This window comes from Somniosus microcephalus, unplaced genomic scaffold (genome assembly GCF_052327205.1).
Source record: "Somniosus microcephalus isolate GS21.2 unplaced genomic scaffold, FLI_Smic_1.0 unresolved_chr3, whole genome shotgun sequence".
Classification (NCBI taxonomy): Eukaryota; Metazoa; Chordata; class Chondrichthyes; order Squaliformes; family Somniosidae; genus Somniosus; species Somniosus microcephalus.
This window is the reverse complement of record NW_028225181.1, coordinates 26,126,497-26,703,212: the sequence shown is the minus strand read 5'-3', so window position 1 is coordinate 26,703,212 and position 576,716 is coordinate 26,126,497.

The following is a 576,716-nucleotide window of genomic DNA, read 5'->3' as shown; positions in this document are numbered from 1 at the left end:
GTTGGTCAGATGGGCAGAGCAGTGGCAAATGGAATTTAACCCTGAAAAGTGTGAGTTGATGCATTTTGGAGGGACTAACAAGGCAAGGGAATACACAATGAATGGTAAGGTCCTAGGAAAGAGAAAGGATCAGATGGTCCTTGGTGTGCATGTACATAGATCCCTGAAGGCAGCAGAACATGTGGATAAGGTGGTTAAAAAGGCATATGGGATACTTGTCTTCATTAGCCGAGGCATAGAGTATAAGTGCTGGGAGGTTATGATGGAGCTGTACAAAACGCTGGTTAGGCCACAGCTGGAATAGTGTGTGCAGTTCTGGTCACCATACTATAGGAAGGATGTGATTGCTTTGGAAAGGGTGCAGAGGAGATTCACCAGGATGTTACCTGGGCTGGAGTGCTTCATCTATGAAGAAAGACTGGACAGGATAGGGTTGTTATCCTTCGAGCAGAGAAGGCTGAGAGGGGACCTGATTGAGGTGTACATAATTATGAGGGGCATTGAAAGGGTAGATAGCAAGGAACATTTTCCCTTAGTAGAGGGGTCAATTACAAGTGGGCATAGATTCAAGGTAAGGGGCAGCAGGTTTAGAGGGGATTTGAGGAGGAACTTTTGCACCAAGAGGGTGTTTGGAATCTGGAACTCACTGCCTGAAACGGTGGCAGAGGCAGGAACCTTCACAACATTCAAGAAGCATTTGGATGAGCACTTGAAATGCCATAGCATACAAGGCTATGGACCAAATGCTGGAAAATGGGATTAGATTAGACAGGGCTTGATGGCCGGCACAGACGCGATGGGCCGAAGGGCCTCTTTCTGTGCTGTATAACGCTGTGACTATGAATCTATAAGGTAGCGAAATCTAGTGGGCCGATAGAAGATTGGGAAGTCTTTAAAAGACAGCAAATAATAAATAAAAGATTGATTAAGCAGGGGAAGATAGATTATGAAAGTAAATTAGCAACTAATATATAAACAGAGAGCAAGAGTTTCTATAGTTATATTAAGAGAAAAAGGGTGGCTAAAGTAAAAGTTGGTCCCTTAGATGTTGAGACCGGGAAATTAATGGTGGGAAACATGGAGAAGGCAAAAATGCTGAACAAAAATTTTGTATCAGTCATTACAGTAGAGGACACTAAGAATATCCCAACATTGGACAAACAGGGGGCTCTAGGGGGGGAGGAACTAAATAAGATAAAAATCACTAAAGAAGTGGTACTCGGTATAATAATGGGACTTAAGGCGGCAGAGATTGTGGATGCATTGGTAATAATTTTCCAAAACTCCCTGGACTCAGCAAAGGTCCTGGCAGATTGGTAAACTGCTAATATAACTCCCTTATTTAAAAAGGGTAGTAGACAGAAGGCTGGAAACTATAGACCAGTTCGCCTAACATCAGTGGTTGGTAAAATTTTAGAGTCCATTATTAAGGAGACAGTAACGGGACATTTGGATAAAGATAATTTAATAGGACAAAGTCAGCATCGTTTTATGAAGGGGAAGTCATGTTTTACAAATTTGCTTCAGTTTTTGAGGACGTAACATATAGGGTGGATAAAGGAGAACCAGTGGATGTAGTGTATTTAGACTTCCAAAAGGCATTTAATAAGGTGCCACACAAAAGATTATTGCTCAAGATAAAAAAAATCATGGGATTGGGGGTAATATTCTGGCATGGGTGGAAGATTGGCTATCTAACAAAATGCTGAGAGTTGGGATAAATGGTTCATTCTCAGACTGGCAATCAGTAACTAGTGGTGTTCCGCAGGGGTCAGTGCTGGGTCCCCAACTCTTTACAATCTATATTAACGATTTGGAGGAGGGGACGGAGGGTAACATATCAAAGTTTGCAGACGATACAAAAATGGGATGGAAAGTAAGAGTGAGGAGGATATATAAAACCTGCAGAGGGACATAGTCAGGCTAAGTAAGTGGGTAGAGATTTGGCAGATGGAATATAATACTGGAAAGTGTGAGGTTATGTACTTTGGCAGGAAAAATCTTAGAGCAAGTTATTATCTTAATGGCAAGAAACTGGAAAGTACTGAAGCACAAAGGGATCTGGGGGTCCTGGTGGACGAAACACAAAAAGTTAGTGTGCAGGTGCAGCAGGTGATCAAGAAGGCCAATGGAATGTTGGCTTTTGTTGCTAGGGGGATAGAATATAAAAACAGGGAGGTATTGCTGCAGTTGTACAAGGTATTGGTGAGACCACACCTGGAATACTGCATACAGTTTTGGTGTCCATACTTTAGAAAATACATACTTGCTCTTGAGGCAGTACAAAGAAGGTTCACTCTGTTAATCCCGGGGATGAGGGGGTTGAAATATGAGGAGAGGTTGAGTAGATTGGGACTCTACTCATTGGAGTTCAGAAGAATGAGAGGCGATCTTATTGAAACATATAAGATTGTGAAGGGGCTTGATCGGGTGGATGCGGGGAGGATGTTCCCAATGAAGGGTGAAACTAGAACTTGAGGGCATAATCTTAGAATAAGGGGCTGCTCTTTCAAAACTGAGATGAGGAGAAACTTCTTCACTCAGAGGGTGGTAGGTTTGAGGAATTTGCAGCCCCAGAGAGCTGTGGAAGATACATCATTAAATAAATTTAAAACAGAAATAGACAGTTTCCTAGAAGTAAAGGGAATTAGATGTTACGGGGAGCGGGCAGGAAATCGGACATGAATCTAGGTTCGGATCGGTCATGGCCCTGTTGCTGGCGGAGCTGGCCCTGGGGCCGTGTAGCCTGGTCCTGCTCCTACTTCTTATGTTCTAATTCTATGTTAGATTTCAGGAGATGGTTCTATTCACAGGGATTATTGGAGACCTCGTGAACAGCCTGCCAGCTAGGAGTCCTTCAAGAGTAATTTGGCAAGTTCCTGGCTGGGGTGGAGATCACCTCTTACAGAAGGTAAGTACTGCAGGAAATACGGAGTCAGAGTGATCTCTTGGACGAGTTTCGATCACCTAGATGGGTCGGAGAAGAATTTCCCAGACTTTTTCTCCCAAATTGGCCATTGAGCTTTTTAACTGGTTTTTCGCCTCTCCCGGGAGATCACATGGGTTCGGGTGGGATGGAGAGTGAAAGTAGATTTGATGTTAGGATCAGATCAGCCATGATCTTATTGAATGGTGGAGCAGGCTCGAGTGACCGATTGGCCTACTCCTGCTCCTATTTCTTATGTTCTTATGTAAAAATGACATGAAGTCCACAAAAATATTCCCGGCTGGGTCAATTTTTCAGTGAATTTGCGATCTCTTCAGTCCCCCATTTGATGCTTTTCTTTCCACAAAGCATCACTCGACGAGAGAGCAAAGGCCAAAGTCTCCCACAAGTGAAGCTGTTTCCCGGATTTTACGTTAAAGTCCACAGAACTATACACCTTACTGCGTGTCATAGTTCCCTTCTACCGAATCAAAACATCAGCGAAACGGCTACTGAACACTTTCAAACGGCTGGGTTCCATTACCCAGCAACAAAGTTCAAGTCAAAATACAGAACATTAATAAGATCTACAGGACGTTAACCAAATGTCACTGCACACATCACACAGTACAGCACTGACAGGTGGTAAAACATTACAAAAATGCAACAGTGCACATTGCTCAATACAGAGTGTAAAACTTTAACCAGAATGCAATATACTTGCTTACAGAACGTTGGTACATTACAAGTCTTACAGGGAGAAACCTCATCAACAAAAACCAAATTACACCTTTCTGGATCGAGCTACACCCCTTGCCACCACGCTTGCAGCATCTGGCTCCGTCGGCTGCAGCTGGTGTAAAACAATAGCTTACAAGCAACAATTGTATGATAACTAATGCATGGGAACAGATGCAGATCCAGGCAGGAATCTCTATACTCAGACCGATGTATCATCATGGTGGCGAGACAATCCCTTTCATCTCCACCCCCACTTCTACTGTATTTTGCTCTAAAGTGTAAAAATGTTTCTGGGATAGCTCAACGCTCTTTATTAACTCAGTGAGGTGTTCCAGCAGAAAAGGAATCGGGTACACGAAATGCTCCACATAATCCGGGAGATGCGTGAAGGTGTTGTTCACAGTGAGGTGAATGGTCGAGGGTTCGGGGATGGGAATAATTCGCTCTTGTGCCACTTGAACCTCAGCCTTGGGTTTGAACCAAAAACTGCTCTCACTCACCAGACACCACATGTCCTGGCTGTACCAGTAGTGGAGCCCACTTATGGTGACACAGTCTGTCCCACTCCCTACGTATGCTACCTGTGGAGGTACGTGATCTCGTGCCATCACTTCCATGGGGCAATTGATATGTTCCGTACCTGCAGAAGCAAAGCCACATTCTGGTCACGCAAAAGCATTCAAGTGCTGGGGACACAGTATTATGTGTGCACCCCGATTCTGGCATCTGGAGTGGTCAGTGCCTGTCATAGCGTGCTCCCACTTTATGACATACGGCGGGACTGCATTAAAATGAACATGCACTCCTCCACGAACGACCCCGATATTCTCAACCCTGTATACTGCTGCTGGCCGGGATGACCCGCCCATTACCGGCGTCCGTACTACAATCCCCATCATTGTATAGTTGGACCGCCTGCAATCTACAGGTACAGGGTAGGCTTCAGAGGCTGAACGAAGCTGGCACGGGCTCAACGACTTGCTATACGGGTGCAGCACGGCGAGATGCTTGTTGTTTAACTATGAAGGGATGCGACCTTGCCTCAGGTTCTCCAGGTTACTGCGGCCCTCGCCCAGCAACCATGCTCCATACAACTCACACACCTCATTCCGTGCAGACTATCCGAGGTGTTCCTTTCCTCCCGTATAAAATCATTAAGAGTTTTTGCGTGCCTCTCCAGCTCCGCAATGACCTCCTTTAAATGAACGGTCATTGTCTGCTCCTCATGAAGCTCTGAAACCACCACTGTATTCTGTTCCCCTAGAATCCTGCGAGTTGGTTCTTTATCCCAGTGATCGACATCTGGAGTTGTGCATCATCCATACTATTAACAATACCCGTTCCTGTACTGAACGCTGTGGCTACATCATTCCAGGTCCCTCTTCTCTGCCTCCCGGACCCCACACTATCCCCAGCATTCAGGTTATAAAGCTGTTCTATCTCTACATTTCCATAGTCCAGTTCATAAAAATCCTGAAACATCACTTTTAACAGAGCTTCATAAATCTTCTCCATCTTCCTTGGACACCACACAGGCAGATGGACTTCAGTCAGGTTCAGGATCACTGATGCCACAGCATAGTGCAGGTTCTGAAACAACACTTTGCCAGTAGGGATTAACACCAACCCATTCCCTGGACCCCTGGTGGTGGTGGTGGGACACCCATCTATGTCGTCTGTACCGTCGGGGCTCTGGGCGGGAGCATCCTGGTGAATGAGATGATCCCTGTGGCGTTGATGGTGTTCCTGGGGTTTGGGATTACACAGGAGTCCACACTCCGATCCCTACCTATCCCACCCCCAGCGTCCTGCCATTGCCTGCTAAACACGATCGACACACACGCTGGGCAGATCATTTCCGACCCCCACATACGCACATAAATCCCTTCCTCGGATTGCCACCACTTATCACAGCACACATTCACTCCTCCCTGTGAACCCATGATCGTCCGGTACGTGTCATTACTTAGTCTTTCCAAGTCAGCTGTCTGGTCAGCTGTATTCTTGCTCTGTTTCCAGAGCCACCACCAGCTTCCCAGTGGAATGTGTCCCCTACAGATAATACACACCCGCTTGACCTCTGTTACCCTAACCCGGGAGGTGGTAACCCCTATTCTCGGGCATGGGACGGCCGCTTCACCGTAGGTGAGTTCATCATCAAATCCAATCAAATCAACTTTTATTGTCATTGTTAGTGCACAAGTGCAGTACAACGAAATGTAGGCTTGCGGCTCCCGAGAGTGTACATTTGGATTAAGACATTAAACATTCAACATACATTTGGCTTGTAGTATATTAACATAAATATAACCATAATAAAGTGCATTGGCAGATGTGCAAGCTTTAAAGTTTATTTGTGGAGTTCAATAGGATGACAGCCCTGGGAAAGAAGCTGTTCCTAAATCTGGTCGTACGGTTGCGAATGCATCTGTAGCGTCTCCCAGATGGCAGGAGGGCGAACAGACTGTGGCTGTGGTGGGTAGGGTCTTTGATGATGGACCGTGACCTCCAAAGACAGCGTTTCTGGTATATGTGCTCTATGGTCGGTAGCCGGGTGCCGGTAATGCGTTGGGCAGTTTTGACTACCCGCTGCAGGGCTATCTGGGCATAGTAGCTGCAGCTGCCATACCATACTGTGATACAGTATGTCAGGATGCTCTCTATAGTGCAGCGGTAAAAGTTAGAGAGGATCAGGGGTGACAGATTACATCCCTTCAGCCTCCTTAGGAAATATAAGTGCTGCTGGGCCTTCTTCACCAGAGAGGAGGTGTTGAGGGACCAGGAGAGGTCTACCGTGATGTGGACTCCGAGGAACATAAAGCTGTCCACCCTTTCCACCACAGCCCCATTGATGTGGATGGGGGTGTGACTTCCACCTTTGGACTTCCTGAAGTCCACAATGATTTCTTTGGTTTTCTTGGTGTGAAGTGCCAGGTTGTTATCAGCGCACCACTTCACGAGATGCTGGACCTCCTCCCTGTAGGCTGACTCATCATTGTTGGTGATCTGGCCTACTACCGTGGTGTCATCCGCAAACTTGATGATGGTTTTGGAACTCTTAACAGCCACACAGTCGTTGGTGAAGAGGCAGTAGAGGAGGGGGCTCAGCACACATCCTTGTGGGGCCCTCGTGTTCAGGGTCAGGGGGGCCTGGAATACCGGGTGCAATTCGACCCCGGCCATCCAGGCCATCTTCCCTCTTGGAGATAGACGCTCGCCCCCTCCTTCGAGCCATCTGCTGTGGTCATGGTTGGTCCGTCTCCTCCGGTGCAGTCGAAGACAACCAATTCCTCGGTGTCGCCCCTGTGACTCGTGTTTGCTTCAGCGTTCCCGGAAAATACGCACAGAATGAACGTTGTCCTTGGGTGATGCCTCACCTTTCCAGACGCAGCTACACACGATTTAAATCAAAACTATGCAGACAAGCTAAGGCAGCAGACAGGAGAGAAAGAAGTTATGTACAGTGCCACCCGTCTCCGGGGGGCCACACTAGGTCTCCTCGACCCTGGGCCTCTTACGTCTCCGGCTTCCTTCATTCACCAGTGTGTAAGGAGGCATCGACAGCACTCTTGGCCATGGGATCCTGGCACTCCTTCTCACTCCTGCCCCCACAGGCGGAACGACTGGTCCCTCTGTGGGCTCCTCACGGTCCCAGATATGGGGCTGGAGTCTCACACCTGTAGTGCAGCTCACCACTCCCTGCTGTTTCCTCCTCTAATCAGCTCTTTCCCCAGGGTTGATAAGCTTGCACTGATTGATATGGAGCCACTTATTCCGTCGGGGCATTTTGATCACATATACCATCGGATTCGCCCTATCCATGATACTCTACGGTCCCATGTATAGCGGTTCAACAGTTCCTTCCCTGGTGAAGTTTCGAACCATAACTTGATCTCTGACCTCCCACTCATGGTGCCTCTGATGCTCAAGCAATAAACCATTTCTACGATGTTCCTTCCCCATGTTACTGGCAGTCTGCCAATGGATCTGCCTGAGATGATCAAGCAAATGTTTAACAAACCTGTCCCGGTTCACCTCTCTCAACTGACCTTCCATGAGAACCGGGGCCAGTAAACGGCTGGGCGTTCACATGACCCTGCCAGTCATGAGCTAATGCTGGGAATAACCTGTGCTTCTAGACAGGCTGGCTCGGACCCCCATCAGAACAAATTGTAGTGTATGTGCCTTTAAGCGCCCCATGTGTACTGTAATGCTGGTAATGGCCACTCGGGCTATATAAGCCTGAGTATTGTGTTGTATCAGTTTGTTCCCCTCCAGACTTTGTTCAGTAAACAACTATCAAACCAACTCCTGTCTTCAGTGTCTCTATCAACACACAGACACAACAGTGGCGACGAAGTGGAAACGGACTTATCTACAATTCGGCAGCACCTCAAGGACATCGATTCCTCTGGCGTCCAGAAGAATCAAGAAGAGATAGAAGCTGTTGTTTCACCAGCTGGCCAAGCTGGTGGCAGGTACTGCGGTAATCATTCCTGGGTGTCAGGCTGGGGCTCCAGCGGCTGGCTCCACAGCTGGGCCAAGCAGCGAAAGCGGAGGCAAACAGTAACAGACGGGGAGGGAGCACTCGGGAGATGGCCGGCGCTGCAATCAGGCCGGCGTTCAGACCTAGAGAGAGAGTCCGGCGGGAACGAGTCTCCAACTGTAAATAAATAAATAAATAAAAAAGAACTGAAACCGCGGGAAACAGAGTTGTCATCGGCAGCAGCGGCAGGAAAGTGCGGGAAGCGCCATATCTTTTCTGCAGAAAAGAAAGAAAAGAGCGGGAACATAAGAACATAAGAAATAGGAGCAGGAGTTGGCCAATCGGCCCCTCGAGCCTGCTCCACCATTCAATAAGATCATGGCTGATCTGATCCTAACCGCCAATCCCCTATCACAGAACCATCTCCTGAATCTAACAGAATTAGACACTCGAAATAGGAGCAGGATCAGGCTACACGGCCACTGGGCTCGCTCCGCTACCCACAGGGCCATGACCGATCCGAACCTAGACTCATGTCCAAATTCCTGCCTGCTCCCCTAACCCTTAATTCCCTTTACTTCGAGGAAACTGTCTATTTCTGTTTTAAATTTATGTAATGATGTAGCTACTACAGCTTTTTGGGGCAGCATATTCCATGGACCTACCACCCTCTGAGTGAAGTAGTTCCTCCTCATCTCAGTTTTGAAAGAGCAGCCCCTTATTCTAAGACTATGCCCCCTTGTTCTAGTTTCACCCATCATCGGGAACATCTTCCCCGCATCCACCTGATCCAACCCCTTCACAATCTTATATGTTTCAATAAGATCGCCTCTCATTCTTCTGTACTCCAATGAGTAGAGTCCCAATCTACTCAACCTCTCCTCATATGTCCATCCCCTCATCCCCGGGATTAACTGAGTGAACCTTCTCTGTACTGACTCGAGAGCAAGTATCTCCTTTCTTAAGTATGGACACCAAAACTGTACGCAGTATTCCAGGTGCGGTCTCACCAATACCTTGTGCAACTGAAGCAATACCTCCCTATTTTTATATTCTATCCCCCTAGCAATGAAAGCCAACATTCCATTGGCCTTCTTAATCACTTGCTGCACCTGCATACTAACCTTTTGAGTTTCGTGCACCAGGACCCCCAGATCCCTTTGTACTTCAGTACTTTCCAGCTTCTTGCCATTAAGATAATAACTTGCTCTACGACTTTTCCAGCCAAAGTTCATAACCTCACACTTTCCAGTATTATATTCCATCTGCCAAATCTCTGCCCACTTACTTAGCCTGTCGATGTCCCCTTGCAGGTTTTTTATGTCCTCCTCACTCACTACTTTCCCTCACATCTTAGTATCATCTGCAAACTTTGATATGTTACACTCGGTCCCCTCCTCCAAATCGTTAATATAGATTGTAAAGAGTTGGGGACCCAGCACTGACCCCTGCGGAACACCACTAGTTACTGATTGCCAGTCTGAGAATGAACCATTTATCCCAACTCTCTGCCTTCTGTTAGATAGCCAATCCTCTATCCATGCCAGAATATTACCCCCAATCCTGTGATTTTTTATCTTAAGCAATAATCTTTTGTGTGGCACCTTGTCAAATGCATTTTGGAAGTCTAAATACAGTACGTCCACTGGTTCCCCTTTATCCACCCTATACGTTACTTCCTCAAAGAACTCCAGCAAATTTGTCAAACATGACTTCCCCTTCATAAAACCATGCTGACTTTGCCCTATTAAATTATGATTATCCAAATGTCCTGTTACCGTCTCCTTAATAATGGACTCCAAAATTTTACCTACAGATGCTAGGCTAACCGGTCTATAGTTTCCAGCCTTCTGTCTACTGCCCTTTTTAAATAAGAGTGTTACATTAGCAGTTTTCCAGTCTGCCAGGACCTTTGCTGAGTCCAGGGAGTTTTGGAAATTTATTACCAATGCATCCACAATCCCTACCGCCACTTCACTCAAGACCCTAGGATGTAAGCCATCAGGTCCAGGTGATTTATCCGCCTTGAGTCCCATTATTTTACCGAGTACCACTTCCTTAGTGATTTTGATCGTGTTTTGCTCCTCCCCCCTTTAGCCCCCTGTTTGTCCAGTGTTGGGATACTCTTAGTGTCTTCTACTGTAAAGACTGATGTAAAATATTCATTCAGTGTTTTTGCCATCTCCATATTTCCCACCATTAATTTCCCGGTCTCATCCTCTAAGAGACCAACATTTACTTTAGCAACCCTTTTTCTTTTTATATAACTATAAAAACTCTTACTATCTGTTTTTATATTTTTTGCTAATTTACTTTCATAATCTATCTTCCCTTTCTTAATCAATCTTTTTGTTATTTTTTGCTGTCTTTTAAAGTTTTCCCAATCCTCTATCCTCCCACTAGATTTGGCTACCTTATATGCCCTTGTTTTTAGTCGAATACTATCCTTAATTTCTTTACTTAGCCACGGATGTCTGTCTTTTCTTTTACACCCTTTTCTTCTCAGTGGAATATATTTTTTTTGGAAGTTGTAAAATAACTCCTTGAATGTACACCACTGATCATGTATCGTCTTACCCTTTAATCTATTTTCCCAATCCACTCTACTCAATTCCGCTCTCATACCTTCATAGTCTCCTTTATTCAAGCTTAGCATGCTTGTTTGAGATCCAACCTTCTCACCCTCTAATTGAATATGGAATTCAACCATGTTATGGTCACTCATTCCAAGGGGATCCTTTACTAGGACATTTTTAATTAATCCCGTCTTGTTACACAGGACCAGATCTAAGGTTGCTTGCCCCCTGGTCGGTTCGGTTACATACTGCTCAAGAAACCCATCCCTAATACACTCAATGAACTCATCCTCAAGGCTGCCCTGCCGAATTTGATTTGTCCAATTAATATGATAGTTGAAATCACCCATAATTATAGATGTTCCCTTATTACAAGCCTCAACTATTTCATGATTGATCCTACGTCCAACAGATTTGCCTCTGTTCGGAGGCCTATAGACTACGCCCACTAGTGTTTTTTCCCCTTATTATTATTTACCTCCACCCAAGCTGTTTCATTATCCTGATCTTTTGACTCAATATCATTTCTCTGTATTACAGTGATTCCTTCCTTTATTAACATAGCCACCCCACCTCCCCTTCCTTCCTGCCTGTCCTTCCTGATCGTTAAATAACCTGGTATGTTTAATTCCCAGGCATTATCATCCTGCAGCCATGTTTCTGTAATGGCCACAAGATCATACCCATATGTAGTTATTTGTGCCATTAACGCATCTATTTTGTTACGAATGCTACGTGCATTCAGATAGAGAACTTTCAAAGATGTTTTGTGACACTTAGTTCCTACTTTTGCCCTTTTTATTTCTTTACCTTTTACTCTATACCTTCTGCCGCTTCCTGACACGCTCTGGTTTTTAATTTCCCCACTGCTACCTAAGTCTATGACCTTCTCTGTTGTCATTTTTATTATTTGCTCTCTAGGAACCTCCCCCCCACTAGTTAGTTTAAAGCCCTCTCTACAGCCCTAGTTATATGATCCGCCAGGACTCTAGTCCCAGCACTGGCCAAGTGAAGCCCGTCCCAACGGAACAGCTCCCTCCTGCCCCAGTACTGGTGCCAGTGTCCCAGGAAGCAAAACCCATTTCTCCCACACCAGTCTTTGAGCCACGCATTTAACTCTCTGATTTTATTTGTCCTAGCCAAATTCACTCGTGGCTCAGGTAATAATTATTACCCTTGTGGTTCTGCTTTTTAATTTGGCCCCCAGCTGCTCAAACTCCCTCAGCAGAACCTCCTTCCTTGTCCTATCTATGTCGTTGTTACCAACATGGACCACGACAACTGGATCCTCCCCCTCCCACTCCAAGTTTCTCTCCAGTCCAGAGGAGATGTCCTTAACCCTGGCACCGGGCGGGCAACACAGCCTTCGGGACTCTCGCTCTCGGCTGCAAAGAACTCTATCTATCCCCCTAACGATACTATCCCCTACCACTACAACATTTCATTTAACTCCCCCCTCTTGAATGGCCCCCTGCTCCACGGTGCTGTGGCCAGGTTGCTCATCCTCCCTGCAGTCCCTGCTCCTGTCCCCACAGGGAGTAAGAGCCTCGAACCTGTTGGTCAAGTGCAAGGGCTGCGGCTCCTCCAAAACTACCTCCTGCATCCCTGTACCTACCTCACTTCTAGTCACACCATCCTGACCCTGGCCAAGGACTACATCTGAATTAATTAATCTAATTGGTGTGACTACCTCGTGATACACAGAGTCCAGGTAACTCTCCCCCTTCCTGATGTGTCTCAGTATTTGAAGCTCGGACTCCAGCTCTTCAACACGGAGCCAGAGTTCCTCGAGCAGCCAACACTTACTGCAAATGTGATCACCGTGAGCATCAATGGTGTTCACCAGCTCCCACATATTGCAGCAGCAACACATCGCCTGATCTCCCATTCTATGTAATTAATTAAATTTATTAATATTATTCTTAAATATCCTCCGCCCCGATTCTAGATGGTGAATATCACACCTTAGAAACTATAAACCACAGCGTTTAAGCTTAAAAGGGAGTAATACTCACCAACCAATCACTTACCCGCTTTCTGGTGATGGCACACTTGGATTACTTTTTACCTCTCTCCTTCCCTCCGAGTTCAGAGACTGGAGATTGGTAAACCTTACCTGGGCACTCTGGAAGTGCCATATCTTTTCTAAGATGCCTAATTCTGGCAATATTGATGCTTTTGATAACGAGATAGAGGATTGGACCACATATGTGGAAAGAGTGAAGGTATATTGCACCGCAAATGGAATAGAAGATGAAAAAAAAGCTTCAGTACTTCTAAATCTAATGGGCGCAAAGACATACAAGCTGTTACGAAACTTAATCACTCCAGCCGAACCGATGGACAAGAATTTTAAGGAGATTGTTGACACCCTACACTGCCAATTCGAGGCAGGACTGGCAGAATCTCTACGAGACAAATTCGTCTGCGGTCCCCTAAGTGTAGGAACACAAAAAAGGCTATTTTCTGAGAAAGATTTAACACTGGACAAGGCTTTCAGTGCAAGAGGAGCTGCAGAGATACAGCAAAAGCCACAGGACTTCAGCACCCATGAAATGACACGGGGTTTCGAGAGATGTTATCGCTGTGGCAGATCCACCCATGACCAGAGGGACTGCTGGTTCAAGGACAAAGCATGCAGGCAATGCGGAAAGATGGGACACATTACACGTGTATGCCGATCTGGAAACAAAAAATCCACTAACAGGAAAAAAATCAATAAGGAAAAGCACAGAAATTTACAAATGATGACGGACAGTAGCTCCGAAGACCAGAAGAGCGAAAGCGACTCCGGGAACAAGAGACTATGCTCTCTCAAATTACATAATGTAATTGCCAAAGAAGATTACCAGGTCATTTGGGTTACCCTCACAATAGCAGGGTCCCCAGTTAAAATGGAGCTAGATACAGGACCAGCTCTGACCGTCATAAATCGATGGGATTACAAGCGGCTATTTCCGCACATACCTTTAAAAGACACATCCATTATCTTGAAAACATATACGGGGCAGAAACTATACACCAAAGGAAAAATAAGGGTGCCTGTTGTATACAACAGCAAGGAAATACAGAAGTTGTATTGATACTTTCTACAAGATGGTGGTCCACTGCTGTTGGGACGTGAATGGATCAGGATAATACGTTTAGACTGGCACTCCATTCAGGCACTGACGGTGACCAGTAAGGAAAAAAATGATGATGACGTCATACGTGAACGATTAAAAGACATCTTGGTCAACGCCAAGGAAGTGTTTCAAGAGAAACTAGGAACCTTGAAAGGCATCACCGCCTCAATAAAAGTGGAAGATGCAGCAATTCCCAAGTTTTTTAAGGCAAGTCCAGTGCCATACGCAATTCGTCCAGCAGTCGAGGCAGAGCTGGAGAATTTGGAAAAGGCAGGCGTATTATCTAAAATAGATTGGAGCGAGCGGGCAACACCCATCGCCCCAGTCATGAAGAAAGCATTGAAGAATGATAAACCTGAAGAACAGAGAAAAATTCGCATCTGTGGAGACTTCAAGGTGACTGCAAACCCGGTACTGCACACGGTACAGTATCCTCTTCCGAGGATAGAAGATATTTTTGCCTCACTATCCGGAGGGAAACGTTTCACCAAAATTGAGTTGGCACAGGCAAATCTACAGATGGAGGTTGAAGAGGCCTTTAAAAAATATCTCACGATAAATACACACAAAGGACTGTACCAGTACAATCGACTGGTTTTCGGAGTAGCATCGGCTCCAGCTATCTGGCAAAGAGCTATGGAGCAAGTCCTCCAAGGGATTCCGGGGACTCAATGCTACCTAGACGGCATCCTTGTAACAGGAGAAAACGACAATGAGCACCTTGCCAATGGAGCAGGTGCTCACAAGGCTGAGAGAACGGGGCCTACGAGCAAATCGCCCCAAGTGCGAATTTTTCCAAATTCAAATATCATATTGTGGCGACATAATTAATAAGGAAGGGTTGCATAAGTCACCTGAAAAAATTGAAGCGGTCATAAAAGCCCCAGCACCTGCAAATGTTTCACAATTAAGGTCGTTCCTGGGATTAATAAATTACCATCATAAATTTTTACCGAACTTATCAACTCTTCTACACCCTCTTAATGAACTGCTACAAACAGGAGTAATTTGGGAATGGAGCGAAGATTGTAAACGTGCCTTCCATAAATGCAAAGACTTAATCACGTCCAAAGAAGTTTTGGCTCATTACAACCCATCACTGCCAATCAGACTGGCGTGCGATGCATCCCCTTATGGCATAGGAGCAGTATTATCGTATAAATTCCCTGATGGCTCGGAATGGCCGATAGCTTTTGCGTCATGCTCATTGAACTCAGCTGTGCATAACTATGCCCAAATCGACAGGGAAGCCCTCAGCCTGGTATGGGGAGTGAAGAAATTCAACCATTACCTACACGGACAAAAATTTCCCTTGTTGACTGACCATCAACCCCTCATCTCCATATTCAACCCTCAAAAGGGTGTTCCCATTATGACAGCTCAAAGGCTACAGAGGTGGTCCCTTTTTCTAGGGGCACACCAATACAACATAGAATACAAAGGATCAAAACAGCATGGGAATGCTGACGGTTTATCGTGCCTACCTTTGCCAATGATAGAAGAGGCACCTACAGTAGACCCAGTGGAGATGTTCCACTCAACCATAGTGGAATGTCTACCAGTAACAAATTCTGCCATTGAAAAGGAAACGAGAAATGACCCGAATCTCTCACGAGTCTACGACATAACGGTGAAGGGATGGCCAGCACATGGCGAACCACTGTTGCCAGCATTCTCAAAAAGAAGAGAACAGCTGTCAGTGTGCCGAGGAACCTTGATGTGTGGATCCAGAGTGGTGATTCCACCCAAACTCCAGGATAAAGTGCTAAAGGAGCTTCACGAGGGGCATCTGGGTGGAGTGAAAATGAAGAACCTAGCCAGAGCATTTGTATGGTGGCCAGGTATCGATGGAGACATCGAAGAAATGACCAAGAGCTGCCTAGGATGCCAGAAGGGCCAAAACGCTCCACCCCAAGCCCCTCTACATCCATGGGAGTGGCCCTCATCTCCCTGGCAAAGGGTACACATCGACTTTGCTGGTCCATTTATGGACTCAATGTTTTTAATCGCGGTTGATGCGCACTCCAAGTGGCTGGAGGTAATCAAGATGTCCTCCACCACCACGGAAAAAACCATCACAGTATTAAGGACCATATTTGCCAGGAATGGGCTGCCGGAACAGATCTGTTCTGATAATGGACCGCAATTTGTGTCCGAAGAATTCAGGAAGTTCTTAAAAACCAATGGGGTTAAGCACTACACGTCCGCCCCATACCATCCCGCCAACAATGGATTGGCTGAAAGGTTTGTCCAGACCTTCAAGAAGGACATAAAGGCCATAGGTAATGAAGACATAAAACTTCAGCACAAGTTGGATAATTTCTTGTTCGCATACAGGAATGCAACACATCTGGTTACAAACCAAACTCTCGCCATGGTGTTCTTCAATAGAAGCCTAAGATGCCGGCTGGATTTGATCAAGCCCAACATCAGAAGGGACATGGAGAACCGGCAATTTCAAGGCATGAATGAAAGGCCAACTAGAACCTTCCAGATAGGTCAACAAGTTTTGGCCCGGGGCTACCGTACCGAGAAATGCCAGCCTGGATCTATCTGCACACGACTAGGACCACTGATGTATACCGTGGACATCGGAGAAAGCAGAATAAGACGCCATGCTAACCAAATCATAGAGTCATCAGAAAAGGGACCACCTACACTACAACTCTATACGCCTAACGATGAAGTAGAGATACCTATATCTACCTCCGATCCGGTGATACTGGAACCCGATGAACCTGACACTGGCATTCAAGCCGAATCAGCCTTGCCAAAAGAACCTACTACACCACCAGAAACTACTACACCACCGAGGCGTTATCCAGACCGAGACAGGAAGCCTCCAGAGAGACTGACTTATAATTAATTAACTGCAGCAATGTATATAATATTTTTCTTGTAACATATAATTAATAATTACTTATAATATTATGTACTGGTTAGCTAAAAGGGGAGGAATTGTAGTGTATTTGCCTTTAAGAGCCCCATGTGTACTGTAATGCCAGTAATGGCCACTCGGGCTATATAAGCCTGAGTATTGTGTTGTATCCGTTATTTCCACTCCAGACTTTGTTTAGTAAACACCTATCAAACCAACTCCTGCCTTCAGTGTCTCTATCAACACACAGACACAACACTAACAGCAAGACCTCCGCCCATTTTCTAGGCGAGTCTCCTGTCTCCTTCCGTAACCTTTCCTTCATGGTCCTCTTCATCCGCTCCACAATCCCTGATGACTGTGGGTTGTGTGTGATGTGCCACTTCCCTTCTACAACTAACATCTTCAGAGTCGCCTGCATGACTGCCCCTGTGAAGTGACTCCCTGATAGGATTCCACATACTGTGGTAGCCCCAACCTAGAGAACACTTCTCTGACTAGATTCCTTGCGCACCCAAAGTTGTGACTGTTTGGCATGGGAATGCTTCTACACATTTAGAGAACACATCCACCAGGACCAGGCAGTATTTGTCAGCCCCCTGAGCGGTGGGCAGCGGTCCGTTATAATCGACCTGTATGGACTGCCATTGTTCCTCCACTCTCCTAGTGTGTCCCATGGATACCTTCCTTTGCTGGGGGTCTGGGTTGTTTGCAGCACTCACCAAGCAATCTGCGTAGAAGTCGCGGACGTCCTCCCTCAGTTGCAGCCACCACTCTGCCTGTTCCACCCATTGACAGGGTGCCCTGCTCCTGGAACCTCGTGGGCCAACTGAAGGAATTCCCTCCGCTGCTGCTGTGGAACTGCCCACTGTTCCCGACTGAAAACCATCCCTTCATTTACCGCAATACCTGCCACTCTGTATGGACCCTCTACCTTATCTCCCTCAGCCAGCATCTCCAGAACAGTCTTTAGGGCGGGATCACGTGCCTGGACCATCTTTAGGTCCGGGGCCAAAGCTATCACTGCACTCCCTTGGGTCCCACCTCTGTCTCTGATCGCTGCTACCAGACTCGACCCATATGGATCCAAAAGATGGCCGTTCGAACACCCTCTTTGGCCAGCACATCGGCCTGCTGACTGCCCTCCGCACGGAGTTCTGTCTTAGAATGTGCCTTGACTTTGTGGATATCGAAATCCCCCTGGGTTCCTATCGATGTTAAGATCTGCTGCAACAATGGCTTGGTTGCTAGGGGTTTCCCGTCTGCAGATGTGAGCCCGCAACAAGACCAAATGGCTAAATATTCTGTACACGAATTGCAATTGAACATGCTGTCCGAGCAAATCATGTAGGGTGTAGGGAACCCTTCGGGGTGGGTAACCACATACACCACCGCCGACATTTCAGTGTGCTGGGCGCTCATGGTGCTCGGGAGTTTAATGGCCTTGGCAAAGCCTGCCTTTGGTCACATATCCTGAATCCAGTGAGTCGCTACCTGGCCACCACTGTACTGGACCTGTCTACATAGATCTCGCAGGCCGTGGGATGGATCCCAGCCCGAAACCCTTTGTCTACTTCCCATATCACTTCAACAGATCAATTGTGGGCCACACCTGGGTAGATCAAATTAGTGGTGAGCTTGGGCTCACAGGGGCCTTTCACACTCAAATTCATCTGAGAGAGCAATCAAGTCCAGCGAGCAATGTGTGCACTGCTCTGCATGCCATCCTTTATCCTCCCATCCAGAAGCATCTGAGTGGGCTTATGATGGGTTTAGAGTGTTACCGGGGACGCAGCCTAAAGATATGTGATCTCCTCACGGCCCAATGTGTGGCAAGCAGGTGCCTCTTACAATTAGAGCACACCCTTTCTGCATCTGTGAGGATTCTTGATGAGTATACCACAGGCCTCAGCTTGCCATGCCACTCCTGGAGCAGCACGGCGCTCACACTGTCCCCTGTGGCAGCTACATAGATCTCGCAGCCCGTGGGATGGATCCTAGCCCGAATCTGTTTGTCATCATCCCATATGAAGCAATAATCCTGAGGATTGGGAGCAGTTTAGGATTCAGCAAAGCAGGACAAAGGGATCAATTAAGAAATTGAAAATAGAATATGAGAGTGAGCTTGCAGGGAACATATAAACTGACTGTAAAAGCTTTTATAGATATAGGAAGAGAAAAAGATTGGTGAAGTCAAGCGTAGGTCCCTTGCAGTCAGAATCAGGGGAATTTATAATGTGGAACAAAGAAATGGCAGCTCAACTAAATACATATTTTGGTTCTGTCTTCACAAAGGAGGACACAAATAACCTCACAGCGATGCCAGGGAGCATAGGGTCTGATGAAAGGGTGGAACTGAAAGAAATCTACATTTGTAGGGAAATGGTGTTAGGAAAATTGATGGGACTGAAGGCCGATAAATCCCCAGGGCCTGATAATCTACATCCCAGGGTACTTAAGGGAGTGGCCCTAGAAATAATAGATGCATTGCTGGTCATCTTCCAGAATTCGATAGACTCTGGAATTTTACCCATGGATTGGAGGGTATTTAATATTACCCCACCATTCAAAAAAGGTGGTAGAGGAAAAGCAGGGAACTATATAGCGGTAAGCCTGATATCGGTAGTGGGGAAATTGATGGAGTCCATTATAAAAGATGTAATAGCCCAGCACTTGGAAAGCAGTGACAGGATCGGACAAAGTCAACATGGAGTTACAAAAGCTAAATCATGCTTGACTAATCTACTGCAATTTTTTGAGGATGTAACTTGTAAAATAGATAGGGGAGAAGCAGTGGTTTTGGTGTATTTGGACTTCTAGAAGGCTTTCGATAAGGTCCCACATAAGAGATTACATAGAAACATAGAACTATAGAAGATAGGAGCAGGAGTAGGCCATTCGGCCCTTCGAGCCTGCTCTGCCATTCAATGAGATCATGGCTGATCATCCAAATTCAGTACCCTGTCTCTGCCTTCTCCCCATATCCCTTGATCCCTTTAGCCTCAAGAAATATATCCAACTCTTTCTTGAATATATTTAATGAACTCGCCTCCACCGCCCTCTGTGGCAGAGAATTCCACAGGTTCACCAATCTCTGGGTGAAGAAATTCCTCCTCATTTCAGTCTTAAATGGCTTACCCTTATCCTTAGACTAGGACCCCTGGTTCTGGGCTCCCCGGCCATCAGAAACATCATCTCTGCATCTAGTCTGTCTAGACCTGACAGAATGTTATGAAGATATTAGATGGGGTGGGGAGGAGCTGTGTATATTAGGTGAGGTGGGGAGGAGCTGAGGATATTGTCTGGGGTGGGGAGGTGCTGAGGATATTAGGTGGGGTGGGGAGGAGCTGTGTATATTAGGTGGGGTGGGGAGGAGCTGAGGATATTAGGTGGGGTGGGGAGGAGCTGAGGATATTGTCTGGGGTGGGAAGGAGCTGAGGATATTAGGTGGGGTGGGGAGGAGCTGTGTATATTAGGTGGGGTGGGGAGGAGCTGAGTGTATTAGGTGGGGTGGGGAGGAGCTGAGGATATTAGATTGGGCTGTGAAGGAGCTGAGGATATTGTCTGGGGTGGGGAGGTGCTGAGGATATTAGGTGGGGTGGGGAGGAGCTGAGGATATTAGGTGGGGTGGGGAGGAGCTGAGGATATTAGGTGGGGTGGGGAGGAGCTGAGGATATTAGGTGGGGTGGGGAGGAGTTGAGGATATTAGGTGGGGTGGGGAGGAGCTGAGGATATTAGGTGGGGTGGGGAGGAGCTGAGGATATTAGGTGGGGCGGGGAGGAGCTGAGGATATTAGGTGGGGTGGGGAGGAGCTGAGGATATTGTCTGGGGTGGGGAGGTGCTGAGGATATTAGGTGGGGTGAGGAGGAGCTGAGGATATTAGGTGGGGTGGGGAGGAGCTGAGGATATTAGGTGGTGTGGGGAGGAGCTGAGGATATTAGGTGGGGTGGGGAGGAGCTGAGGATATTAGATTGGGCTATGAAGGAGCTGAGGATATTATCTGGGGTGGGGAGGAGCTGAGGATATTATGTGGGGTGGGGAGGAGCTGAGGATATTGTCTGGGGTGGGGAGGAGCTGAGGATATTTGATTGGGCTGTGAAGGAGCTGAGGATATTGTCTGGGGTGGGGAGGAACTGAGGATATTAGGTGGGGTGGGGAGGAGCTGAGGATATTGTCTGGGGTGGGGAGGAGCTGAGGATATTATCTGGGGTGGGGAGGAGCTGAGGATATTATGTGGGGTGGGGAGGAGCTGAGGATATTATGTGGGGTGGGGAGGAGCTGAGGATATTAGGTGGGGTGGGGAGGAGCTGAGGATATTGTCTGGGGTGGGGAGGTGCTGAGGATATTAGATTGGGCTATGAAGGAGCTGAGGATATTATCTGGGGTGGGGAGGAGCTGAGGATATTATCTGGGGTGGGGAGGAGCTGAGGATATTATGTGGGGTGGGGAGGAGCTGAGGATATTAGGTGGGGTGGGGAGGAGCTGAGGATATTAGGTGGGGTGGGGAGGAGCTGAGGATATTGTCTGGGGTGGGGAGGTGCTGAGGATATTAGATTGGGCTGTGAAGGAGCTGAGGATATTATGTGGGGTGGGGAGGAGCTGCGGATATTGTCTGGGGTGGGGAGGTGCTGAGGATATTAGATTGGGCTGTGAAGGAGCTGAGGATATTATCTGGGGTGGGGAGGAGCTGAGGATATTATGTGGGATGGGGAGGAGCTGCGGATATTGTCTGGGGTGGGGAGGTGCTGAGGATATTAGATTGGGCTATGAAGGAGCTGAGGATATTATCTGGGGTGGGGAGGAGCTGAGGATATTATGTGGGGTGGGGAGGAGCTGAGGATATTGTCTGGGGTGGGGAGGTGCTGAGGATGTTAGTTCGTTTCTGGAGGAGATGAGGTTATTAGGTGGGGTGAGGAGGCGCTGAGGATATCTGATGGGGTCTGGAGGAGCTCCGGGTGTTCAAAGTCACAAACTGAGACTGAAGCAAACAGGAGAGCAGTTCTGTTAATTGAAATAAATAATATCTTCACCGACTTCCTTGAAAAGCAGTGGTATAAAGTCGAAAGCCAGGAGTTTACTCTGCAATAAATCCTCAGATATTTTGAAGAACTTCCAGAACCACACACAGTTGTAGATGGCTGCCTTTATTAATCATTATTGTTTTTTATTCAATACACTGTTGCTTTGCTTCAAATATTGAATAGACATTTCTCACAATGACATTTCACAATAGACTTTAGAAAACATACAGACTGCGCAGTTCATTGACAAGGGAAGTTTAACATCGATAAATGCGAGGTGATGCAGTTTGGTAGGAAAATAGAAGCATCATGGGGTAGTGCGGTTGATGTTGTGTATATGGACTTTCAAAAGACATTTGAGAAAAACCACGTGACATACCTGGTCATGTAATTGTAGCCCATGGGATTAATTGAACAGGACAGCATGGATACCAAATTTTCTGATGAACAGAAAGCAGAGAGTAGTGGTGACCGGTTGTTTTCAGATTTTAGTGAACTATACAGTGGTATTCCCCAGGGGTCGCTATTTGGATCAGTGCTCTCTTTGATATGTTTCAATGAACTAGAGTTGGGTATACAGGGCATCGAAACTCGGAAATGCAGTACACAATGAGGAGGATAGCAACAGACTTCAGGAGGATGTAGACTGACTGGTCAACAAGAGATATTAAGAAATAGGAGCAGGAGTAGGCCATTCGGCCTTTCGAGCCTGCCCCAACATTCAATACAATCATGGATGATCTTCAGTTAAAAAGTCATTCATACTTCACCTCCTAACTGACCCTCATTCCTGCATATAAAGTTATCTCCTTACTGAGTTTACTGGCAGATGTTGCATTAACAGAGTAAAATATCATTGGAGCCGAAAGCAAGACCCTAAATGCCAAGAAAATGTGGCTGGGTCTTTACCCTTATGAACTGCTCCTCAGGCTGGATGTTTGAGAGTTTCAGATACGTCCCCCACATGATCGTACACTTCGCTGACGGTGTCTCTTTCCCAATCCAATCCCTTTGCTTACAGCATAGCCCGATCTCTGATTGAATTAGGCAGGCACTTGGCAGATTCTATTTAACACAGAAACTTGTGAAGTGAAAAATGAGAAGAGGCAATGTGATCTCAATGGTACAACTATAAAGGGAGTCCAGGAACAGAGGGATCTAGGCATGTATGCACACTAATCTTTGAAGGTGGTTGCACAATTTGAGAAGTATGTTAATAAAGCATACAGGATCCTTCACTTTATTAAGAAGCTGTAGAGCACAAAAGCAAGGAAGTTATGTGAAAATATTATAAAGCACTGATTAGGCTTCAGGTGGAGTATTGTGTCCAATTCTGGGCACCACACTTCAGGAAAATGTCAAGGCCTTGGAGCGTGTGCAGAAGAGATTTACTGGAATGGTACCAGGGATAAGGGATTCGGTTATCTGGAGAGACTGGAGAAGCTGGGGTTGTTCTGATTAGAGCAGAGATGGTTAAGAGGAGATTTGATAGAGGTGATCAAAAGCCTAAATGGATTTAATAGAGTAATTAAGGAGCGACTGTTTCCAATGGCAGTGGGGTCAGTAACAGAGGACACAGATTTAATGTGATTGGCAAACAAACCCGAGACTACATGAGGAAGCTTTTGTTTTACACAGTGAGTTGTTGTGATCTGGAATTCGCTGGCTGAAAGGGCGGAGGAAGCAGATTCAATAGTAACTTTCAAAGGGGATTGGAAAAAATACTTGAGATAAAATAAAATACAAGGGAATGAGCAGAGGAGTGGGATTAATTGGACAGCTCTACCAATGAGCCGGCACAGGCATGGTGGGCCGAATGGCCTCCTTCTGTGCTGTGTCACTCCATGATTCTATAATCACCGATGCCTTAGAAAATAAGAAGTGCAACGTGGCAGAGGAGCAAAGGGCTCTTGGGCTACAGATGAACAAATAATTAAAAGCAGTATCACTGGTCAGCAAAGCAATTAAAGTGCTAACAATGAACTGGGGTTTATTTCTAAGGTGATAGAATTAAAAAGAAATGAAGCTGGCCAATGGTGGGAAGTGGAGTTTCACAAGGATCGGTGCTGGGAACACTTTTGCTCACCATTTACTTAAATAATTCGGACTCAGGAATCGGAAGTGCAATTTGAAACATTGTGAATGCCACCTAAATGGATGTATATACTTTAAACAGAGGAGGTCTGCGACAGAATACAGGGAGACGTTATTAAACTGGCAGAATGGGAGTGTAACTGAACCTCATATAGGGAAATGTGAGGTGGTCCATTTTAATCGGAAGAATACGGAGATCACCACTCCTTGGAAAAAAAGTTCTAAACGGGGTAAAGGGACAGAGGGATGTGAGGGTACAGTTACATACATCAGTAAAAGTTGCAATGCAGGTTGATAAGGCCATAACAACAACGAAAGCACTGGGGTTCATTTCTAGAGGGATATAATTGTAAAAAATAGAAGTTATGCTAAACTTGTATGGAACCTTCGTTAGACCACACTTGGTGTACTGTGCACATGGTCTCCATCTTATATAAAGGAAACAGAGGGACTGGACAAGGTACAAACGGTATTTATTAGAATGATACCAGAACTGGGAGGTTATACCTTTCAGGAAAGACTGAACAGGCTGGGGCACCTTTCTTTAGGGATGTGAAGACTGAGGGATAATCAGATAGAGTTCTTGAAGATTATGAAATGGTTTCATATGGTAGATTAGAGAAGGTGTTTCCCCTTGCAGGAGAGACTATAACTCGAACCATAGATTTAAGATAGTCATTGATAAATCTAATAGGAAATTCAGGAGAAACCATTTTACCAAATGAGTGGTCAGAATGTGGAGCTCGCTACCACAAGGAGCAGTGGATGTGAATAGTATAGACATATTTAAAGGGGGAAAGGAATAGAACGATATTTTACAGGCTTAGATGAAGGAGGGTGGTTGGAGGCTCGTGTGGAGCATGGACACCAAAATGGACATTTTGAGTCAAGTGGCGTGTCTCTGTGCTGTAAATACTTTGTAAATTGTATTAAACTTGTATAGTACACGGGTCAGATCGCACTTAGAGAACTGTGCATAGTTATGGTCTCCATAATATAAAAAGGATATAGAAGAACTGGAGAATGTGCAAAAAATACTTACAACAACAACAACAACTTGTATTTACATAGCGCCTTTAACATAGTAAAATGACCCAAGTGATTTTCGGGAGCGTTATTGAGCAAAACCTGACCCTGAGCCACATAAGGAGATATTAGGAAAGATGACCAAAAGCTTAGTCAAAGAGGTAAGCTATACGCAGCATCTTAAAGGAGGAGGGAGATTTAGAGAAGCAGAGAGGTTTAGGGAGGGGATTCCTGAGCTTAGGGCCCAGGCAGCAGAAAGCACAGCCACCAATGGTGGAGCAGTTATAATCGGGGATGTACAAAAGGCCAAAATTAGCGGAGCACAGAAATCTCGGGTGTGTTGAGGGGCTGGTGGATGTTGCAGAGGCAGGGAGGGCGAGGCAATGTTGGGATTTGAAAGCGAGGATGATAATTTTAAAATGGCGGCATTGCCGGAACGGGAGTGACTGTAGGTCAGCGAGCACAGGAGTAGTGGTTTACCGGGATTGGGTGTGGATTAGGTTACGGGCAGAACAGCTTTGGATTAGCTCAAGTTATGTAGGGTGGGAGATGGGAAGCCGGCCAGGAGTGAGTTGTTGTTATCAAGTCTAGAGCTACCAAAGGCAGGGATGATGGTTTGAGCAGCAGATGAGCTGTGGCAGGGGTGACGTTTGGCGATTTTACGGCAGTGGAAGTAAGCCATCCTGGTGATGAAGTGAATATCCGGTTGGAAGATCATCCCGTGGTCTAATACGGCACAACGTTTGCAAACAGCAAACTGCTGCTAAGGAGAGGGATGGAGTCGGTGGCTAGGCAACGGATTTTGTGAAGGGAGCCAATAGCTTTGGTCTTACAAATATTTAGTTGGATGTCACCAGAACTGAAAGATTGCAGCTATCAGGAAAGTTTGAACAGGTTGGGCATTTCTTAGAAGAGAGAGGACTTAGGTGAGGCTGATAGAGACCTTGACAATTATGAATGGGTTGGACAGGGTAGATGTGGAGAGAATGTTTACACTTGTGGGAGAATGCCGCACTTGGGGGCATAAATACAAAATAGTTACTAATAAATTCAAAAGGGATATAAGGAACAATTACTTTACTCGGAGAGTAGTTAGAATGTGGAACATAATGGCACAGGAAATGGTTGAGGAAAATATTTTAGATTATTTCAAAAGGAAACTAGACGTGTAAATGAACGAAAAGGGAACAGAAAGATAAGCTAAGTGGCTGAGATGATGTACATGCAATGAGAGGAGACTGGTGTGGAGCATAAACATCAGCACAGACTGATTGGCCAAATGGCTTGTTTGTGTGCTGTATATTCCAGGTAATATAATTCTCTGAACTACAGCTCAGCCCTGTCTGCCTATCTATTGACCAGGCTCTTACTCTGGAAGCTGCGAATGAATTGCTGCCCTCAGTAGCTGAAGGGACTCTTTAAAGGTGGAATGCAGACAACTCGTGGTCCTGTCCCAAAAGACAATGTGGGAAATGTCAATCAGAAACAGCGCCGAGTCCTAAACACAGTGCTCGGCCCGCCACTGGCTGTACACTCAGAACACCAGCGATTTCTGGTGTCATTCAGTGGCTGGCAGTGCTGCGCTGGAAACACTGGGAGCCGCCTTTGGGCTGCGCTCAGTTATTTATGATTAATAATTAATTGAATAATTGAGGTAAGCGGATATGTCACCGCCCTCTTCACCTGCTCTCTGAACTTGGACTGGGTCACCCCATAAATAAATGTGTTTGTGCAGCAACTTAAATTCACCAGAAGAGATCTGACTCGTGCAAAGATATATAAAGAATGAGTGTAATAATGGGGATTTGTTGCTGTAATTATATAATATAAGAAATTGATAACAGTGGCCAGCCACAGCAATATGAAGCTGGCGGATAAGGTGATGAGTAAAATCACAGACTTCCTTCTGCTCTCCATCTCCGGGTCTCTGTCATTCTCTCCCTTGCTCTCACCCCTCAGTCCCTTACGGACCCGACTGGCCACTAAAATGTGTCTGACTGTCAGAGCGTTGAGCAACAGAATTAAAGCGAATGGGAGCAATGGTGTTAAAACCGTATCAAACCAGTCAAATCCCACCCAACCAGGATCAGTAAAATAGCTTGGGATTGGGACACAGAACCATGGCACATTGTCGATTATCCTCCAGGGTTGAACTGTAATGTAGAAGGGAACGTTTTTTAAACAGAGCAGAATGCTGGTTGTTCCCAGAACCACAGCCGCAGTTTTCCCGGTGCAATATTTAGTTTTCAGCTTCTGGCAACAAATGGCCACAAATCGATCAAAGGTGAAACTGACGGTGAACCAGACAGAACAGTCTGTGGCTGCACGGGCCAGGACAGCGATTAAAGTACACACAGGAGTGATGTCCAGGAAAGACCATGGGAAATAATGCCCTTTGATCTGCCTCAGTATGACATCAGTGATAATGATCAGGAGATCCGCCGTTGCCATGGCCACCAGGTAGCGAGTGGTGCAGGTGGAGAGCCCGCACTTTCCCCAGGACAGGATCACAATCGCCAGCAAATTCACTGTAAAACACAGCAGGGAAAAGAGATTGGAAATTACTGATCACACATTCTCCATGGCTGAGCCCAGACAGTGAGGGCTGGATTTTAAATTCCCAAAAACAGGCGGTTGGTGTCAGGTCAGAGGTGAAAATTGAAAAATATCCTCCCAACCCGAAAATGCCTCCAAGCCGCCCGCTTCCGGGTTAATGGAGATGGGACAGGGGGCGGGCAGTGAACCACTCCCAGGGGGCGGTATGGCAATTTAAATATTTTAATGAAGCGTGCAGCCTCTGATTTAACCTGTTTTATAGGTTTAACTACGGTTGGCCGGTCTCCCCGGGCCACTGGAATGATTTCATCCCCCACCCACCAAGCTCTACCCATCGCCTGATCACCCATGTATAGAACCGCGCAGTCGGGGGTCGGGCATTCCCAAGACTGATGATTGGACACACCCGCCGGGACTGGCCAAACCCCCCTGGGACCGGACAAACCCCGAGTCCATGATTGGACACACCACGGGATCAGGTTGACTCACCCCCAGGACCGACCTGGTACTGCACCAGAGTCCCCCCGACCCCGTGCGACTGGAAGCTCGGTTGTCAATCAGGCTGAATTCCGTGGTGGGGAACCATTCAAGGACAAAGGGTGTACGCTGTGGAGTTAAGACACTGCAATGTCCGGGAAAACCTGGACTTCCAGGTATCCTGGCTGATATTCCTCACCCACCCCGCACCCTCCGGCCATCGTACATGAAACGCCTCTGTTAATTCCAGGTGGAAGTATTTGAGCAAATGCAAAATACTGAGACTGCTGTAAATCTAATAAGAACATAAGAACATAAGAAATAGTAGCAGGAGTAGGCCATTCGGCCCTTCTAGCCTGCCCGCCAGTCAATGAGATCATGCCTGATCTTCTGTCTCAATTCCATTCACCGGACTTATCGCCATATCACTGAATGCCCTTACTAGTCAGAAATCTATCGACCTCTGTTCTGAATATACCCAATGACTGAGCCGCCAAAACCCTCTGGTGTAGAGAATTCCATAGATTCACCACCCTCTGTGTGAAGAAATTTCTTCTCATCCGTGTTGTCAATGGCCTACCCTTTATCCTGAGTCTGTGACCACTGGTTCTAGACTCTCCAGCCAAGGGAAACATTCTCCCAGCATCCACCCCATCAAGCCCTGTACTAATTTTGTATGCTTCAATGCGAGCCCCTCTCATTCTTCTGAATTCAAGATAATACAGGCCTTGTTTAATCAATCTCTTCTCATATGACAGTCCCGCCATCCCAGGTATGAATCTCGTGGACCTTCGTTGCACTCCCTATATGGCATGTATATCCATCCTTATGACGGTACACGAGCAGTGGTCTACATTCAGGAGATATTTCACATCTTTCAAGATAAATATATTCCACTGAGGAAAAAGGGGAGTAAAAGAAAAGACAGCCATCCGTGGCTTAGTAAAGTAATAAAAGATAGTATCCGACTGAAAACAAGGGCATATAAAGTAGCCAAATCTAGCGGGAGGATAGAAGATTGGGAAGCATTTAAAAGCGAGCAAACAATAACTAAAAGATTAATTATAAAGGGAAGATAGATTATGAGAGTAAACTAGCAAAAAATATAAAAACAAATAGCAAGAATTTCTACAGCTACATAAAAAGAAAAAGGGTGGCTAAAGTGAACGTTGGTCCCTTAGAGGATGGGACGGGGAAACTAGTGGTGGGGAACATAGAGATGGCAAAGACGCTGAACAAATATTTTGTATCAGTCTTTACAGTAGATGACACTAATAATATCCCAACACTGGACAAACAGGGGGCATTGGTGGGGGGGGAGCTAAACACGATTAAAATCACTAAGGAGATGGTACTCGGTAAAATAATGGGACTTAAGGTGGAAAAATCCCCCGGACCTGATGGCCTACATCCTAGGGTCTTGGAGATGTGGTGGTAGGGATTGTGGATGCATTGGTGATTATTTTTGAAAACTCCCTGGACTCAGGAAAGGTCCCGGCCGAATAGAAAACTGCTCATGTAACACCCTTATTTAAGAAGGGAAGTAGACATAAATCCAGAAACTATAGACCAGTTAGCCTAACATCTGTGGTTGGCAAAATGTTGGAGTCCATTATTAAGGAAACAGTAACAGAGCATTTGGATAAACATAATTTAATAGGACAGAGTCAGCATGGTTATATGAAGGGGAAGTCATGTTTGACAAATTTGCTCGAATTCTTTGAGGACTTAACATACAGGGTGGATAAAGGGAACCAGTGGATTTAGTGTATTTGGATTTCCAAAAGGCATTTGACAAGGTTCCACACAAAAGATTACTGATCAAGATAAAAAATCACGGGATTGGGTGTAATATACTGGCATGGTTGGAAGATTGGCTATCGAACAGAAAACAAAGAGTTGGGATAAATGGTTCGTTCTTGGGCTGGCAATCAGTAACCAGTGGTTTTCTGCAGGGGTCAGTGCTGGGACCCCAACTCTTTACAATCTATATTAACGATTTGGAGGAAGGGACTGAGTGCAACATATCCACGTTTGCCGATGATACAAAAATGGGAGGGAAAGCAGTGAGTGAGGAGGACATAAAAAACCTGCAAACGGACATAGACAGGCTAATTAATTGGGCAGAGATTTGGCAGATGCAATATAATGTTGGAAAGTGTGAGGTTATGCACTTTGGCAGAAAAAATCAAAGAGCAAGTTATTATCTAAATGGAGAGAAACTGCAAAGTGCTACAGTACAAAGGGATCTGGGGGTCCTGGTGCATGAAACACATAAAGTTAGTGTGCAGCTGCAGCAGGTGATCAGGAAGGCTAATGGAATCTTGGCTTTTATTGCAAGGGGGATGGAGTATAAAAACAGGCAAGTCTTGCAGCACTTATACAGGGTATTGGTGAGGCCACACCTGGAATACTGCGTGCAGTTTTGGTTTCCATATTTAAGAAAATATATTCTTGCTCTCGAGGCGGTTCAGAGAAGGTTCACTCGGTTGATTCCGGAGATGAGGAGGTTGACTTATGAGGAAAGGTAGAGTAGTTTGGGACTCTACTCATTGGAGTTCAGAAGAATGAGAGGCGATCTTATCGAAACATATGAAATTGTGAGGGGGCTTGATCGGGTGGATGCGTTGAGGATGTTTCCACTGATGGGTGAGACTAGAACTAGGGGGCATAATCTTAGAATAAGTGGCTGCCCCTTCAAAACTCAGATGAGGAGAAACTTCTTCACTCAGAGGGTAGTAAATCTATGGAATTTGCTACGCCAGAGAGCTGTGGAAGCTGCAACATTAAATACATTTAAAATTGAGATAGACAGTTTCCTAGCAGATACGGGAAGAAGACTTGAGTCTAGATTCGGATCAGCCATGATCCTATTGAATGGCGGAGCAGGCCCGAGGGGCCGTATGGCCTACTCCTACATCTTATGTAAGGAGCCCACAATTGTACACAAGGTGTGGTCTCACCAACGCCATATATATTTGGATATAATTGGAGTAAGACCTCTTTATTCCTGTACTCAAACACACTTGTAATAAAGGCTAGCAAACCATTTGCCTTCGTAATGGCTTGATGCACCTGCAATTTCCCTTCCAAGTGTCTCATGGACAAGGACAAGGACAGCCAGGTCCCTTTGAGCATTTGCATTCCCCAGTCGTTCACCTTTTAGGAAATAGAAGCATAGAAACTAGGAGCAGGAGTAGGCCATTCAAGCCTGCTCCGCCATTCAACGAGATCATGGCTGATCATCCAAACCCTAGCACCCAGTTCCTACACCGACATCCATCCCACCCAAGCCCTATCCCCGTAACCCCCTAACCCCACGTATTTAATCCCCCCTAACACTAAGGGCCAATTTTTATCATAGCCAATCAACCTAACCGGCACATCTTTGGACTGTGGGAGGAAACCGGAGCACCCGGAGGAAACCCGCACAAACACAGGGAGAATGTGCAAACTCCACACAGACAGTCACCCGAGGCCGGATTTGAACCCAGGTCTCTGTCGCTGTGAGGCAACAGTACTAACCATTATGCCACCGTGCTCTTCCTTACTGTTTCTTTCTACCAAAGTGGATAACTTCACATTTATCCATATTATAATCCATCTGCCATGTTCTCGCTCACTCACTGAGCCTGCCGAGATCACATTGAAACCTCTTCAAATCTATTTCACACGGACACTGCCACCTTGCATTGTGTCATCAGCAAATTTGGAAATGTTACATTTAATCCCCTCATCCAAATCATTGATACAGATTGTGAACAGCTGGGGCCCAGCACCGATCCTTGCGGTGCCCCACTAGTCACAGCCTGCCATCCTGAAAAAAGACCCGTTTATTCCGACACTTTGTTTTCTGTCTGTTAATCAATTCTCAATCCATGCTGGTATATTACCCCCAATTCCATGGGCCCTTATTTTGTTCACCAACCTCTTTCTCTGTGACATGTGCCCAACTTCCCCATCAACTTGTTATTCTGCTATAATCATTTACACCTCCTCTAGACCCATCTTCTCTTTCTTTATTTGTCCCATTCACCTTGCACCTTCCCCCCTTATATCACTGAATCACACCTGCCCTCCAGCCAATCATAGACTTTGTTCTTTCCTTATGCAACCGCACTTTTCTCTGACTCTATCATTGCTTTAATACTGTTAATCTCTGATATCTTCCAGTTCTGATGTCCCTCCTCCCTGGAAACATTCTTGTACATCTTTTCTGCACCCTCTCTAAAGCCTTCATGGCCTTCCTAAAGTGTGCCACCCAGAACTGGGAACAATACTCCAGTTGTGGCCGAACAAATGTTTTTTAAATGTTTATCATAACTTACTTGCTTTTGTACTCTATGCCTCTAATTATAAAGCTCAGGTTCCAGTAAGCATTTCCAACCGCGTTCTCAACCTGCCCAGCCAACTTCAACGATTTTTGCATATGAACACCCATTTCCCTCTGCTCCTGCACCCTCTATGGAATGTCCTGCTTCAGTAACCTTAGTGAATTCTTTGAACAAGTACCAGAAAGAGTAGATAAGGGTAATGCAGTAGATGTAATATACTTTGACTTTTTAAAGCCATTCGATAAGGTACCACATAGCAGACTGCATCACAGAGCAAATGGACTTAGGAGACAAGCAGCAGAATGGATAACAAGATGGCTGCAAGAACAGAAAATAGGGAGTAGTGGATAAAGCTATTTACTCAGATAGGTGGATGGGGAGAAGTGATGATCCACAAGGATCGGCGTTACGCTCCCTGCTGTTTAACATTTACATAAACGATATTGATTTGGGAAGCAGAAGCACAAATTCAAAACTTGCAGCTGACTCTAAAATGGGAATACAGTTAATACAGAGGAAGAATGCAACACAATACCTGAAGCCATGAATAAACTTACAGAAAGGGCGTTTAAATGGCAAATTAAATTGAATGTAGCTAAATGAGAGGTATTGCATTTTGGTAGGAATTATAAGGTTCCCAAATACTCCTTGGAAAATCAGAGTGGGAATGGGGTAGAGGGCTACCGATTAACACATCATTTCAAGTAGCAATCCATGTTAACAAGAACATAAACATGCAAACAGCTCACTGGGGTTCATTTCTAGAAGAATAAAAACGTAAAGCAAAGAGGTTAGCTTAAACTTATATAGAACGTTGGTTATACCTCACTGAGCGCACTGTGTGCAGTTCTGCTCTCCATGTTATATAAAGGATAATAAGTCTAAGTAGAAAGTGCAATTTGTTTACAAGGATGACACCAGAACTGAGACATTATGACCATCAGGAAAGATTGAACAGGCTGGGGCTCCTATCTTTCCAAAGTGAAGGCTGAGGGGTGGCCTCATACAGATCTTCAAATTTTGAGGGGGTAAAATCGGGTAGATGCATAGACTTGTGACGTGAGTGCAAAATTGGCGATTATCGAGAAAAGATAGTCACTAATAAATTCAATATGGAATTGAGGAGAAATTTGTTTTCTCAGAGAGTGGTTAGAATGTTGAGCTCACTACAACTTGGACTACTTGAAGTGAATGGCAGAGATGAATTTAAGGGGAAGCGAGAGTACACGAGGTAGAAAGAAGTGGAAGGTTATGTTGATGGGGTTAGCTGAAGAGGGGTGGGAGGAGGCTCATGTGGAGCTTAAACACTGGCATCATATAGTAGGGCCGAATGGCCTGTTTTGTGCTGTAAATTCTAAGGAGTTCTCCATAACTTGAGCACAAATTAAGCACATTCATCAGTTTAATAAATCATTGTGGATATTGAAGTGTTCTATTTATTGAAGCAGTGCCCTATATATTATGTTATTATCAATTTATTAATGCTATTATTTACTGCCCCTGGAACTGATCTCTGTATTATGAAAACCTGCTATGCATGTTCTATCAGTTATACGTCTCCTGTAATATTAGGATCAGAGGCGCACACAGATACCCAACAGGGTTTTAGAAGTTGCAAGGCTTTCATTAAAGAGTTACTGTTTTAACGCACAATCAGATATTCCATATGGTTTAAGCTGTGTATAATAGACATACAACCAATGACAGTAAAAAGCGATCTACGACTCCCCGAAGCAGAATAACACGACCGGACGGACGGGGAGTCAGTAGGGTGGTCTCGGATTGGGTGGATTCCTGCAGTCTGCTGCAGTGGTCACTTACGTTGGGTCATCTCTCAAGCTGCTGGAGGTGTCAGGCCATCAGCCACCTCAGAGTTTAAACTTGACCAAGGTGTTAGGCCACAGCCACCTTGGGGAAGCCTTCGCCCCTGACTGCCTGATTTCCTCTCTCGGTCGTCAGTATTTACAGTTATTTTTGTGGGCTGGTAATCACCTGGTCTCAATCATTTGATCCCCATCCTCTTGTCCAATTGTGAAGCGGGAGATCATCCCTCGCCGTCCCTTTCTGCATGACTGACAAGGCATCCTTCTTATCTTTCTGAGAAATGTTTTGTCAAGTTTCTTCAAGGGCATTTTATGGCTTCCTGGCTCCTTGTTATCTAGCAGGTGCTATCCTCACTGTTTCCTTGCACTTTACAATTCCCTTATCACTTCTATTTGTCTTTTGATGCCTGATATTCGACCTTGCTGGTATTTATGCTGTCTTTTTCCGCTTGCCTGTTGTCAGTCTCTGTTCTAAAAATTAAAACCCATCTTTGAATCTAACAACTATTCCTTACACTCCCTCCTCGCAGGGACTCACCTCACTGAGCTAAGGGCAGAGGTCAATGCAGGTTACCTGTGTAGAGACTCTGAATCAGAGATAAGAACTGATCCGTCAAATGTCAATAATTTACCGAAGTGCAATAATCAATAACCACAGCCCAATATTCATCCCGTCTAATGGAAACATAAAGAATTTCAGGAGTCATGACCCACAGATTCCCAGGACTGTGTTGGGGGAAGGGGACTAATCAGCACCAAAACAATTAAAGTGTTTACAATAACTATACATAAAGTAAGAATAAATCATTATATAGAGGATTGAATACTGTAAAACTGCTCTCCCGCTGTTCACCTGTCTGTAATTAGGTAACCTTTGTTACTTTTGGTGCAGTTCAATAGGAAAGAAAGCATTACCAATACATTTCACCTTATATATGAACATATAAGAACATATGAAATAGAAGCAGGAGTAGGCCATACGGCCCCTCGAGCCTGCTCCGCCATTCAATAAGCTCATGGCTGATCATCGACCTCAAAAGCCCTTTCCTGCCCGATCTCCATATCCCTTGATTCTCCATGAGTCCAAAAATCCATCTATCTCAGTCCTGAATATACTGAAAGACTCAGCATTCACAAGCCTCTGGGGCACAGAATACCAAAGGTTCTCCACCCTCTGAGTAAAGAATATCATTCTCAGCCCAGTCTCAAATTGCCCACACCTTATCCTGAGACTATGTCCACTAGTTCCAGACACTCCAGCCAGGGGAAACAACCTCTCAACATCTAACCCTGGCAATCGAGTCATACAGTCATAGAGTTATACAGCACAGAAAGAGGCCCTTCGGCCCATCGTGTCCGCGCCGGCCATCAAGCCCTGTCTATTCGAATTCCATTTTCCAGTACTTCGTCTGTAGCCTTGTATGCTATGCTGTTCCAAGTGCTCATCTAAATGCTTTTTGAATGTTGTGAGTGTTCCTTTCTCTACCAGGCTTTCAGGCCGTGAGTTCCAGATTCCAACCACCCTCTGGATGAATTTTTTTTCCTAAAATCCCCTCTAAACCTCCTGCCCCTTACCCTGAAACTATGCCCCCTGGTTACTGACCACTCCAGTAAGTAGAAAAGTTCCATTCTATCTACCCTATCTGTTCCACTCATAATTTTGTATACCTCAATCGAGTCCCCATGCAGCCTTCTCTATTCTAAGGAAAACAACCCCAGCCTGTCCAGTGTCTCTTCATAGCTGAAAAGCTCAAGCCCAGGTAATATCCTGGTGAATCTCCTCTGCACCATCTCCAATGCAATCACATTATTGCTATAGTGTGGCGACCAGAACTGCACACAGTATTCCAGCTGTGGCCGAACTAACGCTTTGTACAGCTCCATCATAACCACCCTGCTCTTATATTCTATTCCTCAGCTAATGAAGGCAAGTATCCCAATAACCTTCAGAATCTTATATGTTTCAATGAGATCACCTCTCATTCTTCTGAATTGCAGAGCATATAGGCACATTCTACACAATCTCTCATCATATGACTGCCCCCTCATCCCAGGAATCAATCTCGTGATCATTTGTTGCAGAGCCACATATGCTTATAAACAAACTTCTTCAACCAACAGCAAAAATCTTCCCCTTTGCCACTGATTATATTCAAAAAGATGAATGCAGCACCATGAATGGGAGAGGTCAGTCATCTATAACAATAATTTCAAATTGGAACCGACTTGTTCCACTCCAGTTGGTGACCCACACTCAGCACAATTCTACAGTGACAGATACTCCCAGTAATACATGGCCAGTGGGGTCAGGTGCTCCACTCCAGTTAGTGACCCACACTCAGTACAATTCTACAGTGACAGATACTCCCAGTAATACATGGCCAGTGGGGTCAGGTGCTCCACTCCCTTTAGTGACACACACTCAGTACAGCTCTACAGTGACAGATACTCCCAGTAATACATGGCCACTGGGGTCAGGTGTTCCACTCCAGTTAGTGACCCACACTCAGTACATTTCTACAGTAACAGGCACTCCCAGTAATACATGGCCACTGGGGTCAGGTGTTCCACTCCAGTTAGTGACCCACACTCAGTACAGTTCTACAGTGACAGATACTCCCAGTAATACATGGCCACTGGGGTCAGGTGTTCCACTCCAGTTAGTGACCCACACTCAGTACAGTTCTACAGTGACAGATACTCCCAGTAATATATGGCCACTGGGGTCAGGTGTTCCACTCCAGTTAGTGACCCACACTCAGTACAGTTCTACATTGAAAGATACTCCCAGTAATACATGGCCACTGGGGTCAGGTGTTCCACTCCAGTTAGTGACCCACACTCAGTACATTTCTACAGTGACAGATACTCCCAGTAATACATGGCCACTGGGGCCCGGTGTTCCAATCCAGTTAGTGACCAACACTCAGTAAATTTCTACAGTGACAGTCCCTTCCACTTAAGCTTCTCTCAGAGAGTTGCTTACACTGAGGTCTGATACAACAATACACAATATTACACTAAAGGCAATAACTTCATAACACAGCGAGCCCGTGAGTTACAAACAGAATTTTAATTTCAGTTGACGTATTGGAATAAAATCTCAGAGGTAATTCAGGACATTTGATTAAACGAAATGCTACGATTGATCGAGTGTCTGAATAAAAGTAGCGACTAGATCAGGATGCAACATTTTCAGTCACACATCAAAACCAGAGACCAGCTCACACACAGATCATACAACTTCAATAGTTATAATCACTTACCAGGAACTCCAATGACGGCAATGATCATGTAGGATATTTTCTCCACACTGCGATATGTGTCAAGCATTTTCTGCATGAAGCGGTGTGTCCATTCGTGCTGCCGGCAATCTCTGTGAATTAAACTGTGAGGTGGGACATTCCCAGAGCCTTTCATTTATATCCTGCGGGATTCCCAAGGGGACGTTGAGTTTGCAGCAGCGCTGGAAAACTATTTTAAAAAAAACATTTGAACAAACAGATGACGACAGTGGAGTTAATTCCCTGATGTGATGGAATATATTTACTGCTGAGATTGAAACTGAACACCCCAAAGACCGGGCAATTCTGATCACATGGCATAACTAATGGAAATTGCCAGCTGTATTCTCCCACCAATGGGGTTGTTGTTTCAAACACCACCAGGCCCATCTCTAGATCTCATGTTGTTTTCGTGATGTCCTTCACTCTGCTGTGGCCATTCAGTAATTAAATTCCAAATGTTAGAGCGTCCTCACAGGGCTGCTCTACTGCACTCTGGAATGGGGCTGAATGCCTTAAGTTTGGCCATTTCATTAAACAATTACATTAGCGTAATTGTGTCGATGGATCCTCAAAAAGGTACAATCCCTCAAATTAATAGAGTACCTCAAACTAATGCAGTACCTCAAACTAATACAGTACCTCAAACTAATACAGCTCCTCAAACAATACAGCTCCTCAAACTAATACAGTACCTCAAACTAATACAGCTCCTCAAACAATACAGCTCCTCAAACTAATACAGCTCCTCAAACTAATACAGTACCTCAAACTAATGCAGTACCTCAAACTAATACAGTGCCACAAACTAATACAGTACCTCAAAGTAATACAGCACCTCAAACTAATACAGCCCCTCAAACTAATACAGCTCCTCCAACTAGTAGCCAGACTCGTCCACAACCTCTCTGGTCCAAAGTCCAGTAATCTCGAGTTCCCACGAACTCACAATGCATGACATTCACTTGCTAGACATCATGAGGGCGTTACCAGGCTAACAAAAATGATTGTACAGATTATTTGAACAATTTATCAACGTGAATTCTAAATATATATTTAAAAGTCTTATGTTTATTTCTGTTAAGTTAGTAATGGTTTATGAAATACCGGCATGGCAGGGCACCTAATTCCCATCGAATGCACACCTTGTGCTATGTGGGAACTCCAGTACACTTCCCGTGTCCTGGACAACCAAATGTGCAGGACGTGTCGTCAGCTGTAGGAGCTCGAATTCTGGGTTTTGGAGATTGAGCAGCAACTGGAGTCACTGTGGTGCATCTGTGAGGCTGAGCGCTACTTGGATAGCACGTTTCAGGAGGTGGTCACCCCTCAGCTTAAGAGTGTGCAGGCAGAGAGGGAATGGGTGAACGCCAGACAGAAAAGGAGAATATGGCCGGTATTGTAGGAGTCCCCTGAGTGCATCTCACGCTCTAACCGGTATTCAGTTCTAATTACTAGAGAGCGCAGTGGTTCATCTGGCGAGTACAGTCAGAGCACAGTTCGGCGCACCTCGGGTGGCTTAACTTTATGGTGGGGGGTGGGAATGGGTGGAGAACGATCAGGAAAGCAATAGTGAAAGGTGATTTAATAGTTAGGGGAATAGACAAGCGTTTCTGTGGCCGCAGACATGAATCCAGGATAGTATGTTGCCTCCCTAGTGCCAGGGTCAAGGATGTGGCTGAGCGGCAGAAGAACATTCTGAGGGGTAGATTGAACTGACTGAGATCATGATCCATATCGATTCCAACGACATATATAGGAAGAAGAATGAGGACCTGCAGGCAGATTTTAGGGAGCTAGGAAAGAGATTAAAATCAGGACTTCAAAGGTAGTAATATTTGGATTACTCCAGGTGTCTGTGCTTTTGAGTATAGAAATAGGAGGATAGAGCAGATGAATGCGTGGCTGGAGAGATGGTGCAGGATGGAGGGCTTTATATTCCTGGGACATTGGGACCGGTTCTAGGGGAGGTGGGGCCTATAAAGTCCGGACCGGTTGCACCTCAACAGGGCCGCAAACAATGGCCTCGATGGGGAGGGGTTGGATTGCTCGTAGTGTTGGGGAGGGTTTATACTCAATTGGCAGGCGCTGGGCACCAGGCTGTAGCACTAGAAAGATGAAACAAGGTGCAAAGTGGATTGGAGAAATGGATAGCCAAGAGTAATAAATAAAAAGGTATTATATTGTGTCAGACTAAAAGAATACAAGACAGGTTTATAGTCCCATATGAGTAAATGCATGAAGTGTGGTAAATAAGTTTTGTGAGCTGCAGACGCAAATAGCCACAGGAAAATAAGATTTTGTGGTGATCAGGTTGACATGGCTCAAGAAAGGGCAGGATTGGTACTAAATATTCCTGGGCAGAAGGTGTTCAGGAAGGAAAGGGAAGGAAATAAAGGAGGTGGGATGGCAGTATTGAATAAGGAGAATTTTACAGTGCTGGAGAGAAAGGATGTCCTGGAGGGGTTAAGGACAGAATCTATGTGGTTAGAGTTAAGAAATAATAGAGGTGACATTACACGAATAGGTGTATTTTATAGACCACTAACTAGTGGGAAAGATCTAGTGGAGCAAACATGATAAACAGCGGAAGCAGCATGCTATAGACAGTGCTAAGCACTCCCACCATCAACGGATCAGAACAAAGTTCTGCAGTCCTGCCACATCCAGTCCTGAATGCTGGTGGACCATTAAACAACTGATGGGCGGTGAAGGCTCCAGTAAAATCCCCATCCTCAATGAGTGCAAAGGACAAGTCTGAAGCGTTTGCAACCATTTCCAGTCGGAAGTTCCAAGTGCCAGTCTTCAGCCAATTCTAATTACTCCAGGTGATACCAAGAAACGACTGAGCACACTGGATCCAGCAAAGATTATGGGCCCTGACAACATTCCGAATGTCGTGCTGAAGGCTTGTACTCCAGAACCAGCTGCGACTCTAGCCTCGCTGCTCCAGTACAGCTATAAAAAACTTGCATCTACCCGACAATGTGGAAACCAGCCCAGATATGTCACGTCAACTAAAAGCAGGACAAACCCAATCCGACCAACTACCTGTCCATCAGTCTACTCGCAATCATCAGCAAAGTGATGGTAGGTGTCATCGACAGTGCTATCAAACAGCACTAACTCAGCAAAAAGCTGCTCACCAAAGATCACTTCAATAACGGCAGGACCACTAGGCTCCAGAGCTCATTACAGCCTTGGTCCAAACATAGATGACAGAGCTGAATTCCAGAGGTTACACGAGATTGACAGAATGTTACTGAGTGTGGCTTCAAGGGATCCCAGCAAAACTGAAGTTAATGGGAATCAGGGTAAAAACACTCCACTGAGAGGAGCCATAACTAGCAAAAAGGAAGATGGTTGCGGTTGATGGACATCAGTCATCTCAGGCACAGGGCATCGCCGCAAGATTTCCGCAGTGCAGTGTCCAGGGATCAAACATCTTCAGCTGTGTGATCAATACCCACTGCCCCTTGAAATTCAATGGCATTACCATCGCTGAATCCCCCAGCATCAACATCCTGGGGTTTACCATTGACCAGAAACGTAACTGGGCCAGCCACATAAATGCTGTGGCAACAAGAGCAGGTCAGAGGCTGGGTATTCCGCAGCGAGTGTCTCAACTCCTGACTCCCCAAACCCTTTCCACCTTCGACGAGGCACAGGTAAGAAGTATGTTGGAATCGTCTCCAGTTGCCTGGATGAGTGCAGCTACAACAACACTCAAGAAGCTCGACCCCATCCAGGACAAAGCAGCCCGGTTGAATGGCACCCCATTCACCACATCAAACATTTGCTCCCTCCACCATCGGCGTACCGTGGCTACAGTGTGGACCATCTACAGGATGCACTGCAGCAACTCGCCAAGGCATCTTTGGCAACACCTCCCAATCCTGCGAACTCTTCCACCTGGAAGGTCAAGTGCAGAAGGCTCATTGGAACACCACCACCTCCAAGTTCCCCTGCAAGTCACAAACCACCCTGACATAGAAGTATATCGCAGATCCGTCAGCGTCGCTTGGAAAAAATCCTGGAACTTCCTAACTAACAGCACTGTGGCAGTACATTAACCACACGGATTGAAGCGGTTCAAGAATGCGGCACACCACCAACGTCGCAAGTGAAATTAGGGATGTGCAATAAATGCTGGCCTTGCCATCGACGCTCACATCCCATAAACGAATTAAAAGAAGACAGGCAGAGTGTTAGAGACAGACAGAGCCAAACAAAGAGACAGAGACAGACAGGTAGTGACAGACAGTCTGACATAGTCAGACCTATATACACAGAGAGACAGATACATAGAGAGAGACCGGCAAACAGAGGCAGAGAAAGAAAGAGATAGAGGAGTGAAAAGAGAAATAGACTCTGAAACAGAGAGCCAGACAGAACTAGACACAGAGAAACAGACGGATTGAATAACAGAGAGAGGGACACAGATGGACCACAACACATTTAGCAACAGAAACTGACAGAGAGAGAGGGACAGACAGAGGCACGGATACATAGACAGGATGAGAGGGATAGACAGAGAAAGAGACACAGATGGAAAGAGAGCATCCCACAGCCAGACCTAAATATATCATCAGACAAACAGACAGACAGCGACACAGACAGACAGTGACACAGACAGACTGAGACAGAGAGACAGCAGCAAGGACAGACAGAGGGAGACAGATGGACAAACAAAGCCAGAGAGAGAGAGAGAGAGAGAGAGAAGAGACAGGCAGAGGTAGACAGTTGAAAAAAAACATACAGAGAGAGACAGATAACCTGAGACGGACAGACTCACACAGGCAAAGCAAAGGCAGACAGTGAAAGACTGACAGAGACAGACAGAGACTGAACAATAAATTCCGACAGAGGGACACACACAGGGATAAACATACAGAGAATCATAGAAATAGACTCAGAAATTTACACACAGAAGGAAGCCATTTCTCGGTCTATCCCTTTCTCCATTTTTAAACAAATGTACAATTTTAGCATCCTCCAGTTCTCCGGCACCACACATGTAACAAGAAAGGTTGGGAAAATGATGGTCAGAACCTCTGCTATTTCCCCTTTTGCTGCTCTTAATAGCCTGGGATATATTTCATCCGGTTCTGGGGATTTATCCACTTTCAAAGCTGCTAAGCCCCTGAATACTTAATCTCTCAGTCTGCCTCTGTCAGGCACACGCTGTCTGCTATAAGCTGTTGGTCTCTTCCTGCGTGTCTGTCTCTGTCTGTCTATCTGGCACAGGCTGTCCGTTTCTATGTCTTTCTCCGTCTGCCTGCCTCTGTCTGTCTCACCTACATACACACACACACGCACACATGCACACACGCAGAAACACAGTAACAGATGGAGAGACAGACTTAAAGACAGAGTCAGGCAGAGAGAGTCAGGCAGACAGAGGAAGACATTTAAACAGACAGAATGTGCCAGATGACTGACAGATAGAGACACACACACAGAAAGTGACCGACAAAGAAAACAGACAGACTCTGCCAGACGGAGGCAGACTGAGGCAGACAGCAGAGACAGGCAGTGGAAGACGGTTGAAGTGAGTGAATGAGACTGACGCAGACTGAGGTAGAATGAGACAGACAATCAGACAGAGACAGATAAACAGACGGAGACAGAGAGACATAAAAAGCCGAAGACACAGGCAGTGATACAGACAGACAGAGGCAGAGAGATACATAGATATAGAGAGACAGAGAGATAGGCCAAGACAGAGACAAAGACAGACAGACAGTGGACAGAGAAACAGACAAAAAACATACAGAGAGAGACAGACAGAAGGAGACAGAAACATAAAGAGATAGATGGTGAGGCACAGACAGACACAGACAGCGAGACAGAGTTAGACAGGCAGGCAGAGAGTTAGATAAAGACAGAGGCAAACAAAGTGACAGAGACAAAAAAGTGACAGAAACAGGCAGGCAGTGAGAGACAGACTGAGAGAGTCAGACGGACATGGACAGAGAGACAAATACATAGAAAGACAGAGACAGACAGAGATAGAGAGGCAGAAAATTAAATAGACTCAGACCGACAGAGCTAGACAGAGGTAGACACTTAGACGGTAGCAAAATACTGCAGATGCTGGAAATCCGAAATAACAACAGAAAACGCTGGAAAAACTCAGCAGGCCACCTCTCTTCTTAGGCAGTCCTTCAGAACCGAGGATGATTTGCTTCCACACTAAAGACGAGTTCTCCGGTGACTGATGAGTCCAAGGTGGGACCTACAGTCTCTGTCACAGGAGGGGCAGACGATGGTTGAAGGGGGGAGTGGGTGGGGCAGATGGTAGTTGAAGGGGCGGGTGGGTGGGGTGCTTGAGTTGACGTGCGCTCCTTCTGCTGTTTGTGCTTGTCTTCCACTTGCACCTGGCGAAGAGACTCGAGGTGTTCGGCACCTTCCCGGATGCTACTCCTCCACTTTGAGCAGTCTTGGGCAAGGGCTTCCCAGTTGTCGAATGGGATGTTGCACTCTTTCAAGGAGGCTTTGAGGGTGTCCTTGAAGCGCTTCCTCTGCCCACCTGGGGCTCTATTGCCGTGCCAGTGCTCCGATTAGAGCGCTTGTTCTGGGAGTCTCGTATCGGGCATGTGGACAATGTGGTGCCTCCATCGGAGCTGATCGAGCGTGGTCAAAGCTTTGATGCTGGGGATGTTGGCCTGAGAGAGAACACTGACGTTCGTGTGCCTATCCAGCCAATGCATTTGAAGGATCTTGGCAGACAGCGTTATTGGTAACTCTCCAGTGCTTTGAGGTGCTTGCTGTGCATGGTCCATGTCCCTGAAGCATACAGGAGGTCGGGAATCACTACTGCTCTGTAGACCATCAGCTTGTGATGCGCTATCAATTACTCATAAAAGACTGAGAGTTAGAAGAGTAACTAAAGGCTTTTATTAACAACAGAATGGAGGTCTGCCTCGCGTGGTCGACCGGTCCATGATACTAAGGGCTGGGGAGCAGTCACCTTTATACTCGGACCTGTGGGAGGAGTCAGCCGAGGCATGTCCAGGCATGTACACAGTGGAATACAAACAGGACAAACAGGAATACAAACAGTGGTTTACCACATTCACCCCTTGTTTAAAATTGAGTCCGGCGGGTTGAAGTGTATTAAAAGTTAGTGTATTGGAGTCTCTCCGGAGGTCTTGTCTGCCGCTGTGATCGGCGTGGCGACGGCAGGGGTAGTGAAGTTTCCGGCGTCGAGTCCAGCATAGGCTGTGGCACAGGCGTGTCGTCCTCGTAGATGTCGAGCGGGTCGCGGCGCCCAGGCCTGCCGTCTGCTGGGGCTGGATATCGGATCGTGGGGGGGGGTGGTAGTGGGTAGTGGGTTACTGCGGCCCCCGAGGGTGCAAGGTCTCTTATGGAGACTGTGTCCTCCCGCCCGTCCGGGTATGCGATGTAAGCATACTGGGGGTTGGCGTGGAGGAGGTCGACCCTCTCGACCAGGGGGTCCGTTTTATGGTTCCTCACGTGTCTTCTCAGTAGGACCGGCCCTGGGGACGTCAGCCATGGCGGTAGCGATGTCCCCGATGTGGACTTCCTTGGGAAGACAAACATTTTCTCATGAGGGGTGGCGTTAGTGGCAGTGCAGAGCAGTGACCGAATAGAGTGGAGCGCATCGGGGAGCACATCCTGCCAGCGGGAGGTTGGAAGGCCCCTAGACTTTAAGACTAGCAGGACGGCCTTCCAAACTGTCGCATTTTCTCTTTCCACCTGTCCGTTCCCCCGGGGGTTGTAACTGGTGGTCCTGCTTGTGGCAATACCCCTAGTTAGCAGGTACTGACGGAGTTCGTCGCTAATAAACGATGAGCCCCGGTCGCTATGGATATCGCTGGGGAAGCCGAACAGGGTGAAGAGGTTGTTCAGACATTGCCGACTCGGTGGATGACTGTGGCTGTACTGGACTGGCAGTCAAAGATGGACGACCACGACGAGGTGGCTGAGCGGTGATGACTGGTTCGCTGAGATCCAGATGCTTCGGTTTCAACCGGTCGATGGAAATGTTGTCAGGCTTACTGCCGATGTCAACTGTGAAGGACTTGTCACATAGAAACATAGAAACATAGAAGATAGGAGCAGGAGGAGGCCATTCGGCCCTTCGAGCCTGCTCCGCCATTCAACGAGATCATGGCTGATCATCCAAACCCTAGCACCCGGTCCCTACACCAACAACCATCCCACCCAAGCCCTATCCCCGTAACCCCACGTATTTAATCCCCCCTAACACTAAGGGACAATTTTTATCATGGCCAATCAAACTAACCCGCACATCTTTGGACTGTAAAAAGTCACCTGACAAGAAGACCCGGAACGGACCTGTGTAAGGCGGTTTGAGAGGGTTTTTGCGAGCATCATGCCGAATGAACACGTATTCTGCGCTCTTAAGATCCACCAGGACATGGGAGCGCTGCAGGTCATGATGCGGCGTGGTCACTGGGATGAAATTCCGAGCTGCTTCCTGGTGGCTGATGATCTGCTGAGCAGGGGACCAGGGTTCCGTGTGAGGAGGAAGAAAATCGCCAGGCACTCTGAGTGGTGGGCCATAAACCAGCTCTGCTGAGGAAGAATGCAGGTCGTCCTTAGGCGCCGTGCGAAGACCTACCAGCACCCAAGGGAGCCTGTCCGCCCAACTAGGCCCCCGGAGGCTAGCACACTGTGCAGCTTTAAGGGACATGTGGAATTTTTCACACAGACCATTCGCCAGTGGATGGTAGGCGGTGGTACGATGAAGTTGGTGCCCAAACCTTGAGCTACAGCTTTCCAAAGTTCAAAGGTAAATTGAGGCCCCCGGTTGGAGTAAATGTCAGCCAGTACCCCAAACCGAGCTACCCACGACGAGATGAAGGCTCTGGAGATGTCTGCCACTGTGGTGGCAATCAAAGGAATTGCCTCTGGCCACCTGGTGGTGTGGTCTACCACGGTGAGGAGGTGCGTGTACCCGCGAAAGGAAGGGAGAGGACCAACCAGGTCCACGTGCACATTGTCGAATCGACGCTCCGGAACCAGACAACTGGCGACTGGGGCCTTAACATGGCGTTGTATCTTGGACTTCTGGCAACTCACGCAGGTATTGGTCCAGTCACAGACGTCGAGATGCATGCCCTTCCAGACGAATTTCTATGCCATGAGTCGTTGTGATGCTCTCATGCCAGTGTGTGACAACCCGTGGTTAGTGTCGAAAATTCTCCTGCGCCATTTGACTGGAATGATTGGACGTGGGATGCCCATCAAGAAGTCACACAGGAGTGTGGTCCCTGCAGCCTGGAAACTGACATCAGCCACTTGTAAGCTGGAAGGTGCGGACCGGTATGCCCGCACTTCAGGGTCTGCCTTCTGTTCTTTTGTCAAACCAACATAGTCGACTCCCAGGTGCACTGCATGGAGCTGGGCACGGGAGAGACAATCCGTCACCAGGTTGTCTTTGCCCAAGACATGTTGTATGTCGGTTGTAAATTCAGATATGTATATAAGATGACGTTGTTGCCATGCCGACCATGGTTCCACTGTCTTGGCCATCGCAAAAGTAAGTGGCTTGTGGTGTACAAAAGCCGTGAATGGGCGTCCTTCCAGTAGGAAGCAAAAATGGCGGATGGCCAGAAACAATGCCAAGAAGTCACTATCAAAATTACTATATTTGCATTCATTCTTCCGCAATTGGTGGCTGAAGAAAGCCAATGGTTGCCATGTGCCATCGACCCACTGCTGCTGTACTGTCCCGATGGCATAATCAGATGCGTCAGTGGTAAGGGCAATGGTTGCACCCGGAAGGGGATGTGCCAACATGGTTGCAGCAGCCAAAGCGTTCTTAGTGTCGAGGAAAGCCTGGTCCATCAGGGATGTCCAATCAATCGGGTCTTTGCCCGATTTACTTCTGAGGGCCTCGTACAAAGGTTGCATCAATAATGCCGCCTTGGGGACGAACCGATGATAAAAGTTGGCCATTCCCAGAAATTCCTGGAGGGCCCTGATCGTCTGAGGAAGAGGGAATGAGGTGACTGCTTCCACCTTCGTGGCCAGTGGGACGGCACCTTTAGAGGTGATTCTGTGTCCCAGAAAATCAATGCTGTGCAACCCAAACTGGCACTTGGCCGGGATGATAATAAGGCCATGTAGGCTGAGACGAGAAAAAAGGGTAGACAAGTGCGTAATGTGTTCATTCGTGCTGTTACTGGCAATAAGGATGTCGTCTAGGTAGATGAAGATGAACGGCAGATCGCGCAACACGGAATCCATGAGACGTTGGAAGGCTTGTGCTGCAAACTTCAGCCCAAATGGCATACGAAGGAACTCAAAGAGCCCGAAAGGTGTGATGACGTCAGTTTTGGGGCCGTGCTGAGGATGCACAGACACTTGATGATAGCCTCGGACGAGGTCTACTAGGAAAAGTTGGAATTCCCTGCCAGATGGGCCGAAAAATCCTGAATGTGAGGAATTGGGTACCGATCCGGTGTGGTGCCTCATTCAGTTGTCTGTAGTCACCGCATGGTCGCCATCCGCTGCCCGGCTTAGGAACATTGTGTAATGGCGAGGACCAAGGACTATTCGAACATCGAATATTTCCTAGGCATTCCATTGTATGGAACTCCGCCTTGGCGGCCGCGAGTTTACTGGGTTCCAGCCTTCGAGCTCTCGCCTAAATGGGAGATCCTGTCATGGTAATGTGATGCGCCACACCGTGCCTCGCGACTGAAGAAGAAAAAGTGGGCCTGGTGAGCTCAGGGAACTCACTGAGAAGACGAGAGAACTCATTTGGAGATGGGACTGCACAGGCAACTGACCAAGACATCGCGGTGCTTCGGTGGCAGGGGACCGAGTGAAAAGTGGAGGCACTGATTAGCCGGCAGTGTCGGACGTCGACGAGAAACCCATTTGCGCAGAAGAAATCTGCCCCCAGGATGGCCTGTGAGACTTTCGCCATGATGAACTCCCAAACAAAACGTTGGCCGACAAAACTCAACTGGACCATACGCTTTCCGAACGTGCGAATTGCCGCACCATTGGTTGCCTCGAGGGGGGGACCTAGACCGCTGGATTGAAGATCTACCTTCGACGCTGGTAGGATACTGCACTGGGAGCCAGTATCATAGAGAAAACATCGCCCTGACAGGGAGTCTGTAATGTATAGGAGTTTATCTGCGGACCCGACGGCCATCACATCTCTGGCACATCCCTTAGGCCTTATTGATCTTCTCAGAAGCCGCTGGTTTGAGGTAGGTTTTTCTTTTGGTGAGAAACTGCAGGGCGGACGGCAATTTCTGGCTTTCGCGGCGAAACGAGTGTGGTATGCACACCAGCCTGCAGGAGGAGGAGTCGGCTTCACTCTTGTGGGGGATGGGCGCCTCATGGCTGCACAACATGTCTGTGTGCAGGAGCATATTTTATCCACCTCTGCAGCGAGTTCAGCACAATTTTGGCGCCTCATGGCACCAAATGATTGTTCTGAGACCGTGAATATTTTATCCACATCCGCGGCGAGTTCAGCACAATCTGTGATTGCGGAATTGGCCACGGCCGTCTGTACTGGCTCTGGTAGTTGACAGAGAAGCAGCTCGCGGAACAGAAAACATTGCGATTCTGAGCCCAAAAGCATGAGCATTTGGCTCATGAGCTCTGAGGGTTTTGCGTCCCCAAGGTCGGGCATGGAGATAAGTCTGCGAGCGCGCTCCAACTTGGACAGACCGAAAATCTGCAGTAAACTTGCTTTTAAATCTTCGTACTTGCAATTGTTCAGTGGACTCTCGAGGAGGCTGACAACCTGCGAGGCCATGGCACTGTCGAGGGCGGAGACCACGTAATAATAACGGGTTGAACCCGCTGCTACTCCCTGGATTGCAAATTGGGCTTCCACCTGGAAAAACCACGCGCCGGTTGTTGCTCCCAAAATTGCGGCAGTTTGAGGGTGACGGCATTCGTGTCCATGATGTAACTTCAATGAAAATTGTTCGAAGAAATCGGGGTCACCAATGTAGGAATTGGGGTTCCTAGCTGAAGAATTGAGATCGACTCAGAAAATCAAAAACAATTATAATGAACAACCGAAATTGTACAGGAAACTGTAGGATACAATGCAAATAGGTCTGGTCTTCTTGAAAGCCTCTCTGGAACTAATAGAAGGATCCGAGCTCAACTGCTAGCAAGTTCCGAGCTCAACTGCTAGCAGGTTCCGAGCTCAATGGCTAGAAGGTTCCGAGCTCAACAGCTAGCAGGTTCCAAGCTCAACTGCTAGCAGGTTCCGAGCTCAACTGCTAGAAGGTTCCGAGCTCAATGGCTAGAAGTTTCCGAGCTCAACTGCAAGAAGGTTCCGAGCTCTGACGTCATGACGTCATCACGTTCTTCCCGCAGTTGAGAGATCACACGATGGACGGCATGCTGTCAACATGCGGAGTACAGGAACGAAGCCCTAGTACAGTTAACAGATACATTAAAGTTGCAGCCCCCAGCTGTACTACATTGCTGTAAAAGGAATTATATACAATTGTCCGTAATTCTCTGGTGGTTCCGCCACAACATCATATTTCCATATAGCTATTTGTGCCTGCAGCTCACGTACCTTGTTTACTACGCCTTGTGCGTTCACATACTCTAAAACCACCTTATGCAATCATGTATTCTCACTTAATCTGACCCCACCGAATTATTATTCCTAACTCTAGTGCTATCTGTCTCTCCCAATCCTTTGAGCACTTTATTTCCCCTTTCTTATGCTACATCCTGGTGCCAATCCCCCTGTGTGGTAAACCACTGTTTGTATTCCACCGTGTACATGCCTGGACATGCCTCGGCTGACTCCTCCCACAAGTCCTAGTATAAAGGTGACTGCTCCCCAGCCCCTTTGTATTCGGGACCGGTCGACCACTCGAGGCAGACCTTCATTCATTTGTTAATAAAAGCCTTTAGTTACTCTCTTAACTCTCAGTCTTTTATGAGTAATTGATAGCGCATCAATTTTATTAACAAAATTTTTATAATGGAGAAGATCCTCACACCAGCATGCCTGGACTTAAATCATCGGGAGGCGGACTCATCCACCAAGTTTACTCACTGGCTTAAGTGTTTCGAAAAATTCCTGACCGCCTCCGCAGCAATCAAATCGGACGAGGACAAACTGGATGTCCTGACCTCCAAAGTGAACCGCCGAGTGTACTCGGTCATCCAAGGCGCGACCCCGTACGCGGACGCTATCAAGCTCCTCAAGGACCAGTACACGCACCCAGTGAACGAAGTGTATGCCAGGCACCTTCTGGGGAGTCGTAAACAACAACCTGGGGAATCGACCGCGGAATAGCTTCAGGCACTGTCTGTGCTTGGCCGGGCCTGTGGTTGTAATGATGTAAAGGCCGCCGTGTACACAGAGAAACTTATCCGGGACGCTTTTGTAGCGGGCCACAGATCCAATTACACCCGACAGCGACTGTTGGAGCAGAGTGACCTCGACCTCAACAAGGCCTCTGAACTCGCACTATCATTGGATGCAGCCTACCGGAGCATGGATGCCTACTCCTCTGCATTGTAAGCCCATCGCCACAAAGAGCAGGCGATACAGTGCCGGGGACAAGGTTTTCATTAAAACCGAAGTGGAGCAGCTCCTGAAGGAAGGGATTATTGAGGGCAGCACCAGCCCCTGGCGAGCCCAGGTTGTGGTCGTTAAGACCGGCGAGAAGCAACGCCTGGTCATCGACTACAGCCAGACAATAAATCGCTACACCCTGCTGGACGCCTACCCACTCCCCCGCATAGCAGATATGGTCAACCAGATCGCGCAGTACCGCGTCTTCTCGACCATTGACCTGAAATCAGCGTACCACCAGCTCCCTATCCGCCCTGAGGCCCGCCAGTATACTGCCTTTGAGGCAAACGGCCGCCTCTATCACTTCCTTAGGGTTCCCTTTGGCGTCACCAACGGGGTCTCCGTCTTCCAAAGGGAGATGGACCGGATGGTAGATCAAAATGCGTTGCAGGCCACTTTCCCATATCTGGACAATGTGACCATCTGCGGCCGTGACTTGCAGGACCATGACGCAAACCTCGAAAAATTCCTCCGCACCGCCCAACTCCTGAACCTGACATATAACAAGGAGAAGTGCATATTCCGCACAAACCACCTCGCCGTCCTTGGCTGTGTTGTGGAACACGGAGTCATCGGCCCCGACCCCGACCGGATGCGTCCCCTTATGGAACTCCCACTGCCCCACTGACTCAAGGCCCTGAAGAGGTGCCTAGGGTTTTTCTCCTATTACGCCCAGTGGGTCCCATACTATGCGGACAAGGCCCGTCCGCTGATCAAGTCCACCTCTTTTCCCTTGACGGCAGAGGCCCGCTTAGCCTTTCAACGTATCAAGGAGGACATTGCCAAAGCCACCATGCACGCTGTGGACGAATCCATCCCCTTCCAGGTGGAAAGCGAAGCGTCCGACTTTGCCCTGGCCGCTACCCTCAATCAGGCGGGGAGACCCGTGGCCTTCTTTTAACGAACCCTCCAAGGCCCGGAGACCAGACACTCCGCTGTTGAGAAGGAGGCCCAGGCGATTGTGGAGGCTGTGCATCATTGGAGGCACTACCTGGCCGGAAAACGATTTACCCTGCTCACCCGCCAGCGTTCAGTTGCTTTCATGTTTAACAACAAGCAGAGGGGCAAAATCAAAAATGACAAGATCTTGAGGTGGAGAATCGAACTTTCCACCTACAATTAAGAGATCTTGTACCGGCCCGGGAAGCTCAATGAACCCCCGGATGCGCTATCGCGTGGCACCTGCGCCAGCACGCAGATCGATAGACTGTGGGCCCTCCACAATGACCTCTGCCACCCGGGGGTCACCAGGTTCTTCCACTTCATCAAGGCCCGCAACCTGCCTTACTCTATTGAGGAGGTCAGGACCATGACCAAGAACTGCCAAGTCTGCGCTGAGTGCAAACCGTACTTTTATAGACCAGACAGGCCCACCTGATGAAAGCCACTCGCCCCTTCGAGCGCCTGAGCGTTGATTTTGAAGGACCTCTCCCCTCCTCCGACCGCAATGTGTACTTCCTCAATATTATTGATGAGTACTCCCATTTCCCGTTCGCCATCCCTTGCCCGGACATGACCAGTGCCACGGTTATTAAATGTCTAAACGACCTCTTCACCCTGTTCGGTTTCCCCAGCTATATCATCGTTTATGAGCGACGAACTCCGTCAGCACCTGCTAACTAGGGGTATTGCCACAAGCAGGACCACCAGTTACAACCCCCGGGGGAACGGACAGGTGGAAAGAGAAAATGCAACAGTTTGGAAGGCCGCCCTGCTAGCCTTAAAGTCTAGGGGCCTTCCAAACTCCCGCTGGCAGGATGTGCTCCCCGATGCGCTCCACTCTATTCGGTCACTGCTCTGCACTGCCACTAACGCCACCCCTCATGAGAAAATGTTTGTCTTCCCAAGGAAGTCCACATTGGCGACATCGCTACCGCCATGGCTGACGTCCCCAGGGCCGGTCCTACTGAGAAGGCACGTGAGGACCCATAAAACGGACCCCCTGGTCGAGATGGTCGGCGTCCTCCACGCCAACCCCCAGTATGCTTACATTGCATACCCGGACAGGCGGGAGGACACAGTCTCCATAAGAGACCTTGCACCCTCGGGAACCGCAGTAACCCGCTATTCACTACCACCCCCCCCACGATCTGATATCCAGCCCCAGCAGACGGCAGGCCTGGGCCCAGCAACCCGCTCATCATCTACGAGGACGACACGCCTGTGCCACAGCCTACGCAGGACTCGACGCTGGAAGCTCCACTACCCCTGCCATCGCCACGCCGATCACAGCGGCAGACAAGACCTCCGGAGAGACTGCAATACAGTAACTTTTAATACACTTCACCCCGCCGGACTCAATTTTAAACAAGGGGTGAATGTGGTAAACCACTGTTTGTATTCCACTGTGTACATGCCTGGACATGCCTCGGCTGACTCCTCCCACAAGTCCTAGTATGAAGGTGACGGCTCCCCAGCCCCTTTGTATTCGGGACCGGTCGACCACTCGAGGCAGACCTTCATTCTTTTGTTAATAAAAGCCTTTAGTTACTCTCTTAACTCTCAGTCTTTTATGAGTAATTGATAGCGCATCACCCTGCCAAATTAGTTTAAACCCTCCTCAACAGCACTAGCAAACTTCCACGTGACGGTTTTGGTTCCAGCTCCATTGAGGTGCAGTCCATCCGGCCTGGACAGGTACCACCTCACGCAGGGCCTGTCCCAATGTCTCAGGTATCTGAAGCCCTGCCTCCTGCACCATTTCTCCAGCCACACAATCATCTGCTCTATCCTTCTATTTCTATACTCACTAGCTCGTAACACCGGGAGTAATCCAGTGATTACTGCCTTTGAGGTCCTGATTTCAATCACTTTCCCAGCTACTTAAATCTACCTGCAGGACCTCATCCCTCTTTCTTCATATTTCATTGGTATCAATCTGGGACATTGGCTGAAAGTTATGGTTATGTGAGTATGACTATGTCAGGATGTTGCTTGACTATTCTGTGGGTCAGTTCTGCAATTTTGGCACAAGTCCCCATATGTTAGCGAGGAGGACTTTGCAGGTTCGACTGGGCTTGGAGCGATGTTTTCGTGACAGAAGCCAGTGCCTTGTTTGATACCAGATGGTCCGTTGGGTTTATTCTTATTATTGTTTCTCGTAGTGGTTTCTTACAACTGAGTGGATTGTTACAACATTTCAGAGTACAGTTAAGAGTCATCCATTTGCTGTGGGTCTGGAGTCATATATAAGTCAGACCAGGTAAAGAGGGAAGATTTCCTTCCCTAAAGGGCATGAGTGAAACTCACAGCACCACTCTAAAGTACCCCACATCACAGTAACATTCTGATCTACACAATCACTTTAACATTCTGATCAACCCAACACCCCTCACTGTAACAATCTGTAAAAATATGCCCCAGCCTCTCTCCGAAATATCTGGACACAAACAACTGAACATAGACCATACACATCATTGTTACACTTTGATATAACCCATACCCTTCACTGTAACAATCTGATATGCCTCAGCCCCTCTCCGAAATACCTGGACACAAACTGGACATAGACCAAACCCATCAATGTAACAATCTGGTATAACCCACATCCTTCACTATATCACTGATTAAACCCACACCCTTACTAAAACACTGATATAACGCATAACTCTCACTGTAACACTCTGATATACAACACACCCTCACTGTAACACTTATATACCCCACACCCCTCACTGTAACGCTGCTATAACTCACAACCCTCACTCACAATTTGATATAACCCACATACCTCAATGTAACACTGACATATTCAACATCCCTCATTGTAACACACAGTATACCACACTCTCTGACTGTAAGACACTGATGTACCCCATAACCTTCACTGTAACACATTGATATAAACGTCACCACTCAATCTAAAGCACTGATATGTCACACACCGCTCAATGGAACGCTCTGATATACCCCACAATCCTACATAGATAATCTACACAACCCTCACTTAAAATGCTGATATATCCCATAAGTATCACCCTCACTGGATCAATGATATACCCCGCACACCTCTCTGTAACACACTCTGATATAGTCCACATCATTAACTGTAGAATTCTGATATATCCGACACACCAAACCATAACGCTCTGAGATAAACCATAACGTCATGGAAACACACTTTGATACAACACATCCATCACTGAAACACTGATACTCATCATTCCCCTCATCTAACTCTCTGAACTAACCTACAGCCCTCATGGTAACACACTGATATGCACTACACCCGTCACTGTAACACACTGATATATCCCACACCCCTCACCGTATCACTGATATACACCACACCCCTCAGTATAACAATCTGATATACCGCACACAACTCACTGTCACACTCGGATATATCCCACTACCCTCACTGTAACAATCTGATATACCACACACCATTCAGTGTAATAATCTTATATACCCCACACCCCTCACGGTAACACACTGAAATACACCACACGACTCACTGTAACACACTGATCTACACCACACCCCTCACTGTAACACACTGATATACCCCACAGCCCTCACTGTAACAATCTGATAAATCCATTCCCCTCACTGCAACACTGATATACCCCACACCCCTCACTGTAACAATCTGATATGCCACAGCCCCTCTCTGAAATATCTGAACACAAACTGGACATAGCCCAATACCATCATTGGAACACACTGATATAACCCACACCCTTCACTGTAACACTGATATACCCCAAGCCCATCACTGTAATGCTCTGATATAGCCCACAACACTCACTGTAACACTGATATAGCCCACACCCCTCACTGTAAAACTGATATACACCAAACCCCTCATTGTAGCACTCTGATATATCTTTCACTCCTCACTAACACTGATATGCCCCACAGCCCGCAATGAAACACCCTGACATACACCACACCCTTCACAGAAACACTCTGATATGCCCCACACCCTTCACTGTAACACTGATATCCCCACATCGCTCATTTTAACACTCACATATAGCCAACATCCCTCATTGTAACTCTCACTTATATTCCCCAAACCTCTCACAGTATCACACTCTGATATACCACATAACCCACAATGTAACACAGATATAAACCTCACCTTCAATGTAAAGCACTGATCTAATTCACACTCATCACTGTAACACATTTAGAACTTACACACTCACGTATCACCTAGATATACCCCACAGCCGTCATTATAACACTCTGATATATTCCTCACGAAGGACTGTAACACTCTAATATATCACAAATCCCTCAATATAACACTCTCCTATATAACCCAAATCCTCACTGTGACGCTCTAATATACAACACACCATCACCGTGACACACTGATATATCCACGCCTCTTACTGTTACAATCTGGTAGGCCCCACCCAGCTCTCACTGTAACACTTGGAAATACACCAAATCCATCAGTGTAACAATCTGATATAACTCACATCTATCACTATAACACACTGATATAAACCTCATTCCTCAATGTAAAGCATTGGTACACTACACACCCATGATCTTAACCCTTAATGATACCTCACACACTCACTGTAAGAATCTAACATATACATGATTGTAACACTCCGGCATACCCCACACGCCTTACAGTAAATCGATAAAAATACTGCACTCCTCTCACATATAACACTGTAAATCACACAACCACAACCCTCACTACAACACTGATATACCCCGCACACCTCACTGTTATACTCTCTGATATAGTCCACATCACTAATAGTAGAATTCTGATATATCCCACAACATCTAACCAGAACGGCCTGAGATAATCCATAACCCTCATGGTAACACAGTTTGATACAGCACACCCATCACTTTAAAACACTGATAAAGACCATTCCCCTTACTAACAGGCTGATATATCCCACATCACTCAATGTAAAATTATCTTATAATCCCCAAGATCCTCACTAAGACTCTGGTATACCCCAAGCCCCTCACTGTAACACTTTGATATACTCCATACGCCTCAATAACACCTGGACATATGTGAAACCCAGGACAACACAACGAAATGCCCACACTCTCACTGTAACGCTCTGATATACCTCACACCCCTCACTGCAAGGCTCTGATATACCCCCCAACCCTCACTGTAAGGCTCTGTTATACCCCACACCCCTCACTCTAACGCTCTGATATACACCACACCCCTCACTGTAAGGCCTTGATATACCTCACACCCCTCACTGTAAGGCTCTGATATACCCCACACCCCTCACTGTAAGGCTCTGATATACCTCACACCCCTCACTTTAACACTCTGATATACCCCACACCCCTCACTGTAAGGCTCCGATATACCTCACACCACTCACTGTAACACTCTGATATACCTCACACCCCTCACTGTAAGGCCCTGATACACCTCACACCCCTCACTGTAAGGCTCTGATATACACCCCACCCCTCGCTGTAACGATCTGATATACCCCACATCCCTCACTGTAAGGCTCTGATATACCCCACACCCCTCACTGTAACGCCCTGATATACCTCACACCCCTCACTGGAATGCTCTGATATACCCCATAACTCTCACTGTAACAAGCTTATAAAAACCTCATATCTATATTTAAAGCACTGATACACTATACACCCATCATTTTAACACTTTTGATACCTCACACAATCACTGTAAAACTCTGATATACCCCATAGACAAGGTTGAAACACTCCGGCAAAACCATATATGAATATGACTTGGATATTGGAATACAGAGTAAAATTTCAAAATTTGCAGATATCAGCAAACTTGTGCTATTGGCCTCGCACTGACCCTTGGCGAACACAACTGTACACCACCCTCCAGTCTAAAAAACAGCCGTTTACCACAAATCACGGTTTTCTGTCGTTAAGACAATTTCTCATCCAAGCTGACATTGACCCAACTATTACATGAGCCTCAATATTGTTATCCAGCCTTTTATGTAGTACTGTGTCAAACCATTATTAAAATCCATAGAGACAACATCCACTACATTCCCTTCATCAACCTACTCTGTTAATTAATCAAAAGATGGAATTAGATTAGGCAAACAAAATCTGTCTTTTACAAACCCGTGTTGGCTCTCCTTAAGTAGCTTAAACTTCTCCAAGTGGCTGTTTTTAATCCCCAGATTATTGTTGCTAAAATCTTACCCACCACTGATTTTAAACTGACCGGCCTCTAGTTACTAGGACTATTCTTACACCCTTTCTTCAAAAATGGTGTCACATTTGCCACTTTACAATCATCTAGCACCTCCCCCGCATCTAGTGAAGTTCGGAAGATTATGGCAATCCCAACCGTTATCTCCACCCTCACATCCCTGAGCAACCTGGATGCAAGCCATATCCACTCTAAGCATATCCAGCATTTCCTGTACGTTGTGCCTATCAATTGCACCCCATCCATTACCTCTACCATCTCCGATATTTTGTCAGCATCCTCTTCCTTAGTAAACACCGAAACAAAGTACAGGAAACTTTCTGGTATCCGGTACGGACAGGACCGACGTGGTGCCGGCTCATCAACAATTCGGGATAACCGAACGCTATAATAAAAGATACGGACCTTAGAGCTCTGTATAAAGCAACAAACTCTGTTGCTTAGCAACAGCTTCAGAACAACGTCCACAATTTGCAAGCATCTCTGTAGCTTAGCAACAGCTGCAGCCAAACCCTTGCCTTCCTCCATTTGTTGCTGTGCCAGTAATAAAAGTTACCTGAACCGACTCCTGAATTTTGCCGGTTAACCGACATTTCTGGATATTTAGGGGCCGGTTAATCGAAAGTTTCCTGTACGCATTAAGCATTCTAGCCTTGCCCTGTGCATCTAAGCGTACATCACCTTCTTTGCCCCCAGTAGACCCCACCCCACCTCTTACAACCCGCTTCCTATATACATTCAGGCAGAAGATATTTAGGTTCCCTTTTATGATAACTGCCATTCTATTCTCATATTGTCTCTTTGTAAGTCTTATTTTCCTCTTCACTTCCCCTCTTAACTTATTGTATTTGGTCTGGTTCTCACATGCACCATACACCATTTTCTGTTTCATCATATTCTCTCTCTCCCTCGTCATCCAAGGCTTTGGTTCCCCTAACTTGCCTTCTTGTTGGAATGTACCTAGCTTGTACCTGCAACATTTCCTCCTTAAAGATCAGCCATTGTTCCGTTACAGTTTTTCCTGTCAATCTTTGGTTCCATTTTACCCTGACTAGATCCCCTCTCATCACATTGAAGTTAGCCATCTTTACATTTAGAAGTTCGACTTTAGATTGTTCCTTGCTCTTCTCCATTACTAATTTAAACCTTATGATATGATGATCACTCTTACCCAAGTGTTCTCCCACAGACACTTGGTCCACTTGACCCACCTCATTCCCCAACACCAGATCCAGCAATGCTTCCTTCCTAGTTGGGCTGAGAACATATGGGTCAAGGAGGTTCTCCTGAAAACATTTCAGAAATTCTTCCATCTCCTCTCCCTTTAGCCTCGCATTATCCCAATCGATGTTTGAGTAATTAAAGTCCCCCAATATCACGACTCTGTCGTTCTTGCACATCTCTGTGATTTCCTTACATATTTGCTCCGTTATCTCTTTCTCACTATTTGGAGGTCTATAGAATACCCCCAATAGTGTGATCATACCCTTTTTGCTTCTCAACTGTAAACAAATGGAAGCTGTCCTTGCCCCCTCAAGGACATCCTCTCTTTCCAACACTACAAATGTCTTCCCCAATCAGTACTCCCCAACCCACCTCCGTTTTTTCCTTCCCTTTCTTTTCTGAACACATTGTATCCGTGAATATTAAGAGTCCAGTCCTCACCATTTTAAGCCACGTTTCATTTATTACCACTACATCATATTAGCACACAGTTAATTGTGCTTGTAGCTCACCAACCTTATTCACCACACTTTGTGCATTTACGTACATGCATTCCAAACCTGTCTTTGCATTCCTCGTAATCCTTCTTAGTCTGCTCCTATCTAACATGGCACTACTTCTTCTCTAATACTCTACAAAACTCTCCCTACTTTATGCACCTTATTCCTCTTTTCTACTTCTATATGCTGGTGCCCACCCCCCAGCCAATTTAGTTTAAACCCTCCCCAAACAAACTAGTGAACCTCCCCGCGAGGACATTGGTCCCAGTCCTGTTGAGGTGCAACTCGTCCCTTTTGAATCGGCGCCTCCTGCCCCAGAACTGGTCCCAGTGCCCCAAGATCTGACGCCCTTCCTCGTGCACCATGCCTCAAGCCTTTTCTACTTTCACTGGCGCGTGGCACTGGGAGTAATCTAGAGATTGGCACTGGGAGTAATCAGAGATCGGCACTGGGAGTAATCTAGAGATTGGCACTGGGAGTAATCCAGAGATTACCACCTTTGAGGTCCTACTTAATAACATCCTCCATAGCTCCTGAAAGTCTGACTGCAGGACCTCAATACCTGCCCTCTCTATGTTGTTCATACCAACGTGTACCACGACGTCTGGTTCACTCCCTTCTCCCTGCAGAATATTCTGCACCCTCTCCATGATACCCTTTAACCTGGCACCAGGGAGTCCACTCACCATGCAGGACTCACGGTGATGGTTAAAGAAACGCCTTTCTGTCATCCTAACTATGAAATATCCTATAACGACTGCATTTCTACACTTTGCTGTTCCCACTGTGCAGTCCCTTGCCGATTGGTGCCATGGTCTGGACTGCACTCCATCAAGGTGTCGTCACTCCCAGCAGACTCCAATGCTACATACCGGTCTGAGAGAGACAAACAATCGGAAGACTCCTGTACTTCCTGTCTCTTCCTACTCTTCCAGCTGCCCACACATTTACTATCCTTAACTCCTCCTGCCTGTGGGGTGGCCACTGCCTGGAACGTACGTCCATGAAACGCTCAGCCTCCCTGATGTTTTGCAGTGACTCCAGCTGCTCCTCAAGTTCTGACACTCTGAGCTCTGGTCAGTCACCTAACCATAACACTCTGAGATAACCCATATCCCTCACGGTAACACACTTTGATACAACACACCCATCACTGTAAAACACTGATACACCTCATTCCCCTCCCGGTAACACACTGATACACCCCACACACTTCATGTAACAGTCTGATATACCGCACACCCCTCACTGTAACACTCTGATAAACCCCACACCCCTCACTGTAAACACTGATATACCCCACACCCCTCACTGTAAACACTGATATACCCCACACCCCTCACTGTAAACACTGATATACCCCACACCCCTCACTGTAACACACTGATATACCCCACACCCCTCACTGTAACACACTGATATACACCACACAGCTCACTGTAACACACTGATAAACACCACACCCCTCACTGTAAACATTGATATAACCCACACCCCTGACTGTAACACACTGATATACCCACCACCCCTCACTGTAACACACTGATAAGCCCCACACCCCTCCCTGTAAACATTGATATAACCCACACCCCTGACTGTAACACACTGATATACCGCACACCCCTCACTGTAACACTCTGATATACCCCACATCTCTCACTGTAACACTCTGATAAACCCCACACCCCTCACTGTAAACACTGATATACACCACACCCCTCACTGTAATACACTGATATATCCCACACCGCTCACTGTAACACTCTGATATAACTAACACTCCTCACTGTAACACTCTGAATACTTCACACCCCTCACTGTCACACACTGAAAAACCCTGCACCCCTCACTGTAACACTCTGATATACCCCACACCCCTCACTGTAACACTCTGATATACCCCACACCCCTCACTGTAACACTCTATAATACCCCACATTCTTCACTGTAAAAACTGATATACCCCACACCCCTCATTGTAACACACTGATATACCCACACCGCTCACTGTAACACTCTGATATACCCCGCACCCCTCACTGTAACACTCTGATATGCCCCACACCTCTTACTGTTATATTCTGTCATAGATTCATAGAGTAATACAGCACAGAAAGAGGCCCTTTGGTTCATTGTGTCTGCGCCAGCCATCAAGCCCTATCTATTCTAATCCCATTTTCCAGCATTTGTCCATAGCCTTGTATGCTATGTGTTTCAAGTGCTCATAAATGCTTCTTGAACGTTGTGAGGGGTCCTGCCTCTACCATCCTTTCAGGCAGTGAGTTCCAGATTCCAACCACCCTCTGGCTGAAAAAGTTTTCATCAAATCCGCTCTAAACCTCCTGCCCCTTACCTTGAAACTATGCCCCCTGGTTATTGTCCCCTCTATTAATGGGAAAAGTTCATTTCTATCTACCTTATCTATGCCCCTCATAATTTTGTACACCTCAATCAGGTCCACCCTCAGCCTTCTCTGCTCTAAGGAAAACAACCCCAGCCTATCCAGTCTCTCTTCATAGCTGAAACACTCCAGCCCAGGTACCAACCTGGTGAATCTCCTCTGCACCCTCTCTAATGCAATCATATCCTTCCTATAGTGTGGCGACCAGAGCTGCACACAGTATTCCAGCTGTTGTCTTACTAGCGCTTTGTACAGCTCCATCATAATATCCCTGCTCTTATATTATATGCCTCGGCTAATGAAGACAATATCCCATATGCCTTCTTAACTACATTATCTACACATCCGTTGAACAGCCGCAATGAATACCAGTGATACACACAGTGCCAGTGTCTGACTCCACTGCAGCTCTCAGCTTCTGAACACCAAGTGTTCTGGGTGGTTCCATCCACACACAATGCAGCCCCTGCACTGAGACTGTCCAAACTGCTCCAAATGAGCCTCCAGCCACCCCACTTCATATAACGCTGTATGTGTATCCCTCAATTTGTTTCTCCCTCAGAGACTGATCCAGCTCTCCCTTCAATGTATCGATGTTATTCGCTTCAACTGCTCCATGTTCCTGATTGGAACCACTCTGTGTGGAGATGTTTTTCATGAATTAGTTACTGGTTTTATAAGTGGCTATTTTATATTTCTGAACCTTGCTTCTGACGCCTACACAAGTGGAAAAACCCCGACGTCTATCCTATCAAACCGCTTCACTATTTCCTCACATTACAATGTCTCTTTAACCCTGTCAGATTAAGTGAATTTCTGCCGCTCTGTTGCAGTTCGGTTTCGAGCCAGTAGATGTACCCAATCTCTAGTACAGCGAATTTTACAGATCTGAGGGGGACACAACAGACAATAATTGCTCACATTATATTGGACTGGAGGGATTCAGAAATACTAGGAGGGGAGACGAGCTGTTATTGCATTTTGTTAGAACAAACACTGGTTGTAACGTTGGGCTAAATCAGTCAGCCTGTTATCTTCTATGTGTGAGTGAAATTCATTCCCTTTCTGTGTGTCTCTGGAACTGTGTGTGAGTGTGGGAGTCATTCTGTATCTGCCATTCTCTGGTGGTGTGTGTGAGTGTGGGATTCATTCTATATCTGCCATTCTCTGGTGGTGTGTGTGAGTGTGGGATTCATTCTATATCTGCCATTCTCTGGTACTGTGTGTGAGTGTGGAATTCATTCTATATCTGCCATTCTCTGGTGGTGTGTGTGAGTGTGGGAGTCATTCTGTATTATTCAGTCTCTGGTACTGTGTGTGTGTGGGATCCCTTGCCTTTTTAGCCCTCCCCCAATGCATTACCACACACTTCTCCGATTGAATTCCATTTGCCACTTTTTTTCCCACCTGACCCATCCAGTGATATCTTCCTGCATATAGTATGCATTATACACAGAATTTGGTGTGGGAGGGGGGGGATCCAGTTGTCATGGTTCATAAGGAACGAACGGCATAGGTAGAACTAGGAGTGATGTTCTGCTGAGGGAATTTGAGGAGCTAGGATCCAAATTAGAATCCAAAAGTCGAACCTTAAAGGTAGTAATCTTTGGATTGTTACCTGAGCCAAGCGCACGTTGGCATATGGACAAATAGATTAGAGGTTTAAATGCGTGGCTCAAAGAGTGGTGTGGGAAGAAGGGGTGTCAGTTCATGGGGCACTGGCACGAGTACTGGGGAAAGAGGGCACATTTCCGTTGGGATGGGCTCCACTTAATCCGGGCTGGGACCAGTGTCGTGGCGAATCGAATTGCTGGGCAGTAAACAAATGGAGGGGACGATTCAAGAAAGAGTAAATTTAAAAGCAGCAAGAAAAATGTCAAGGCTCTGGAGCAGAGTAGATTCTTGTGTAAAAATAAACAGAATGTGTCAGGAAGGGACAGAGAGTGTAGCAAAGATAGTAAGGCATCAGTGACTAAGGTGACATCAGTGATAAAGAGTAATAAGTCAAATCTAAAGGCACTACATCTGAATGTGCGAAGCATTTGTAAAAACGAAGATGAATTAATAGCACAGATAGAAATTAACAGGTTTGATCTAATAGCCATAACGGAGATGTGGTTGCAAAGTGGCCAAGGTTGGGAACAAAATATTCCAGACTACATCATTTTTAGAAGGGATAGGCAGAATGGAAAAGGAGGCCGGGTAGCCCTGATAGTAGAGAATGGGATTACAACAGTAGAGAGAAAGGATCTTGGCTCTGAAAAATCAAGCAGTAGAATCAGTTTGGGTGGAGCTTAAAAAACAGCAATGAACAGAAAGCATTGGTGAGCGTAGTTTATAGGCCCCCAAACATGTAGGGCAGAGTCTACATCAGGATATTAGAGGGGCATGTAACAAGGGTAATACAGTAATCATTGGGGGACTTTAATCTACATATCGACTGGCAAACCAAATTTGCAATAATAATGTGGAGGACGAATTCATGGAATGTATGCAGGATAGTTTTCTAGATCAGTATGTTGAGGAACCAACTAGAGAACAGGTTATTTTAGATCTAGTATTGTGTAACGAGAAAGTGTTAATTAATAACCTTGTAATAAAGTGGCATTTAGGGAAGAGTGACCATAATATGATAGAATTTAATATTGAGTTTGAAATTGACTTAGATAAATTCGAAGCTAGGGTCTTAAATCTAAACAAAGCACACTACATAAGTATGTGGAGCGAGTTGACTATGGTAGTTTGGGAAACTACATTAAAAATATGAGAGTGTGCGAGCAATGGCTAGCATTTAAAGAATGAATATATAATTTACAACAAATATACATTCCTTTAAGGCACCAAAACCCTACAGGAAAAGTGGTCCAACAGTGGCTAACAAGAAGATTAAAGATAGTATTAGATCAAAGGAATAGTCTTATAAAGCTGCCAAACAGAATAGTAAGCCTGAGGATTGGGAGGATTTTAGAATTGAGCAAAGGAGGACCAAGAGATTTGTAAGGTAAGGGAAAATAAAATGAGAGTAAACAAGCGAGAGACATAAAAACAGACTGTAAAAGCTTCTATAGGTATGTAAAAAGGGGAAGATTAGCAAAGGTAATTGTGGGTCCCTTACAGGCTGAGACAGGAGAAATTATAATGGGGAATAAGGAAATGGCAGAGAAAGTAAACAAATACTTTGTGTTTGTCTTCACGAAAGAAGATGCAAAAAACTTTTGAATATTAAGGGAATCAAGGGATATGGGGCTAGTTCAGGAAAGTGGAGATGAGGTAGCAGGTCAGCCATGATCTTATTGAATTGTGGAGCAGGTTCGAAGTGACAAACCAGCCAATTACTGCCCCATCAGTCTACTCTCAATCATCAGCAAAATGATGGAAGGTGTCATCGACAGTGCTATCAAGCAGCACTTAGTCACCAATAACTTGCTCACTGATGCCCAGTTTGGGTTCCGCCAAGACACCCGACCTCATTACAGCCTTGGTCCACACAAGGACAAAGGAGCTGAATTCCAGAGGTGAGGTGAGAGTGACTGCTCTCGACATCAAGGCAGTATTTGACAGAGTCTGACATCAAGGAGCCCGAGAGAAACTGAAGTCAATGGGAATCAGGGGGAAAATGCTCCACTGATTGGAATCATACCTAGCACAAAGGAAGGTGGTTGTGCTGGTTGAAGGTCAATCATCACAGCCCCAGGACATCGCTGCAGGTTCCTCAGGGCAGTCTCCTTGGCCTCACCATCTTCAACTGCTTCGTTAATGAACTTCCCTCCAACATAAGGTCAGAAATGTGGATGTTCACTGGGGACTGCACAGTGTTCAGCCATTCACAACTCCTCAGAAAATGAAGCAGTCCATGCTTACATGCAACAAGACCTGGACGACGTTCAGGCTTGGGCTGATAAGGGGCAGGTAACATTCGCACCACCGAAGTGACAATCAATTACTTTCTACAAGAAGCGAAATTCTAACCACCTCCACTTGATATTCAATTGCATTACCCCCTCCGAATCCCCCTCTATCAACATCTTGGGAGGTCACCATTAACCAGAAGTTAACTGGACCAGCCGTATAAATACTGTGGCAACAAGAGCAGGTCTCACCTTCTGACTCCCCAAAGCCTTTCCACCATCTATAAGGCAAAAGTAAGGAGTGTGATGGAATACACTCCCCTTCCCTGGATTAGTGCAGCTCCATCAACACTAAAGCTCGACACCATCCAGGGCAAAGTAGCCCACATGATTGGCACCCCATCCACCACCTTAAACATTCACTCCCTCCACCACCAGCGTACCGTGGCTGCAGTGTGTACCATCTACAAGATGCACTGCAGCAACTCGCCAAGGCTTCTTCGGCAGCAGTTCCTAAAGCCGTGAACTCTTCCACCTAGAAGGACAAGGGCAGCAGGCGCATGGGAACAGCATCACCTCCAAGTTCCCCTCCAAGTCACAAACAATCCTGACTTAGAAGTATATCACTGATCCTTCATTGTCGCTGGCTCAAAATCCTGGAACTCCCCACCTAATAGCTCTGTGGGAGTACCTTCACCACACGGACTGCAGCGGTTCAAGAAGGCGGCTCAACACCACCTTCCCAAGGGCAAATAGGGATGGGCAGCAAATGCTGGCATTGCCAGCGATGCCCAGATCCCATAAGCGAATAAAAATGGCCTGCTCCTGCTCCTATTTCTTATGTTCTTAAAGCTCCCGTTACACTGACCAATCAAACATTCCAAGGGAAGGTACAGCACGGGTATGATAGAGAGATACAAAGCAAAGCTTGTGATGAAATATGCCATTCATCAGACTCTGTAGTTAACTGTTTATATTGTATTGCCTGTTCCGGTGTTTGTACCTGGTATTGTGTATAGGGCACCGCCCCCTTTGTGTGTCGGCTCCACCCATACCTGGCCTTACTTAAGACAAGTTCAGGCTTGTCTTGCAGTAGTACAGCAGCATGCTAGGTGAAGCTAGGTGCAGACACCGGCTTCTTTTCTTTGCTAATAAAAGCCTTGTTTTATTCTGCTAACTTCGAGTCTTGGAGTTATTGAGGCACATCAATTTTATTAGCAAACTTTTAACGATGGATAAACTTTTGAAACCGGAATGCTTGGATTTGGACCCGCATGCTTCGGATGCATCGGCACGGTTGGGACACTGGTTCCAGTGCTTGGAATTCTTCATGGCCAACTCCGAAGTCGTCACAGCCTCTACAGCCACCGGAGATGTGAAACTCGGGATCCTGCAGAATCGGGTAAGCCACCGGGTTTTTCCACTCATACAAGACGCCGCCACCTACCTGGATGCCTGCAACATGCTAAAGACCCACTATCAGCGGCCTACCAACGAGGTGTACGCCAGGCACCTGCTTGCTACCTGCACACAGCGACCCGGAGAGTCGCTAGAGGACTTTCTAGTCACCCTAAAAGTGCTAGGCAAAGACTGCAAATGCAAAGACGTGAATGCCACGGTATGCACAGACGAGCTGATTCAGGATGCCTTTATCACAGGCCTTAGCTCTAATTACATCCGGCAGAGACTGCTCGAGAAAACGGGCCTAGATCTGACACAGGCTGTGGACACAGCGCGATCGTTGGATGTGGCTCAGAAGGACTCTAACTCCTACTCGGCAGGTCACGCGGCCCACGCCGCCTCTGTTTCCCCGCCCGGTAGCCCAACACCGTCGGGGCCCTGCTAGCCCCCCAGAATCCCTACGACCGCCGTGACGCATCGGGGCCCCAAATGCTACTTCTGCGGGCAGCCGAAGCGCACCAGGAACCTGTGCCCGGCGAAAGGCACCACCTGCTTTAAGTGCGGTAAGAAGTGGCACTTTGGGAAGGTGTGCAGAGGGAACCCCGCAGGCAAAACTGCCACCGCCGCGTGCGTGCCGTGGGAGCGGCCATCTTGGACACCATCTTGCTCGACCTCGTGGGGTCCGCCATCTCGCAAGCAGACATCATGGACGCCATCTTACCCGGCCTCATGTGGCCCACCATCTTGTCCCAATCAGGGCCCTACAGTGGCGTCGATCACAGTGGACCAGTGCAGACTGCACCGACTATCCAAATCGATGGTGGACAATGAGGTAAACGGGTGCAAGGTTAAATGTTTAATTGACAGCGGGAACACAGAGAGCTTCATTCACCCTGATCTGGTACAACGACTCTCTCTAACTATAGTCCCTACTCAGGGCAGAGTCTCTATGGCCGACAAAACCCAGATATTGACTATTGCGGGATACTGCGTGGTACGATTGTCCGTTAAAGACACTGTATATAATAATTTTAAACTGTTAATTATGAAGGATTTATGTGTGAGCGTGATCTTGGGCCTGGATTTTCAGTGCCACCACCAAAGCATCACGCTCAATTTCGGTGGGACCCAGCCGCCCCTCACAGTGTGCGGTCTGGCTACCCTGAAGCTATTCGGGAACCTTACCCCTAACTGCCGGCCAATAGCGACCAAAAGCAGGAGGTACAGCTGGGAGGACAGGTGGTTTATCGCGACCGAGGTAGACAGGCTCCTGAAGGAGCGCATTATTGAACGCAGCAACAGCCCATGGCGCGCGCAAGTGGTGGTGGTGAGGGGTAGCAAGAAGAAGCGGATGGTGATTGACTATAGTCAAACAGTCAACATCTAAGCACAACTAGATGCCTACCCGCTACCCCGCATATCCGAGATGATGAACCAAATCGCCCAATACAGGGTGTTCTCCACCATCGACCTCAAGTCAGCGTACCACCAGCTCTCTATCAGACCAGAGGATCGTTCGTACACCGCCTTCGAGGCAAACGGACGCCTCTACCAGTTCCTCAGAGTCCCCTTTGGGGTGACGAATCGGGTCTCGGTCTTTCAGAGGGAGATGGACCGCATGGTCGATGACCACCACTTGCAGGCAACCTTCCAGTATCTCAACAACGTCACCATCTGCGGCCACAACAAACAGGACCAAGGACTCAAACCTCGCAAAGTTTCTGAAAACTGCACAAAAACTCAACCTCACCAACAACGAGGATAAGTGCATTTTCAACACCACGCACCTTTGCATACTAGGCAGCGTGTTGGAGAATGGGGAAATCGGACCAGACCCCGACCGATTGCGCCCGCTACGGGAGCTGCCCCTGCCCAACACTCCCAAAGCCCTGTAAAGGTGCCTGGGGTTATTCTCATATTATGCCCAATGGTTCCCAACTACTCCGATAAAGCCCGCCCCCTCTTGAAAGCATCATCTTTCCCGCTCTCTGCTGAGGCCCATGCTGCCTTCAAAAGCATTAAGCAGGATATTGAGCGGGCCACGCTACAGGCAGTGGACGAGAACACTCCCTTTCAAGTGGAAAGTGATGCATCTGACTTTGCCATGCCGGCCACCCTCAACCAGGCAGGGCGGCCTGTAGCTTTCTTCTCGAGGACCCTCCAGGGGCCCGAGATCAGACACTCCTCCGTGGAAAAGGAGGCCCAAGCCATCGTGGAGGCAGTGCGCCACTGGCGGCACTACCTAGCCGGCAAACACTTCACCCTACTTACCGACCAGCGGTCGGTAGCATTTATGTTCAATAATAAACAGAGGGGGAAGTTTAAAAATTATAAGATTCTTCGGTGGCGGATCGAGCTCTCCACCTTCGATTACGACATCATATACCGGCCGGGGGCCCTTAACGAATCCCCCGACGCCCTCTCACGAGGGATGTGTGCCAACGCCACCGGGGATCGGCTACAGACCCTCCACAACGACCTCTGCCACCCAGGGGTCACACGGCTGTTCCACTTCATAAAGTCCCGCAACTTACCCTACTCGATTGAGGAAGTTCGGTCTCTGACCAGGAACTGCCACACTTGCGCTGAGTGCAAACCTCTGTTCTACCACCCTGATAGAGCCCACCTGATCAAAGCTACACGGCCCTTTGAGCGGCTTAGCTTAGATTTCAAGGGCCCCCTCCCGTCCATCCACCGCAATGTTTACTTCCTGAACATTGTGGACGAATACTCCCGTTTCCCATTCGCCTTCCCCTGCCCAGACATGACCAGTGCCACGGTCTTTAAATGCCTCAACAGCCTGTTCTGCCTGTTCGGTATGCCAAGCTATATCCACACGGATAGGGGGGCGGCCTTCATGAGTGAAGAGCTACACCAGTACATGCGGTCCAAGGGGATTGCCACGAGCCGTACCATCAGCTACAACCCCCGGGGTAACGGTCAGGTGGAGCGAGAGAACGGGACACTATGGAGGGCAGTCACCCTAACTCTAAGGACCAAGGGCCTGCCTATCTCCCGCTGGCAGGAAGTCCTCCCAGATGTGCTCCACTCAATACAGTCACTATCATGTACCGCCACTAATGCCATGCCTCATGAGCTAATGTTTGTGTTTCCCCGGAAATCCACCTCAGGCGTATCCATACCGTCATGGCTCTCCACCCCAGGTCTGGTACTTCTGCAGAAGCATGTGAGGGGCCACAAGATGGACCCCCTCATGGAGCCAGTGCACCTGCTCCACGCCAACCCACAATATGCGTATGTCCGGCACACCGACGGACGGGTGGACACTGTGTCCATAAAAGACCTCGCCCCAGCCGGTAACAACAGCAATAACGACAACGACTACAACAACAACAACAACAACCACTACAACTATTACCCACCCACTCCACCCACTATTCTTTCATCACCCCCGGAAGAACACCAGCCAACGGTACCCCCACCACCTGCTCCTTCAACAACCCCGGTGGCCTCCCCGGCAGAGACCCAGGAGACCACCCGGGACACCCAGCCGGCACCCGTGGCACCACCACCGTTACGTCGGTCACAGAGGACTATCACGCCCCCGGAGAGACTAAATCTGTAGAAGGGGTGAATGTGATGAAATATGCCATTCATCAGACTCTGTCGTTAACTGTTTATATTGTATTGCCTGTTCCGGTGTTTGTACCTGGTATTGCGTATAGTGCACCGCCCCCTTTGTGTGTCGGCTCCACCCATACCTGGCCTTACTTAAGACAAGTTCAGGCTTGTCTTGCAGTAGTACAGCAGCATGCTGCGTGAAGCTAGGTGCAGACACCGGCTTCTTTTCTTTGCTAATAAAAGCCTTGTTTTATTCTGCTAACTTCGAGTCTTGGAGTTATTGAGGCACATCAAAGCTTCCCTACAGTGACAAACCATAACACTCTCTGGGCAGTCAGAGCACGGGTGACACACAGAGTAAAGCTCCCACTAAATTGGTTCATAAAACACAATCATTTCAGATATAGCACATTTTCAATGCAGCGTACAGCTCCCTTTACACTACCCAATGAAGCACAACCAGCTCTGGTACAGCATGGGGTGAATATAGAATAAAGATCCCTCCGTGTGTAAGCGTCAAACACTCCCAGGTGAGGTACGGGCAAGTTTTATCTACGAGTTAAGCTCCACTCAACTTGCCGCATCAAAGGCTGAGCCTGATCGTAGATGTTGAACAGCTCCCGGTATCTGGTTAGACTCTCACCTCGACAAAATACTGGACCAATGTTATTAACAGTAAAGTTCCTCACCTTTCCAGTCATTGTTCAAGTTTTACGTTTTATCCCTTTTCTGAAAAAGGAATGCCTGTCCCGCTGGATGTGCTCTGTGAAGCCAGTGACATTTCTCCAGTCCCAGTGAGTGAGGTGATGATTCGACTTCTCTCTCTCCACCTTCCTGAGATATTGCTCATTCCCAGAGACTGTCAATAGAAAAATGATTCATATTAATCCCAGAATCTGTAACTGGAACACAGCGGGACTGTTTTTGTGACTGATTATATTTATTTTGAGTATATTTTCAATTAATGACATTTTTTGAATTACTATCTTTATACTGAATTGTTCCTTTCTGTCCTTTACCCTGTTTATTGGGACTAAACTCAATCCCAGCGTCAGCTGTCGATCGAGCTCCTCCCACACTGACATCCCACTGATGGGCCGTAACCAGGGGTGGGGCCCTGACTCCAGGTGACATCACACAGGAACCAGGGGCCAATCACACAGCAGCCAGGACAAATATCACAAAGTGGCCGTAGCCGTCCCACTCCCGGGACAGGTACAATAGAGAGCTCCCTCTATAGCAATTCAATGGTGTACTCCCACTTTTTATAACCAGTGTCAGCATCGAGCGCACACAGTGCAGGTACAATAGAGAACTTCCTCGGCATTACCCTGACAGTGTACCACCACTTTATACCCAGTGTCAGCATCGAGCGCTCCCGGGACTGGTACAATACAGAGCTCCCTCTACATTACCCTGAGAGAGTAACCCCACTTTATACCCAGTGTCAGCATTGAGCGCTCCCGGGGATGGTACAATACAGACCTCCCTCAATATTAACCTAACTGTGTACCCCCACTTTATACCCAGTGTCAGCATCGAGCGCTCCCGGGACTGGTACAATAGAGATCTCCCTCTATAGCAATTCAATGGTGTGCTCTTACTTTTTATAACCAGTGTCAGCATCGAGCGCGCTCAGTGCAGGTACAATACAGAGCTCCCTCTACATTACTCTGAGAGTGTCCCCCCACTTTATACCCAGTGTCAGCATTGAGCGCTCCCGGGACTGGTACAATACAGAGCTCCCTCTACATTAACCTGACAGTGTACCCCCACTTTATAACCAGTGTCAGCAACGAGCGCTCCCGGGGCTGGTACAATACAGAGCTCCCTCTATATTACCCTGACAGTGTGCCCCCACAATATACCCAGTGTCAGCATCGAGCGCTCCCAGGGCAGGTACAATACAGAGCTCCCTCTACATTACCCTGACAGTGTACCCCCACTTTATACCCAGTGTCAGCATCGAGCACTCCCGGGGCTGGTACAATACAGAGCTCCCTCTACATTACCCTGACTGTGTACCCCCACTTTATAACCAGTGTCAGCAACGAGCGCTCCCGGGGCTGGTACAATACAGAGCTCCCTCTACATTACCCTGACAGTGCGCCCCCCTTTATACCCAGTGTCAGCATCGAGTGCTCCCGGGGGCAGGTACAATACAGAGCTCCCTCTACATTACCCTGACAGTGTACCCCCACTTTATACCAAGTGTCAACATCGAGTGCTCCCGGGGGCAGGTACAATACAGAGCTCCCACTATATTACCCGAACTGTGTACCCCCACATTATACCAAGTGTCAACATCGAGCGCTCCCGGGACTGGTACAATACAGAGCTCCCTCTACATTACCCTGACAGCGTCCCCCCACATTATACCCAGTGTCAGCATTGAGCATTCCCGGGGATGATACAATACAGACCTCCCTCTATATAACCCTCAGAGAGTAACCCCACTTTATACCCAGTGTCAGCATCGAGCGCTCCCGGGACTGCTACAACACAGAGCTCCCTCTATATTACCCTGACAGTGTACGCCCACTTTATACCCAGTGTCAGCATCGCGCGCTCCCGGGACTGGTACAATACAGAGCTCCCTCTACATTACCCTGACAGTGTGCCCCCACTTTATAACCAGTGTCAGCATCGAGCGCTCCCGGGACTGGTACAATACGGAGCTCCCTCGACATTAACCTGACAGTGTACCCCCACTTTATATCCAGTGTCAGCATCGAGCGCTCCCGGGACTGGTACAATACAGAGCTCCCTCTATATTACCCTGACAGTGTACCCCCACTTTATAACCAGTGTCAGCATCGAGCGCTCCCGGGACTGGTACAATACAGAGCTCCCTCTACATCAATCTGACAGTGTACCCCCACTTTATAACCAGTGTCAGCATCGAGCGGTCCCGGGACTGGCGCAATACAGAGCTCCCTCTATATTACCCTGACAGTGTACCCCCACTTTACAACCAGTGTCAGCATCGAGCGTTCCCGGGGCTGGTACAATACAGACCTCCCTCTATATTACCCTGACAGTGTGCCCCCACTTTATACCCAGTGTCAGCATCGAGCGCTCCCAGGTCAGGTACAATACAGAGCTCCCTCTACATTACCCTGACAGTGCACCCCCACTTTATACCCAGTGTCAGCATCAAGTGCTCCCGGGACAGGTAAAATACAGAGTTCCCTCTACATTACCCTGACAGTGTACCCCCACTTTGTACCCAGTGTCAGCATCGAGCGCTCCCAGGGCAGGTACAATACAGAGCTCCCTGTACATTACCCTAACAGTGCACCCCCACTTTATACCCAGTGTCTGCATCAAGCGCTCACGGGGCAGGCACAATACAGAGTTCCCTCTACATAACCCTGACAGTGTACCCCCACTTTACACCCAGTGTCAGCATCGAGTGCTCCCGGGGCAGGTATATTACAGAGTTCTCACTACATTAACCTGACAGTGTACCCCCACTTTATACCCAGTGTCAGCACCGAGCGCTCCTGGGGTAGGTACAATACAGAGCTCCCTCTACATTACCCTGACAGTGTACCCCAACTTTATACCCACTGTCAGCATCGAGCGCTTCCGGGGCAGGTCCAAAAAGAGGTCCCTCTACATTAACCTGACAGAGTACCCCCACTTTATACCCACTGTAAGCATCGAGCGCTCCCGGGGCAGTTACAATACAGAGCTCCCTTTACATTACCCTGACATTAACACTATAATAACCACCCCCTCCCCCTCCATACCAATTCTGTTCCTGACTGTGCTTCGCTCGTGTTCCCCCAGCTAAAATTTCTCTTCCGTCTGTTCCAGGAATTCATGGGCAGGAGACAGCAGGCACTGCGCGGGGGGAAATGAAGGGTCAGATGACAAACACCATTAAAAGTTTTACACCCATAGGGCGTAGTAATCTCCCTCAGGACTTTTCCCACCATGCCCAGAATCAGTGATGATGTATGCACAATTCCCAGGGGCAGTGGCCCTGCACCCACAATGCACAGTTTCAGTCCACTTGTAACCACAATGCCCAGGGACAGTGACCTGTTCGCACAATGCCCAGTGTCAGTGAACCTAGAGTCATAGAGTTATACAGCACAGAAAGAGGCCCTTCGGCCCATCGCGTCCGCGCTGGCCATCCAGCCCTGTCTAATATAATCCCACTTTCCAGCATTTGGTCCGTAGCCTTGTATGCTATGGCATTTCAAGTGCTCATCCAAATGCTTCTTGAATGCTGTGAGGGTTCATGCCTCTACCACCCTTTCAGGCAGTGAGTTCCAGATTCCAATCACCCTCTGGGTGAAAAAGTTCTTCCTCAAATCCCCTCTAAACTTCCTGCCCCTTACCTTGAATCTATGCCCCCTTGTTATTAACCCCTCTACAAAGGGAAAAAGTTCCTTTCTATCTACCCTAACTATGCCCCTCATAATTTTGTACACCTCAATCAGGTCCCCCCTCAGCCTTCTCTGCTCCAAGGAAAACAACCTCAGCCTGTCCAGTCTTTCTTCATAGCTGAAGCGCTCCAGCCCAGGTAACATCCTCGTGAATCTCCTCTGCACGCTCTTCAAATCAATCACATCCTTCCTATAGTGTGGCGACCAGAAATGCACACAATATTCCAGCTGCGGCCTAAACAGCATTTTGTACAGCTCCATCATATCCTCCCTGCTCTTATATTCTATGCCTCGTCTAATGAAGGCAAGTATCCCATATGCCTTTTTAACCACCTTATCCACCTGTTCTGCTGCCTTCAGGAATCTATGTACATGCACACCAAGGTCCCTCTGATCCTCTGTCTCTCGTAGGGTCCTACCATTCATTGTGTATTCCTTTGCCTTGTTAGTCCCTCGAAAATGCATCACCTCACACTTTTCAGGGGTAAGATCCATTTGACACTGTTCCGCCCATCTGACCAACCCATCTATATCGTCCTGCAGACTGAGGCTACCCTCTTCGCTATTTACCACCCCACCAATTTTCGTGTCTTCTGCAAACATACTGATCATACCTTTTACATTCACATCCAAATCATTAATGTCGACCACAAACAGCAAGGGAACCAGCACCGATCCCTGTGGTACCCCACTGGACACAGGCTTCCAGTCACAAAAACAACCTTCCACCATAACCCTCTGCCTTCTGCCACTAATCAGTTTTGGATCCAATATGCCAAGGCAACCTGGATCCCATGGGCTCTTACCTTCTTGAACAGTCTCCTGTGCGGGACTTTATCAAAAGCCTTACTGAAATCCATGTAAACCACATCCACTGCACTACCCTCATCCACACACCTAGTCAACCCCTCGAAAAATTCAATCAAATTGGTCAGACATGATCTTCCCTTGACAAAGCCATGCTGACTATGCCTGATTAATCCCTGCCTCTCCAAGTGGAGACAAATTCTGTCCCTCAGAATTTTTTCCAATAATTTCCCTACCACTTATGTTAGGCTCAATGGCCTGTAATTCCCTGGTTTATCCCTACTAACCTTCGTGAATAATGGTACTATTTTAGCTGTTCTCCAGCCCTCTGGCACATCCCCTGTGGACAGAGAGGTTCTGAAAATCTGTGTCAGAGCCCCTGCAATCTCCTCCTTTGCCTCACATAGCAGCCTGGGATACATTTCATCCGGGCCTGGGGATTTTATCCACTTTTAAGCCTGCTGAAACCGCTAGTACATCCTCCCTCTCGATGCTAATGTGTTCGAGTATATCACAGTCCCCCTGCCCGATTTCTATGTCTACATCGTCCTTCTCCATAGTGAGCACAGATGCAAAAGATTCATTTAAAACCCCACCTACATCTTCTGGCTCCACACACAGATTGCCACTTTGTTCCCTAATGGGCCCTACTCTTTCCCTAGTTATCCCCTTGCCCTTAATATACTTATAAAACACCTTAGGATTTTCCTTTGTTTTGCTCACCAGTGTTATTTCCTGGCCCTTCCTCGCTCTCCTAATTTCTTTTTTATGTATCCCCCGGCACTTTTTATACTCCTCTAGGGCTTCCTCTGTCTTTAGTCCCTTGTATCTGCCAAAAGACCCCTTTTTTTCCGAATCCATTCTCGTATATCCCTTGACATCCAAGGTTCTCTGGGCTTGTTGTTCCCACCCTTGACCTTTACGGGAACATGTTGCCATTGTACTCTCTCAATTTACTTTCTGAAAGACTCCCATTGCTCCTATATAGATTTTCCTACAAGTAGCTGATCCCAGTCCACCTTGGCCATATCCTGCCTTATCATAGTAAAATCGGCCGTCCACTCTACTCACTATTCCTCAGGGTCAGTGAACTTACCAACAATGCCCAGGATCATGAACCGTTCCCACAATGTGCAGGGTCAGTGACCCTGTAGCACAAGGCCCAGGATCAGTGCCGAAGTACCCACAAGGCCCAGGGTCAGTGACGTGTACACACACTGCCCCAGTATCAGTGAATCAGTACCCATAATGCCCAAGGCCAGTGACACTGTACCCACAATCCCATGGTCAATGACACTGTGCCCACAATGCCCAGGGTCAGTGCCCTTTACCCACAATCTCCAGGGCCATTGTCTCTGCACCCACAATGTCTGGGGTCAGTAACCTGCACCCACAAACACGACCAACTCAAATACAGTAAGTCTTCAATGAAGCGTACATCTCCCTTGACACTGTCCAATGAAGCACAACCAGCTCAGGTAAAGCTTGGGGTGTATAAAGATCCATTTACATGAAAGTGTCAAACACTCCCAGGAGAGGTACTGGCAAGGTTTATCTACGAGTTAAGCTCCGGTCAACTTGATGCATCTGAGGCCAAGCTAGATGGCAGGTGTTGAACAGTTCCCAGTGTCTGGTTAGACTCTCACCCTGGAGAAATCCTGGACTGGTGGGATTCTCAGTAAAGTTCCTCACCTTTCCAATCATTGTTGGAGCTTCCCGTTTTATCCCATCTTCGACACTGGGTGTTTTGGTCCCACCAGACCTGCTCTGTGAAGCCACCGACCTTTCTCCAGTCGCAGTTAGTGAGGCAATGATTCGACATCTCTCTCTCCTCCTTCGTGAGATATTGCTCACTCCCAGAGACTGTAAATAGAAAAATTATTCATATTAATCCCAGAATTTCTACCTGGAATACAGTGGGGCAGCTTTTGCGACTTTGATTGTATCTAATTTGCATACATTTGCAATAATGTGTCTGTATGAATTACTTACTATTATATCAAATTGTTCTTTTCTCTCCTTTGCCCTGTTTCTCGGGAGCTACAAAATCCCAGTGTCAGCTGTCACTCCATCTCCTCTCACACTGACATCCCACTGATCGGTTTATACCCCTGGTTATGGCCAGACTGCATTTGACATCACAAAGGAACCGGGAGCCTATCACACTGCAGCCAGGAACAATGTCACAAAGTGGCCATAGCCACTCCCACTCCCGGGGCAGGTGCAATACAGAGCTCCCTCTAAATTACCCTGACAGTGTACCTCCACTTTATACCCAGTGTCAGTAACTAGCACTCCCAGTACAGGTACAGTACAGAGCTCCCTCTACATTACTCCGACAGTGTACCCCCACTTTATACCCAGTGTCAGCATCGAGCACTCCCGGGGCAGGTATAATACAGAGCTCCCTCTACATTACCCTGACAGTGTACCTCCACTTTATACCCAGTGTCAGTAACTAGCACTCCCAGTACAGGTACAGTACAGAGCTCCCTCTACATTACTCCGACAGTTTACCCCCAGTTTATACCCAGTGTCAGAATCGAGCACTCCCAGGGCAGGTACAATACAGAGCTCCCTCTACATTACTCCGTTGGTGTAGCTCCACTTTATGCCCAGTGTCAGCATCGAGCGCTCCCGGGGCAGGTACATAACAGAGCTCCCTCTACATTACGCTGACTGTGTACCCCCGCTTTATACCAGGTATCAGCATCGAGTGCTCCCAGGGCTGGTACAATACAGAGCTCCCTCTACATTACTCTGACAGTGTAATCCACTTTATACCCAGTGTCAGCATCGAGTGCTCCCAGGGCAAGTACAATACAGATCTCCCTCTGTATTACACCAAAGGTTTCCCCCCACTTTATACCCAGTGTCAGCATCGAGTGCTCGTAGGGCAAGTACAATACAGAGCTCCTTCTGCATTACCCTGACAATGTACCTCCACTTTATACCCAGTGTCATCATCCAGCCCGCCCAGGGCAGCACATCCAGGGCTGGTATAATACAGAGCTCCCTCTACATTACTCTGACATTACCACTGTTACTCCCTCCCGTGCCATACCTTTCCCTGTTCCTGATGCAGCTCCAGCTCGGGTTCCACAGCCGCAGTTCCACTGCCGTTTGTTCCAGGGGTTCCAGGGTCCACTTTGCTGGACAGGTCAGAGTGTGGTCTGGGGGTAGAGTAAAAATCAGAGGTCAAAAACCATTTAAAGTCAAAAACTTACAGGGGGCTTTAATCACGCTCAGGACCTTAATCACAATGCCCAGGATCAGTGACCCTGTACCCACAATGCCCAGGGTCGGTGACTATTTACCCACAATGTCCAGGGGCAGTGACATTCTAAGCAGAATGACCAGGGTTGGTGACCTTGTACCGACAATCACCTTTCTCATTGACCCTGTGCCCACAAGTCCCAGGGTCAGTAACGATGTACCCACAATGCCCAGGTTCATGACTCTGTATCCAAACACCCAGGGTCAGTGACCCTGTACCCACAATGCCCTGGGTCAGAGACCCTGTCCCCACAAGGCCCAGTGTCAGTGACCCAGTACCCATAATGCCCAGTGTCCATGACCCTGTACCCACAATGCCCAGAGTCAGTGACCCAGTACCCACAATACCCAGTGTCAGTGACCATGTACCCACAATTACAGTGTCAGTAACTCTGTATCCACAATGCCCAGTGTCAATCGCCCAGTACCCATAATGCCCAGTGTCAGTGACCCTGTATCCACAATGCCCAGTGTCAGTGACCCAGTACCCACAATGCCCTGTGTCTGTGAACCATTACCCACAATGCCCAGTGTCAGTCACCCAGTACCCACAATGCCCAGTGTCAGTGACCCTGTACCCACAATGACCTGGGTCAGAGACCCTTTACCCACAAGGTCCAGTGTCAGTGACCCTTTACCCACAATGCCCAGTGTCAGTCACCCAGTACCCATAATGCCCAGGGTCAGTGAAGCTGAATTCAAAATGCCCAGTGTCAGTGACTCTGTATCCATAATGCCCAGGGTAAGTGACTCTGTATCCACAATGCCCAGGGTAAGTGACTCTGTATCCACAATGCCCAGTGTCAGTGACTCTGTGTCCACAATGCCCAGTGTCAGTGACCCTGTACCACAATGCCCAGTGTCAGTCACCCTGTACCCACAATGCCCAGTGTCAGTGACCCTGTACCCACAATGCCAAAGGTCAGTGACTCTGTATTCATACTCCCAGGGTGAATAACCCTGTAAACACAATGCCCAGTGTCAGTTACGCTATCCCCACAATGCCAAGTGTCAGTGACCCTGAACCCACAATGCCCAGTGTCGATGATGTTGTACCCAGTTTGCCCAGGGGCAATGACCTTTTATTGAGAATGCCTGGGCAGTGCCCCTGTACCCATAATGCACATAGGGCAGTGAAACTGTATCCACAATGCCCAGGGGCAGTGACATTATACCCACAATGCCATGGGGCAGTGACATTGCAAGCAGAATGCTCAGGGATGGTGAACTTGTACCCACTATCACCACTGTCATTGACTCTGTTCCCACAAGTCCCAGGATCAGTGACTCTGTACACAAAATGCCTAGTGTCAGTGACCATCTACCCACAATGCCCTGGGTCAGCGACCCTTTTCCCACAAGGCCCAGTGTCAGTTTTACACTGTACCCACAATGCCCAGTGTCAGTGAACCTGTGCCCATAATGCCCAGTGTCAGTGAACCTGTGACCATAATGCCCAGGGTCAGTGACACTGAATCCAAAATGCCCTGTGTCAGTGACACTCTATCCAAAACGCCCAGTGTCAGTGACCCTGTACCCACAATGCTCAGAGTCAGTGACACTGTAGCCACAATGCCCAGTATCAATAACCCTGTGCCCACAAAGCCCAGTGTCAGTGACCATTTACCCACAATGCTCAGGGACAGTTACCCAGTACCCACAATGCTCAGGTTCAGTGACCCTGTAGCCACAATGCCCAGGGTCAGTGACCCTGTAGCCACAATGCCCAGTGTCAATAACCCTGTAGCCACAATGCCCAGTGTCAGTGACCCTGTACCCACAATGCTCAGGGCCAGTGATCCTGTAGCCACAATGCACAGGGTCAATAACCCTGTGCCCACAATGCCCAGTGTCAGCGAACCTGCACCAACAACGCAAAGTGGCCCATTCCCACAACATGGCAATGAACTGCATTGCCCAATCGGCTTCACTGTCGGCCTGCAATGTGTCTATGTCGGCTCTCTGGCAAGGAAATCCTGAGCCTAGGACCCCGACATTGCCTGGTCTGCCACAACGTGGGCTTGGGGAGGGAAAACACCAGAAATTAGGGCCCGAATCTGGGAAGGAAATGCCCAGGCTCCATCTCCGGCCTCTGCACAGTTAGCCTGATCTCACCCGGTGTGGTATTGGGCATCCCTCCCCCCCCCAAGCACACGTGCACACCCAGACACAGAGCAGGAAAGGCCCAGGCTCCAACCCCGGCCTGTGCTGAGTCTGTTATTTTCATAAATAAATAGATCTTTTCATTCTGAACAGCTAGCTTGGAGCCAGTCATTTATTCAGCCATGTGGACTTCTATACAGCATCCATCTTGACTACTGCATTATGAGTATCCTAGTGCATCGTGGGTAGCCCCACTCATATAAACATACAGCTCCACCTAGTGTATCATTCTAGAATGACATGTTACTGATCCTTACATCCCCCTTTCTTTGAGGTGAAACAAAACCTATATCAATCAACTTTCAAGAAACACGATAAAGATGATATCAGTAACACTTATGTTAGTGCTCTCATTGTGTTCTTTCAGTGAGGAGCCCCAGATGATGATGTCATCAACATAGACCCGAACTCCTTCCAGACCTTCAATTATGTGTTCCATCGCTCTATGAAAGATTTCAGATGCAGATATTATCCCGAAAGGAATTCTGAGGAAACAATACCTGCCAGTTGGTGTGTTGAAGGTATTGTATTTGGTGCTCTCTTCATCCAGTTTTAGTTGCCAAAATCCTTGTGAGGTATCGAGCTTTGTGAAGTATCTGGCACCTGACATTTCACTGGTGATTTCTTCTCGCTTGGGAATCTGGTAGTGTTCACGTTTTAGGTTTGCATTTAAGTCCTTTGGATCCATGCATACTCTTAGGTCATTGTTCGGTTTCTTTACACATACCATGGAGTTAACCCAGTTTGTTGGCTCTTCGACTTTCCTGGTGACTCCTATTGTGGTCATACAGTCCAATTCTTTCTTGAGCCAGTCACGCAGGGGTGCTGGAACTCTCCGTGGAGCATGTACCACTGGCTGAGCATCCTCCTTTAGCTGGATCTTGTAAGTGAATGGTAGAACTCCAAATCCTTTGAACACATCCTGGAAATTACTCACTCCAGAATCCATTGAGTCATCTGGTCTGCTTATGGGACAGTTTATGCGGTAGACTCTCTTGACCAGTTCTAACTCCTCACAAGCTTTGTCACCTAGTAGTGAATCAAGTCCTTCAGCCACAACAGAAAACATGAGATGATGCACTTTGTCTTTGACTGTCACTTTACGTGTGCATAAACCTAAGCTATCTATTTTCTGTCCATTATATTTCTTCAGTAGTACTGACTTTTTCTGCATTTTGGGCTTTTCTTTCATTTTATTAATGTCACTCATACTGATTAAGTTTGCTTTTGCCCCAGTGTCTAGTTTCAATGTAACTAATGCTCCATTTACCTGAAGTGACATTATCCATTTGACCTCTTTTACTGCATTAACTTTATGTTCAGCATTGTCCATTCCTGAAGGCTGCACATTTTCTGTACCATTTTCTATATTGTCACATAACACCATTCCTACAAAAATGTCTCAATTAAATCAGCGTCCTCAATCACATTGACTTGTTGCCCTTTCTTTGTATTTACTTTTGAAAAGCATTGTTTGGAAAAGTGATTCTTTCCATTACATTTTGTGCACATTTTCCCAAACGCTGGGCATTGTCGTGACTGGAGATTGTAACCACAGCGTATACAATTAAAAATTCCATCCTCCGATTGCTTTGCATTCCTGTTCTGCCCACGTATCTTCCCCTTGTAGGACATAGCACTGACAGCAGCACTGTCATTCACTGGAGTCGAATTATTATTAATTTCACTGAAAGTCTGCGTGCTGCTGAGCTAGCTCACTGCCATAGCATATTTTCACAGCATCCTCCAATGTTAGTTCGGTTTCTCTCCACAAACTTTCCCTGACTTTTTTATCATGAATACCTAACCCAATCTGGTCATGAATCATGACTGATTTCAATACAGAGAAATTACATGCCTGCGCTTTCAGTTTCAGGTTGGTCACAAAGCTATCAAAAGTCTCATTTTGCTGGTGTGTCCGTGAATGGAACACGTACCTCTCATTGGTCTCGTTCTTTTAGGGAGAACAATGTGCATCAAATTTCTTTAGCACATCGTCCATTTATTCTCTGTCCTCCTCTTGATCAAATACAAATGTATTAAATACCTCTATTGCCTGCGGGCCTGCAACCGTGAGCAGCAATGCTATGTTCCTTTCGCCTGGCTTCGTACCAAACCCGATGGCAGCAATGTAGAGTTCGAATTATTGTTTGAAAGTCAGCCAATTGCAGTCGACATTCCCCGTGAGTTTCAAACACTCCAGTGGCTTCAAATTCTCCATGTCACGTTTCATAATATTCAGCAGATTTTACCACTTCGGGTACCATGTTATGTTCATAAATAAATATACGTTTTCATTATGAACAGCTAGCTTGTACTAGTCACTTATTCAGCCATATGGACTTCTATACAGCATCCATCTTGACTACTGCCTTATAGGTAGCCCCACTCTTATATACATACAGCTCCACCTAGTGTACCATTCTAGAATGACATGTTACTGATCTTTACAGAGTCGACACCCTGCTCTACCCTCTGCTCAAAAGGATGATCTTACCTCGCTGCTGAGCATGTGAATGACTTGAGTTCTCAATCTCCTGCATCTCCGCCATCGTCTATCTTGAACGTGTGGGGTGCACAGGGTAGCAGCGGGCCATTCTGCTCTGTCACGAATTCTGAGACTAACTGCAAGAGATAGAGGGAGAGGTAGCAATTAGACCCACAAAATGATTGGTGCCCCACCTCTGAAATGCCCCTCCTGGAGTGGTTACTGTGACACCCCACACATAGAGCAGGAAATGCCCAGGCTCCATTCCCGACCTGTGCTGAGTTCTCCTAACCTGCAACTCTGAGGTAGATCCCAGTGGCTTGGGGACCTGGAATATGGCATGGACTGGTTAGGCCGAATGACCTTTTATCGGCAGAGAGACATTTTATAATTCTGAGGGAGGGAGAGAGAGGGAGAGGTGTAGAGATCGAGGGAGAGAGAGAGAGGAGGTGGAGACATAAATATTATATTTATAGTCATACATTCGCATTACTGATTGATATTATTTATTAGTTATTTCTAATAGTTGTTTAATGGGCATATAACTGGAAATTAAATTTAACAGAAAAATCTGAGGTATCACATTTTGGTAAGAAAAGTAGTGAGGTCACATATTACTTGGAAAATAAGAATCTAAATGGGGTAGAGGAGCAAAGGGATCTCGGAGTACAAATACACAAATCAATGGAAGTAGCAACACAGGTTAATAAGGCAATAAGAAAAAGCAAACCAAGGACTAGGGTTTGTTTTGGATGGGTAGAATTGAAAAGTATGAATTTATGCTAAACCTGTATCGAACATTGACAAGACCACACTGGAGTACTGCGTACAGTTCTGGTCGCTATATTCTAAAAAGGGTTTAGAGGCACTGGAGAGTGTGCAGATAAGATTTACAAGGATGATAGCAGAAAAACTAGGGTATACATATCTATAACTGATGAGCAGGCTGGGTTTCCTTGCGCTTGAAGGCTGACGGGTGACCTACTAGTGGTCGTTAAAATGAAGAAATGTTTAGATAGAGAACATAAAGAGAGAATGTTTCCACTTGTGGGGCAGAGCAAAATTAGCGACCATCAGTACAAGAAATCTAATAGCGAATTCAGAAGAAACTGCTTTACCCAGAGAGTGGTGAGAATCGCTACCACAGGGAGTGGTTGAAGCGAACAGTATAGATGCAGTTAAGGGGCAGTTAGATAAGACTATGAGGGAGAGGGGAATAGAGGGTTATTTTGATAGAATTAGATGAGGTAAGATGGGAGGAGGATCGAGTGGAGCATAAATGCTGGCATGGACTGGTTGGGCTGAATGGCCTGGTTCTGTGCTGTATGTCCCATGTAATCCACTGTTACAGAGCAAAGCTCTCATCAAATACCTATAAGGCGGACAAAGTGGGTTAGATACAAAGTAAATCTCCCTCTACACTGCCCCTCCAAACAATCCCAGGACAGGGAAATCACGGGTTAGGTGCAGAGTAAAGCTCCCTCCAATGTGGTTGCTCAACTCAACCAGCTCGGGTACAGCATGGGGTGAATACAGAATAAAGATCCCTCTACATGAAGGTGTCAAACGTTCCCAGGTGAGGTACTGGCAAGGTTTATCTACGAGTTAAGCTCCGCTCAACTTGTCTCATCAAAGGCTGAGCCTGTTGGCAGATGTTGAACAGCTCCCATTGTTTGGTTAGAATCTCACCTCAGCATAATGCTGGACTGATGGGGTTCTCAGTAAAGTTGCTCACCTTTCCAATCATTGTTGAAGCTTTCCGTTTTATCCCGTGTTTGACACTGGGGGTCTCGGTCCCACCAGATCTGCTCTTTGAACCCAGCGACATTTGTACAGTCCCAGTGAGTGTGGCGATGATTCGACTTCGATCTCTCCACCTTCCTGAGACATTCCTCCCTCCCAGAGACTGTCAATAGAGAAATGATTACGCTAATCTCACAATCTCTACAGTGGGACAGTTTTTGTTACGGAGATTGCATCTATTATGAAGATATTCGCAATTAATGAGTGTTTGAATTACTGTAGATAATATTAAATTTTTCTATTCTCTCCTTTGCCCTGTTTATCGGGAGCTACACACGCCCAGTGTCAGCGGTCACTCCAGCTCCTCCCACACTGACATCCCACTGATGGGCCGTAACCAGGGGCGGGGCCCTGACTCCAGGTGACATCACAAATGAACCGGGAGCCAATCATACAGCAGGCAGCAATTATATCACAAAGTAGCCGTAGCCGCTCCCACTCCCGGGTCAGGTACAATACAGAGCTCCCTCTACATTACTCCAACAGTGTACCTCCACTATATACCCAGTGTCAAATCAAGCTCTCGCAGCCCAGGTACAATACAGAGCTCCCTCTACATAACCCTGACAGTGTAACGCCACTTTTTACCCAGTATTAGCATCGAGCACTCCCAGCCCAGGTACAATACAGAGCTCCCTCTACATTACACTGAGAGTGTAACCCCACTTTATACCCAGTATTAGCATCGAGCACTCCCAGTGCACGTACAATTAATAGATCGCTCTACATTACTCCGACAGTGTATCTGCACTTTATAGACAGTATGAGCATCGAGCACTCCCAGTGCAGGTACAATAAATAGATCCCTCTATATTATCCTGAGATTGTACTCCCTCTTTATACCCTGTGTCAGCATCAAGTGCTTCTAGTGCAGGCACAATACAGAGCTTCTTCTACATTACTCCGACCGTGTACACCCACTTTAACCCAGTGTCAGCATCGATCACTCCCAGCAGGGTATAATAAGCAGCTCTCGTTACATTGACCTGACAGTGTCTCCCCATTTTATTCCCAGTGTCAGCATTATGCACTCCCAGCAAGATATAATAAGGAGCTCGCGTTACATTGCCCTAACAGTCTCCCCCAACTTTATACCCAGTGTCAACTTCAAGCACTCCCGGGGCTGGTACAATACAGACCTCCCTCTATATTACTCCGACAGTGTACCCCCACTTTACACCCGGAACCTGCATCGAGCGCTCCCAGAGCAGGTACAGTAAGGAGCTTCCTCTACATTACCCTGACAGGGTCCCCCAAATTGATACCCAGTGTCAGCATCGAGTGCTCCCAGGGCAGGTACAATACAGAGCTCCCTTTACATTACCTTAACAGTGTACCCCCACTTTATACCCAGTGTCAGTATCGAGTTTTCCCGGGACAGGTAAAATACAGATCTCCCTCTACATTACTCTGACAGTGTACCCCCACTTTATACCCAGTGTCAACATCGAGTGTTCCCGGGGCAGGTACAATATAGAGCTCCCTCTACATTAACCTGACAGTGTACCCCCACTTTATACCCAGTGTAAACATGGAGTGCTCCCGGGACAGGTACAATACAGAGCTCCCTCTACATTACCCTGACAGCATCCCCCAACCTTAAACCCAGTGTCCGCATCAAGTACTCCCGGGGCAGGTACAATATAGTGCTCATTCTAAATTACTCCGACAGTGTACCCACACTTTATGCCCAGAATCTGCATCGAGCACTCCCAGGGCAGGTACAGTAAAGAGCTTCCTCTACATTACCCTGACAGTGTCCCCCCAATTTATACCCAGTGTCAGCATCGGGCGCTCCTGGGTCAGCTACAATAAAGAGCTCCATCTATTTTAACCTGATATTAACGATATTTCTAACTCACTCACCGAGCTCTGTGACAATTCTGTTCCAGACTGTGCTCCAGGTCATGTTCCCCCAGCTACATTTTCTCTTCCATCTGTTCCAGGTATTCCATGGCCCACTTCACTGTGCAGGACACAGCAGGCTCTGCGGGGGGACAGGAAGGGTCAGTGGTCAAATATCATTTAATGATATACACACAGAGGGCACTGTTAGCACCCTCAGGAATTTGCCCACAATGCCCAGGGTCAGTGACGTTGTACCCACAATTCCCAGCGGCAGTGGCCTTGTACCCACAATGCCCAGTGTCAGTGACCCAGTACCCACAAGGTCCAGGGTGAGTAACTGTAACAACAATGCACATGGTCAGTCAACCATTACCCACAATGCCCAGGGGTAGTGAGTTTTACCCACAATGCTCAGAGCCAGTGATCCTGTACCCACAACGCCCATTGTAATTGACCCTGTACACACAATGCATGAGCTGTGTGACCGTCTACCCACAATGCCGAGGGTGAGAGAACCAACACCCACAATGCCCATTGTAAGTGCCACGGTACCCGCAATGCACGGGCTGTGTGAACCTCTACTCACTTAGCCCAGGGTCAGTGACTCTGTAGCCACAATGCCCAGGGTCAGTGGCTCTGTATCCACAATGTCCAGGGTCAGTGTTGCTGGACCCAAAATGCCCAAAATCAGTGACCCAGTACCACAATGCCCAGGGTCAGTGACTCTCTACCCACAATGCCCAGGGTCAGTGACTCTCTACCCACAATGCCCAGTGTCAGTGACCTGCACCCACAATGCTCAGGGTCAGCGACCTGCATCCACAATGCCCAGGGTCAGTGACGAAGTTCCCACAATGCCCAGGGTTACTCACCCAGTACCCACAATGCACAGTGTCAGTAGCCCTGCAATTACAATGCCCAGTATCAGTGACCCTGTACCCATAATGCCCAGTGCCAGTGTCCCTGTACCCTCAATGCACAGTGTCAGTAGCCCTGTAATCACAGTGCCCAGTGTCAGTGACCCTGTACTCACAATGCACAGTGTCAGTGATCCTGTACCCATAATGCCCAGTGCCAGTGTCCCTGTACCCTCAATGCACAGTGTCAGTAGCCCTGTAATCACAATGCCCAGTGTCAGTGAACCTTTACCCATAATGCCCAGTGCCAGTGACCCTGTACCCACAATGCAGTGTCAGTAGCCCTGTAATCACAATGCCCAGTGTCAGTGACCCTGTACCCACAATGCACAGTGTTAGTGATGCTGTAATCTCAATATCCAGTGTTAGTGACCCTGTACCCATAATGCCCAATGTCAGTGACACTTTAGTCACAATGCCCAGTGTCAGTGACCCTGTACTGATAATGCCCAGTGTCAGTGACCCTGTAATAACAAAGCCCAGGGTCAGGGGCGCGGTTAGAACAATGCCCAGGGTCAGTGACCCTGTACCCACAATGCGCACGATCAATGAAACGTTTCTCACAATGCCCAGTTTCAGTGAACCTGTACCTACAATTGCCAGGGTCAGTGAATCTGTACCACAATGCCTCATGGCCCGTCCCCTTGCAGTCTGTCCCGTTTCCGTTCCAGCTACCTCGGCGAAGAAACCATTTGACCAATCTGCCTGTGATGTGCCCACGATCTGCTCTGTGGCCAGATTCTCCTTGGCCCAGGTTCCCGACATTGCCAGGTCTGCCACAACGGAGGATGGAGGTGGAAGAACACCAGAGATTAGGGCGCGAATCTGGGCATGAAAAGCTCAAGCTCTATCCTCAGCCTGTGTTCAGTTTACCTGTTCGCACACCTGGTGTGGGACTGAGCCCCACACACACAGAGCTGGAAAGGCCCTGGCTCCATCCCTGGCCTGATCTGATTTGACACCCTGCTCTACCCTCTGCTTCCAGGGGTGATCTTACCTCGCTTTGGAGCATGTCGAAGGCTCGAATGCTCAATCTCCTGCATGGCAGCCAGCAGGTCGTCCATCTTGGAACTCTGTGGTCCATGGGGCAGCAGCGCACCAGTCAGGAACTCCGAGACTAACTGTAAGAGAGAGAGAGGCAGCAATTAGACATCAGAAATGAGTGGTGCCCATGAACTGTCCCCTCCCAGACACAACAACCATGTTTGTCCTCCTCACCTCTGTAGCAGATCCCAGTGGCTTGGAGACTTGCAATAAGGCATGGACTGCTAGGGCTGAATGGTTTGTTTCAGTGCTGTATAGCCTATGTATATAAGCAAAAAGATATTTTATAATTTTGAGGGAGAGGGAAAGAGATAGCGGAGGGAGTGAGTGAGGGACAGGGACACAGAGGGGGATGAGGAGGGAGTGAGGTAGAGAGCAGATGGGGAGATACAAATATTATAGGTATTCATCTATTTGCATCATTGAATGATGTTATTTATTATGCATTTATAACAGATCTATAATGGGTATACAATTGGCAAATGAAATTTAACACAGATAAATGTGAAGTATTACACTTTGGTAAGAAAAATAAGGAGGCCACATAACACTTGGAAGATAAGAATCTAAATGGAGGAGCAAAAAATCCTCAGAGTACAAATACACAAATCACTGAAAGTACCGACACCGGTTAATGAGGCCGTAAAAAGCAAACCAAGGCACTAGGGTTTATTTCTAGGGGGTAGAATTGGCAAGTAGTTAAGTTATGCCAAACCTGATTCGAACCCTGGTTAGACCAGACTTAGACTATTGCGTACAGCTGTGGTCAGCGTATTTTAAAAAGGATATAGAGGCAGAGAAGATTTACAAGGATGACCCCTGAAATGCGACGGTGAACCTATCAGAAAAGGATAAACAGGCTGGGAAGGCTGAGGGCTGAAAAATATGAAAAATGTTGACAGCGTAGATACAGAGAGAATGTTTCCCTTTGTGGGGAAGAGCAAGACTACAGGCCATCAATATAAGATAGTCACCAAGAAATCAAATAGGGAATTCAGAAGAAACTTCTTTACCGAGAGTGGTGAGAATATGGAACTCGCTTCCACAGGGCGTGATTGAATTAAACAGTATTGCAGCATTTAATGGGAGGCTAGATTACCATATAAGGGAAAAGGCAATAGAGGGTCACTCTATTAGAGATAGATGAGGAAAGACAGGAAGAGGCTCGAGTTGAGCATAAAGTCTGGCATGGACTAGTTGGGCCAGATGGCGTCTTTCTGTGATGTATATCCTATGTAATCCCAGCTGCTGCAGTGACATCTCTGGCAGGAGTCCAGACCGGGTATCGAGGGACTGGAGTCAGGTGTGTGCCCAGACTGGGTAGTGAGGGACTAATGTCAGGTGTGGGCCCAGACTGGGTAGTGAGGCACTGGAGTCAGGTGTGGGCCCAGAAGAGGTATCGAGGGACTGGAGTCAGAATTCAGCCCAGACTGGGGAGTGAGGGACTGGAGTCAGGTGTGGTCCCAGACCGGATAATGAGGGACTGGAGTCAGCTGTAGGCCCAGACCACGTGATGAGGGACTGGTGTCAGGTGTGGTCCCAGACCGGGTAATGAGGGACAGGAGTCAGCTGTAGGCCCAGACCACGTGATGAGGGACTGGTGTCAGGTGTAGGCCCAGGCTTGGTAGTGAGGGACTGGAGTCAGGTGTGGGCCCAGACCGGGTAGTGAGGGACTGGAATCAGGTGTGGGCCCAGACCGGGTAATGAGGGACTGGTGTCAGGTGTAGGCCCAGACTTGGTAGTGAGGGACTGGAGTCAGGTGTGGGCCCAGACCGGGTAGTGAGGGACTGGAGTCAGGTGTAGGCCCAGACTTGGTAGTGAGGGACTGGAGTCAGGTGTGGGCCCAGACCGGGTAGTGAGGGACTGGAGTCAGGTGTAGGCCCAGACCGGGTAGTGAGGGACTGGAGTCAGGTGTGGGTCCAGACCGGGTAGTGAGGGACTGGAATCAGGTGTGGGCCCAGACCGGGTAGTGAGGGACTGGAGTCAGGTGTGGGCCCAGACTTGGTAGTGAGGGACTGGAGTCAGGTGTGGGCCCAGACTTGGTAGTGAGGGACTGGAGTCAGGTGTGGGCCCAGACCGGGTAGTGAGGGACTGGAGTCAGGTGTGGGCCCAGACTGGGTAGTGAGGGTCTGGAGTCAGGTGTGGGCCCAGACTTGGTAGTGAGGGTCTGGAGTCAGGTGTAGGCCCAGACTTGGTAGTGAGGGACTGGAGTCAGGTGTGGGCCCAGACTTGGTAGTGAGGGGCTGGAGTCAGGTGTGGGCCCAGACTTGGTAGTGAGGGACTGGAGTCAGGTGTGGGCCCAGACTGGGTAGTGAGGGACTGGAGTCAGGTGTGGGCCCAGACTTGGTAGTGAGGGGCTGGAGTCAGGTGTGGGCCCAGACTTGGTAGTGAGGGACTGGAGTCAGGTGTGGGCCCAGACCGGGTAGTGAGGGACTGGAGTCAGGTGTGGGCCCAGACTTGGTAGTGAGGGACTGGAGTCAGGTGTGGGCCCAGACCGGGTAGTGAGGGACTGGAGTCAGGTGTGGGCCCAGACTGGGTAGTGAGGGTCTGGAGTCAGGTGTGGGCCCAGACTTGGTAGTGAGGGTCTGGAGTCAGGTGTAGGCCCAGACCGGTTAGTGAGGGACTGGAGTAAGGTGTAGGCCCAGACCGGGTAGTGAGGGACTGGAGTCAGGTGTGGGCCCAGACTTGGTAGTGAGGGTCTGGAGTCAGGTGTAGGCCCAGACCATGTAGTGAGGGACTGGCATCAGTTCTAGTCCCCAGACCGGGAAGTGAGGGACTGGAATCAGGTGTAGGCCCAGACCGCGGAGTAAGGGACAGCACTCAGATCGAAATCCAGACTTGGTCGTGAGTGTCTGGAGTCAGATGTAGGGCATGATCGGGTAGTGAGAGACTGGAGTCAGGTGTCGGCACAGACTGGCTAGTGAGAGACTGGATTTTGGTGATGGCCCAGACTGGGTAGTGAGGGACAGGAGTCAGGTGTAGGCCCAGACTGGGTAGTGAGGGACTGGAGTCAGGTGTGGGCAGAGACGGGGTAGTGAGAGACTGGAGTCAGGTGTGGGCCCAGACTGGGTAGTGCGAGACTGGAGTCAGGTATGGGCCCAGACTGGATAGTGAGGGACTGGAGACAGATGTAGGCCCAGACAGGGTAGTGAGGGACTGGAGTCAGCTGTGGTCCCAGACTGGGTAGTGAGGGACTGGAGGCAGGTCTAGGCCCAGACTGGGTAGTGAGTAACTGGATTCAGGTGCAGGCCCAGAATGGGTAGTGAGGGACTGGAGACAGGTGTAGGCCCAGACAGGGTAGTGAGGGGCTGGAGTCAGGTGTGGGCCCAGACTGGGCAGTGAGGGACTGGAGTCAGGTGTGGGCACAGACTGGGTAGTGAGGGACTGGAGTCAGGTGTGGGCACAGACTGGGTAGTGAGGGACTGGAGTCAGGTGTGGGCCCAGACTGGGTAGTGAGGGACTGGAGTCAGGTGTGGGCCCAGACCGGTTAGTGAGGGGCTGGAGTCAGGTGTGGGCCCAGACTGGGCAGTGAGGGACTGGAGTCAGGTGTGGGCACAGACTGGGTAGTGAGGGACTGGAGTCAGGTGTGGGCACAGACTGGGTAGTGAGGGACTGGAGTCAGGTGTGGGCCCAGACCGGTTAGTGAGGGGCTGGAGTCAGGTGTGGGCCCAGACTGGGCAGTGAGGGACTGGTGTCAGGTGTGGGCCCAGACCGGTTAGTGAGGGGCTGGAGTCAGGTGTGGGCCCAGACTGGGTAGTGAGGGACTGGAGTCAGGTGTAGGCCCAGACCGGTTAGTGAGGGGCTGGAGTCAGGTGTAGGCCCAGACCGGTTAGTGAGGGGCTGGAGTCAGGTGTGGGCCCAGACTGGGCAGTGAGGGACTGGAGTCAGGTGTGGGCCCAGACTGGGTAGTGAGGGAGTAGAATCAGGTGTGGGCTCAGACAGGGAAGTGAGGGACTGGAGTCAGGTGTGGGTCCAGACCGGGTTGTGAGGGACTGGATTCAATTGTGGGCCCAAACCAGGTCTTGAGGGACTGGAGTCAGGTGTGGGCCCAAACCCTGTATTACAGGCATAGTGTCGTACAGTTATACAGCACAGAAAGAGGCCCTTCGGCCCATCGTGTCCGCACTGGCCATCAAGCCCTGCCTAATCTAATCACATTTTCCAGCATTTGGTCCGTAGCCTTGTATGCTATGGCATTTCAAGTGCTCCTCCAAATGCTTTATGAATGTTGTGAGGTTCCTGCCTCTACCACCCTTTAGGGCAATGAGTTCCAGATGCCAACCACCCTCCGGGTGAAAGAGTTTTTCCTCAAATCCGCTCTAAACATCCTGCCCCTTACCTTAAATCTATGCCCCCTTGTTAATGACCCTTCTACTAAGGGGAAAAGTTCCTTTATATCCACCCTACCTATGCCCCTCATAATTTTCTATACCTCAATCAGCTCCTCCCTCAGCCTTCTCTGCTCCAAGGAAAACAACCCCAGCCTGTCCAGTCTCTCTTCATAGCTGAAGCGCTCCAGTCCAGGTAAAATCCTGGTAAATCTCCTCTGCACCCTCTCCAAAGCATTCACATCCCTCCTATAGTGTGGCGACCAGAACTGCACACCGTACTCCAGCTGTGGCCTTACCAGCGTTTTGTACAGCTCCATCATAACCCCCCTGCTCTTATATTCTATGCCTTGGGTGATGAAGGCAAGTATCACATATGCATTTTTAACCACCTTATCCACCTGTTCTGCTGCCTTCAGGGATCTATGTACATGCACACCAAGGTCCCTCTGACCCTCTGTCTTTCCTAGGGTCCTACCATTCATTGTGTATTCCCTTGCCTTGTTACTCCGTCCAAAATGCATCACCTCACAATTTTCAGGGTTAAATTCCATTTGCCACTGTTCCGCCCATCTGACCAACCCGCCTATATCGTCCTGTAGCCTGAGGCTTCCCACCACACCAATGTTCCTGTCATCTGCGAACTTACTAATGATACCTCTTACATTCACATCCAAATCATTAATAATCATAAACAGGTGTGGTTCCCATATTATAAAAAGGATATAGAGGCAGAGAAGATTTAAAAGGATGATCCCAGAAATGCGATGGTGAACCTATCAGAAAAGGATAATAAGGCTGGGAAAGCTGAGGGGTGAAAAATATGAAAAATGTTGATGGAGTAGATACAGAGAGAATATATATCCTTGTGGGGAAGAGCAAGACTGCAGGCCATCAATATAACATAGTCACCAAGAAATCAAATAGGGAATTCAGAAGAAACTTCTTTACCGAGAGTAGTGAAAACATGGAACTCGCTTCCACAGGGCGTGATTGAAGTAAACAGCATTGATGCATTTAATGGGAGGCTAGATTAGCAGATAAGGGAAAAGGCAACAGAGGGTCACTCTATTAGAGATAGATGAGGAAAGACGGGAGGAGGCTCGAGTGCAGCATAAACTCTGGCATGGAATGGTTGGGCCAGATGGCCTCTTTCTGTGATGTATATCCTATGTAATCCCAGCTGCTGCAGTGACACCTCTGGCAGGAGCCCAGACCGGGTAATGAGGGACTGGACACAGGTGTAGTCCTGGACACGGTGTTGAGGGACTGGAGTCAGGTGTAGGCCCAGACCCGGTATCAAGGGACTGGTGTATGGTGTGGGCCCAGACCGGGTAATGAGGGACTGGAGTCAGTTGTAGGCCCAGACTGGGTAAAGAGGGACTGGAGTCAGTTGTAGGCCCAGACTGGGGAATGAGGGACTTGAGTCAGGTGTAGGTCTAGACTGGGTAGTGATGGACTGGAGTCAGGTGTGGGCACAGACTGGGTAGTGAGGGACTGGAGTCAGGTGTAGGTCCAGACTGGGTAGTGAGGGACTGGAGTCAGGTGTGGACCCAGACCGTGTAGTGAGGGACTGGAGTCAGGTGTGGGCCCAGACTGGGTAAAGAGGGACTGGAGTCAGGTGTAGGTCCAGACTGGGTAGTGAGGGACTGGTGTCAGGTGTGGGCCCAGACTGGGTAAAGAGGGACTGGAGTCAGGTGTGGGCCCAGACTGGGCAGTGAGGGGCTGGAGTCAGGTGTGGGCCCAGACTGGGCAGTGAGGGACTGGAGTCAGGTGTAGGCCCAGACCGGTTAGTGAGGGGCTGGAGTCAGGTGTGGGCCCAGACTGGGCAGTGAGGGACTGGAGTCAGGTGTGGGCCCAGACTGGGTAGTGAGGAACTGGAGTCAGGTGTAGGCCCAGACTGGGTAGTGAGGGAGTAGAATCAGGTGTGGGCTCAGACAGGGAAGTGAGGGACTGGAGTCAGGTGTGGGTCCAGACCGGGTTGTGAGGGACTGGATTCAATTGTGGGCCCAAACCAGGTCTTGAGGGACTGGAGTCAGGTGTGGGCCCAAACCCTGTATTACAGGCATAGTGTCGTACAGTTATACAGCACAGAAAGAGGCCCTTCGGCCCATCGTGTCCGCACTGGCCATCAAGCCCTGCCTAATCTAATCACATTTTCCAGCATTTGGTCCGTAGCCTTGTATGCTATGGCATTTCAAGTGCTCCTCCAAATGCTTTATGAATGTTGTGAGGTTCCTGCCTCTACCACCCTTTAGGGCAATGAGTTCCAGATGCCAACCACCCTCCGGGTGAAAGAGTTTTTCCTCAAATCCGCTCTAAACATCCTGCCCCTTACCTTAAATCTATGCCCCCTTGTTAATGACCCTTCTACTAAGGGGAAAAGTTCCTTTATATCCACCCTACCTATGCCCCTCATAATTTTCTATACCTCAATCAGCTCCTCCCTCAGCCTTCTCTGCTCCAAGGAAAACAACCCCAGCCTGTCCAGTCTCTCTTCATAGCTGAAGCGCTCCAGTCCAGGTAAAATCCTGGTAAATCTCCTCTGCACCCTCTCCAAAGCATTCACATCCCTCCTATAGTGTGGCGACCAGAACTGCACACCGTACTCCAGCTGTGGCCTTACCAGCGTTTTGTACAGCTCCATCATAACCCCCCTGCTCTTATATTCTATGCCTTGGGTGATGAAGGCAAGTATCACATATGCATTTTTAACCACCTTATCCACCTGTTCTGCTGCCTTCAGGGATCTATGTACATGCACACCAAGGTCCCTCTGACCCTCTGTCTTTCCTAGGGTCCTACCATTCATTGTGTATTCCCTTGCCTTGTTACTCCGTCCAAAATGCATCACCTCACAATTTTCAGGGTTAAATTCCATTTGCCACTGTTCCGCCCATCTGACCAACCCGCCTATATCGTCCTGTAGCCTGAGGCTTCCCACCACACCAATGTTCCTGTCATCTGCGAACTTACTAATGATACCTCTTACATTCACATCCAAATCATTAATAATCATAAACAGGTGTGGTTCCCATATTATAAAAAGGATATAGAGGCAGAGAAGATTTAAAAGGATGATCCCAGAAATGCGATGGTGAACCTATCAGAAAAGGATAATAAGGCTGGGAAAGCTGAGGGGTGAAAAATATGAAAAATGTTGATGGAGTAGATACAGAGAGAATATATATCCTTGTGGGGAAGAGCAAGACTGCAGGCCATCAATATAACATAGTCACCAAGAAATCAAATAGGGAATTCAGAAGAAACTTCTTTACCGAGAGTAGTGAAAACATGGAACTCGCTTCCACAGGGCGTGATTGAAGTAAACAGCATTGATGCATTTAATGGGAGGCTAGATTAGCAGATAAGGGAAAAGGCAACAGAGGGTCACTCTATTAGAGATAGATGAGGAAAGACGGGAGGAGGCTCGAGTGCAGCATAAACTCTGGCATGGAATGGTTGGGCCAGATGGCCTCTTTCTGTGATGTATATCCTATGTAATCCCAGCTGCTGCAGTGACACCTCTGGCAGGAGCCCAGACCGGGTAATGAGGGACTGGACACAGGTGTAGTCCTGGACACGGTGTTGAGGGACTGGAGTCAGGTGTAGGCCCAGACCCGGTATCAAGGGACTGGTGTATGGTGTGGGCCCAGACCGGGTAATGAGGGACTGGAGTCAGTTGTAGGCCCAGACTGGGTAAAGAGGGACTGGAGTCAGTTGTAGGCCCAGACTGGGGAATGAGGGACTTGAGTCAGGTGTAGGTCTAGACTGGGTAGTGATGGACTGGAGTCAGGTGTGGACCCAGACCGTGTAGTGAGGGACTGGAGTCAGGTGTAGGTCTAGACTGGGTAGTGATGGACTGGAGTCAGGTGTGGGCCCAGACCGTGTAGTGAGGGACTGGAGTCAGGTGTGGGCCCAGACTGGGTAGTGAGGGACTGGAGTCAGTTGTAGGCCCAGACTGGGTAATGAGGGACTGGAGTCAGGTGTAGGTCTAGACTGGGTAGTGATGGACTGGAGTCAGGTGTAGGCCCAGACCGTGTAGTGAGGGACTGGAGTCAGGTGTAGGCCCAGACTGGGTAGTGAGGGACTGGAGTCAGGTGTAGGTCTAGACCGGATAGTGAGGGACTGGAGTCAGTTGTAGGCCCAGACTGGGTAATGAGGGACTGGAGTCAGGTGTAGGTCTAGACCGGGTAGTGAGGGACAGGAGTCAGGTGTAGGCCCAGACCGCAGCGTAAGGGACAGGAGTCAGGTCGAGACCCAGACTTGGAAGTGAGTGTCTGGATTCAGATGTAGGGCCAGACTGGGTGGTGAGAGACTGGAGTCAGGTGTGGGCCCAAAAGGGGTAGTGAGAAACTGGAGTCAGGTGTGGGCCCAGACGGGTTAGTGAGGGACTGGAGTCAGCTGTGGTCCCAGAAGGGGTAGTGAGGGACTGGAGTCAGCTGTGGGCCCAGACTGGGTAGTGACGGACTGGAGTCAGGTGTGGGCCCAGACCGGGTATTGAAGACTGGAGTCAGGTGTGGGCCCAGACAAGATAGTGAGGGACTGATTAGGTGTGGGCCCAGACGGGGCAGTGAGTGAATGGAGTCAGGTGTGGGCACAAACCAGGTAGTGAGAGACTGGAGTCAGGTGTGGGCCCAGACGGGATAGCGAGGGACTGGATTCAGGTGTAGGCACAGTCTTTGTTGTGAGGGGCTGGAGTCAGGTGTGGGTCTAGACCAGGTAGTGAGGGACTGGAGTCATGTGTGGGCCCAGACTGGGTAGTGAGGGACTGGAGTCAGGTGTGGGCCCAGACTGGGTAGTGAGGGACTGGAGTCAGGTGAAGGCCCAGGCTGGGTAGTGAGCTACTGGAGTCAGGAGTAGCCCCGGACCGGGTAGTGAGGTACTGGAGTCAGGTATGGGCCCAGACTGGGTAGTGAGCGACTTGATTCAGGTGTAGGCCCAGACCAGATAGTGAGGGACTGGAGTCAGATGTAGGTCCAGATTGGGTAGTGAGGGACTGGAGTCAGTAATGGGCCCAGACTGGGTAGTGAGGGACAGGAGTCAGTTGTAGGCCCAGACCGGGTAGTGAGGGACTGAAGCCAGATGTCTGCCCAGACCGGGTAGTGAGGGACTGGAGTCCGCTGTGGGTCCAGACTGGGAAGTGAAGTTCTGGATTCAGGTGTGTGCCCAGACTGGGTAGTGAGGAACTTGGGTCAGGGTAGGCCCAGATGGGGTAGTGAGGGACAGGAGTCAGGTGTGGGCCCAGAGCGGGTAGTGAGTGACTAGAGTCAGGTGTAGGCCCAGACTGGGTAGTGAGGGACTGGAGTCAGGTGTGGGCCCAGACTGGGTAGTGAGGGACTGGAGTCAGGTGAGGGTCCAGAACGGGTAGTGAGGGACTGGAGTCAGTTGTGTGCTCAGACCGGTAGTGAGGGACTGGAGTCAGGTGTAGGCCCAGACCGGTAGTGAGGGACTGGAGTCAGGTGTAGGCCCACGCTGGGAAGGGAGGGTCTGGAGTCAGGTGTAGGCCCAGACCACGTAGTGAGGGAATGGAATCAGTTGTAGTCCCCAGACCGGGTAGTAAGGGACAGGAGTCAGGTGTAGGCCCAGACCGCAGCGTAAGGGACAGGAGTCAGGTCGAGACCCAGACTTGGAAGTGAGTGTCTGGAGTCAGATGTAGGGCCAGATTGGGTGGTGAGAGACTGGAGTCAGGTGTGGGCCCAGACTGGATAGTGAGGGACTGGAGTCAGGTGTGGGCCCAGGCTGGGTAGTGAGGGACTGGAATCAGGTGTGGGCCCAGGCTGGGTAGTGAGGGACTGGAGTCAGGTGTGGGCCCAGGCTGGGTAGTGAGAGACTGGAGTCAGGTGTGGGCCCAGACTGAGTAGTGAGGGACTGGAGTCATGTGTGGGCCCAGGCTGGGTAGTGAGGGACTGGAGTCAGGTGTAGGCACAGTCTTTGTTGTGAGGGGCTGGAGTCAGGTGTGGGCCCAGACCAGGTAGTGAGGGACTGGAGTCATGTGTGGGCCCAGACAGGGTAGTGAGGGACTGGAGTCAGGTGTGGGCCCAGACTGGGTAGTGAGGGACTGGAGTCAGGTGAAGGCCCAGGCTGGGTAGTGAGCTACTGGAGTCCGGAGTAGCCCCGGACCTGGTAGTGAGTTACTGGAGTCAGGAGTATCCCTGGACCGGGTAGTGAGGTACTGGAGTCAGGTATGGGCCCAGACTGGGTAGTGAGGGACTGGAGTGAGGTGTAGGTCCAGACTGGGTAGTGAGGAATTGGAGTCAGGTGTACGCCCAGAGCGGGTAGTGCGGGACTGGAGTCAGGTGTAGGCCCAGGCTGGGTAGTAATGGATTGGAGTCACGTGTAGGCCCAGACCGGGTAGTGAGGGACTGGAGTCAGGTTTGGGCCCAGACCGGGTAGTGAGGGACTGGAGTCACGTGTAGGCCCAGACCGGTAGTGAGGGACTCAAGTCACATGTAGGCCCAGACCGGTAGTGAGGGACTGGTGTCACGTGTAGGCCCAGACCGGTAGTGAGGGACTGGAGTCACGTGTAGGCCCAGACCGGTAGTGAGGGACTGGTGTCACGTGTAGGCCCAGACCGGTAGTGAGGGACTGGATTCAGGTGTAGGCCCAGAATGGAAAGAGAGGGACTGGAGTCAGGTGTAGGCTCACGCTGGGAAGGGAGGGTCTGGAGTCAGGTGTAGGCCCAGACCACGTAGTGATGGAATGGAATCAGTTGTAGTTGACAGACCGGGTAGTGAGGGACTGGAATCAGTTGTAGGCCCAGACCACAGCATAAGACAGGAGTCAGGTCGAGACCCAGACTTGGTAGTGAGTGTCTGGAGTCAGATGTAGGGCCAGACTGGGTGCTGAGAGACTGGAGTCAGGTGTGGGCCCAGATGGGGTACTGAGTGACTGGAGTCAGGTGTAGGCACAGTCTGGGTAATGAGGGGCTTGAGTCAGGAGTAGGCCCAGACTGGGTAGTGAGGGACTGGAGTCAGTTGTAGGCCCAGACTGGGTAGTGAGGGACTGGAGTCAGGAGTAGCCCCGGACCGGGTAGTGAGGGACTGGAGTCAGGAGTAGGCCCAGACTGGGTAGTGAGGGACTGGAGTCAGGTGTGGGCCCAGACTGGGTAGTGAGGGACTGGAGTGAGGAGTAGGCCCAGACTGGGTAGTGAGGGACTGGAGTCAGGTGTGGGCCCAGACTGGGTAGTGAGGGACTGGAGTCAGGAGTAGGCCCAGACTGGGTATTGAGGGACTGGAGTCAGGATTAGGCCCAGACTGGGTAGTGAGGGACTGGAGTCAGGAGTAGCCCCGGACCGGGTAGTGAGGGACTGGAGTCAGGAGTAGGCCCAGACTGGGTAGTGAGGGACTGGAGTCAGGTGTGTGCCCAGACTGTGCAGTGAGGGACTGGAGTCAGGAGTAGGCCCAGACCGGGTAGTGAGGGACTGGAGTCAGGTGTGGGCCCAGACTGGGTAGTGAGGGACTGGAGTTAGTTGTGGGCCCAGACAAGATAGTGAGGGACTGATCAGGTGTGGGCACAAACCAGGTAGTGAGAGACTGGAGTCAGGTGTGGGCCCAGATGGGGTAGTGAGCGACTGGAGTCAGGTGTGGGCCCAGACGGGATAGTGAGGGACTGGAGTTAGTTGTGGGCCCAGACGGGATAGTGAGGGACTGGAGTCAGGTGTAGGCACAGACTTTGTTGTGAGGGGCTGGAGTCAGGTGTGGGCCCAGACGGGCTAGTGAGGGACTGGAGTCAGGTGTGGGCCCAGACCAGGTAGTGAGGGACTGGAGTCAGGTGTAGGCCCAGACCGGTAGTGAGGGACTGGAGTCAGGTGTGGGCCCACGCTGGGAAGGGAGGGTCTGGAGTCAGGTGTAGGCCCAGACCACGTAGTGAGGGAATGTAATCAGTTGTAGTTGACAGACCGGGTAGTGAGGGACTGGAATCAGTTGCAGGCCCAGACCACAGCATAAGACAGGAGTCAGGTCGAGACCCAGACTTGGTAGTGAGTGTCTGGAGTCAGATGTAGGGCCACATTGGTTGGTGAGAGACTGGAGTCAGGTGTGGGTCCAGACCGGGTACTGAGTGACTGGAGCCAGGTGTAGGCACAGTCTGGGTAATGAGGGGCTTGAGTCAGGTGTAGGCACAGACCAGGTAGTGAGGGACTGGAGTCAAGTGTGGGCCCAGACTGGGTAATGAGAGACTGGAGTCAGGTGTGGGCCCAGACTGGGTAGTGAGGGACTGGAGTCAGGTGTAGCCCCGGACCGGGTAGTGAGGGACTGGAGTCAGGTGTGGGCCCAGACTGGGTAGTAAGGGACTGGATTCAGGTGGCGGCCCAGACCGGGTAGTAAGGGACTGGATTCAGGTGTCGGCCCAGACCAGATATTGAGGGACTGGAGTCAGGTGTAGGCACAGTCTGGGTAATGAGGGGCTTGAGTCAGGTGTAGGCACAGACCAGGTAGTGAGGGACTGGAGTCAAGTGTGGGCCCAGACTGGGTAATGAGAGACTGGAGTCAGGTGTGGGCCCAGACTGGGCAGTGAGGGACTGGAGTCAGGTGTGGGCCCAGACTGGGTAGTGAGCGACTGGAGTCAGGTGTGGGCCCAGACTGGGTAGTGAGCGACTGGAGTCAGGTGTGGGCCCAGACTGGGTAGTGAGCGACTGGAGTCAGGTGTGGGCCCAGACCAAGTTATGAGGGGCTGGAGTCAGGTGTGTGCCCAGCCTGCATAATGAGGGACTGGAGTCAGCTGTAGGCCCAGTCCACATAGTGAGAGATTGAGTCAGGTGCAGGCCCAGACCAAGTATCGAGGGATTGGAGTCAGGTGTGGGCCCAGACCGGGTAGTGAGGGACAGGAGACAGGTATTGACCCAGAGTGGGTAGTGAGGGACTGGAATCTGATGTGGTCCCTGACTGGGTAGTGAGGGATTGGAGTCAGGTGTGGGCCCAGACCGGGTAGTGAGGGACAGGAGACAGGTATTGACCCAGAGTGGGTAGTGAGGGACTGGAGTCAGGTGTGGTCCCTGACTGGGTAGTGAGGGATTGGAGTCAGGTGTGGGCCCAGACCGGGTAGTGAGGGACAGGAGACAGGTATTGACCCAGAGTGGGTAGTGAGGGACTGGAGTCAGGTGTGGTCCCTGACTGGGTAGTGAGGGATTGGAGTCAGGTGTAGGCCCAGACTGGGTAGTGAGAGACTGGAGTCAGATGTGTGCTCAGACCAGATTGTGAGGGACTGGAGTCAGGTTTAGGCCCAGACAGCGTAAGGAGGGACTGGAGTTAGGTGTAGTCCCAGACCCTGTATCGAGGAACTGGTGTCAGGTAACGGCACAGACCGGTACGTGAGGGACTGGAGTCATGTGTGGTCCCAGACCAGGTTTCGAGGGACTGGATTCAGGTGTTGGCCCACACCACGTAGTGAGGGACTGGAATCAGATTTAGTCCCAGACTGGGTAGTGAGGAACTGGAGTCAGGTGTAGGCCCAGACTGTGTAGTGAGGGACAGGAGTCAGGTGTAGGCCCAGAACGGGCAGTGGGGGACTGGTGTCAATTGTAGGCCCAGACCACGTAGTGAGGGACTGGTGTCATGTGTCGGCCCAGACTGGGTAGTGAGGGACAGGAGACAGGTGTAGGCCCAGAACGGGCAGTGGGGGACTGGTGTCAATTGTAGGCCCAGACCACGTAGTGAGGTACTGGAGTCATGTGTAGGCCCAGACTGGGTAGTGAGGGACTGGGGTCAGGAGCAGGCCCGGACTGGGTAGTGAGGGGCTGGAGTCAGATGTGCACCCAGGCCGGGTAGTGAGAGACTGGAGTCAATTGCAAACCCTGACTGGGTAGTGAGGGACTGGAGTCATGTGTAGGCGCAGAACGGGCAGTGGGGGACTGGTGTCAATTGTAGGCCCAGACCATGTAGTGAGGGGCTGGAGTCAGGTGTAGGCCCAGACTGGGTAGTGAAGGACTGGAGTCAGGTGCGCGCCCAGGCCGGGTTGTGAGGGACTGGAGTCAGGTATAGGTCCAGACCGGGTAGTGAGGGGCTGGAGTCAGGTGTGGGCCCAGACTGCGTAGTGAGGGCCTGGTGTCAGGTGTGGGCCCACACTGTTTAGTGAGGGACTGGAGTCAGGTTTAGGTCCAGACCCGGTAGTCAGGGACTGGATTCAGGTGTAGGCCCAGACCGTGTAGTGAGGGTCTAGAGTCAGGTGTAGGCCCGGACCCGGTAGTGAGGGACTGGTGTCAGGTTTTGGCCCAGATCGGGTAGTGAGGGACTGGAGTCAGGTGTGGGCCCAGACCAGGTAGTGAGGGACTGGAGTCAAGTGTAGGCCCAGACCAGGTAGTGAGGGACTGGAGTCAGGTGTAGGTCCAGTCTGGGTAGTGAGGGACTGGAGTCAGGTGTACGCCCAGACCGGGTAGTGAGGGACTGGAGTCAGGTGTGGGCCCAGACCGGGTAGTGAGGGACTGGAGTCACGTGTAGTCCCAGACCGATAGTGAGGGACTGGAGTGAGGTGTGGGCCCAGACCAGGTAGTGAGGGACTGGAGTCAGGTGTGGGCCCAGACCGGTAGTGAGGGACTGGAGTCAGGTGTGGGCCCACGCTGGGAAGGGAGGGTCTGGAGTCAGGTGTAGGCCCAGACCACGTAGTGAGGGAATGGAATCAGTTGTAGTTGACAGACCGGGTAGTGAGGGACTGGAATCAGTTGCAGGCCCAGACCACAGCATAAGACAGGAGTCAGGTCGAGACCCAGACTTGGTAGTGAGTGTCTGGAGTCAGATGTAGGGCCACATTGGTTGGTGAGAGACTGGAGTCAGGTGTGGGTCCAGACCGGGTACTGAGTGACTGGAGCCAGGTGTAGGCACAGTCTGGGTAATGAGGGGCTTGAGTCAGGTGTAGGCACAGACCAGGTAGTGAGGGACTGGAGTCAGGTGTGGGCCCAGACTGGGTAGTAAGGGACTGGATTCAGGTGTCGGCCCAGACCGGGTAGTAAGGGACTGGATTCAGGTGTCGGCCCAGACCAGATATTGAGGGACTGGAGTCAGGTGTGGGCCCAGACTGGGCAGTGAGGGACTGGAGTCAGGTGTGGGCCCAGACTGGGTAGTGAGCGACTGGAGTCAGGTGTGGGCCCAGACTGGGTAGTGAGCGACTGGAGTCATGTGTAGAACCAGTCCGGGTAGTGAGGGACTGGAGTCAGGTGTGGGCCCAGACCAAGTTATGAGGGGCTGGAGTCAGGTGTGTGCCCAGCCTGCATAATGAGGGACTGGAGTCAGCTGTAGGCCCAGTCCACATAGTGAGAGATTGAGTCAGGTGCAGGCCCAGACCAAGTATCGAGGGATTGGAGTCAGGTGTGGGCCCAGACCGGGTAGTGAGGGACAGGAGACAGGTATTGACCCAGAGTGGGTAGTGAGGGACTGGAATCTGATGTGGTCCCTGACTGGGTAGTGAGGGATTGGAGTCAGGTGTGGGCCCAGACCGGGTAGTGAGGGACAGGAGACAGGTATTGACCCAGAGTGGGTAGTGAGGGACTGGAGTCAGGTGTGGTCCCTGACTGGGTAGTGAGGGATTGGAGTCAGGTGTAGGCCCAGACTGGGTAGTGAGAGACTGGAGTCAGATGTGTGCTCAGACCAGATTGTGAGGGACTGGAGTCAGGTTTAGGCCCAGACAGCGTAAGGAGGGACTGGAGTTAGGTGTAGTCCCAGACCCTGTATCGAGGAACTGGTGTCAGGTAACGGCACAGACCGGTACGTGAGGGACTGGAGTCATGTGTGGTCCCAGACCAGGTTTCGAGGGACTGGATTCAGGTGTTGGCCCACACCACGTAGTGAGGGACTGGAATCAGATTTAGTCCCAGACTGGGTAGTGAGGAACTGGAGTCAGGTGTAGGCCCAGACTGTGTAGTGAGGGACAGGAGTCAGGTGTAGGCCCAGAACGGGCAGTGGGGGACTGGTGTCAATTGTAGGCCCAGACCACGTAGTGAGGGACTGGTGTCATGTGTCGGCCCAGACTGGGTAGTGAGGGACAGGAGACAGGTGTAGGCCCAGAACGGGCAGTGGGGGACTGGTGTCAATTGTAGGCCCAGACCACGTAGTGAGGTACTGGAGTCATGTGTAGGCCCAGACTGGGTAGTGAGGGACTGGGGTCAGGAGCAGGCCCGGACTGGGTAGTGAGGGGCTGGAGTCAGATGTGCACCCAGGCCGGGTAGTGAGAGACTGGAGTCAATTGCAAACCCTGACTGGGTAGTGAGGGACTGGAGTCATGTGTAGGCGCAGAACGGGCAGTGGGGGACTGGTGTCAATTGTAGGCCCAGACCATGTAGTGAGGGGCTGGAGTCAGGTGTAGGCCCAGACTGGGTAGTGAAGGACTGGAGTCAGGTGCGCGCCCAGGCCGGGTTGTGAGGGACTGGAGTCAGGTATAGGTCCAGACCGGGTAGTGAGGGGCTGGAGTCAGGTGTGGGCCCAGACTGCGTAGTGAGGGCCTGGTGTCAGGTGTGGGCCCACACTGTTTAGTGAGGGACTGGAGTCAGGTTTAGGTCCAGACCCGGTAGTCAGGGACTGGATTCAGGTGTAGGCCCAGACCGTGTAGTGAGGGTCTAGAGTCAGGTGTAGGCCCGGACCCGGTAGTGAGGGACTGGTGTCAGGTTTTGGCCCAGATCGGGTAGTGAGGGACTGGAGTCAGGTGTGGGCCCAGACCAGGTAGTGAGGGACTGGAGTCAAGTGTAGGCCCAGACCAGGTAGTGAGGGACTGGAGTCAGGTGTAGGTCCAGTCTGGGTAGTGAGGGACTGGAGTCAGGTGTACGCCCAGACCGGGTAGTGAGGGACTGGATTCAGGTGTAGGCCCAGACCGTGTAGTGAGGGTCTAGAGTCAGGTGTAGGCCCGGACCGGGTAGTGAGGGACTGGTGTCAGGTTTTGGCCCAGATCGGGTAGTGAGGGACTGGAGTCAGGTGTAGGCCCAGACCGTGTCGTGAGGGACTGGAGTCAGGTGTGGGTCCAGACTGGGTAGTGAGGGACTGGAGTCAGGTGTAGGCCCAGACTGGGTAGTGAGGGCCTGGAGTCAGGTGTGGGCCCAGACCTACACACTAATCCACTCCCTCAGTGCTCACTCTGCACCTACACCTCACTCCAGTCCCTCACTTACCGGTGTGGGCCTACACACTAATCCACTCCCTCAGTGCTCACTCTGCACCTACACCTCACTCCAGTCCCTCACTAACCGGTGTGGGCCTACACACTAATCCACTCCTTCAGTGCCCACTCTGCACCTACACCTCACTCCAGTCCCTCACTAACCGGTGTGGGCCTACACACTAATCCACTCCCTCAGCGCTCACTCTGCACCTACACCTCACTCCAGTCCCTCACTAACCGGTGTGGGCCGACACACTAATCCATTCCCTCAGTGCTCACTCTGCACCTACACCTCACTCCAGTCCCTCACTAACCGGTGTGGGCCGACACACTAATCCATTCCCTCAGTGCTCACTCTGCACCTACACCTCACTCCAGTCCCACACTAACCGGTGTGGGCCGACACACTAATCCATTCCCTCAGTGCTCACTCTGCACCTACACCTCACTCCAGTCCCTCACTAACCGGTGTGGGCCTACACACTAATCCACTCCCTCAGTGCCCACTCTGCACCAACACCTCACTCCAGTCCCTCACTAACCGGTGTGGGCCTACACACTAATCCATTCCCTCAGTGCTCACTCTGCACCTACACCTCACTCCAGACCCACACTAACTGGTGTGGGCCTACACACTAATCCACTCACTCAGTGCCCACTCTGCACCTACACCTCACTCCAGTCCCTCACTAACCGGTGTGGGCCTACACACTAATCCACTCCCTCAGTGCCCACTCTGCACCTACACCTCACTCCAGTCCCACACTAACCGGTGTGGGCCTACACACTAATCCACTCCCTCAGTGCCCACTCTGCACCGACACCTCACTCCAGTAACACACTAACCGGTGTGGGCCTACACACTAATCCACTCCCTCAGTGTCCACTCTGCACCTACACCTCACTCCAGTCCCTCACTAACCGGTGTGGGCCTACACACTAATCCACTCCCTCAGTGCCCACTCTGCACCTACACCTCACTCCAGTCCCACACTAACCGGTGTGGGCCTACACACTAATCCACTCCCTCAGTGCCCACTCTGCACCTACACCTCACTCCAGTCCCTCACGAACCGGTGTGGGCCTACACACTAATCCACTCCCTCAGTGCTCACTCTGCACCTACACCTCACTCCAGTCCCTCACTAACCGGTGTGGGCCTACACACTAATCCATTCCCTCAGTGCCCACTCTGCACCTACACCTCACTCCAGTCCCTCACTAACCGGTATGGGCCTACACACTAATCCATTCGCTCAGTGCCCACTCTGCACCTACACCTCACTCCAGTCCCTCACTAACCGGTGTGGGCCTACACACTAATCAATTCCCTCAGTGCCCACTCTGCACCTACACCTCACTCCAGTCCCTCACTAACCGGTGTGGCCCTACACACTAATCCACTCCCTCAGTGCTCACTCTGCACCAACACCTCACTCCAGTCCCAAACTAACCGGTGTGGGCCTACACACTAATCCACTACCTCAGTGCTCACTCTGCACCTACACCTCACTCCAGTCCCTCACTAACCGGTGTGGGCCTACACACTAATCCACTCCCTCAGTGCCCACTCTGCACCTACACCTCACTCCAGTCCCTCACTAACCGGTGTGGGCCTACACACCAATCCATTCCCTCAGTGCCTACTCTGCACCTACACCTCACTCCAGTCCCTCACTAACCAGTGTGGGCCTACACACTAATCCATTCCCTCAGTGCTCACTCTGCACCTACACCTCACTCCAGTCCCACACTAACCGGTGTGGGCCTACACACTAATCCACTCCCTCAATGAACACTCTGCACCTACATCCTCACTCCAGTCCCTCACTAACCGGTGTGGTCCTACACACTAATCAACTCCCTCAGTGCCCACTCTGCACCTACACCTCACTCCAGTCCCTCACTAACCAGTGTGGGCCTACACACTAATCCATTCCCTCAGTGCCCACTCTGTACCTACACCTCACTCCAGTCCCTCACTAACCGGTGTGGGCCTACACACTAATCCATTCCCTCAGTGCCCACTCTGCACCTACACCTCACTCCAGTCCGTCACTAACCGGTGTGGGCCTACACACTAATCCATTCCCTCAGTGCACACTCTGCACCTACACCTCACTCCAGTCCCACACTAACCGGTGTGGGCCTACACACTAATCCACTCCCTCAGTGCCCACTCTGCACCTACACCTCACTCCAGTCCCTCACTAACCGGTGTGGGCCTACACACTAATCCACTCCCTCAGTGCTCACTCTGCACCTACACCTCACTCCAGTCCCTCACTAACCGGTGTGGGCCTACACACTAATCCACTCCCTCAGTGCTCACTCTGCACCTACACCTCACTCCAGTCCCACACTAACCGGTGTGGGCCTACACACTAATCCATTCCCTCAGTGCCCACTCTGCACCTACACCTCACTCCAGTCCCTCACTAACCGGTGTGGGCCTACACACTAATCCATTCCCTCAGTGCCCACTCTGCACCTACACCTCACTCCAGTCCCACACTAACCGGTGTGGGCCTACACACTAATCCACTCCCTCAGTGCCCACTCTGCACCTACACCTCACTCCAGTCCCTCACTAACCGGTGTGGGCCTACACACTAATCCATTCCCTCAGTGCCCACTCTGCACCTACACCTCACTCCAGTCCCTCACTAACCGGTGTGGGCCTACACACTAATCCACTCCCTCAGTGCCCACTCTGCACCTACACCTCACTCCAGTCCCTCACTAACCGGTGTGGGCCTACACACTAATCCAATCCCTCAGTGCCCACTCTGCACCTACACATCACTCCAGTCCCTCACTAACCGGTGTGGGCCTACACACTAATCCACTCCCTCAGTGCCCACTCTGCACCTACACCTCACTACAGTCCCTCACTAACCGGTGTGGGCCTACACACTAATCCATTCCCTCAGTGCTCACTCTGCACCTACACCTCACTCCAGTCCCTCACTAACCGGTGTGGGCCTGCACACTAATCCACTCCCTCAGTGCCCACTCTGCACCTACACCTCACTCCAGTCCCTCACTAACCGGTGTGGGCCTACACACTAATCCACTACCTCAGTGCTCACTCTGCACCTACACCTCACTCCAGTCCCACACTAACCGGTGTGGGACTGCACACTAATCCACTCCCTCAGTGCCCACTCTGCACCTACACCTCACTCCAGTCCCACACTAACCGGTGTGGGCCTACACACTAATGCAAACCCTCAGGGCTCACTCTGCACCTGCACCTCACTCCAGTCCCACACTAACCGGTGTGGGCCTACACACTAAACCACTCCCTCAGTGCCCACTCTGCACCTACACCTCACTCCAGCCCCACACTAACCGGTGTGGGCCTCCACACCATTCCACTCCCTCAGTGCCCACTCTGCACCTACACCTCACTCCAGTCCCTCACTAACCGGTGCGGGCCTACACACTAATCCACTCCCTCAGTGCCCACTCTGCACCTACACCTCACTCCAGTCCCTCACTAACCGGTGTGGGCCTACACACTAATCCATTCCCTCAGTGCCCACTCTGCACCTACACCTCACTCCAGTCCCTCACTAACCGGTGTGGGCCTACACACTAATCCACTCCCTCAGTGCCCACTCTGCACCTACACCTCACTACAGTCCCATACTAACCGGTGTGGTCCTACACACTAATCCACTCCCTCAGTGCCCACTCTGCACCTACACCTCACTCCAGTCCCTCACGAACCGGTGTGGGCCTACACACTAATCCACTCCCTCAGTGCTCACTCTGCACCTACACCTCACTCCAGTCCCTCACTAACCGGTGTGGGCCTACACACTAATCCATTCCCTCAGTGCCCACTCTGCACCTACACCTCACTCCAGTCCCTCACTAACCGGTGTGGGCCTACACACTAATCCATTCCCTCAGTGCCCACTCTGCACCTTCACCTCACTCCAGTCCCTCACTAACCGGTGTGGGCCTACACACTAATCCATTCCCTCAGTGCCCACTCTGCACCTACACCTCACTCCAGTCCCTCACTAACCGGTGTGGCCCTACACACTAATCCACTCCCTCAGTGCTCACTCTGCACCTACACCTCACTCCAGTCCCTCACTAACCGATGTGGGCCTACACACCAATCCATTCCCTCAGTGCCCACTCTGCACCTACACCTCACTCCAGTCCCTCACTAACCGGTGTGGGCCTACACACTAATCCATTCCCTCAGTGCTCACTCTGCACCTACACCTCACTCCAGTCCCACACTAACCGGTGTGGGCCTACACACTAATCCACTCCCTCAATGAACACTCTGCACCTACATCCTCACTCCATCCCTCACTAACCGGTGTGGTCCTACACACTAATCAACTCCCTCAGCGCCCACTCTGCACCTACACCTCACTCCAGTCCCTCACTAACCAGTGTGGGCCTACACACTAATCCATTCCCTCAGTGCCCACTCATACCTACACCTCACTCCAGTCCCTCACTAACCGGTGTGGGCCTACACACTAATCCATTCCCTCAGTGCCCACTCTGCACCTACACCTCACTCCAGTCCGTCACTAACCGGTGTGGGCCTACACACTAATCCACTCCCTCAGAGCCCACTCTGCACCTACACCTCACTCCAGTCCCACACTAACCGGTGTGGGCCTACACACTTATCCACTCCCTCAGTGCCCACTCTGCACCTACACCTCACTCCAGTCCCTCACTAACCGGTGTGGGCCTACACACTAATCCACTCCCCCAGTGCTCACTCTGCACCTACACCTCACTCCAGTCCCACACTAACCGGTGTGGGCCTACACACTAATCCATTCCCTCAGTGACCACTCTGCGCCTACACCTCACTCCAGTCCCTCACTAACCGGTGTGGGCCTACACACTAATCCATTCCCTCAGTGCCCACTCTGCACCTACACCTCACTCCAGTCCCTCACTAACCGGTGTGGGCCTACACACTAATCCATTCCCTCAGTGCCCACTCTGCACCTACACCTCACTCCAGTCCCACACTAACCGGTGTGGGCCTACACACTAATCCACTCCCTCAGTGCCCACTCTGCACCTACACCTCACTCCAGTCCCTCACTAACCGGTGTGGGCCTACACACTAATCCATTCCCTCAGTGCCCACTCTGCACCTACACCTCACTCCAGTCCCTCACTAACCGGTGTGGGCCTACACACTAATCCACTCCCTCAGTGCCCACTCTGTACCTACACCTCACTCCAGTCCCTCACTAACCGGTGTGGGCCTACACACTAATCCAATCCCTCAGTGCCCACTCTGCACCTACACATCACTCCAGTCCCTCACTAACCGGTGTGGGCCTACACACTAATCCACTCCCTCAGTGCCCACTCTGCACCTACACCTCACTACAGTCCCTCACTAACCGGTGTGGGCCTACACACTAATCCATTCCCTCAGTGCTCACTCTGCACCTACACCTCACTCCAGTCCCTCACTAACCGGTGTGGGCCTGCACACTAATCCACTCCCTCAGTGCCCACTCTGCACCTACACCTCACTCCAGTCCCACACTAACAGGTGTGGGCCTACACACTAATCCACTCCCTCAGGGCTCACTCTGCACCTACATCTCACTCCAGTCCCACACTAACCGGTGTGGGCCTACACACTAAACCACTCCCTCAGTGCCCACTCTGCACCTACACCTCACTCCAGCCCCACACTAACCGGTGTGGGACTACACACTAATCCACTCCCTCAGTGCCCACTCTGCACCTACACCTCACTCCAGTCCCTCACTAACCGGTGTGGGCCTACACACTAATCCATTCCCTCAGTGCCCACTCTGCACCTACACCTCACACCAGTCCCACACTAACCGGTGTGGGCCTACACACTAATCCACTCCCTCAGTGCCCACTCTGCACCTACACCTCACTCCAGTCCCACACTAACCGGTGTGGGCCTACACACTAATCCACTCCCTCAGTGCCCACTCTGCACCTACACCTCACTCCAGTCCCTCACTAACCGGTGTGGGCCTACACACTAATCCACTCCCTCAGTGCCCACTCTGCACCTACACCTCACTCCAGTCCCTCACTAACCGGTGTGGGCCTACACACTAATCCACTCCCTCAGTGCCCACTCTGCACCTACACCTCACTCCAGTCCCACACTAACCGGTGTGGTCCTACACACTAATCCACTCCCTCAGTGCCCACTCTGCACCTACACCTCACTCCAGTCCCTCACTAACCGGTGTGGTCCTACACACTAATCCACTCCCTCAGTGCTCACTCTGCACCTACACCTCACTCCAGTCCCACACTAACCGGTGTGGGCCTACACACTAATCCACTCCCTCAGTGCTCACTCTGCACCTACACCTCACTCCAGTCCCACACTAACCGGTGTGGGCCTACACACTAATCCACTCCCTCAGTGCTCACTCTGCACCTACTCCTCACTCCAGTCCCACACTAACCGGTGTGGGCCTACACACTAATCCACTCCCTCAGTGCCCACTCTGCACCTACACCTCACTCCAGTCCCTCACTAACCGGTGTGGTCCTACACACTAATCCACTCCCTCAGTGCCCACTCTGCACCTACACCTCACTCCAGTCCCTCACTAACCGGTGTGGTCCTACACACTAATCCACTCCCTCAGTGCCCACTCTGCACCTACACCTCACTCCAGTCCCACACTAACCGGTGTGGGCCTACACACTAATCCACTCCCTCAGTGCCCACTCTGCACCTACACCTCACTCCAGTCCCTCACTAACCGGTGTGGGCCTACACACTAATCCACTCCCTCAGTGCCCACTCTGCACCTACACCTCACTCCAGTCCCACACTAACCGGTGTGGGCCTACACACTAATCCACTCCCTCAGTGCCCACTCTGCACCTACACCTCACTCCAGTCCCTCACTAACCGGTGTGGGCCTACACACTAATCCACTACCTCAGTGCCCACTCTGCACCTACACCTCACTCCAGTCCCTCACTAACCGGTGTGGGCCTACACACTAATCCACTCCCTCAGTGCCCACTCTGCACCTACACCTCACTCCAGTCCCACACTAACCGGTGTGGGCCTACACACTAATCCACTCCCTCAGTGCCCACTCTGCACCTACACCTCACTCCAGTCCCTCACTAACCGGTGTGGGCCTACACACTAATCCACTCCCTCAGTGCTCACTCTGCACCTACACCTCACTCCAGTCCCTCACTTACCGGTGTGGGCCTACACACTAATCCCCTCCCTCAGTGCTCACTCTGCACCTACACCTCACTCCAGTCCCTCACTAACCGGTGTGGGCCTACACACTAATCCACTCCCTCAGTGCTCACCCTGCACCTACACCTCACTCCAGTCCCTCACTAACCGGTGTGGGCCTACACACTAATCCATTCCCTCAGTGCCCACTCTGCACCTACACCTCACTCCAGTCCCTCACTAACCGGTGTGGGCCTACACACTAATCCACTCCCTCAGTGCTCACTCTGCACCTACACCTCACTCCAGTCCCTCACTAACCGGTGTGGGCCTGCACACTAATCCACTCCCTCAGTGCTCACTCTGTACCTACACCTCACTCCAGTCCCACACTAACCGGTGTGGGCCTAAACACTAATCCACTCCCTCAGTGCCCACTCTGCACCTACACCTCACTCCAGTCCCTCACTAACCGGTGTGGTCCTACACACTAATCCACTCCCTCAGTGCCCACTCTGCACCTACACCTCACTCCAGTCCCTCACTAACCGGTGTGGGCCTAAACACTAATCCACTCCCTCAGTGCCCACTCTGCACCTACACCTCACTCCAGTCCCTCACTAACCGGTGTGGGCCTACACACTAATCCATTCCCTCAGTGCCCACTCTGCACCTACACCTCACTCCAGTCCCTCACTAACTGGTGTGGGCCTACACACTAATCCACTCCCTCAGTGCCCACTCTGCACCTACACCTCACTGCAGTCCCACACTAACCGGTGTGGGCCTACACACTAATCCATTCCCTCAGTGCTCACCCTGCACCTACACCTCACTCCAGTCCCTCACTAACCGGTGTGGGCCTACACACTAATCCACTCCCTCAGTGCCCACTCAGCACCTACACCTCACTCCAGTCCCTCACTAACCGGTGTGGGCCTACACACTAATCCACTCCCTCAGTGCTCACTCTGTACCTACACCTCACTCCAGTCCCACACTAACCGGTGTGGGCCTAAACACTAATCCACTCCCTCAGTGCCCACTCTGCACCTACACCTCACTCCAGTCCCTCACTAACCGGTGTGGGCCTACACACTAATCCATTCCCTCAGTGCCCACTCTGCACCTACACCTCACTACAGTCCCTCACTAACCGGTGTGGGCCTACACACTAATCCACTCCCTTAGTGCTCACTCTGCACCTACACCTCACTCCAGTCCCACACTAACCGGTGTGGGCCTACACACTAATCCATTCCCTCAGTGCCCACTCTGCACCTACACCTCGCTCCAGTCCCTCACTAACCGGTGTGGGCCTGCACACTAATCCACTCCCTCAGTGCCCACTCTGCACCTACACCTCACTCCAGTCCCTCACTAACCGGTGTGGTCCTACACACTAATCCACTCCCTCAGTGCTCACTCTGCACCTACACCTCACTCCAGTCCCTCACTAACCGGTGTGGTCCTACACACTAATCCACTCCCTCAGTGCCCACTCTGCACCTACACCTCACTCCAGTCCCACACTAACCGGTGTGGGCCTACACACTAATCCACTCCCTCAGTGCCCACTCTGCACCTACACCTCACTCCAGTCCCTCACTAACCGGTGTGGGCCTACACACTAATCCACTCCCTCAGTGCCCACTCTGCACCTACACCTCACTCCAGTCCCTCACTAACCGGTGTGGGCCTACACACTAATCCACTCCCTCAGTGCCCACTCTGCACCTACACCTCACTCCAGTCCCTCACTAACCGGTGTGGGCCTACACACTAATCCACTCCCTCAGTGCCCACTCTGCACCTACACCTCACTCCAGTCCCTCACTAACCGGTGTGGGCCTACACACTAATCCACTCCCTCAGTGCCCACTCTGCACCTACACCTCACTCCAGTCCCACACTAACCGGTGTGGTCCTACACACTAATCCACTCCCTCAGTGCCCACTCTGCACCTACACCTCACTCCAGTCCCTCACTAACCGGTGTGGTCCTACACACTAATCCACTCCCTCAGTGCTCACTCTGCACCTACACCTCACTCCAGTCCCACACTAACCGGTGTGGGCCTACACACTAATCCACTCCCTCAGTGCCCACTCTGCACCTACACCTCACTCCAGTCCCTCACTAACCGGTGTGGTCCTACACACTAATCCACTCCCTCAGTGCCCACTCTGCACCTACACCTCACTCCAGTCCCTCACTAACCGGTGTGGTCCTACACACTAATCCACTCCCTCAGTGCCCACTCTGCACCTACACCTCACTCCAGTCCCACACTAACCGGTGTGGGCCTACACACTAATCCACTCCCTCAGTGCCCACTCTGCACCTACACCTCACTCCAGTCCCTCACTAACCGGTGTGGGCCTACACACTAATCCACTCCCTCAGTGCCCACTCTGCACCTACACCTCACTCCAGTCCCACACTAACCGGTGTGGGCCTACACACTAATCCACTCCCTCAGTGCCCACTCTGCACCTACACCTCACTCCAGTCCCTCACTAACCGGTGTGGGCCTACACACTAATCCACTACCTCAGTGCCCACTCTGCACCTACACCTCACTCCAGTCCCTCACTAACCGGTGTGGGCCTACACACTAATCCACTCCCTCAGTGCCCACTCTGCACCTACACCTCACTCCAGTCCCACACTAACCGGTGTGGGCCTACACACTAATCCACTCCCTCAGTGCCCACTCTGCACCTACACCTCACTCCAGTCCCTCACTAACCGGTGTGGGCCTACACACTAATCCACTCCCTCAGTGCTCACTCTGCACCTACACCTCACTCCAGTCCCTCACTTACCGGTGTGGGCCTACACACTAATCCCCTCCCTCAGTGCTCACTCTGCACCTACACCTCACTCCAGTCCCTCACTAACCGGTGTGGGCCTACACACTAATCCACTCCCTCAGTGCTCACTCTGCACCTACACCTCACTCCAGTCCCTCACTAACCGGTGTGGGCCTACACACTAATCCATTCCCTCAGTGCCCACTCTGCACCTACACCTCACTCCAGTCCCTCACTAACCGGTGTGGGCCTACACACTAATCCACTCCCTCAGTGCTCACTCTGCACCTACACCTCACTCCAGTCCCTCACTAACCGGTGTGGGCCTAAACACTAATCCACTCCCTCAGTGCCCACTCTGTACCTACACCTCACTCCAGTCCCACACTAACCGGTGTGGGCCTGCACACTAATCCACTCCCTCAGTGCTCACTCTGTACCTACACCTCACTCCAGTCCCACACTAACCGGTGTGGGCCTAAACACTAATCCACTCCCTCAGTGCCCACTCTGCACCTACACCTCACTCCAGTCCCTCACTAACCGGTGTGGTCCTACACACTAATCCACTCCCTCAGTGCCCACTCTGCACCTACACCTCACTCCAGTCCCTCACTAACCGGTGTGGGCCTAAACACTAATCCACTCCCTCAGTGCCCACTCTGCACCTACACCTCACTCCAGTCCCTCACTAACCGGTGTGGGCCTACACACTAATCCATTCCCTCAGTGCCCACTCTGCACCTACACCTCACTCCAGTCCCTCACTAACTGGTGTGGGCCTACACACTAATCCACTCCCTCAGTGCCCACTCTGCACCTACACATCACTGCAGTCCCACACTAACCGGTGTGGGCCTACACACTAATCCATTCCCTCAGTGCTCACCCTGCACCTACACCTCACTCCAGTCCCTCACTAACCGGTGTGGGCCTACACACTAATCCACTCCCTCAGTGCCCACTCAGCACCTACACCTCACTCCAGTCCCTCACTAACCGGTGTGGGCCTACACACTAATCCACTCCCTCAGTGCTCACTCTGTACCTACACCTCACTCCAGTCCCACACTAACCGGTGTGGGCCTAAACACTAATCCACTCCCTCAGTGCCCACTCTGCACCTACACCTCACTCCAGTCCCTCACTAACCGGTGTGGGCCTACACACTAATCCATTCCCTCAGTGCCCACTCTGCACCTACACCTCACTACAGTCCCTCACTAACCGGTGTGGGCCTACACACTAATCCACTCCCTTAGTGCTCACTCTGCACCTACACCTCACTCCAGTCCCACACTAACCGGTGTGGGCCTACACACTAATCCATTCCCTCAGTGCCCACTCTGCACCTACACCTCGCTCCAGTCCCTCACTAACCGGTGTGGGCCTGCACACTAATCCACTCCCTCAGTGCCCACTCTGCACCTACACCTCACTCCAGTCCCTCACTAACCGGTGTGGTCCTACACACTAATCCACTCCCTCAGTGCTCACTCTGCACCTACACCTCACTCCAGTCCCTCACTAACCGGTGTGGTCCTACACACTAATCCACTCCCTCAGTGCCCACTCTGCACCTACACCTCACTCCAGTCCCACACTAACCGATGTGGGCCTACACACTAATCCACTCCCTCAGTGCCCACTCTGCACCTACACCTCACTCCAGTCCCTCACTAACCGCTGTGGGCCTACACACTAATCCACTCCCTCAGTTACCACTCTGCACCTACACCTCACTCCAGTCCCTCACTAACCGGTGTGGGCCTACACACTAATCCACTCCCTCAGTGCCCACTCTGCACCTACACCTCACTCCAGTCCCTCACTAACCGGTGTGGGCCTGCACACTAATCCACTCCCTCAGTGCCCACTCTGCACCTACACCTCACTCCAGTCCCTCACTAACCGGTGTGGGCCTACACACTAATCCCCTCCCTCAGTGCCCACTCTGCACCTACACCTCACTCCAGTCCCTCACTAACCGGTGTGGTCCTACACACTAATCCACTCCCTCAGTGCTCACTCTGCACCTACACCTCACTCCAGTCCCTCACTAACCGGTGTGGGCCTACACACTAATCCCCTCCCTCAGTGCCCACTCTGCACCTACACCTCACTCCAGTCCCTCACTAACCGGTGTGGTCCTACACACTAATTCACTCCCTCAGTGCTCACTCTGCACCTACACCTCACTCCAGTCCCTCACTAACCGGTGTGGGCCTACACACTAATCCACTCCCTCAGTGCTCACTCTGCACCTACACCTCACTCCAGTCCCTCACTAACCGGTGTGGGCCTACACACTAATCCATTCCCTCAGTGCCCACTCTGTACCTACACCTCACTCCAGTCCCTCACTAACCGGTGTGGGCCTACACACTAATCCACTCCCTCAGTGCCCACTCTGCACCTACACCTCACTCCAGTCCCTCACTAACCGGTGTGTGCCTACACGCTAATCCACTCCCTCAGTGCCCACTCTGCACCTACACCTCACTCCAGTCCCACACTAACCGGTGTGGGCCTACACACTAATCCACTCCCTCAGTGCCCACTCTGCACCTACACCTCACTCCAGTCCCTCACTAACCGGTGTGGGCCTACACACTAATCCACTCCCTCAGTGCTCACTCTGCACCGACACCTCACTCCAGTCCCACACTAACCGGTGTGGGCCTACACACTAATCCATTCCCTCAGTGCCCACTCTGCACCTACACCTCACTCCAGTCCCACACTAACCGGTGTGGGCCTACACACTAATCCACTCCCTCAGTGCTCACTCTGCACCTACACCTCACTCCAGTCCCACACTAACCGGTGTGGGCCTACACACTAATCCACTCCCTCAGTGCCCACTCTGCACCGACACCTCACTCCAGTCCCTCACTAACCGGTGTGGGCCTACACACTAATCCACTCCCTCAGTGCTCACTCTGTACCTACACCTCACTCCAGTCCCACACTAACCGGTGTGGGCCTAAACACTAATCCACTCCCTCAGTGCCCACTCTGCACCTACACCTCACTCCAGTCCCTCACTAACCGGTGTGGGCCTAAACACTAATCCACTCCCTCAGTGCCCACTCTGCACCTACACCTCACTCCAGTCCCTCACTAACCGGTGTGGGCCTACACACTAATCCACTCCCTCAGTGCCCACTCTGCACCTACACCTCATTCCAGTCCCACACTAACCGGTGTGGGCCTACACACTAATCCATTCCCTCAGTGCCCACTCTGCACCTACACCTCACTCCAGTCCCTCACTAACTGGTGTGGGCCTACACACTAATCCACTCCCTCAGTGCCCACTCTGCACCTACACTTCACTCCAGTCCCTCACTAACTGGTGTGGGCCTACACACTAATCCACTCCCTCAGTGCTCACTCTGCACCTACACCTCACTCCAGTCCCACACTAACCGGTGTGGGCCTACACACTAATCCACTCCCTCAGTGCCCACTCTGCACCTACACCTCACTGCAGTCCCACACTAACCGGTGTGGGCCTACACACTAATCCATTCCCTCAGTGCTCACCCTGCACCTACACCTCACTCCAGTCCCTCACTAACCGGTGTGGGCCTACACACTAATCCACTCCCTCAGTGCCCACTCAGCACCTACACCTCACTCCAGTCCCTCACTAACCGGTGTGGGCCTACACACTAATCCACTCCCTCAGTGCTCACTCTGTACCTACACCTCACTCCAGTCCCACACTAACCGGTGTGGGCCTAAACACTAATCCACTCCCTCAGTGCCCACTCTGCACCTACACCTCACTCCAGTCCCTCACTAACCGGTGTGGGCCTACACACTAATCCATTCCCTCAGTGCCCACTGTGCACCTACACCTCACTACAGTCCCTCACTTACCGGTGTGGGCCTACACACTAATCCATTCCCTCAGTGCCCACTCTGCACCTACACCTCACTCCAGTCCCACACTAACCGGTGTGGGCCTACACACTAATCCATTCCCTCAGTGCCCACTCTGCACCTACACCTCGCTCCAGTCCCTCACTAACCGGTGTGGGCCTACACACTAATCCACTCCCTCAGTGCCCACTCTGTACCTACACCTCACTCCAGTCCCTCACTAACCGGTGTGGGCCTACACACTAATCCATTCCCTCAGTGCCCACTCTGCACCTACACCTCACTCCAGTCCCTCACTAACCGGTGTGGGCCTACACACTAATCCACTCCCTCAGTGCTCACTCTGCACCTACACCTCACTCCAGTCCCACACTAACCGGTGTGGGCCTACACACTAATCCATTCCCTCAGTGCTCACTCTGCACCTACACCTCACTCCAGTCCCACACTAACCGGTGTGGGCCTACACACTAAACCACTCCCTCAGTGCCCACTCTGCACCTACACCTCACTGCAGTCCCACACTAACCGGTTTGGGCCTGCACACTAATCCATTCCCTCAGTGCCCACTATGCACCTACACCTCACTCCAGTCCCTCACTAACCGGTGTGGGCCTACACACTAATCCACTCCCTCAGTGCTCACTCTGCACCTACAGCTCACTCCAGTCCCACACTAACCGGTGTGGGCCTACACACTAATCCACTCCGTCACTGCCCTCTCTGCACCTACACCTCACTCCAGTCCCTCACTAACCGGTGTGGGCCTACACACTAATCCACTCACTCAGTGCCCACTCTGCAACTACACCTCACTCCAGTCCCACACTAACCGGTGTGGGCCTACACACTAATCCATTCCCTCAGTGCCCACTCTGCACCTACACCTCACTCCAGTCCCACACTAACCGGTGTGGGCCTACACACTAATCCACTCCCTCAGTGCCCACTCTGCACCTACACCTCACTACAGTCCCTCACTAACCGGTGTGGGCCTACACACTAATCCATTCCCTCAGTGCTCACTCTGCACCTACACCTCACTCCAGTCCCTCACTAACCGGTGTGGGCCTGCACACTAATCCACTCCCTCAGTGCCCACTCTGCACCTACACCTCACTCCAGTCCCTTACTAACCGGTGTGGGCCTACACACTAATCCACTCCCTCAGTGCTCACTCTGCACCTACACCTCACTCCAGTCCCACACTAACCGGTGTGGGCCTACACACTAATCCACTCCCTCAGTGCCCACTCTGCACCTACACCTCACTCCAGTCCCACACTAACCGGTGTGGGCCTACACACTAATCCACTCCCTCAGGGCTCACTCTGCACCTACACCTCACTCCAGTCCCACACTAACCGGTGTGGGCCTACACACTAAACCACTCCCTCAGTGCCCACTCTGCACCTACACCTCACTCCAGCCCCACACTAACCGGTGTGGGCCTACACACTAATCCACTTCCTCAGTGCCCACTCTGCACCTACACCTCACTCCAGTCCCTCACTAACCGGTGTGGGCCTACACACTAATCCATTCCCTCAGTGCCCACTCTGCACCTACACCTCACACCAGTCCCACACTAACCGGTGTGGGCCTACACACTAATCCACTCCCTCAGTGCCCACTCTGCACCTACACCTCACTCCAGTCCCTCACTAACCGGTGTGGGCCTACACACTAATCCACTCCCTCAGTGCCCACTCTGCACCTACACCTCACTCCAGTCCCTCACTAACCGGTGTGGTCCTACACACTAATCCACTCCCTCAGTGCTCACTCTGCACCTACACCTCACTCCAGTCCCTCACTTACCGGTGTGGGCCTACACACTAATCCCCTCCCTCAGTGCTCACTCTGCACCTACACCTCACTCCAGTCCCTCACTAACCGGTGTGGGCCTACACACTAATCCACTCCCTCAGTGCTCACTCTGCACCTACACCTCACTCCAGTCCCTCACTAACCGGTGTGGGCCTACACACTAATCCATTCCCTCAGTGCTCACTCTGCACCTACACCTCACTCCAGTCCCTCACTAACCGGTGTGGGCCTACACACTAATCCACTCCCTCAGTGCTCACTCTGTACCTACACCTCACTCCAGTCCCACACTAACCGGTGTGGGCCTAAACACTAATCCACTCCCTCAGTGCCCACTCTGCACCTACACCTCACTCCAGTCCCTCACTAACCGGTGTGGGCCTACACACTAATCCATTCCCTCAGTGCCCACTCTGCACCTACACCTCACTCCAGTCCCACACTAACCGGTGTGGGCCTACACACTAATCCATTCCCTCAGTGCCCACTCTGCACCTACACCTCACTGCAGTCCCACACTAACCGGTGTGGGCCTACACACTAATCCATTCCCTCAGTGCCCACTCTGCACCGACACCTCACTCCAGTTCCTCACTAACTGGTGTGGGCCTACACACTAATCCACTCCCTCAGTGCCCACTCTGCACCTACACCTCACTGCAGTCCCACACTAACCGGTGTGGGCCTACACACTAATCCATTCCCTCAGTGCTCACCCTGCACCTACACCTCACTCCAGTCCCTCACTAACCGGTGTGGGCCTACACACTAATCCACTCCCTCAGTGCCCACTCAGCACCTACACCTCACTCCAGTCCCTCACTAACCGGTGTGGGCCTACACACTAATCCACTCCCTCAGTGCTCACTCTGTACCTACACCTCACTCCAGTCCCACACTAACCGGTGTGGGCCTACACACTAATCCACTCCGTCACTGCCCTCTCTGCACCTACACCTCACTCCAGTCCCTCACTAACCGGTGTGGGCCTACACACTAATCCACTCACTCAGTGCCCACTCTGCAACTACACCTCACTCCAGTCCCACACTAACCGGTGTGGGCCTACACACTAATCCATTCCCTCAGTGCCCACTCTGCACCTACACCTCACTCCAGTCCCACACTAACCGGTGTGGGCCTACACACTAATCCACTCCCTCAGTGCCCACTCTGCACCTACACCTCACTCCAGTCCCTCACTAACCGGTGTGGGCCTACACACTAATCCACTCCCTCAGTGCTCACTCTGCACCTACACCTCACTCCAGTCCCAAACTAACCGGTGTGGGCCAACACACTAATCCACTCCCTCAGTGCTCACTCTGCACCTACACCTCACTCCAGTCCCTCACTAACCGGTGTGGGCCTACACACTAATCCACTCCCTCAGTGCCCACTCTGCACCTACACCTCACTCCAGTCCCTCACTAACCGGTGTGGGCCTACACACTAATCCATTCCCTCAGTGCCCACTCTGCACCTACACCTCACTCCACTCCCTCACTAACCGGTGTGGGCCTACACACTAATCCATTCCCTCAGTGCCCACTCTGCACCTACACCTCACTCCAGTCCCTCACTAACCGGTGTGGGGCTACACACTAATCCATTCCCTCAGTGCTCACTCTGCACCTACACCTCACTCCAGTCCCTCACTAACCGGTGTGGGCCTACACACTAATCCACTCCCTCAGTGCCCACTCTGCACCTACACCTCACTCCAGTCCCTCACTAACCGGTGTGGGCCTACACACTAATCCACTCCCTCAGTGCCCACTCTGCACCTACACCTCACTCCAGTCCCTCACTAACCAGTGTGGGCCTACACACTAATCCACTCCCTCAGTGCCCACTCTGCACCTACACCTCACTCCAGTCCCTCACTAACCGGTGTGGGCCTACACACTAATCCATTCCCTCAGTGCCCACTCTGCACCTGCACCTCACTCCAGTCCCTCACTAACCGGTGTGGGCCGACACACTAATCCACTCCCTCAGTGCTCACTCTGCACCTACACCTCACTCCAGTCCCTCACTAACCGGTGTGGGCCTACACACTAATCCATTCCCTCAGTGCTCACTCTGCACCTACACCTCACTCCAGTCCCACACTAACCGGTGTGGGCCTACACACTAATCCACTCCCTCAGTGCCCACTCTGCACCTACACCTCACTCCAGTCCCTCACTAACCGGTGTGGGCCTACACACTAATCCACTCCCTCAGTGCCCACTCTGCACCTACACCTCACTCCAGTCCCACACTAACCGGTGTGGGCCTACACACTAATCCACTCCCTCAGTGCCCACTCTGCACCTACACCTCACTCCAGTCCCACACTAACCGGTGTGGGCCTACACACTAATCCACTCCCTCAGTGCTCACTCTGTACCTACACCTCACTCCAGACCCACACTAACCGGTGTGGGCCTACAAACTAATCCACTCCCTCAGTGCCCACTCTGCACCTACACCTCACTCCAGTCCCTCACTAACCGGTGTGGGCCTACACACTAATCCACTCCCTCAGTGCCCACTCTGCACCTACACCTCACTCCAGTCCCACACTAACCGGTGTGGGCCTACACACTAATCCATTCCCTCAGTGCTCACTCTGCACCTACACCTAACTCCAGTCCCACACTAACCGGTGTGGGCCTACACACTAATCCATTCCCTCAGTGCTCACTCTGCACCTACACCTCACTCCAGTCCCTCACTAACCGGTGTGGGCCTACACACTAATCCACTCCCTCAGTGCTCACTCTGCACCTACACCTCACTCCAGTCCCACACTAACCGGTGTGGGCCTACACACTAATCCACTCCCTCAGTGCCCACTCTGCACCTACACCTCACTCCAGTCCCACACTAACCGGTGTGGGCCTACACACTAATCCATTCCCTCAGTGCTCACTCTGCACCTACTCCTCACTCCAGTCCCTCACTAACCGGTGTGGGCCTACACACTAATCCACTCCCTCAGTGCCCACTCTGCACCTACACCTCACTCCAGTCCCACACTAACCGGTGTGGGCCTACACACTAATCCACTCCCTCAGTGCCCACTCTGCACCTACACCTCACTCCAGTCCCTCACTTACCGGTGTGGGCCTACACACTAATCCACTCCCTCAGTGCTCACTCTGCACCTACACCTCACTCCAGTCCCTCACTAACCGGTGTGGGCCTACACACTAATCCACTCCCTCAGTGCCCACTCTGCACCTACACCTCACTCCAGTCCCTCACTAACCGGTGTGGGCCTACACACTAATCCACTCCCTCAGTGCCCACTCTGCACCTACACCTCACTCCAGTCCCTCACTAACCAGTGTGGGCCTACACACTAATCCACTCCCTCAGTGCCCACTCTGCACCTACACCTCACTCCAGTCCCTCACTAACCGGTGTGGGCCTACACACTAATCCACTCCCTCAGTGCTCACTCTGCACCTACACCTCACTCCAGTCCCTCACTAACCGGTGTGGGCCTACACACTAATCCACTCCCTCAGTGCTCACTCTGCACCTACACCTCACTCCAGTCCCTCACTAACCGGTGTGGGCCTACACACTAATCCATTCCCTCAGTGCCCACTCTGCACCTACACCTCACTCCAGTCCCACACTAACCGGTGTGGGCCTACACAGTAATCCACTCCCTCAGTTCCCACTCTGCACCTGCACCTCACTCCAGTCCCACACTAACCGGTGTGGGCCTAAACACTAATCCACTCCCTCAGTGCCCACTCTGCACCTGCACCTCACTCCAGTCCCACACTAACCGGTGTGGGCCTACACACTAATCCACTCCCTCAGTGCTCACTCTGCACCTACACCTCACTCCAGTCCCACACTAACCGGTGTGGGCCTACACACTAATCCACTACCTCAGTGCTCACTCTGCACCTACACCTCACTCCAGTCCCTCACTAACCGGTGTGGGCCTACACACTAATCCACTCCCTCAGTGCCCACTCTGCACCTACACCTCACTCCAGTCCCTCACTAACCGGTGTGGGCCTACACACTAATCCATTCCCTCAGTGCCCACTCTGCACCTACTCCTCACTCCAGTCCCACACTAACCGGTGTGGGCATACACACTAATCCATTCCCTCAGTGCCCACTCTGCACCTACACCTCACTCCAGTCTCTCACTAACCGGTGTGGGCCTACACACTAATCCATTCCCTCAGTGCCCACTCTGCACCTACACCTCACTCCAGTCCCTCACTAACCGGTGTGGGCCTACACACTAATCCACTCCCTCAGTGCTCACTCTGCACCTACACCTCACTCCAGTCCCACACTAACCGGTGTGGGCCTACACACTAATCCACTCCCTCAGTGCCCACTCTGCACCTACACCTCACTCCAGTCCCACACTAACCGGTGTGGGCCTACACACTAATCCACTCCCTCAGTGCTTACTCTGCACCGACACCTCACACCAGTACCACACTAACCGGTGTGGGCCTACACACTAATCCACTCCCTCAGTGCCCACTCTGCACCTACACCTCACTCCAGTCCCACACTAACCGGTGTGGGCCTACACACTAATCCACTCCCTCAGTGCCCACTCTGCACCTACACCTCACTCCAGTCCCTCACTAACCGGTGTGGGCCTACACACTAATCCACTCCCTCAGTGCCCACTCTGCACCTACACCTCACTCCAGTCCCTCACTAACCGGTGTGGGCCTACACACTAATCCACTCCCTCAGTGCCCACTCTGCACCTACACCTCACTCCAGTCCCTCACTAACTGGTATGGGCCTACACACTAATCCACTCCCTCAGTGCTCACTCTGCACCTACACCTCACTCCAGTCCCTCACTAACTGGTGTGCCTACACACTGATCCACTCACTCAGTGCCCACTCTGCACCTACACATCATTCCAGTCCCTCACTAACCGGTGTGGGCCTACACACTAATCCACTCACTCAGTGCCCACTCTGCACCTACACCTCACTCCAGTCCCTCACTAACCGGTGCGGGCCTACACACTAATCCACTCCCTCAGTGCTCACTCTGCACCTGCACCTCACTCCAGTCCCTCACGAACCGGTGTGGGCCTACACACTAATCCACTCCCTCAGTGCCCACTCTGCACCTACACCTCACTCCAGTCCCTCACTAACCGGTGTGGCCCTACACACTAATCCACTCCCTCAGTGCTCACTCTGCACCAACACCTCACTCCAGTCCCACACTAACCGGTGTGGGCCTACACACTAATCCACTCCCTCAGTGCCCACTCTGCACCTACACCTCACTCCAGTCCCTCACTAACCGGTGTGGGCCTACACACTAATCCACTCCCTCAATGAACACTCTGCACCTACATCCTCACTCCAGTCCCTCACTAACCGGTGTGGTCCTACACACTAATCAACTCCCTCAGCGCCCACTCTGCACCTACACCTCACTCCAGTCCCTCACTAACCAGTGTGGGCCTACACACTAATCCATTCCCTCAGTGCCCACTCTGTACCTACACCTCACTCCAGTCCCTCAATAACCGGTGTGGGCCTGCACACTAATCCATTCCCTCAGTGCCCACTCTGCACCTACACCTCACTCCAGTCCGTCACTAACCGGTGTGGGCCTACACACTAATCCATTCCCTCAGTGCACACTCTGCACCTACACCTCACTCCAGTCCCACACTAACCGGTGTGGGCCTACACACTAATCCACTCCCTCAGTGCCCACTCTGCACCTACACCTCACTCCAGTCCCTCACTAACCGGTGTGGGCCTACACACTAATCCACTCCCTCAGTGCTCACTCTGCACCTGCACCTCACTCCAGTCCCACACTAACCGGTGTGGGCCTACACACTAATCCATTCCCTCAGTGCCCACTCTGCGCCTACACCTCACTCCAGTCCTCACTAACCGGGGTGGGCCTACACACTAATCCATTCCCTCAGTGCCCACTCAGCACCTACACCTCACTCCAGTCCCTCACTAACCGGTGTGGGCCTACACACTAATCCATTCCCTCAGTGCCCACTCTGCACCTACACCTCACTCCAGTCCCACACTAACCGGTGTGGGCCTACACACTAATCCACTCCCTCAGTGCCCACTCTGCACCTACACCCTCACTCCAGTCCCTCACTAACCGGTGTGGGCCTACACACTAATCCATTCCCTCAGTGCCCACTCTGCACCTACACCTCACTCCAGTCCCTCACTAACCGGTGTGGGCCTACACACTAATCCAATCCCTCAGTGCCCACTCTGCACCTACACATCACTCCAGTCCCTCACTAACCGGTGTGGGCCTACACACTAATCCACTCCCTCAGTGCCCACTCTGCACCTACACCTCACTCCAGTCCCTCACTAACCGGTGTGGGCCTACACACTAATCCATTCCCTCAGTGCTCACTCTGCACCTACACCTCACTCCAGTCCCACACTAACCGGTGTGGGCCTACACACTAATCCACTCCCTCAGTGCCCACTCTGCACCTACACCTCACTCCAGTCCCTCACTAACCGGTGTGGGCCTACACACTAATCCACTCCCTCAGTGCCCACTCTGCACCTACACCTCACTCCAGTCCCACACTAACCGGTGTGGGCCTACACACTAATCACTCCCTCAGTGCCCACTCTGCACCTACACCTCACTCCAGTCCCACACTAACCGGTGTCGGCCTACACACTAATCCACTCCCTCAGTGCTCACTCTGTACCTACACCTCACTCCAGACCCACACTAACCGGTGTGGGCCTACAAACTAATCCACTCCCTCAGTGCCCACTCTGCACCTACACCTCACTCCAGTCCCTCACTAACCGGTGTGGGCCTACACACTAATCCACTCCCTCAGTGCCCACTCTGCACCTACACCTCACTCCAGTCCCACACTAACCGGTGTGGGCCTACACACTAATCCATTCCCTCAGTGCTCACTCTGCACCTACACCTCACTCCAGTCCCACACTAACCGGTGTGGGCCTACACACTAATCCATTCCCTCAGTGCTCACTCTGTACCTACACCTCACTCCAGTCCCACACTAACCGGTGTGGGCCTACACACTAATCCATTCCCTCAGTGCCCACTCTGCGCCTACACCTCACTCCAGTCCCTCACTAACCGGGGTGGGCCTACACACTAATCCATTCCCTCAGTGCCCACTCAGCACCTACACCTCACTCCAGTCCCTCACTAACCGGTGTGGGCCTACACACTAATCCATTCCCTCAGTGCCCACTCTGCACCTACACCTCACTCCAGTCCCACACTAACCGGTGTGGGCCTACACACTAATCCACTCCCTCAGTGCCCACTCTGCACCTACACCTCACTCCAGTCCCTCACTAACCGGTGTGGGCCTACACACTAATCCATTCCCTCAGTGCCCACTCTGCACCTACACCTCACTCCAGTCCCTCACTAACCGGTGTGGGCCTACACACTAATCCAATCCCTCAGTGCCCACTCTGCACCTACACATCACTCCAGTCCCTCACTAACCGGTGTGGGCCTACACACTAATCCACTCCCTCAGTGCCCACTCTGCACCTACACCTCACTCCAGTCCCTCACTAACCGGTTTGGGCCTACACACTAATCCATTCCCTCAGTGCTCACTCTGCACCTACACCTCACTCCAGTCCCACACTAACCGGTGTGGGCCTACACACTAATCCACTCCCTCAGTGCCCACTCTGCACCTACACCTCACTCCAGTCCCTCACTAACCGGTGTGGGCCTACACACTAATCCACTCCCTCAGTGCCCACTCTGCACCTACACCTCACTCCAGTCCCACACTAACCGGTGTGGGCCTACACACTAATCCACTCCCTCAGTGCCCACTCTGCACCTACACCTCACTCCAGTCCCACACTAACCGGTGTGGGCCTACACACTAATCCACTCCCTCAGTGCTCACTCTGTACCTACACCTCACTCCAGACCCACACTAACCGGTGTGGGCCTACAAACTAATCCACTCCCTCAGTGCCCACTCTGCACCTACACCTCACTCCAGTCCCTCACTAACCGGTGTGGGCCTACACACTAATCCACTCCCTCAGTGCCCACTCTGCACCTACACCTCACTCCAGTCCCACACTAACCGGTGTGGGCCTACACACTAATCCATTCCCTCAGTGCTCACTCTGCACCTACACCTCACTCCAGTCCCACACTAACCGGTGTGGGCCTACACACTAATCCATTCCCTCAGTGCTCACACTGTACCTACACCTCACTCCAGTCCCACACTAACCGGTGTGGGCCTACACACTAATCCACTCCCTCAGTGCCCACTCTGCACCTACACCTCACTCCAGTCCCACACTAACCGGTGTGGGCCTACACACTAATCCACTCCCTCAGTGCCCACTCTGCACCTACACCTCACTCCAGTCCCTCACTAACCGGTGTGGGCCTACACACTAATCCACTCCCTCAGTTCCCACTCTGCACCTACACCTCACTCCAGTCCCTCACTAACCGGTGTGGGCCTACACACTAATCCACTCCCTCAGTGCTCACTCTGCACCTACACCTCACTCCAGTCCCTCACTAACCGGTGTGGGCCTACACACTAATCCATTCCCTCAGTGCCCACTCTGCACCTACACCTCACTCCAGTCCCACACTAACCGGTGTGGGCCTACACAGTAATCCACTCCCTCAGTTCCCACTCTGCACCTGCACCTCACTCCAGTCCCACACTAACCGGTGTGGGCCTAAACACTAATCCACTCCCTCAGTGCCCACTCTGCACCTGCACCTCACTCCAGTCCCACACTAACCGGTGTGGGCCTACACACTAATCCACTCCCTCAGTGCTCACTCTGCACCTACACCTCACTCCAGTCCCACACTAACCGGTGTGGGCCTACACACTAATCCACTACCTCAGTGCTCACTCTGCACCTACACCTCACTCCAGTACCACACTAACCGGTGTGGGCCTACACACTAATCCACTCCCTCAGTGCCCACTCTGCACCTACACCTCACTCCAGTCCCACACTAACCGGTGTGGGCCTACACACTAATCCACTCCCTCAGTGCCCACTCTGCACCTACACCTCACTCCAGTCCCTCACTAACCGGTGTGGGCCTACACACTAATCCACTCCCTCAGTGCCCACTCTGCACCTACACCACACTCCAGTCCCTCACTAACCGGTGTGGGCCTACACACTAATCCACTCCCTCAGTGCCCACTCTGCACCTACACCTCACTCCAGTCCCTCACTAACTGGTATGGGCCTACACACTAATCCACTCCCTCAGTGCTCACTCTGCACCTACACCTCACTCCAGTCCCTCACTAACTGGTGTGCCTACACACTGATCCACTCACTCAGTGCCCACTCTGCACCTACACATCATTCCAGTCCCTCACTAACCGGTGTGGGCCTACACACTAATCCACTCACTCAGTGCCCACTCTGCACCTACACCTCACTCCAGTCCCTCACTAACCGGTGCGGGCCTACACACTAATCCACTCCCTCAGTGCTCACTCTGCACCTGCACCTCACTCCAGTCCCTCACGAACCGGTGTGGGCCTACACACTAATCCACTCCCTCAGTGCCCACTCTGCACCTACACCTCACTCCAGTCCCTCACTAACCGGTGTGGCCCTACACACTAATCCACTCCCTCAGTGCTCACTCTGCACCAACACCTCACTCCAGTCCCACACTAACCGGTGTGGGCCTACACACTAATCCACTCCCTCAGTGCCCACTCTGCACCTACACCTCACTCCAGTCCCTCACTAACCGGTGTGGGCCTACACACTAATCCACTCCCTCAATGAACACTCTGCACCTACATCCTCACTCCAGTCCCTCACTAACCGGTGTGGTCCTACACACTAATCAACTCCCTCAGCGCCCACTCTGCACCTACACCTCACTCCAGTCCCTCACTAACCAGTGTGGGCCTACACACTAATCCATTCCCTCAGTGCCCACTCTGTACCTACACCTCACTCCAGTCCCTCACTAACCGGTGTGGGCCTACACACTAATCCATTCCCTCAGTGCCCACTCTGCACCTACACCTCACTCCAGTCCGTCACTAACCGGTGTGGGCCTACACACTAATCCATTCCCTCAGTGCACACTCTGCACCTACACCTCACTCCAGTCCCACACTAACCGGTGTGGGCCTACACACTAATCCACTCCCTCAGTGCCCACTCTGCACCTACACCTCACTCCAGTCCCTCACTAACCGGTGTGGGCCTACACACTAATCCACTCCCTCAGTGCTCACTCTGCACCTGCACCTCACTCCAGTCCCACACTAACCGGTGTGGGCCTACACACTAATCCATTCCCTCAGTGCCCACTCTGCGCCTACACCTCACTCCAGTCCCTCACTAACCGGGGTGGGCCTACACACTAATCCATTCCCTCAGTGCCCACTCAGCACCTACACCTCACTCCAGTCCCTCACTAACCGGTGTGGGCCTACACACTAATCCATTCCCTCAGTGCCCACTCTGCACCTACACCTCACTCCAGTCCCACACTAACCGGTGTGGGCCTACACACTAATCCACTCCCTCAGTGCCCACTCTGCACCTACACCTCACTCCAGTCCCTCACTAACCGGTGTGGGCCTACACACTAATCCATTCCCTCAGTGCCCACTCTGCACCTACACCTCACTCCAGTCCCTCACTAACCGGTGTGGGCCTACACACTAATCCAATCCCTCAGTGCCCACTCTGCACCTACACATCACTCCAGTCCCTCACTAACCGGTGTGGGCCTACACACTAATCCACTCCCTCAGTGCCCACTCTGCACCTACACCTCACTACAGTCCCTCACTAACCGGTGTGGGCCTACACACTAATCCATTCCCTCAGTGCTCACTCTGCACCTACACCTCACTCCAGTCTCTCACTAACCGGTGTGGGCCTGCACACTAATCCACTCCCTCAGTGCCCACTCTGCACCTACACCTCACTCCAGTCCCTCACTAACCGGTGTGGGCCTACACACTAATCCACTCCCTCAGTGCTCACTCTGCACCTACACCTCACTCCGGTCCCACACTAACCGGTGTGGGCCTCCACACTAATCCACTCCCTCAGTGCCCACTCTGCACCTACACCTCACTCCAGTCCCACAATAACCGGTGTGGGCCTACACACTAATCCACTCCCTCAGTGCTCACTCTGCACCTACACCTCACTCCAGTCCCTCACTAACCGGTGTGGGCCTACACACTAATCCACTCCCTCAGTGCCCACTCTGCACCTACACCTCACTCCAGTCCCACAATAACCGGTGTGGGCCTACACACTAATCCATTCCCTCAGTGCCCACTCTGCACCTACACCTCACTCCAGTCCCTCACTAACCGGTGTGGGCCTACACACTAATCCACTCCCTCAGTGCCCACTCTGCACCTACACCTCACTCCAGTCCCTCACTAACCGGTGTGGTCCTACACACTAATCCACTCCCTCAGTGCTCACTCTGCACCTACACCTCACTCCAGTCCCTCACTTACCGGTGTGGGCCTACACACTAATCCACTCCCTCAGTGCCCACTCTGCACCTACACCTCACTCCAGTCACACACTAACCGGTGTGGGCCTACACACTAATCCCCTCCCTCAGTGCTCACTCTGCACCTACACCTCACTCCAGTCCCTCACTAACCGGTGTGGGCCTACACACTAATCCACTCCCTCAGTGCTCACTCTGCACCTACACCTCACTCCAGTCCCTCACTAACCGGTGTGGGCCTACACACTAATCCACTCCCTCAGTGCTCACTCTGCACCTACACCTCACTCCAGTCCCACACTAACCGGTGTGGGCCTACACACTAATCCATTCCCTCAGTGCTCACTCTGCACCTACACCTCACTCCAGTCCCTCACTAACCGGTGTGGGCCTACACACTAATCCATTCCCTCAGTTCCCACTCTGCACCTAAACCTCACTCCAGTCCCACACTAACCGGTGTGGGCCTACACACTAATCCATTCCCTCAGTGCCCACTCTGCACCGACACCTCACTCCAGTCCCTCACTAACTGGTGTGGGCCTACACACTAATCCACTCTCTCAGTGCTCACTCTGCACCTACACCTCACTCCAGTCCCTCACTAACCGGTGTGGGCCTACACACTAATCCATTCCCTCAGTGCCCACTCTGCACCTACACCTCACTCCAGTCCCTCACTAACCGGTGTGGGCCTACACACTAATCCACTCCCTCAGTGCTCACTCTGTACCTACACCTCACTCCAGTCCCACACTAACCGGTGTGGGCCTAAACACTAATCCACTCCCTCAGTGCCCACTCTGCACCGACACCTCACTCCAGTCCCTCACTAACTGGTGTGGGCCTACACACTAATCCACTCCCTCAGTGCTCACTCTGTACCTACACCTCACTCCAGTCCCACACTAACCGGTGTGGGCCTAAACACTAATCCACTCCCTCAGTGCCCACTCTGCACCTACACCTCACTCCAGTCCCTCACTAACCGGTGTGGGCCTACACACTAATCCATTCCCTCAGTGCCCACTCTGCACCTACACCTCACTCCAGTCCCTCACTAACCGGTGTGGGCCTACACACTAATCCACTCCCTCAGTGCTCACTCTGCACCTACACCTCACTCCAGTCCCACACTAACCGGTGTGGGCCTACACACTAATCCATTCCCTCAGTGCTCACCCTGCACCTACACCTCACTCCAGTCCCACACTAACCGGTGTGGGCCTACACACTAATCCATTCCCTCAGTGCTCACTCTGCACCTACACCTCACTGCAGTCCCACACTAACCGGTGTGGGCCTACACACTAATCCATTCCCTCAGTGCTCACCCTGCACCTACACCTCACTCCAGTCCCTCACTAACCGGTGTGGGCCTACACACTAATCCACTCCCTCAGTGCCCACTCAGCACCTACACCTCACTCCAGTCCCTCACTAACCGGTGTGGGCCTACACACTAATCCACTCCCTCAGTGCTCACTCTGTACCTACACCTCACTCCAGTCCCACACTAACCGGTGTGGGCCTAAACACTAATCCACTCCCTCAGTGCCCACTCTGCACCTACACCTCACTCCAGTCCCTCACTAACCGGTGTGGGCCTACACACTAATCCATTCCCTCAGTGCCCACTCTGCACCTACACCTCACTACAGTCCCTCACTAACCGGTGTGGGCCTACACACTAATCCACTCCCTTAGTGCTCACTCTGCACCTACACCTCACTCCAGTCCCACACTAACCGGTGTGGGCCTACACACTAATCCATTCCCTCAGTGCCCACTCTGCACCTACACCTCACTCCAGTCCCTCACTAACCGGTGTGGGCCTACACACTAATCCACTCCCTCAGTGCCCACTCTGTACCTACACCTCACTCCAGTCCCTCACTAACCGGTGTGGGCCTACACACTAATCCACTCCCTCAGTGCCCACTCTGCACCTACACCTCACTGCAGTCCCACACTAACCGGTGTGGGCCTGCACACTAATCCATTCCCTCAGTGCCCACTCTGCACCTACACCTCACTCCAGTCCCTCACTAACCGGTGTGGGCCTACACACTAATCCACTCCCTCAGTGCTCACTCTGCACCTACAGCTCACTCCAGTCCCACACTAACCGGTGTGGGCCTACACACTAATCCACTCCGTCACTGCCCTCTCTGCACCTACACCTCACTCCAGTCCCTCACTAACAGGTGTGGGCCTACACACTAATCCACTCACTCAGTGCCCACTCTGCAACTACACCTCACTCCAGTCCCACACTAACCGGTGTGGGCCTACACACTAATCCATTCCCTCAGTGCCCACTCTGCACCTACACCTCACTCCAGTCCCACACTAACCGGTGTGGGCCTACACACTAATCCACTCCCTCAGTGCCCACTCTGCACCTACACCTCACTCCAGTCCCTCACTAACCGGTGTGGGCCTACACACTAATCCACTCCCTCAGTGCCCACTCTGCACCTACACCTCACTCCAGTCCCAAACTAACCGGTGTGGGCCAACACACTAATCCACTCCCTCAGTGCTCACTCTGCACCTACACCTCACTCCAGTCCCTCACTAACCGGTGTGGGCCTACACACTAATCCACTCCCTCAGTGCCCACTCTGCACCTACACCTCACTCCAGTCCCTCACTAACCGGTGTGGGCCTACACACTAATCCACTCCCTCAGTGCTCACTCTGCACCTACACCTCACTCCAGTCCCTCACTAACCGGTGTGGGCCTACACACTAATCCACTCCCTCAGTGCCCACTCTGCACCTACACCTCACTCCAGTCCCTCACTAACCGGTGTGGGCCTACACACTAATCCACTCCCTCAGTGCCCACTCTGCACCTACACCTCACTCCAGTCCCTCACTAACCGGTGTGGGCCTACACACTAATCCATTCCCTCAGTGCCCACTCTGCACCTACACCTCACTCCACTCCCTCACTAACCGGTGTGGGCCTACACACTAATCCATTCCCTCAGTGCCCACTCTGCACCTACACCTCACTCCAGTCCCTCACTAACCGGTGTGGGCCTACACACTAATCCACTCCCTCAGTGCCCACTCTGCACCTACACCTCACTCCAGTCCCTCACTAACCGGTGTGGGCCTACACACTAATCCACTCCCTCAGTGCCCACTCTGCACCTACACCTCACTCCAGTCCCACACTAACCGGTGTGGGCCTACACACTAATCCACTCCCTCAGTGCCCACTCTGCACCTACACCTCACTCCAGTCCCACACTAACCGGTGTGGGCCTACACACTAATCCACTCCCTCAGTGCTCACTCTGTACCTACACCTCACTCCAGACCCACACTAACCGGTGTGGGCCTACAAACTAATCCACTCCCTCAGTGCCCACTCTGCACCTACACCTCACTCCAGTCCCTCACTAACCGGTGTGGGCCTACACACTAATCCACTCCCTCAGTGCCCACTCTGCACCTACACCTCACTCCAGTCCCACACTAACCGGTGTGGGCCTACTCACTAATCCACTCACTCAGTGCCCACTCTGCACCTACTCCTCACTCCAGTCCCTCACTAACCGGTGTGGGCCTACACACTAATCCATTCCCTCAGTGCCCACTCTGCACCTACACCTCACTCCAGTCCCACACTAACCGGTGTGGGCCTACACACTAATCCACTCCCTCAGTGCCCACTCTGCACCTACACCTCACTCCAGTCCCTCACTAACCGGTGTGGGCCTACACACTAATCCACTCACTCAGTGCCCACTCTGCAACTACACCTCACTCCAATCCCACACTAACCGGTGTGGGCCTACACACTAATCCACTCACTCAGTGCCCACTCTGCAACTACACCTCACTCCAGTCCCACACTAACCGGTGTGGGCCTACACACTAATCCACTCCCTCAGTGCCCACTCTGCACCTACACCTCACTCCAGTAACACACTAACCGGTGTGGGCCTACACACTAATCCATTCCCTCAGTGCCCACTCTGCACCTACACCTCACTCCAGTCCCACACTAACCGGTGTGGGCCTACACACTAATCCACTCCCTCAGTGCCCACTCTGCACCTACACCTCACTCCAGTCCCTCACTAACCGGTGTGGGCCTACACACTAATCCACTCCCTCAGTGCCCACTCTGCACCTACACCTCACTCCAGTCCCAAACTAACCGGTGTGGGCCAACACACTAATCCACTCCCTCAGTGCTCACTCTGCACCTACACCTCACTCCAGTCCCTCACTAACCGGTGTGGGCCTACACACTAATCCACTCCCTCAGTGCCCACTCTGCACCAACACCTCACTCCAGTCCCTCACTAACCGGTGTGGGCCTACACACTAATCCATTCCCTCAGTGCCCACTCTGCACCTACACCTCACTCCACTCCCTCACTAACCGGTGTGGGCCTACACACTAATCCATTCCCTCAGTGCCCACTCTGCACCTACACCTCACTCCAGTCCCTCACTAACCGGTGTGGGCCTACACACTAATCCACTCCCTCAGTGCCCACTCTGCACCTACACCTCACTCCAGTCCCTCACTAACCGGTGTGGGCCTACACACTAATCCACTCCCTCAGTGCCCACTCTGCACCTACACCTCACTCCAGTCCCTCACTTACCGGTGTGGGCCTACACACTAATCCACTCCCTCAGTGCCCACTCTGCACCTACACCTCACTCCAGTCCCTCACTAACCGGTGTGGGCCTACACACTAATCCACTCCCTCAGTGCCCACTCTGCACCTACTCCTCACTCATGTCCCTTACTAACCGGTGTGGGCCTACACACTAATCCATTCCCTCAGTGCCCACTCTGCACCTGCACCTCACTCCAGTCCCACACTAACCGGTGTGGGCCTACACACTAATCCACTCCCTCAGTGCCCACTCTGCACCTACACCTCACTCCAGTCCCACACTAACCGGTGTGGGCCTACACACTAATCCACTCCCTCAGTGCTCACTCTGTACCTACACCTCACTCCAGTCCCTCACTAACCGGTGTGGGCCTACACACTAATCCACTCCCTCAGTGCTCACTCTGTACCTACACCTCACTCCAGTCCCTCACTAACCGGTGTGGGCCTACACACTAATCCACTCCCTCAGTGCCCACTCTGCACCTGCTCCTCACTCCAGTCCCTCACTAACCGGTGTGGGCCTACACACTAATCCACTCCCTCAGTGCCCACGCTGCACCTACACCTCACTCCAGTCCCTCACTAACCGGTGTGGGCCTACACACTAATCCACTCCCTCAGTGCTCACTCTGCACCTACACCTCACTCCAGTCCCACACTAACCGGTGTGGGCCTACACACTAATCCACTCCCTCAGTGCTTACTCTGCACCTACACCTCACTCCAGTCCCTCACTAACTGGTGTGGGCCTACACACTAATCCACTCCCTCAGTGCCCACTCTGCACCTACACCTCACTCCAGTCCCTCACTAACCGGTGTGGGCCTACACACTAATCCACTCCCTCAGTGCCCACTCTGCACCTACACCTCACTCCAGTCCCTCACTAACCGGTGTGGGCCTACACACTAATCCATTCCCTCAGTGCTCACTCTGCACCTACACCTCACTCCAGTCCCTCACTAACCGGTGTGGGCCTACACACTAATCCACTCCCTCAGTGCCCACTCTGCACCTACACCTCACTCCAGTCCCTCACTAACCGGTGTGGGCCTACATACTAATCCACTCCCTCAGTGCCCACTCTGCACCTACACCTCACTCCAGTCCCTCACTAACCGGTGTGGGCCTACACACTGATCCACTCACTCAGTGCCCACTCTGCACCTACACATCACTCCAGTCCCTCACTAACCGGTGTGGGCCTACACACTAATCCACTCCCTCAGTGCTCACTCTGCACCTACACCTCACTCCAGTCCCTCACTAACCGGTGCGGGCCTACACACTAATCCACTCCCTCAGTGCTCACTCTGCACCTGCACCTCACTCCAGTCCCTCACTAACCGGTGTGGGCCTACACACTAATCCACTCCCTCAGTGCTCACTCTGCACCAGCACCTCACTCCAGTCCCACACTAACCGGTGTGGGCCTACACACTAATCCACTACCCTAGTGCTCACTCTGCACCTGCACCTCACTCCAGTCCCTCACTAACCGGTGTGGGCCTACACACTAATCCACTCCCTCAGTGCCCACTCTGCACCTACACCTCACTCCAGTCCCTCACTAACCGGTGTGGGCCTACACACCAATCCATTCCCTCAGTGCCCACTCTGCACCTACACCTCACTCCAGTCCCTCACTAACCGGTGTGGGCCTACACACTAATCCATTCCCTCAGTGCTCACTCTGCACCTACACCTCACTCCAGTCCCACACTAACCGGTGTGGGCCTACACACTAATCCACTCCCTCAATGAACACTCTGCACCTACATCCTCACTCCAGTGCCTCACTAACCGGTGTGGTCCTACACACTAATCAACTCCCTCAGCGCCCACTCTGCACCTACACCTCACTCCAGTCCCTCACTAACCAGTGTGGGCCTACACACTAATCCATTCCCTCAGTGCCCACTCTTTACCTACACCTCACTCCAGTCCCTCACTAACCGGTGTGGGCCTACACACTAATCCATTCCCTCAGTGCCCACTCTGCACCTTCACCTCACTCCAGTCCGTCACTAACCGGTGTGGGCCTACACACTAATCCATTCCCTCAGTGCACACTCTGCACCTACACCTCACTCCAGTCCCACACTAACCGGTGTGGGCCTACAAACTAATCCACTCCCTCAGTGCCCACTCTGCACCTACACCTCACTCCAGTCCCTCACTAACCGGTGTGGGCCTACACACTAATCCACTCCCTCAGTGCTCACTCTGCACCTACACCTCACTCCAGTCCCACACTAACCGGTGTGGGCCTACACACTAATCCATTCCCTCAGTGCCCACTCTGCGCCTACACCTCACTCCAGTCCCTCACTAACCGGGTTGGGCCTACACACTAATCCACTCCCTCAGTGCCCACTCTGCACCTACACCTCACTCCAGTCCCTCACTAACCGGTGTGGGCCTACACACTAATCCACTCCCTCTGTGCTCACTCTGTACCTACACCTCACTCCAGTCCCTCACTAACCGGTGTGGGCCTACACACTAATCCATTCCCTCAGTGCCCACTCAGCACCTACACCTCACTCCAGTCCCTCACTAACCGGTGTGGGCCTACACACTAATCCATTCCCTCAGTGCCCACTCTGCACCTACACCTCACTCCAGTCCCACACTAACCGGTGTGGGCCTACACACTAATCCACTCCCTCAGTGCCCACTCTGCACCTACACCTCACTCCAGTCCCTCACTAACCGGTGTGGGCCTACACACTAATCCATTCCCTCAGTGCCCACTCTGCACCTACACCTCACTCCAGTCCCTCACTAACCGGTGTGGGCCTACACACTAATCCAATCCCTCAGTGCCCACTCTGCACCTACACATCACTCCAGTCCCTCACTAACCGGTGTGGGCCTATACACTAATCCACTCCCTCAGTGCTCACTCTGTACCTACACCTCACTCCAGTCCCTCACTAACCGGTGTGGGCCTACACACTAATCCACTCCCTCAGTGCCCACTCTGCACCTGCTCCTCACTCCAGTCCCTCACTAACCGGTGTGGGCCTACACACTAATCCACTCCCTCAGTGCCCACGCTGCACCTACACCTCACTCCAGTCCCTCACTAACCGGTGTGGGCCTACACACTAATCCACTCCCTCAGTGCTCACTCTGCACCTACACCTCACTCCAGTCCCACACTAACCGGTGTGAGCCTACACACTAATCCACTCCCTCAGTGCTTACTCTGCACCTACACCTCACTCCAGTCCCTCACTAACTGGTGTGGGCCTACACACTAATCCACTCCCTCAGTGCCCACTCTGCACCTACACCTCACTCCAGTCCCTCACTAACCGGTGTGGGCCTACACACTAATCCACTCCCTCAGTGCCCACTCTGCACCTACACCTCACTCCAGTCCCTCACTAACCGGTGTGGGCCTACACACTAATCCATTCCCTCAGTGCTCACTCTGCACCTACACCTCACTCCAGTCCCTCACTAACCGGTGTGGGCCTACACACTAATCCACTCCCTCAGTGCCCACTCTGCACCTACACCTCACTCCAGTCCCTCACTAACCGGTGTGGGCCTACACACTAATCCACTCCCTCAGTGCCCACTCTGCACCTACACCTCACTCCAGTCCCTCACTAACCGGTGTGGGCCTACACACTGATCCACTCACTCAGTGCCCACTCTGCACCTACACATCACTCCAGTCCCTCACTAACCGGTGTGGGCCTACACACTAATCCACTCCCTCAGTGCTCACTCTGCACCTACACCTCACTCCAGTCCCTCACTAACCGGTGCGGGCCTACACACTAATCCACTCCCTCAGTGCTCACTCTGCACCTGCACCTCACTCCAGTCCCTCACTAACCGGTGTGGGCCTACACACTAATCCACTCCCTCAGTGCTCACTCTGCACCAGCACCTCACTCCAGTCCCACACTAACCGGTGTGGGCCTACACACTAATCCACTACCCTAGTGCTCACTCTGCACCTGCACCTCACTCCAGTCCCTCACTAACCGGTGTGGGCCTACACACTAATCCACTCCCTCAGTGCCCACTCTGCACCTACACCTCACTCCAGTCCCTCACTAACCGGTGTGGGCCTACACACCAATCCATTCCCTCAGTGCCCACTCTGCACCTACACCTCACTCCAGTCCCTCACTAACCGGTGTGGGCCTACACACTAATCCATTCCCTCAGTGCTCACTCTGCACCTACACCTCACTCCAGTCCCACACTAACCGTTGTGGGCCTACACACTAATCCACTCCCTCAATGAACACTCTGCACCTACATCCTCACTCCAGTCCCTCACTAACCGGTGTGGTCCTACACACTAATCAACTCCCTCAGCGCCCACTCTGCACCTACACCTCACTCCAGTCCCTCACTAACCAGTGTGGGCCTACACACTAATCCATTCCCTCAGTGCCCACTCTTTACCTACACCTCACTCCAGTCCCTCACTAACCGGTGTGGGCCTACACACTAATCCATTCCCTCAGTGCCCACTCTGCACCTACACCTCACTCCAGTCCCACACTAACCGGTGTGGGCCTACACACTAATCCACTCCCTCAGTGCCCACTCTGCACCTACACCTCACTCCAGTCCCTCACTAACCGGTGTGGGCCTACACACTAATCCACTCCCTCAGTGCTCACTCTGCACCTACACCTCACTCCAGTCCCACACTAACCGGTGTGGGCCTACACACTAATCCACTCCCTCAGTGCCCACTCTGCACCTACACCTCACTCCAGTCCCACACTAACCGGTGTGGGCCTACACACTAATCCATTCCCTCAGTGCCCACTCTGCGCCTACACCTCACTCCAGTCCCTCACTAACCGGGTTGGGCCTACACACTAATCCACTCCCTCAGTGCCCACTCTGCACCTACACCTCACTCCAGTCCCTCACTAACCGGTGTGGGCCTACACACTAATCCACTCCCTCTGTGCTCACTCTGTACCTACACCTCACTCCAGTCCCTCACTAACCGGTGTGGGCCTACACACTAATCCATTCCCTCAGTGCCCACTCAGCACCTACACCTCACTCCAGTCCCTCACTAACCGGTGTGGGCCTACACACTAATCCATTCCCTCAGTGCCCACTCTGCACCTACACCTCACTCCAGTCCCACACTAACCGGTGTGGGCCTACACACTAATCCACTCCCTCAGTGCCCACTCTGCACCTACACCTCACTCCAGTCCCTCACTAACCGGTGTGGGCCTACACACTAATCCATTCCCTCAGTGCCCACTCTGCACCTACACCTCACTCCAGTCCCTCACTAACCGGTGTGGGCCTACACACTAATCCAATCCCTCAGTGCCCACTCTGCACCTACACATCACTCCAGTCCCTCACTAACCGGTGTGGGCCTACACACTAATCCACTCCCTCAGTGCCCACTCTGCACCTACACCTCACTACAGTCCCTCACTAACCGGTGTGGGCCTACACACTAATCCATTCCCTCAGTGCTCACTCTGCACCTACACCTCACTCCAGTCTCTCACTAACCGGTGTGGGCCTGCACACTAATCCACTCCCTCAGTGCCCACTCTGCACCTACACCTCACTCCAGTCCCTCACTAACCGGTGTGGGCCTACACACTAATCCACTCCCTCAGTGCTCACTCTGCACCTACACCTCACTCCTGTCCAACACTAACCGGTGTGGGCCTACACACTAATCCATTCCCTCAGTGCCCACTCTGCACCTACACCTCACTCCAGTCCCTCACTAACTGGTGTGGGCCTACACAGTAATCCATTCCCTCAGTGCCCACTCTGCACCTACACCTCACTCCAGTCCCTCACTAACCGGTGTGGGCCTACACACTAATCCACTCCCTCAGTGCTCACTCTGCACCTACACCTCACTCCAGTCCCACACTAACCGGTGTGGGCCTCCACACTAATCCACTCCCTCAGTGCCCACTCTGCAACTACACCTCACTCCAGTCCCACACTAACCGGTGTGGGCCTACACACTAATCCACTCCCTCAGGGCTCACTCTGCACCTACACCTCACTCCAGTCCCTCACTAACCGGTGTGGGCCTACACACTAAACCACTCCCTCAGTGCCCACTCTGCACCTACACCTCACTCCAGCCCCACACTAACCGGTGTGGGCCTACACACTAATCCACTCCCTCAGTGCCCACTCTGCACCTACACCTCACTCCAGTCCCTCACTAACCGGTGTGGGCCTACACACTAATCCATTCCCTTAGTGCCCACTCGGCACCTACACCTCACTCCAGTCCCTCACTAACCGGTGTGGGCCTACACACTAATCCATTCCCTCAGTGCCCACTCTGCACCTACACCTCACTCCAGTCCCTCACTAACCGGTGTGGGCCTACACACTAATCCACTCCCTCAGTGCTCACTCTGCACCTACACCTCACTCCAGTCCCACACTAACCGGTGTGGGCCTACACACTAATCCACTCCCTGAGTGCCCACTCTGCACCTACACCTCACTCCAGTCCCACACTAACCGGTGTGGGCCTACACACTAATCCACTCCCTCAGTGCCCACTCTGCACCTACACCTCACTCCAGTCCCTCACTAACCGGTGTGGGCCTACACACTAATCCACTCCCTCAGTGCTCACTCTGCACCTACACCTCACTCCAGTCCCACACTAACCGGTGTGGGCCTACACACTAAACCACTCCCTCAGTGCTCACTCTGCACCTACACCTCACTCCAGTCCCTCACTAACCGGTGTGGGCCTACACACTAATCCACTCCCTCAGTGCCCACTCTGCACCTACACCTCACTCCAGTCCCTCACTAACCGGTATGGGCCTACACACTAATCCACTCCCTCAGTGCCCACTCTGCACCTACACCTCACTCCAGTCCCTCACTAACCGGTGTGGGCCTACACACTAATCCACTCCCTCAGTGCCCACTCTGCACCTACACCTCACTCCAGTCCCTCACTAACCGGTGTGGGCCTACACACTAATCCACTCCCTCAGTGCCCACTCTGCACCTACACCTCACTCCAGTCCCACACTAACCGGTATGGGCCTACACACTAACCACTCCCTCAGTGCCCACTCTGCTCCTACACCTCACTCCTGTCCCTCACTAACCGGTGTGGGCCTACACACTAATCCATTCCCTCAGTTCTCACTCTGCACCTACACCTCACTCCAGTCCCTCACTTACCGGTGTGGGCCTACACACTAATCCACTCCCTCAGTGCCCACTCTGCACCTACACCTCACTCCAGTCCCTCACTTACTGGTGTGGTCCTACACACTAATCCACTCCCTCAGTGCTCACTCTGCACCTACACCTCACTCCAGTCCTTCACTAACCGGTGTGGGCCTACACACTAATCCACTCCCTCAGTGCCCACTCTGCACCTACACCTCACTCCAGTCCCTCACTAACCGGTGTGGGCCTACACACTAATCCACTCCCTCAGTGCCCACTCTGCACCTACACCTCACTCCAGTCCCACACTAACCGGTGCGGGCCTACACACTAATCCCCTCCCTCAGTGCCCACTCTGCACCTACACCTCACTCCAGTCCCACACTAACCGGTGTGGTCCTACACACTAATCCATTCCCTCAGTGCTCACTCTGCACCTACACCTCACTCCAGTCCCTCACTAACCGGTGTGGGCCTACACACTAATCCACTCCCTCAGTGCCCACTCTGCACCTACACCTCACTGCAGTCCCACACTAACCGGTGTGGGACTGCACACTAATCCATTCCCTCAGTGCCCACTCTGCACCTACACCTCACTCCAGTTCCTCACTAACCGGTGTGGGCCTACACACTAATCCACTCCCTCAGTGCTCACTCTGCACCTACAGGTCACTCCAGTCCCACACTAACCGGTGTGGGCCTACACACTAATCCACTCCGTCACTGCCCTCTCTGCACCTACACCTCACTCCAGTCCCTCACTAACCGGTGTGGGCCTACACACTAATCCACTCACTCAGTGCCCACTCTGCAACTACACCTCACTCCAGTCCCACACTAACCGGTGTGGGCCTACACACTAATCCATTCCCTCAGTGCCCACTCTGCACCTACACCTCACTCCAGTCCCACACTAACCGGTGTGGGCCTACACACTAATCCACTCCCTCAGTGCCCACTCTGCACCTACACCTCACTCCAGTCCCTCACTAACCGGTGTGGGCCTACACACTAATCCACTCCCTCAGTGCCCACTCTGCACCTACACCTCACTCCAGTCCCAAACTAACCGGTGTGGGCCAACACACTAATCCACTCCCTCAGTGCTCACTCTGCACCTACACCTCACTCCAGTCCCTCACTAACCGGTGTGGGCCTACACACTAATCCACTCCCTCAGTGCCCACTCTGCACCTACACCTCACTCCAGTCCCTCACTAACCGGTGTGGGCCTACACACTAATCCATTCCCTCAGTGCCCACTCTGCACCTACACCTCACTCCAGTCCCTCACTAACCGGTGTGGGCCTACACACTAATCCACTCCCTCAGTGCCCACTCTGCACCTACACCTCACTCCAGTCCCTCACTAACCGGTGTGGGCCTACACACTAATCCACTCCCTCAGTGCCCACTCTGCACCTACACCTCACTCCAGTCCCTCACTAACCAGTGTGGGCCTACACACTAATCCACTCACTCAGTGCCCACTCTGCACCTACACCTCACTCCAGTCCCTCACTAACCGGTGTGGGCCTACACACTAATCCATTCCCTCAGTGCCCACTCTGCACCGGCACCTCACTCCAGTCCCTCACTAACCGGTGTGGGCCGACACACTAATCCATTCCCTCAGTGCTCACTCTGCACCTACACCTCACTCCAGTCCCTCACTAACCGGTGTGGGCCTACACACTAATCCATTCCCTCAGTGCTCACTCTGCACCTACACCTCACTCCAGTCCCACACTAACCGGTGTGGGCCGACACACTAATCCACTCCCTCAGTGCCCACTCTGCACCTACACCTCACTCCAGTCCCTCACTAACCGGTGTGGGCCTACACACTAATCCACTCCCTCAGTGCCCACTCTGCACCTTCACCTCACTCCAGTCCCACACTAACCGGTGTGGGCCTACACACTAATCCACTCCCTCAGTGCCCACTCTGCACCTACACCTCACTCCAGTCCCACACTAACCGGTGTGGGCCTACACACTAATCCACTCCCTCAGTGCTCACTCTGTACCTACACCTCACTCCAGACCCACACTAACCGGTGTGGGCCTACAAACTAATCCACTCCCTCAGTGCCCACTCTGCACCTACACCTCACTCCAGTCCCTCACTAACCGGTGTGGGCCTACACACTAATCCACTCCCTCAGTGCCCACTCTGCACCTACACCTCACTCCAGTCCCACACTAACCGGTGTGGGCCTACACACTAATCCACTAACTCAGTGCCCACTCTGCACCTACTCCTCACTCCAGTCCCTCACTAACCGGTGTGGGCCTACACACTAATCCACTCCCTCAGTGCCCACTCTGCACCTACACCTCACTCCAGTCCCTCACTAACCGGTGTGGGCCTACACACTAATCCATTCCCTCAGTGCCCACTCTGCACCTGCACCTCACTCCAGTCCCTCACTAACTGGTGTGGGCCTACACACTAATCCACTCCCTCAGTGCCCACTCTGCACCTACACCTCACTGCAGTCCCACACTAACCGGTGTGGGCCTACACACTAATCCATTCCCTCAGTGCTCACCCTGCACCTACACCTCACTCCAGTCCCTCACTAACCGGTGTGGGCCTACACACTAATCCACTCCCTCAGTGCCCACTCTGCACCTACACCTCACTCCAGTCTCTCACTAACCGGTGTGGGCCTACACACTAATCCATTCCCTCAGTGCCCACTCTGCACCTACACCTCACTACAGTCCCTCACTAACCGGTGTGGGCCTACACACTAATCCACTCCCTTAGTGCTCACTCTGCACCTACACCTCACTCCAGTCCCACACTAACCGGTGTGGGCCTACACACTAATCCATTCCCTCAGTGCCCACTCTGCACCTACACCTCACTCCAGTCCCTCACTAACCGGTGTGGGCCTACACACTAATCCACTCCCTCAGTGCCCACTCTGTACCTACACCTCACTCCAGTCCCTCACTAACCGGTGTGGGCCTACACACTAATCCACTCCCTCAGTGCCCACTCTGCACCTACACCTCACTGCAGTCCCACACTAACCGGTGTGGGACTGCACACTAATCCATTCCCTCAGTGCCCACTCTGCACCTACACCTCACTCCAGTCCCTCACTAACCGGTGTGGGCCTACACACTAATCCACTCCCTCAGTGCTCACTCTGCACCTACAGGTCACTCCAGTCCCACACTAACCGGTGTGGGCCTACACACTAATCCACTCCGTCACTGCCCTCTCTGCACCTACACCTCACTCCAGTCCCTCACTAACCGGTGTGGGCCTACACACTAATCCACTCACTCAGTGCCCACTCTGCAACTACACCTCACTCCAGTCCCACACTAACCGGTGTGGGCCTACACACTAATCCATTCCCTCAGTGCCCACTCTGCACCTACACCTCACTCCAGTCCCACACTAACCGGTGTGGGCCTACACACTAATCCACTCCCTCAGTGCCCACTCTGCACCTACACCTCACTCCAGTCCCTCACTAACCGGTGTGGGCCTACACACTAATCCACTCCCTCAGTGCCCACTCTGCACCTACACCTCACTCCAGTCCCAAACTAACCGGTGTGGGCCAACACACTAATCCACTCCCTCAGTGCTCACTCTGCACCTACACCTCACTCCAGTCCCTCACTAACCGGTGTGGGCCTACACACTAATCCACTCCCTCAGTGCCCACTCTGCACCTACACCTCACTCCAGTCCCTCACTAACCGGTGTGGGCCTACACACTAATCCATTCCCTCAGTGCCCACTCTGCACCTACACCTCACTCCAGTCCCTCACTAACCGGTGTGGGCCTACACACTAATCCACTCCCTCAGTGCCCACTCTGCACCTACACCTCACTCCAGTCCCTCACTAACCGGTGTGGGCCTACACACTAATCCACTCCCTCAGTGCCCACTCTGCACCTACACCTCACTCCAGTCCCTCACTAACCAGTGTGGGCCTACACACTAATCCACTCACTCAGTGCCCACTCTGCACCTACACCTCACTCCAGTCCCTCACTAACCGGTGTGGGCCTACACACTAATCCATTCCCTCAGTGCCCACTCTGCACCGGCACCTCACTCCAGTCCCTCACTAACCGGTGTGGGCCGACACACTAATCCATTCCCTCAGTGCTCACTCTGCACCTACACCTCACTCCAGTCCCTCACTAACCGGTGTGGGCCTACACACTAATCCATTCCCTCAGTGCTCACTCTGCACCTACACCTCACTCCAGTCCCACACTAACCGGTGTGGGCCGACACACTAATCCACTCCCTCAGTGCCCACTCTGCACCTACACCTCACTCCAGTCCCTCACTAACCGGTGTGGGCCTACACACTAATCCACTCCCTCAGTGCCCACTCTGCACCTTCACCTCACTCCAGTCCCACACTAACCGGTGTGGGCCTACACACTAATCCACTCCCTCAGTGCCCACTCTGCACCTACACCTCACTCCAGTCCCACACTAACCGGTGTGGGCCTACACACTAATCCACTCCCTCAGTGCTCACTCTGTACCTACACCTCACTCCAGACCCACACTAACCGGTGTGGGCCTACAAACTAATCCACTCCCTCAGTGCCCACTCTGCACCTACACCTCACTCCAGTCCCTCACTAACCGGTGTGGGCCTACACACTAATCCACTCCCTCAGTGCCCACTCTGCACCTACACCTCACTCCAGTCCCACACTAACCGGTGTGGGCCTACACACTAATCCACTAACTCAGTGCCCACTCTGCACCTACTCCTCACTCCAGTCCCTCACTAACCGGTGTGGGCCTACACACTAATCCACTCCCTCAGTGCCCACTCTGCACCTACACCTCACTCCAGTCCCTCACTAACCGGTGTGGGCCTACACACTAATCGACTCCCTCAGTGCCCACTCTGCACCTACACCTCTCTCCAGTCCCACACTAACCGGTGTGGGCCTACACACTAATCCATTCCCTCAGTGCCCACTCTGCACCTACACCTCACTCCAGTCCCACACTAACCGGTGTGGGCCTACACACTAATCCACTCCCTCAGTGCCCACTCTGCACCTACACCTCACTCCAGTCCCTCACTTACCGGTGTGGGCCTACACACTAATCCACTCCCTCAGTGCCCACTCTGCACCTACACCTCACTCCAGTCCCTCACTAACCGGTGTGGTCCTACACACTAATCCTCTCCCTCAGTGCCCACTCTGCACCTTCACCTCACTCCAGTCCCACACTAACCGGTGTGGGCCTACACACTAATCCACTCCCTCAGTGCCCACTCTGCACCTACTCCTCACTCATGTCCCTCACTAACCGGTGTGGGCCTACACACTAATCCACTCCCTCAGTGCCCACTCTGCACCTGCTCCTCACTCCAGTCCCTCACTAACCGGTGTGGGCCTACACACTAATCCACTCCCTCAGTGCTCACTCTGCACCTACACCTCACTCCAGTCCCACACTAACCGGTGTGGGCCTACACACTAATCCACTCCCTCAGTGCCCACTCTGTACCTACACCTCACTCCAGTCCCACACTAACCGGTGTGGGCCTACACACTAATCCACTCCCTCAGTGCCCACTCTGCACCTACACCTCACTCCAGTCCCTCACTAACCGGTGTGGGCCTACACACTAATCCACTCCCTCAGTGCTCACTCTGCACCTACACCTCACACCAGTCCCTCACTAACCGGTGTGAGCCTACACACTAATCCACTCCCTCAATGCTTACTCTGCACCTACACCTCACACCAGTACCACACTAACCGGTGTGGGCCTACACACTAATCCACTCCCTCAGTGCCCACTCTGCACCTACACCTCACTCCAGTCCCACACTAACCGGTGTGGGCCTACACACTAATCCATTCCCTCAGTGCCCACTCTGCACCTACACCTCACTCCAGTCCCTCACTAACCGGTGTGGGCCTACACACTAATCCACTCCCTCAGTGCCCACTCTGCACCTACACCTCACTCCAGTCCCTCACTAACCGGTGTGGGCCTACACACTAATCCACTCCCTCAGTGCTCACTCTGCACCTACACCTCACTCCAGTCCCTCACTAACCGGTGTGCCTACACACTGATCCACTCACTCAGTGCCCACTGTGCACCTACACATCACTCCAGTCCCTCACTAACCGGTGTGGGCCTACACACTAATCCACTCACTCAGTGCCCACTCTGCACCTGCACCTCACTCCAGTCCCTCACTAACCGGTGTGGGCCTACACACTAATCCACTCCCTCAGTGCTCACTCTGCACCTGCACCTCACTCCAGTCCCTCACTAACCGGTGTGGGCCTACACACTAATCCACTCACTCAGTGCCCACTCTGCACCTACACATCACTCCAGTCCCTCACTAACCGGTGTGGGCCTACACACTAATCCACTCACTCAGTGCCCACTCTGCACCTGCACCTCACTCCAGTCCCTCACTAACCGGTGTGGGCCTACACGCTAATCCACTCCCTCAGTGCCCACTCTGCACCTACACCTCACTCCAGTCCCTCACTAACCGGTGCGGGCCTACACACTAATCCACTCCCTCAGTGCTCACTCTGCACCTGCACTCACTCCAGTCCCTCACTAACCGGTGTGGGCCTACACATTAATCCACTCCCTCAGTGCCCACTCTGCACCTACACCTCACTCCAGTCCCTCACTAACCGGTGTGGGCCTACACACTAATCCACTCCCTCAGTGCCCACGCTGCACCTACACCTCACTCCAGTCCCTCACTAACCGGTGTGGGCCTACACACTAATCCACTTCCTCAGTGCCCACTCTGCACCTACACCTCACTCCAGTCCCTCACTAACCGGTGTGGGCCTAAACACTAATCCACTCCCTCAGTGCTCACTCTGCACCTACACCTCACTCCAGTCCCTCACTAACCGGTGTGGGCCTACACACTAATCCACTCCCTCAGTGCCCACTCTGCACCTACACCTCACTCCAGTCCCTCACTAACCGGTGTGGGCCTGCACACTAATCCATTCCCTCAGTGCCCACTCTGCACCTACACCTCACTCCAGTCCCTCACTAACCGGTGTGGGCCTACACACTAATCCAATCCCTCAGTGCTCACTCTGTACCTACACCTCACTCCAGTCCCACACTAACCGGTGTGGGCCTACACACTAATCCATTCCCTCAGTGCCCACTCTGCACCTACACCTCACTCCAGTCCCTCACTAACCGGTGTGGGCCTACACACTAATCCACTCCCTCAGTGGTCACTCTGCACCTACACCTCACTCCAGTCCCTCACTAAACGGTGTAGGCCTACTCACTAATCCATTCCCTCAGTGCCCACTCTGCACCTACACCTCACTCCAGTCCCACACTAACCGGTGTGGGCCTACACACTAATCCACTCCCTCAATGCCCACTCTACACCGACACCTCACTCCAGTCCCACACTAACCGGTGTGGGCCTACACACTAATCCACTCCCTCAGTGCTCACTCTGCACCTACACCTCACTCCAGTCCCTCACTAACCGGTGTGGGCCTACACACTAATCCACTCCCTCAGTGCCCACTCTGCACCTACACCTCACTCCAGTCCCACACTAACCGGTGTGGGCCGACACACTAATCCATTCCCTCAGTGCTCACTCTGTACCTACACCTCACTCCAGTCCCACACTAACCGGTGTGGGCCTACACACTAATCCACTCCCTCAGTGCCCACTCTGCACCTACACCTCACTCCAGTCCCTCACTAACCGGTGTGGGCCTACACACTAATCCATTCCCTCAGTGCTCACTCTGCACCTACACCTCACTCCAGTCCCTCACTAACCGGTGTGGGCATACACACTAATCCACTCCCTCAGTGCTCACTCTGCACCTACACCTCACTCCAGTCCCTCACTAACCGGTGTGGGCCTACACACTGATCCACTCACTCAGTGCCCACTCTGCACCTACACCTCACTCCAGTCCCTCACTAACCGGTGTGGGTCTGCACACTAATCCACTCCCTCAGTGCCCACTCTGCACCTACACCTCACTCCAGTCCCTCACTAACCGGTGTGGGCCTACACACTAATCCATTCCCTCAGTGCCCACTCTGCACCTACACCTCACTCCAGTCCCACACTAACCGCTGTGGGCCTACACACTAATCCACTCCCTCAGTGCTCACTCTGCACCTACACCTCACTCCAGTCCCACACTAACCGGTGTGGGCCTACACACTAATCCACTCCCTCAGTGCCCACACTGCACCTGCACCTCACTCCAGTCCCTCACTAACCGGTGTGGGCCTACACACTAATCCACTCCCTCAGTGCTCACTCTGCACCTACACCTCACTCCAGTCCCACACTAACCGGTGTGGGCCTGCACACTAATCCACTCCCTCAGTGCCCACTCTGCACCTACACCTCACTCCAGTCCCTCACTAACCGGTGTGGGCCTACACACTAATCCACTCCCTCAGTGCCCACTCTGCACCTACACCTCATTCCAGTCCCTCACTAACCGGTGTGGGCCTACACACTAATCCACTCCCTCAGTGCCCACTCTGCACCTACACCTCACTCCAGTCCCACACTAACCGGTGTGGGCCTACACACTAATCCACTCCCTCAGTGCCCACTCTGCACCTACACCTCACTCCAGTCCCTCACTAACCGGTGTGGGCCTACACACTAATCCACTCCCTCAGTTCCCACTCTGCACCTACACCTCACTCCAGTCCCTCACTAACCGGTGTGGGCCTACACACTAATCCATTCCCTCAGTGCTCACTCTGCACCTACACCTCACTCCAGTCCCTCACTAACTGGTGTGGGCCTACACACTAACCCATTCCCTCAGTGCCCACTCTGCACCTACACCTCACTCCAGTCCCTCACTAACCGGTGTGGGCCTACACACTAATCCATTCCCTCAGTGCTCACTCTGCACCTACACCTCACTCCAGTCCCACACTAACCGGTGTGGGCCTACACACTAATCCATTCCCTCAGTGCCCACTCTGCACCTACACCTCACTCCAGTCCCACACTAACCGGTGTGTGCCTACACACTAATCCACTCCCTCTGTGCCCACTCTGCACCTACACCTCACTCCAGTCCCACACTAACCGGTGTGGGCCTACACACTAATCCACTCCCACAGTGCCCACTCTGCACCTACACCTCACTCCAGTCCCTCACTAACCGGTGTGGGCCTACACACTAATCCACTCCCTCAGTGCTCACTCTGCACCTACACCTCACTCCAGTCCCACACTAACCGGTGTGGGCCTACACACTAATCCACTCCCTCAGTGCTCACTCTGTACCTACACCTCACTCCAGTCCCACACTAACCGGTGTGGGCCTAAACACTAATCCACTCCCTCAGTGCCCACTCTGCACCGACACCTCACACCAGTCCCTCACTAACTGGTGTGGGCCTACACACTAATCCATTCCCTCAGTGCCCACTCTGCACCTACACCTCACTCCAGTCCCACACTAACCGGTGTGGGCCTACACACTAATCCACTCCCTTAGTGCTCACTCTGCACCTACACCTCACTCCAGTCCCACACTAACCGGTGTGGGCCTACACACTAAACCATTCCCTCAGTGCCCACTCTGCACCTACACCTCACTCCAGTCCCTCACTAACCGGTGTGGGCCTACACACTAATCCACTCCCTCAGTGCCCACTCTGTACCTACACCTCACTCCAGTCCCTCACTAACCGGTGTGGGCCTACACACTAATCCACTCCCTCAGTGCCCACTCTGCACCTACACCTCACTGCAGTCCCACACTAACCGGTGTGGGCCTGCACACTAATCCATTCCCTCAGTGCCCACTCTGCACCTACACCTCACTCCAGTCCCACACTAACCGGTGTGGGCCTACACACTAATCCACTCCCTCAGTGCCCACTCTGCACCTACACCTCACTGCAGTCCCACACTAACCGGTGTGGGCCTACACACTAATCCATTCCCTCAGTGCTCACTCTGCACCTACACCTCACTCCAGTCCCTCACTAACCGGTGTGGGCCTACACACTAATCCACTCCCTCAGTGCTCACTCTGCACCTACAGCTCACTCCAGTCCCACACTAACCGGTGTGGGCCTACCCACTAATCCAGTCCCTCACTGCCCTCTCTGCACCTACACCTCACTCCAGTCTCTCACTAACCGGTGTGGGCCTACACACTAATCCACTCACTCAGTGCCCACTCTGCAACTACACCTCACTCCAGTCCCACACTAACCGGTGTGGGCCTACACACTAATCCATTCCCTCAGTGCCCACTCTGCACCTACACCTCACTCCAGTCCCACACTAACCGGTGTGGGCCTACACACTAATCCACTCCCTCAGTGCCCACTCTGCATCTACACCTCACTCCAGTCCCTCACTAACCGGTGTGTGCCTACACACTAATCCACTCCCTCAGTGCCCACTCTGCACCTACACCTCACTCCAGTCCCTCACTAACCGGTGTGGGCCTACACACTAATCCATTCCCTCAGTGCCCACTCTGCACCTACACCTCACTCCAGTCCCACACTAACCGGTGTGGGCCTACACACTAATCCACTCCCTCAGTGCTCACTCTGCACCTACACCTCACTCCAGTCCCACACTAACCGGTGTGGGCCTACACACTAATCCACTCCCTCAGTACTCACTCTGCACCTACACCTCACTCCAGTCCCACACTAACCGGTGTGGGCCTACACACTAATCCACTCCCTCAGTGCCCACTCTGCACCTACACCTCACTCCAGTCCCTCACTAACCGGTGTGGTCCTACACACTAATCCACTCCCTCAGCGCTCACTCTGCACCTACACCTCACTCCAGTCCCACACTAACCGGTGTGGGCCTACACACTAATCCATTCCCTCAGTGCTCACTCTGCACCTACACCTCACTCCAGTCCCATACTAACCGGTGTGGGCCTACACACTAATCCACTCCCTCAGTGCTCACTCTGCACCTACACCTCACTCCAGTCCCACACTAACCGATGTGGGCCTACACACTAATCCATTCCCTCAGTGCCCACTCTGCACCTACACCTCACTCCAGTCCCTCACTAACCGGTGTGGGCCTACACACTAATCCACTCCCTCAGTGCCCACTCTGCACCTACACCTCACTCCAGTCCCTCACTAACCAGTGTGGGCCTACACACTAATCCACTCCCTCAGTGCCCACTCTGCACCTACACCTCACTCCAGTCCCTCACTAACCGGTGTGGGCCTACACACTAATCCATTCCCTCAGTGCCCACTCTGCACCTACACCTCACTCCAGTCCCTCACTAACCGGTGTGGGCCTACACACTAATCCACTCCCTCAGTGCTCACTCTGCACCTACACCTCACTCCAGTCCCTCACTAACCGGTGTGGGCCTACACACTAATCCATTCCCTCAGTGCTCACTCTGCACCTACACCTCACTCCAGTCCCACACTAACCGGTGTGGGCCTACACACTAATCCACTCCCTCAGTGCCCACTCTGCACCTACACCTCACTCCAGTCCCTCACTAACCGGTGTGGGCCTACACACTAATCCACTCCCTCAGTGCCCACTCTGCACCTACACCTCACTCCAGTCCCTCACTAACCGGTGTGGGCCTACACACTAATCCACTCCCTCAGTGCCCACTCTGCACCTACACCTCACTCCAGTCCCTCACTAACCGGTGTGGGCCTACACACTAATCCACTCCCTCAGTGCCCACTCTGCACCTACACCTCACTCCAGTCCCACACTAACCGGTGTGGGCCTACACACTAATCCACTCCCTCAGTGCCCACTCTGCACCTACTCCTCACTCCAGTCCCTCACTAACCGGTGTGGGCCTACACACTAATCCATTCCCTCAGTGCCCACTCTGCACCTACACCTCACTCCAGTCCCACACTAACCGGTGTGGGCCTACACACTAATCCACTCCCTCAGTGCCCACTCTGCACCTACACCTCACTCCAGTCCCTCACTAACCGGTGTGGGCCTACACACTAATCCACTCCCTCAGTGCCCACTCTGCACCTACACCTCACTCCAGTCCCTCACTAACCGGTGTGGGCCTACACACTAATCCACTCCCTCAGTGCCCACTCTGCACCTACACCTCACTCCAGTCCCTCACTAACCGGTGTGGGCCTACACACTAATCCACTCCCTCAGTGCCCACTCTGCACCTACACCTCACTCCAGTCCCACACTAGCCGGTGTGGGCCTACACACTAATCCATTCCCTCAGTGCTCACTCTGCACCTACACCTCACTCCAGTCCCTCACTAACCGGTGTGGGCCTACACACTAATCCATTCCCTCAGTGCCCACTCTGTACCTACACCTCACTCCAGTCCCACACTAACCGGTGTGGGCCTACACACTAATCCACTCCCTCAGTGCTCACTCTGCACCTACACCTCACTCCAGTCCCTCACTAACCGGTGTGGGCCTACACACTAATCCACTCCCTCAGTACCCACTCTGCACCTACACCTCACTCCAGTCCCTCACTAACCGGTGTGGGCCTACACACTAATCCACTCCCTCAGTGCTCACTCTGCACCTACACCTCACTCCAGTCCCTCACTAACCGGTGTGGGCCTACACACTAATCCATTCCCTCAGTGCTCACTCTGCACCTACACCTCACTCCAGTCCCTCACTAACCGGTGTGGGCCTACACACTAATCCACTCCCTCAGTGCCCACTCTGCACCTACACCTCACTCCAGTCCCACACTAACCGGTGTGGGCCTACACACTAATCCACTCCCTCAGTGCCCACTCTGCACCTACACCTCACTCCAGTCCCTCACTAACCGGTGTGGGCCTACACACTAATCCACTCCCTCAGTGCTCACTCTGCACCTACACCTCACTCCAGCCCCACACTAACCGGTGTGGGCCTACACACTAATCCACTCCCTCAGTGCTCACTCTGCACCTGCACCTCACTCCAGTCCCTCACTAACCGGTGTGGGCCTACACACTAATCCACTCCCTCAGTGCTCACTCTGCACCTACACCTCACTCCAGTCCCTCACTAACCGGTGTGAGCCTACACACTAATCCACTCCCTCAGTGCTCACTCTGCACCTACACCTCACACCAGTCCCTCACTAACCGGTGTGGGCCTACACACTAATCCACTCCCTCAGTGCCCACTCTGCACCTACACCTCACTCCAGTCCCTCACTAACCGGTGTGCCTGCACACTGATCCACTCACTCAGTGCCCACTCTGCACCTACACCTCACTCCAGTCCCTCACTAACCGGTGTGCCTGCACACTGATCCACTCACTCAGTGCCCACTCTGCACCTACACATCACTCCAGTCCCACACTAACCGGTGTGTGCCTGCACACTGATCCACTCCCTCAGTGCCCACTCTGCACCTACACCTCACTCCAGTCCCACACTAACCGGTGTGGGCCTACACACTAATCCACTCACTCAGTGCCCACTCTGCACCTACACCTCACTCCAGTCCCTCACTAACCGGTGCGGGCCTACACACTAATCCACTCCCTCAGTGCTCACTCTGCACCTACACCTCACTCCAGTCCCTCACTAACCGGTGTGGGCCTACACACTAATCCACTCCCTCAGTGCCCACTCTGCACCTACACCTCACTCCAGTCCCTCACTAACCGGTGTGGGCCTACACACTAATCCACTCCCTCAGTGCCCACGCTGCACCTACACCTCACTCCAGTCCCTCACTAACCGGTTTGGGCCTACACACTAATCCATTCCCTCAGTGCCCACTCTGCACCTACACCTCACTCCAGTCCCTTACTAACCGGTGTGGGCCTACACACTAATCCACTCCCTCAGTGCTCACTCTGCACCTACACCTCACTCCAGTCCCAAACTAACCGGTGTGGGCCTACACACTAATCCACTCCCTCAGTGCCCACTCTGTACCTACACCTCACTCCAGTCCCACACTAACCGGTGTGGGCCTACACACTAATTTATTCCCTCAGTGCCCACTCTGCACCTACACCTCACTCCAGTCCCTCACTAACCGGTGTGGGCCTACACACTAATCCACTCCCTCAGTGGTCACTCTGCACCTACACCTCACTCCAGTCCCTCACTAAACGGTGTAGGCCTACTCACTAATCCATTCCCTCAGTGCCCACTCTGCACCTACACCTCACTCCAGTCCCACACTAACCGGTGTGGGCCTACACACTAATCCACTCCCTCAGTGCCCACTCTACACCGACACCTCACTCCAGTCCCACACTAACCGGTGTGGGCCTACACACTAATCCACTCCCTCAGTGCTCACTCTGCACCTACACCTCACTCCAGTCCCTCACTAACCGGTGTGGGCCTACACACTAATCCACTCCCTCAGTGCCCACTCTGCACCTACACCTCACTCCAGTCCCACACTAACCGGTGTGGGCCGATACACTAATCCATTCCCTCAGTGCTCACTCTGCACCTACACCTCACTCCAGTCCCACACTAACCGGTGTGGGCCTACACACTAATCCACTCCCTCAGTGCCCACTCTGCACCTACACCTCACTCCAGTCCCACACTAACCGGTGTGGGCCTACACACTAATCCACTCCCTCAGTGCCCACTCTGCACCTACACCTCACTCCAGTCCCTCACTAACCGGTGTGGGCCTACACACTAATCCACTCCCTCAGTGCCCACTCTGCACCTACACCTCACTCCAGTCCCTTACTAACCGGTGTGGGCCTACACACTAATCCATTCCCTCAGCGCTCACTCTGCACCTACACCTCACTCCAGTCCCTCACTAACCGGTGTGGGGCTACACACTAATCCACTCCCTCAGTGCTCACTCTGTACCTACACCTCACTCCAGTCCCTCACTAACCGGTGTGGGCCTACACACTAATCCATTCCCTCAGCGCTCACTCTGCACCTACACCTCACTCCAGTCCCTCACTAACCGGTGTGGGCCTACACACTAATCCACTCCCTCAGTGCTCACTCTGTACCTACACCTCACTCCAGTCCCTCACTAACCGGTGTGGGCCTACACACTAATCCATTCCCTCAGTGCTCACTCTGCACCTACACCTCACTCCAGTCCCACACTAACCGGTGTGGGCCTACACACTAATCCACTCCCTCAGTGCCCACTCTGCACCTACACCTCACGCCAGTCCCTCACTAACCGGTGTGGGCCTACACACTAATCCATTCCCTCAGTGCCCACTCTGCACCTACACCTCACTCCAGTCCCTCACTAACCGGTGTGGGCCTACACACTAATCCATTCCCTCAGTGCCCACTCTGCACCTACACCTCACTCCAGTACCTCACTAACCGGTGTGGGCCTACACACTAATCCATTCCCTCAGTGCTCACTCTGCACCTACACCTCACTCCAGTCCCACACTAACCGGTGTGGGCCTACACACTAATCCATTCCCTCAGTGCTCACTCTGCACCGACACCTCAATCCAGTCCCTCACTAACCGGTGTGGGCCTACACACTAATCCACTCCCTCAGTGCCCACTCTGCACCTACACCTCACTCCAGTCCCTCACTAACCGGTGTGGGCCTACACACTAATCCATTCCCTCAGTGCTCACTCTGCACCTACACCTCACTCCAGTCCCTCACTAACCGGTGTGGGCCGACACACTAATCCACTCCCTCAGTGCCCACTCTGCACCAACACCTCACTCCAGTCCCACACTAACCGATGTGGGCCTACACACTAATCCACTTCCTCAGTGCCCACTCTGTACCTACACCTCACTCCAGTCCCACACTAACCGGTGTGGGCCTACACACTAATCCACTCCCTCAGTGCTCACTCTGCACCTACAGCTCACTCCAGTCCCTCACTAACCGGTGTGGGCCTACACACTAATCCACTCCCTCAGTGCCCACTCTGCACCTACACCTCACTCCAGTCCCACACTAACCGGTGTGGGCCTACACACTAATCCACTCCCTCAGTGCCCACTCCGCACCTACACCTCACACCAGTCCCACACTAACCGGTGTGGGCCTACACACTAATCCACTCCCTCAGTGCTCACTCTGCACCTACACCTCACTCCAGTCCCTCACTAAACGGTGTGGGCCTACACACTAATCCACTCCCTCAGTTCCCACTCTGCACCTACACCTCACTCCAGTCCCTCACTAACCGGTGTGGGCCTACACACTAATCCATTCCCTCAGTGCTCACTCTGCACCTACACCTCACTCCAGTCCCTCACTAACTGGTGTGGGCCTACACACTAATCCATTCCCTCAGTGCCCACTCTGCACCTACACCTCACTCCAGTCCCTCACTAACCGGTGTGGGCCTACACACTAATCCATTCCCTCAGTGCTCACTCTGCACCTACACCTCACTCCAGTCCCACACTAACCGGTGTGGGCCTACACACTAATCCACTCCCTCAGTGCCCACTCTGCACCTACACCTCACTCCAGTCCCTCACTAACCGGTGTGGGCCTACACACTAATCCACTCCCTCAGTGCCCACTCTGCACCTACACCTCACTCCAGTCCCTCACTAACCGGTGTGGGCCTACACACTAATCCACTCCCTCAGTGCTCACTCTGCACCTACACCTCACTCCAGTCCCACACTAACCGGTGTGGGCCTACACACTAATCCACTCCCTCAGTGCCCACTCTGCACCTACACCTCACTCCAGTCCCTCACTAACCGGTGTGGGCCTACACACTAATCCACTCCCTCAGTGCTCACTCTGCACCTACACCTCACTCCAGTCCCTCACTAACCGGTGTGGGCCTACACACTAATCCACTCCCTCAGTGCTCACTCTGCACCTACACCTCACTGCAGTCCCTCACTAACTGGTGTGGGCCTACTCACTAATCCACTCCCTCAGTGCTCACTCTGCACCTACACCTCACTCCAGTCCCAAACTAACCGGTGTGGGCCTACACACTAATCCACTCCCTCAGTGCCCACTCTGTACCTACACCTCACTCCAGTCCCACACTAACCGGTGTGGGCCTACACACTAATTTATTCCCTCAGTGCCCACTCTGCACCTACACCTCACTCCAGTCCCTCACTAACCGGTGTGGGCCTACACACTAATCCACTCCCTCAGTGGTCACTCTGCACCTACACCTCACTCCAGTCCCTCACTAAACGGTGTAGGCCTACTCACTAATCCATTCCCTCAGTGCCCACTCTGCACCTACACCTCACTCCAGTCCCACACTAACCGGTGTGGGCCTACACACTAATCCACTCCCTCAGTGCCCACTCTACACCGACACCTCACTCCAGTCCCACACTAACCGGTGTGGGCCTACACACTAATCCACTCCCTCAGTGCTCACTCTGCACCTACACCTCACTCCAGTCCCTCACTAACCGGTGTGGGCCTACACACTAATCCACTCCCTCAGTGCCCACTCTGCACCTACACCTCACTCCAGTCCCACACTAACCGGTGTGGGCCGATACACTAATCCATTCCCTCAGTGCTCACTCTGCACCTACACCTCACTCCAGTCCCACACTAACCGGTGTGGGCCTACACACTAATCCACTCCCTCAGTGCCCACTCTGCACCTACACCTCACTCCAGTCCCACACTAACCGGTGTGGGCCTACACACTAATCCACTCCCTCAGTGCCCACTCTGCACCTACACCTCACTCCAGTCCCTCACTAACCGGTGTGGGCCTACACACTAATCCACTCCCTCAGTGCCCACTCTGCACCTACACCTCACTCCAGTCCCTTACTAACCGGTGTGGGCCTACACACTAATCCATTCCCTCAGCGCTCACTCTGCACCTACACCTCACTCCAGTCCCTCACTAACCGGTGTGGGGCTACACACTAATCCACTCCCTCAGTGCTCACTCTGTACCTACACCTCACTCCAGTCCCTCACTAACCGGTGTGGGCCTACACACTAATCCATTCCCTCAGCGCTCACTCTGCACCTACACCTCACTCCAGTCCCTCACTAACCGGTGTGGGCCTACACACTAATCCACTCCCTCAGTGCTCACTCTGTACCTACACCTCACTCCAGTCCCTCACTAACCGGTGTGGGCCTACACACTAATCCATTCCCTCAGTGCTCACTCTGCACCTACACCTCACTCCAGTCCCACACTAACCGGTGTGGGCCTACACACTAATCCACTCCCTCAGTGCCCACTCTGCACCTACACCTCACTCCAGTCCCTCACTAACCGGTGTGGGCCTACACACTAATCCATTCCCTCAGTGCCCACTCTGCACCTACACCTCACTCCAGTCCCTCACTAACCGGTGTGGGCCTACACACTAATCCATTCCCTCAGTGCCCACTCTGCACCTACACCTCACTCCAGTACCTCACTAACCGGTGTGGGCCTACACACTAATCCATTCCCTCAGTGCTCACTCTGCACCTACACCTCACTCCAGTCCCACACTAACCGGTGTGGGCCTACACACTAATCCATTCCCTCAGTGCTCACTCTGCACCGACACCTCAATCCAGTCCCTCACTAACCGGTGTGGGCCTACACACTAATCCACTCCCTCAGTGCCCACTCTGCACCTACACCTCACTCCAGTCCCTCACTAACCGGTGTGGGCCTACACACTAATCCATTCCCTCAGTGCTCACTCTGCACCTACACCTCACTCCAGTCCCTCACTAACCGGTGTGGGCCGACACACTAATCCACTCCCTCAGTGCCCACTCTGCACCAACACCTCACTCCAGTCCCACACTAACCGATGTGGGCCTACACACTAATCCACTTCCTCAGTGCCCACTCTGTACCTACACCTCACTCCAGTCCCACACTAACCGGTGTGGGCCTACACACTAATCCACTCCCTCAGTGCTCACTCTGCACCTACAGCTCACTCCAGTCCCTCACTAACCGGTGTGGGCCTACACACTAATCCACTCCCTCAGTGCCCACTCTGCACCTACACCTCACTCCAGTCCCTCACTAACCAGTGTGGGCCTACACACTAATCCACTCCCTCAGTGCCCACTCTGCACCTACACCTCACTCCAGTCCCACACTAACCGGTGTGGGCCTACACACTAATCCACTCCCTCAGTGCCCACTCTGCACCTACACCTCACTCCAGTCCCACACTAACCAGTGTGGGCCTACACACTAATCCACTCCCTCAGTGCCCACTCTGCACCTACACCTCACTCCAGTCCCACACTAACCGGTGTGGGCCTACACACTAATCCACTCCCTCAGTGCCCACTCCGCACCTACACCTCACACCAGTCCCACACTAACCGGTGTGGGCCTACACACTAATCCACTCCCTCAGTGCCCACTCTGCACCTACACCTCACTCCAGTCCCTCACTAAACGGTGTGGGCCTACACACTAATCCACTCCCTCAGTTCCCACTCTGCACCTACACCTCACTCCAGTCCCTCACTAACCGGTGTGGGCCTACACACTAATCCATTCCCTCAGTGCTCACTCTGCACCTACACCTCACTCCAGTCCCTCACTAACTGGTGTGGGCCTACACACTAATCCATTCCCTCAGTGCCCACTCTGCACCTACACCTCACTCCAGTCCCTCACTAACCGGTGTGGGCCTACACACTAATCCATTCCCTCAGTGCTCACTCTGCACCTACACCTCACTCCAGTCCCACACTAACCGGTGTGGGCCTACACACTAATCCACTCCCTCAGTGCCCACTCTGCACCTACACCTCACTCCAGTCCCTCACTAACCGGTGTGGGCCTACACACTAATCCACTCCCTCAGTGCCCACTCTGCACCTACACCTCACTCAGTCCCCTCACTAACCGGTGTGGGCCTACACACTAATCCACTCCCTCAGTGCTCACTCTGCACCTACACCTCACTCCAGTCCCACACTAACCGGTGTGGGCCTACACACTAATCCACTCCCTCAGTGCCCACTCTGCACCTACACCTCACTCCAGTCCCTCACTAACCGGTGTGGGCCTACACACTAATCCACTCCCTCAGTGCTCACTCTGCACCTACACCTCACTCCAGTCCCTCACTAACCGGTGTGGGCCTACACACTAATCCACTCCCTCAGTGCTCACTCTGCACCTACACCTCACTGCAGTCCCTCACTAACTGGTGTGGGCCTACTCACTAATCCACTCCCTCAGTGCTCACTCTGCACCTACACCTCACTCCAGTCCCTCACTAACCGGTGTGGGCCTACACACTAATCCACTCCCTCAGTGCTCACTCTGCACCTACACCTCACTTCAGTCCCACACTAACCGGTGTGGGCCTACACACTAATCCACTCCCTCAGTGCTCACTCTGCAACTACACCTCACTCCAGTCCCACACTAACCGGTGTGGGCCTACACACTAATCCATTCCCTCAGTGCTCACTCTGCACCTACACCTCACTCCAGTCCCTCACTAACCGGTGTGGGCCTACACACTAATCCACTCCCTCAGTGCCCACTCTGCACCTACACCTCACTCCAGTCCCTCACTAACCGGTGTGGGCCTACACACTAATCCACTCCCTCAGTGCCCACTCTGCACCTACACCTCACTCCAGTCCCACACTAACCGGTGTGGGCCTACACACTAATCCACTCCCTCAGTGCCCACTCTGCACCTACACCTCACTCCAGTCCCTCACTAACCGGTGTGGGCCTACACACTAATCCACTCCCTCAGGGCCCACTCTGCACCTACACCTCACTCCAGTCCCTCACTAACCGGTGTGGGCCTACACACTAATCCATTCCCTCATTGCCCACTCTGCACCTACACCTCACTCCAGTCCCACACTAACCGGTGTGGGCCTACACAGTAATCCACTCCCTCAGTGCCCACTCTGCACCTACACCTCACTCCAGTCCCACACTATCCGGTGTGGGCCTACACACTAATCCACTCCCTCAGTGCCCACTCTGCACCTACACCTCACTCCAGTCCCACACTAACCGGTGTGGGCCTACACACTAATCCACTCCCTCAGTGCCCACTCTGCACCTACACCTCACTCCAGTCCCACACTAACCGGTGTGGGCCTACACACTAATCCACTCCCTCAGTGCCCACTCTGCACCTACACCTCACTCCAGTCCCACACTAACCGGTGTGGACCTACACACTAATCCACTCCCTCAGTGCTCACTCTGCACCTAGACCTCACTCCAGTCCCTCACTAACCGGTGTGGGCCTACACACTAATCCACTCCCTTAGTGCCCACTCTGCACCGACACCTCACTCCAGTCCCTCGCTACCCGGTGTGGGCCTACACACTAATCCACACCCTCAGTGCTCACTCTGCACCTACACCTCACTCCAGTCCCTCACGAACCGGCGTGGGCCTACACACAAATCCACTCCCTCAGTGCTCACTCTGCACCTGCACCTCACTCCAGTCCCTTACTAACCGGTGTGGGCCTACACACTAATCCATTCCCTCAGTGCTCACTCTGCACCTACACCTCACTCCAGTCCCACACTAACCGGTGTGGGCCTACACACTAATCCACTCCCTCAGTGCCCACTCTGCACCTACACCTCACTCCAGTCCCTCACTAACCGGTGTGGGCCTACACACTAATCCACTCCCTCAGTGCTCACTCTGCACCTACACCTCACTCCAGTCCCTCACTAACCGGTGTGGGACTACACACTAATCCACTCCCTCAGTGCCCACTCTGCACCTACACCTCACTCCAGTCCCTCACTAACCGGTCTGGACCTACACACTAATCCGCTCCCTCAGTGCTCACTCTGCACCTACACCTCACTCCAGTCCCTCACTAACCGGTGTGGGCCTACACACTAATCCACTCCCTCAGTGCTCACTCTGCACCTACACCTCACTCCAGTCCCTCACTAACCGGTGTGGGCCTACACACTAATCCACTCCCTCAGTGCTCACTCTGCACCTACACCTCACTGCAGTCCCTCACTAACTGGTGTGGGCCTACTCACTAATCCACTCCCTCAGTGCTCACTCTGCACCTACACCTCACTCCAGTCCCTCACTAACCGGTGTGGGCCTACACACTAATCCACTCCCTCAGTGCTCACTCTGCACCTACACCTCACTCCAGTCCCTCACTAACCGGTGTGGGCCTACACACTAATCCACTCCCTCAGTGCTCACTCTGCACCTACACCTCACTCCAGTCCCACACTAACCGGTGTGGGCCTACACACTAATCCACTCCCTCAGTGCTCACTCTGCAACTACACCTCACTCCAGTCCCACACTAACCGGTGTGGGCCTACACACTAATCCATTCCCTCAGTGCTCACTCTGCACCTACACCTCACTCCAGTCCCTCACTAACAGGTGTGGGCCTACACACTAATCCACTCCCTCAGTGCCCACTCTGCACCTACACCTCACTCCAGTCCCTCACTAACCGGTGTGGGCCTACACACTAATCCACTCCCTCAGTGCCACTCTGCACCTACACCTCACTCCAGTCCCACACTAACCGGTGTGGGCCTACACACTAATCCACTCCCTCAGTGCCCACTCTGCACCTACACCTCACTCCAGTCCCTCACTAACCGGTGTGGGCCTACACACTAATCCACTCCCTCAGTGCCCACTCTGCACCTACACCTCACTCCAGTCCCACACTATCCGGTGTGGGCCTACACACTAATCCACTCCCTCAGTGCCCACTCTGCACCTACACCTCACTCCAGTCCCTCACTAACCGGTGTGGGCCTACACACTAATCCACTCCCTCAGTGCTCACTCTGCACCTACACCTCACTCCAGTCCCACACTAACCGGTGTGGGCCTACACACTAATCCACTCCCTCAGTGCCCACTCTGCACCTACACCTCACTCCAGTCCCACACTAACCGGTGTGGGCCTACACACTAATCCACTCCCTCAGTGCCCACTCTGCACCTACACCTCACTCCAGTCCCACACTAACCGGTGTGGACCTACACACTAATCCACTCCCTCAGTGCTCACTCTGCACCTAGACCTCACTCCAGTCCCTCACTAACCGGTGTGGGCCTACACACTAATCCACTCCCTTAGTGCCCACTCTGCACCGACACCTCACTCCAGTCCCTCGCTACCCGGTGTGGGCCTACACACTAATCCACTCCCTCAGTGCTCACTCTGCACCTACACCTCACTCCAGTCCCTCACGAACCGGTGTGGGCCTACACACAAATCCACTCCCTCAGTGCTCACTCTGCACCTGCACCTCACTCCAGTCCCTTACTAACCGGTGTGGGCCTACACACTAATCCATTCCCTCAGTGCTCACTATGCACCTACACCTCACTCCAGTCCCACACTAACCGGTGTGGGCCTACACACTAATCCACTCCCTCAGTGCTCACTCTGCACCTACACCTCACTCCAGTCCCTCACTAACCGGTGTGGGACTACACACTAATCCACTCCCTCAGTGCCCACTCTGCACCTACACCTCACTCCAGTCCCTCACTAACCGGTCTGGACCTACACACTAATCCGCTCCCTCAGTGCTCACTCTGCACCTACACCTCACTCCAGTCCCTCACTAACCGTTTGGGACTACACACTAATCCACTCCCTCAGTGCCCACTCTGCACCTACACCTCACTCCAGTCCCACACTAACCGGTGTGGGCCTACACACTAATCCACTCCCTCAGTGCTCACTCTGCACCTACACCTCACTCCAGTCCCTCACTAACCGGTGTGGGCCTACACACTAATCCACTCCCTCAGTGCCCACTCTGCACCTACATCTCACTCCAGTCCCTCACTAACCGGTGTGGGCCTACACAATAATCCACTCCCTCAGTGCCCACTCTGCACCTACACCTCACTCCAGTCCCTCACTAACCGGTGTGGGCCTACACACTAATCCATTCCCTCAGTGCTCACTCTGCACCTACACCTCACTCCAGTCCCTCACTAACCGGTGTGGGCCTACACACTAATCCATTCCCTCAGTGCTCACTCTGCACCGACACCTCACTCCAGTCCCTCACTAACCGGTGTGGGCCTACACACTAATCCACTCCCTCAGTGCTCACTCTGCACCTACACCTCACTCCAGTCCCTCACTAACTGGTGTGGGCCTACACACTAATCCATTCCCTCAGTGCACACTCTGCACCTACACCTCACTCCAGTCCCACACTAACCGGTGTGGGCCTACACACTAATCCACTCCCTCAGTGCCCACTCTGCACCTACACCTCACTCCAGTCCCTCACTAACCGGTGTGGGCCTACACACTAATCCATTCCCTCAGTGCCCACTCTGCACCTACACATCACTCCAGTTCCACACTAACCGGTGTGGGCCTACACACTAATCCACTCCCTCAGTGCTCACTCTGCACCTACACCTCACTCCAGTCCCTCACTAACAGGTGTGGGCCTACACACTAATCCACTCCCTCAGTGCCCACTCTGCACCTACACCTCACTCCAGTCCCTCACTAACCGGTGTGGGCCTACACACTAATCCATTCCCTCAGTGCCCACTCTGCACCTACACCTCACTCCAGTCCCTCACTAACCGGTGTGGGCCTACACACTAATCCATTCCCTCAGTGCCCACTCTGCACCTACACCTCACTCCAGTCCCACACTAAGCGGTGTGGGCCTACACACTAATCCACTCCCTCAGTGCCCACTCTGCACCTACACCTCACTCCAGTCCCTCACTAACCGGTGTGGGCCTACACACTAATCCACTCCCTCAGTGCCCACTCTGCACCTACACCTCACTCCAGTCCCTCACTAACCGGTGTGGGCCTACACACTAATCCACTCCCTCAGTGCTCACTCTGCACCTACACCTCACTCCAGTCCCTCACTAACCGTTGTGGGCCTACACACTAATCCACTCCCTCAGTGCTCACTCTGCACCTACACCTCACTCCAGTCCCTCACTAACCGGTGTGGGCCTAAACACTAATCCACTCCCTCAGTGCCCACTCTGCACCTACACCTCACTCCAGTCCCTCACTAACCGGTGTGGGCCTACACACTAATCCACTCCCTCAGTGCTCACTCTGCACCTACACCTCACTCCAGTCCCTCACTAACCGGTGTGGGCCTACACACTAATCCATTCCCTCAGTGCCCACTCTGCACCTACACCTCACTCCAGTCCCTCACTAACCGGTGTGGGCCTACACACTAATCCATTCCCTCAGTGCCCACTCTGCACCTACACCTCACTCCAGTCCTTCACTAACCGGTGTGGGCCTACACACTAATCCATTCCCTCAGTGCCCACTCTGCACCTACACCTCACTCCAGTCCCTCACTAACCGGTGTGGGCCTACACACTAATCCATTCCCTCAGTGCCCACTCTGCACCTACACCTCACTCCAGTCCCTCACTAACTGGTGTGGGCCTGCACACTCATCCACTCCCTCAGTGCCCACTCTGCACCTACACCTCACTCCAGTCCCAAATTAACCGGTGTGGGCCTACACACTAATCCACTCCCTCAGTGCCCACTCTGCACCTACACCTCACTCCAGTCCCTCACTAACCGGTGTGGGCCTACACACTAATCCACTCCCTCAGTGCTCACCCTGCACCTACACCTCACTCCAGTCCCACACTAACCGGTGTGGGCCTACACACTAATCCATTCCCTCAGTGCCCACTCTGCACCTACACCTCACTCCAGTCCCTCACTAACCGGTGTGGGCCTACACACTAATCCACTCCCTCAGTGCTCACTCTGCACCTACACCTCACTCCAGTCCCTCACTAACCGGTGTGGGCCTACACACTAATCCACTCCCTCAGTGCCCACTCTGCACCTACACCTCACTCCAGTCCCTCACTAACCGGTGTGGGCCTACACACTAATCCACTCCCTCAGTGCCCACTCTGCACCTACACCTCACTCCAGTCCCAAATTAACCGGTGTGGGCCTACACACTAATCCACTCCCTCAGTGCCCACTCTGCACCTACACCTCACTCCAGTCCCTCACTAACCGGTGTGGGCCTACACACTAATCCACTACCTCAGTGCTCACTCTGCACCTACACCTCACTCCAGTCCCACACTAACCGGTGTGGGCCTACACACTAATCCACACCTCAGTGCCCACTCTGTACCTACACCTCACTCCAGTCCCTCACTAACCGGTGTGGGCCTACACACTAATCCATTCCCTCAGTGCCCACTCTGCACCTACACCTCACTCCAGTCCCTCACTAACCGGTGTGGGCCTACACACTAATCCATTCCCTCAGTGCCCACTCTGCACCTACACCTCACTCCAGTCCCTTACTAACCGGTGTGGGCCTACACACTAATCCATTCCCTCAGCGCTCACTCTGCACCTACACCTCACTCCACTCCCTCACTAACCGGTGTGGGCCTACACACTAATCCATTCCCTCAGTGCTCACTCTGCACCTACACCTCACTCCAGTCCCACACTAACCGGTGTGGGCCGACACACTAATCCACTCCCTCAGTGCCCACTCTGCACCTACACCTCACTCCAGTCCCTCACTAACCGGTGTGGGCCTACACACTAATCCATTCCCTCAGTGGTCACTCTGCACCTACACCTCACTCCAGTCCCTCACTAACCGGTGTGGGCCTACACACTAATCCATTCCCTCAGTGCTCACTCTGCACCTACACCTCACTCCAGTCCCTCACTAACCAGTGTGGGCCTACACACTAATCCATTCCCTCAGTGCCCACTCTGCACCTACACCTCACTCCAGTCCCACACTAACCGGTGTGGGCCTACACACTAATCCACTCCCTCAGTGCTCACTCTGCACCAACACCTCACTCCAGTCCCTCACTAACCGGTGTGGGCCTACACACTAATCCACTCCCTCAGTGCTCACTCTGCACCTACACCTCACTCCAGTCCCTCACTAACCGGTGTGGGCCGACACACTAATCCACTCCCTCAGTGCTCACTCTGTACCTACACCTCACTCCAGTCCCTCACTAACCGGTGTGGGCCTACACACTAATCCATTCCCTCAGCGCTCACTCTGCACCTACACCTCACTCCAGTCCCTCACTAACCGGTGTGGGCCTACACACTAATCCACTCCCTCAGTGCTCACTCTGTACCTACACCTCACTCCAGTCCCTCACTAACCGGTGTGGGCCTACACACTAATCCATTCCCTCAGTGCTCACTCTGCACCTACACCTCACTCCAGTCCCACACTAACCGGTGTGGGCCTACACACTAATCCACTCCCTCAGTGCCCACTCTGCACCTACACCTCACTCCAGTCCCTCACTAACCGGTGTGGGCCTACACACTAATCCATTCCCTCAGTGCCCACTCTGCACCTACACCTCACTCCAGTCCCTCACTAACCGGTGTGGGCCTACACACTAATCCATTCCCTCAGTGCCCACTCTGCACCTACACCTCACTCCAGTACCTCACTAACCGGTGTGGGCCTACACACTAATCCATTCCCTCAGTGCTCACTCTGCACCTACACCTCACTCCAGTCCCACACTAACCGGTGTGGGCCTACACACTAATCCATTCCCTCAGTGCTCACTCTGCACCGACACCTCAATCCAGTCCCTCACTAACCGGTGTGGGCCTACACACTAATCCACTCCCTCAGTGCCCACTCTGCACCTACACCTCACTCCAGTCCCTCACTAACCGGTGTGGGCCTACACACTAATCCATTCCCTCAGTGCTCACTCTGCACCTACACCTCACTCCAGTCCCTCACTAACCGGTGTGGGCCGACACACTAATCCACTCCCTCAGTGCCCACTCTGCACCAACACCTCACTCCAGTCCCACACTAACCGATGTGGGCCTACACACTAATCCACTTCCTCAGTGCCCACTCTGTACCTACACCTCACTCCAGTCCCACACTAACCGGTGTGGGCCTACACACTAATCCACTCCCTCAGTGCTCACTCTGCACCTACAGCTCACTCCAGTCCCTCACTAACCGGTGTGGGCCTACACACTAATCCACTCCCTCAGTGCCCACTCTGCACCTACACCTCACTCCAGTCCCACACTAACCGGTGTGGGCCTACACACTAATCCACTCCCTCAGTGCCCACTCCGCACCTACACCTCACACCAGTCCCACACTAACCGGTGTGGGCCTACACACTAATCCACTCCCTCAGTGCCCACTCTGCACCTACACCTCACTCCAGTCCCTCACTAAACGGTGTGGGCCTACACACTAATCCACTCCCTCAGTTCCCACTCTGCACCTACACCTCACTCCAGTCCCTCACTAACCGGTGTGGGCCTACACACTAATCCATTCCCTCAGTGCTCACTCTGCACCTACACCTCACTCCAGTCCCTCACTAACTGGTGTGGGCCTACACACTAATCCATTCCCTCAGTGCCCACTCTGCACCTACACCTCACTCCAGTCCCTCACTAACCGGTGTGGGCCTACACACTAATCCATTCCCTCAGTGCTCACTCTGCACCTACACCTCACTCCAGTCCCACACTAACCGGTGTGGGCCTACACACTAATCCACTCCCTCAGTGCCCACTCTGCACCTACACCTCACTCCAGTCCCTCACTAACCGGTGTGGGCCTACACACTAATCCACTCCCTCAGTGCCCACTCTGCACCTACACCTCACTCCAGTCCCTCACTAACCGGTGTGGGCCTACACACTAATCCACTCCCTCAGTGCTCACTCTGCACCTACACCTCACTCCAGTCCCACACTAACCGGTGTGGGCCTACACACTAATCCACTCCCTCAGTGCCCACTCTGCACCTACACCTCACTCCAGTCCCTCACTAACCGGTGTGGGCCTACACACTAATCCACTCCCTCAGTGCTCACTCTGCACCTACACCTCACTCCAGTCCCTCACTAACCGGTGTGGGCCTACACACTAATCCACTCCCTCAGTGCTCACTCTGCACCTACACCTCACTGCAGTCCCTCACTAACTGGTGTGGGCCTACTCACTAATCCACTCCCTCAGTGCTCACTCTGCACCTACACCTCACTCCAGTCCCTCACTAACCGGTGTGGGCCTACACACTAATCCACTCCCTCAGTGCTCACTCTGCAACTACACCTCACTCCAGTCCCACACTAACCGGTGTGGGCCTACACACTAATCCACTCCCTCAGTGCTCACTCTGCAACTACACCTCACTCCAGTCCCACACTAACCGGTGTGGGCCTACACACTAATCCATTCCCTCAGTGCTCACTCTGCACCTACACCTCACTCCAGTCCCTCACTAACCGGTGTGGGCCTACACACTAATCCACTCCCTCAGTGCCCACTCTGCACCTACACCTCACTCCAGTCCCTCACTAACCGGTGTGGGCCTACACACTAATCCACTCCCTCAGTGCCCACTCTGCACCTACACCTCACTCCAGTCCCACACTAACCGGTGTGGGCCTACACACTAATCCACTCCCTCAGTGCCCACTCTGCACCTACACCTCACTCCAGTCCCTCACTAACCGGTGTGGGCCTACACACGAATCCACTCCCTCAGGGCCCACTCTGCACCTACACCTCACTCCAGTCCCTCACTAACCGGTGTGGGCCTACACACTAATCCATTCCCTCATTGCCCACTCTGCACCTACACCTCACTCCAGTCCCACACTAACCGGTGTGGGCCTACACAGTAATCCACTCCCTCAGTGCCCACTCTGCACCTACACCTCACTCCAGTCCCACACTATCCGGTGTGGGCCTACACACTAATCCACTCCCTCAGTGCCCACTCTGCACCTACACCTCACTCCAGTCCCACACTAACCGGTGTGGGCCTACACACTAATCCACTCCCTCAGTGCCCACTCTGCACCTACACCTCACTCCAGTCCCACACTAACCGGTGTGGGCCTACACACTAATCCACTCCCTCAGTGCCCACTCTGCACCTACACCTCACTCCAGTCCCACACTAACCGGTGTGGACCTACACACTAATCCACTCCCTCAGTGCTCACTCTGCACCTAGACCTCACTCCAGTCCCTCACTAACCGGTGTGGGCCTACACACTAATCCACTCCCTTAGTGCCCACTCTGCACCGACACCTCACTCCAGTCCCTCGCTACCCGGTGTGGGCCTACACACTAATCCACTCCCTCAGTGCCCACTCTGCACCTACACCTCACTCCAGTCCCTCACGAACCGGCGTGGGCCTACACACAAATCCACTCCCTCAGTGCTCACTCTGCACCTGCACCTCACTCCAGTCCCTTACTAACCGGTGTGGGCCTACACACTAATCCATTCCCTCAGTGCTCACTCTGCACCTACACCTCACTCCAGTCCCACACTAACCGGTGTGGGCCTACACACTAATCCACTCCCTCAGTGCCCACTCTGCACCTACACCTCACTCCAGTCCCTCACTAACCGGTGTGGGCCTACACACTAATCCACTCCCTCAGTGCTCACTCTGCACCTACACCTCACTCCAGTCCCTCACTAACCGGTGTGGGACTACACACTAATCCACTCCCTCAGTGCCCACTCTGCACCTACACCTCACTCCAGTCCCTCACTAACCGGTCTGGACCTACACACTAATCCGCTCCCTCAGTGCTCACTCTGCACCTACACCTCACTCCAGTCCCTCACTAACCGGTGTGGGCCTACACACTAATCCACTCCCTCAGTGCTCACTCTGCACCTACACCTCACTCCAGTCCCTCACTAACCGGTGTGGGCCTACACACTAATCCACTCCCTCAGTGCTCACTCTGCACCTACACCTCACTGCAGTCCCTCACTAACTGGTGTGGGCCTACTCACTAATCCACTCCCTCAGTGCTCACTCTGCACCTACACCTCACTCCAGTCCCTCACTAACCGGTGTGGGCCTACACACTAATCCACTCCCTCAGTGCTCACTCTGCACCTACACCTCACTCCAGTCCCACACTAACCGGTGTGGGCCTACACACTAATCCACTCCCTCAGTGCTCACTCTGCAACTACACCTCACTCCAGTCCCACACTAACCGGTGTGGGCCTACACACTAATCCATTCCCTCAGTGCTCACTCTGCACCTACACCTCACTCCAGTCCCTCACTAACAGGTGTGGGCCTACACACTAATCCACTCCCTCAGTGCCCACTCTGCACCTACACCTCACTCCAGTCCCTCACTAACCGGTGTGGGCCTACACACTAATCCACTCCCTCAGTGCCCACTCTGCACCTACACCTCACTCCAGTCCCACACTAACCGGTGTGGGCCTACACACTAATCCACTCCCTCAGTGCCCACTCTGCACCTACACCTCACTCCAGTCCCTCACTAACCGGTGTGGGCCTACACACTAATCCACTCCCTCAGTGCCCACTCTGCACCTACACCTCACTCCAGTCCCACACTATCCGGTGTGGGCCTACACACTAATCCACTCCCTCAGTGCCCACTCTGCACCTACACCTCACTCCAGTCCCTCACTAACCGGTGTGGGCCTACACACTAATCCACTCCCTCAGTGCTCACTCTGCACCTACACCTCACTCCAGTCCCACACTAACCGGTGTGGGCCTACACACTAATCCACTCCCTCAGTGCCCACTCTGCACCTACACCTCACTCCAGTCCCACACTAACCGGTGTGGGCCGACACACTAATCCACTCCCTCAGTGCCCACTCTGCACCTACACCTCACTCCAGTCCCACACTAACCGGTGTGGACCTACACACTAATCCACTCCCTCAGTGCTCACTCTGCACCTAGACCTCACTCCAGTCCCTCACTAACCGGTGTGGGCCTACACACTAATCCACTCCCTTAGTGCCCACTCTGCACCGACACCTCACTCCAGTCCCTCGCTACCCGGTGTGGGCCTACACACTAATCCACTCCCTCAGTGCTCACTCTGCACCTACACCTCACTCCAGTCCCTCACGAACCGGTGTGGGCCTACACACAAATCCACTCCCTCAGTGCTCACTCTGCACCTGCACCTCACTCCAGTCCCTTACTAACCGGTGTGGGCCTACACACTAATCCATTCCCTCAGTGCTCACTATGCACCTACACCTCACTCCAGTCCCACACTAACCGGTGTGGGCCTACACACTAATCCACTCCCTCAGTGCCCACTCTGCACCTACACCTCACTCCAGTCCCTCACTAACCGGTGTGGGCCTACACACTAATCCACTCCCTCAGTGCTCACTCTGCACCTACACCTCACTCCAGTCCCTCACTAACCGGTGTGGGACTACACACTAATCCACTCCCTCAGTGCCCACTCTGCACCTACACCTCACTCCAGTCCCTCACTAACCGGTCTGGACCTACACACTAATCCGCTCCCTCAGTGCTCACTCTGCACCTACACCTCACTCCAGTCCCTCACTAACCGTTTGGGACTACACACTAATCCACTCCCTCAGTGCCCACTCTGCACCTACACCTCACTCCAGTCCCACACTAACCGGTGTGGGCCTACACACTAATCCACTCCCTCAGTGCTCACTCTGCACCTACACCTCACTCCAGTCCCTCACTAACCGGTGTGGGCCTACACACTAATCCACTCCCTCAGTGCCCACTCTGCACCTACATCTCACTCCAGTCCCTCACTAACCGGTGTGGGCCTACACAATAATCCACTCCCTCAGTGCCCACTCTGCACCTACACCTCACTCCAGTCCCTCACTAACCGGTGTGGGCCTACACACTAATCCATTCCCTCAGTGCTCACTCTGCACCTACACCTCACTCCAGTCCCTCACTAACCGGTGTGGGCCTACACACTAATCCATTCCCTCAGTGCTCACTCTGCACCGACACCTCACTCCAGTCCCTCACTAACCGGTGTGGGCCTACACACTAATCCACTCCCTCAGTGCTCACTCTGCACCTACACCTCACTCCAGTCCCTCACTAACTGGTGTGGGCCTACACACTAATCCATTCCCTCAGTGCACACTCTGCACCTACACCTCACTCCAGTCCCACACTAACCGGTGTGGGCCTACACACTAATCCACTCCCTCAGTGCCCACTCTGCACCTACACCTCACTCCAGTCCCTCACTAACCGGTGTGGGCCTACACACTAATCCATTCCCTCAGTGCCCACTCTGCACCTACACATCACTCCAGTTCCACACTAACCGGTGTGGGCCTACACACTAATCCACTCCCTCAGTGCTCACTCTGCACCTACACCTCACTCCAGTCCCTCACTAACAGGTGTGGGCCTACACACTAATCCACTCCCTCAGTGCCCACTCTGCACCTACACCTCACTCCAGTCCCTCACTAACCGGTGTGGGCCTACACACTAATCCATTCCCTCAGTGCCCACTCTGCACCTACACCTCACTCCAGTCCCTCACTAACCGGTGTGGGCCTACACACTAATCCATTCCCTCAGTGCCCACTCTGCACCTACACCTCACTCCAGTCCCACACTAAGCGGTGTGGGCCTACACACTAATCCACTCCCTCAGTGCCCACTCTGCACCTACACCTCACTCCAGTCCCTCACTAACCGGTGTGGGCCTACACACTAATCCACTCCCTCAGTGCCCACTCTGCACCTACACCTCACTCCAGTCCCTCACTAACCGGTGTGGGCCTACACACTAATCCACTCCCTCAGTGCTCACTCTGCACCTACACCTCACTCCAGTCCCTCACTAACCGGTGTGGGCCTACACACTAATCCACTCCCTCAGTGCTCACTCTGCACCTACACCTCACTCCAGTCCCTCACTAACCGGTGTGGGCCTACACACTAATCCACTCCCTCAGTGCCCACTCTGCACCTACACCTCACTCCAGTCCCTCACTAACCGGTGTGGGCCTACACACTAATCCACTCCCTCAGTGCTCACTCTGCACCTACACCTCACTCCAGTCCCTCACTAACCGGTGTGGGCCTACACACTAATCCACTCCCTCAGTGCTCACTCTGCACCTACACCTCACTCCAGTCCCACACTAACCGGTGTGGGCCTACACACTAATCCACTCCCTCAGTGCCCACTCTGCACCTACACCTCACTCCAGTCCCAAATTAACCGGTGTGGGCCTACACACTAATCCACTCCCTCAGTGCCCACTCTGCACCTACACCTCACTCCAGTCCCACACTAACCGGTGTGGGCCTACACACTAATCCATTCCCTCAGTGCCCACTCTGCACCTACACCTCACTCCAGTCCCTCACTAACCGGTGTGGGCCTACACACTAATCCACTCCCTCAGTGCTCACTCTGCACCTACACCTCACTCCAGTCCCTCACTAACCGGTGTGGGCCTACACACTAATCCACTACATCAGTGCTCACTCTGCACCTACACCTCACTCCAGTCCCACACTAACTGGTGTGGGCCTACACACTAATCCACTCCCTCAGTGCTCACTCTGCACCTACACCTCACTCCAGTCCCACACTAACTGGTGTGGGCCTACACACTAATCCACCCCCTCAGTGCCCACTCTGCACCTACACCTCACTCCAGTCCCACACTAACCGGTGTGGGCCTACACACTAATCCACTTCCTCAGTGCCCACTCTGTACCTACACCTCACTCCAGTCCCACACTAACCGGTGTGGGCCTACACACTAATCCACTCCCTCAGTGCCCACTCTGCACCTACACCTCACTCCAGTCCCACACTAACCGGTGTGGGCCTACACACTAATCCACTCCCTCAGTGCTCACTCTGCACCTACACCTCGCTCCAGTCCCACACTAACCGGTGTGGGCCTACACACTAATCCACTCCCTCAGTGCTCACTCTGCACCTACACCTCACTCCAGTCCCTCACTAACCGGTGTGGGCCTACACACTAATCCACTCCCTCAGTGCTCACTCTGCACCTACACCTCACTCCAGTCCCACACTAACTGGTGTGGGCCTACACACTAATCCACTCCCTCAGTGCTCACTCTGCACCTACACCTCACTCCAGTCCCTCACTAACCGGGTTGGGCCTACACACTAATCCACTCCCTCAGTGCCCACTCTGCACCTACACCTCACTCCAGTCCCTCACTAACCGGTGTGGGCCTACACACTAATCCACTCCCTCAGTGCTCACTCTGCACCTACACCTCACTCCAGTCCCTCACTAACCGGTGTGGGCCTACACACTAACCACTCCCTCAGTGCCCACTCTGCACCTACACCTCACTCCAGTCCCACACTAACCGGTGTGGGCCTACACACTAATCCATTCCCTCAGTGCTCACTCTGCACCTACACCTCACTCCAGTCCCTCACTAACCGGTGTGGGCCTACACACTAATCCACTCCCTCAGTGCCCACTCTGCACCTACACCTCACTCCAGTCCCTCACTAACCGGTGTGGGCCTACACACTAATCCATTCCCTCAGTGCCCACTCTGCACCTACACCTCACTCCGGTCCCTCACTAACTGGTGTGGGCCTGCACACTAATCCACTCCCTCAGTGCTCACTCTGCACCTACACCTCACTCCAGTCCCTCACTAACCGGTGTGGGCCTACACACTAATCCACTCCCTCAGTGCTCACTCTGCACCTACACCTCACTCCAGTCCCTCACTAACCGGTGTGGGCCTACACACTAATCCACTCCCTCAGTGCCCACTCTGCACCTACACCTCACTCCAGTCCCTCACTAACCGGTGTGGGCCTACACACTAATCCACTCCCTCAGTGCCCACTCTGTACCTACACCTCACTTCAGCCCACACTAACCGGTGTGGGCCTACACACTAATCCACTCCCTCAGTGCCCACTCTGCACCTACACCTCACTCCAGCCCACACTAACCGGTGTGGGCCTACACACTAATCCACTCCCTCAGTGCCCACTCTGCACCTACACCTCACTCCAGTCCCACACTAACCGGTGTGGGCCTACACACTAATCCATTCCCTCAGTGCCCACTCTGCACCTACACCTCACTCCAGTCCCACACTAACCGGTGTGGGCCTACACACTAATCCACTCCCTCAGTGCCCACTCTGCACCTACACCTCACTCCAGTCCCACACTAACCGGTGTGGGCCTACACACTAATCCATTCCCTCAGTGCTCACTCTGCACCTACACCTCACTCCAGTCCCTCACTAACCGGTGTGGGCCTACACACTAATCCACTCCCTCAGTGCCCACTCTGCACCTACACCTCACTCCAGTCCCTCACTAACCGGTGTGGGCCTACACACTAATCCATTCCCTCAGTGCCCACTCTGCACCTACACCTCACTCCAGTCCCTCACTAACTGGTGTGGGCCTACACACTAATCCACTCCCTCAGTGCTCACTCTGCACCAACACCTCACTCCAGTCCCTCACTAACCGGTGTGGGCCTACACACTAATCCACTCCCTCAGTGCTCACTCTGCACCTACACCTCACTCCAGTCCCTCACTAACCGGTGTGGGCCTACACACTAATCCACTCCCTCAGTGCCCACTCTGCACCTACACCTCACTCCAGTCCCTCACTAACCGGTGTGGGCCTACACACTAATCCACTCCCTCAGTGCCCACTCTGTACCTACACCTCACTCCAGCCCACACTAACCGGTGTGGGCCGACACACTAATCCACTCCCTCAGTGCCCACTCTGCACCTACACCTCACTCCAGTCCCTCACTAACCAGTGTGGGCCTACACACTAATCCACTCCCTCAGTGCCCACTCTGCACCTACACCTCACTCCAGTCCCACACTAACCGGTGTGGGCCTACACACTAATCCACTCCCTCAGTGCCCACTCTGCACCTACACCTCACTCCAGTCCCACACTAACCGGTGTGGGCCTACACACTAATCCACTCCCTCAGTGCCCACTCTGCACCTACACCTCACTCCAGTCCCACACTAACCGGTGTGGGCCTACACACTAATCCATTCCCTCAGTGCCCACTCTGTACCTACACCTCACTCCAGTCCCTCACTAACCGGTGTGGGCCTACACACTAATCCACTCCCTCAGTGCCCACTCTGCACCTACACCTCACTCCAGTCCCTCACTAACCGGTGTGGGCCTACACACTAATCCACTCCCTCAGTGCTCACTCTGCACCTACACCTCACTCCAGTCCCACACTAACCGGTGTGGGCCTACACACTAATCCACTCCCTCAGTGCTCACTCTGCACCTACACCTCACTCCAGTCCCACACTAACCGTGTGGGCCTACACACTAATCCACTCCCTCAGTGCTCACTCTGCACCTACACCTCACTCCAGTCCCTCACTAACCGGTGTGGGCCTACACACTAATCCACTCCCTCAGTGCTCACTCTGCACCTACACCTCACTCCAGTCCCTCACTAACCGGTGTGGGCCTACACACTAATCCACTCCCTCAGTGCCCATTCTGCACCTACACCTCACTCCAGTCCCACACTAACCGGTGTGGGCCTACACACTAATCCACTCCCTCAGTGCCCACTCTGCACCTACACCTCACTCCAGTCCCTCAGTAACCGGTGTGGGCCTACACACTAATCCACTCCCTCAGTGCCCACTCTGCACCTACACCTCACTCCAGTCCCACACTAAGCGGTGTGGGCCGACACACTAATCCATTCCCTCAGTGCCCATTCTGCACCTACACCTCACTCCAGTCCCACACTAACCGGTGTGGGCCTACACACTAATACATTCCCTCAGTGCCCACTCTGCACCTACACCTCACTCCAGTCCCACACTAACCGGTGTGGGCCTACACACTAATCCACTCCCTCAATGCACACTCTGCACCTACACCTCACTCCAGTCCCTCACTAACCGGTGTGGGCCTACACACTAATCCACTCCCTCAGTGCCCACTCTGCACCTACACCTCACTCCAGTCCCACACTAACCGGTGTGGGCCTACACACTAATCCACTCCCTCAGTGCCCACTCTGCACCTACACCTCACTCCAGTCCCACACTAACCGGTGTGGGCCTACACACTAATCCACTCCCTCAGTGCCCATTCTGCACCTACACCTCACTCCAGTCCCACACTAACCGGTGTGGGCCTACACACTAATCCATTCCCTCAGTGCCCACTCTGCACCTACACCTCACTCCAGTCCCACACTAACCGGTGTGGGCCTACACACTAATCCAATCCCTCAATGCACTCTCTGCACCTACACCTCACTCCAGTCCCTCACTAACCGGTGTGGACCTACACACTAATCCACTCCCTCAGTGCCCACTCTGCACCTACAGCTCACTCCAGTCCCTCACTAACCGGTGTGGGCCTACACACTAATCCACTCCCTCAGTGCCCACTCTGTACCTACACCTCACTCCAGTCCCTCACTAACCGGTGTGGGCCTACACACTAATCCATTCCCTCAGTGCTCACTCTGCACCTACACCTCACTCCAGTCCCACACTAACCGGTGTGGGCCTACACACTAATCCACTCCCTCATTGCCCACTCTGTACCTACACCTCACTCCAGTCCCACACTAACCGGTGTGGGCCTACACACTAATCCATTCCCTAAGTGCCCACTCTGCACCTACACCTCACTCCAGTCCCTCACTAACCGGTGTGGGCCTACACACTAATCCATTCCCTCAGTGCCCACTCTGCACCTACACCTCACTCCAGTCCCACACTAACCGGTGTGGGCCTACACACTAATCCAGTCCCTCAGTGCCCACTCTGCACCTACACCTCACTCCAGTCCCACACTAATCGGTGTGGGCCTACACACTAATCCACTCCCTCAGTGCCCACTCTGCACCAACACCTCACTCCAGTCCCACACTACCCGGTGTGGGCCTACACACTAATCCATTCCCTCAGTGCCCACTCTGCACCTACACCTCACTCCAGTCCCACACTAACCAGTGTGGGCCTACACACTAAACCACTCCCTCAGTGCCCACTCTGCACCTACACCTCACTCCAGTCCCTCACTAACCGGTGTGGGCCTACACACTAATCCATTCCCTCAGTGCCCACTCTGCACCTACTCCTCACTCCAGTCCCTCACTAACCGGTGTGGGCCTACACACTAAACCACTCCCTCAGTGCCCACTCTGCACCTACACCTCACTCCAGTCCCTCACTAACCGGTGTGGGCCTACACACTAATCCACTCCCTCAGTGCCCACTCTGCACCTACACCTCACTCCAGTCCCTCACTAACCGGTGTGGGCCTACACACTAATCCACTCCCTCAGTGCCCACTCTGCACCTACACCTCGCTCCAGTCCCACACTAACCGGTGTGGGCCTACACACTAATCCATTCCCTCAGTGCTCACTCTGCACCTACACCTCACTCCAGTCCCTCACTAACCAGTGTGGGCCTACACACTAATCCACTCCCTCAGTGCTCACTCTGCACCTACACCTCACTCCAGTCCCACACTAACCGGTGTGGGCCTACACACTAATCCACTCCCTTTGTGCTCACTCTGCACCTACACCTCACTCCAGTCCCTCACTAACCGGTGTGGGCCTACACACTAATCCATTCCCTCAGTGCCCACTCTGCACCTACACCTCACTCCAGTCCCTCACTAACCGGTGTGGGCCTACACACTAATCCACTCCCTCAGTGCCCACTCTGCACCTACACCTCACTCCAGTCCCTCACTAACCAGTGTGGGCCTACACACTAATCCACTCCCTCAGTGCCCACTCTGCACCTACACCTCACTCCAGTCCCTCACTAACCGGTGTGGCCCTACACACTAATCCACTCCCTCAGTGCCCACTCTGCACCTACACCTCACTCCAGTCCCACACTAACCGGTGTGGGCCTACACACTAATCCATTCCCTCAGTGCCCACTCTGCACCTACACCTCACTCCAGTCCCACACTAACCGGTGTGGGCCTACACACTAATCCACTCCCTCAGTGCCCACTCTGCACCTACACCTCACTCCAGTCCCTCACTAACCGGTGTGGGCCGACACACTAATCCATTCCCTCAGTGCCCACTCTGCACCTACACCTCACTCCAGTCCCTCACTAACCGGTGTGGGCCTACACACTAATCCATTCCCTCAGTGCCCACTCTGCACCTACACCTCACTCCAGTCCCTCACTAACCAGTGTGGGCCTACACACTAATCCACTCCCTCAGTGCCCACTCTGCACCTACACCTCACTCCAGTCCCACACTAACCGGTGTGGGCCTACACTCTAATCCACTCCCTCAGTGCCCACTCTGCACCTACACCTCACTCCAGTCCCTCACTAACCGGTGTGGGCCTACACACTAATCCATTCCCTCAGTGCTCACTCTGCACCTACACCTCACTCCAGTCCCACACTAACCGGTGTGGGCCTACACACTAATCCACTCCCTTAGTGCTCACTCTGCACCTACACCTCACTCCAGTCCCACACTAACCGGTGTGGGCCTACACACTAATCCACTCCCTCAGTGCTCACTCTGCACCTACACCTCACTCCAGTCCCTCACTAACCGGTGTGGGCCTCCACACTAATCCATTCCCTCAGGGCCCATTCTGCACCGACACCTCACTCCAGTCCCTCACTAACCGGTGTGGGCCTCCACACTAATCCATTCCCTCAGGGCCCATTCTGCACCTACACCTCACTCCAGTCCCTCACTAACCGGTGTGGGCCTACACACTAATCCATTCCCTCAGTGCTCACTCTGCACCTACACCTCACTCCAGTCCCACACTAACCGGTGTGGGCCTGCACACTAATCCACTCCCTCAGTGCCCACTCTGCACCTACACCTCACTCCAGTCCCTCACTAACCGGTGTGGGCCTACACACTAATCCACTCCCTCAGTGCCCATTCTGCACCGACACCTCACTCCAGTCCCTCACTAACCGGTGTGGTCCTACACACTAAACCATTCCCTCAGTGCCCACTCTGCACCTACATCTCACTCCAGTCCCTCACTAACCGGTGTGGGCCTCCACACTAATCCACTCCCTCAGTGCCCACTCTGCACCTACACCTCACTCCAGTCCCTCACTAACCGGTGTGGGCCTACACACTAATCCATTCCCTCAGGGCCCACTCTGCACCTACACCTCACTCCAGTCCCACACTAACCGGTGTGGGCCTACACACTAATCCACTCCCTCAGTGCCCACTCTGCACCTACACCTCACTCCAGTCCCTCACTAACCGGTGTGGGCCTACACACTAATCCACTCCCTCAGTGCCCACTCTGCACCTACACCTCACTCCAGTCCCTCACTAACCGGTGTGGGCCTACACACTAATCCATTCCCTCAGTGCCCACTCTGCACCTACACCTCACTCCAGTCCCTCACTAACCGGTGTGGGCCTACACACTAATCCATTCCCTCAGTGCCCACTCTGCACCTACACCTCACTCCAGTCCCTCACTAACCGGTGTGGGCCTACACACTAATCCACTCCCTCAGTGCCCACTCTGTACCTACACCTCACTCCAGTCCCTCACTATCCGGTGTGGTCCTACACACTAATCCATTCCCTCAGTGCCCACTCTGTACCTACACCTCACTCCAGTCCCTCACTAACCGGTGTGGGCCTACACACTAATCCATTCCCTCAGTGCCCACTCTGCACCTACACCTCACTCCAGTCCCTCACTAACCGGTGTGGGCCTACACACTAATCCATTCCCTCAGTGCCCACTCTGCACCTACACCTCACTCCAGTCCCACACTAACCGGTGTGGGCTTACACACTAATCCACTCCCTCAGTGCTGACTCTGCACCTACACCTCACTCCAGTCCCTCACTAACCGGTGTGGGCTTACACACTAATCCACTCCCTCAGTGCTGACTCTGCACCTACAACTCACTCCAGTCCCACACTAACCGGTGTGGGCCTACACACTAATCCACTCCCTCAGTGCCCACTCTGCACCTACACCTCACTCCAGTCCCTCACTAACCGGTGTGGGCCTACACACTAATCCATTCCCTCAGTGCTCACTCTGCACCTACACCTCACTCCAGTCCCACACTAACCGGTGTGGGCCTACACACTAATCCACTCCCTTAGTGCTCACTCTGCACCTACACCTTAATCCAGTCCCACACTAACCGGTGTGGGCCTACACACTAATCCACTCCCTCAGTGCTCACTCTGCACCTACACCTCACTCCAGTCCCTCACTAACCGGTGTGGGCCTCCACACTAATCCATTCCCTCAGGGCCCATTCTGCACCTACACCTCACTCCAGTCCCTCACTAACCGGTGTGGGCCTCCACACTAATCCATTCCCTCAGGGCCCATTCTGCACCGACACCTCACTCCAGTCCCTCACTAACCGGTGTGGGCCTACACAATAATCCACTCCCTCAGTGCCCATTCTGCACCGACACCTCACTCCAGTCCCTCACTAACCGGTGTGGTCCTACACACTAATCCACTCCCTCAGTGCCCACTCTGCACCTACACCTCACTCCAGTCCCTCACTAACCGGTGTGGTCCTACACACTAATCCACTCCCTCAGTGCCCACTCTGCACCTACACCTCACTCCAGTCCCACACTAACCGGTGTGGGCCTACACACTAATCCACTCCCTCAGTGCTCACTCTGCACCTACACCTCACTCCAGTCCCTCACTAACCGGTGTGGGCCTACACACTAACCACTCCCTCAGTGCCCACTCTGCACCTACACCTCACTCCAGTCCTACACTAACCGGTGTGGGCCTACACACTAATCCATTCCCTCAGTGCTCACTCTGCACCTACACCTCACTCCAGTCCCACACTAACCGGTGTGGGCCTACACACTAATCCACTCCCTCAGTGCCCACTCTGCACCTACACCTCACTCCAGTCCCTCACTAACCAGTGTGGGCCTACACACTAATCCACTCCCTCAGTGCCCACTCTGCACCTACACCTCACTCCAGTCCCTTACTAACCAGTGTGGGCCTACACACTAATCCACTCCCTCAGTGCCCACTCTGCACCTACACCTCACTCCAGTCCCTCACTAACCGGTGTGGGCCTACACACTAATCCACTCCCTCAGTGCCCACTCTGCACCTACACCTCACTCCAGTCCCACACTAACCGGTGTGGGCCTACACACTAATCCATTCCCTCAGTGCCCACTCTGCACCTACACCTCACTCCAGTCCCACACTAACCGGTGTGGGCCTACACACTAATCCACTCCCTCAGTGCCCACTCTGCACCTACACCTCACACCAGTCCCTCACTAACCGGTGTGGGCCTACACACTAATCCATTCCCTCAGTGCCCACTCTGCACCTACACCTCACTCCAGTCCCTCACTAACCGGTGTGGGCCTACACACTAATCCACTCCCTCAGTGCCCACTCTGCACCTACACCTCACTCCAGTCCCTCACTAACCGGTGTGGGCCTAAACACTAATCCACTCCCTCAGTGCCCACTCTGCACCTACACCTCACTCCAGTCCCTCACTAACCGGTGTGGGCCTACACACTAATCCACTATCTCAGTGCCCACTCTGCACCTACACCTCACTCCAGTCCCACACTAACCGGTGTGGGCCTACACACTAATCCACTCCCTCAGTGCCCACTCTGCACCTACACCTCACTCCAGTCCCTCACTAACCGGTGTGGGCCTACACACTAATCCACTCCCTCAGTGCTCACTCTGCACCTACACCTCACTCCAGTCCCTCACTAACCGGTGTGGGCCTACACACTAATCCACTCCCTCAGTGCCCACTCTGCACCTACACCTCACTCCAGTCCCACACTAACCGGTGTGGGCCTACACACTAATCCACTCACTCAGTGCCCACTCTGCACCTACACCTCACTCCAGTCCCTCACTAACCGGTGTGGGCCTACACACTAATCCATTCCCTCAGTGCTCACTCTGCACCTACACCTCACTCCAGTCCCACACTAACCGGTGTGGGCCTACACACTAATCCACTCCCTCAGTGCTCACTCTGCACCTACACCTCACTCCAGTCCCTCACTAACTGGTGTGGGCCTACACACTAATCCACTCCCTCAATGAACACTCTGCACCTACATCCTCACTCCAGTCCCACACTAACCGGTGTGGGCCTACACACTAATCCACTCCCTCAATGAACACTCTGCACCTACATCCTCACTCCAGTCCCACACTAACCGGTGTGGGCCTACACACTAATCCACTTACTCAGTGCCCACTCTGCACCTACACCTCACTCCAGTCCCTCACTAACCGGTGTGGGCCTACACACTAATCCACTCCCTCAGTGCCCACTCTGCACCTACACCTCACTCCAGTCCCTCACTAACTGGTGTGGGCCTACACACTAATCCACTCCCTCAGTGCCCACTCTGCACCTACACCTCACTCCAGTCCCACACTAACCGTTGTGGGCCTACACACTAATCCACTCCCTCAGTGCTCACTCTGCACCTACACCTCACTCCAGTCCCTCACTAACCGGTGTGGGCCTACACACTAATCCACTCCCTCAGTGCCCACTCTGCACCTACACCTCACTCCAGTCCCACACTAACCGGTGTGGGCCTACACACTAATCCACTCCCTCAGTGCCCACTCTGCACCTACACCTCACTCCAGTCCTTCACTAACCGGTGTGTGCCTACACACTAATCCACTCCCTCAGTGCTCACTCTGCACCTACACCTCACTCCAGTCCCACACTAACCGGTGTGGGCCTACACACTAATCCACTCCCTCAGTGCTCACTCTGCACCTACACCTCACTCCAGTCCCACACTAATCGGTGTGGGCCTACACACTAATCCACTCCCTCAGTGCCCACTCTGTACCTACACCTCACTCCAGTCCCTCACTAACCGGTGTGGGCCTACACACTAATCCACTCCCTCAGTGCTCACTCTGCACCTACACCTCACTCCAGTCCCTCACAAACCGGTGTGGGCCTACACACTAATCCACTCCCTCAGTGCTCACTCTGCACCTACACCTCACACCAGTCCCTCACTAACCGGTGTGGGCCTACACACTAATCCATTCCTCAGTGCTCACTCTGCACCTACACCTCGCTCCAGTCCCACACTAACCGGTGTGGGCCTACACACTAATCCATTCCCTCAGTGCCCACTCTGCACCTACACCTCACTCCAGTCCCACACTAACCGGTGTGGGCCTACACACTAATCCACTCCCTCAGTGCCCACTCTGCACCTACACCTCACTCCTGTCCCTCACTAACCGGTGTGGGCCTACACACTAATCCATTCCCTCAGTGCCCACTCTGCACCTACACCTCACTCCTGTCCCTCACTAACCGGTGTGGGCCTACACACTAATCCACTCCCTCAGTGCCCACTCTGCACCTACACCTCACTCCAGTCCCTCACTAACCGGTGTGGGCCTACACACTAATCCACACCCTCAGTGCTCACTCTGCACCTACACCTCACTCCAGTCCCTCACTAACTGGTGTGGGCCTACACATTAAACCATTCCCTCAGTGCTCACTCTGCACCTACACCTCACTCCAGTCCCACACTAACCGGTGTGGGCCTACACACTAATCCATTCCCTCAGTGCTCACTCTGCACCTACACCTCACTCCAGTCCCACACTAACCGGTGTGGGCCTACACACTAATCCACTCACTCAGTGCCCACTCTGCACCTACACCTCACTCCAGTCCCACACTAACCGGTGTGGGCCTATACACTAATCCATTCCCTCAGTGCCCACTCTGCACCTACACCTCACTCCAGTCCCTCACTAACCGGTGTGGGCCTACACACTAATCCACTCCCTCAGTGCCCACTCTGCACCTACACCTCACTACAGTCCCTCACTAACCGGTGTGGGCCTACACACTAATCCACTCCCTCAGTGCTCACTCTGCACCTGCACCTCACTCCAGTCCCTCACTAACCAGTGTGGGCCTACACACTAATCCACTCCCTCAGTGCTCACTCTGCACCTACACCTCACTCCAGTCCCTCACTAAACGGTGTGGGCCTACACACTAATCCACTCCCTCAGTGCCCACTCTGCACCTACACCTCACTCCAGTCCCTCACTAACCAGTGTGGGCCTACACACTAATCCACTCCCTCAGTGCCCTCTCTGCACCTACACCTCACTCCAGTCCCACACTAACCGGTGTGGGCCTACACACTAATCCATTCCCTCAGTGCTCACTCTGCACCTACACCTCACTCCAGTCCCTCACTAACCGGTGTGGGCCTACACACTAATCCACTCCCTCAGTGCCCACTCTGCACCTACACCTCACTCCAGTCCCACACTAACCGGTGTGGGCCTACACACTAATCCATTCCCTCAGTGCTCACTCTGCACCTACACCTCACTCCAGTGTCACACAGTAACCGGTGTGGGCCTACACACTAATCCATTCCCTCAGTGCTCACTCTGTACCTACACCTCACTCCAGTCCCTCACTAACCGGTGTGGGCCTACACACTAATCCATTCCCTCAGTGCCTACTCTGCACCTACACCTCACTCCAGTCCCTCACTAACTGGTGTGGGCCTGCACACTCATCCATTCCCTCAGTGCCCACTCTGCAACTACACCTCACTCCAGTCCCTCACTAACTGGTGTGGGCCTACACACTCATCCATTCCCTCAGTGCTCACTCTGCACCTACACCTCACTCCAGTCCCACACTAACCGGTGTGGGCCTACACACTAATCCACTCCCTCAGTGCCCACTCTGCACCTACACCTCACTCCAGTCCCTCACTAACCGGTGTGGGCCTACACACTAATCCATTCCCTCAGTGCTCACTCTGCACCTACACCTCACTCCAGTCCCACACTAACCGGTGTGGGCCTACACACTAATCCATTCCCTCAGTGCTCACTCTGCACCTACACCTCACTCCAGTCCCTCACTAACCGGTGTGGGCCTACACACTAATCCACTCCCTCAGTGCCCACTCTGCACCTACACCTCACTCCAGTCCCTCACTAACCGGTGTGGGCCTACACACTAATCCATTCCCTCAGTGCCCACTCTGCACCTACACCTCACTCCAGTCCCTCACTAACCGGTGTGGGCCTACACACTAATCCATTCCCTCAGTGCCCACTCTGCACCTACACCTCACTCCAGTCCCTCACTAACCGGTGTGGGCCTACACACTAATCCATTCCCTCAGTGCCAATCTGCAACGACACCTCTCTCCAGTCCCTCACTAACCGGTGTGGGCCTACACACTAATCCATTCCCTCAGTGCCCACTCTGCACCTACATCTCACTCCAGTCCCTCACTAACCGGTGTGGGCCTACACACTAATCCACTCCCTCAGTGCCCACTCTGCACCTACACCTCACTCCAGTCCCACACTAACCGGTGTGGGCCTACACACTAATCCACTCCCTCAGTGCCCACTCTGCACCTACACCTCACTCCAGTCCCTCACTAACCGGTGTGGGCCTACACACTAATCCATTCCCTCAGTGCTCACTCTGCACCTACACCTCACTCCAGTCCCACACTAACCGGTGTGGGCCTACACACTAATCCACTCCCTCAGTGCCCACTCTGCACCTACACCTCACTCCAGTCCCTCACTAACCGGTGTGGGCCTACACACTAATCCACTCCCTCAGTGCTCACTCTGCACCTACACCTCACTCCAGTCCCACACTAACCGGTGTGGGCCTCCACACTAATCCATTCCCTCAGGGCCCATTCTGCACCTACACCTCACTCCAGTCCCTCACTAACCGGTGTGGGCCTACACACTAATCCATTCCCTCAGGGCCCATTCTGCACCTACACCTCACTCCAGTCCCTCACTAACCGGTGTGGGCCTACACACTAATCCACTCCCTCAGTGCTCACTCTGCACCTACACCTCACTCCAGTCCCTCACTAACCGGTGTGGGCCTCCACACTAATCCATTCCCTCAGGGCCCATTCTGCACCGACACCTCACTCCAGTCCCTCACTAACCGGTGTGGGCCTACACACTAATCCACTCCCTCAGTGCCCATTCTGCACCGACACCTCACTCCAGTCCCTCACTAACCGGTGTGGTCCTACACACTAATCCATTCCCTCAGTGCCCACTCTGCACCTACATCTCACTCCAGTCCCTCACTAACCGGTGTGGGCCTCCACACTAATCCACTCCCTCAGTGCCCACTCTGCACCTACACCTCACTCCAGTCCCTCACTAACCGGTGTGGGCCTCCACACTAATCCACTCCCTCAGTGCCCACTCTGCACCTACACCTCACTCCAGTCCCTCACTAACCGGTGTGGGCCTACACACTAATCCACTTCCTCAGTGCCCACTCTGTACCTACACCTCACTCCAGTCCCTCACTAACCGGTGTGGCCCTACACACTAATCCATTCCCTCAGTGCTCACTCTGCACCTACACCAGACTCCAGTCCCACACTAACCGGTGTGGGCCTACACACTAATCCACTCCCTCAGTGCCCACTCTGCACCTACACCTCACTCCAGTCACTCACTAACCGGTGTGGGGCTACACACTAATCCACTCCCTCAGTGCCCACTCTGCACCTACACCTCACTCCAGTCCCACACTAACCGGTGTGGGCCTACACACTAATCCACTCCCTCAGTGCCCACTCTGTACCTACACCTCACTCCAGTCCCTCACTAACCGGTGTGGGCCTACACACTAATCCACTCCCTCAGTGCTCACTCTGCACCTACACCTCACTCCAGTCCCTCACAAACCGGTGTGGGCCTACACACTAATCCACTCCCTCAGTACTCACTCTGCACCTACACCTCACACCAGTCCCTCACTAACCGGTGTAGGCCTACACACTAATCCATTCCTCAGTGCTCACTCTGCACCTACACCTCACTCCAGTCCCTCACTAACCGGTGTGGGCCTACACACTAAACCACTCCCTCAGTGCTCACTCTGTACCTACACCTCACTCCAGTCCCACACTAACCGGTGTGGGCCTACACACTAATCCACTCCCTCAGTGCCCACTCTGCACCTACACCTCACTCCTGTCCCTCACTAACCGGTGTGGGCCTACACACTAATCCATTCCCTCAGTGCCCACTCTGCACCTACACCTCACTCCTGTCCCTCACTAACCGGTGTGGGCCTACACACTAATCCACTCCCTCAGTGCCCACTCTGCACCTACACCTCACTCCAGTCCCTCACTAACCGGTGTGGGCCTATACACTAATCCATTCCCTCAGTGCCCACTCTGCACCTACACCTCACTCCAGTCCCTCACTAACCGGTGTGGGCCTACACACTAATCCACTCCCTCAGTGCCCACTCTGCACCTACACCTCACTCCAGTCCCTCACTAACCGGTGTGGGCCTACACACTAATCCATTCCCTCAGTGCTCACTCTGCACCAACACCTCACTCCAGTCCCACACTAACCGGTGTGGGCCTACACACTAATCCATTCCCTCAGTGCTCACTCTGCACCTACACCTCACTCCAGTCCCACACTAACCGGTGTGGGCCTATACACTAATCCATTCCCTCAGTGCCCACTCTGCACCTACACCTCACTCCAGTCCCACACTAACCGGTGTGGGCCTATACACTAATCCATTCCCTCAGTGCCCACTCTGCACCTACACCTCACTCCAGTCCCACACTAACCGGTGTGGGCCTATACACTAATCCATTCCCTCAGTGCCCACTCTGCACCTACACCTCACTCCAGTCCCTCACTAACCGGTGTGGGCCTACACACTAATCCACTCCCTCAGTGCCCACTCTGCACCTACACCTCACTACAGTCCCTCACTAACCGGTGTGGGCCTACACACTAATCCACTCCCTCAGTGCTCACTCTGCACCTACACCTCACTCCAGTCCCTCACTAACCAGTGTGGGCCTACACACTAATCCACTCCCTCAGTGCTCACTCTGCACCTACACCTCAATCCAGTCCCTCACTAACCAGTGTGGGCCTACACGCTAATCCACTCCCTCAGTGCCCACTCTGCACCTACACCTCACTCCAGTCCCTCACTAACCAGTGTGGGCCTACACACTAATCCACTCCCTCAGTGCTCACTCTGTACCTACACCTCACTCCAGTCCCTCACTAACCAGTGTGGGCCTACACACTAATCCACTCCCTCAGTGCTCACTCTGCACCTACTCCTCACTCCAGTCCCTCACTAACCGGTGTGGGCCTACACACTAATCCATTCCCTCAGTGCCCACTCTGTACCTACACCTCACTCCAGTCCCTCACTAACCGGTGTGGGCCTACACACTAATCCATTCCCTCAGTGCCCACTCTGCACCTACACCTCACTCCAGTCCCTCACTAACCGGTGTGGGCCTATACACTAATCCACTCCCTCAGTGCTCACTCTGCACCAACACCTCACTCCAGTCCCACACTAACCGGTGTGGGCCTACACACTAATCCATTCCCTCAGTGCCCATTCTGCACCAACACCTCACTCCAGTCCCTCACTAACCGGTGTGGGCCTACACACTAATCCACTCCCTCAGTGCCCATTCTGCACCAACACCTCACTCCAGTCCCACACTAACCGGTGTGGGCCTACACACTAATCCATTCCCTCAGTGCCCACTCTGCACCTACACCTCACTCCAGTCCCACACTAACCGGTGTGGGCCTACACACTAATCCATACCCTCAGTGCTCACTCTGCACCTACACCTCACTCCAGTCCCACACTAACCGGTGTGGGCCTACACACTAATCCATTCCCTCAGTGCCCATTCTGCACCAACACCTCACTCCAGTCCCACACTAACCGGTGTGGGCCTACACACTAATCCACTCCCTCAGTGCCCACTCTGCACCTACACCTCACTCCAGTCCCTCACTAACCGGTGTGGGCCTACACACTAATCCACTCCCTCAGTGCCCACTCTGCACCTACACCTCACTCCAGTCCCACACTAACCGGTGTGGGCCTACACACTAATCCACTCCCTCAGTGCTCACTCTGCACCTACACCTCACTCCAGTCCCACACTAACCGGTGTGGGCCTACACACTAATCCACTCCCTCAGTGCCCACTCTGCACCTACACCTCACTCCAGTCCCACACTAACCGGTGTGGGCCTACACACTAATCCACTCCCTCAGTGCCCACTCTGCACCTACACCTCACTCCAGTCCCACACTAACCGGTGTGGGCCTACACACTAATCCACTCCCTCAGTGCCCACTCTGCACCTACACCTCACTCCAGTCCCACACTAACCGGTGTGGGCCTACACACTAATCCACTCCCTCAGTGCCCATTCTGCACCTACACCTCACTCCAGTCCCTCACTAACCGGTGTGGGCCTACACACTAATCCACTCCCTCAGTGCCCACTCTGCACCTACACCTCACTCCAGTCCCTCACTAACCGGTGTGGGCCTACACACTAATCCATTCCCTCAGTGCTCACTCTGCACCTACACCTCACTCCAGTCCCACACTAACCGGTGTGGGCCTACACACTAATCCACTCCCTCAGTGCCCACTCTGCACCTACACCTCACTCCAGTCCCTCACTAACCGGTGTGGGCCTACACACTAAACCATTCCCTCAGTGCCCACTCTGCACCTACACCTCACTCCAGTCCCTCACTAACCGGTGTGGGCCTACACACTAATCCACTCCCTCAGTGCTCACTCTGCACCTACACCTCACTCCAGTCCCACACTAACCGGTGTGGGCCTACACACTAATCCACTCCCTCAGTGCTCACTCTGCACCTACACCTCACTCCAGTCCCACACTAACCGGTGTGGGCCTACACACTAATCCATTCCCTCAGTGCCCACTCTGCACCTACACCTCACTCCAGTCCCACACTAACCGGTGTGGGCCTAAACACTAATCCACTCCCTCAGTGCCCACTCTGCACCTACACCTCACTCCAGTCCCTCACTAACCGGTGTGGGCCTACACACTAATCCACTCCCTCAGTGCTCACTCTGCACCTACACCTCACTCCAGTCCCTCACTAACCGGTGTGGGCCTACACACTAATCCACTCCCTCAGTGCCCACTCTGCACCTACACCTCACTCCAGTCCCACACTAACCGGTGTGGGCCTACACACTAATCCACTCCCTCAGTGCCCACTCTGCACCTACACCTCACTCCAGTCCCACACTAACCGGTGTGGGCCTATACACTAATCCATTCCCTCAATGCTCACTCTGAACCTACACCTCACTCCAGTCCCACACTAACCGGTGTGGGCCTACACACTAATCCATTCCCTCAGTGCCCACTCTGCACCTACTCCTCACTCCAGTCCCACACTAACCGGTGTGGGCCTACACACTAATCCATTCCCTCAGTGCCCACTCTGCACCTACACCTCACTCCAGTCCCACACTAACCGGTGTGGGCCTACACACTAATCCATTCCCTCAGTGCCCACTCTGCACCTACACCTCACTCCAGTCCCACACTAACCGGTGTGGGCCTACACACTAATCCACTCCCTCAGTGCTCACTCTGCACCTACACCTCACTCCAGTCCCACACTAACCGGTGTGGGCCTACACACTAATCCACTCCCTCAGTGCTCACTCTGCACCTACACCTCACTCCAGTCCCACACTAACCGGTGTGGGCCTATACACTAATCCACTCCCTCAGTGCCCACTCTGCACCTACACCTCACTCCAGTCCCACACTAACCGGTGTGGGCCAACACACTAATCCACTCCCTCAGTGCTCACTCTGCACCTACACCTCACTCCAGTCCCTCACTAACCTGTGTGGGCCTACACACTAATCCACTCCCTCAGTGCCCACTCTGTACCTACACCTCACTCCAGTCCCTCACTAACCGGTGTGGGCCTACACACTAATCCATTCCCTCAGTGCTCACTCTGCACCGACACCTCTCTCCAGTCCCACACTAACCGGTGTGGGCCTACACACTAATCCACTCCCTCAGTGCCCACTCTGCACCTACACCTCACTCCAGTCCCACACTAACCGGTGTGGGCCTACACACTAATCCATTCCCTCAGTGCTCACTCTGCACCTACACCTCACTCCAGTCCCTCACTAACCGGTGTGGGCCTACACACTAATCCACTCCCTCAGTGCTCACTCTGCACCTACACCTCACTCCAGTCCCTCACTAACCGGTGTGGGCCTTCACACTAATCCATTCCCTCAGTGCCCACTCTGCACCTACACCTCACTCCAGTCCCTCACTAACCGGTGTGGGCCTACACACTAATCCATTCCCTCAGTGCCCACTCTGCACCTACACCTCACTCCAGTCCCTCACTAACCGGTGTGGGCCTACACACTAATCCACTCCCTCAGTGCCCACTCTGCACCTACACCTCACTCCAGTCCCACACTAACCGGTGTGGGCCTACACACTAATCCATACCCTCAGTGCCCACTCTGCACCTACTCCTCACTCCAGTCCCTCACTAACCGGTGTGGGCCTACACACTAATCCATTCCCTCAGTGCCCACTCTGCACCTACACCTCACTCCAGTCCCTCACTAACCGGTGTGGGCCTACACACTAATCCATTCCCTCAGTGCCCACTCTGCACCTACACCTCACTCCAGTCCCTCACTAACCGGTGTGGGCCTACACACTAATCCATTCCCTCAGTGCCCACTCTGCACCTACACCTCACTCCAGTCCCTCACTAACCGGTGTGGGCCTACACACTAATCCACTCCCTCAGTGCCCACTCTGCACCTACACCTCACTCCAGTCCCACACTAACCGGTGTGGGCCTACACACTAATCCACTCCCTCAGTGCTCACTCTGCACCTACACCTCACTCCAGTCCCTCACTAACCGGTGTGGGCCTACACACTAATCCATTCCCTCAGTGCCCACTCTGTACCTACACCTCACTCCAGTCCCACACTAACCGGTGTGGGCCTACACACTAATCCACTCACTCAGTGCCCACTCTGCACCTACACCTCACTCCAGTCCCACACTAACCGGTGTGGGCCTACACACTAATCCACTCACTCAGTGCCCACTCTGCACCTACACCTCACTCCAGTCCCTCACTAACCGGTGTGGGCCTACACACTAATCCACTCACTCAGTGCCCACTCTGCACCTACACCTCACTCCAGTCCCACACTAACCGGTGTGGGCCTACACACTAATCCATTCCCTCAGTGCTCACTCTGCACCTACACCTCACTCCAGTCCCACACTAACCGGTGTGGGCCTACACACTAATCCATTCCCTCAGTGCTCACTCTGTACCTACACCTCACTCCAGTCCCTCACTAACCGGTGTGGGCCTACACACTAATCCATTCCCTCAGTGCCTACTCTGCACCTACACCTCACTCCAGTCCCTCACTAACTGGTGTGGGCCTGCACACTCATCCATTCCCTCAGTGCCCACTCTGCAACTACACCTCACTCCAGTCCCACACTAACCGGTGTGGGCCTACACACTAATCCACTCCCTCAGTGCCACTCTGCACCTGCACCTCACTCCAGTCCCTCACTAACCGGTGTGGGCCTACACACTAATCCACTCCCTCAGTGCCCACTCTGCACCTACACCTCACTCCAGTCCCACACTAACCGGTGTGGGCCTACACACTAATCCATTCCCTCAGTGCCCACTCTGCACCTACACCTCACTCCAGTCCCTCACTAACCGGTGTGGGCCTACACACTAATCCATTCCCTCAGTGCCCACTCTGCACCTACACCTCACTCCAGTCCCTCACTAACCGGTGTGGGCCTACACACTAATCCATTCCCTCAGTGCCCACTCTGCACCGACATCTCTCTCCAGTCCCTCACTAACCGGTGTGGGCCTACACACTAATCCATTCCCTCAGTGCCCACTCTGCACCTACACCTCACTCCAGTCCCTCACTAACCGGTGTGGGCCTACACACTAATCCACTCCCTCAGTGCCCACTCTGCACCTACACCTCACTCCAGTCCCACACTAACCGGTGTGGGCCTACACACTAATCCATTCCCTCAGTGCCCACTCTGCACCGACATCTCTCTCCAGTCCCTCACTAACCGGTGTGGGCCTACACACTAATCCATTCCTCAGTGCTCACTCTGCACCTACACCTTGCTCCAGTCCCACACTAACCGGTGTGGGCCTACACACTAATCCATTCCCTCAGTGCCCACTCTGCACCTACACCTCACTCCAGTCCCACACTAACCGGTGTGGGCCTACACACTAATCCACTCCCTCAGTGCCCACTCTGCACCTACACCTCACTCCTGTCCCTCACTAACCGGTGTGGGCCTACACACTAATCCACTCCCTCAGTGCCCACTCTGCACCTACACCTCACTCCAGTCCCACACTAACCGGTGTGGGCCTACACACTAATCCACTCCCTCAGGGCTCACTCTGCACCTACACCTCACTCCAGTCCCACACTAACCGGTGTGGGCCTACACACTAATCCAATCCCTCAGTGCCCACTCTGCACCTACACCTCACTCCAGTCCCTCACTAACCGGTGTGGGCCTACACACTAATCCACTCCCTCAGGGCTCACTCTGCACCTACAACTCACTCCAGTCCCACACTAACCGGTGTGGGCCTACACACTAATCCACTCCCTCAGTGCTCACTCTGCACCTACACCTCACTCCAGTCCCTCACTAACCGGTGTGGGCCTACACACTAATCCATTCCCTCAGTGCCCACTCTGCACCTACACCTCACTCCTGTCCCTCACTAACCGGTGTGGGCCTACACACTAATCCACTCCCTCAGTGCCCACTCTGCACCTACACCTCACTCCAGTCCCTCACTAACCGGTGTGGGCCTACACACTAAACCATTCCCTCAGTGCTCACTCTGCACCTACACCTCACTCCAGTCCCACATTAACCGGTGTGGGCCTACACACTAATCCATTCCCTCAGTGCTCACTCTGCACCTACACCTCACTCCAGTCCCACACTAACCGGTGTGGGCCTACACACTAATCCACTCACTCAGTGCCCACTCTGCACCTACACCTCACTCCAGTCCCACACTAACCGGTGTGGGCCTATACACTAATCCATTCCCTCAGTGCCCACTCTGCACCTACACCTCACTCCAGTCCCTCACTAACCGGTGTGGGCCTACACACTAATCCACTCCCTCAGTGCTCACTCTGCACCTACACCTCACTCCAGTCCCTCACTAACCAGTGTGGGCCTACACACTAATCCACTCCCTCAGTGCCCACTCTGCACCTACACCTCACTACAGTCCCTCACTAACCGGTGTGGGCCTACACACTAATCCACTCCCTCAGTGCTCACTCTGCACCTACACCTCACTCCAGTCCCTCACTAACCAGTGTGGGCCTACACACTAATCCACTCCCTCAGTGCTCACTCTGCACCTACACCTCACTCCAGTCCCTCACTAAACGGTGTGGGCCTACACACTAATCCACTACCTCAGTGCCCACTCTGCACCTACACCTCACTCCAGTCCCTCACTAACCAGTGTGGGCCTACACACTAATCCACTCCCTCAGTGCCCTCTCTGCACCTACACCTCACTCCAGTCCCACACTAACCGGTGTGGGCCTACACACTAATCCATTCCCTCAGTGCTCACTCTGCACCTACACCTCACTCCAGTCCCTCACTAACCGGTGTGGGCCTACACACTAATCCACTCCCTCAGTGCCCACTCTGCACCTACACCTCACTCCAGTCCCACACTAACCGGTGTGGGCCTACACACTAATCCATTCCCTCAGTGCTCACTCTGCACCTACACCTCACTCCAGTGTCACACAGTAACCGGTGTGGGCCTACACACTAATCCATTCCCTCAGTGCTCACTCTGTACCTACACCTCACTCCAGTCCCTCACTAACCGGTGTGGGCCTACACACTAATCCATTCCCTCAGTGCCTACTCTGCACCTACACCTCACTCCAGTCCCTCACTAACTGGTGTGGGCCTGCACACTCATCCATTCCCTCAGTGCCCACTCTGCAACTACACCTCACTCCAGTCCCTCACTAACTGGTGTGGGCCTACACACTCATCCATTCCCTCAGTGCTCACTCTGCACCTACACCTCACTCCAGTCCCACACTAACCGGTGTGGGCCTACACACTAGTCCACTCCCTCAGTGCCCACTCTGCACCTACACCTCACTCCAGTCCCTCACTAACCGGTGTGGGCCTACACACTAATCCATTCCCTCAGTGCTCACTCTGCACCTACACCTCACTCCTCCAGTCCCACACTAACCGGTGTGGGCCTACACACTAATCCATTCCCTCAGTGCTCACTCTGCACCTACACCTCACTCCAGTCCCTCACTAACCGGTGTGGGCCTACACACTAATCCACTCCCTCAGTGCCCACTCTGCACCTACACCTCACTCCAGTCCCTCACTAACCGGTGTGGGCCTACACACTAATCCATTCCCTCAGTGCCCACTCTGCACCTACACCTCACTCCAGTCCCTCACTAACCGGTGTGGGCCTACACACTAATCCATTCCCTCAGTGCCCACTCTGCACCTACACCTCACTCCAGTCCCTCACTAACCGGTGTGGGCCTACACACTAATCCATTCCCTCAGTGCCCACTCTGCACCGACACCTCTCTCCAGTCCCTCACTAACCGGTGTGGGCCTACACACTAATCCATTCCCTCAGTGCCCACTCTGCACCTACATCTCACTCCAGTCCCTCACTAACCGGTGTGGGCCTACACACTAATCCACTCCCTCAGTGCCCACTCTGCACCTACACCTCACTCCAGTCCCACACTAACCGGTGTGGGCCTACACACTAATCCACTCCCTCAGTGCCCACTCTGCACCTACACCTCACTCCAGTCCCTCACTAACCGGTGTGGGCCTACACACTAATCCATTCCCTCAGTGCTCACTCTGCACCTACACCTCACTCCAGTCCCACACTAACCGGTGTGGGCCTACACACTAATCCACTCCCTCAGTGCCCACTCTGCACCTACACCTCACTCCAGTCCCTCACTAACCGGTGTGGGCCTACACACTAATCCACTCCCTCAGTGCTCACTCTGCACCTACACCTCACTCCAGTCCCACACTAACCGGTGTGGGCCTCCACACTAATCCATTCCCTCAGGGCCCATTCTGCACCTACACCTCACTCCAGTCCCTCACTAACCGGTGTGGGCCTACACACTAATCCACTCCCTCAGTGCTCACTCTGCACCTACACCTCACTCCAGTCCCTCACTAACCGGTGTGGGCCTCCACACTAATCCATTCCCTCAGGGCCCATTCTGCACCGACACCTCACTCCAGTCCCTCACTAACCGGTGTGGGCCTACACACTAATCCACTCCCTCAGTGCCCATTCTGCACCGACACCTCACTCCAGTCCCTCACTAACCGGTGTGGTCCTACACACTAATCCATTCCCTCAGTGCCCACTCTGCACCTACATCTCACTCCAGTCCCTCACTAACCGGTGTGGGCCTCCACACTAATCCACTCCCTCAGTGCCCACTCTGCACCTACACCTCACTCCAGTCCCTCACTAACCGGTGTGGGCCTCCACACTAATCCACTCCCTCAGTGCCCACTCTGCACCTACACCTCACTCCAGTCCCTCACTAACCGGTGTGGGCCTACACACTAATCCATTCCCTCAGTGCTCACTCTGCACCTACACCAGACTCCAGTCCCACACTAACCGGTGTGGGCCTACACACTAATCCACTCCCTCAGTGCCCACTCTGCACCTACACCTCACTCCAGTCACTCACTAACCGGTGTGGGGCTACACACTAATCCACTCCCTCAGTGCCCACTCTGCACCTACACCTCACTCCAGTCCCACACTAACCGGTGTGGGCCTACACACTAATCCACTCCCTCAGTGCCCACTCTGTACCTACACCTCACTCCAGTCCCTCACTAACCGGTGTGGGCCTACACACTAATCCACTCCCTCAGTGCTCACTCTGCACCTACACCTCACTCCAGTCCCTCACAAACCGGTGTGGGCCTACACACTAATCCACTCCCTCAGTGCTCACTCTGCACCTACACCTCACACCAGTCCCTCACTAACCGGTGTAGGCCTACACACTAATCCATTCCTCAGTGCTCACTCTGCACCTATACCTCACTCCAGTCCCACACTAACCGGTGTGGGCCTACACACTAATCCATTCCCTCAGTGCCCACTCTGCACCTACACCTCACTCCAGTCCCACACTAACCGGTGTGGGCCTACACACTAATCCACTCCCTCAGTGCCCACTCTGCACCTACACCTCACTCCTGTCCCTCACTAACCGGTGTGGTCCTACACACTAATCCATTCCCTCAGTGCCCACTCTGCACCTACACCTCACTCCTGTCCCTCACTAACCGGTGTGGGCCTACACACTAATCCACTCCCTCAGTGCCCACTCTGCACCTACACCTCACTCCAGTCCCTCACTAACCGGTGTGGGCCTACACACTAATCCATTCCCTCAGTGCCCACTCTGCACCTACACCTCACTCCAGTCCCTCACTAACCGGTGTGGGCCTACACACTAATCCACTCCCTCAGTGCCCACTCTGCACCTACACCTCACTCCAGTCCCTCACTAACCGGTGTGGGCCTACACACTAATCCATTCCCTCAGTGCTCACTCTGCACCAACACCTCACTCCAGTCCCACACTAACCGGTGTGGGCCTATACACTAATCCATTCCCTCAGTGCCCACTCTGCACCTACACCTCACTCCAGTCCCACACTAACCGGTGTGGGCCTATACACTAATCCATTCCCTCAGTGCCCACTCTGCACCTACACCTCACTCCAGTCCCACACTAACCGGTGTGGGCCTATACACTAATCCATTCCCTCAGTGCCCACTCTGCACCTACACCTCACTCCAGTCCCTCACTAACCGGTGTGGGCCTACACACTAATCCACTCCCTCAGTGCCCACTCTGCACCTACACCTCACTACAGTCCCTCACTAACCGGTGTGGGCCTACACACTAATCCACTCCCTCAGTGCTCACTCTGCACCTACACCTCACTCCAGTCCCTCACTAACCAGTGTGGGCCTACACACTAATCCACTCCCTCAGTGCTCACTCTGCACCTACACCTCACTCCAGTCCCTCACTAAACGGTGTGGGCCTACACACTAATCCACTCCCTCAGTGCCCACTCTGCACCTACACCTCACTCCAGTCCCTCACTAACCAGTGTGGGCCTACACACTAATCCACTCCCTCAGTGCCCACTCTGCACCTACACCTCACTCCAGTCCCACACTAACCGGTGTGGGCCTACACACTAATCCATTCCCTCAGTGCTCACTCTGCACCTACACCTCACTCCAGTCCCTCACTAACCGGTGTGGGCCTACACACTAATCCACTCCCTCAGTGCCCACTCTGCACCTACACCTCACTCCAGTCCCACACTAACCGGTGTGGGCCTACACACTAATCCATTCCCTCAGTGCTCACTCTGCACCTACACCTCACTCCAGCCCCACACTAACCGGTGTGGGCCTACACACTAATCCATTCCCTCAGTGCTCACTCTGTACCTACACCTCACTCCAGTCCCTCACTAACCGGTGTGGGCCTACACACTAATCCATTCCCTCAGTGCCTACTCTGCACCTACACCTCACTCCAGTCCCTCACTAACTGGTGTGGGCCTGCACACTCATCCATTCCCTCAGTGCCCACTCTGCAACTACACCTCACTCCAGTCCCACACTAACCGGTGTGGGCCTACACACTAATCCACTCCCTCAGTGCCCACTCTGCACCTGCAACTCACTCCAGTCCCTCACTAACCGGTGTGGGCCTACACACTAATCCACTCCCTCAGTGCCCACTCTGCACCTACACCTCACTCCAGTCCCACACTAACCGGTGTGGGCCTACACACTAATCCATTCCCTCAGTGCCCACTCTGCACCTACACCTCACTCCAGTCCCTCACTAACCGGTGTGGGCCTACACACTAATCCATTCCCTCAGTGCCCACTCTGCACCTACACCTCACTCCAGTCCCTCACTAACCGGTGTGGGCCTACACACTAATCCATTCCCTCAGTGCCCACTCTGCACCGACATCTCTCTCCAGTCCCTCACTAACCGGTGTGGGCCTACACACTAATCCATTCCCTCAGTGCCCACTCTGCACCTACACCTCACTCCAGTCCCTCACTAACCGGTGTGGGCCTACACACTAATCCACTCCCTCAGTGCCCACTCTGCACCTACACCTCACTCCAGTCCCACACTAACCGGTGTGGGCCTACACACTAATCCACTGCCTCAGTGCCCACTCTGCACCTACACCTCACTCCAGTCCCTCACTAACCGGTGTGGGCCTACACACTAATCCATTCCCTCAGTGCTCACTCTGCACCTACACCTCACTCCAGTCCCACACTAACCGGTGTGGGCCTACACACTAATCCACTCCCTCAGTGCTCACTCTGCACCTACACCTCACTCCAGTCCCACACTAACCGGTGTGGGCCTACACACTAATCCACTCCCTCAGTGCTCACTCTGCACCTACACCTCACTCCAGTCCCTCACTAACCGGTGTGGGCCTACACACTAATCCATTCCCTCAGGGCCCATTCTGCACCTACACCTCACTCCAGTCCCACACTAACCGGTGTGGGCCTACACACTAATCCACTCCCTCAGTGCCCATTCTGCACCGACACCTCACTCCAGTCCCTCACTAACCGGTGTGGTCCTACACACTAATCCATTCCCTCAGTGCCCACTCTGCACCTACATCTCACTCCAGTCCCTCACTAACCGGTGTGGGCCTCCACACTAATCCACTCCCTCAGTGCCCACTCTGCACCTACACCTCACTCCAGTCCCTCACTAACCGGTGTGGGCCTCCACACTAATCCACTCCCTCAGTGCCCACTCTGCACCTACACCTCACTCCAGTCCCTCACTAACCGGTGTGGGCCTACACACTAATCCACTCCCTCAGTGCTCACTCTGCACCTACACCTGACTCCAGTCCCACACTAACCGGTGTGGGCCTACACACTAATCCACTCCCTCAGTGCCCACTCTGCACCTACACCTCACTCCAGTCCCTCACTAACCGGTGTGGTCCTACACACTAATCCACTCCCTCAGTGCTCACTCTGCACCTACACCTGACTCCAGTCCCACACTAACCGGTGTGGGCCTACACACTAATCCACTCCCTCAGTGCCCACTCTGCACCTACACCTCACTCCAGTCCCTCACTAACCGGTGTGGGCCTACACACTAATCCATTCCCTCAGTGCTCACTCTGCACCTACACCTGACTCCAGTCCCACACTAACCGGTGTGGGCCTACACACTAATCCACTCCCTCAGTGCCCACTCTGCACCTACACCTCACTCCAGTCCCTCACTAACCGGTGTGGGCCTACACACTAATCCACTCCCTCAGTGCCCACTCTGCACCTACACCTCACTCCAGTCCCACACTAACCGGTGTGGGCCTACACACTAATCCACTCCCTCAGTGCCCACTCTGCACCTACACCTCACTCCAGTCCCTCACTAACCGGTGTGGGCCTACACACTAATCCACTCCCTCAGTGCCCACTCTGCACCTACACATCACTCCAGTCCCTCACTAAGCGGTGTGGGCCTACACACTAATCCACCCCCTCAGTGCCCACTCTGTACCTACACCTCACTCCAGTCCCACACTAACCGTTGTGGGCCTACACACTAATCCACTCCCTCAGTGCTCACTCTGCACCTACAACTCACTCCAGTCCCTCAATAACCGGTGTGGGCCTACACACTAATCCATTCCCTCAGTGCTCACTCTGCACCTATACCTCACTCCAGTCCCACACTAACCGGTGTGGGCCTACACACTAATCCATTCCCTCAGTGCTCACTCTGCACCTACACCTCACTCCAGTCCCTCACTAACCGGTGTGGGCCTGCACACTAATCCACTCCCTCAGTGCCCACTCTGCACCTACACCTCACTCCAGTCCCTCACTAACCGGTGTGGGCCTGCACACTAATCCACTCCCTCAGTGCCCACTCTGCACCTACACCTCACTCCAGTCCTTCACTAACCGGTGTGGGCCTACACACTAATCCACTCCCTCAGTGCTCACTCTGCACCTACACCTCACTCCAGTCCCTCACTAACTGGTGTCGGCCTACACACTAATCCACTCCCTCAGTGCTCACTCTGCACCTACACCTCACTCCAGTCCCTCACTAACCGGTGTGGGCCTACACACTAATCCACTCCCTCAGTGCTCACTCTGCACCTACACCTCACTCCAGTCCCTCACTAACCGGTGTGGGCCTACACACTAATCCACTCCCTCAGTGCCGACTCTGCACCTACACCTCACTCCAGTCCCACACTAACCGGTGTGGGCCTACACACTAATCCACTCCCTCAGTGCCCACTCTGCACCTACACCTCACTCCAGTCCTTCACTAACCGGTGTGTGCCTACACACTAATCCACTCCCTCAGTGCTCACTCTGCACCTACACCTCACTCCAGTCCCACACTAACCGGTGTGGGCCTACACACTAATCCACTCCCTCAGTGCTCACTCTGCACCTACACCTCACTCCAGTCCCACACTAACCGGTGTGGGCCTACACACTAATCCACTCCCTCAGTGCCCACTCTGTACCTACACCTCACTCCAGTCCCTCACTAACCGGTGTGGGCCTACACACTAATCCACTCCCTCAGTGCTCACTCTGCACCTACACCTCACTCCAGTCCCTCACTAACCGGTGTGGGCCTACACACTAATCCACTCCCTCAGTGCTCACTCTGCACCTACACCTCACACCAGTCCCTCACTAACCGGTGTAGGCCTACACACTAATCCATTCCTCAGTGCTCACTCTGCACCTACACCTCACTCCAGTCCCACACTAACCGGTGTGGGCCTACACACTAATCCATTCCCTCAGTGCCCACTCTGCACCTACACCTCACTCCAGTCCCACACTAACCGGTGTGGGCCTACACACTAATCCACTCCCTCAGTGCTCACTCTGCACCTACACCTCACACCAGTCCCTCACTAACCGGTGTAGGCCTACACACTAATCCACTCCCTCAGTGCCCACTCTGCACCTACACCTCACTCCTGTCCCTCACTAACCGGTGTGGGCCTACACACTAATCCATTCCCTCAGTGCCCACTCTGCACCTACACCTCACTCCTGTCCCTCACTAACCGGTGTGGGCCTACACACTAATCCACTCCCTCAGTGCCCACTCTGCACCTACACCTCACTCCAGTCCCTCACTAACCGGTGTGGGCCTACACACTAATCCATTCCCTCAGTGCTCACTCTGCACCTACACCTCACTCCAGTCCCTCACTAACCGGTGTGGGCCTACACACTAATCCACTCCTTCAGTGCCCACTCTTCACCTACACCTCACTCCAGTCCCTCACTAACCGGTGTGGGCCTACACACTAATCCATTCCCTCAGTGCTCACTCTGCACCAACACCTCACTCCAGTCCCACACTAACCGGTGTGGGCCTACACACTAATCCATTCCCTCAGTGCTCACTCTGCACCTACACCTCACTCCAGTCCCACACTAACCGGTGTGGGCCTACACACTAATCCACTCACTCAGTGCCCACTCTGCACCTACACCTCACTCCAGTCCCACACAAACCGGTGTGGGCCTACACACTAATCCATTCCCTCAGTGCCCACTCTGCACCTACACCTCACTCCAGTCCCTCACTAACCGGTGTGGGCCTACACACTAATCCATTCCCTCAGTGCCCACTCTGCACCTACACCTCACTCCAGTCCCTCACTAACCGGTGTGGGCCTACACACTAATCCACTCCCTCAGTGCCCACTCTGCACCTACACCTCACTCCAGTCCCTCACTAACCGGTGTGGGCCTACACACTAATCCACTCCCTCAGTGCTCACTCTGCACCTACACCTCACTCCAGTCCCTCACTAAACGGTGTGGGCCTACACACTAATCCACTCCCTCAGTGCCCACTCTGCACCTACACCTCACTCCAGTCCCACACTCACCGGTGTGGGCCTACATACTAATCCACTCCCTCATTGCTCACTCTGCACCTACACCTCACTCCAGTCCCACACTAACCGGTGTGGGCCTACACACTAATCCATTCCCTCAGTGCCTACTCTGCACCTACACCTCACTCCAGTCCCTCACTAACTGGTGTGGGCCTGCACACTCATCCACTCCCTCAGTGCCCACTCTGCACCTACACCTCACTCCAGTCCCACACTAACCGGTGTGGGCCTACACACTAATCCACTCCCTCAGTGCCCACTCTGCACCTACACCTCACTCCAGTCCCTCACTAACCGGTGTGGGCCTACACACTAATCCACTCCCTCAGTGCCCACTCTGCACCTACACCTCACTCCAGTCCCTCACTAACTGGTGTGGGCCTACACACTAATCCATTCCCTCAGTGCTCACTGTGCACCTACACCTCACTCCAGTCCCACACTAACCGGTGTGGGCCTACACACTAATCCATTCCCTCAGTGCCCACTCTGCACCTACACCTCACTCCAGTCCCACACTAACCGGTGTGGGCCTACACACTAATCCACTCCCTCAGTGCCCACTCTGCACCTACACCTCACTCCAGTCCCTCACTAACCGGTGTGGGCCTACACACTAATCCATTCCCTCAGTGCCCACTCTGCACCTTCACCTCACTCCAGTCCCTCACTAACCGGTGTGGGCCTACACACTAATCCACTCCCTCAGTGCCCACTCTGCACCTACACCTCACACCAGTCCCTCACTAACCGGTGTGGGCCTACACACTAATCCATTCCCTCAGTGCCCACTCTGCACCTACACCTCACTCCAGTCCCTCACTAACCGGTGTGGGCCTACACACTAATCCATTCCCTCAGTGCCCACTCTGCACCTACACCTCACTCCAGTCCCACACTAACCGGTGTGGGCCTACACACTAATACACTCCCTCAGTGCCCACTCTGCACCTGCACCTCACTCCAGTCCCTCACTAACCGGTGTGGGCCTACACACTAATCCACTCCCTCAGTTCCCACTCTGCACCCACACCTCACTCCAGTCCTACACTAACCGGTGTGGGCCTACACACTAATCCACTCCCTCAGTGCCCACTCTGCACCTGCACCTCACTCCAGTCCCTCACTAACCGGTGTGGGCCTACACACTAATCCAATCCCTCAGTGCCCACTCTGCACCTACACCTCACTCCAGTCCCTCACTAACCGGTGTGGGCCTACACACTAATCCACTCCCTCAGTGCCCACTCTGCACCTATACCTCACTCCAGTCCCTCACGAACCGGTGTGGGCCTACACATTAATCCACTCCCTCAGTGCTCACTCTGCACCTACACCTCACTCCAGTCCCTCACTACCCGGTGTGGGCCTACACACTAATCCACTCCCTCAGTGCCCACTCTGCACCTACACCTCACTCCAGTCCCACACTAACCGGTGTGGGCCTACACACTAATCCATTCCCTCAGTGCCCACTCTGCACCTACACCTCACTCCAGTCCCTCACTAACCGGTGTGGGCCTACACACTAAACCACTCCCTCAGTGCCCACTCTGCACCTACACCTCACTCCAGTCCCTCACTAACCGGTGTGGGCCTACACACTAATCCATTCCCTCAGTGCTCACTCTGCACCTACACCTCACTCCAGTCCCACAGTAACCGGTGTGGGCCTACACACTATCCCACTCCCTCAGTGCCCACTCTGCACCTACACCTCACTCCAGTCCCACACTGACCAGTGTGGGCCTACACACTAATCCACTCCCTCAGTGCTCACTCTGTACCTACACCTCACTCCAGTCCCACACTAACCGGTGTGGGCCTACACACTAATCCACTCCCTCAGTGCCCACTCTGCACCTACACCTCACTCCAGTCTCTCACTAACCGGTGTGGGCCTACACACTAATCCATTCCCTCAGTGCTCACTCTGCACCTACACCTCACTCCAGTCCCTCACTAACCAGTGTGGGCCTACACACTAATCCACTCCCTCAGTGCTCACTCTGCACCTACACCTCACTCCAGTCCCACACTAACCGGTGTGGGCCTACACACTAATCCACTCCCTCAGTGCTCACTCTGCACCTACACCTCACTCCAGTCCCACACTAACCGGTGTGGGCCTACACACTAATCCACTCCCTCAGTGCTCACTCTGCACCTACACCTCATTCCAGTCCCTCACTAACCGGTGTGGGCCTACACACTAATCCACTCCCTCAGTGCCCACTCTGCACCTACACCTCACTCCAGTCCCTCACTAACCGGTGTGGGCCTACACACTAATCCATTCCCTCAGTGCTCACTCTGCACCTACACCTCACTCCAGTCCCACACTAACCGGTGTGGGCCTACACACTAATCCACTCCCTCAGTGCTCACTCTGCACCTACACCTCACTCCAGTCCCACACTAACCGGTGTGGGCCTACACACTAATCCTCTCCCTCAGTGCTCACTCTGCACCTACACCTCACTCCAGTCCCTCACTAACCGGTGTGGGCCTCCACACTAATCCATTCCCTCAGGGCCCATTCTGCACCGACACCTCACTCCAGTCCCTCACTAACCGGTGTGGGCCTACACACTAATCCACTCCCTCAGTGCCCATTCTGCACCGACACCTCACTCCAGTCCCTCACTAACCGGTGTGGTCCTACACACTAATCCATTCCCTCAGTGCCCACTCTGCACCTACATCTCACTCCAGTCCCTCACTAACCGGTGTGGGCCTCCACACTAATCCACTCCCTCAGTGCTCACTCTGCACCTACACCTCACTCCAGTCCCTCACTAACCGGTGTGGGCCTACACACTAATCCATTCCCTCAGGGCCCACTCTGCACCTACACCTCACCCCAGTCCCACACTAACCGGTGTGGGCCTACACACTAATCCATTCCCTCAGTGCCCACTCTGCACCTACACCTCACTCCAGTCCCTCACTAACCGGTGTGGGCCTACACACTAATCCATTCCCTCAGTGCCCACTCTGCACCTACACCTCACTCCAGTCCCTCACTAACCGGTGTGGGCCTACACACTAATCCACACCCTCAGTGCTCACTCTGCACCTACACCTCACTCCAGTCCCACACTAACCGGTGTGGGCCTACACACTAATCCACTCCCTCAGTGCCCACTCTGCACCTACACCTCACTCCAGTCCCACACTAACCGGTGTGGGCCTACACACTAATCCACTCCCTCAGTGCCCACTCTGCACCTACACCTCACTCCAGTCCCACACTAACCGGTGTGGGCCTACACACTAATCCATTCCCTCAGTGCTCACTCTGCACCTACACCTCACTCCAGTCCCACACTAACCGGTGTGGGCCTACACACTAATCCACTCCCTCTGTGCTCACTCTGCACCTACACCTCACTCCAGTCCCTCACTAACCGGTGTGGGCCTACACACTAATCCATTCCCTCAGTGCCCACTCTGCAACTACACCTCACTCCAGTCCCTCACTAACCGGTGTGGGCCTACACACTAATCCACTCCCTCAGTGCCCACTCTGCACCTACACCTCACTCCAGTCCCTCACTAACCAGTGTGGGCCTACACACTAATCCACTCCCTCAGTGCCCACTCTGCACCTACACCTCACTCCAGTCCCTCACTAACCGGTGTGGGCCTACACACTAATCCACTCCCTCAGTGCCCACTCTGCACCTACACCTCACTCCAGTCCCACACTAACCGGTGTGGGCCTACACACTAATCCATTCCCTCAGTGCCCACTCTGCACCTACACCTCACTCCAGTCCCACACTAACCGGTGTGGGCCTACACACTAATCCATTCCCTCAGTGCTCACTCTGCACCTACACCTCACTCCAGTCCCATACTAACCGGTGTGGGCCTACACACTAATCCACTCCCTCAGTGCCCACTCTGCACCTACACCTCACTCCAGTCCCTCACTAACCGGTGTGGGCCTACACACTAATCCATTCCCTCAGTGCCCACTCTGCACCTACACCTCACTCCAGTCCCTCACTAACCGGTGTGGGCCTACACACTAATCCACTCCCTCAGTGCCCACTCTGCACCTACACCTCACTCCAGTCCCACACTAACCGGTGTGGGCCTACACACTAATCCACTCCCTCAGTGCCCACTCTGCACCTACACCTCACTCCAGTCCCTCACTAACCGGTGTGGGCCTACACACTAATCCATTCCCTCAGTGCTCACTCTGCACCTACACCTCACTCCAGTCCCACACTAACCGGTGTGGGCCTACACACTAATCCACTCCCTCAGTGCTCACTCTGCACCTACACCTCACTCCAGTCCCACACTAACCGGTGTGGGCCTACACACTAATCCACTCCCTCAGTGCTCACACTGCACCTACACCTCACTCCAGTCCCTCACTAACCGGTGTGGGCCTCCACACTAATCCATTCCCTCAGGGCCCATTCTGCACCGACACCTCACTCCAGTCCCTCACTAACCGGTGTGGGCCTACACACTAAACCATTCCCTCAGTGCCCATTCTGCACCGACACCTCACTCCAGTCCCTCACTAACCGGTGTGGTCCTACACACTAATCCATTCCCTCAGTGCCCACTCTGCACCTACATCTCACTCCAGTCCCTCACTAACCGGTGTGGGCCTCCACACTAATCCACTCCCTCAGTGCCCACTCTGCACCTACACCTCACTCCAGTCCCTCACTAACCGGTGTGGGCCTACACACTAATCCATTCCCTCAGGGCCCACTCTGCACCTACACCTCACTCCAGTCCCACACTAACCGGTGTGGGCCTACACACTAATCCACTCACTCAGTGCCCACTCTGCACCTACACCTCACTCCAGTCCCACACTAACCGGTGTGGGCCTACACACTAATCCATTCCCTCAGTGCCCACTCTGCACCTGCACCTCACTCCAGTCCCATACTAACCGGTGTGGGCCTACACACTAATCCACTCCCTCAGTGCCCACTCTGCACCTACACCTCACTCCAGTCACTCACTAACCGGTGTGGGCCTACACACTAATTAACTCCCTCAGTGCTCACTCTGCACCTACACCTCACTCCAGTCCCACACTAACCGGTGTGGGCCTACACACTAATCCACTCCCTCAGTGCCCACTCTGCACCTACACCTCACTCCAGTCACTCACTAACCGGTGTGGGCCTACACACTAATCCACTCCCTCAGTGCTCACTCTGCACCTACACCTCACTCCAGTCCCTCACTAACTGGTGTCGGCCTACACACTAATCCACTCCCTCAGTGCTCACTCTGCACCTACACCTCACTCCAGTCCCTCACTAACCGGTGTGGGCCTACACACTAATCCACTCCCTCAGTGCTCACTCTGCACCTACACCTCACTCCAGTCCCTCACTAACCGGTGTGGGCCTGCACACTAATCCACTCCCTCAGTGCCCACTCTGCACCTACACCTCACTCCAGTCCCACACTAACCGGTGTGGGCCTACACACTAATCCACTCCCTCAGTGCCCACTCTGCACCTACACCTCACTCCAGTCCTTCACTAACCGGTGTGTGCCTACACACTAATCCACTCCCTCAGTGCTCACTCTGCACCTGCACCTCACTCCAGTCCCACACTAACCGGTGTGGGCCTACACACTAATCCACTCCCTCAGTGCTCACTCTGCACCTACACCTCACTCCAGTCCCACACTAACCGGTGTGGGCCTACACACTAATCCACTCCCTCAGTGCCCACTCTGTACCTACACCTCACTCCAGTCCCTCACTAACCGGTGTGGGCCTACACACTAATCCACTCCCTCAGTGCTCACTCTGCACCTACACCTCACTCCAGTCCCTCACTAACCGGTGTGGGCCTACACACTAATCCACTCCCTCAGTGCTCACTCTGCACCTACACCTCACACCAGTCCCTCACTAACCGGTGTAGGCCTACACACTAATCCATTCCTCAGTGCTCACTCTGCACCTACACCTCTCTCCAGTCCCACACTAACCGGTGTGGGCCTACACACTAATCCATTCCCTCAGTGCCCACTCTGCACCTACACCTCACTCCTGTCCCTCACTAACCGGTGTGGGCCTACACACTAATCCACTCCCTCAGTGCTCACTCTGCACCTACACCTCACACCAGTCCCTCACTAACCGGTGTAGGCCTACACACTAATCCATTCCTCAGTGCTCACTCTGCACCTACACCTCTCTCCAGTCCCACACTAACCGGTGTGGGCCTACACACTAATCCATTCCCTCAGTGCCCACTCTGCACCTACACCTCACTCCAGTCCCACACTAACCGGTGTGGGCCTACACACTAATCCACTCCCTCAGTGCCCACTCTGCACCTACACCTCACTCCTGTCCCTCACTAACCGGTGTGGGCCTACACACTAATCCATTCCCTCTGTGCCCACTCTGCACCTACACCTCACTCCTGTCCCTCACTAACCGGTGTGGGCCTACACACTAATCCACTCCCTCAGTTCCCACTCTGCACCTACACCTCACTCCAGTCCCTCACTAACCGGTGTGGGCCTACACACTAATCCATTCCCTCAGTGCTCACTCTGCACCTACACCTCACTCCAGTCCCTCACTAACCGGTGTGGGCCTACACACTAATCCACTCCTTCAGTGCCCACTCTGCACCTACACCTCACTCCAGTCCCTCACTAACCGGTGTGGGCCTACACACTAATCCATTCCCTCAGTGCTCACTCTGCACCTACACCTCACTCCAGTCCCACACTAACCGGTGTGGGCCTACACACTAATCCACTCCCTCAGTGCCCACTCTGCACCTACACCTCACTCCAGTCCCTCACTAACCTGTGTGGGCCTACACACTAATCCATTCCCTCAGTGCTCACTCTGCACCTACACCTCACTCCAGTCACACACTAACCGGTGTGGGCCTACACACTAATCCACTCACTCAGTGCCCACTCTGCACCTACACCTCACTCCAGTCCCACACTAACCGGTGTGGGCCTATACACTAATCCATTCCCTCAGTGCCCACTCTGCACCTACACCTCACTCCAGTCCCTCACTAACCGGTGTGGGCCTACACACTAATCCACTCCCTCAGTGCCCACTCTGCACCTACACCTCACTCCAGTCCCTCACTAACCGGTGTGGGCCTACACACTAATCCACTCCCTCAGTGCTCACTCTGCACCTGCACCTCACTCCAGTCCCTCACTAAACGGTGTGGGCCTACACACTAATCCACTCCCTCAGTGCCCACTCTGCACCTACACCTCACTCCAGTCCCACACTCACCGGTGTGGGCCTACATACTAATCCACTCCCTCAGTGCTCACTCTGCACCTACACCTCACTCCAGTCCCACACTAACCGGTGTGGGCCTACACACTAATCCATTCCCTCAGTGCCTACTCTGCACCTACACCTCACTCCAGTCCCTCACTAACTGGTGTGGGCCTGCACACTCATCCACTCCCTCAGTGCCCACTCTGCACCTACACCTCACTCCAGTCCCACACTAACCGGTGTGGGCCTACACACTAATCCACTCCCTCAGTGCCCACTCTGCACCTACACCTCACTCCAGTCCCTCACTAACCGGTGTGGGCCTACACACTAATCCACTCCCTCAGTGCCCACTCTGCACCTACACCTCACTCCAGTCCCACACTAACCGGTGTGGGCCTCCACACTAATCCATTCCCTCAGTGCCCACTCTGCACCTACACCTCACTACAGTCCCTCACTAACCGGTGTGGGCCTACACGCTAATCCATTCCCTCAGTGCTCACTCTGCACCTACACCTCACTCCAGTCCCACACTAACCGGTGTGGGCCTACACACTAATCCATTCCCTCAGTGCTCACTCTGCACCTACACCTCACTCCAGTCCCACACTAACCGGTGTGGGCCTACACACTAATCAATTCCCTCAGTGCCCACTCTGCACCTACACCTCACTCCAGTCCCTCACTAACCGGTGTGGGCCTCCACACTAATCCATTCCCTCAGTGCTCACTCTGCACCTACACCTCACTCCAGTCCCACACTAACCGGTGTGGGCCTACACACTAATCCACTCCCTCAGTGCCCACTCTGCACCTACACCTCACTCCAGTCCCTCACTAACCGGTGTGGGCCTACACACTAATCCATTCCCTCAGTGCCCACTCTGCACCTACACCTCACTCCAGTCCCTCACTAACCGGTGTGGGCCTACACACTAATCCACTCCCTCAGTGCCCACTCTGCACCTCCACCTCACTCCAGTCCCACACTAACCGGTGTGGGCCTACACACTAATCCACTCCCTCAGTGCCCACTCTGCACCTACACCTCACTCCAGTCCCTCACTAACCGGTGTGGGCCTACACACTAATCCATTCCCTCAGTGCTCACTCTGCACCTACACCTCACTCCAGTCCCACACTAACCGGTGTGGGCCTACACACTAATCCACTCCCTCAGTGCTCACTCTGCACCTACACCTCACTCCAGTCCCACACTAACCGGTGTGGGCCTACACACTAATCCACTCCCTCAGTGCTCACTCTGCACCTACACCTCACTCCAGTCCCTCACTAACCGGTGTGGGCCTCCACACTAATCCATTCCCTCAGGGCCCATTCTGCACCGACACCTCACTCCAGTCCCTCACTAACCGGTGTGGGCCTACACACTAATCCACTCCCTCAGTGCCCATTCTGCACCGACACCTCACTCCAGTCCCTCACTAACCGGTGTGGTCCTACACACTAATCCATTCCCTCAGTGCCCACTCTGCACCTACATCTCACTCCAGTCCCTCACTAACCGGTGTGGGCCTCCACACTAATCCACTCCCTCAGTGCCCACTCTGCACCTACACCTCACTCCAGTCCCTCACTAACCGGTGTGGGCCTACACACTAATCCATTCCCTCAGGGCCCACTCTGCACCTACACCTCACTCCAGTCCCACACCAACCGGTGTGGGCCTACACACTAATCCATTCCCTCAGTGCCCACTCTGCACCTACACCTCACTCCAGTCCCTCACTAACCGGTGTGGGCCTACACACTAATCCACTCCCTCAGTGCTCACTCTGCACCTACACCTCACTCCAGTCCCACACTAACCAGTGTGGGCCTACACACTAATCCATTCCCTCAGTGCTCACTCTGCACCTACACCTCACTCCAGTCCCACACTAACCGGTGTGGGCCTACACACTAATCCACTCCCTCAGTGCCCACTCTGCACCTACACCTCACTCCAGTCCCTCACTAACCGGTGTGGGCCTACACACTAATCCACTCCCTCAGTGCCCACTCTGCACCTACACCTCACTCCAGTCCCACACTAACCGGTGTGGGCCTACACACTAATCCATTCCCTCAGTGCCCACTCTGCACCTACACCTCACTCCAGTCCCACACTAACCGGTGTGGGCCTACACACTAATCCACTCCCTCAGTGCCCACTCTGCACCTACACCTCACTCCAGTCCCTCACTAACCGGTGTGGGCCTACACACTAATCCATTCCCTCAGTGCCCACTCTGCACCTACACCTCACTCCAGTCCCTCACTAACCGGTGTGGGCCTGCACACTAATCCACTCCCTCAGTGCCCACTCTGCACCTACACCTCACTCCAGTCCCACACTAACCGGTGTGGGCCTACACACTAATCCACTCCCTCAGTGCCCACTCTGCACCTACACCTCACTCCAGTCCCTCACTAACCGGTGTGGGCCTACACACTAATCCATTCCCTCAGTGCTCACTCTGCACCTACACCTCACTCCAGTCCCACACTAACCGGTGTGGGCCTACACACTAATCCACTCCCTCAGTGCTCACTCTGCACCTACACCTCACTCCAGTCCCAAACAAACCGGTGTGGGCCTACACACTAATCCACTCCCACAGTGCTCACACTGCACCTACACCTCACTCCAGTCCCTCACTAACCGGTGTGGGCCTCCACACTAATCCATTCCCTCAGGGCCCATTCTGCACCGACACCTCACTCCAGTCCCTCACTAACTGGTGTGGGCCTACACACTAATCCACTCCCTCAGTGCCCACTCTGCACCTACATCTCACTCCAGTCACAACATAAGCGCTGTGGGCCTACACACTAATCCACTCCCTCAATGAACACTCTGCACCTACATCCTCATTCCAGTCCCACACTAACCGGTGTGGGCCTACACACTAATCCACTCCCTCAGTGCTCACTCTGCACCTACACCTCACTCCAGTCCCTCACTAACCGGTGTGGGCCTACACACTAATCCATTCCCTCAGTGCCCACTCTGCACCTACACCTCACTCCAGTCCCACACTAACCGGTGTGGGCCTACACACTAATCCACCCCCTCAGTGCCCACTCTGCACCTACACCTCACTCCAGTCCCTCACTAACCAGTGTGGGCCTACACACTAATCCACTCCCTCAGTGCTCACTCTGCACCTACACCTCACTCCAGTCCCTCACTAACCGGTGTGGGCCTACACACTAATCCACTCCCTCAGTGCTCACTCTGCACCTACACTTCACTCCAGTCCCTCACTAACCGGTGTGGGCCTACACACTAATCCACTCCCTCAGTGCTCACTCTGCACCTACACATCACTCAAGTCCCTCACTATCCGGTGTGGGCCTGCACACTAATCCACTCCCTCAGTGCCCACTCTGCACCCACACCTCACTCCAGTCCCACACTAACCGGTGTGGGCCTATACACTAATCCACTCCCTCAGTGCTAACTCTGCACCTACACCTCACTCCAGTCCCTCAATAACCGGTGTGGGCCTACACACTAATCCATTCCCTCAGTGCTCACTCTGCACCTACACCTCACTCCAGTCCCTCACTAACCGGTGTGGGCCTACACACTAATCCACACCCTCAGTGCCCACTCTGCACCTACACCTCACTCCAGTCCCACACTAACCGGTGTGGGCCTACACACTAATCCACTCCCTCAGTGCCCACTCTGCACCTACACCTCACTCCAGTCCCACACTAACCGGTGTGGGCCTACACACTAATCCACTCCCTCAGTGCCCACTCTGCACCTACACCTCACTCCAGTCCCTCACTAACCGGTGTGGGCCTACACACTAATCCATTCCCTCAGTGCCCACTCTGCACCTACACCTCACTCCAGTCCCTCACTAACCGGTGTGGGCCTACACACTAATCCACTCCCTCAGTGCCCACTCTGCACCTACACCTCACTCCAGTCCCACACTAACCGGTGTGGGCCTACACACTAATCCACTCCCTCAGTGCCCACTCTGCACCTACACCTCACTCCAGTCCCTCACTAACCGGTGTGGGCCTACACACTAATCCATTCCCTCAGTGCTCACTCTGCACCTACACCTCTCTCCAGTCCCACACTAACCGGTGTGGGCCTACACACTAATCCACTCCCTCAGTGCTCACTCTGCACCTACACCTCACTCCAGTCCCACACTAACCGGTGTGGGCCTACACACTAATCCACTCCCTCAGTGCTCACTCTGCACCTACACCTCACTCCAGTCCCTCACTAACCGATGTGGGCCTACACACTAATCCATTCCCTCAGGGCCCATTCTGCACCTACACCTCACTCCAGTCCCTCACTAACCGGTGTGGGCCTACACACTAATCCACTCCCTCAGTGCCCATTCTGCACCGACACCTCACTCCAGTCCCACACTAACCGGTGTGGGCCTACACACTAATCCACTCCCTCAGTGCTCACTCTGCACCTACACCTCACTCCAGTCCCACACTAACCGGTGTGGGCCTACACACTAATCCACTCCCTCAGTGCTCACTCTGCACCTACACCTCACTCCAGTCCCTCACTAACCGGTGTGGGCCTACACACTAATCCATTCCCTCAGGGCCCATTCTGCACCGACACCTCACTCCAGTCCCTCACTAACCGGTGTGGGCCTACACACTAATCCACTCCCTCAGTGCCCACTCTGCACCTACACCTCACTCCAGTCCCTCACTAACCGGTGTGGTCCTACACACTAATCCATTCCCTCAGTGCCCACTCTGCACCTACATCTCACTCCAGTCCCTCACTAACCGGTGTGGGCCTCCACACTAATCCACTCCCTCAGTGCCCACTCTGCACCTACACCTCACTCCAGTCCCTCACTAACCGGTGTGGGCCTACACACTAATCCATTCCCTCAGGGCCCACTCTGCACCTACACCTCACTCCAGTCCCACACTAACCGGTGTGGGCGTACACACTAATCCATTCCCTCAGTGCCCACTCTGCACCTACACCTCACTCCAGTCCCTCACTAACCGGTGTGGGCCTACACACTAATCCATTCCCTCAGTGCCCACTCTGCACCTACACCTCACTCCAGTCCCTCACTAACCGGTGTGGGCCTACACACTAATCCACTCCCTCAGTGCTCACTCTGCACCTACACCTCACTCCAGTCCCATACTAACCGGTGTGGGCCTACACACTAATCCATTCCCTCAGTGCTCACTCTGCACCTACACCTCACTCCAGTCCCACACTAACCGGTGTGGGCCTACACACTAATCCACTCCCTCAGTGCCCACTCTGCACCTACACCTCACTCCAGTCCCTCACTAACCGGTGTGGGCCTACACACTAATCCACTCCCTCTGTGCTCACTCTGCACCTACACCTCACTCCAGTCCCTCACTAACCGGTGTGGGCCTACACACTAATCCATTCCCTCAGTGCCCACTCTGCACCTACACCTCACTCCAGTCCCTCACTAACCGGTGTGGGCCTACACACTAATCCACTCCCTCAGTGCCCACTCTGCACCTACACCTCACTCCAGTCCCTCACTAACCAGTGTGGGCCTACACACTAATCCACTCCCTCAGTGCCCACTCTGCACCTACACCTCACTCCAGTCCCTCACTAACCGGTGTGGGCCTACACACTAATCCACTCCCTCAGTGCCCACTCTGCACCTACACCTCACTCCAGTCCCACACTAACCGGTGTGGGCCTACACACTAATCCATTCCCTCAGTGCCCACTCTGCACCTACACCTCACTCCAGTCCCACACTAACCGGTGTGGGCCTACACACTAATCCACTCCCTCAGTGCCCACTCTGCACCTACACCTCACTCCAGTCCCTCACTAACCGGTGTGGGCCTACACACTAATCCATTCCCTCAGTGCCCACTCTGCACCGACACCTCTCTCCAGTCCCTCACTAACCGGTGTGGGCCTACACACTAATCCATTCCCTCAGTGCCCACTCTGCTCCTACACCTCACTCCAGTCCCTCACTAACCGGTGTGGGCCTACACACTAATCCACTCCCTCAGTGCCCACTCTGCACCTACACCTCACTCCAGTCCCACACTAACCGGTGTGGGCCTACACACTAATCCACTCCCTCAGTGCCCACTCTGCACCTACACCTCACTCCAGTCCCTCACTAACCGGTGTGGGCCTACACACTAATCCATTCCCTCAGTGCTCACTCTGCACCTACACCTCACTCCAGTCCCACACTAACCGGTGAGGGCCTACACACTAATCCACTCCCTCAGTGCTCACTCTGCACCTACACCTCACTCCAGTCCCACACTAACCGGTGTGGGCCTACACACTAATCCACTCCCTCAGTGCTCACACTGCACCTACACCTCACTCCAGTCCCTCACTAACCGGTGTGGGCCTCCACACTAATCCATTCCCTCAGGGCCCATTCTGCACCGACACCTCACTCCAGTCCCTCACTAACCGGTGTGGGCCTACACACTAAACCACTCCCTCAGTGCCCATTCTGCACCGACACCTCACTCCAGTCCCTCACTAACCGGTGTGGGCCTCCACACTAATCCACTCCCTCAGTGCCCACTCTGCACCTACACCTCACTCCAGTCCCTCACTAACCGGTGTGGGCCTACACACTAATCCATTCCCTCAGGGCCCACTCTGCACCTACACCTCACTCCAGTCCCACACTAACCGGTGTGGGCCTACACACTAATCCATTCCCTCAGTGCCCACTCTGCACCTACACCTCACTCCAGTCCCACACTAACCGGTGTGGGCCTACACACTAATCCATTCCCTCAGTGCTCACTCTGCACCTACACCTCACTCCAGTCCCATACTAACCGGTGTGGGCCTACACACTAATCCATTCCCTCAGTGCTCACTCTGCACCTACACCTCACTCCAGTCCCTCACTAACCGGTGTGGGCCTACACACTAATCCATTCCCTCAGTGCTCACTCTGCACCTAGACCTCACTCCAGTCCCACACTAACCGGTGTGGGCCTACACAGTAATCCACTCCCTCAGTGCTCACTGTGCACCTACATCTCACTCCAGTCACAAACTAACCGGTGTGGGCCTACACACTAATCCACTCCCTCAGTGCTCACTCTGCACCTACACCTCACTCCAGTCCCTCACTCACCGGTGTGGGCCTACACACTAATCCACTCCCTCAGTGCTCACTCTGTACCTACACCTCACTCCAGTCCCACACTAACCGGTGTGGGCCTACACACTAATCCACTCCCTCAGTGCCCACTCTGCACCTACACCTCACTCCAGTCCCTCACTAACTGGTGTGGGCCTACACACTAATCCAGTCCCTCAGTGCTCACTCTGCACCTACACCTCACTCCAGTCCCACACTAACTGGTGTGGGCCTACACACTAATCCACTCCCTCAGTGCTCACTCTGCACCTACACCTCACTCCAGTCCCTCACTAACCGGTGTGGGCCTACACACTAATCCACTCCCTCAGTGCCCACTCTGCACCTACACCTCACTCCAGTCCCACACTAACCGGTGTGAGCCTACACACTAATCCAAACCCTCAGGGCTCACTCTGCACCTACACCTCACTCCAGTCCCTCACTAACCGGTGTGAGCCTACACACTAATCCAAACCCTCAGGGCTCACTCTGCACCTACACCTCACTCCAGTCCCTCACTAACCGGTGTGAGCCTACACACTAATCCAAACCCTCAGGGCTCACTCTGCACCTACACCTCACTCCAGTCCCACACTAACCGGTGTGGGCCTACACACTAATCCATTCCCTCAGTGCCCACTCTGCACCTGCTCCTCACTCCAGTCCCACACTAACCGGTGTGGGCCTACACACTAATCCACTCCCTCAATGAACACTCTGCACCTACACCTCACTCCAGTCCCTCACTAACCGGTGTGGGCCTACACACTAATCCACTCCCTCAGTGCCCACTCTGCACCTACACCTCACTCCAGTCCCTCACTAACCGGTGTGGGCCTACACACTAATCCATTCCCTCAGTGCCCACTCTGCACCTACACCTCACTCCAGTCCCTCACTAACCGGTGTGGGCCTACACACTAATCCACTCGCTCAGTGCTCACTCTGCACCTACATCTCACTCCAGTCCATCACTAACCGGTGTGGGCCTACACACTAATCCACTCCCTCAGTGCCCACTCTGCACCTACACCTCACTCCAGTCCCTCACTAACCGGTGTGGGCCTACACACTAATCCATTCCCTCAGTGCCCACTCTGCACCTACACCTCACTCCAGTCCCACACTAACCGGTGTGGGCCTACACACTAATCCACTCCCTCAGTGCCCACTCTGCACCTACACCTCACTCCAGTCCCACACTAACCGGTGTGGGCCTACACACTAATCCATTCCCTCAGTGCCCACTCTGCACCTACACCTCACTCCAGTCCCACACTAACCGGTGTGGGCCTACACACTAATCCACTCCCTCAGTGCCCACTCTGCACCTACACCTCACTCCAGTCCCTCACTAACCGGTGTGGGCCTACACACTAATCCATTCCCTCAATGCTCACTCTGCACCTACACCTCACTCCAGTCCCACACTAACCGGTGTGGGCCTACACACTAATCCATTCCCTCAGTGCTCACTCTGCACCTACACCTCACTCCAGTCCCACACTAACCGGTGTGGGCCTACACACTAATCCACTCCCTCAGTGCCCACTCTGCACCTACACCTCACTCCAGTCCCTCACTAACCGGTGTGGGCCTACACACTAATCCATTCCCTCAATGCTCACTCTGCACCTACACCTCACTCCAGTCCCTCACTAACCGGTGTGGGCCTACACACTAATCCACTCCCTCAGTGCTCACTCTGCACCTACACCTCACTCCAGTCCCACACTAACCGGTGTGGGCCTACACACTAATCCATTCCCTCAGTGCTCACTCTGCACCTACACCTCACTCCAGTCCCACACTAACCGGTGTGGGCCTACACACTAATCCAGTCCCTCAGTGCTCACTCTGTACCTACACCTCACTCCAGTCCCACACTAACCGGTGTGGGCCTACACACTAATCCATTCCCTCAGTGCCCACTCTGCACCTACACCTCACTCCAGTCCCTCACTAACCGGTGTGGGCCTACACACTAATCCATTCCCTCAGTGCCCACTCTGCACCTACACCTCACTCCAGTCCCTCACTAACCGGTGTGGGCCTACACACTAATCCATTCCCTCAGTGCCCACTCTGCACCTACACCTCACTCCAGTCCCTCACTAACCGGTGTGGGCCTACACACTAATCCACTCCCTCAGTGCTCACTCTGTACCTACACCTCACTCCAGTCCCTCACTAACCGGTGTGGGCCTACACACTAATCCATTCCCTCAGTGCCCACTCTGCACCTACACCTCACTCCAGTCCCTCACTAACCGGTGTGGGCCTACACACTAATCCACTCCCTCAGTGCCCACTCTGCACCTACACCTCACTCCAGTCCCTCACTAACCGGTGTGGGCCTACACACTAATCCAGTCCCTCAGTGCTCACTCTGTACCTACACCTCACTCCAGTCCCACACTAACTGGTGTGGGCCTACACACTAATCCATTCCCTCAGTGCCCACTCTGCACCTACACCTCACTCCAGTCCCTCACTAACCGGTGTGGGCCTACACACTAATCCACTCCCTCAGTGCTCACTCTGCACCTACACCTCACTCCAGTCCCACACTAACCGGTGTGGGCCTACACACTAATCCACTCCCTCAGTGCCCACTCTGCACCTACACCTCACTCCAGTCCCTCACTAACCGGTGTGGGCCTACACACTAATCCACTCCCTCAGTGCTCACTCTGCACCGACACCTCACTCCAGTCACTCACTACCCGGTGTGGGCCTACACACTAATCCATTCCCTCAGTGCCCACTCTGCACCTACACCTCACTCCAGTCCCTCACTAACCGGTGTGGGCCTACACACTAATCCACTCCCTCAGTGACCACTCTGCACCTACACCTCACTCCAGTCCCACACTAACTGGTGTGGGCCTACACACTAATCCACTCCCTCAGTGCTCACTCTGCACCTACACCTCACTCCAGTCCCTCACTAACTGGTGTGGGCCTACACACTAATCCATTCCCTCAGTGCCCACTCTGCACCTACACCTCACTCCAGTCCCACACTAACCGGTGTGGGCCTACACACTAATCCACTCCCTCAGTGCTCACTCTGCAGCTACACCTCACTCCAGTCCCACACTAACCGGTGTGGGCCTACACACTAATCCACTCCCTCAGTGCCCACTCTGCACCTACACCTCACTCCAGTCCCTCACTCACCGGTGTGGGCCTACACACTAATCCACTCCCTCAATGAACACTCTGCACCTACATCCTCACTCCAGTCCCTCACTAACCGGTGTGGGCCTACACACTAATCCACTCCCTCAGTGCCCACTCTGCACCTACACCTCACTCCAGTCCCTCACTAACCGGTGTGGGCCTACACACTAATCCAGTCCCTCAGTGCTCACTCTGCACCTACACCTCACTCCAGTCCCACACTAACTGGTGTGGGCCTACACACTAATCCACTCCCTCAGTGCTCACTCTGCACCTACACCTCACTCCAGTCCCTCACTAACCGGTGTGGGCCTACACACTAATCCACTCCCTCAGTGCCCACTCTGCACCTACACCTCACTCCAGTCCCACACTAACCGGTGTGAGCCTACACACTAATCCAAACCCTCAGGGCTCACTCTGCACCTACACCTCACTCCAGTCCCTCACTAACCGGTGTGAGCCTACACACTAATCCAAATCCTCAGGGCTCACTCTGCACCTACACCTCACTCCAGTCCCTCACTAACCGGTGTGAGCCTACACACTAATCCAAACCCTCAGGGCTCACTCTGCACCTACACCTCACTCCAGTCCCACACTAACCGGTGTGGGCCTACACACTAATCCATTCCCTCAGTGCCCACTCTGCACCTGCTCCTCACTCCAGTCCCACACTAACCGGTGTGGGCCTACACACTAATCCACTCCCTCAATGAACACTCTGCACCTACACCTCACTCCAGTCCCTCACTAACCGGTGTGGGCCTACACACTAATCCACTCCCTCAGTGCCCACTCTGCACCTACACCTCACTCCAGTCCCTCACTAACCGGTGTGGGCCTACACACTAATCCATTCCCTCAGTGCCCACTCTGCACCTACACCTCACTCCAGTCCCTCACTAACCGGTGTGGGCCTACACACTAATCCACTCCCTCAGTGCTCACTCTGCACCTACATCTCACTCCAGTCCATCACTAACCGGTGTGGGCCTACACACTAATCCACTCCCTCAGTGCCCACTCTGCACCTACACCTCACTCCAGTCCCTCACTAACCGGTGTGGGCCTACACACTAATCCATTCCCTCAGTGCCCACTCTGCACCTACACCTCACTCCAGTCCCACACTAACCGGTGTGGGCCTACACACTAATCCACTCCCTCAGTGCCCACTCTGCACCTACACCTCACTCCAGTCCCACACTAACCGGTGTGGGCCTACACACTAATCCATTCCCTCAGTGCCCACTCTGCACCTACACCTCACTCCAGTCCCACACTAACCGGTGTGGGCCTACACACTAATCCACTCCCTCAGTGCCCACTCTGCACCTACACCTCACTCCAGTCCCTCACTAACCGGTGTGGGCCTACACACTAATCCATTCCCTCAATGCTCACTCTGCACCTACACCTCACTCCAGTCCCACACTAACCGGTGTGGGCCTACACACTAATCCATTCCCTCAGTGCTCACTCTGCACCTACACCTCACTCCAGTCCCACACTAACCGGTGTGGGCCTACACACTAATCCACTCCCTCAGTGCCCACTCTGCACCTACACCTCACTCCAGTCCCTCACTAACCGGTGTGGGCCTACACACTAATCCATTCCCTCAATGCTCACTCTGCACCTACACCTCACTCCAGTCCCTCACTAACCGGTGTGGGCCTACACACTAATCCACTCCCTCAGTGCTCACTCTGCACCTACACCTCACTCCAGTCCCACACTAACCGGTGTGGGCCTACACACTAATCCATTCCCTCAGTGCTCACTCTGCACCTACACCTCACTCCAGTCCCACACTAACCGGTGTGGGCCTACACACTAATCCAGTCCCTCAGTGCTCACTCTGTACCTACACCTCACACCAGTCCCACACTAACCGGTGTGGGCCTACACACTAATCCATTCCCTCAGTGCCCACTCTGCACCTACACCTCACTCCAGTCCCTCACTAACCGGTGTGGGCCTACACACTAATCCATTCCCTCAGTGCCCACTCTGCACCTACACCTCACTCCAGTCCCTCACTAACCGGTGTGGGCCTACACACTAATCCATTCCCTCAGTGCCCACTCTGCACCTACACCTCACTCCAGTCCCTCACTAACCGGTGTGGGCCTACACACTAATCCACTCCCTCAGTGCTCACTCTGTACCTACACCTCACTCCAGTCCCTCACTAACCGGTGTGGGCCTACACACTAATCCATTCCCTCAGTGCCCACTCTGCACCTACACCTCACTCCAGTCCCTCACTAACCGGTGTGGGCCTACACACTAATCCACTCCCTCAGTGCCCACTCTGCACCTACACCTCACTCCAGTCCCTCACTAACCGGTGTGGGGCTACACACTAATCCAGTCCCTCAGTGCTCACTCTGTACCTACACCTCACTCCAGTCCCACACTAACTGGTGTGGGCCTACACTCTAATCCATTCCCTCAGTGCCCACTCTGCACCTACACCTCACTCCAGTCCCTCACTAACCGGTGTGGGCCTACACACTAATCCACTCCCTCAGTGCTCACTCTGCACCTACACCTCACTCCAGTCCCACACTAACCGGTGTGGGCCTACACACTAATCCACTCCCTCAGTGCCCACTCTGCACCTACACCTCACTCCAGTCCCTCACTAACCGGTGTGGGCCTACACACTAATCCACTCCCTCAGTGCTCACTCTGCACCGACACCTCACTCCAGTCACTCACTACCCGGTGTGGGCCTACACACTAATCCATTCCCTCAGTGCCCACTCTGCACCTACACCTCACTCCAGTCCCTCACTAACCGGTGTGGGCCTACACACTAATCCACTCCCTCAGTGACCACTCTGCACCTACACCTCACTCCAGTCCCACACTAACTGGTGTGGGCCTACACACTAATCCACTCCCTCAGTGCTCACTCTGCACCTACACCTCACTCCAGTCCCTCACTAACTGGTGTGGGCCTACACACTAATCCATTCCCTCAGTGCCCACTCTGCACCTACACCTCACTCCAGTCCCACACTAACCGGTGTGGGCCTACACACTAATCCACTCCCTCAGTGCTCACTCTGCAGCTACACCTCACTCCAGTCCCACACTAACCGGTGTGGGCCTACACACTAATCCACTCCCTCAGTGCCCACTCTGCACCTACACCTCACTCCAGTCCCTCACTCACCGGTGTGGGCCTACACACTAATCCACTCCCTCAATGAACACTCTGCACCTACATCCTCACTCCAGTCCCTCACTAACCGGTGTGGGCCTACACACTAATCCACTCCCTCAGTGCCCACTCTGCACCTACACCTCACTCCAGTCCCTCACTAACCGGTGTGGGCCTACACACTAATCCACTCCCTCAATGAACACTCTGCACCTACATCTCACTCCAGTCACAAACTAAGCGGTGTGGGCCTACACACTTATCCACTCCCTCAATGAACACTCTGCACCTACACCTCACTCCAGTCCCTCACTAACCGGTGTGGGCCTACACACTAATCCACTCCCTCAATGAACACTCTGCACCTACACCTCACTCCAGTCCCACACTAACCGGTGTGGGCCTACACACTAATCCACTCCCTCAGTGCTCACTCTGCACCTACACCTCACTCCAGTCCCACACTAACCGGTGTGGGCCTACACACTAATCCACTCCCTCAGTGCTCACTCTGTACCTACACCTCACTCCAGTCCCACACTAACCGGTGTGGGCCTACACACTAATCCACTCCTTCAGTGCCCACTCTGCACCTACACCTCACTCCAGTCCCACACTAACCGGTGTGGGCCTACACACTAATCCACTCCCTCAGTGCTCACTCTGCACCTACACCTCACTCCAGTCCCACACTAACCGGTGTGGGCCTACACACTAATCCACTCCCTCAATGAACACTCTGCACCTACATCCTCACTCCAGTCCCACACTAACCGGTGTGGGCCTACACACTAATCCACTCCCTCAGTGCTCACTCTGCACCTACACCTCACTCCAGTCCCACACTAACCGGTGTGGGCCTATACACTAATCCACTCCCTCAGTGCTCACTCTGCACCTACACTTCACTCCAGTCCCTCACTAACCGGTGTGGGCCTACACACTAATCCACTCCCTCAGTGCTCTCTCTGCACCTACACCTCACTCCATTCCCACACTAACCGGTGTGGGCCTACACACTAATCCACTCCCTCAGTGCTCACTCTGCACCTACACATCACTCAAGTCCCTCACTATCCGGTGTGGGCCTGCACACTAATCCACTCCCTCAGTGCCCACTCTGCACCTACACCTCACTCCAGTCCCACACTAACCGGTGTGGGCCTACACACTAATCCACTCCCTCAGTGCCCACTCTGCACCTACACCTCACTCAAGTCCCTCACTATCCGGTGTGGGCCTACACACTAATCCACTCCCTCAGTGCCCACTCTGCACCTACACCTCACTCCAGTCCCACACTAACCGGTGTGGGCCTACACACTAATCCACTCCCTCAGTGCTCACTCTGCACCTACACCTCACTCCAGTCCCTTACTAACCGGTGTGGGCCGACACACTAATCCACTCCCTCAGTGCCCACTCTGCACCTACACCTCACTCCAGTCCCACACTAACCGGTGTGGGCCTACACACTAATCCATTCCCTCAGTGCTCACTCTGCACCTACACCTCACTCCAGTCCCACACTAACCGGTGTGGGCCTACACACTAATCCATTCCCTCAGTGCTCACTCTGCACCTACACCTCACTCCAGTCACTCACTAACTGGTGTGGGCCTACACACTAATCCACACCCTCAGTGCCCACTCTGCACCTACACCTCACTCCAGTCCCACACTAACCGGTGTGGGCCTACACACTAATCCACTCCCTCAGTGCTCACTCTGCACCTACACCTCACTCCAGTCCCTCACAACCGGTGTGGGCCTACACACTAATCCATTCCCTCAGTGCCCACTCTGCACCTACACCTCACTCCAGTCCCTCACTAACCGGTGTGGGCCTACACACTAATCCACTCCCTCAGTGCCCACTCTGCACCTACACCTCACTCCAGTCCCACACTAACCGGTGTGGGCCTACACACTAATCCACTCCCTCAGTGCTCACTCTGCACCTACACCTCACTCCAGTCCCACCCTAACCGGTGTGGGCCTACACACTAATCCACTCCCTCAGTGCTCACTCTGCACCTACACCTCACTCCAGTCCCTCACTAACCGGTGTGGGCCTACACACTAATCCACTCCCTCAGTGCCCACTCTGCACCTACACATCACTCCAGTCCCACACTAACCGGTGTGGGCCTACACACTAATCCACTCCCTCAGTGCTCACTCTGCACCTACACCTCACTCCAGTCCCACACTAACCGGTGCGGAACTACACACTAATCCACTCCCTCAGTGCCCACTCTGCACCTACACCTCACTCCAGTCCCACACTAACCGGTGTGGGCCTACACACTAACCCACTCCCTCAGTGCCCCCTCTTCACCTACACCTCACTCCAGTCCCACACTAACCGGTTTGGGCCTACACACTAATCCATTCACTCAGTTCCCACTCTGCACCTACACCTCACTCCAGTCCCACACTAACCGGTGTGGGCCTACACACTAATCCACTCCCTCAGTGCCCACTCTGCACCTACACCTCACTCCAGTCCCTCACTAACCGGTGTGGGCCTACACACTAATCCACTCCCTCAGTGCTCACTCTGCACCTACACCTCACTCCAGTCCCACACTAACCGGTGTGGTCCTACACACTAATCCACTCCCTCAGTGCTCACTCTGCACCTACACCTCACTCCAGTCCCACACTAACCCGTGTGGGCCTACACACTAATCCATTCCCTCAGTGCTCACTCTGCACCTACACCTCACTCCAGTCCCACACTAACCGGTGTGGGCCTACAAACTAATCCATTCCCTCAGTGCCCACACTGCACCTACACCTCACTCCAGTCCCACACTAACCGGTGTGGGCCTACACACTAATCCACTCCCTCAGTGCCCACACTGCACCTACACCTCACTCCAGTCCCACACTAACCGGTGTGGGCCTACCCACTAATCAGCTCCCTCAGTGCCCACTCTGCACCTACACCTCACTCCAGTCCCTCACTAACCGGTGTGGGCCTACACACTAATCCATTCCCTCAGTGCCCACTCTGCACCTACACCTCACTCCAGTCCCACACTAACCGGTGTGGGCCTACACACTAATCCACTCCCTCAGTGCCCACTCTGCACCTACACCTCACTCCAGTCACTCACTAACCGGTGTGGGCCTACACACTAATCCATTCCCTCAGTGCTCACTCTGCACCTACACCTCACTCCAGTCCCACACTAACCGGTGTGGGCCTACACACTAATCCATTCCCTCAGTGCTCACTCTGCACCTACACCTCACTCCAGTCCCACACTAACCGGTGTGGGCCTACACACTAATCCACTCCCTCAGTGCCCACTCTGCACCTACACCTCACTCCAGTCACTCACTAACCGGTGTGGGCCTACACACTAATCCATTCCCTCAGTGCTCACTCTGCACCTACACCTCACTCCAGTCCCTCACTAACCGGTGTGGGCCTACACACTAATCCACCCCCTCAGTGCCCACTCTGTACCTACACCTCACTCCAGTCCCACACTAACCGTTGTGGGCCTACACACTAATCCACTCCCTCAGTGCTCACTCTGCACCTACACCTCACTCCAGTCCCTCAATAACCGGTGTGGGCCTACACACTAATCCATTCCCTCAGTGCTCACTCTGCACCTACACCTCACTCCAGTCCCACACTAACCGGTGTGGGCCTACACACTAAACCACTCCCTCAGTGCCCACTCTGCACCTACACCTCACTCCAGTCCCTCACTAACCGGTGTGGGCCTACACACTAATCCACTCCCTCAGTGCCCACTCTGCACCTACACCTCACTCCAGTCCCTCACTAACCGGTGTGGGCCTACACACTAATCCACTCCCTCAGTGCTCACTCTGCACCTACACCTCACTCCAGTCCCTCGCTAACTGGTGTCGGCCTACACACTAATCCACTCCCTCAGTGCTCACTCTGCACCTACACCTCACTCCAGTCCCTCACTAACCGGTGTGGGCCTACACACTAATCCACTCCCTCAGTGCTCACTCTGCACCTACACCTCACTCCAGTCCCTCACTAACCGGTGTGGGCCTACACACTAATCCACTCCCTCAGTGCCCACTCTGCACCTACACCTCACTCCAGTCCCACACTAACCGGTGTGGGCCAACACACTAATCCACTCCCTCAGTGCCCACTCTGCACCTACACCTCACTCCAGTCCTTCACTAACCGGTGTGTGCCTACACACTAATCCACTCCCTCAGTGCTCACTCTGCACCTACACCTCACTCCAGTCCCACACTAACCGGTGTGGGCCTACACACTAATCCACTCCCTCAGTGCTCACTCTGCACCTACACCTCACTCCAGTCCCACACTAACCGGTGTGGGCCTACACACTAATCCACTCCCTCAGTGCCCACTCTGTACCTACACCTCACTCCAGTCCCTCACTAACCGGTGTGGGCCTACACACTAATCCACTCCCTCAGTACTCACTCTGCACCTACACCTCACTCCAGTCCCTCACTAACCGGTGTGGGCCTACACACTAATCCATTCCCTCAGTGCCCACTCTGCACCTACACCTCACTCCAGTCCCACACTAACCGGTGTGGGCCTACACACTAATCCACTCCCTCAGTGCCCACACTGCACCTACACCTCACTCCTGTCCCTCACTAACCGGTGTGGGCCTACACACTAATCCATTCCCTCAGTGCCCACTCTGCACCTACACCTCACTCCTGTCCCTCACTAACCGGTGTGGGCCTACACACTAATCCACACCCTCAGTGCCCACTCTGCACCTACACCTCACTCCAGTCCCTCACTAACCGGTGTGGGCCTACACACTAATCCATTCCCTCAGTGCTCACTCTGCACCTACACCTCACTCCAGTCCCTCACTAACCGGTGTGGGCCTACACACTAATCCACTCCTTCAGTGCCCACTCTGCACCTACACCTCACTCCAGTCCTCACTAACCGGTGTGGGCCTACACACTAATCCATTCCCTCAGTGCTCACTCAGCACCAACACCTCACTCCAGTCCCACACTAACCGGTGTGGGCCTACACACTAATCCATTCCCTCAGTGCTCACTCTGCACCTACACCTCACTCCAGTCCCACACTAACCGGTGTGGGCCTACACACTAATCCACTCACTCAGTGCCCACTCTGCACCTACACCTCACTCCAGTCCCACACTAACCGGTGTGGGCCTATACACTAATCCATTCCCTCAGTGCCCACTCTGCACCTACACCTCACTCCAGTCCCTCACTAACCGGTGTGGGCCTACACACTAATCCACTCCCTCAGTGCCCACTCTGCACCTACACCTCACTCCAGTCCCTCACTAACCGGTGTGGGCCTACACACTAATCCACTCCCTCAGTGCTCACTCTGCACCTACACCTCACTCCAGTCCCTCACTAAACGGTGTGGGCCTACACACTAATCCACTCCCTCAGTGCCCACTCTGCACCTACACCTCACTCCAGTCCCACACTCACCGGTGTGGGCCTACATACTAATCCACTCCCTCAGTGCTCACTCTGCACCTACACCTCACTCCAGTCCCACACTAACCGGTGTGGGCCTACACACTAATCCATTCCCTCAGTGCCTACTCTGCACCTACACCTCACTCCAGTCCCTCACTAACTGGTGTGGGCCTGCACACTCATCCACTCCCTCAGTGCCCACTCTGCACCTACACCTCACTCCAGTCCCACACTAACCGGTGTGGGCCTACACACTAATCCACTCCCTCAGTGCCCACTCTGCACCTACACCTCACTCCAGTCCCTCACTAACCGGTGTAGGCCTACACACTAATCCACTCCCTCAGTGCCCACTCTGCACCTACACCTCACTCCAGTCCCTCACTAACCGGTGTGGGCCTACACACTAATCCATTCCCTCAGTGCTCACTCTGCACCTACACCTCACTCCAGTCCCACACTAACCGGTGTGGGCATACACACTAATCCATTCCCTCAGTGCTCACTCTGCACCTACACCTCACTCCAGTCCCACACTAACCGGTGTGGGCCTACACACTAATCCATTCCCTCAGTGCTCACTCTGCACCTACACCTCACTCCAGTCCCTCACTAACCGGTGTGGGCCTACACACTAATCCACTCCCTCAGTGCTCACTCTGCACCTACACCTCACTCCAGTCCCTCACTAACCGGTGTGGGCCTACACACTAATCCACTCCCTCAGTGCCCACTCTGCACCTACACCTCACTCCAGTCACTCACTAACCATTGTGGGCCTACACACTAATCCACTCCCTCAGTGCCCACTCTGCACCTACACCTCACTCCAGTCCCACACTAACCGGTGTGGGCCTACACACTAATCCACTCCCTCAGTGCCCACTCTGCACCTACACCTCACTCCAGTCCCTCACTAACCGGTGTGGGCCTACACACTAATCCACTCCCTCAGTGCCCACTCTGCACCTACACCTCACTCCAGTCCCACACTAACCGGTGTGGGCCTACACACTAATCCACTCCCTCAGTGCCCACTCTGCACCTACACCTCACTCCAGTCCCACACTAACCGGTGTGTGCCTACACACTAATCCACTCCCTCAGTGCCCACACTGCACCTACACCTCACTCCAGTCCCACACTAACCGGTGTGGGCCTACACACTAATCCACTCCCTCAGTGCCCACTCTGCACCTACACCTCACTCCAGTCCCACACTAACCGGTGTGGGCCTACACACTAATCCACTCCCTCAGTGCCCACTCTGCACCTACACCTCACTCCAGTCCCACACTAACCGGTGTGGGCCTACACACTAATCCACTCCCTCAGTGCTCACTCTGCACCTACACCTCACTCCAGTCCTTCACTAACCGGTGTGGTCCTACACACTAATCCATTCCCTCAGTGCTCACTCTGTACCTACAGCTCACTCCAGTCCCACACTAACCGGTGTGGGCCTACACACTAATCCACTCCCTCAGTGCCCACTCTGCACCTACACCTCACTCCAGTCCCACACTAACCGGTGTGGGCCTACACACTAATCCACTCCCTCAGTGCCCAGTCTGTACCTACACCTCACTCCAGTCCCTCACTAACCGGTGTGGGCCTACACACTAATCCACTCCCTCAGTGCCCACTCTGCACCTACACCTCACTCCAGTCCCACACTAACCGGTGTGGTCCCACACGCTAATCCACTCCCTCAGTGCTCACTCTGCACCTACTCCTCACTCCAGTCCCTCACTAACCGGTGTGGGCCTACACACTAATCCACTCCCTCAGTGCTCACTCTGCACCTGCACCTCACTCCAGTCCCTCACTAACCGGTGTGGGCCTAAACACTAATCCATTCCCTCAATGCTCACTCTGCACCTACACCTCACTCCAGTCACTCACTAACCGGTGTGGACCTACACACTAATCCATTCCCTCAGTGCTCACTCTGCACCTACACCTCACTCCAGTCCCTCACTAACCGGTGTGGGCCTACACACAAATCCATTCCCTCAGTGCCCACTCTGCACCTACACCTCACTCCAGTCCCTCACTAACCGGTGTGGGCCTACACACTAATCCATTCCCTCAATGCTCACTCTGCACCTACACCTCACTCCAGTCCCTCACTAACCGGTGTGGACCTACACACTAATCCATTCCCTCAGTGCTCACTCTGCACCTACACCTCACTCCAGTCCCTCACTAACCGGTGTGGGCCTACACACTAATCCATTCCCTCAGTGCTCACTCTGCACCTACACCTCACTCCAGTCCCTCACTAACCGGTGTGGGCCTACACACAAATCCATTCCCTCAGTGCCCACTCTGCACCTACACCTCACTCCAGTCCCTCACTAACCGGTGTGGGCCTACACACTAATCCATTCCCTCAATGCTCACTCTGCACCTACACCTCACTCCAGTCCCTCACTAACCGGTGTGGGCCTACACACTAATCCACTCCCTCAGTGCCCACTCTGCACCTACACCTCACTCCAGTCCCTCACTAACCGGTGTGGGCCTACACACTAATCCATTCCCTCAGTGCCCACTCTGCACCTACACCTCACTCCAGTCCCTCACTAACTGGTGTGGGCCTGCACACTAATCCACTCCCTCAGTGCCCACTCTGCACCTACACCTCACTCCAGTCCCACACTAACCGGTGTGGGCCTACACACTAATCCACTCCCTCAGTGCCCACTCTGCACCTACACCTCACTCCAGTCCCACACTAACTTGTGTGGGCCTACTCACTAATCCACTCCCTCAGTGCCCACTCTGCACCTACTCCTCACTCCAGTCCCTCACTAACCAGTGTGGGCCTAAACACTAATCCACTCCCTCAGTGCTCACTCTGCACCTACACCTCACTCCTGTCCAACACTAACCGGTGTGGGCCTACACACTAATCCACTCCCTCAGTGCCCACTCTGCACCTACACCTCACTCCAGTCCCACACTAACCGGTGTGGGCCTACACACTAATCCACTCCCTCAGTGCTCACTCTGCACCTACACCTCACTCCAGTCCTTCACTAACCGGTGTGGTCCTACACACTAATCCATTCCCTCAGTGCTCACTCTGTACCTACAGCTCACTCCAGTCCCACACTAACCGGTGTGGGCCTACACACTAATCCACTCCCTCAGTGCCCACTCTGCACCTACACCTCTCTCCAGTCCCACACTAACCGGTGTGGGCCTCCACACTAATCCACTCCCTCAGTGCCCAGTCTGTACCTACACCTCACTCCAGTCCCTCACTAACCGGTGTGGGCCTACACACTAATCCACTCCCTCAGTGCCCACTCTGCACCTACACCTCACTCCAGTCCCACACTAACCGGTGTGGTCCCACACACTAATCCACTCCCTCAGTGCTCACTCTGCACCTACTCCTCACTCCAGTCCCTCACTAACCGGTGTGGGCCTACACACTAATCCACTCCCTCAGTGCTCACTCTGCACCTGCACCTCACTCCAGTCCCTCACTAACCGGTGTGGGCCTAAACACTAATCCATTCCCTCAATGCTCACTCTGCACCTACACCTCACTCCAGTCCCTCACTAACCGGTGTGGGCCTACACACTAATCCACTCCCTCAGTGCCCACTCTGCACCTACACCTCACTCCAGTCCCACACTAACCGGTGTGGACCTACACACTAATCCATTCCCTCAGTGCTCACTCTGTACCTACACCTCACTCCAGTCACTCACTAACCGGTGTGGACCTACACACTAATCCATTCCCTCAGTGCTCACTCTGCACCTACACCTCACTCCAGTCCCTCACTAACCGGTGTGGGCCTACACACAAATCCATTCCCTCAGTGCCCACTCTGCACCTACACCTCACTCCAGTCCCTCACTAACCGGTGTGGGCCTACACACTAATCCATTCCCTCAATGCTCACTCTGCACCTACACCTCACTCCAGTCCCTCACTAACCGGTGTGGGCCTACACACTAATCCACTCCCTCAGTGCCCACTCTGCACCTACACCTCACTCCAGTCCCTCACTAACCGGTGTGGGCCTACACACTAATCCATTCCCTCAGTGCCCACTCTGCACCTACACCTCACTCCAGTCCCTCACTAACTGGTGTGGGCCTACACACTAATCCACTCCCTCAGTGCCCACTCTGCACCTACACCTCACTCCAGTCCCACACTAACCGGTGTGGGCCTACACACTAATCCACTCCCTCAGTGCCCACTCTGCACCTACACCTCACTCCAGTCCCACACTAACTTGTGTGGGCCTACTCACTAATCCACTCCCTCAGTGCCCACTCTGCACCTACTCCTCACTCCAGTCCCTCACTAACCAGTGTGGGCCTAAACACTAATCCACTCCCTCAGTGCCCACTCTGCACCTACACCTCACTCCAGTCCCTCACTAACCGGTGTGGGCCTACACACTAATCCACTCCCTCAGTGCCCACTCTGCACCTACACCTCACTCCAGTCCCACACTAACTGGTGTGGACCTCCACACTAATCCACTCCCTCAGTGCCCACTCTGCACCTACACCTCACTCCAGTCCCACACTAACCGGTGTGGGCCTACACACTAATCCATTCCCTCAGTGCTCACTCTGCACCTACACCTCACTCCAGTCCCTCACTAACCGGTGTGGGCCTACTCACTAATCCACTCCCTCAATGCTCACTCTGCACCTACACCTCACTCCAGTCCCACACTAACTGGTGTGGGCCTACACACTAATCCACTCCCTCAGTGCTCAATCTGCACCTACACCTCACTCCAGTCCTTCACTAACCCGTGTGGGCATACACACTAATCCATTCCCTCAGTGCCCACTCTGCACCTACACCTCACTCCAGTCCCTCACTAACTGGTGTGGGCCTACACACTAATCCACTCCCTCAGTGCTCACTCTGTACCTACACCTCACTCCAGTCCTTCACTAACTGGTGTGGGCCTACACACTAATCCACTCCCTCAGTGCCCACTCTGTACCTACACCTCACTCCAGTCCCTCACTAACCGGTGTGGGCCTACACACTAATCCATTCCCTCAGTGCCCACTCTGCACCTACACCTCACTCCAGTCCCACACTAACCGGTGTGGGCCTACACACTAATCCACTCCCTCAGTGCCCACTCTGCACCTACACCTCACTCCAGTCCCACACTAACCGGTGTGGGCCTACACACTAATCCATTCCCTCAGTGCCCACTCTGCACCTACACCTCACTCCAGTCCCTCACTAACTGGTGTGGGCCCACACACTAATCCACTCCCTCAGTGCCCACTCTGGTGCAAGGGTCAAGGATGTCTTGAAGCGGCTGCAGAGAATTTTGGAAGGAGAGCGTGAACAGCTCGTTGTCTTGATGCTTATAGGTTCCAACGATATAGCTGAAAACTGGGAAGAGGTCCTAAAAGCTGAATTAAAAAATAGGACCTCAAAGGTAGTAATCTCAGGATTGCTACCAGTGCCACGTGCTTGTCAGAGTAGAAATAGAAGGATATTTCAGATGAATGCATGGCTAGAGGAAATGTGCAAGGAGGAGGGATTCAAATTTCTGGGACATTGGAACCGGTTCTGTGGGAGGTGGGACCAGTAAAAAACTGGATGGTTTGCACCTGGGCAGGACCGGAACCAATGTCGTAGGGGGAGTGTTTGCTAGTGCTGTGGGGAGGGTTTAAACTAAAATGGCAGGGTTTTGAGAACCTATGCAGGGAGACAGAGGGAAGGGAAAGAAGGATAGAAACAAAAGACAGGAAGTAGAAAAGCAAAAGTGGCAGTCAGAGAAATCAAGGATTTAAATCAAATGTGGCCACAGTAAATAATAATTCTAAAAGTCTACGAATGTTAGAAAAACAAGCCTGACGGCTTTGTGTCTTAATGTGAGGAGCATTCGTAATAAGGTGGATGAATTAGTTGTGCAATTAGTTGTAAACAGCTATGATATGATTGGGATTGCAGAAACATGGCTCCAGGCTGACCAACGCTGGGAAATCAACATCCAGGGGTATTCAATATTCAGGAAAGACAGGCAAAAAGGAAAAGGAGGTGGGTATCATTGCTGGTTAAAGAGGAGAATGACACATTTGTAAGGAAGGATATTAGCTCTGATGATGTGGAATCTGTATGGGTAGAGCTGATAAATACCAAGTGGCAGAAAATGTTATTGGGAATTGTATACAGAACCCCAAACATTAAAGCTGAGGTTGGGGATGGCATTAAACGGGAATTTAGAGTCACGTGCAATAAGGGCACAGCAGTTATCATGGGTGACTTTAATCTGCACATAGATTGGTCTAACCAAAACAGTAACAATACTGTGGAGGAGGAAATCCTGGAGTGTTTACAGGATGGTTCAATGTCCAGGAACCAACTAGAGATCAGGCCATCTTAGACTGGGTATTATGTAATGAGAAAGGATTAATTAGCAATCTTGTTCTGCGAGGCCACTTGGGGTGGACCGATTTTAATATGATAGAATTCTTCATTAAGATGGAGAGTGAAGAAGTTGTCTCAGAGACTCGGGTCATGAATTTACATAAAGGAAACTACGATGGTATGAGGCGCGAGTTGCGTAGGATTGACTGGGAAATGTTACTCACAGGGTTGACGGTGGATATGCACTGGCCAACATTTAAAGATCGCATGGATGAACTACAGAATTTGTTCATCACTTTTTGGAATAAAAATAAAACAAAAAAGGTGACTCAAGCGTGGCTAAGAAGGGAAATTATGGATAGCATAAGGTCCAAGGAGAGGACATATAAATTGGCCAGATAAAGCAGTAAACGTGAGGATTGGGAGCAGTCTAGGATTAAGCAAAGGAAGATAAAAGGATTAATTAAGAGGGGGAAGATAGAGTATGAAAGTAAGGATGCAGGGGAAATAAAGACTGACTGTAACAGCTTCTATAGATATGAGAAGAGAAAAGATTGGTGAAGTCAAGCGTAGGTCCCTTGCAGTCAGAATCAGGGAAATTTATAATGGGGAACAAAGAAATGTAAAAACCAATTAAATAAATACTTTTAATTCTGTCTTCAAAAAGGAGGACACAAATAACCTCCCAGAGATGTCAGGGAACATAGGGTCTAATGAAAGGGAGGAACTGAATGAAATCAGTATTTGTAGGGAAATGGTGTTAGGGAAATTGACGGGATTGAAGGCCAATAATTCCCCAGGGCCTAATAATCTACATCCTAGGGTACTTAAGGAAGTGGCCCTGGAAATAATAGATGCAATGCTGGTCATCTTCCGAAACTCTATAGATTCTGAAACAGTTCCCATTGATTGGAGGGTAGCTAATGTTACCCCACTATTCAAAAAATGTGGTAGAGATAAAATGGTGAATTATAGACCGGTTAGCCTTTAAATATACATACATTTAAGGGGGGAACTAATTTTTACAGCTCATGTATACTATTGTACCGGCAGTGACTACACCTGTATATAGCACAGAGTAGTAATCTGTACAATCAGTTCCAGAGTGAGCCACGTTGAGTAAACACCTGTTTTACCGTTCTCCTGCAGTCTGTGTCTTACTACTGACAGACACAACATTGGTGACGAGGCAAATTCGATCCTAGCTGCAACTCTGCATCACTTCCCAGCGATTCGTTCCTGGAGACCAGTTGATTGTAGGTCAAGGCCAGAGACACGGGCGTCGACCACGGGCAACCGCCCAGTCATCCAGCAGAGACTCGAGAATGGCGAGGGAGGCTGTTGAGAGCCAGGCTTGGCTTTCCAGTCGCGGTGGTCCAGCAAAACGGGCTGGCAACAGATAGTGCGCAGACTCTTCCCAGACAGCAGCGGGCTAGAGCCCGACCGAGCGGCACAGCAAAGGGCCGACCAGCGCCGACGGGAGATTGAGAGAGAGGGCAGAGCGCACAGGGCGCAGCCGGTGTTCAGGGGCTGCGCAGCATCCAGGAGAGGGAGAGAGATGCGCAGAAACCGTGAGGTGCCGCCAGTGCCACGAGGACCACCAAGAGCGGCATTGGCAGCAGCGCAGGAGAAGCACATGAAACCTGCAGGGCACCGCCATTGCCACGAGGGCCGCAGAGAGCGGCGTTGGCAGCAGCGGGGAAGGAAGGAAAGCGCGGGAGACGCCATTTTAAGCCATTGTAAACCACACCCAAAATGTCGAAGAGTGGCAGTATCACCGCATTTGACAATGAAGTCGAAGATTGGACTACATATGTCGAACGAATAGAGGTGTACTGCAAGGCAAATGAGGTGTCAGATGACAAGAAAGCGTCGGTTTTGTTAAATTTAATGGGTGCAAAGACGTATGGCTTATTACGAAATCTAGTAACCCCAGCGAAGCCAGTGGAAAAGAGTTTTGGAGACATCGTGACGATACTACAGGAACATTTAAACCCCACACCGCTGCTGATAGCAGAAAGATTCAAGTTTCACAAATGGAACCAGCATAAGGATGAAAGCAATGCTAAATATTTAACAGAACTGCGCAAACTATCGAAACACTGCCAGTTTGGAACGGGACTGGCAGATACCTTAAGGGACAAGTTTGTGTGTGGGCTTCAAAGTGAAGGAACCCAGAAACGGCTTTTATCTGAAAAGGACCTTACACTGGACAAGGTTTTCAGCATTGCGGTATCATATGAAGCAGCAGTACGGGGCGCTGCAGAGATTCAACAGAGACCGCAAGATTATGGCACAAACAAAAAGTCATACAGAACAGAGAAGTGCTATCGCTGCAGCAGAACAACACACGACCACAATGATTGCTGCTTCAAAGGCAAAGTGTGCAGACAGTGTGGAAAACTAGGACACATAGCACGAGTCTGCAGGCCGGGAGAGAAAAACAGCAATAAGAAATCTCCAAACGAAAAGTACAAGAAGGTACATAAGGTGATGGAGAATGGTTCAGATGAACAAAAGAGTGACACCAACTCCGAAAACAGGAAGGTGAGCTGTCTGAATCTAAATAATGTGATCAAAATGGAGGATCACCGAACCATTTGGGTCACTCTCAAGATAGCAGGAGTCCAGGTACAAATGGAATTGGATACAGGATCAGTCCTAAAAGTCATAAACCGACGGGACTCGCACATACCCTTGGGAGGCACAAAATTTATTTTGAAGACGTACACGGGGCAAAAAGTCTACCCCAAAGGAAAAATAAGAGTGACCGTTATATATAACGGTAAGGAAACACCAAAACTCGACTTGTATGTATTGCAAGATGGAGGACCACCATTACTGGGACGTGAATGGATCCAGAAAATACAGCTGGATTGGCATTCCATACAAGCACTGACTGTGGCTGCCAAAAAGGATGACGATGTCACACCTGGGCGACTGTCAAAGATCCTAACCGACACGCAAGTAGTGTTCCAGCAAGGACTTGGAATACTAAAAGGCATGACAGCAACAATTAAAATCGAATAAAACGCAAGCCCAAAATTTTTTAAGGCCAGACCGGTACCTTATGCGATCTGCCCAGCCGTCGAAGCAGAGCTGGAGAGTCTGGAACGTTCAGGAGTACTGTCCAAGGTAGACTGTAGCGAGTGGGCTACACCCATCGTCCCTGTGATGAAAAAGTCGTTGAGCAGCACGCCTGGGGAACCGACGATGGTTCGCATCTGTGGGGACTTTAAGGTTACAGTGAACCCAATCCTTCACACAGTGCAATATCCATTTCCGTGGATTGAAGATATTTTCGCCTCGCTATCTGGAGGGAAACGCTTCACTTAGATTGATCTGGCCCAGGCGTGTCTGCAAATGGAGGTAGCAGAAGCATCAAAAAAATACCTCACAATCAACACCCATAAAGTTCTCTACCTACTCAACCGGCTGTTATTCGGGGTAGCTTCAGCTCCGGCTATTTGGCAAAGGGCAATGGAACAAGTCCTGCAAGGGATCTCAGGGACCCAGTGTTATTTGGATGACATCCTGGTCACGGGCAAAAATGACAGTGACCTCCTCGCCAACCTGGAGCAGGTGCTCACTAGATTGAAGGAATATGGGCTCCGAGCTAACCGCCCGAAATGTGAAATTTTTAAAAAATAGATCTCATGTTGTGGCCACGTTATCGATAAAGAGGGGTTACATAAGTCCCCAGAAAAGATTGAGGCAGTAGTCAAGGCTCCAGCACCGGAAAACGTGTCACAACTGACGTCATTCCTCTGGCTGGTAAACTACTACCATAATTCCTGCCATATTTGTCTACAATACCACACCTACTGAACACCCTACTGCAAAATGGAGTGCCATGGAAGTGGAGTGACGAATGTAAACGAGCTTTCCAGAAGAGCAAAACACTAATCACATCGAAAGAGTTATTGGCCCATTTCAACAAAGCATTACCAATTTGGTTGGCGTGTGATGCGTCACCCTACAGCATTGGAGCGGTGCTGTCGCACAAATTATCGGACGGCTCAGAGAGGCCAATAGCCTTTGCGTCAGGATCACTAACCTCAGCCGAGCATAACTACACCCAGGTTGACAGGGAGGCCCTCAGCCTAGTGTGGGGAGTGAAAAAGTTCAATCACTATCTGCACGGTCAGAAATTCAGCTTGCTGACTGATCACCAGCCTCTTGTCTCCATTTTTAATCCGAAGAAGGGCGTTCCGGTGATGACTGCACAACGACTACAAAGATGGTCACTCTTTCTAGGGGCGCACCACTATGAGATTGAATATAAGGGCACGAACCAGCATGGAAATGCTGATGGGCATTTACGCCTGCCACTGCCTATTGCGGAGGAAGCACCAGCATTGGATCCTGTCGAAATATTTCATTCGACTATAGTTGAATACCTACCGGTAACTAACGCTCGTATAGAAAAGGAGACCCGAAATGACCCAACACTGTCTCGGGTATATGATTTGACAGTGAAGGGATGGCCAGCACATGGTGACACACTGTTGCCAGGATTCTCGACAAGAAGAGAAAAGCTGTCAGTGTGCCGGGGGACCTTGATGTGTGGATCCCGAGTGGTAATACCACACAAGTTAAGGGATAGAGTGCTCCATGAGCTTCATGAGGGTCATCTGGGAGGGGTAAAAATGAAAAGCCTTGCCAGGGCTTATGTGTGGTGGCCGGGAATCGATAAACAAATCGAGGACCTGACCAAGAGCTGCTCAGGATGCCAGAAATTCCAAAATGCACCACCACAGGCCCCTCTACACCCATGTGAGTGGCCCTCATCTCCATGGCAACGGGTGCATACTGATTTTGCTGGTCCATTCATGGACTCAATGTTTTTAATAGCCATGGATGCGCACTCGAAATGGCCTGAGGTCATCAAAATATCCTCCACCACCACGGAGAAAACTATTGTAGTCCTACGGACCATTTTTGCCAGGAACGGCTTGCCAGAAAAGATTTGCTCTGATAACAGACCACAGTTTGTGTCCGAAGAGTTCCGGATGTTCATGCAGAAGAATGGGGTAAGGCATTACACAACCACCCGTATCATCCAGCCACAATGTATTGGCTGAGAGGTTCGTACAAACCTTTAAGAAGGCAATAAAGGCTATGTACAATGATAACATTCCGCTGCAGCATAAGGTGGACAATTTCCTGTTCGCCTACCGGAATGTGACACACGCAGTCACCAACCAGGCCCCGGCCATGATGTTCTTTAACCGAAGGTTAAGATCTCGCCTGGATTTGCTCAGACCAAACGTACGAAGAGATGTTGAGAGTAAGCAATTCCAGCACATTCATGAGAAGCCAACAAGGAGCTTCAATGTAGGGCAACCAGTCTTGGCCCGCGACTACCGAACAGAAAAATGGCAGCCAGGAACGATATGCACACGGCAGGGCCCACTAATGTACACAGTGGACGTTGGGGAGAACATCATGAGACGCCATGCTGACCAGATCCTCGAGTCACAGGAAGAAGTCAACCCCATGCCTCGCCCATACATACCTCGTGAGGAACCCGACGAACAGGGCGCATCTACCCCAGAAACAGTAGCATCAGAAGCTGATGACCCAACCGACGACAGGCTGCCAGAATCGCCTCCGCACCAAGAGCGAGACACTCGGGAAAGGCGCTATCCAGAAAGGATCAGGAAGCCTCCCCAAAGACTGAATATATAAATGGACTATTTTCAGCTAACGTTGTATGTTAAAAGTGTTAATTGTAATTAGTTTGATATTTAATTGTTAAATGAGTGTTATGGTACTGTTAATCTAAAAGGTGAGTAATTGTAATGTATATACCTTTAAGGGGGGAACTACTTTTTCAGCTCATGTATACTGTAGTACCGGCAGTGACCACACCTCTATATAGCACTGAGTAGCAATCTGTACAGTCAGTTCCAGAGTGAGCCACATTGAGTAAACACCTGTTTTAACGTTCTCCTGCAGTCTGTGTCTTACTACTGACGGACACAACAAGCCTGACATCGGTAGTGGGGAAAATGCTAGAGTCCATTATAAATGGTGTAATAGCAGAGCACTTGTAAAACAGTGACAGGATCGGACAAAGCCAACATGGATTTACAAAAGGTAAATCGTGCTTGACTAATCTACTGGAATATTTTGACAATGATAATGGTAGAATAGATAGGGGAGTCCAAGTGGATGTGGTGTATTGGACTTTCCGAAGGCTTTTGATAAGATTCCGCATAAGAGATTAGCGTGTAAAGTTCAGGCACGTGGGTTTGGGTGCAAGGTACTGACTTCGTTAGAGAACTGGTCGGCAGACAGGAAGCAAAGATTTGGAATAAACGGGTCTTTTGCGAGTGGCAGGCAGCGACTAGTGGGGTACCGCAGGAATCGGTTCTAGGATCCCAGCTATTCACAATATATATAAATGATCTGGAAAAGGGAACTAGATGTAATATCTCCAAGTTTGCAGATAACACAAAGCTGGGAGGCGTCTGTGCTGTGAGGAGGATGCCGAAAAACTCCAGTATGATTTGAACAGATTGGGTGATTGGGCAGAAACATGGCAAATGCACTATAATGTGGATAAATGTGAGGTTATCCACTGTGGTGGCAAAACCAGGAAGGCAGATTATTATTTGAATGGCAATGGATTGGGAGAAGGGGAAGTGCAAAGCGACCTGGGTGTTCATGTGCACCAGTCGCTGAAGGTAAGCATGCAGTTGCAGCAGGCGGTTAAGAAGGCAAATGGTATGTTGGCCTTTGTAGCAAGAGGGTTCGAGTACAGGAACAAGGAAGTCTTGCTACAGCTGTACAGGGCCTTGGTGAGACCGCACCTTGAGGATTGTGTGCAGCTTTGGTCGCCTTACCTGAGGAAGGACGTTCTTGCCATGGAAGGAGTGCAGCGAAGATTCACCAGGCTGATACCTGGGATGGCAGGAATGAGGTATGAGGAGAGATTGTGTTGATTGGGCTTATACTCACTGGAGTTTAGCAGATTGAGAGGGGATCTCATCGAAACCTATAAAATTCTGTCAGGCCTGGACAGACTAGATGCAGGAAGGATGATTATGATGGCCGGGGAATCCAGAACCAGGGGTCACAGTCTAAGGATAAGGGGTAAGCCATTTAGGACTGAAATGAGGAGGAATTTCTTCACCCATAGAGTGGTGAACCTGTGCAATTCTCTGCCACAGAGGGCAGTGGAGGCCAGTTCATTAAATACATTAAAAAAGGAGTTGGGTATATTTCTTAATGCTAAAGGGATCAAGGGATATGGGGAGAAGGCAGGGACAGGGTACTGAATTTGGATGATCAGCCATGATCTCATTGAATGGCGGAGCAGGCTCGAAGGGCCGAATGGCCTACTCCTGCTCCAACTTCTATGTTTCTATGTTTCTATGTTATTTTCAAATCTTTACTTCATTACATTTCTTATTTCTTACTTAATTCTAAAACCAGAATATCCACCAAAATCAATCCCTTTGACTTCCCGAGAGTCATAGTTAAAGACTTACAGAGATGCCTCTGAAGAGTTGAGAAACGCTTTGCCCGTTCAGCGAGTCCTGACTTTCTGTTAAAATGGTCTTATTTTTATACCGTTTTGGCAGTGGTTTCTTCTTTGATGTTCTCTGCTGATGTTAGCTAATTTTCTTTATTGATACCTCTTTTTGAATGCATTCTATCTTATTATCAATTCAACTATTGCATGCACAATTATTTCTCTACCTTTAGGTGTTCCAAAAACCATCATAAAAACAATGACTGCTATGGTTTCTGTTTGATATCATTCCTACAAAATGCTTTAATTCAATTCTTAATATTGGTTTTTCTGGTTTTTAGCAGATATTTTGACTCCGTGGTGATCCAAGTTTAATACAAACACAATGCAATTGCTTGGTGTCTCTATTGAATTCATATTTTCGAAGCCTTCTTGTTGGTATTATATTTAAAATATGTTAATCAAAAACACTTTAACTGTGTTTACTTGTTTTCTAGCTATCTCAATTGGTTGCATATTTAATCTTATGGTTCCTGTTTTCCAAGTTTAACATAAAACTATTTGTCCAGCATGTTTCTTTACTTGATGTCATGTTTGAAATGCACATGCCTCTTTTAATGTTTGTCTTTCTGGTTCACGTGTTAGCTCTTCATACTTTAAACTGGGCATTTTCATTGTCTCCAAACTCTAGAACTTTCAGAAGCACCAATGGTTTGCTTCAATATTTCATTCTTTTAGAATATTTAACAAATTCCCATTTCAAAGCTTGTTTACTACTTTGTTATCAACTGATCTTTTCTCAGAAGCCTGTATTTTTGTTTGCAGCCTGTCTGCTGCGACTTATGTCTTTGAGGCTTTAGATTATTAAACCCAGTATATTCTGTATTAGTAATATCAGAATTCTGTGCATAGTATCATGTATTTCTCTGAATCATGGCTAATCCTTCACAGTACTAACATCTCAAGTTTCCTCTTCCTGTCGCCCTAGTCAAGAATTGCAATTCCCATGTTGGGAACTAGAGTTGAGGGGCAAAATTTCCAGTGTTGCAGGGCTGCAGAAAGACTGAACGTAATTTTGGTGACAAGCAGGGTAGATACTTTAAAGAAAATTGTATCTGCTTCTGGTAATTTTCTTTATGTGTGGTATGATAAGCCAAGACAAATTCAAGCTTGCTCTGTGCTGAGATTTGGCAGTTGTGCAACTCCACTGGGCTTCAGGGTTCCAAGAAAAAGTAGCCCTGCCCTTGATTGGTGTGTTTTGAGCTCTGCTGAAAATTTTTGTGTGTATGTATGTGTAGTTTTAGAGGAGACCATGATCAAGCTGTGCTTGGGTGCCACCTGAATCTTGAGTTGCCTGCCAATACTTGCTATCCAGACACTTGGACAAGACACAGGAGGACAATGAGCACCTACAGAACTGTAATTCAATTCCTTGAGGAGAGCAAGGACAACACAGAGAAAGCAAGTAGCGATGGTGACAGGTACTTATTCATACAATCAATACATTATCTCACGTTCTGTTTTAGTATTCTAAATTCCTGTGTACAGCCTTCACAATCACAGCTGGTGCAGTGGATGAGCCCAAGTTAGGAAAATTAATTCCATGCACCACAGAATGAAGATCATTGTTTCCAGTTGCTTGTGTACATCAGCTGGAATTCAATGTTAGTTTTTAGGCACTGTCAAATATTACGTCTCTATAATGGATTGTGTGTGGTGCGGGAAAACCAAAGGTGAAGGGGGGAAAATATGTATCAAATCTCCTCCTCTCCCATTTTCCTGAAGGAACTGTTTCATGAGTAGATGTGTTTCCTTAGTCTGTGCTGAATAAATGGGCAGGTCACTTGGTATTTACTAAATGGCTGTTCTTCATGTGTTAGGTTCTTAATTGTTGGAGAAGTTTAATCCAGTTTTCATATAAACACACACAAACCTTTCCAGAAATGATGATTAGTTAGCAATCAGTGGAAATCCTGGCTAACTTTATTCCCTCCCTTGCAAAAGTGTGCTGAGGTTAATTGTATTACTTTACCACATTTGTTGAGAGCAGCGAACTCAACACAGGAGTACAGTATCAAACATGGGAACTCTCTGATATGTTTGACTCAATACTACACTGGCAAGGGACTGCTTTTATCCAACTTGTAGATGGGTAGCTTTGGTTAGTTAAATATTCTAAAATAACTATTGGTGAAGAAAAATAGACAAGTACTTCGAGTTGTACATAATCGCTATATTAATACGTGCAGTCTTGAGACAGCTATTCTTTAATTCAGGAGTGTGGAGGTACAGTTTTACCGTCACATTCTGCATTTTCAGAACCGAAAATCCCCATCACAGATGGCGTCCCATTCAGAAGAGGATAAAGTTGAAGTTTTCAGGGGCTTCACTGTGGAAACTGCCTCAGCTATGGAAGAGACAGTTTCAGTTCAAATGTTCAACAGAGAAACAAATACCTTGGTTTGCGAAAGTGAAGCTCGTAGTGAATCCAATAAAGATATGTGTCCTGGAATAAAGGATTTCAGTTACTTATTATTATTTTGAATAATTGAGTGTGTTTTAATGAGGAAGAGATGCTCTATGTTGATAATGTGACCACTACCATAGTCATTCAAATCAGATTAACACAATGTCTTGCATTATTATGTTAATGTATTCAGCATCTCCTGTGCAACCAGCAACAAACTGTACATGCAAGAATATTGCAATGGCCCTGAAATTTGTGTCGGGGGCTTCCCGCAGGTGCAAGCCCCGATCTGCACTTACCTAGTGCGCCGGCCATTGAGCTGTGGCCTCCCGTGGAATTACGATCCAGGGCCTGGTCCAGCTGCCGGCGCGCAGTGCTTGCATATCCCAGGGGTGCAGTTAGTTGGATGCATCCCCTGGGATCACGTGGGCCATGGGCAGCCAATCGGAGCAGGGAATGCTCCATTCATAAGTCTGGCAGGAAGTGCTGTCAAGAATTATAAATACTACGGCCCTAAAATAGCACTAAATCTACAAATAAATTAAAAGATAACATCACATTTTTAAAATAAACTAAAAATTACATGAAATAACTATTTGAAAAAATAATTTAAATTTTTGAAAAAAATAATTCTATTTTCTAACGGGGCTAAAAATCAACTTACCTTTCTTTAAAGTATTTAAAAATAATAAACCTGCAGAAAAAATGTTTTACTTTTAATTAAATCATCACTTAGTTTCTAAAAAGCAGTCCTTACACATGCTTTTTATATTTCTAAATTCTGCAGGCTTATTCTCCCGGGAAAACCTGTAAAAAAAATGAAGTTTAATGTGCATGCACAGCCTTCCCTGCACATGCGTACAACCTCTGAACCTCTTCGTTCAGAGGAACGGAAGTGCCGGTTTTCCGTGCATGTGCAGTCCATGCAGGAAACCGACACTTCCATCAGGCCTACAGGTGAGTACTCCGTGCGTACTCACCCGTAGAGTCCCGAATTTCTGGGCCAATAATTGGTTCAATTTTTCTCCATGATGTTCTTGATTTATTCCACAGTTGTCTGTAATGGAATGATCTTGGGGTCAGCAACTGAAGAAACAAACAAAGAGACTGAAAGCAGAAGCTACTGTTTGAGAAACAGAGAGGGAAAAGTTTACACTGAAGAAAGGGAACTTTGTGACGATGATTACCTGTGTATGTACAAAGTAACCTATCCATTTCCTCAGGGCAGGAATAATGTTTTGATGTGATGACACAGGGGCCTCGGTAGGACAGGGATTGTTGGAGCAATACAACATCCAGGATTGGGATGACAAGCGGCAGCTAACATTCAAACTTATCAAATGCAAGCAATGACCATCTCCAAAGAATTGACGCTGCAGACAGAATTAAGTTGGGAGTCATCATGGTTTGGGAAGGGGTGTGGGGAGAAGATGATGGCATAACTGAAAGGGTAAATTTGAGAAGTGTCACTGTCCGCAAGAGTGACTTGCCTGATGGTTTAGAATGACTTTTGTAACTGAATATGCCTGTTGAACTTCATTCAAAGAATGAGGAAGTTTTCACTTAAAGGAAGCAATGTCCAATTGTTTACTATATGTATGATCTTCAGCATTGTTTTAAATTCGGTCTCCATGTGAAAAATTCCCTTCCTGCCCTCTCCTAATCTTATCAGGTGTGGCACGGCTTGGAGAGTCTGTTGGCAGTTTTACAATGTTGTTGTTAATTGTGGTCAGTACTGCCTTCTTGGATTAAAGAACCGAACATGCCGCCCAGAACATGCTCATGTATACAACAGAGTGGGGAAAGATTGAACTGACACTGGGTGTAATGTTCATAGAGGGAACATGCTCCAAGTGTTTTCACCAGCTGATTGTTTCCAGAATTAGCATATTTGTGTGTGCAGACTGAATTGCAACCAAACAATGAGGAAGATCAAAGCAATGATAGGTAATCTACCTTTCTCAGTATGAGCCCTCTTCGTCTTCATGGACACTGAATAATTAACTGAGATCCTGATCCATCTTTAATTTGTAGTTTATGTTTTAGTTGGTGAAGACTGCAAGACATTTTATATTGAAGAATGTCCTGTGCATGGTCCTACAGTGTTCATAAAGGACACGGTGGTCGAATTCAGTCAGCCAGAAAGGGAACGTTTAACTCTTCCACAGGCTCTCAGCATAGCGACTTCAAAAATTCGAAAAGCTGGTCTTGGTGTATGGAATGAAGGGCAGGTTATTCCCAAAGGCGTTCATTTTGGACCCTATGAAGGAGTAATATTAAATGAAGAAGCAGCTGCTCTCAGTGGGTATTCATGGGCGGTAAGTGACTACTGTCGTTATCAAGTTCAGTATTTTATAAAATAAAAGTTCAGGACTTATTGGAATTTATTTTCTATAAATTATCCAAGCTTCCCATTCCTGGTTGCTAATCAGTGAGTCCTACTGTTAAGTAGACAGCGAGTGAAGACAGAATTAGTCTTTGCTGTGAAGCCTCTTGTGTTCAACTAGCCTGTCAACACATGGAAATGTTCACAACTGAAGATTGGATTACTGGGTGCGTTTCTTGTAGGGCTGGCAGCAGCTACAGAACTACCGGAACATGACTCACCACCATCAGGAAGCGAGAAAGCAAACATGCCTCAATCTGACTGAAACCCACCAAACACCACCACAGAGGAAACAGTTGCAATTCACCCCACTGAGAGCAAAGGTACATCAAAGTTCACAGCACCTTCCCCACAGCTGATATTCTCAGTGCTGAGAGAAAAATCACACTCTCCACACAGACAAAAATCCTTTCACCCCACTGAGACCAAATCAGTCTCCCCACCCCCCTGCAACTATATATTAAATCTCTGCCACCCCCTGCCCCCAGCTGTGGCGGCATTCTCACACCAGAACCTGTCTGATGCAAATCCCTCACTAGAATTCCTCCCCCCATCAACTGTGAAAAATATTGAACAATGTAGCAGCAAAATCCGAAGGTCTAGCGCTGGCCGTTAAGGCCAGTTTGTGCTGAAAAAATGGCGGCCGCCAACATTTTGGGAAGGTCGGTAGTGCTGCCACTGCCTGCGCTCACTCCAGATAGGTACATCATGCAGATCGTACTGTCAATGATTGTAAACACTGATTTGACGCAATATCTGGCAAATTCAATGTTGCCGCTCCACTTTGACCCCTCTCTAATCACGGCAAACTGACCATGCATTCAGCAATGGTAGCATAGTGGTTATGTTACTAGACTAGTAATACAGAGTAACAACAGAAAACGCTGGAAAAACTCAGCAGGCCAAAGTAGCATCCGTGGAGAGAGAAACAGAGTTAACGTTTCAGGCCGATGACCTTTCATCAGAACTGGAAAATAGCAGGAAATATAAAGCAGGTTTAGGGGCTGGGAAAAGGGGGAGGGAATGAAAGAACAAAAGGGAAGGTCAGTGATAGGATAGAAAGCAGGAGTGATTAAGAGACATTGAGAGACATTAAGAGATATTCAAGGTGAGAGGAAAAGGCAATAGGACAGGTTAATGAACTAAGGATGGCTCTAGATGGCGTGTGAATTGCGCTGGCAGAATGAAGGACAGCTGCCCTGTGGGAGAGAAGAAGTAAAAAGGGGGCCAAACAAAAATTGTGGATAAAAAAAAGAAGAAAATATATATATGTGACAGAGGCCGAGGTTATGATCTGAAATTGTTGAACTCTATGTTGAGCCCAGAGGGCTGTAGAGTGCCTATCGACCATAATTCCAATTCATCCTTCGACTCGTCCAACGCTCCATCAAAAAATATTGTTCTTCCTTTCCGATGTCAAGGATCGCAAGCTTCATCAACTCGTGGACAACAACGCCCCTCAGGAACCATCTTCCCCTTCACTTTCCTCTGACCCCCCCTTCTCCCAATCTCACCCCCTGCCGCGTTTTCACTATCCCTCCTGACCATTCCCTCTCTGACCCCAAACGATCAGACCTCAGCAAAGGCCTGAGCTTCATCCCCTTACGCCCCCACCTCAATGAATTTCGAGCTCGGCACGATGCTGAGCTCTTATTCCGCTGCCTTCACCTCCGTGCCCTCTTCTTTGGCCAGGAGTCTTCCCTCTGCACAGCGGAACCTTTCTCCCGCTTTCAGAATTCTCGTTCGACCTGCACCCCTCACTCTAGCCTCTTGCACCCTCCAGATCTTTTCATTGCTAACTGCCACCGTGACATCAGCCGTCTCCATTTCTCTGCTCCCCTCACTCACTCCGACCTACTTCCCTCTGAACTTGCAGCAGTCGATTCTCTCAGATCCAACACCGACATTTTCATTAAACCTGCTGACAAGGGTGGTGCTGTTGTTGTTTGGCGAAACGACCTCTAACTAGCGGAAGCTGTACGCCAACTCTCCGACACCTCCTCCTACCTCCCCCTGGACCATGAACCCACTACCGAACATCAAGCCACCATTTCCAAGACTCTCACTGACCTCATCTCCACTGGAGATCTTCCTCCCACGGCCGCCAACCTCATAGTTTCCCAACCCCGCACAGCCCGCTTCTACCTCCTTCCCAAGATCCACAAACAGGACTACCCTGGTAGACCCATCGTTTCAGCCTGTTCTTTCCCCATGGAACTTATCTCTTCCTATCTCGACTCTATTTTTTCCACTTGTCCAGTCTCTTCCCATCTACATCCGTGACGCTTCCGACGCCCTCCACCACTTTAACAGTTTCCAGTTTCCCGGCCGCAACCGCCTCCTTTTCACTATGGACGTACAATCCCTCTACACCTCCATCACCCACCAGGATGGCTTGAGCGCGCTCTGCTTCTTCCTTGAACAGAGGCCCGACCAGTCCCCATCCACCACCACTCCCCTCCGCCTGGCTGAAATTGTTCTCACATTGAACAATTTCTCCTTTGACTCCACTCATTCCCTCCAAAACAAAGGTGTTGCTATGGGTACCGGCATGGGCCCTAGCTATGCCTGCCTGTTCTTGGGATATGTGCAAAGTTTTTTGTTCCAGTCCTACTCGGGTCCCCTCGCTCACCTCTTTTTCTGGTACACTGATGACTGTAGCGTTTCCATCTCCTGCTCTCGCCCTAAACTAGAAAATTTGAATCACTTTGCTTCCAATTTCCACCCTTCCCTCACCTTCACATGGTCCATCTCTGACTCTTCCTTTCCCTTCTGCGACTCCTCCATCTGCATCTCTGGTGATAGGTTATTGACAAACATTCATTAGAAGCCCAATGACTCCCACAGATAACTGGACTACAGTTCCTCCCACCCCGCCTCCTGTAAGGACTATATTCCATTCTCCCAGTTTCTCCGTCTCCGCCGCATCTGCTCCGACGATGCCACCTTCCATACTAGTGCTTCTGACATGTCTTCCTTTTTCCACCACCGGGGATTCCCCTCTACCATGGTTGAAACTGCCCTCGACCGTGTCTGTTCTATCTCCCGCACTTCTGCCCTCACCCCTGTCCCTCCCTCCTGGAACCACGATAGAGCTCCCCTTGTCCTCACCTTTCACCCCACCAGCCTCCACATTCAACGGGTCATCCTCCGCCATTTCCGCTACCTCTAACGTGATCCCACCTCCAAATGCATCGTCCCTGCACCTCCCCTTTCTGCATTACAAAGGGACTGCTCCCGCCACTACAACCTGGTCCACTCCACTATCACCCACAACACCCCTTGCCCTTCGCCCGGCACCTTCCCGTGCAAGCGCAGGAGATGCAACACCTGCACTTTCACCTGCCCACTGTCCAGGGTCCCAAACACCCCTTCCAGGTGAAACAGCGATTTACTTGTACTTTTTTTAAAATTTGGTATACTGTATTCGCTGCTCACGATGTGGTCTCCTCTACATTGGGGAGACCAAAGGCAGATTGGGTGGCCGCTTTGCGGAACGCCTTCATTCAGTCCATAAGGGTGACCCCGTGCTTCTGGCCGCCTGCCACTTTAATTGTCTGCTCCACTCCCACTCTGACCTCACCGTCTTCGGCCTCTTAAATTGTTCCAATGAAGCTCAGCATAAGCTCGAGGAACAGCACCTCAACTTTCTTTTAGGCACTTTACAGACTTCTGGACTCAACATAGAGGTCAAAAATGTCAGACTATAACCACTGCTCCTATGTTTTCAGGTGGCATCTGCCATCCCCATTTGCAACATTTAATCTCTCCTGCCTTCCATCATATGAACATAAGAACATTAGAAATAGGAGCAGGAGTTGGCTATTCTGCCCTTCGAGCCTGCTGCACCATTCAATGAGATCATGGCTGATCTTCTGCTTCAGCTCCATTCACTGGCCCTATCACCATATCCATTGATGCCCTTACTATCGGCTTCTTTTTTGAATATACCCAATGAATGAGCCTCCACAGCCCTCTGGTGTAGAGAAATCCAAAGATTCACCACCCTCTGTGTGAAGAAATTTCTTCTCATCTCAGTCCTGAATGGCCTACCCTTTATCCTGAGTCTGTGGCCCCTGGTTCTAGACTCCCCAGACAAGGAAAACATTCTCCCAGCACCCACCCTATCAAGCCCTGGAATCATTTTGAATGCATCAATGAGATCCCCTCTCATTCTTCTGAAGTCAAGAGAATACCGGCCTAGTTTACTCAATCTCTTCTCATACAACAGTCCCACAATCCCAGGAATCAATCTCGTGAACCTTCCTTGCACTCCCTCTATGGCAGGTATATCCTTTCTTAGGTAAGGAGACCAAAACTGTACACAGTACTCCAGGTGTGGTCTCACCAAGACCCTGTATAATTGGAGTAAGACTTCTTTACTCCTATACTCAAATCCTCTTGTAATGAAGGCCAGCATACCAGTTGCCTTCCTAATCCTAGCACAAACCGTCCCTTTAGTTCCTTCCTCCCCTCCCCCACTGTCCCTGCCTCTGCTCCTGCTTAAAACCTGTTACATCTCCAACTTTTACCAGTTCTGACGAAGGGTCCCAGACCTGAAACGTTAACTCTGTTTCTCTCTCCACAGATGTTGCCTGGCCTGCTGAGTATTTCCTGCATTTTCTGTTCTTATATCAGATTTCCAGTATCCGCAGTATTTTGCTATTGTACTGGGGAGAGATAACCTCACCGCCTTCTTGGGAAGTTTACGCAGTTTATTCACTTTCTGATTTGAGCTCCGTTTTGGGGTTAGAGTTAATTTTATTTTATTGTTGCATGTTTAGCGACAGCATTGAAGATGGAAAGAGAAACTTGGAGCAACTTCTTCTGTCAAAGCTGCAATGAGACTAGAAAGAATTTAAAGATTTTTAATGAACTTTTCACAAAAAATGAACATTAAAAAAAAAATTTCAACCTAATTTTCTGGTATGATTTTGGAAGAAACAAGGATAAATCAATAACAACAGTAAATGCTGGAAATACTCAGCAGGCCAGGCAGCATCCGTGGAGGGAGAAGCAGATTTAACATTTCAGGTCTGGGACCCTTCATCAGAACTTCACCTTAACTCTGTTTCTCTCTCCACGGATGCTGCCTGGCTGCTGAGTTTTTCCTGCATTTTCTGTTGTTACTTCAGATTTCCAGCATCCGCAGTATTTTGCTATTGTATAAGGATCTATAAAAGTTCCCCTTTTCTAAACAAGCTTCAAGCGGATCGTGAAGTCCGAACTCTTTTAAGGAGGCTCTGAATGTGTTAAAACATTTTAAAATTTAAATTTCTCAATATTTGGTTTTGAACAATTGACTGAAGTGAGTAGCTTCACACAACATGCAACCATACTGTTGAAGTAGGGCAGGGCAGGGGAGGATTTGGAGGAGTTACATACTACTTTTTAGTTACTTTTTTAAAAATATCATTAAGACATTTAGGAAGTGAACCAAAAAACGGGGAAAAACACAAACCATTTTATTTTATATAATATAAAAACAGAAAATGCTGGAAATACTCAGCAGGCCAGGCAGCATCTGTGGAGAGAGATAAACAGATTTAAGATTCAGGAATGTGACCTTTCGTCAGAACTGGAAAATGTTAGAGATGTAAAGTAATTTAACCCGGTGCTGAGGCAGAGAAGGGCGGGAGGGGAGGTAGGGACACAAGGGATGGTCTGTGATAGGGTGGAAGACAGGTGTGGTTAAACCTGGCCTCAGCACCAGGTTATAACCTGGCACATCTTTAACTTTTTCTGGCTCAGTCGAAAGGTCACATTCCTGAAACGTTAACTTTGTTCCTCTCTCTCTCTCCACGGATGCTGCCGGGCCTGCTGAGTATTTCCAACATTTTCTGTTTATATTTCAGATTCCAGCATCAGCTGTATTTTGCTATTCTGAACGATTTTATTTTGTCTGTCGTTCTATAGTCTGAACAAGTCCCAGGAATAATGTAACTATAGATTTCCTCTTAAATGTTTAGTGGAGTGTTAATAGAAACAGGAACTCTGTACTGATGTATGAAAAATGCTTGAAGCTACTTTAAAAGAAATCAGTATTTCTTTATTGAGAAAGTCACACAAAAGACTTTGAATAAACTGGTAATGTATAATTTCTATTTGGTATGAACATTTGATTTAGGAGTTTGAAAATTGAGAGCACAATGAAGTTTGTTTCCTCCTGTTTAATTGGGAAAGACCTGAATTAATTCAACACTTTTTGTGATAAGAGCACGGATTAATATTGTGGAGAATGTTTGAGAGAAAAAACATTGGAAGCGAAATTTGTAAATTAACATCTTTACATCAACATATTAGTAAACTTTTCCAAGTCAGTCTGATTGATTCTCTTGTCCAGGAAGAATTATGAATATTTATTTGTGATAAATCATAGCTTTTCCTGCTTTTTGTTTTTACATCAGTGATACAAATTGTGTCTGTGTTTTTCTGCACTTGTGAATAAGTGCTGCATTTCTGACATGTTACATGGTTGGTGTGCTGGTTCAACAAGACCACGTTTATTAATGGAAGAGATTGAAGTTGGAAATACGGATACCGGTTTTGTTCAATTCTTTCTAATACTGTGAACTAAAGAACTACAGCACTTTATATTTGTTGGTTGCCTGGTTGCATTGTGATTAATATTCTGATTACATATCTGGACGTACAGAACGTCAGCGCTATAGGAAAGCTGCTGCACCTGCTGCTTGTGTAGCCTTTGCTATAGTGACATGCGGGAAGAGGTAATACCATGAAAACCTTAAAATTAATATAAAATGCACGAATAGATCTGCCTCATTCAGCTCACCTTTGGCTTTTGGATTGTTTGTCGCTTTGTAACTGAGTGACCTTTCTGAAGTGTTAATTTATCATTCTGTAGTTCCTTTATATCCTAGTTATTTGTGACAAGGATTTATTTAAATAGAGTTTGTACATGACGAACTACAAGCTTTTAATTCATTCTACCATAAACAAACTTGCAGAATGGGCATGTAAGTGACAAATGAATTTCAATATGGGTAATTGTAAGGTGATACATTTTGGTGGCAGGAAAAAGGACCCCAGCTGTTCCTTGGAAAATAAGGATTTGAATGGGGAAGAGGTGCAAAGGGATCTCGGGGTATAGATTCACAAATCATCAGAACTAGCAACACAGGTTAAAAAGCCATAAATGTGCAGGTAAAGCAGGGGTTCATTTCTAGCGGATTAGATTTCAAAAGCAGGGAAGTTATGTTAAATTTGCAGAAACTTGTCTGATTGTCTCATGATTTGAGACGGTGGTGTGGAAATATCTCATTACTGTACATATGATTTTAACTGGTTGTTGTTGTTCTTGGTGTTGTAAACATTGCTCTAAATTTTATTGCTGTAAAATTTGCCCAAGGACGAAAAGATCGCGCTCAAAGGAGTTCGTGGCCGCTCAGTACAAAAAGATTCGATGGAACATTGGTGGGGAGAAGCTGAGGATATTAGATGGGGCGGGGTGGTGCTGAAGATATTATCGAGCAGGTTTTTACACTCCTTTAACCCAGGTCTTGCCGCAGTTAACAAGAGATGTGGGCGGTTTTTACACTCCTTTAACCCAGGGACTGCCGCAGTCACCAAGAGATGGAGGTGGTTTTTACACTCCTTTAACCCAGGGACTGCCGCAGTCACCAAGAGATGCAGGCGGTTTTTACACTACTTTAACCCAGGTCCTGCCGCAGTCACCAAGAGATGCAGGTGGTTTATACACTCCTTTAACCCAGGTCCTACCGCATTCACCAAGAGATGCAGGCGGTTTTTACACTCCTTTAACCCAGGGACTGCCGCAGTCACCAAGAAATGCAGGCGGTTTTTACACTCCTTTAACCCAGGGACTGCCGCAGTCACCAAGAGATGCAGGCGGTTTTTACACACCTTTAACCCAGGTCCTGCCGCAGTCACCAAGAGATGCAGGCAGTTTTTACACTCCTTTAACCCAGGTCCTGCCGCAGTCACCAAGAGATGGAGGTGGTTTTTACACAACTTTAACCCAGGCCCTGCCGCAGTCACCAAGAGATGGAGGCGGTTTTTACACACCTTTCACCCAGGTCCTGCCGCAGTCACCAAGAGATGGAGGCGGTTTTTACACAACTTTAACCCAGGCCCTGCCGCAGTCACCAAGAGATGGAGGCGGTTTTTACACACCTTTCACCCAGGTCCTGCCGCAGTCACCAAGAGATGCAGGCGGTTTTTACACTCCTTTAACCCAGGTCCTGCCGCAGTCACCAAGAGATGGAGGTGGTTTTTACACACCTTTAACCCAGGTCCTGCCGCAGTCACCAAGAGATGGAGGTGGTTTTTACACACCTTTAACCCAGGTCCTGCCGCAGTCACCAAGAGATGGAGGCGGTTTTTACACTTATTTAACCCAGGTCCTGCCACAGTCACCAAGAGATGGAGCCGGTTTTTAAACTTCTTTAACCCAGGTCCTGCCTCAGTCACCAAGAGATGGAGGTGGTTTTTACACTTCTTTAACCCAGGTCCTGCCTCAGTCACCAAGAGATGGAGGCAGTTTTTAAACTTCTTTAACCCAGGTCCTGCCGCAGTCACCAAGAGATGGAGCCAGTTTTTACACTCCTTTAACCCAGGTCCTGCCACAGTCACCAAGAGATGGAGGTGGTTTTTACACACCTTTAACCCAGGTCCTGCCGCTGTCACCAAGAGATGGAGCCGGTTTTTACACAACTTTAACCCAGGTCCTGCCTCAGTCACCAAGAGATGGAGCCGGTTTTTACACTTATTTAACCCAGGTCCTGCCTCAGTCACCAAGAGATGGAGGCAGTTTTTAAACTTCTTTAACCCAGATCCTGCCGCAGTCACCAAGAGATGGAGGTGGTTTTTAAACTTCTTTAACCAAGGTCCTGCCGCAGTCACCAAGAGATGGAGGCGGTTTTTGCACAACTTTAACCCAGGTCCTGCCGCAGTCACCAAGAGATGGAGGCGGTTTTTACACAACTTTAACCCAGGTCCTGCCGCAGTCACCAAGAGATGGAGGTGGTTTTTAAACTTCTTTAACCCAGGTCCTGCCGCAGTCACCAAGAGATGGAGCCGGTTTTTACACAACTTTAACCCAGGTCCTGCCGCAGTCACCAAGAGATGGAGGTGGTTTTTACACAACTTTAACCCAGGTCCTACCTCAGTCACCAAGAGATGGAGGTGGTTTTTACACTTATTTAACCCAGGTCCTGCCTCAGTCACCAAGAGATGGAGGTGGTTTTTACACTTATTTAACCCAGGTCCTGCCTCAGTCACCAAGAGATGGAGGTGGTTTTTAAACTTCTTTAACCCAGGTCCTGCCGCAGTCACCAAGAGATGGAGATGGTTTTTACACACCTTTAACCCAGGTCCTGCCACAGTCACCAAGAGATGGAGATGGTTTTTACACTCCATTAACCCAGGTCCTGCCACAGTCACCAAGAGATGGAGCCGATTTTTACACAACTTTAACCCAGGTCCTGCCGCAGTCACCAAGAGATGGAGGTGGTTTTTACACAACTTTAACCCAGGTCCTGCCACAGTCACCAAGAGATGGAGCCGGTTTTTATACAACTTTAACCCAGGTCCTGCCACAGTCACCAAGAGATGGAGGTAGTTTTTACACATATTTAACCCAGGTCCTGCCGCAGTCACCAAGAGATGGAGATGGTTTTTACACTCCTTTAACCCAGGTCCTGCCGCAGTCACCAAGAGATGGAGGCGGTTTTTAAACTTCTTTAACCCAGGTCCTGCCGCAGTCACCAAGAGATGGAGCCGGTTTTTACACAACTTTAACCCAGGTCCTGCCGCAGTCACCAAGAGATGGAGGTGGTTTTTACACTTCTTTAACCCAGGTCCTGCCACAGTCACCAAGAGATGGAGGTGATTTTTAAACTTCTTTAACCCAGGTCCTGCCGCAGTCACCAAGAGATGGAGGTGGTTTTTAAACTTCTTTAACCCAGGTCCTGCCGCAGTCACCAAGAGATGGAGGTGGTTTTTAAACTTCTTTAACCCAGGTCCTGCCACAGTCACCAAGAGATGGAGCCGGTTTTTACACTTCTTTAACCCAGGTCCTGCCACAGTCACCAAGAGATGGAGGTGATTTTTAAACTTCTTTAACCCAGGTCCTGCCGCAGTCACCAAGAGATGGAGGTGGTTTTTAAACTTCTTTAACCCAGGTCCTGCCACAGTCACCAAGAGATGGAGCGGGTTTTTACACAACTTTAACCCAGGTCCTGCCGCAGTCACCAAGAGATGGAGGTGGTTTTTACACTTATTTAACCCAGGCCCTGCCGCAGTCACCAAGAGATGGAGATGGTTTTTACACAACTTTAACCCAGGTCCTGCCACAGTCACCAAGAGATGGAGCGGGTTTTTACACAACTTTAACCCAGGTCCTGCCACAGTCACCAAGAGATGGAGCGGGTTTTTACACAACTTTAACCCAGGTCCTGCCGCAGTCACCAAGAGATGGAGATGGTTTTTACACAACTTTAACCCAGGTCCTGCCACAGTCACCAAGAGATGGAGCGGGTTTTTACACAACATTAACCCAGGTCCTGCCTCAGTCACCAAGAGATGGAGGCGGTTTTTACACAACTTTAACCCAGGTCCTGCCACAGTCACCAAGAGATGGAGGTGGTTTTTACACTTCTTTAACCCAGGTCCTGCCGCAGTCACCAAGAGATGGAGGTGGTTTTTAAACTTCTTTAACCCAGGTCCTGCCGCAGTCACCAAGAGATGGAGGTGGTTTTTAAACTTCTTTAACCCAGGTCCTGCCACAGTCACCAAGAGATGGAGCCGATTTTTACACAACTTTAACCCAGGTCCTGCCGCAGTCACCAAGAGATGGAGGTGGTTTTTACACAACTTTAACCCAGGTCCTGCCAGAGTCACCAAGAGATGGAGGTGGTTTTTACACACCTTTAACCCAGGTCCTGCCACAGTCACCAAGAGATGGAGCGGGTTTTTACACTTATTTAACCCAGGTCCTGCCACAGTCACCAAGAGATGGAGGTGGTTTTTACACTTATTTAACCCAGGTCCTGCCGCAGTCACCAAGAGATGAAGGTGGTTTTTACACTCCTTTAACCCAGGTCCTGCCGCAGTCACCAAGAGATGGAGGTGGTTTTTACACTTATTTAACCCAGGTCCTGCCACAGTCACCAAGAGATGGAGGTTGTTTTTACACTCCTTTAACCCAGGTCCTGCCGCAGTCACCAAGAGATGCAGGTGGTTTTTACACAACTTTAACCCAGGTCCTGCCACAGTCACCAAGAGATGGAGGTTGTTTTTACACTTCTTTAACCCAGGTCCTGCCGCAGTCACCAAGAGATGGAGCCGGTTTTTAAACAACTTTAACCCAGGTCCTGCCGCAGTCACCAAGAGATGGAGGTGGTTTTTAAACTTCTTTAACCCAGGTCCTGCCGCAGTCACCAAGAGATGGAGCCGGTTTTTACACAACTTTAACCCAGGTCCTGCCGCAGTCACCAAGAGATGGAGGTGGTTTTTACACTTCTTTATCACAGGTCCTGCCGCAGTCACCAAGAGATGTGGGCGGTTTTTACACAACTTTAACCCAGGTCCTGCCACAGTCACCAAGAGATGGAGGTGGTTTTTACACTTCTTTAACCCAGGTCCTGCCGCAGTCACCAAGAGATGGAGATGGTTTTTACACTCCTTTAACCCAGGTCCTGCCGCAGTCACCAAGAGATGGAGATGGTTTTTACACTTCTTTAACCCAGGTCCTGCCGCAGTCACCAAGAGATGGAGATGGTTTTTACACTCCTTTAACCCAGGTCCTGCCGCAGTCACCAAGAGATGGAGGTGGTTTTTAAACTTCTTTAACCCAGGTCCTGCCGCAGTCACCAAGAGATGGAGGTGGTTTTTACACACCTTTAACCCAGGTCCTGCCGCAGTCACCAAGAGATGGAGGTGGTTTTTAAACTTCTTTAACCCAGGTCCTGCCGCAGTCACCAAGAGATGGAGGTGGTTTTTACACTTCTTTAACCCAGGTCCTGCCGCAGTCACCAAGAGATGGAGGTGGTTTTTACACTCCTTTAACCCAGGTCCTGCCGCAGTCACCAAGAGATGGAGGTGGTTTTTACACACCTTTAACCCAGGTCCTGCTGCAGTCACCAAGAGATGTGGGCGGTTTTTACACTCCTTTCACCCAGGTCCTGCCACAGTCACCAAGAGATGCAGGTGGTTTTTACACAACTTTAACCCAGGTCCTGCCGCAGTCACCAAGAGATGGAGGTGGTTTTTACACTTCTTTATCACAGGTCCTGCCGCAGTCACCAAGAGATGTGGGCGGTTTTTACACTCCTTTAACCCAGGTCCTGCCGCAGTCACCAAAAGATGCAGGCGGTTTTTACACTCCTTTAACCCAGGTCCTGCCGCAGTCACCAAGAGATGGAGGTGGTTTTTACACTCCTTTAACCCAGGTCCTGCCGCCTTCACCAAGAGATGGAGGTGGTTTTTACACTTCTTTAACCCAGGTCCTGCCGCAGTCACCAAGAGATGGAGGTGGTTTTTACACTCCTTTAACCCAGGTCCTGCCGCCTTCACCAAGAGATGGAGGTGGTTTTTACACTCCTTTAACCCAGGTCCTGCCGCAGTCACCAAGAGATGGAGGTGGTTTTTACACTCCTTTAACCCAGGTCCTGCCGCAGTCAGCAAGAGATGGAGGTGGTTTTTACACTCCTTTAACCCAGGTCCTGCCGCAGTCACCAAGAGATGGAGGTGGTTTTTACACTCCTTTAACCCAGGTCCTGCCGCAGTCAGCAAGAGATGGAGGTGGTTTTTACACTCCTTTAACCCAGGTCCTGCCGCAGTCACCAAGAGATGGAGGTGGTTTTTACACTCCTTTAACCCAGGTCCTGCTGCAGTCACCAAGAGATGGAGGTGGTTTTTACACTTCTTTATCACAGGTCCTGCCGCAGTCACCAAGAGATGGAGGTGGTTTTTACACTCCTTTAACCCAGGTCCTGCCGCAGTCACCAAGAGATGGAGGTGGTTTTTACACTCCTTTAACCCAGGTCCTGCTGCAGTCACCAAGAGATGGAGGTGGTTTTTACACTTCTTTATCACAGGTCCTGCCGCAGTCACCAAGAGATGTGGGCGGTTTTTACACTTCTTTATCACAGGTCCTGCCGCAGTCACCAAGAGATGTGGGCGGTTTTTACACTTCTTTAACCCAGGTCCTGCCGCAGTCACCAAGAGATGTGGGCGGTTTTTACACTCCATTAACCCAGGTCCTGCTGCAGTCACCAAGAGATGTGGGCGGTTTTTACACTTCTTTAACCCAGGTCCTGCCGCAGTCACCAAGAGATGGAGGTGGTTTTTACACTTCTTTAACCCAGGTCCTGCTGCAGTCACCAAGAGATGGAGGTGGTTTTTACACTTCTTTATCACAGGTCCTGCCGCAGTCACCAAGAGATGTGGGCGGTTTTTACACTCCATTAACCCAGGTCCTGCCACAGTCACCAAGAGATGCAGACGTTTTTACACTCCTTAAAAACAGGTCCTGCCAAAATCGCCAAGAGATGTGAGTGGTTTTTAATCCTAGCCCAATTGCTGGACGGACGGTTCGAATCGCCCCTGCTCTATTAAAGTTCTATACCTGGGAATTATTATTCAGAGTTTAAATGGAATAATTCATGGACTGGAATTCTTTGGTGAAAAATCTAACTTATATTTATTTGGTGTAACATATACTGGCTAAAACATGCACTACTAAACGAAATCACTATCGCTGTGGAGAATAAACTCCAGATTACAATCAACATACATACAGTCCAAGCTGGGGTCTACAACAAGCAGTAATTCCCCTGTGGCTATGGTGGACTAAAGTTCAACCCCTATCAGTGAATTACCCATTCGCATAAACCCCTTCGCCTGGCTGAACCAAACGAAGCTCCTACCCTCGGAATAGCCCAAAAGCTTCACTTCTGAGAGACTATGCTTATCCCCACAAGCGGTCAGTTTCGATCGCTCCACTCGGCAGCTTCTCTGGTACATCTTAGTAGTTCGATCTTGTAGGAGCAGGCAGAGAGGGAGAGAGAGAGAATGGTGGAAAATTGTCTCTCTTTATCGTAGTCCCTATCTTTTCCCGCCATTCTTAAAATTCCAGTTGCTTCTGAGCACTCCGGTGCTTAATCAGTGATGAGTCATCCTTGGACCCATGCGTATTGGATTAATGGATCTATGTCTGGGACGTATCTAGCGGTCTTTATGTTGGGAAAAAACTGGCTCCCTTTTGGCTGGCTGAGGCCAGTGGGTTCATTGTTCTGCTTTTCTACTGAGATGGAGGTGAGAAGTGCTTTTGCATATTGGAGTGGCCTTTTAATGAAGTTCAATGGCCCCCTTCCTTATTCCAGGACTGTTGGGCAAACCCATACATTCTGGATGACTGACAGTTGTTTTGTCACAGCCAACTGCCATGCGTTCTCTGGAGTTTTAACAAACCAGTCTTTCACGTATCTGCACAGGGCGATCTCATAACAGGGAAAATACCCTCAGAAAAATCCCATAAAGTCCACAAAGCTATTCCCGACTGGGTCCATTCTTCAGAGAATTTGCGATCTCTTCAGTCCCCCATTTTTATGCTTTTCATTCCACAAAGCATCACTCGACAAGAGAGCAAAGGCCAAAGTTTCCCACAAGTGAAGCTGTTTCCCTGATTTTACGTTTTAAACCGCAGAACTATACCCCTTACTGCGTGTCATAGTTCCCTTCTACCGATTCAAAACATCAGCGAAACGGCTTCCTTAACACATTCAAACGGCTGGGTTTCACTATCCACCGACAAACTTCAAGTCAAAATACAGAACATTAATAAGATCCAGAGGACATTACCAAAAAGTCACCGTGCACATCAGACAGTACAGCATTGACAGGTGGTAAAACATTACAAAAATGCAACCGTGCAAATTTGCAATACAGAGTGTAAAACTATAACCAGAATACAATACACTTGCTTACAGAACTTTGGTACATTACAAGTCTTGCAGGGAGAAACCTTCATCAACATAAATTGAGTTACACCTTTCTGGATCGAGCCACACCCCTTGCCACCGCGCTTGGAGCACCTGGCTCCGTCACATGCAGCTGGTGTAAAACAATAGCTTACAAGCAACAAATGTATGATAACTAATGCATGGGAATAGATGCGGATCCTGGGAGGAATCGCTATACTCAGACCGATGTCCCACCATGGTGGCGAGAGAATCCCTTTCATCTCCTCCCCCACTTCTACTGTCTTTTGCTCTAAAGTGTAAAAATGTTTCTGGGATAGCTCAACGCTCTTTATTAACTCAGTGAGGTGTTCCGGCAGAAAAGGAATCGGGTACACGAAATGCTCCACACAGTCCGGGAGATGCGTGAAGGTGTTGTTCACAGTGGGGTGAATGGTCGATTGTTCGGGGATGGGAATAATTCGCTCTTGTGCCACTTGAACCTCAGCCTTGGGTTTGAACCAAAAACTGCTCTCACTCACCAGACACCACATGTCCTGGCTGTACCAGTAGTGAAGCACACTTATGGTGACACAGTCTGTCCCACTCCCTACGTATGCTACCTGTGGAGGTACCTGATCTCGTGCCATCACTTCCATGGGGCAATTGATATGTTCCGCACTTGCAGAAGCAAAGCCACATTCTGGTCGGGCAAAAGCATTCAATGCTGGGGACACAGTATTATGTGTGCACCCCGGTTCTGGCATCTGGAGCGGTCAGTGCCTGTCATAGCGTGCTCCCACTTTATGACATACGGCAGGACTGCATTAAAATGAACATGCACTCTGCCACTAAATTCCCTGATATTCTCAACCCTGTACACCGGTGCTGACTGGGATGACCTACCCATTTTGGCATCCTTACTACAATTCCCTTCATTTTATGCTTGGACCGCCTGCAATCTACAGTGATATGGTAGGCATCAGAGGCTAAACGAAGCTGGCACGGGATCAATAACTTGCTATATGGGTGCAGCGCGGCGGGATGCTTCTTGTTCACCTATGAAGGGATGCGACCTTGCCTCAGGTTCTCCAGGTTACTGCGGCCCTCGCCCAGCAACCATGCTCCATACAACTCACACACCTCATTCTGTGCAGACTATCCGAGGTGTTCCTGTTATCCCGTATCAAATCATTAACAGTTTTTGCGTGCCTCTCCAGCTCCGCAATGACCTCCTTTAAATGAACGGTCATTGTCTGCTCCTCATGAAGCTCTGAAACCTCCACTGTATTCTGTTCCCCTAGAATCCTGCGAGTTGGTTCTTTAACCCAGTGATCGACATCTGGAGTTGTGCATTATCCATACTATTAACAATACCCGTTCCTGTACTGAACGCTGTGGCTACATCATTCCAGGTCCCTCTTCTCTGCCTCTCGGACCCCACACTATCCCCAACATTCAGATTATAAAGCTGTTCTATCTCTACATTTTCATCGTCCAGTTTATAAAAATCCTGAAACATCACTTTTAACAGAGCTTCATAAATCTTCTCCGTCTTCCTTAAACACCACACAGGCAGATGGACTTCAGTCATGCTCAGGATCACGGATGCCATGGTGTAATGCAGGTTCTGAAACAACACTTTATCAGTAGGGATTAACACCAACCCATTCCCAGGTCCCCTGGTGGAGGTGGGACACCCCTATACAGTCATCTGTACCTTTGGGGCTCTGGGCAGGGGCTTCCTGGTGAATTAGATGAGCTATGTGGCGTTGATGGTGTTCATGGTGTTTGGGATTACACAGGAGTCGACACTCCGATACCTACCTACCCCACCCCTGGCCTCCTGCCATCGCCTGCTAAACACGATCGACATACCCGCTGGGCAGATCTTTACTGAACCCCACATACACACATACATCCCTTCGTCGGATTCCACCACTTATCACAGCACACATTCACTCCTCCCTGTGAACCCGTGATTGTCCGGTACGTGTCATTAGTTAGTCTCTCCCAGTCAGCTGTCTGTTCCCCTCTATCCGTGCTCTGTTTCCTGAGCCACCACCACCTTCCCAGTGGAATGTGTCCCCTACAGATAAGACACTCCCGTTTACCCCCTGTTACCCTAATGCGGGAGGTGGTAACCCCTATTCTCGTGCATGGGACAGACACTTCATAATAGGTGAATTCGTCATGCCTGGAATACTGGGTGCAATTCGACCCCAGCCATCCAGGCCATCTTCCCTCTTGGAGATAGATGCTCGCTCCCTCCTTCTAGCCACCTGCTGTGGTCATGGTCGGTCCATCTCCGCCGGTGCAGCTGAAGACAACCGATTCCTCGGTGTCGCCCCTGTGACTCCTGTTGGATTTGGCGTTCCCGGAAAAACACACAGAATGAACGTTGTCCTTGGGTGATGCCTCACCTTTCCAGACACAGCTACACACGATTAAAATCCAAACTAAACAGACATGCTAAGGCAACAGACAGGAGAGAAAACAGTTACGTACAGCAGCATCTGTTACCGGGAGGCCGCACTAGGTCTCCTCGACCCTGGGCCTCTTGCGACTCCGGCTTCCTTCATTCACCGGTGTGTAATGAGGCATCCACGTCACCCTCGGCCGTGGGATCCTGGCACTCCTTCTCACTCCTGCCCCCACAGGTGGAACGACTGATCCCTCTGTGGGCTCATCACATTCCCAGATTAGGTGCTGGAGACCCACACCTGTAGTGCAGCTCACCACTCCCTGCTGTTTCCTCCTCTTATCAGCTCTTTCCCCAGGGTTGAAAAGCTTGCACTGATTGATATGGAGCCACTTATTGCATCGGGGCATTTTGACCGCATATACCATTGGACTCGCCCTATCCATGATACAGTACGGTCCCATGTATAGCGGTTCAATGTTCCTACCCTGGCTAAGTCTCTAACCATTACTTGATCACCGACCTTCCACTCGTGATGCCTCTGAGGCTCAAGCAATAAACGATTTCTACAATGTGGATTCCCCATGTTACTGGCAGCCTGCCAATGGATCTGCCTGAGATGCTCAAGCAAATTCTTAACAAACCTGTCCCGGTTCACCTCTCTCAACTGACCTGCCATGAGAACCGGGGCTAGTACATGGCTGGGCGTTCACATGCCCCTGCCAGTCATGAGCTAATGCAGGGAATAGCCTGTGATTCTGGACAGGCTGGCTCGGACCCCCATCAGAACTAACGGCAAGACCTCCACCCATTTTCTAGGTGAATCTCCTGTCTCCTTCCGTAACCTTTCCTTGATGTTCCTCTTCATCCGCTCCACAATCCCTGATGACTGCGGGTTGTGTGCGATGCACCATTTACCCTCTACACCTAGCATCTTCAGAGTCACCTGCATGACTGCCCCTGTGAAGTGACTCCCCTGATCGGATTCCACATACAGTGGTAGCCCCCTCCTAGGGAACACTTCTCTCACTAGATTCCTTGCAGTCGCCAAAGCTGTGGCTGTTCGGCATGGGAAGGCTTAAGCCCATTTAGAGAATACATCCAACAGGACCAGGCAGTATTTTCAGCCCCCTGAGCGGCAGGCAGCGGTCCGATATAATCGACCTGTATGGACTGCCATTGTTCCTCCACTCTCCTAGTGTGTCCCATGGATACCTTCCATTTCTGGGGTCAGGGCTGTTTGCAGCACACACCAAGCAATCTGCGCAGAAGTCGCGGACATCCTCCCTCAGTTGCGGCCACCACCCTGCCTGTTCAACCCATTGACAGGTGGTCTCCGGCGCTGGGTGCCCTGCTGATGGACACTCGTGGGCCAAATGAAGGAATTCCCTCCGCTGCTGCTGTGGAACTGCCCACTGTTCCCGACTGAAAACCATCCCTTCATTTACTGCAATACCTGCCAATCTGTATGGACCCTCTACCTTATCTCCCTCAGCCAGCATCTCCAGAACAGTCTTTAGGGCGGGATCCCGTGCCTGGACCATCTTTTGTCCCGGGGCCAAAGCTATCACTGCACTCCCTTGGGTCCCACCTCTGTCTCTGATCGCTGCTACCAGACTCGACCCATATGGATCCAAATCATGCCGGTTCGAGCACCCTCTTTGGCCAGCACATCGGCCTGCTGATTGCCCTCTGCCTGGGGTCCTGTCTGAGAATGGGCCTTGAGTTTGTGGATATCGAAATCCCCCTGGGTTCCTATCGATGTTAAGATCTGCTGCAAGAACGGCTTGGTTGCTAGGGGTTTCCCGTCTGCAGATGTGAACCCGCAACAAGACCAAATGGCTAAATATTCTGTACACGAATTGCAAGTGAACATGCTGTCCGAGCAAATCGTGTAGGGTGTAGGGAACCCTTTGGGCTGGGTAACCACATACACCACCGCTGACTGTTCAGTGTGCTGGGCGCTCATGGTGCTCGGGAGTTTAATGGCCTTGGCAATGTTTGCCTTTGTGTCAAAAAACCTGCATCCAGTGAGTCGCTCCCTGGCCACCACTGTACTGGACCTGTCTGCAGAGATCTCGCAGACCGTGGGATGGATCCCAGCCCGAATACCTTTGTCTACTTCCCATATCACTTCAACAGATCAATTGTGGGCCACCCCTGGGTAGATCAAATTAGTGGTGAGCTTGGGCTCACAGGGGCCTTTCACACTCAAATTCATCTGAGAGAGCAATCAAGTCCAGCGAGCAATGTGTGAACTGCTCACCATGCCGTCCTTTATCCTCCCATCCAGGAGCATCTGAGTGGGTGTATGATGGGTTAAGAGAGTTAGCGGGGACGCCCCCTGAAGATATGTGATCTCCTCACGGCCCAATGTGTGGGAAGCAGGTGCCTCTCACAATTGGAGCACACCCTTTCTACATCTGTGAGGATTCGTGATGAGTATTCCAGAGGCCTCAGCTTGCGATGCCACTCCTGGAGCAGCACGGCGCTCACACTGTCCCCTGTGGCAGCTACCTCCAAAAAGAAATCCTTTCCTCCATCAATCGCTCCTGAAGCCAGTGCGGTCTGCAGATCTACCTTCAGACGACTAAAAGCTGCCATGCAGTCCTCATCCCACGCCCAGCCCACTCCCTTATGGAGGAAACAGTGTAGAAGAGCTGCCGTAGCAGCATAGTCCTCTATGAAATCCCTGCAGTAACCTGTGAGTCTGAGGAAGGATCTTATCGCCGTTACCGTGGTCGGGCAGACAGCTCCTGTACCGCCTTCCTCCTTGCCTCATCGATGGCCCTCTCCCCAGCATGCACAGTCAGCACGAGGAATTTTACTTCATGCTGGCCAATCTGTGCTTTCTTGGGATTAACTTTGAACAGACCTTCCATTAACAGCAGCTCAGCCAGCAGGGGGCCATGCTCCTCCCCCTCGTTGGATAACAAATGCAGGTCGTCCACATACTGCACAAGCTGCTGTGGTCTGCTGAACCCTTTTAAACAGTTGGCCATACATTGGTGGAAATTAGAAGGACTGTTGTGAAACCCTTGGGGAAGGCAGGCCCATGTGTACTGCTGACCCTTAAAAGTGAAAGTGAACTGATACTGGTCCTCCATTTTGAGAGGGATAGAGCAGAATTCGTTCGAAATGTCCAGCACTGTGAATGTTTTTGCAGATGCTGGGATACTCCCGATCAGGTCGGCTATGGCTGTGGTGGTAGGGGCACAGGCTGGGATGTTCTTGTTAAGAACCCGATAGTCCACAGTGGCTGTCCATTAATTGTTCGGTTTCCTAAGTGGCCATATCCGCGAGTTCACATGTGTTGCTTTGGGTCTCAACACACCCTGCTCAACCAGTGATCCCACTGCCATCTCTAAATCCGCCTCTGCCTCTCTGTGGAAGTTGTACTGTTTCTGTGGTCGGGCCATGGGATCTCCGTCTACTCTGACCCCTACCCCTATTACCCTTTCACAGTCGTGCTTGAGTGTAGCGAATGCCGCAAGGCTGGCTCACACATCTGTTATGTACTCCGCCGGGGTATAAGTTACCAAAAGTTCTAGATCATAGCTCACCTTGGGCTTCATCGTGCACACGTTGCCCTTTCAATCGCTTCCCTGGTATAACTACCACCTCCTTCTCCCCGTGCATACTACCCCCCAAAGACAGTGATTCTGGAAATCCACCAAGATCTTGTGGGCCAGTATGAAGTCTGCCCTCAAAATGTCTATTCCCTCCCGCTCCCACCGCATCAGGATACATTTCTACTCTGTATGGAGTGTACCCAGATCGATGGATAGTGGGATGGAGAAAGACCCAGCCTGTTCAATCCCGGTGAACCCTACTAAGTTATTTGGGACCCCGCTCGATCGAGGTGATGTGGTCGGGTTATCCATGTAAAAAATGGTGCTTGAAGCTCCAGTGTCCGGCAGATAGGTCCCTTGCGCCCTCTCCACCACCATTTTTATGCAGGGTCTCTTCCAAGCACCATAACTGAGTGGGCACAGGTAAACGGGCTGAGAAGCACCTAGTCATGGATCGGGATTGCCGCGTCCACCCTACCCTGCCCTGCTGGAAAAACTGCTCAGAGAGCAGCCACTAATAATGCGAACAGATCAGTGCTGCTTCCTGCCACAGCTGCGGCTTTCTGCACTGGCGCTGGACGATCCCCTTTCCCGCTCCTTTTGTCAGAGACTGGCCAGTCTTTCCTCCAGTGCTCTTTACTCCTGCACCTATAACAACCCTGCTTCTTCTCTGAGCTTCCCCCTTCCTGGCACCACTCTCTACCAACATTTCCTCCACCAGGCTTTAACTCGTGTAATCTGCCCTTTGGTTGGTCATCCTCACCCCTACCATTCTTAAAAAAGAGTTAACTGCCGGATCACACTCTCTTCTGTGGTTTGGGGATCCCTGGAATCGAACCACCCCTCTGCTTTGGCCTTGATCCTGGTCAGGCTGTTCGCCACCAGGGTCCTCTGCCAATGAGCCCTAGGCTCCCCCTGCAGCTGCACCCGATCGGGCACCCCCGCACAGGCACTCTGGTAGATGGGCCGAAGCCTGTCCGTGAAAGCCTGCGGTGCCTCCCCAGCTGACTGCAGTGTCCTTTCCACGCGGGAGAAGGGACTTCCATCATTGAGGCCCATAGCCTTTAGGATGTCAACCTTTATCACCTCTAATATACCTTGCCCCCTCGTGTTACCTACTGAGAGCGACTGGTGCAACCTACTATCGATGGAAAATAAAAGTAATTTGGCTTTCCCAGCTTTGTTACAATTATTGATCCCCCCCCACCTGCTCCACATTCGTAAAATGGACAGATGGGACCCCTGTGCTACCCAGTTTGGTCAGGTTAGAGACCATTGCCTGCAGCTGGGGTTTCATATACGGTGCCACGAAGTCACTCTGTAGTGCGCCTTGCTCTTGACCACCTACAGGCACACCGTATTCCCACTGCCAGACAGGGGACATGGGTCCTGGTCCCAGCACTTCGGGCGGTGGTCGAGTGTCTACCTCTGCCATACAGTCCTCCTTATCTCCCTCCTGCTCTTCCTCATCTACCCTGGCCTCTCCAGAAGCCACCAAGCAGACCTTCCCTTTGGCCTTAGATAGAGCATCTGTCAAATACCGGATCTGCCCCAGGCAAGGATCATGATAACCTCTATCAAACCCTCCAGTGCTGGCGACACTGTATGCCACCTGAATATGTTTCAACTGCTCTCCCAGCACCTTTACCTCACTCGACAAGTGAGCATTCTCCTCCCTAACCACCTCTCGTTCCCCTTTGCCTCAGTTACCTGTCATTGCAAGAACTCCTTATGTTTATGGAAGGTTTCTGCCTGACATATTCTTCCCTGCTTCTCATCCCTTAGCTTTGTGGATAGCAAACTTCCTACTACAGCCCTTGCATCTGACTGTGCCTTGGACCCCCTGATCTCTGCCTCTAAATTAGCAACCTGCTTATCTAGCAGTTGCATTTGCCTTTGGAGACAGACGAGCCATATCGCCTTTCCAATGCTGTGCCTATTCTCCTTGCCCTCCGTCCATTCTGCCGCTGCATCCACCAGATGCTAGGCATGCAGCAAGACTTCTTAGTGATGTTAACTTTCTTAAACACATAGGAAGAAATCCTTTCCTCCATTTGGGATCATTCGCCAGAAGCGCTGTCTGTGACTGATCTACAATCCTTTAACCCAGGTCCTACCGGGGGCGCCAAGAGATGTAGGTGCTTTTTTACACTCCATTAACCCAGGTCCAGCCGCTGGTCACCAAGAGATGTAAGCAGTTTTGGATCCTAGCCTAATTGCTAGACGGATGTTTCGAATCGCCCCCACCTTATGAATGTTCTATACCCGGGAATTATTATTCAGAGTGTAAATGAAATAAGTGAAGAACAGGAATGCTTCGGTGAACAATACCAAGCTTTTATTTATTTGGTCTAACATACACTGGCTAAAACATGCTCTACGAAACGAAATCACTATCCCTGTGGAGAATAAAATCTAGATTACAATCAACGGACATACAGTCCAAACTGGGGACTATAACAAGCAGTAATTCCCCTGCTGCTATGGTGGATTATAAATCCACCCCTATCAACGAATTGCCCAGTCGCATAAACCCCTTCGCCTGGCCCAAACAAACGAATCTCCCAACCTTGGAATAGCCCAAAAGATGCACTTCTGAGAGACTATGCTTATCCCCACAAGTGGTCGGTTTTGATCGCTCTGCTCGTCAGCTTCTCTGGTACTTCTTATTAGTTCGATCTTGTAGGAGCAGGGAAAGAGAGAGAGAGAGAGAATGGTGGAAAACAGTATATCTTTATCGTAGTCCCTATCTTTTCCTGCCAATCTTTAAAATCCATTTTTTTCTAAGCACTCCAGTGCTTAATCTGTGATGAGTCATCCTCGGTCCCATGCGTATTGGATTAATGGCTCTAAGTCTGGGACATGTCTTTCGGTCTTTGTGTTGGGAAGAAACTGGCTCCTTTTCGGCTGGCTGTGCCAGTGGGTTCATTGTTCTGCTTATCTTCTGAGATGGAGGTGGGAAGTGCTTTTGCATATTAGGGTGGCCTTTCAAATCAAGTTCAATGGCCCCCTTCCTTTTTCCAGGTCTGTCGGGTGAACCCATACATTCTGGATGACTGACAGTCCTTTTGTCACAGCCAACTGCCATGCGTTCTCTGGAGTTTTAACAAATCAGAATTTCACGTATCTGCACAGGGCGCTCCCATAACAGGGAAAATAACCTTAGAAAAATCCCACAAAGTCCACAAAAATATTATTGACTAATTCCATTCTTCAGAGACATTGCGACCTCTTCAATAATGTGGGGTGGGGAGGAGCTGAGGATATTTGGTGGGGTGGGGATGAGCTGAGGATATTATGTGGAGGAAGGAGGAGCTGAGTATATTAGGTGGGGTGAAGAGGAGCTGAGGATATTAGGTGGGGTGGAGAGGAGCTGAGGATATTAGGTGGGGTCTGGAGGAGCTGAGGATATTAGGTGGTGTGGGGAGAAGCTGAGGATATTATGTGGGGTGGGGAGGAGCTGAGGATATTAGGTGGGGTGGGGATGAGCTAAGGATATTACGTGGGGTCTGGAGGAGCTGAGGATATTAGTTGGGGTGGGGAGGAGCTGAGGATATTAAGTGGGTTCAGGAGGAGCTGAAGATATTAGACGGGGTGGGGAGGAGCTGAGGATATTATGTGGGGTGGGGAGGAGCTGAGGATATTAGGTGGGGTGGGGAGGAGCTGAGGATATTAAGTGGAGGAAGGAGGAGCTGAGTATATTAGGTGGGGTGAAGAGGAGCTAAGGATATTAGGTGGGGTCTGGAGGAGCTGAGGATATTATGTGGGGTGGGGAGGAGCTGAGGATATTAGGTGGGGTGGGGAGGAGCTGAGGATATTAAGTGGGTTCAGGAGGAGCTGAAGATATTAGACGGGGTGGGGAGGAGCTGAGGATATTAGGTGGGATGGGCAGGAGCTGAGGATATTAGGAGGGGTGGGGAGGAGCTGAGGATATTAGTTGGGGTGGGGAGGAGCTGAGGATAATAGGTCGGGTGGGGAGGAGCTGAGGATATTAGGTGGGGTGGGGAGGAGCTGAGGATATTAGGTGGGGTGGGGAGGAGCTGAGGATATTAGTTGGGGTGGGGAGGAGCTGAGGATATTCAGAGGGGTGGGGAGGAGCTGAGGATATTAGGTGGGGTGGGGAGGAGCTGAGGATATTAAGTGGGTTCAGGAGGAGCTGAGGATATTATGTGGGGTGGGGAGGAGCTGAGGATATTAGGTGGGGTGGGGAGGAGCTGAGGATATTAGTTGGGGTGGGGAGGAGCTGAGGATATTCAGAGGGGTGGGGAGGAGCTGAGGATATTAGGTGGGGTGGGGAGGAGCTGAGGATATTAGGTGGGGTGGGGAGGAGCTGAGGATATTATGTGGGGTGGGGAGGAGCTGAGGATATTATGTGGGGTGGGGAGGAGCTGCGGGTATTAGGTGGGGTGGGGAGGAGCTGAGGATATTAGGTGGGGTGGGGAGGAGCTGAGGAGATTAGGTGGGGTGGGGAGGAGCTGAGGATATTAGGCGAGGTGGGAAGGAGCTGAGGATATTATGTGGGGTGGGGAGGAGCTGAGGATATTAGGCGAGGTGGGAAGGAGCTGAGGATAATGGTGGGGTGGGGAGGAGCTGAGGATATTAGGGGGGTGGGGAGGAGCTGAAGATATTAGGTGGGGTGGGGAGGAGCTGAGAATATTAGGGGGGTGGGGAGGAGCTGAGGATATTAGAGGGGTGGGGAGGAGCTGAGGATATTAGGGGGGTGGGGAGGAGCTGATGATATTAGGTGGGGTGGGGAGGAGCTGAGAATATCAGGTGGGGTGGGGAGGAGCTGAGGATATTAGGTGGGGTGGGGAGGGGCTGCGGATATTAGGTGGGGTGGGGAGGAGCTGAGGATATTAGGTGGGGTGGGGAGGAGCTGAGGATATTATGTGGGGTGGGGAGGAGCTGAGGATATTATGTGGGTGGGGAGGAGCTGAGGATATTAGGTGGGGTGGGGAGGAGCTGAGGATATTATGTGGGGTGGGGAGGAGCTGAGGATATTAGGTGGGGTGGGGAGGAGCTGAGGATATTATGTGGGTGGGGAGGAGCTGAGGATATTAGGTGGGGTGGGGAGGAGCTGAGGATATTAGGTGGGGTGGGGAGGAGCTGAGGATATTATGTGGGTGGGGAGGAGCTGAGGATATTATGTGGGGTGGGGAGGAGCTGAGGATATTATGTGGGTGGGGAGGAGCTGAGGATATTAGGTGGGGTGGGGAGGAGCTGAGGATATTATGTGGGTGGGGAGGAGCTGAGGATATTAGGTGGGGTGGGGAGGAGCTGAGGATATTAGGTGGGGTGGGGAGGAGCTGAGGATATTATGTGGGTGGGGAGGAGCTGAGGATATTAGGTGGGGTGGGGAGGAGCTGAGGATATTATGTGGGGTGGGGAGGAGCTGAGGATATTATGTGGGGTGGGGAGGAGCTGAGGATATTATGTGGGGTGGGGAGGAGCTGAGGATATTAGGGGGGTGGGGAGGAGCTGAGGATATTAGGTCAGGTGGGGAGGAGCTGAGGATATTAGGTGGGGTGGGGAGGAGCTGAGGATATTAGGTGGGGTGGGGAGGGGCTGAGGGTATTAGGGGGGTGGGGAGGGGCTGAGGATATTAGGTGGGGTGGGGAGGAGTTGAGGATATTAGGTGGGGTGGGGAGGAGCTGAGGATATTAGGTGGGGTGGGGAGGAGCTGGGGATATTAGGTGGGGTGGGGAGGGGCTGAGGATATTAGGTGGGTGGGGAGGAGTTGCGGATATTAGGTGGGGTGGGGAGGAGCTGAGGATATTAGGTGGGGTGGGGAGGGGCTGAGGGTATTAGGGAGGTGGGGAGGGGCTGAGGATATTAGGTGGGGTGGGGAGGAGCTGAGGATATTAGGTGGGGTGGGGAGGGGCTGAGGATATTAGGGGGGTGGGGAGGAGTTGCGGATATTAGGGGGTGGGGAGGAGCTGAGGATATTAGGTGGGGTGGGCAGGGGCTGAGGATATTAGGGGGGTGGGGAGGAGCTGAGGATATTAGGTGGGGTTCGGAGGAGGTAAGGATGTTCGATTCATATTTAGATATCGAAAGTCACAAAGTGAGGCTGATGCAAACAGGAGAGCAGTTCTGTTATTTGAAATAAATAATATCTTCACCAACTTCTTTGAAAAGCAATGGTACAAAGTGACAAGCCGAGAGTTTACTCTGCAATAAATCCTCAGATATTCTGATTAACTTCCAGAACCACGCACAGTTGTAGAATGGTCCCTTTATTAATTATTATTGTTTTTTATGCAATACTCTGTTGATTTGCTTCAAATATTGAACAGACATTTCTCACAATTACTTCTCCCAATAGGCATTAGAACACATGCAGAGTATGCAGTTAATTGACAAGTGAAGTTTAACATCGATGAATGCGAGGAGATGCAGTTTGGTAGGAAAATAGAAGCATCATGAGGGTAGTGGGGTTGATGTTATGTATATGGACTTTCAAAAGGCATTAGTCAAACACCACGTGACATACCTGGTCATGTAATTGTAGCCCATGGGATTATTGGGACAGGGCAGCATGGATACCAAATTGGTTCATGGCCAGAAAGCAGAGAGTAGTGGTGACCGGTTGTTTTCAGACTGTAGTGAAGTATACAGTGGTCTTCCCCAGGGGTCGCTATTAGGATCAGTGCTCTCTTTGATATATTTCAATGACCCAGAGTTGGGTATACAGGGCATCGTAACTCGGAAATGTAGCACACAATGAGGAGGATAATAACAGTCTTCAGGAGGACGTTGACTGACTTGTCAACAAGAGCACATAAGAAATAGGAGCAGGTGTAGGCCATTCGGCCCTTCGAGCCTGCTCCACCATTCAATACGATCATGGCTGACCTTCAGTTAAAAAGTCATTCATGCATAACCTTCTAACTGACCCTCATTCCTGCATATAAAGTTATCTCCTTACTCAGTTTACTGGCATATTTTGCATTAATAGAATAAAATGTAACTGGAGCCAAATGCAAGACCCGAAATGCCAAGCAAATTTGGCTGGGTCTTTACCCTTATAAACTGTTCCTCAGGCTGGAGGGCTTGAGAGCTTCAATACGTCCCTGACATGATGCTACACTTCTCTGATGGTGTTTCTTTCCGAATCCAATCCCATTGCTTACAGCATAACCCGAACTCAGATTCAATCAGGCAGACGCTTGGCAGATTCTGTTAACACAGAGAATTGTGAAGTGAAAAATAAGGAGAGGCAATTTGATCTCAATGGTACAATTTTAAAGGGAGTGCAGGAACAGGGGGACCTAGGCATGTATGTGAACTAATCCTTGAAGGTGGACAACAATTTGAGAAGTATATGTTAATAAAGCAAACCGGATCCTTCCTTTTATTAATAAGCAGTAGAGCTGAAAAGCGGGGAAGTTATGTAAAAACGTTATAAGGCACTCATTATGCTTCAGGCGAAGTATTGTGTCAGATTCTGGGCACCACACTTTAGGAAAATGTCAATGCTTTGGAGCATGCGCAGAAGTGATTTACTAGAATGGTACCAGGGATGAGGGACTTCCGTTATGTGGAGAGACTGGAGAAGCTGGGTGGTTCTGATTAGAGCCGAGAAGGTTAAGAGGAGATTTGATAGATGTGTTCAAATGCCTAAATAGTTTTAATAGATTAATAAAGGAGCAAATGTTACCAGTGGCAGTGGAGTCGGTAACCAGAGGTCACAGATTTAACGTGATTGGCAAAAGAACCTGAGACAACATGAGGAAGTTTTTGTTTTACACAATGAGTTGTTGTGATCTGGAATGCATTGCCTGAAGGGGCGGTGGAAGCAGATTCAATAGTAACATTCAAAGGAGATTTGGAAAAAAACACTTGAGAGAAAATAAAATACTGTGGAAAGGGCAGAGGAGTGGGATTAATTGGATAGCTCTACCAAAAAGCAGCACAGGCACGGTGGGCCGAATGGTCTCCTTCAGTGCTGTATCATTCCATTCTTCTATAATCACAGATATCGCAGAAAATAAGAAACTTTTCATGGCAGATGAGCAAAGGGCACTAGGGCTACAGGGGAAGAAATAATCAAAAGCAGCATCACTGGACAGCAAAGCAAATTAAATGGTAACAATGAACTTGGGATTATTTCTGAGGCGATAGAATTCAATTGTAGTGAAGTTGGCCAATGGTGGGAAGTGGTGTTTCACAGGAATCGGTGCTGGGAGCACTTTTGTTCACCTTTTACTTAAACAATTAGGACTCAGGAATCGGAAGTGCAATTTCAAACTTAGTGGATGCCACTTAAATGGGGTTTATAATTAATACAGACGACAACTGCGACAAAATACAGGAAGATGTTAATAAAGTGGAGGAATGGGCGGTAACTGGCCAATGAACCTGATACAGAGAAATGTGAGGTGGTGCATTTTATTAGGAAGAATACAGAGGTCACATACTCCTTGGAAAATAAGTTCGAACCGGGGTTGAGGGACAGAGGGATGTGATATTACAGTTACATAAACCACTAAAAGTTGCAATGCAGGGTGATAATGTCATAACAACAAAGAAAGCACTGGGGTTCATTTGTAGAGGGATAGAATTGTAAAAAATAGAAGTTATGTTAAATTTGCATGGAACCTTCGTTAGACCCCACTCGGTGTACTGCGAACATGGTATCCATCTTAGAAAAAGGACATCGAGGGACTGGCGAAGTTACAAACAGCATTTACCCTAATGATACCAGAACTGAGAGGTTATACCGGTCAGCAAAGACTGAACAGGCTGGGGCTCCTTTCTTTAGGAAAGTGAAGACTGAGGGATAATCAGACAGTGTTTTTGGAGATTATGAAAGGTTTCATTGAATAGATTAGAGAAGGTGCTTCCACTTGCAGGGGAGACCAGAACATGACGATATAGATTTAAGATAGTCATTAATAAATCTAATAGGGAATTCAGGAGAAACCTGTTGAACAAATGAGTGGTCAGAATGTGGAGCTCGCTACCACAAGGGGCAGTTGATGTGAATAGTATAGACACATATAAAGGGGAGCGAGACAAACGTACGGGGGGGGGAAAGGAATAGAACGGTATTTTGACTGGGTTAGATGGAGGAGAGCGGGTGGAGGATCTTGTGGAGCATGGATATCAACTGGACATTGAGTCCAATGGTCTGTGTCTGTGCATAAATACTTTTTAAATTGTAATAAAACTGTATAGGACTCGGTTCAGGTCACACTTAGAGAACTGTGCATATTTATGGTCTCCATAATATAAAAAGGACATAGAAAAGCTGGAGGAGGTGCAAAAATATTTACAACAACAACAAAATGTATTTATATAGCGCATTTAACATAGTAAAATGACCAAATCGATTCACGGGAGCGTTATTGAACAAAACCTGACCATGCACCACATAAGGAGATGTTAGGAAAGATGACTGAAAGCTTATTAAAAGATGTAAGTTTTAAGCAGCATCTTAAAGGAGGCGGGAGATTTAGAGAAGCAGAGACGTTTAGGGAGGGGATTCCTGAGCTTAGGGCCCAGGCAGCTAAAAGCACAGCCGCCAATGGTGGAGCGTTTATAATCGGGGATGTGTAAGAGGCCAAAATTAGAGGAGCACAGAGATCTCGGGAGTGTTCAGGGGCTGGTGGAGCTTGCAGAGGTAGGGAGGGCAAGGCCATGTAGGGATTTGAAAGCAAAGATGATAATTTTAAATCGGAGGCACTGCCGGAATGGGAGTGACTGTAGGTCAGCGAGCACATGTGTGGTGGTTTACCGGGATTTGGTGTGGGTTAGGTTACAGGCAGCAGAGCTTTGGATGAGCTCAAGTTATGGATATTGGGGGATGGGACCCCGGCCGGGAGATAGTTGGTGTTATCAAGTCTAGAGCTACGAAAGGCATGGATGATGGTTTGTGCAGCAGATGAGCCGAGGCAGGAGCAAAGTTCGGCGATAGTTATCGAGGTGGAAGTAAGATGTCCTGGTGATGGAGTGAATATCTGGTCAGAATATCATCACGTGGCCAAATACGACACCAAGTTTGCAAACAGCAAACTGGTGCTAAGGAGAATGATAGAGTCGGTGGCTAGGCAACAGAGTTTGTGAAAAGGGGCCAATAGCTTCGGTCTTACAAATAGTTACTTGGATGGCAACAAAACTGAAAGATTGCAGCTATCGGGAAAGACTGAACAGGTTGGGCCTTCCTGCCATAGAAGAGAGCGGATTTAGATGAGGCCTGATAGAGACCTTAAAAATTAATAATGGGTTGGACAGGGTAGATGTGGAGTGAATCTTTACACTTGTAGTTGAATGCCACACTTGGGGTCATAGTTACAATATAGTCACCAGATAATTTCAATCGGGAAATACGGAGCAATGTCTTTACTCAGAGAGTGGTTACAGTGTGGAACATACTAGCACAGCAAATGGTTGAGGAAAATGGTTTACATTCTTTCAGAAGGAAACGAGAGGAGTAAATGAGAGAAAGAATAGAAAGATATTCTGAGAGGCTGAGATGAAGTAGATGCTATGAGATAAGATTGGTGTGGAGCATAAACAGCAGCACAGACTGATTGGGCCGAATGACATGTTTGTGTGCTGTATATTCCAGGTAATATAATCCTCTGAACTGCAGCTGAGCTCTGTCTGCCTATCTATTGACCAGGCTCTTACTCTGGAAGCTGTGAAAGAATTGCTGACCTCAATAGCTGAAGGGACTCTATACAGAAGAGTTCAGAGTGAAAGCAGCTAATTAGTGGTCCTGTCCCGAAAGAAAATGTGGGAAATGTCAATCCGAAACAGCGCTGAATCCTGAACACAGTGCTCGCCCCGCCACTGGCTGTATCTTCAGATCTCCAGCGATTGCTGGTGTAACTCAGTGGATGGCAGTCTGGGGCTGAATATTACATTCCTGGGCTGGAAACACTGGGAGCCGCCTCTACGCTGCGCTCAGTTGTTTCTGATTATTAATGAATTGAATAATTGAGGAAAGGGGATATTTCACTGCCCTCTTCACCTGCTCTCTGAACTTGGACTGGGTCACCCCATAAATAAATGTGTTTGTGCAGCAACTTAAATTCCGCAGCAGGAATCTGACTTGTTGAAAGATATATAAAGAACCAGTGTAATTAGCGGGATCTGTTGCTGTAATGCTACAATATAACAAATATATAACATAGACCAGCCACAGCAGTATGAAGCTGGCAGATATGGTGAAGAGTAAAATCATAGACTTTCTTCTGCTCTCCATCTCTGGGTCTCTGCCATTCTCTCCCTGGCTCTCACCCCTCAGTCCCTCACGGACCCGACTGGACACTAAAATATATCTGGCTGTCAGAGCGTTGAGCAACAGATTTAAAGTGAATGGGAGCAATGGGGTAAAAACCGTGTCAAACCAGTCAAATCCCATCCACCCGGGCTCAGTGTAATAGCTTGGGATTGTGAAACAGTACCACGGCATATTGTTGATTATCTCCCAGGGTTGAAATGTAAAGTAGAAGGGAATTTTTTTAAACAGAGCAGAGTGCCGGTTGTTCCCAGAACCACAGCCGCAGTTTTCTCGGTGCAATATTTCGTTTTCAGCTTCTGGCAACAAATGGCCACAAATCGATCAAAGGTGAAAGTGACGGTGAACCAGACAGAACAGTCTGTGGCTGCACGGGCCAGGACAATGATAACAGTACACACTGGAGTGATGGACAGGAAGGACCATGGGTAATAATGCGATCTTATCCGCCTCAGGATGACCTCAGTGATAATGATCAGGAGATCCGCCGTTGCCATGGCCACCAGGTAGCGAGTGGTGCAGGTGGAGAGCCCGCACTTTCCCCGGGACAGGATCGCAATCGCCAGTAAATTCACTGTAAAACAGGGAAGGGAAAAGAGATTGGAAATTACTGATCACACATTCTCCGTGGCTGAGCCCAGACAGTAAGTGATTGACATTAAATCCCCCAAAACGGTTGGTTTGTGGTCGGGCCAGAGGTGAAAATTTAAAAATATCCTTACGATCCCAACCCGCCTCCAACCCACCCGCTTCTGAGTTTAACGGGACAGGGGGCGGGCAGCGAGCCACTCCCAGGAGGTGGGTTGCCAATTTAAATATTTTAATGAGGCGGGCAGCCTGTAATTTACCCTGTTTTACAGGTTTAACTATGGCTGGGTCTCGGGAATCACTTCACCCGCCCCTCAAGGTCTACCCTTCGCCCGACCCCCACATGGATAGAACCTTGCAGTCGGGTTCGGACATCCCCAAGACTGGAAACTGGTCACACCCCCGGGAGTAGTCACACCTCTGGGGCCTGTCAAACCGCTGGGATTGGTCAAACCCCCGAGTCCTGTTAAACTCCTGGAACCATTCAAACTCCCGGATCCGGTCAAACACCCAGGTCCAGTCAAATCCCCGGGTGTGGTCAAACCTCCGGGGCCTGTCAAACCGCTGGGATTGGTCAAACCCCCGAGTCCAGTTAAACTCCCGGAACCGGTCAAACTCCCAGGTCCGGTCAAACACCCAGGTCCAGTCAAATCCCCGGGTGTGGTCAAACCTCCGGGGCCTGTCAAACCGCTGGGATTGGTCAAACCCCCGAGTCCTGTTAAACTCCTGGAACCATTCAAACACCCAGGTCCAGTCAAACCTCCGGGGCCTGTCAAACCGCTGGGATTGGTCAAACCCCCGAGTCCAGTTAAACTCCTGGAACCGGTCAAACTCCCGGGTCTGGTCAAACACCCAGGTCCAGTCAAATCCCCGGGTGTGGTCAAACCTCCGGGGCCTGTCAAACCGCTGGGATTGGTCAAACCCCCGAGTCCAGTTAAACTCCCGGAACTGGTCAAACACCCGGATCCAGGCAAATCCACGGGAGTGGTCAAACCTCCAGGAACGGTCAAACCTCCGGGTCCGGTTAAATCCCCAGGACCAGTAAAAGCCCCGGGTTCGTCATCGAGCACACCATGGGATGGGATGACCCGTCACCCCTCCAGATTTGTGTATCGGACCTACCTGGTCCTGCGCCTGCATCCCCCATTCCCGTCTGACTTAAAGCCCGATTGTCAATCAGGCTAAATTCCGGGGTGGGGGCCAGTCAAGGACAAAGGACCTACACTGTGGAGTTAGGACACCCCAATATCCGGGAATACCCTGTCTGATATTCCGAATTCACCCCGCACCCACCAGCCACCATACATAACCCACCTCTGTTAATATCTAGGCATAATTGTTCAATCCAAATCAAAATACGGAGACTGCTGTAAATCTGATAAAAAAAGATATTGCTGAAAATACGCAGCAGATCAGGCAGCATCTGTGCAGAGAGAAACAGAGTTAGTGTATCAGGTCGATGACCTTTCATCAGAACTGGAAGATATCAGAGATTAACAGTATTAAAGCAATGATAGAGTCAGAGAAAAGTGCGGTAGCATAAGGAAAGAAAAGGAGGATTGTCTGTGATCAGCTTGAGGGCAGGAGTCATTCAATGACAAAAGGCATGATGATGCAAGGAGAAAGGGACAATTAAAGAAACAGAATATGGGTCTAAGAGGAGGTGTAAATGGTTACAGCGGAATAACAGAGGGGGGTAGCATGGAAAATGTGGCAGAGAAAGTTGGGTAGACCCTAGGTATTTGAACCGGCCCACAGGCTTTTAAACTCAATGTTTAGTCTAACAGGCAATAAAATGCATATTTAAAAGTACGGTACTACTCCTCTTTGAGTTTAAAAGGGGAACAGTGCAGAACGCGGAGAACAGAGAGTTCAGAGTGGGAATGGGATGTAGAATTAAAGTGGGTAGTGAGCTAACGCTCAGTGTCACAATTGCAGCCTGAATGGAGGCGTTCAGCAAAGCAATCACCCAATCTGCATTTAGTCCGCCCAGTGTACAGGAGACTGGATCGAGGGCAGCGAATGCCATATACAAAATTGGAAGAAGTACAAGTAAGTTAGTGTTTCACGGGGATGGAATGTTTGGGGGCTTGGCTGATGGGATGGAAAGAGGGGAAGGGGCAGCTGTTGCATCTCCTGCGCTTGCATAGAAAGGCACCAGGGAAGGGGAGCAGATGTTAGGGGTAACGGAAGAGTGGATCAGGGTGTCACGAGGGCCAGGGAGATGGGATGGCAGTGGATGATATGTTTGTTGGTGGCCTGAGCTGGACATGACCTTGTGCATTGAGTGGTGCTGGAGTTTTGCTAAGTGGGAGAAAAATCATTTAAGTGTATTTTGTGAATTTTAGTGTGTTAAGAAGTCAATTATTTGAAGTAAGTTTAATTTTTTAAGGGTTTTTTAAACTCTTGGGTGTTTACACCGGAAGTAGAATCTGGGTATAAAAGGGGAGGGACTAGTGCAGTGCACGGAGTGCCTTGTGCATTGAGTGGTGCTGGAGTTTTGCTAAGTGGGAGAAAAATCATTTAAGTGTAGTTTGTGAATTTTAGTGTGTTAAGAAGTCAATGATATGAAGTAAGTTTAATTTTGCAAGGGTTCTTTAAACTCTTCGGCAGTTTAAACCAGAAGTAGAATCCGGGTATAAAAGGGGAGGGGCTAGTGCAGTGCACGGAGTGCCTTGTGCATTGAGTGGTGCTGGAGTTTTGCTAAGTGGGAGAGTTCGGATAAGTGGGAGGTGAGGGTGTGTTTTTTGCTCTGTTTTGTTCCCCACTCCCAGGCTTGGACAACACTGCGGAGGCGGAGCACCGAGACGAGTCAACCAAACAGGCCCCACAGACAGTATTCAAGGAGGAGGTTGGTGATCAGCTGGTTGGTTGGTTTTCTTCCTTCTCTTCTCTTTTATACCTTTAAGTTGGTAAGTCCATTGAATAGTGGTGTGACAATATCATCTATATCCGGGCAGGGTCTTCATAACTAATAATAAGAAATTTAATTAATTATATAGAATGGAGCAGGTGATGTGTTACTGTTGTGAGATGTGGGAGCCGGTGGTCCCCATTGAGGCTCACAATGATTACATCTGCGACAAGTGTTTGCTGCTAGAGGAACTCAAGTTCCATGTTATGGAGCTTGAGACCGAGCTTCAGACACTGCGACACATCAGGGAAGGGAGAAGTTCCTGGACTCTATGTTTCAGGAGATGGTCACACCTATGAAGTTAATTACTGCAGATGTAGTCCGTGGTCAGGGACAGGACGGTGAGACTACGAGTGAGGAAGGTACAGGGATCCAGGATGTAGTGTTGAAGGAGACGCAGCCCTTGTTCTTGTCCAGCTGGATCGAGGTTCTTACTCCCTGTGAGGGCGGGAGTGGGGACTGCAGGGAGGATGGGCAACCTGGCCACAGCACCGTGGTACAGGGGGCCATTCAAGTGGAGGGAGTAAAAAGAAATGTTGTAGTGGTAGGGGATAGTATCATTAGGGGGATAGATAGGGTTCTCTGCAGTCATGAGCGGGAGTCCCGAATGCTGTGTTGCCTGCCCGGTGCGAGGGTTAAGGGCATCTCTTCTGTGCTGGAAAGAAACTTCGAGTGGGGGGGGGAGGATCCAGTTGTCGTGGTCCATGTTGGTACAAACGACGTAGATAGGACAAGGAAGAAGGTTCTGTTAAAGGAGTATGAGCAGCTAGGGGTCAAATTAAAAAACAGAACCTCAAGGTTAATAATCTCTGGGTTATTACCTGAGCCACGAGCGAATATGGCTAGGATAAATAAAATTAAAGAGTTAAATGCATGGCTCAAAGACTGGTGTGGGAGAAATGGGTTTTGCTTCTTGGGACACTGGCACCAGTACTGGGACAGGAGGGAGCTGTTCCGTTGGGACGGACTCCACTTGGCCAGTGCTGGGACTAGAGTCCTGGCGAATCATATAACTAGGGCTGTAGAGAGGGCTTTAAACTAATTAGTGGGGGGGAGGTTTCTAGAGAGCAAATAATAGAAATGACAACAGAGAAGGTCATAGACTTAGGTAGCAGTGGGGGAATTAAAAAACAGTATGTGTCAGGAAGGGACAGATGGTATGGAGCAAAAAGTAAAGTACTAAAAAGGGAAAAAACAGGAACTAAGTGTTACAAAACATATTTGAACGTTCTTTATCTGAATGCACGTAGCATTCGTAACAAAATGAATGAGTTAATGGCACAAATAACGACATATGGTATGATCTTGTGGCCAATACAGAAACATGGCTGCAGGGTGACCATGACTGGGAATTAAACATGCCAGGTTATTTAACAATCAGGATGGACAGGCAGGAAGGGAGAGGAGGTGGGGTGGCTATGATAATATAGGAAGGAATCACTATAATACAGAGAAATGATATTGGGTCAAATGAGCAGGATAGTGAAACAGTTTGGGTGGAGATAAGGAATAATAAGGGGAAAAAAACACTAGTGGGTGTAGCCTATAGGCCTCCGAACAGTTGCAACTCTGTTGGACGGAGTATTAATCAGGAAATAGTTGAGGCTTGTAATAAGGGAACAGCTATAATTATGGGGGATTTTAATTATCATATTAACTGGACAAATCAAATTGGGCAGAGCAGCCTTGAGGATGAGTTCATTGAGTGTATTAGGGATGGGTTTCTTGAGCAGTATGTAATTGAACCGAGCAGGGGGCAAGCAACCTTAGATTTGGTCCTGTGTAATGAGACAGGATTAATTAAAAATGTCCTAGTAAAGGATCCCCTTGGAATGAGTGACCATAACATGGTTGAGTTCCATATTCAATTAGAGGGTGAGAAGGTTGGATCTCAAACAAGCGTGCTGAGCTTGAATAAAGGAGACTATGAAGGTATGAGAGCGGAATTGATTAGAGTGGACTGGGAAAATAGATTAAAGTGTAAGACGGTGCATGATCAGTGGTGTACATTTAAGGAGTTATTTTACAACTTCCAAAAAAAATATATTCCACTGAGGAAAAAAGGGTGTAAAAGAAAAGATAGCCATCCGTGGCTAAGTAAAGTAATTAAGGATAGTATCCGACTAAAAACAAGGGCATATAAGGTAGCCAAATCTAGTGGGAGGATGGAAGATTGGGAAGTCTTTAAAAGACAGCAAAAAATAACTAAAAGATTGATTAAGAAAGGGAAGATAGATTATGAAAGTAAATTAGCAAAAAATATAAAAACAGACAGTAAAAGTTTCTATAGTTATATAAAAAGAAAAAGGGTGGCTAAAGTAAATGTTGGTCCCTTAGAGGATGAGACCGGGAAATTAATGGTGGGAAACATAGAGATGGCAAAAACACTGAACAATTATTTTGTATCAGTCTTTACAGTAGAGGACACTAAGAATATCCCAACACTGGACAAACAGGGGGCTCTAGGGGGGGAGGAACTAAATACGATTAAAATCACTAAGGAAGTGGTACTTGGTAAAATAATGGGACTCAAGGCAGATAAATCCCCTGGGCCTGATGGCTTGCATCCTAGGGTCGTGAGGGAAGTAACGGTAGGGATTGTGGATGCATTGGTAATAATTTTCCAAAACTCACCAGACTCAGCAAAGGTCCCGGCAGATTGGAAAACTGCTAATGTAACACCCTTATTTAAAAAGGGTAGTAGGCAGAAGGCTGGAAACTATAGAACAGTTAGCCTAACATCTGTGGTTGGTAAAATGTTAGAGTCCATTATTAAGGAGACGGTAACGGGACCTTTGGATAAACATAATTTAATAGGACAAACTCAGCTGGATTTCATGAAGGGGAAGTCATGTTTGACAAATTTGCTGGAGTTTTTTGAGGAAGTAACATACAGGGTGGATAAAGGGGAACCAGTGGACGTAGTGTATTTAGACTTCCAAAAGGCATTTGACAAGGTGCCACACAAAAGATTATTGCTCAAGATAAAAAATCACGGGATTGGGGGTAATATTCTGGCGTGGGTGGAGGATTGGCTATCTAACAGAAAGCAGAGAGTTGGGATAAATGGTTTGTTCTCAGATTGGCAACCAGTAACTAGTGGTGTTCCGCAGTGGTCAGTGCTGGGTCCCCAACTCTTTACAATCTATATTAACGATTTGGAGGAGGGGACCGAGTGTAACATATCAATGTTTGCAGATGATACAAAGATGGGACGGAAAGTAGTGAGTGAGAAGGACATAAAAAACCTGCGAAGGGACATAGACAGGCTAAGTAAGTGGGCAGAAATTTGGCAGATGGAATACAATACTGGAAAGTGTGAGGTTATGCACTTTGGCAGGAAAAATCATAGAGCAAGTTATTATCTTAATGGCAAGAAACTGAAAAGTACTGTAGTACAAAGGGATCTGGGGGTCCTGGTGCACGAAACTCAAAAAGTTAGTATGCAGGTGCAGCAAGTGATCAAGAAGGCCAATGGAATGTTGGCTTTTATTGCTAGGGGGATGGAATATATAAACAGGGAGTTATTGCTGCAATTGTACAAGGTATTGCTGAGACCGCACCTGGAATACTGCATACAGTTTTTGTGTCCATACTTACGAAAAGACATACTTGCTCTCGAGTCAGTACAAAGAAGGTTCACTCGGTTAATCCCAGGGATGAGGGGGTGGTCATATGATGAGAGGTTGAGTAGATTGGGACTCTACTCATTGGAGTTCAGAAGAATGAGAGGCGATCTTAGTGAAACGTATAAGATTGTGAAGGGGCTTGATCGGGTGGATGCGGTGAGGATGTTCCCAATGATGGGTGAAATTGGAACTACGGGGCATAATCTTAAAATAAGGGGCTGCTCATTCAAAACTGAGATGAGGAGAAACTTCTTCACTCAGAGGGTGGTAGGTTTGTGGAATTTGCTGCCCCAGAAAGCTGTGGAAGCTACATCATTAAATAAATTGAAAACAGAAATAGGTAGTTTCCTAGAAGTAAAGGGAATTAAGGGTTACGGGGAGCAGGCAGGAAATTGGACATGAGTCTAGGTTCGGAATGGTCATGGCCCTGTGGGTAGTGGAGTGGGCCCAGGGGCCGTGTAGCCTGGTTCTGCTCCTACTGTGTTCTAATTCTGTGTTAGATTTCAGGAGATGGTTTTATTCCTGTTCCTGGCTGGGGTGGAGATTGCCTTTACAGAAGGTAAGTACTGTAGAAAATATAGGGACAGAGTGATCTCCTGGAAGAATTTCGATCGCCTAGATGGGTCGGAGAGGAATTTCCCAGATTTTTTTCTCCCAAATTGGCCATTGGATCTTTATCTGGTTTTTCGCCTCTCCCGGGAGATCACATGGGTTTGGGTGGATGCACAGTGATAGAAGATTTGAGGTTAGGATCAGATCAGCCATGATCTTATTGAATGGCGGAGCAGGCTCGAGGTTCCGATTGGCCTACTCCTGCTCCTATTTCTTATGTTCTTATGTTCTTATGACAGAAATGGCAGAGGACGATCCGTGGAATGCCAAGGCTGGTGCAGTGGAAGCTGAGGACAAGGGGAACCCTATCTGGGTTCTAGCAGGGAGGGCAAGGGATGATGGCAGCAATGCACGATTGAAACGGTCGAGGACACTGTCAATCACAATGGAGGTGAATACTCGTCCGATGAAATATGAAGACATTTCGGAAGCACTGGTGTGGAAGGTCGCATCGTCCGAACATATGCTACAGAGGTGGAGAAACTTTGAGAATAGAACAGTGACCTTCCAGGAAACCAGGTGGGAGGAAGTCTACTCAAGATTCCTGTGAGAGTTGGTGGGATTACAGGAGATATTGGAAGACAGCCTAGCCCCTGAAATTGAGATCGAGAAGTCGAGGAAGGGAAGGGAAGATAACTGTGGTTCACCCTTTACATGTTATTCCTGTATTTAAAATGGAAGATAGAACAATTCCAAGGATCCACAGACCAGTTAGCATAACGTCGATGCTCGAAAGATAATGGAATCCTTACTCAAAGATGTAACAGAAAAACATCTAGAAACACAAAATATAAGAAAGAGTAGTCAGCAGGTTTTCCAAAAGGATTCATAGAATGGTTACAGCACAGGAGGAGGCCGCTTGGCCCGTCGAGCCAGTGTTCACTCTCTGCACATGCACTTCAGCTAGTCCCAATCCCCTGCCCTTTCGCCATAGCCCTGCAATGTTTTTCCTTCAGGTACTTATCCCATTACATTTTGAAAGCCACGATTGAATCTGCCTCCACCACCATTTCAGACAATGACTTCCAGATGATAACCATGCGCTGCATTAATTGTTTTTCCTCATGTCGCCTTTGGATCTTCAGCACATCCCCTAAAACCTCTAGTCCTCGACCGTTCCATCAATGGCAACAGTTTATCTCTATCTACTCTGTCTACTCTTTCTAGACCCCTCATGATTTTGATCATCTCTATCAAATCTCCGCTCAATCTCCTCTGCTCTAAGGGGAAAACCCCCAGTTTATAGTATATATATGTAACTGAAGTCACTCATCCCTGGAACCATTCTTTTAAATCTTTTCTGCACTCACTCTAAAGCCTTCATGCCCTTCCTAAAGTGCGGTGCCTAGAATTCGGCACAATACTCCAGTTGTGGCCCAATCAATGTTTTATAAATGTTTATCATAACTTCCTTGCTTTTGCACTCTATAGCTCTATTTATAAAGATCAGATTCCCGTATGCTTTCTTAATCGCTTTCTCAACCTGACCTGCCACCCTCAACGATTTTTATACATTTACCCTCAGGTCCCTATGCTCACGCACCCGCTTTAGAATGTCTTGCTTGAATAGCCTTAGAGAATTATTTCAATAAGTATCAGAAAGAGTAGATAAGGGTAATGCAATAGATGTAATATACTTTGACTTTTTAAAGCCTTTCGATAAGGTACCACATATCAGACTGAATCACAGAGCAAGTGGAGTTAGGAGACAAGCAGCAGAATGGATAATAAGATGGCTGCAAGAACAGAAAATAGGGAGTAGTGGATAAAGCTATTTACTCAGATAGGTGGATGGTGAGAAGTGCTGTTCCACAAGGATTGGCGATGGACCCACTGTTGTTCACCATTTACATAAACAATATTGATTCGGGAAGCAAGCACAAATTCAAAATTTGCAGACGAATCCAAATTGAGAATAAAGGTAATACAGAGGAAGAATGCAACACAATACCTGAAGACATTAATAAGTTTGCAGAATGGGCGATTAAATGTAAAATTAATTTCAATATAGTTATGTGAGAGGCACTGCATTTTGGTCGGAAGAATATGGTTCCAAATACTCCTTGAAAAATCAGAGTCGGAGTGGGGTAGATTGTTACCAATTAACTAATAATTTAAAGTAGCAACGCATGTTAACAAGGCCATGAACATACAAACAAAGCACTGGGGTTCATTTCCAGATGAATAGAGTCGTAAAGCAAATAGGTTAACTTAAACTTATTTAGAACCTTGTTTATATCACACTGAGCGTACTGTGTGCAGCTCTGATCTCCATATTACTTATAGGATAATAAGGCTCAGGAGAAAGTGCAATTTTTTTACAAAGCTGACACCAGAACTGAGACATTATAACCATCTGGAAAGATTGAACAGGCTGGGCCTCCTTTCTTTACAAAAGAGAAGGCTGAGGGGTGGCCTGATAGCGGCCTTTAAATGTTGAAGGGGTAACATAGGGTAGATGTTTATACTTGTGACGTGAGTGCAAAATTGGAGATTATTGATAAAAGATTGTCACTAATCAATCCAATACGGAATTGAGGAGAACTTTCTTTACTCAGAGATTGGTTTGAATGTGGAACTCGCAACAACTTGGAATACTTGAGGTGAACAGCAGAGATGGATTTAAGGGGAAACTGGAGAAGTACACCAGGTAGAAAGCGTGAGAAGGCTATGCTGATAGGGTTAGACAAAGAAGGGTGGGAGGAATTTTAACACTGATCGGGTGTCTGTATAACGGTGACCACTAGTTCAGGATGTAGCATTATCAGTCACAAAGCAAAACCAGAGACTAGCTCACACACAGGTTTACACAACTTGAATGGTTATACTCACATACCACTTACACCAATGACGGCAATGATCGTGTAGTATATTTTCTCCGCCCTTTTAAATGAGTCACGCATTTTCTTTGTGAAGCGATGTGTCCCTTCGTGCTGCAGGCAATCTGTCTGAATTAAACTCTGAGGCGGTCCATCCCAGTGCCTTTAATTTAAACATTGTGGCATCTCCACGAGGATATTGAGATTGCAACATCGCTGAAAATACTCTTTAAAAATATCTTTGAACAAACAGATTACGACAGCCAAGTTAATTCCCTGTTGTGGTGGAATTATTTAGTGCTGAGATGGAAATTGAAAACCCGAAAGACCGGACAATTCTGATCACATGAATTAACGAATGAAAATTGCCAGCTGCATTTTCCCAGCAATGGGATTGCCCCTCCAAACTTCACCAGGCTCATCTCTACACCTCATCTTGTTTTGGTGCTGTCCTTCACTCTGCTGAGGCCATTCAGTAATTAAATTCAAAAATGTTACATTGCCATTTCAGCGATTCTCAGCTGCGCTCTGGGATGTGCCTGTCCTCTTTAACTGTGGCCATTCAGTAATTCAATTCAAAATGTAACACTGCCCTTTCAGGGATGCCCTGCTATACGCTGGTATGAATATAAGAACATAAGACAAAGGAGCAGGAGTAGGCTATTCTGCCCCTCGAGCATGCTCCGCCATTCAATGAGATCATGGCTGATCGTCTCCCTCAACTCTATTCACTGGCCCTATCGCCATATCACTTGATGCTCTAATAGTCAGAAATCTATCAACTTCTGTTTTGAATATACCCAATGACTGAGCCTTCACAGTCATCTGGGGTAAAGAATTCCAACGATTCATCACCTATTTGTGAAGAAATTTCTTCTCATCTCAGTACTGAATGTCCTACGCTTCATCTTGAGTCTGTGGCCCCTTGTTCTAGACTCCCCTGCCAAGGGAAACATTCTCCCCGCATCCATTCTATCAAGCCTTGTAACAATATTGTATGCTTCAAAGAGATGCCCTCTCATTCTTCTGAATTCAAGAGAATACCGGATTACTTTACTCAATCTCTTCTCATCCGACAGTCCCGCATTTCCAGGAACCAATCTTGTGAACCTTCGTTGCACTCCCTCTACGGCAAATAAATCGTTCCCCAGGTAAGTAGACCAAAATTGTACACAGTACTCCAGGTGTAGTCTCACCAAGGTCCTATGTAATTGTAGTAAGAATTATTTTCTCCTTTACTCAAATCCTATTGAAATGAAGGCCAGCTAACCATTTGCCTTCCTAATGGCTTGGTGTACCTGCAAATTCACTTTCAGTGACTCATGTACAAGTAAACCCAGGTCCCTTTGAGCTTCTGTATTCCCCAATATTTCACCATTTAGGAAACACTGTGCCTTTCTGTTTTTTTTCTACCAAAGTGGATAACTTCACATTCATCCACATTATGTTCCATCAACCATGTTCTCGCCCATTCACTGAGCCTGTAGAGATCCCCTTGAAGACACTCCACATCCTCTTCGCAACTGACACTGACACCTAGCATTGTATCATCAGCAAATTTGGAAATGTTACATTTAGATCCCTCATCCAAATCATTGAAATAGATTGTGAATAGCTGGGGCCCAAGCATCGATCCTTGAGTTACCCCACTAGTCACAGCCTGTCATCCTGAAAACGTCCCGTTTATCCCTGCTCTTTGTTTTCTGTCTGTTAACCAATTCTCAATCCATGCTGGTATATTACCCCCCAATTCCATGTGGCCTAATTTTGTTCACCAACTTCTTGTGTGGGATCTTATCGAAGGACTTCTGAAAATCCAGATGCACCACATCTCCTTTGTCTACTCCACTTGTTACATCCTCAAAGAACACCAAAAGTTTTTCAAACAGGATTTCCCTTTCATAAATCCATGTGGACTCTGCCCAATCTTACTATTAGTTTCTATGTGCCCAGTTATTGCATCCTTTATAATAGATTCCAGCATTTTCCCAACTACTGATGTGAGGCTAACAGGTCTGTAGTTCCCCGTTTTCTCTCTCCCTCCTTTCTTAAATAGCGGGGTTACATTTGCTATCCTCCAATCTGCAGGAACCGTTCCAGAATCTATAGAACTTTGGAAGATGACAACCAATGCGTCCACTATTCCAATGGCCACCTCTTTCAAAACCCAAGGATGTAGGTCATCCGGTCCTTGGGATTTATCGACTTTTAGTCCCCTTAATTTTGCTAGTACTGTTTGTTTACTATTAATAATTACTTTATGCTACTCATTCTCGTCACACCCTTGGGATTCTCGTAATTCTGGGAGGTTTTTTGTGTCTTCCTCCATGAAGACAGAAACAAAGCTTTTATTTCCTTTCTCTGCCATTTCCTCATTTCCCATTATAAATTCTCCCATCTCCGACTGTAAAGGACCTACATTTACCTTCGCCAGTCTTACCCTTTTCACATACCTTTAGAAGATTTTACCATTCGTTTTTATATTTTTCGCTAGTTTGTGCTCATATTTCATTTTCCCTTTCTTATCAATTTCTTCGTTCCCCTTTGCTGATTTCTAAAAAGATCCAAATCCTCAGACTGAACACTTTTTCTGGCAACTTGATAAGCTTCCTCTTTTACTTAATACTAGCTTTAATTTCTTTTGTTAGCCATGGTTGAATCACTTTTCCTTTTGGGATTTTATGCCCTAGAGGAATTTGTTTGTTGCAAATTAAGCATTATTTCCTTGAATGTTAGCCATTGTATGTCCACCTGCATGTCCACCTTCAAGGGAAATTAGTGGTAGCATAAGATCCAAGGAGAGGACATATAAATTGGCCAGTAAAAGCAGTAAACCTGAGGACTGGGAGCAGTTTAGGATTCAACAAAGGAGGACGGAGGGATTAATTAAGAACGGGAAATTGAATATGAGAGTAAGCTTGAAGGGCACATAAAAACTGACTGTAAAAGCTTTTGTAGATATGTGAAGAGAAAAAGATTGGTGAAGTCAAACGTAGGTCCTTTGCAGTCAGAATCAGGGGAATTTATAATAGGGAACAAAGAAATGGCAGACCATTTAAATACATATATTGGTTCTGTCTTCAAAAAGGAGGACACAAATAACTTCCCTGAGATGTCGGGGAACATAGGGTCTGATGAAGGGGAGGAACTGAAAGAAATCAGTATTTGTAAGGAAATGGTGATAAGGAAATTGATGGGTCTGAAGGTCGATAAATCCCCAGGGCCTGATAATCTACATCCTAGGGTACTTAAGGAAGTGGCCCTAGAAATAGTAGATGCATTGCTGATCATTTTCCAAAATTCGATGGAATCTGGAACAGAACCCATGGATTGGAGGGTAGCTAATGTTACCCCACTATTCAAAAAAGGTGGTAGGGAGAAACGGGGAATTATAGAGCGGTAAGCCTGACATTGGTAGTGGGGGAAATGCTAGAGTCCATTATAAAGGATGAATTAGCAGAGCACTTGGAAAACCGTGACAGTATCGGACAAAGTCAACATGGATTTACAAAAGGTAAATCGTGCTTGGCTAATCTACTGGAATTTTTTGAGGGTTTAACTGGTAAAATAGATAAGGGAGAACCAGTGGATGTGGTATATTTGGACTTTCAGAAGGCTTTCGATAAGGTCCCGCATAAGAGGTTAGCGTCTAAAGTTAAGGCACATGGGATTGGCGGCAAGGTACTGACTAGGAAAAAGAACTGGTTGGCGGACAGAAAGCAAAGTGTTGGAATAAACGGGTCTTTTTGCGAGTGGCAGGCAGTGACTAGTGGGGTACAGCAAGGATCGGTCCTTGGACCCCAGCTATACACAATATATATTAATGATCTAGAAGAGGGAACTAGATGTAATATCTCCAAATTTGCAGATGATACAAACCTGGGTGGGCGTGTGTGCTGTGAGGAGGATGCCGAGAAACTCCAGGATAATTTGGACAGGTTGGCTGATTGGGCAGAAGCATGGCAGATGCAATATAAAGAGGTTATCCACTTTGGTAGCAAAAACAGGAAGGCAGATTATTATCTGAATGTCAATAGATTGGGCGAAGGGGAAGTGCAACGAGACCTGGGTGTTCTTGTGCACCAATCGCTGAAGGTATGCATGCAGGTGCAGCAGGCGGTTAAGAAAGCAAATGTTATGTTGGCCTTCGTAGCGAGAGGCTTTGAGTACAGGAAAAGGATGTCTTGCTGCAGTTGTACAGGGCCTTGGTGAGACCACATCTTGAGTATTGTGTGAAGTTTTGGTCGCCTTATCGGAGGAAGGATTTCTTGCCATGGAAGGAGTTCAGCGAAGATTCACCAGGCTGATACTTGGGATGGGTGGAATGACGTATGAGGAGAGATTGGGTCGATTGGGCTAGTAGTCGCTGGAGTTTAGAAGAATGAGAGGGGATCTCATTGAAAATTATAAAATTCTGACAGGACTGGACAGACCGGATGCAGGAAGGATGTTCCCGATGGTCGGGGAGTCCAGAACCAGGGGTCACAGTCTAAAGATAATGGTTATGCCATTTAGGGCAGAAATGAGGAGGAATTTATTCGCCCAGAGAGTGGTGAACCTCTGGATTTCTCTAACACAGAAGGCAGTAGAGGCCAATTCATTAAATGTATTCAAGAAGGAGTTGGATATATTAATTAAGGCTAAATGAGCAAAGGGTATGGGGAGAAAGCAGGGACCGAGTACTGAATTTGGATGATCAGCCATGATCACCTTGAATGGCGGAGCAGGCTCGAGGGGTCGAATGGCCAACTCCTGCTCCTATCTTCTATGTTTCTATGTTTCTATACATTTTAGTGTAGTCTCCCAATCTACCATAGCCAACTTGTCTCTCATACCCTTGTAATTTCCTCTGTTTAGATTGAAGGCCTTAGTTTCAGTTTGGAGGACATCACTCTCAAACCTAATGTAAAATTCAATCATATTTTGATCACTTGTCCTGAAAGGCCCCTTTCCCACATGATTATTGATTAGCTCTTTCTCATTACACAGTACCAGATCCAGAATAGCCTGTTTCCTGGTTGGTTCCTCCACAAACTTATCCAGGAAATTATCTCGCATGCATTCCAAGAATTCGTCCTCCACAACATTAGTGGTAATTTGAATTGCCCAGTCAACATGTAGATTAAAGTCCCCCATGATTACCATATTGCCCTTGTTACATGCACTACCAATCTCTTGATGGGTCTGTCCTCTTTAACTGTGGCCATTCAATAATTAAATTCCAAATGTTAGAGTGTCCTCTCAGTGCTGCTCTGCTGCACTCCATGATGAGACTGGCCACTTTAAATGTGGCCATTCAGTAATTCATTTCCAAATGTTAGAGGGTCCAATCAGCGCTGCTCTCCTGCATTCTGGGATGGGCTGCCATCTTTAACTTTTCTCATTCAGTAATTAAAGGGTTTTGCTGCTGCACTCTTGAATGGGTCTGTCCTCTTTAATTGTGGCCATTCAGGAATACAATTGCAAATGTTAGCGTCCTCTCAACGCTGTTCTGCTGCACTCTTAGACGGGCGGCCATCTTTCTCTGTGGCATTTCATGAATTAAATTCCAAATGTTAGAGTGTACTCACAAGAAGCTTCTGCTGCACTCTGGGATGCGGCTGCCCAGTAATTAAATTCAAAATGTTACACTGCCCTTTCAGGAATGCTCTGCTGCTTCCTGGGATGGGGCTTTCCCCTTTAACTTTGGCAATTCAGTAATTAATTTCCAAATGTTAGAATGTCCTCTCAGCCTGCTCTGCTGTACTCTGGGATGGGTTTGCCCTCTAACCTTTTACATTAAGTAATCAATTTCCAAATGTTAGAATGTCCTCTCAGCCTGCTCTGCGGTACTCTAGGATGGGTCTGCCCTCTAACATTTTACATGCAGTAATTACATTCCAAATGTTAGAGTGTCTTCTCAGGGCTGCTCTGCTGCACTCCGGAATGGGGCTGTCCTCTTTACCTGTGACCATTCAGTAAGTAAATTCCAAATGTCAGAATGTCCAAACAAGACTGCTCTGCTGTACTCTGGTATGGGTCCATCCACTTTAATTGTGACCATTCAGTAAGTAAATTCCAAATATTACAAATTCCCCTCAGTGCTGCACTGCTGCACTCTTGGATTGGCTGTCCTCTTCAACTGTGGCCAATCAGTAATTACATTCCAAATGTTAAAGTTTCCTCTCTGGGCTGCTCTGCTGCACTCCAGTATGGGTCTATCCTCTTTAACTGTGACCATTCAGTAAGTTAATTCCAAATATTACAAATTCCTCTCAGGGCTGCTCTGCTTCACTCCGGGGTGAGTCTCTCCTTTTTAACTGTGGCAATTTAGTAATTGCATTCCAAATGTTAGAATGTCCTAACAGGACTGCTCTGCTGCACTCTGGGATGGTTCTGGCTTCTTTAACTCTGGCCATTTTACAATTAAATTCCGAAAGTTAGAGGCTCCTCTCAGGTCTGCTCTGCTGCAATCTGGGAGGGGCGTCCTCTTGAACTGTGGCCATTCAGTAATTATATACAAAATTTTAGGGTGACCACTCTGGGCTGCTCTGTTGCACTCCAGCATGGGTCTATCCACTTTAACTGTGACCATTCAGTAAGTAAATTACAAATATTATACTTTCCTCTCAGGGTTGCCCTGCTGCACTCTGGGATGGGCTGTCCTCTTTAACTGTGGCCATTAAGTAATTAAATTCCAAATGTTAGATTTTTTTCTCAGGGCTGCTCGATTGCACTCTTGTGTGGGCCAGCACTCTAACTATGGCCATTCAGTAATTACATTCCCGATGTTAAACTGTCCTCTCAGGGCTGCCCTCCTGCAATCTGAGATGGGTCTGCCCTGCTTAGCTGTGGCCATTCTGTGATTAAATTACAAATTTTAGAGATTCCTCTCAGGGCTGCACTGCTTCACTCTGTGATGGGGCTGTCAGCTTTAACTATGGCCATTCGGTAATTAAATTCCAAATGTTAGTGGTTCCTCTCAGGGCTGCTGTACTGCTCTGTGGGATGGGTCTGTCCTCTTAAAAAGTGGTCATTCATTAATTCATTTCCAAATTTTCGAGTGTCAAAACAGGACTGCTGTGCTGCACGCTAGGATAGGGCATCCCTCTTTAACTGTGGCCATTAATTAATTAAATTACAAATGTTTGATATAATCTCAGGGCTCCTCTGCTGCGCTCTCAGACGATGCTTCCTCTGCAACTCTAGCCTTTCAACAAATAAATTCCAAATGCTAGACTGTCCAAAGGGGACTGCTCTGCAGCACTCTAAAATGGGCCTATTCTCTTTAACTGTGACCATTCAGTAAATAAATTCCAAATGTTAGAGATCCTTCTCAGGGATGCACGTCCGCACTTTGAGTTGGGTCTATCCACTCGAAATCTGGCCATTCAGTAATTGAATTCCAAATGTCAGAATGTCTGAACAAGCCTGCTCTGCTGCACTCTGGGATGGTGTTGTCCTTTTTAAGTATGGCCATTCAGTAATGAAATACAAGTGTTTAAGGGTTCTCTCGGGCCTTCTCCGCTACGCTCTCAGATGGGCCAGCACTCATTACCTGTTGCCATTAAATAATAAATTTCCAGATGTTACAGTGTCCAATCAGGTCTGCTCTGCTGCACTCTGGGATGGTGTTGTCCTTTTTAACTATGGCCATTAAGTAATTAAATACCAAACGTTAGAGTGTCCTCTCAGGGCTGCACTGCTGCACTCCGGGATGTGCTGTCCTCTAATATCTGGCCATTCAGTAATTAAATTCCAAATGTTAGATTCTCCTCTCAGGGCTGCACTGCTGCACTCTGGGACGGAATGAGCCCTTTAACTGTACTCTGGGATGGGTCTATCCTCTTTAACTGTGGCCATTCAGTCATTAAATTACAAACGTTAGTGTCGTCTCAGGACTGCTCCGCTGAACACTGGCATTGGGCATCCTTCTTTAACTGTGGCCATTATATAACTAAATTATCAATGTTACAGTGCCCCAACAAAACCGTTCTGCTGCACTTTGGGATGGGTCTATCCTCTTTAACAGTGGCCATTAAGTAATTAAATTACCAATGATACAGTGTCCCAACAGGACCGCTCTGCTACATTCTGGGATAGGTCTATCCTCTTTAACTGTGGCCATTAAGTAATTAAATTACCAATATTTCAGTGTTCCAACAGGACCACTCTGCTACATTCTGGGATGGGTCTATCCTCTTTAACAGAGGCCATTATGTAATTAAATTACCAATGTTACTGTGTCCCAACAGGACCGCTCTGCTGCACTCTGGGATGGGTCACTCCTCTTTAACGGTGTCCATTTAGTAATTAAATTACCAATATTAGTGTTCCAACGGGACCACTCTGCTACATTCTGGGATGGGTCTATCCTATTTAACAGAGGCCATTATGTAATTAAATTGCCAATGTTACTGTGTCCCAACAGGACCGCTCTGCTGCACTCTGGGATGGGACTATCCTCTTTAACTGTGGTCATTAAGTAATTAAATTACCAATATTACAGTGTTCCAACAGGACCACTCTGCTATATTCTGGGATGAGACTATCCTCTTTAACAGAGGCCATTATATAATTAAATTGCCAATGTTACTGTGTCCCAACAGGACTGCTCTGCTACACTCTGCGATGTGTCTATCCTCTTTAGCTGTGGCCATTACGTAATTAAATTACCAATGTTACAGGGTCCCAACAGGACTGTTCTGCTGCACTCTGGGATGGGTCTATCCTCTTGAACGGTGGCCATTAAGTAATTAAATTACCAATATTACAGTGTCCCAACAGGACCGCTCTGCTACATTCTGGGATGGGTCTATCCTCTATAACTGTGGCCAATAACTAAGTAAATTACCAATATTACAGTGTCCCAACAGGACCAGTCTGCTACATTCTGGGATAGGTCTATCCTCTTTAACTGTGGCCATTAAGTAATTAAATTACCAATATAACAGTGTCCCAACAGGACCACTCTGCTACATTCTGGGTTAGGAAATGTTATTTAACTTTGGCCATTTTGTTATTGAATTCCAAATGCTTCTGTGTCCTCTCAGGACAGCTCTGCAGCGCTCTGGATAGTGGCTATCCTCGTTAACTGATGCCATTCACAATGAAATTCCAAATGTTAGAGTATTCTCTCAGGGCTGCTCTGCTGCACTCTGGGATGGGGCATTGCTCTTTTACAGTGGCCTTTAATTTATCTATCTCAATACCATATTCCCGCTCTCTCCGCATACACCTTGATGCCTTTTGTTTCTAGAAATGTATCCATCTCCTTATATATATTTAGTGATTTGGCCTCCATAGTCTTCTGTGGTAGCGAATGCCATAGGTTCACCACCCACTGAGTGAAGGAATTTGTCCTCATCACAGTCCTAAATGGTTTAGAGATAGATGATCAGACATGACCATATTGAATGGCGGAGCAGGCTCGAGGGGCCGACTGGCCTACTCCTGCTCCTATTTTTCTATGTTTCTATGTTTTTAAATAAGCCTTGATGGTCAGAAGCACATGATGTCAAGGTGTCTGGGGAGCTGACAGGGGCAGGTGAGCTCGTAAAGCTCATGGCATCCCTGTAATTGGTTTCAGGTGTAAGTCAATGATTGGGTTAGCTGGCCTCCATAGGCGTTGCTGGGAAGAAGAAGTATAAAACACCGGGAGAACCCACAGGCATCACACTGGGTGGACGAGCAAGCCGAGAGGCCAGGTATGCTGTGGGTAGACCTGAGGAGATCACGTCTTCTGCCCAAGGCATAATGGGTAGTATAACCCTTGATTGCGCCTTGATTTATTGCTGCTCTTAATGCTGTAATGCATCAAGTCTAACTTTAACTGAATAACATATAATTACTGTCACCAATACGCGTCACGTCAAATCTTTTGGAACTTAGGAGTGAAAGGTAAATTGGCAAAGACCCAGAAATTCAACAGTCCATCTGTGTCTGTGTCTGTTTCTCTAATTCTGTCTGTCTGTCTGTCTCTATCTGTCTGCCTCTGGCTCAGTCTGTCTAAGCCGGGCTGTTTCTGTTTGCCTCTGTTTCTCTATATCCGCCTGTCTCTCTCTATCGGTCTGACGGTGCCTGCCTGTCGGTTCCTGTCTTACCATCTTTGTCTTTGTCTCCCTCTGTCTCTTTATCTCACACTGTCTCTCTCTGTCTCTGTCTGGTTCTGCATGTATCCATCTTTGTCAATCTGTTTGTCCCCCTCGTTCTCTGCAGGCTCTGTCTTTGCCTGTCTCAGCCTCCGGGTTTGCCTCTTTCTATGCCTCTCTGTTTGTCTTTTGATATCTGTCCCTGTCTGTCTGTCCATGTCTGCCGGCTCTCTCTTTTTCTGTCTCAGTCTGTGGGTTTTTCTCTTTCTCTGTCCCTTTAATGTCTCTGTATGTCTGTCCCTGTCAGTCTGTCCACGTCTGCCTGCTCTGTCGTTGTCTGTCTCGGTCTGCGTGTCTTCCTCTTATTCTGTCTTTCTGTCTGTCTCTGTCTGTGCCTCTGTCTACCCCGTCTCTGTTTGTCTGTCTCTGTCTCCCCGTGTCTGACTGTTTGCCTCTGTCTCTGTCTGCCTGTCTCCTTCTCCCTCTATCTAATTCTGACTGTCTGTCTCTCTCTGCTTGTCTGTCTCTCCCTTCCTGCCTGACACTGTTTGTCTGAATCTGTCACTGTCGCAGTCTCACTCTGTCTGTGTGTGTTTCCATCGCCGTCTGTCTTTGTCTGTCATGTTTACTCATCACACCTATGCTCGCTGATCTACATTGTCTCCCAGTTAAGCAGCGCCTAGATTTTAATACACTCAGCCATGTTTTCAAATCTCTCCATGGTCTCGACACCTCCCTATCTCTGTAATGTCCTTCAGCCCTACAAACACTCCGAGATGTCTGCGCTCCACTAATCCTGGCCTCTTTAGTATCGGCTATTTAAATGTCTCTGCCATTGGCGGACGTGCCTTCAGCTGTCGAGGCCCTCAGCTTTGGAATTCCCTCCCAAAGCCTCTCTCTCTCTTCCTTTAAGATGCTCCTTAAAACCGACATCTTTGACCAAGCGTTTGGTCAGCTGTCCTAAATTCTCCTTAAAGTGCTCTGTGTCAAATTTTGTTTTATAACACTCCCGTGAAGCGCCTTGGGACGTTATCCTATTTCAACAGTTCTTCCATTTTGGATACTGATGGGGAGATGGTTTCTCAGGGGTGTACAGCAAGAGCCCACTCCTTGGCACTGCGAGTGGCTCAGCTGCACAGGATGGGAGAAAAAAGAGTGGGAGAGTAATAGCGAAAGGGGATTCTATCATATGGGGAACACATAGACGTTTCTTTTGCCGCAGATATTACTTCAGGATGGTATGTTTCGTCCCTGGTGCCAGGGTCAAGGATGTCACTGAGCGGCTGCAGGACATTCTGAAGGGGAAGGGTGAACAGCGAGAAGTCGTGGTCCATATCGGTATCAAAGATGTAGGTAGAAAGAGGGACAAGGTCCTGCAAGCGGATTATAGGTAGCTAGGAAATAAATTACAAAGCAGGACCTCAATGGTCTCAGCATAACTCCCAGTGCCACGTGCTAGCGAGAGCAGAAATAGGAGAATAGAGCAGATGAATGCATGGCTGGAGAAATGGTGTAGGAGGGAGTGATTTAAATTCCTGAGGCATTGGGACCGATTCTGGGGAAGCTGGGACCTGTACAAGCTGGACGGGTTACACCTCGGCAGAGATGGGACCAACATCCTCGCAGGGCTTTTGGTAATGGTGTTGGGAAGGATTGAAACTAGTTTGTCAGGGGGCTGGGAAACTAAGTGTGGGCCCAGAACGGAGATAAACGAAGCTGGAAGTGCAAGTTAGAAATGTAGTCAGCAAAACTAGTAGGAAGCAGAAACAAAGGCCAACAGTGAAGAGGGTCAAAGTGCAGACAAATATTAAACAGGCAATGTTGAAGGCACTTTATGTAAATGCACGTAGCATTCGCAACAAGGTGGATGAATTAATTGCACCAGTAGAAGTAAATGGGTATGATGTGTTTGCCATTACAGAGACATGGTTGCAGGCTAACCAAAGCTGGGAAGTGAATCTTCCAGGGTACTCAGCATTTAGGAAGGACAGACACCAAGAGAAAGGAGGTGGCATAGCGCTGTTAATAAGGGATGAGATCGGTACAGTAGAGAAAAAAAGATCTTGGCTTGGCAGATCATGATGTAGAACTGGAATCAATTACAGTGGGGCGAAGAAACAGCGAAGTGTGGAAAACATTGGTGGGAGTTGTGTAGAGGCCACCAAACAGTAATGGTAATGTAGGGCACAGTATCAATCAAGAGATTAGAACCGCATGTAACAGAGGCAATAAGGTAATCATGGGGGACTATAATCTACATATTGACTGGGCAAATCAAATTACTACTAATGGGGTAGATGACGAATTATTGGAATGCATCCCAGATGGTTTGCTGGATAATATGTGGAGGAACCAACCAGGGAACAGGCTATTCTGGATCTGGTACTGTGTAATGAGAAATGGCTAATCAAAAATCTTGTGGTAAAGGGGCCTTTAGGGAAAGTGAGCATAATATGATTGAATTTGTCATTAAGTTTTAGAGTGATATAGTCCAATCTGAACCTAATGTCTTCAATCTAAACACAGGAAACAACAACGGTATGAGGGACAAGTTGGACATGTTAGATTGGGAGACTGCACGAAAAGGTATGAAGGTGAACATACAATGGCTAACATTCAAGGAAATGATGCATAATATGCAACAAACATATATTTCTCTAGGGCATAAAAATCCAAAAGGGAAAGTGATCGAACCATGGCTACCAACAGAAATTAATGCTAATATTAAGTCAAAGGAGGAATCTTATGAAGTTGCCAGAAAATGCGGTCAGCCTGAGGATTGGGATCTTTTTAGAAATCAGCAAAGGGGGACCAAGACATTGATAAACAAAGGGAAAATGGAATATGAGCACAAACTTGCGAAAAATATATAAGCAGATTGTAAAAGGTTCTGTAGGTATGGAAAAAGGAAAAGACTGGCGAAACTAAATGTAGATCCGTTACAATCAGAGACGGGAAAATTTATAATGGGGAATGAGGACATGGCTGAGAAAGGAAATAAATACTTTGTTTCTGTCTTCAAGGAGGAAGACACAAGAAATCTCCCAGAATTAGGGAAAACCAAGGGTTTGGCGACAAGAAATCTCCCAGAATTAGGGAAAACCAAGGGTTTGGCGAGAATGAGGAACTTAAAGACATTATTATTTGTAAAAAAACAGTACCAGCAAAATTAATGGGATTAAAGTCGACAAATCCCAAGGAGTTTTGAACGAGGTGGCCATTGGAATAGCGGACGTATTGGTTGTCATCTTCCAAAATTCTATAGATACTGGAACGGCTCCTGCAGATTGGAGGATAGCAAATGTAACCCGACTATTTAAGAAAGGAGGGAGAGAGAACATGGGGAACTACAAACCTGTTAGCCTCACATCAGTAGTTTGGAAAATGCTGGAATCCATTATAAAGGATGCAATAACTGGGCACTTACAAACTAATAGTAAGATAGGGAGAGTCAACATGGATTTATGAAAGGAAATCCTGTTTGACAAACCTATTGGAGTTCTTTGAGGATGTAACTAGTGGAGTAGACAAAGGGGAACCGGTAGATCTGCTGTATCTGGATCTTCAGAAGGCCTTCAGTAAGGTCCCACACAAAAGGTTGGTGAACCAAATTAGGGCACATGGAATTGGGGGTAATATACTAGCATGGATTGAGAATTGGTTAACAGGCAGAAAACAAAGAATAAGGATAAACGGGTCCTTTTCAGGATGGCAGGCTGTGACTAGTGGGGTACCACAAGGATCGGAGCTTAGGCGCCAGCTATTCACAATCTATTTCAATGATTTGGATGAGGGGTCTAAATGTAAGATTTCCAAATTTGCTTATGATACAAAACTAAGTGGCAGTGTCTGTTGCGAAGAGGATGTGAAGAGGCCTCAAGGGGATCTCGACAGGCTCAGTGAGTGGGTGAGAACATGGCAGTTGGAATATAGCCTGGATAAATGTGAAGTTATCCACTTTGGTAGATAAAAACAGAAAGGCAGAGTATTTCATCAATGGTGAAAGATTGGGGAATGCAGATGCTCAAAGGTGTCCTTGTACATGATTCACTGAAAGTGAATTTGCAGGTGCAGCAAGCCATTAGGAAGGAAAATGGTATTCTGGCCTTCATTACAAGAGGATTTGTGTACAGGTATAAAGAAGTCTTACTTCAATTATATAGGGCCTTGGTGAGACCACACCTGGAGTACTGTTTACAATTTTGGACTCCATACCAAAGGAAGGATATACTTGCCATAGAGGGAGTGCAACGAAGGTTCACGAGATTGATTCCTGGGATGGTGGGAATGACGTTTGAGAAGAGATTGAGTAAAGTAGGCCTGTATTCTCTTGAATTCAGAAGAATGAGAGGGTATCGCATTGAAACATACAAAATTATTACAGAGCTTGATAGGATGGATGCTGGGGGAATGTTTCCATTAGCTGGGGAGTCTAGAACCAGGGGCCACAAACTCAAGGTAAAGGGTAGGCCATTCAGGACTGAGATGAGAAGATATTTCATCACACAGACGTGGTGAATCTTTGGAATTCTCTACCCCAGAGGGCTGTGGAGGCTCAGTCATTGGGTATATTCAAAACAGAAGTCGATAGATTTCTGTCTAGTAAGGGCATCAAGGAATCTAGCGATAGGGCCGTTGAATGTAGATGAGGCAGAAGAACAGCCATGAACTCATTGAATGGCGGAGCAGACTCGAAGGGCCGAATGGCCTACTCCTGCTCCAATTTCAACTGTTCTTATGTTCTTATGTTAAAGGCCATAGGTAAATTCAATTTTTGTTGATTTTGTTGTCAGTCTCTGTCTATGTCAGTCTATGTTTCTGACAGGGTCTGCCCTCTGTCTCTTTCTGTTTGTCTACGTTTGTTGTCGTTGTCTCTCTCTGTCTCTGTCTCTCAAAACATAGAAACATAGAAGATAGGAACAGGAGTAGGCCATTCGACCCTTCGAGCCTGCTCCACCATTCAACGAGATCGTGGCTGATCATCCAAAGCCTAGCACCCGGTCCCTACACCGACAGCCATCCCACACAAGCCCCATCCCCGTAACCCCACGTATTTAATCCCCCCTAACACTAAGAGCCAATTTTATTTTTATCATGGCCAATCAACCTAACCCGCACATCTTTGGACTCTCTGTCGCTGTCTCTCTGTTTCTCTCTCTCTCTCACTCTCTGGCTGGTTCTCTCCCTCTGTCTGTCCGTCGCTGTGACTGTATGTCTGTCTCAGCCTGCCACACGCTGTCTGTTGGTAGCTGTCTCTTCCTGGCAGTCCCTGTCTCTTTGACTGCCTCTTTCACTACATGTTTGCTGAGTGGCTCTGCCTATCTCTCTCTCTGCCTGTCTGCCGCTGTCTCTGCCAATCTGTTTTTCACACTAGCACTGTGGCTCTGTCCCACTGTCTGTCTCTCTATATCTGTCTGTCTGTCTATGTATATCTGTCCTCGGCTGCCGGCTCTGTCGTTGTCTGTCTCGGTTTCCGTGTCTGCCTGCCTCTCTCTCTCTCTCTCTCTGTCTGTGTCTCCTTTTCTGTCTGCCAGTCTCTCTCTGTATTTCTGTCTGTTTGTGTCTCTGCCTGTCTCTGTCTGTCTGTTCCTGCAGTCTGTCCATCTCTGTCTCCCTCTGTCGGCCGTTTTATGTCTTTGAAATAAAAACAGAAAATGGTATAAATACTCAGCAAACCAGGCAAAATTTGCGGAGATAGAAACAGGGTTAATGTTTCATATCAATTAGCTTTTGTCAGAACTGTCAGTCTTTGCCTCCTTCTGTGCGCCTGCAACTCTCTCTGTCTGTCTGTGTCTCTGCCTGTGCCTCTCTGTCTGTCTGTGTCTCTGCCTGTGCCTCTCTGTCTGTCTGTCTGTGTCTCTGCCTGTGCCTCTCTGTCTGTCTGTGTCTCTGCCTGTGCCTCTCTCTCTGTCTGTCTGTGTCTTTGCCTGTGCCTCTCTGTCTGTCTGTGTCTCTGCCTGCAACTCTCTCTGTCTGTCTGTGTCTCTGCCTGTGCCTCTCTCTCTGCCTCTTCATATCTTTGTTTTTCTCGGTCACAGACTGCCTCTTTCTGCTTGTCTCTGCCTGCCTCTCTGTTCCTGTTTGGCTGATGTTGTCTGCGAGACTCTAATTCCGGCCTCTTGAGCATTCCTTATATTTTTCGCTCAACAAATGCTGGCCGTGCCTTCAGCTACCGAGGCCCTAAACTCCGGAATTCCTTGCCTGACCTCTCTGCCGCTCTCATCTCCTTTTAAGAGGCTCCTTAAATTCTGCCTCTTTAACCAAGTTTTGGTGATGTTCTGTAATATCTCCTTATGTGGCTCGGGGTCAATGTTTGACTGATGACGCTCCTGTGAAGCGCCTTGGGACGTTTTACTACTTTAAAGGCGCCATATAAAAAAAGTTGTAGTTTTGTTGTCTCTCTGTTTGTCTCTTTCTCCTGCTCTCTTTGTCGTTCTGTTTCTCTTTGTCTGTCTGCGTCTCTCTGTCTTTTCTTCATTAATCTATGTCTCTCTTCCTCTCTGCCGGTACCTGTCTCTGCCTGAATGTCCCTCTCTGCTGACGGTCTCTTTATCTGTCTGTCTGTTTGTCTCTCTTTGTCTGTCTGTCGGTCTCTGTCTCTCTATATTTGTATTTCTGTCTCTGCCTCACTCTGTATGTCTGTCTCTGTCAGTCTCTCTGTCGCTGTCTCTCTCTCTGTGTCACTGTCAGTCTCTCTGTCTGACTGCATCTTTCACTATCTCTCTCTGTCGTTGTCTGCCTCCATATAACTCTTACTGGCTGTCTCAAAATAACATGTGAACACAAGAATCAGGATCAGAAATAGGCCATACGGTCCCTCGAGTCTGCTCCACCATTCATAGGATTACACAGGATGCAGAGCACAGAAACAGGCCATACGGCCCAACCAGACCATGCTGGCATTTATCATCCACTCGAGCCTCCTCCCGGCTATCCTCATCTAACTCTATCAGCATCCCCCTCTATCTCGCATCAGATTATCTAACCTCCCGTGAAATGCATCGATACTATTCACCTCAACCACTCCCTGTGGTAGCGATTTCCAGATTCTAACCACTCTCTGGGTAAAGAAGTTTCTTCTGAATTCCCTATTGGATTTCTTGGTGACAATCCTATACTGATGGCCTCTAGTTATACTCTTCCCAACAAGTGCAAACATTTTCTGCATCCACTTTATCAAAACCTTTCATCATTTTAAAATCATTGTGAGGTCACAGCTCAGCCTCCTCTTTTCAAGGAGAAAGAGACCGAACCTGTTCATCCTTTCCTGATATGTGTACCCTCGTATTCGAGAAGATCATGGCTGATCTTGTACCGCAACTTCATGTTCCTGCCTGACCCCTGATTCACCTAACAGTCCAAAATGTCTCTCTATCTCAGCCTTGAATATGCTCCATTACTGAGCATCCACAGCCCTTTCGGGTAGAGAATTCCGAAGATTCACATCCTACTGAGTGAAGAGATACCGCCTCATCTCAGTCCTAAATGGCACACCCCTTATCCTGAGACTATGACCCCTTTTTCTAGACTCTCTGGCCAGGGGAAACAACCTCTCAAAACCTACCCTGTCAATCCCATTCAAAATCTTGTATGTTTTAAATTAATTCACCTCTCCAGAGAGTATAGGCCGAATCTACTCAATCACTCATCGTAGGACAGCCCTCTCATCCTAGGTATCAATCTAGAGAACATTCCTTGTACCACCTCTAAGGCAAGTAGGTCCTTCCTCAGATAAGGAGACCAAAACTGTGCACAGTGCTCCAGGTATAGTTTCATTTAACCTTGTGTAATTGTGGTAACACTTCACTACTCTTGGACTCCAGCCCCGTTGCAATAAGGGCCAACATGCCATTTACCTTCAAAATTGCTTGCACGTACCTGCATGCTAGCTTTCTGTGTTTCCTGTACGAGGACATCTCAATCTCTCTAAACACCAATATTTAATAGTTTCTCACCAGTTTTAAAAAAAAACTTTTTTCCTATTGTTCCTACCAAAATGAAAAACCTCACGTTTCCCGACATTATACTCCATCTGCCAACCTATTTCCCACTCACTTAGTTTATCTATATCCATTTGCAGATTCTTTGTGTCGTCCTCACAGTTTACTGTCCCACCTAGTATTGTTTCATCAGCAAACTTGGATAGATTTCACTCGATCCCTTCATCTGTCATTAATATAGATTGTAAATAGCTGAGGCTCCAACACTGATGCTTGCAGCACCCCACCAGTTACAGCCTGCCAACCTCAAAAAGATCTGTTTATTCCGACTCTCTGCTTTCTGTTCATTAACCAATTCTCAATATATGCTAATATATCACCCCAAACCCATGAGCCCTTATCATGTGTAATAACCTTGTATATGACACCTTATCAATTGTCGTTTTTAAATCCAAATATGCTGCATCCACTGGTTCCCCTTTATCTACCCTGTTAATTACATCCTCAAAAAACTCTAGCAAATTTGTTGAACACGATTTCCCTTTCATACAAACATGTTCACTCTGCCGAATCATGTTATGATTTTCTAAGTGCGCTTTTACCATTTCCTTAACAATGGTTTCCAGCAATTTCCCGACGGTTGATGTCAGGCTAACTGACCTGTAGTTCCCTGTTTTGTCTCTCTCTCCTTTCTTGAATAGCGGTGTTACATTTGCTACCTTCCAATCCACTGGGACCTTTCCTGGACGTAGGTATTTTTGGAAGATCAAAACCAATGCATCCACTATCTCTTCCACCACCTCTTTTAGAACCCTAGTATATAGACCATCAGGTCCAGGGGATTTGTTGGCTTTTAGTTCCATCTGTTTCTCAATTACATTTGCTCTAATTAAATGACTTACTTTTAGTTTCAAACTCTTATTAACCCCTTGGTTCTGTCTACCTGTCCCTGGCTCTGTCTGCCTGTCTGCCTCTGTCTGCCTGCCTGTCTCCCTTTGTGCGTTTGTCTCTGTCTTTGTCTGTCTCTCGCTGGCTTTCTGTGTATGTATGTTTGTCTGTTCCTCTATGTCTGTATGTGTCTGTATGTCTGCCTGTGTCTCTGGCTGCCTGCCCAACTGTCTCGGTCTGCCTGCCTGTATGTCTCAGCCTGATTTCATCTGTCTGTCTGTCTGTGTCTCTGTTTGTCTTTCTTAGTCTGTGTAACTGCCTTTCTGTCTCTGTCTGCCAATCTGCCTTGTTTGTCTGTATTTCTCTCCATCTCTGCCTGCCTGTCCATATCTTTCTGGCAGTCTGCACTAAAACGGAGTGGACTTGGACAGATTGCGTTCTTTGGAAAATTGGAAATGCTGGGAATTTGGAAAGAGAGGGAAGGAGTTGCTGCTTTTTGCCCACAATATTTGTAGTGCTTTGTGTTACAGGTAGATAGTTAATTGCACTAACAATAACTTAATCTAGATCAAGTAAGTATTCAGGAAATTAAACTATAAACTAATTACCTCCGTACAAATTTATTTCAATTTAATTAAATAAATCATGGTCATATAGGGATGACAGTGCAGGTGGTGTGCTGCAACTGCAGCTTGTGGGAGTTTGCGGAGAGCACTGTGAACCCAGACAACCACGTTTGCAGTAAGTCCCTGCATTTTGAGGAACTTTAGCTCAGTTTTTGTGAGCTGGAGTCTGAGATGCAGATATACAGGGGCATCAGGGATGGGGAGAGATCCCTGGACACTTTGATCCGGGAGGCAGTCACACCACTTATGTTAGGTAGTGGTACAGGTCTGTCTAGTGGTCAGGAACAGGAGGGTGTTACTGCAACTCAGCCAGGTAAGAGGACCCCTGGTGCAATTCTGTAGGAGCCTCGGCATTTGTCCTTATCCAACAGGTATGAGGTTCCTGCTGCCTGTGTGGATGAGGGAAACGCCTGTAGGATGGATGTGCAAGCTGACCATGACACCATGGTGCAGGAGGCCATTCAAGTGGGGGAGTGAAAGGGAATGTAGTTGTGGTAGGCGTCAGTAGTGAGGGTGATAGATACAGTTCTCTGCAGCCATGACCGCGAGTTCCTAAGTTGTGTTGCCTGTTAAAATCATCTCCTCGTGGATGAAGGAGATCTTGGAGTGAGAGGGGAAGTACCAGTTGTCTTTGTCCAGTTAAGAACCAACGACATAGGTAGAACTAGGAATGAGGTTCTGCTGAGGGATTTTGAGGAGTTAGGACCAAATTAAAAAGCTAAACCGCAAAGGTAATAATCTCTGGATTTTTACCTGAGCCATGTGCAAATTGAAATAGGGACACACAGATTAGAGGTTAAAATACTGGGCTCAAAGTGAGGTGTGGGAGGGATTCATGGGGCACTGGCACCAGTACTGGGAAAGAGGGAGCTGTTCTGTTGGTGAACCAAATAACTGGGGCAGTAGAAAGGGCTTTAAACTAATAAAGGCGGTGGGAGGATTCAGGAAAGGGTATATTTAAAAGCAGTGAGAGAAATGTCAAGGCTCTCGAGCAGAGTAGAGTTTTCGGGAAAAATAAGCAGAGTGGGTCAGGAAGGCCCAGAGTGAGAACCAAACGTAATAAGGCATCAGAGACTAAGGTGACACCAGGTAAAAGTAGAAATAAGTCAAAGCTAAAGGCACTACATCTGAATGTGTGAAGCATTCGCAACAAAATAGATGAATTAATAGCGCGACAGACCTTAACAGGATTGATCTAATAAACATAACGGAGACGTGGTTGCAAAGTGGCCACAGTATGGAATGAAATTTTCCAGGATACGTAACTTTTAGAAGGTATAGGCAAAATGGAAAAGGAGGAGCGATAGTCCTGATAATAAGGAATGGGATAAAAGCAGGAGAGATAAAGGACCTTAGCTCCAAAAATCAAGAAGTAAAATCAGTTTCGGTGGAGCTAAGAAACCGCAAGGGGCAGAAAATATTGGTGGGAGTTGTTTATAGGCCCCCAAAGAGTAATTGTTATGTAGGGCAGAGTATAACTCTGGAACTTAGAGGCGCATGCAAAAAGGATAATACAGTAATCCTGGGGGAATTTAATCTACATATAGACTGGGCAAACCAAATTTGCAGTAATAGTGATGAGGACGAATTTATGGAATATATGCCAGATATATTTCTAGATCAGTATGTTGAAGAACCAACTAGGCAACCGGCTATTTTGCATCGAGTATTGTGCAATGAGAAAAGATTAATCAATAACTTTGTAGTAAAGGGGCCTTTAGGGAAGAATGGCTATAACATGATAGAATTCTAGATTACATTTGACAGTGACTTAGTTATATCTGAAACTAGGATCTGAAATTTAAACAAAGCAAACTACAGACGTATGAGGGGCAAGTAGGCTAAGCTAGATTGGGAAACTACATTAAAAGGTATGACAGTGGACGAGCAACAGCCAGCATTCAAATAATTAATACAAAATTTACAACGAATATACATTCCTTTAAGGCAAAGAAATAACAGGAAATGTGGTCCGACCGTGGCTAAAAAGAGAAGTAAAATACAGTATTAGATCGAAGAAAGAGGCTTATAATGCTGCCAAAAATGTAGTGAGCCTGAGGATTGGGAGGACTTTAGAATTCAGCAAAGGAGGGCCAAGAAATTGATAAAGAAAGGGAAAATAACAAATGATAGTAAACTAGCGTGAGACATAAATCAAACTGTTAAAGTTTCTATAGCTGTGCAAAAAGGAAAAGATTAGCAAAAGTAAATGTGGCTCAATTACAGGCTGAGACAGAAGAAATTGTAATGGGGAATAAGGAAATGACAGAGAATTGAACAAATACTTTCTGTCTGTCTTCATTGAAGAAGGCAAAAGACTTCCAGCAAATAACGGATAAATAAGAGTCTAGCGAGAATGAGGAACTGAAAGATATTAGTACTAGCTGGGGAGCCCCGCGTTGTGAGGGCAATTTTGGGGCGCTTGGTCTCCCTGCCCCTGTGTGTTCCCCCTCTCCCTGTCATGTCCTCTCCCTGTCCTATCCCTCCCTCCCCTCCCCTCCTCTCCCTCCCCTCCCCTCCTCTCCCTCCCTCCCCTCCCCTGTCTCCCTCCCCTCCCCTCTGTCCCTCTCTCCGGCCCCTCCCCCTGCCTAGTGCCTGAGTTCCGGTGCTGTTGTGAGAGCAGGAATGCTGAGCGGCGGCCGGCGCCGGGAGCGGGCTCTCGCGGGCGGCGCATGCGCGGGCAGCGCGAGGTGGCCTGGCAGCCGTTAGCGAGCGGGAAACTTCGGGCGGCCCGCCCGCGCTACGGCCCCGACACCGTGAAACCTGAGAGGGGGAAGTAGAGAGAGACAGGGAAGAGGAGAAGGAGAGAGAGGGTAGAGGAGAGAGGGAAGAGGAGAAGGAGAGAGAGGGAAGAGGAGAAGGAGAGAGCGAGAGGGAAGAAAGAGAGAGAGAGAGAGAAATTTTTTGAGCTTCAGGCCCGAGTCCCCCCTGCGCGAGGGTGAGGAGGGGGGGTGGTTGCTAAACACAATATAAAACTCAAATAAATTGTTAATTAATTCCCTAACACATCATTAAAATATTTACCTTAGTTCCCTAACACAAAGTGTGGGGGAAAAAATTGTGAAAAATCAAGATGGCGGCCACTCACCTCGGTTCAGAAGGATAAGGCCCGCCCACACATGCACCGATTGGTCGACCGGTCAGGTCACCGAAGCGTAGGATTGGTCAATCGTCGAGTCACTCGACACTCAACTGTAGGAAGGAACCCGCCGTCCGATTGGTCGACCTTGACGTCACACGGTCGCTAATGAGATGCTAATGAGCGGAACGCTGAAAGTTTTTGGGATACCGCGGGCGGGATTTTTGTCCGGCCGAAACGTAAATACACCTATAACCGGCCTGGAATCGCAAGCTTTCTTTTGAGGTGACGCGCGCGTTGGTACGCTCTGTAACTTTCAAACATATAGAGAACGGACAGACAGACATCGGGACAGACAGAAGAGCTGCTTTATATATATAGATTAGTAAAAGGTTAGTACTGGAGATATAATGGGACTGTGTTGTGTCTCAAGGGGTTTTACACCCTTATCTATATAAAAATTAAGAAGGACTCCGGGGTGGAGAATTTAATTAACGGCCATTTTATTAACAATGTGCTTCTTCACTCAATGCACTACATTTCCCATGGTGCATTGCAAATCAGCACTACGGTATCCCATATGGGACAATTCTAATACGCATTCTAAATACACAACATATTTCCTCCCCCTTAAAATAGAATGTCCACAAAACAGAATAACTGGAAATGACTATAACTTTGGAAGAGAGGGTAGACTGCCTCTACATTCCGCTAACCCTGGGGATTATACTGCCCCATGCACACAGGTTAGCACTAACTGTAACTAAGGCGCTCTTGAGTCTGCCTTCCTCTTTGGGGGTAATGCCTAGTCTCAGGAGCAGGCTCTGGCTGGCTCTCCCGTGGCCCTGCAGTCGTGGCTTCCTCCCTCGAAGGCACAAGAGTGGATGGTGGCACCATCTCAGCATGTGACGACCAGTCCCTGCTGGAGACCCCAGCAGGTCCTTGATCCTCTGTTTCTTGCGTTACCTGTGGTGACGGTCTTGGCAGTAACTGGTCTACATGCCATCTCCATGTTCGGTCGTCTCCGGTGCAGACTTGGTATGAAACGGGGCCCGTCTTTTGAATGACCGTAGTAGGGACCCACCACTCTGGGGTGGTGTAGTTACATGTGAGGACTTTGCTACCCACCATAAAGTGTCATTCTTTGGATCTCTGAGCTCGTCTGCTGACTTGATCCTGCTGATTGGTGTGCACCACTGCTTCTGTGGACGTTGGCCTCAGCAGGTTAAGGCGTGTCCATAGCTGCCTTCCCCTGCGTAGGTAAGCAGGAGATGCTCCACTCGTAGCATGAGGCGTGTTTCAGTATTTCAGCAAGAAAGAATTCAGGCGCTGCCTTACAGGAGCATCACTTCTTGCAGCTTTCAACATGCGTTTCAGTGTTCTGACAAATCTCTCCGCCAACCCATTCATGGATGGATGATAAGGTGCAGAGAATGTGTGCTGGATTCCATTGCTCTTGATGAACTCCTCCATCTCCTGGGATGTGAACTGTGTTCCATTGTCGGTTACGATCTGCTCCGGCAGACCAAATCGCCCGAACATCTCTCTGAGTCTTGATGGTTTTCTCCGTAGTGGTAGTGGACATTACTGGAACCTTAGGCCATTTGGAATTGGAGTCCACCGCGACCAGGAACATCGCTCCTTCCACTGGTCCTGCGAAGTCCAGATGGATCCGTTGCCACGGCGTCACCGGCCATTCCCCTGGATGCAGTGGTGCTGCTCGTGGTATATCCCTGGTTGTCTCGCATGATGAGCATGATTTCGCTTCAACTTCAATTTTATGATCCAGACTGGGCCACTGGAAGTAGCTTCGTGCCAGCTCCTTCATTCGGACAATACCACACTGTCCTGAGTGCAGCTCGTTGAGTACATGTTTCCGCAGCTTTGGTGGTAGATCACTCGCATGCCCCAAAGGAGGCATCCTGACGTGACAGACAACTCCTTCCCTCTTGACAGGTAAGGTAGGAGCTCAGGTGATGCGTCTGACACCCGTGATCCATCTCCTCGCATCACCTGATCCAGCACCTTGTATAGCGTAGAGTCCATTCTGGACTCTTTCTTGACCTGCCGGGCCGTGACAGGGGCATTGCTTACCATGTTAAAGTAGAAAATCTTCTGCTCACAGGCTTCAGAGGGCACAGGCTGCGGAAGTTTTGACAATCCATCCACATTGCCGTGTGCTGCTGACCTCCGGTATTTGATGTTGTAATTGTGAGCGCTTAACATCAGCGCCCAGCGCTGCATCCTACACGCTGCCAGGGAGGGTATTCCTGTGTGTGGACCAAAGATCGGCGTCAGAGGACGATGATCCATCAGCAAGGTGAATTTCCTTCCGAACAAGTAGTGATGGAACGTTTTGATTCCAAAGATGATGCCCAAAGCCTCTTTTTCAATCTGCAGGTATTTCACCTCCGCCTTGCTCAGGGACATTGACGCGAATGCAATCGGCCTCTTTTTGCCTGAGGGAAAGATGTGGGACACGACCGCGCCGACGGCATAACGTGACGCGTCACAGGCCAGCTGAATCTGCAACAACGGGTCAAAGTGCATCAACACTCTGGGGTCAGTCAAAGCTGCTTTGGCTTTCTTGAATGCAGCTTCGCACTCCTTCGTCCACGCCCAGGCCTTGCCCTGACACAGCAACTCATGTAATGGCTTCAACAGTGATGCCAGCTGTGGAATAAACCTTCCGTAATAGTTCAGGAGACATAGGAATGACCGCAGCTGGCTGACATTTGTAGGTGCAGGAGCGTTGGTGATGGCTTTCACTGTCGACGGTGCTGTTTGTAGGCCGTCCGCATCAATGACATGGCCTAAGTACTCCACTGATGGCTTGAAAAATTTGCATTTGTCCTTGCGAACGCGAAAGCCATATTCTTCAATTCTTTCCAGTGTCTTCGTCAGGTTCTGCAGATGCTCGTTGTCATCCTTTCCTGTGACAAGGATATCGTCGAGATAACATTATACCACTTGGAATGCCACTTAAGATCTGGTCCATAGCCTGCTGAAACAATGCTGGTGCTGACGTTATACCAAAGGGGAGGCGGCAGTTCCTGTAGAGGCCCTTGTGGGTGGTGATGGTGAGGTACTTCTGTGAGTCCTCTTCTACATGCATCTGCAAGTAGGCTTGGCACAGATCAATCTTGCTAAACTTCTGACCGCCTGCTAGACCGGCAGAAAGATCTTCAATGATGGGGAGTGGGTACTGTTCAGCTGAGAGTACAGGATGCACTGTTACTTTGAAATCTCCACATCACATAAGTGAACCGCGCCATCACTCTTCATCACTGGTACCACGGGCGTGGACCACTCATTGTGCAAAACCGGCACCAGGACACCGATCTTGACCAGACGCTCCATGTCAGCCTCCACTTTTGGTCTGAGGGCATAGGGAATATTAATGGCCTTCAGGAATTGTGCATGGCTGTTAGGCTTCACCTTGATGTTTGACCATAATCCCATTCATACTCCCCAATTCTCCGTCAAAGACAGCCGCATGCTTTGTCAACACTGACACTAGCCCCGCCTCCTCAACTGACACCGCATTCACTTTTTTCCAATCCAGATGAATTTTCTCCAACTATGGCCTGCCCATCAGGGAGGGATAGGCACCCACGACCAAGTAAACTGGCAACATCACGGTTTGTCCATTAAGCTCCACCTTGACCACATCTTACCCAGCACTGGGACTGTTTCCCCAGTGTAGGTCTTTAACATGAGCTTGGCCGGCGTCAGTGATAGGTGGTTCAGTTTTTCTTTGAATAGCTTCTCTGAAATCAAGGAGACAGCGGCCCCCATATCCAGCTCCATTTTGGCCAGCATTCCCTCTAGTATTGGAATGACTCCATAGCCTGATGAGCCTCCATTCACCGTTAACACATGGAGATTCAGCTCACCATCAGAGTCTGTGCCACTGTTTTCCTGTTCTTGTTTCACCATGGGTAGGTTTTTCTTTTTACAACGCCAGTTGGATGTGTTTCCTTGTTTGTTTTTCTGTGTCTCTGTGTAGGATTGTTTGCTTTGCCCTTTACACCCACGTTCAATGAGTCCATTCTTTTCACATTTCCGACAGGTCAGGTCATTACACCAGCAGACAGATGGCTGATGACCTGACCTTCCACATCTGTAACACTCTCTGGCGCCCCTTGCATGCTTATCCGATGTAGCTGCTAACCTGTGCTGTATTGTTTCAGCCCACAACAGCTGTGCATCTTTAGCTGCTAACTCCACAGACACAGCGAGCTCCATTGCTGATTTAAGCAGCAGTTTGTCAGTCGTGAGTAAGCGCTTCTGTGTTGCTTCACATCTTAATCCACACACAAACCTATCACGGACAGTGCCATTTAGAGTTTCACCAAACTCACCATGCTCAGTTAGCTTCTTTAGCACTGCAACATAATCGGCTATGGGCTCACCCTCACCTTGGTTTCGCTTGTAAAACCTGAACATCTCGGCAATCAGCAGCGGTTTGGGTGCGAAATGTGTTTCCAAAACTTCCACAATCTGATCATATGTCTTAGCGCCGGGCTTATCCGGGTGCATCAACTCCGTAACAAGCCAAATGTTTTTGCTCCGATCACACTGAGGAACGTTGCCACTTTCACGTCATCTTTAATGGCATTTGCAGTCACGAAAAATCCGAAACGCTCTGTAAAAGCACTCCATTGCTCCGTCGTTTCCTCCAATGAGCCAAACGATCCTGTTAGCAAAGCCATTAAAAAAAAAATTTTTACCATCCATTTCCTCCACTTCGTTTCACTGTATCATTACTCTCCCCCTTCTTATTTGTGTAACACATGAACCGCCACCTTTATGAGCCGATTGCATCAGCACTAAACTGCGGGCACGCCATTAAGTAAAGACAGGAATGTCTTACTTGAAACATCACCGATTCCAGTGCAAAGTGATGCGCAAGTCCCTCGTCCTCGTTGCCAGTTTTATTGTGTCTCAAGGGGTTTTATACCCTTACCTATATAACAATTAAGAATGAATCCGAGGTGGAGAGTTTAGTTAACGGGCATTTTATTTACAATGTGCTTCTTCTGTCAATGCACTACATTTCCCATAGTGCTTTGCAAATCACCACTACGGTAACCCATGTGGGATTATTCTAATACACATTCAAAATACATAACACTTCCCCTTTATAAAACCATGCTGACTTTGTCCTATTGGATTATGTTTATCCAAATGTCCCGTTACTGTCTCCTTAATAATGAACTCTAAAATTTTACCAACCACAGATGTTACGCTAACTGGTCTATAGTTTCCAGCCTTCTGCCTACTACCCTTTTTAAATAAGGGTGTTATATTAGCAGTTTTCCAATCTGCCGGGACTTTTGCTGAGTCCAGGGTGTTATGGAAAATTATTACCAATGCAACCACAATCCCTACCGTCACTTCGCTCAAGACCCTAGGATATAAGCCATCAGGTCCAGGGGATTTATTTGCCTTGAGTCCCGTTATTTTACCGAGATCTACTTCCTTCGTGATTTTATTCGATTTTAGCTCCTCCTCCCCTAGAGCCCCCTGTATGTCCACTGTTGGGATATTCTTAGAGTTCCTCTAAAGTAAAGACTGATACAAAATATTTGTTCAGCGTTTTTGCCATCTCCATGTTTCCCACCATTAATTTCCCGGTCTCATCCTCTAAGGGACCAATGTTTACTTTAGCCACCATTTTTTCTTTTTATATAACTAAAGAAACTCTTGCTATCTGTTTTTATATTTTTTGCTAATTTACTTTCACAATCTATCTTCCCTTTCTTCATCAATCGTTTAGTTATTTTTTGCTGTATTTTAAAGTATTCCCAATCTTCTATACTCCCACTAGATTTGGCTACCATATATGCGCTTGTTTTTAGTCGGGTACTAGTCTTAATTACTTTACTTAGCCACGGATGGCTGCCTTTATTTTACACTCAGTGGAATATATATTTTTTGAAAGTTGTAAAATAACTCCTTAAATGTACACCAGTGATCATGTACCGTCTTACCCTTTATTCTATTTTCCCATTCCACGTTAATCAATTCTGCTCTCGTACCTTCATAGTCTCTTTTATTCAAGCTCAGTAAGCTTGTTTGAGATCCAACCTTCTCACCCTCTAATTGAACATGGAATTCAACCATGTTATGTTCACTCATTCCAAGGGGATCCTTTACTAGGACATTCTGAATTAATCCTGTCTCATTACATAGGACCAGATCTAAGGTTGCTTGCCCCCTGGTCGGTTCAGTTACATACTACTCAAGAAACCCATCCCTAATACACTCAATGAACTCTTCCTCAAGGCTGCCCTGCCCAATTTGATTTGTCCAGTTAATATGGTAGTTAAAATCCCCCATAATTATAGCTGTTCCCTTGTTACAAGCCCCAACTACTTCCTGATTAATACTCCGTCCGACAGATTTGCATCTGTTCGGAGGCCTATAGTCTACGCCCACTAGTGTTTTTTTCCCTTATTATTCCTTATCTCCACCCAAACTGTTTCACTATCCTGCTCCTTTGACCCAATATCATTTATCTGTATTACAGTGATTCCTTCCTTTATTAACATATAGACACCACAACTCTCCTTCCTTCCTGCCTGTCCTTCCTGATTGTTAAATACCCTGGTATGTTTAATTCCCAGTCATGGTCACCCTGCAGCCATGTTTCTGTAATGGCCACAAGGTCATACCCATATATAGTTTTTGTGCCGTTAAATCGTCCATTTTTTACTAATGCTACGTGCATTCAGATAAAGAACTTTCAAATATGTTTTGTGACACTTAGTTCCTGCTTTTCCCCTTTTACTACTTTACCTTTTATTCCATACCTTCTATCCCTTCCTGACACACTTTGGTTTTTAACTCCCCCACTGCTACCGAAGTCTATGACCTTCTCCGTTGTCATTTTTATTATTTGCTCTTTAGGAACCTCCCCCCCACTAATTAGTTTAAAGCCCTCTCTACAGCCCTAGTTATATGATTCGCCAAGTTTCTTGTCCCAGCACTGGCCAAGTGAAGTCCGTCCCAACGGAACAGCTCCCTCGTGTCCCAGTACTCGTGCCAGTTTCCCAAGAAGCAAAACCCATTTCTCCCATACCAGTCTTTGAGCCACGCATTTAACTCTTGTAAAGGGGGCATCTTCTAACTGGTTTATGGTAATTTACCTGGTCAGCAGCCTTTGCATCTGAACTCTGACCAATTCCAACCTTTTACCTGGTTTTCGGTAATTCACCTGGTCAGCAGCCTTTTGCTGCTGCACTCTAAACCAATTTACAATCAGCGGTTTCGAATCGCTACCCCTCCTTCAGTTCTGAGTGGAGGAACTTATAATTAATGATATTAAAACGGACAGATGGTTTGGATGGGAGAAAAATCAAGTTTTATTACCTAAATAAAGTACAATCAAAAGAATAAACTATACCACACGAATACAGTATAACTATATAACAGGGGGCTGCAGATGGCAAAAATGAGGGATAAAATGGCTCCAATGTTACTTAAACAATCTTAGCAATTACCCTTAAATCACCACCCCTAACTCCTGCTAGGTTGCCTTGCCGAGGAGTCAGAACACCCTGCTCACCTCTGGTCCCAGGAAGTAAAGAGAGAGAGATAGCTTCTCAGCAGCTCTCTTATATACCTGGTGAGTCCCCTGCCATTCCGCCTTGCAAGGGCTGTGTGCAAAATTCCCACCCAAAGGGTCCAATACACAAGAGAAAGCTGTGATTGGCTAACTCAGAGTGGTTGGACTGGGTTAATGTGTCTTCCGGAGCTCCCTGGGCTGAAACAAAAGGGAAATACAACTGCTCTATTGTCCAGAATGCTAGGTGATTTAAACCCATTCAGTTCTTAAACGGTTCCCACTCAAGATCCAAAAGTCTCTTCTGCAGTTTAGATGTATCCACTCGATATACAAACAAATGCTAATAGCATTCAATTGCTTTGTAAACAAAGCATTGTCCTGTGGTCATCTGGAACCACAATTGATTGACAGTCTTGAGCGCTTAGCAAACAAAGTTCGTTTGTTCATGCTGGCAGTTTCGAGCACTCCATCTTAGAGTCAACATTGTAGAACGTTTTGTAAACAGGCATCGATTGTCCTGCTGCAGGGGGGGTGGGGACACTCCTTTGATTGGCAGCTCCATTGAACCTTACTTCCAGACACAGAAAGCTGCTTTCCAAGTCCTTTGTCTTCGGCCATGTGGTGTGACAGCCATTTTTATCCCTGGAAATTTAAAAGCACAACGCCCAGGGATTCTTCAATCAAAAAATTAATCTTCAGAACTGTAAATTATTGCGAATTCTTACAGTCTTCCCTTGGATACTTCCAGCTTGCTTGTAGTATCCTCTTGAAGAAATGAGCAATAATTTCTGACAACTCACAAACAACCATCCCCTGTATTTACCTAATAGCTATCTGCCACTGATCCCCGTCCCATCTATTCCCCTTAAATTCAAGAAAAGAAACCATGGTACGGTAGGCATCTTACAGATAAATCTATTTACAATAAGGGATCACATACTTCTACATGTTTGTAATATTATACAATGTAATACAAATTTACAAACACCTTTTTCGTTATAACTTATTACAAAATGTTGCAATCTTAGTTACCCAATGTAATCAAAATGATCCCAAGCTCGGAGAGGGTCCAACGCTTCTGCTCGACTTGGAACTATAAAGTAAAATACAAAAAAAATCATTAAACATTTGAAACATGCTTAAATAAACCCTGACCATCATGTGCCAATGATGGGTCACGAAATTCGAGTGGGTATTGCTCCTCCCATCCGTGCAGTAAATGTACATTCCACCCCACTTTGATCATCTTAAACTTTAAAAACAGGCAGAATGGATTTACAGACGAGCCTGCTCCGCCAGCCCCGAGCCATTCCCTTGTACCTGTGTGGAGGCGGGGTACCCCTCCTGTTTAAGATATACCTTAGCACAGACCGAGACCGAGGAGAATGGGATCATGACTCCCAGTCCCTCCCCCTCCCGTCTTCCCACGACTGGCTGCAGAAAAATAATGGGTGCCTGTGTGGCGGCTCTCCCTGGCCCCACACAATCTTGGATCCCAGATCCGGCCACCCACTCATCCTTCCCAGCCACACTTACTTTCTAACTTTGCCCGTGGGCCCCCGGGTGAGTTCCTCCCTTCCCCGAACGCACTCACGTGACTCTTGGGTCTCCCCCTCCCCTATACATTCTTTCCCGAGCCATTACCTCCCACTCCCGGGGAATGCGTCCCTATGACCAGGCACCCGTGCTTCCCCATCATGACTCCTCAACAGCGAGGACTCCCGCAAGTGAACTTCAGTCAGGATGGTGCTGGGTTGGGGGCCGTGCCCCACCCAGCTGGGGCCATCTCCTCCCCGTAGGAGGAGTAGGCAAGTTCCTCCGGACATGGTCCGGTTTTTCCCGAAGATCGCTGTGGGGTCTCCGTGATTCGTCCGGTGGCGAGGTAATCCCCAACATTCCTTATCCGCATCTTCATTCGATGCCCAGCTCGGGCTGGGTGAACATGGCTGCTTCTTTTTCCAATCTCCTGCAAAAACTTAAAAGGACATGCAGCCAGGTCTCACTGACCTGCTGCCTTAGGTGGAGACATGGTCGGGTCCCTCGTCCTCGGACCAAAAATACAAACATTTGGCACACATGTAAACTTAAACACTTTAAACTTAAACTTAAAACTAGTTATAGCAACAAAACATTAAATACACCTTAAAAGCACGCTATACTCACACCAAAGCTATAATACAACTGCAGCCCGTCTCTGGATGGCCAGGCTAATCTCTGGCACCGTTGCAGATTGCTGCTGGCTGCAGCGAAGCTGGACTGCCTCCTGTCTCTGGTCCCTCGCAGCTTATGGCTGTTGAGTCTGGGCCTCTGTTCTCTGGCTTCTCCCTGGCTCGTTAGACTGCCCTACTCCACTGTAAAGTGGGTGACCATGTTTTCTTAGGCTGGGGATCCCGCTGAGACGTTCTGAAGGGTGTCTCAATGGGTGAAACTTTGGCTGGCGGACCCTGAGCTTGGGTCACAGCCCCAGCTGGCTGGGAACCTTCTCCCCCATGTCCAAATAGCCCGCACTGTATAATGTACCTGGCAGCCTGCCGGTGCAAATCTCTCTCTGGGTTTGTCTGCTCTTCCCTGCCCACTCCTGTGCTGGGGGCAGGTATACTCTCACCACCTGCTGCTGGTGGCTGGAAATTTTCCTCCCCGTATTTAAAACCTGGTGTCAGCTCCCTCCCTATGTCTCCTGCAAGAGGGATTGCTATCCCTGCCCCCGCAGGGTCCCACAACATGGGGGGACCACTCTAGAAGCTGGCTGAGAAGCTGGTCCCTTTAAACAGGCCACTGCACCTGTGTGAATCTGGTGTTCGGAAGATTGGGGGATTCCTGTCTCCAGGCTAGGCACCCGCGCTTGTGCGGGCAGTTTCAGTGAATGAATGGGCAGCAGCTGATTTCTAATCCCAGGCTGCTGTTTCCTTGATTCTGAGCCACCTAACTTGCTCAAATTTAAACTTTGGTTCGAATTTTAGCTTTTGCCAAAATTTATTTCCCACTGAGGTGGGGAAGTGTCCCAATTTGTGGGCAGGACAACCTGACCTTGGAAGCAAGCCACATTGCCTGTCTATGTAGGCGGTGAACTTGAACTTGCATGGACAGCAAACTCATGTTCCCTCACCCAGGTGGCTTTAAATGGGGAATTTTGGACCTGCCTTTCGTCTGGGGCCAAAACTATCCCCTGTGTGCCTCCCTTGTCCTGGATTTCTGCTACTGGACCTGCTCTACAGGGGTCCCAGAGCTCTCCTTCCCTGTTCCCTGGCTTAAACAGCTTATTCTGAAATGAATGGCTCCTCCCCCCACACAAGCCACAGGGCTTGCCTCTGAACTCGAACATGCTGTGGGCTGAGGATTCCTATTCTCAGGCTCACTCCTCACGGGTGGACCGTACCTCCATTGATGGAGGGGTTACAATGGTCCTGGTCCCTGCCTGCCTAGCGGGACCTGCTGATGTTCTCCTACCACCACATTTTCCACCCCTCCTCGCTGCCAGAGCTCCTCAAGACTCGGCGATGTGGGCTGCGGCCTTGGGGTCTCTAATTCCCAATCCAGCACATTCTGGGTGCTGCCTGTGGGATGGTTCTACTTGGGCTGCCAGTAAAGTCCAGCTGACCTGCCTTCGGGCTGATCAGACAAATCATCCCCTTTGATGCATTTAAAGCCATGTTAAGGCTTTCTATCTCTGCCCTACAAGGGCCATGATCTGCTTCCTCAAACCTTAGGGTGCAGGCCAGCTTATAAGCTGCCTTTACTTCCCTGAATTTCTCCTCCTGCTCTGTCTCTTCTGAGGTGAGGCGGGCATTCTCTTCCTGCAGTCTCATCTCGCTCCTCATTGATTCTATGATTTGATACCTTAGGAACTCTGTCTTGTTTCTCGCATGGCTCTCTCCCTCGCTAGCTTCTTGGGTGAGGTGTGCATTCTCCTCTTGCAGCGTCATCTCATTGTCCCTAGCCTCTGATACTTCCTACACAAGGCACTCTATAAATTCCTGGCATTTCGTGACCTCTAGTGTGAGGCGTGCATTCTCCTGCACCCTCATTGCACTAGCTCTGGCCTCATACACCTCTCTGAGGCGTTCTACCTCCGCCTGGCATTTTTCAAGCTGGGACTCCCGATTCCTGGCCTCTTCAACCACTTCCTGCACGCTCATCTCACCCTTCCTAACCCAGCCACCTATACCCTGATAGGTCAGCCTACACGCTGCTGCTAACATCCGCAGGGCTACCCACATACTGAAAACGAGAGAAACTATAGCTGATGCTTTCTCCAGATCCAGACCACTTATTAAGTCAAAAACTGCCTCCACTCCTACCTGGCTTGCCATTTGTAAGGGGGGCATCTTTTAACTGGTTTATGGTAATTTACCTGGCCAGCAGCCTTTGCCTCTGAGCTCTGACCAATTCCAAACTTTTGCCTGGTTTACAGTAATTCACCTGGTCAGCAGCCTTTTGCTGCTGCACTCTAAACCAATTTACAAACAGTGGTTTCGAATCGCTACCCCTCCTTCAGTTCTGAGTGGAGGAAATTATAATTAATGATATTAAAACGGACAAGTGGATGGATGAGAGAAAAATCAAGTTTTATTACCTAAATAAACTACAATCAAAAGAATAAACTATACCACACGAACACAGTAATTACAGTAAAACTATATAACGGGGTTGCAGATGGCGAAAACGAGGGATAAAATGGCTCCAATGTTACTAAAACAATCTTAGCAATTCCCTTTAATTACCACCCCTAACTCCTGCTAGGTTGCCTTGCCGAAGAGTCAGAACACCCTGCTCACCTCTGGTCCCAGGAAGCAAAGAGAGAGAGATAGCTTCTCAGCAGCTGTCTTATATACCTGGTGAGACCCCTGCCGTTCTGCCTTGCAAGGGCTGTGTGCAAAGTTCCCAACCGAAGTGTCCAATACACAAGAGAGAGCTGTGATTGGCTAACTCAGAGTGGTTGGACTGGGTTAATGTGACTTCCGGAGCTCCCTGTGCTGAAACAAAAGAGAAATACAACTGCTCTATTGTCCAGAATGCTTGGTGATTTAGAGACGTTCAGTTCTTAAACGGTTTCCATTCAACATCCAAAAGTCTGTGCTGCAGTTAAGATGTACTCGATATACAACCAAATGCTAATAGCATTCAATTGCTTTGATAACAAAGCATTGTCCTGTGGTCAGTTGGAACCACAATTGATTGACAGTCTTGAGCGCTCAGCAAACAAAGTTCCATTGTTCATGCTGGCAGTTTCAAGCACTCGATCTTAGAGTCAACATTGTAGAACCTTTTGTAAACAGGCATCGATTGTCCTGCTGCAGGGGGGGTGGGGATACCCCTTTGATTGGCAGCTCCATTGAACCTTACTTCCAGACACAGAAAGCTGCTTTCCAAGTACTTTGTCTTCGGCCATGTGGTGTGACAGCCATTTCTATTCCCTGGAAATTTAAAATCACAACGCCCAGGGATTCTTTATAATCAAAAAATTTATCTTCAGAACTGTAAATTATTGCGAATTCTTACACTGGGCATGGACGGGGGACACAGAATGATCAGTCTCACATCGATCGCCTGTTATACACTGGGCCCAATATTCAGTTACATTGGGTATGGTCGGGGGACACAGAACGATCGGTCTCACATCGATCGCCTGTTATACACTGGGCCCAATATTCAGTTACATTGGGCATGGTCGGGGGCCACAGAACGATCGGTCTCACATCGATCACCTGTTAAACACTCGGCCCAATATTCAGTTACATTGGGCATGGGTGGGGGACACCGAACGATCGGTCTAACATCGATCAACTGTTATACACTGGGCCCAATATTCAGTTACATTGGGCATGGGCGGGGGACACAGAACGATAGGTCTCACATCGATCACCTGTTATACACTGGGCCCAATATTCAGTTACATTGGGCAAGGGCGGGGGACACAGAACGATCGGTCTCACATCGATCACCTGTTATACACTGGGCCCAATATTCAGTTACATTGGGCATGGGCGGGGGACACAGAACGATAGGTCTCACATCGATCACCTGTTATACACTGGGCCCAATATTCAGTTACATTGGGCATGGGCGGGGGACACAGAACGACCGGTCTCACATCGATCGCCTTTTATACACTGGGCCCAATATTCAGTTACATTGGGCATGGGTGGGGGACACAGAATGATCGGTCTCACATTGATCGCCTTTTATACACTCGGCCCAATATTCAGTTACATTGGGCATGGGCGGGGGACACAGAATGATCGGTCTCACATCGATCACCTGTTATACACTGGGCCCAATATTCAGTTACATTGGGCATGGGCGGGGGACACAGAACGATTGGTCTCACGTCGATCACCTGTTATACACTGGGCCCAATATTCAGTTACATTGGGCATGGGCGGGGGACACAGAACGATCGGTCTCACGTCGATCAACTGTTATGCACTGGGCCCAATATTCAGTTACATTGGGCATGGGCGGGGGACACAGAACGATCGGTCTCACATCAATCAACTTTTATACACTTGGCCCAATATTCAGTTACCGTAGGCATGGGCGGGGGACACAGCATGAACAGTCTCACATTCATCACCTGTTATACACTTGGCCCAATATTCAGTTACATTGCGCATGGGCGGGGGACAGAGAACGATCGGTCTCGTATCGATCGCCTATTATACACTGGGCCAATATTCAGTTACATTGGGCATGGGCGGGGGACACAGAACGATCGGCCTTCCAGCGATCACCTGTTATACACTGGACCCAATATTCAGAAACATTGGGCATGGGCGGGGGACACAGAACGATTGGTCACACATCGATCGCCTGTTATACACTGGGCCCAATATTCAGTTACATTGGGCATGGGCGGGGGACACAGAATGAACGGTCTCACATCGATCACCTGTTAAGCACTGGGCCCAATATTCAGTTACATTGGGCATGGGTGGGGGACACAGATCGATCGGTCTCACATCGATTGCCTGTTATACACTGGGCCCAATATTCATTTACATTGGGCATGGGCAGGGGACACAGAACGATCGGTCTCACATCGATCGCCTGTTATACACTGGGCCCTATATTCAGTTACACTGGGCATGGGCGAACGACACAGAACGATCGGTCTCGCATCGATCGCCTGTTATACACTTGGCCCAATATTCAGTTACATTGGGCATGGGCGGGGGACACAGAACGATCGGTCTCACATCGATCACCTGTTATAAACTGGGCACAATATTCAGTTACATTGGGCATCGGCGGGGGACACAGAACGATCGGTCACACATCGATCAACTGTTATACACTGGGCCCAATATTCAGTTACATTGGGCATGGGCGGGGGACACAGAACGATCGGTCTCACATCGATCGCCTGTTATACACTGGGCCCAATATTCCGTTACATTGGGCATGGGTGGGGGACACAGAACGATCGGTCTCACATCGATCGCCTGTTATACACTGGGACCAATATTCAGTTACATTGGGCATGGGCGGGGGACACAGAACAATCGGTCTCACATCGATCGCCTTTTATACACTGGGCCCAATATTCAGTTACATTGGGCATGTGCGGGGGACACAGAACAATCGGTCTCACATCGATCGCCTGTTATACACTGGGACCAATATTCAGTTACATTGGGCATGGGCGGGGGACACAGAACGACCGGTCTCACATCGATCACCAGTTATACACTGGGACCAATATTCAGTTACATTGGTCATGGGCGTGGGACACAGAATGATCGGTCTCACATCGATCAACTGTTATACACTGGGCCCAATATTCAGTTACATTGGGCCTGGGCGGAGGACACAGAACAATCAGTCTCACATCGATCAACAGTTATACACTGGGCCCAATATTCAGTTACATTGGGCATGGGCGGGGGACACAGAACGATCGGCGTCACATCGGTCACCTGTTATACAGTGGGACCAATATTCAGTTACATTGGGCCTGGGCGGGGGCCACAGAATGATCGGTCTCACATCGATCACCTGTTATACACTGGGGCCAATATTCAGTTACTTTGGGCATGGGCGGGGGTCACAGAACGATCGGTCTCACATCGATCACCTGTTGTACACTGGGCCCAATATACAGTTACTTTGGGCATGGGCGGGGGACACAGAACGATCGGTCTCACATCGATCACCTGTTATACACTGGGCCTAATATTCAGTTACATTGGGCATGGGCGGGGGACACAGAACGATCGGTCTCACATCGATCGCCTGTTATACACTGGGCCCAATATTCAGTTACATTGGGCATGGGCGGTGGACACAGAACGATCGGTCTCACATCAATCGCCTGTTACACACTGGGCCCAATATTCAGTTACATTGGGCATGGGCGGAGGACACAGAACAATCGGTCTCGCATCGATCACCTTTTATACACGGGGCCCAATATTCAGTTACATTGGGCATGGGCGGGGGACACAGCATGAACAGTCTCACATCGATCACCTGTTATTCACTTGGCCCAATATTCAGTTACATTGTGCATGGGCGGGGGACACAGAACGATCGGTCTCGTATCGATCGCCTATTATACACTGGGCCAATATTCAGTTACATTGGGCATGGGCGGGGGACACAGAACGATCGGATTTCCATCGATCACCTGTTATAAACTGGGCCCAATATTCAGTTACATTGGGCATGGGCGGGGGACACAGAACGATCGGACACACATCGATCGCCTGTTATACACTGGGCCCAATATTCAGCTACATCGGGCATGGGCGAGGGACACATAACGAACGGTCTCACATCGATCACCTGTTATACACTGGGCCCAATATTCAGTTACATTGGGCATGGGTGGGGGACACAGATCGATCGGTCTCACATCGATCCCCTGTTATACACTGGGCCCAATATTCATTTACATTGGGCATGGGCAGGGGACACAGAACGATCGGTCTCACATCGATCACCTGTTATACACTGGGCCCTATATTCAGTTACATTGGGCATAGGCGAACGACACAGAATGATCAGTCTCGCATCGATCGCCTGTTATACACTGGGCCCAATATTCATTTACATTGGGCATGGGCGGGGGACACAGAACGATCGGTCTCACATCAATCGCCTGTTATACACTGGGCCCAATATTCAGTTACATTGGGCATGGGCGGGGGACACAGAACGATCGGTCTCACATGGATCTCCTTTTATACACGGGGCCCAATATTCAGTTACATTGGGCATGGGCGGGGGACACAGAACGATCGGTCTCACATCGATCGCCTGTTATACACTGGGCCCAATATTCAGTTACTTTGGGCAAGGGCGGGGGACAAAAAAAGATCGGTCTCACATCGATCGCCTGTTATACACTGGGCCCAATATTCAGTTCCATTGGGGGGCGGCGGACAGAGAACGATCGCTCTCACATCGATCACCTGTTATACACTGGGCCCAATATTCAGTTACATTGAGCATGGGCGGGGGACACAGAACGATCGGTCTCACATCGATCACCTGTTACACACTGGGCCCAATATTCAGTAACATTGGGCATGGGCGGGGGACACAGAATGCTCGGTCTCACATCGATCACCTGTTATACACTGGGCCCAATATTCAGTTACGTTGGGCATGGGCGGGGGACACAGAACGATCGGTCACACATCGATCGCCTGTTATACACTGGGCCCAATATTCAGTTACATTGGGCATGGGCGAGGGACACAGAACGAACGGTCTCACATCAATCACCTGTTATACACTTGGCCCAATATTCAGTTCCATTGGGGGGCGGGGGACAGAGAACGATCGCTCTCACATCGATCACCTGTTATACACTGGGCCCAATATTCAGTTACATTGGGCATGGGTGGGGGACACAGATTGATCGGTCTCACATCGATTGCCTGTTATACACTGGGCCCAATATTCATTTACATTGGGCATGGGCAGGGAACACAGAACGATCGGTCTCACATCGATCGCCTGTTATACACGTGGCCCAATATTCAGTTACTTTGGGCAAGGGCGGGGGACAAAAAACGATCGGTCTCACATCGATCGCCTGTTATACACTGGGCCCAATATTCAGTTCCATTGGGGGGCGGGGGACAGAGAACGATCGCTCTCACATCGATCACCTGTTATACACTGGGTCCAATATTCAGTTACATTGGGCATGGGCGAGGGACACAGAACGAACGGTCTCACATCGATCACCTGTTATGCACTTGGCCCAATATTCAGTTACATTGGGCATGGGTGGGGGACACAGCATGAACAGTCTCACATCGATCACCTGTTATACACTTGGCCCAATATTCAGTTACATTGCGCATGGGCGGGGGACACAGAACGATCGGTCTCGTATCGATCGCCTATTATACACTGGGCCAATATTCAGTTACATTGGGCATGGGCGGGGGACACAGAACGATCGGCCTTCCATCGATCACCTGTTATACACGTGGCCCAATATTCAGTTACATTGGGCATGGGCGGGGGACACAGAACGATCGGTCAGACATCGATCGCCTGTTATACACTGGGCCCAATATTCAGTTACATTGGGCATGGGCGAGGGACACAGAACTAACGGTCTCACATCGAGCACCTGTTATACACTGGGCCCAATATTCAGTTACATTGGGCATGGGTGGAGGACACAGATCGATCGGACTCACATCGATCCCCTGTTATACACTGGGCCCAATATTCATTTACATTGGGCATGGGCAGGGGACACAGAACGATCGGTCTCACATCGATCACCTTTTATACACTGGGCCCTATATTCAGTTACATTGGGCATAGGCGAACGACACAGAACGATCGGTCTCACATCGATCGCCTGTTATACACGTGGCCCAATAATCAGTTACTTTGGGCAAGGGCGGGGGACAAAAAACGATCGGTCTCACATCGATCGCCTGTTATACACTGGGCCCAATATTCAGTTCCATTGGGGGGCGGGGGACAGAGAACGATCGCACTCACATCGATCACCTGTTATACACTGGGCCCAATATTCAGTTACATTGAGCATGGGCGGGGGACACAGAACGATCGGTCTCACATCGATCATCTGTTACACACTGGGCCCAATATTCAGAAACATTAAGCATGGGCGGGGGACACAGAATGATCGGTCTCACATCGATCACCTGTTATACACTGGGCCCAATATTCAGTTACGTTGGGCATGGGCGGGGGACACAGAATGATCGGTCACACATCGATCGCCTGTTATACACTGGGCCCCATATTCAGTTACATTGGGCATGGGCGAGGGACACAGAACGAACGGTCTCACATCGATCACCTGTTATACACTTGGCCCAATATTCAGTTACATTGGGCATGGGTGGGGGACACAGATTGATCGGTCTCACATCGATTGCCTGTTATACACTGGGCCCAATATTCATTTACATTGGGCATGGGCAGGGGACACAGAACGATCGGTCTCACATCGATCGCCTGTTATACACTGGGCCCCATATTCAGTTACATTGGGCATGGGCGAACGACACAGAACGATTGGTCTTGCATCGATCGCCTGTTATACACTGGGCCCAATAGTCAGTTACATTGGGCATGGGCGGGGGACACAGAACGATCGGCGTCACTTCGGTCACCTGTTATACAGTGGGACCAATATTCAGTTACATTGGGCCTGGGCGGGGGACACAGAACGATCAGTCTCACATCGATCACCTTTTATACACTGGGCCCAAAATTCAGTTACATTGGGCATGGGCGGGGGACAAAGAATGATCGGTCTCACATCGATCGCCTGTTATACACTGGGCCCAATATTCAGTTTCAATGGGGGGCGGGGGACAGTGAACGATCGGTCTCACATCGATCACCTGTCATACACTGTGCCCAATATTCAGTTACATTGGGCATGGGCGGGGGACACAGAACGATCGGTCTCACATCGATCACCTTTTATACACTGGGCCCAATATTCAGTTACATTGGGCATGGGCAGGGGGACACTGAACGATCGGTCTCACATCGATCACCTGCTATACACTTGGTCCAGTATTCAGTTACATTGGTGAAGGGTGGGGGACACTGAACGGTCGGTCTCACATCGATCGCCTTTTATACACTGGGCCCAATATTCAGTTACATTGGGCATGGGCGGGGGACACAGAACGATCGGTCTCACATCAATCGCCTGTTATACACAGGGCCCAATATTCAGTTATATTGGGCATGGGCGAGGGACACAGAATGATCGGTCTCACATCGATCACCTGTTATACACTGGGCCCAATATTCAGTTACATTGGGCATAGGCGGGGGACACTGAACGATCGGTCTCACATCGATCGCCTTTTACACACTGGGCCCAATATTCAGTTACATTGGGCATGGGCGGGGGAAACAGAACGATCGGTCTCACATCGATCGCCTGTTATACACTGGGCCCAATATTCAGTTACATTGGGCATGGGCGGACGACACAGAACGATCGGTCTCACATCGATCGCCTCTTACACACGGGGCCCAATATTCAGTTACATTGGGCATAGGGGGGGGACACTGAACGATCGGTCTCACATCGATCGCCTGTTATACACTGGGCCCAATATTCAGTTACATTGGACATGGGCTGGGGACACAGATCGATCGGTCTCACATCGATCGCCTGTTATACACTGGGCCCAATATTCAGTTACATTGGACATGGGCTGGGGACACAGATCGATCGGTCTCACATCGATCGGCTGTTATACACTTGGCCCAATATTCAGTTCCATTGGGGGGCGGTGGACAGAGAACGATCACTCTCACATCGATCACCTGTTATACACTGGGCCCAATATTCAGTTACATTGAGCATGGGCGGGGGACACAGAACTATCGGTCTCACATCGATTACCTGTTACACACTGGGCCCAATATTCAGTAACATTAAGCATGGGCGGGGGACACAGAATGATCGGTCTCACATCGATCACCTGTTATACACTGGGCCCTATATTCAGTTACGTTGGGCATGGGCGGGGGACACAGAACGATCGGTCACACATCGATCGCCTGTTATACACTGGGCCCAATATTCAGTTACATTGGGCATGGGCGAGGGACACAGAACGAACGGTCTCACATCGATCACCTGTTATACACTTGGCCCAATATTCAGTTACATTGGGCATGGGTGGGGGACACAGATTGATCGGTCTCACATCGATTGCCTGTTATACACTGGGCCCAATATTCATTAACATTGGGCATGGGCGGGGACACAGAACGATCGGTCTCACATCGATCGCCTGTTATACACTGGGCCCAATATTCAGTTACATTGGGCTTGGGCGGTGGACACAGAACGATTGGTCTCGCATCGATCGCCTGTTCTACACTGGGCCCAATATTCAGTTACATTGGGCATGGGCGGGGGACACAGAATAATCGGATTCGCATCGATCACCTGTTATACACTTGGCCCAATATTCAGTTACATTGCGCATGGGCGGGGGACACAGAACGATTGGCCTTCCATCGATCACCTGTTATACACTGGGCCCAATACTCAGTTACACTGGGCATGGGCAGGGGACACAGAACGATCAGTCTCACATCGATCGCCTGTTATACACTGGGCCCAATATTCAGTTACATTTGGCATGGGCGGGGGACACAGAACGAACGGTCTCACATCGATCACCTGCTATACACTGGGCCCAATATTCAGCAACATTGGGCATGGGTGGGGGACACGGATCGATCGGTCTCACATCGATCTACTGTTATACACTGGGCCCAATATTCAGTTACATTGGACATGGGCTGGGGACACAGAACGATCGGTCTCACATCGATCGCCTGTTATACACTTGGCCCAATATTCAGTAACATTGGGCATGGGCGGGGGACAAAGAACGATCGGTCTCACATCAATCGCCTGTTATACACTGGGCCCAATATTCAGTTTCATTGGGGGGCGGGGGACAGAGAACGATCGCTCTCACATCGACCACCTGTTATACACTGGGCCCAATATTCAGTTACATTGAGCATGGGCGGAAGACACAGAACGATCGGTCTCACATCAATCACCTGTTATACACTGGGCCCAATATTCAGTAACATTGGGCATGGGCGGGGGACACAGAACGATCGGTCTCACATCGATCACCTTTTATACACTGGGCCCAATATTCAGTTACATTGGGCATGGGCAGGGGGACACAGAACGATCGGTCTCACATCAATCGCCTGTTATACACTGGGCCCAATATTCAGTAACATTGGGCATGGGCGGGGGACACAGAACGATCGGTCTCACATCGACCAACTGTTATACACTGGGCCAAATATTCAGTTACATTGGGCAGGGACGTGGGACACAGAACGATTGGACTCGCATCGATCACCTGTTATACACTGGGCCCAATAATCAGTTGCATTCTGCCTGGGCGGGGGACACAGAACGATCGGTCTCACATCGATCGCCTGTTATACACCGGGCCCAATATTCAATTACATTCTGCCTGGGCGGGGGACACAGAACGATCGGTCTCACATCGATCGCCTGTTATACACTGGCCCAATATTCAGTTACATTGGGCATGGGTTGGGTACACAGATCGATCGGTCTCACATCGATCGCCTGTTATACACTGGGCCCAATATTCATTTACATTGGGCATGGGCAGGGGACAGAGAACGATCGGTCTCACATCGATCGCCTGTTATACACTGGGCCCAATATTCATGTACATTGGGCATGGGAGGACGACACAGAACTATCGGTCTCGCATCGATCGTCTGTTATACACTGGGCCCAATATTCAGTTACATTGGGCATGGGCGGGGGACACAGAACGATCGGTCTCACATCGATCGCCTTTTATACACGGGGCCCAATATTCAGTTACGTTGGGCATGGGCGGGGGACACAGAACGATCGGTCTCACATCGAGCGCCTATTATAAACTTGGCCCAATATTCAGTTACTTTGGGCATGGGCGGGGGACAAAGAATTATCGGTCTCACATCGATCGCCTGTTATACACTGGGCCCAATATTCAGTTTCAATGGGGGGCAGGGGACAGTGAACGATCGGTCTCACATCGATCACCTGTCATACACTGGGCCCAATATTCAGTTACATTGGGCATGGGCGGGGGACACAGAACGATCGGTCTCACATCGATCACCTTTTATACACTGGGCCCAATATTCAGTTACATTGGGCATGGGCAGGGGGACACTGAACGATCGGTCTCACATCGATCACCTGCTATACACTTGGTCCAGTATTCAGTTACATTGGTGAAGGGTGGGGGACACTGAATGATCGGTCTCACATCGATCACCTGTTATACACTGGGCCCAATATTCAGTTACATTGGGCATGGGCGTGGGACACAGAATGATTGGACTCGCATCAATCACTTGTTATACACTGGGCCCAATATTCAGTTACATTGGGCTTTGGCAGGGGACACAGAACGATCGGTCTCACATCAATCGCCTGTTATACACCGGGCCCAATATTCAATTACATTGGGCCTGGGCGGGGGACACAGAACGATCGGTCTCACATCAATCTCCTGTTATACACTGGGCCCAATATTCAGTTACATTGGGCATGGGCGGGGGACACAGAAAGATCGGTCTCACATCGATCAGCTGTTATACACTGGGCCCAATATTCAGTTACATTGGGCATGGGTGGGGGACACAGATCGATCGGTCTCACATCGATCGCCTGTTATACACTGGGCCCAATATTCATTTACATTGGGCATGGGCAGGGGACACAGAACGATCGGTCTCACATCAATCGCCTGTTATACACTGGGCCCAATATTCAGTTACATTGGGCATGGGCGGACGACACAGAACGATCGGTCTCACATCGATCGCCTCTTACACACGGGGCCCAATATTCAGTTACATTGGGCATAGGCGGGGGACACTGAACGATCGGTCTCACATCGATCGCCTGTTATACACTGGGCCCAATATTCAGTTACATTGGACATGGGCTGGGGACACAGATCGATCGGTCTCACATCGATCGCCTGTTATACACTTGGCCCAATATTCAGTTACATTGGGCATGGGCGGGGGACAAAGAACGATCGGTCTCACATCGATCACCTGTTATACACTGGGCCCAATATTCAGTTACATTGAGCATGGGCGGGGGACACAGAACGATCGGTCTCACATTGATCACCTTTTATACACTGGGCCCAATATTCATTTACATTGGGCATGGGCGGGGGACACAGAATGATCGGTCTCACATCGATCACCTTTTATACACTGGGCCCAATATTCAGTTACATTGGGCATGGGCAGGGGGACACTGAACGATCGGTCTCACATCGATCACCTGTTATACACTGGAACCAATATTCAGTTACATTGGGCATGGGCGGGGGACACAGAACGATCGGTCTCACATCGAGCGCCTGTTATAAACTTGGCCCAATATTCAGTTACTTTGGGCATGGACGGGGGACAAAGAACGATCGGTCTCACATCGATCACCTTTTATACACTGGGCCCAATATTCAGTTTCAATGGGGGGCGGGGGACAGTGAACGATCGGTCTCACATCGATCACCTGTCATACACTGGGCCCAATATTCAGTTACATTGGGCATGGGCGGGGGACACAGAACGATCGGTCTCACATCGATCACCTTTTATACACTGGGCCCAATATTCAGTTACATTGGGCATGGGCAGGGGGACACTGAACGATCGGTCTCACATCGATCACCTGCTATACACTTGGTCCAGTATTCAGTTACATTGGTGAAGGGTGGGGGACACTGAACGGTCGGTCTCACATCGATCGCCTTTTATACACTGGGCCCAATATTCAGTTACATTGGGCATGGGCTGGGGACACAGAACGATTGGACTCGCATCAATCACCTGTTATACACTGGGCCCAATATTCAGTTACATTGGGCTTTGGCAGGGGACACAGAACGATCGGTCTCACATCAATCGCCTGTTATACACCGGGCCCAATATTCAATTACATTGGGCATGGGCGGGGGACACAGAACGATCGGTCTCACATCGATCCCCTGTTATACACTGGGCCCAATATTCAGTTACATTGGGCATGGGCGGGGGACACAGAACGATCGGTCTCTCATCGATCGTCTGTTATACACTGGGCCCAATATTCAGTTACATTGGGCATGGGCGGACGACACAGAACGATCGGTCTCACATCGATCGCCTCTTACACACGGGGCCCAATATTCAGTTACATTGGGCATAGGCGGGGGACACTGAACAATCGGTCTCACATCGATCGCCTGTTATACACTGGGCCCAATATTCAGTTACATTGGACATGGGCTGGGGACACAGATCGATCGGTCTCACATCGATCGCCTGTTATACACTGGGCCCAATATTCAGTTACATTGGACATGGGCTGGGGACACAGATCGATCGGTCTCACATCGATCGCCTGTTATACACTTGGCCCAATATTCAGTTCCATTGGGGGGCGGGGGACAGAGAATGATCGCTCTCACATCGATCACCTGTTATACACTGGGCCCAATTTTCAGTTACATTGAGCATGGGCGGGGGACACAGAACCATTGATATCACATCGATCACCTGTTACACACTGGGCCCAATATTCAGTAACATTAAGCATGGGCGGGGGACACAGAATGATCGGTCTCACATCGATCACCTGTTATACACTGGGCCCAATATTCAGTTACGTTGGGCATGGGCGAGGGACACAGAACGAACGGTCTCACATCGATCACCTGTTATACACTTGGCCCAATATTCATTTACATTGGGCATGGGCGGGGACACAGAACGATCGGTCTCACATCGATCGCCTGTTATACACTGGGCCCTATATTCAGTTACATTGGGCATGGGCGAACGACACAGAACGATTGGTCTCACATCGATCGCCTGTTATACACTGGGCCCAATATTCAGTTACATTGGGCATGGGCGGGGGACACAGAACGATCGGCGTCACATCGATCGTCTGTTATACACGGGGCCCAATATTCAGTTACATTGGGCCTGGGCGGGGGACACAGAACGATCGGTCTCACAACGATCAACTATTATACACGGGGCCCAATATTCAGTTACCATGGGCATGGGATGGGGACACAGAACGATCAGTCTCACATCGATCACCTTTTATACACTGGGCCCAAAATTCAGTTACATTGGGCATGGGCGGGGGACACAGAACGATCGGTCTCACATCGATCGCCTGTTATACACTGGGCCCAATATTCAGTTACATTGGGCTTGGGCGGTGGACACAGAACGATTGGTCTCAAATCAATCGCCTGTTACACACTGGGCCCAATATTCAGTTACATTGGGCATGGGCGGGGGACACAGAATAATCGGACTCGCATCGATCACCTGTTATACACTTGGCCCAATATTCAGTTACATTGCGCATGGGCGGGGGACACAGAACGATCGGTCTCGCATCGATCGCCTATTATACACTAGGCCAATATTCAGTTACATTGGGCATGGGCGGGGGACACAGAACGATTGGCCTTCCATCGATCACCTGTTATACACTGGGCCCAATATTCAGTTACACTGGGCATGGGCAGGGGACACAGAACGATCAGTCTCACATCGATCGCCTGTTATACACTTCGCCCAATATGTAGTCACATTTGGCATGGGCGGGGGACACAGAACGAACGGTCTCACATCGATCACCTGCTATACACTGGGCCCAATATTCAGTAACATTGGGCATGGGTGGGGGACACGGATCGATCGGTCTCACATCGTTCGCCTGTTATACACTGGGCCCAATATTCATTTACATTGGGCATGGGCGGACGACACAGAATGATCGGTCTCACATCGATCGCCTCTTATACACGGGGCCCAATATTCAGTTACATTGGGCATGGGCGGGGGACACAAAACGATTGGTCTCACATCGATCGCCTGTTATACACTTGGCCCAATATTCAGTTTCATTGGGGGGCGGGGGACAGAGAACGATCGCTCTCACATCGATCACCTGTTATACACTGGGCCCAATATTCAGTTACATTGAGCATGGGCGGGAGACACAGAACGATCGCTCTCACATCAATCACCTGTTATACACTGGGCCCAATATTCAGTAACATTGGGCATGGGCGGGGGACACACAACGATCGGTCTCACATCGATCACTTTTTATACACTGGGCCCAATATTCAGTTACATTGGGCATGGGCAGGGGGACACAGAACGATCGGTCTCACATCAATCGCCTGTTATACACTGGGCCCAATATTCAGTTACATTGGTCATGGGCGGGGGACACAGAACGATCGGTCTCACATCGATCAACTGTTATACACTGGGCCAAATATTCAGTTACATTGGGCAGGGGCGTGGGACACAGAACGATTGGACTCGCATCGATCACCTGTTATACACTGGGCCCAATAATCAGTTACATTGGGCATCGGCAGGGGACACAGATCGATCGGTCTCACATCAATCGCCTGTTATACACCGGGCCCAATATTCAATTACATTGGGCCTGGGCGGGGGACACAGAACGATCGGTCTCACATCGATCACCTGTTATACACTGGGCGCAATATTCAGTTACATTGGGCATGGGCGGGGGACACAGAACGATCGGTCTCACATCGATCACCTGTTATACACTGGCCCAATATTCATTTACATTGGGCATGGGCAGGGGACAGAGAACGATCGGTCTCACATCGATCGCCTGTTATACACTGGGCCCAATATTCAGTTACATTGGGCATGGGAGGACGACACAGAACGATCGGTCTCACATCGATCGCCTGTTATACACTGGGCCCAATATTCAGCTACATTGGGCATGGGCCGAGGACACAGAATGATCTGTCTCACATCGATCGCCTGTTATACACTGGGCCCAGTATTCAGTTACATTGGGCATGTGCAGGGGACACAGAACGATCGGTCTCACATCGATCGCCTTTTATACACTGGGCCCAATATTCAGTTACGTTGGGCATGGGCGGGGGACACAGAACGATCGGTCTCACATCGAGCGCCTGTTATAAACTTGGCCCAATATTCAGTTACTTTGGGCATGGGCGGGGGACAAAGAATGATCGGTCTCACATCGATCGCCTGTTATACACTGGGCCCAATATTCAGTTTCAATGGCGGGCGGGGGACAGTGAATGATCGGTCTCACATCGATCACCTGTCATACACTGGGCCCAATATTCAGTTACATTGGGCATGGGCGGGGGACACAGAACGATCGGTCTCACATCGATCACCTTTTATACACTGGGCACAATATTCAGTTACATTGGGCATGGGCAGGGGGACACTGAACGATCAGTCTCACATCGATCACCTGCTATACACTGGGCCCAATATTCAGTTACATTGGGCATGGGCGGGGGACACAGAACGATCGGTCTCACATCAATCGCCTGTTATACACAGGGCCCAATATTAAGTTATATTGGGCATGGGCGAGGGACACAGAATGATCGGTCTCACATCGATCACCTGTTATACACTGGGCCCAATATTCAGTTACATTGGGCATGGGCGTGGGACACAGAACGATTGGACTCGCATCAATCACTTGTTATACACTGGGCCCAATATTCAGTTACATTGGGCTTTGGCAGGGGACACAGAACGATCGGTCTCACATCAATCGCCTGTTATACACCGGGTCCAATATTCAATTACATTGGGCCTGGGCGGGGGACACAGAACGATCGGTCTCACATCAATCTCCTGTTATACACTGGGCCCAATATTCAGTTACATTGGGCATGGGCGGGGGACACAGAAAGATCGGTCTCACATCGATCAGCTGTTATACACTGGGCCCAATATTCAGTTACATTGGGCATGGGTGGGGGACACAGATCGATCGGTCTCACATCGATCGCCTGTTATACACTGGGCCCAATATTCATTTACATTGGGCATGGGCAGGGGACACAGAACGATTGGTCTCACATCGATCGCCTGTTATAGACTGGGCCCAATATTCAGTTACATTGGGCATGGGCGAACGACACAGAACGATCGGTCTCACATCGATCGCCTTTTATACACTGGGCCCAATATTCATTTACATTGGGCATGGGCAGGGGACACAGAACGATCGGTCTCACATCGATCGCCTGTTATACACTGGGCCCAATATTCAGTTACATTGGGCATGGGCGGGGGACACAGAACGATCGGTCTCACATCGATCGCCTCTTACACACGGGGCCCAATATTCAGTTACATTAGGCATAGGCGGGGGACACTGAACGATCGGTCTCACATCGATCGCCTGTTATACACTGGGCCCAATATTCAGTTACATTGGGCATGGGCGGGGGACACAGAACGATCGGTCTCACATCGATCACCTGTTATACACTGGCCCAATATTCAGTTACATTGGGCATGGGCTGGGGACACAGATCGATCGGTCTCACATCGATCGCCTGTTATACACTTGGCCCAATATTCAGTTACATTGGGCATGGGCAGGGGGACACTGAACGATCGGTCTCACATCGATCACCTGTTATACACTGGAACCAATATTCAGTTACATTGGGCATGGGCAGGCGACACAGATTGATCGGTCTGACATCGATTGCCTGTTATACACTGGGCCCAATATTCATTTACATTGGGCATGGGCAGGGGACACTGAACGATCGGTCTCACATCGATCGCCTTTTAGACACGGGGCCCAATATTCGGTTACGTTGGGCATGGGCGGGGGACACAGAACGATCGGTCTCACATCGAGCGCCTGTTATAAACTTGGCCCAAAATTCAGTTACTTTGGGCATGGGCGGGGGACAAAGAATGATCGGTCTCACATCGATCGCCTGTTATATACTGGGCCCAATATTCAGTTTCAATGTGGGGCGGGGGACAGTGAACGATCGGTCTCACATCGATCACCTGTCATACACTGGGCCCAATATTCAGTTACATTGGCATGGGCAGGGGGACACTGAACGATCGGTCTCACATCGATCACCTGCTATACACTTGGTCCAGTATTCAGTTACATTGGTGAAGGGTGGGGGACACTGAACGGTCGGTCTCACATCGATCGCCTTTTATACACTGGGCCCAATATTCAGTTACATTGGGCATGGGCGGGGGACACAGAACGATCGGTCTCACATCAATCGCCTGTTATACACAGGGCCCAATATTCAGTTAACATAGGCATGGGCGAGGGACACAGAATGATCGGTCTCACATCGATCGGCTTTTATACACTGGGCCCAATATTCAGTAACATTGGGCATGGGCGAGGGACACAGAATGATCGGTCTCACATCGATCACCTGTTATACACTGGGCCCAATATTCAGTTACATTGGGCATGGGCGTGGGACACAGAACGATTGGACTCGCATCAATCACCTGTTATACACTGGGCCCAATATTCAGTTACATTGGGCTTTGGCAGGGGACACAGAACGATCGGTCTCACATCAATCGCCTGTTATACACCGGGCCCAATATTCAATTACATTGGGCATGGGCGGGGGACACAGAACGATCGGTCTCACATCGATCCCCTGTTATACACTGGGCCCAATATTCAGTTACATTGGGCATGGGCGGGGGACACAGAACGATCGGACTCTCATCGATCGCCTGTTATACACTGGGCCCAATATTCAGTTACATTGGGCATGGGCGGACGACACAGAACGATCGGTCTCACATCGATCGCCTCTTACACACGGGGCCCAATATTCAGTTACATTGGGCATAGGTGGGGGACACTGAACGATCGGTCTCACATCGATCGCCTGTTATACACTGGGCCCAATATTCAGTTACATTGGACATGGGCTGGGGACACAGATCGATCGGTCTCACATCGATCGCCTGTTATACACTGGGCCCAATATTCAGTTACATTGGACATGGGCTGGGGACACAGATCGATCGGTCTCACATCGATCGCCTGTTATACACTTGGCCCAATATTCAGTTCCATTGGAGGGCGGGGGACAGAGAACGATCGCTCTCACATCGATCACCTGTTACACACTGGGCCCAATATTCAGTAACATTAAGCATGGGCGGGGGACACAGAATGATCGGTCTCACATCGATCACCTGTTATACACTGGGCCCAATATTCAGTTACGTTGGGCATGGGCGAGGGACACAGAACGAATGGTCTCACATCGATCACCTGTTATACACTGGGCCCAATATTCAGTTACATTGGGCCTGGGCGGGGGACACAGAACGATCGGTCTCACATCGATCGCCTGTTATACACGGGGCCCAATATTCAGTTACATTGGGCATGGGCGGGGACACAGAACGATCGGGCTCACATCGATCGCCTGTTATGCACTTGGCCCAATATTCAGTTTCATTGGGGGGCGGGGGACAGTGAACGATCGGTCTCACATCGATCACCTGTCATACACTGGGCCCAATATTCAGTTACCTTGGGCATGGGGGGGGGACACAGAACGATCGGGCTCACATCGATCACCTGTTATACACTGGGACCAAGATTCAGTAACATTGGGCATGGGCGGGGGACACAGAACGATCGGTCTCACATCGATCACCTGTTATACACTGGGCCCAATATTCAGTTACCTTGGGCATGGGGGGGGGACACAGAATGAGCGGGCTCACATCGATCACCTGTTATACACTGGGACCAAGATTCAGTAACATTGGGCATGGGCGGGGGACACAGTACGATCGGTCTCACATCGATCACCTGTTATACACTGGGACCAAGATTCAGTAACATTGGGCATGGGCGGGGGACACAGAACGATCGGTCTCACATCGATCACCTTTTATACACTGGGCCAAATATTCAGTTACATTGGGCATGGGCAGGGGAACACTGAACGATCGGTCTCACATCGATCACCTGTTATACACTGGGCCCAATATTCAGTAACATTGGTGATGGGCGGGGGACACAGAACGGTCGGTCTCACATCGATCGCCTTTTATACACTGGGCCCAATATTCATTTACATTGGGCATGGGCGGGGGACACAGAACGATCGGTCTCACATCGATCACCTGTTATACACTGGGCCCAATATTCAGTTACATTGGGCATGGGCGGGGGACACAGAAAGATCGGTCTCACATCGATCAGCTGTTATACACTGGGCCCAATATTCGGTTACATTGGGCATGGGTGGGGGACACAGATCGATCGGTCTCACATCTATTGCCTGTTATACACTGGGCTCAATATTCATTTACATTGGGCATGGGCAGGGGACACAGAACGATCGTTCTCACATCGATCGCCTGTTATACACCGGGCCCAATATTCAGTTACATTGGGCATGGGCGGACGACACAGAACGATCGGTCTCGCATCGATCGCCTGTTATACACTGGGCCCAATATTCAGTTACATTGGGCATGGGCCGAGGACACAGAACGTTCGGTCTCACATCGATCACCTGTTATACACTGGGCCCAATATTCAGTTACATTGGGCATGGGCGGGGGACACAGAACGATCGGTCTCACATCGATCGCCTTTTATACACGGGGCCCAATATTCAGTTACGTTGGGCATAGGCGGGGGACACAGAATGATCGGTCTCACATCGATCGCCAGTTATACACTGGGCCCAATATTCAGTTACATTGGGCATGGGCGGGGGACACAGAACGATCGGTCTCACATCGAGCGCCTGTTATAAACTTGGCCCAATATTCAGTTACTTTGGGCATGGGCGGGGGACAAAGAATGATCGGTCTCACGTCGATCGCCTGTTATACACTGGGCCCAATATTCAGTTTCATTGGGGGGCGGGGGACAGTGAACGATCGGTCTCACATCGATCACCTGTCATACACTGGGCCCAATATTCAGTTACATTGGGCATGGGGGGGGGCACAGAACGATCGGGCTCACATCGATCACCTTTTATACACTGGGCCCAATATTCAGTTACATTGGGCATGGGCGGGGGACACAGAACGATCGGTCTCACATCGATCACCTTTTATACACTGGGCCCAATATTCAGTTACATTGGGCATGGGCAGGGGGACACTGAACGATCAGTCTCACATCGATCACCTGCTATACACTGGGTACAGTATTCAGTTACATTGGTGTTGGGTGGGGGACACTGAATGGTCGGTCTCACATCGATCGCCTTTTATACACTGGGCCCAATATTCAGTTACATTGGGCATGGGCGGGGGACACAGAATGATCGGTCTCACATCAATCGCCTGTTATACACTGGGCCCAATATTCAGTTACATTGGGCATGGGCGAGGGACACAGAATGATCGGTCTCACATCGATCACCTGTTATACACTGGGCCCAATATTCAGTTACATTGGGCATGGGCGGGGGACACAGAACGATCGGTCTCACATCGATCACCTGTTATACACTGGGCCCAATATTCAGTTACATTGGGCATCGGCAGGGGACACAGAACGATCGGTCTCACATCAATCGCCTGTTATACACCGGGCCCAATATTCAACTACATTGGGCCTGGGCGGGGGACACAGAACGATCGGTCTCACATCGATCACCTGTTATACACTGGGCCCAATATTCAGTGACATTGGGCCTGGGCGGGGGACACAGAAAGATCGGTCTCACATCGATCACCTATTATACACTGGGCCCAATATTCAGTTACATTGGGCATGGGCGGGGACACAGAAAGATCGGTCTCACATCGATCAGCTGTTCTACACTGGGCCCAATATTCAGTTACATTGGGCATGGGCGGGGGACACAGAACGGTCGGTCTCACATCGATCGCCTGTTATACACTGGGCCCAAAATTCATTTACATTGGGCATGGGCAGGGGACACAGAACGATCGGTCTCACATCGATCGCCTGTTATACACGGGGCCCAATATTCAGTTACATTGGGCATGGGCGGACGACACAGAACGAACGGTCTCGCATCGATCGCCTGTTATACAGTGTGCCCAATATTCAGTTACATTGGGCATGGGCGGGGGACACTGAAGGATCGGTCTCACATCGATCGCCTGTTATACACTGGGCCCAATATTCAGTTACATTGGGCACGGGCGGGGGACACAGAACGATCGGTCTCACATCGATCGCCTGTTATACACGGGGCCCAATATTCAGTTACATTGGGCATGGGCGGGGGACACAGAACGATCGGTCTCACATCGATCGCCTGTTATACACTGGGCCCAATATTCATTTACATTGGGCATGGGCAGAGGACACAGAATGATCGGTCTCACATCGATCACCTGTTATACACTGGGACCAAGATTCAGTAACATTGGGCATGGGCGGGGGACACAGAACGATCGGTCTCACATCGATCACCTGTTATACAGTGGGCCCAATATTCAGTTACATTGGGCATGGGCAGGGGAACACTGAACGATCGGTCTCACATCGATCACCTGTTATACACTGGGTCCAATATTCAGTTACATTGGTGATGGGCGGGGGACACAGAACGGTCGGTCTCACATCGATCGCCTTTTATACAGTGGGCCCAATATTCATTTACATTGGGCATGGGCGGGGGACACAGAACGATCGGTCTCACATCGATCACCTGTTATACACTGGGCCCAATATTCAGTTACATTGGGCATGGGCGGGGGACACAGAAAGATCGGTCTCTCATCGATCAGCTGTTATACACTGGGCCCAATATTCAGTTACATTGGGCATGGGTGGGGGACACAGATCGATCGGTCTCACATCTACTGCCTGTTACACACTGGGCCCAATATTCATTTACATTGGGCATGGGCAGGGGACACAGAACGATCGGTCTCACATCGATCGCCTGTTATACACGGGGCCCAATATTCAGTTACATTGGGCATGGGCGGACGACACAGAACGAACGGTCTCGCATCGATCGCCTGTTATACAGTGTGCCCAATATTCAGTTACATTGGGCATGGGCGGGGGACATTCTAGGATCGGTCTCACATCGATCGCCTGTTATACACTGGGCCCAATATTCAGTTACATTGGGCATGGGCGGGGGACACAGAATGATCGGTCTCACATCGATCGCCTGTTATACACGGAGCCCAATATTCAGTTACTTTGGGCATGGGCGGGGGACACAGAACGATCGGTCTCACATCGATCGCCTGTTATACAAGGGGCCCAATATTCAGTTACATTGGGCATGGGCGGGGGAAACAGAACGATCGGTCTCACATCGATCGCCTGTTATGCACTTGGCCCAATATTCAGTTTCTTTGGGAATGGGCGGGGGACAAAGAACGATCGGTCTCACATCGATCGCCTGTTATACACTGGGCCCAATATTCAGTTTCATTGCGGGGGTGGGGGACAGAGAACGATCGCTCTCACATCGATCACCTGTTATACACTGGGCTCAAGACTCAGTTACATTGAGCATGGGCGGGGGAAACAGAACGATCGGTCTCACATCGATCACCTGTTATACACTGGGACCTAGATTCAGTTACATTGGGCATGGGCAGGGGAACACTGAACGATCGGTCTCACATCGATCACCTGTTATACACTGGGTCCAATATTCAGTTACATTGGTGATGGGCGGGGGACACAGAACGGTCGGTCTCACATCGATCGCCTTTAACACACTGGGCCCAATGTTCATTTACATTGGGCATGGGCGGGGAACACAGAACGATCGGTCTCACATCAATCGCCTGTTATACACTGGGCCCAATATTCAGTTACATTGGGCATGGGCGGGGGACACAGAACGATCGGTCTCACATCGATCACCTGTTATACACTGGGCCCAATATTCAGTTACATTGGGCATGGGCGTGGGACACAGAACGATCGGATTCGCATCGATCACCTGTTATACTCTGGGCCCAATATTCAGTTACATTGGGCATGGGCAGGGGAACACTGAACGATTGGTCTCACATCGATCACCTGTTATACACTGGTCCAATATTCAGTTAAATTGGTGATGGGCGGGGGACACAGAACGGTCGGTCTCACATCGATCGCCTTTAACACACTGGGCCCAATATTCAGTTACATTGGGCATGGGCGGGGGACACAGAACGATCGGTCTCACATCAATCGCCTGTTATTCACTGGGCCCAATATTCAGTTACATTGGGCATGGGCGGGGGACACAGAACGATCGGTCTCACATCAATCGCCTGTTATACACCGGGCCCAATATTCAATTACATTGGGCCTGGGCGGGGGACACAGAATGATCGGTCTCACATCGATCACCTGTTATACACTGGGCCCAATATTCAGTTACATTGGGCCTGGGCGGGGGACACAGAACGATCGGTCTCACATCGATCGCCTGTTATACACGGGGCCCAATATTCAGTTACATTGGGCATGGGCGGGGACACAGAACGATCGGGCTCACATCGATCGCCTGTTATGCACTTGGCCCAATATTCAGTTTCATTGGGGGGCGGGGGACAGTGAACGATCGGTCTCACATCGATCACCTGTCATACACTGGGCCCAATATTCAGTTACCTTGGGCATGGGGGGGGGACACAGAACGATCGGGCTCACATCGATCACCTGTTATACACTGGGACCAAGATTCAGTAACATTGGGCATGGGCGGGGGACACAGAACGATCGGTCTCACATCGATCACCTGTTATACACTGGGCCCAATATTCAGTTACCTTGGGCATGGGGGGGGGACACAGAATGAGCGGGCTCACATCGATCACCTGTTATACACTGGGACCAAGATTCAGTAACATTGGGCATGGGCGGGGGACACAGTACGATCGGTCTCACATCGATCACCTGTTATACACTGGGACCAAGATTCAGTAACATTGGGCATGGGCGGGGGACACAGAACGATCGGTCTCACATCGATCACCTTTTATACACTGGGCCAAATATTCAGTTACATTGGGCATGGGCAGGGGAACACTGAACGATCGGTCTCACATCGATCACCTGTTATACACTGGGCCCAATATTCAGTAACATTGGTGATGGGCGGGGGACACAGAACGGTCGGTCTCACATCGATCGCCTTTTATACACTGGGCCCAATATTCATTTACATTGGGCATGGGCGGGGGACACAGAACGATCGGTCTCACATCGATCACCTGTTATACACTGGGCCCAATATTCAGTTACATTGGGCATGGGCGGGGGACACAGAAAGATCGGTCTCACATCGATCAGCTGTTATACACTGGGCCCAATATTCGGTTACATTGGGCATGGGTGGGGGACACAGATCGATCGGTCTCGCATCGATCGCCTGTTATACACTGGGCCCAATATTCAGTTACATTGGGCATGGGCCGAGGACACAGAACGTTCGGTCTCACATCGATCACCTGTTATACACTGGGCCCAATATTCAGTTACATTGGGCATGGGCGGACGACACAGAACGATCGGTCTCGCATCGATCGCCTGTTATACACTGGGCCCAATATTCAGTTACATTGGGCATGGGCCGAGGACACAGAACGTTCGGTCTCACATCGATCACCTGTTATACACTGGGCCCAATATTCAGTTACATTGGGCATGGGCCGAGGACACAGAACGTTCGGTCTCACATCGATCACCTGTTATACACTGGGCCCAATATTCAGTTACATTGGGCATGGGCGGGGGACACAGAACGATCGGTCTCACATCGATCGCCTTTTATACACGGGGCCCAATATTCAGTTACGTTGGGCATAGGCGGGGGACACAGAATGATCGGTCTCACATCGATCGCCAGTTATACACTGGGCCCAATATTCAGTTACATTGGGCATGGGCGGGGGACACAGAACGATCGGTCTCACATCGAGCGCCTGTTATAAACTTGGCCCAATATTCAGTTACTTTGGGCATGGGCGGGGGACAAAGAATGATCGGTCTCACGTCGATCGCCTGTTATACACTGGGCCCAATATTCAGTTTCATTGGGGGGCGGGGGACAGTGAACGATCGGTCTCACATCGATCACCTGTCATACACTGGGCCCAATATTCAGTTACATTGGGCATGGGGGGGGGCACAGAACGATCGGGCTCACATCGATCACCTTTTATACACTGGGCCCAATATTCAGTTACATTGGGCATGGGCGGGGGACACAGAACGATCGGTCTCACATCGATCACCTTTTATACACTGGGCCCAATATTCAGTTACATTGGGCATGGGCAGGGGGACACTGAACGATCAGTCTCACATCGATCACCTGCTATACACTGGGTACAGTATTCAGTTACATTGGTGTTGGGTGGGGGACACTGAATGGTCGGTCTCACATCGATCGCCTTTTATACACTGGGCCCAATATTCAGTTACATTGGGCATGGGCGGGGGACACAGAATGATCGGTCTCACATCAATCGCCTGTTATACACTGGGCCCAATATTCAGTTACATTGGGCATGGGCGAGGGACACAGAATGATCGGTCTCACATCGATCACCTGTTATACACTGGGCCCAATATTCAGTTACATTGGGCATGGGCGGGGGACACAGAACGATCAGTCTCACATCGATCGCCTGTTATACACTGGGCCCAATATTCAGTTACATTGGGCATGGGTGGGGACACAGAACGATCGATCTCACATCGATCACCTGTTATACACTGGGCCCAATATTCAGTTACATTGGGCATGGGCGGGGGACACAGAACGATCGATCTCACATTGTTCGCCTGTTATACACTGGGCCCAATATTCAGTTACATTGGGCATGGGCGGGGGACACAGAACGATCGGTCTCACATCAATCAGCTGTTATACACGGGGCCCAATATTCAGTTACATTGGGCATGTGCGGGGGACACAGAACGATCGGTCTCACATCGATCACCTTTTATACACTGGGCCCAATATTCAGTAACATTGGACATGGGCGGGGGACACAGAACGATCGGTCTCACATCGATCAGCTGTTATACACGGGGCCCAATATTCAGTTACATTGGGCATGTGCGGGGGACACAGAACGATCTTTCTCACATCGATCACCTGTTATACACTAGGCCCAATATTCAGTTACATTGGGCATGGGCGGGGGACACAGAGCGATCGGTCGCACATCGATCGCCTGTTAAACACTCGGCCCAATATTCAGTTACATTGGGCATGGGCGGGGGACACAGAACGATCGGTCTTAACATCGATCACCTGTTATACTCTGGGCCCAATATTCAGTTACATTGGGCATGGGCAGGGGACAGAGAACGATCGGGCTCACATCGATCACCTTTTATACACTGGGCCCAATATTCAGTTACATTGGGCATGGGCGGGGGACACAGAACGATCGGTCTCACATCGATCACCTTTTATACACTGGGCCCAATATTCAGTTACATTGGGCATGGGCAGGGGGACACTGAACGATCAGTCTCACATCGATCACCTGCTATACACTGGGTACAGTATTCAGTTACATTGGTGTTGGGTGGGGGACACTGAATGGTCGGTCTCACATCGATCGCCTTTTATACACTGGGCCCAATATTCAGTTACATTGGGCATGGGCGGGGGACACAGAATGATCGGTCTCACATCAATCGCCTGTTATACACTGGGCCCAATATTCAGTTACATTGGGCATGGGCGAGGGACACAGAATGATCGGTCTCACATCGATCACCTGTTATACACTGGGCCCAATATTCAGTTACATTGGGCATGGGCGGGGGACACAGAACGATCAGTCTCACATCGATCGCCTGTTATACACTGGGCCCAATATTCAGTTACATTGGGCATGGGTGGGGACACAGAACGATCGATCTCACATCGATCACCTGTTATACACTGGGCCCAATATTCAGTTACATTGGGCATGGGCGGGGGACACAGAACGATCGATCTCACATTGTTCGCCTGTTATACACTGGGCCCAATATTCAGTTACATTGGGCATGGGCGGGGGACACAGAACGATCGGTCTCACATCAATCAGCTGTTATACACGGGGCCCAATATTCAGTTACATTGGGCATGTGCGGGGGACACAGAACGATCGGTCTCACATCGATCACCTTTTATACACTGGGCCCAATATTCAGTAACATTGGACATGGGCGGGGGACACAGAACGATCGGTCTCACATCGATCAGCTGTTATACACGGGGCCCAATATTCAGTTACATTGGGCATGTGCGGGGGACACAGAACGATCTTTCTCACATCGATCACCTGTTATACACTAGGCCCAATATTCAGTTACATTGGGCATGGGCGGGGGACACAGAGCGATCGGTCGCACATCGATCGCCTGTTAAACACTCGGCCCAATATTCAGTTACATTGGGCATGGGCGGGGGACACAGAACGATCGGTCTTAACATCGATCACCTGTTATACTCTGGGCCCAATATTCAGTTACATTGGGCATGGGCAGGGGACAGAGAACGATCGGTCTCACATCGATCACCTGTTGTACACTGGGCCCAATATTCAGTTACATTGGGCATGGGCGGGGGACACAGAACGATCGGTCTCACATCGATCGCCTGTTAAACACTCGGCCCAATATTCAGTTGCATTGGACATGGGCGGGGGACACAGAACGATCGGTCTCACATCAATCGACTGTTATACACTGGGCCCAATATTCAGTTACATTGGGCATGGGCGGGGGACACAGAATGATCGGTCTCACATCGATCGCATTTTATACACTGGGCCCAATATTCAGTTACATTGGGCAAGGGCGGGGGACACAGAACGATCGGTCTCACATCGATCGCCTGTTATACACTGGGGCCAATATTCAGTTACATTGGGCATGGCCGGGGGACACAGAACGATCGGTCTCACATCGATCAACTGTTATACACTGGGGCCAATATTCAGTTACATTGGGCATGGGCGGGGACACAGAACGATCGGTCTCACATCGATCGCCTGTTATACACTGGGCCCAATATTCAGTTACATTGGGCATGGCCGGGGGACACAGAACGATCGGTCTCACATCGATCAACTGTTATACACTGGGGCCAATATTCAGTTACATTGGGCATGGGCGGGGACACAGAACGATCGGTCTCACATAGATCAACTGTTATACTCTGGGCCCAATATTCAGTTGCTTTGGGCATAGGCGGGGGACACAGAATGATCGGTCTCACATCGATCACCTATTATACACGGGGCCCAATATTCAGTTGCTTTGGGCATAGGCGGGGGACACAGAATGATCGGTCTCACATCGATCACCTGTTATACACTGGGCCCAATGTTCAGTTGCTTTGGGCATAGGCGGGGGACACAGAATGATCGGTCTCACATCGATCACCTATTATACACGGGGCCCAATATTCAGTTACCGTGGGCATGGGCGGGGGACACAGAATGATCGGCCTTCCATCGATCACCTGTTATACACTGGGCCCAATATTCAGTTACATTGGGCATGGGCGGGGGACACAGAACGATCGGTCTCACATCGATCGCTTGTTATACACTGGGCCCAATATTCAGTTACATTGGGCATGGGCGGGGGACACAGAACGAACGGTCTCACATCGATCACCTGTTATACACTGGGCCCAATATTCAGTTACGTTGGGCATGGGTGGGGGACACAGATCAATCGGTCTCACATCGATCGCCTGTTATACACTGGGCCCAATATTCAGTTACATTGAGCATGGGCGGGGGACACAGAACGATCGGTCTCACTTCGATCACCTGTTGTACACTGGGCCCAATATTCAGTTACATTGGGCGTGGGCGGGGGACACAGAACGATCAGTCTCACATCGATCACCAGTTATACACTGGGCCCAATATTCAGTTACATTGGGCATGGGTGGGGAGACAGAACGATCGGTCTCACATCGATCGCCTGTTATACACTGGGCCCAATATTCAGTTACATTGGGCATGGGTGGGGAGACAGAACGATCGGTCTCACATCGATCGCCTGTTATACACTGGGCCCAATATTCAGCTACATTGGGCATGGGCGGGGGTCACAGAATGATCGGGCTCAGATCGATCGTTTGTCATACACAGGGCCCAATATTCAGTTACATTGGGCATGGGCGGGGGACACAGAACGATCGGTCTCACATCGATCGCCTGTTATACACTGGGCCCAATATTCAGTTACATTGGGCATGGGCGGGGGACACAGAACGATCGGTCTCACATCGATCGCCTGTTATACACTGGGCCCAATATTCAGTTACATTGGGCATGGGCGGATGACACAGAACGATCGGTCTCACATCGATCGCCTGTTATACACTGGGCCCAATATTCAGTTACATTGGGCATGGGCGGGGGACACAGAACGATCGGTCTCACATCTATCGCCTGTTATACACTGGGCCCAATATTCAGTTACATTGGGCATGGGCGGGGGACACAGAAAGATCGGTCTCAAATCGATCGCCAGTAATACACTGGGCCCAATATTCAGTTCCATTGGGCATGGGTGGGGGACGCAGAAGGATCGGTCTCACATCGATCGCCTGTTATACACTGGGCCCAATATTCAGTTACATTGGGCATGGGCGGGGGACACAGAACGATCGGTCTCACATCGATCGCCTGTTATACACTCGACCCAATATTCAGTTACATTGGGCATGGGCGGGGGACACAGAACGATCGGTCTCACATTGATCACCAGTTATACACGGGGCCCAATATTCAGTTATATTGGGCATGGGCGGGGGACAATGAACGATCGGTCTCACATCGATCACCTGTTATACACGGGGCCCAATTTCAGTTACATTGGGCATGGGCGGGGGACACAGATCGATCTTTCTCACATCGATCGCCTGTTATACACTGGGCCCAATATTCAGTTGCATTGGGCATGAGCGGGGGACACAGAACGATCGGTCTCAGATCGATCGCCTGTTAAACACTGGGCCCAATATTCAGTTGCATTGGGCATGGGCGGGGGACACAGAATGATCGGTCTTAACTTCGATCACCTGTTATACTCTTGGCCCAATATTCAGTTACATTGGGCATGGGCAGGGGACAGAGAACGATCGGTCTCACATCGATCACCTGTTGTACACTGGGCCCAATATTCAGTTACATTGGGCATGGGCGGGGGACACAGAACGATCGGTCTCACATCGATCGCCTGTTAAACACTCGGCCCAATATTCAGTTACATTGGGCATGGGCGGGGGACACAGAACGATCGGTCTCACATCAATCGACTGTTATACACTGGGCCCAACATTCAGTTACATTGGGCATGGGCGGGGGACACAGAATGATCGGTCTCACATCGATCGCATTTTATACACTGGGCCCAATATTCAGTTACATTGGGCAAGGGCGGGGGACACAGAACGATCGGTCTCACATCGATCATCTGTTATACACTGGGCCCAATATTCAGTTACATTGGGCATGGCCGGGGGACACAGAACGATCGGTCTCACATCGATCAACTGTTTTACTCTGGGCCCAATATTCAGTTACATTGGGCATGGGCGGGGGACACAGAACGATCGGCGTCACATCGGTCACCTGTTATACAGTGGGACCAATATTCAGTTACACTGGGCCTGGGCGGGGGACACAGAACGATCGGTCTCACATCGATCACCTGTTATACACTGGGCCCAATGTTCAGTTGCATTGGGCATCGGCGGGGGACACAGAACGATCGGTCTCACATCGATCACCTATTATACACGGGGCCCAATATTCAGTTACCGTGGGCATGGGCGGGGGACACAGAATGATCGGCCTTCCATCGATCACCTGTTATACACTGGGCCCAATATTCAGTTTCATTGGGCATGGGCGGGGGACACAGAACGATCGGTCTCACATCGATCGCCTGTTATACACTGGGGCCAATATTCAGTTACATTGGGCATGGGCGGGGGACACAGAACGATCGGTCTCACTTCGATCGCCTGTTGTACACTGGGCCCAATATCCAGTTACATTGGGCATGGGCGGGGGACACAGAACGATCAGTCTCACATCGATCACCTGTTATACACTGGGCCCAATATTCAGTAACATTGGGCATGGGCGGGGGACACAGAACGATCGGTCTCACATCGATCACCTTTTATACACTGGGCCCAATATTCAGTTACATTGGGCATGGGCAGGGGGACACTGAACGATCGGTCTCACATCGATCGCCTTTTATACACTGGGCCCAATATTCAGTAACATTGGGCATGGGCGGGGGACACAGAACGATCGGTCTCGCATCGATCACCTGTTATACACTGGGCCCAATATTCAGTTACATTGGGCATGGGCCTGGGACACAGAACGATCGGACTCGCATCGATCACCTGTTATACACTGGTCCCAATATTCAGTTACATTGGGCATGGGCAGGGGATACAGAACGATCGGTCTCACATAGATCGCCTGTTATACACCGGGCCTAATATTCAATTACATTGGGCCTGGGTGGGGGACACAGAACGATCGGTCTCACATCGATCTCTTGTTATACACTGGGCCCAATATTCAGTTACATTGGGCATGGGCGGGGGACACAGAACGATCGGTCTCACATCGATCACCTGTTATACACTGGGCACAATATTCAGTTACATTGGGCATGGGCGGGGGACACAGAACGATCGGTCTCACATCAATCGCTTGTTATTCACTGGGCCCAATATTCAGTTACATTGGGCATGGGCGGGGGACACAGAACGATCGGTCTCACATCGATCGCCTGTTATACACTGGGCCCAATATTCAGTTATATTGGGCATGGGTGGGGACACAGAACGATCGGTCTCACATCGATCACCTGTTATACACTGGGCCCAATATTCAGTTACATTGGGCATGGGAGGGGGACACAGAAAGATCGGTCTCACATCGATCGCCTGTTATACACTGGGCCCAATATTCAGTTACATTGGGCATGGGCGGGGGACACAGAACGATCGGTCTCACATCGTTCGCCTGTTATACACTCGACCCAATATTCATTTACATTGGGAATGGGTTGGGGACACAGAACGATCGGTCTCACATCAATCGCCTGTTATTCACTGGGCCCAATATTCAGTTACATTGGGCATGGGCGGGGACGCAGAAAGATCGGTCTCACATCGATCGCCTGTTATACACTGGGCCCAATATTCAGTTACATTGGGCATGGGTGGGGAGACAGAACGATCGGTCTCACATCGATCGCCTGTTATACACTGGGCCCAATATTCAGCTACATTGGGCATGGGCGGGGGTCACAGAATGATCGGGCTCAGATCGATCGTTTGTCATACACAGGGCCCAATATTCAGTTACATTGGGCATGTGCGGGGGACACAGAACGATCGGTCTCACATCGATCACCTTTTATACACTGGGCCCAATATTCAGTAACATTGGACATGGGCGGGGGACACAGAACGATCGGTCTCACATCGATCAGCTGTTATACACGGGGCCCAATATTCAGTTACATTGGGCATGTGCGGGGGACACAGAACGATCTTTCTCACATCGATCACCTGTTATACACTAGGCCCAATATTCAGTTACATTGGGCATGGGCGGGGGACACAGAGCGATCGGTCGCACATCGATCGCCTGTTAAACACTCGGCCCAATATTCAGTTACATTGGGCATGGGCGGGGGACACAGAACGATCGGTCTTAACATCGATCACCTGTTATACTCTGGGCCCAATATTCAGTTACATTGGGCATGGGCAGGGGACAGAGAACGATCGGTCTCACATCGATCACCTGTTGTACACTGGGCCCAATATTCAGTTACATTGGGCATGGGCGGGGGACACAGAACGATCGGTCTCACATCGATCGCCTGTTAAACACTCGGCCCAATATTCAGTTGCATTGGACATGGGCGGGGGACACAGAACGATCGGTCTCACATCAATCGACTGTTATACACTGGGCCCAATATTCAGTTACATTGGGCATGGGCGGGGGACACAGAATGATCGGTCTCACATCGATCGCATTTTATACACTGGGCCCAATATTCAGTTACATTGGGCAAGGGCGGGGGACACAGAACGATCGGTCTCACATCGATCGCCTGTTATACACTGGGGCCAATATTCAGTTACATTGGGCATGGCCGGGGGACACAGAACGATCGGTCTCACATCGATCAACTGTTATACACTGGGGCCAATATTCAGTTACATTGGGCATGGGCGGGGACACAGAACGATCGGTCTCACATCGATCGCCTGTTATACACTGGGCCCAATATTCAGTTACATTGGGCATGGCCGGGGGACACAGAACGATCGGTCTCACATCGATCAACTGTTATACACTGGGGCCAATATTCAGTTACATTGGGCATGGGCGGGGACACAGAACGATCGGTCTCACATAGATCAACTGTTATACTCTGGGCCCAATATTCAGTTGCTTTGGGCATAGGCGGGGGACACAGAATGATCGGTCTCACATCGATCACCTATTATACACGGGGCCCAATATTCAGTTGCTTTGGGCATAGGCGGGGGACACAGAATGATCGGTCTCACATCGATCACCTGTTATACACTGGGCCCAATGTTCAGTTGCTTTGGGCATAGGCGGGGGACACAGAATGATCGGTCTCACATCGATCACCTATTATACACGGGGCCCAATATTCAGTTACCGTGGGCATGGGCGGGGGACACAGAATGATCGGCCTTCCATCGATCACCTGTTATACACTGGGCCCAATATTCAGTTACATTGGGCATGGGCGGGGGACACAGAACGATCGGTCTCACATCGATCGCTTGTTATACACTGGGCCCAATATTCAGTTACATTGGGCATGGGCGGGGGACACAGAACGAACGGTCTCACATCGATCACCTGTTATACACTGGGCCCAATATTCAGTTACGTTGGGCATGGGTGGGGGACACAGATCAATCGGTCTCACATCGATCGCCTGTTATACACTGGGCCCAATATTCAGTTACATTGAGCATGGGCGGGGGACACAGAACGATCGGTCTCACTTCGATCACCTGTTGTACACTGGGCCCAATATTCAGTTACATTGGGCGTGGGCGGGGGACACAGAACGATCAGTCTCACATCGATCACCAGTTATACACTGGGCCCAATATTCAGTTACATTGGGCATGGGTGGGGAGACAGAACGATCGGTCTCACATCGATCGCCTGTTATACACTGGGCCCAATATTCAGTTACATTGGGCATGGGTGGGGAGACAGAACGATCGGTCTCACATCGATCGCCTGTTATACACTGGGCCCAATATTCAGCTACATTGGGCATGGGCGGGGGTCACAGAATGATCGGGCTCAGATCGATCGTTTGTCATACACAGGGCCCAATATTCAGTTACATTGGGCATGGGCGGGGGACACAGAACGATCGGTCTCACATCGATCGCCTGTTATACACTGGGCCCAATATTCAGTTACATTGGGCATGGGCGGGGGACACAGAACGATCGGTCTCACATCGATCGCCTGTTATACACTGGGCCCAATATTCAGTTACATTGGGCATGGGCGGATGACACAGAACGATCGGTCTCACATCGATCGCCTGTTATACACTGGGCCCAATATTCAGTTACATTGGGCATGGGCGGGGGACACAGAACGATCGGTCTCACATCTATCGCCTGTTATACACTGGGCCCAATATTCAGTTACATTGGGCATGGGCGGGGGACACAGAAAGATCGGTCTCAAATCGATCGCCAGTAATACACTGGGCCCAATATTCAGTTCCATTGGGCATGGGCGGGGGACGCAGAAGGATCGGTCTCACATCGATCGCCTGTTATACACTGGGCCCAATATTCAGTTACATTGGGCATGGGCGGGGGACACAGAACGATCGGTCTCACATCGATCGCCTGTTATACACTCGACCCAATATTCAGTTACATTGGGCATGGGCGGGGGACACAGAACGATCGGTCTCACATTGATCACCAGTTATACACGGGGCCCAATATTCAGTTATATTGGGCATGGGCGGGGGACAATGAACGATCGGTCTCACATCGATCACCTGTTATACACGGGGCCCAATTTCAGTTACATTGGGCATGGGCGGGGGACACAGATCGATCTTTCTCACATCGATCGCCTGTTATACACTGGGCCCAATATTCAGTTGCATTGGGCATGAGCGGGGGACACAGAACGATCGGTCTCAGATCGATCGCCTGTTAAACACTGGGCCCAATATTCAGTTGCATTGGGCATGGGCGGGGGACACAGAATGATCGGTCTTAACTTCGATCACCTGTTATACTCTTGGCCCAATATTCAGTTACATTGGGCATGGGCAGGGGACAGAGAACGATCGGTCTCACATCGATCACCTGTTGTACACTGGGCCCAATATTCAGTTACATTGGGCATGGGCGGGGGACACAGAACGATCGGTCTCACATCGATCGCCTGTTAAACACTCGGCCCAATATTCAGTTACATTGGGCATGGGCGGGGGACACAGAACGATCGGTCTCACATCAATCGACTGTTATACACTGGGCCCAACATTCAGTTACATTGGGCATGGGCGGGGGACACAGAATGATCGGTCTCACATCGATCGCATTTTATACACTGGGCCCAATATTCAGTTACATTGGGCAAGGGCGGGGGACACAGAACGATCGGTCTCACATCGATCATCTGTTATACACTGGGCCCAATATTCAGTTACATTGGGCATGGCCGGGGGACACAGAACGATCGGTCTCACATCGATCAACTGTTTTACTCTGGGCCCAATATTCAGTTACATTGGGCATGGGCGGGGGACACAGAACGATCGGCGTCACATCGGTCACCTGTTATACAGTGGGACCAATATTCAGTTACACTGGGCCTGGGCGGGGGACACAGAACGATCGGTCTCACATCGATCACCTGTTATACACTGGGCCCAATGTTCAGTTGCATTGGGCATCGGCGGGGGACACAGAACGATCGGTCTCACATCGATCACCTATTATACACGGGGCCCAATATTCAGTTACCGTGGGCATGGGCGGGGGACACAGAATGATCGGCCTTCCATCGATCACCTGTTATACACTGGGCCCAATATTCAGTTTCATTGGGCATGGGCGGGGGACACAGAACGATCGGTCTCACATCGATCGCCTGTTATACACTGGGGCCAATATTCAGTTACATTGGGCATGGGCGGGGGACACAGAACGATCGGTCTCACTTCGATCGCCTGTTGTACACTGGGCCCAATATCCAGTTACATTGGGCATGGGCGGGGGACACAGAACGATCAGTCTCACATCGATCACCTGTTATACACTGGGCCCAATATTCAGTAACATTGGGCATGGGCGGGGGACACAGAACGATCGGTCTCACATCGATCACCTTTTATACACTGGGCCCAATATTCAGTTACATTGGGCATGGGCAGGGGGACACTGAACGATCGGTCTCACATCGATCGCCTTTTATACACTGGGCCCAATATTCAGTAACATTGGGCATGGGCGGGGGACACAGAACGATCGGTCTCGCATCGATCACCTGTTATACACTGGGCCCAATATTCAGTTACATTGGGCATGGGCCTGGGACACAGAACGATCGGACTCGCATCGATCACCTGTTATACACTGGTCCCAATATTCAGTTACATTGGGCATGGGCAGGGGATACAGAACGATCGGTCTCACATAGATCGCCTGTTATACACCGGGCCTAATATTCAATTACATTGGGCCTGGGTGGGGGACACAGAACGATCGGTCTCACATCGATCTCTTGTTATACACTGGGCCCAATATTCAGTTACATTGGGCATGGGCGGGGGACACAGAACGATCGGTCTCACATCGATCACCTGTTATACACTGGGCACAATATTCAGTTACATTGGGCATGGGCGGGGGACACAGAACGATCGGTCTCACATCAATCGCTTGTTATTCACTGGGCCCAATATTCAGTTACATTGGGCATGGGCGGGGGACACAGAACGATCGGTCTCACATCGATCGCCTGTTATACACTGGGCCCAATATTCAGTTATATTGGGCATGGGTGGGGACACAGAACGATCGGTCTCACATCGATCACCTGTTATACACTGGGCCCAATATTCAGTTACATTGGGCATGGGAGGGGGACACAGAAAGATCGGTCTCACATCGATCGCCTGTTATACACTGGGCCCAATATTCAGTTACATTGGGCATGGGCGGGGGACACAGAACGATCGGTCTCACATCGTTCGCCTGTTATACACTCGACCCAATATTCATTTACATTGGGAATGGGTTGGGGACACAGAACGATCGGTCTCACATCAATCGCCTGTTATTCACTGGGCCCAATATTCAGTTACATTGGGCATGGGCGGGGACGCAGAAAGATCGGTCTCACATCGATCGCCTGTTATACACTGGGCCCAATATTCAGTTACATTGGGCATGGGTGGGGAGACAGAACGATCGGTCTCACATCGATCGCCTGTTATACACTGGGCCCAATATTCAGCTACATTGGGCATGGGCGGGGGTCACAGAATGATCGGGCTCAGATCGATCGTTTGTCATACACAGGGCCCAATATTCAGTTACATTGGGCATGGGCGGGGGACACAGAACGATCGGTCTCACATCGATCGCCTGTTATACACTGGGCCCAATATTCAGTTACATTGGGCATGGGCGGGGGACACAGAACGATCGGTCTCACATCGATCGCCTGTTATACACTGGGCCCAATATTCAGTTACATTGGGCATGGGCGGATGACACAGAACGATCGGTCTCACATCGATCGCCTGTTATACACTGGGCCCAATATTCAGTTACATTGGGCATGGGCGGGGGACACAGAACGATCGGTCTCACATCTATCGCCTGTTATACACTGGGCCCAATATTCAGTTACATTGGGCATGGGCGGGGGACACAGAAAGATCGGTCTCAAATCGATCGCCAGTAATACACTGGGCCCAATATTCAGTTCCATTGGGCATGGGCGGGGGACGCAGAAGGATCGGTCTCACATCGATCGCCTGTTATACACTGGGCCCAATATTCAGTTACATTGGGCATGGGCGGGGGACACAGAACGATCGGTCTCACATCGATCGCCTGTTATACACTCGACCCAATATTCAGTTACATTGGGCATGGGCGGGGGACACAGAACGATCGGTCTCACATTGATCACCAGTTATACACGGGGCCCAATATTCAGTTATATTGGGCATGGGCGGGGGACAATGAACGATCGGTCTCACATCGATCACCTGTTATACACGGGGCCCAATTTCAGTTACATTGGGCATGGGCGGGGGACACAGATCGATCTTTCTCACATCGATCGCCTGTTATACACTGGGCCCAATATTCAGTTGCATTGGGCATGAGCGGGGGACACAGAACGATCGGTCTCAGATCGATCGCCTGTTAAACACTGGGCCCAATATTCAGTTGCATTGGGCATGGGCGGGGGACACAGAATGATCGGTCTTAACTTCGATCACCTGTTATACTCTTGGCCCAATATTCAGTTACATTGGGCATGGGCAGGGGACAGAGAACGATCGGTCTCACATCGATCACCTGTTGTACACTGGGCCCAATATTCAGTTACATTGGGCATGGGCGGGGGACACAGAACGATCGGTCTCACATCGATCGCCTGTTAAACACTCGGCCCAATATTCAGTTACATTGGGCATGGGCGGGGGACACAGAACGATCGGTCTCACATCAATCGACTGTTATACACTGGGCCCAACATTCAGTTACATTGGGCATGGGCGGGGGACACAGAATGATCGGTCTCACATCGATCGCATTTTATACACTGGGCCCAATATTCAGTTACATTGGGCAAGGGCGGGGGACACAGAACGATCGGTCTCACATCGATCATCTGTTATACACTGGGCCCAATATTCAGTTACATTGGGCATGGCCGGGGGACACAGAACGATCGGTCTCACATCGATCAACTGTTTTACTCTGGGCCCAATATTCAGTTACATTGGGCATGGGCGGGGGACACAGAACGATCGGCGTCACATCGGTCACCTGTTATACAGTGGGACCAATATTCAGTTACACTGGGCCTGGGCGGGGGACACAGAACGATCGGTCTCACATCGATCACCTGTTATACACTGGGCCCAATGTTCAGTTGCATTGGGCATCGGCGGGGGACACAGAACGATCGGTCTCACATCGATCACCTATTATACACGGGGCCCAATATTCAGTTACCGTGGGCATGGGCGGGGGACACAGAATGATCGGCCTTCCATCGATCACCTGTTATACACTGGGCCCAATATTCAGTTTCATTGGGCATGGGCGGGGGACACAGAACGATCGGTCTCACATCGATCGCCTGTTATACACTGGGGCCAATATTCAGTTACATTGGGCATGGGCGGGGGACACAGAACGATCGGTCTCACTTCGATCGCCTGTTGTACACTGGGCCCAATATCCAGTTACATTGGGCATGGGCGGGGGACACAGAACGATCAGTCTCACATCGATCACCTGTTATACACTGGGCCCAATATTCAGTAACATTGGGCATGGGCGGGGGACACAGAACGATCGGTCTCACATCGATCACCTTTTATACACTGGGCCCAATATTCAGTTACATTGGGCATGGGCAGGGGGACACTGAACGATCGGTCTCACATCGATCGCCTTTTATACACTGGGCCCAATATTCAGTAACATTGGGCATGGGCGGGGGACACAGAACGATCGGTCTCGCATCGATCACCTGTTATACACTGGGCCCAATATTCAGTTACATTGGGCATGGGCCTGGGACACAGAACGATCGGACTCGCATCGATCACCTGTTATACACTGGTCCCAATATTCAGTTACATTGGGCATGGGCAGGGGATACAGAACGATCGGTCTCACATAGATCGCCTGTTATACACCGGGCCTAATATTCAATTACATTGGGCCTGGGTGGGGGACACAGAACGATCGGTCTCACATCGATCTCTTGTTATACACTGGGCCCAATATTCAGTTACATTGGGCATGGGCGGGGGACACAGAACGATCGGTCTCACATCGATCACCTGTTATACACTGGGCACAATATTCAGTTACATTGGGCATGGGCGGGGGACACAGAACGATCGGTCTCACATCAATCGCTTGTTATTCACTGGGCCCAATATTCAGTTACATTGGGCATGGGCGGGGGACACAGAACGATCGGTCTCACATCGATCGCCTGTTATACACTGGGCCCAATATTCAGTTATATTGGGCATGGGTGGGGACACAGAACGATCGGTCTCACATCGATCACCTGTTATACACTGGGCCCAATATTCAGTTACATTGGGCATGGGAGGGGGACACAGAAAGATCGGTCTCACATCGATCGCCTGTTATACACTGGGCCCAATATTCAGTTACATTGGGCATGGGCGGGGGACACAGAACGATCGGTCTCACATCGTTCGCCTGTTATACACTCGACCCAATATTCATTTACATTGGGAATGGGTTGGGGACACAGAACGATCGGTCTCACATCAATCGCCTGTTATTCACTGGGCCCAATATTCAGTTACATTGGGCATGGGCGGGGACGCAGAAAGATCGGTCTCACATCGATCGCCTGTTATACACTGGGCCCAATATTCAGTTACATTGGCCATGGGCGGGGGATGCAGAACGATCTGTCTCACATCGATCGCCTGTTATACACTGGGCCCAATATTCAGTTACATTGGGCATGGGCGGGGGACACAGAACGATCGGTCTCACATCGATCGCCTGTTATACACTCGACCCAATATTCAGTTACATTGGGCATGGGCGGGGGACACAGAACGATCGGTCTCACATTGATCACCAGTTATACACGGGGCCCAATATTCAGTTATATTGGGCATGGGCGGGGGACAATGAACGATCGGTCTCACATCGATCACCTGTTATACACGGGGCCCAATATTCAGTTACATTGGGCATGGGCGGGGGACACAGATCGATCTTTCTCACATCGATCGCCTGTTATACACTGGGCCCAATATTCAGTTGCATTGGGCATGAGCGGGGGACACAGAACGATCGGTCTCAGATCGATCGCCTGTTAAACACTGGGCCCAATATTCAGTTGCATTGGGCATGGGCGGGGGACACAGAATGATCGGTCTTAACTTCGATCACCTGTTATACTCTTGGCCCAATATTCAGTTACATTGGGCATGGGCAGGGGACAGAGAACGATCGGTCTCACATCGATCACCTGTTGTACACTGGGCCCAATATTCAGTTACATTGGGCATGGGCGGGGGACACAGAACAATCGGTCTCACATCGATCGCCTGTTAAACACTCGGCCCAATATTCAGTTACATTGGGCATGGGCGGGGGACACAGAACGATCGGTCTCACATCAATCGACTGTTATACACTGGGCCCAACATTCAGTTACATTGGGCATGGGCGGGGGACACAGAATGATCGGTCTCACATCGATCGCATTTTATACACTGGGCCCAATATTCAGTTACATTGGGCAAGGGCGGGGGACACAGAACGATCGGTCTCACATCGATCATCTGTTATACACTGGGCCCAATATTCAGTTACATTGGGCATGGCCGGGGGACACAGAACGATCGGTCTCACATCGATCAACTGTTTTACTCTGGGCCCAATATTCAGTTACATTGGGCATGGGCGGGGGACACAGAACGATCGGCGTCACATCGGTCACCTGTTATACAGTGGGACCAATATTCAGTTACACTGGGCCTGGGCGGGGGACACAGAACGATCGGTCTCACATCGATCACCTGTTATACACTGGGCCCAATGTTCAGTTGCTTTGGGCATCGGCGGGGGACACAGAACGATCGGTCTCACATCGATCACCTATTATACACGGGGCCCAATATTCAGTTACCGTGGGCATGGTCGGGGGACACAGAATGATCGGCCTTCCATCGATCACCTGTTATACACTGGGCCCAATATTCAGTTTCATTGGGCATGGGCGGGGGACACAGAACGATCGGTCTCACATCGATCGCCTGTTATACACTGGGCCCAATATTCAGTTACATTGGGCATGGGCGGGGGACACAGAACGATCGGTCTCACTTCGATCGCCTGTTGTACACTGGGCCCAATATTCAGTTACATTGGGCGTGGGCGGGGGACACAGAACGATCAGTCTCACATCGATCACCTGTTATACACTGGGCCCAATATTCAGTAACATTGGGCATGGGCGGGGGACACAGAACGATCGGTCTCACATCGATCACCTTTTATACACTGGGCCCAATATTCAGTTACATTGGGCATGGGCAGGGGGACACTGAACGATCGGTCTCACATCGATCGCCTTTTATACACTGGGCCCAATATTCAGTAACATTGGGCATGGGCGGGGGACACAGAACGATCGGTCTCGCATCGATCACCTGTTATACACTGGGCCCAATATTCAGTTACATTGGGCATGGGCCTGGGACACAGAACGATCGGACTCGCATCGATCACCTGTTATACACTGGTCCCAATATTCAGTTACATTGGGCATGGGCAGGGGATACAGAACGATCGGTCTCACATAGATCGCCTGTTATACACCGGGCCTAATATTCAATTACATTGGGCCTGGGTGGGGGACACAGAACGATCGGTCTCACATCGATCTCTTGTTATACACTGGGCCCAATATTCAGTTACATTGGGCATGGGCGGGGGACACAGAACGATCGGTCTCACATCGATCACCTGTTATACACTGGGCACAATATTCAGTTACATTGGGCATGGGCGGGGGACACAGAACGATCGGTCTCACATCAATCGCTTGTTATTCACTGGGCCCAATATTCAGTTACATTGGGCATGGGCGGGGGACACAGAACGATCGGTCTCACATCGATCGCCTGTTATACACTGGGCCCAATATTCAGTTACATTGGGCATGGGCGGGGACGCAGAAAGATCGGTCTCACATCGATCGCCTGTTATACACTGGGCCCAATATTCAGTTACATTGGGCATGGGCGGGGGATGCAGAACGATCTGTCTCACATCGATCGCCTGTTATACACTAGGCCCAATATTCAGTTACATTGGGCATGGGCGGGGGACACAGAACGATCGGTCTCTCATCGATCGCCTGTTTTACACTGGGCCCAATATTCAGTTACATTGGGCATGGGCAGGGGACAGAGAACGATCGGTCTCACATCGATCACCTGTTGTACACTGGGCCCAATATTCAGTTACATTGGGCATGGGCGGGGGACACAGAACAATCGGTCTCACATCGATCGCCTGTTAAACACTCGGCCCAATATTCAGTTACATTGGGCATGGGCGGGGGACACAGAACGATCGGTCTCACATCAATCGACTGTTATACACTGGGCCCAACATTCAGTTACATTGGGCATGGGCGGGGGACACAGAATGATCGGTCTCACATCGATCGCATTTTATACACTGGGCCCAATATTCAGTTACATTGGGCAAGGGCGGGGGACACAGAACGATCGGTCTCACATCGATCATCTGTTATACACTGGGCCCAATATTCAGTTACATTGGGCATGGCCGGGGGACACAGAACGATCGGTCTCACATCGATCAACTGTTTTACTCTGGGCCCAATATTCAGTTACATTGGGCATGGGCGGGGGACACAGAACGATCGGCGTCACATCGGTCACCTGTTATACAGTGGGACCAATATTCAGTTACACTGGGCCTGGGCGGGGGACACAGAACGATCGGTCTCACATCGATCACCTGTTATACACTGGGCCCAATGTTCAGTTGCTTTGGGCATCGGCGGGGGACACAGAACGATCGGTCTCACATCGATCACCTATTATACACGGGGCCCAATATTCAGTTACCGTGGGCATGGTCGGGGGACACAGAATGATCGGCCTTCCATCGATCACCTGTTATACACTGGGCCCAATATTCAGTTTCATTGGGCATGGGCGGGGGACACAGAACGATCGGTCTCACATCGATCGCCTGTTATACACTGGGCCCAATATTCAGTTACATTGGGCATGGGCGGGGGACACAGAACGATCGGTCTCACTTCGATCGCCTGTTGTACACTGGGCCCAATATTCAGTTACATTGGGCGTGGGCGGGGGACACAGAACGATCAGTCTCACATCGATCACCTGTTATACACTGGGCCCAATATTCAGTAACATTGGGCATGGGCGGGGGACACAGAACGATCGGTCTCACATCGATCACCTTTTATACACTGGGCCCAATATTCAGTTACATTGGGCATGGGCAGGGGGACACTGAACGATCGGTCTCACATCGATCGCCTTTTATACACTGGGCCCAATATTCAGTAACATTGGGCATGGGCGGGGGACACAGAACGATCGGTCTCGCATCGATCACCTGTTATACACTGGGCCCAATATTCAGTTACATTGGGCATGGGCCTGGGACACAGAACGATCGGACTCGCATCGATCACCTGTTATACACTGGTCCCAATATTCAGTTACATTGGGCATGGGCAGGGGATACAGAACGATCGGTCTCACATAGATCGCCTGTTATACACCGGGCCTAATATTCAATTACATTGGGCCTGGGTGGGGGACACAGAACGATCGGTCTCACATCGATCTCTTGTTATACACTGGGCCAAATATTCAGTTACATTGGGCATGGGCGGGGGACACAGAACGATCGGTCTCACATCGATCACCTGTTATACACTGGGCACAATATTCAGTTACATTGGGCATGGGCGGGGGACACAGAACGATCGGTCTCACATCAATCGCTTGTTATTCACTGGGCCCAATATTCAGTTACATTGGGCATGGGCGGGGGACACAGAACGATCGGTCTCACATCGATCGCCTGTTATACACTGGGCCCAATATTCAGTTACATTGGGCATGGGCGGGGACGCAGAAAGATCGGTCTCACATCGATCGCCTGTTATACACTGGGCCCAATATTCAGTTACATTGGGCATGGGCGGGGGATGCAGAACGATCTGTCTCACATCGATCGCCTGTTATACACTAGGCCCAATATTCAGTTACATTGGGCATGGGCGGGGGACACAGAACGATCGGTCTCTCATCGATCGCCTGTTTTACACTGGGCCCAATATTCAGTTACATTGGGCATGGGCGGACGACACAGAACGATCGGTCTTGCATCGATCGCCTGTTATACACTGGGCCCAATATTCAGTTACATTGGGCATGGGCGGGGGACACAGAAAGATCGGTCTCAAATCGATCGCCTGTTATACACTGGGCCCAATATTCAGTTACATTGGGCATGGGCGGGGGACACAGAATGATCGGTCTCACATCGATCGCCTGTTATACACTGGGCCCAATATTCAGTTACATTGGGCATGGGCGGGGGATGCAGAACGATCTGTCTCACATCGATCGCCCTTTATACACTAGGCCCAATATTCAGTTACATTGGGCATGGGCGGGGGACACAGAACGATCAGTCTCACATCGATCGCCTGTTATACACTGGGCCCAATATTCAGTTACATTGGGCATGGGCGGGGGACACAGAACGATCAGTCTCACATCGATCGCCTGTTATAAACTGGGCCCAATATTCAGCTACATTGGGCATGGGCGGGGGTCACAGAATGATCGGGCTCACATCGATCGCTTGTCATACACAGGGCCCAATATTCAGTTACATTGGGCATGGGCGGGGGACACAGAAAGATCGGTCTCAAATCGATCGCCTGTTATACACTGGGCCCAATATTCAGTTACATTGTGCATGGGCGGGGGACACAGAATGATCGGTCTCACATCGATCGCCTGTTATACACTGGGCCCAGTATTCAGTTACATTGGGCATGGGCGGGGGACACAGAACAATCGGTCTCACATCAATCGCCTGTTATTCACTGGGCCCAATATTCAGTTACATTGGGCATGGGCGGGGGACACAGAACGATCGGTTTCACATCGATCACCTGTTATACACTCGGCCCAATATTCAGTTACATTGGGCATGTGCGGGGGTCACAGAACGATAGGTCTCACATCGATCGCATTTTATACACTGGGCCCAGTATTCAGTTACATTGGGCCTGGGCGGGGGACACAGAACGAACGGTCTCACATCGATCGCCTGTTATACACTGGGCCCAATATTCAGTTGCATTAGGCATGGGCGGGGGAAACAGAACGATCGGTCTCACATCGATCACCTGTTATATACTAGGCCAAATATTCAGTTACATTGGGCATGGGCGGGGACACAGAACGAACGGTCTCGCATCGATCACCTGTTATACACATGGACCAATATTCATTTACATTGGGCATGGGCGGGGGATACAGAACGATCGGTCTCGCAACGATCACCTATTATACACTGGGCCCAATATTCATTTACATTGGGCATGGGCGGGGGACACAGAACGATCGGTCTCACATCGATCGCCTGTTCTACACTGGGCCCAATATTCAGTTACATTGGGCATGGGTGGGGGTCACAGAACGATCGGTCTCACATCGATCCCCTGTTATACACTGGGCCCAATATTCAGTTACATTGGGCATGGGCGGGGGACACAGAACGATCGGTCTCACATCGATCGCCTATTATACACTGGGCCCAATATTCAGTTACATTGGGCATGGGCGGGGGACACAGAACGATCGGTCTCACATCGACCACTTGTTATACACTGGGTCAATATTCAGTTACATTGGGCATGGGCGGGGGACACAGAACGATCGGTCTCGCATCGATCACCTGTTAAACACGGGTCCCAATGTTCAGTTACATTGGGCATGGGCGGGGGACACGGAACGATCAGTCTCACATCGATCACCTGTTAAACACGGGGCCCAATATACAGTAACATTGGGCATGGGCGGGGGACACAGAACGATCGGTCTCACATCGATCACCTGTGATACACTAGGCCTAATATTCAGCGACATTGGGCATGGGCGGGGGGCACAGAACGATTGGTCTCACATCGATCGCCTTTTAAACACTGGGCCCAATATTCAGTTACTTTGGGCATGGGCGGACGACACAGAATGATCGGTCTCGCATCGATCGCCTGTTATACACTGGGCCCAATATTCAGTTACATTGGGCATGGGCGGGGGACACAGAAAGATCGGTCTCACATCGATCGCCTGTTATACACTGGGCCCAATATTCAGTTACATTGGGCATGGGTGGGGGACACAGAACGATCGGTCTCAAATCGATCGCCTGTTATACACTGGGCCCAATATTCAGTTACATTGGTCATGGGCGGGGAAGCAGAATGATCGGTCTCACATCGCTCGCCTGTTATACACTGGGCCCAATATTCAGTTACATTGGGCATGAGCGGGGGATACAGAACGATCTGTCTCACATCGATCGCCTGTAATACACTGGGCCTAATATTCAGTTACATTGGGCATGGGCGGGGGACACAGAACGATCGGTCTCGCATCGATCACCTGTTATACACTGGGCCCAATATTCAGTTACATTGGGCATGGGCCTGGGACACAGAACGATCGGACTCGCATCGATCACCTGTTATACACTGGTCCCAATATTCAGTTACATTGGGCATGGGCAGGGGATACAGAACGATCGGTCTCACATAGATCGCCTGTTATACACCGGGCCTAATATTCAATTACATTGGGCCTGGGTGGGGGACACAGAACGATCGGTCTCACATCGATCTCTTGTTATACACTGGGCCCAATATTCAGTTACATTGGGCATGGGCGGGGGACACAGAACGATCGGTCTCACATCGATCACCTGTTATACGCTGGGCACAATATTCAGTTACATTGGGCATGGGCGGGGGACACAGAACGATCGGTCTCACATCAATCGCTTGTTATTCACTGGGCCCAATATTCAGTTACATTGGGCATGGGCGGGGGACACAGAACGATCGGTCTCACATCGATCGCCTGTTATACACTGGGCCCAATATTCAGTTACATTGGGCATGGGCGGGGACGCAGAAAGATCGGTCTCACATCGATCGCCTGTTATACACTGGGCCCAATATTCAGTTACATTGGGCATGGGCGGGGGATGCAGAACGATCTGTCTCACATCGATCGCCTGTTATACACTGGACCAATATTCAGTTACATTGGGCATGGGCGGGGGACACAGAACGATCGGTCTCTCATCGATCGCCTGTTTTACACTGGGCCCAATATTCAGTTACATTGGGCATGGGTGGGGACACAGAACGATCGGTCTCACATCGATCGCCTGTTATAAACTGGGCCCAATATTCAATTACATTGGGCATGGGCGGGGGTCACAGAATGATCGGGCTCACATCGATCACTTGTCATACACAGGGCCCAATATTCAGTTACATTGGACATGGGCGGGGGACACAGAACGATCGGTCTCACATCGATCGCCTGTTATAAACTGGGCCCAATATTCAGTTACATTGGGCATGGGCGGAGGACACAGAACGATCGGTCTCACATCGATCGCCTGTTATACACTGGGCCCAATATTCAGTTACATTGGGCATGGGCGGACGACACAGAACGATCGGTCTTGCATCGATCGCCTGTTATACACTGGGCCCAATATTCAGTTACATTGGGCATGGGCGGGGGACACAGAAAGATCGGTCTCAAATCGATCGCCTGTTATACACTGGGCCCAATATTCAGTTACATTGGGCATGGGCGGGGGACACAGAATGATCGGTCTCACATCGATCGCCTGTTATACACTGGGCCCAATATTCAGTTACATTGGGCATGGGCGGGGGATGCAGAACGATCTGTCTCACATCGATCGCCCTTTATACACTAGGCCCAATATTCAGTTACATTGGGCATGGGCGGGGGACACAGAACGATCAGTCTCACATCGATCGCCTGTTATACACTGGGCCCAATATTCAGTTACATTGGGCATGGGCGGGGGACACAGAACGATCAGTCTCACATCGATCGCCTGTTATAAACTGGGCCCAATATTCAGCTACATTGGGCATGGGCGGGGGTCACAGAATGATCGGGCTCACATCGATCGCTTGTCATACACAGGGCCCAATATTCAGTTACATTGGGCATGGGCGGGGGACACAGAAAGATCGGTCTCAAATCGATCGCCTGTTATACACTGGGCCCAATATTCAGTTACATTGTGCATGGGCGGGGGACACAGAATGATCGGTCTCACATCGATCGCCTGTTATACACTGGGCCCAGTATTCAGTTACATTGGGCATGGGCGGGGGACACAGAACAATCGGTCTCACATCAATCGCCTGTTATTCACTGGGCCCAATATTCAGTTACATTGGGCATGGGCGGGGGACACAGAACGATCGGTTTCACATCGATCACCTGTTATACACTCGGCCCAATATTCAGTTACATTGGGCATGTGCGGGGGTCACAGAACGATAGGTCTCACATCGATCGCATTTTATACACTGGGCCCAGTATTCAGTTACATTGGGCCTGGGCGGGGGACACAGAACGAACGGTCTCACATCGATCGCCTGTTATACACTGGGCCCAATATTCAGTTGCATTAGGCATGGGCGGGGGAAACAGAACGAACGGTCTCGCATCGATCACCTGTTATACACATGGACCAATATTCATTTACATTGGGCATGGGCGGGGGATACAGAACGATCGGTCTCGCAACGATCACCTATTATACACTGGGCCCAATATTCATTTACATTGGGCATGGGCGGGGGACACAGAACGATCGGTCTCACATCGATCGCCTGTTCTACACTGGGCCCAATATTCAGTTACATTGGGCATGGGTGGGGGTCACAGAACGATCGGTCTCACATCGATCCCCTGTTATACACTGGGCCCAATATTCAGTTACATTGGGCATGGGAGGGGGACACAGAACGATCGGTCTCACATCGATCGCCTATTATACACTGGGCCCAATATTCAGTTACATTGGGCATGGGCGGGGGACACAGAACGATCGGTCTCACATCGACCACTTGTTATACACTGGGTCAATATTCAGTTACATTGGGCATGGGCGGGGGACACAGAACGATCGGTCTCGCATCGATCACCTGTTATACACTGGGCCCAATATTCAGTTACATTGGGCAAGGGCGGGGGACACAGAACGATCGGTCTCACATCAATCACCTGTTAAACACGGGTCCCAATGTTCAGTTACATTGGGCATGGGCGGGGGACACGGAACGATCAGTCTCACATCGATCACCTGTTAAACACGGGGCCCAATATACAGTAACATTGGGCATGGGCGGGGGACACAGAACGATCGGTCTCACATCGATCACCTGTGATACACTAGGCCTAATATTCAGCGACATTGGGCATGGGCGGGGGGCACAGAACGATTGGTCTCACATCGATCGCCTTTTAAACACTGGGCCCAATATTCAGTTACTTTGGGCATGGGCGGACGACACAGAATGATCGGTCTCGCATCGATCGCCTGTTATACACTGGGCCCAATATTCAGTTACATTGGGCATGGGCGGGGGACACAGAATGATCGGTCTCACATCGCTCGCCTGTTATACACTGGGCCCAATATTCAGTTACATTGGGCATGAGCGGGGGATACAGAACGATCTGTCTCACATCGATCGCCTGTAATACACTGGGCCTAATATTCAGTTACATTGGGCATGGGCGGGGGACACAGAACGATGAGTCTCACACCGATCGCCTGTTATACACTGGGCCCAATATTCAGTTACATTGGGCATGGGCGGGGGACACAGAACGATCGGTCTCACATCGCTCGCCTCTTATACACTGGGCCCAATATTCAGTTACATTGGGCATGGGCGGGGGACGCAGAAGGATCGGTCTCACATCGATCGCCTGTTATACACTGGGCCCAATATTCAGTTACATTGGGCATGGGCGGGGGACACAGAATGATCGGTCTCACATCAATCGCCTGTTATTCACTGGGCCCAATATTCAGTTATATTGAGCATGGGCGGGGGACACAGAACAATCGATCTCACATCGATCACCTGTTATACACTGGGCCCAATATTCAGTTATATTGGGCATGGGTGGGGACACAGAACGATCGGTCTCACATCGATCACCTGTTATACACTGGGCCCAATATTCAGTTACATTGGGCATGGGAGGGGGACACAGAAAGATCGGTCTCACATCGATCGCCTGTTATACACTGGGCCCAATAATCAGTTACATTGGGCATGGGCGGGGGACACAGAACGATCGGTCTCACATCGTTCGCCTGTTATACACTCGACCCAATATTCATTTACATTGGGAATGGGTTGGGGACACAGAACGATCGGTCTCACATCAATCGCCTGTTATTCACTGGGCCCAATATTCAGTTACATTGGGCATGGGCGGGGACGCAGAAAGATCGGTCTCACATCGATCGCCTGTTATACACTGGGCCCAATATTCAGTTACATTGGCCATGGGCGGGGGATGCAGAACGATCTGTCTCACATCGATCGCCTGTTATACACTGGGCCCAATATTCAGTTACATTGGGCATGGGCGGGGGACACAGAACGATCGGTCTCACATCGATCGCCTGTTATACACTCGACCCAATATTCAGTTACATTGGGCATGGGCGGGGGACACAGAACGATCGGTCTCACATTGATCACCAGTTATACACGGGGCCCAATATTCAGTTACATTGGGCATGGGCGGGGGACAAAGAACGATCGGTCTCACAACGATCGCCTGTTATACACTGGGCCCAATATTCAGTTACATTGGGCATGAGCGGGGGACACAGAACGATCGGTCTCAGATCGATCGCCTGTTAAACACTGGGCCCAATATTCAGTTGCATTGGGCATGGGCGGGGGACACAGAATGATCGGTCTTAACATCGATCACCTGTTATACTCTGGGCCCAATATTCAGTTACATTGGGCATGGGCAGGGGACAGAGAACGATCGGTCTCACATCGATCACCTGTTGTTCACTGGGCCCAATATTCAGTTACATTGGGCATGGGCGGGGGACACAGAACGATCGGTCTCACATCGATCGCCTGTTAAACACTCGGCCCAATATTCAGTTACATTGGGCATGGGCGGGGGACACAGAACGATCGGTCTCACATCAATCGACTGTTATACACTGGGCCCAACATTCAGTTACATTGGGCATGTGCGGGGGTCACAGAACGATAGGTCTCACATCGATCGCATTTTATACACTGGGCCCAGTATTCAGTTACATTGGGCCTGGGCGGGGGACACAGAACGAACGGTCTCACATCGATCGCCTGTTATACACTGGGCCCAATATTCAGTTGCATTAGGCATGGGCGGGGGAAACAGAACGATCGGTCTCACATCGATCACCTGTTATATACTAGGCCAAATATTCAGTTACATTGGGCATGGGCGGGGACACAGAACGAACGGTCTCGCATCGATCACCTGTTATACACATGGACCAATATTCATTTACATTGGGCATGGGCGGGGGATACAGAACGATCGGTCTCGCAACGATCACCTATTATACACTGGGCCCAATATTCATTTACATTGGGCATGGGTGGGGGACACAGAACGATCGGTCTCACATCGATCGCCTGTTCTACACTGGGCCCAATATTCAGTTACATTGGGCATGGGTGGGGGTCACAGAACGATCGGTCTCACATCGATCCCCTGTTAGACACTGGGCCCAATATTCAGTTACATTGGGCATGGGCGGGGGACACAGAACGATCGGTCTCACATCGATCGCCTATTATACACTGGGCCCAATATTCAGTTACATTGGGCATGGGCGGGGGACACAGAACGATCGGTCTCACATCGACCACTTGTTATACACTGGGTCAATATTCAGTTACATTGGGCATGGGCGGGGGACACAGAACGATCGGTCTCGCATCGATCACCTGTTATACACTGGGCCCAATATTCAGTTACATTGGGCAAGGGCGGGGGACACAGAACGATCGGTCTCACATCAATCACCTGTTAAACACGGGTCCCAATGTTCAGTTACATTGGGCATGGGCGGGGGACACGGAACGATCAGTCTCACATCGATCACCTGTTAAACACGGGGCCCAATATACAGTAACATTGGGCATGGGCGGGGGACACAGAACGATCGGTCTCACATCGATCACCTGTGATACACTAGGCCTAATATTCAGCGACATTGGGCATGGGCGGGGGGCACAGAACGATTGGTCTCACATCGATCGCCTTTTAAACACTGGGCCCAATATTCAGTTACTTTGGGCATGGGCGGACGACACAGAATGATCGGTCTCGCATCGATCGCCTGTTATACACTGGGCCCAATATTCAGTTACATTGGGCATGGGCGGGGGACACAGAAAGATCGGTCTCACATCGATCGCCTGTTATACACTGGGCCCAATATTCAGTTACATTGGGCATGGGCGGGGGACACAGAACGATCGGTCTCAAATCGATCGCCTGTTATACACTGGGCCCAATATTCAGTTACATTGGTCATGGGCGGGGAAGCAGAATGATCGGTCTCACATCGCTCGCCTGTTATACACTGGGCCCAATATTCAGTTACATTGGGCATGAGCGGGGGATACAGAACGATCTGTCTCACATCGATCGCCTGTAATACACTGGGCCTAATATTCAGTTACATTGGGCATGGGCGGGGGACACAGAACGATGAGTCTCACACCGATCGCCTGTTATACACTGGGCCCAATATTCAGTTACATTGGGCATGGGCGGGGGACACAGAACGATCGGTCTCACATCGCTCGCCTCTTATACACTGGGCCCAATATTCAGTTACATTGGGCATGGGCGGGGGACGCAGAAGGATCGGTCTCACATCGATCGCCTGTTATACACTGGGCCCAATATTCAGTTACATTGGGCATGGGCGGGGGACACAGAATGATCGGTCTCACATCAATCGCCTGTTATTCACTGGGCCCAATATTCAGTTATATTGAGCATGGGCGGGGGACACAGAACAATCGATCTCACATCGATCACCTGTTATACACTGGGCCCAATATTCAGTTATATTGGGCATGGGTGGGGACACAGAACGATCGGTCTCACATCGATCACCTGTTATACACTGGGCCCAATATTCAGTTACATTGGGCATGGGAGGGGGACACAGAAAGATCGGTCTCACATCGATCGCCTGTTATACACTGGGCCCAATAATCAGTTACATTGGGCATGGGCGGGGGACACAGAACGATCGGTCTCACATCGTTCGCCTGTTATACACTCGACCCAATATTCATTTACATTGGGAATGGGTTGGGGACACAGAACGATCGGTCTCACATCAATCGCCTGTTATTCACTGGGCCCAATATTCAGTTACATTGGGCATGGGCGGGGACGCAGAAAGATCGGTCTCACATCGATCGCCTGTTATACACTGGGCCCAATATTCAGTTACATTGGCCATGGGCGGGGGATGCAGAACGATCTGTCTCACATCGATCGCCTGTTATACACTGGGCCCAATATTCAGTTACATTGGGCATGGGCGGGGGACACAGAACGATCGGTCTCACATCGATCGCCTGTTATACACTCGACCCAATATTCAGTTACATTGGGCATGGGCGGGGGACACAGAACGATCGGTCTCACATTGATCACCAGTTATACACGGGGCCCAATATTCAGTTACATTGGGCATGGGCGGGGGACAAAGAACGATCGGTCTCACAACGATCGCCTGTTATACACTGGGCCCAATATTCAGTTACATTGGGCATGAGCGGGGGACACAGAACGATCGGTCTCAGATCGATCGCCTGTTAAACACTGGGCCCAATATTCAGTTGCATTGGGCATGGGCGGGGGACACAGAATGATCGGTCTTAACATCGATCACCTGTTATACTCTGGGCCCAATATTCAGTTACATTGGGCATGGGCAGGGGACAGAGAACGATCGGTCTCACATCGATCACCTGTTGTTCACTGGGCCCAATATTCAGTTACATTGGGCATGGGCGGGGGACACAGAACGATCGGTCTCACATCGATCGCCTGTTAAACACTCGGCCCAATATTCAGTTACATTGGGCATGGGCGGGGGACACAGAACGATCGGTCTCACATCAATCGACTGTTATACACTGGGCCCAACATTCAGTTACATTGGGCATGGGCGGGGGACACAGAATGATCGGTCTCACATCGATCACCTGTTATACACTGGGCCCAATATTCAGTTACATTGGGCATGGGCGGGGGACACAGAACGATCGGTCTCACATCGATCACCTGTTATACACTGGGCACAATATTCAGTTACATTGGGCATGGGCGGGGGACACAGAACGATCGGTCTCACATCAATCGCTTGTTATTCACTGGGCCCAATATTCAGTTACATTGGGCATGGGCGGGGGACACAGAACGATCGGTCTCACATCGATCGCCTGTTATACACTGAGCCCAACATTCAGTTACATTGGGCATGGGCGGGGACGCAGAAAGATCGGTCTCACATCGATTGCCTGTTATGCACTGGGCCCAATATTCAGTTACATTGGCCATGGGCGGGGGATACAGAACGATCTGTCTCACATCGATCGCCTGTTATACACTGGGCCCAATATTCAGCTACATTGGGCATGGGCGGGGGTCACAGAATGATCGGGCTCACATCGATCGTTTGTCATACACAGGGCCCAATATTCAGTTACATTGGGCATGGGCGGGGGACACAGAACGATCGGTCTCACATCGATCGCCTGTTATACACTGGGCCCAATATTCAGTTACATTGGGCATGGGCGGGGGACACAGAACGATCGGTCTCACATCGATCGCCTGTTATACACTGGGCCCAATATTCAGTTACATTGGGCATGGGCGGATGACACAGAACGATCGGTCTCGCATCTATCGCCTGTTATACACTGGGCCCAATGTTCAGTTACATTGGGCATGGGCGGGGGACACAGAAAGATCGGTCTCAAATCGATCGCCAGTTATACACTGGGCCCAATATTCAGTTACATTGGGCATGGGCGGGGGACGCAGAAGGATCGGTCTCACATCGATCGCCTGTTATACACTGGGCCCAATATTCAGTTACATTGGGCATGGGCGGGGGACACAGAATGATCGGTCTCACATCAATCGCCTGTTATTCACTGGGCCCAATATTCAGTTACATTGGGCATGGGCGGGGGACACAGAACAATCGATCTCACATCGATCGCCTGTTGTACACTGGGCCCAATATTCAGTTATATTGGGCATGGGTGGGGACACAGAACGATCGGTCTCACATCGATCACCTGTTATACACTGGGCCCAATATTCAGTTACATTGGGCATGGTAGGGGGACACAGAAAGATCGGTCTCACATCGATCGCCTGTTATACACTGGGCCCAATAATCAGTTACATTGGGCATGGGCGGGGGACACAGAACGATCGGTCTCACATCGTTCGCCTGTTATACACTCGACCCAACATTCATTTACATTGGGAATGGGTTGGGGACACAGAACGATCAGTCTCACATCGATCACCTTTTATACACTGGGCCCAATATTCAGTTACATTGGGCATGGGCGGGGGACACAGAACGATCGGTCTCACATCAATCACATGTTAAACACAGGGCCAATATTCAGTTACATTGGGCATGGGCGGGGGACACAGAACGATCGGTCTCACATCAATCGCCTGTTATTCACTGGGCCCAATATTCAGTTACATTGGGCATGGGCGGGGACGCAGAATGATCGGTCTCACATCAATCGCCTGTTATACACTGGGCCCAATATTCAGTTACATTGGCCATGGGCGGGGGATACAGAACGATCTGTCTCACATCGATCATCTGTTATACACTGGGCCCAATATTCAGTTACATTGGGCATGGCCGGGGGACACAGAACGATCGGTCTCACATCGATCGCCTGTTATACACTCGACCCAATATTCAGTTACATTGGGCATGGGCGGGGGACACAGAACGATCGGTCTCACATTGATCACCAGTTATACACGGGGCCCAATATTCAGTTACATTGGGCATGGGCGGGGGACAAAGAACGATCGGTCTCACATCGATCACCTGTTATACACGGGGCCCAATATTGAGTTACATTGGGCATGGGCGGGGGACACAGATCCATCTTTCTCACATCGATCGCCTGTTATACACTGGGCCCAATATTCAGTTACATTGGGCATGAGCTGGGGACACAGAACGATCGGTCTCAGATCGATCGCCTGTTATACACTGGGCCCAATATTCAGTTGCATTGGGCATGGGCGGGGGACACAGACCGATCGGTCTCACATCGATCACCTGTTATACACTGGGCCCAATATTCAGTTACATTGGGCATGGGCGGGGACACAGAACGAACGGTCTCACATCGATCGGCTGTTAAACACTGGGCCCAATATTCAGTTACGTTGGGCATGGGTGGGGGACACAGATCAATCGGTCTCACATCGATCGCCTGTTATACACTGTGCCCAATATTCATTTACATTGGGCATGGGCAGGGGACACAGAACGATCGGTCTCACATCGATCGGCTGTTATACACTGGGCCCAATATTCAGTTACATTGGGCATGGGCCTGGGACACAGAATGATCGGACTCGCATCGATCACCTGTTATACACTGGTCCCAATATTCAGTAACATTGGGCATGGGCAGGGGACACAGAACGATCGATCGCACATAGATCGCCTGTTATACACCGGGCCGAATATTCAATTACATTGGGCCTGGGTGGGGGACACAGAACGATCGGTCTCACATCGATCTCCTGTTATACACTGGGCCCAATATTCAGTTACATTGGGCATGGGCGGGGGACACAGAACGATCGGTCTCACATCGATCACCTGTTATACACTGGGCACAATATTCAGTTACATTGGGCATGGGCGGGGGACACAGAACGATCGGTCTCACATCAATCGCTTGTTATTCACTGGGCCCAATATTCAGTTACATTGGGCATGGGCGGGGGACACAGAACGATCGGTCTCACATCGATCGCCTGTTATACACTGGGCCCAACATTCAGTTACATTGGGCATGGGCGGGGACGCAGAAAGATCGGTCTCACATCGATTGCCTGTTATACACTGGGCCCAATATTCAGTTACATTGGGCATGGGCGGGGGACACAGAACGATCGGTCTCACATCAATCGCTTGTTATTCACTGGGCCCAATATTCAGTTACATTGGGCATGGGCGGGGGACACAGAAAGATCGGTCTCACATCGATCGCCTGTTATATGCTGGGCCCAATATTCAGTTACATTGGGCAAGGGCGGGGGATACAGAACGAACTGCCTCACATCGATCGCCTGTTATACACTGGGCCCAATATTCAGTTACATTGGGCATGGGAGGGGGACACAGAAAGATCGGTCTCACATCGTTCACCTGTTATACACTCGACCCAATATTCATTTACATTGGGAATGGGTTGGGGACACAGAACGATCAGTCTCACTTCGATCACCTTTTATACACTGGGCCCAATATTCAGTTACATTGGGCATGGGCGGGGGACACAGAACGATCGGTCTCACATCAATCGCCTGTTATTCACTGGGCCCAATATTCAGTTACATTGGGCATGGGCGGGGGACACAGAACGATCAGTCTCACATCGATCACCTGTTATACACTGGGCCCAACATTCAGTTACATTGGGCATGGGCGGGGACGCAGAAAGATCGGTCTCACATCGATCGCCTGTTATACACTGGGCCCAATATTCAGTTACATTGGCCATGGGCGGGGGATACAGCACGATCTGTCTCACATCGATCGCCTGTTATACACTGGGCCCAATATTCAGTTATATTGGCCATGGGCGGGGGACACAGAACGATCAGTCTCACATCGATCACCTTTTATACACTGGGCCCAATATTTAGTTACATTGGGCATGGGCGGGGGACACAGAAAGATCGGTCTCACATCGATCGCCTGTTATACATTGGGCCCAACATTCAGTTACATTGGGCATGGGCGGGGGATACAGAATGATCTGTCTCACATCGATCGCCTGTTATACACTGGGCCCAATATTCAGTTACATTGGGCATGGGCGGGGGACACAGAATGATCAGTCTCACATCGATTGCCTCTTATACACTGGGCCCAATATTCAGTTACATTGGGTATGGGTGGGGACACAGAATGTTCGGTCTCACATCGATCGCCTGTTATACACTGGGCCCAATATTCAGCTACATTGGGCATGGGCGGGGGTCACAGAATGATCGGGCTCACATCGATCGTTTGTCATACACAGGGCCCAATATTCAGTTACATTGGGCATGGGCGTGGGACACAGAACGATCGGTCTCACATCGATCGCCTGTTATGCACTGGGCCCAGTATTCAGTTACATTGGGCATGGGCGGGGGACCCAGAACGATCGGTCTCACATTGATCACCAGTTATACACGGGGCCCAATATTCATTTACATTGGGCATGGGCGGGGGACACAGAACGATCGGTCTCACATCGATCACCAGTTATACACGGGGCCCAATATTCAGTTACATTGGGCATGGGCGGGGGACACAGAACGATCGGTCTCACATCGATCACCTGTTATACACTGGGCCCAATATTCAGTTACATTGGGCGTGGGCGGGGGACACAGAACGATCGGTCTCACATCGATCACCTGTTATACACTGGGCCCAATATTCAGTTACATTGGGTATGGGTGGGGACACAGAATGATCGGTCTCACATCGATCGCCTGTTATACACTGGGCCCAATATTCAGCTACATTGGGCTTGGGCGGGGGTCACAGAATGATTGGGCTCACATCGATCGTTTGTCATACACAGGGCCCAATATTCAGTTACATTGGGCATGGGCGTGGGACACAGAACGATCGATCTCACATCGATCGCCTGTTATGCACTGGGCCCAGTATTCAGTTACATTGGGCATGGGCGGGGGACCCAGAACGATCGGTCTCACATTGATCACCAGTTATACACGGGGCCCAATATTCAGTTACATTGGGCATGGGCTGGGGACACAGAACGATCGGTCTCACATCGATCACCAGTTATACACGGGGCCCAATATTCAGTTACATTGGGCATGGGCGGGGGACACAGAACGATCGGTCTCACATCGATCACCTGTTATAAACTGGGCCCAATATTCAGTTACATTAGGCATGGGCGGGGGACACAGAACGATCGGTCTTGCATCGATCACCTGTTATACACTGGGCCCAATATTCAGTTACATTGGGCATGGGCCTGGGACACAGAACGATCGGACTCACATCGATCACCTGTTATACATTGGACCCAATATTCAGTTACATTGGGCATGGGCGGGGGACACAGATCGATCTTTCTCACATCGATCGCCTGTTATACACTGTGCCCAATATTCAGTTACATAGGGCATGAGCGGGGGACACAGAACGATCGGTCTCAGATCGATCGCCTGTTCTACACTGGGCCCAATATTCAGTTGCATTGGGCATGGGCGGGGGACACAGAACGATCGGTCTCACATCGATCACCAGTTATACACTGGGCCCAATATTCAGTTACATTGGGCATGGGCGGGGACACAGAACGAACGGTCTCACATCGATCGCCTGTTATACACTGGGCCCAATATTCAGTTACATTGGGCATGGGCGGGGGATACAGAACGATCGGTCTCGCAACGATCACCTATTTTTCACTGGGCCCAATATTCATTTACATTGGGAATGGGTTGGGGACACAGAACGATCAGTCTCACATCGATCACCTTTTATACACTGGGCCCAATATTCAGTTACATTGGGCATGGGCGTGGGACACAGAACGATCGGTCTCACATCAATCACCTGTTTAACACGGGGCCAATATTCAGTTACATTGGGCATGGGCGGGGGACACAGAACGATCGGTCTCACATCGATCACCTGTTATACACTTGGCCCAATATTCAGGTACATTGGGCATGGGCGGGGGACACAGAATGTTCAGTCTCGCATCGATCACCTGTTATACACTGGGCCCATAATTCAGTTACATTGGGCATGGTCGGGGGACACAGAACGATCGGTCTCACATCGATCGCCTGTTATACACTGGGCCCAATATTCAGTTACATTGGGCGTGGGCGGGGGACACAGAACGATCGGTCTCACATCGATCACCTGTTATACACTGGGCCCAATATTCAGTTACATTGGGCGTGGGCGGCGGACACTGAACGATCATTCTCACATCGAACACCTGTTATACACTGGGCCCAATATTCAGTAAAATTGCGCATGGGCGGGGGACACAGAACATTCGGTCTCACATCGATCACCTTTTATACACTGGGCCCAATATTCAGTTACATTGGGTATGGGCAGGGGGACACTGAACGATCGGTCTCACATCGATCGCCTTTTATACACTGGGCCCAATATTCAGTTACATTGGGCATGGGCCTGGGACACAGAACGATCGGACTCACATCGATCACCTGTTATACATTGGACCCAATATTCAGTTAAATTGGGCATGGGCAGGGGACACAGAACGATCGGTCTCACATAGATCGCCTGTTATGCACCGGGCCCAATATTCAATTACATTGGGCCTGGGCGGGGGACACAGAACGATCGGTCTCACATCGATCACCTGTTATACACTGGGCCCAATATTCAGTTACATTGGGCATGGGCGGGGGACACAGAACGATCGGTCTCACATCGATCACCTGTTATACACTGGGCACAATATTCAGTTACATTGGGCATGGGCGGGGGACACAGAACGATCGGTCTCACATCAATCGCCTGTTATTCACTGGGCCCAATATTCAGTTACATTGGGCATGGGCGGGGCACACAGAACGATCGGGCTCACATCGATCGCCTGTTATGCACTGGGCCCAATATTCAGTTACATTGGGCATGGGCGGGGGATACAGAATGATCTGTCTCACATCGATCGCCTGTTATACACTGGGCCCAATATTCAGTTACATTGGGCATGGGCGGGGGACACAGAATGATCAGTCTCACATCGATTGCCTCTTATACACTGGGCCCAATATTCAGTTACATTGGGTATGGGTGGGGACACAGAATGATCGGTCTCACATCGATCGCCTGTTATACACTGGGCCCAATATTCAGCTACATTGGGCATGGGCGGGGGTCACAGAATGATCGGGCTCACATCGATCGTTTGTCATACACAGGGCCCAATATTCAGTTACATTGGGCATGGGCGTGGGACACAGAACGATCGGTCTCACATCGATCGCCTGTTATGCACTGGGCCCAGTATTCAGTTACATTGGGCATGGGCGGGGGACCCAGAACGATCGGTCTCACATTGATCACCAGTTATACACGGGGCCCAATATTCATTTACATTGGGCATGGGCGGGGGACACAGAACGATCGGTCTCACATCGATCACCAGTTATACACGGGGCCCAATATTCAGTTACATTGGGCATGGGCGGGGGACACAGAACGATCGGTCTCACATCGATCACCTGTTATACACTGGGCCCAATATTCAGTTACATTGGGTTTGGGTGGGGACACAGAATGATCGGTCTCACATCGATCGCCTGTTATACACTGGGCCCAATATTCAGCTACATTGGGCTTGGGCGGGGGTCACAGAATGATCGGGCTCACATCGATCGTTTGTCATACACAGGGCCCAATATTCAGTTACATTGGGCATGGGCGTGGGACACAGAACGATCAGTCTCACATCGATCGCCTGTTATGCACTGGGCCCAGTATTCAGTTACATTGGGCATGGGCGGGGGACCCAGAACGATCGGTCTCACATTGATCACCAGTTATACACGGGGCCCAATATTCAGTTACATTGGGCATGGGCGGGGGACACAGAACGATCGGTCTCACATCGATCACCAGTTATACACGGGGCCCAATATTCAGTTACATTGGGCATGGGCGGGGGACACAGAACGATCGGTCTCACATCGATCACCTGTTATAAACTGGGCCCAATATTCAGTTACATTAGGCATGGGCGGGGGACACAGAACGATCGGTCTTGCATCGATCACCTGTTATACACTGGGCCCAATATTCAGTTACATTGGGCATGGGCCTGGGACACAGAACGATCGGACTCACATCGATCACCTGTTATACATTGGACCCAATATTCAGTTACATTGGGCATGGGCGGGGGACACAGATCGATCTTTCTCACATCGATCGCCTGTTATACACTGGGCCCAATATTCAGTTACATTGGGCATGAGCGGGGGACACAGAACGATCGGTCTCAGATCGATCGCCTGTTCTACACTGGGCCCAATATTCAGTTGCATTGGGCATGGGCGGGGGACACAGAACGATCGGTCTCCCATCGATCACCTGTTATACACTGGGCCCAATATTCAGTTACATTGGGCATGGGCGGGGACACAGAACGAACGGTCTCACATCGATCGCCTGTTATACACTGGGCCCAATATTCAGTTACATTGGGCATGGGCGGGGGATACAGAACGATCGGTCTCGCAACGATCACCTATTTTTCACTGGGCCCAATATTCATTTACATTGGGAATGGGTTGGGGACACAGAACGATCAGTCTCACATCGATCACCTTTTATACACTGGGCCCAATATTCAGTTACATTGGGCATGGGCGTGGGACACAGAACGATCGGTCTCACATCAATCACCTGTTTAACACGGGGCCAATATTCAGTTACATTGGGCATGGGCGGGGGACACAGAACGATCGGTCTCACATCGATCACCTGTTATACACTTGGCCCAATATTCAGGTACATTGGGCATGGGCGGGGGACACAGAATGTTCAGTCTCGCATCGATCACCTGTTATACACTGGGCCCATAATTCAGTTACATTGGGCATGGTCGGGGGACACAGAACGATCGGTCTCACATCGATCGCCTGTTATACACTGGGCCCAATATTCAGTTACATTGGGCGTGGGCGGGGGACACAGAACGATCGGTCTCACATCGATCACCTGTTATACACTGGGCCCAATATTCAGTTACATTGGGCGTGGGCGGCGGACACTGAACGATCATTCTCACATCGAACACCTGTTATACACTGGGCCCAATATTCAGTAAAATTGCGCATGGGCGGGGGACACAGAACATTCGGTCTCACATCGATCACCTTTTATACACTGGGCCCAATATTCAGTTACATTGGGTATGGGCAGGGGGACACTGAACGATCGGTCTCACATCGATCGCCTTTTATACACTGGGCCCAATATTCAGTTACATTGGGCATGGGCCTGGGACACAGAACGATCGGACTCACATCGATCACCTGTTATACATTGGACCCAATATTCAGTTAAATTGGGCATGGGCAGGGGACACAGAACGATCGGTCTCACATAGATCGCCTGTTATGCACCGGGCCCAATATTCAATTACATTGGGCCTGGGCGGGGGACACAGAACGATCGGTCTCACATCGATCACCTGTTATACACTGGGCCCAATATTCAGTTACATTGGGCATGGGCGGGGGACACAGAACGATCGGTCTCACATCGATCACCTGTTATACACTGGGCACAATATTCAGTTACATTGGGCATGGGCGGGGGACACAGAACGATCGGTCTCACATCAATCGCCTGTTATTCACTGGGCCCAATATTCAGTTACATTGGGCATGGGCGGGGCACACAGAACGATCGGGCTCACATCGATCGCCTTTTATACACTGGGCCTAATATTCAGTTACATTGGGCATGGGCGGGGGATACAGAAGGATCTGTCTCACATCGATCGCCTGTTATACACTAGGCCCAATATTCAGTTACATTGGGCATGGGCGGGGGCACAGAACGCTCAATCTCACATCGATCGCCTGTTTTACACATGGGCCCAATATTCAGTTACATTGGGCATGGGCGGGGACACAGAACGATCGGTCTCACATCGATCGCCTGTTATAAACTGGGCCCAATATTCAGCTACATTGGGCATGGGTGGGGGTCACAGAATGATCGGGCTCACATCGATCGCTTGTCATACACAGGGCCCAATATTCAGCTACATTGGGCATGGGCGGGGGACACAGAACGATCGGTCTCACATCGATCGCCTGTTATAAACTGGGCCCAATATTCAGTTACATTGGGCATGGGCGGGGGACACAGAACGATCGGTCTCACATCGATCGCCTGTTATACACTGGGCCCAATATTCAGTTACATTGGGCATGGGCGGACGACACAGAACGATCGGTCTCGCATCGATCGCCTGTTATACACTGGGCCCAATATTCAGTTACATTGGGCATGGGCGGGGGACACAGAAAGATCGGTCTCAAATCGATCGCCTGTTTTTCACTGGGCCCAATATTCAGTTACATTGGGCATGGGCGGGGGACACAGAATGATCGGTCTCACATCGATCGCCTGTTATACACTGGGCCCAATATTCAGTTATATTGGGCATGGGCGGGGGACACAGAACAATCGGTCTCACATCGATTGCCTGTTATTCACTGGGCCCAATATTCAGTTACATTGGGCATGGGCGGGGGACACAGAACGATCGGTCTCACATCGATCACCTGTTATACACTGGGCCCAATATTCAGTTACATTGGGCATGGGCGGGGACACAGAACGATCTTTCTCACATCGATCGCCTGTTATACACTGGGCCCAATATTCAGTTACATTGGGCATGAGCGGGGGACACAGAACGATCGGTCTCACATCGATCGCCTGTTATACACTGGGCCCAATATTCAGTTGCATTCGGCATGGGCGGGGGAAACAGAACGATCGGTCTCACATCGATCACCTGTTATATACTGGGCCAAATATTCAGTTACATTGGGCATGGGCGGGGACACAGAACGAACGGTCTCGCATCGATCACCTATTATACACATGGCCCAATATACATTTACATTGGGCATGGTCGGGGGATACAGAACGATCGGTCTCGCAACGATCACCTATTATACACTGGGCCCAATATTCATTTACATTGGGCATGGGTTGGGGACACAGAACGATCAGTCTCACATCGATCACCATTTATACACTGGGCCCAATATTCAGTTACATTGGGCATGGGCGGGGGACACAGAACGATCGGTCTCGCATCGATCACCTGTTATACACTGGGCCCAATATTCAGTTACATTGGGCATGGGCGGGGGACACAGAACGATCGGTCTCACATCGATCACCTGTTATACACTGGGCCCAATATTCAGTTACATTGGGCATGGGCGGGGGACACAGAACGATCGGTCTCGCATCGATCACCTGTTATACACTGGGCCCAATATTCAGTTACATTGGGCATGGGCGGGGGACACAGAACGATCAGTCTCACATCGATCCCCTGTTATACACTGGGCCCAATATTCAGTTACATTGGGCATGGGCGGGGGACACAGAACGATCGGTCTCACATCGATCACCTGTTATACACTGGGCCCATTATTCAGTTACATTGGGCATGGGCGGGGGACACAGAACGATCGGTCTCACATCGATCCCCTGTTATACACTGGGCCCATTATTCAGTTACATTGGGCATGGGCGGGGGACACAGAACGATCGGTCTCACATCGATCGCCTGTTTTACACTGGGCCCAATATTCAGTTACATTGGGCATGGGTGGGGGCTCAGAACGATCGGTCTCACATCGATCCCCTGTTATACACTGGGCCCAATATTCAGTTACATTGGGCATGGGTGGGGGACACAGAACGATCGGTCTCACATCGATCGCCTGTTTTACACTGGGCCCAATATTCAGTTACATTGGGCATGGGCGGGGGACACAGAACGATCGGTCTCGCATCGATCACCTGTTATACACTGGGCCCAATATTCAGTTGCATTGGGCATGGGCGGGGGACACAGAACGACCGGTCTCACATCGATCTCCTGTTATACACTGGGCCCAATATTCAGTTACATTGGGCATGGGCGGGGGACACAGAACGATCGGTCTCACATCAATTACCTGTTAAACACGGGTCCCAATGTTCAGTTACATTGGGCATGGGCGGGGGACACGGAACGATCAGTCTCACATCGATCACCTGTTAAACACGGGGCCCAATATACAGTAACATTGGGCATGGGCGGGGGACACAGAACGATCGGTCTCACATCGATCACCTGTTATACACTGGGCCTAATATTCAGCCACATTGGGCATGGTCGGGGGGCACAGAACGATCGGTCTCACATCGATCGCCTTTTAAACACTGGGCCTAATATTCAGTTAAATTGGGCATGGGCGGACGACACAGAATGATCGGTCTCGCATCGATCGCCTGTTATACACTGGTCCCAATATTCAGTAACATTGGGCATGGGCGGGGGACACAGAAAGATCGGTCTCACATCGATCGCCTGTTGTACACTGGGCCCAAATTCAGTTACATTGGGCATGGGCGGGGGACACAGAATGATCGGTCTCACATCAATCGCCTGTTATTCACTGGGCCCAATATTCAGTTACATTGATAATGGGCGGGGGACACAGAACGATCGGTCTCACATCGATCGCCTGTTATACACTGGGCCCAATATTCAGTTACATTGGGCATGGGCGGGGACGCAGAAAGATCGGTCTCACATCGCTCGCCTGTTATACACTGGGCCCAATATTCAGTTCCATTGGGCATGGGCGGGGGATACAGAACGATCTGTCTCACATCGATCGCCTGTAATACACTGGGCCTAATATTCAGTTTCATTGGGCATGGGCGGGGGACACAGAACGATCAGTCTCACATCGATCGCCTGTTATACACTGGGCCCAATATTCAGTTACATTGGGCATGGGTGGGGACACAGAACGATCGGTCTCACATCGATCACCTGTTATACACTGGACCCAATATTCAGTTACATTGGGCATGGGCGGGGGACACAGAACGATCGGTCTCACATCGTTCGCCTGATATACACTGGGCCCAATATTCAGTTAGATTGGGCATGGGCGGGGGACACAGAACAATCGGTCTCACATTGATCACCAGTTATACACGGGGCCCAATATTCAGTTACATTGGGCATGGGCGGGGGACACAGAACGATCGGTCTCACATCGATCACCTGTTATACACTCGGCCCAATATTCAGTTAAATTGGGCATGTGCGGGGGACACAGAACGATCGGTCTCACATCGATCGCCTGTTATACACTGGGCCCAATATTCAGCAACATTGGGCCTGGGCAGGGGACATAGAACGATCGGTCTCACATCGATCACCTGTTATACACGGGGCCCATTATTCAGTTACATTGGGCATGGGCGGGGACACAGAACGATCTTTCTCACATCGATCGCCTGTTATACACTGGGCCCAATATTCAGTTACATTGGGCATGAGCGGGGGACACAGAACGATCGGTCTCACATCGATCACCTGTTATACACTGGGCCCAATATTCAGTTACATTGGGCATGGGCGGGGGACACAGAACGATCGGTCTCACATCGATCACCTATTATACACTGGGCCCAATATTCATTTACATTGGGCATGGGTTGGGGACACAGAACGATCAGTCTCACATTGATCACCATTTATACACTGGGCCCAATATTCAGTTACATTGGGCATGGGCGGGGGACACAGAACGATCGGTCTCACATCGATCCCCTGTTATACACTGGGACCATTATTCAGTTACATTGGGCATGGGCGCAGGTCACAGAACGATCGGTCTCACATCAATCCCCTGTTATACACTGGGCCCAATATTCAGTTACATTGGGCATGGGCGGGGGACACAGAACGATCGGTCTCACTTCGATCGCCTGTTATACACTGGGCCCAATATTCAGTTGCATTGGGCATGGACGGGGGACACAGAACGATCGGTCTCACATCGATCACTTGTTATACACTGGGCCCAATATTCAGTTACATTGGGCATGGGCGGGGGACACAGAACGATCGGTCTCGCATCGATCACCTGTTATACACTGGGCCCAATATTCAGTTACATTGGGCATGGGCGGGGGACACAGAACGACCGGTCTCACATTGATCTCCTGTTATACACTGGGCCCAATATTCAGTTACATTGGGCATGGGCGGGGGACACAGAACGATCGGTCTCACATCGATCACCTGTTAAACATGGGTCCCAATATTCAGTTACATTGGGCATGGGTGGGGGACACAGAACGATCGGGCTCACATCGATCACCTGTTAAACATGGGTCCCAATATTCAGTTACATTGGGCATGGGTGGGGGACACAGAACGATCGGTCTCACATCAATCACCTGTTAAACATGGGTCCCAATATTCAGTTACATTGGGCATGGGTGGGGGACACAGAACGATCGGTCTCACATCGATCACCTGTTAAACACGGGACTCAATATACAGTAACATTGGGCATGGGCGGGAGACACAGAACGATCGGTCTCACATCGATCACCTGTTATACACTGGGCCTAATATTCAGCTACATTGGGCATGGGCGGGGGACACAGAACGATCGGTCTCACATCGATCGCCTGTTATACACTGGGCCCAATATACAGTTACATTGGGCATGGGCGGGGGACACAGAAAAATCGGTCTCACATCGATCACCTGTTATACACCGGGCCCAATATTCAGTTACATTGGGCCTGGGCGGGGGACACAGGACGATCGGTCTCACATCGATCGCCTGTCATACACTGGGCCCATTATTCAGTTACATTGGGCATGGGCGGGGGACACAGAACGATCGGTCTCACATCGATCGCCTGTTATACACTGGGCCTAATATTCAGTTACATTGGGCATGGGCGGGGGACACAGAACGATCGGTCTCACATCGATCAACTGTTATACACTGGGCCCAATATTCAGTTACACTGGGCATGGGCGGGGGACACACAACGATCGGTCTCACATCGATCGCCTGTCATACACAGGGCCCAATATTTAATTTCATTGGGCATGGGCGGGGGACACAGAACGATCGGTCTCACATCGATCGCCTGTTATACACTGGGCCCAATATTCAGTTACATGGGCATGGGCGGGGGAAACAGAATGATCGGTCTCTCATCGATCACCTGTTATACACTGGGCCAAATATTCAGTTGCATTGGGCATGGGCGGGGGACACAGATCGATCGGTCTCACATCGATCACCTGTTATAAACTGGGCCCAATATTCAGTTACATTGGGCATGGGCGGGGGACACAGAACGATCGGTCACACATCAATCACCTGTTATATACTGGGCCCAATATTCAGTTACATTGGGCATGGGCGGTGGACACAGAACGATCGGTCGCACATCGATCACCTGCTATACACTTGGCCCAATATTCATTTACATTGGGCATGGGCGGGGGAAACAGTACGATCGGTCTCACATCGATCGCCTGTTAGACACTGGGCCCAATATTCAGCTACATTGGGCATGGGCGGGGGTCACAGAATGATCGGGCTCACATCGATCGCTTGTCATACACAGGGCCCAATATTCAGTTACATTGGGCATGGGCGGGGGACACAGAACGATCGGTCTCACATCGATCACCTGTTATGCACTGGGCCCAATATTCAGTTACATTGGGCATGGGCGAGGGACACAGAACGATCGGTCTCACATCGATCGCCTGTAATACACTGGGCCCAATATTCAGTTACATTGGTCATGGGCGGACGACACAGAACGATCGGTCTCGCATCGATCGCCTGTTATACACTGGGCCCAATATTCAGTTACATTGGGCATGTGCGGGGGACACAGAAAGATCGGTCTCACATCGATCGACTGTTATACACTGGGCCCAATGTTGTTACATTGGGCATGGGCGGGGGACACAGAACGATCAGTCTCACATCGATCACCTGTTATACACTGGGCCCAATATTCAGTTACATTGGGCATGGGCGGGGGACACAGAACGATCAGTCTCACATCGATCGCCTGTTATACACTGGGCCTAATATTCAGTTACATTGGGCATGGGCGGGGGACACAGAACGATCGGTCTCACATCGATCAACTGTTATACACTGGGCCCAATATTCAGTTACACTGGGCATGGGCGGGGGACACACAACGATCGGTCTCACATCGATCGCCTGTCATACACAGGGCCCAATATTTAATTTCATTGGGCATGGGCGGGGGACACAGAACGATCGGTCTCACATCGATCGCCTGTTATACACTGGGCCCAATATTCAGTTACATGGGCATGGGCGGGGGAAACAGAATGATCGGTCTCTCATCGATCACCTGTTATACACTGGGCCAAATATTCAGTTGCATTGGGCATGGGCGGGGGACACAGATCGATCGGTCTCACATCGATCACCTGTTATAAACTGGGCCCAATATTCAGTTACATTGGGCATGGGCGGGGGACACAGAACGATCGGTCACACATCAATCACCTGTTATATACTGGGCCCAATATTCAGTTACATTGGGCATGGGCGGTGGACACAGAACGATCGGTCGCACATCGATCACCTGCTATACACTTGGCCCAATATTCATTTACATTGGGCATGGGCGGGGGAAACAGTACGATCGGTCTCACATCGATCGCCTGTTAGACACTGGGCCCAATATTCAGCTACATTGGGCATGGGCGGGGGTCACAGAATGATCGGGCTCACATCGATCGCTTGTCATACACAGGGCCCAATATTCAGTTACATTGGGCATGGGCGGGGGACACAGAACGATCGGTCTCACATCGATCACCTGTTATGCACTGGGCCCAATATTCAGTTACATTGGGCATGGGCGAGGGACACAGAACGATCGGTCTCACATCGATCGCCTGTAATACACTGGGCCCAATATTCAGTTACATTGGTCATGGGCGGACGACACAGAACGATCGGTCTCGCATCGATCGCCTGTTATACACTGGGCCCAATATTCAGTTACATTGGGCATGTGCGGGGGACACAGAAAGATCGGTCTCACATCGATCGACTGTTATACACTGGGCCCAATGTTGTTACATTGGGCATGGGCGGGGGACACAGAACGATCAGTCTCACATCGATCACCTGTTATACACTGGGCCCAATATTCAGTTACATTGGGCATGGGCGGGGGAAACAGAATGATCGGTCACACATCGATCGCCTGTTATACACTGGGCCTAATATTCAGTTACATTGGGCATGGGCGGGGGACACAGAACGATCAGTCTCACATCGATCGCCTGTTATACACTGGTCCCAATATTCAGTTACATTGGGCATGGGTGGGGACACAGAACGATCGGTCTCACATCGTTCGCCTGATATACACTGGGCCCAATATTCAGTTACATTGGGCATGGGCGGGGGACACAGAACAATCGGTCTCACATTGATCGCCTGTTATACACTGGGCCCAATATTCAGTTGCATTCGGCATGGGCGGGGGAAACAGAACGATCGGTCTCACATCGATCACCTGTTATATACTGGGCCAAATATTCAGTTACATTGGGCATGGGCGGGGACACAGAACGAACGCTCTCGCATCGATCACCTATTATACACATGGCCCAATATACATTTACATTGGGCATGGTCGGGGGATACAGAACGATCGGTCTCGCAACGATCACCTATTATACACTTGGCCCAATATTCATTTACATTGGGCATGGGTTGGGGACACAGAACGATCGGTCTCACATCGATCACCATTTAAGCACTGGGCCCAATATTCAGTTACATTGGGCATGGGCGGGGGACACAGAACGATCGGTCTCGCATCGATCACCTGTTATACACTGGGCCCATTATTCAGTTACATTGGGCATGGGCGGGGGACACAGAACGATCGGTCTCACATCGATCCCCTGTTATACACTGGGCCCAATATTCAGTTACATTGGGCATGGGCGGGGGACACAGAACGATCGGTCTCACATCGATCGCCTGTTTTACACTGGGCCCAATATTCAGTTACATTGGGCATGGGCGGGGGACACAGAACGATCAGTCTCACATCGATCACTTGTTATACACTGGGTCAATATTTAGTTACATTGGGCATGTGCGGGGGACACAGAACGATCGGTCTCGCATCGATCACCTGTTATACACTGGGCCCAATATTCAGTTGCATTGGGCATGGGCGGGGGACACAGAACGACCGGTCTCACATCGATCTCCTGTTATACACTGGGCCCAATATTCAGTTACATTGGGCATGGGCGGGGGACACGGAACGATCAGTCTCACATCGATCACCTGTTATACACTGGGCCTAATATTCAGCCACATTGGGCATGGTCGGGGGGCACAGAACGATCGGTCTCACATCGATCTCCTGTTATACACTGGGCCCAATATTCAGTTACATTGGGCATGGGCGGGGGACACAGAACGATCGGTCTCACATCAATTACCTGTTAAGCACGGGGCCCAATATACAGTAACATTGGGCATGGGCGGGGGACACAGAACGATCGGTCTCACATCGATCACCTGTTATACACTGGGCCGAATATTCAGCCACATTGGGCATGGTCGGGGGGCACAGAACGATCGGTCTCACATCGATCGCCTTTTAAACACTGGGCCTAATATTCAGTTACATTGGGCATGGGCGGTGGACACAGAACGATCGGTCTCGCATCGATCGCCTGTTATACACTGGGCCCAATATTCAGTAACATTGGGCATGGGCGGGGGACACAGAAAGATCGGTCTCACATCGATCGCCTGTTGTACACTGGGCCCAATATTCAGTTACATAGGGCATGGGCGGGGGACACAGAACGATCGGTCTCACATCAATCGCCTGTTATTCACTGGGCCCAATATTCAGTTACATTGGGCATGGGCGGGGGACACAGAACGATCGGTCTCACATCGATCGCCTGTTATACACTGGGCCCAATATTCAGTTACATTCGGCATGGGCGGGGACGCAGAAAGATCGGTCTCACATCGCTCGCCTGTTATACACTGGGCCCAATATTCAGTTCCATTGGGCATGGGCGGGGGATACAGAACGATCTGTCTCACATCGATCGCCTGTAATACACTGGGCCTAATATTCAGTTTCATTGGGCATGGGCGGGGGACACAGAACGATCAGTCTCACATCGATCGCCTGTTATACACTGGGCCCAATATTCAGTTACATTGGGCATGGGTGGGGACACAGAACGATCGGTCTCACATCGATCACCTGTTATACACTGGACCCAATATTCAGTTACATTGGGCATGGGCGGGGGACACAGAACGATCGGTCTCACATCGTTCGCCTGATATACACTGGGCCCAATATTCAGTTAGATTGGGCATGGGCGGGGGACACAGAACAATCGGTCTCACATTGATCACCAGTTATACACGGGGCCCAATATTCAGTTACATTGGGCATGGGCGGGGGACACAGAACGATCGGTCTCACATCGATCACCTGTTATACACTCGGCCCAATATTCAGTTACATTGGGCATGTGCGGGGGACACAGAACGATCGGTCTCACATCGATCGCCTGTTATACACTGGGCCCAATATTCAGTAACATTGGGCCTGGGCGGGGACACAGAACGATCGGTCTCACATCGATCACCTGTTATACACTGGGCCCAATATTCAGTTACATTGGGCATGTGCGGGGGACACAGAACGATCGGTCTCACATCGATCACCTGTTATACACGGGGCCCATTATTCAGTTACATTGGGCATGGGCGGGGACACAGAACGATCTTTCTCACATCGATCGCCTGTTATACACTGGGCCCAATATTCAGTTACATTGGGCATGAGCGGGGGACACAGAACGATCGGTCTCACATCGATCGCCTGTTATACACTGGGCCCAATATTCAGTTACATTGGGCATGGGCGGGGGACACAGAATGATCGGTCTCACATCGATCACCTATTATACACTGGGCCCAATATTCATTTACATTGGGCATGGGTTGGGGACACAGAACGATCAGTCTCACATTGATCACCATTTATACACTGGGCCCAATATTCAGTTACATTGGGCATGGGCGGGGGACACAGAACGATCGGTCTCGCATCGATCACCTGTTATACACTGGGCCCAATATTCAGTTACATTGGGCATGGGCGGGGGACACAGAACGATCGGTCTCACATCGATCCCCTGTTATACACTGGGCCCATTATTCAGTTACATTGGGCATGGGCGCGGGTCACAGAACGATCGGTCTCACATCAATCCCCTGTTATACACTGGGCCCAATATTCAGTTACATTGGGCATGGGCGGGGGACACAGAACGATCGGTCTCACATCGATCACTTGTTATACACTGGGCCCAATATTCAGTTACATTGGGCATGGGCGGGGGACACAGAACGACCGGTCTCACATCAATCACCTGTTAAACATGGGTCCCAATATTCAGTTACATTGGGCATGGTCGGGAGACACAGAACGATCGGTCTCACATCGATCACCTGTTATACACGGGGCCCAATATTCAGTTACATTGGGCATGGGCGGGGGACACAGAACGATCGGTCTCACATCGATCACCTGTTATACACTGGGCCCAATATTCAGTAACATTGGGCATTGGAGGGGGACACAGTACGATCGGTCTCACATCGATCGCCTGTTATACACTGGGCCCAATATACAGTAACATTGGGCATTGGAGGGGGACACAGAACGATCGGTCTCACATCGATCACCTGTTATACACTGGGCCCAATATACAGTTACATTGGGCATGGGCGGGGGACACAGAAAAATCGGTCTCACATCGATCACCTGTTATACACCGGGCCCAATATTCAGTTACATTGGGCCTGGGCGGGGGACACAGGACGATCGGTCTCACATCGATCGCCTGTCATACACTGGGCCCATTATTCAGTTACATTGGGCATGGGCGGGGGACACAGAACGATCGGTCTCACATCGATCGCCTGTTATACACTGGGCCTAATATTCAGTTACATTGGGCATGGGCGGGGGACACAGAACGATCGGTCTCACATCGATCAACTGTTATACACTGGGCCCAATATTCAGTTATATTGGGCATGGGCGGGGGACACAGAGTGATCGGTCTCACATTGATCAGTTGTTATACACTGGGCCCAATATTCAGTTACACTGGGCATGGGCGGGGGACACACAACGATCGGTCTCACATCGATCGCCTGTCATACACAGGGCCCAATATTCAATTTCATTGGGCATGGGCGGGGGACACAGCACGATCGGTCTCACATCGATCGCCTGTTATACACTGGGCCCAATATTCAGTTACATGGGCATGGGTGGGGGACACAGAACGATCGGTATCACATCGATCGCCTGTTCTACACTGGGCCCAATATTCAGTTACATTGGGCATGGGCGGGGGACACAGAACGATCAGTCTCACATCGATCCCCTGTTATACACTGGGCCCATTATTCAGTTACATTGGGCATGGGCGGGGGACACAGAACGATCGGTCTCACATCGATCCCCTGTTATACACTGGGCCCAATATTCAGTTACATTGGGCATGGGCGGGGGACACAGAACGATCGGTCTCACATCGATCGCCTGTTTTACACTGGGCCCAATATTCAGTTACATTGGGCATGGGCGGGGGACACAGAACGATCGGTCTCACATCGATCACTTGTTATACACTGGGTCAATATTCAGTTACATTGGGCATGTGCGGGGGACACAGAACGATCGGTTTCGCATCAATCACCTGTTATACACTGGGCCCAATATTCAGTTGCATTGGGCATGGGCGGGGGACACAGAACGACCGGTCTCACATCGATCTCCTGTTATACACTGGGCCCAATATTCAGTTACATTGGGCATGGGCGGGGGACACAGAACGATCGGTCTCACATCAATCACCTGTTAAACACGGGTCCCAATGTTCAGTTACATTGGGCATGGGCGGGGGACACGGAACGATCAGTCTCACATCGATCACCTGTTATACACTGGGCCCAATATTCAGTTACATTGGGCATGGGCGGGGGACACAGAACGATCGGTCTCACATCAATCACCTGTTAAACACGGGTCCCAATGTTCAGTTACATTGGGCATGGGCGGGTGACACGGAACGATCAGTCTCACATCGATCACCTGTTATACACTGGGCCCAATATTCAGTTACATTGGGCATGGGCGGGGGACACAGAATGACCGGTCTCACATCAATCACCTGTTAAACATGGGTCCCAATATTCAGTTACATTGGGCATGGTCGGGAGACACAGAACGATCGGTCTCACATCGATCACCTGTTATACACGGGGCCCAATATTCAGTTACATTGGGCATGGGCGGGGGACACAGAACGATCGGTCTCACATCGATCACCTGTTATACACTGGGCCCAATATTCAGTAACATTGGGCATTGGAGGGGGACACAGTACGATCGGTCTCACATCGATCGCCTGTTATACACTGGGCCCAATATTCAGTTACATTCGGCATGGGCGGGGGACACAGAATGATCGGTCTCACATCGATCACCTGTTATACACTGGGCCCAATATACAGTTACATTGGGCATGGGCGGGGGACACAGAAAAATCGGTCTCACATCGATCACCTGTTATACACCGGGCCCAATATTCAGTTACATTGGGCCTGGGCGGGGGACACAGGACGATCGGTCTCACATCGATCGCCTGTCATACACTGGGCCCATTATTCAGTTACATTGGGCATGGGCGGGGGACACAGAACGATCGGTCTCACATCGATCGCCTGTTATACACTGGGCCTAATATTCAGTTACATTGGGCATGGGCGGGGGACACAGAACGATCGGTCTCACATCGATCAACTGTTATACACTGGGCCCAATATTCAGTTATATTGGGCATGGGCGGGGGACACAGAGTGATCGGTCTCACATTGATCAGTTGTTATACACTGGGCCCAATATTCAGTTACACTGGGCATGGGCGGGGGACACACAACGATCGGTCTCACATCGATCGCCTGTCATACACAGGGCCCAATATTCAATTTCATTGGGCATGGGCGGGGGACACAGCACGATCGGTCTCACATCGATCGCCTGTTATACACTGGGCCCAATATTCAGTTACATGGGCATGGGTGGGGGACACAGAACGATCGGTATCACATCGATCGCCTGTTCTACACTGGGCCCAATATTCAGTTACATTGGGCATGGGCGGGGGACACAGAACGATCAGTCTCACATCGATCCCCTGTTATACACTGGGCCCATTATTCAGTTACATTGGGCATGGGCGGGGGACACAGAACGATCGGTCTCACATCGATCCCCTGTTATACACTGGGCCCAATATTCAGTTACATTGGGCATGGGCGGGGGACACAGAACGATCGGTCTCACATCGATCGCCTGTTTTACACTGGGCCCAATATTCAGTTACATTGGGCATGGGCGGGGGACACAGAACGATCGGTCTCACATCGATCACTTGTTATACACTGGGTCAATATTCAGTTACATTGGGCATGTGCGGGGGACACAGAACGATCGGTTTCGCATCAATCACCTGTTATACACTGGGCCCAATATTCAGTTGCATTGGGCATGGGCGGGGGACACAGAACGACCGGTCTCACATCGATCTCCTGTTATACACTGGGCCCAATATTCAGTTACATTGGGCATGGGCGGGGGACACAGAACGATCGGTCTCACATCAATCACCTGTTAAACACGGGTCCCAATGTTCAGTTACATTGGGCATGGGCGGGGGACACGGAACGATCAGTCTCACATCGATCACCTGTTATACACTGGGCCCAATATTCAGTTACATTGGGCATGGGCGGGGGACACAGAACGATCGGTCTCACATCAATCACCTGTTAAACACGGGTCCCAATGTTCAGTTACATTGGGCATGGGCGGGTGACACGGAACGATCAGTCTCACATCGATCACCTGTTATACACTGGGCCTAATATTCAGCCACATTGGGCATGGTCGGGGGGCACAGAACGATCGGTCTCACATCGATCGCCTTTTAAACACTGGGCCTAATATTCAGTTACATTGGGCATGGGCGGACGACACAGAACGATCGGTCTCGCATCGATCGCCTGTTATACACTGGGCCCAATATTCAGTAACATTGGGCATGGGCGGGGGACACAGAAAGATTGGTCTCACATCGATCGCCTGTTATACACTGGGCCCAATATTCAGTTACATTGGGCATGGGCGGGGGACACAGAACGATCGGTCTCACATCAATCGCCTGTTATTCACTGGGCCCAATATTCAGTTACATTGGGCATGGGCGGGGGACACAGAACGATCGGTCTCACATCGATCGCCTGTTATACACTGGGCCCAATATTCAGTTACATTGGGCATGGGCGGGGGATACAGAACGATCTGTCTCACATCGATCTCCTGTAATACACTGGGCCTAATATTCAGTTACATTGGGCATGGGCTGGGGATACAGAACGATCGGTCTCACATCGATCGCCTGTTATACACTGGGCCCAATATTCAGTTACATTGGGCATGGGTGGGGACACAGAACGATCGGTCTCACATCGATCACCTGTTATACACTGGACCCAATATTCAGTTACATTGGGCATGGGCGGGGGACACAGAGTGATCGGTCTCACATTGATCAGTTGTTATACACTGGGCCCAATATTCAGTTACACTGGGCATGGGCGGGGGACACACAACGATCGGTCTCACATCGATCGCCTGTCATACACAGGGCCCAATATTCAATTTCATTGGGCATGGGCGGGGGACACAGAACGATCGGTCTCACATCGATCGCCTGTTATACACTGGGCCCAATATTCAGTTAGATGGGCATGGGCGGGGGACACAGAACGATCGGTCTCACATCGATCACCTGTTATACACTGGGCCCAATATTCAGTTACATTGGGCATGGGCGGTGGACACAGAACGATCGGTCGCACATCGATCACCTGCTATACACTTGGCCCAATATTCATTTACATTGGGCATGGGCGGGGGACACAGAACGATCGGTCTCACATCGATCGCCTGTTAGACACTGGGCCCAATATTCAGCTACATTGGGCATGGGCGGGGGTCACAGAATGATCGGGCTCACATCGATCGCTTGTCATACACAGGGCCCAATATTCAGTTACATTGGGCATGGGTGGGGGACACAGAACGATCGGTCTCACATCGATCACCTGTTATGCACTGGGCCCAATATTCAGTTACATTGGGCATGGGCGGGGGACACAGAACGATCGGTCTCACATCGATCGCCTGTTATACACTGGGCCCAATATTCAGTTACATTGGTCATGGGCGGACGACACAGAACGATCGGTCTCGCATCGATCGCCTGTTATACACTGGGCCCAATATTCAGTTACATTGGGCATGTGCGGGGGACACAGAAAGATCGGTCTCACATCGATCGACTGTTATACACTGGGCCCAATGTTGTTACATTGGGCATGGGCGGGGGACACAGAACGATCAGTCTCACATCGATCACCTGTTATACACTGGGCCCAATATTCAGTTACATTGGGCATGGGTGGGCGACATAGATCGATCGGTCTCACATCGATCACCTGTTATACACTGGGCCCAATATTCAGTTACATTGGGCATGGGCGGGGGAAACAGAATGATTGGTAACACATCGATCGCCTGTTATACACTGGGCCTAATATTCAGTTACATTGGGCATGGGCGGGGGACACAGAACGATCAGTCTCACATCGATCGCCTGTTATACACTGGTCCCAATATTCAGTTACATTGGGCATGGGTGGGGACACAGAACGATCGGTCTGACATCGATCACGTGTTATATACTGGACCCAATATTCAGTTACATTGGGCATGGGCGGGGGACACAGAACGATCGGTCTCACATCGTTCGCCTGTCATACACTGGGCCCATTATTCAGTTACATTGGGCATGGGCGGGGGACACAGAACCATCGGTCTCACATCGATCGCCTGTTATACACTGGGCCTAATATTCAGTTACATTGGGCATGGGCGGGGGACACAGAACGATCGGTCTCACATCGATCAACTGTTATACACTGGGCCCAATATTCAGTTATATTGGGCATGGGTGGGGGACACAGAGTGATCGGTCTCACATTGATCAGTTGTTATACACTGGGCCCAATATTCAGTTACACTGGGCATGGGCGGGGGACACACAACGATCGGTCTCACATCGATCGCCTGTCATACACAGGGCCCAATATTCAATTTCATTGGGCATGGGCGGGGGACACAGCACGATCGGTCTCACATCGATCGCCTGTTATACACTGGGCCCAATATTCAGTTACATGGGCATGGGCGGGGGAAACAGAACGATCGGTCTCACATCGATCGCCTGTTCTACACTGGGCCCAATATTCAGTTACATTGGGCATGGGCGGGGGACACAGAACGATCGGTCTCACATCGATCCCCTGTTATACACTGGGCCCATTATTCAGTTACATTGGGCATGGGCGGGGGACACAGAACGATCGGTCTCACATCGATCCCCTGTTATACACTGGGCCCAATATTCAGTTACATTGGGCATGGGCGGGGGACACAGAACGATCAGTCTCACATCGATCCCCTGTTATACACTGGGCCCATTATTCAGTTACATTGGGCATGGGCGGGGGACACAGAACGATCGGTCTCACATCGATCCCCTGTTATACACTGGGCCCAATATTCAGTTACATTGGGCATGGGCGGGGGACACAGAACGATCGGTCTCACATCGATCGCCTGTTTTACACTGGGCCCAATATTCAGTTACATTGGGCATGGGCGGGGGACACAGAACGATCGGTCTCACATCGATCACTTGTTATACACTGGGTCAATATTCAGTTACATTGGGCATGTGCGGGGGACACAGAACGATCGGTTTCGCATCAATCACCTGTTATACACTGGGCCCAATATTCAGTTGCATTGGGCATGGGCGGGGGACACAGAACGACATGTCTCACATCGATCTCCTGTTATACACTGGGCCCAATATTCAGTTACATTGGGCATGGGCGGGGGACACAGAACGATCGGTCTCACATCAATCACCTGTTAAACACGGGTCCCAATGTTCAGTTACATTGGGCATGGGCGGGGGACACGGAACGATCAGTCTCACATCGATCACCTGTTAAACACGGGGCCCAATATACAGTAACATTGGGCATGGGCGGGGGACACAGAACGATCGGTCTCACATCGATCACCTGTTATACACTGGGCCTAATATTCAGCCACATTGGGCATGGTCGGGGGGAACAGAACGATCGGTCTCACATCGATCGCCTTTTAAACACTGGGCCTAATATTCAGTTACATTGGGCATGGGCGGACGACACAGAACGATCGGACTCGCATCGATCGCCTGTTATACATTGGCCCAATATTCAGTAACATTGGGCATGGGCGGGGGACACAGAAAGATTGGTCTCACATCGATCGCCTGTTATACACTGGGCCCAATATTCAGTTACATTGGGCATGGGCGGGGGACACAGAACGATCGGTCTCACATCAATCGCCTGTTATTCACTGGGCCCAATATTCAGTTACATTGGGAATGGGCGGGGGACACAGAACGATCGGTCTCACATCGATCGCCTGTTATACACTGGGCCCAATATTCAGTTACATTGGGCATGGGCGGGGGATACAGAACGATCTGTCTCACATCGATCGCCTGTAATACACTGGGCCTAATATTCAGTTACATTGGGCATGGGCGGGGGACACAGAACGATCAGTCTCACATCGATCGCCTGTTATACACTGGGCCCAATATTCAGTTACACTGGGCATGGGCGGGGGACACACAACGATCGGTCTCACATCGATCGCCTGTCATACACAGGGCCCAATATTCAATTTCATTGGGCATGGGCGGGGGACACAGAACGATCGGTCTCACATCGATCGCCTGTTATACACTGGGCCTAATATTCAGTTAGATGGGCATGGGCGGGGGAAACAGAACGATCGGTCTCTCATCGATCACCTGTTATACACTGGGCCAAATATTCAGTTGCATTGGGCATGGGCGGGGGACACAGATCGATCGGTCTCACATCGATCACCTGTTATAAACTGGGCCCAATATTCAGTTACATTGGGCATGGGCGGGGGACACAGAACGATCGGTCACACATCAATCACCTGTTATACACTGGGCCCAATATTCAGTTACATTGGGCATGGGCGGTGGACACAGAACGATCGGTCCCACATCGATCACCTGCTATACACTTGGCCCAATATTCATTTACATTGGGCATGGGCGGGGGACACAGAACGATCGGTCTCACATCGATCGCCTGTTAGACACTGGGCCCAATATTCAGCTACATTGGGCATGGGCGGGGGTCACAGAATGATCGGGCTCACATCGATCGCTTGTCATACACAGGGCCCAATATTCAGTTACATTGGGCATGGGCGGGGGACACAGAACGATCGGTCTCACATCGATCGCCTGTTATAAACTGGGCCCAATATTCAGTTACATTGGTCATGGGCGGACGACACAGAACGATCGGTCTCGCATCGATCGCCTGTTATACACTGGGCCCAATATTCAGTTACATTGGGCATGTGCGGGGGACACAGAAAGATCGGTCTCACATCGATCGACTGTTATACACTGGGCCCAATGTTGTTACATTGGGCATGGGCGGGGGACACAGAATGATCAGTCTCACATCGATCACCTGTTATACACTGGGCCCAATATTCAGTTACATTGGGCATGGGTGGGCGACATAGATCGATCGGTCTCACATCGATCACCTGTTATACACTGGGCCCAATATTCAGTTACATTGGGCATGGGCGGGGGAAACAGAATGATCGGTCACACATCGATCGCCTGTTATACACTGGGCCTAATATTCAGTTACATTGGGCATGGGCGGGGGACACAGAATGATCAGTCTCACATCGATCGCCTGTTATACACTGGTCCCAATATTCAGTTACATTGGGCATGGGTGGGGACACAGAACGATCGGTCTGACATCGATCACGTGTTATATACTGGACCCAATATTCAGTTACATTGGGCATGGGCGGGGGACACAGAACGATCGGTCTCACATCGTTCGCCTGATATACACTGGGCCCAATATTCAGTTACATTGGGCATGGGCGGGGGACACAGAACAATCGGTCTCACATTGATCACCAATTATACACTGGGCCCAATATTCAGTTACATTGGGCATGGGCGGGGGACACAGAACGATCGGTCTCACATCGATCACCTGTTATACACTCGGCCCAATATTCAGTTACATTGGGCATGTGCGGGGGACACAGAACGATCGGTCTCACATCGATCGCCTGTTATACACTGGGCCCAATATTCAGTTACATTGGGCCTGGGCAGGGGACACAGAACGATCGGTCTCACATCGATCGCCTGTTATACACGGGGCCCAATATTCAGTTACATTGGGCATGGGCGGGGACACAGAACGATCGGTCTCACATCTTTCGCCTGATATACACTGGGCCCAATATTCAGTTACATTGGGCATGGGCGGGGGACACAGAACAATCGGTCTCACATTGATCACCAGTTATACACGGGGCCCAATATTCAGTTACATTGGGCATGGGCGGGGGACACAGAACGATCGGTCTCACATCGATCACCTGTTATACACTCGGCCCAATATTCAGTTACATTGGGCATGTGCGGGGGACACAGAACGATCGGTCTCACATCGATCGCCTGTTATACACTGGGCCCAATATTCAGTAACATTGGGCCTGGGCAGGGGACATAGAACGATCGGTCTCACATCGATCACCTGTTATACACGGGGCCCATTATTCAGTTACATTGGGCATGGGCGGGGACACAGAACGATCTTTCTCACATCGATCGCCTGTTATACACTGGGCCCAATATTCAGTTACATTGGGCATGAGCGGGGGACACAGAACGATCGGTCTCACATCGATCGCCTGTTATACACTGGGCCCAATATTCGGTTACATTGGGCATGGGCGGGGGACACAGAACGATCGGTCTCACATCGATCACCTATTATACACTGGGCCCAATATTCATTTACATTGGGCATGGGTTGGGGACACAGAACGATCAGTCTCACATTGATCACCATTTATACACTGGGCCCAATATTCAGTTACATTGGGCATGGGCGGGGGACACAGAACGATCGGTCTCGCATCGATCACCTGTTATACACTGGGCCCAATATTCAGTTACATTGGGCATGGTTGGGGGACACAGAACGATCGGTCTCACATCGATCCCCTGTTATACACTGGGCCCATTATTCAGTTACATTGGGCATGGGCGGGGGTCACAGAACGATCGGTCTCACATCAATCCCCTGTTATACACTGGGCCCAATATTCAGTTACATTGGGCATGGGCGGGGGACACAGAACGATCGGTCTCACTTCGTTCGCCTGTTATACACTGGGCCCAATATTCAGTTGCATTGGGCATGGGTGGGTGTCACAGAACGATCGGTCTCACATCGATCGCCAGATATACACTGGGCCCAATATTCAGTTACATTGGGCATGGGCGGGGGACACAGAACGATCGGTCTCACATCGATCACTTGTTATACACTGGGCCCAATATTCAGTTACATTGGGCATGGGCGGGGGACACAGAATGATCGGTCTCGCATCGATCACCTGTTATACACTGGGCCCAATATTCAGTTACATTGGGCATGGGCGGGGGACACAGAACGACCGGTCTCACATCGATCTCCTGTTATACACTGGGCCCAATATTCAGTTACATTGGGCATGGGCGGGGGACACAGAACGACCGGTCTCACATCGATCTCCTGTTATACACTGGGTCCCAATATTCAGTTACATTGGGCATGTTCGGGGGACACAGAACGATCGGTCTCACATCGATCACCTGTTAAACACGGGACTCAATATACAGTAACATTGGGCATGGGCCGGGGACACAGAACGATCGGTCTCACATCGATCACCTGTTATACACTGGGCCTAATATTCAGCTACATTGGGCATGGGCGGGGGACACAGAACGATCGGTCTCACATCGATCGCCTTTTAAACACTGGGCCCAATATTCAGTTACATTGGGCATGGGCGGACGACACTGAATGATCGGTCTCACATCGATCAACATTTATACACTGGGCCCAATATTCAGTAACATTGGGCATTGGAGGGGGACACAGTACGATCGGTCTCACATCGATCGCCTGTTATACACTGGGCCCAATATTCAGTTACATTCGGCATGGGCGGGGGACACAGAATGATCGGTCTCACATCGATCACCTGTTATACACCGGGCCCAATATTCAGTTACATTGGGCCTGGGCGGGGGACACAGGACGATCGGTCTCACATCGATCGCCTGTCATACACTGGGCCCATTATTCAGTTACATTGGGCATGGGCGGGGGACACAGAACGATCGGTCTCACATCGATCGCCTGTTATACACTGGGCCTAATATTCAGTTACATTGGGCATGGGCGGGGGACACAGAACGATCGGTCTCACATCGATCAACTGTTATACACTGGGCCCAATATTCAGTTATATTGGGCATGGGTGGGGGACACAGAGTGATCGGTCTCACATTGATCAGTTGTTATACACTGCGCCCAATATTCAGTTACACTGGGCATGGGCGGGGGACACACAACGATCGGTCTCAAATCGATCGCCTGTCACACACAGGGCCCAATATTCAATTTCATTGGGCATGGGCGGGGGACACAGAACGATCGGTCTCACATCGATCGCCTGTTATACACTGGGCCCAATATTCAGTTACATGGGCATGGGCGGGGGAAACAGAACGATCGGTCTCTCATCGATCACCTGTTATACACTGGGCCAAATATTCAGTTGCATTGGGCATGGGCGGGGGACACAGATCGATCGGTCTCACATCGATCACCTGTTATAAACTGGGCCCAATATTCAGTTACATTGGGCATGGGCGGGGGACACAGAACGATCGGTCACACATCAATCACCTGTTATACACTGGGCCCAATATTCAGTTACATTGGTCATGGGCGGACGACACAGAACGATCGGTCTCGCATCGATCGCCTGTTATACACTGGGCCCAATATTCAGTTACATTGGGCATGTGCGCGGGACACAGAAAGATCGGTCTCACATCGATCGACTGTTATACACTGGGCCCAATGTTGTTACATTGGGCATGGGCGGGGGACACAGAACGATCAGTCTCACATCGATCACCTGTTATACACTGGGCCCAATATTCAGTTACATTGGGCATGGGTGGGCGACATAGATCGATCGGTCTCACATCGATCACCTGTTATACACTGGACCCAATATTCAGTTACATTGGGCATGGGTGGGGGACACAGAACGATCGGTCTCACATCGTTCGCCTGATATACACTGGGCCCAATATTCAGTTACATTGGGCATGGGCGGGGGACACAAAACAATCGGTCTCACATTGATCACCAATTATACACTGGGCCCAATATTCAGTTACATTGGGCATGGGCGGGGGACACAGAACGATCGGTCTCACATCGATCACCTGTTATACACTCGGCCCAATATTCAGTTACATTGGGCATGTGCGGGGGACACAGAACGATCGGTCTCACATCGATCGCCTGTTATACACTGGGCCCAATATTCAGTTACATTGGGCCTGGGCAGGGGACACAGAACGATCGGTCTCACATCGATCGCCTGTTATACACGGGGCCCAATATTCAGTTACATTGGACATGGGCGGGGACACAGAACGATCTTTCTCACATCGATCGCCTGTTATACACTGGGCCCAATATTCAGTTACGTTGGGCATGGGCGGGGGACACAGAACGATCGGTCTCACATCGATCACCTGTTATACACAGGGCCCAATATTCAGTTACATTGGGCATGGGCCCGGACACAGAACGATCTTTCTCACATCGATCGCCTGTTATACACTGGGCCCAATATTCAGTTACATTGGGCATGAGCGGGGGACACAGAACGATCGGTCTCACATCGATCGCCTGTTATACACTGGGCCCAATATTCAGTTACATTGGGCATGGGCGGGGGACACAGAACGATCGGACTCACATCGATCACCTATTATACACTGGGCCCAATATTCATTTACATTGGGCATGGGTTGGGAACACAGAACGATCAGTCTCACATTGATCACCACTTATACACTGGGCCCAATATTCAGTTACATTGGGCATGGGCGGGGGACACAGAACGATCGGTCTCGCATCGATCACCTGTTATACACTGGGCCCAATATTCAGTTACATTGGGCATGGGCGGGGGACACAGAACGATCGGTCTCACATCGATCGCCTGTTATAAACTGGGCCCAATATTCAGTTACATTGGGCATGGGCGGGGGACACAGAACGATCGGTCTCACATCGATCCCCTGTTATACACTGGGCCCATTATTCAGTTACATTGGGCATGGGCGGGGGTCACAGAACGATCGGTCTCACATCGATCACCTGTTATGCACTGGGCCCAATATTCAGTTACATTGGGCATGGGCGGGGGACACAGAACGATCGGTCTCACTTCGATCGCCTGTTATACACTGGGCCCAATATTCAGTTGCATTGGGCATGGGTGGGGGTCACAGAACGATCGGTCTCACATCGATCGCCTGTTATACACTGGGCCTAATATTGAGTTACATTGGGCATGGGCGGGGGACACAGAACGATCGGTCTCACATCGATCAACTGTTATACACTGGGCCCAATATTCAGTTATATTGGGCATGGGTGGGGGACACAGAGTGATCGGTCTCACATTGATCAGTTGTTATACACTGGGCCCAATATTCAGTTACACTGGGCATGGGCGGGGGACACACAACGATCGGTCTCACATCGATCGCCTGTCACACACAGGGCCCAATATTCAATTTCATTGGGCATGGGCGGGGGACACAGAACGATCGGTCTCACATCGATCGCCTGTTATACACTGGGCCCAATATTCAGTTACATGGGCATGGGCGGGGGAAACAGAACGATCGGTCTCTCATCGATCCCCTGTTATACACTGGGCCCATTATTCAGTTACATTGGGCATGGGCGGGGGTCACAGAACGATCGGTCTCACATCGATCACCTGTTATGCACTGGGCCCAATATTCAGTTACATTGGGCATGGGCGGGGGACACAGAACGATCGGTCTCACTTCGATCGCCTGTTATACACTGGGCCCAATATTCAGTTGCATTGGGCATGGGTGGGGGTCACAGAACGATCGGTCTCGCATCGATCACCTGTTATACACTGGGCCCAATATTCAGTTACATTGGGCATGGGCTGGGGACACAGAATGACCGGTCTCACATCGATCTCCTGTTATACACTGGGCCCAATATTCAATTACATTGGGCATGGGCGGGGGACACAGAACGATCGGTCTCACATCAATCACCTGTTAAACATGGGTCCCAATATTCAGTTACATTGGGCATGGTCGGGGGACACAGAACGATCGGTCTCACATCGATCACCTGTTAAACACGGGACTCAATATACAGTAACATTGGGCATGGGCGGGGGACACAGAACGATCGGTCTCACATCGATCGCCTTTTAAACACTGGGCCCAATATTCAGTTACATTGGGCATGGGCGGACGAAACTGAATGATCGGTCTCACATCGATCGCATGTTATACACTGGGCCCAATATTCAGTAACATTGGGCATTGGAGGGGGACACAGTATGATCGGTCTCACATCGATCACCTGTTATACACTGGGCCCAATATTCAGTTACATTCGGCATGGGCGGGGGACACAGAATGATCGGTCTCACATCGATCACCTGTTATACACTGGGCCCAATATACAGTTACATTGGGCATGGGCGGGGGACACAGAAAAATCGGTCTCACATCGATCACCTGTTATACACCGGGCCCAATATTCAGTTACATTGGGCCTGGGCGGGGGACACAGGACGATCGGTTTCACATCGATCGCCTGTCATACACTGGGCCCAATATTCAGTTACATTGGGCATGGGCGGGGGAAACAGAATGATCGGTCACACATCGATCGCCTGTTATACACTGGGCCTAATATTCAGTTACATTGGGCATGGGCGGGGGACACAGAACGATCAGTCTCACATCGATCGCCTGTTATACACTGGGCCCAATATTCAGTTACATTGGGCATGGGCGGGGGACACAGAACGATCGGTCTCACATCGATCACCTGTTATATACTGGACCCAATATTCAGTTACATTGGGCATGGGCGGGGGACACAGAACAATCGGTCTCACATCGTTCGCCTGATATGCACTGGGCCCAATATTCAGTTACATTGGGCATTACGGCGGGGGACACAGAACAATCGGTCTCACATTGATCACCAATTATACACTGGGCCCAATATTCAGTTACATTGGGCATGGGCGGGGGACACAGAACGATCGGTCTCACATCGATCACCTGTTATACACTCGGCCCAATATTCAGTTACATTGGGCATGGGCGGGGACACAGAACGATCTTTCTCACATCGATCGCCTGTTATACACTGGGCCCAATATTCAGTTACGTTGGGCATGGGCGGGGGACACAGAACGATCGGTCTCACATCGATCACCTGTTATACACAGGGCCCAATATTCAGTTACATTGGGCATGGGCGGGGGACACAGAACGATCGGTCTCACATCGATCACCTGTTATACACTGGGCCCAATATTCAGTTACATTGGGCGTGGGCGGGGACACAGAACGATCTTTCTCACATCGATCGCCTGTTATACACTGGGCCCAATATTCAGTTACATTGGGCATGGGCGGGGACACAGAACGATCTTTCTCACATCGATCGCCTGTTATACACTGGGCCCAATATTCAGTTACATTGGGCATGGGCAGGGGACACAGAACGATCGGTCTCACATCGATCACCTGTTATACACAGGGCCCAATATTCAGTTACATTGGGCATGGGCGGAGACACAGAACGATCTTTCTCACATCGATCGCCTGTTATACACTGGGCCCAATATTCAGTTACATTGGGAATGAGCGGGGGACACAGAACGATCGGTCTCACATCGATCGCTTGTTATACACTGGGCCCAATATTCAGTTACATTGGGCATGGGCGGGGGACACAGAACGATCAGTCTCACATCGATCACCTGTTATACACTGGGCCCAATATTCAGTTACATTAGGCATGGGCGGGGGTCACAGAACGATCGGTCTCACATCGATCCCCTGTTATACACTGGGCCCATTATTCAGTTACATTGGGCATGGGCGGGGGTCACAGAACGATCGGTCTCACATCGATCACCTGTTATACACTGGGCCCAATATTCAGTTACATTGGGCATGGGCGGGGGACACAGAACGATCGGTCTCACATCGATCACCTGTTATACACTGGGCCCAATATTCAGTTACATTGGGCATGGGCGGGGGACACAGATCGATCGGTCTCACATCGATCGCCTGTTATACACTGGGCCCAATATTCAGTTACATTGGGCATGGGTGGGGACACAGAACGATCGGTCTCACATCGATCACCTGTTATACACTGGACCCAATATTCAGTTACATTGGGCATGGGCGGGGGACACAGAACAATCGGTCTCACATCGTTCGCCTGATATACACTGGGCCCAATATTCAGTTACATTGGGCATGGGCGGGGGACACAGAACAATCGGTCTCACATTGATCACCAATTATACACTGGGCCCAATATTCAGTTACATTGGGCATGGGCGGGGGACACAGAATGATCGGTCTCACATCGATCACCTGTTATAAACTGGGCCCAATATTCAGTTACATTGGGCATGGGCGGGGGACACAGAACGATCGGTCACACATCAATCACCTGTTATACACTGGGCCCAATATTCAGTTACATTGGTCATGGGCGGACGACACAGAACGATCGGTCTCGCATCGATCGCCTGTTATACACTGGGCCCAATATTCAGTTACATTGGGCATGTGCGGGGGACACAGAAAGATCGGTCTCACATCGATCGACTGTTATACACTGGGCCCAATGTTGTTACATTGGGCATGGGCGGGGGACACAGAACGATCAGTCTCACATCGATCACCTGTTATACACTGGGCCCAATATTCAGTTACATTGGGCATGGGTGGGCGACATAGATCGATCGGTCTCACATCGATCACCTGTTATACACTGGACCCAATATTCAGTTACATTGGGCATGGGTGGGGGACACAGAACGATCGGTCTCACATCGTTCGCCTGATATACACTGGGCCCAATATTCAGTTACATTGGGCATGGGCGGGGGACACAAAACAATCGGTCTCACATTGATCACCAATTATACACTGGGCCCAATATTCAGTTACATTGGGCATGGGCGGGGGACACAGAACGATCGGTCTCACATCGATCACCTGTTATACACTCGGCCCAATATTCAGTTACATTGGGCATGTGCGGGGGACACAGAACGATCGGTCTCACATCGATCGCCTGTTATACACTGGGCCCAATATTCAGTTACATTGGGCCTGGGCAGGGGACACAGAACGATCGGTCTCACATCGATCGCCTGTTATACACGGGGCCCAATATTCAGTTACATTGGACATGGGCGGGGACACAGAACGATCTTTCTCACATCGATCGCCTGTTATACACTGGGCCCAATATTCAGTTACGTTGGGCATGGGCGGGGGACACAGAACGATTGGTCTCACATCGATCACCTGTTATACACAGGGCCCAATATTCAGTTACATTGGGCATGGGCCCGGACACAGAACGATCTTTCTCACATCGATCGCCTGTTATACACTGGGCCCAATATTCAGTTACATTGGGCATGAGCGGGGGACACAGAACGATCGGTCTCACATCGATCGCCTGTTATACACTGGGCCCAATATTCAGTTACATTGGGCATGGGCGGGGGACACAGAACGATCGGACTCACATCGATCACCTATTATACACTGGGCCCAATATTCATTTACATTGGGCATGGGTTGGGAACACAGAACGATCAGTCTCACATTGATCACCATTTATACACTGGGCCCAATATTCAGTTACATTGGGCATGGGCGGGGGACACAGAACGATCGGTCTCGCATCGATCACCTGTTATACACTGGGCCCAATATTCAGTTACATTGGGCATGGGCGGGGGACACAGAACGATCGGTCTCACATCGATCGCCTGTTATAAACTGGGCCCAATATTCAGTTACATTGGGCATGGGCGGGGGACACAGAACGATCGGTCTCACATCGATCCCCTGTTATACACTGGGCCCATTATTCAGTTACATTGGGCATGGGCGGGGGTCACAGAACGATCGGTCTCACATCGATCACCTGTTATGCACTGGGCCCAATATTCAGTTACATTGGGCATGGGCGGGGGACACAGAACGATCGGTCTCACTTCGATCGCCTGTTATACACTGGGCCCAATATTCAGTTGCATTGGGCATGGGTGGGGGTCACAGAACGATCGGTCTCACATCGATCGCCTGTTATACACTGGGCCTAATATTCAGTTACATTGGGCATGGGCGGGGGACACAGAACGATCGGTCTCACATCGATCAACTGTTATACACTGGGCCCAATATTCAGTTATATTGGGCATGGGTGGGGGACACAGAGTGATCGGTCTCACATTGATCAGTTGTTATACACTGGGCCCAATATTCAGTTACACTGGGCATGGGCGGGGGACACACAACGATCGGTCTCACATCGATCGCCTGTCACACACAGGGCCCAATATTCAATTTCATTGGGCATGGGCGGGGGACACAGAACGATCGGTCTCACATCGATCGCCTGTTATACACTGGGCCCAATATTCAGTTACATGGGCATGGGCGGGGGAAACAGAACGATCGGTCTCTCATCGATCCCCTGTTATACACTGGGCCCATTATTCAGTTACATTGGGCATGGGCGGGGGTCACAGAACGATCGGTCTCACATCGATCACCTGTTATGCACTGGGCCCAATATTCAGTTACATTGGGCATGGGCGGGGGACACAGAACGATCGGTCTCACTTCGATCGCCTGTTATACACTGGGCCCAATATTCAGTTGCATTGGGCATGGGTGGGGGTCACAGAACGATCGGTCTCGCATCGATCACCTGTTATATACTGGGCCCAATATTCAGTTACATTGGGCATGGGCTGGGGACACAGAATGACCGGTCTCACATCGATCTCCTGTTATACACTGGGCCCAATATTCAATTACATTGGGCATGGGCGGGGGACACAGAACGATCGGTCTCACATCAATCACCTGTTAAACATGGGTCCCAATATTCAGTTACATTGGGCATGGTCGGGGGACACAGAACGATCGGTCTCACATCGATCACCTGTTAAACACGGGACTCAATATACAGTAACATTGGGCATGGGCGGGGGACACAGAACGATCGGTCTCACATCGATCGCCTTTTAAACACTGGGCCCAATATTCAGTTACTTTGGGCATGGGCGGACGAAACTGAATGATCGGTCTCACATCGATCGCATGTTATACACTGGGCCCAATATTCAGTAACATTGGGCATTGGAGGGGGACACAGTATGATCGGTCTCACATCGATCACCTGTTATACACTGGGCCCAATATTCAGTTACATTCGGCATGGGCGGGGGACACAGAATGATCGGTCTCACATCGATCACCTGTTATACACTGGGCCCAATATACAGTTACATTGGGCATGGGCGGGGGACACAGAAAAATCGGTCTCACATCGATCACCTGTTATACACCGGGCCCAATATTCAGTTACATTGGGCCTGGGCGGGGGACACAGGACGATCGGTTTCACATCGATCGCCTGTCATACACTGGGCCCAATATTCAGTTACATTGGGCATGGGCGGGGGAAACAGAATGATCGGTCACACATCGATCGCCTGTTATACACTGGGCCTAATATTCAGTTACATTGGGCATGGGCGGGGGACACAGAACGATCAGTCTCACATCGATCGCCTGTTATACACTGGGCCCAATATTCAGTTACATTGGGCATGGGCGGGGGACACAGAACGATCGGTCTCACATCGATCACCTGTTATACACTGGACCCAATATTCAGTTACATTGGGCATGGGCGGGGGACACAGAACAATCGGTCTCACATCGTTCGCCTGATATGCACTGGGCCCAATATTCAGTTACATTGGGCATGGGCGGGGGACACAGAACAATCGGTCTCACATTGATCACCAATTATACACTGGGCCCAATATTCAGTTACATTGGGCATGGGCGGGGGACACAGAACGATCGGTCTCACATCGATCACCTGTTATACACTCGGCCCAATATTCAGTTACATTGGGCATGGGCGGGGACACAGAACGATCTTTCTCACATCGATCGCCTGTTATACACTGGGCCCAATATTCAGTTACGTTGGGCATGGGCGGGGGACACAGAACGATCGGTCTCACATCGATCACCTGTTATACACAGGGCCCAATATTCAGTTACATTGGGCATGGGCGGGGGACACAGAACGATCGGTCTCACATCGATCACCTGTTATACACTGGGCCCAATATTCAGTTACATTGGGCGTGGGCGGGGGACACAGAACGATCGGTCTCACATCGATCACCTGTTATACACTGGGCCCAATATTCAGTTACATTGGGCATGGGCGGGGGACACAGAACGATCGGTCTCACATCAATCGCCTGTTATACACTGGGCCCAATATTCAGTTACATTGGGCATGGGCGGGGACACAGAACGATCTTTCTCACATCGATCGCCTGTTATACACTGGGCCCAATATTCAGTTACATTGGGCATGGGCAGGGGACACAGAACGATCGGTCTCACATCGATCACCTGTTATACACAGGGCCCAATATTCAGTTACATTGGGCATGGGCGGAGACACAGAACGATCTTTCTCACATCGATCGCCTGTTATACACTGGGCCCAATATTCAGTTACATTGGGAATGAGCGGGGGACACAGAACGATCGGTCTCACATCGATCGCTTGTTATACACTGGGCCCAATATTCAGTTACATTGGGCATGGGCGGGGGACACAGAACGATCGGTCTCACATCGATCACCTGTTATACACTGGGCCCAATATTCAGTTACATTGGGCGTGGGCGGGGACACAGAACGATCTTTCTCACATCGATCGCCTGTTATACACTGGGCCCAATATTCAGTTACATTGGGCATGGGCGGGGACACAGAACGATCTTTCTCACATCGATCGCCTGTTATACACTGGGCCCAATATTCAGTTACATTGGGCATGGGCAGGGGACACAGAACGATCGGTCTCACATCGATCACCTGTTATACACAGGGCCCAATATTCAGTTACATTGGGCATGGGCGGAGACACAGAACGATCTTTCTCACATCGATCGCCTGTTATACACTGGGCCCAATATTCAGTTACATTGGGAATGAGCGGGGGACACAGAACGATCGGTCTCACATCGATCGCTTGTTATACACTGGGCCCAATATTCAGTTACATTGGGCATGGGCGGGGGACACAGAACGATCAGTCTCACATCGATCACCTGTTATACACTGGGCCCAATATTCAGTTACATTAGGCATGGGCGGGGGTCACAGAACGATCGGTCTCACATCGATCCCCTGTTATACACTGGGCCCATTATTCAGTTACATTGGGCATGGGCGGGGGTCACAGAACGATCGGTCTCACATCGATCACCTGTTATACACTGGGCCCAATATTCAGTTACATTGGGCATGGGCGGGGGACACAGAACGATCGGTCTCACATCGATCACCTGTTATACACTGGGCCCAATATTCAGTTACATTGGGCATGGGCGGGGGACACAGATCGATCGGTGTCACATCGATCGCCTGTTATACACTGGGCCCAATATTCAGTTACATTGGGCATGGGTGGGGACACAGAACGATCGGTCTCACATCGATCACCTGTTATACACTGGACCCAATATTCAGTTACATTGGGCATGGGCGGGGGACACAGAACAATCGGTCTCACATCGTTCGCCTGATATACACTGGGCCCAATATTCAGTTACATTGGGCATGGGCGGGGGACACAGAACAATCGGTCTCACATTGATCACCAATTATACACTGGGCCCAATATTCAGTTACATTGGGCATGGGCGGGGGACACAGAATGATCGGTCTCACATCGATCACCTGTTATAAACTGGGCCCAATATTCAGTTACATTGGGCATGGGCGGGGGACACAGAACGATCGGTCACACATCAATCACCTGTTATACACTGGGCCCAATATTCAGTTACATTGGTCATGGGCGGACGACACAGAACGATCGGTCTCGCATCGATCGCCTGTTATACACTGGGCCCAATATTCAGTTACATTGGGCATGTGCGGGGGACACAGAAAGATCGGTCTCACATCGATCGACTGTTATACACTGGGCCCAATGTTGTTACATTGGGCATGGGCGGGGGACACAGAACGATCAGTCTCACATCGATCACCTGTTATACACTGGGCCCAATATTCAGTTACATTGGGCATGGGTGGGCGACATAGATCGATCGGTCTCACATCGATCACCTGTTATACACTGGACCCAATATTCAGTTACATTGGGCATGGGTGGGGGACACAGAACGATCGGTCTCACATCGTTCGCCTGATATACACTGGGCCCAATATTCAGTTACATTGGGCATGGGCGGGGGACACAAAACAATCGGTCTCACATTGATCACCAATTATACACTGGGCCCAATATTCAGTTACATTGGGCATGGGCGGGGGACACAGAACGATCGGTCTCACATCGATCACCTGTTATACACTCGGCCCAATATTCAGTTACATTGGGCATGTGCGGGGGACACAGAACGATCGGTCTCACATCGATCGCCTGTTATACACTGGGCCCAATATTCAGTTACATTGGGCCTGGGCAGGGGACACAGAACGATCGGTCTCACATCGATCGCCTGTTATACACGGGGCCCAATATTCAGTTACATTGGACATGGGCGGGGACACAGAACGATCTTTCTCACATCGATCGCCTGTTATACACTGGGCCCAATATTCAGTTACGTTGGGCATGGGCGGGGGACACAGAACGATTGGTCTCACATCGATCACCTGTTATACACAGGGCCCAATATTCAGTTACATTGGGCATGGGCCCGGACACAGAACGATCTTTCTCACATCGATCGCCTGTTATACACTGGGCCCAATATTCAGTTACATTGGGCATGAGCGGGGGACACAGAACGATCGGTCTCACATCGATCGCCTGTTATACACTGGGCCCAATATTCAGTTACATTGGGCATGGGCGGGGGACACAGAACGATCGGACTCACATCGATCACCTATTATACACTGGGCCCAATATTCATTTACATTGGGCATGGGTTGGGAACACAGAACGATCAGTCTCACATTGATCACCATTTATACACTGGGCCCAATATTCAGTTACATTGGGCATGGGCGGGGGACACAGAACGATCGGTCTCGCATCGATCACCTGTTATACACTGGGCCCAATATTCAGTTACATTGGGCATGGGCGGGGGACACAGAACGATCGGTCTCACATCGATCGCCTGTTATAAACTGGGCCCAATATTCAGTTACATTGGGCATGGGCGGGGGACACAGAACGATCGGTCTCACATCGATCCCCTGTTATACACTGGGCCCATTATTCAGTTACATTGGGCATGGGCGGGGGTCACAGAACGATCGGTCTCACATCGATCACCTGTTATGCACTGGGCCCAATATTCAGTTACATTGGGCATGGGCGGGGGACACAGAACGATCGGTCTCACTTCGATCGCCTGTTATACACTGGGCCCAATATTCAGTTGCATTGGGCATGGGTGGGGGTCACAGAACGATCGGTCTCACATCGATCGCCTGTTATACACTGGGCCTAATATTCAGTTACATTGGGCATGGGCGGGGGACACAGAACGATCGGTCTCACATCGATCAACTGTTATACACTGGGCCCAATATTCAGTTATATTGGGCATGGGTGGGGGACACAGAGTGATCGGTCTCACATTGATCAGTTGTTATACACTGGGCCCAATATTCAGTTACACTGGGCATGGGCGGGGGACACACAACGATCGGTCTCACATCGATCGCCTGTCACACACAGGGCCCAATATTCAATTTCATTGGGCATGGGCGGGGGACACAGAACGATCGGTCTCACATCGATCGCCTGTTATACACTGGGCCCAATATTCAGTTACATGGGCATGGGCGGGGGAAACAGAACGATCGGTCTCTCATCGATCCCCTGTTATACACTGGGCCCATTATTCAGTTACATTGGGCATGGGCGGGGGTCACAGAACGATCGGTCTCACATCGATCACCTGTTATGCACTGGGCCCAATATTCAGTTACATTGGGCATGGGCGGGGGACACAGAACGATCGGTCTCACTTCGATCGCCTGTTATACACTGGGCCCAATATTCAGTTGCATTGGGCATGGGTGGGGGTCACAGAACGATCGGTCTCGCATCGATCACCTGTTATATACTGGGCCCAATATTCAGTTACATTGGGCATGGGCTGGGGACACAGAATGACCGGTCTCACATCGATCTCCTGTTATACACTGGGCCCAATATTCAATTACATTGGGCATGGGCGGGGGACACAGAACGATCGGTCTCACATCAATCACCTGTTAAACATGGGTCCCAATATTCAGTTACATTGGGCATGGTCGGGGGACACAGAACGATCGGTCTCACATCGATCACCTGTTAAACACGGGACTCAATATACAGTAACATTGGGCATGGGCGGGGGACACAGAACGATCGGTCTCACATCGATCGCCTTTTAAACACTGGGCCCAATATTCAGTTACTTTGGGCATGGGCGGACGAAACTGAATGATCGGTCTCACATCGATCGCATGTTATACACTGGGCCCAATATTCAGTAACATTGGGCATTGGAGGGGGACACAGTATGATCGGTCTCACATCGATCACCTGTTATACACTGGGCCCAATATTCAGTTACATTCGGCATGGGCGGGGGACACAGAATGATCGGTCTCACATCGATCACCTGTTATACACTGGGCCCAATATACAGTTACATTGGGCATGGGCGGGGGACACAGAAAAATCGGTCTCACATCGATCACCTGTTATACACCGGGCCCAATATTCAGTTACATTGGGCCTGGGCGGGGGACACAGGACGATCGGTTTCACATCGATCGCCTGTCATACACTGGGCCCAATATTCAGTTACATTGGGCATGGGCGGGGGAAACAGAATGATCGGTCACACATCGATCGCCTGTTATACACTGGGCCTAATATTCAGTTACATTGGGCATGGGCGGGGGACACAGAACGATCAGTCTCACATCGATCGCCTGTTATACACTGGGCCCAATATTCAGTTACATTGGGCATGGGCGGGGGACACAGAACGATCGGTCTCACATCGATCACCTGTTATACACTGGACCCAATATTCAGTTACATTGGGCATGGGCGGGGGACACAGAACAATCGGTCTCACATCGTTCGCCTGATATGCACTGGGCCCAATATTCAGTTACATTGGGCATGGGCGGGGGACACAGAACAATCGGTCTCACATTGATCACCAATTATACACTGGGCCCAATATTCAGTTACATTGGGCATGGGCGGGGGACACAGAACGATCGGTCTCACATCGATCACCTGTTATACACTCGGCCCAATATTCAGTTACATTGGGCATGGGCGGGGACACAGAACGATCTTTCTCACATCGATCGCCTGTTATACACTGGGCCCAATATTCAGTTACGTTGGGCATGGGCGGGGGACACAGAACGATCGGTCTCACATCGATCACCTGTTATACACAGGGCCCAATATTCAGTTACATTGGGCATGGGCGGGGGACACAGAACGATCGGTCTCACATCGATCACCTGTTATACACTGGGCCCAATATTCAGTTACATTGGGCGTGGGCGGGGACACAGAACGATCTTTCTCACATCGATCGCCTGTTATACACTGGGCCCAATATTCAGTTACATTGGGCATGGGCGGGGACACAGAACGATCTTTCTCACATCGATCGCCTGTTATACACTGGGCCCAATATTCAGTTACATTGGGCATGGGCAGGGGACACAGAACGATCGGTCTCACATCGATCACCTGTTATACACAGGGCCCAATATTCAGTTACATTGGGCATGGGCGGAGACACAGAATGATCTTTCTCACATCGATCGCCTGTTATACACTGGGCCCAATATTCAGTTACATTGGGAATGAGCGGGGGACACAGAACGATCGGTCTCACATCGATCGCTTGTTATACACTGGGCCCAATATTCAGTTACATTGGGCATGGGCGGGGGACACAGAACGATCAGTCTCACATCGATCACCTGTTATACACTGGGCCCAATATTCAGTTACATTAGGCATGGGCGGGGGTCACAGAACGATCGGTCTCACATCGATCCCCTGTTATACACTGGGCCCATTATTCAGTTACATTGGGCATGGGCGGGGGTCACAGAACGATCGGTCTCACATCGATCACCTGTTATACACTGGGCCCAATATTCAGTTACATTGGGCATGGGCGGGGGACACAGAACGATCGGTCTCACATCGATCACCTGTTATACACTGGGCCCAATATTCAGTTACATTGGGCATGGGCGGGGGACACAGATCGATCGGTCTCACATCGATCGCCTGTTATACACTGGGCCCAATATTCAGTTACATTGGGCATGGGTGGGGACACAGAACGATCGGTCTCACATCGATCACCTGTTATACACTGGACCCAATATTCAGTTACATTGGGCATGGGCGGGGGACACAGAACAATCGGTCTCACATCGTTCGCCTGATATACACTGGGCCCAATATTCAGTTACATTGGGCATGGGCGGGGGACACAGAACAATCGGTCTCACATTGATCACCAATTATACACTGGGCCCAATATTCAGTTACATTGGGCATGGGCGGGGGACACAGAATGATCGGTCTCACATCGATCACCTGTTATACACTCGGCCCAATATTCAGTTACATTGGGCATGTGCGGGGGACACAGAACGATCGGTCTCACATCGACCGCCTGTTATACACTGGGCCCAATATTCAGTTACATTGGGCCTGGGCAGGGGACACAGAACGATCGGTCTCACATCGATCGCCTGTTATACACGGGGCCCAATATTCAGTTACATTGGGCATGGGCGGGGACACAGAACGATCTTTCTCACATCGATCGCCTGTTATACACTGGGCCCAATATTCAGTTACGTTGGGCATGGGCGGGGGCACAGAACGATCGGTCTCACATCGATCCCCTGTTATACACTGGGCCCATTATTCAGTTACATTGGGCATGGGCGGGGGTCACAGAACGATCGGTCTCACATCGATCACCTGTTATGCACTGGGCCCAATATTCAGTTACATTGGGCATGGGCGGGGGACACAGAACGATCGGTCTCACTTCGATCGCCTGTTATACACTGGGCCCAATATTCAGTTGCATTGGGCATGGGTGGGGGTCACAGAACGATCGGTCTCGCATCGATCACCTGTTATACACTGGGCCCAATATTCAGTTACATTGGGCATGGGCTGGGGACACAGAATGACCGGTCTCACATCGATCTCCTGTTATACACTGGGCCCAATATTCAGTTACATTGGGCATGGGTGGGGACACAGAACGATCGGTCTCACATCGATCACCTGTTATACACTGGACCCAATATTCAGTTACATTGGGCATGGGCGGGGGACACAGAACAATCGGTCTCACATCGTTCGCCTGATATACACTGGGCCCAATATTCAGTTACATTGGGCATGGGCGGGGGACACAGAACAATCGGTCTCCCATTGATCACCAATTATACACTGGGCCCAATATTCAGTTACATTGGGCATGGGCGGGGGACACAGAACGATCGGTCTCACATCGATCACCTGTTATACACTCGGCCCAATATTCAGTTACATTGGGCATGTGCGGGGGACACAGAACGATCGGTCTCACATCGACCGCCTGTTATACACTGGGCCCAATATTCAGTTACATTGGGCCTGGGCAGGGGACACAGAACGATCGGTCTCACATCGATCGCCTGTTATACACGGGGCCCAATATTCAGTTACATTGGGCATGGGCGGGGACACAGAACGATCTTTCTCACATCGATCGCCTGTTATACACTGGGCCCAATATTCAGTTACGTTGGGCATGGGCGGGGGCACAGAACGATCGGTCTCACATCGATCCCCTGTTATACACTGGGCCCATTATTCAGTTACATTGGGCATGGGCGGGGGTCACAGAACGATCGGTCTCACATCGATCACCTGTTATGCACTGGGCCCAATATTCAGTTACATTGGGCATGGGCGGGGGACACAGAACGATCGGTCTCACTTCGATCGCCTGTTATACACTGGGCCCAATATTCAGTTGCATTGGGCATGGGTGGGGGTCACAGAACGATCGGTCTCGCATCGATCACCTGTTATACACTGGGCCCAATATTCAGTTACATTGGGCATGGGCTGGGGACACAGAATGACCGGTCTCACATCGATCTCCTGTTATACACTGGGCCCAATATTCAATTACATTGGGCATGGGCGGGGGACACAGAACGATCGGTCTCACATCAATCACCTGTTAAACATGGGTCCCAATATTCAGTTACATTGGGCATTGGAGGGGGACACAGTATGATCGGTCTCACATCGATCACCTGTTATACACTGGGCCCAATATTCAGTTACATTCGGCATGGGCGGGGGACACAGAAAGATCGGTCTCACATCGATCACCTGTTATACACTGGGCCCAATATACAGTTACATTGGGCATGGGCGGGGGACACAGAAAAATCGGTCTCACATCGATCACCTGTTATACACCGGGCCCAATATTCAGTTACATTGGGCCTGGGCGGGGGACACAGGACGATCGGTCTCACATCGATCGCCTGTCATACACTGGGCCCATTATTCAGTTATATTGGGCATGGGCGGGGGACACAGAACGATCGGTCTCACATCGATCGCCTGTTATACACTGGGCCTAATATTCAGTTACATTGGGCATGGGCGGGGGTCACAGAGTGATCGGTCTCACATCGATCAAATGTTATACACTGGGCCCAATATTCAGTTATATTGGGCATGGGTGGGGGACACAGAGTGATCGGTCTCACATTGATCAGTTGTTATACACTGGGCCCAATATTCAGTTACACTGGGCATGGGCGGGGGATACACAACGATCGGTCTCACATCGATCGCCTGTCATACACAGGGCCCAATATTCAATTTCATTGGGCATGGGCGGGGGACACAGAACGATCGGTCTCACATCGATCGCCTGTTATACACTGGGCCCAATATGCAGTTACATGGGCATGGGCGGGGGAAACAGAACGATCGGTCTCTCATCGATCACCTGTTATACACTGGCCCAAATATTCAGTTGCATTGGGCATGGGCGGGGGACACAGATCGATCGGTCTCACATCGATCACCTGTTATAAACTGGGCCCAATATTCAGTTACATTGGGCATGGGCGGGGGACACAGAACGATCGGTCACACATCAATCACCTGTTATACACTGGGCCCAATATTCAGTTACATTGGGCATGGGCGGTGGACACAGAACGATCGGTCGCACACCGATCACCTGCTATACACTTGGCCCAATATTCATTTACATTGGGCATGGGCGGGGGACACAGAACGATCGGTTTCACATCGATCGCCTGTTATACACTGGGCCCAATATTCAGCTACATTGGGCATGGGCGGGGGTCACAGAATGATCGGGCTCACATCGATCGCTTGTCATACACAGGGCCCAATATTCAGTTACATTGGGCATGGGCGGGGGACACAGAATGATCGGTCTCACATCGATCCCCTGTTATGCACTGGGCCCAATATTCAGTTACATTGGGCATGTGCGGGGGACACAGAAAGATCGGTCTCACATCGATCGACTGTTATACACTGGGCCCAATGTTGTTACATTGGGCATGGGCGGGGGACACAGAACGATCAGTCTCACATCGATCACCTGTTATACACTGGGCCCAATATTCAGTTACATTGGGCATGGGCGGGGGAAACAGAATGATCGGTCACACATCGATCGCCTGTTATACACTGGGCCTAATATTCAGTTACATTGGGCATGGGCGGGGGACACAGAACGATCAGTCTCACATCGATCGCTTGTTATACACTGGGCCCAATATTCAGTTACATTGGGCATGGGTGGGGACACAGAACGATCGGTCTCACATCGATCACCTGTTATACACTGGACCCAATATTCAGTTACATTGGGCATGGGCGGGGGACACAGAACAATCGGTCTCACATCGTTCGCCTGATATGCACTGGGCCCAATATTCAGTTACATTGGGCATGGGCGGGGGACACAGAACAATCGGTCTCACATTGATCACCAATTATACACTGGGCCCAATATTCAGTTACATTGGGCATGGGCGGGGGACACAGAACGATCGGTCTCACATCGATCACCTGTTATAGACTCGGCCCAATATTCAGTTACATTGGGCATGGGTGGGGACACAGAACGATCGGTCTCACATCGATCACCTGTTATACACTGGACCCAATATTCAGTTACATTGGGCATGGGCGGGGGACACAGAACAATCGGTCTCACATCGTTCGCCTGATATGCACTGGGCCCAATATTCAGTTACATTGGGCATGGGCGGGGGACACAGAACAATCGGTCTCACATTGATCACCAATTATACACTGGGCCCAATATTCAGTTACATTGGGCATGGGCGGGGGACACAGAACGATCGGTCTCACATCGATCACCTGTTATAGACTCGGCCCAATATTCAGTTACATTGGGCATGGGCGGGGACACAGAACGATCGGTCTCACATCGATCACCTGTTATACACTGGGCCCAATATTCAGTTACATTGGGCATGGGCGGGGGACACAGAACGATCGGTCTCACATCGATCGCCTGTTATACACTGGGCCCAATATTCAGTTACGTTGGGCATGGGCGGGGGACACAGAACGATCGGTCTCACATCGATCACCTGTTATACACAGGGCCCAATATTCAGTTACATTGGGCATGGGCGGGTGACACAGAACGATCGGTCTCACATCGATCACCTGTTATACACTGGGCCCAATATTCAGTTACATTGGGCATGGGCGGGGACACAGAACGATCTTTCTCACATCGATCGCCTGTTATACACTGGGCCCAATATTCAGTTACATTGGGCATGGGCGGGGACACAGAACGATCTTTCTCACATCGATCGCCTGTTATACACTGGGCCCAATATTCAGTTACATTGGGCATGGGCAGGGGACACAGAACGATCGGTCTCACATCGATCACCTGTTATACACAGGGCCCAATATTCAGTTACATTGGGCATGGGCGGAGACACAGAACGATCTTTCTCACATCGATCGCCTGTTATACACTGGGCCCAATATTCAGTTACATTGGGAATGAGCGGGGGACACAGAACGATCGGTCTCACATCGATCGCTTGTTATACACTGGGCCCAATATTCAGTTGCAATTAGGCATGGGCGGGGGACACAGAACGATCGGTCTCACATCGATCACCTATTATACACTGGGCCCAATATTCATTTACATTGGGCATGGGTTGGGGACACAGAACGATCAGTCTCACATTGATCACCATTTATACACTGGGCCCAATATTCAGTTACATTGGGCATGGCCGGGGGACACAGAACGATCGGTCTCACATCGATCTCCTGTTATACACTGGGCCCAATATTCAGTTACATTAGGCATGGGCGGGGGACACAGAACGATCGGTCTCACATCGATCTCCTGTTATACACTGGGCCCAATATTCAGTTACATTGGGCATGGGCGGGGGACACAGAACGATCGGTCTCACATCGATCGCCTGTTATACACGGGGCCCAATATTCAGTTACATTGGGCATGGGCGGGGACACAGAACGATCTTTCTCACATCGATCGCCTGTTATACACTGGGCCCAATATTCAGTTACGTTGGGCATGGGCGGGGGCACAGAACGATCGGTCTCACATCGATCCCCTGTTATACACTGGGCCCATTATTCAGCTACATTGGGCATGGGCGGGGGTCACAGAACGATCGGTCTCACATCGATCACCTGTTATGCACTGGGCCCAATATTCAGTTACATTGGGCATGGGCGGGGGACACAGAACGATCGGTCTCACTTCGATCGCCTGTTATACACTGGGCCCAATATTCAGTTGCATTGGGCATGGGTGGGGGTCACAGAACGATCGGTCTCGCATCGATCACCTGTTATACACTGGGCCCAATATTCAGTTACATTGGGCATGGGCTGGGGACACAGAATGACCGGTCTCACATCGATCTCCTGTTATACACTGGGCCCAATATTCAATTACATTGGGCATGGGCGGGGGACACAGAACGATCGGTCTCACATCAATCACCTGTTAAACATGGGTCCCAATATTCAGTTACATTGGGCATTGGAGGGGGACACAGTATGATCGGTCTCACATCGATCACCTGTTATACACTGGGCCCAATATTCAGTTACATTCGGCATGGGCGGGGGACACAGAAAGATCGGTCTCACATCGATCACCTGTTATACACTGGGCCCAATATACAGTTACATTGGGCATGGGCGGGGGACACAGAAAAATCGGTCTCACATCGATCACCTGTTATACACCGGGCCCAATATTCAGTTACATTGGGCCTGGGCGGGGGACACAGGACGATCGGTCTCACATCGATCGCCTGTCATACACTGGGCCCATTATTCAGTTATATTGGGCATGGGCGGGGGACACAGAACGATCGGTCTCACATCGATCGCCTGTTATACACTGGGCCTAATATTCAGTTACATTGGGCATGGGCGGGGGTCACAGAGTGATCGGTCTCACATCGATCAAATGTTATACACTGGGCCCAATATTCAGTTATATTGGGCATGGGTGGGGGACACAGAGTGATCGGTCTCACATTGATCAGTTGTTATACACTGGGCCCAATATTCAGTTACACTGGGCATGGGCGGGGGATACACAACGATCGGTCTCACATCGATCGCCTGTCATACACAGGGCCCAATATTCAATTTCATTGGGCATGGGCGGGGGACACAGAACGATCGGTCTCACATCGATCGCCTGTTATACACTGGGCCCAATATGCAGTTACATGGGCATGGGCGGGGGAAACAGAACGATCGGTCTCTCATCGATCACCTGTTATACACTGGCCCAAATATTCAGTTGCATTGGGCATGGGCGGGGGACACAGATCGATCGGTCTCACATCGATCACCTGTTATAAACTGGGCCCAATATTCAGTTACATTGGGCATGGGCGGGGGACACAGAACGATCGGTCACACATCAATCACCTGTTATACACTGGGCCCAATATTCAGTTACATTGGGCATGGGCGGTGGACACAGAACGATCGGTCGCACACCGATCACCTGCTATACACTTGGCCCAATATTCATTTACATTGGGCATGGGCGGGGGACACAGAACGATCGGTTTCACATCGATCGCCTGTTATACACTGGGCCCAATATTCAGCTACATTGGGCATGGGCGGGGGTCACAGAATGATCGGGCTCACATCGATCGCTTGTCATACACAGGGCCCAATATTCAGTTACATTGGGCATGGGCGGGGGACACAGAATGATCGGTCTCACATCGATCCCCTGTTATGCACTGGGCCCAATATTCAGTTACATTGGGCATGTGCGGGGGACACAGAAAGATCGGTCTCACATCGATCGACTGTTATACACTGGGCCCAATGTTGTTACATTGGGCATGGGCGGGGGACACAGAACGATCAGTCTCACATCGATCACCTGTTATACACTGGGCCCAATATTCAGTTACATTGGGCATGGGCGGGGGAAACAGAATGATCGGTCACACATCGATCGCCTGTTATACACTGGGCCTAATATTCAGTTACATTGGGCATGGGCGGGGGACACAGAACGATCAGTCTCACATCGATCGCCTGTTATACACTGGGCCCAATATTCAGTTACATTGGGCATGGGTGGGGACACAGAACGATCGGTCTCACATCGATCACCTGTTATACACTGGACCCAATATTCAGTTACATTGGGCATGGGCGGGGGACACAGAACAATCGGTCTCACATCGTTCGCCTGATATGCACTGGGCCCAATATTCAGTTACATTGGGCATGGGCGGGGGACACAGAACAATCGGTCTCACATTGATCACCAATTATACACTGGGCCCAATATTCAGTTACATTGGGCATGGGCGGGGGACACAGAACGATCGGTCTCACATCGATCACCTGTTATAGACTCGGCCCAATATTCAGTTACATTGGGCATGGGTGGGGACACAGAACGATCGGTCTCACATCGATCACCTGTTATACACTGGACCCAATATTCAGTTACATTGGGCATGGGCGGGGGACACAGAACAATCGGTCTCACATCGTTCGCCTGATATGCACTGGGCCCAATATTCAGTTACATTGGGCATGGGCGGGGGACACAGAACAATCGGTCTCACATTGATCACCAATTATACACTGGGCCCAATATTCAGTTACATTGGGCATGGGCGGGGGACACAGAACGATCGGTCTCACATCGATCACCTGTTATAGACTCGGCCCAATATTCAGTTACATTGGGCATGGGCGGGGACACAGAACGATCGGTCTCACATCGATCACCTGTTATACACTGGGCCCAATATTCAGTTACATTGGGCATGGGCGGGGGACACAGAACGATCGGTCTCACATCGATCGCCTGTTATACACTGGGCCCAATATTCAGTTACGTTGGGCATGGGCGGGGGACACAGAACGATCGGTCTCACATCGATCACCTGTTATACACAGGGCCCAATATTCAGTTACATTGGGCATGGGCGGGTGACACAGAACGATCGGTCTCACATCGATCACCTGTTATACACTGGGCCCAATATTCAGTTACATTGGGCATGGGCGGGGACACAGAACGATCTTTCTCACATCGATCGCCTGTTATACACTGGGCCCAATATTCAGTTACATTGGGCATGGGCGGGGACACAGAACGATCTTTCTCACATCGATCGCCTGTTATACACTGGGCCCAATATTCAGTTACATTGGGCATGGGCAGGGGACACAGAACGATCGGTCTCACATCGATCACCTGTTATACACAGGGCCCAATATTCAGTTACATTGGGCATGGGCGGAGACACAGAACGATCTTTCTCACATCGATCGCCTGTTATACACTGGGCCCAATATTTAGTTACATTGGGAATGAGCGGGGGACACAGAACGATCGGTCTCACATCGATCACCTATTATACACTGGGCCCAATATTCATTTACATTGGGCATGGGTTGGGGACACAGAACGATCAGTCTCACATTGATCACCATTTATACACTGGGCCCAATATTCAGTTACATTGGGCATGGCCGGGGGACACAGAACGATCGGTCTCACATCGATCTCCTGTTATACACTGGGCCCAATATTCAGTTACATTAGGCATGGGCGGGGGACACAGAACGATCGGTCTCACATCGATCTCCTGTTATACACTGGGCCCAATATTCAGTTACATTGGGCATGGGCGGGGGACACAGAACGATCGGTCTCACATCCATCTCCTGTTATACACTGGGCCCAATATTCAGTTACATTAGGCATGGGCGGGGGACACAGATCGATCGGTCTCACATCGATCGCCTGTTATACACTGGGCCCAATATTCAGTTACATTGGGCATGGGTGGGGACACAGAACGATCGGTCTCACATCGATCACCTGTTATACACTGGACCCAATATTCAGTTACATTGGGCATGGGCGGGGGACACAGAACAATCGGTCTCACATCGTTCGCCTGATATACACTGGGCCCAATATTCAGTTACATTGGGCATGGGCGGGGGACACAGAACAATCGGTCTCACATTGATCACCAATTATACACTGGGCCCAATATTCAGTTACATTGGGCATGGGCGGGGGACACAGAACGATCGGTCTCACATCGATCACCTGTTATACACTCGGCCCAATATTCAGTTACATTGCGCATGTGCGGGGGACACAGAACGATCGGTCTCACATCGACCGCCTGTTATACACTGGGCCCAATATTCAGTTACATTGGGCCTGGGCAGGGGACACAGAACGATCGGTCTCACATCGATCGCCTGTTATACACGGGGCCCAATATTCAGTTACATTGGGCATGGGCGGGGACACAGAACGATCTTTCTCACATCGATCGCCTGTTATACACTGGGCCCAATATTCAGTTACGTTGGGCATGGGCGGGGGACACAGAACGATCGGTCTCACATCGATCACCTGTTATACACAGGGCCCAATATTCAGTTACATTGGGCATGGGCGGGGGACACAGAACGATCGGTCTCACATCGATCACCTGTTATACACTGGGCCCAATATTCAGTTACATTGGGCATGGGCGGGGACACAGAACGATCTTTCTCACATCGATCGCCTGTTATACACTGGGCCCAATATTCAGTTACATTGGGCATGGGCGGGGACACAGAACGATCTTTCTCACATCGATCGCCTGTTATACACTGGGCCCAATATTCAGTTACATTGGGCATGGGCAGGGGACACAGAACGATCGGTCTCACATCGATCACCTGTTATACACAGGGCCCAATATTCAGTTACATTGGGCATGGGCGGAGACACAGAACGATCTTTCTCACATCGATCGCCTGTTATACACTGGGCCCAATATTCAGTTACATTGGGAATGAGCGGGGGACACAGAACGATCGGTCTCACATCGATCGCTTGTTATACACTGGGCCCAATATTCAGTTGCAATTAGGCATGGGCGGGGGACACAGAACGATCGGTCTCACATCGATCACCTATTATACACTGGGCCCAATATTCATTTACATTGGGCATGGGTTGGGGACACAGAACGATCAGTCTCACATTGATCACCATTTATACACTGGGCCCAATATTCAGTTACATTGGGCATGGCCGGGGGACACAGAACGATCGGTCTCGCATCGATCACCTGTTATACACTGGGCCCAATATTCAGTTACATTGGGCATGGGCGGGGGACACAGAACGATCGGTCTCACATCGATCGCCTGTTATACACTGGGCCCAATATTCAGTTACATTGGGCATGGGCGGGGGACACAGAACGATCGGTCTCACATCGATCACCTGTTATACACTGGGCCCAAAATTCAGTTACATTGGGCATGGGCGGGGGACACAGATCGATCAGTCTCACATCGATCACCTGTTATACACTGGGCCCAATATTCAGTTACATTGGGCATGGGCGGGGGTCACAGAACGATCGGTCTCACATCGATCCCCTGTTATACACTGGGCCCAATATTCAGTTACATTTGGCATGGGCGGGGGACACAGAACGATCGGTCTCACTTCGATCGCCTGTTATACACTGGGCCCAATATTCAGTTGCATTGGGCATGGGTGGGGGTCACAGAACGATCGGTCTCACATCGATCGCCTGATATACACTGGGCCCAATATTCAGTTACATTGGGCATGGGCGGGGGACACAGAACGATCGGTCTCACATCGATCACTTTTTATACACTGGGCCCAATATTCAGTTACATTGGGCATGGGCGGGGGACACAGAACGATCGGTCTCGCATCGATCACCTGTTATACACTGGGCCCAATATTCAGTTACACTGGGCATGGGCGGGGGACACAGAACGACCGGTCTCACATCGATCTCCTGTTATACACTGGGCCCAATATTCAGTTACATTGGGCATGGGCGGGGGACACAGAACGATCGGTCTCACATCAATCACCTGTTAAACATGGGTCCCAATATTCAGTTACATTGGGCATGGGCGGGGGACACAGAACGATCGGTCTCACATCGATCACCTGTTATACACTGGGCCTAATATTCAGCTACATTGGGCATGGGCGGGGGACACAGAACGATCGGTCTCACATCGATCACCTTTTAAACACTGGGCCCAATATTCAGTTACATTGGGCATGGGCGGACGACACTGAATGATCGGTCTCGCATCGATCGCATGTTATACACTGGGCCCAATATTCAGTTACATTGGGCATGGGCGGGCGACACAGAATGATTAGTCTCACATCGATCAACTTTTATACACTGGGCCCAATATTCAGTAACATTGGGCATGGGCGGGGGACACAGAACGATCGGTCTCACATTGATCGCCTGTTATACACTGGGCCCAATATTCAGTTACATTGGGCATGGGCGGGGGACACAGAATGATCGGCCTCACATCGATCACCTGTTATACACTGGGCCCAATATAGAGTTACATTGGGCATGGGCGGGGGACACAGAAAAATCGGTCTCACATCGATCACCTGTTATACACTGGGCCCAATATTCAGTTACATTGGGCCTGGGCGGGAGACACAGGACGATCGGTCTCACATCGATCGCCTGTCATACACTGGGCCCAATATCCAATTACATTGGGCATGGGAGGGGGACACAGAACGATCGGTCTCACATCGATCAACTGTTAGACACTGGGCCCAATATTCAGTTATATTGGGCATGGGTGGGGGACACAGAGTGATCAGTCTCACATTGATCAGTTGTTATACACTGGGCCCAATATTCAGTTACATTGGGCATGGGCGGGGGACACACAACGATCGGTCTCACATCGATCGCCTGTCATACAAGGGGCTCAATATTCAATTTCATTGGGCATGGGCGGGGGACACAGAACGATCGGTCTCACATCGATCGCCTGTTATACACTGGGCCCAATATTCAGTTACATGGGTATGGGCGGGGGAAACAGAACGATCGGTCTCTCATCGATCACCTGTTATACACTGGGCCCAATATTCAGTTGCATTGGGCATGGGCGGGGGACACAGATCGATCGATCTCACATCGATCACCTGTTATAAACTGGGCCCAATATTCAGTTACATTGGGCATGGGCGGGGGACACAGAACGATCGGTCACACATCAATCACCTGTTATACACTGGGCCCAATATTCAGTTACATTGGGCATGGGCGGTGGACACAGAACGATCGGTCGCACTTCGATCACCTGCTATACACTTGGCCCAATATTCATTTACATTGGGCATGGGCGGGGGACACAGAACGATCGGTCTCACATCGATCGCCTGTTATACACTGGGCCCAATATTCAGCTACATTGGGCATGGGCGGGGGACACAGATCGATCGATCTCACATCGATCGCCTGTTATACACTGGGCCCAATATTCAGTTACATTGGGCATGGGCGGACGACACAGAACGATCGGTCTCGCATCGATCGCCTGTTATACACTGGGCCCAATATTCAGTTACATTGGGCATGTGCGGGGGACACAGAAAGATCGGTCTCACATCGATCGCCTGTTATACACTGGGCCCAATGTTGTTACATTGGGCATGGGCGGGGGACACAGAACGATCAGTCTCACATCGATCACCTGTTATACACTGGGACCAATATTCAGTTACATTGGGCATGGGTGGGCGATATAGATCGATCGGTCTCACATCGATCACCTGTTATACACTGGGCCCAATATTCAGTTACATTGGGCATGGGCGGGGGACACAGAATGATCGGTCACACATCGATCATCTGTTATACACGGGGCCCAATATTCAGTTACATTCGGCATGGGCGGGGGACACAGAACGATAGGTCTCACATCGATCGCCTGTTATGCACTTGGCCCAATATTCAGTTACATTGGGCATGGGCGGGGGACACAGAACGATCGGTCTCACATCGATCGCCTGTTATACACTGGGCCCAATATTCAGTTACATTGGGCATGGGAGGGGGACACAGATCGATCGGTCTCACATCGATCGCCTGTTACACACTGGGCCCAATATTCAGTTACATTGGGCATGGGCGGGGGACACAGAACGATCGGTCTCACATCGATCACCTGTTATACAAGTTTCCCATTATTCAGTCACATTGGGCATGGGCGGGGGACACAGAACGATCGGTCTCACTTCGATCGCCTGTTATACACTGGGCCCAATATTCAGTTGCATTGGGCATGGGTGGGGGTCACAGAATGATCGGTCTCACATCGATCGCCTGATATACACTGGGCCCAATATTCAGTTACATTGGGCATGGGCGGGGGACACAGAACGATCGGTCTCACATCGATCACTTGTTATACACTGGGCCCAATATACAGTAACATTGGGCATGGGCGGGGGACACAGAACGATCGGTCTCGCATCGATCACCTGTTATACACTGGGCCCAATATTCAGTTACATTGGGCATGGGCGGGGGACACAGAACGACCGGTCTCACACCGATCTCCTGTTATACACTGGGCCCAATATTCAGTTACATTGGGCATGGGCGGGGGACACAGAACGATCGGTCTCACATCAATCACCTGTTAAACATGGGTCCCAATATTTAGTTACATTGGGCATGGGCGGCGGACACAGAACGATCGGTCTCACATCGATCACCTGTTAAACACGGGACCCAATATACAGTAACATTGGCCATGGGCGGGGGACACAGAACGATCGGTCTCACATCGATCGCCTGTTAAACACGGGACCCAATATACAGTTACATTGGGCATGGGCAGGGGACACAGAACGATCGGTCTCACATCGATCACCTGTTAAACACGGGACCCAATATACAGTAACATTGGCCATGGGCGGGGGACACAGAACGATCGGTCTCACATCGATCGCCTGTTAAACACGGGACCCAATATACAGTTACATTGGGCATGGGCAGGGGACACAGAACGATCGGTCTCACACCGATCTCCTGTTATACACTGGGCCCAATATTCAGTTACATTGGGCATGGGCAGGGGACACAGAACGATCGGTCTCACATCGATCACCTGTTATACACTGGGCCTAATATTCAGCTACATTGGGCATGGGCGGGGGACACAGAACGATCGGTCTCACATCGATCGCCTTTTAAACACTGGGCCCAATATTCAGTTACATTGGGCATGGGCGGACGACACTGAATGATCGGTCTCGCATCGATCGCATGTTATACACTGGGCCCAATATTCAGTTACATTGGGCATGGGCGGGCGACACAGAATGATCAGTCTCACATCGATCAACTTTTATACACTGGGCCCAATATTCAGTAACATTGGGCATGGGTGGGGACACAGAACGATCGGTCTCACATCGATCACCTGTTATACACTGGGCCCAATATTCAGTTACATTGGGCATGGGCGGGGGACACAGAACGATCGGTCTCACATTGATCGCCTGTTATACACTGGGCCCAATATTCAGTTACATTGGGCATGGGCGGGGGACACAGTACGATCGGTCTCACATCGATCACCTGTTATACACTGGGCCCAATATTCAATTACATTGGGCATGGGCGGGGGACACAGAACGATCGGTCTCACATTGATCGCCTGTTATACACTGGGCCCAATATTCAGTTACATTGGGCATGGGCGGGGGACACAGAATGATCGGCCTCACATCGATCACCTGTTATACACTGGGCCCAATATAGAGTTACATTGGGCATGGGCGGGGGTCACAGAAAAATCGGTCTCACATCGATCAACTGTTATACACTGGGCCCAATATTCAGTTATATTGGGCATGGGCGGGGGACACAGAAAAATCGGTCTCACATCGATCAACTGTTAGACACTGGGCCCAATATTCAGTTATATTGGGCATGGGTGGGGGACACAGAGTGATCAGTCTCACATTGACCAGTTGTTATACACTGGGCCCAATATTCAGTTACATTGGGCATGGGCGGGGGACACACAACGATCGGTCTCACATCGATCGCCTGTCATACAAGGGGCTCAATATTCAATTTCATTGGGCATGGGCGGGGGACACAGAACGATCGGTCTCACATCGATCGCCTGTTATACACTGGGCCCAATATTCAGTTACATGGGTATGGGCGGGGGAAACAGAACGATCGGTCTCTCATCGATCACCTGTTATACACTGGGCCCAATATTCAGTTGCATTGGGCATGGGCGGGGGACACAGATCGATCGGTCTCACATCGATCACCTGTTATAAACTGGGCCCAATATTCAGTTACATTGGGCATGGGCGGGGGACACAGAACGATCGGTCACACATCAATCACCTGTTATACACTGGGCCCAATATTCAGTTACATTGGGCATGGGCGGTGGACACAGAACGATCGGTCGCACTTCGATCACCTGCTATACACTTGGCCCAATATTCATTTACATTGGGCATGGGCGGGGGACACAGAACGATCGGTCTCACATCGATCGCCTGTTATACACTGGGCCCAATATTCAGCTACATTGGGCATGGGCGGGGGACACAGAAAGATCGGTCTCACATCGATCGCCTGTTATACACTGGGCCCAATGTTGTTACATTGGGCATGGGCGGGGGACACAGATCGATCGATCTCACATCGATCCCCTGTTATGCACTGGGCCCAATATTCAGTTACATTGGGCATGGGCGGACGACACAGAACGATCGGTCTCGCATCGATTGCCTGTTATACACTGGGCCCAATATTCAGTTACATTGGGCATGTGCGGGGGACACAGAAAGATCGGTCTCACATCGATCGCCTGTTATACACTCGGCCCAATGTTGTTACATTGGGCATGGGCGGGGGACACAGAACGATCAGTCTCACATCGATCAACTTTTATACACTGGGCCCAATATTCAGTTACATTGGGCATGGGCGGGGGACACAGAATGATCGGTCACACATCGATCACCTGTTATACACGGGGCCCAATATTCAGTTACATTCGGCATGGGCGGGGGACACAGAACGATAGGTCTCACATCGATCGCCTGTTATGCACTTGGCCCAATATTCAGTTACATTGGGCATGGGCGGGGGACACAGAACGATCGGTCTCACATCGATCGCCTGTTATACACTGGGCCCAATATTCAGTTACATTGGGCATGGGAGGGGGACACAGATCGATCGGTCTCACATCGATCGCCTGTTACACACTGGGCCCAATATTCAGTTACATTGGGCATGGGCGGGGGACACAGAACGATCGGTCTCACATTGATCACCTGTTATACAAGTTTCCCATTATTCAGTCACATTGGGCATGGGCGGGGGACAGAGAATGATCTTTCTCACATCGATCGCCTGTTATACACTGGGCCCAATATTCAGATACATTGGGCATGGTCGGGGGACACAGAACGATCGGTCTGACATCGATCACCTGTTATACACTGGGCCCAATATTCAGTTGCATTGGGAATGGGCGGGGGACACAGAACGATCGGTCTCACATCGATCACCTGTTATACACTGGGCCCTATATTCAGTTACATTGGGCATGGGCGGGGAAACAGAACGAACGGTCTCGCTTCGATCACCTGTTATACACAGGGCACAATATTCATTTACATTGGGCATGGGCGGGGGATACAGAACGATTGGTCTCGCAACAATCACCTTTTATACACTGGGCCCAATATTCATTTACATTGGGCGTGGGTTGGGGACACAGAACGATCGTTCTCACATTGATCACCTGTTATACACTGGGACCAATATTCAGTTACATTGGGCCTGGGCGGGGGACACAGAACGATCGGACTCACATCGATCGCCTGTTATACACTGGGCCCAATATTCAGTTACATTGGGCATGGGCGGGGGACACAGAACGATCGGTCACACATCGATCGCCTGTTATACACTGGGCCTAATATTCAGTTACATTGGGCATGGGCGGGGACACAGAACGATCGAACTCGCATCGATCACCTGTTATACACTGGGTGCAATGTTCAGTTACATTGGGCATGGGAGGGGGATACAGAACGATCGGTCCCACATCGATCACCTGTTACACATTTGGCCCAATATTGAATTACATTGGTCCTGGTCGGGGGACACAGAACGATCGGTCTCACATCGATCACCTGTTATACACTGGGCCCAATATTCAGTTACATTGGGCATGGGCGGGGGACACAGAATGATCTTTCTCACATCGATCGCCTGTTATACACTGGGCCCAATATTCAGATACATTGGGCATGGGCGGGGGACACAGAACGATCGGTCTCACATCGATCGCCTGTTATACACTGGGCCCAATATTCAGTTGCATTGGGAATGGGCGGGGGACACAGAACGATCGGTCTCACATCGATCACCTGTTATACACTGGGCCCAATATTCAGTTACATTGGGCATGGGCGGGGAAACAGAACGAACGGTCTCGCTTCGATCACCTGTTATACACAGGGCACAATATTCATTTACATTGGGCATGGGCGGGGGATACAGAACGATCGGTCTCGCAACAATCACCTGTTATACACTGGGCCCAATATTCATTTACATTGGGCATGGGTTGAGGACGCAGAACGATCGGTCTCACATCGATCACCTTTTATACACTGGGCCCAATATTCAGTTACATTGGGCATGGGCGGGGGATACAGAACGATCGGTCTTGCATCGATCAACTGTTATACACTGGGCCCAAAATTCAGTTATATTGGGCATGGGCGGGGGACACAGAACGATCGGTCTCACATCGATCGCCTGTTATACACTGGGCCCAATAATCAGTTACATTGGGCATGGGCGGGGGACACAGAACGATCGGTCTCACATCGATCAACTGTTATACACTGGGCCCAATATTCAGTTACATTGGGCATGGGCGGGGGACACAGAACGATCGGTCTCACATCGATCACCTATTATACACTGGGCCCAATATTCAGTTACATTGGGCATGGGTGGGGGACACAGAACGAACGGTCTCGCATCAATTGCCTGCTATACACTGGGCCCAATATTCAGTTACATTGGGCATGGGCGGGTGACACAGAACGATCGATCTCACATCGATCACCTGTTATACACTGGGCCCAATATTCAGTTACATTGGGCATGGGCGGGGGACACAGAACGATCGGTCTCACATCGATCAGCTGTTATACACTGGGCCTAATATTCAATTACATTGGGCATGGGCGGGGGACACAGAACGATCGGTCTCACATCGATCCCCTGTTATACACTGGGCCCAATATTCAGTTACATTGGGCATGGGCGGGGGACACAGATCCATCGGTCTCACATCTATCCACTGTTATACACTGGGCCCAATATTCAGTTACATTGGGCATGGGCGGGGGACACAGAGCGATCGATCTCACATCGATTGACTGTTATACACTGGGCCCGATATTCAGTTACATTGGGCATGGGCGGGTGTCACAGAACGATCGGTCTCACATCGATCGCCTGTTATACACTGGGCCCAATATTCAGTTACATTGGGCATGGGCGGGGGACACAGAACGATCAGTCTTGCATCGATCACTTGTTATACACTGGGCCCAATATTCAGTTACATTGGGCATGGGCGGGGGACACAGAACGATCGGTCTCACATCGATCACTTGTTCTACACAGGGCTCAATATTCAGTTACATTGGGCATGGGCGGGGGACACAGAACGATCGGTCTCACATCGATCAACTGTTAAACACGGGGCCCAATATACAGTAACATTGGGCATGGGCGGGGGACACAGAACGATCGGTCTCACATCGATCACCTGTTATACACTGGGCCCAATATTCAGTTACATTGGGCCTGGGCGGGGGACACAGGACGATCGGTCTCACATCGATCGCCTGTCATACACTGGGCCCAATATCCAATTACATTGGGCATGGGCGGGGGACACAGAACGATCGGTCTCACATCGATCAACTGTTATACACTGGGCCCAATATTCAGTTATATTGGGCATGGGTGGGGGACACAGAGTGATCGGTCTCACATTGATCAGTTGTTATACACTGGGCCCAATATTCAGTTACATTGGGCATGGGCGGGGGACACAGAACGATCGGTCACACATCGATCGCCTGTCATACACGGGGCTCAATATTCAATTTCATTGGGCATGGGCGGGGGACACAGAACGATCGGTCTCACATCGATCGCCTGTTATACACTGGGCCCAATATTCAGTTCCATGGCTAAGGGCGGGGGAAACAGAACGATCGGTCTCTCATCGATCACCTGTTATACACTGGGCCCAATATTCAGTTGCATTGGGCATGGGCGGGGGACACAGATCGATCGGTCTCACATCGATCACCTGTTATACACTGGGCCCAATATTCAGTTACATTGGGCATGGGCGGGGGACACAGAACGATCGGTCACACATCAATCACCTGTTATACACTGGGCCCAATATTCAGTTACATTGGGCATGGGCGGTGGACACAGAACGATCGGTCGCACATCGATCACCTGCTATACACTTGGCCCAATATTCATTTACATTGGGCATGGGCGGGGGACACAGAACGATCGGTCTCACATCGATCGCCTGTTATACACTGGGCCCAATATTCAGCTACATTGGGCATGGGCGGGTGTCACAGAATGATCGGGCTCACATCGATCGCTTGTCATACACAGGGCCCAATATTCAGTTACATTGGGCATGGGCGGGGGACACAGATCGATCGATCTCACATTGATCCCCTTTTATGCACTGGGCCCAATATTCAGTTACATTGGGCATGGGCGGACGACACAGAACGATCGGTCTCGCATCGATCGCCTGTTATACACTGGGCCCAATATTCAGTTACATTGGGCATGTGCGGGGGACACAGAAAGATCGGTCTCACATCGATCGCCTGTTATACACTGGGCCCAATGTTGTTACATTGGGCATGGGCGGGGGACACAGAACGATCAGTCTCACATAGATCACCTATTATACACTGGGCCCAATATTCAGTTACATTGGGCATGGGTGGGGGACACAGAACGAACGGTCTCGCATCGATTGCCTGCTATACACTGGGCCCAATATTCAGTTACATTGGGCATGGGCGGGGGACACAGAACGATCGATCTCACATCGATCACCTGTTATACACTGGGCCCAATATTCAGTTACATTGGGCATGGGCGGGGGACACAGAACGATCGGTCTCACATCGATCAGCTGTTATACACTGGGCCTAATATTCAATTACATTGGGCATGGGCGGGGGACACAGAACGATCGGTCTCACATCGATCCCCTGTTATACACTGGGCCCAATATTCAGTTACATTGGGCATGGGCGGGGGACACAGATCCATCGGTCTCACATCTATCCCCTGTTATACACTGGGCCCAATATTCAGTTATATTGGGCATGGGCGGGGGACACAGAGTGATCGGTCTCACATCGATCGACTGTTATACACTGGGCCCGATATTCAGTTGCATTGGGCATGGGCGGGTGTCACAGAACGATCGGTCTCACATCGATCGCCTGTTATACACTGGGCCCAATATTCAGTTACATTGGGCATGGGCGGGGGACACAGAACGATCAGTCTCGCATCGATCACTTGTTGTACACTGGGCCCAATATTCAGTTACATTGGTCATGGACGGGGGACACAGTGCGATCGGTCTCGCATAGATCACCTGTTATACACTGGGCCCAATATTCAGTTACATTGGGCATGGGCGGGGGACACAGTACGGTCGGTCTCACATCAATCACCTGTTAAACACGGGGCCCAATATTCAGTTACATTGGGCATGGGCGGGGGACACAGAACGATCGGTCTCACATCAATCACCTGTTAAACACGGGGCCCAATATTCAGTTACATTGGGCATGGGCGGTGGACACAGAACCATCGGTCTCACATCGATCACCTGTTATACACTGGGCCCAATATTCAGTTACATTGGGCATGGACGGGGGACACAGAACGATCGGTCTCACATCGATCACCTGTTATACACTCGGCCCAATATTCTGTTACATTGGGCATGGGCGGGGGCACAGAACGATCGGTCTCACATCGATCGCCTGTTATACACTGGGCCTAATATTCAGCTACATTGGGCATGGGCGGGGGACACAGAACGATCGGTCTCACATCAATCGCCTGTTAAACACTGGGCCCCATATTCAGTTACAGTGGGCATGGGCGGACGACACTGAATGATCGGTCTCGCATCGATCGCCTGTTATACACTGGGCCCAATATTCAGTTACATTGGGCATGGGCGGAGGACAGAGAATGATCAGTCTCACATCGATCACCTTTTATACACTGGGCCCAATATTCAGTAACATTGGGCATGGGTGGGGGACACAGAAAGATCGGTCTCACATCGATTGCCTGTTATACACTGGGCCCAATATTGTTACATTGGGCATGGGCGGGGGACACAGAATGATCAGTCTCACATCGATCACCTGTTATACACTGGGCCCAATATTCAGTTACATTGGGCATGGGTGGGCGACACAGATCGATCGGTCTCACATCGATCACCTGTTATACACTGGGACCAATATTCAGTTACATTGGGCATGGGCAGGGGACGCAGAACAATCGGTCTCACATCGATCACCTGTTATACACTCGGCCCAATATTCAGTTACATTGGGCATATGCGGGGGACACAGAACGTTAGGTCTCACATCGATCGCCTGTTATATACTGGGCCCAATATTCAGTTACATTGGGCCTGGGCAGGGGACACAGAACGATCGGTCTCACATCGATCACTTGTTATACACGGGGCCCAATTTTCAGTTACATTGGGCATGGGCGGGGACACAGAACGATCTTTCTCACATCGATCGCCTGTTATACACTGGGCCCAATATTCAGTTACATTGGGCATGAGCGGGGGACGCAGAACGATCGGTCTCACATTGATCGCCTGTTATGCACTGGGCCCAATATTCAGTTGCATTGGGCATGGTCGGGGGACACAGAACGATCGGTCTCACATCGATCACCTGTTATACACTGGGCCCAATATTCAGTTACATTGGGCATGGTCGGGGGACACAGAACGATCGGTCTCACATCGATCACCTGTTATACACTGGGCCCAATATTCAGTTACATTGGGCATGGGCGGGGACACAGAACGAACGGTCTCGCATCGATCACCTGTTATACACATGGCCCAATATTCATTTACATTGGGCATGGGCGGGGGATACAGAACGATCGGTCTCGCAATGATCACGTATTATTCACTGGGCCCAATATTCATTTATATTGGGCATGGGTTGGGGACACAGAAAGATCGGTCTCACATCGATCACCATTTATAAACTGGGCCCAATATTCAGTTACATTGGGCATGGGCGGGGGACACAGAACGATCGGTCTCGCATTGATCACCTGTTATACACTGGGCCCAATATTCAGTTACATTGGGCATGGGCGGGGGACACAGAACGATCGGTCTCACATCGATCGCCTGTTATACACTGGGCCCAATATTCAGCTACATTGGGCATGGGCCGGGGACACAGAACGATCGGTCTCACATCGATCGCCTGTTATACACTGGGCCCAATATTCAGCTACATTGGGCATGGGCGGGGGACACAGAACGATCGGTCTCACATCGATCGCCTGTTATACACTGGGCCCAATATTCAGTTACATTGGGCATGGGCGGGGGACACAGAACGATCGGTCTCACATCGATCCCCTATTATACACTGGGCCCATTATTCAGTTACATTGGGCATGGGCGGGGGACACAGAACGATCGGTCTCACATCGATCCCCTGTTATACACTGGGTCCAATATTCAGTTACATTGGGCATGGGCGGGGGACACAGAACGATCGGTCTCACATCGATCGCCTGTTATACACTGGGCCCAATATTCAGTTACATTGGGCATGGGTGGGGGTCACAGAAAGATCGGTCTCACATCGATCGCCTGTTATACACTGGGCCCAATATTCAGTTACATTGGGCATGGGCGGGGAACACAGAACGATCGGTCTCACATCGATCACTTGTTATACACAGGGCCCAATATTCAGTTACATTGGGCATGGGCGGGGGACACAGAATGATCGGTCTCACATCAATCACCTGTTAAACACGGGTCCCAATATTCAGTTACATTGGGCATGGGCGGGGGACACAGAACGATCGGTCTCACATCGATCACCTGTTAAACACGGGGCCCAATATTCAGTTACATTGGGCATGGGCGGGGGACACAGAACGATCGGTCTCACATCGATCACCTGTTATACACTGGGCCTAATATTCAGCTACATTGGGCATGGGCGGGGGGACACAGAACGATCGGACTCATATCGATCGCCTGTTATACACTGGGGCCAATATTCAGTTACATTGGGCATGGGCGGGGGACACAGAACGATCGGTCACACATCGATCGCCTGTTATACACTGGGCCCAATATTCAGTTACATTTGGCATGGGCGGGGACACAGAACGATCGAACTCGCATAGATCACCTGTTATACACTGGGTGCAATGTTGAGTTACATTGGGCATGGGAGGGGGATACAGAACGATCGGTCCCACATCGATCACCTGTTACACAGTTGGCCCAATATTGAATTACATTGGTCCTGGTCGGGGGACACAGAACGATCGGTCTCACATCGATCACCTGTTATACATTGGGCCCAATATTCAGTTACATTGGGCATGTGCGGGGGACACAGAACGATCGGTCTCACATCGATCACCTGTTAAACACGGGGCCCAATATACAGTAAAATTGGGCATGGGCAGGGGACAGAGAACGATCAGTCTCACATCGATCACCTTTTATACACTGGGCCCAATATTCAGCAACATTGGGCATGGGTGGGGGACACAGAAAGATCGGTCTCACATCGATCGCCTGTTATACACTGGGCCCAATATTGTTACATTGGGCATGGGCGGGGGACACAGAACGATCAGTCTCACATCGATCACCTGTTATACACTGGGCCCAATATTCAGTTCCATTGGGCATGGGTGGGCGACACAGATCGATCGGTCTCACATCGATCACCTGTTATACACTGGGCCCAATATTCAGTTACATTGGGCATGGGCAGGGGACACAGAACAATCAGTCTCACATTAATCACCAGTTATACACGGGGCCCAATATTCAGTTACATTGGGCATGGGCGGGGGACACAGAACGATCGGTCTCACATCGATTGCCTGTTATACACTGGGCCCAATAATCAGTTACATTGGGCATGGGTGGGGGTCACAGAACGATCGGTCTCACATCGATCGCCTGTTATACACTGGGCCCAATATTCAGTTACATTGGGCATGGGCGGGGGACACAGAACGATCGGTCTCACATCGATCACTTGTTATACACAGGGCCCAATATTCAGTTACATTGGGCATGGGCGGGGGACACAGAACGATCGGTCTCACATCAATCACCTGTTAAACATGGGTCCCAATATTCAGTTACATTGGGCATGGGCGGGGGACACAGAACGATCGGACTCACATCGATCGCCTGTTATACACTGGGCCCAATATTCAGTAACATTGGGCATGGGCGGGGACACAGAACGATCGAACTCGCATAGATCACCTGTTATACAGTGGGTGCAATGTTCAGTTACATTGGGCATGGGAGGGGGATACAGAACGATCGGTCCCACATCGATCACCTGTTACACATTTGGCCCAGTATTGAATTACATTGGTCCTGGTCGGGGGACACAGAATGATCGGTCTCACATCGATCACCTGCTATAGACTGGGCCCAATATTCAGTTACATTGGGCATGTGCGGGGGACACATAACAATCGGTCTCACATCGATCGCCTGTTATACACTGGGCCCATTATTCATTGACATTGGACATGGCAGGGGACACAGAACGATCGGTCTCACAGCGATCACCTGTTATACACGTTTCCCATTATTCAGCCACCTTGGGCATGGGCGGGGGACACAGAATGATCTTTCTCACATCGATCGCCTGTTATACACTGGGCCCAATATTCAGTTACATTGGCATGGGCGGGGGACACAGAACGATCGGTCTCACATCGATCACCTGTTATACACTGGGCCCAATATTCAGTTGCATTGGGCATGGGCGGGGGACACAGAATGATCTTTCTCACATCGATCGCCTGTTATACACTGGGCCCAAGATTCAGTTGCATTGGGAATGGGCGGGGGATACAGAACAATCGGTCTCGCAACAATCACCTGTTATACACTGGGCCCAATATTCAGTTACATTGGGCATGGGTGGGGGACACAGAACGATCGGTCTTGCATCGGTCAACTGTTATACACTGGGCCCAATATTCAGCTATATTGGGCATGGGCGGGGGACACAGAACGATCGGTCTCACATCGATCGCCTGTTATACACTGGGCTCAATAATCAGTTACATTGGGCATGGGCGGGGGACACAGAACGATCGGTCTCACATCGATCAACTGTTATACACTGGGCCCAATATTCAGTTAGATTGGGCATGGGCGGGGGACACAGAACGATCGGTCTCACATCGATCACCTATTATACACTGGGCCCAATATTCATTTACATTGGGCATGGGTTGGGGACACAGAACGATCAGTCTCACATCGATCACCATTTATACACTGGGCCCAATATTCAGTTACATTGGGCATGGGCGGGGGACACAGAACGATCGGTCTCGCATCGATCACCTGTTCTACACTGGGCCCAATATTCAGTTACATTGGGCATGGGCGGGGGACACAGAACGATCGGTCTCACATCGATCGCCTGTTATACACTGGGCCCAATATTCAGTTACATTGGGCATGGGCGGGGGACACAGAACGATCGGTCTCACATCGATCCCCTGTTATACACTGGGCCCATTATTCAGTTACATTGGGCATGGGCGGGGGACACAGAACGATCGGTCTCACATCGATCGCCTGTTATACACTGGGCCCAATATTCAGTAACATTGGGCATGGGCGGGGGACACAGAACGATAGGTCTCACATCGATCGCCTGTTATACACTGGGCCCAATATTCAGTTGCTTTGGCATGGGTGGGGGTCACAGAACGATCGGTCTCACATCGATCGCCTGATATACACTGGGCCCAATATTCAGTTACTTTGGGCATGGGCGGGGGACACAGAACGATCGGTCTCACATCGATCACTTGTTATACACTGGGCCCAATATTCAGTTACATTGGGCATGGGCGGGGGACACAGAACGATCGGTCTCGCATCGATCACCTGTTATACACTGGGCCCAATATTCAGTTACATTGGGCATGGGCGGGGGACACAGAACGACCGGTCTCACATCGATCTCCTGTTATACACTGGGCCCAATATTCAGTTACATTGGGCATGGGCGGGGGACACAGAACGATCGGTCTCACATCAATCACCTGTTAAACATGGGTCCCAATATTCAGTTACATTGGGCATGGGCGGGGGACACAGAACGATCGGTCTCACATCGATCACCTGTTAAACACGGGACCCAATATACAGTAACATTGGGCATGGGCGGGGGACACAGAACGATCGGTCTCGCATCGATCACCTGTTATACACTGGGCCCAATATTCAGTTACATTGGGCAAGGGCGGGGGACACAGAACGATCGGTCTCACATCAATCACCTGTTAAACACGGGTCCCAATGTTCAGTTACATTGGGCATGGGCGGGGGACACGGAACGATCAGTCTCACATCGATCACCTGTTAAACACGGGGCCCAATATACAGTAACATTGGGCATGGGCGGGGGACACAGAACGATCGGTCTCACATCGATCACCTGTGATACACTGGGCCTAATATTCAGCTACATTGGGCATGGTCGGGGGGCACAGAACGATTGGTCTCACATCGATCGCCTTTTAAACACTGGGCCCAATATTCAGTTACATTGGGCATGGGCGGACGACACAGAACGATCGGTCTCGCATCGATCGCCTGTTATACACTGGGCCCAATATTCAGTTACATTGGGCATGGGCGGGGGACACAGAAAGATCGGTCTCACATCGATCGCCTGTTATACACTGGGCCCAATATTCAGTTACTTTGGGCATGGGCGGGGGACACAGAACGATCGGTCTCACATCAATCGCCTGTTGTTCACTGGGCCCAGTATTCAGTTACATTGGGCATGGGCGGGGGACACAGAACGATCGGTCTCACATCGATCGCCTGTTATACACTGGGCCCAATATTCAGTTACATTGGGCATGGGCGGGGACGCAGAACGATCGGTCTCACATCGCTCGCCTGTTATACACTGGGCCCAATATTCAGTTACATTGGGCATGGGCGGGGGATACAGAACGATCTGTCTCACATCGATCGCCTGTTATACACTGGGCCTAATATTCAGTTACTTTGGGCATGGGCGGGGGACACAGAACGATCAGTCTCACACCGATCGCCTGTTATACACTGGGCCCAATATTCAGTTACATTGGGCATGGGTGGGGACACAGAACGATCGGTCTCACATCGATCACCTGTTATACACTGGACCCAATATTCAGTTACATTGGGCATGGGCGGGGGACACAGAACGATCGGTCTCACATCGTTCGCCTGTTATACACTGGGCCCAATATTCAGTTACATTGGGCATGGGCGGGGGACACAGAACGATCGGTCTCACATCGATCACCTATTATACACTGGGCCCAATATTCAGTTACATTGGGCATGGGCGGACGACACAGAATGATCGGTCTCACATTGATAACCAGTTATACACTCGGCCCAATATTCAGTTACATTGGGCATGTGCGGGGGACACAGAACGATCGGTCTCACATCGATCGCCTCTTATACACTGGGCCCAATATTCAGTTACATTGGGCATGTGCGGGGGCACAGAACGATCGGTCTCACATCGATCACCTGTTATACACGGGGCCCATTATTCAGTTACATTGGGCATGGGCGGGGACACAGAACGATCTTTCTCACATCGATCGCCTGTTATACACTGGGCCCAATATTCAGTTACATTGGGCATGAGCGGGGGACACAGAACGATCGGTCTCACATCGATCACCTGTTATACACTGGGCCCTATATTCAGTTGCATTAGGCATGGGCGGGGGACACAGAACGATCGGTCTCACATTGATCACCTATTATACACTGGGCCCAATATTCATTTACATTGGGCATGGGTTGGGGACACAGCACGATCAGTCTCACATCGATCACCATTCATACATTGGGCCCAATATTCAGTTACATTGGGCATGGGCGGGGGACACAGAACGATCGGTCTCGCATCGATCACCTTTTATACACTGGGCCCAATTTTCAGTTACATTGGGCATGGGCGGGGGACACAGAACGATCGGTCTCACATCGATCGCCTGTTATACACTGGGCCCAATATTCAGTTACATTGGGCATGGGCGGGGGACACAGAACGATCGGTCTCACATCGATCCCCTGTTATACACTGGGCCCATTATTCAGTTACATTGGGCATGGGCGGGGGTCACAGAACGATCGGTCTCACATCGATCCCCTGTTATACACTGGGCCCAATATTCAGTTACATTGGGCATGGGCGGGGGACACAGAACGATCGGTCTCACATCGATCGCCTGTTATACACTGGGCCCAATATTCAGTTGCATTGGGCATGGGTGGGGGTCACAGAACGATCGGTCTCACATCGATCGCCTGATATACACTGGGCCCAATATTCAGTTACATTGGGCATGGGCGGGGGACACAGAACGATCGGTCTCACATCGATCACTTGTTATACACTGGGCCCAATATTCAGTTACATTGGGCATGGGTGGGGGACACAGAACGATCGGTCTCGCATCGATCACCTGTTATACACTGGGCCCAATATTCAGTTACATTGGGCATGGGCGGGGGACACGGAACGACCGGTCTCACATCGATCTCCTGTTATACACTGGCCCCAATATTCAGTTACATTGGGCATGGGCGGGGGACACAGAACGATCGGTCTCACATCAATCACCTGTTAAACATGGGTCCCAATATTCAGTTACATTGGGCATGGGCGGGGGACACAGAACGATCGGTCTCACATCGATCACCTTTTAAACACGGGACCTAATATACAGTAACATTGGGCATGGGCGGGGGCACAGAACGATCGGTCTCACATCGATCACCTGTTATACACTGGGCCTAATATTCAGTTACATTGGGCATGGGTTGGGGACACAGAACGATCAGTCTCACATCGATCACCATTTATACACTGGGCCTAATATTCAGCTACATTGGGCATGGGCGGGGGACACAGAACGATCGGTCTCACATCGATCGCCTTTTAAACACTGGGCCCAATATTCAGTTACTTTGGGCATGAGCGGACGACACCGAATGATCGGTCTCGCATCGATCGCATGTTATACACTGGGCCCAATATTCAGTTACATTGGGCATGGGCGGGGGACACAGAGGCCTAGAAATTAGGTTTGCCTCCGCCAGGGCTTTTGCGCCCGAAATTTTGCGCCCGCGATAATTGCTGCTGCGCCCGCCAAAAATTCAGCTGCCCCGCGCCCAGACGGCTGTGGGCGCTGAATGCAGGTTTGCGGCGCTAATCCCCCGCTGCGGCACCCGATGCGGTGCGGCAGGCTGGGGTACTGCAGGCCTCCTCCTTCTGTTAAGGAGGAGCTGCCTGCAGCCGACCGCTGACCGGTCGATTCGCCCGACAAATGAGCCCGGCACCTCGGAGAAGTGCCGGGCTTGCGGGCCACACACATCAGTGCCACGGGGGGGTGGTGGAGGAGTCCGGGGAGGGAGGTGCGAGCAGGCGGCCGCCGGGAAATCGGCCGGCCGCCGCTCCACCTTAATGCGCCGGTGCTACGTGCTGCAACATCCCGTTGAACAATCGTTGGTTGCGGCTGCCACGGGCGAGGCGGCCGCAACTGAATTTGGGCGTCTGGCCGCGTTACCACGGCAACCGGGACGCTGCGCACACCAATGACGTCATCGGTGCTGGCGCAGCGCTATCGGCTAACGCCGATGGTAGGGCCCAACGCAATTTCGATCGCGGCTACAATTCCGGCGCAAGGCCCTCTAACGCCTCTAATTGGGCGCTAACCCCGCCGAATTTCTAGGCCAGAATGATCAGTCTCACATCGATCAACTTTTATACACTGGGCCCAATATTCAGTAACATTGGGCATGGGCGGGGGACACAGTACGATCGGTCTCACATCGATCACCTGTTATACACTGGGCCCAATATTAAATTACATTGGGCATGGGCGGGGGACACAGAACGATCGGTCTCACATCGATCGCCTGTTATACACTGGGCCCAATATTCAGTTACATTGGGCATGGGCGGGGGACACAGAATGATCGGTCTCACATCGATCGCCTGTCATACACTGGGCCCAATATCCAGTTACATTGGGCATGGGCGGGGGACACAGAACGATCGGTCTCACATCGATCGCCTGTTATACACTGGGCCTAATATTCAGTTACATTGGGCATGGGCGGGGGACACAGAACGATCGGTCTCACATCGATCAACTGTTATACACTGGGCCCAATATTCAGTTATATTGGGCATGGGTGGGGGACACAGAGTGATCGGTCTCACATTGATCAGTTGTTATACACTGGGCCCAATATTCAGTTACATTGGGCATGGGCGGGGGACACACAACGATCGGTCTCACATCGATCGCCTGTCATACACAGGGCCCAATATTCAATTTCATTGGGCATGGGCGGGGGACACAGCACGATCGGTCTCACATCGATCGCCTGTTATACACTGGGCCCAATATTCAGTTACATTGGTCATGGGCGGGGGACACAGAATGATCGGTCTCTCATCGGTCACCTGTTATACACTGGGCCCAATATTCAGTTGCATTGGGCATGGGCGGGGGACACAGATCGATCGGTCTCACATCAATCACCTGTTATACACTGGGACCAATATTCAGTTACATTGAGCATGGGCGGGGGACACAGAACGATCGGTCTCACATCGATCACCTGCAAAACACTTGGCCCAATATTCATTTACATTGGGCATGGACGGGGGACACAGAACGATCGGTCTCACATCGATCGCCTGTTATACACTGGGCCCAATATTCAGCTACATTGGGCATGGGCGTGGGTCACAGAATGATCGGGCTCACATCGATCGCTTGTCATACACAGGGCCCAATATTCAGTTACATTGGGCATGGGCGGGGGACACAGAACGATCGGTCTCACATCAATCACTTGTTATACACTGGGCCCAATATTCAGTTACAGTGGGCATGGGCGGACGACACAGAACGATCGGTCTCGCATCGATCGCCTGTTATACACTGGGCCCAATATTCAGTATCATTGGGCATGTGCGGGGGACACAGAAAGATCGGTCTCAAATCGATCGCCTGTTATACACTGAAACCAATATTCAGTTACATTGGGCATGGGCGGGGGACACAGAATGATCGGTCTCACATCGATCGCCTGTTATACACTGGGCCCAATATTCAGTTACATTGGTCATGGGCGGGGGACACAGAAAGATCGGTCTCACATCGATCGCCTGTTATACACTGGGCCCAATATTCAGTTGCATAAGGCATGGTCGGGGGACACAGAACGATCGGTCTCGCATCGATCACCTGTAATACACATGGCCCAATATTCATTTACATTGGGCATGGGCGGGGGATACAGAACGATCGGTCTCGCAACGATCACCTATTATACACTGGGCCCAATATTCATTTATATTGGGCATGGGTTGGGGACACAGAATGATCAGTCTCACATCGATCACCATTTATACACTGGGCCCAATATTCAGTTACATTGGGCATGGGCGGGGGACACAGAACGATCGGTCTCGCATCGATCACCTGTTATACACTGGGCCCAATATTCAGTTACATTGGGCATGGGCGGGCGACATAGATCGATCGGTCTCACATCGATCACCTGTTATACACTGGGCCCAATATTCAGTTACATTGGGCATGGGCGGGGGACACAGAATGATCGGTCACACATCGATCACCGGTTATACACGGGCCCAATATTCATTTACATTGGGCATGGGCGGGGGACACAGAACGATTGGTCTCACATCGATCGCCTGTTATGCACTGGGCCCAATCTTCAGTTACATTGGGCATGGGCGGGGGACACAGAACGATCGGTCCCACATCGATCGCCTGTTATACACTGGGCCCAATATTCTGTTAAGTTGGCCATGGGCGGGGGACACAGATCGATCGGTCTCACATCGATCGCCTGTTACACACTGGGCCCAATATTCAGTTACATTGGGCATGGGCGGGGGACACAGAACGATCGGTCTCACATCGATCACCTGTTATACACGTTTCCCATTATTCAGTCACTTTGGGCATGGGCGGGGGACACAGAATGATCTTTCTCACATCGATCGCCTGTTATACACTGGGCCCAATATTCAGATACATTGGGCATGGGAGGGGGACACAGAACGATCGGTCTCACATCGATCACCTGTTCTACACTGGGCCCAATATTCAGTTGCATTGGGAATGGGTGGGGGACACAGAACGATCGGTCTCACATCGATCACCTGTTATACACTGGGCCCTATATTCAGTTACATTGGGCATGGGCGGGGAAACAGAACGAACGGTCTCGCAACAATCACCTGTTACACACTGGGCCCAATATTCATTTACATTGGGCATGGGATGGGGACACAGAACGATCGTTCTCACATTGATCACCTGTTATACACAGGGCCTAATATTCAGTTACATTGGGCATGGGCAGGGTAACAGAATGATCCGTCTCACATCGATCGCCTCTTATACACTGGGCCCAATATTCAGTTACATTGGGCCTGGGCGGGGGACACAGAACGATCGGACTCACATCGATCGCCTGTTATACACTGGGCCCAATATTCAGTTACATTGGGCATGGGCGGGGTACACAGCACGATCGGTCACACATCGATCGCCTGTTATACACTGGGCCCAATATTCAGTTACATTGGGCATGGGCGGGGACACAGAACGATCGAACTCACATAGATCACCTGTTATACACTGGGTGCAATCTTCAGTTACATTGGGCATGGGAGGGGGATATAGAACGATCGGTCCCACATCGATCACCTGTTACACATTTGGCCCAATATTGAATTACATTGGTCCTGGTCGGGGGACACAGAACGATCGGTCTCACATCGATCACCTGTTATACACTGGGCCCAATATTCAGTTACATTGGGCATGTGCGGGGGACACAGAACAATCGGTCTCACATCGATCGCCTGTAATACACTTGGCCCATTATTCAGTTACATTGGGCATGGGCAGGGGACACAGAACGATCGGTCTCACAGCGATCACCTGTTATACACGTTTCCCATTATTCAGTCACCTTGGGCATGGGCGGGAGACACAGAATGATCTTTCTCACATCGATCCCCTGTTATACGCTGGGCCCAATATTCAGATACATTGGGCATGGGCGGGGGACACAGAACGATCGGTCTCACATCGATCGTCTGTTATACATTGGGCCCAATATTCAGTTGCATTGGGAATGGGCGGGGGACACAGAATGATCGGTCTCACATCGATCACCTGTTATATACTGGGCCCAATATTCAGTTACATTGGGCATGGGCGGGGGATACAGAACGATCGGTCTCGCAACAATCGCCTGTTATACACTGGGCCCAATATTCAGTTACAGTGGGCATGGGCGGACGACACAGAACGATCGGTCTCGCATCGATCGCCTGTTATACACTGGGCCCAATATTCAGTATCATTGGGCATGTGCGGGGGACACAGAAAGATCGGTCTCAAATCGATCGCCTGTTATACACTGAAACCAATATTCAGTTACATTGGGCATGGGCGGGGGACACAGAATGATCGGTCTCACATCGATCGCCTGTTATACACTGGGCCCAATATTCAGTTACATTGGTCATGGGCGGGGGACACAGAAAGATCGGTCTCACATCGATCGCCTGTTATACACGGGGCCCAATATTCAGTTACATTGGGCATGGGCGGAGGACACAGAACGATCGGTCTCACATCGATCACCTGTTATACACTGGGCCCAATGTTGTTACATTGGGCATGGGCGGGGGACACAGAACGATCAGTCTCACATCGATAACCTGTTATACACTGGGCCCAATATTCAGTTACATTGGGCATGGGCGGGCGACATAGATCGATCGGTCTCACATCGATCACCTGTTATACACTGGGCCCAATATTCAGTTACATTGGGCATGGGCGGGGGACACAGAATGATCGGTCACACATCGATCACCGGTTATACACGGGGCCCAATATTCAGTTACATTGGGCATGGGCGGGGCACACAGAACGATTGGTCTCACATCGATCGCCTGTTATGCACTGGGCCCAATATTCAGTTACATTGGGCATGGGCGGGGGACACAGAACGATCGGTCTCACATCGATCGCCTGTTGTACACTGGGCCCAATATTCAGTTACATTGGGCATGGGAGGGGGACACAGATCGATCGGTCTCACATCGATCGCCTGTTACACACTGGGCCCAATATTCAGTTACATTGGGCATGGGCGGGGGACACAGAACGATCGGTCTCACATCGATCACCTGTTATACACGTTTCCCATTATTCAGTCACATTGGGCATGGGCGGGGGACACAGAATGATCTTTCTCACATCGATCGCCTGTTATACACTGGGCCCTATATTCAGTTACATTGGGCATGGGCGGGGAAACAGAATGAACGGTCTCGCTTCGATCACCTGTTATACACAGGGCACAATATTCATTTACATTGGGCATGGGCGGGGGATACAGAACGATCGGTCTCGCAACAATCACCTGTTACACACAGGGCCCAATATTCATTTACATTGGGCATGGGATGGGGACACAGAACGATCGTTCTCACATTGATCACCTGTTATACACAGGGCCTAATATTCAGTTACATTGGGCATGGGCAGGGTAACAGAATGATCCGTCTCACATCGATCGCCTCTTATACACTGGGCCCAATATTCAGTTACATTGGGCCTGGGCGGGGGACACAGAACGATCGGACTCACATCGATCGCCTGTTATACACTGGGCCCAATATTCAGTTACATTGGGCATGGGCGGGGTACATAGAACGATCGGTCACACATCGATCGCCTGTTATACACTGGGCCCAATATTCAGTTACATTGGGCATGGGCAGGGACACAGAACGATCGAACTCACATAGATCACCTGTTATACACTGGGTGCAATCTTCAGTTACATTGGGCATGGGAGGGGGATACAGAACGATCGGTCCCACATCGATCACCTGTTACACATTTGGCCCAATATTGAATTACATTGGTCGTGGTCGGGGGACACAGAACGATCGGTCTCACATCGATCACCTGTTATACACTGGGCCCAATATTCAGTTACATTGGGCATGTGCGTGGGACACAGAACAATCGGTCTCACATCGATCGCCTGTTATACACTGGGCCCATTATTCAGTTACATTGGGCATGGGCAGGGGACACAGAATGATCGGTCTCACAGCGATCACCTGTTATACACGTTTCCCATTATTCAGTCACCTTGGGCATGGGCGGGGGACACAGAATGATCTTTTTCACATCGATCGCCTGTTATACGCTGGGCCCAATATTCAGATACATTGGGCATGGGCGGGGGACACAGAACGATCGGTCTCACATCGATCGTCTGTTATACATTGGGCCCAATATTCAGTTGCATTGGGAATGGGCGGGGGACACAGAACGATCGGTCTCACATCGATCACCTGTTATACACTGGGCCCAATATTCAGTTATATTGGGCATGGGCGGGGAAACAGAACGAACGGTCTCCCTTCGATCACCTGTTATACACAGGGCACAATATTCATTTACATTGGGCATGGGCGGGGGATACAGAACGATCGGTCTCGCAACAATCACCTGTTATACACTGGGCCCAATATTCATTTACATTGGGCATGGGTGGGGACACAGAACGATCGGTCTCACATCGATCACCTTTTATACACTGGGCCCAATATTCAGTTACATTGGGCATGGGCGGGGGACACAGAACGATCGGTCTTGCATCGATCAACTGTTAGACACTGGGCCCAATATTCAGTTACATTGGGCATGGGCGGGGGACACAGAACGATCGGTCTTACATCGATCGCCTTTTATACACTGGGCCCAATAATCAGTTATATTGGGCATTGGCGGGGGACACAGAACGATCGGTATCACATCGATCACCTGTTATACACTGGGCCCAATATTCAGTTACATTGGGCATGGGTGGGGGACACAGAACGAACGGTCTCGCATCGATTGCCTGCTATACACTGGGCCCAATATTCAGTTACATTGGGCATGGTCGGGGGACACAGAACGATCGATCTCACATCGATCACCTGTTATACACTGGGCCCAATATTCAGTTACATTGGGCATGGGCGGGGGACACAGAACGAAAGGTCTCACATCGATCAGCTGTTACACACTGGGCCTAATATTCAGTTACATTGGGCATGGGCGGGGGACACAGAACGATCGGTCTCACATCGATCCCCTGTTATACACTGGGCCCAATATTCAGTTACATTGGGCATGGGCGGGGGACACAGATCCATCGGTCTCACATCTATCCCCTGTTATACACTGGGCCCAATATTCAGTTACATTGGGCATGGGCGGGGGACACAGAGCGATCGGTCTCACATCGATCGACTGTTATACACTGGGCCCGATATTCAGTTACATTGGGCATGGGCGGGTGTCACAGAACGATCGGTCTCACATCGATCGCCTGTTATACACTGGGCCCAATATTCAGTTACATTGGGCATGGGCGGGGGACACAGAACGATCAGTCTCGCATCGATCACTTGTTATACACTGGGCCCAATATTCAGTTACATTGGGCATGGGCGGGGGACACAGAGCGATCGGTCTCGCATCGATCACCTGTTATACACTGGGCCCAATATTCATGTACATTGGGCATGGGCGGGGGACACAGAACGACCGGTCTCACATCGATCACCTGTTATACACTGGGCCCAATATTCAGTTACATTGGGCATGGGCGGGGGACACAGAACGATCGGTCTCACATTGATCACCAGTTATACACGGGGCCCAATATTCAGTTACATTGGGCATGGGCGGGGTCACAGAACGATCGGTCTCACATCGATCACCTGTTATACACGGGGCCCAATATTCAGTTACATTGGGCATGGGCGGGGGACACAAAACGATCGGTCTCACATCGATCACCTGTTATACACGGGGCCCAATATTCAGTTACATTGGGCATGGGCGGGGACACAGAACGATCTTTCTCACATCGATCGCCTGTTATACACTGGGCCCAATATTCAGTTACATTGGGCATGAGCGGGGGACACAGAACGATCGGTCTCACATCGATCGTCTGTTTTTCACTGGGCCCAATATTCAGTTGCATTAGGCATGGGCGGGGGACACAGAACGATCGGTCTCACATCGATCACCTATTATACACTGGGCCCAATATTCATTTACATTGGGCAAGGGTTGGGGACACAGAACGATCAGTCTCACATCGATCACCATTTATACACTGGGCCCAATATTCAGTTACATTGGGCATGGGCGGGGGACACAGAACGATCGGTCTCGCATCGATCAACTGTTATACACTGGGCCCAATATTCAGTTACATTCGGCATGGGCGGGGGACACAGAACGATCGGTCTCACATCGATCACCTGTTATACACTGGGCCCAATATTCAGTTACATTGGGCATGGGCGGCGGACACAGAACGATCGGTCTCACATCGAACGCCTGTTATACACTGGGCCCAATATTCAGTTACATTGGGCATGGGCGGGGGACACAGAACGATCGGTCTCACATCGATCGCCTGATATACACTGGGCCCAATATTCAGTTACATTGGGCATGGGCGGGGGACACAGAACGATCGGTCTCGCATCGATCACCTGTTATACACTGGGCCCAATATTCAGTTACATTGGGCATGGGCGGGGGAAACAGAACGACCGGTCTCACATCGATCTCCTGTTATACACTGGGCCCAATATTCAGTTACATTGGGCATGGGCGGGGGACACAGAACGATCGGTCTCACATCAATCACCTGTTAAACATGGGTCCCAATATTCAGTTACATTGGGCATGGGCGGGGGACACAGAACGATCGGTCTCACATCGATCACCTTTTAAACACGGGACCCAATATACAGTAACATTGGGCATGGGCAGGGGACACAGAACGATCGGTCTCACATCGATCACCTGTTATACACTGGGCCTAATATTCAGCTACATTGGGCATGGGCGGGGGACACAGAACGATCGGTCTCACATCGATCGCCTTTTAAACACTGGGCCCAATATTCAGTTACTTTGGGCATGGGCGGACGACACCGAATGATCGGTCTCGCATCGATCGCATGTTATACACTGGGCCCAATATTCAGTTACATTGGGCATGGGCGGGGGACACAGAATGATCAGTCTCACATCGATCAACTTTTATACACTGGGCCCCATATTCAGTAACATTGGGCATTGGCGGGGGACACAGTACGATCGGTCTCACATCGATCACCTGTTATACACTGGGCCCAATATTAAATTACATTGGGCATGGGCGGGGGACACAGAACGATCGGTCTCACATCGATCGCCTGTTATACACTGGGCCCAATATTCAGTTACATTGGGCATGGGCGGGGTACACAGAATGATCGGTCTTACATCGATCGCCTGTCATACACTGGGTCCAATATCCAGTTCCATTGGGCATGGGCGGGGGACACAGAACGATCGGTCTCACATCGATCGCCTGTTATACACTGGGTTTAATATTCAGTTACATTGGGCATGGGCGGGGGACACAGAACGATCGGTCTCACGTCGATCAATTGTTATACACTGGGCCCAATATTCAGTTACATTGGGCATTGGCGGGGGACACACAACGATCGGTCTCACATCGATCGCCTGTCATACACAGGGCCCATTATTCAATTTCATTGGGCATGGGCGGGGGACACAGAACGATCGGTCTCACATCGATCGCCTGTTATACACTGGGCCCAATATTCAGTTACATGGGCATGGGCGGGGGAAACAGAACGATCGGTCTCTCATCGGTCAGCTGTTATACACTGGGCCCAATATTCAGTTGCATTGGGCATGGGCGGGGGACACAGATCGATCGGTCTCACATCGATGACCTGTTATACACTGGGCCCAATATTCAGTTACATTGAGCATGGGCGGGGGTCATAGAACGATCGGTCACACATCAATCACCTGTTATACACTGGGCCCAATATTCAGTTACATTGGGCATGGGCGGTGGACACAGAACAATCGGTCTCACATCGATCACCTGCTATACACTTGGCCCAATATTCATTTACATTGGGCATGGGCGGGGGACACAGAACGATCGGTCTCACATCGATCGCCCGTTATACACTGGGCCCAATATTCAGCTACATTGGGCATGGGCGTGGGTCACAGAATGATCGGGCTCACATCGATCGCTTGTCATACACTGGGCCCAATATTCAGTATCATTGGGCATGTGCGGGGGACACAGAAAGATCGGTCTCAAATCGATCGCCTGTTATACACTGAAACCAATATTCAGTTACATTGGGCATGGGCGTGGGACACAGAATGATCGGTCTCACATCGATCGCCTGTTATACACTGGGCCCAATATTCAGTTACATTGGTCATGGGTGGGGGACACAGAAAGATCGGTCTCACATCGTTCGCCTGTTATACACTGGGCCCAATGTTGTTACATTGGGCATGGGCGGGGGACACAGAACGATCGGTCTCACATCGATCGCCTGTTATACACTGGGCCCAATATTCAGTTACATTGGGCATGGGCGGGGGACACAGAATGATCTTTCTCACATCGATCGCCTGTTATACAATGGGCCCAATATTCAGATACATTGGGCATGGGCGGGGGACACAGAACGATCGGTCTCACATCGATCACCTGTTATACACTGGGCCCTATATTCAGTTACTTTGGGCATGGGCGGGGAAACAGAACGAACGGTCTCGCTTCGATCACCTGTTATACACAGGGCACAATATTCATTTACATTGGGCATGGGCGGGGGATACAGAACGATCGGTCTCACAACAATCACCTGTTACACATTGGGCCCAATATTCATTTACATTGGGCATGGGATGGGGACACAGAACGATCGTTCTCACATTGATCACCTGTTATACACAGGGCCTAATATTCAGTTACATTGGGCATGGGCAGGGTAACAGAACGATCCATCTCACATCGATCGCCTCTTATACACTGGGCCCAATATTCAGTTACATTGGGCCTGGGCGGGGGACACAGAACCATCGGTCTTGCATCGATCAACTGTTAGACACTGGGCCCAATATTCAGTTATATTGGGCATGGGCGGGGGACACAGAACGATCGGTCTTACATCGATCGCCTTTTATACACTGGGCCCAATAATCAGTTATATTGGGCATGGGCGGGGGACACAGAACGATCGGTATCACATCGATCACCTGTTATACACTGGGCCCAATATTCAGTTACATTGGGCATGGGTGGGGGACACAGAACGAACGGTCTCGCATCGATTGCCTGCTATACACTGGGCCCAATATTCAGTTACATTGGGCATGGTCGGGGGACACAGAACGATCGATCTCACATCGATCACCTGTTATACACTGGGCCCAATATTCAGTTACATTGGGCATGGGCGGGGGACACAGAACGAAAGGTCTCACATCGATCAGCTGTTACACACTGGGCCTAATATTCAGTTACATTGGGCATGGGCGGGGGACACAGAACGATCGGTCTCACATCGATCCCCTGTTATACACTGGGCCCAATATTCAGTTACATTGGGCATGGGCGGGGGACACAGATCCATCGGTCTCACATCTATCCCCTGTTATACACTGGGCCCAATATTCAGTTACATTGGGCATGGGCGGGGGACACAGAGCGATCGGTCTCACATCGATCGACTGTTATACACTGGGCCCGATATTCAGTTACATTGGGCATGGGCGGGTGTCACAGAACGATCGGTCTCACATCGATCGCCTGTTATACACTGGGCCCAATATTCAGTTACATTGGGCATGGGCGGGGGACACAGAACGATCAGTCTCGCATCGATCACTTGTTATACACTGGGCCCAATATTCAGTTACATTGGGCATGGGCGGGGGACACAGAGCGATCGGTCTCGCATCGATCACCTGTTATACACTGGGCCCAATATTCATGTACATTGGGCATGGGCGGGGGACACAGAACGACCGGTCTCACATCGATCACCTGTTATACACTGGGCCCAATATTCAGTTACATTGGGCATGGGCGGGGGACACAGAACGATCGGTCTCACATTGATCACCAGTTATACACGGGGCCCAATATTCAGTTACATTGGGCATGGGCGGGGGACACAGAACGATCGGTCTCACATCGATCACCTGTTATACACGGGGCCCAATATTCAGTTACATTGGGCATGGGCGGGGGACACAAAACGATCGGTCTCACATCGATCACCTGTTATACACGGGGCCCAATATTCAGTTACATTGGGCATGGGCGGGGACACAGAACGATCTTTCTCACTTCGATCGCCTGTTATACACTGGGCCCAATATTCAGTTACATTGGGCATGAGCGGGGGACACAGAACGATCGGTCTCACATCGATCGTCTGTTTTTCACTGGGCCCAATATTCAGTTGCATTAGGCATGGGCGGGGGACACAGAACGATCGGTCTCACATCGATCACCTATTATACACTGGGCCCAATATTCATTTACATTGGGCAAGGGTTGGGGACACAGAACGATCAGTCTCACATCGATCACCATTTATACACTGGGCCCAATATTCAGTTACATTGGGCATGGGCGGGGGACACAGAACGATCGGTCTCGCATCGATCAACTGTTATACACTGGGCCCAATATTCAGTTACATTCGGCATGGGCGGGGGACACAGAACGATCGGTCTCACATCGATCACCTGTTATACACTGGGCCCAATATTCAGTTACATTGGGCATGGGCGGCGGACACAGAACGATCGGTCTCACATCGAACGCCTGTTATACACTGGGCCCAATATTCAGTTACATTGGGCATGGGCGGGGGACACAGAACGATCGGTCTCACATCGATCGCCTGATATACACTGGGCCCAATATTCAGTTACATTGGGCATGGGCGGGGGACACAGAACGATCGGTCTCGCATCGATCACCTGTTATACACTGGGCCCAATATTCAGTTACATTGGGCATGGGCGGGGGAAACAGAACGACCGGTCTCACATCGATCTCCTGTTATACACTGGGCCCAATATTCAGTTACATTGGGCATGGGCGGGGGACACAGAACGATCGGTCTCACATCAATCACCTGTTAAACATGGGTCCCAATATTCAGTTACATTGGGCATGGGCGGGGGACACAGAACGATCGGTCTCACATCGATCACCTTTTAAACACGGGACCCAATATACAGTAACATTGGGCATGGGCAGGGGACACAGAACGATCGGTCTCACATCGATCACCTGTTATACACTGGGCCTAATATTCAGCTACATTGGGCATGGGCGGGGGACACAGAACGATCGGTCTCACATCGATCGCCTTTTAAACACTGGGCCCAATATTCAGTTACTTTGGGCATGGGCGGACGACACCGAATGATCGGTCTCGCATCGATCGCATGTTATACACTGGGCCCAATATTCAGTTACATTGGGCATGGGCGGGGGACACAGAATGATCAGTCTCACATCGATCAACTTTTATACACTGGGCCCCATATTCAGTAACATTGGGCATTGGCGGGGGACACAGTACGATCGGTCTCACATCGATCACCTGTTATACACTGGGCCCAATATTAAATTACATTGGGCATGGGCGGGGGACACAGAACGATCGGTCTCACATCGATCGCCTGTTATACACTGGGCCCAATATTCAGTTACATTGGGCATGGGCGGGGTACACAGAATGATCGGTCTTACATCGATCGCCTGTCATACACTGGGTCCAATATCCAGTTCCATTGGGCATGGGCGGGGGACACAGAACGATCGGTCTCACATCGATCGCCTGTTATACACTGGGTTTAATATTCAGTTACATTGGGCATGGGCGGGGGACACAGAACGATCGGTCTCACGTCGATCAACTGTTATACACTGGGCCCAATATTCAGTTACATTGGGCATTGGCGGGGGACACACAACGATCGGTCTCACATCGATCACCTGTCATACACAGGGCCCATTATTCAATTTCATTGGGCATGGGCGGGGGACACAGAACGATCGGTCTCACATCGATCGCCTGTTATACACTGGGCCCAATATTCAGTTACATGGGCATGGGCGGGGGAAACAGAACGATCGGTCTCTCATCGGTCAGCTGTTATACACTGGGCCCAATATTCAGTTGCATTGGGCATGGGCGGGGGACACAGATCGATCGGTCTCACATCGATGACCTGTTATACACTGGGCCCAATATTCAGTTACATTGAGCATGGGCGGGGGTCACAGAACGATCGGTCACACATCAATCACCTGTTATACACTGGGCCCAATATTCAGTTACATTGGGCATGGGCGGTGGACACAGAACAATCGGTCTCACATCGATCACCTGCTATACACTTGGCCCAATATTCAGTTACATTGGGCATGGGCGGGGGACACAGAACGATCGGTCTCACATCGATCGCCTGATATACACTGGGCCCAATATTCAGTTACATTGGGCATGGGCGGGGGACACAGAACGATCGGTCTCACATCGATCACCTGTTATACACTGGGCCCAATATTCAGTTACATTGGGCATGGGCGGCGGACACAGAACGATCGGTCTCACATCGAACGCCTGTTATACACTGGGCCCAATATTCAGTTACATTGGGCATGGGCGGGGGACACAGAACGATCGGTCTCGCATCGATCACCTGTTATACACTGGGCCCAATATTCAGTTACATTGGGCATGGGCGGGGGAAACAGAACGACCGGTCTCACATCGATCTCCTGTTATACACTGGGCCCAATATTCAGTTACATTGGGCATGGGCGGGGGACACAGAACGATCGGTCTCACATCAATCACCTGTTAAACATGGGTCCCAATATTCAGTTACATTGGGCATGGGCGGGGGACACAGAACGATCGGTCTCACATCGATCACCTTTTAAACACGGGACCCAATATACAGTAACATTGGGCATGGGCAGGGGACACAGAACGATCGGTCTCACATCGATCACCTGTTATACACTGGGCCTAATATTCAGCTACATTGGGCATGGGCGGGGGACACAGAACGATCGGTCTCACATCGATCGCCTTTTAAACACTGGGCCCAATATTCAGTTACTTTGGGCATGGGCGGACGACACCGAATGATCGGTCTCGCATCGATCGCATGTTATACACTGGGCCCAATATTCAGTTACATTGGGCATGGGCGGGGGACACAGAATGATCAGTCTCACATCGATCAACTTTTATACACTGGGCCCCATATGCAGTAACATTGGGCATTGGCGGGGGACACAGTACGATCGGTCTCACATCGATCACCTGTTATACACTGGGCCCAATATTAAATTACATTGGGCATGGGCGGGGGACACAGAACGATCGGTCTCACATCGATCGCCTGTTATACACTGGGCCCAATATTCAGTTACATTGGGCATGGGCGGGGTACACAGAATGATCGGTCTTACATCGATCGCCTGTCATACACTGGGTCCAATATCCAGTTCCATTGGGCATGGGCGGGGGACACAGAACGATCGGTCTCACATCGATCGCCTGTTATACACTGGGTTTAATATTCAGTTACATTGGGCATGGGCGGGGGACACAGAACGATCGGTCTCACGTCGATCAACTGTTATACACTGGGCCCAATATTCAGTTACATTGGGCATTGGCGGGGGACACACAACGATCGGTCTCACATCGATCGCCTGTCATACACAGGGCCCATTATTCAATTTCATTGGGCATGGGCGGGGGACACAGAACGATCGGTCTCACATCGATCGCCTGTTATACACTGGGCCCAATATTCAGTTACATGGGCATGGGCGGGGGAAACAGAACGATCGGTCTCTCATCGGTCAGCTGTTATACACTGGGCCCAATATTCAGTTGCATTGGGCATGGGCGGGGGACACAGATCGATCGGTCTCACATCGATGACCTGTTATACACTGGGCCCAATATTCAGTTACATTGAGCATGGGCGGGGGTCACAGAACGATCGGTCACACATCAATCACCTGTTATACACTGGGCCCAATATTCAGTTACATTGGGCATGGGCGGTGGACACAGAACAATCGGTCTCACATCGATCACCTGCTATACACTTGGCCCAATATTCATTTACATTGGGCATGGGCGGGGGACACAGAACGATCGGTCTCACATCGATCGCCCGTTATACACTGGGCCCAATATTCAGCTACATTGGGCATGGGCGTGGGTCACAGAATGATCGGGCTCACATCGATCGCTTGTCATACACTGGGCCCAATATTCAGTATCATTGGGCATGTGCGGGGGACACAGAAAGATCGGTCTCAAATCGATCGCCTGTTATACACTGAAACCAATATTCAGTTACATTGGGCATGGGCGTGGGACACAGAATGATCGGTCTCACATCGATCGCCTGTTATACACTGGGCCCAATATTCAGTTACATTGGTCATGGGTGGGGGACACAGAAAGATCGGTCTCACATCGTTCGCCTGTTATACACTGGGCCCAATGTTGTTACATTGGGCATGGGCGGGGGACACAGAACGATCGGTCTCACATCGATCGCCTGTTATACACTGGGCCCAATATTCAGTTACATTGGGCATGGGCGGGGGACACAGAATGATCTTTCTCACATCGATCGCCTGTTATACAATGGGCCCAATATTCAGATACATTGGGCATGGGCGGGGGACACAGAACGATCGGTCTCACATCGATCACCTGTTATACACTGGGCCCTATATTCAGTTACTTTGGGCATGGGCGGGGAAACAGAACGAACGGTCTCGCTTCGATCACCTGTTATACACAGGGCACAATATTCATTTACATTGGGCATGGGCGGGGGATACAGAACGATCGGTCTCGCAACAATCACCTGTTACACATTGGGCCCAATATTCATTTACATTGGGCATGGGATGGGGACACAGAACGATCGTTCTCACATTGATCACCTGTTATACACAGGGCCTAATATTCAGTTACATTGGGCATGGGCAGGGTAACAGAACGATCCATCTCACATCGATCGCCTCTTATACACTGGGCCCAATATTCAGTTACATTGGGCCTGGGCGGGGGACACAGAACCATTGGTCTTGCATCGATCAACTGTTAGACACTGGGCCCAATATTCAGTTATATTGGGCATGGGCGGGGGACACAGAACGATCGGTCTTACATCGATCGCCTTTTATACACTGGGCCCAATAATCAGTTATATTGGGCATGGGCGGGGCACACAGAACGATCGGTATCACATCGATCACCTGTTATACACTGGGCCCAATATTCAGTTACATTGGGCATGGGTGGGGGACACAGAACGAACGGTCTCGCATCGATTGCCTGCTATACACTGGGCCCAATATTCAGTTACATTGGGCATGGTCGGGGGACACAGAACGAACGATCTCACATCGATCACCTGTTATACACTGGGCCCAATATTCAGTTACATTGGGCATGGGCGGGGGACACAGAACGAAAGGTCTCACATCGATCAGCTGTTACACACTGGGCCTAATATTCAGTTACATTGGGCATGGGCGGGGGACACAGAACGATCGGTCTCACATCGATCCCCTGTTATACACTGGGCCCAATATTCAGTTACATTGGGCATGGGCGGGGGACACAGATCCATCGGTCTCACATCTATCCCCTGTTATACACTGGGCCCAATATTCAGTTACATTGGGCATGGGCGGGGGACACAGAGCGATCGGACTCACATCGATCGACTGTTATACACTGGGCCCGATATTCAGTTACATTGGGCATGGGCGGGTGTCACAGAACGATCGGTCTCACATCGATCGCCTGTTATACACTGGGCCCAATATTCAGTTACATTGGGCATGGGCGGGGGACACAGAACGATCAGTCTCGCATCGATCACTTGTTATACACTGGGCCCAATATTCAGTTACATTGGGCATGGGCGGGGGACACAGAGCGATCGGTCTCGCATCGATCACCTGTTATACACTGGGCCCAATATTCATGTACATTGGGCATGGGCGGGGGACACAGAACGACCGGTCTCACATCGATCACCTGTTATACACTGGGCCCAATATTCAGTTACATTGGGCATGGGCGGGGGACACAGAACGATCGGTCTCACATTGATCACCAGTTATACACGGGGCCCAATATTCAGTTACATTGGGCATGGGCGGGGGACACAGAACGATCGGTCTCACATCGATCACCTGTTATACACGGGGCCCAATATTCAGTTACATTGGGCATGGGCGGGGGACACAAAACGATCGGTCTCACATCGATCACCTGTTATACACGGGGCCCAATATTCAGTTACATTGGGCATGGGCGGGGACACAGAACGATCTTTCTCACATCGATCGCCTGTTATACACTGGGCCCAATATTCAGTTACATTGGGCATGAGCGGGGGACACAGAACGATCGGTCTCACATCGATCGTCTGTTTTTCACTGGGCCCAATATTCAGTTGCATTAGGCATGGGCGGGGGACACAGAACGATCGGTCTCACATCGATCACCTATTATACACTGGGCCCAATATTCATTTACATTGGGCAAGGGTTGGGGACACAGAACGATCAGTCTCACATCGATCACCATTTATACACTGGGCCCAATATGCAGTTACATTGGGCATGGGCGGGGGACACAGAACGATCGGTCTCGCATCGATCAACTGTTATACACTGGGCCCAATATTCAGTTACATTCGGCATGGGCGGGGGACACAGAACGATCGGTCTCACATCGATCACCTGTTATACACTGGGCCCAATATTCAGTTACATTGGGCATGGGCGGCGGACACAGAACGATCGGTCTCACATCGAACGCCTGTTATACACTGGGCCCAATATTCAGTTACATTGGGCATGGGCGGGGGACACAGAACGATCGGTCTCACATCGATCGCCTGATATACACTGGGCCCAATATTCAGTTACATTGGGCATGGGCGGGGGACACAGAACGATCGGTCTCGCATCGATCACCTGTTATACACTGGGCCCAATATTCAGTTACATTGGGCATGGGCGGGGGAAACAGAACGACCGGTCTCACATCGATCTCCTGTTATACACTGGGCCCAATATTCAGTTACATTGGGCATGGGCGGGGGACACAGAACGATCGGTCTCACATCAATCACCTGTTAAACATGGGTCCCAATATTCAGTTACATTGGGCATGGGCGGGGGACACAGAACGATCGGTCTCACATCGATCACCTTTTAAACACGGGACCCAATATACAGTAACATTGGGCATGGGCAGGGGACACAGAACGATCGGTCTCACATCGATCACCTGTTATACACTGGGCCTAATATTCAGCTACATTGGGCATGGGCGGGGGACACAGAACGATCGGTCTCACATCGATCGCCTTTTAAACACTGGGCCCAATATTCAGTTACTTTGGGCATGGGCGGACGACACCGAATGATCGGTCTCGCATCGATCGCATGTTATACACTGGGCCCAATATTCAGTTACATTGGGCATGGGCGGGGGACACAGAATGATCAGTCTCACATCGATCAACTTTTATACACTGGGCCCCATATTCAGTAACATTGGGCATTGGCGGGGGACACAGTACGATCGGTCTCACATCGATCACCTGTTATACACTGGGCCCAATATTAAATTACATTGGGCATGGGCGGGGGACACAGAACGATCGGTCTCACATCGATCGCCTGTTATACACTGGGCCCAATATTCAGTTACATTGGGCATGGGCGGGGTACACAGAATGATCGGTCTTACATCGATCGCCTGTCATACACTGGGTCCAATATCCAGTTCCATTGGGCATGGGCGGGGGACACAGAACGATCGGTCTCACATCGATCGCCTGTTATACACTGGGTTTAATATTCAGTTACATTGGGCATGGGCGGGGGACACAGAACGATCGGTCTCACGTCGATCAACTGTTATACACTGGGCCCAATATTCAGTTACATTGGGCATTGGCGGGGGACACACAACGATCGGTCTCACATCGATCACCTGTCATACACAGGGCCCATTATTCAATTTCATTGGGCATGGGCGGGGGACACAGAACGATCGGTCTCACATCGATCGCCTGTTATACACTGGGCCCAATATTCAGTTACATGGGCATGGGCGGGGGAAACAGAACGATCGGTCTCTCATCGGTCAGCTGTTATACACTGGGCCCAATATTCAGTTGCATTGGGCATGGGCGGGGGACACAGACCGATCGGTCTCACATCGATGACCTGTTATACACTGGGCCCAATATTCAGTTACATTGAGCATGGGCGGGGGTCACAGAACGATCGGTCACACATCAATCACCTGTTATACACTGGGCCCAATATTCAGTTACATTGGGCATGGGCGGTGGACACAGAACAATCGGTCTCACATCGATCACCTGCTATACACTTGGCCCAATATTCATTTACATTGGGCATGGGCGGGGGACACAGAACGATCGGTCTCACATCGATCGCCCGTTATACACTGGGCCCAATATTCAGCTACATTGGGCATGGGCGTGGGTCACAGAATGATCGGGCTCACATCGATCGCTTGTCATACACTGGGCCCAATATTCAGTATCATTGGGCATGTGCGGGGGACACAGAAAGATCGGTCTCAAATCGATCGCCTGTTATACACTGAAACCAATATTCAGTTACATTGGGCATGGGCGTGGGACACAGAATGATCGGTCTCACATCGATCGCCTGTTATACACTGGGCCCAATATTCAGTTACATTGGTCATGGGTGGGGGACACAGAAAGATCGGTCTCACATCGATCGCCTGTTATACACTGGGCCCAATGTTGTTACATTGGGCATGGGCGGGGGACACAGAACGATCGGTCTCACATCGATCGCCTGTTATACACTGGGCCCAATATTCAGTTACATTGGGCATGGGCGGGGGACACAGAATGATCTTTCTCACATCGATCGCCTGTTATACAATGGGCCCAATATTCAGATACATTGGGCATGGGCGGGGGACACAGAACGATCGGTCTCACATCGATCACCTGTTATACACTGGGCCCTATATTCAGTTACTTTGGGCATGGGCGGGGAAACAGAACGAACGGTCTCGCTTCGATCACCTGTTATACACAGGGCACAATATTCATTTACATTGGGCATGGGCGGGGGATACAGAACGATCGGTCTCGCAACAATCACCTGTTACACATTGGGCCCAATATTCATTTACATTGGGCATGGGATGGGGACACAGAACGATCGTTCTCACATTGATCACCTGTTATACACAGGGCCTAATATTCAGTTACATTGGGCATGGGCAGGGTAACAGAACGATCCATCTCACATCGATCGCCTCTTATACACTGGGCCCAATATTCAGTTACATTGGGCCTGGGCGGGGGACACAGAACGATCGGACTCACATCGATCGCCTGTTATACACTGGGCCCAATATTCAGTTACATTGGGCATGGGCGGGGGACACAGAACGATCGGTCACACATCGATCGCCTGTTATACACTGGGCCCAATATTCAGTTACATTGGGCATGGGCGGGGACACAGAACGATCGAACTCGCATAGATCACCTGTTATACACTGGGTGCAATCTTCAGTTACATTGGGCATGGGCGGGGGACACAGAACGATCGGTCCCACATCGATCACCTGTTACACATTTGGCCCAATATTGAATTACATTGGTCCTGGTCGGGGGACACAGAACGATCGGTCTCACATCGATCACCTGTTATACACTGGGCCCAATATTCAGTTACATTGGGCATGTGCGGGGGACACAGAACAATCGATCTCACATCGATCGCCTGTTATACACTGGGCCCATTATTCAGTTACATTGGGCATGGGCAGGGGACACAGAACGATCGGTCTCACAGCGATCACCTTTTATACACGTTTCCCATTATTCAGTCACCTTGGGCATGGGCGGGGGACACAGAATGATCTTTCTCACATCGATCGCCTGTTATACACTGGGCCCAATATTCAGATACATTGGGCATGGGCGGGGGACACAGAACGATCGGTCTCACATCGATCGCCTGTTATACATTGGGCCCAATATTCAGTTGCATTGGGAATGGGCGGGGGACACAGAACGATCGGTCTCACATCGATCACCTGTTCCACACTGGGCCCAATATTCAGTTACATTGGGCATGGGCGGGGAAACAGAACGAACGGTCTCGCTTCGATCACCTGTTATACACAGGGCACAATATTCATTTACATTGGGCATGGGCGGGGGATACAGAACGATCGGTCTCGCAACAATCACCTGTTATATACTGGGCCCAATATTCATTTACATTGGGCATGGGTTGGGGACGCAGAACGATCGGTCTCACATCGATCACCTTTTATACACTGGGCCCAATATTCAGTTACATTGGGCATGGGCGGGGGACACAGAGCGATCGGTCTCGCATCGATCACCTGTTATACACTGGGCCCAATATTCATGTACATTGGGCATGGGCGGGGGACACAGAACGACCGGTCTCACATCGATCACCTGTTATACACTGGGCCCAATATTCAGTTACATTGGGCATGGGCGGGGGACACAGAACGATCGGTCTCACATTGATCACCAGTTATACACGGGGCCCAATATTCAGTTACATTGGGCATGGGCGGGGGACACAGAACGATCTTTCTCACATCGATCGCCTGTTATACACTGGGCCCAATATTCAGTTACATTGGGCATGAGCGGGGGACACAGAACGATCGGTCTCACATCGATCGTCTGTTTTTCACTGGGCCCAATATTCAGTTGCATTAGGCATGGGCGGGGGACACAGAACGATCGGTCTCACATCGATCACCTATTATACACTGGGCCCAATATTCATTTACATTGGGCAAGGGTTGGGGACACAGAACGATCAGTCTCACATCGATCACCATTTATACACTGGGCCCAATATTCAGTTACATTGGGCATGGGCGGGGGACACAGAACGATCGGTCTCGCATCGATCAACTGTTATACACTGGGCCCAATATTCAGTTACATTCGGCATGGGCGGGGGACACAGAACGATCGGTCTCACATCGATCACCTGTTATACACTGGGCCCAATATTCAGTTACATTGGGCATGGGCGGCGGACACAGAACGATCGGTCTCACATCGAACGCCTGTTATACACTGGGCCCAATATTCAGTTACATTGGGCATGGGCGGGGGACACAGAACGATCGGTCTCACATCGATCGCCTGATATACACTGGGCCCAATATTCAGTTACATTGGGCATGGGCGGGGGACACAGAACGATCGGTCTCGCATCGATCACCTGTTATACACTGGGCCCAATATTCAGTTACATTGGGCATGGGCGGGGGAAACAGAACGACCGGACTCACATCGATCTCCTGTTATACACTGGGCCCAATATTCAGTTACATTGGGCATGGGCGGGGGACACAGAACGATCGGTCTCACATCAATCACCTGTTAAACATGGGTCCCAATATTCAGTTACATTGGGCATGGGCGGGGGAAACAGAACGATCGGTCTCACATCGATCACCTTTTAAACACGGGACCCAATATACAGTAACATTGGGCATGGGCAGGGGACACAGAACGATCGGTCTCACATCGATCACCTGTTATACACTGGGCCTAATATTCAGCTACATTGGGCATGGGCGGGGGACACAGAACGATCGGTCTCACATCGATCGCCTTTTAAACACTGGGCCCAATATTCAGTTACTTTGGGCATGGGCGGACAACACCGAATGATCGGTCTCGCATCGATCGCATGTTATACACTGGGCCCAATATTCAGTTACATTGGGCATGGGCGGGGGACACAGAAAGATCAGTCTCACATCGATCAACTTTTATACACTGGGCCCCATATTCAGTAACATTGGGCATTGGCGGGGGACACAGTACGATCGGTCTCACATCGATCACCTGTTATACACTGGGCCCAATATTAAATTACATTGGGCATGGGCGGGGGACACAGAACGATCGGTCTCACATCGATCGCCTGTTATACACTGGGCCCAATATTCAGTTACATTGGGCATGGGCGGGGTACACAGAATGATCGGTCTTACATCGATCGCCTGTCATACACTGGGTCCAATATCCAGTTCCATTGGGCATGGGCGGGGAACACAGAACGATCGGTCTCACATCGATCGCCTGTTATACACTGGGTTTAATATTCAGTTACATTGGGCATGGGCGGGGGACACAGAACGATCGGTCTCACGTCGATCAACTGTTATACACTGGGCCCAATATTCAGTTACATTGGGCATTGGCGGGGGACACACAACGATCGGTCTCACATCGATCGCCTGTCATACACAGGGCCCATTATTCAATTTCATTGGGCATGGGCGGGGGACACAGAACGATCGGTCTCACATCGATCGCCTGTTATACACTGGGCCCAATATTCAGTTACATGGGCATGGGCGGGGGAAACAGAACGATCGGTCTCTCATCGGTCAGCTGTTATACACTGGGCCCAATATTCAGTTGCATTGGGCATGGGCGGGGGACACAGATCGATCGGTCTCACATCGATGACCTGTTATACACTGGGCCCAATATTCAGTTACATTGAGCATGGGCGGGGGTCACAGAACGATCGGTCACACATCAATCACCTGTTATACACTGGGCCCAATATTCAGTTACATTGGGCATGGGCGGTGGACACAGAACAATCGGTCTCACATCGATCACCTGCTATACACTTGGCCCAATATTCATTTACATTGGGCATGGGCGGGGGACACAGAACGATCGGTCTCACATCGATCGCCCGTTATACACTGGGCCCAATATTCAGCTACATTGGGCATGGGCGTGGGTCACAGAATGATCGGGCTCACATCGATCGCTTGTCATACACTGGGCCCAATATTCAGTATCATTGGGCATGTGCGGGGGACACAGAAAGATCGGTCTCAAATCGATCGCCTGTTATACACTGAAACCAATATTCAGTTACATTGGGCATGGGCGTGGGACACAGAATGATCGGTCTCACATCGATCGCCTGTTATACACTGGGCCCAATATTCAGTTACATTGGTCATGGGTGGGGGACACAGAAAGATCGGTCTCACATCGATCGCCTGTTATACACTGGGCCCAATGTTGTTACATTGGGCATGGGCGGGGGACACAGAACGATCGGTCTCACATCGATCGCCTGTTATACACTGGGCCCAATATTCAGTTACATTGGGCATGGGCGGGGGACACAGAATGATCTTTCTCACATCGATCGCCTGTTATACAATGGGCCCAATATTCAGATACATTGGGCATGGGCGGGGGACACAGAACGATCGGTCTCACATCGATCACCTGTTATACACTGGGCCATATATTCAGTTACTTTGGGCATGGGCGGGGAAACAGAACGAACGGTCTCGCTTCGATCACCTGTTATACACAGGGCACAATATTCATTTACATTGGGCATGGGCGGGGGATACAGAACGATCGGTCTCGCAACAATCACCTGTTACACATTGGGCCCAATATTCATTTACATTGGGCATGGGATGGGGACACAGAACGATCGTTCTCACATTGATCACCTGTTATACACAGGGCCTAATATTCAGTTACATTGGGCATGGGCAGGGTAACAGAACGATCCATCTCACATCGATCGCCTCTTATACACTGGGCCCAATATTCAGTTACATTGGGCCTGGGCGGGGGACACAGAACGATCGGACTCACATCGATCGCCTGTTATACACTGGGCCCAATATTCAGTTACATTGGGCATGGGCGGGGGACACAGAACGATCGGTCACACATCGATCGCCTGTTATACACTGGGCCCAATATTCAGTTACATTGGGCATGGGCGGGGACACAGAACGATCGAACTCGCATAGATCACCTGTTATACACTGGGTGCAATCTTCAGTTACATTGGGCATGGGCGGGGGACACAGAACGATCGGTCCCACATCGATCACCTGTTACACATTTGGCCCAATATTGAATTACATTGGTCCTGGTCGGGGGACACAGAACGATCGGTCTCACATCGATCACCTGTTATACACTGGGCCCAATATTCAGTTACATTGGGCATGTGCGGGGGACACAGAACAATCGATCTCACATCGATCGCCTGTTATACACTGGGCCCATTATTCAGTTACATTGGGCATGGGCAGGGGACACAGAACGATCGGTCTCACAGCGATCACCTTTTATACACGTTTCCCATTATTCAGTCACCTTGGGCATGGGCGGGGGACACAGAATGATCTTTCTCACATCGATCGCCTGTTATACACTGGGCCCAATATTCAGATACATTGGGCATGGGCGGGGGACACAGAACGATCGGTCTCACATCGATCGCCTGTTATACATTGGGCCCAATATTCAGTTGCATTGGGAATGGGCGGGGGACACAGAACGATCGGTCTCACATCGATCACCTGTTCCACACTGGGCCCAATATTCAGTTACATTGGGCATGGGCGGGGAAACAGAACGAACGGTCTCGCTTCGATCACCTGTTATACACAGGGCACAATATTCATTTACATTGGGCATGGGCGGGGGATACAGAACGATCGGTCTCGCAACAATCACCTGTTATATACTGGGCCCAATATTCATTTACATTGGGCATGGGTTGGGGACGCAGAACGATCGGTCTCACATCGATCACCTTTTATACACTGGGCCCAATATTCAGTTACATTGGGCATGGGCGGGGGACACAGAACGATCGGTCTTGCATCGATCAACTGTTATACACTGGGCCCAATATTCAGTTACATTGGGCATGGGCGGGGGACACAGAACGATCGGTCTCACATCTATCCCCTGTTATACACTGGGCCCAATATTCAGTTGCATTGGGCATGGGCGGGGGACACAGAGCGATCGGTCTCACATCGATCGACTGTTATACACTGGGCCCGATATTCAGTTACATTGGGCATGGGCGGGTGTCACAGAACGATCGGTCTCACATCGATCGCCTGTTATACACTGGGCCCAATATTCAGTTACATTGGGCATGGGCGGGGGACACAGAACGATCAGTCTCGCATCGATCACTTGTTATACACTGGGCCCAATATTCAGTTACATTGGGCATGGGCGGGGGACACAGAGCGATCGGTCTCGCATCGATCACCTGTTATACACTGGGCCCAATATTCATGTACATTGGGCATGGGCGGGGGACACAGAACGACCGGTCTCACATCGATCACCTGTTATACACTGGGCCCAATATTCAGTTACATTGGGCATGGGCGGGGGACACAGTACGATCGGTCTCACATCAATCACCTGTTAAACACGGGGCCCAATATTCAGTTACATTGGGCATGGGCGGTGGACACAGAACCATCGGTCTCACATCGATCACCTGTTATACACTGGGCCCAATATTCAGTTACATTGGGCATGGGCGGGGGACACAGAACGATCGGTCTCACATCGATCACCTGTTATACACTGGGCCCAATATTCAGTTACATTGGGCATGGGCGGGGACACAGAACGAACAGTCTCGCATCGATCACCTGTTATACACATGGCCCAATATTCATTTACATTGGGCATGGGCGGGGGATACAGAACGATCGGTCTCGCAATGATCACCTATTATACACTGGGCCCAATATTCATTTATATTGGGCATGGGTTGGGGACACAGAACGATCAGTCTCACATCGATCACCATTTATACACTGGGCCCAATATTCAGTTACATTGGGCATGGGCGGGGGACACAGAACGATCGGTCTCGCATCGATCACCTGTTATACACTGGGCCCAATATTCAGTTACATTGGGCATGGGCGGGGGACACAGAACGATCGTTCTCACATCGATCGCCTGTTATACACTGGGCCCAATATTCAGTTACATTGGGCATGGGCGGGGGACACAGAACGATCGGTCTCACATCGATCCCCTGTTATACACTGGGCCCATTATTCAGTTACATTGGGCATGGGCTGGGGACACAGAACGATCGGTCTCACATCGATCCCCTGTTATACACTGGGTCCAATATTCAGTTACATTGGGCATGGGCGGGGGACACAGAACGATCGGTCTCACATCGATCGCCTGTTATACACTGGGCCCAATATTCAGTTACATTGGGCATGGGCGGGGGACACAGAACGATCGGTCTCACATCGATCACCTGTTATACACAGGGCCCAATATTCAGTTACATTGGGCATGGGCGGGGGACACAGAACGATCGGTATCACATCAATCACCTGTTATACACGGGTCCCAATATTCAGCTACATTGGGCATGGGCGGGGGACACAGAACGATCAGACTCACATCGATCGCCTGTTATACACTGGGCCCAATATTCAGTTACATTGGGCATGGGCGGGGGACACAGAACGATCGGTCACACATCGATCGCCTGTTATACACTGGGCCCAATATTCAGTTACATTGGGCATGGGCGGGGACACAGAACGATCGAACTCGCATAGATCACCTGTTATACACTGGGTGCAATGTTCAGTTACATTGGGCATGGGAGGGGGATACAGAACGATCGGTCCCACATCGATCACCTGTTACACATTTGGTCCAATATTGAATTACATTGGTCCTGTTCGGGGGACACAGAACGATCGGTCTCACATCGATCACCTGTTATACACTGGGCCCAATATTCAGTTACATTGGGCATGTGCGGGGGACACAGAACAATCGGTCTCACATCGATCGCCTGTTATACACTGGGCCCATTATTCAGTTACATTGGGCATGGGCAGGGGACACAGAACGATCGGTCTCACAGCGATCACCTGTTATTCACGTTTCCCATTATTCAGTCACCTTGGGCATGGGCGGGGGACACAGAATGATCTTTCTCACATCGATCGCCTGTTATACACTGGGCCCAATATTCAGATACATTGGGCATGGGCGGGGGACACAGAAAGATCGGTCTCACATCGATCGCCTGTTATACACTGGGCCCAATATTCAGTTGCATTGGGAATGGGCGGGGGACACAGAACGATCGGTCTCACATCGATCACCTGTTATACACTGGGCCCAATATTCAGTTACATTGGGCATGGGCGGGGAAACAGAACGAACGGTCTCGCTTCGATCACCTGTTATACACAGGGCACAATATTCATTTACATTGGGCATGGGCGGGGGATACAGAACGATCGGTCTCGCAACAATCACCTGTTATACACTGGGCCCAATATTCATTTACATTGGGCATGGGTTGGGGACGCAGAACGATCGGTCTCACATCGATCACCTTTTATACACTGGGCCCAATATTCAGTTACATTGGGCATGGGCGGGGGACACAGAACGATCGGTCTTGCATCGATCAACTGTTATACACTGGGCCCAATATTCAGTTATATTGGGCATGGGCGGGGGACACAGAATGATCGGTCTCACATCGATCGCCTGTTATACACTGGGCCCAATAATCAGTTACATTGGGCATGGGCGGGGGACACAGAACGATCGGTCTCACATCGATCACCTGTTATACACTGGGCCCAATATTCAGTTACATTGGGCATGGGCGGGGGACACAGAATGATCGGTCTCACATCGATCACCTATTATACACTGGGCCCAATATTCAGTTACATTGGGCATGGGTGGGGGACACAGAACGAACGGTCTCGCATCGATTGCCTGCTATACATTGGGCCCAATATTCAGTTACATTGGGCATGGGCGGGGGACACAGAACGATCGATCTCACATCGATCCCCTGTTATACACTGGGCCCAATATTCAGTTACATTGGGCATGGGCGGGGGACACAGAACGATCGGTCTCACATCGATCACCTGTTATACACGGGGCACAATATTCAGTTACATTGGGCATGGGCGGGGGACACAGAACGATCGGTCTCACATCGATCACCTGTTATACACGGGGCACAATATTCAGTTACATTGGGCATGGGCGGGGACACAGATCCATCGGTCTCACATCTATCCCCTGTTATACACTGGGCCCAATATACAGTTACATTGGGCATGGGCGGGGGACACAGAGCGATCGGTCTCACATCGATCGACTGTTATACACTGGGCCCGATATTCAGTTACATTGGGCATGGGCGGGTGTCACAGAACGATCGGTCTCACATCGATCGCCTGTTATACACTGGGCCCAATATTCAGTTACATTGGGCATGGGCGGGGGACACAGTACGATCGGTCTCACATCAATCACCTGTTAAACACGGGGCCCAATATTCAGTTACATTGGGCATGGGCGGTGGATACAGAACCATCGGTCTCACATCGATCACCTGTTATACACTGGGCCCAATATTCAGTTACATTGGGCATGGGCGGGGGACACAGAACGATCGGTCTCACATCGATCACCTGTTATACACACGGCCCAATATTCAGTTACATTGGGCATGGGCGGGGGCACAGAACGATCGGTCTCACATCGATCGCCTGTTATACACTGGGCTTAATATTCAGCTACATTAGGCATGGGCGGGGGACACAGAACGATCGGTCTCACATCAATCGCCTTTTAAACACTGGGCCCAATATTCAGTTACATTGGGCATGGGCGGACGACACTGAATGATCGGTCTCGCATCGATCGCCTATTATACACTGGGCCCAATATTCAGTTACATTGGGCATGGGCGGGGGACAGAGAATAATCAGTCTCACATCGATCACCTTTTATACACTGGGCCCAATATTCAGTAACATTGGGCAAGGGTGGGGGACACAGAAAGATCGGTCTCACATCGACCGCCTGTTATACACTGGGCCCAATATTGTTACATTGGGCATGGGCGGGGGACACAGAACAATCGGTCTCACATTGATCACCAGTTATACACGGGGCCCAATATTCAGTTACATTGGGCATGGGCAGGGGACACAGAACGATCGGTCTCACATCGATCACCTGTTATACACTCGGCCCAATATTCAGTTACATTGGGCATATGCGGGGGACACAGAACGATCGGTCTCACATCAATCACCTGTTATACACTGGGCCCAATATTCAGTTACATTGGGCATGGGCGGGGGACACAGAACGATCTTTCTCACATCGATCGCCTGTTATACACTGGGACCAATATTCAGTTACATTGGGCATGAGCGGGGGACACAGAACGATCGGTCTCACATCGATCGCCTGTTATACACTGGGCCCAATATTCAGTTGCATAAGGCATGGTCGGGGGACACAGAACGATCGGTCTCGCATCGATCACCTGTAATACACATGGCCCAATATTCATTAACATTGGGCATGGGCGGGGGATACAGAACGATCGGTCTCGCAACGATCACCTATTATACACTGGGCCCAATATTCATTTATATTGGGCATGGGTTGGGGACACAGAATGATCAGTCTCACATCGATCACCATTTATACACTGGGCCCAATATTCAGTTACATTGGGCATGGGCGGGGGACACAGAACGATCGGTCTCGCATCGATCATCTGTTATACACTGGGCCCAATATTCAGTTACATTGGGCATGGGCGGGGGACACAGAACGATCGGTCTCACATCGATCGCCTGTTATACACTGGGCCCAATATTCAGTTACATTGGGCATGGGCGGGGGACACGGAACGATCGGTCTCACATCGATCCCCTATTATACTCTGGGCCCTTTATTCAGTTACATTGGGCATGGGCGGGGGACACAGAACGATCGGTCTCACATCGATCCCCTGTTATACACTGGGTCCAATATTCAGTTACATTGGGCATGGGTGGGGGTCACAGAACGATCGGTCTCACATCGATCGCCTGTTATACACTGGGCCCAATATTCAGTTACATTGGGCATGGGCGGGGGACACAGAACGATCGAACTCGCATAGATCACCTGTTATACACTGGGTGCAATGTTCAGTTACATTGGGCATGGGAGGGGGATACAGAACGATCGGTCCCACATCGATCACCTGTTACACATTTGGCCCAATATTGAATTACATTGGTCCTGGTCGGGGGACACAGAACGATCGGTCTCACATCGATCACCTGTTATACACTGGGCCCAGTATTCAGTTACATTGGGCATGTGCGGGGGACACAGAACAATCGGTCTCACATCGATCGCCTGTTATACACTGGGACCATTATTCAGTTACATTGGGCATGGGCAGGGGACACAGAACGATCGGTCTCACAGCGATCACCTGTTATACACGTTTCCCATTATTCAGTCAACTTGGGCATGGGCGGGGGACACAGATAGATCTTTCTCACATCGATCGCCTGTTATACACTGGGCCCAATATTCAGTTACATTGGGCATGGGCGGGGGACACAGAACGATCGGTCTCACATCGATCGCCTGTTATAGACTGGGCCCAATATTCAGTTGCATTGGGAATGGGCGGGGGACACAGAACGATCGGTCTCACATCGATCACCTGTTATACACTGGGCCCAATATTCAGTTACATTGGGCATGGGCGGGGAAACAGAACGAACGGTCTCGCTTCGATCACCTGTTATACATAGGGCACAATATTCATTTACATTGGGCATGGGCGGGGGATACAAAACAATCGGTCTCGCAACAATCACCTGTTATACACTGGGCCCAATATTCATTTACATTGGGCATGGGTTGGGGACGCAGAACGATCGGTCTCACATCGATCACCTTTTATACACTGGGCCAAATATTCACTTACATTGGGCATGGGCGGGGGACACAGAACGATCGGTCTCACATCGATCAACTGTTATACACTGGGCCCAATATTCAGTTATATTGGGCTTGGGCGGGGGACACAGAACGAGCAGTCTCACATCGATCGCCTGTTATACACTGGGCCCAATAATCAGTTACATTGGGCATGGGCGGGAGACACAGAACGATCGGTCTCACATCGATCACCTGTTATACACTGGGCCCAATATTCAGTTACATTGGGCATGGGCGGGGGACACAGAATGATTGGTCTCACATCGATCACCTATTATACACTGGGCCCAATTTTCAGTTACATTGGGCATGGGTGGGGGACACAGAACGAACGGTCTCGCATCGATTGCCTGCTATACACTGGGCCCAATATTCAGTTACATTGGGCATGGGCGGGGGACACAGAACGATCGGTCTCACATCGATCCCCTGTTATACACTGGGCACAATATTCAGTTACATTGAGCATGGGCGGGGGACACAGATCCATCGGTCTCACATCTATCCCCTGTTATACACTGGGCCCAATATTCAGTTACATTGGGCATGGGCGGGGGACACAGAGCGATCGGTCTCACATCGATCAACTGTTATACACTGGGCCCGATATTCAGTTACATTGGGCATGGGCGGGTGTCACAGAACGATCGGTCTCACATCGATCGCCTGTTATACACTGGGCCCAATATTCAGTTACATTGGGCATGGGCGGGGGACACAGAACGATCAGTCTCGCATCGATCACTTGTTATACACTGGGCCCAATATTCAGTTACATTGGGCATGGGCGGGGGCACAGAGCGATCGGTTTCGCATCGATCACCTGTTATACACTGGGCCCAATATTCATGTACATTGGGCATGGGCGGGGGACACAGAACGACCGGTCTCACATCGATCACCTGTTATACACTGGGCCCAATATTCAGTTACATTGGGCATGGGCGGGGGACACAGTACGATCGGTCTCACATCAATCACCTGTTAAACACGGGGCCCAATATTCAGTTACATTGGGCATGGGCGGTGGATACAGAACCATCGGTCTCACATCGATCACCTGTTATACACTGGGCCCAATATTCAGTTACATTGGGCATGGGCGGGGGACACAGAACGATCGGTCTCACATCGATCACCTGTTATACACACGGCCCAATATTCAGTTACATTGGGAATGGGCGGGGGCACAGAACGATCGGTCTCACATCGATCGCCTGTTATACACTGGGCTTAATATTCAGCTACATTAGGCATGGGCGGGGGACACAGAACGATCGGTCTCACATCAATCGCCTGTTAAACACTGGGCCCAATATTCAGTTACATTGGGCATGGGCGGACGACACTGAATGATCGGTCTCGCATCGATCGCCTGTTATACACTGGGCCCAATATTCAGTTACATTGGGCATGGGCGGGGGACAGAGAATAATCAGTCTCACATCGATCACCTTTTATACACTGGGCCCAATATTCAGTAACATTGGGCAAGGGTGGGGGACACAGAAAGATCGGTCTCACATCGACCGCCTGTTATACACTGGGCCCAATATTGTTACATTGGGCATGGGCGGGGGACACAGAACGATCAGACTCACATCGATCACCTGTTATACACTGGGCCCAATATTCAGTTACATTGGGCATGGGTGGGCGACACAAATCGATCGGTCTCACATCGATCAACTGTTATACACTGGGCCCAATATTCAGTTACATTGGGCATGGGCAGGGGACACAGAACAATCAGTCTCACATTGATCACCAGTTATACACTGGGCCCAATATTCAGTTACATTGGGGATGGGCAGGGGACACAGAACGATCGGTCTCACATCGATCACCTGTTATACACGGGGCCCAATATTCAGTTACATTGGGCATGGGCAGGGGACACAGAACGATCGGTCTCACATCGATCACCTGTTAGACACTCGGCCCAATATTCAGTTACATTGGGCATATGCGGGGGACACAGAACGATCGGTCTCACATCAATCACCTGTTATACACTGGGCCCAATATTCAGTTACATTGGGCATGGGCGGGGGACACAGAATGATCTTTCTCACATCGATCGCCTGTTATACACTGGGACCAATATTCAGTTACATTGGGCATGAGCGGGGGACACAGAACGATCGGTCTCACATCGATCGCCTGTTATGCACTGGGCCCAATATTCAGTTGCATTAGGCATGGTCGGGGCCACAGAACGATCGGTCTCGCATCGATCACCTGTAATACACATGGCCCAATATTGATTTACATTGGGCATGGGCGGGGGATACAGAACGATCGGTCTCGCAACGATCACCTATTATACACTGGGCCCAATATTCATTTATATTGGGCATGGGTTGGGGACACAGAATGATAAGTCTCACATCGATCACCATTTATACACTGGGCCCAATATTCAGTTACATTGGGCATGGGCGGGGGACACAGAACGATCGGTCTCGCATCGATCACCTGTTATACACTGGGCCCAATATTCAGTTACATTGGGCATGGGCGGGGGACACAGAACGATCGGTCTCACATCGATCGCCTGTTATACACTGGGCCCAATATTCAGTTACATTGGGCATGGGCGGGGGACACAGAACGATCGGTCTCACATCGATCCCCTGTTATACACTGGGCCCTTTATTCAGTTACATTGGGCATGGGCGGGGGACACAGAACGATCGGTCTCACATCGATCCCCTGTTATACATTGGTCCAATATTCAGTTACATTGGGCATGGGCGGGGGACACAGAACGAACGGTCTCACATCGATCGCCTGTTATACACTGGGCCCAATATTCAGTTACATTGGGCATGGGTGGGGGTCACAGAACGATCGGTCTCACATCGATCGCCTGTTATTCACTGGGCCCAATATTCAGTTACATTGGGCATGGGCGGGGGACACAGAACGATCGAACTCGCATAGATCACCTGTTATACACTGGGTGCAATGTTCAGTTACATTGGGCATGGGAGGGGGATACAGAACGATCGGTCCCACATCGATCACCTGTTACACATTTGGCCCAATATTGAATTACATTGGTCCTGGTCGGGGGACACAGAACAATCGGTCTCACATCGATCGCCTGTTATGCACTGGGCCCATTATTCAGTTACATTGGGCATGGGCAGGGGACACAGAACGATCGGTCTCACAGCGATCACCTGTTATACACGTTTCCCATTATTCAGTCAACTTGGGCATGGGCGGGGGACACAGAATGATCTTTCTCACATCGATCGCCTGTTATACACTGGGCCCAATATTCAGATACATTGGGCATGGGCGGGGGACACAGAACGATCGGTCTCACATCGATCGCCTGTTATAGACTGGGCCCAATATTCAGTTGCATTGGGAATGGGCGGGGGACACAGAACGATCGGTCTCACATCGATCACCTGTTATACACTGGGCCCAATATTCAGTTTCATTGGGCATGGGCGGGGAAACAGAACGAACGGTCTCGCTTCGATCACCTGTTATACATAGGGCACAATATTCATTTACATTGGGCATGGGCGGGGGATACAGAACGATCGGTCTCGCAACAATCACCTGTTATACACTGGGCCCAATATTCATTTACATTGGGCATGGGTTGGGGACGCAGAACGATCGGTCTTGCATCGATCAACTGTTATACACTGGGCCCAATATTCAGTTATATTGGGCATGGGCGGGGGACACAGAACGAGCAGTCTCACATCGATCGCCTGTTATACACTGGGCCCAATAATCAGTTACATTGGGCATGGGCGGGAGACACAGAACGATCGGTCTCACATCGATCACCTATTATACACTGGGCCCAATTTTCAGTTACATTGGGCATGGGTGGGGGACACAGAACGAACGGTCTCGCATCGATTGCCTGTTATACACTGGGCCCAATATTCAGTTAAATTGAGCATGGTCGGGGGACACAGAACGATCGATCTCACATCGATCTCCTGTTATACACTGGGCCCAATATTCAGTTACATTGGGCATGGGCGGGGGACACAGAACGATCGGTCGCACATCGATCAGCTGTTATACACTGGGCCTAATAGTCAGTTACATTGGGCATGGGCGGGGGACACACAACGATCGGTCTCACATCGATCCCCTGTTATACACTGGGCCCAATATTCAGTTACATTGGGCATGGGCGGGGGACACAGATCCATCGGTCTCACATCTATCCCCTGTTATACACTGGGCCCAATATTCAGTTACATTGGGCATGGGCGGGGGACACAGAGCGATCGGTCTCACATCGATCGACTGTTATACACTGGGCCCGATATTCAGTTACATTGGGCATGGGCGGGTGTCACAGAACGATCGGTCACACATCGATCGCCTGTTATACACTGGGCCCAATATTCAGTTACATTGGGCATGGGCGGGGGACACAGAACGATCAGTCTCGCATCGATCACTTGTTATACACTGGGCCCAATATTCAGTTACATTGGGCATGGGCGGGGGACACAGAGCGATCGGTTTCGCATCGATCACCTGTTATACACTGGGCCCAATATTCATGGAAATTGGGCATGGGCGGGGGACACAGAACGACCGGTCTCACATCGATCACCTGTTATACACTCGGCCCAATATTCAGTTACATTGAGCATGGACGGGGGACACAGTACGATCGGTCTCACATCAATCACCTGTTAAACACGGGGCCCAATATTCAGTTACATTGGGCATGGGCGGTGGATACAGAACCATCGGTCTCACATCGATCACCTGTTAAACACTGGGCCCAATATTCAGCGACATTGGGCATGGGCGGACGACACTGAATGATCGGTCTCGCATCGATCCCCTGTTATACACTGGGCCCAATATTCAGTTACATTGGGCATGGGCGGGGGACAGAGAATGATCAGTCTCACATCGATCACCTTTTCTACACTGGGCCCAATATTCAGTAACATTGGGCAAGGGTGGGGGACACATAAAGATCGGTCTCACATCGGCCGCCTGTTATACACTGGGCCCAATATTGTTGCATTGGGCATGGGCGGGGGACACAGAACGATCAGACTCACATCGAACACCTGTTATACACTGGGCCCAATATTCAGTTACATTGGGCATGGGTGGGCGACACAGATCGATCGGTCTCACATCGATCAACTGTTATACACTGGGCCCAATATTCAGTTACATTGGGCATGGGCAGGGGACACAGAACAATCGGTCTCACATCGATCACCTGTTATACACTCGGCCCAATATTCAGTTACATTGGGCATGGGCGGGGGACACAGAACGATCGGTCTCACATCAATAACCTGTTATACACTGGGCCCAATATTCAGTTACATTGGGCCTGGGCAGGGGACACAGAACGATCGGTCTCACATCGATCACCGATTATACAAGGGGCCCAATTTTCAGTTACATTGGGCATGGGCGGGGACACAGAACGATCTTTCTCACATCGATCGCCTGTTATACACTGGGCCCAATATTCAGTTACATTGGGCATGAGCGGGGGACACAGAACGATCGGTCTCGCATCGATCGCCTGTTATGCACTGGGCCCAATATTCAGTTACATTGGGAATGAGCGGGGGACACAGAACGATCGGTCTCACATCGATTGCCTGTTATACACTGGGCCCAATATTCAGTTACATTGGGCATGAGCGGGGGACACAGAACGATCGGTCTCACATCGATCGCCTGTTATACACTGGGCCCAATATTCAGTTACGTTGGGCATGGGCGGGGGACACAGAACGATCGGTCTCACATCGATCGCCTGTTATGCACTGGGCCCAATATTCAGTTTCATTGGGCATGGGCGGGGGACACAGAACGATCTGTCTCACATCGATCACCTGTTATACACTGGGCCCAATAATCAGTTACATTGGGCATGGGCGGGGGATACAGAACGATCGGTCTCACATCGATCGCCTGTTATGCACTGGGCCCAATATTCAGTTGCATTAGGCATGGTCGGGGGACACAGAACGATTGCTATCACATCGATCACCTGTTATACACTGGGCCCAATATTCAGTTACATTGGGCATGGGCGGGGACACAGAACGAACGGTCTCGCATCGATCACCTGTTATACACATGGCCCAATATTCATTTACATTGGGCATGGGCGGGGGATAGAGAATGATCGGTCTCGCAATGATCACCATTTACACACTGGGCCCAATATTCATTTATATTGGGCATGGGTTGGGGACACAGAACGATCAGTCTCACATCGATCACCATTTATACACTGGGCCCAATATTCAGTTACATTGGGCATGGGCGGGGGACACAGAACGAACGGTCTCGCATCGATCACCTGTTATACACTGGGCCCAATATTCAGTTACAATGGGCATGGGCGGGGGACACAGAACGATCGGTCTCACATCGATCGCCTGTTCTACACTGGGCCCAATATTCAGTTACATTGGGCATGGGCGGGGGACACAGAACGATCGGTCTCACATCGATCCCCTGTTATACACTGGGCCCATTATTCAGTTACATTGGGCATGGGCGGGGGACACAGAACGATCGGTCTCACATCGATCCCCTGTTATACACTGGGTCCAATATTCAGTTACATTGGGCATGGGCGGGGGACACAGAACGATCGGTCTCACATCGATCGCCTGTTATACACTGGGCCCAATATTCAGTTACATTGGGCATGGGTGGGGGTCACAGAACGATCGGTCTCACATCGATCGCCTGTTATACACTGGGCCCAATATACAGTTACATTGGGCATGGGCGGGGGACACAGAACGATCGGTCTCACATCAATCACCTGTTAAACACGGGTCCCAATATTCAGTTACATTGGGCATGGGCAGGGGACACAGAACGATCGGTCTCACATCGATCACCTGTTAAACACGGGGCCCAATATACAGTAACATTGGGCATGGGCGGGGGACACAGAATGATCGGTCTCACATCGATCACCTGTTATACACTGGGCCTAATATTCAGCTACATTGGGCATGGGCGGGGGACACAGAACGATCGGTCTCACATCGATCGCCTTTTAAACACTGGGCCCAATATTCAGTTACATTGGGCATGGGCGAACGACACAGAACGATCGGTCTCGCATCGATCGCCTGTTACACACTGGGCCCAATATTCAGTTACATTGGGCATGTGCGGGGGACACAGAAAGATCGGTCTCAAATCGATCGCCTGTTATAAACTGAACCCAATATTCAGTTACATTGGGCATGGGCGGGGGACACAGAACGATCGGTCTCACATCGATCAACTGTTAAACACGGGGCCCAATATACAGTAACATTGGGCATGGGCGGGGGACACAGAATGATCGGTCTCACATCGATCACCTGTTATACACTGGGCCTAATATTCAGCTACATTGGGCATGGGCGGGGGACACAGAACGATCGGTCTCACATCGATCGCCTGTTATACACAGGGCCCAATATTCAGTTAAATTGGGCATCGGCGGGGGACACAGAAAGTTTGGTCTCCCATCGATCAACTGTTATACACTGGGCCCAATATTCAGTTATATTGGGCATGGGTGGGGGACACAGAGTGATCGGTCTCACATTGATCAGTTGTTATACACTGGGCCCAATATTCAGTTACATTGGGCATGGGCGGGGGACACACAACGATCGGTCTCACATCGATCGCCTGTCATACACAGGGCCCAATATGCAATTTATTGGGCATGGGCGGGGGACAAAGAACGATCGGTCTCACATCGACCGCCTGTTATACACTGGGCCCAATATTCAGTTACATTGGGCATGGGCGGCAGAAACAGAACGATCAGTCTCTTATCGAACACCTGTTATACACTGGGCCCAATATTCAGTTGCATTGGGCATGGGCGGGGGACACAGATCGATCGGTTTCACACCAATCACCTGTTATACACTGGGTCCAATATTCAGTTACATTGGGCATGGGCGGGGGACACAGAACGATTGATATCACATCGATCACCTGTTACACACTGGGCCCAATATTCAGTAACATTAAGCATGGGCGGGGGACACAGAATGATCGGTCTCACATCGATCACCTGTTATACACTGGGCCCAATATTCAGTTACGTTGGGCATGGGCGAGGGACACAGAACGAACGGTCTCACATCGATCACCTGTTATACACTTGGCCCAATATTCATTTACATTGGGCATGGGCGGGGACACAGAACGATCGGTCTCACATCGATCGCCTGTTATACACTGGGCCCTATATTCAGTTACATTGGGCATGGGCGAACGACACAGAACGATTGGTCTCACATCGATCGCCTGTTATACACTGGGCCCAATATTCAGTTACATTGTGCATGGGCGGGAGATACAGAACGATCGGTCTCACATCGATCGCCTGTTATTCACTGGGCCCAATATTCAGTTACATTGGGCATGGGCGGGGGACACAGAACGATCGATCTCGCATCGATCACCTGTTATACACTGGACGCAATATTCAGTTACATTGGGCATGGGCGGGGGACACAGATCGATCGGTCTCACATCCATCACCTGTTATACACTGGGCCCAATATTCAGTTACGTTGGGCATGGGCGAGGGACACAGAACGAACGGTCTCACATCGATCACCTGTTATACACTTGGCCCAATATTCATTTACATTGGGCATGGGCGGGGACACAGAACGATCGGTCTCACATCGATCGCCTGTTATACACTGGGCCCTATATTCAGTTACATTGGGCATGGGCGAACGACACAGAACGATTGGTTTCACATCGATCGCCTGTTATACACTGGGCCCAATATTCAGTTACATTGTGCATGGGCGGGAGATACAGAACGATCGGTCTCACATCGATCGCCTGTTATTCACTGGGCCCAATATTCAGTTACATTGGGCATGGGCGGGGGACACAGAACGAACGGTCTCGCATCGATCACCTGTTATACACTGGGCCCAATATTCAGTTACATTGGGCATGGGCGGGGGACACAGAGCGATCGGTCTCACATCGATCGACTGTTATACACTGGGCCCGATATTCAGTTACATTGGGCATGGGCGGGTGTCACAGAACGATCGGTCACACATCGATCGCCTGTTATACACTGGGCCCAATATTCAGTTACATTGGGCATGGGCGGGGGACACAGAACGATCAGTCTCGCATCGATCACTTGTTATACACTGGGCCCAATATTCAGTTACATTGGGCATGGGCGGGGGACACAGAGCGATCGGTTTCGCATCGATCACCTGTTATACACTGGGCCCAATATTCATGGAAATTGGGCATGGGCGGGGGACACAGAACGACCGGTCTCACATCGATCACCTGTTATACACTCGGCCCAATATTCAGTTACATTGAGCATGGACGGGGGACACAGTACGATCGGTCTCACATCAATCACCTGTTAAACACGGGGCCCAATATTCAGTTACATTGGGCATGGGCGGTGGATACAGAACCATCGGTCTCACATCGATCACCTGTTAAACACTGGGCCCAATATTCAGCGACATTGGGCATGGGCGGACGACACTGAATGATCGGTCTCGCATCGATCCCCTGTTATACACTGGGCCCAATATTCAGTTACATTGGGCATGGGCGGGGGACAGAGAATGATCAGTCTCACATCGATCACCTTTTCTACACTGGGCCCAATATTCAGTAACATTGGGCAAGGGTGGGGGACACATAAAGATCGGTCTCACATCGACCGCCTGTTATACACTGGGCCCAATATTGTTGCATTGGGCATGGGCGGGGGACACAGAACGATCAGACTCACATCGAACACCTGTTATACACTGGGCCCAATATTCAGTTACATTGGGCATGGGTGGGCGACACAGATCGATCGGTCTCACATCGATCAACTGTTATACACTGGGCCCAATATTCAGTTACATTGGGCATGGGCAGGGGACACAGAACAATCGGTCTCACATCGATCACCTGTTATACACTCGGCCCAATATTCAGTTACATTGGGCATGGGCGGGGGACACAGAACGATCGGTCTCACATCAATAACCTGTTATACACTGGGCCCAATATTCAGTTACATTGGGCCTGGGCAGGGGACACAGAACGATCGGTCTCACATCGATCACCGATTATACAAGGGGCCCAATTTTCAGTTACATTGGGCATGGGCGGGGACACAGAACGATCTTTCTCACATCGATCGCCTGTTATACACTGGGCCCAATATTCAGTTACATTGGGCATGAGCGGGGGACACAGAACGATCGGTCTCGCATCGATCGCCTGTTATGCACTGGGCCCAATATTCAGTTACATTGGGAATGAGCGGGGGACACAGAACGATCGGTCTCACATCGATTGCCTGTTATACACTGGGCCCAATATTCAGTTACATTGGGCATGAGCGGGGGACACAGAACGATCGGTCTCACATCGATCGCCTGTTATACACTGGGCCCAATATTCAGTTACGTTGGGCATGGGCGGGGGACACAGAACGATCGGTCTCACATCGATCGCCTGTTATGCACTGGGCCCAATATTCAGTTTCATTGGGCATGGGCGGGGGACACAGAACGATCTGTCTCACATCGATCACCTGTTATACACTGGGCCCAATAATCAGTTACATTGGGCATGGGCGGGGGATACAGAACGATCGGTCTCACATCGATCGCCTGTTATGCACTGGGCCCAATATTCAGTTGCATTAGGCATGGTCGGGGGACACAGAACGATTGGTATCACATCGATCACCTGTTATACACTGGGCCCAATATTCAGTTACATTGGGCATGGGCGGGGACACAGAACGAACGGTCTCGCATCGATCACCTGTTATACACATGGCCCAATATTCATTTACATTGGGCATGGGCGGGGGATAGAGAATGATCGGTCTCGCAATGATCACCATTTACACACTGGGCCCAATATTCATTTATATTGGGCATGGGTTGGGGACACAGAACGATCAGTCTCACATCGATCACCATTTATACACTGGGCCCAATATTCAGTTACATTGGGCATGGGCGGGGGACACAGAACGAACGGTCTCGCATCGATCACCTGTTATACACTGGGCCCAATATTCAGTTACAATGGGCATGGGCGGGGGACACAGAACGATCGGTCTCACATCGATCGCCTGTTCTACACTGGGCCCAATATTCAGTTACATTGGGCATGGGCGGGGGACACAGAACGATCGGTCTCACATCGATCCCCTGTTATACACTGGGCCCATTATTCAGTTACATTGGGCATGGGCGGGGGACACAGAACGATCGGTCTCACATCGATCCCCTGTTATACACTGGGTCCAATATTCAGTTACATTGGGCATGGGCGGGGGACACAGAACGATCGGTCTCACATCGATCGCCTGTTATACACTGGGCCCAATATTCAGTTACATTGGGCATGGGTGGGGGTCACAGAACGATCGGTCTCACATCGATCGCCTGTTATACACTGGGCCCAATATACAGTTACATTGGGCATGGGCGGGGGACACAGAACGATCGGTCTCACATCAATCACCTGTTAAACACGGGTCCCAATATTCAGTTACATTGGGCATGGGCAGGGGACACAGAACGATCGGTCTCACATCGATCACCTGTTAAACACGGGGCCCAATATACAGTAACATTGGGCATGGGCGGGGGACACAGAATGATCGGTCTCACATCGATCACCTGTTATACACTGGGCCTAATATTCAGCTACATTGGGCATGGGCGGGGGACACAGAACGATCGGTCTCACATCGATCGCCTTTTAAACACTGGGCCCAATATTCAGTTACATTGGGCATGGGCGAACGACACAGAACGATCGGTCTCGCATCGATCGCCTGTTACACACTGGGCCCAATATTCAGTTACATTGGGCATGTGCGGGGGACACAGAAAGATCGGTCTCAAATCGATCGCCTGTTATAAACTGAACCCAATATTCAGTTACATTGGGCATGGGCGGGGGACACAGAACGATCGGTCTCACATCGATCAACTGTTAAACACGGGGCCCAATATACAGTAACATTGGGCATGGGCGGGGGACACAGAATGATCGGTCTCACATCGATCACCTGTTATACACTGGGCCTAATATTCAGCTACATTGGGCATGGGCGGGGGACACAGAACGATCGGTCTCACATCGATCGCCTGTTATACACAGGGCCCAATATTCAGTTAAATTGGGCATCGGCGGGGGACACAGAAAGTTTGGTCTCCCATCGATCAACTGTTATACACTGGGCCCAATATTCAGTTATATTGGGCATGGGTGGGGGACACAGAGTGATCGGTCTCACATTGATCAGTTGTTATACACTGGGCCCAATATTCAGTTACATTGGGCATGGGCGGGGGACACACAACGATCGGTCTCACATCGATCGCCTGTCATACACAGGGCCCAATATGCAATTTATTGGGCATGGGCGGGGGACAAAGAACGATCGGTCTCACATCGACCGCCTGTTATACACTGGGCCCAATATTCAGTTACATTGGGCATGGGCGGCAGAAACAGAACGATCAGTCTCTTATCGAACACCTGTTATACACTGGGCCCAATATTCAGTTGCATTGGGCATGGGCGGGGGACACAGATCGATCGGTTTCACACCAATCACCTGTTATACACTGGGTCCAATATTCAGTTACATTGGGCATGGGCGGGGGACACAGAACGATTGATATCACATCGATCACCTGTTACACACTGGGCCCAATATTCAGTAACATTAAGCATGGGCGGGGGACACAGAATGATCGGTCTCACATCGATCACCTGTTATACACTGGGCCCAATATTCAGTTACGTTGGGCATGGGCGAGGGACACAGAACGAACGGTCTCACATCGATCACCTGTTATACACTTGGCCCAATATTCATTTACATTGGGCATGGGCGGGGACACAGAACGATCGGTCTCACATCGATCGCCTGTTATACACTGGGCCCTATATTCAGTTACATTGGGCATGGGCGAACGACACAGAACGATTGGTCTCACATCGATCGCCTGTTATACACTGGGCCCAATATTCAGTTACATTGTGCATGGGCGGGAGATACAGAACGATCGGTCTCACATCGATCGCCTGTTATTCACTGGGCCCAATATTCAGTTACATTGGGCATGGGCGGGGGACACAGAACGATCGATCTCGCATCGATCACCTGTTATACACTGGACGCAATATTCAGTTACATTGGGCATGGGCGGGGGACACAGATCGATCGGTCTCACATCCATCACCTGTTATACACTGGGCCCAATATTCAGTTACGTTGGGCATGGGCGAGGGACACAGAACGAACGGTCTCACATCGATCACCTGTTATACACTTGGCCCAATATTCATTTACATTGGGCATGGGCGGGGACACAGAACGATCGGTCTCACATCGATCGCCTGTTATACACTGGGCCCTATATTCAGTTACATTGGGCATGGGCGAACGACACAGAACGATTGGTTTCACATCGATCGCCTGTTATACACTGGGCCCAATATTCAGTTACATTGTGCATGGGCGGGAGATACAGAACGATCGGTCTCACATCGATCGCCTGTTATTCACTGGGCCCAATATTCAGTTACATTGGGCATGGGCGGGGGACACAGAACGAACGGTCTCGCATCGATCACCTGTTATACACTGGGCCCAATATTGAGTTACAATGGGCATGGGCGGGGGACACAGAACGATCGGTCTCACATCGATCGCCTGTTCTACACTGGGCCCAATATTCAGTTACATTGGGCATGGGCGGGGGACACAGAACGATCGGTCTCACATCGATCCCCTGTTATACACTGGGCCCATTATTCAGTTACATTGGGCATGGGCGGGGGACACAGAACGATCGGTCTCACATCGATCCCCTGTTATACACTGGGTCCAATATTCAGTTACATTGGGCATGGGCGGGGGACACAGAACGATCGGTCTCACATCGATCGCCTGTTATACACTGGGCCCAATATTCAGTTACATTGGGCATGGGTGGGGGTCACAGAACGATCGGTCTCACATCGATCGCCTGTTATACACTGGGCCCAATATACAGTTACATTGGGCATGGGCGGGGGACACAGAACGATCGGTCTCACATCAATCACCTGTTAAACACGGGTCCCAATATTCAGTTACATTGGGCATGGGCAGGGGACACAGAACGATCGGTCTCACATCGATCACCTGTTAAACACGGGGCCCAATATACAGTAACATTGGGCATGGGCGGGGGACACAGAATGATCGGTCTCACATCGATCACCTGTTATACACTGGGCCTAATATTCAGCTACATTGGGCATGGGCGGGGGACACAGAACGATCGGTCTCACATCGATCGCCTTTTAAACACTGGGCCCAATATTCAGTTACATTGGGCATGGGCGAACGACACAGAACGATCGGTCTCGCATCGATCGCCTGTTACACACTGGGCCCAATATTCAGTTACATTGGGCATGTGCGGGGGACACAGAAAGATCGGTCTCAAATCGATCGCCTGTTATAAACTGAACCCAATATTCAGTTACATTGGGCATGGGCGGGGGACACAGAACGATCGGTCTCACATCGATCAACTGTTAAACACGGGGCCCAATATACAGTAACATTGGGCATGGGCGGGGGACACAGAATGATCGGTCTCACATCGATCACCTGTTATACACTGGGCCTAATATTCAGCTACATTGGGCATGGGCGGGGGACACAGAACGATCGGTCTCACATCGATCGCCTGTTATACACAGGGCCCAATATTCAGTTAAATTGGGCATCGGCGGGGGACACAGAAAGTTTGGTCTCCCATCGATCAACTGTTATACACTGGGCCCAATATTCAGTTATATTGGGCATGGGTGGGGGACACAGAGTGATCGGTCTCACATTGATCAGTTGTTATACACTGGGCCCAATATTCAGTTACATTGGGCATGGGCGGGGGACACACAACGATCGGTCTCACATCGATCGCCTGTCATACACAGGGCCCAATATGCAATTTATTGGGCATGGGCGGGGGACAAAGAACGATCGGTCTCACATCGACCGCCTGTTATACACTGGGCCCAATATTCAGTTACATTGGGCATGGGCGGCAGAAACAGAACGATCAGTCTCTTATCGAACACCTGTTATACACTGGGCCCAATATTCAGTTGCATTGGGCATGGGCGGGGGACACAGATCGATCGGTTTCACACCAATCACCTGTTATACACTGGGTCCAATATTCAGTTACATTGGGCATGGGCGCGGGACACAGAACGATCGGACTCACATCGATCGCCTGTTATACACTGGGCCCAACATTCAGTTACATTGGGCATGGGCGGGGGACACAGAACGATCGGACTCACATCGATCAGTTGTTATACACTAGGCCAAATATTCAGTTACATCGGGCATGGGCGGGGGACACAGAAGGATCGGACTCACATCGATCAACTGTTATACACTGGGCCCAATATTCAGTTATATTGGGCATGGGTGGGGGACACAGAACGATCGGTCTCACATTGATCAGTTGTCATACACTGGGCCCAATATTCAGTTACATTGGGCATGGGCGGGGGACACACAACGATCGGTCTCACATCGATCGCCTGTCGTACACGGGGCCCAATATTCAGTTTCATTGGGCATGGGCGGGGGAAACAGAACGATCGGTCTCACATCGATCTCCTGTTATACATTGGGCCCAATATTCAGTTACATTGGGCATGGGCGGGGGACACAGATCGATCAGTCTCACATCGATCACCTGTTATACACTGGGCCCAATATTCAGTTGCATTGGGCATGGGCGAGGGACACAGAATGATCAGTCACACATCGATCACCTGTTATACACTGGGCCCAATATTCAGTTACATTGGGCATGGGCGGTGGACACAGAATGATCAGTCTCACATCGATCACCTGTTATACACTTGGCCCAATGTTCATTTACATTGGGCATTTGCGGGGGATTCAGAACGATCGGTCTCACATCGATCGCTTGTCCTACACAGGGCCCAATATTCAGTTACATTGGGCATGGGCGGGGGACACAGAAAGATCGGTCTCACATCGATCACCTGTTATACACTGGGCCCAATATTCAGTTACATTGGGCATGGGCGGATGACACAGAACGATCGGTCTCGCATCGATCACCTGTTATACACTGGGCCCAATACTCAGTTACATTGGGCATGGACGGGGGACACAGAACGATCGGCCTCACATCGATCGCCTGTTATACATTGGGCCCAATATTCAGTTACATTGGGCATGGGCGGGGGACACAGAAAGATCGGTCTCACATCGATCGCCTGTTAAACACTGGGCCCAATATTGTTACATTGGGCATGGGCGGGGGACACAGAACGATCAGTCTCACATCGATCACCTGTTATACACTGGGCCCAATATTCAGTTACATTGGGCATGGGTGGGCGACACAGATCGATCGGTCTCACATCGATCACCTGTTGTACACTGGGCCCAATATTCAGTTACATTGGGCATGGGCGGGGTAACAGAACGATCGGTCACACGTCGATCACCTGTTATACACTGGGGCCAATATTCAGTTGCATTGGGCATGGGCGGGGTACACAGAACGATTGGTCTCACATCGATCGCCTGTTATGCACTGGGCCCAATATTCAGTTACATTGGGCATGGCCGGGGGACACAGAACGATCGGTCTCACATCGATCGCCTGTTATACACTGGGCCCAATATTCAGTTACATTGGGCATGGGAGGGGGACACAGATCGATCGGTCTCACATCGATCACCTGTTGTACACTGGGCCCAATATTCAGTTACATTGGCCATGGGCGGGGTAACAGAACGATCGGTCACACGTCGATCACCTGTTATACACTGGGGCCAATATTCAGTTGCATTGGGCATGGGCGGGGTACACAGAACGATTGGTCTCACATCGATCGCCTGTTATGCACTGGGCCCAATATTCAGTTACATTGGGCATGGCCGGGGGACACAGAACGATCGGTCTCACATCGATCGCCTGTTATACACTGGGCCCAATATTCAGTTACATTGGGCATGGGAGGGGGACACAGATCGTTCGGTCTCACATCGATCGCCTGTTACACACTGGGCCCACTATTCAGTTACATTGGGCATGGGCGGGGGACACAGAACGATCGGACTCGCATCGATCGCCTGTTATACACTGGGCCCAATATTCAGTTACATTGGGCATGGGCGGGGGACACAGAATGATCGGTCTCACATTGATCACCTGTTATACACTGGGCCCAATATTCAGTTACATTGTGCATGGGCGGGAGATACAGAACGATCGGTCTCACATCGATCGCCTGTTATTCACTGGGCCCAATATTCAGTTACATTGGGCATGGGCGGGGGACACAGAACGATCGATCTCGCATCGATCACCTGTTATACACTGGACGCAATATTCAGTTACATTGGGCATGGGCGGGGGACACAGATCGATCGGTCTCACATCCATCACCTGTTATACACTGGGCCCAATATTCAGTTACATTGGGCATGGGCGGGGGACACAGATCGATCGGTCTCACATCGATCACTTGTTATACACTGGGCCCAATATTCAGTTACATTGGGCATGGGCGGGGGACACAGAACGTTCGGTCTCACTTTGATCGCCTGTTATACACTGGACGCAATATTCAGTTACATTGGGCATGGGCGGGGGACACAGAACGATCGGTCTCACATCGATCACTTGTTATACACTGGGCCCAATATTCAGTTACATTGGGCATGGGCGTGGGACACAGAACGATTGGACTCGCATCAATCACCTGTTATACACTGGGCCCAATATTCAGTTACATTGGGCTTTGGCAGGGGACACAGAACGATCGGTCTCACATCAATCGCCTGTTATACACCGGGCCCAATATTCAATTACATTGGGCATGGGCGGGGGACACAGAACGATCGGTCTCACATCGATCCCCTGTTATACACTGGGCCCAATATTCAGTTACATTGGGCATGGGCGGGGGACACAGAACGATCGGTCTCTCATCGATCGCCTGTTATACACTGGGCCCAATATTCAGTTACATTGGGCATGGGCGGACGACACAGAACGATCGGTCTCACATCGATCGCCTCTTACACACGGGGCCCAATATTCAGTTACATTGGGCATAGGCGGGGGACACTGAACGATCGGTCTCACATCGATCGCCTGTTATACACTGGGCCCAATATTCAGTTACATTGGACATGGGCTGGGGACACAGATCGATCGGTCTCACATCGATCGCCTGTTATACACTGGGCCCAATATTCAGTTACATTGGACATGGGCTGGGGACACAGATCGATCGGTCTCACATCGATCGCCTGTTATACACTTGGCCCAATATTCAGTTCCATTGGGGGGCGGGGGACAGAGAATGATCGCTCTCACATCGATCACCTGTTATACACTGGGCCCAATTTTCAGTTACATTGAGCATGGGCGGGGGACACAGAACGATTGATATCACATCGATCACCTGTTACACACTGGGCCCAATATTCAGTAACATTAAGCATGGGCGGGGGACACAGAATGATCGGTCTCACATCGATCACCTGTTATACACTGGGCCCAATATTCAGTTACGTTGGGCATGGGCGAGGGACACAGAACGAACGGTCTCACATCGATCACCTGTTATACACTTGGCCCAATATTCATTTACATTGGGCATGGGCGGGGACACAGAACGATCGGTCTCACATCGATCGCCTGTTATACACTGGGCCCTATATTCAGTTACATTGGGCATGGGCGAACGACACAGAACGATTGGTCTCACATCGATCGCCTGTTATACACTGGGCCCAATATTCAGTTACATTGTGCATGGGCGGGAGATACAGAACGATCGGTCTCACATCGATCGCCTGTTATTCACTGGGCCCAATATTCAGTTACATTGGGCATGGGCGGGGGACACAGAACGATCGATCTCGCATCGATCACCTGTTATACACTGGACGCAATATTCAGTTACATTGGGCATGGGCGGGGGACACAGATCGATCGGTCTCACATCCATCACCTGTTATACACTGGGCCCAATATTCAGTTACGTTGGGCATGGGCGAGGGACACAGAACGAACGGTCTCACATCGATCACCTGTTATACACTTGGCCCAATATTCATTTACATTGGGCATGGGCGGGGACACAGAACGATCGGTCTCACATCGATCGCCTGTTATACACTGGGCCCTATATTCAGTTACATTGGGCATGGGCGAACGACACAGAACGATTGGTTTCACATCGATCGCCTGTTATACACTGGGCCCAATATTCAGTTACATTGTGCATGGGCGGGAGATACAGAACGATCGGTCTCACATCGATCGCCTGTTATTCACTGGGCCCAATATTCAGTTACATTGGGCATGGGCGGGGGACACAGAACGATCGATCTCGCATCGATCACCTGTTATACACTGGACGCAATATTCAGTTACATTGGGCATGGGCGGGGGACACAGATCGATCGGTCTCACATCCATCACCTGTTATACACTGGGCCCAATATTCAGTTACATTGGGCATGGGCGGGGGACACAGATCGATCGGTCTCACATCGATCACTTGTTATACACTGGGCCCAATATTCAGTTACATTGGGCATGGGCGGGGGACACAGAACGTTCGGTCTCACTTTGATCGCCTGTTATACACTGGACGCAATATTCAGTTACATTGGGCATGGGCGGGGGACACAGAACGATCGGTCTCACATCGATCACTTGTTATACACTGGGCCCAATATTCAGTTACATTGGGCATGGGCGTGGGACACAGAACGATTGGACTCGCATCAATCACCTGTTATACACTGGGCCCAATATTCAGTTACATTGGGCTTTGGCAGGGGACACAGAACGATCGGTCTCACATCAATCGCCTGTTATACACCGGGCCCAATATTCAATTACATTGGGCATGGGCGGGGGACACAGAACGATCGGTCTCACATCGATCACCTGTTATACACTGGGCCCAATATTCAGTTACATTGGGCATGGGCGGGGGACACAGAACGATCGGTCTCTCATCGATCGCCTGTTATACACTGGGCCCAATATTCAGTTACATTGGGCATGGGCGGACGACAGAATGATCGGTCTCACATCGATCGCCTCTTACACACGGGGCCCAATATTCAGTTACATTGGGCATAGGCGGGGGACACTGAACGATCGGTCTCACATCGATCGCCTGTTATACACTGGGCCCAATATTCAGTTACATTGGGCAAGGGCAGGGGACACAGAACGATCGGACTCGCATCGATCGCCTGTTATACACTGGGCCCAATATTCAGTTACATTGGGCATAGGCGGGGGACACAGAACGATCGGTCTCACATCGATCCCCTGTTATACACTGGGCCCAATATTCAGTTACATTGGGCATGGGCGGGGGACACCGAACGATCGGTCTCACATCGATCGCCTGTTATACACTGGGCCCAATATTCAGTTACATTGGGCATGGGCGGGGGACACAGAACGATCGGTCTCTCATCGATCGCCTGTTATACACTGGGCCCAATATTCAGTTACATTGGGCATGGGCGGACGACACAGAACGATCGGTCTCACATCGATCGCCTCTTACACACGGGGCCCAATATTCAGTTAAATTGGGCATAGGCGGGGGACACTGAACGATTGGTCTCACATCGATCACCTGTTATACACTGAGCCCAATATTCAGTTACATTGTGCATGGGCGGGAGATACAGAATGATCGGTCTCACATCGATCACCTGTTATACACTGGGCCCAATATTCAGTTACATTGTGCATGGGCGGGAGATACAGAACGATCGGTCTCACATCGATCGCCTGTTATTCACTGGGCCCAATATTCAGTTACATTGGGCATGGGTGGGGGACACAGAACGATCGATCTCGCATCGATCACCTGTTATACACTGGACGCAATATTCAGTTACATTGGGCATGGGCGGGGGACACAGATCGATCGGTCTCACATCCATCACCTGTTATACACTGGGCCCAATATTCAGTTACATTGGGCATGGGCGGGGGACACAGATCGATCGGTCTCACATCGATCACTTGTTATACACTGGGCCCAATATTCAGTTACATTGGGCATGGGCGGGGGACACAGAACGTTCGGTCTCACTTTGATCGCCTGTTATACACTGGACGCAATATTCAGTTACATTGGGCATGGGCGGGGGACACAGAACGATCGGTCTCACATCGATCACTTGTTATACACTGGGCCCAATATTCAGTTACATTGGGCATGGGCGGGGGACACAGAACGATCGGTCTCACTTTGATCGCCTGTTATACACTGGGCCCAATATTCAGTTACACTGACGTCATGAGAGCTGGACATGTTGCATGTCCCATAACCATCAGCAAATTCCCAACTGGGCGCAAAACAACGCCATGCAGAGATTGGCAGGCAGCAGTAGATGGGAGAAAGCACAATAACCTTCTATGAAGGAAATTTGAACCAACAGAATATACTATATATGTGATGCCCATCAATTACAGAAGGTGTTTAAACATGAAGTGGACAATGTATACCCGGTTACACCGGGATACCCGGTTAGACATATTCCATGTGTAACCGGGTATAATGAAGGAGAGTGGAAGCAACCTGCCACATCTCCTCTGATGATTTTACACATCCTGTTATGTGAATGGTGGGTTTGACCAATCCCAGGTGCAGCCTTTCCTGCACATCTTCCAATCACTAACCCAAACTCCGCTGCTTATATTGGAAAACAGTTTCAGTTGAGGCACAACAGGAGGGTGGAAAAATGTTAGTTAATTGGCTCAAATTTTCATCTGTTTCAACACTCTCAAACCCAGGTCGCCAGTGGGGCCGCACGGAGCTCCCAATACATCGCCTTTCACTGGGGATACCCGGTCAACACCAGTTGGTAAAAGGCAGGAGTTATAGAAACATAGAAACATAGGAGATAGGAGCAGGAGTCGGTCACGGACCCTCAAGCCTGCTCCACCATTCAATGAGATCATGGCTGATCATCCAAATTCAGTACCCGGTCCCTGCTTCCTCCCCATATCCCTTGATCCCTTTAGCCTTAAGAAATATATCCAACTCCTTCTTGAATATATTTAATGAATTGGCCTCTACTGCCTTCTGTGGTCGAGAATTCCACAGGTTCACCACTCTCTGGGTGAAGAAATTCCTCCTCATCTCTGTCCTAAATGGCTTACCCCTTATCCTTAGACTGTGACCCCTGGTTCTGGACTCCCCAGCCATCGGGAACATCCTTCCTGCATCTAGTCTGTCCAGTCCTGTCAGAATTTTATAAGTTTCAATGAGATCCCCTCTCATTCTTCTAAACTCCAATGAGTATCAGCCCAATCGACCCAATCTGTCCTCATGCGTCATTCCTGCCATCCCAGGTATCAGCCTGGTGAATCTTCGCCATATTACATATTGGCCCAGAAATTAGGTTTGGGGGCTTGACGCGCATGCAAGCCCCCGATGTGCACTTACCCAGCGCGCCGTCCGTTCTGCTCCCGGGACGCCTGGAATTCCTGTTTTCAAATGATGACTCCTGGGCAGCGTCTGATGTCACGCCACCCAGGAGTGCAGCCAGCGTGAAGCCTGGAGCGCGCAGTGCAAGTGAGACACGCCCCTTGAGGTCTCATTTTAATAGGACACGCCCCCAATGTTTCTCACAAGCTGCTAAGCATTTTTACATGCAGAGCAGCATTTTAAATAGGTTTTTTGTATTTTTATGAATCTTTTGCTAACTTTTATAAACTTAAAAAAGCTTTTACATTATTTTGAAGAATCTGAAGTAGTTTTAAACAGAATTAAAGCAATTTAAAGACTTTTAAAAGCCCTGAAAGCATTTTTTTCATTCCATTTATTTAATTAGCAACGTGAAATTCACGGCATTAAAAGAACTCACAATTGAACTGACGATGACCTCAGCAATCTCCTCAACGAGGTGGAGGTGCAGCGCCTGCTCACCATTGGTAATGAGAAGTCCAAGGTGCTGCAAAAAGGACAGATGATAGCTTGGTCTTTCAAGTGGCAGCATAGGGCTCCAGTCATGGGGAGGGAAAAGGCGCAGGAAATGTATGGGTGTCACCTTTTGCACGGAGTGGGCCTTTTGCGTAGCGGTAAGCATCCCCGCCACTGGGCCAGAAGGAGTCGGGTTTCGAACCCCACTCCAGACAGTCCCGGCAAGTGGAGTCGGAGCTCCGACTATAAATTCTGGGTGGACATCCAGCGGGATACTTGCGTCCATGGTTGTGGGTGGCTCCCCCCCTCATATGGGTTGTGGGAGCCCGTAAAACCCTCGCGCCATAGGACTAACCAACCTAATGTCTGGTATGAAGATGGTTATGGTCACGAAGGAGCGTTAACGTGGCCAGAAATCCTTCCACCACTTCATACAGTTCCCGAAAAGGAACAGTGTGAGGACACGTACGACAATGACCTCTTGCGCAATGCACCTCCTTGGACCCTCAGTCACAGATGCAAGGGGTCAAATCGTTCAATTGTTAAATTTTTCATTTTATTGTCATGTAAAATGTTGTCTTTGCTGTTTTCATTGTAATATTTATTTGTGACTGAAAGGATATGTAACCTTCTCCTTTAAACAGTGCAGCCTGTAGTCAGTTTGAAAAAAATTAGCAACTTTTATTGGAGCCAAAGTATTTTTACAACAACTGACTGAAAATTAGAACATAGCTAGTTTCCACCTTGAATGTCTTTATTGCACTAAGAAACCAGAAAAAGTCACTTTAAACTGTTAACACATTTTTTTCTGAACTATTCATGTTTACAAATGTTTGAAAAGCAGGAAATAGCTAGTTAACATTTAACAGTTATAATCTATCTACATCAAAACTGACCCTGAAAACTGTTTTATGATGCAATAAAAGTTCACTGCTTCACTTTAAATTGTGTCGGCTCCTTTCTTTGCCCTGCGGGGGGAGGGGGAGGTACAAGGCGCCACTAGCTCGTGAAGGTGTTGGCTACTAGCAGTTCCCGGGCATTTTTCTCGCTCACAGGCCTCTTGCTTACATAGACGTCCTTGCAAGGAAGAAATGGAAAGAGTTGTTAAAGTAATTTTAATGAAGTGACTGGCTAGAAAATCACCCCGGCCTATGGCATGAGAAACGAGTTATCTGCTTGGTAATACATCATACCCGCCTGATCAATTTCACAGCCGAGATGATTTTCCAATAAGTTACTTTCTCTGAAAGTCATAATTAAATACATACATTCATACACATAAGTAAAGGAATATATACATACATACATATACGTAAAGGAATATATACATACATACATATACGTAAAGGAATATATACATACATACATATACGTAAAGGAATATATACAGACATACATACATAATTATTAAAAGAATATATTACTGATGAAAAGTTTCTTTCTTAAAAATGTTGGAAATGTTACATTATTCATTTTAAAACAGTCATTTTCACATTTAATAAACACAGCAAATTCAATTAGGCATTGCACACAGCCACAATTGCCCCTTATACCTACATTACTCAAAACCCGTTTTAAAAAAAAAATTAAAGTTGCAAACTTACCTCAGAATTTCTTAAAATAACTTTTTTCCCTTTCCCAAGCAAAAATAGTGCCTTTCGGCTCCACTGATGAAAGAGTTCTTCCTCCGCAGCTTCTCGGATGCATTACTCATGCTTTTTTTATGTGTAAGTTGTGAGGACTTACCTTCACTCAAACCATGAATGAAAATGCTGAATTTCACTGCGCACGCGCTGCCTGACAATTCGCACGCGTTCCGCCTCTTCACCCCTTGGGTCAGAGGAAAGGAAATGCTGGTTTTCCCCGCATGCGCTGTGCATGCTGAAAACCGGCAATTCCTCAGGGCCCACGCGTGAGTACCCCGTCCGCACTCACGTGTTGGGACAGGAATTACTGGGCCATGTTTGTCTGTGTGCAAACACAGACAGAGGATTGTTCCATCTGAATACCTGACTATTAAATTGTGCAGATCGTTGAATTAACTTCCCCTATTATTTAGGGAATTATGAATTCTTACACTGTGTAACCTGGTCGCTGATTCAGATTAACTGCAATCAGGTTCTCTGTGACAAAATTAGTATCAGCAAATATCAGCTTTACTTTAACATAGCTACAAAGCATCAATTAATTCTCAGTAACGGAGACATCAGAAAAAAACAGGTAAAATGATGGAGCGCCAGTTAACATTCAAAGTCATGGTGAAACATCGCGACACTCTGAGCAGATAGCGGCACCACTCCTTATCCCCAGGAGATGGGATGAGGCGGTCGGTGCAACTTCAATCAGTCCAAGTAACATTTTCAGCAAACCTGCGTGAAAAAATAAGGTCACCAAGAGTTCTAAACCAGCGAGACTTCGTCTAAATCTGATGGATATCCCTGTTAATTACACGGTAGAATTAAATTACAGTCCTAGTCCTGTCACATATTAAACACGATGATCAAATATTCTGCTCCATTATTAAACTTCTCTCATCACTGACACTTTTCATACTAAAGGCGGAATGTCCTCATTGTGCAGGAGTCATCAGTTAACGAACTGTTAAAACCCAGGGTCAATGTTGGGTTAAATGCCACAGGGGGCACAGATATAGTCACGTATCTGAGAGGCTTAACAAGAACCATCTTGATGTAGCTGTAACGATTGAGAACTTCAAATCTAATGAACTGACAGTGAACTCTAATGTTCCAAAGCCAGCTCTAATTCTTATTTCCTTCACTGTAAACCAGTCTTAGAATCAGTGTCCAGGGAGATTTCAGCACCTTCTTCAGCTGTTCTCTGAATATCCGCTGGGTCGCTGCATAAATACACGGGTTTACACAGGAACTCAAAAGCTTCAGCATGGCTCCAGCTTCAGTGGCGATATAGGCTGTGTTTGTGCGGTCACCTCGGTAAAAATTGGTGTTTGACAGTCCGGTAGCTGAAAAACTCACTACAGCTGTCAACCACGAGAGTATAAAACTGCCCGATATTATGAAGAGTAAAATGATGGATTTCCTTCGGTTCTCCATCTCTGGATCGCTCTGATTCTCACTCCTCTGAGCACGGAGTCCCCTGCGGGCTCTGCTGGCCACTAAAATACGTCTGACTGTCAAAGAATTACACAAAGCAATTAATGTAAAAGGAAGACAAACTAGCCAGACAGTGTGGAACCAGACGTGCGCTGCACCTGGAGGTGAGGAGAAGAAGGCCACACTTGGCTGGCAGCCCCACTGCATCTTGTTACTGATCTGCTGAGCTTCAAATGCAAACATAAGGGGGATGTTAATTAACAAGATCAGAACAGAGAGTGTGGTTATAATCGCGGCCGCGGTTTTCTTGGTGCAATACTTTGTTTTAAACTTCTGGCTGCAGATAACTACAAATCGGTCAAATGTGAAGGAGACGGTGAACCAGACAGACAATTCGAGGTTGACAACAGTCATGTATAGAATGAACTTACACACGGGAGTGTGGGACAGGAAGGACAGTGGAAAATGATAACTGAAAATATAATACACCATTACATTAAAGATCAAGACCAGTAGATCTGCTGTTGCCATGGCCACCATGTAGACAGTGATACACTTGGAAAGGCCGCAGTTTCCTCGGGTGAGAATCACAATTGCCACCAAGTTCGCTGTAAGAGAGATGAGAGAAATAATGTTCCAATGTCTGATTGAAATATATATGGAGATACCTGTGGAGAGCATTTTACTCCATTCAGTGTGATGATCCACACGGAGCAGTATGAGAACAGGATTAATATTGGAGCCGTTACCTGGGAAACCCACCCACACATTTTAATGAGCTGCTGCAGCGCTCACTCTGCACGGGGGGGACAAGACGGTCCAGAAATCCGCTAATATCCTTGTGTTGGAGCTTCAAGGAGCTTTATAACATCATTAACTTGATCATATTAAGGAGAACACGGAAGTACAGACAGGCGGTTCACTAGTAGGTCCAGGCACTATTGACTGTGTAAGGCTGTTATCCAGAAAACGCATTACCCTATCCTACAGGCAGTAAGAACACGGAGACAATTAGCACCGATTACCAACAAACTGGTTAGAATGGCTCACCGGGGACACCGAAGGCTGCGATAATCGGGAAGTAAATCTCTTTTAGCAGCAGGATAGTTGGTTGCCCCATTTTCTGAGAGAATGGATGAATTCTGTCGGATCAGAAGGACTCTGACTGGCGCAGGGCAGAGACAATGGAAGGGAACCTATATTTATCCACACATCAATCCTCCAGCGAGTCAATGAGGTTAAGTCATAATTAGCATTAGTTACAGTCATTTAACAAATAGTCTCAGGAAAGTTTTCTTTTGTCTCATACTTCAGATTAAGAGAACTGTTTGAAATGATTATTGGAGATGTTTAAAAAACATTATTTGCAAGTAGAAAGTGTAATCCCGCAGTACTGGTGCTGGAGGAGCACATTCACCTCTACTGTAAATGTGTTGACTCTATTTGCACTGGATTAGTGGAATCAGCTCCCCTTGAGCTTCACACCCTGACCCTGCACTTGACTCAGTCCCAGTGCTCCTACTCCTCCAGATCAGGCGGTAAAACAAGTCTTGCAATATTGTTGATGACCCCAATTCTGCAGCATTGAATGTAAGGGTATCCCTCCTGTAGTTGTAGTACACCTACACTTAGAGTAGAGGTGAGCGTGCTGTTCCTACACTAGTGAAACCATACACTTAAACGCAAGTTGACCGTACTATTCCTGTACTATTGGGACCACTACATTTACACTAGTGGAGAAAGTGGTACTATGATGCTAGTGTAAATCTCCATTTACAAGAGAGGTGACTGTCCTCCTCCAGCAGTAGTGATGGCCCTGTACTTAAATTGCGGTGAACGTGGTCGTCCGATACTAGTGGTTCTATCAACTACACCAGTGGTGATCCAGCTTCTACGATACAAGAGGTGCCTCTCCAAATATATTAGATGTGACCGTGTTCCACTGCTAATAGTGTGTCTATAGTTACACCAGAGTTGACAATGCTCTTCCGCTGCTATCAGGGAATGTGTTCATGTTCGAGGCCCTACTCGTGTTGCACTGATGGTGACGCAAATACTGCACTACTGGTGATGACCCAACATTTGCAGCACTGGTGGAACACCTACTGCTGGGACACCAGCACTGACCAGTTTTGCAGCACTGGTGGAACACCTACTGCTGGGACACCAGCACTGACCAGTTTTGCAGCACCGGTGGAACACCTACTGCTGGGACACCAGCACTGACCAGTTTTGCCGCACTGGTGGAACACCTACTCCTGGGACACCAGCACTGACCAGTTTAGCAGCACTGGTAGAACACCTACTGCTGGGACACCAGCACTGACCAGTTTTGCAGCACTGGTGGAACACCTACTGCTGGGACACCAGCACTGACCAGTTTTGCAGCAATGGTGGAACACCTACTGCTGGGACACCTGCACTGACCAGTTTTGCAGCACTGGTGGAACACCTACTGCTGGGACACCAGCACTGACCAGTTTTGCAGCACTGCTGGAACACCTACTGCTGGGACACCAGTACTGACCAGTTTTGCAGCACTGGTGGAAGACCTACTGCTGGGACACCAGCACTGACCAGTTTTGCAGCACTGGTGGAACACCTACTGCTGGGACACCAGCACTGACCAGTTTTGCAGCAATGGTGGAACACCTACTGCTGGGACACCTGCACTGACCAGTTTTGCAGCACTGGTGGAACACCTACTGCTGGGACACCAGCACTGACCAGTTTTGCAGCACTGGTGGAAGACCTACTGCTGGGACACCAGCACTGACCAGTTTTGCAGCACTGGTGGAACACCTACTGCTGGGACACCAGCACTGACCAGTTTTGCAGCACTGGTGGAACACCTACTGCTGGGACACAAGCACTGACCAGATTTGCAGCACCGGTGGAACACCTACTGCTGGGACACCAGCACTGACAAGTTTTGCAACACCGGTGGAAAACCTACTGCTGGGACACCAGCACTGACCAGTTTTGCAGCACTGGTGGAACACCTACTGCTGGGACACCAGCACTGACCAGTTTTGCAGCGCGGGTGGAAGACCTACTGCTGGGCCACCAGCACTGACCAGTTTGCAGCACTGGTGTAACACCTGCTGCTGGGACACCAGCACTGACCAGTTTTGCAGCACTGGTGGAACACCTGCTGCTGGGAAACCAGCACTGACCAGTTTTGCAGCACCCGTGGAACACCTGCTGCTGGGACACCAGCACTGACCAGTTTTGCAGCACTGGTGGAACACCTACTCCTGGGGCACCAGCACTGACCAGTTTTGCAGCACTGGTGGAACACCTACTGCTGGGACACCAGCACTGACCTGTTTTGCAGCACTGGTGGAACACCTACTCCTGGGGCACCAGCACTGACCAGTTTTGCAGCACTGGTGGAACACCTACTGCTGGGACACCAGCACTGACCAGTTTTGCAGCACTGGTGGAACACCTACTGCTGGGACACCAGCACTGACCAGTTTTGCAGCACCGGTGAAACACCTACTGCTGGGACACCAGCACTGACCAGTTTTGCAGCACCGGTGGAACACCTACTGCTGGGACACCAGCACTGACCAGTTTTGCAGCACTGGTGGAACACCTACTGCTGGGACACCAGCACTGACCAGTTTTGCAGCACTGGTGGAACACCTACTGCTGGGACACCAGCACTGATCGTTTTGCAGCACCGGTGGAGCACCTACTGCTGGGACACCAGCACTGACCAGCTTTGCAGCACTGGTGGAACACCTACTGCTGGGACACCAGCACTGACCAGTTTTGCAGCACCGGTGGAGCACCTACTGCTGGGACACCAGCACTGACCAGTTTTGCAGCACTGCTGGAACAACTACTGCTGGGACACCAGCACTGACCAGTTTTGCAGCACTGGTGGAACACCTACTGCTGGGACACCAGCACTGACCAGTTTTGCAGCACTGCTGGAACAACTACTGCTGGGACACCAGCACTGACCAGTTTTGCAGCACCGGTGGAACACCTACTGCTGGGACACCAGCATTGACCAGTTTTGCAGCACCGGTGAAACACCTACTGCTGGGACACCAGCACTGACCAGTTTTGCAGCACCGGTGGAACACCTACTGCTGGGACACCAGCACTGACCAGTTTTGCAGTTCCGGTGGAACACCTACTGCTGGGACACCAGCACTGACCAGTTTTGCAGCACTGGTGGAACACCTACTGCTGGGACACCAGCACTGACCAGTTTTGCAGCACTGGTGGAACACCTACTGCTGGGACACCAGCTCTGACCAGTGTTGCAGCACCGGTGGAACACCTACTGCTGGGAAACCAGCACTGACCAGTTTTGCAGCACTGGTGTAACACCTACTGCTGGGACACCAGCACTGACCAGTTTTGCAGCACTGGTGGAACACCTACTGCTGGGACACCAGCACTGACCAGTTTTGCAGCACTGGTGGAACACCTACTGCTGGGACACCAGCACTGGCCAGTTTTGCAGCACTGGTGGAGCACCTACTGCTGGGACACCAGCACAGACCAGTTTTGCAGCACAGGTGGAACACCTACTGCTGGGATACCAGCACTGAGCAGTTTTGCAGCACCGGTGGAACACCTACTGCTGGGACACCAGCACTGACCAGTTTTGCAGCACCGGTGAAACACCTACTGCTGGGACACCAGCACTGACCAGTTTTGCAGCACTGGTGGAACACCTACTGCTGGGTCACCAGCACTGATCAGTTTTGCAGCACTGGCGTAACACCTACTGCTGGGACACCAGCTCTGACCAGTTTTGCAGCACTGGTGGAACACCAACTGCTGGGACACCAGCACTGACCAGTTTTGCAGCACTGGTGGAACACCTACTGCTGGGACACCAGCACTGACCAGATTTGCAGCACTGGTGGAACACCTACTGCTGGGACACCAGCACTGAACAGTTTTGCAGCACCGGTGGAACACCTACTGCTGGGACACCAGCACTGAACAGTTTTGCAGCACCGGTGGAACACCTACTGCTGGGTCACCAGCACTGATCAGTTTTGCAGCACTGGTGGAACACCTACTGCTGGGACAACAGCACTGAACAGTTTTGCAGCACCGGTGGAACACCTACTGCTGGGTCACCAGCACTGAACAGTTTTGCAGCACCGGTGGAACACCTACTGCTGGGTCACCAGCACTGATCAGTTTTGCAGCACTGGTGGAACACCTACTGCTGGGACACCAGCACTGAACAGTTTTGCAGCACCGGTGGAACACCTACTGCTGGGTCACCAGCACTGAACAGTTTTGCAGCACCGGTGGAACACCTACTGCTGGGACACCAGCACTGAACAGTTTTGCAGCACTGGTGGAACACCTACTGCTGGGTCACCAGCACTGATCAGTTTTGCAGCACTGGTGGAACACCTACTGCTGGGACACCAGCACTGACCAGTTTTGCAGCACCGGTGGAACACCTACTGCTGGGACACCAGCACTGACCAGTATTGCAGCACCGGTGGAACACCTACTGCTGGGTCACCAGCACTGATCAGTTTTGCAGCACTGGTGGAACACCTACTGCTGGGACACCAGCACTGACCAGTTTTGCAGCACTGGTGGAACACCTACTGCTGGGACACCAGCACTGATCAGTTTTGCAGCACTGGTGGAACACCTACTGCTCGGACACCAGCACTGATCAGTTTTGCAGCACTGGTGGAACACCTACTGCTGGGACACCAGCACTGACCAGTTTTGCAGCACTGGTGGAACACATACTGATGGGACACCAGCACTGACCAGTTTTGCAGCACTGGTGGAACACCTTCTGCTGGGACACCAGCACTGACCAGTTTTGCAGCACTTGTGGAACACGTACTGCTGGGACACCAGCACTGAACAGTTTTGCAGCACTGGTGGAACACGTACTGCTGGGACACCAGCACTGGCCAGTTTTGCAGCACTGGTGGAACACCTACTGTTGGGACACCAGCACCGGCCAGTTTTGCAGCACTGGTGGAACACCTACTGCTGGGACACCAGCACTGGCCAGTTTTGCAGCGCTGGTGGAACACCTACTGTTGGGACACCAGCACCGGCCAGTTTTGCAGCACAGGTGGAACACCTACTGCTGGGGCACCAGCACTGATCAGTTTTGCAGCACCGGTGCAAAACCTTCTGCTGGGACACCAGCACTGACCAGTTTTGCAGCACTGGTGGAACACCTACTCCTGGGGCACCAGCACTGACCAGTTTTGCAGCACTGGTGGAACACCTACTGCTGGGACACCAGCACTGACCAGTTTTGCAGCACTGGTGGAACACCTACTGCTGGGACATCAGCACTGACCAGTTTTGCAGCACTGGTGTAACACCTGCTGCTGGGACACCAGCACTGACCAGTTTTGCAGCACTGGTGGAACACCTACTGCTGGGACACCAGCTCTGAGCAGATTTGCAGCACCGTTGGAACACCTACTGCTGGGACACCAGCACTGACCAGTTTTGCAGCCCCGGTGGAACACCTACTGCTGGTATACCAGCACTTACCAGTTTTGCAGCAGTGGTAGAACACCTGCTGCTGGGACACCAGCATTGACCAGATTTGCAGCACTGGTGGAACACCTACTGCTGGGTCACCAGCACTGACCAGTTTTGCAGCCCCGGTGGAACACCTACTGCTGGGACACCAGCACTGACCAGTTTTGCAGCACTGGTGGAACACCTACTGCTGGGACACCAGCACTGACCAGTTATGCAGCACTGGTGGAACACCTATGCTGGGACACCAGCACTGACCAATATTGCAGCACCGGTGGAACACCTACTGCTGGGACACCAGCACTGACCAATATTGCAGCACCGGTGGAACACCTACTGCTGGGACACCAGCACTGACCAGTTTTGCAGCACCGGTGGAACACCTACTGCTGGGACACCAGCACTGACCAGTTTTGCAGCACTGGTGGAACACCTACTGCTGGGACACCAGCACTGACCAATATTGCAGCACCGGTGGAACACCTACTGCTGGGACACCAGCACTGACCAGTTTTGCAGCACCGGTGGAACACCTACTGCTGGGACACCAGCACTGACCAGTTTTGCAGCACTGGTGGAACACCTACTGCTGGGACACCAGCACTGGCCAGTTTTGCAGCACTGGTGGAACACCTACTGCTGGGACACCAGCACTGGCCAGTTTTGCAGCACCGGTGGAACACCTACTGCTGGGAAACCAGCACTGACCAGTTTTGCAGCACGGGAGGAACACCTACTGCTGGGACACCAGCACTGGCCAGTTTTGCAGCACTGGTGGAACACCTACTTTTGGGACACCAGCACCGGCCAGTTTTGCAGCACAGGTGGAACACCTACTGCTGGGGCACCAGCACTGATCAGTTTTGCAGCACCGGTGCAACACCTACTGCTGGGACACCAGCACTGACCAGTTTTGCAGCACCGGTGGAACACCTGCTGCTGGGACACCAGCACTGACCAGTTTTGCAGCACTGGTGGAACACCTACTGCTGGGACAGCAGCACTGACCAGATTTTGCAGCACTGGTGTAACACCTAATGCTGGGACACCAGCTCTGACCAGTTTTGCAGCACTGGTGGAACACCTACTGCTGGGACACCAGCACTGACCAGTTTTGCAGCACTGGTGGAACACTTCCTGCTGCTGGGACACCAGCACTGACCAGTTTTGCAGCACAGGTGGAACACCTACTGCTGGGGCACCAGCACTGATCAGTTTTGCAGCACCGGTGGAACACCTACTGCTGGGACACCAGCAGTGACCTGTTTTGCAGCACTGGTGGAACACCTACTGCTGTGACACCAGCACTGACCAGTTTTGCAGCACTGGTGGAACACCTACTCCTGGGACACCAGCACTGACCAGTTTTGCAGCACTGGTGGAACACCTACTGCTGGGACACCAGCACTGACCAGTTTTGCAGCACTGGTGGAACACCTAATGCTGGGACACCAGCACTGACCAGTTTTGCAGCACTGGTGTAACACCTGCTGCTGGGACACCAGCACTGACCAGTTTTGCAGCACTGGTGTAACACCTACTGCTGGGACACCAGCATTGACCAGATTTGCAGCACTGGTGGAACACCTACTGCTGGGACACCAGCACTGACCAGTATTGCAGCACTGGTGGAACACCTGCTGCTGGGACACCAGCACTGACCAGTTTTGCAGCACCGGTGGAACACCTACTGCTGGGACACCAGCACTGACCAGTTTTGCAGCACTGGTGGAACACCTACTGCTGGGACACCAGCTCTGGCCAGTTTTGCAGCACCGGTGGAACTCCTACTGCTGGGACACCAGCACTGACCAGTTTTGCAGCACCGGTGGAACACCTACTGCTGGGACACCAGCACTGACCAGTATTGCAGCACTGGAGGAACACCTACTGCTGGGACACCAGCACTGACCTGTTTTGCAGCACTGGAGGAACACCTACTGCTGGGACACCAGCACTGACCAGTTTTGCAGCACTGGTGGAACACCTACTGCTGGGACACCAGCACTGACCAGTTTTGCAGCACTGGTGGAACACCTACTGCTGGGACACCAGCACTGACCAGTTTTGCAGCACTGGTGGAACACCTACTGCTGGGACACCAGCTCTGACCAGTTTTGCAGCACCGGTGGATCACCTACTGCTGGGACACCAGCACTGACCAATTTTGCAGCACTGGTGGAACACCTACTGCTGGGACACCAGCACTGACCAGTTTTGCAGCACTGGCGGAACACCTACTGCTGGGACACCAGCACTGACCAGTTTTGCAGCACTGGCGGAACACCTACTGCTGGGACACCAGCACTGACCAGTTTTGCAGCACTGCTGGAACACCTAATGATGGGAAACCAGCACTGACTAGTTTTGCAGCACCGGTGGAACACCTACTGCTGGGACACCAGCACTGACCAGTTTTGCAGCACTGGTGGAACACCTACTGCTGGGACACCAGCTCTGACCAGTTTTGCAGCACTGGTGGAACACCTACTGCTGGGACACCAGCACTGACCAGATTTGCAGCACTGGTGGAACACCTACTGCTGGGACACCAGCACTGACCAGTTTTGCAGCACTGGTGGAACACCTACTGCTGGGACACCAGCACTGACCAGTTTTGCAGCACTCGTGGAACACCTACTGCTGGGACACCAGCACTGACCAGTTTTGCAGCACTGGTGGAACACCTACTGCTGGGACACCAGCACTGACCAGTTTTGCAGCACTGGTGGAACACCTACTGCTGGGACACCAGCACTGACCAATTTTGCAGCACCGGTGGAACACCTACTGCTGGGACACCAGCACTGACCAGTTTTGCAGCACTGGTGGAACACCAACTGCTGGGACACCAGCACTGACCAGTTTTGCAGCACTGGTGGAACACCTACTGCTGGGACACCAGCTCTGACCAGTTTTGCAGCACTGGTGTAACACCTACTGCTGGGACACCAGCTCTGACCAGTTTTGCAGCACTGGTGGAACACCTACTGCTGGGACACCAGCTCTGAGCGGTTTTGCAGCACAGGTGGAACACCTACTGCTGGTATACCAGCACTCAACAACATTTGCAGCACTGGTGGAACACCTACTGCTGGGAAACCAGCACTGACCAGTTTTGCAGCACTGGTGGAACACCTACTGCTGGGACACCAGCACTGACCAGTTTTGCAGCACTGGTGTAACACCTACTGCTGGGACACCAGCACTGACCAGTTTTGCAGCACTGGTGGAACACCTGCTACTGGGACACCAGCACTGACCAGTTTTGCAGCACTGGTGGAACACCTACTGCTGGGACACCAGCACTGACCAGTTTTGCAGCACTGGTGGAACACCTACTGCTGGGACACCAGCACTGACCAGTTTTGCAGCACTGGTGGAACACCTACTACTGGGACACCAGCACTGACCAGTTTTGCAGCACTGCTGGAACACCTACTGCTGGGACACCAGCAATGACCAGTTTTGCAGCACTGGTGGAACACCTACTGCTGGGACACCAGCACTGACCAGTTTTGCAGCACTGGTGGAACACCTACTGCTGGGACAGCAGCACTGACCAGTTTTGCAGCACTGCTGGAACACCTACTGCTGGGACACCAGCACTGACCAGTTTTGCAGCACTGGTGGAACACCTACTGCTGGGACACCAGCACTGACCAACATTTGCAGCACTGGTGGTACACCTACTGCTGGGACACCAGCACTGACCAGTTTTGCAGCACTGGTGGAACACCTACTGCTGGGACACCAGCAAAGACAGGTTTTGCAGCACTGGTGGAACACCTACTGCTGGGACACCAGCACTGACCAGTTTTGCAGCACTGGTGGAACACCTACTGCTGGGACACCAGCACTGACCAGTTTTGCAGCACCGGTGGAACACCTACTGCTGGGACACCAGCACTGACCAGTTTTGCAGCACTGGTGTAACACCTACTGCTGGGACACCAGCACTGACCAGTATTGCAGCACTGGTGGAACACCTACTGCTGGCACATCAGCACTGACCAGTTTTGCAGCACCGGTGGAACACCTACTGCTGGGACACCAGCACTGACCAGTTTTGCAGCACTGGTGGAACACCTGCTGCTGGGACACCAGCTCTGACCAGTTTTGCAGCACCGGTGGAACTCCTACTGCAAGGACACCAGCACTGAGCAGTTTTGCAGCACTGGTGGAACACCGACTGCTGGGAAACCAGCACTGACCAGTTTTGCAGCACTGGTGGAACACCTACTGCTGGGACACCAGCACTGACCAGTTTTGCAGCACAGGTGGAACACGTACTGCTGGGACACCAGCACTGACCAGTTTTGCAGCACTGGTGGAACACCTACTGCTGGGACACCAGCACTGACCAGTTTTGCAACACAGGTGGAACACGTACTGCTGGGACACCAGCACTGACCAGTTTTGCAGCACCGGTGGAACACCTACTGCTGGGCCACCAGCACTGACCAGTTTTGCAGCACTGGTGGAACAGCGACTGCTGGGACACCAGCACTGACCAGTTTTGCAGCACTGGTGGAACACCTGCTGCTGGGTCACCAGCTCTGACCAGTTTTGCAGCACGGGTGGAACACTTACTGCTGTGAAACCAGCACTGACCAGTTTTGCAGCACCGGAGGAACACCTACTGCTGGGACACCAGAACTGACCAGTTTTGCAGCACCGGTGGAACACCTACTGCTGGGACACCAGAACTGACCAGTTTTGCAGCACCGGAGGAACACCTACTGCTGGGACTCCAGCACTGACCAGTTTTGCAGCACCGGTGGAACACCTACTGCTGGGACACCAGAACTGACCAGTTTTGCAGCACTGGTGGAACACCTACTCCTGGGGCACCAGCACTGACCAGTTTTGCAGCACCGGGGGAACACCTACTGCTGGGAAACCAGCACTGACCAGTTTTGCAGCACTGGTGGAACACCTAATGCTGGGACACCAGCACTGACCAGTTTTGCAGCACCGGGGGAACACCTACTGCTGGGACACCAGCACTGACCAGTTTTGCAGCACTGTTGGAACACCTACTGCTGGGACATCAGCACTGACCAGTTTTGCAGCACCGGTGGAACATCTACTGCTGGGACACCAGCACTGGCCAGTTTTGCAGCACTGGTGGAACACCTACTGCTGGGACACCAGCACTGACCTGTTTTGCAGCACCGGTGGAACACCTACTGCTGGGACACCAGCACTGGCCAGTTTTGCAGCACTGGTGGAACACCTACTGCTGGGACACCAGCACTGACCAGTTTTGCAGCACCGGTGGAACACCTACTGCTGGGACATCAGCACTGACCAGTTTTGCAGCACTGGTGGAATACCTACTGCTGGGAAACCAGCACTGACCAGTTTTGCAGCACTGGTGGAACACCTACTGCTGGGACAGCAGCACTGACCAGTTTTGCAGCACTGGTGGAACACCTACTGCTGGGACACCAGCATTGACCAGTTTTGCAGCACCGGTGGAACACCTACTGCTGGGACACCAGCACTGACCAGTTTTGCAGCACTGGTGGAACACCTACTGCTGGGACAGCAGCACTGGCCAGTTTTGCAGCACTGGTGGAACACCTACTGCTGGGACATCAGCACTGACCAGTTTTGCAGCACTGGTGTAACACCTGCTGCTGGGACACCAGCACTGACCAGTTTTGCAGCACTGGTGGAACACCTACTGCTGGGACACCAGCTCTGAGCAGATTTGCAGCACCGTTGGAACACCTACTGCTGGGACACCAGCACTGACCATTTTTGCAGCCCCGGTGGAACACCTACTGCTGGTATACCAGCACTTACCAGTTTTGCAGCAGTGGTAGAACACCTGCTGCTGGGACACCAGCATTGACCAGATTTGCAGCACTGGTGGAACACCTACTGCTGGGTCACCAGCACTGACCAGTTTTGCAGCCCCGGTGGAACACCTACTGCTGGGACACCAGCACTGACCAGTTTTGCAGCACTGGTGGAACACCTACTGCTGGGACACCAGCACTGACCAGTTATGCAGCACTGGTGGAACACCTATGCTGGGACACCAGCACTGACCAATATTGCAGCACCGGTGGAACACCTACTGCTGGGACACCAGCACTGACCAATATTGCAGCACCGGTGGAACACCTACTGCTGGGACACCAGCACTGACCAGTTTTGCAGCACCGGTGGAACACCTACTGCTGGGACACCAGCACTGACCAGTTTTGCAGCACTGGTGGAACACCTACTGCTGGGACACCAGCACTGACCAATATTGCAGCACCGGTGGAACACCTACTGCTGGGACACCAGCACTGACCAGTTTTGCAGCACTGGTGGAACACCTACTGCTGGGACACCAGCACTGACCAGTTTTGCAGCACCGGTGGAACACCTACTGCTGGGACACCAGCACTGACCAGTTTTGCAGCACTGGTGTAACACCTACTGCTGGGACACCAGCACTGACCAGTATTGCAGCACTGGTGGAACACCTACTGCTGGCACATCAGCACTGACCAGTTTTGCAGCACCGGTGGAACACCTACTGCTGGGACACCAGCACTGACCAGTTTTGCAGCACTGGTGGAACACCTGCTGCTGGGACACCAGCTCTGACCAGTTTTGCAGCACCGGTGGAACTCCTACTGCAAGGACACCAGCACTGAGCAGTTTTGCAGCACTGGTGGAACACCGACTGCTGGGAAACCAGCACTGACCAGTTTTGCAGCACTGGTGTAACACCTACTGCTGGGACACCAGCACTGACCAGTTTTGCAGCACAGGTGGAACACGTACTGCTGGGACACCAGCACTGACCAGTTTTGCAGCACTGGTGGAACACCTACTGCTGGGACACCAGCACTGACCAGTTTTGCAGCACAGGTGGAACACGTACTGCTGGGACACCAGCACTGACCAGTTTTGCAGCACCGGTGGAACACCTGCTGCTGGGTCACCAGCTCTGACCAGTTTTGCAGCACGGGTGGAACACTTACTGCTGTGAAACCAGCACTGACCAGTTTTGCAGCACCGGAGGAACACCTACTGCTGGGACACCAGAACTGACCAGTTTTGCAGCACCGGTGGAACACCTACTGCTGGGACACCAGAACTGACCAGTTTTGCAGCACCGGAGGAACACCTACTGCTGGGACTCCAGCACTGACCAGTTTTGCAGCACCGGTGGAACACCTACTGCTGGGACACCAGAACTGACCAGTTTTGCAGCACTGGTGGAACACCTACTCCTGGGGCACCAGCACTGACCAGTTTTGCAGCACCGGGGGAACACCTACTGCTGGGAAACCAGCACTGACCAGTTTTGCAGCACTGGTGGAACACCTAATGCTGGGACACCAGCACTGACCAGTTTTGCAGCACCGGGGGAACACCTACTGCTGGGACACCAGCACTGACCAGTTTTGCAGCACTGTTGGAACACCTACTGCTGGGACATCAGCACTGACCAGTTTTGCAGCACCGGTGGAACACCTACTGCTGGGACACCAGCACTGGCCAGTTTTGCAGCACTGGTGGAACACCTACTGCTGGGACACCAGCACTGACCTGTTTTGCAGCACCGGTGGAACACCTACTGCTGGGACACCAGCACTGGCCAGTTTTGCAGCACTGGTGGAACACCTACTGCTGGGACACCAGCACTGACCAGTTTTGCAGCACCGGTGGAACACCTACTGCTGGGACATCAGCACTGACCAGTTTTGCAGCACTGGTGGAATACCTACTGCTGGGAAACCAGCACTGACCAGTTTTGCAGCACTGGTGGAACACCTACTGCTGGGACAGCAGCACTGACCAGTTTTGCAGCACTGGTGGAACACCTACTGCTGGGACACCAGCATTGACCAGTTTTGCAGCACCGGTGGAACACCTACTGCTGGGACACCAGCACTGACCAGTTTTGCAGCACTGGTGGAACACCTACTGCTGGGACAGCAGCACTGGCCAGTTTTGCAGCACTGGTGGAACACCTACTGCTGGGACATCAGCACTGACCAGTTTTGCAGCACTGGTGTAACACCTGCTGCTGGGACACCAGCACTGACCAGTTTTGCAGCACTGGTGGAACACCTACTGCTGGGACACCAGCTCTGAGCAGATTTGCAGCACCGTTGGAACACCTACTGCTGGGACACCAGCACTGACCATTTTTGCAGCCCCGGTGGAACACCTACTGCTGGTATACCAGCACTTACCAGTTTTGCAGCAGTGGTAGAACACCTGCTGCTGGGACACCAGCATTGACCAGATTTGCAGCACTGGTGGAACACCTACTGCTGGGTCACCAGCACTGACCAGTTTTGCAGCCCCGGTGGAACACCTACTGCTGGGACACCAGCACTGACCAGTTTTGCAGCACTGGTGGAACACCTACTGCTGGGACACCAGCACTGACCAGTTATGCAGCACTGGTGGAACACCTATGCTGGGACACCAGCACTGACCAATATTGCAGCACCGGTGGAACACCTACTGCTGGGACACCAGCACTGACCAATATTGCAGCACCGGTGGAACACCTACTGCTGGGACACCAGCACTGACCAGTTTTGCAGCACCGGTGGAACACCTACTGCTGGGACACCAGCACTGACCAGTTTTGCAGCACTGGTGGAACACCTACTGCTGGGACACCAGCACTGACCAATATTGCAGCACCGGTGGAACACCTACTGCTGGGACACCAGCACTGACCAGTTTTGCAGCACTGGTGGAACACCTACTGCTGGGACACCAGCACTGACCAGTTTTGCAGCACTGGTGGAACACCTACTGCTGGGATACCAGCACTGACCAGTTTTGCAGCACTGGTGGAACACCTACTACTGGGACACCAGCACTGACCAGTTTTGCAGCACTGCTGGAACACCTACTGCTGGGACACCAGCACTGACCAGTTTTGCAGCACTGGTGGAACACCTACTGCTGGGACACCAGCACTGACCAGTTTTGCAGCACCGGTGGAACACCTACTGCTGGGACACCAGCACTGACCAGTTTTGCAGCACTGGTGTAACACCTACTGCTGGGACACCAGCACTGACCAGTATTGCAGCACTGGTGGAACACCTACTGCTGGCACATCAGCACTGACCAGTTTTGCAGCACCGGTGGAACACCTACTGCTGGGACACCAGCACTGACCAGTTTTGCAGCACTGGTGGAACACCTGCTGCTGGGACACCAGCTCTGACCAGTTTTGCAGCACCGGTGGAACTCCTACTGCAAGGACACCAGCACTGAGCAGTTTTGCAGCACTGGTGGAACACCGACTGCTGGGAAACCAGCACTGACCAGTTTTGCAGCACTGGTGTAACACCTACTGCTGGGACACCAGCACTGACCAGTTTTGCAGCACAGGTGGAACACGTACTGCTGGGACACCAGCACTGACCAGTTTTGCAGCACTGGTGGAACACCTACTGCTGGGACACCAGCACTGACCAGTTTTGCAGCACAGGTGGAACACGTACTGCTGGGACACCAGCACTGACCAGTTTTGCAGCACCGGTGGAACACCTACTGCTGGGCCACCAGCACTGACCAGTTTTGCAGCACTGGTGGAACAGCGACTGCTGGGACACCAGCACTGACCAGTTTTGCAGCACTGGTGGAACACCTGCTGCTGGGTCACCAGCTCTGACCAGTTTTGCAGCACGGGTGGAACACTTACTGCTGTGAAACCAGCACTGACCAGTTTTGCAGCACCGGAGGAACACCTACTGCTGGGACACCAGAACTGACCAGTTTTGCAGCACCGGTGGAACACCTACTGCTGGGACACCAGAACTGACCAGTTTTGCAGCACCGGAGGAACACCTACTGCTGGGACTCCAGCACTGACCAGTTTTGCAGCACCGGTGGAACACCTACTGCTGGGACACCAGAACTGACCAGTTTTGCAGCACTGGTGGAACACCTACTCCTGGGGCACCAGCACTGACCAGTTTTGCAGCACCGGGGGAACATCTACTGCTGGGAAACCAGCACTGACCAGTTTTGCAGCACTGGTGGAACACCTAATGCTGGGACACCAGCACTGACCAGTTTTGCAGCACCGGGGGAACACCTACTGCTGGGACACCAGCACTGACCAGTTTTGCAGCACTGTTGGAACACCTACTGCTGGGACATCAGCACTGACCAGTTTTGCAGCACCGGTGGAACACCTACTGCTGGGACACCAGCACTGGCCAGTTTTGCAGCACTGGTGGAACACCTACTGCTGGGACACCAGCACTGACCTGTTTTGCAGCACCGGTGGAACACCTACTGCTGGGACACCAGCACTGGCCAGTTTTGCAGCACTGGTGGAACACCTACTGCTGGGACACCAGCACTGACCAGTTTTGCAGCACCGGTGGAACACCTACTGCTGGGACATCAGCACTGACCAGTTTTGCAGCACTGGTGGAATACCTACTGCTGGGAAACCAGCACTGACCAGTTTTGCAGCACTGGTGGAACACCTACTGCTGGGACAGCAGCACTGACCAGTTTTGCAGCACTGGTGGAACACCTACTGCTGGGACACCAGCATTGACCAGTTTTGCAGCACCGGTGGAACACCTACTGCTGGGACACCAGCACTGACCAGTTTTGCAGCACTGGTGGAACACCTACTGCTGGGACAGCAGCACTGGCCAGTTTTGCAGCACTGGTGGAACACCTACTGCTGGGACATCAGCACTGACCAGTTTTGCAGCACTGGTGTAACACCTGCTGCTGGGACACCAGCACTGACCAGTTTTGCAGCACTGGTGGAACACCTACTGCTGGGACACCAGCTCTGAGCAGATTTGCAGCACCGTTGGAACACCTACTGCTGGGACACCAGCACTGACCAGTTTTGCAGCCCCGGTGGAACACCTACTGCTGGTATACCAGCACTTACCAGTTTTGCAGCAGTGGTAGAACACCTGCTGCTGGGACACCAGCATTGACCAGATTTGCAGCACTGGTGGAACACCTACTGCTGGGTCACCAGCACTGACCAGTTTTGCAGCCCCGGTGGAACACCTACTGCTGGGACACCAGCACTGACCAGTTTTGCAGCACTGGTGGAACACCTACTGCTGGGACACCAGCACTGACCAGTTATGCAGCACTGGTGGAACACCTATGCTGGGACACCAGCACTGATCAATATTGCAGCACCGGTGGAACACCTACTGCTGGGACACCAGCACTGACCAATATTGCAGCACCGGTGGAACACCTACTGCTGGGACACCAGCACTGACCAGTTTTGCAGCACCGGTGGAACACCTACTGCTGGGACACCAGCACTGACCAGTTTTGCAGCACTGGTGGAACACCTACTGCTGGGACACCAGCACTGACCAATATTGCAGCACCGGTGGAACACCTACTGCTGGGACACCAGCACTGACCAGTTTTGCAGCACCGGTGGAACACCTACTGCTGGGACACCAGCACTGACCAGTTTTGCAGCACTGGTGGAACACCTACTGCTGGGACACCAGCACTGGCCAGTTTTGCAGCACTGGTGGAACACCTACTGCTGGGACACCAGCACTGGCCAGTTTTGCAGCACCGGTGGAACACCTACTGCTGGGAAACCAGCACTGACCAGTTTTGCAGCACGGGAGGAACACCTACTGCTGGGACACCAGCACTGGCCAGTTTTGCAGCACTGGTGGAACACCTACTGTTGGGACACCAGCACCGGCCAGTTTTGCAGCACAGGTGGAACACCTACTGCTGGGGCACCAGCACTGATCAGTTTTGCAGCACCGGTGCAACACCTACTGCTGGGACACCAGCACTGACCAGTTTTGCAGCACCGGTGGAACACCTGCTGCTGGGACACCAGCACTGACCAGTTTTGCAGCACTGGTGGAACACCTACTGCTGGGACAGCAGCACTGACGAGATTTTGCAGCACTGGTGGAACACCTAATGCTGGGACACCAGCTCTGACCAGTTTTGCAGCACTGGTGGAACACCTACTGCTGGGACACCAGCACTGACCAGTTTTGCAGCACTGGTGGAACACTTCCTGCTGCTGGGACACCAGCACTGACCAGTTTTGCAGCACAGGTGGAACACCTACTGCTGGGGCACCAGCACTGATCAGTTTTGCAGCACCGGTGGAACACCTACTGCTGGGACACCAGCAGTGACCTGTTTTGCAGCACTGGTGGAACACCTACTGCTGTGACACCAGCACTGACCAGTTTTGCAGCACTGGTGGAACACCTACTCCTGGGACACCAGCACTGACCAGTTTTGCAGCACTGGTGGAACACCTACTGCTGGGACACCAGCACTGACCAGTTTTGCAGCACTGGTGGAACACCTAATGCTGGGACACCAGCACTGATCTGTTTTGCAGCACTGGTGTAACACCTGCTGCTGGGACACCAGCACTGACCAGTTTTGCAGCACTGGTGGAACACCTACTGCTGGGACACCAGCATTGACCAGATTTGCATCACTGGTGGAACACCTACTGCTGGGACACCAGCACTGACCAGTATTGCAGCACTGGTGGAACACCTGCTGCTGGGACACCAGCACTGACCAGTTTTGCAGCACCGGTGGAACACCTACTGCTGGGACACCAGCACTGACCGGTTTTGCAGCACTGGTGGAACACCTACTGCTGGGACACCAGCACTGACCAGTTTTGCAGCACTGGTGGAACACCTACTGCAGGGACACCAGCACTGACCAGTTTTGCAGCAGCGGTGGAACACCTACTGCTGGGACACCAGCACTGACCAGTTTTGCAGCACTCGTGGAACACCTACTGCTGGGACACCAGCACTGACCAGTTTTGCAGCACTGGTGGAACACCAACTGCTGGGACACCAGCACTGACCAGTTTTGCAGCACTGGTGGAACACCTACTGCTGGGACACCAGCTCTGACCAGTTTTGCAGCACTGGTGGAACACCTACTGCTGGGACACCAGCTCTGACCAGTTTTGCAGCACTGGTGGAACACCTACTGCTGGGACACCAGCTCTGAGCAGTTTTGCAGCACAGGTGGAACACCTACTGCTGGTATACCAGCACTCAACAACATTTGCAGCACTGGTGGAACACCTACTGCTGGGAAACCAGCACTGACCAGTTTTGCAGCACTGGTGGAACACCTACTGCTGGGACACCAGCACTGACCAGTTTTGCAGCACTGGTGTAACACCTACTGCTGGGACACCAGCACTGACCAGTTTTGCAGCACTGGTGGAACACCTGCTACTGGGACACCAGCACTGACCAGTTTTGCAGCACTGGTGGAACACCTACTGCTGGGACACCAGCACTGACCAGTTTTGCAGCACTGGTGGAACACCTACTGCTGGGACACCAGCACTGACCAGTTTTGCAGCACTGGTGGAACACCTACTACTGGGACACCAGCACTGACCAGTTTTGCAGCACTGCTGGAACACCTACTGCTGGGACACCAGCACTGACCAGTTTTGCAGCACTGGTGGAACACCTACTGCTGGGACACCAGCACTGACCAGTTTTGCAGCACTGGTGGAACACCTACTGCTGGAACAGCAGCACTGACCAGTTTTGCAGCACTGCTGGAACACCTACTGCTGGGACACCAGCACTGACCAGTTTTGCAGCACTGGTGGAACACCTACTGCTGGGACACCAGCACTGACCAACATTTGCAGCACTGGTGGAACACTTACTGCTGGAACACCAGCACTGACCAGTTTTGCAGCACTGGTGGAATACCTACTGCTGGGACAGCAGCACTGACCAGTTTTGCAGCACTGGTGGTACACCTACTGCTGGGACACCAGCACTGACCAGTTTTGCAGCACTGGTGGAACACCTACTGCTGGGACACCAGCAAAGACAGGTTTTGCAGCACTGGTGGAACACCTACTGCTGGGACACCAGCACTGACCAGTTTTGCAGCACTGGTGGAACACCTACTGCTGGGACACCAGCACTGACCAGTTTTGCAGCACCGGTGGAACACCTACTGCTGGGACACCAGCACTGACCAGTTTTGCAGCACTGGTGTAACACCTACTGCTGGGACACCAGCACTGACCAGTATTGCAGCACTGGTGGAACACCTACTGCTGGCACATCAGCACTGACCAGTTTTGCAGCACCGGTGGAACACCTACTGCTGGGACACCAGCACTGACCAGTTTTGCAGCACTGGTGGAACACCTGCTGCTGGGACACCAGCTCTGACCAGTTTTGCAGCACCGGTGGAACTCCTACTGCAAGGACACCAGCACTGAGCAGTTTTGCAGCACTGGTGGAACACCGACTGCTGGGAAACCAGCACTGACCAGTTTTGCAGCACTGGTGTAACACCTACTGCTGGGTCACCAGCACTGACCAGTTTTGCAGCACAGGTGGAACACGTACTGCTGGGACACCAGCACTGACCAGTTTTGCAGCACTGGTGGAACACCTACTGCTGGGACACCAGCACTGACCAGTTTTGCAGCACAGGTGGAACACGTACTGCTGGGACACCAGCACTGACCAGTTTTGCAGCACCGGTGGAACACCTACTGCTGGGCCACCAGCACTGACCAGTTTTGCAGCACTGGTGGAACAGCGACTGCTGGGACACCAGCACTGACCAGTTTTGCAGCACTGGTGGAACACCTGCTGCTGGGTCACCAGCTCTGACCAGTTTTGCAGCACGGGTGGAACACTTACTGCTGTGAAACCAGCACTGACCAGTTTTGCAGCACCGGAGGAACACCTACTGCTGGGACACCAGAACTGGCCAGTTTTGCAGCACCGGTGGAACACCTACTGCTGGGACACCAGAACTGACCAGTTTTGCAGCACCGGAGCAACACCTACTGCTGGGACTCCAGCACTGACCAGTTTTGCAGCACCGGTGGAACACCTACTGCTGGGACACCAGAACTGACCAGTTTTGCAGCACTGGTGGAACACCTACTCCTGGGGCACCAGCACTGACCAGTTTTGCAGCACCGGGGGAACACCTACTGCTGGGAAACCAGCACTGACCAGTTTTGCAGCACTGGTGGAACACCTAATGCTGGGACACCAGCACTGACCAGTTTTGCAGCACCGGGGGAACACCTACTGCTGGGACACCAGCACTGACCAGTTTTGCAGCACTGTTGGAACATCTACTGCTGGGACATCAGCACTGACCAGTTTTGCAGCACCGGTGGAACACCTACTGCTGGGACACCAGCACTGGCCAGTTTTGCAGCACTGGTGGAACACCTACTGCTGGGACACCAGCACTGACCAACATTTGCAGCACTGGTGGAACACTTACTGCTGGAACACCAGCACTGACCAGTTTTGCAGCACTGGTGGAATACCTACTGCTGGGACAGCAGCACTGACCAGTTTTGCAGCACTGGTGGTACACCTACTGCTGGGACACCAGCACTGACCAGTTTTGCAGCACTGGTGGAACACCTACTGCTGGGACACCAGCAAAGACAGGTTTTGCAGCACTGGTGGAACACCTACTGCTGGGACACCAGCACTGACCAGTTTTGCAGCACTGGTGGAACACCTACTGCTGGGACACCAGCACTGACCAGTTTTGCAGCACCGGTGGAACACCTACTGCTGGGACACCAGCACTGACCAGTTTTGCAGCACTGGTGTAACACCTACTGCTGGGACACCAGCACTGACCAGTATTGCAGCACTGGTGGAACACCTACTGCTGGCACATCAGCACTGACCAGTTTTGCAGCACCGGTGGAACACCTACTGCTGGGACACCAGCACTGACCAGTTTTGCAGCACTGGTGGAACACCTGCTGCTGGGACACCAGCTCTGACCAGTTTTGCAGCACCGGTGGAACTCCTACTGCAAGGACACCAGCACTGAGCAGTTTTGCAGCACTGGTGGAACACCGACTGCTGGGAAACCAGCACTGACCAGTTTTGCAGCACTGGTGTAACACCTACTGCTGGGTCACCAGCACTGACCAGTTTTGCAGCACAGGTGGAACACGTACTGCTGGGACACCAGCACTGACCAGTTTTGCAGCACTGGTGGAACACCTACTGCTGGGACACCAGCACTGACCAGTTTTGCAGCACAGGTGGAACACGTACTGCTGGGACACCAGCACTGACCAGTTTTGCAGCACCGGTGGAACACCTACTGCTGGGCCACCAGCACTGACCAGTTTTGCAGCACTGGTGGAACAGCGACTGCTGGGACACCAGCACTGACCAGTTTTGCAGCACTGGTGGAACACCTGCTGCTGGGTCACCAGCTCTGACCAGTTTTGCAGCACGGGTGGAACACTTACTGCTGTGAAACCAGCACTGACCAGTTTTGCAGCACCGGAGGAACACCTACTGCTGGGACACCAGAACTGACCAGTTTTGCAGCACCGGTGGAACACCTACTGCTGGGACACCAGAACTGACCAGTTTTGCAGCACCGGAGCAACACCTACTGCTGGGACTCCAGCACTGACCAGTTTTGCAGCACCGGTGGAACACCTACTGCTGGGACACCAGAACTGACCAGTTTTGCAGCACTGGTGGAACACCTACTCCTGGGGCACCAGCACTGACCAGTTTTGCAGCACCGGGGGAACACCTACTGCTGGGAAACCAGCACTGACCAGTTTTGCAGCACTGGTGGAACACCTAATGCTGGGACACCAGCACTGACCAGTTTTGCAGCACCGGGGGAACACCTACTGCTGGGACACCAGCACTGACCAGTTTTGCAGCACTGTTGGAACATCTACTGCTGGGACATCAGCACTGACCAGTTTTGCAGCACCGGTGGAACACCTACTGCTGGGACACCAGCACTGGCCAGTTTTGCAGCACTGGTGGAACACCTACTGCTGGGACACCAGCACTGACCTGTTTTGCAGCACCGGTGGAACACCTACTGCTGGGACACCAGCACTGGCCAGTTTTGCAGCACTGGTGGAACACCTACTGCTGGGACACCAGCACTGACCAGTTTTGCAGCACCGGTGGAACACCTACTGCTGGGACATCAGCACTGACCAGTTTTGCAGCACTGGTGGAATACCTACTGCTGGGAAACAAGCACTGACCAGTTTTGCAGCACTGGTGGAACACCTACTGCTGGGACAGCAGCACTGACCAGTTTTGCAGCACTGGTGGAACACCTACTGCTGGGACACCAGCATTGACCAGTTTTGCAGCACCGGTGGAACACCTACTGCTGGGACACCAGCACTGACCAGTTTTGCAGCACTGGTGGAACACCTACTGCTGGGACAGCAGCACTGGCCAGTTTTGCAGCACTGGTGGAACACCTACTGCTGGGACACCAGCACTGACCAGTTTTGCAGCACTGGTGGAACACCTTCTGCTGGGACACCAGCACTGGCCAGTTTTGCAGCACTGGTGGAACACCTACTGCTGGGGCACCAGCAGTGACCAGTTTTGCAGCACTGGTGGAACACCTACTGCTGGGACACCAGCACTGACCAGTTTTGCAGCACTGGTGGAACACCTACTGCTGGGACAGCAGCACTGACCAGTTTTGCAGCACTGGTGGAACACCTACTGCTGGGACACCAGCACTGGCCAGTTTTGCAGCACTTGTGGAACACCTACTGCTGGGGCACCAGCAGTGACCAGTTTTGCAGCACTGGTCGAACATCTACTTCTGGGACAGCAGCACTGACCAGTTTTGCAGCACTGGTGTAACACCTAATGCTGGGACACCAGCTCTGACCAGTTTTGCAGCACTGGTGGAACACCTACTGCTGGGACACCAGCACTGACCAGTTTTGCAGCACTGGTGGAACACTTACTGCTGGGACACCAGCACTGATCAGTTTTGCAGCACTGGCGTAACACCTACTGCTGGGACACCAGCTCTGACCTGTTTTGCAGCACCGGTGGAACACCTACTGCTGGGACACCAGCACTGACCAGTTTTGCAGCACCGGTGGAACACCTACTGCTGGGACACCAGCACTGACCAGTTTTGCAGCACCGGTGGAACACCTACTGCTGGGACACCAGCACTGACCAGTTTTGCAGCACTGGTGGAACACCTACTGCTGGGACACCAGCACTGACCAGTTTTGCAGCACCGGTGGAACACCTACTGCTGGGACACCAGCACTGACCAGTTTTGCAGCTCTGGTGGAACACCTACTGCTGGGACACCAGCACTGACCAGTTTTGCAGCACCGGTGGAACACCTACTGCTGGGAAACCAGCACTGACCAGTTTTGCAGCACGGGTGGAACACCTACTGCTGGGACACCAGCACTGGCCAGTTTTGCAGCACTGGTGGAACACCTACTGCTGGGACACCAGCACTGGGCAGTTTTGCAGCACCGGTGGAACACCTACTGCTGGGACACCAGCACTGACCAGTTTTGCAGCACTGGTGAAACACCTACTGCTGGGACACCAGCTCTGAACAGTTTTGCAGCACTGGTGGAACACCTACTGCTGGGACACCAGCACTGGCCAGTTTTGCAGCACTGGTGGAACACCTACTGCTGGGACACCAGCTCTGAACAGTTTTGCAGCACTGGTGGAACACCTACTGCTGGGACACCAGCACTGACCAGTTTTGCAGCACTGGTGGAACACCTATGCTGGGACACCAGCACTGACCAATATTGCAGCACCGGTGGAACACCTACTGCTGGGACACCAGCACTGACCAGTTTTGCAGCACCGGTGGAACACCTATGCTGGGACACCAGCACTGACCAATATTGCAGCACCGGTGGAACACCTACTGCTGGGACACCAGCACTGACCAGTTTTGCAGCACTGGTGGAACACCTACTGCTGGGACACCAGCACTGACCAGTTTTGCAGCACTGGTGGAACACCTGCTGCTGGGACACCAGCACTGACCAGTTTTGCAGCACCGGTGGAACAACTACTGCTGGGACACCAGCACTGACCAGTTTTGCAGCACTGGTGGAACACCTACTGCTGGGACACCAGCTCTGGCCAGTTTTGCAGCACCGGTGGAACTCCTACTGCTGGGACACCAGCACTGACCAGTTTTGCAGCACCGGTGGAACACCTACTGCTGGGACACCAGCACTGACCAGTTTTGCAGCACTGGTGGAACACCTACTGCTGGGACACCAGCACTGACCAGTTTTGCAGCACTGGTGGAACACCTACTGCTGGGACACCAGCACTGACCAGTTTTGCAGCACTGGTGGAACACCTACTGCTGGGACACCAGCACTGACCAGTTTTGCAGCACTGGCGGAACACCTACTGCTGGGACACCAGCACTGACCAGTTTTGCAGCACTGGCGGAACACCTACTGCTGGGACACCAGCACTGACCAGTTTTGCAGCACTGGTGGAACACCTAATGATGGGAAACCAGCACTGACCAGTTTTGCAGCACCGGTGGAACACCTACTGCTGGGACACCAGCACTGACCAGTTTTGCAGCACTGGTGGAACACCTAATGATGGGAAACCAGCACTGACCAGTTTTGCAGCATTGGTGGAACACCTACTGCTGGGACACCAGCACTGACCAGTTTTGCAGCACTGGTGGAACACCTACTGCTGGGACACCAGCACTGACCAGTTTTGCAGCACCGGTGGAACACCTACTGCTGGGACACCAGCACTGACCAGTTTTGCAGCACCGGTGGAACACCTACTGCTGGGACACCAGCACTGACCAGTTCTGCAGCACTGGTGGAACACCTACTGCTGGGACACCAGCACTGACCAGTTTTGCAGCACTGGTGGAACACCTACTGCTGGGACACCAGCACTGACGAGTTTTGCAGCACTGGTGGAACACCTACTGCTCGGACACCAGCACTGACCAGTTTTGCAGCACCGGTGGAACACCTACTGCTGGGACACCAGCACTGACCAGTTTTGCAGCACTCGTGGAACACCTACTGCTGGGACACCAGCACTGACCAGTTTTGCAGCACTGGTGGAACACCTACTGCTGGGACACCAGCACTGACCAGTTTTGCAGCACTGGTGGAACACCTACTGCTGGGACACCAGCACTGACCAATTTTGCAGCACCGGTGGAACACCTACTGCTGGGACACCAGCACTGACCAGTTTTGCAGCACTGGTGGAACACCTACTGCTGGGACACCAGCACTGACCAGTTTTGCAGCACTGGTGGAACACTTCCTGCTGCTGGGACACCAGCACTGACCAGTTTTGCAGCACAAGTGGAACACCTACTGCTGGGGCACCAGCACTGATCAGTTTTGCAGCACCGGTGGAACACCTACTGCTGGGACACCAGCACTGACCAGTTTTGCAGCACTGGTGGAACACCTACTGCTGTGACACCAGCACTGACCAGTTTTGCAGCACTGGTGGAACACCTACTCCTGGGGCACCAGCACTGACCAGTTTTGCAGCACTGGTGGAACATCTACTGCTGGGACACCAGCACTGAGCAGTTTTGCAGCACTGGTGGAACACCTACTGCTGGGACACCAGCACTGACCAGTTTTGCAGCACTGGTGGAACACCTACTGCTGGGACACCAGCACTGACCAGTTTTGCAGCACTGGTGGAACACCTACTGCTGGGACACCAGCACTGACCAGTTTTGCAGCACTGGTGTAACACCTGCTGCTGGGACACCAGCACTGACCAGTTTTGCAGCACTGGTGTAACACCTACTGCTGGGACACCAGCATTGGCCAGATTTGCAGCACTGGTGGAACACATACTGCTGGGACACCAGCACTGACCAGTTTTGCAGCACTGGTGGAACACCTACTGCTGGGACACCAGCACTGACCAGTTTTGCAGCACTGGTGGAACACCTACTGCTGGAACACCAGCACTGACCAGTTTTGCAGCACTGGTGGAACACCTGCTGCTGGGACACCAGCACTGACCAGTTTTGCAGCACTGGTGGAACACCTACTGCTGGGACACCAGCTCTGGCCAGTTTTGCAGCACCGGTGGAACTCCTACTGCTGGGACACCAGCACTGACCAGTTTTGCAGCACCGGTGGAACACCTACTGCTGGGACACCAGCACTGACCAGTTTTGCAGCACTGGTGGAACAACTACTGCTGGGACACCAGCACTGACCAGTTTTGCAGCACTGGTGGAACACCTACTGCTGGGACACCAGCACTGACCAGTTTTGCAGCACTGGTGGAACACCTACTGCTGGGACACCAGCACTGACCAGTTTTGCAGCACTGGCGGAACACCTACTGCTGGGACACCAGCACTGACCAGTTTTGCAGCACTGGCGGAACACCTACTGCTGGGACACCAGCACTGACCAGTTTTGCAGCACTGGTGGAACACCTAATGATGGGAAACCAGCACTGACCAGTTTTGCAGCACCGGTGGAACACCTACTGCTGGGACACCAGCACTGACCAGTTTTGCAGCACTGGTGGAACACCTAATGATGGGAAACCAGCACTGACCAGTTTTGCAGCACTGGTGGAACACCTACTGCTGGGACACCAGCACTGACCAGTTTTGCAGCACTGGTGGAACACCTACTGCTGGGACACCAGCACTGAGCAGTTTTGCAGCACCGGTGGAACACCTACTGCTGGGACACCAGCACTGACCAGTTTTGCAGCACCGGTGGAACACCTACTGCTGGGACACCAGCACTGACCAGTTCTGCAGCACTGGTGGAACACCTACTGCTGGGACACCAGCACTGACCAGTTTTGCAGCACTGGTGGAACACCTACTGCTGGGACACCAGCACTGACAAGTTTTGCAGCACTGGTGGAACACCTACTGCTGGGACACCAGCACTGACCAGTTTTGCAGCACTGGTGGAACACCTACTGCTGGGACACCAGCACTGACAAGTTTTGCAGCACTGGTGGAACACCTACTGCTCGGACACCAGCACTGACCAGTTTTGCAGCACCGTTGGAACACCTACTGCTGGGACACCAGCACTGACCAGTTTTGCAGCACTGGCGGAACACCTACTGCTGGGACACCAGCACTGACCAGTTTTGCAGCACCGGTGGAACACCTACTGCTGGGACACCAGCACTGACCAGTTTTGCAGCACCGGTGGAACACCTACTGCTCGGACACCAGCACTGACCAGTTTTGCAGCACTGGTGGAACACCTACTGCTGGGACACCAGCACTGACCAGTTTTGCAGCACTGGTGGAACACCTACTGCTGGGACACCAGCACTGACCAGTTTTGCAGCACTGGTGGAACACCTACTGCTGGGACACCAGCACTGACCAGTTTTGCAGCACTGGTGGAACACCTACTGCTGGGACACCAGCACTGACCAATTTTGCAGCACCGGTGGAACACCTACTGCTGGGACACCAGCACTGACCAGTTTTGCAGCACTGGTGGAACACCAACTGCTGGGACACCAGCACTGACCAGTTTTGCAGCACTGGTGGAACACCTACTGCTGGGACACCAGCTCTGACCAGTTTTGCAGCACTGGTGTAACACCTACTGCTGGGACACCAGCTCTGACCAGTTTTGCAGCACTGGTGGAACACCTACTGCTGGGACACCAGCTCTGAGCAGTTTTGCAGCACAGGTGGAACACCTACTGCTGGTATACCAGCACTCAACAACATTTGCAGCACTGGTGGAACACCTACTGCTGGGACACAAGCACTGACCAGTTTTGCAGCACTGGTGGAACACCTACTGCTGGGACACCAGCACTGACCAGTTTTGCAGCACTGGTGGAACACCTGCTACTGGGACACCAGCACTGACCAGTTTTGCAGCACTGGTGGAACACCTACTGCTGGGACACCAGCACTGACCAGTTTTGCAGCACTGGTGGAACACCTACTGCTGGGACACCAGCACTGACCAGTTTTGCAGCACTGGTGGAACACCTACTGCTGGGACACCAGCACTGACCAGTTTTGCACACTGGTGGAACACCTACTACTGGGACACCAGCACTGACCAGTTTTGCAGCACTGCTGGAACACCTACTGCTGGGACACCAGCACTGACCAGTTTTGCAGCACTGGTGGAACACCTACTGCTGGGACACCAGCACTGACCAGTTTTGCAGCACTGGTGGAACACCTACTGCTGGGACACCAGCACTGACCAGTTTTGCAGCACTGGTGGAACACCTACTGCTGGGACAGCAGCACTGACCAGTTTTGCAGCACTGCTGGAACACCTACTGCTGGGACACCAGCACTGACCAGTTTTGCAGCACTGGTGGAACACCTACTGCTGGGACACCAGCACTGACCAACATTTGCAGCACTGGTGGAACACTTACTGCTGGAACACCAGCACTGACCAGTTTTGCAGCACTGGTGGAACACCTACTGCTGGGACAGCAGCACTGACCAGTTTTGCAGCACTGGTGGTACACCTACTGCTGGGACACCAGCACTGACCAGTTTTGCAGCACTGGTGGAACACCTACTGCTGGGACACCAGCAAAGACAGGTTTTGCAGCACTGGTGGAACACCTACTGCTGGGACACCAGCACTGATCAGTTTTGCAGCACTGGCGTAACACCTACTGCTGGGACACCAGCTCTGACCTGTTTTGCAGCACCGGTGGAACACCTACTGCTGGGACACCAGCACTGACCAGTTTTGCAGCACCGGTGGAACACCTACTGCTGGGACACCAGCACTGACCAGTTTTGCAGCACCGGTGGAACACCTACTGCTGGGACACCAGCACTGACCAGTTTTGCAGCACTGGTGGAACACCTACTGCTGGGACACCAGCACTGACCAGTTTTGCAGCACCGGTGGAACACCTACTGCTGGGACACCAGCACTGACCAGTTTTGCAGCTCTGGTGGAACACCTACTGCTGGGACACCAGCACTGACCAGTTTTGCAGCACCGGTGGAACACCTACTGCTGGGAAACCAGCACTGACCAGTTTTGCAGCACGGGTGGAACACCTACTGCTGGGACACCAGCACTGGCCAGTTTTGCAGCACTGGTGGAACACCTACTGCTGGGACACCAGCACTGGCCAGTTTTGCAGCACCGGTGGAACACCTACTGCTGGGAAACCAGCACTGAACAGTTTTGCAGCACGGGTGGAACACCTACTGCTGGGACACCAGCACTGGCCAGTTTTGCAGCACTGGTGGAACACCTACTGCTGGGACACCAGCACCGGCCAGTTTTGCAGCACAGGTGGAACACCTACTGCTGGGGCACCAGCACTGATCAGTTTTGCAGCACTGGTGGAACACCTACTGTTGGGACACCAGCACCGGCCAGTTTTGCAGCACAGGTGGAACACCTACTGCTGGGGCACCAGCACTGATCAGTTTTGCAGCACCGGTGCAACACCTACTGCTGGGACACCAGCACTGACCAGTTTTGCAGCACCGGTGGAACACCTACTGCTGGGACGCCAGCACTGACCAGTTTTGCAGCACTGGTGGAACACCTACTGCTGGGACACCAGCACTGACCAGTTTTGCAGCACCGGTGCAACACCTACTGCTGGGACACCAGCACTGACCAGTTTTGCAGCACCGGTGGAACACCTACTGCTGGGACACCAGCACTGACCAGTTTTGCAGCACTGGTGGAACACCTACTGCTGGGACACCAGCACTGACCAGTTTTGCAGCACCGGTGGAACACCTACTGCTGGGACACCAGCACTGACCAGTTTTGCAGCACTGGTAGAACACCTACTGCTGGGACACCAGCACTGACCAGTTTTGCAGCACCGGTGGAACACCTGCTGCTGGGACACCAGCTCTGACCAGTTTTGCAGCACCGGTGGAACTCCTACTGCTGGGACACCAGCACTGAGCAGTTTTGCAGCACTGGTGGAACACCTACTGCTGGGACACCAGCACAGACCAGTTTTGCAGCACAGGTGGAACACCGACTGCTGGGAAACCAGCACTGACCAGTTTTGCAGCACTGGTGGAACACCTACTGCTGGGACACCAGCACTGAGCAGTTTTGCAGCACAGGTGGAACACCTACTGCTGGGACACCAGCACTGAGCAGTTTTGCAGCACTGGTGGAACACCTACTGCTGGGACACCAGCACTGACCAGTTTTGGAGCTCCGGAGGAACATCTACTGCTGGGACACCAGCACTGACCAGTTTTGCAGCACTGGTGGAACAGCGACTGCTGGGACACCAGCACTGACCAGTTTTGCAGCACTGGTGGAACAGCGACTGCTGGGTCACCAGCTCTGACCAGTTTTGCAGCACGGGTGGAAAACTTACTGCTGTGAAACCAGCACTGACCAGTTTTGCAGCACTGGTGTAACACCTACTCCTGGGGCAGCAGCACTGACCAGTTTTGCAGCACCGGTGGAACACCTACTGCTGGGACACCAGCACTGACCTGTTTTGCAGCACCGGTGGAACACCTACTACTGGGGCAGCAGCACTGACCAGTTTTGCAGCAACGGTGGAACACCTACTGCTGGGACACCAGCACTGACCTGTTTTGCAGCACCGGTGGAACACCTACTGCTGGGACACCAGCACTGACCAGTTTTGCAGCACTGGTGGAACACCTGCTGCTGGGACACCAGCACTGGGCAGTTTTGCAGCACTGGTGGAACACCTACTGCTGGGACATCAGCACTGACCAGTTTTGCAGCACTGGTGGAATACCTACTGCTGGGAAACCAGCACTGACCAGTTTTGCAGCACTGGTGGAACACCTACTGCTGGGACAGCAGCACTGACCAGTTTTGCAGCACTGGTAGAACACCTACTGCTGGGACACCAGCACTGACCAGTTTTGCAGCACCGGTGGAACACCTACTGCTGGGACACCAGCACTGAACCGTTTTGCAGCACCGGTGGAACACCTACTGCTGGGACACCAGCATTGACCAGTTTTGCAGCACCGGTGGAACACCTACTGCTGGGACACCAGCATTGACCATTTTTGCAGCACCGGTGGAGCACCTACTGCTGGGACACCAGCATTGACCAGTTTTGCAGCACCGGTGGAACACCTACTGCTGGGACACCAGCATTGACCAGTTTTGCAGCACCGGTGGAACACCTACTGCTGGGACACCAGCACTGACCAGTATTGCAGCACTGGTGGAACACCTACTGCTGGGACATCAGCACTGACCAGTTTTGCAGCACCGGTGGAACACCTACTGCTGGGACACCAGCACTGACCAGTTTTGCAGCACCGGTGGAACACCTACTGCTGGGACACCAGCATTGACCATTTTTGCAGCACCGGTGGAGCACCTACTGCTGGGACACCAGCATTGACCAGTTTTGCAGCACCGGTGGAACACCTACTGCTGGGACACCAGCATTGACCAGTTTTGCAGCACCGGTGGAACACCTACTGCTGGGACACCAGCACTGACCAGTATTGCAGCACTGGTGGAACACCTACTGCTGGGACATCAGCACTGACCAGTTTTGCAGCACCGGTGGAACACCTACTGCTGGGACACCAGCACTGACCAGTATTGCAGCACTGGTGGAACACCTACTGCTGGGACATCAGCACTGACCAGTTTTGCAGCACCGGTGGAACACCTACTGCTGGGACACCAGCACTGACCAGTTTTGCAGCACTGGTGGAACACCTACTGCTGGGAAACCAGCACTGACCAGTTTTGCAGCACTGGTGGAACACCTACTGCTGGGATACCAGCAATGACCAGTTTTGCAGCACCGGTGGAACACCGACTGCTGGGACACCAGCACTGACCAGTTTTGCAGCACTGGTGGAACACCTACTGCTGGGACACCAGCACTGGCCAGTTTTGCAGCACTGGTGGAACACCTACTGCTGGGGCACCAGCAGTGACCAGTTTTGCAGCACTGGTCGAACATCTACTGCTGGGACACCAGCACTGACCAGTTTTGCAGCACCGGTGGAACACCTACTGCTGGGACACCAGCACTGACCAGTTTTGCAGCACCGGTGGAACACCTGCTGCTGGGACACCAGAACTGACCAGTTTTGCAGAACTGGTCGAACACCTACTGCTGGGACACCAGCACTGAACAGTTTTGCAGCACTGGTGGAACACCTACTGCTGGGACACCAGCACTGAACAGTTTTGCAGCACTGGTGGAACACCTACTGCTGGGACACCAGCACTGACCAGTTTTGCAGCACTGGTGCAAAACCTACTACTGGGACACCAGCACTGACCAGTTTTGCAGCACTGCTGGAACACCTACTGCTGGGACACCAGCACTGACCAGTTTTGCAGCACTGGTGGAACACCTACTGCTGGGACACCAGCACTGACCAGTTTTGCAGCACTGGTGGAACACCTACTGCTGGGACACCAGCACTGACCAGTTTTGCAGCACTGGTGGAACACCTACTGCTGGGACACCAGCACTGACCAGTTTTGCAGCACTGGTGGAACACCTACTGCTGGGAAACCAGCACTGACCAACATTTGCAGCACTGGTGGAACACTTACTGCTGGAACACCAGCACTGACCAGTTTTGCAGCACCGGTGGGACACCTACTGCTGGGACACTAGCACTGACCAGTTTTGCAGCACTGGTGGGACACCTACTGCTGGGACACCAGCACTGACCAGTTTTGCAGCACTGGTGAGACACCTGCTGCTGGGACACTAGCACTGACCAGTTTTGCAGCACTGGTGGAACACCTACTGCTGGGACACCAGCACTGACCAGTTTTGCAGCACTGGTGGAACACCTACTGCTGGGACACCAGCACTGACCAGTATTGCAGCACTGGTGGAACACCTACTGCTGGCACATCAGCACTGACCAGTTTTGCAGCACCGGTGGAACACCTACTGCTGGGACACCAGCACTGACCAGTTTTGCAGCACTGGTAGAACACCTACTGCTGGGACACCAGCACTGACCAGTTTTGCAGCACTGGTAGAACACCTACTGCTGGGACACCAGCACTGACCAGTTTTGCAGCACCGGTGGAACACCTACTCTGGCACATCAGCACTGACCAGTTTTGCAGCACCGGTGGAACACCTACTGCTGGGACACCAGCACTGACCAGTTTTGCAGCACTGGTGGAACACCTACTGCTGGGACACCAGCTCTGATCAGTTTTGCAGCACTGGTGGAACACCTGCTGCTGGGACACCAGCTCTGACCAGTTTTGCAGCACCGGTGGAACTCCTACTGCTGGGACACCAGCACTGACCAGTTTTGCAGCACTGGTGGAACACCTACTGCTGGGACACCAGCACTGACCAGTTTTGCAGCACTGGTGTAACACCTGCTGCTGGGACACCAGCACTGACCAGTTTTGCAGCACTGGTGTAACACCTACTGCTGGGACACCAGCATTGACCAGATTTGCAGCACTGGTGGAACACCTACTGCTGGGACACCAGCACTGACCAGTTTTGCAGCACTGGTGGAACACCAACTGCTGGGACACCAGCACTGACCAGTTTTGCAGCACTGGTGGAACACCTGCTGCAGGGACACCAGCACTGACCAGTTTTGCAGCACTGGTGGAACACCTACTGCTGGGACACCAGCACTGACCAGTTTTGCAGCACTGCTGGAACACCTACTGCTGGGACACCAGCTCTGGCCAGTTTTGCAGCACCGGTGGAACTCCTTCTGCTGGGACACCAGCACTGACCAGTTTTGCAGCACCGGTGGAACACCTACTGCTGGCACATCAGCACTGACCAGTTTTGCAGCACCGGTGGAACACCTACTGCTGGGACACCAGCACTGACCAGTTTTGCAGCACTGGTAGAACACCTACTGCTGGGACACCAGCACTGACCAGTTTTGCAGCACTGGTAGAACACCTACTGCTGGGACACCAGCACTGACCAGTTTTGCAGCACCGGTGGAACACCTACTGCTGGCACATCAGCACTGACCAGTTTTGCAGCACCGGTGGAACACCTACTGCTGGGACACCAGCACTGACCAGTTTTGCAGCACTGGTGGAACACCTACTGCTGGGACACCAGCTCTGACCAGTTTTGCAGCACCGGTGGAACACCTACTGCTGGGACACCAGCTCTGACCAGTTTTGCAGCACTGGTGGAACACCTGCTGCTGGGACACCAGCTCTGACCAGTTTTGCAGCACCGGTGGAACTCCTACTGCTGGGACACCAGCACTGACCAGTTTTGCAGCACTGGTGGAACAGCTACTGCTGGGACACCAGCACTGACCAGTTTTGCAGCACCGGTGGAACACCTACTGCTGGGACACCAGCACTGACCAGTTTTGCAGCACTGGTGGAACAGCTACTGCTGGGACACCAGCACTGACCAGTTTTGCAGCACCGGTGGAACTCCTACTGCTGGGACACCAGCACTGACCAGTTTTGCAGCACCGGTGGAACACCTACTGCTGGGACACCAGCACTGACCAGTTTTGCAGCACCGGAGGAACACCTACTGCTGGGACACCAGCACTGACCAGTTTTGCAGCACTGGTGGAACACCTACTGCTGGGACACCAGCTCTGGCCAGTTTTGCAGCACTGGTGGAACTCCTACTGCTGAGACACCAGCACTGACCAGTTTTGCAGCACCGGTGGAACACCTACTGCTGGGACACCAGCACTGACCAGTTTTGCAGCTCTGGTGGAACACCTACTGCTGGGACACCAGCACTGACCAGTTTTGCAGCACTGGTGGAACACCTACTGCTGGGACACCAGCACTGACCAGTTTTGCAGCACTGGTGGAACACCTACTGCTGGGACACCAGCACTGACCAGTTTTGCAGCACTGGTGGAACACCTACTGCTGGGACACCAGCACTGACCAGTTTTGCAGCACTGGTGGAACACCTAATGATGGGAAACCAGCACTGACCAGTTTTGCAGCACCGGTGGAACACCTACTGCTGGGACACCAGCACTGACCAGTTTTGCAGCACTGGTGGAACACCTAATGATGGGAAACCAGCACTGACCAGTTTTGCAGCACTGGTGGAACACCTACTGCTGGGACACCAGCACTGACCAGTTTTGCAGCACTGGTGGAACACCTACTGCTGGGACACCAGCACTGACCAGTTTTGCAGCACCGGTGGAACACCTACTGCTGGGACACCAGCACTGACCAGTTTTGCAGCACCGGTGGAACACCTACTGCTGGGACACCAGCACTGACCAGTTCTGCAGCACTGGTGGAACACCTACTGCTGGGACAGCAGCACTGACCAGTTTTGCAGCACTGGTGGAACACCTACTGCTCGGACACCAGCACTGACCAGTTTTGCAGCACCGGTGGAACACCTACTGCTGGGACACCAGCACTGACCAGTTTTGCAGCACCGGTGGAACACGTACTGCTGGGACACCAGCACTGAGCAGTTTTGCAGCACTGGTGGAACACCTACTGCTCGGACACCAGCACTGACCAGTTTTGCAGCACCGGTGGAACACGTACTGCTGGGACACCAGCACTGAGCAGTTTTGCAGCACTGGTGGAACACCTACTGCTGGGACACCAGCTCTGACCAGTTTTGCAGCACTGGTGGAACACCTACTGCTGGGACACCAGCTCTGACCAGTTTTGCAGCACTGGTGTAACACCTACTGCTGGGACACCAGCTCTGACCAGTTTTGCAGCACTGTTGGAACACCTACTGCTGGGACACCAGCTCTGAGCAGTTTTGCAGCACAGGTGGAACACCTACTGCTGGTATACCAGCACTCAACAACATTTGCAGCACTGGTGGAACACCTACTGCTGGGACACCAGCACTGACCAGTTTTGCAGCACTGGTGGAACACCTACTGCTGGGACACCAGCACTGACCTGTTTTGCAGCACTGGTGGAACACCTGCTACTGAGACACCAGCACTGACCAGTTTTGCAGCACTGGTGGAACACCTACTGCTGGGACACCAGCACTGACCAGTTTTGCAGCACTGGTGGAACACCTACTGCTGGGACACCAGCACTGACCAGTTTTGCAGCACTGGTGGAACACCTACTGCTGGGACACCAGCACTGAACAGTTTTGCAGCACTGGTGGAACACCTACTACTGGGACACCAGCACTGACCAGTTTTGCAGCACTGCTGGAACACCTACTGTTGGGACACCAGCACTGACCAGTTTTGCAGCACTGGTGGAACACCTACTGCTGGGACACCAGCACTGACCAGTTTTGCAGCACTGGTGGAACACCTACTGCTGGGACACCAGCACTGACCAGTTTTGCAGCACTGGTGGAACACCTACTGCTGGGACAGCAGCACTGACCAGTTTTGCAGCACTGCTGGAACACCTACTGCTGGGACACCAGCACTGACCAGTTTTGCAGCACTGGTGGAACACCTACTGCTGGGACACCAGCACTGACCAACATTTGCAGCACTGGTGGAACACTTACTGCTGGAACACCAGCACTGACCAGTTTTGCAGCACTGGTGGAACACCTACTGCTGGGACAGCAGCACTGACCAGTTTTGCAGCACTGGTGGTACACCTACTGCTGGGACACCAGCACTGACCAGTTTTGCTGCACTGGTGGAACACCTACTGCTGGGACACCAGCAAAGACAGGTTTTGCAGCACTGGTGGAACACCTACTGCTGGGACACCAGCGCTGACCAGTTTTGCAGCACTGGTGGAACACCTACTGCTGGGACACCAGCACTGACCAGTTTTGCAGCACCGGTGGAACACCTACTGCTGGGACACCAGCACTGACCAGTTTTGCAGCACTGGTGTAACACCTACTGCTGGGACACCAGCACTGACCAGTATTGCAGCACTGGTGGAACACCTACTGCTGGCACATCAGCACTGACCAGTTTTGCAGCACCGGTGGAACACCTACTGCTGGGACACCAGCACTGACCAGTTTTGCAGCACTGGTAGAACACCTACTGCTGGGACACCAGCACTGACCAGTTTTGCAGCACCGGTGGAACACCTGCTGCTGGGACACCAGCACTGACCAGTTTTGCAGCACTGGTGGAACGCCTGCTGCTGGGACACCAGCTCTGACCAGTTTTGCAGCACCGGTGCAACTCCTACTGCTGGGACACCAGCACTGAGCAGTTTTGCAGCACTGGTGGAACACCTACTGCTGGGACACCAGCACTGAGCAGTTTTGCAGCACCGGTGGAACACCGACTGCTGGGAAACCAGCACTGACCAGTTTTGCAGCATTGGTGGAACACCTACTGCTGGGATACCAGCACTGACCAGTTTTGCAGCACAGGTGGAACACGTACTGCTGGGACACCAGCACTGACCAGTTTTGCAGCACTGGTGGAACACCTACTGCTGGGACACCAGCACTGACCAGTTTTGCAGCACAGGTGGAACACGTACTGCTGGGACACCAGCACTGACCAGTTTTGCAGCACCGGTGGAACACCTACTGCTGGGACACCAGCACTGACCAGTTTTGCAGCACAGGTGGAACACGTACTGCTGGGACACCAGCACTGACCAGTTTTGCAGCACCGGTGGAACACCTACTGCTGGGACACCAGCACTGACCAGTTTTGCAGCACTGGTGGAACACCTACTGCTGGGACAGCAGCACTGACCAGTTTTGCAGCACTGGTGGAACACCTGCTGCTGGGTCACCAGCTCTGACCAGTTTTGCAGCACGGGTGGAACACTTACTGCTGTGAAACCAGCACTGACCAGTTTTGCAGCACCGGAGGAACACCTACTGCTGGGACACCAGAACTGACCAGTTTTGCAGCACCGGTGGAACACCTACTGCTGGGACACCAGCACTGAGCAGTTTTGCAGCACCGGTGGAACACCTACTGCTGGGACACCAGCACTGACCAGTTTTGCAGCACTGGTGGAACACCTACTGCTGGGACACCAGCACTGACCAGTTTTGCAGCACTGGTGGAACACCTAATGATGGGAAACCAGCACTGACCAGTTTTGCAGCACTGGTGGAACACCTACTGCTGGGACACCAGCACTGACCAGTTTTGCAGCACTGGTGGAACACCTACTGCTGGGACACCAGCACTTACCAGTTTTGCAGCACCGGTGGAACACCTACTGCTGGGACACCAGCACTGACCAGTTTTGCAGCACCGGTGGAACACCTACTGCTGGGACACCAGCACTGACCAGTTCTGCAGCACTGGTGGAACACCTACTGCTGGGACACCAGCACTGACCAGTTCTGCAGCACTGGTGGAGCACCTACTGCTGGGACACCAGCACTGACCATTTTGGAACACTGGTGGACCACCTATTGCTGGGACACCAGCACTGACCAGTTTTGCAGCACTGGTGGAACACCTACTGCTGGGACACCAGCACTGACCAGTTTTGCAGCACTGGTGGAACACCTACTGCTGGGACACCAGCACTGACCAGTTTTGCAGCACCGGTGGAACACCTACTGCTGGGACACCAGCACTGACCAGTTTTGCAGCACTGGTGGAACACCAACTGCTGGGACACCAGCACTGACCAGTTTTGCAGCACTGGTGGAACACCTACTGCTGGGACACCAGCTCTGACCAGTTTTGCAGCACTGTTGGAACACCTACTGCTGGGACACCAGCTCTGAGCAGTTTTGCAGCACAGGTGGAACACCTACTGCTGGTATACCAGCACTCAACAACATTTGCAGCACTGGTGGAACACCTACTGCTGGGACACCAGCACTGACCAGTTTTGCAGCACTGGTGGAACACCTACTGCTGGGACACCAGCACTGACCAGTTTTGCAGCACTGGTGGAACACCTGCTACTGAGACACCAGCACTGACCAGTTTTGCAGCACTGGTGGAACACCTACTGCTGGGACACCAGCACTGACCAGTTTTGCAGCACTGGTGGAACACCTACTGCTGGGACACCAGCACTGACCAGTTTTGCAGCACTGGTGGAACACCTACTGCTGGGACACCAGCACTGAACAGTTTTGCAGCACTGGTGGAACACCTACTACTGGGACACCAGCACTGACCAGTTTTGCAGCACTGCTGGAACACCTACTGCTGGGACACCAGCACTGACCAGTTTTGCAGCACTGGTGGAACACCTACTGCTGGGACACCAGCACTGACCAGTTTTGCAGCACTGGTGGAACACCTACTGCTGGGACACCAGCACTGACCAGTTTTACAGCACTGGTGGAACACCTACTGCTGGGACAGCAGCACTGACCAGTTTTGCAGCACTGCTGGAACACCTACTGCTGGGACACCAGCACTGACCAGTTTTGCAGCACTGGTGGAACAGCGACTGCTGGGACACCAGCACTGACCAGTTTTGCAGCACTGGTGGAACACCTGCTGCTGGGTCACCAGCTCTGACCAGTTTTGCAGCACGGGTGGAACACTTACTGCTGTGAAACCAGCACTGACCAGTTTTGCAGCACCGGAGGAACACCTACTGCTGGGACACCAGAACTGACCAGTTTTGCAGCACCGGTGGAACACCTACTGCTGGGACACCAGAACTGACCAGTTTTGCAGCACCGGAGGAACACCTACTGCTGGGACTCCAGCACTGACCAGTTTTGCAGCACCGGTGGAACACCTACTGCTGGGACACCAGAATTGACCAGTTTTGCAGCACCGGTGGAACACCTACTGCTGGGACTCCAGCACTGACCAGTTTTGCAGCACCGGTGGAACACCTACTGCTGGGACACCAGAATTGACCAGTTTTGCAGCACTGGTGGAACACCTACTCCTGGGGCACCAGCACTGACCAGTTTTGCAGCACCGGTGGAACACCTACTGCTGGGACACCAGCACTGACCAGTTTTGCAGCACCGGTGGAACACCTACTGCTGGGACACCAGCACTGACCTGTTTTGCAGCACCGGTGGAACACCTACTGCTGGGACACCAGCACTGACCAGTTTTGCAGCACTGGTGGAACACCTGCTGCTGGGACAACAGCACTGGCCAGTTTTGCAGCACTGGTGGAACACCTACTGCTGGGACATCAGCACTGACCAGTTTTGCAGCACTGGTGGAATACCTACTGCTGGGAAACCAGCACTGACCAGTTTTGCAGCACTGGTGGAACACCTACTGCTGGGACAGCAGCACTGACCAGTTTTGCAGCACTGGTGGAACACCTACTGCTGGGACACCAGCACTGACCAGTTTTGCAGCACCGGTGGAACACCTACTGCTGGGACACCAGCACTGACCAGTTTTGCAGCACTGGTGGAACACCTACTGCTGGGGCACCAGCACTGACCAGTATTGCAGCACTGGTGGAACACCTACTGCTGGGACATCAGCACTGACCAGTTTTGCAGCACCGGTGGAACACCTACTGCTGGGACACCAGCACTGACCAGTTTTGCAGCACTGGTGGAACACCTACTGCTGGGAAACCAGCACTGACCAGTTTTGCAGCACTGGTGGAACACCTACTGCTGGGATACCAGCAATGACCAGTTTTGCAGCACCGGTGGAACACCGACTGCTGGGACACCAGCACTGACCAGTTTTGCAGCACTGGTGGAACACCTACTGCTGGGGCACCAGCAGTGACCAGTTTTGCAGCACTGGTCGAACATCTACTGCTGGGACACCAGCACTGACCAGTTTTGCAGCACCGGTGGAACACCTACTGCTGGGACACCAGCACTGACCAGTTTCGCAGCACCGGTGGAACACCTGCTGCTGGGACACCAGCACTGACCAGTTTTGCAGCACTGGTGGAACACCTACTGCTGGGACACCAGAACTGACCAGTTTTGCAGCACTGGTCGAACACCTACTGCTGGGACACCAGCACTGACCAGTTTTGCAGCACTGGTGGAACACCTACTGCTGGGACACCAGCACTGACCAGTTTTGCAGCACTGGTGGAACAGCTACTGCTGGGACACCAGCACTGACCAGTTTTGCAGCACTGGTGGAACACCTACTACTGGGACACCAGCACTGACCAGTTGTGCAGCACTGCTGGAACACCTACTGCTGGGACACCAGCACTGACCAGTTTTGCAGCACTGGTGGAACACCTACTGCTGGGACACCAGCACTGACCAGTTTTGCAGCACTGGTGGAACACCTACTGCTGGGACACCAGCACTGACCAGTTTTGCAGCACTGGTGGAACACCTACTGCTGGGACACCAGCACTGACCGGTTTTGCAGCACTGGTGGAACACCTACTGCTGGGACACCAGCACTGACCAACATTTGCAGCACTGGTGGAACACTTACTGCTGGAACACCAGCACTGACCAGTTTTGCAGCACCGGTGGGACACCTACTGCTGGGACACTAGCACTGACCAGTTTTGCAGCACTGGTGGGACACCTACTGCTGGGACACCAGCACTGACCAGTTTTGCAGCACTGGTGGGACACCTACTGCTGGGACACTAGCACTGACCAGTTTTGCAGCACTGGTGGAACACCTACTGCTGGGACACCAGCACTGACCAGTTTTGCAGCACTGGTGGAACACCTACTGCTGGGACACCAGCACTGACCACTTTTGCAGCACCGGTGGAACACCTACTGCTGGCACATCAGCACTGACCAGTTTTGCAGCACCGGTGGAACACCTACTGCTGGGACACCAGCACTGACCAGTTTTGCAGCACTGGTGGAACACCAACTGCTGGGACACCAGCTCTGACCAGTTTTGCAGCACTGGTGGAACACCTGCTGCTGGGACACCAGCTCTGACCAGTTTTGCAGCACCGGTGGAACTCCTACTGCTGGGACACCAGCACTGAGCAGTTTTGCAGCACTGGTGGAACACCTACTGCTGGGATACCAGCACTGACCAGTTTTGCAGCACAGGTGGAACACGTACTGCTGGGATACCAGCACTGACCAGTTTTGCAGCACTGGTGGGACACCTACTGCTGGGACACCAGCACTGACCAGTTTTGCAGCACAGGTGGAACACGTACTGCTGGGACACCAGCACTGACCAGTTTTGCAGCACCGGTGGAACACCTACTGCTGGGACACCAGCACTGACCAGTTTTGCAGCACCGGTGGAACACCTACTGCTGGTCCACCAGCACTGACCAGTTTTGCAGCACTGGTGGAACAGCGACTGCTGGGACACCAGCACTGACCAGTTTTGCAGCACTGGTGGAACACCTGCTGCTGGGTCACCAGCTCTGACCAGTTTTGCAGCACGGGTGGAACACTTACTGCTGTGAAACCAGCACTGACCAGTTTTGCAGCACCGGAGGAACACGTACTGCTGGGACTCCAGCACTGACCAGTTTTGCAGCACCGGTGGAACACCTACTGCTGGGACACCAGAACTGACCAGTTTTGCAGCACTGGTGGAACACCTACTGCTGGGACACCAGCACTGACCAGTTTTGCAGCACGGGTGGAACACCTACTGCTGGGACACCAGCATTGACCAGTTTTGCAGCACCGGTGGAACACCTACTGCTGGGACACCAGCACTGACCAGTATTGCAGCACTGGTGGAACACCTACTGCTGGGACATCAGCACTGACCAGTTCTGCAGCACCGGTGGAACACCTGCTGCTGGGACACCAGCACTGACCAGTTTTGCAGCACTGGTGGAACACCTACTGCTGGGACATCAGCACTGACCAGTTTTGCAGCACTGGTGGAACACCTACTGCTGGGACAGCAGCACTGACCAGTTTTGCAGCACTGCTGGAACACCTACTGCTGGGACACCAGCACTGACCAGTTTTGCAGCACTGGTGGAACACCTACTGCTGGGACACCAGCACTGACCAACATTTGCAGCACTGGTGGAACACTTACTGCTGGAACACCAGCACTGACCAGTTTTGCAGCACTGGTGGAACACCTACTGCTGGGACAGCAGCACTGACCAGTTTTGCAGCACTGGTGGTACACCTACTGCTGGGACACCAGCACTGACCAGTTTTGCAGCACTGGTGGAACACCTACTGCTGGGACACCAGCAAAGACAGGTTTTGCAGCACTGGTGGAACACCTACTGCTGGGACACCAGCACTGACCAGTTTTGCAGCACTGGTGGAACACCTACTGCTGGGACACCAGCACTGACCAGTTTTGCAGCACCGGTGGAACACCTACTGCTGGGACACCAGCACTGACCAGTTTTGCAGCACTGGTGTAACACCTACTGCTGGGACACCAGCACTGACCAGTATTGCAGCACTGGTGGAACACCTACTGCTGGCACATCAGCACTGACCAGTTTTGCAGCACCGGTGGAACACCTACTGCTGGGACACCAGCACTGACCAGTTTTGCAGCACTGGTAGAACACCTACTGCTGGGACACCAGCACTGACCAGTTTTGCAGCACCGGTGGAACACCTGCTGCTGGGACACCAGCACTGACCAGTTTTGCAGCACCGGTGGAACTCCTACTGCTGGGACACCAGCACTGAGCAGTTTTGCAGCACCGGTGGAACACCTACTGCTGGGACACCAGCACTGACCAGTTTTGCAGCACTGGTGGTACACGTACTGCTGGGACACCAGCACTGACCAGTTTTGCAGCACTGGTGGAACACCTACTGCTGGGACACCAGCACTGACCAGTTTTGCAGCACAGGTGGAACACGTACTGCTGGGACACCAGCACTGACCAGTTTTGCAGCACTGGTGGAACACCTACTGCTGGGACACCAGCACTGACCAGTTTTGCAGCACAGGTGGAACACGTACTGCTGGGACACCAGCACTGACCAGTTTTGCAGCACCGGTGGAACACCTACTGCTGGGACACCAGCACTGACCAGTTTTGCAGCACAGGTGGAACACGTACTGCTGGGACACCAGCACTGACCAGTTTTGCAGCACCGGAGGAACACCTACTGCTGGGACACCAGCACTGACCAGTTTTGCAGCACTGGTGGAACAGCGACTGCTGGGACACCAGCTCTGACCAGTTTTGCAGCACGGGTGGAACACTTACTGCTGTGAAACCAGCACTGACCAGTTTTGCAGCACTGGTGGAACACCTACTGCTGGGACACCAGCACTGACCAGTTTTGCAGCACCGGTGGAACACCTACTGCTGGGACACCAGAACTGACCAGTTTTGCAGCACTGGTGGAACACCTACTCCTGGGGCACCAGCACTGACCAGTTTTGCAGCACCGGTGTAACACCTACTGCTGGGACACCAGCACTGACCTGTTTTGCAGCACTGGTGGAACACCTACTGCTGGGACACCAGCACTGACCTGTTTTGCAGCACCGGTGGAACACCTACTGCTGGGACACCAGCACTGACCAGTTTTGCAGCACTGGTGGAACACCTGCTGCTGGGACACCAGCACTGGCCAGTTTTGCAGCACTGGTGGAACACCTACTGCTGGAACATCAGCACTGACCAGTTTTGCAGCACTGGTGGAATACCTACTGCTGGGAAACCAGCACTGACCAGTTTTGCAGCACTGGTGGAACACCTACTGCTGGGACAGCAGCACTGACCAGTTTTGCAGCACTGGTGGAACACCTACTGCTGGGACACCAGCACTGACCAGTTTTGCAGCACCGGTGGAACACCTACTGCTGGGACACCAGCACTGACCAGTTTTGCAGCACTGGTGGAACACCTACTGCTGGGGCACCAGCACTGACCAGTATTGCAGCACTGTTGGAACACCTACTGCTGGGACTTCAGCACTGACCAGTTTTGCAGCACCGGTGGAACACCTACTGCTGGGACACCAGCACTGACCAGTTTTGCAGCACTGGTGGAACACATACTGCTGGGAAACCAGCACTGACCAGTTTTGCAACATTGGTGGAACACCTACTGCTGGGATACCAGCAATGACCAGTTTTGCAGCACCGGTGGAACACCGACTGCTGGTACACCAGCACTGACCAGTTTTGCAGCACTGGTGGAACACCTACTGCTGGGGCACCAGCAGTGACCAGTTTTGCAGCACTGGTCGAACATCTACTGCTGGGACACCAGCACTGACCAGTTTTGCAGCACCGGTGGAACACCTACTGCTGGGACACCAGCACTGACCAGTTTTGCAGCACCGGTGGAACACCTGCTGCTGGGACACCAGCACTGACCAGTTTTGCAGCACTGGTGGAACACCTACTGCTGGGACACCAGAACTGACCAGTTTTGCAGCACTGGTCGAACACCTACTGCTGGGACACCAGCACTGACCAGTTTTGCAGCACTGGTGGAACACCTACTGCTGGGACACCAGCACTGACCAGTTTTGCAGCACTGGTGGAACACCTACTGCTGGGACACCAGCACTGACCAGTTTTGCAGCACTGGTGGAACACCTACTACTGGGACACCAGCACTGACCAGTTTTGCAGCACTGCTGGAACACCTACTGCTGGGACACCAGCACTGACCAGTTTTGCAGCACTGGTGGAACACCTACTGCTGGGACACCAGCACTGACCAGTTTTGCAGCACTGGTGGAACACCTACTGCTGGGACACCAGCACTGACCAGTTTTGCAGCACTGGTGGAACACCTACTGCTGGGACACCAGCACTGACCAGTTTTGCAGCACCGGTGGAACACCTACTGCTGGCACATCAGCACTGACCAGTTTTGCAGCACCGGTGGAACACCTACTGCTGGGACACCAGCACTGACCAGTTTTGCAGCACTGGTGGAACACCTACTGCTGGGACACCAGCTCTGACCAGTTTTGCAGCACTGGTGGAACACCTGCTGCTGGGACACCAGCTCTGACCAGTTTTGCAGCACCGGTGGAACTCCTACTGCTGGGACACCAGCACTGAGCAGTTTTGCAGCACTGGTGGAACACCGACTGCTGGGAAACCAGCACTGACCAGTTTTGTAGCACTGGTGGAACACGTACTGCTGGGACACCAGCACTGACCAGTTTTGCAGCACTGGTGGAACACCTACTGCTGGGACACCAGCACTGACCAGTTTTGCAGCACAGGTGGAACACGTACTGCTGGGCCACCAGCACTGACCAGTTTTGCAGCACTGGTGGAACAGCGACTGCTGGGACACCAGCACTGACCAGTTTTGCAGCACTGGTGGAACACCTGCTGCTGGGTCACCAGCTCTGACCAGTTTTGCAGCACTGGTGGAACACTTACTGCTGTGAAACCAGCACTGACCAGTTTTGCAGCACCGGAGGAACACCTACTGCTGGGACTCCAGCACTGACCAGTTTTGCAGCACCGGTGGAACACCTACTGCTGGGACACCAGAACTGACCAGTTTTGCAGCACTGGTGGAACACCTACTGCTGGGACACCAGCACTGACCAGTTTTGCAGCACTGGTGGAACACCTACTGCTGGGACACCAGCACTGACCAGTTTTGCAGCACTGGTGGAACACCTACTGCTGGGACACCAGCATTGACCAGTTTTGCAGCACCGGTGGAACACCTACTGCTGGGACACCAGCACTGACCAGTATTGCAGCACTGGTGGAACACCTACTGCTGGGACATCAGCACTGACCAGCTTTGCAGCACCGGTGGAACACCTGCTGCTGGGACACCAGCACTGACCAGTTTTGCAGCACTGGTGGAACACCTACTGCTGGGACAGCAGCACTGACCAGTTTTGCAGCACTGGTGGAACACCTACTGCTGGGACACCAGCACTGACCAGTTTTGCAGCACTGGTGGAACACCTACTGCTGGGATACCAGCAATGACCAGTTTTGCAGCACCGGTGGAACACCGACTGCTGGGACACCAGCACTGACCAGTTTTGCCGCACAGGTGGAACACCTCCTGCTGGGACACCAGCACTGACCATTTTTGCCGCACAGGTGGAACACCTACTGCTGGGACACCAGCACTGACCAGTTTTGCAGCACTGGTGGAACACCTACTGCTGGGACACCAGCACTGACCAGTTTTGCAGCACTGGTGGAACACCTACTGCTGGGACACCAGCACTGGCCAGTTTTGCAGCACTGGTGGAACACCTACTGCTGGGACACCAGCACTGGCCAGTTTTGCAGCACTGGTGGAACACCTACTGCTGGGACACCAGCACTGACCAGTTTTGCAGCACTGGTGGAACACCTACTGCTGGGACACCAGCACTGGCCAGTTTTGCAGCACTGGTGGAACACCTACTGCTGGGACACCAGCACTGACCAGTTTTGCAGCACCGGTGGAACACCTGCTGCTGGGACACCAGCACTGACCAGTTTTGCAGCACTGGTGCAACACCTACTGCTGGGACACCAGCACTGACCAGTTTTGCAGCACTGGTGGAACACCTACTGCTGGGATACCAGCACTGACCAGTTTTGCAGCACTGGTGGAACACCTACTGCTGGGACACCAGCACTGACCAGTTTTGCAGCACCGGTGGAACACCTACTGCTGGGCCACCAGCACTGGCCAGTTTTGCAGCACTGGTGAAACACCTACTGCTGGGACACCAGCACTGACCAGTTTATCAGCACTAGTGGAACACTTACTGCTGGGTCACCAGCTCTGACCAGTTTTGCAGCACTGGTGGAACACCTACTGCTGGGACACCACAACTGACCAGTTTTGCAGCACCGGAGGAACACCTACTCCTGGGGCATCAGCACTGACCAGTTTTGCAGCACTGGTGGAACACCGACTGCTGGGACACCAGCACTGACCAATTTTGCAGCGCCGGTGGACCACCTACTGCTGGGACACCAGCACTGACCAGTTTTGCAGCACTGGTGGAACACCTACTGCTGGGACACCAGCACTGACCAACATTTGCCGCACTGGTGGAACACTTACTGCTGGAACACCAGCACTGACCAGTTTTGCAGCACCGGTGGGACACCTACTGCTGGGACACTAGCACTGACCAGTTTTGCAGCACTGGTGGGACACCTACTGCTGGGACACCAGCACTGACCAGTTTTGCAGCACTGGTGGGACACCTACTGCTGGGACACTAGCACTGACCAGTTTTGCAGCACTGGTGGAACACCTACTGCTGGGATACCAGCACTGACCAGTTTTGCAGCACTGGTGGAACACCTACTGCTGGGATACCAGCACTGACCAGTTTTGCAGCACCGGTGGAACACCTACTGCTGGCACATCAGCACTGACCAGTTTTGCAGCACCGGTGGAACACCTACTGCTGGGACACCAGCACTGACCAGTTTTGCAGCACTGGTGGAACACCTACTGCTGGGACACCAGCTCTGACCAGTTTTGCAGCACTGGTGGAACACCTGCTGCTGGGACACCAGCTCTGACCAGTTTTGCAGCACCGGTGGAACACCTACTGCTGGGACACCAGCACTGACCAGTTTTGCAGCACTGGTGGAACACCTACTGCTGGGACACCAGCACTGACCAGTTTTGCAGCACAGGTGGAACACGTACTGCTGGGACACCAGCACTGACCAGTTTTGCAGCACTGGTGGAACACCTGCTGCTGGGTCACCAGCTCTGACCAGTTTTGCAGCACGGGTGGAACACTTACTGCTGTGAAACCAGCACTGACCAGTTTTGCAGCACCGGAGGAACACCTACTGCTGGGACTCCAGCACTGACCAGTTTTGCAGCACTGGTGGAACACCTACTGCTGTGAAACCAGCACTGACCAGTTTTGCAGCACCGGAGGAACACCTACTGCTGGGACTCCAGCACTGACCAGTTTTGCAGCACTGGTGGAACACCTACTGCTGGGACACCAGCACTGACCAGTTTTGCAGAACCGGTGGAACACCTACTGCTGGGACACCAGAACTGACCAGTTTTGCAGCACTGGTGGGACACCTACTGCTGGGACACTAGCACTGACCAGTTTTGCAGCACTGGTGGAACACCTACTGCTGGGATACCAGCACTGACCAGTTTTGCAGCACTGGTGGAACACCTACTGCTGGGACACCAGCACTGACCAGTTTTGCAGCACCGGTGGAACACCTACTGCTGGCACATCAGCACTGACCAGTTTTGCAGCACCGGTGGAACACCTACTGCTGGGACACCAGCACTGAGCAGTTTTGCAGCACTGGTGGAACACCTACTGCTGGGACACCAGCTCTGACCAGTTTTGCAGCACTGGTGGAACACCTGCTGCTGGGACTCCAGCTCTGACCAGTTTTGCAGCACCGGTGGAACACCTACTGCTGGGACACCAGCACTGAGCAGTTTTGCAGCACTGGTGGAACACCGACTGCTGGGAAACCAGCACTGACCAGTTTTGCAGCACTGGTGGAACACCTACTGCTGGGACACCAGCACTGACCAGTTTTGCAGCACAGGTGGAACACGTACTGCTGGGACACCAGCACTGACCAGTTTTGCAGCACCGGTGGAACACCTACTGCTGGGACACCAGCACTGACCAGTTTTGCAGCACCGGTGGAACACCTACTGCTGGGACACCAGCACTGACCAGTTTTGCAGCACCGGTGGAACACCTACTGCTGGGCCACCAGCACTGACCAGTTTTGCAGCACTGGTGGAACAGCGACTGCTGGGACACCAGCACTGACCAGTTTTGCAGCACTGGTGGAACACCTGCTGCTGGGTCACCAGCTCTGACCAGTTTTGCAGCACGGGTGGAACACTTACTGCTGTGAAACCAGCACTGACCAGTTTTGCAGCACCGGAGGAACACCTACTGCTGGGACTCCAGCACTGACCAGTTTTGCAGCACTGGTGGAACACCTACTGCTGTGAAACCAGCACTGACCAGTTTTGCAGCACCGGAGGAACACCTACTGCTGGGACTCCAGCACTGACCAGTTTTGCAGCACTGGTGGAACACCTACTGCTGGGACACCAGCACTGACCAGTTTTGCAGAACCGGTGGAACACCTACTGCTGGGACACCAGAACTGACCAGTTTTGCAGCACTGGTGGAACACCTACTGCTTGGACACCAGCACTGACCAGTTTTGCAGCACTGGTGGAACACCTACTGCTGGGACACCAGCACTGACCAGTTTTGCAGCACTGGTGGAACACCTACTGCTGGGACACCAGCATTGACCAGTTTTGCAGCACCGGTGGAACACCTACTGCTGGGACACCAGCACTGACCAGTATTGCAGCACTGGTGGAACACCTACTGCTAGGACATCAGCACTGACAAGTTTTGCAGCACCGGTGGAACACCTGCTGCTGGGACACCAGCACTGACCAGTTTTGCAGCACTGGTGGAACACCTACTGCTGGGACAGCAGCACTGACCAGTTTTGCAGCACTGGTGGAACACCTACTGCTGGGATACCAGCAATGACCAGTATTGCAGCAGCGGTGGAACACCGACTGCTGGGACACCAGCACTGACCAGTTTTGCCGCAAAGGTGGAACACCTCCTGCTGGGACACCAGCACTGACCAGTTTTGCCGCACCGGAGGAACACCTACTGCTGGGACTCCAGCACTGACCAGTTTTGCAGCACCGGTGGAACACCTACTGCTGGGACACCAGAACTGACCAGTTTTGCAGCACTGGTGGAACACCTACTGCTGGGACACCAGCACTGACCAGTTTTGCAGCACTGGTGGAACACCTACTGCTGGGACACCAGCACT